This window comes from Ambystoma mexicanum, chromosome 13 (genome assembly GCF_040938575.1).
Source record: "Ambystoma mexicanum isolate Mex_15411 chromosome 13, UKY_AmexF1_1, whole genome shotgun sequence".
In the NCBI taxonomy this organism is placed as follows: Eukaryota; Metazoa; Chordata; class Amphibia; order Caudata; family Ambystomatidae; genus Ambystoma; species Ambystoma mexicanum.
The window spans coordinates 464,433,782-465,010,497 of NC_090938.1; positions in this window are offsets into that span (position 1 = coordinate 464,433,782).

Genomic DNA, 576,716 nt, shown 5'->3' on the forward strand with positions numbered 1-576,716 from the left:
ATTACACATCAACCATATGATTCAAGATGCCACCAATATGTGACTCATACTAGTTAGAATGGAATTTCAACATTTAAAATTGAACCAGAGCAATCTTTATAGAATCCTTTGTATTGCTTAGGAGGTATGCCCAAATTTCCTCACTGGAGCGGAATATTACTGACCGACAACACTTATTAAACAGTTGATTCCGGATTAAACTCAAAGCTACCAGGTGGCGCAGTGATTAAATTTGACAAGGTTCCTTACAGTATCGACAGTATGTTTCATCTTTAGAGATCACTCGTCTCCTGCCTAGAATCTGCCTTGTCGCACATAAATTCAGCCGAATGCGCAACATTTGAGCTCTAACAAAGTTGGACTGGCAATTCACTAAATAGGGTTCCATTGTGTGCAGTTTTTTATGCAACAACATAATGATACCACCATCCACATAGACCGGACATTGATTGCGAGTGTGGATCCAGTCCACATGATACATTTTCAATTTAGCTTTGGTTGGATTCAATAAAAAAAGTTCAAGGGAAATATCAGCATTGGTTTATGCCTCCAACACATAATTGGTCAATTTTTTTGAAAATTCAAGACTAGGTGGAAGGAGATAATTAGCAAGGATACGCAAAACATTCGGAGAGGTGGCACCTATGAGGCATTTTCTGTACAGGGAACAAAATTTCCACACCACTTGGCTGTGCAAGGAAATGGTTCCTAATTCATACCGAAGTAATGGAAGTGGAGTGCATTTAGGGAGCTTTAGTACAGTTTTCCAGAAAAAAGTTTCATAATGATCCCAAAAGGATCTTAATATCGGAGGTGTTGTTTCTGCTCCATAACTGATAATAGGAACCACTTTTTGTTGGTAGAAACTCATTATGTGGGTTTGCGTAAATTTGCCATATCTAAACAGCAAAATTCTAGCTTGGGAAGATAATGAGCGAATTTTTACATCCAAAGTTGCTGTATAGATGTGGTAATTTTGGAACTCTGTGAAAGGGAGGCCTAAATATTTGTATTGGGGAACTCTCACCACCTCCTGGTTTTGAAGGGTCCATTTGTAGCTAGAGGTCTTTTTCTTTCCGGCGGGCTGACAAGTTACTATTTGTGTTTTAGTTAAATTGATGACAAGACTGTTCTCAAAGACATACTCTTCGAGTTTGTTCAGCAAATTTTTCAGCCTACACAGAGAGCAAGAGAGTAGCACGAGGTCATCAGCATATAAGAGCCAGGTGATTTTCTGTGGGCCTCTTTTGGGGTCATCTGCCATGGTCTCTTCAAACTTCATACCTATGTCTAATAAAAACAGGTTAAAGATTGTTGAGGCCAAGATGCACCCAAGCTTAAGTGCTCAATTTGTTGGAATAGAAGCAGACAATGAACCATCGAGAGACAGTCTAACCTGCAGTGAGGTATTTGAATGCAATTGTTTAATTAGAACAAGTATGGTAATGGGACAGCCATATTGTTCAAGTTTCTTAAATAGCAACTGTCGATCGACTGAGTCGAACGCGTCGCTAAAATCAACAAAGGCTACATATAGATTTTGTTTGCATCCAGCATATTTGCTCTTAATTAAATCAAGGAGAAGCATGTTAGGGGAAGTACCCAGACCAGAGACAAAGCCCGCCTGGAAGGGATCTCTTTTCTTTTTGAGCCTAGTCCAGTCGTTCAACTCTTGCAATATAATGCCACTGTTCAATTTGCAAGGGGCATCCAACATAGCAATTGGACGGTAGCGTTGAGGTTTATTGCAGTCACATTTTTTAAAAAGTGGGATTATGATTGAATGTTTCCACGATGTAGGAATACATTGCATGTAATTAATGTGCTGGAAAATTTGAAACAAAATCTCAGTCCAAAGATCGGGATTGAGTTTGAAGGTCTTATTCGATAACCCATCTGGGCCCGGGGCTCTGGATTGGCTTATTGAGGAAATATAGTAAAGTATGTCAGCTCTTAATTTATCGAGGTGAAAGACAGACAATTGCTCCTCTTTCTGTGCTGGAACTACAGGGACTGGCGAGGCATACATTTTCGTGAAGTACTCAATCCAAGCCTGTTCGGATACATCATGAATCTGTGTTAGCGTTTGGGGAGTGGTAACGGCTTCATTGAGAGTAGCCCAAATTTGTGCGGTATTCTGATTACAGAAAAGCATAAAAAAACTTGCTAAAGACATTAAGAATTTCAAGATAGAGCACACCTACCCTTACCTTGCTGCAGATTACAAAGACGTCAAGGACAAAGAACGCATGGCCAAACAAGGTGGGACCTCAGGAAGTAGACGCAGGGGTGTATCTTTCTCCGATACTTCAAGCTCAGACTCTTCAACTGGTGATCAACCACAGGCCAGAGGATGCCAAGCTAACTTTGGCCATAATCAACCATTTTTGCAACCTCCCAACATGCCTTTTTCAGGCCAGGGGGTTCCCAGAGGAGGGTACTGGGGCTCACCCCATCTTCCACAATTTCCCTTCTACAACTTCCCCCAATGGGGCCACCTGAACAGACGCCGCAGGAGCAACGGGAGGTGCTAACAATGATCCCAATCTTTAATCTCTCTGGCTCTCTGATGACCAAAGATGAAATATCATTACTAGCAAAAGGATTATCATTTGTCCCCACCAATCACACTGACTGGTTTAAACTGGACCTCTAACTGACCAACTTTTTTCGAACCATCAGGAGAAAGGTCTTTTTTCTTGACAAAGATATTCCAACTGGACCTGAAGACACCGGCCTGAGACCCAAATCTGACTTTCTCCGAAAAGACTCTGAAACACCTGCTTCAATCCTCTCCTTTGAGAAATGCATCCGGCAAGAGATTGGGAAATTACAGTCTACAACGGACTAACAAAGGCAGAACCTGACCTCAGGGGAAAGAAAAGCCCTCACTACCTTAGGCGCCAACAAAACACTGGTGATCAAACCTGCCAACAAGGGAGGTGGCATCGTAGTACAAAATAACACCCAGTATAACGCCATGCTGATGTCCCTCCTCAACGAGGAAGGCAACTACAAGAAAGTGAAAAAGGACCCCACAACAGAAATAAAAAACAAGATCCAAGAAATAACAGGGTATGCACTGGAACACAACTGGATCACCGACAAGGAAGAGGCTTTTCTCAACACATCTGAAGGAAGAACACCTGTCCTTTATGCCCTCCCCAAAATTCACAAGAATAGCCACACACCCCCTGGCAGACCCATTGTATCGGGATGTGGCACTATTCATGAACCAAATGGAAAATTAATTGACTATTTCCTTAAACCCCTGAGTCAGCGCACTTCCACTTACTTGAGAGACACTATGGATACAATTACCAGATTCGAAAACCAGCCATTTAATCCATCAGAAGACATTCTGGTATCTCTAGACATCAAGAATCTATATAATTCCATTCCACAACAACAAGCATTGGAATGTATCAGACACCATTTGACTCAGCATATGACACAGAGACAGGTACTTATCAACTTTATCATCAAACTACTTGAAATAGCCATCACTAATAACTTCTTTGAGTACAACAACACCTTTTATCTCCAAACTTGCGGGACAGCCATGGGTGCAGTGTTTGCCCCCAGTATGGCCATTATTTTCATGTCCGAATCCGAACTGACACACATCCTTAATTTGACCAACCCGTACCTTGATTCCGTTACTTTGTGGTTCCGGTACATTGACGATATCATCTTCCTCTGGAAAGGGGAAGACAACACCCTGATGCAATTTTTCCAATGGCTGAATCTACGCACCACAGAAATCCAATTCACCAATAACAAGAGCAACCAGAAGATGAACTGCCTGGACCTCACTATAACACCCAAGAATAACAAACTTCAAAAATCCACAGACCATAACACCGTCCTACATTACAGCAGTCATCACCCTAAGAGCCTACAAGATAACCTCTCATATGGACAGTTTTTGAGAATCTGCCGCAACTGCACTCAAATGGATTTTCAAAAACACTCTAATGACCTACAACAAAAACGGAGGTCCAGCGGATACTCCAAAGAAATACCCAGAAAAGAGCTAGATTCACACCTAGAGAGGCTCTCTAGACACCCAAAGCCCACATTGCATCCCGAGAGAACATTTTGACTTCTGTGGCCACTTTCTGCCCGACCACTTTGAAACTTAAATCTCTTATCAAAAAATTCTGGCCTCTCATTCAACTCAACCTTCCAGCTGAACCCAAACCACGCATGGCACTCAGGAGGTCCAAAAACCTCAAAGAATTACTTACCAGTGCCAAAACTTACAAAATCCCAGCTCGCTCCACGCTGTGGGATATGAGAGAGATCAATGAACACCACCCGTGCGGTCAATGCACGGTGTGTAGACAAACCAAGAAACTGAACTCCTTCACCATTGAGGGAAAAGAGTGGAAAATCAGACACTTTTCCAACTGTAAATCCACCAATGTTATTTATGTGATACAGTGTCCCTGCGGCCTACGTTATGTAGGCCAAACCTCAAGACCTGTTCACAAACTTATCAGTGAACACAGATCCAGGATACGTTGTAAAACCCTTACTGCTCCTCTGGTCCACCATTTCAATGAATACCATCATGATCCAGATTCCTTCTCCTGGTGGGTGGTGGACAAAGTTCAGAACAAAACCAACATTGCCAACGCCTTGAATTTCAAAGAAGCATGGTGAATGCACAAACTCAAATCCACCACCATTGGCCTTAATAAGGCCCACCCGGGACCATTCAACACCTAATTTTTTTAGCCCTTTACCACCGGAGTCCCCTCCGTATCCCTGTTCACCCACCTGACGTGTCATTCATTTATTTTTTTACTGATTTTGAGCTCCCAATACCCATGACGGAACTCTTACACACATTACCTCTCACAGTATTAACTTGAGCTCCATAACCACATGATGATAGTTTTGGGTCTCTATCCTTCAGCTTGAGACCTAGCCACATGTTTTTTCTGTGACATATATCTATCTCACACCACCGGTCCATTCATGGACAACTGCTGATTCCGCAATTGTGCTGTCCACCACTCAAGCACCAATACAACTGTATACCAGCGGGGATAGGAATCATCATGCTTTGTGTTACAGACATTTGCCCATGTGTATTTCAACTTGCTTTGGACTACTGCATTTTGCATTTATTTAATCCTTCTACTATTCCATCACCAATGCATCTGTACACTGCACGGGATAGTAATCATAATGTTCCCAGCTATAGATGCATGCATGTGTGGATCCTGACTTGCTTCTGACTTCTGTACATTTATTGATACAATTAGTGACTTGTGTTTGACTTGCAATGACATAATTGTATATTACACTGTTTCACATAAATAGGCTTGTATGTATGTCTATTATGCTTCAACTTGGGACCTGACCAGGTGCTCCCCTACCGAGGTTCCTATCCAGCTGTTTCACTCACTGACTCGTTATCCAGCGAGGTTCATCTATCCCTCTTGCCTCGCCCCACATATCCACAGCACCAACCTGCTTTCCCCTTGCGGCCCATTCGATCCCTCACGGGCTGCTTACTATTCCGCTGTATGTAGTCGGCCGCTGGCAGCTCACCCCGGGCAGTGATCTTTCCACCGCCCACCTTTATTTCCGATAGACCGACGCTGTGTGCTTTCTAACACCAGATTACACGGCAGGTCCCATGATACACCTGCACACCCCTGCTCACTCGGCCCTATTCCATGGTCCTGTGGAATTGCCTATTTAGCAAGCCACTACTCTTTTGTGCCGTCGCAGCAGTGCCGCGAGACACTTCCCTCCAACCCTGCGCCATTCAGACACTATCCCCATGCGCATCAGTATCCCATACGGGAACGCATATATGCAGTTCCTTTTTTTGCAGAGCCAGCACAGGCACCATTACCAGACGCCGGTCCTGCTCTCGCTCGCCCAGACTTTCGCAGGTATGCTCTTTACATACTCTTGAACGCCGGACGACATCCACCTCTACGGTATGTCCTTTTAGGCCACCTGGCCCCGCACTCATGAACCCTCTCTCTCTGCATTTTACTTTCTTTACCCAGGGCGAACCAGACAGAATATCTAAACTGCCTCCCAGCCTTGATGACTTCACCTCAGGCCTCATTTGCCTCAGCCCTCCCCTAGCATCGGGCGCTCCATTCCAGTTACCTTTCAGGTACATTTAGTGCCTCCACCTTGGCCATTGCCTTGATACAGATTTCATGTTCTGTTCTGTTCCCATGGCCACCCAATTACCAGTGTGTCCCCTTCTCTTTCTGTGCACCCCAGGTTCTTCACACCCTGCATCAAGCCGGCCCTGCATCCACCACTAGGGGTTCCCTTGCCTGCTCCCCACAGGCCTCCTGCCCGCACCCTGGATGCCTCCATTACCGATGCCCACTTTGGCGACTCCCACCTTGCCTCCTGTCCTGTGATGAAACCCTGTGTGTTCATCTACTCCTGCTCACAGCACGAACAGTGGTGAGTGGAGTGTTCTTCTGGAACCTTATAGGACATGCTCCAATGTATTAGATACACCATATGGAGCCGCTTCAGCACTTTGCTGCTGTTTTAACACTGTTCTCCTATTATTCTACTATTTTTGTTTTCCTAACACAGAGTTCCCTGACTTTTTTGGCCCCAGAAGAAGGCTTCCATCTACCCTGCCGAATGGTCAGCAGCACACAGACCCTGAATTCCAATGGGCTGTTCTTAATGCTGCATATATACTCCTAACATCTTACCCAGACGTAGACCAAATATGAGGTCAAACTTTAGCCGGGCATAGGAGACCTAAAACCAATGTCTCCTCCATTTGCACTTTTATTCTGTGCTTCATGAACCTAATCATTTGGGACATTCCACTTACAAACAAGTTGTCTGTTAAATGCATAAGTGTATGGTTTACATCTTACGACATCTGTAAACGTGTTACATTTGATTTGCAACATAACCATGTGTTTGTTCACTACAATGGTCATCATGTACTGTCATGTATATGTATAAACTCAAATACTTTGCAAAAGATAAAGCATCAGCAACCTAATAATAAAAAGCTGACATTTTCATATAAGTAAGAGATATGTGTTTACCAGCAGCAAGTGTGTTGTTTCATACAATGGTTGCTCTAGTTGTATGGGCACCCATAAGGGTCTAAAAATCAGTTTGCACTTGAATTACTGTTTGCATTCTTTTGATTCATAGAGGGTAGGACAACCCCCTTGTTATAGCTACAGATTCATTTCAGCATATGTTCACCATCCTCTTGCCAGAGTGTTACGCGATGCATCCGTAACCAGTTTCTATAGCCTGTCTTTGCTTTGGTCAGGGCAGCTATTCTAAGGCCAGCTGGGAGCAGAACGGCTTTTGCATTTCAATGCACGGTATTCAGCTTTATTGTGTTTGACTAGGGCATCAAAGGTGTGCCTTCTCGTTTCTGAAGATTTTTCTATATTCCGCTTATTTGCTGAATGCCTCTGCATGAGATCAAAATAGCACACATTGTTACCCTCCCCGCTCAGTCATGAGTGGGCAAAAGCAGATGTGAGAGAGTTTGAACACTGAATTAGGCTTTCTTCAGACCAACTTATTTGATTCACTCGAGCATTCACCCTCACAGTCCCAGGATACATGACAGGTGGAATTGATGCCACTCTGCAGGGAATGGACCAGGAACTGGTTAACATGTAATGGTCGCTATCTACAACTGGTATAATCTGAAAACCCACTACTTGTGACATCAGTCTTGGGTCGACATACATCTAATCAATGATGGCCTTAGCTTGCCCGCGGTGCCAGGTGAAGTTTGGAGGTTTATCGCCGGCACATAACCCATTAAGCATGACTATGTCCCGGGAGGATAGCTCAGCGGCAGCGTGCGCGTCTTGGAAGCAAGACGACATGAAGCAACAACAGGTTCGATCCCCGGGTCCGCGCTTAGAAACCTCTGGGTGTTTAAGCGCGTTATAAATACGTAACTAAGACAAAAAAAAAAAAAAAAAAAAACGCAATTAAGAAAAACAAACAATTCCTGTAACAGCGCCCCGATGCCTGCGGGCTGTGTGAGCGCTTTATAAATGTAAAATAAATAAATAAATAAATAAATAAGCCACGAGAGGATATTGTATGTTTCCATTGAGTTTGTCTAACAATTTCACGTGCTTTGCCAGGTGAAAAAAGATGCAAATTGAGGTCCCCGGCTAACACAGTGTGGGCAATGTCCGGTACCACGGCAACACAGTCTAGCAGAGACGCAAGGTCACTAAAAAGTGTTATGTCATCAATCCCCTGACAATTCCAATAAATGTTAACCAATGCATACAGGACGGAACGAACTGAGATAACGATTAATTGCATAAATGAGTTGGGGGAATAAAAGGTGATCATTTTAAGATCAACGCTAGTTTTGATGCACGTAATCAGACCCGCCATGGGTCGCCCTTTTACCCCTTGCAATGCAGGGGTAAAGTGCATTATATGATCGTGCCAGATTGGAAACGAGGTAAGCCACGTTTCCTGCAACATGATAATGTCAAAATTATTTAATATAGAATTCTGATTGTTAAACAAATGGGAGTGCCCGTGAGTGTTCCACGAGGCACATTTTAACAGATCGTTCACACACTGATGCGTTAGTTAACTTTTTGTTTCACAATTGCAGACACATTTAACTTGCATTGGTTGTTCATGAGCGACAGCATTACAGGGAGCTGACATGGGGGCTGTGCATTTGTGAGAATCATCCCCATATGTGGGACCTAGCAACAGTACAAAGCCCATGTCAAGAAATTGGTTCTTGGCAGACAAATGATGTTACGTACCAACCTCGATCGTAACTTCAAGCAAATGGTGGTTAGAACATTTTCATTCATAAATTCAACCAGCTCATTGTCCGCTGTACCTATATCCTCAAGTTGTCTGACATCAGAAAAGATTTCAAGCACACTGGGCCTCATTACAGGTCGCAATCCGGAATTAACAGTGGCGTTAAACCCGCCGTCACTGTTAATTCCGGACCACCCGATCCCGAGTCCTGCAGGCAGGAGGTGATCTTCCCGCCAGGTCTGACCTGGCGGGTTGAACACCTCCTGCCTGCAGAGGGACGTGGAAACACCAGCGCCATCACAAGATGGTGCCGGTGTTTCCACTTCCCCATTCCCATTGAGTCCTATGGGACTCAATGGGAATGGGGATTTACCCCATTCCACCTCCGGGATTCCCAGGACACCCGGGTCGTAATGCCCCGGTATTTCCGAGAGTCATGGAGGCGGAATGGTAATACGAGTCCGGCGGTAACCAGGCGGTTTTACCACCACCGTTACCCCCGGACTCGTAATGAGGCCCACTGTGTCTATTGAGCAAATATTGTGGATGTGGGGCAGGTCGACATCCAAGAATGAATGTGTTTGCATGTGTGCCCTGTTTAAGATCGACCAATTGCTTTTTAGGAAGTTGTTTTCGGGCTTGCGAAACTGGCGTATCGGGCAATGACATTTTTGGTTGATGTTTAGGTAGAAGGCCTTGTAGAAGTTGAGCAATCTCATCTCCCCGCCCTTCAAAAGAGTCCAACCTAGATTTCAGCGGGGCACTTAGACCCAAGACAGCTGCCTGATTGCAATTGCGACAAGCATTGTTAGATGCAACCGCAGGGAGGCTCTGTCTTAATGTCATTGTTTTCGGGCACTTGTCCTCGTTTGGACCATTCACACTCACTTTTGGTATTACCTCATTCAGCCCCTTATCAAGAGTAGGTATGACATTGGACATTGTATCGGGGCACCTATAGTTGGAAGCTGGACGAATTTAGCCATGACAGTGGACATTGTATTAGGGGCACCTATAGTTGCAAGCTGGGCGAATTTAGCCATATAGGCATCCACTTCCTTTCTGATTTCTTCCCGCCTGTTTAGCACTACCAAAGGGGTAGTGATGGGGATAGGTACCATAGGAGTAGCGGAGTGCCCAACTTTCAGTGCCGAATACGAGGTGGAGGATGGTTTAGAATGATGTTTCATCGCTTCCACAAGATTGTCCAGAGGGGCATACGACTCCATAGTAGGTTTTTTTGAAAGCCCCAATTTGATCTTTTTTAATTGGTTCAATTCCACATTTTTTTTCACAATTGCTGCCGAAGCTACAGAGGAGCTTTTAGTTGGTGTTTTCAGAGCTTTAATAAACTGTCTAGTAGACCTAGTAGTCATATTTTTCTTTGATTTAAGGTTCTTAGGTTTTTGCTTCGGATCATCAGCTATGTCGCTTCCAACTTTTTCCGAGCCCAGGATTTTTTTATTAGACCGACCGAGAGCCCCTTTAAATGGCTTGGCAAATATGCAGTAAATTTGACTTTCCATCTGATCGGGAGACTGAGCAGGGTTTACGGCCTCCTCATTACAGGAAGCTAAAGGGTCTGTTATGACAATTGTGAAAAGTGGTACAGCAAAGTCCTCTTCTGAAGATGGGCATGGCCGTTGAGGTTGCTTAAAGAAGTTCTCAGTTATAGGAGAGGACGCTGTGTCAATGTGGGGCACTCTTATTGGTGATAATGCTATCGTTTCACGTCCGCCACATGCCTTTTCCCCCAGAGGTCTAGGCAAGAATTGCCATGCCATGATAGTAGCTATTTGCGAACTCTGAGCCGAAATTTTGTCATTTAGTGATTCAAAAAGTTTAACTAGGGTGTTCATGGTGGTATTCATGGCTTCAAGGGCCAGATTCACCACTCTGTTTTCTCTAAGAGAGGGCGACACGTCTTCTCTGTGCGTTATTTGCCTCGGGTGGGTATTAAGAAAGAAGAGGAGACGTTAGGCCTGGAGGGGCTGGCATCAGGAAACATATTTGGAGAAAAGGAAAGCTTTTCTGAAATGGTTTGAGCTGAATAGTCAGTGTGCATGGAGTCCAAATCAATTACTGCTACATCAGCAGAGGCTAAAACAAAGCTCCTGCTTATTGTAGAGCCCACCCGATTACACACGGGTTTCGGAGTTGTTTGCTCATCTGTCACACACTCCACCCCCACACCCACGCTAACAGCTAGCAACGGTCTCATAGAACACGCAGTGGGGGGGGAGTATTGTAGGGTGTCCTGACCCACGTTTAAGCTACCCTGCTACAACATTTGGTGCTGTGGGCTTAGGAAATTCAAGATGGCGGAAAACCCACATGTGCGCCGAAATCCAGGAAAGCTGCGCAGTTGTGCGCACACCAAAATGGTTACCTAACTTGCCACCCACCAGGGTAAAGAAAGGTCTTTGTTAACAAAATCCACTTTTACTGATGTCAAAAAGTTGCTGAAATCGTGACTCATTGGACCACTTTAAAGATTCAACCCTTTTTGTGGGGTTCCACATAACCATCTTACTGTAAGGAGCCCCATCAAAACAATGTTAAGCAAGGATTTACTACCATGTAAGAACCATTCCTGTTTAGAATGCATTAATCCAAGAAAATCCCAAAAATGGGTGCAGTACCAGTACTCACCACTATCCAAAAGCCGGCGTTTTAAAACCACTCTGTGTGTTTTTCTGAAGGCAAGCAAAATGCCTATTTCAAACCTTGCAACATGTGCAAAATATTCACTGAACACCAGCAGACATTTGGCAGAATGGAGTTTTGTGTGCCTACAAAATCTGGGAAATGAAGAGCCCAAAAACAATGCTTATAACAAAAATGCTATGGAGTCAGCAGCTTAAGCCTAACTACAACTGGATTTAAAACCACCAAAATCGAAAATGTTAAATTAAATGAGTGACCTATGTTTGGTGTCACATGCCTTTGTAACTGTTGAAATGTCATAGTTTTGCGCTTAGAATCAGCATTCTAGCTGCATGTGTAAAATTACAAGTTATTTTAAAAGCAACAAAAAGTTAGCTGAAGGTCTGGCTTAAGGAACTTGATTTTGCCTAGCAACGGATCCCATCAGCAGTGAAACTTGAGTCACCACTGTGTTCCCAGGCCAACCTTCCTTTTGCTGCCCAGGCTAAGGATATGCCATCTATCTGATAATTGAATTATCTGTGCTCTGCAAGAGGGTGAACAAAGCCCTCTCCACTCAGGCAAAGGTTTTTTATTACAGACGTCGTAAAAAGTGGCTTCCTCCTGGAGAAGCTGGGAGGAGCACTGCCTGTGAGAAGCAAGCTGGCTTGGCAGAAACTGGAAAGACTGGTTTCTGTACCATGTGACCTGAAAAGACACACCCCTGCAGCAAGGATATGGTTTTATAAAAAGGGGGATAATTCATAGAGCGGACATGTGAAAATTTTATAAATGATACCATAATTCTTGTGATTTTTCTGCCCACAGTTTAAGACGTGGTAGGAACCGGTGGTATGTTCAGGGGGGTTTTAGCGGAAAAGTGGATATTACTCTAAATGTGTGCATGTTAAAAATCTGAAACTTCATCAGTTAATGTCCCTACCCCCTGCACACATGTATGTAAAGTTGGGTCCATGTCGGAAATTGAAAAAGCAGTTAAAAAGTCAATTATGTACACTCTTTGAATGCAAGCTCCGAGAATGAGCAGATTTGGACATAGACATGGCTAAATTCAGCCACACCATGCATATGATTTTAAAACAATATGTACCTCTGCAAATATGTATTTGTTTCAAATCTAGATTTGTGTGTAAGTTGACAGGAGGAGTGGACTTTCTGCAGGCTGTAAAATGACATCAATCTGACTCACAGTTCAGTTTGCCAATCAAGCGGAGGAATGGAAGTTTGACCAATTAGAAGCTGAGAGAGAGGTAGGGTCAGTGATGCTAGAACACACCCACATTCTAAACACATAAAAGCAGACAGACAGGACAGATAGGAGATTGAATTTCATCTGCCGCTGGAAGCCCTGCCGGAAAAATCCATACTTACCTCCATCAAACTCCAGAAAGCCAAACTAGAGACTTCAATCTATCCAGAGCAGAGAGACCCAAAGAACCGGTGCCTAGCAGAGACCAGACCCCTGTGAGCAGTTCCAGAGGCCAGGCGCTGTGAGCAGAACCCGGAAAGACCTGACCAGACTGAAGTCCGTGACCAAGTCGCTTTCCTGTTCAAAATCTCTTGTGAGTACTTAGCAAAACTCAGAACACATCTCTTAGTTTAAATTCATCTAATTCAATCTATTTAACCTAAGTAGAACTGCCTCCTAGCTGTCACCTGTCATTCTAGCTGCAAAAATTTGTCACTTGTCATTTTGAAAAAGTGTGCGTTTAAAATTTACAAAACCCAAAACGACCTTTACTAAATTACTCATATCTCCGCAACCGTTTGGGCTAGAGACTTGCAATAACTTTCATTTGGAAGCTGAGATCCCAGGCTTTTCTAGGACCCCAAAACGGTAGAGATAGTCCTTGCGGTTCCTTTGTAATAGCGCTCGGCGCATCCGCGAATTTTACCGCGATTTGCAATTTCTTCACATGTAAAAACTGCTGCTGTTTGCTTTCCATTGGCCAGAAATTCGTTTAACCTGCTAACTATCCCTGCATCATTGCTAGTGTGAGCCTGGACTAATATTAACTAGATACCACTCACCCTGAACCTCTATAAGGGAATTAAAAGCAAATTTAGCATATTTCTCATTCATTGCCAGCACATATCCAAGCATTGCCTGTGTTTTCAAAACTCCTATCTGTTTTCTGTAAGCTTGCTGGGATTGAACTGAATTACAGTTGATTGCATTTCTGAGGACTGTGTGTTTTCCTTCCATTTCCTTGCATTGCATAAAGAGGGGGGGAGGGAATAGCCCGAGAAAAGTGATTACATTGTCTGGTTGAATCATATTGCGTATTTTCTGTACTGCATTCATTGAATATTGCATCCACCTGAGCTACATAAAGCATCCTCTACCACATTATACTTTTGTTCCTATTTACCAGTGTGCTACCTTATCCATTTCAGGTCAACTCATTAGTCATTATAAAGAAGTGTGCTAGTGCCAGATTCTCCGTTGTTAATATTTACCATATCAGATTAAGTGTGATATTCAATTATTAATTTATTATAAAGTGTGATATATATATTTTAATTTATCAAATAAACCTTTTAAACTTGCAAAACAGAACTACTTCTTGGCTCAGTGGGGTCAGGGGGATTCCAAGAGAGGGGTGTTATACAAGGGTAGTCATCCAGGACGCATGAACTGGACCTAAAGATATATCAATAAGGGTTTTCATTCAGTATTCTAGACTAGGCGTTAACTTGGCTGTAGTGCTGAATTGAATCCTCTTACAAAGTGGGGGCTCGTATCCGGGATTCTGGGTTAGAATACCACTTGTGCAGCTCAATACAGTGTGCTAACTGACGGGATACATACATCCAGTCGGATCACCACGCTGCATTACGCTGTGAAGCATTCCTCAAAAGGGACACTCCAAGAAAAGTTCTGTTCTGCAAAACTAAAATACTAACTTCCGTAAGTCAGGACAGAGACCAATCTCTAGAATGACGACCTTGGTAGATATGAAAATAGCCAGAGAGCACTTCTTACACAAACTATTTGTGAGAGGTGAATGGACTCACCAGGACCAAACAGTCTGGTTGCAGGCCATCACACAACAGGTCACTGAAACAGGGTCAGATATATATAGAGATCAGGGTCCCTTACATGTGGCCCTGAGTGAACTATATATGGCTCCTAAAGCCAAAGAGGAACACAATAAGATTGCCAGGATAGCAGCATACCTGTACCTATACGTTGGAGACATGCAGGATAGATGTGCGGAAAGCCAAAATCTGGCAAATAGGCAACAGATGGCATTACAGAAGGCCCAATCTGATCTGGACTCTTCTGAGCAGAGGCTGCAGAGGAGCCAGGAGTCAGAAAATGACAGCAGACGGTACATCACTAAAATAAAGGAGGATATGGATGTGCTGCAAAAGGAAAAGTCAGAACAGGATACCAGATTTCTGGCCCTACAGAAGGAGCACCAAGACAGTTTGGACTCCTTACTGCAGAGCCAGAAAAAGCTGGAGCAACAATTAGACTTTAACAGGGCATGCACGGAGCAGGTAGCCACCCTGCAAAGTCATCTAGATAGAGTGAAGGTAGAGAGCAACAAGCTGATCTTGAAAGACCTGGATACCCAGGCAGAGTTTGATGAGGAGCGCCAAAAAGCTGGTGCCCTTCAACGGCAAAGGGACGACCTGGCGGCACAAATGCAGGCTCTTAGTCAGGAAAGAGACGCCTTAGGCCAGGAAGTCTGCCATTTAAAAAGGAAAATGGAAGAAAATCACCTGGCCCACCAGGGGCTGGGTGACCTCCAAAAAGAAAACCAGAACTTGGTAGAGCACACCAGAAGGGTGGAGGATGCTCTAGCAAGAAAGGAGCAGGCCAATAGGGACACAGCTCAGGAGGTAACCCTCCTGCAGCAAAGACTGGCCCAGTTCTCCAGGACCAACCAGGAAGCACAGAGGGAAAATGAGGCCCTCTGTCAACACAATGATAGGCTCCAGCAACAGGTAGCGATGCAGGAGAAACTGATAGAGTCGAGTAAGGCCTTAACAGAGGAACTGAAAGCACAAATGCAGGCTCTTGCATTGCAACAGGGAGCAGGGGCGGATAGAGATGAGGTCCGCTGGGAAAGAGAGACTCCTGACTATAACCGCAGGAGCCCTAACCCCAGGGGCCTTCATCTTCCCCAGTCCCTGGACTCTACCACCCCCGTGTCCCCTGGCGCACATGAGCACAGGGCCACAGGGATGGCAGATTACTATCCAGCTAAGAGTATGGGGCTCATAGGCCAGTACCATCCAGGAATGGAGGGGTGGGCATCCGGGTATGGGCACCCAAGTACAATACAGTTCAGTGGGGAACCCCAGGAGAGTAGGCCCATTAAGGGCATCCTGAAAACCTCTGCCCAGTTAGGTCAGTGGAGGGGGTACCCATCAAATCCTGACAGCAAGGAGGAATCTGAAGACTCCTCTGAACTGCGCAGGACACAGGAGACCAGGTCCCCACATTCTGCCAGCCATTCCCAGGCTCGCAGAATCCGGGAAAACCTGGAAGAACAGACGGGAACCTCTGGGAGCAGTGCCTCTGAGTCCGACGAAGAATGGACAAGGGTTACCCGAACCAAAAAGGCCAATAAGGCAAAAAGGGCCTTGCTCAAGGACCCCTTAAAGCAGATTAAGGCGATCAGGAGCGTCATCACGCCTTACCATAAGAACGCTAAGTATTCTGTTTGGGAGCACTTAGAGTTGTTTGAACAAATGATGGAGACTTTCCATTTGAAGGACAGCCAAAGCTGCATTCAATATGTAAAGTGGACCTTCTCCCCGGAATACTCCAGTTTCTTTGCGGGGCTGGAGGACCAAAATCATTTAAGATGGTCCACCTATAAGGCGGCCATCCTGAAACATTTTTCTGTTCACAGAAATCCTCAAGAGGCTCGCAAGGCAGCCTACAATTTGCAATGTGGGGAGGATCAGGCCCCACAAGAATTTGTGCAGGAGTTAAAGCGGGCTTTTGCACAGACCACAAGAAGGGTGCGCACGGATAGCCGTGAATTTATAAACACGTTTTTCCATGCCTTGCCCAAATATATCATGACCCAGCTCGTGAGGGATTTTCACGAGAAAAGATCTTTAGACTGGGTCATTGAACAGGCTACCCGCATCTATGAGGTGCAGAAGCCCATAGAAAATAAAAGCAATGCCCAGAAAAACCCCAAAGCCAACAGCACCCCTGCTGCTGCCAAGGTGGCAGAGGTAAAGGTCACCCCCGTTTTGGATTTGGAGATGGGGGGGCCTAAAAACCTACCTGCACCTAATAATGCTAGGCCCAGAAGGTCCTCGGGCCAGTCGCAGACAGGGAGCCAGGGAGGCAGCCCCACAAATGGGGTCCCTCGCTCTCCTGACTATGTAAGTCCTCGCTACAAAGGTAATCGACCCATCCTGGGTTATGTGTGGACTCCTCCAGCCCAAGGGGGGGGATCCAGACGAGCACCTAACCCAGGGAACTTCCCTCCAAACTTCCCACAGGAGGGCAGAAATTTACCAAACCCTGGGCAGAACTTTTTCCCCAGATATCCACCCGACTTCCAACCCCAAAATCATCCATCCTTCTTTCCTCAATTCCCTGAGCCCAGACCACTGAATCCGGGAGAGGGGAGGCCAAGGGTGGAGGGGTACCAAAATCTTCCCAACCAGGGGTACTACCAGAGGAGGGACAGCTACCCTTCCCGGGATCAGCCCAGGGGAGAAAACAGGGCCCCGTATCAGCCTGAGCGGGTTTCCCAGTTAGAGCGCCAGGTTCAAAACATGGCGCGGGATATGGGTCATATACTGAGGGCACAGCAGAACCCTCAGATCAGCATGCCGGCGCAGAACGCACCCAACTCTGGACCTGGTGCTCCAGAACAATGACGGGGGCAGCACCCCGATAAATCACCGGTTCCCAGGGAGGAGGCACAAAGGGAAGGGGGGTGTAAAGCCTTGGAGGAAGCTTCCTTCCTCACTTGTAAACAGCCCCTGGAAACCCAGGAACCGGAAACAAAATCTCTTGCCCCTGAAAGTCTGCCTCCTAAGGAGCAGAGGGGGGGTAGGAGAAACAAAAGACCCAAACAGACTCAGTTTGAGGAGGAGGTACAGATCTTCCAATTTGAGGGAGAGGGATCCTCAGAGGATCCTGGGAAAAGGATCTTCTCCTTCAGAGAGGGGGGAACTCCTCCCAAAGAAAAATGGGTCCCTAGGGATGCAAATCCAGACTGGGGAGATGTGGAGACTGAGCTACCGCCGCCCACCATCTCATCCCAGAACCAACAGCAAGAAAATCCCCTGGTTCAAACCCATCCTGGCGACTGCCTCCAAAAAAGGGGGGGCGGCCCAGAAACGGAGCCAGGGGAACCCACAATGGCTCTGATCTCCAGTTGCAAATTTTTTCTTTCAGATTCCCAAGACTCTCCACAGAATTCTGCCCAAATCTCCTCGCTAGCGATGTCCAAAACCAGAAAATTAGCCCACCAGTTGTCCAAAAATGTACATTATCTGTGCCCCCTTGAGGAGAAGGAGGGAAGATATTATGCCCCGGTACAAGTACAGGGGCAGGGTACAATCTCAGCACTGGTGGACACTGGATCTCAAGCTACCCTTCTGTCCAGAAGGGCCTTTGACGAACTGAATGCAGGAAGGGGAGAGAATTACCAAATTCCTCTCACCTCTCTTCCTGGACAACTGCAGAACTTTGACGGGAAGGAAATTCCCGTCGAGGGGACGGCAGACTTGGACATTAAGATCGGGCGACACAAGTTGAAACACCCGGTCATAGTTGTGACCCCAGAGGGCACCCCTTGTTTACTAGGGAATGACCTCCTGAGAAGGTTGTCACCCCTAATAGATTGCGTAAACAAGGTCCTCTGGACCCAGACTAGCCGACCAATAAAATTAAAACAGAGTGTCAACCATGTTAGTTTAAACGGCACATGCCACATGGTTGAACAAAAATCTGACCAAGTAGAATTTCACTTCCAGAACAACCAAATTCCAGACGTGACGGTAATAGCAGTAGGACAACAGACTGGTGATGGGGGGTCCTCTCTATTTCTGAAAATCAACCTTCCTTCCAGTCTAAAGTGGTATTCCACGCTGGAAGGAAACACTCTGAAATTCTATACTAACCCACAATCAGAAACTCCCACTCCTATAGTCCAGAAAGATGTGAAATCAGCTCAGAGCCTGGCTGATATTCAGCAAATTGGAGAGCAGTTGTTCATCCCTGTTCAGTTAAATGATGGGAAGGACTCTGTTCTCGCTCGAGTGTGTGTGAACAACGGGAAGAGCTTCATCAGCGAAGCCATGTTCCGCCAACTCCCAAAAGATCCAGCCATTCCCACCTTCAAACTGATAGACAAGTGGGAAATGGACCTGGAAGCACCTAATTCCAAACATCTCCTGCCAAGCAGGTGTATGCTCAAAATCTCCATTGGCAACAAGAGCATTGTCCATAATTGTTGGGTCGTGCGAGACGTCCCTGCCGCCTTTTACTTAGGCAGTGACATTCTCAATCGCTTTGCCATTAGTTTGGACTTAATAAACTTCAAAGCTTGGTCCCGATTAGCGGATAATCCCATGGGCTTTGATGATCCGGAAAAAGCATTTAGGTCAGCTCAATTGCTACCTTATGCAGTTGAAATTCAGGTTAAAGAGGAAGTCACCATTCCAGAAAGGACCCGACAATTCTCCCTGGAAGTGAAAGTTAAAAGAGGACAATATTTGCAAAACCCTGATGCTTACATACATCTAAATGCTTCTCTCCAACTGCAAGGGTTAGGGGTAAACCCAACTCCATTAGTCAACATAGAACATGACACCATTCCAATAGAGGTGGATAACAGCGACTTAAAGAGTATTACTCTAGCCGCAGGCACCGTTATTGGAATGGCGGTTGATGACCGACATTTTTCCATCGACTTATTAAATGAACTGTTAGGACCAATCCCCAAGGACTGCTTTGACAGTGACAGTGAGGACAATACAACACCAGACAGGATTTTTACCCGGCATGGGGGGAACTTCCTGGTGTACACTTCCTGCCCCTATGGTAAGGAAGATGTGACTTGTGATTTCAGGAGGGATGAGGTGATTTTCCAGGTCCATGAGGACTGCCTTTCCCACCTGAAGCCTCCAGTCCAAATCAGCACTCTGACCAGGGACTTCTCCACCCAGCTGGAGGAGGCCGCTGAAATAGCCAAACCAGAAGTCTTTCCAGGCTTCAGGCAGATGGTGGAAGAGAGAGTCAACCTAGCTGATGCCTGTGTGACTCTGGAACAAAAGCAAAAGTTGAAACAAGTTTTCTTGGATTTCCAAGATCTCTTTGCGGTAGACTCATATGACTGTGGCCGCACCGACATCCACACCACAACAATCCCCACGGACCCTGGCATGACTCCAGTGTTTGTGAAGCAATATCGCTTGCCTCTCGCATCAATGGAGTCCCTTACTGAAATAATTAAGAACCTTGAGTCCCGGGGAATAATCCGTCCAGTCCACAGCACCTTCAATAATCCGGTGCTGGGGATATTGAAGCCAAACGGCCAGTGGAGACTCTGTGCCGACCTCAGGGAGCTCAACAAACGGGTCCATACTTCCCGATGGCCTCTGCCCTACATTGACCAAGGGCTGGCCCAGATCCAGGGGTCACAGGTATTCACTGCAATAGACCTGACCAATGGATACTGGACTGTGCCTGTCAGTAAGGAGGACCAATACAAGCTGGCTTTTACCTTTGGGGGCCAGCAGTACACCTGGACCCGGACTCCCTTCGGATACCTCAACTCCGGCAATGAATTCAACATTTTTCTACACAAGGCCATGCCTGACTTGGGTGCAAGGGGTAACTTGGCTTATGTAGATGATGTCCTCATCAAAAGTTCATCTGTGGAGGAACACATAGCAGAGATCCGTTATGTTCTGACACAGTTGAGGGCCGCCGGAGCAAAACTTTCCTTTCAGAAAGCACAGTGGTGTAGAACCCGTGTTAATTTCTTGGGGCATGAGATTACTCCTCAGGGCCTCTGTCCCCAGGAAAAGAAAGTGGAAGCACTTCAGAAACTGAAAGACCCCACAACTCTGCGGGAACTAAGGAGCCTCCTTGGACTGACTAATTACAGCAGAAAGTTCATTGAGGGCTATGCAGAGATCACCAGACCCCTGATTCATCTCCTGAAGGGGGGGGACAAGTGGGAATGGGGTCCAGAACAAGCCGAGGCGGTAAAACAACTCAAAAGAAGCCTCTCACAAGCGCCTTGCCTAGCTTACCCTGTCAGAAACAAGGAGTTCTTCCTGGAGACGGGGTTCTCTGATACGTGCTTGACGGCAGTATTATACCAAAAGCATGACAAGGTCAATAAAGTAATCTCCTATGCGAGCAAAACTTTATCCTCTGTGGAGGAAAAATTCAACGATTGTGAGAAGGCACTCCTGGCAACGGTGTGGGCATTGAAGAATTACCGCCCGTTTATCCAGGGGGAACACATCATAGTGGAGACTCCACACCAGCCTCTGCAATATCTCCAAAGTGACAGAATCCGGGCCGGAAATGTGAGTAATTCCCGAATTACTTCCTGGATTCTGTCAATGCAAGGCTTTCCTGTGGAGGTCAGATATGGCCAAAACAAGAAGAGTCCCCTCGCGCAAGGTCTGGCTGACTTGCATGATTGTGCCAGAGAAAACTGTCTCGAGGACGAAAGTCTAAAAATAAAGGACAACATGGAGGCATACCTCAATTCCCCCCACAAAGTCTTTGAAGAAGACAAGTGTGAGGGAATGCCCACTGTGTATGTGGATGGATGCTCTTACCATGTCGACAACAACGGGGAGAAAGAACTGGTGGCCGGCGTAGGGAATGCATGGGTGAATGAGTCCCCAGAACCCTCCGCTGGATACAAAATTGGTCCCCGAAGTAGTCAGGTGGCAGAATTGATGGCTGTGCATCAAGCCATCCTCACTGCTGTCCAGCATCAACTCCACGAACTGGTCATAATCACAGATTCGGATTATGTACGGAACGGGTTCGTGGAGCACCTGGTTAATTGGAAGACCAGAGGCATGGTATGTGCTAACAACAAACCCTTGAAACATGGGAAGTTGATCCAAAACATTGATGATCTGGTCAACTCGAATGAGATGACCATCTATTGGAAAAAGATCAAGGGTCATTCCAAAGTAGAGGGACCAGACAAAACTGGAAATGACTTAGCTGATCAGCTGGCCAAAACCGGGGCCATCCAAGGGGATCTAATTGAGATTGAGTCCCTGTTGGGGGAAATCCAGGTCACTGCAATCACTAGGTCCCAGACAAATGCTCACAACGGCCTTTCAATTGCACAATGGAGTAAGGAGACCCCTGATGCTGATTTGATTACCGCTCAGAAGGGGGATCCAATTATTGGTAAATTTTACCAGCACCTTGAGGACCCTGAGAACTTTCCCCTGACGGATACCGATTACATTGGGAAAGAGGACCTAAGAGTGTTGATGAAATGTCCCAAAATGTTCCGGATCCAAGACGGTTTGTTGGTAAGGAAATCCAAAGCTGGCCACGATCAGTGGGTGGTTCCTACCTCATTCCGAAGCCTGATGTTAAGTCACGCCCATGATGCGGCCACTGCCGGTCATAGGGGGTTTCACACAACATTGGAAATCTTAAGAGAGGTTGCATACTGGCCACACATGGGCCAGGACCTCAACCAATATTTGAAGGGTTGTCTTGTGTGTGCACAATTTCAGCCGACATCCCTCACACACCGGGCGCCTTTACAAAAGAGGGGAATGACACTGCCATGGTCAGATTTACAAATCGACTTTGTAGGCCCTGTGATTCGCTCGGCTAGGGGGAATAAGTACATGTTGACTGTGACATGCTTGTTTACCAAGTGGGTGGAATGTCTCCCAGCCCCAAACTGCAAGGCAGAAACTGCAGCTGCCTTGATGATTAACCACATCTTTTCCCGTTTTGGTCTACCTCAAAGGATTGAGTCAGACAGAGGTAGCCACTTCACCAGTGAAGTAATGACAAAGATGTGGGAGATACTGGGGGTCAAAAGGAAGTTGCATATTGCTTATAGACCAGCTTCTTCTGGGGCAGTAGAGAGATATAACCGGACAATTGTGAGCATATTAAAGAAGTTTGTTGCAGATTCTGGGCCAAGTTGGGATATCCGATTACCTCTGGTCCTAATGGCTATCAGATCTACCCCTTCATCTGCAACCAAAATGTCACCATTTGAGTTGATGACTGGGCGCAAGATGGTGCTTCCTCAGCATTTGCTCTATAGGACCCAAGAGCAGACACTGATAAATGCCTCCACTACTCATGAGTATGTAGAGAATTTAAGGAAACACCTTCAACATGCTTTTGCTTATGCTCAGCGGAATCTAGAAAGATCGGCTGATAGCATGAAGACCCATTATGACCTGAAAACTTCCAGGAAGGAATATCAGGTGGGAGACCGGGTCTATCTATACAACTTCCAAAGGAACCAGGCCAAGCAGCGCAAATTTTTGCCTACATGGAAGGGACCCTTTGAGATCGTCGATAAGATCTCCCCTGTGGCCTACAAGATCCGCATCCCCAAAGGCGGTTCGGCAGAGGGGGAAGACAAGTGGGTCCACATAAACCAGTTGAAATGTTGCCATCCCAGGCACACTCTGCAACAACTGGAGGAATCCTCTGGAATCCTAGCGGGCACTGTCTCAGACTAATTCAGTTCCAACCATAAAACATACCACATCTAGTCTCTAAAATATTGTGATTTGCATGAAACTGTCTCTTAGTTATACTGTTTTTTTTTCTCAAAATAAGAATGTAATGTTTCGTTATGATAAAATGCATATGCTGCCCCACTATCTCAACGGTGGTGGAAAAACGTCTATGAATAGGTATTGCCGCTCTTCCTTTGTCGTCCTAGGAGAAAGAAAACCTTGAGACGGGCCAAGGAGGACGATCCGGAGACCGGGAGCTGAGACGCAACGGGCTCGGGGTACCGCCCAATACTCCCATCAGGACCGGCGAGGAGAACCGATCGATCCGACCGGATGGAGGAAAAGATGCTGAACTGTGCCATCTACAGAAGAGGAAGAAGATTATGCGGACAGACCGGTGCGTGGGTCAAAACCCTTGGGCACGCGACTCCCCATCGACCCAAACTCAAAGTGCAGTCACGTGGGGGGGCTTGTAGGGTGTCCTGACCCACGTTTAAGCTACCCTGCTACAACATTTGGTGCTGTGGGCTTAGGAAATTCAAGATGGCGGAAAACCCACATGTGCGCCGAAATCCAGGAAAGCTGCGCAGTTGTGCGCACACCAAAATGGTTACCTAACTTGCCACCCACCAGGGTAAAGAAAGGTCTTTGTTAACAAAATCCACTTTTACTGATGTCAAAAAGTTGCTGAAATCGTGACTCATTGGACCACTTTAAAGATTCAACCCTTTTTGTGGGGTTCCACATAACCATCTTACTGTAAGGAGCCCCATCAAAACAATGTTAAGCAAGGATTTACTACCATGTAAGAACCATTCCTGTTTAGAATGCATTAATCCAAGAAAATCCCAAAAATGGGTGCAGTACCAGTACTCACCACTATCCAAAAGCCGGCGTTTTAAAACCACTCTGTGTGTTTTTCTGAAGGCAAGCAAAATGCCTATTTCAAACCTTGCAACATGTGCAAAATATTCACTGAACACCAGCAGACATTTGGCAGAATGGAGTTTTGTGTGCCTACAAAATCTGGGAAATGAAGAGCCCAAAAACAATGCTTATAACAAAAATGCTATGGAGTCAGCAGCTTAAGCCTAACTACAACTGGATTTAAAACCACCAAAATCGAAAATGTTAAATTAAATGAGTGACCTATGTTTGGTGTCACATGCCTTTGTAACTGTTGAAATGTCATAGTTTTGCGCTTAGAATCAGCATTCTAGCTGCATGTGTAAAATTACAAGTTATTTTAAAAGCAACAAAAAGTTAGCTGAAGGTCTGGCTTAAGGAACTTGATTTTGCCTAGCAACGGATCCCATCAGCAGTGAAACTTGAGTCACCACTGTGTTCCCAGGCCAACCTTCCTTTTGCTGCCCAGGCTAAGGATATGCCATCTATCTGATAATTGAATTATCTGTGCTCTGCAAGAGGGTGAACAAAGCCCTCTCCACTCAGGCAAAGGTTTTTTATTACAGACGTCGTAAAAAGTGGCTTCCTCCTGGAGAAGCTGGGAGGAGCACTGCCTGTGAGAAGCAAGCTGGCTTGGCAGAAACTGGAAAGACTGGTTTCTGTACCATGTGACCTGAAAAGACACACCCCTGCAGCAAGGATATGGTTTTATAAAAAGGGGGATAATTCATAGAGCGGACATGTGAAAATTTTATAAATGATACCATAATTCTTGTGATTTTTCTGCCCACAGTTTAAGACGTGGTAGGAACCGGTGGTATGTTCAGGGGGGTTTTAGCGGAAAAGTGGATATTACTCTAAATGTGTGCATGTTAAAAATCTGAAACTTCATCAGTTAATGTCCCTACCCCCTGCACACATGTATGTAAAGTTGGGTCCATGTCGGAAATTGAAAAAGCAGTTAAAAAGTCAATTATGTACACTCTTTGAATGCAAGCTCCGAGAATGAGCAGATTTGGACATAGACATGGCTAAATTCAGCCACACCATGCATATGATTTTAAAACAATATGTACCTCTGCAAATATGTATTTGTTTCAAATCTAGATTTGTGTGTAAGTTGACAGGAGGAGTGGACTTTCTGCAGGCTGTAAAATGACATCAATCTGACTCACAGTTCAGTTTGCCAATCAAGCGGAGGAATGGAAGTTTGACCAATTAGAAGCTGAGAGAGAGGTAGGGTCAGTGATGCTAGAACACACCCACATTCTAAACACATAAAAGCAGACAGACAGGACAGATAGGAGATTGAATTTCATCTGCCGCTGGAAGCCCTGCCGGAAAAATTCATACTTACCTCCATCAAACTCCAGAAAGCCAAACTAGAGACTTCAATCTATCCAGAGCAGAGAGACCCAAAGAACCGGTGCCTAGCAGAGACCAGACCCCTGTGAGCAGTTCCAGAGGCCAGGCGCTGTGAGCAGAACCCGGAAAGACCTGACCAGACTGAAGTCCGTGACCAAGTCGCTTTCCTGTTCAAAATCTCTTGTGAGTACTTAGCAAAACTCAGAACACATCTCTTAGTTTAAATTCATCTAATTCAATCTATTTAACCTAAGTAGAACTGCCTCCTAGCTGTCACCTGTCATTCTAGCTGCAAAAATTTGTCACTTGTCATTTTGAAAAAGTGTGCGTTTAAAATTTACAAAACCCAAAACGACCTTTACTAAATTACTCATATCTCCGCAACCGTTTGGGCTAGAGACTTGCAATAACTTTCATTTGGAAGCTGAGATCCCAGGCTTTTCTAGGACCCCAAAACGGTAGAGATAGTCCTTGCGGTTCCTTTGTAATAGCGCTCGGCGCATCCGCGAATTTTACCGCGATTTGCAATTTCTTCACATGTAAAAACTGCTGCTGTTTGCTTTCCATTGGCCAGAAATTCGTTTAACCTGCTAACTATCCCTGCATCATTGCTAGTGTGAGCCTGGACTAATATTAACTAGATACCACTCACCCTGAACCTCTATAAGGGAATTAAAAGCAAATTTAGCATATTTCTCATTCATTGCCAGCACATATCCAAGCATTGCCTGTGTTTTCAAAACTCCTATCTGTTTTCTGTAAGCTTGCTGGGATTGAACTGAATTACAGTTGATTGCATTTCTGAGGACTGTGTGTTTTCCTTCCATTTCCTTGCATTGCATAAAGAGGGGGGGAGGGAATAGCCCGAGAAAAGTGATTACATTGTCTGGTTGAATCATATTGCGTATTTTCTGTACTGCATTCATTGAATATTGCATCCACCTGAGCTACATAAAGCATCCTCTACCACATTATACTTTTGTTCCTATTTACCAGTGTGCTACCTTATCCATTTCAGGTCAACTCATTAGTCATTATAAAGAAGTGTGCTAGTGCCAGATTCTCCGTTGTTAATATTTACCATATCAGATTAAGTGTGATATTCAATTATTAATTTATTATAAAGTGTGATATATATATTTTAATTTATCAAATAAACCTTTTAAACTTGCAAAACAGAACTACTTCTTGGCTCAGTGGGGTCAGGGGGATTCCAAGAGAGGGGTGTTATACAAGGGTAGTCATCCAGGACGCATGAACTGGACCTAAAGATATATCAATAAGGGTTTTCATTCAGTATTCTAGACTAGGCGTTAACTTGGCTGTAGTGCTGAATTGAATCCTCTTACAGTATCAACCACCCTTTCTGTGTTCACTGGGAAAAAGCCACGTATGTCAGCGACTCCTTGCCTGATGGCATATAGGAGTGGAACAATTTTGTAAATCAAAGAAACTTTTATGAGATGTTGTATGTTTCTTTTCACACTTAGAACTCGTGACAGGACCTGGGAGCTGCAAAGGCATTCCCGTGCATAGTGTGTAGAATGGCGGTTTCATGATTGTAAATGAGAGGCACTCACTTGAGAGCGCACTCTGGGTGCTTCCGCTGTTCACAACTCTACATAACTGCCACTCCACAGAACAGTCAGGGAGCGAGAATGAGGGGCAGTCACCGGTGGCGCACCGCACGTCGCCGTGGCGAAGCGGCAAAGCAGTGCTTCACTGGTGCTTCCTCCTGGTGCGCGTGCGCTGGTGCGCACTACGTCCTTCTTTAGTAGCGTCACCAAAAAAGGGGCGGAGCTTCAAGTTAAAGTAGCTGTAAAAATATATATAAAGAGTGTATAAGTGATAGAAAACACTACGTTTAGAGAGTAAAGTGCATTAAAATCCATCATTTTATTAGACGGTAGGCAATAAAAATTACAATGTTCTGTTTTAAAGTCATTGTACAATATGTGAATTCATGCAATTAATGTTGTCCAATAACCTGCCTATTACTTAGTGTAAAATAGGAATGCAAAAACATGTTACGCATTCCTATCAATCCAATAAAATACATGACTTATAGAAAATATGAACCTCGTTATTAGGACAGACATATGAAAAAGCATCGAGGCTTGTAATCTTCAGACATGGGCGCCCTTCTATTTCTGTTTTTCAACCCTCTAGATGGTGGTCTGTCTTATGCATTTAAATGTGTGTCTTTATTCTGACTTATGCATGTATGGAGGAATGCCATCTCCTTCACTTCCAAAACAGTAATACAAATCCAGGGGGGCGGTGTCATGGAGAAGCAGAGGCAAAGCTACATATCAGATCCGTTTTGTATTTTGGAAAGACTAGAGACGTAGATCCTGATTACAGCCATAAGTCGGAATAAAGACGTGCATTTGAATACAGACAACAGACCATCCCTAAGGTCATGCCCCAGAGCAACAAAAGTAGAACAACGCATGCGTCTGAAGCTTGCACGTCTGTGACCTTTCAGATAAGATCACAGAGATGGGCTATGCAGGCCATTAATCCTCAGTAGTGACCCCGAGGACGACTGGGACGATACATACACTTCAACAACTTCAAAACACGTTGTTCATGTAATAACCCCGAATGGTGTAGAAAAGCACTTCTGCTTAGAACTAATAATAATGGCTGTAATGTTTTGTTCTAGGTATCACACATTTATTTACTATTTTATCTGAATCATGCTTTTTGGTCGAGTGATACTTATGCACGCATGGGGATTGCTTTGGAAACAGCACATTGTTCCATTAATTCCCACATTTTACACAATTAAATGATTTTAATACAAAAATGATTTCTTATATTCTATTTCCTATAAAAAGGAAGATTATAATAAACTTGTCTTTCTAGATAACATTGCACTTGTTCTGGTTTCTCACATGTCAATTAAATTATTGGATGTTGAAGATATGATATGATATGATATGGCATTTGTAACGCGCCTATACACAAGTGTTTCAAGGCGCGACGAGGCAGGGAGGGGGGAACAAGGGGAAGACAGACAACGATCCTACTAGGCCAGGTGTCATTAAGACCACGCAAGTGCAGGGGTAGGGGGAAGGGAAAAAGTGCAAGGGCAAGGGGGGGGAGTGCAGTACAAATAAGTAGAATAGAAATAAAATAATAAATAAATAGGGCCAGCTGGTGGCAAGTGCAAGGTAAGTGCAGACAAGTGCTGGGGGGGGGGGCTGTAGGGATACAGAGACAGTCCCGCAGTGCAGGGGTTGCCAGGGAGGCAGTGCAAGTGAAGAGTGACTGGGCCCAGGACCGAGGTCGGTGAGAGTGGCCCAGTTGCAGAATCAGTGCAGTTTTGGTGAAGAATTTAGCAGGGGAGAGGGAGAGAGAAAGCAGAAGTGAAGAGGAAGGTTTTGAGGTGCTTCCGGAACCGGAGATGGTTCTCCTCAAGTTTCAGGGAGGCAGGAAGGCTGTTCCAGAGGGAGGCCCCTGCCGCGGAGAGAGATCTACCCCCAGCTCGTTGCTTCGAGAAGCGGCTGACCCTGAGGGAGTTGGAGACGGATGAGCGTAGGGCTCGGGAAGGAAGATATTTAGGAAGAGAGAGTTGAAGGTATTTAGGCCCCAGAAGGCCTTGTGGACAATGCAGAGGGTTTTGAACTTAATCCTCGCAGCCACTGGGAGCCAGTGTAGAGATTTCAGTCCTGGAGAGATACGGTCCCTGGGCTTGAGGCAAGGACAAGTCTCGCAGTTCTGTTCTGGATGAGTTGCAGAGGGCGGAGAGTGGAGGCAGGCAGATTAAGATAGAGGCTGTTACAGTAGTCCAGCTTCGAGAGAACCAGGGCTCGGGAGACAGTGAGCTTCTGGGGGAAGGAGAATGCATCTTATGTTCAACGTTTTCTATATTATGCACACATGGCTGCCTGTGTCAGCGCATGTGTGCTCTGTTTCTGCATGTGATTGTGTGATTGTTCCACATGTCCTGTGCACGCCTGCTTAAAAAATGGAAATTGATCAATGAAAAGCGAAAGTCCCTCAACAATTTCCATGAAGAGTTTATTTACACTGTGTGAGGTAAATGCAAACGACAGCATCTTTCTTTTTGAATTATGGATTTTTAAATAGTTCGGAGTTGGCTGTAGAGTTGCAGTCTGTGGCAGTCACTCCAACCCTTTCGTCAGAGACAGGAGTCTCTCTACTGTGTCTACCTCTACACGTGGGAGGAACCACAAAACCCCCATCTAGCCGCGGAGCGGCCGCGGAGTTGGCTGTAGAGTTGCAGTCTGTGGCAGTCACTCCAACCCTTTCGTCAGAGACAGGAGTCTCTCTACTGTGTCTACCTCTACACGTGGGAGGAACCACAAAACCCCCATCTAGCCGCGGAGCGGCCGCGGAGTTGGCTGTAGAGTTGCAGTCTGTGGCAGTCACTCCAACCCTTTCGTCAGAGACAGGAGTCTCTCTACTGTGTCTACCTCTACACGTGGGAGGAACCACAAAACCCCCATCTAGCCGCGGAGCGGCCGCGGAGTTGGCTGTAGAGTTGCAGTCTGTGGCAGTCTGTGCACGTCTGAAACAACAGAAATGGCTGCACTATCAGCAGACTTCACCCCCATTGACATAGACACAGCCACGGACCGCGATCCCATGGATCTACAAGATTCACAGGAGGGTCGCCAGCTCCGAAGCGCATGCCCACGCTCCGCCGTTGAAAAAAGCCTTCAATATCGCAGGGGACAACCGCACCACCCGCTGGGGACACGTCACAAAGACTTAAAAACCCCAACAGCAACAACGGCAAACGTCCGCCTAAAACAGGACCATCCTGAAAAACCTGGACCAACCATACCAAAACCTGAAATAACTTACCAAAAAGCAAACCCAGAGGAAGCAGAGGACCAACTTCAGCAGACACCCGAGACCGTGTCTCCAGCGCCGGACCCATCGAGCCCGGTCTTTGAAGGCGTCTCACCGGCGCTCCGGCGCCCGCGCCAACGACTCCCTGCTCTGGCCATGGCCTCCACCAACACCCGGCCAGCGCACCCTCGCCTGCAGCCCCTACCCCCACAGCTCCGAGACCCGATGACCTCCGGAGGGAGGATCGAGGACCGTGAGCGGGGGGAGAGGCAGGTACTAGCAGATAGCACGGATCAGACGCCGAGAGCCAGCCTGGAGGGAGAACGAAGCTCTGCTCCCTCGACATCGACCCTTCCGGAAATGGCCCAGAAAGAGGCTGCGCATCCGCGGGCCTTTCCGAGGAAGGAGCCAGGTCCCATCGCTCATCCCCCGGTAGGACGCGGTAAACAATGGGAAGGGCTTGACCGCCCCAAGACCACACCCCCCATCGAGGAAAACCCGCAGCCAACTCGCCAGCCACAAAATGGCCAAATAGATCTCCCAGTAGAGCATAAAGGCCTCGAAAGAAACGCTGATCCGTCCAAGGAAAACCAAGATACTAACGCGCTACTCCAAACTGAAGCGCAAGTGCACTCCAGCAAGCCAATAATACTTTCTCCTCGTCACTTAACAGACGAGCACAGAGCTTCAGGAACCACAGGAAACGAAGACCAGGCCTTTGGCCTGGAAAAGTCCACGCCAACACTGCCATCATCGATGGCAGCGTTGAATAACAAAAAAAAACGCCCCAGGAAAGAGGCGGAGTCCCCCGACACAGAATCCTCAAGACTCAACAGGAAAAAAGCTCCTCCAAAATCTACAAACAAAACACAAAAAAGCGCAACCAGGCCACAGTTGTCAAAAAAACAAAAAAATGTTCAAGCGAAAAAAAAACCCAAGGGCTCGAAATCAACAAAAACATCGGTCGTCACCCTCGTAACCGATTTTTTTCATGCTTTCGCGCCAGAGCCTCACTCCAGGCAAGCTGACCTCACCGATGAGGAAATACTGGAGGCAATAAAAACGTGCCAACCCCCAGAAAAAGCGAGGAAAATAACCCCACCGCCAAACCCGTGTGTCCAACATGAAATCTCTGCAAACGACATACATTCTGCCTCGCCTTTGAAACAGGTCCCACAGGGAAAATCAGTAAAGCAATCCGACCCAACGCCATCTCGAGCATCGGGGTCCCAAACCACATTAAACAGGGAAAATACGCCGAAACAAATTGCAGAATCCAATCAAGCTATCGTACTCTCAGAAAAACTAGTTGGCACGAAGCAAACAGCATTACCCAGGAAAAACTCGGCTATGGTCAATACCAAAACTTCACAACCAGTCAGTAAAGACTCCCCACAACCAACCCTACAGAACCCAAACACTTCCGCTGAACCTCCGGAGCAGACAGGGCCACAGTCAACCCAAGTTCAAACCATTGAAACACAGAGACCAATCCCCCCGCAAACCAATCATAAGTCTGAATCTTCCTCAAATAAGGCAGACGTGCCCAGTCAAAACAAGGAACGGCCGTTCGGCACACGGCAGGACGAGGCTTCAGTCGCCCCACCACCAAAACTACACCTACCAGGACGACTCAGTGGTGGCCCACTGGATCTACCTCCGTCGCCTGTAGTTAGACGGATCCTAAACGAGTCTAACTCATTCTCGCCAGCTCCAAAACAGCGCCTTCAACCCCAGGCTTCGCCAATGGAGCCGGCAACGCAACACAAGAAAGACCTACTTTCAATAATGTCAGCAGTTACCATTGCAATGAACCCGTTCACCAAACTATATGAAGGAATCAACGAAAACCTGAAAGACAACACATCGATTCAAGCCACAATGCTCACGAAACTAACTTTTCTGGAGGGATACATCACAGCCCTAGACGACAAATTCAAAACCCTAAAGCGGGTCATGGAAAAAGGCCAAAAAGAGTCGGCAAACCTTTCCACTTCATCCTCCGCAGGGGACAAACAGGGAGGCCAAAGCTCCCCAACACATCAATCAATTTCTCCCTCCAGCATAGTCTCCAACAAGCTATCGGACTTTGGCTTACCAACCCCAGACCCACATGACGTGATTATTATCACAGATGAAATAGCAAACGCTTCGCTCGCATCAAAGCATACAGTGAGGGCGATAGAACCCTCGTTTCCCTTGTTTTCTAGCAAGAGATCAGAAAAACACCCCCCGGGGGGAAAACCTGAAAGTCAACATCCAAACTCAGCAAAGCTACAAAGTCCACGGCCAACAAAAAAGAAAGAGAAAGAAAGACCTCTGGCTCGGAGTCTAGCCGCAAACCAACAAACATCAAACGCTTCCCCCAGAACATCAGAGGACTTCCTAGTAGACGAGGTCCTGATGAATATCTCTCAACACCTTGAAGACACCGAAAATTCACCACCTGACAAAAACGAGAAAACCACTCAGCCACTAAACTCGCAGACCCCCCCACCTAAAGTGGATCAAAATGCAAAAAAAGAAAACCTAAAGGAATCGTCAGAAGAGGACTCACCATACAACTTCACCACTTTGGAAGAACGTAGGAAAATCCTCCATTGTCGGAAATCTGCCTCCACTCGCAGCCCCAGGAGCTCCAGAGTAGTGTCGTTCACCTATCCAGCAGTACTTGAAGGACAAACTTGCAAAAAGCCAGCTTCTAGCGCCCAACACAGCCCCCAGCGAACGCGACGCACCAAGGACTCCCTGCAAAAGTATAAAGAAGACACATACCTGGAGCCAAGAAAAACCGAAAAAAGGGGGCAACACCTGCGAACTCACTTTATTTCAAGGACTGAACAACATCGGAAAAGACACGATTCCGCGAGGGAAGGGCCGATCAAGCTCGAGCAACACGCGGAAAACGACGACGACATCATACTGAATAGAAGAGGGATTCTCACGCTATTCAGTATGATTCCAACTCTCCGGAAGATAAAGTCCTCTGATCTAAAAATTATCGACCCATACCACTCAAATGAAAGAGCGAAAGCCTATATCTTCCCAGCCTCAAAGTCCATAAAGAGGCAAATCGCGGATGCCACAAACGATCTGGCAGAGCTAGGTTATATAGTACAAAGAGACCCTCAGAACTCACAAAGGGGGGAGAAAACAAACCTAAAAAGCAAAACGGGCCGAAAGGACAAAACCTCTGGGAAAGAGCACAAAGCGGAGCCATGAATACTTCCAGAACTCACCCGAACAGTAGAAGGCGCATCCTCAAAGTCACACGTGAGCCACCGAGAAATTAAACATGCCACCCCCAGGAGCGACAAGCCGAAAAAGTTCACAGAAGCGACGTCCCCGAAGCATCAACAGCCAAAAGTAGACCGACCCAATTTGACTAATACCGAGTCTATGGCGAAAAGAAACAGGATGAACATCGGAGCCAAAACAGATAGAGTCTCTCCCCTTTTAAAAACAGCCACGAAACTACAGGGGCTATGGGCCTGGCTCCCGAAGGCACTATCCCATGGGACGAAATAGCAATTCGCAGGTCGGCCTGCCGAACTCATGGGAAAACGGAATGTCGACCGCCTCATCTCTTCACTACACTTCTGCTCATGGAACACGAGAGGTCATACACATCTCACCTCAACGGGAGACGCAAACCTAGCCTCATTCGACATCATTTGCCTCCAAGAGACTTGGCTCAGACAAAAGCCAGCCATGGACGGTTACGATATAATCTTGGCCCCAGCCAACAGAGGAGCCCTAGGTCGACCAACATCAGGTCTCCTTTTGGCCTGCCGACAGGGAATCGGGCTGACCCTCAAGTCTACCCTCCAAGCAAACCTCTCAATACTAGCTGTACTCCTCGAATGGGTCGAAAATCCCTCCTCCAGTCCATCACAAATAGTGGTGATTAACACCTACTGGAACCCAGCGGCAATCAATCACCAGGCCTACCTCTTAATGATGGAAAACCTGGTCGACGAAATCCAAGCTATACGACAGGTCTCTTCAATCATCATTTGTGGGGACTTGAATGCCAAATGCTCCAAGGAAGTGCGAATACTGGACGCATCCTCGCATACTACAACAGCAGTGAAAAGAGGTCACCTATGGTCCTCCCTGATGTCCTCCAGAAAATTCGAAAACCTGAACTTCGTCTTCCCATATGAAAACCGTATACCGACCTGGGAACAAGGCTCTCTAAAAGCGACCATAGACTACATCTATGTATCCAGAACACTCCTGAGCAAAGTACAAAACTTTGAAGTCCGACAGACCACAGCCAGCGATCACAACCAGCTGACGATGTCCCTGGCAAACCATCACAAAGCGCCTGAACCCTACTCCATGGAAGTAGAATCAAACGCCCGCGGAAACCGCCTAAACTTGACAACCCGAGCGGTCAAAACCCTGTTGGCAAGCTACACCGGGGAAGAAAGACCAAAGGGCGTAAAGAATCTCGACTATGTGCCTCTGCTGTTAAAACATAGGATGAACGAAAAACAGAAAGCCCCAGGCGCTGCATGCACAAAGCATGCCTACGATTCCACCCTGGTGAAAAAAACGAAGGGAGCTCCGAAAACTCAAAAGGCAGCTAGGTAACGACCCGTCAAACAAAGAAAAACTAAAATCGGCAATCGTAACCTACAAATCATGGGTGAAAGACCACCGTCACCGACTATACCAACAAGATGCCGAAATCATGCTAAAAGCCATCAATGGCAACAAAGCTAAAGAATTCTGGTCATTGCTGAAATCTACGGCGCCTTCCATAAACAACTCCACAATTAACGCCATCCCAGAGCACAAATGGATCGCGCACTTCTCTTCGGTCTTCCAAGCCCCCGCACATACCATGTGCCGGGACACCACAGGCCAGCTGTCACCCTGGGCCCGTCTGGACGACCGACAAGAAATCTGCAACCACATTAAAAAACTGAAGACCTCCAGAGCAGCGGGTCCGGACGGGATCTCAAACATCGACCTGAAAAAAAATCGTCAGGAATGGGCAACACTGCTAGCCGCCATCTTTCAGAAATGCTCCGAGCAGAAATCCCTGCCGCCGTCCTGGACAACAGCTATCATAGTCCCCATTTACAAAAATGGGGACATTACTGAGCCCCGAAATTATCGCCCAATTGCCCTGTTGGATTGCATAGGAAAAGTCTTCGGAAGCTTACTCCTGAACCGATTTCAGTTGTGGGCTGAATCTGCACCATGCAATGACAAATACCAATCGGGCTTCAAGAAAAACATGGGCACGACGGCGAACATCATGGCGATCAGCACTCTAAAAAGCAAAGCTTGGGAAAAAAAATCTCGAATCTTCATCGCCTTTATCGATCTCTCACAGGCTTTTGACCTTGTAGACAGACACCGTCTATGGAAAAAACTGGAGAACTGGAGTTGCCCACAAGAAATATTACAACCAATCAAAGCTCTCCACACGGACACTTCCCTCAGGGTTCGACTTTCCCAAAGAGGAGCTCTATCCGACGAAATTCAGATCGGGAGAGGGGTAAAACAGGGATGCCCGCTAGCTCCTGCATTGTTCCTTGCATACATCGGCGATTATGGGGAATCAGTAGATTTGGAACACACCTTTCCACCAGTTCTTGCATCTTCGAAAATAAGCCACCTGTTGTATGCAGACGACCTAATTCTCCTAGATCAGACCCAGATTGGTCTCCAAAGACAATTATCTAACCTCCTGAGCTACACAGCTGAAAATAACTTAAAAATAAACCAGGAAAAAACAAAAATAATGATATTGGAAGGAGGAAAGAAGAAAAACAAATCCTCTGAAAAATTTAAATGGCGCCTTGAGGGAAAAGAGATTGAGAGGGTCTCTGCCTACAAATATCTAGGCGTCCAGATCGACTCCTCAAAAAACGAATCATCAATGCAAATCGCCCTGGAAAAAAAGCTAATGAAACTAGCTTCCCAAACCAAGGCGATTGACTCAAAATTTGGTAAATTTTCGTGCATCCCGGCAATAGACTTCTATAAGAAAAAAGTCGTCCTTTCAATCGCCTATGGAGCCGAGGCTATGCCAACAATCCCAGAAAGAACCTGGCAAAAACTAGAGAGCAGGTTCTGGAAAACAGTCTTGGGACTTCCAAATTCCACATCCATTGCTGCAATTCGTCGGGAGCTAGGTTTATTGTCACTCACAGCAACAGTCAACCTCAACTCACTCAGGCTATTCAGGAAATGTATCATGGCCAACAGTGACCAAATCTTCGGCCTGTTGAATAAAGAACTACAAAGTGGCAAAGTCAAAATGCTAAAAACATGGAAAGACAAAAATACGTCCCTCCTAGATTCAGTGACGTGTTCGGAAGCTGACCTCATCACAAATCCGCTGAGAGTCTACAAGAAACTGAAAGAACTAGACTGGATCCAGACCCAAGACCTAGCCACCAAAAACAAACTTCTTCTCCATCTACCCCCGTCATTTTCTAAACTAAATGAGCCGATGCATTACCTCCAAAAATTTCCAAATAGGAGGGCAAGAAACTACATGCTGAGAATCAGGCTGAATCTACTGGAAACAAACGAGATTCTAAACATCCGAGGCCTGTCGGACTCCAACATATGTCGTCTGTGCAACACCAAAACAGAATCCATCAGGCACCTACTGCTCTCATGCCCAGCAACTCTAGCCCTGAGATCGGCCTACATAAAGCACTTTAGCTCAGAGGAATATGGGTGGGATGAAGACACCTGCTGGAACAGACTGATAGGAGGGGATCGAATCTCCTGGTTATTAGCATCAATCAAAATACTGCAACACACTCTGCAGAGATTTGAGGGCTGACGGTCCCACCCTTGTGCAGCCACGGGTCTTTGGTTTTTGTCTCTCAGCGCTAGAAAAATTTCTCGTCTTTTGTAAAGTTCAAATTGAACAGACACAAATAAAAAAAAAAAAAAAAAAAAATAGTTCATTTTCTCATGTTGGCAAAGTAACATTAATCATTTTTCAAACTTACTCGGTCCCACTTTAACGTCGCTGGTGCCTTATTTTGTAAACATATTCCGAGCAAAAGTTTTTTTTATGATTCATGTGTGCTTTCCTAAACTGTAATCCCCAGCACTGATAAAACTGTGGAACCTTTTCTATGTCTGCAGACATGCATCTTCCTTGTTGCTGGATGTTTGGCTCGGTAGATAAGGTGCCCAACCCAGGCCTGTATTCCATGGATTCCCTTGTTTCACCTAACACTGATCCACGTGAATTTGCTCTCTGGCCACAATGCAATTAAGTTGTCTATAGGACTTTGAAAGCTAATGCATTATACAACTCTGTATAATATCTCAGCTAGACGAATTAAAGGTATCAAAAGGTGGATTGTGTATGACCATGAAAAACAAGAATAACAAACAATAAAAAAAGAAAATTCTACAATTCAAAAGTAAAGAAGAAGTAGTATGAACAAGTGGTCTGCAGTGGCATGAGTCTGTTTTTACTTGGAGTCTGACTCCCCTTTTTATTGCAGAGGCAGTGCTGCACTGCTGCATAGGGCTGTATGTATTTTGAAACTGGCATTCTTGCGCGGAGAAGTGGTGTGAACTAGTAGTCTGCAGTGGTATGCAGACAGTATGCATGGGCGGAAGAACTAGTCATTCATTTGGCTGTTGTAAGGTAATGTTGTATTCCTGTTGGACTTTTCTCTGACTGCCTGTGATTACAGACGTTCTTCCTGGTTCCGCTACTATTGAGCATGCAGCTATTACAAAGAAATATCAGTTACGCAGTACGGTTTGCACAGCCTGTAATCAAGCAAGAGTTTCTCATAGATCACTCAAGAAAGTAGAAAACATAATTTGAAAACTTAAGTGGTAGCAGAGGGTGTTGTACAAAGTGTCTGCAAAAAAGTGAGATAATGAGGAAACTGCAGCATCAAATCACTGCATTTCTTAGACCGACTTACCAATCAACTATTGGAAATAAGCCTGATAAGCCAGTTTCAGAACTTCTGGCTTTAGACGCTCAGGCACTGGCTCAGACATCTGTGTTTGATCCCATCGATAATAATTTGCTTTTAAACTTGTGTCTGAGTTGCACTCTTGACGTCCTTGCCCCTGTCATGAGGATCCGTTTGAAGCCCACATCCAAGTGCAACTCTTGGTATGATTCTGACCTCACCACCCTTAAACGCAAGTGTAGGGCACCTGAGAGGAAGTGGTGGGCATCAGGCGCACCCTCTGACAAACTGGCCTGCTGCCTGCTCCAAAGGCACAACAGACTCTCTGTTCTCTCTAAGAAGAGTGCCCACATCCAAGCCTGTGTCTGTGCGGCATCTAACAACTTGGCCGAACTTTTCAAAATCTGCAAGGAGCTGGCTAATCCTGTTGCAATCTCTACCTCTCCCGTTCCCTCCCAGGTCCTCTGCATGGCCTTGGCTTCTCATTTCACCACTAAAACTCAGGACACTCTTTTCACTCTCTCTTCCTCTAGGTCCTCTTCCTCCTCCTCTGCCACCCCTGGTGCGTCTTTGGCCGATTCTCCTCCTCCTTTCTCCTCTTTACCCCTGACGATGTTTCTAGACAAGTCTGATCTATGAAACTCTTGTCAAAGCAGGTTCTCCGCTGCTCATCCTGAACCATCAAGGACCACATCAACACCCTTGCTCGAGACTTGGCTAATTGGTGCAATCACTCCTTTCCCACTGGAATCTTCCGCTCCGCCTTAAGCACTCCCTTGTGCATCCCCTTCTAAAGAAGCCCTCTGCCGATCCTTCCTCTCCAGCTAACTATCGCCCGATCTCCATCACTCCTTTTCTGGGAAAACCCCCGTAAAATCTAGACATCTCCCAGCTTAATCTGCATACTGAATCTGTTGGCTGTCTCCACGACTGCCAGTCTGGCTTCAGAGATGCAAGAAACACAGAAACTGCTCTCCTGAACACCCACAAAGACCTAATCTCTAATCTTGACTCGAATCTCCCTTCTGTCTTCATTCTCCATAATCTGTCCCCTACTTTTGACACGGTCAACCATGCCATCCTGCTCAATCCCCCCATGATAACCTGGGTATCACTGGTCACGCCCTGGCCTGGTTGACCTCCTTTTTCACTGACTGACCCTCCCAGGTCCAACTGGGATCTTTTCTCTCTTCTATTTCTCTCTCTACTTGTGGTGTTCCCCAGAGGTCTAACCTTTCTCCCTGGCTTTCCAACCACTACCTGGCACCTCTTGCCCACTGCATCACTACATTCTGCGCTAATTTTGTGTTATGCGGATGGCGGTCAGCTCTCTTTCAGGCCCCCCCAGCCACCTCTGCTCCTTCACTCATACCATACTGTCTGGCTGCAATTCATGAATGGTGAGCTACCAATGATCTCTGCGTTAATGCGAGCAAGACTGAAATCCTCCTCATCAGGACATCTGCTCCCTCCTTTCCTCTCTCTCTCTGGCCGCCCACCCTGGACCTACTTCCTGCTCCTTCCTATGAGGCTAAGAACCTTGGTGTCCAAATCATTGGGTTACGCAATTGTAAACTTTTTGCAAGAACTAAAATTGGGAAGTCAAGAGACAGAACAAACATAAAATGCCAAAGGAATGGTATATAAGACATCTGAATAATTGTTTGAAGAGTCATTTCATGATTTTATGAATGTTTTTATTCTAATTGCCTTACTTTTTTTATGTAATATGTGTCATTTGTGAAAGGTGAATTATGAAATATGATAGAAAATGTGCCATATTTGGCCTGAATGATTACTGCTTGAGATATCATCATACTCAGTTTGTTGTTTAAACTCTGCAAGTATACTGTGTCATTTGGTCCAGAATAATGATACCCAAATATGTGTATTGTGACACAACTTCAAGAATTTCATCTTAAATATGCCATTTCAGAAATTGTTTGTTTCTCCTGAGACTGGTTCTAGCATTCATATTGCACACCATCACCTTTGTTTTTTTAAGATTGATAGTCAGCAAAATCTTAGTTACATATACCGCGTGAGCATCAAGGAGGTTTTGCAGGCCACAGGGCATTTTGGAAATCAGCACTAAATCATCTTCATATAAAAGGGCCGCAAGAGCCTTGCCTGCCAATTTTGGAGCATCTGCCACTACATCCTTAAATGCTCTGCAAATATCAGATATAAAAAACTTGAACAAGGCAGACACAAGTATACATCCTTGACTCAAGCTTCAAAAGGTTTTAATACTAGAAGATAAGGGTCCTTGTAGATTGAGTCTAACTCTTAGGTTAGTGTCTGTATGCAATGCTTCAATTAAATTGATCAGGTATGCAGGGCACCATTCTCGCACTAGTTTAGTAATCAGTAAAGATTGAACAACTGAATCGAATGCAGCCCTAAAATCACCAAAAACAAAATATAAGGGTTGCTTTAGTTGATGATGGTGTTGAATAACAGATGTTAGTGTCAATAAATTAATCGAAGTCCCCATGCCTGGTATGAAACCTGTTTGATACGGATCTTGCTTATGAAAGGATATTGCCCAATTATTGAAATATCTCAAGATAAACCTCGAGAAAATTTTCCCGGGAATGTCCAAGAGGGCAATCGGACTGTAATTAGCAGGTCAGGACTTATCGCCTCTCTTGAAATTTAGTACACTAGCAGATGATCACCAAGAAAGTGGAATGCAATTCATCTTTATAACAGAGGTGAAGATGTTAAATATAAACTGCGCCCATGAATGCAGATGTTGTTTCATCATAAGATTGGTAAGCCCGTCAGGCCTTGGAGCTCTCAAAATTAGAGGCTTTTTGGATATACTCTAAAATATCTACTTCATGTATTTTCAGATGCTGATTGTTTACATTTGTTATTCTATGAGTATGCAGACCTGAAAGCGGAGCAGCATATAGATCTGTATAATAAGTCACCCAAGTGCCCTCAGTAACTCCATTTATCTGTACTAGCAATTGTTTTACATGGTTTGCTACATTTAGAAGAGCCCAGATTTCAGCCGTGTTTTTTGATACAATTGCTTTGAGCATAATTTCCCCATCCACTTGATACAGGGCACTCTTTTTAGATCTAACCCAGTTTGTGTACGCATGATGTAATGTGCAAACTGTATGAACTCTAATAATCATCAGTCGTGATTGAGCCAGTTTTTTTTACACCTTAGCAGAGTCTTACGTTTTTGTACTTCGGCATTAAAATTATGCCTTGGTATAAAATATGTGTGAGTTCTCATGCTAGAATGTACTTTCAAAGTCTCAAGGGTGACATTATATGGTTCTCCTGTCCACTGTGGCCGAGACTGATTATTTCGAATATTTCTATTAATATAGCTGTCTCCGTCCACCAGAACCAAATTCTTGCATTGTCTAAAATGCGATGGGTGTGAATCTGTTCTGTTAGCATTACAGGATGCATGGTCATAATTTAATTTCACAGCCAACATTTGATGTTCACTAGAAGATTGAGGTATCATTTTAAAATGAATAACATTCTGAAATGTGAGTCCATCAGTATAGATGTAATCAATGGTCGATCTACTCCGTCCTCTGCACCAGGTATCTTGTGGAGGTGCATCAACCAGAATAGATCCATTGAGCATCATCATGTTACAATTGTCCATGAACATAAACCATCGGTCACAGGCTGGATTTTTAGATGATTTTATGGAGTTGAAACATTGCAGGTTTAAATCACCTACAAGGATGGTATTAGTTATATTGTGTGACAGAAATTATGTTAAATAGTCATTCAAGCACATGGAAGAATACAAGGTCTAATATAACAAGCGGATTACAATAGATGTTGATTACGGCTATAGTGCAATCTGCACATTTGATTTTAACCAATTGGAGAAAAATGTTAGGTGCAGCCCATGGATGGATCAAAAGGCCTTTACCTGATTTGATGGCAATCATCAAACCTGAAGATGGATGGCCCTTGGGATTAACTTTCGCTGCTTGAAGGATAATTTCATGACCATCCCATACTGGGTGTTCAACCAGCCAAGTTTCTTGTAGAGCAACTACGTCAATCTCATCCAAATGATTAGTACCAAGGTCAGTTAGATGTGCATGTCCACAAGTGTTCCAGCTGGCTAAACTCATAGTCCCTTGTCGAGACTTGCATTGTTATAACGTTGTGTTTACTACCAATGGACCTTCTGCACATGCATGCATGGCGTGATTATGCTGGACTACTGAGTTCTGAGTTTGGTCCGTTTGCATCTGTTTTATTGCAGCGGCACTGCCTCTGCCATTCGCATGCTCACTTCCTGAAGTAATGCTCAGCATTGTTGTATCTATGGCTAAAAGAAAGCCCATAGAGAATAACTCCATTCTAGCCTGCCAAACGGTGTTACAGACTGGCAGGCCGATTCATGGAATAATTAGCGCGGCGCAAGTGGGCAAAAACGTGAGAATCGCAGTGGAATAGCGAAAATCGCAGTGCAATTGCGAAAATCGCACGAAAAGCAGCGCACGTCCATTCATGGAAGGCCGTGCGCGAGAAAACCAGCGGATGTGCGATAAAAAAGTGCGCGGCGCACGTTGGCGCACAGGCCATCTAACAGCGTGCGCCAGGTCACAGCGAAAATCGCACAGGCCACAGCGAAATTCGCACATAGCGCGGCGCACGCAACAAAAGTAGGCGGAACACGGGCGTAACACTCGGAATGGGGAACAACTTGCCAAAACGTGGGCGTCACGGGGGAAGTACAGGGCACAAGTGCGCGGAACGCCCACACGCTCGCCTACAACACGTATTCATGGAATAGAATAGGGGAAAAAAGCGCACGCTCAAACCAGCGCACAGGCACAAACACGACCGCCACAAGAAAGCAGGCGGTAGCGTCTCTGCGGCTGTAAGAAATGTGCGCCAAAAGGTGCGCCAACAAATAGCACCTATATACTGCCATGATGAATGTCCCATACTGTGGCCCTCCAGGAAAAATGACGTGCAAAGGGGTACCCACAAACACGGACACCCGCTGACAAAAAATACGTGTGCGTGTATACTGGGGTGCGCGGGAAGTCTAACACGCGATTTCAGCAGGGTACGTGCATCACAGGGGTTCGCGTGAAGTTATTCACGCGATCGGGCCTGGGGGAGCGGGCTACGTGTATTTCAGGGTTCGCGTGAAGTTTCTCACGTGATCGGGCCTGGGGGAGCGTGCTACGTGTATTTCAGGGGTTCGGGTGAAGTTTCACACGCGATCGGGTCTGGGGGAGCGGGCTACGTGTATTACAGGGGTTCGCGTGAAGTCCCTCACGCGATCGGGCCTGGGGGAGCGTGCTACGTGTATTTCAGGGGTTCGCGTGAAGTTTCACACGCGATCGGGCCTGGGGGAGCGGGCTACGTGTATTACAGGGGTTCGCGTGAAGTTCCTCACGCGATCGGGCCTGGGGTAGCGGGCTACGTGTATTACAGGGGTTCGCGTGAAGTTCCTCACGCGATCGGGCCTGGGGGAGCGGGCTACGTGTATTCCAGGGGTGCGCGGGAAGTTCCACACGCGAATAGCCTGGGCGCGTGTATTTGAGGGGTGCGCGGGAAGTTCCACACGCGAATAGCCTGGGCGCGTGTATTTCAGGGGTGCGCGGGAAGTTCCACACGCGAATAGCCTGGGCGCGTGTATTACAGGGGTGCGCGGGAAGTTCCACACGCGAATAGCCTGGGGGCGCGTGTATTTCAGGGGTGCGCGGGGAGTTCCACACGCGAATAGCCTGGGCGCGTGTATTTCAGGGGTGTGCGGGAAGTTCCACACGCGAATAGCCTGGGCGCGTGTATTACAGGGGTGCGCGGGAAGTTCCACACGCGAATAGCCTGGGCGCGTGTATTTCAGGGGTGCGCGGGAAGTTCCACACGCGAATAGCCTGGGCGCGTGTATTTCAGGGGTGCGCGGGAAGTTCCACACGCGAATAGCCTGGGCGCGTGTATTTCAGGGGTGCGCGGGAAGTTCCACACGCGAATAGCCTGGGCGCGTGTATTTCAGGGGTGCGCGGGAAGTTCCACACGCGAATAGCCTGGGGGCGCGTGTATTTCAGGGGTGCGCGGGGAGTTCCACACGCGAATAGCCTGGGTGCGTGTATTTCAGGGGTGCGCGGGAAGTTCCACACGCGAATAGCCTGTGCGCGTGTATTTCAGGGGTGCGCGGGAAGTTCCACACGCGAATAGCCTGGGCGCGTGTATTTCAGGGGTGCGCGGGAAGTTCCACACGCGAATAGCCTGGGTGCGCGTGTATTTCAGGGGTGCGCGGGGAGTTCCACACGTGAATAGCCTGGGTGCGTGTATTTCAGGGGTGCGCGGGAAGTTCCACACGCGAATAGCCTGGGCGCGTGTATTTCAGGGGTGCGCGGGAAGTTCCACACGCGAATAGCCTGGGCGCGTGTATTTCAGGGGTGCGCGGGAAGTTCCACATGTGATTTGACAGTGTGGGTCCTCCCAGGTGTACCCTGTACACCCTCCACGGCCCCTGCAGGCAGCCCACACCACAGGGGACTACCCTGCATCCCTGGTCATGTCCCGCAGGCAGCCCACCCAACATGGGCATGCCCCCCAGCAAAGGCACATGTCTCCTTGAACTAATGAACACCAACTCATGTCCCCTTGCACCCCCACCCCCCAGCACTGTGGGGCACCTGCCAGCAGGCCCCCACCCATGTCCAACTCATGTCTCCCACCACCCCCACACCCCAGCCACCAGGGGCACCCTCCACCAGGCCCCCACCCATGTCTCCCACCACCCCCACACCCCAGCAGTGCAGGGGCACCCTCCACCAGGCCCCCACTCATGTCACCCACCACCCCCACCCCCCAACCACCAGGGGCACCCTCCACCAGGCCCCCACTCATGTCTCCCACCACCCCCACACCCCAGCAGTGCAGGGTCACCCTCCACCAGGCCCCCACTCATGTCTCCCACCACCCCCACACCCCAGCAGTGCAGGGGCAGCCTCCACCAGGCCCCCACTCATGTCACCCACCACCCCCACCCCCCAGCCACCAGGGGCACCCTCCACCAGGCCCCCACTCATGTCTCCCACCACCCCCACACCCCAGCCACCAGGGGCACCCTCCACCAGGCCCCCACTCATGTCTCCCACCACCCCCACACCCCAGCAGTGCAGGGGCACCGTCCACCAGGCCCCCACTCATGTCTCCCACCACCCCCACACCCCAGCAGTGCAGGGGCAGCCTCCACCAGGCCCCCACTCATGTCACCCACCACCCCCACCCCCCAGCCACCAGGGGCACCCTCCACCAGGCCCCCACTCATGTCTCCCACAACCCCCACACCCCAGCCACCAGGGGCACCCTCCACCAGGCCCCCACTCATGTCTCCCACAACCCCCACACCCCAGCAGTGCAGGGGCACCATCCACCAGGCCCCCACTCATGTCTCCCACCACCCCCACACCCCAGCAGTGCAGGGTCACCCTCCACCAGGCCCCCACTCATGTCTCCCACCACCCCCACACCCCAGCAGTGCAGGGGCAGCCTCCACCAGGCCCCCACTCATGTCTCCCACCACCCCCACACCCCAACTGTGCAGTGTTGTCGCCATGTAGAGTTGTAGGTGCACTGCTGCCAACATGGACCCCATCTCCAGACTAGAGGTCCTTGTGTGGACATGAGGAAGGGACCTGCAAATTGGGAGGTAGACACAGAAGAAGAATTACACATCAATGCAACATGCAGTGTACAACACAACAGCAATATGCACTAGGAATGTATACACAGTATTGACTACAGACTGCCCACACAGCTCATGGGAGTCCAACGTCACTGTGTAATTCACTGTCACTTGGCCACACCCTTTGCAAGCCCATGGAAACGGGAAGCAGGAGGGGTGTGTGTGACTCAAACCCAAGCATCTGAACCAAATACATTACAAGCCTGCATGTGCCCAGCCACAATGCAGCGTATGCCCACAGGAACCACGGAAGCCAACAGATCGTCCCAAAAAAATTGGGAATAAAAGAAATCAAAATAAAAATAAAAATAAGAAACAATCAAAAATGGCCATTGATGGGCCCGGGGGGGTTGGGGAGGCCACCCAGGAGGTCCGAGGACAGGATGCACACCAGAACCCACCTGCGTGGATCCTGGGAAGATAAAACACCTCCATGGGCTCATGGCCCACACGGCTACCCTATTGTGGGAGTATCACTGCTGTCGCTATTATCACCCTGTGCAGCTGCATCCGGAGGTGGTTGCACTATGGGAGGCAGCCCACGCAAGGCCCTAGTCTGCTCCTCCATGGCTGCAAGCATGCGGGTGTGGTAGGTCTGGTTCTGGAGGATGAGTGTGCGGAGGTCCCCATGCAACAACTCACGGGATGCCCGGACCTCCGCCCTCGTTGCCTGCATCTCAGCTGAGAGCGTACGGGTGAGACGCTCCAGCTGCTGTTCTGTCCTTTGGTGTGCTGAAGCCTCAAGCTCAACAAGAGTCGTCCTGAGGTGAAGGAGCTCCTGCCTCAGGGCTTCCCTGTGGCCCTGGGACTCAATGGAGATGGCCTCCTGCAGAGTCGCCAGTGCCGCCCGCCTGTCCCTGTTGGACCCCAATATGTCCTCCCTGTGTGACTGGCAGATGGAGTCGGTTGCCTGCTCTAATCGCTCCATCAGCCTTTCTGGGGGGACAATGGAAGTGGCCACCCTATCCATGGCCTGAGCCATCATCTCGGATGATGCAGCCTGTTGGGTTGCCATACCGTAAATGGATTGCTCCCATGCGGTATTGCCGGGTGGCGTACGGCCACCACGTCGGCGGGCACCACACCTGTCTGGGGCAAGGCGAACTGCGCCTTGCTGTGCCGGCACTGCCTGAGGCTGCAGGACTGCATTCCCCCTCTGATCTGCTGGCCCAGGAACAGGATCAGATGTCGCGGAGTGTGACCCTGCATCCGTAACCACCAAAGGCGTAGCTGCCAACACTGACATCCCCATGGAGGGTTCTGACCCTGGTGCAGGTGGGTGAGACAGAACAGAATCCCTCCCTGGAACACTCACCTGCGACGGCACGTAGGTCTCATCCGAATCAACACCTGAGTACAGCTCGGGGGAGGTGCAGCCAGAGACACGCCTTGAGAGCACGACCTGCAGCACTTGTGGGTTCTCCCCCACCACCACACCACATCCCTCACTGGTGGTTGGTCGGCCCTCGGACCCCTCCTGGGTCTGCACCATCTCCACAACCCCAGCAGTATCAGGTGCGTCTTCCCCTGCAAAGACATGAAAACAAAGAAATGGAAACAGGCATTAGCACCATGGCACACAATGAGGGCTGAGAAGCAAGAGAACCAGTACTTGATTGACACATGTCCCACATGACTAAAACCCTCCCATGCATGCACCCTCACTGCGTATGAAGTGCAGGCAAATGGCACACACTGATGACACCAAGATGGAAGATGAACACATTTTCTGCATGCTGCCTGGCAGTGGCATCACACATTGGCCTGTGATTGCCAGGTGAAACACACATGCCATCACACAGATGGCATGTACCATTGCTATTGAGTGAAGATGGAGAGGAGGGCAGCACCTATTCATTCAGTCCAGTTCCCGCATGTAATTGCTTTTCTAATTCTAACAGGTCAGATTTTTCACCTGGAGCTGCCAGTCTGAAATGGTCCAATTGCACAGGGACATGTGTGTACAAATGATATCCAGGTAACAAAGTCACTCCACTTTACCATACCCATTTCAGACATGTGACTAGTGGACAGCGACATGCCTAGTGAAAGTGGTGGAATGCAAACAAACTGACTGAATGAACAGTGAAAAATAAGCAAATATGTTGTGGCAAGGTGACACTTCAAGGGCAACTGGCGTGCAGTTGGGCTAGATGTCTACTGTTGGCAGAAGGGATACTGCTATGGCCAAATGCAGCTGCGCAGGAAGTATTGCATGAAGCACATGGCTGACCCATACGACTCAGGCGCACACACTCTCACCTGGCACACAAACAGAAGCCCTCACACACACACCATGCACATGTATGACACACACATGCATGTGCACTCACCGGACAATGCCTCATAATCAGCCAGATCTCCCACGCCTTGGATCTGTTCCTCCGTGACGTAGGTCCCAGCGACTGACTCATGTGGAGTGAGTTCCATGTCTACTACTGGAGACCCACCTCCAGTCACTAGAGTTGCGGCATGACTTGAGGCCAGCTTACTCTTTGCCCTGCGCTTTAGGTCATTCCAGCGCTTATAGCAATCATTGGCTGTGCGCCTCACGATTCCAAGGGCACTTACGATGTCCGCAATGGTCTGCCAGTGTGCCTGGCGTTGTGCAGGTGTGGTCTTGGATCCTGCAACAATGACCATCTCGTTGTCATGTCCGGACACATACTCGACAAGTGCATTCAGTTCGTCATCCGTGAAGCTGGGCTTCCTGGACGGGCCGGACTGTGTAGCCGTGTCTGGGGCATCAGCCTGTGCCGGACGAGCACTCTTCCTCTTCCGCTTGGAAGGTGGTGGTGATCCTGAGTGTCCTGCGCCGCTCTGGACACTAGGGGCAGGAGCCCTGGTGGACTCTGTATCAGGAGTGTGGGATTGCACACTCAGCATGTGAGTTGGTGCAGGCATTGGCTCTAGTGTGATGGTGTCAGGGGGAATGTCAGCAGCATGGACTAGGACCGTCAATGTCCTGGCTGGGTGTGTGAGGGCTGGGGTGGATGGAGCCGCAGCTGCCCCTGCAGCCTCTCCGCCCTGCCTCCTTGGTGCAGCAGATGACCTTGCTGCCCCAGATCCACGTGGCATGATGGCATCAACGTGCACCAGCGCACGTGTCGTAGCCCTGCTGACCTGGAAGTCAGCCATGGAGTCAGCCAGGTCTGGTGCCACAATGGGCTGGTCCAACAAGGGCTGAGCATGGATGGTGTCAGCCACATCAGCCTCAATGGGAGGGGGGGGGGATTATGGGTGCCCGTGACTGGTCCTCCACACATGGGGGGACAGGCTCACCCTGCAAGTTACGACCACGTCCCCTACCGGATCCACCACGGCCACCACTTGTGGCTCTTCCACCTTTGCCACCCTTACGGAATCCTCGCCTCCCAGCCATGGCACTGATGTTAATGTGCGTATGGGAGTGGATGTAGACTATTGTCCTGGGCAATTGGGGGTCAAAGGGGTTGGGTACCAGATGGTAATTGTACCCTAGTGCTCTAGCAAGGCTGAATGTAACCCCTGGGTAAAAAAGATGACGGGTCACGCAACGCACAGGAGGCCCAAAAAAGGGAGATGACGTGCACACAACCCCTCCTAGACCACGTGTGCAGAAAGAAAAACCTGCACTACGCTGTGGCACCCAGAAACACAAGAATGAACGTATGCGTGTCACACACAGCCTAGAATGACCTCTGAAGGGGTAGGCTACACACGGGGCAAGCACAGATGTTAGATACGTGCGTGACTCACCGTCTGCCTGGTAAACGAGCGTGTAAAAGGAGCACGTTTGGTTGGCAACACCCCCGCCAAAAGAAGATTTGTACGCTGTCTGAGGAGACAGGACAACAGTAGAAGGGAACACTGTTTGAGGGAACAGGCCCAGGTAAACCAGTAAAAGCGAAAGAAGAGAAAAAGCTGTCAGAGGTAACAGGGAATACGAACTTGAAACGCCGTGAAGTAAATCGCGTGTGAAACGACAAGAAGTACAGAATTCACCCACTCGCTCTCCACGAAAAGCACGTACAAGGAAGTGGTGTTCTACGCGTACCTTTTATACATGCCCACACGTCCAGCGTCACTTACGCGGCGTGTACGCGCTAGGGCCATTTCCACCAATTACACGCTTTGTCACTTCTGCGTGTAGGTACATTTCCTCCAATTACACGCTTTGTCACTTCTGCGTGTAGGGCCATTTCCACCAATTACATGCTTTGTCACTTCTGCGTGTAGGGCCATTTCCACCAATCACACGCGATGAGACTCTGACGTGCAGTCTTTCCACGTGTGCTCTGTCATCACGTGCTGTGTGGGAAACACCCGTGCGGGTCACGTCACAGACGCGCTTACGCGCTGAGGGCCTTTGGTCCAACAGAATTGCGTATGCGTGCTGACGCGCTTACGCGCTAAGGGCCTTTCCTCGATTTTCACGCTGACGTGCAGGATTTTCACGTGCCAAATCACTCCGTACCAAGCTGGCCACGCGTAAGCACACGGAAGACCACGCTCCTGCCCAGAAGGCCGAACTACTGCCCCCCAGAGCCCCGAGCATGCTCCCACCTACCATCTGCTGCTGCCTGACTGCCTGCTGCCCACGTGCACTGCCATTTGCTGCCTGCACATCAGCCAGGGGTGCTGTTGCTGTGACCACCCCTGCTGGAACCGAAGACTCCCGACTGGAATTCCATCGCTCCACAGCCCAGCCCCAGGACCCAGTTGCCCACCCACTCCTGCCTCTGGGGTTGTCATGTCGGGGCAAACACCATCTGTGACCACTGACAACCCCCGGCCAGAGAGGCAGAGGGGCACCAGCTTCAGTGCCACCGAAGTTGGTGTCCTGGTGGAGCAAGTCCTGGGGCAGTATGATGCCCTCTCCGGAAGTTCCCGCGCCGACAAGGAAGGACGGACTCGGATCTGGACTGACATCGTGAATGCCATCAACGCGGAGGGGGTGGCAGTCCGGGACTTACAACATGTCAGGAAGCGCTGGGAGGACTTCAGGTCCAGGACCCTGAACAAGGCCCGGCGCCTCTTGAAGGCAGCGGATCCCAAGGGGCGCCGGGGCCACTTGTCGGAAGAACAGATGGGGGTCCTGGAACGCATATCCCCAGCGCTCCACGTCCAGGTCCTGGAGAAGCAGACCCGTCTGGAGTCGAGCGGTGAGTGTACATGCATCCTGATTGTGAGCAGTGCGTGTGGTGATTATTCGGTATTGTGCAGGTTGCACATCTGTTTGTATGGGGTCGAGTATGGGTGGGGGTGTACATGGCCGTGGGGCTGACACATGCGAGGGCTGTTATGTGTGAGACATGGATGGTGCTTGTGTGTGTAGGCTTGCATGGCAAATGCAGTTGTGCGTGCACACATGTTTGTATGTATGTGTATGTAAGTAGACATGTCCGTGATGTCACGCATGTATGTTGTTTTGGGCTGCATGTATGAGCACTGTGTACATGTGCATGTGTGTGTATTTGACAAGGGTGCAACAGTGATGCAACATGGATGCATGTGACTGCGGTATGTGTAAGCCTGATTGGCAGATGTGACATGGATGCCCGTCTGAACAGTGCGACACTTGGCAGAGGTGTACACATGCATGCAAGTGTGCTGGTGTGTGTACATGTGTGGTGCACTTCCTGTGTTGCATGTGATGTCTGGGTCACCTTTGGCTGCTCATGCTGTTGTATGTGTATGGATGGTGGTGGCAGTTGCGATATGGCTGTGGTATGGCTCATGTGTGCGAGTTGCAATGACATGTGTGTTGGGGATTGTGATGACATGTCTGAGGTTTGCCAATGCCACTCATGTGCAACTGTCATGTGTGTATGTGTCCATTGTACAGTGCCCTGATGCCTGTGTTTTGTTTCTCCCTGTCTGCAGCGTCAACTGATGAAGAGGGCGGAGAAGGTGCTGTGGAGCACAGCGGCGGGGATCCGACCGCCAGCCGGAGACGCAAGGCCCGGCTCCCCTCCCGTGTTGTCATCTCGTCGGGAAGTGAGGAGTCCGGTGCCGCGTCCCAGGACGCAGCTGCCGGGGGGAGGTCCACGAGGCGGAGGTTGGAGTTGGACTCCTCGGCAGCAGAAGGGGCAGCTGGGACCCCAAAGGGCCCAACAGGGGAAGATGGCACGGAGTCATCCAGGTTGGAAGGGGGTCTGGTGGAGGAGGAGGCCGTGCAAGCACCAGAGACGGGGTCTGGAGGTGGGGATCCCACTGGTGCTAGTGGTGCAGTCCAGGACCAGAGACAGGAGGCAGCACAGGCCGCCGCGGAGGTACCTGTGTGCAATCCTGTCCCCGATCCTGTCCCTGCATCATCTTGCACCAGCAGGGATGCCTACGTCCAGACCCGTTTCCAGGCAGGGGATGAGCTGACGTCGACTGGCCTTCCTCTGCCTGCGGACGTGGCTCCATGCGAACTCCATGCGGAGGGCCCTGAGGCGGGCCGAGTGCCTCGAGGCAATCCGCAGGGGGTTGGAGGAGGACACGGCGTCGTCCCTGCGGACCCTCGGGGCCATGGAACTGGACCGCCTCCGGGACATCGAACAGGAGTTCGATGATGCCCTGGCCCGGAACACCACGGAGTGAGCCGCTGGACTTGCCCGCCGCCTTTGTATATAGTTCTTTAGTTTTAGGTTTCCTTTGTTTTTTCTTATGATTTGGAGTCGACGGACACTGCTCCACTTTTTGTATATAGTTGATATTTAGGTAGGTTTTTTAGGAGGTTTCCTTAGTTCAGTTGTGATGATGGACCCTTGTTATTTTTGTACATAGTTCTTTGTTGCATGGAGAGTTTTTACATTTCACTTTGGACAAAATTTTATGGATTTGATTTTCTACTTTTGTGTTTTTATGCGGACATGCAGCTTATTTTTTCACATTTACATTGTAGTTATTTTTCTTTCTTTACCATTCGTATTTTTGTCCAATACATTTTTTTTTCCATTGTTCACTGTGTGGTTTCATCTCATTGGTTTCATGCATGTCATGTTGTGTGTTTTCCCATTCAATTTGAAAATCTGTGTGTGACGGACATGGGTTCATTTGCTTCATGAACATTGGGGGTGTAACATGTGTTTTCATTTCCATGTGGGTGAATGGGTTACATGGTAGGGCTTTTTGGCTGTGGAGGCTGACCATTACGCACATGATTGGGGATTGTGAGGACCTGGTGGGGGCTGGCAGGGGGGTGGGGGTGGTGGGAGACATGAGTGGGGGCCTGGTGGGGGCTGCCCATGGTGGCAGGGGGGTGGGGGTGGTGGGAGACATGAGTGGGGGCCGGGTGGAGGGTGACCCTGCACTGCTGGGGGGTGGGGGTGCAGGGGGACATGAGTGGGGGCCTGGTGGAGGGTGACCCTGCACTGCTGGGGGGTGGGGGTGCAGGGGGACATGAGTGGGGGCCTGGTGGAGGTTGACCCTGCACTGCTGGGGGGTGGGGGTGGTGGGAGACATGAGTGGGGGCCTGGTGGAGGGTGACCCTGCACTGCTGGGGGGTGGGGGTGGTGGGAGACATGAGTGGGGGCCTGGTGGAGGGTGACCCTGCACTGCTGGGGGGTGGGGGTGGTGGGAGACATGAGTGGGGGCCTGGTGGAGGGTGACCCTGCACTGCTGGGGGGTGGGGGTGCAGGGGGACATGAGTGGGGGCCTGGTGGAGGGTGACCCTGCACTGCTGGGGGGTGGGGGTGCAGGGGGACATGAGTGGGGGCCTGGTGGAGGGTGACCCTGCACTGCTGGGGGGTGGGGGTGGTGGGAGACATGAGTGGGGGCCTGGTGGGGGCTGCCCATGGTGGCAGGGGGGTGGGGGTGGTGGGAGACATGAGTGGGGGCCTGGTGGAGGTTGACCCTGCACTGCTGGGGGGTGGGGGTGGTGGGAGACATGAGTGGGGGCCTGGTGGAGGGTGACCCTGCACTGCTGGTGGGTGGGGGTGCAGGGGGACATGAGTGGGGGCCTGGTGGAGGTTGACCCTGCACTGCTGGGGGGTGGGGGTGCAGGGGGACATGAGTGGGGGCCTGGTGGAGGGTGACCCTGCACTGCTGGGGGGTGGGGGTGGTGGGAGACATGAGTGGGGGCCTGGTGGTGGTTGACCCTGCACTGCTGGGGGGTGGGGGTGCAGGGGGACATGAGTGGGGGCCTGGTGGTGGTTGACCCTGCACTGCTGGGGGGTGGGGGTGGTGGGAGACATGAGTGGGGGCCTGGTGGAGGGTGACCCTGCACTGCTGGGGGGTGGGGGTGCAGGGGGACATGAGTGGGGGCCTGGTGGAGGTTGACCCTGCACTGCTGGGGGGTGGGGGTGGTGGGAGACATGAGTGGGGGCCTGGTGGAGGGTGACCCTGCACTGCTGGGGGGTGGGGGTGGTGGGAGACATGAGTGGGGGCCTGGTGGAGGGTGACCCTGCACTGCTGGGGGGTGGGGGTGGTGGGAGACATGAGTGGGGGCCTGGTGGAGGGTGACCCTGCACTGCTGGGGGGTGGGGGTGCAGGGGGACATGAGTGGGGGCCTGGTGGAGGGTGACCCTGCACTGCTGGGGGGTGGGGGTGGTGGGAGACATGGGTGGGGGCCTGTTGGAGGGTGACCCTGCACTGCTGGGGGGTGGGGGTGCAGGGGGACATGAGTGGGGGCCTGGTGGTGTTTGACCCTGCACTGCTGGGGGGTGGGGGTGGTGGGAGACATGAGTGGGGGCCTGGTGGGGGCTGCCCATGGTGGCAGGGGGGTGGGGGTGGTGGGAGACATGAGTGGGGGCCTGGTGGAGGGTGACCCTGCACTGCTGGGGGGTGGGGGTGCAGGGGGACATGAGTGGGGGCCTGGTGGAGGTTGACCCTGCACTGCTGGGGGGTGGGGGTGGTGGGAGACATGAGTGGGGGCCTGGTGGAGGGTGACCCTGCACTGCTGGGGGGTGGGGGTGGTGGGAGACATGAGTGGGGGCCTGGTGGAGGGTGACCCTGCACTGCTGGGGGGTGGGGGTGGTGGGAGACATGAGTGGGGGCCTGGTGGAGGGTGACCCTGCACTGCTGGGGGGTGGGGGTGCAGGGGGACATGAGTGGGGGCCTGGTGGAGGGTGACCCTGCACTGCTGGGGGGTGGGGGTGCAGGGGGACATGAGTGGGGGCCTGGTGGAGGGTGACCCTGCACTGCTGGGGGGTGGGGGTGGTGGGAGACATGAGTGGGGGCCTGGTGGGGGCTGCCCATGGTGGCAGGGGGGTGGGGGTGGTGGGAGACATGAGTGGGGGCCTGGTGGAGGTTGACCCTGCACTGCTGGGGGGTGGGGGTGGTGGGAGACATGAGTGGGGGCCTGGTGGAGGGTGACCCTGCACTGCTGGGGGGTGGGGGTGCAGGGGGACATGAGTGGGGGCCTGGTGGAGGTTGACCCTGCACTGCTGGGGGGTGGGGGTGGTGGGAGACATGAGTGGGGGCCTGGTGGAGGGTGACCCTGCACTGCTGGGGGGTGGGGGTGGTGGGAGACATGAGTGGGGGCCTAGGGGGGGGGTGACCCTGCACTGCTGGGGGGTGGGGGTGGTGGGAGACATGAGTGGGGGCCTGGTGGAGGGTGACCCTGCACTGCTGGGGGGTGGGGGTGCAGGGGGACATGAGTGGGGGCCTGGTGGAGGGTGACCCTGCACTGCTGGGGGGTGGGGGTGCAGGGAGACATGAGTGGGGGCCTGGTGGAGGTTGACCCTGCACTGCTGGGGGGTGGGGGTGGTGGGAGACATGAGTGGGGGCCTGTTGGAGGGTGACCCTGCACTGCTGGGGGGTGGGGGTGCAGGGGGACATGAGTGGGGGCCTGGTGGTGGTTGACCCTGCACTGCTGGGGGGTGGGGGTGGTGGGAGACATGAGTGGGGGCCTGGTGGGGGCTGCCCATGGTGGCAGGGGGGTGGGGGTGGTGGGAGACAAGAGTGGGGGCCTGGTGGAGGGTGACCCTGCACTGCTGGGGGGTGGGGGTGCAGGACATGAGTGGGGGCCTGGTGGAGGTTGACCCTGCACTGCTGGGGGGTGGGGGTGGTGGGAGACATGAGTAGGGGCCTGGTGGAGGGTGACCCTGCACTGCTGGGGGGTGGGGGTGGTGGGAGACATGAGTGGGGGCCTGGTGGAGGGTGACCCTGCACTGCTGGGGGGTGGGGGTGGTGGGAGACATGAGTGGGGGCCTGGTGGAGGGTGACCCTGCACTGCTGGGGGGTGGGGGTGCAGGGGGACATAAGTGGGGGCCTGGTGGAGGGTGACCCTGCACTGCTGGGGGGTGGGGGTGCAGGGGGACATGAGTGGGGGCCTGGTGGAGGGTGACCCTGCACTGCTGGGGGGTGGGGGTGGTGGGAGACATGAGTGGGGGCCTGGTGGGGGCTGCCCATGGTGGCAGGGGGGTGGGGGTGGTGGGAGACATGAGTGGGGGCCTGGTGGAGGTTGACCCTGCACTGCTGGGGGTGGGGGTGGTGGGAGACATGAGTGGGGGCCTGGTGGAGGGTGACCCTGCACTGCTGGGGGGTGGGGCTGCAGGGGGACATGAGTGGGGGCCTGGTGGAGGTTGACCCTGCACTGCTGGGGGGTGGGGGTGGTGGGAGACATGAGTGGGGGCCTGGTGGAGGGTGACCCTGCACTGCTGGGGGGTGGGGGTGGTGGGAGACATGAGTGGGGGCCTGGTGGAGGGTGACCCTGCACTGCTGGGGGGTTGGGGTGGTGGGAGACATGAGTGGGGGCCTGGTGGAGGGTGACCCTGCACTGCTGGGGGGTGGGGGTGCAGGGGGACATGAGTGGGGGCCTGGTGGAGGGTGACCCTGCACTGCTGGGGGGTGGGGGTGCAGGGGGACATGAGTGGGGGCCTGGTGGAGGTTGACCCTGCACTGCTGGGGGGTGGGGGTGGTGGGAGACATGAGTGGGGGCCTGGTGGAGGGTGACCCTGCACTGCTGGGGGGTGGGGGTGCAGGGGGACATGAGTGGGGGCCTGGTGGTGGTTGACCCTGCACTGCTGGGGGGTGGGGGTGGTGGGAGACATGAGTGGGGGCCTGGTGGGGGCTGCCCATGGTGGCAGGGGGGTGGGGGTGGTGGGAGACATGAGTGGGGGCCTGGTGGAGGGTGACCCTGCACTGCTGGGGGGTGGGGGTGCAGGGGGACATGAGTGGGTGCCTGGTGGAGGTTGACCCTGCACTGCTGGGGGGTGGGGGTGGTTGGAGACATGAGTGGGGGGCTGGTGGAGGGTGACCCTGCACTGATGGGGGGTGGGGGTGGTGGGAGACATGAGTGGGGGCCTGGTGGAGGGTGACCCTGCACTGCTGGGGGGTGGGGGTGGTGGGAGACATGAGTGGGGGCCTGGTGGAGGGTGACCCTGCACTGCTGGGGGGTGGGGGTGGTGGGAGACATGAGCAGGTGTGCAGGGTAGTCCCCTGTTTTGTGGGCTGCCTGCTGGGGCCGTGGAGGGTATACAGGGAACACCTGTGAGGACCCACCCAGCCTAATTGCGTGTGATAATTCCCGCACACCCCTGTAATACACGTACCTGGCCAAATCGCATTTGAGAATTCCCGCGCACCCCTGTAATACACGTACCCAGCCGAATCACGTGTAGAACTTCCCGTGTACCCCTGTAATACACGTACCCAGCCAAATCGCGTGTGATAATTCCCACGTACCCCTGTAATACACGTACCCTGGCCAATCGCGTGTAGAACTTCCCACGCACCCCTGTAATACACGTACCAAGCCAAATCGCGTCTGATCATTACCACGCACCCCTGTAATACACGTACCAAGCCAAATCGCGTGTGATCATTCCCGCGCACCCCTGTAATACACGTACCCAGCCGATTCGCGTGTAGAACTTCCCGTGTACCCCTGTAATACACGTACCCAGCCAAATCGCGTGTGATAATTCCCACGTACCCCTGTAATACACGTACCCTGGCTAATCGCGTGTATAACTTCACGCGTACCCCTGTATTACACGTGCCCTGGCTAATCGCATGTAAGACTTCCCGCGTACCCCTGTAATACACGTTCCCTGGACAATCTCGTGTTGAACTTCCCGCGTACCCCTGTAATACACGTTCCCTGGACTATCGCGTGTTGAACTTCCCGCGCACCCCTGAAATACACGTACCCTGGCAGCCTGGCTAATCGCGTGTATAACTTCACGCATACCCCTGATATGCACGTTACCCGCTTTGCGTTCCTTGTTTGGCAGCCCTGTAAACTGGTCCAGGTTTAGCGCAGCCCTTTGCGATGATTTAGCGATTTTGATGGTTTTTCCTTGCGCGACGGCGTTCTTGGGGGCGTTACTGGCGCTGCTGCAGGGTCGCTGCGATACTCTGCGCCACGGCTGGTTTGGGAGCCTAAAATCCATGAATACGCTGTGCGCGGAAATCGGTTTTAGCGCACGTGCCTGGCGCAGACAATCGCACGCGGACACTCTGCGCCAGCCGCTTGCGACACTTTTCTGCGAAATTCTATGAATTACCCTGTAGGTTGGAAGCTATCCAGAGTCTCACTACTCCCAAATTCTGATTATTTAGAAACTCCACCTGGTTAATATCTGTGGAGACAATGTGCCTCATTACGAGTTTGGCGGTAGCCATGGAGCTATGGCTGCCGCCAAACTGGGCTCCTTTACCGGGTTCCCAGAATGGGGAATTCCTCCCTCTGGGAACCGAGCCCGGACCTTCCCCATTCCCATCTGAGCCCAGATAGGGCTCAATGGGAATGGGAGAGGGAGCTAACAACGGGCCGATTACGACCGGCCCATTGTTAGCGTCCTCTTACCCTCGCGGGACCCGGTAACAACGCCTGGTTTTACCAAGTGTCCTTAGCAGGTCCCGCGAGGGGACCTCGTAATTTTGCGGAACGGGTTTAACGGGTCCACCTCCATTAGCGGAGCCCGTTAACCCATTCTGCGAAGGTCATAATGAGGCCCAATATCTCTCAAACTTTCTATGTCTTCAAATATCGCCATCACGCTTGCCCTGTTAAGATCGTAAATTGGGTGGGGAGCCGGACAACACTTTAGTATAAACCTGTGATAATTGTTTAACAATAATGTGTGTTTAGATGTATGCAATAACAGACTTTGTGTGGGTTTATCAGCAGCCCATCCTGTTTTATCAGGTATATGTTCATTGCTAATTAGGTGGCCCACTTTAGTCATAGTGGTGAAGCGATTTCCGACAACCGCCCTCATCTCAGGAGATGTTTTCACAGGTGCAGCTTCCACTTGCTTAAATTTCAAATATTCATCAATTGATCTTTGTATTACCGCCCTAATATCATTGAGAATATCAACAGACTGATTAGCAGGGGCCGTGGTGGTTTTTGTATACTTGCAAGTGGAGTGTTACGTGATCTATGTTCTAATGCTATTGTGGGCACGGCAATACTAGTTCTGATATCTGAAGTGGATTTTTCACCCACTATCACCTCTGGGAGCGCCACAGCCTGTTATTTCTCTCCCTAATGGGTTCCATCAATTAGCGACACCAACTCATTTAAAGGTGGATAATCCGCTGGCGGGGTGGCAGTCATTGTCGTACTTGAGACTGGTCGCCTCTGTCGCGTTAAGTTGTTATATTTTGCCCGTAGGCACCCACTTGTTGTCATTCTGGATTTCTGCACCACCTGAATGCGTTTTACAAATTACTTTGCGATTATTTTGGACATGTGCAATGTATTTTTTTTTTGGTTCTTCGTTTCTTACCTCCTACACCTGTTCTAGTATCAAACATATTATAGACTGCTATATCACTGTTTTGTACACTTTTCAATGCTGTAACAGGCAGAGTCTCATAACACAAAATGATGGAAAGAGGCAGGGTCTCTTCACTCATGGTAAGAGGGGGATTATTTTCCACAATGGGTTCATTCTGGCGAATGATTGTCGAGAATGAAGATAAACCTGATTTTGTCCCACTTACAGATGTCTGTTCTTCCATATGTTGTATAGGCTGTTGTAAATTGTTACCGATGGGCAGTTTTTACCTATCCTGTGCATTATCATGGGGCATTTTGCCATTTACACACATAGTAAGTGTGTTTAAGTGTTGGACTATCTGATCCAGCTGCACAGCTTGACAAGAAATGTTTACATCTAAAGATTCAAAGGGCCTCATTAGGAGAACGGTGGTAGCCATGGAGCTATTAGCTCTATGGCTCCCATCGTTCCGGGCTCCATTACTAGGTTCCTGCAATGGAGACTTACCAGGTTACTCCGAGATAGGAGGACCCAGTAAGTCCTCCATGCAGGAACCCTTCCCCATTCCCATTTGAGTCCCCATAGGGCTCAATGGGAATGGAGAGGGAGGGGTATCCAGTTAATATGTCGAAATAATAATTTCGAATTACAAAAATGTTGAAAAAATGATACCTACATTTTTTTTTTTAGAATGTCTTTTTTTTTTATTTACATGTGTGTTTTTGTTTTGCGAGTAAAAAAAAGGGTTAAAAAAGGGGATTTGGGGGGAACCCCCATTTAAAAATGTTTTTCAAAAAGACATTCGACATTTTTTTTTTAGGTATCATTTTTTCGACATTTTGCCATTCGAAATTATTTAATTCGAAATAGTCACTATAAACCGGAGGGAGGTAATAACAGGCAGATTACATCTGGCCCGTTATTGCCTCCCTCTTCCCCTCGCCGGACCCAGAAAGCACGCCTGGTTTTACCAGGCGTGCAAACCGGGTCCGCGATAGGAAGCTTGTAATCGGCGCTCCCGGAATGAAGGGGGCCGGTGCTGTACCGGCCCCCTTCAATCCGGGAGCGCCAGGGTCGGAATGAGGCACAAACAGTTTAAACAAGGACATGATTGACATATATATAGCATTATGGATAATTTCCAGCAAGGGTGCATGAGTGTTTAATAGACTACCGCTCTCAGGTGGCACCTTCAGTTGGGGACTCTTTTGGACTTTACATGGAGTCGGTTGCACAAATGACGATGTTAAGTCTTTAAATAGGTGCGTATGGATGTCAAATAGACTCAGGAGCAATATGAGCTACCATCAGGTTATTTAGTTCTGTCTTTTGTTATCGGAGATTGATATAATAAGGAGCCACTGTCAGCCACAAATACACACGTATCATTCTGACTAGAGGCACACAAGTTGAGAGTAGTAGCTGGGACCATAACACCAGCCTCACTCTTATCGGTCTCTTCTACTACAAGTACTGGTACAATGTTGTGAGGAGTTAGAGGACAGATAGTGCCTTGGGTAGTTAAATCAATAAGCAGCACTATTCCCGCCTCTTGTTGTGTCATGCACACTTTCCTTATTAGAATTGTATCTGAAATGGACATGTTAGTGGCGGATACCAGTGCTTCCTGTCCGGTGTTTATAATATTAGCATTTAGAGACAGTGGTCTGCTTTTTTCAATGTTCAAGGGAAGGAACGTATCAGACTCACATATAGCGAGGCAAAACCCTTGAATATCGCCTGCTGAATTTTTCCTATCAGGCATTAGCGAAGGTTGGCCACTTAGTTTTTTTTATTCAAAACAATGGTGGGAGATGGTTTTTGAGTCACCGCTTTGAGTAATACAAAAAGCACACGTGACTATTATATTCGCCGGCATACCTGACTTACGCGTGTATGAAATTCCTTTAATTTGCGAACAACAGCTCAAACGACATGCTGCTGCACATTGCATTATAAGCAATTCCCTAAACTTTAGCAGTTAAACCCAGCTCTTTGTCACCCAAACAGAATGTTGGTTACAAAAATGGAAAGAGCACTGTTTCGGGAGAGAAAGCCTAAAACAGGATTTCTACCTTAAGGACTCCAGCCGCCACATTGTAACCGTTCTAACAATGGTAACAGCAGGCTTCGACAGCTGACTTGAAAATTGCACGCGCAAAAGCATGTGCTTTGTGAAGAAGTAGAATTCTGGGTTTAGTTGGTGGGGAACAACTAGAACACGGACCTACAACAACAAATAGGAACAGTTATAATTGACTTTCTATTCACTTCCTATAAACTTCCATAGTTTGTTGCAGTAAACCCAGTGTTTTTTGCCCCGTACCAATGTCTTAGCTGGATTGCTCTCACTCGTAGATGAAAAAGTCCTCAGCACAATCCAGTCAGCGTCCCACAGCGGTAACAGCAGACTTCCAGAGCAGACTTGAAAAGTGTTAAGCGTAAATTCTTATAATTTTGTAGGTGTTAGATTTTCGACTCCTTTTAAAAGTGGCCACGGCAATCAGACGTAAAGTCCAGAAGAAGTCAGTTGAAGGGCTTCTACAAATCTACAAAGCTAGTACTGTCCCTTGTGCCCTTCATGGCCTGGAAGTTTTTACGAGTCAGGAAACTGCTTGGTTTAGGATTTTGGAGGGTAAGATCTGGTGTTTGGTTTTGGGCTTGCCTAATACCACGCCTGTTGAAGCTATTAATAGTGAAATGTGCTTGATCGCATTGCTTACGAAAACAAACATTGCTAGCTGCTTATTTTATTTAAAGATCTTGAAGAAGCAGGTCATTTCTAAATCTATGTAAATCTATGAACTCTTATCTTATTCATTTATTGTAAATGTATCATCCCTGGGGAGTTTTAAGAGATTGGTCAGTAGAGATTAGAACTGTTTTTCAAGTATGTGGATAGTCAGCTGATTCTACAGATAGTTTAGAATGTGCCAGACAAGTGATAAAAGAGAAGCTAAAATCTGAGACAGAGATAACAATATGTCAAAGTAATCTATGAAAGCTAATTTCTCCCTGTATATTCGACAGGGTTTTCTAATAGAAGGACATTTTAACTATATCATGAAACTTAGTAAAAGTAAGGTGAGAAGATTTGTAATGCAACTTCATTTTAATCTACTTCCAACAGTTTCTAGGTTTGGAGCATGGCATATATTCCATATGATGATCACCTCTGTTGTTTTTGTAATCTAGGGCTAGAGACTCCCAGATGTCTTTTGTCTGGTTGTAATAGATTAAGAGAATTGCATTTAAGAGGATATAGAACCTTTGGCATCCTTTAGAGTTGGATCAATGCTGGGATTTTTTATACTTTTATATAGGGAATCATCTTTTATTGAACTTTGCTATGCATCATATGTGGCAGAATATTGTGGAATTATTAAAGGAGCCTATGTGACTGCAATGTTATTTCGTAACCGTAACCATTTTATCTATAGCCTGATATGTATTAGTATGTTATTTGATTTTAATGTGTCTTTACTTGTGTATTGGTGTACGGTATTGAAATGAATGTGTTTGCAGTGTTAAAAGGTTATGTTTAACTAGTAACACTATAAAAGAAATAAAAGCAATTAAAAAGGAAAAGTAGCTTCAAAATAGATACATTGTTAACATTTCAATTTTCACATTTGGCAGATTTATCTTGTGCACACCTGTTCGCCATTATAGCTAGGTGCACATCAAACATTTCAGATTCAAATAGGATTATTTTGCTTTACTTATTCCAAAAGAGTGTTTTTTGTCTATAGGAAATCACATGCAAGCAAAACCGTATCTTTGATAATAGCATGTTTTTTCAATGAAAAACATGTTTTCCAAATCAAAATCGTGTTTTTCCATGAAAATCAAACCCTTTCCATGTGAAAGTGCATGGATCTGTGGGGGAATTATATTTCTAAAACATATTCCTCACCCCAATCACATTCACCCTAAACAGAAAATCAGGATCTGAAGCTAGTTTTATATAAATGAGTTTATGCATGTTGTTTTGGTTACTAACATGGATTCTCTGCCCCAGGTATGTTAACACTAAACAGAGAATTGTGATTTAATTTAATTTTGAATTTAGGATGAGAGCAGTGTGTGTGGAACACGCTAACCAAATGGTTAATTTCTAAAGTACAGTGGTGCACACAAATTCTGAAAAGCTCTAAGGCTTAAACAATTATGTTTTCAAACTGAAAGTGCTGTGCTCCGATACCATTATTCAGCGCAAGGTGGAATCTCGAAGGAGAGAACATCATTTTCCTGAACAAAGAACATTGCATTGATCGGAAACAAGATGCACAATGTAATGGATGACCAGACAAAGGAGGTAATAGAACATTGTATCTAAGCATTTACATATGTGAAGGACGTTAGGAAGTTGTCATTGTTCCAATCAGGAGAAAACAGATAAATGAAGCGAGGGGAAAACTACGGAAAATATCACATGTGGGAAGAGACATGCTGATGTAAGGGCCCCATGCTAAGGATGACATCCCATAGTATAGGATAGATAGAGGGGGGTGAGGCAAAAACAGAGATATTCAATGGAGCTGCAGATAAACCAGGAGGATTTTCCTGGTTGTTTTGCGTTTGACTTTTGTTGTTTTTCTGGGATTGTTCTTTTTAGGTTCACATTTTTGGGCCTTTGCCTGTGGCCTATGGTGTGCTGGATCAGTGCTATCTTCTGACTTTTGTCCTTCTCTTTGATGGCTCCCTTCCTGGCCTGGGGTATTCTTATGTATTTGCAGGGAGTGAAGGTGGTTATTCGACTTCAGAATATGAGCTAAACCGCTCATATGCCTGACAGAGATCATTATACCTGGCAGCAACCACAAATGTAAGTCCTGTTAGCGGGGCAGAGATCAGAGCCAGGATGTGTGATCATTGAGTGGTAAGTTAATAGTCACAGGTACTAAAATATATATGCACATTATTTGATTAGCAGTAATTCATATTTGATTATCCAAAATGATCATTAATTTTGCAGATGGCACCCCTACATGGTGAATCTTACTATGCTTGTATAAGTTAACTGAAATTCAAGTTTTATTTCTAAAAGCAAAGGCTGTAATTTGGATTTCCATTTGATCTTAGTTCACCACTTGTAAAATCCTTAAAGTTAGGGAGACTAAGAACCTCATTGTTCTCTCATCTGAATATATGCGAGGTTGTGTGTTATTGTATGAGTAGTCAGCTAATTATTTTTCCCTACTCTCCTGTTTTGTCTTTGTCAGTGGCGTGAGGCAATGAACACCCTCTCTGTGTTGCTTATTTTGCTCTATGAATTTAACACGTCTAACAATTACTTTCTGTGCTGAGGACAAGCATTGAATACCTTGTTAATGTAGCTTTCGTTTTTTTCACGTTATCGAAATGCAGTGCTATTGTTATCAGGAAATTCAAATGCAACATACAATTTTATTGAATGTTTGTTTCCCTTATGTTCACACCAACGGTTCTCCATTTTACAATGTATAAAGCTATCATTGTGTACCAAGTGAGTGAGTTTAATTATCGAGTATCTCTCTGTGTACATTTTGTGTAATGAAGGAATATATTAGCCAAAAGGTATGAGGCCAGAATGTATAAAGAACAGGGCAAGCTCATGAATAAAAGGGAGTGTTACATGTCCTTATGGGCTTGTATGAATTCCTGTAATATAGATTCATTGCAAATATTTCCAAATTGATTATCTCAGTATTGGTTGATCAGATATGCTTGTTCCTTGTTTTTGAATGGCACAATTTTCCTTGCGATCTGGATACATATAAAACATTGAACAGGGACATTTTTAGATATTTGTCCCAAATAAACATTTTGTCTATGGGAACGCCCATTAAAATAGAAGTTAAACATGAAATCATTTTTAACAAAGATTTTTAACTAAGAACATGTTTGTAATACCTCACCATGTTTTTGTCATGTATACATTAATGTTCCATAAATAAAGGGTCGACAACGATGGTGATCTTCCAACAAGCAATTGCAGACTCAACAAAACACAGGATGACCATAGACGCTGATGCTGGACCTTCGGGATTTTCTGAGCATCAGCCATCAAATCTAAAATGTCCTTGTAAGTCCAACAGAACAGAATTGGATGTATCTGCACAATTATAAGAATGTCAGCCAATAAACAATTGCAGACCCAACGAGAGACAGGGACGACCATCGACCTGCAATCGCTTAGCCCAGTAAAGGTTTGGAATGGGACAACTCAACATGGATGATACTGCCAAGCAGTTAAAGACAGGCTCAAGCCTGGTAATCAGAAAACCCCACAGTAGACCGAGAATCTCTCAGAGAATTAAGGCTCTGAACCTCTAAAATAGATACTGTCACCTGGCAGGCAATGGAAGATAATCACCAACAGCGATCACCCTACAATCCACAAAGACACTCACACATACCAATGTGATCACTCTCTCCTTTACGTCAGCAAACTATATAATGCAGCTATACCACTCTATCAGTTCGGCCTAGCTGCACACATACCTTTACAACTCCATGAACACCTCAACAGTATTTAGAACGCAGCTATACCCCAAGAAAAATCGGCCTAGCTGCACACATAATCTCATACACAAGCTCCACTTCCGCCAGAATGCAGAAACTGAGTTCAATTTGGCCTTGCTGTACACATTCTACTGATCTCACACAACCACAGCACCACACAAAACATTATAATGCAGATATACACCATATAAACCACACTGGCTGCACACATACTGAGTGCACCCAAGCACTATCTACTGCCCTACTCTCTCCACTGACCTGGACAACAGTCCCCAAGGGCATTCAACCCAAAGCACTTTTCTAGCATACCAATGTTAAAAAAGGTGCATATAAATGCCCGATAACATAACATAACATATTGTCAGAATTTACAGAAGAAACTGATGTATCCGTGTATAGTGTCTTATTACCGTAACTATGGTTGTGCTACCATACAGTGGGGCAGAAAACAGAGTGGAGCGGGCTGGTGGTGTGGGATGTTCCCACTGTGGGCATTATTTCTTTTTTCATGCCTTGCATTACAGCACCTCGACCCCTGCTGCAGCGCTTGTATTTGAAAAGGCCCAGTGGGACCGGAACGGTCAGGCAGCGTGAACTGTACCCACTGTGGGCATTTAGAGCCGTTTTTAGCCATAATCAGGATTCCTTTTTTTCCAGACCCCACAGTTATATCTCAGCATCTTGTAAGTTATGTGTCCTAGAAAATCGTTTGCTTTGGAACATTGCTGATGTTCTTTCCACAGTGACTGAAGATTCTATGGCTGTAAGATACAGCATATTGCCTATGTTTACCGATTACTTTCGGGGAGAGACATAAACCTTTGCCAACCTATACTGCACTGGAGAAGCCTTTGGCTCCTAGTTGCTGCGATACCTTAGATTATCCTGCCTCACTTGTGCCCCACTTGTGCTGTTCCAAGGATGAGTATACTTGTCCTTTTTGCATAGACTTGCATAATAGCCTGCCACTTAACAGGTAAACACGAAGCCCACATATTGCATTTTGCCATTGGATACATGATTGACTGAGATCTACTTGTTCTAGTCTTTTTTTGGCTCTATAGGGGACTGTGGAGGAAGTGTGGTTATGGAAATGTTGAGGAGGAGAGGAGAAGGAGCTGTTGGATATTTTGTGTAATTTTGGGGTCTGGCTGTATTACCTTACCGCCAAAAGAAAACTGGTAGTTTGGTAATAACTTATCCTTGCATTTAGATTGGGTTTGGCCTCACATCATTCTAGTGACCATACTTTGTTATACTATATTGGAGAATTTAGTAATATGTACTACTGGCAATATTTTGTGGTAGTAAATTACTTAGTGGTGAGCATAATTTTCCTTCCCTATATTATAACCCCATCATACATAAAACCTTCCTTTCTATTAGAATACCTCCTAGTGATCTACAGAGAGCCTTGGACTTATTCACGCAAGGGAACCAGCAATTTTATGTAGATTGCCACCTACAGCCACTTGCCCCATCCAGATCAGCTTTTAACCTGCTAATCAGTGCCACCTACAGCCTGTGGCCAGTATCACTGATTTATTTACACCAATGATCTATGCGCCCGTAGGCGTCATTACTGGTTCATAGACCCCGAGTAATCTATATGTTATATTAGAATCCCCCAAACAACATGCAATGGGAAGCACACGCATACACCTATTTATCACTGCTTATAATGTTTGTTATTCTATCTGCATGGGCATATTGGCTAATGTATTACCAAAGAACACAAATATTCCCCATGTCCGCATATGCAATTCCCAAAGCAATACAAATTCGGAACCATTTGTTTATATATATATTATATTGCAAACAATTACAATTTCATGATACATTCATGCGGACATGGGGAATATTTGTGTTCTTTGGTAATACATTAATGATACAAATCTTACCATGTACATTTCAGCATTACCTGTAATAAAATAAGAAGAGAGAGAAAAAAAAAACAACAGATACAGTGCAAATAAACCCTTTTTAAAAAATAGGCATCACTTTTTATGATTTTAAACATGACGAATGAAAATGCAGGGGATTTTCTTTTTGCTTTGCTGCTCTGACTGCCTGATATTTTTAGATTGCTGTTGCTCATTCGTACGAAAGCACACAGTGACCTCACTTTATTGTTTTCTTACCGAAGGTGTGTAGCTCTCTCCCACACGACCTTCCTTCACTCGCCCTTTAAGAACAGGCCCAGTCAGCATGAATTTCCTCTGTAATCTTGGTGTCTGATATGCACAGCGAAACTTCCAAGCCAGTGCCAACACCAAGTTCATCTGTCTCCCGAGCCCAGCAAACAGAAACTACTTCTCCCTCTGACAGTCTTCCCCCAGCAGAGCTCTGCACCTTCCCATTTTGCCTACGTAATAAATCTGCAGATACATTGCTGCAATCAAGTTGAAAGACAGCATCACCCTTCACTTCTGTACAATCAGCCTTTTACCCGGGGAGCAACTGTATCTAATATCATTTCCTGGTATGCAGCCTTTCTGCTTGCTGCAAACACAGAAAGAGAAGGAAGAAAAAAAAAACTTCAGTGCACGTTTGGGGGCTACGTCCAATCCTTGCATGGAGCTCAGTGGAATAGTGGGAGTATAGCACAGGTAAATGTTCTGTGAGTCTGTTGGTGGGAGCTGGATGAGATGGTGTACCCAGTGTGTCTGCTTTCCCGGTCTACTGATCCCGTGTTCTACATCTTGAACCTGTAATTTGAAGAAGCCAATCTACCTACATGGATCAAGTACCTGGTACTAACTGGTCACTACAGTTGACAATGAGTTTGCTTGAAAAAAACTCACTGATGTGGGATTGAGAAGCAAGCATGACGCATCACCCCTCAGCAAGATCACCCCACCAAAAGAATTGCCATCCAGCTGGTATTTGTGTGGCACCTATGTTTCAACTAGACAGCTGCTCAGTGAGAAGGACAGCCAGGGAGTCCACGCTAACCATGAGCTAACCTCCAGTAGAGTGCATCAGGAGCAAGGCAATGGTCCACCATGCTGCAAGAACCACTCTCAGAGTTGAGTGCAATGTGGTTGTGTACATCCCTGGTACCACTGACCTAATTAATATTCCCTGTGTTCAAGAAGACAACATTTGGGCTGTGAGGAGATGGGGATGCCTACCCCATGAAATATGGGACAGCTCTCTAGGTCATATGTGCCTGAGGGATGTCCACCCCCACATACAAAGGAACTAACCGTAATAGATGTGAAGTGAAATAGGGGATGTCCAGGTCCATTTAAAGTGACCAAATGCAATGTTGTGAAGAACTAGAAAGGTTTCATGTGAGCATCCCCTCAGTTGTGAGAACCAAGGTGCACCTAGGATGACCGAATATATACCTCAAAGCTGTGGGCGACTACAGAACAATTCAAGAACTAACCACTACCATGTGGAGACCTGCATTTTGGATCATCCACTAGGGCACAAGAGTCAGCTCTTCTATGTCTGAACTCTGTGGGCGATTTTCACTATGCTGCCTACAAAATAGTGAACCTACACCCCAAGGTACCAAGCAGAGGAGGGAGAGGATGCAAGGGTAGGGCTTCCTAACAATGTACCTTTTCCTGTTAGTTTCACATAGGGAATTAACACAGCTTTACATATAATAACACTTGAGTGCTTAAGTATACTGTAACCCAGGGCTCAAGCAGCCTTCATGAGCCAGCGTTGTTTGAAAGGGCTCTGTGTGTTTAATGGAGCTATGTTGTGCACCTCAGGCTGGGAATGAGTGTAAATGCCCAGGCTCCTCCCTACCACGGTCACAGTACATCAGGTCACAGCAACACCACCTGTGTTTGCGGGTGTTAGGTACTCTTGAGGAAACTACTGCAGATGGGTGAGATAACATACCACAATCTCATTTTGGAACCAGGGCCACATGTTGATGAGTTATGTGTTGTAGAAATAAATGGAGCATAAGCTATTGTGTTTGGGGTCACATGAATTTTGTGGACGTGGATCACCACCTGCCAGGACATTGTGTGGTCAGCACAGTATCATGAGTACTGCAGAGTAAAAATGGGAAGAGATACTCTGCAAACTAGTTTCACATTTCACTTTTCACATTTCACATTTCCATTTTATTTATTCATTGAACATTTATTAGGCACCTGTACAACAAAATGGTGTTTATAGGTGCCACAAGACAAAGTGGGGAGGGCACAACAGGAGTAAATAATAAAGGCATAAAAACAGTAAATATACAATCATTGTCCTACTAGGCCTTGTGACATTCGGAAGAGCAAGTGCAGTAGAGAGAAGTGCCTGAGGGGTGAGCAAGGCATGGGCAAGTTCTGGTGAGAGCCAGTGAGGGAAGTGCCAAGAGGTGCCAGGGAAGGAGGCCACTGGCTAAGTGCTGGGTGGAGGAATCCCAAGGGTGGGATGCACATCTGCTAGGTTGGGGGCCCACAAGGGAAGTGCTGTGGGGATGTTGCTGGTGTTGACTGGGCAAGGATCAGGCTGCCAATCTCATTGGCAGTCAAGTGATTAGGGAATCAGTGGAGATATTTTAGGGCTGAAGAGCTATGGTCACTGGGCTTCAGGCCAAGGATAAGTCATGCAGCCATGCAGCCCTATTGTGGATTAGAGGTCTCTTTCGGTTTCATATGTCTCTGGAGCATCACATGTTTTTCTCCAGAGAGTAGGTTTCCCCATTCTTCTTGTTAAACATCTGTCTGCAATTTCAAGGGTCTATACATGTGGAAGATCATTGTAGGCTACTCTAAAGCCAGATGCCTCCAACAAGTAGATCACAAGCCACTGGTAGCTAGCCTGATGATTCACAGTGGCTCCTCGCATCAGACAACACAATGAGCAATGGCACTTTATTTTGGTGTCAGAAGTCCCTGGGCATCTTCCTCTGACCCCTCCCTTTCTTCTTCCCACAAAGCAAACAGTCAAAAGCCTGGTGCACGGTGAGAGAAGGGGCTGCATCTGGGGGTGAAGGGCTCCTGGGCAGTATCCCAACAAGTTGTTACCTATCAATAACAAAAGTAAATAGGAAATGTGTACTGTGGCCACTGTCACCAGGCAGTGCAAATGATATGATATCATTGTTTATTTATAACATGCTTAATACCCAGAGGTTTCTACGCGTGGACCCGGGGAGCTAACCTGTGTTGCTCTGTGTCATCGTGCTTCCAAGGCTCGCACGTTGCCCCTGAGCTATGCTACCGAGATCAAATGATGGCTGATTAGAAAGGGAAGGGATGCATAAATCTGCACACCAAGTGAAACAAAGCTGGGGCTGTGATCGTTTCAGTCTCATTGTGTTTACTTAGGTCTATTTCGATTAGCATTACTTTAAATGCTGGTAATTGTAGGCTTTTACTCAGAATGGGGAACATAAGGTTACAGCTGTAATTTTTTTTTTTTTTGCGAAGAGCGCATGCATGTGTGTTTGAGTGTAGACAAAAAGACACTCTGTGAGAGTCCCAGCTTGCAAGAAAAAAGGTTCATCTAGCAGGATGTGTTGCTGGTTATTATGGTAAAACTATATATTTTTATTTTATTGGAATATACCGAGCTCTCTGCTTTAAAGCAGTAGTAGCCCAACTGTATTCAAGGTTAACATGGAATTTGCAGTGATATGTAGGAGTGCCCCTCTATACAATACAGGAATTCAAACGCCAATGGTAATTTTACCTTTAAGTCAATGTGGAAAACTACTAGCTGCAACTGCATTCTGGTGCTTGCCACCTTACATATAGGAAACTAAACAGGAATGTAAAATTGATTGATTGATTGATTGATTTCTTATTTATTATGCACCTATTCACAAGTGTTTAAAGGCGCAACAAGACAAGGGCGGGGGAACATAGTGAGGACGAGACAATGATCTTACTAGGCCCTGTGTCATTGAGATCGTGCAAGTGTGTAAACAAGAAGTGCAGGGGAGGGGTTACAGGGGGAAGTGCACTTAGAGCAGGAGAGCTCTGAGTAAAGTGCTGGGAGGCTGGGACTACAAGGGGCAATCCCAGCCCGATAGTGCTAGGTTAGCCAGGAGGCAGTGCAAATAGGGCCAGGCCGCAAGTGCAAGGGTACTGGTCAGGGGGGCGGGCTGGTGTCCTGTAAGACTCAGAGGAAAACTAGCAGACAGAGCAGGAGCAAGGGAAGGTTAGCAGGGCAGAGGAAGAGAAAAAGAAGAAGAGAAAAAGAAGGTCTTGAGGAGTTTCCGGAACTTAAGGAGGTACGGCTCAAGGCAGAGAGAGGCAGGGGGTCTTTTCCACAGGGACGCACCTGCAAAAGAGAGAGTTCTACCTCCAAGCTCTGCTTGAAGAAGAGACTCACCCATGTATAGCTAGAGGTAGACAAATGAAGGGCTCTAGAAGGAAGGTACTTAGGAAGAGAGAGTTAAAGTAGTAAGGGCCATGGCCCAAAAAAGCCTTGCGGACAATACACAGGGTCTTAAACTTGATCCTTGCAGCCACCCGGAGCCAGTGGAGATTTTTTAGGGATGGAGACGTGCAGTACCAGGGCTTCAGGCCAAGGATAAGTCTTGCGCTCCTGCTCTGGATGGATGAGGGGGAAAAGTAGAGGTAGGCAGATTGAGAAAGAGGCTGTTGCAGTAGCCCAGCCTAGAGATAACAAGATCTCTGGAGACAGTGAGCTTCTGAGCGGAGGTGAGAAAAGGGAGAATGCCTTTGAGGTGGTACAGTTGGAAGTGGGCCTTCTTGGCAAGGTCCGTGATGTGTGAAGAGAAAGAGAGTATGGAGTCAAAAACCACTCCAAGTTTTTTTTGCCTAACCAGAGATTAGGGCAAAGGACCCAAAAAGAGTGGCCATAGTGAGAGAAGGAAAGCAGAAACTGGAGTCCCAATGAGAAGGATCTCAGTCTTGCCGGCATTGAGTCAGAGATTGTTAAAAGCATTCCATGACTGAATAGCATAACACTGAAAGTTAGAGGTGAATGTAAAGATAAGGAGAGCCAAAGGGGCCAGATAGACGTTGAAGAGCCAGGGGGAGAGGATAGAGCCCTGGGGAACACCACATGTAGAAAGAGAGGTGGTGGAAAGAAAGGAACCAAGCTGGACCTGAGCAGGTCGGTGAGGAGGAAGGAGGTCAGCAAAGCCAGAGCCTGATCAATGATGCCAAGGGTCTCCCAGAGACAAATATCAGGATGTTGATGATGACTGTGTCAAAAGAAGAGGAAAGGTCGAGGAGGATGAGGACAGAAGGAGAGCTAGATAGGAGATTTGAGAGCATATCTTCACAAGTGCTCAGTGTTAGAAAACGGTCCCAGATTCGCTCCCCTCCCGTTACTCTATCCTCTCGCAGGCAGCAGCAGGTACCCTTACCCGGTAGAATACGGAGGGGAGCAGTGTTTTGTCCACGAGCCAACTTGGGCAGACGCGCTCATCTGAAACCACCTTACGGACGCTTTGTTTGGAAGTTGCCATGGCGATTACGGCAATGGGCGCAGCATGTCCCACGTGATTTCTTACGTAGCGAGTCACGTGATCGGGGTATTGCCGGAAGTCCGGCATTTAACTCCTCCTCGTCCTCCACTCAGCGCTTCTGATCGTGTTTTGACATCAGCGTTTGTTTTTTCTCTTGGATTTACCGGTACCTTGATCTCGGATTGCTTCTCTTGGATTTTGCGCCTGGATAGCCCTTGTATTGTTGTTTTCTTGGATATTTTCGACCTCAGATCGTTCTTGGATTGCCTTGCTTTGCGATTTTGTGAGTTTATTCTTGATTCTGGACTTGGGTAGGTTCAAGACCGCTCACTACCTGATACTTCTGCCTGTTTCTCCATCATTCCTGGGGCTCTACTCTACTGTTGTCCTATTCCTCTTCTATACTGTTTTTCTGCTCCTCATCTACTACCCTCTGTCTGGCTCAACTAGGGTCTTAGGCGTCCTCGTGCCGGCGGGCACAGGTTTGGGTGCTGAACTAGACACTCCCTATGCACCTTAGGCGTCCTCGTGCCGGCGGGCACAGGGTTTAGGTGCTGGACTAGAGACTGCCTTGGCACCTTAGGCGTCCTCGTGCCGTCGGGGTAGGTGCATGGTGCATTGGAGCCACTTATCACCAAACTGGACTCCGGTTACAAGAGGCAACAAGGACAAGAATTCACCTGGGGGGTCTATCATTTCCCAGACACACTGGTAAGAACTCTTCCCTGCCTTTGCCATTTTTGTTTCTCTGTACCTTTTGTTATCTGCTATGCTAAAATACCTTTTTTGTGGTCTACAGAACCCATCATTCCTGAGGATCAAATTGTACGAAACTTCTGTGGTTAATCTTACGTTCTTCTGCAGGTTAGTGTTCTGTATTATGTGAGGTATCACTAGAGGTTTCTATACTAGTTGGTAATTAGTGGTATTTCTTCTGCAGTCATCAGGAGTTGTCCGGATCCCTCGTCTTCGTGCAGCTGTCGTGTTTCCAGCAAGGTCATAACATCTTTCGACCAATTGGTTTCTCAGTCTGTCCTTTCATACCCCTGAGAATCACATTGGTAGAAAGAATTCTTTACTTCACGACGCGTTCAACAAGAGGCAATCTATTAAAGGATTCTGACAGAATCAGAAGCCGCCGTTATGGATGCAACTAGTGACCCGTTGGCTGCTCTGGTCCAATTAGTGGCTGAATTATGTGCTGATATGACAGCCAGCCACACTGATACCCATCGACGCATTGATGAAATGCAGGCTGGGATCAGGGAGGTAACTGGTGGGCCCCAGCCCTTGGCATCTGCTGGTGCTTCAGGTCAGGCGGGGCCCTCAGCTAAGCCAGACTCTGCGCCTGTTTACATGGTTGCCCAGTTCCCGCTTGCCCTCCCTGAAAGGTTTTCTGGAGACCCCAAGACCTTCCGGACCTTCATTAACCAATGTAGGTTACATTTTTTGTGCCGGCCTGCCTCTTTCCCGGATGCAACTACTAAAGCAGCTTTTGTTTTTTCGAACCTCGGGGGTATGGCCGCAGTTTGGGCTAACCCCTTGTTGGAACAGGGCAGTCCGCTATTGTTTGATTGTGATGCTTTAATCAATGCTATGACTCGGGTTTTTGATACTCGATATAAGACACAGGCCACCGATTTAGAACTATTAAATCTACGCCACGGAGACGCTCCTCTGTTATCCTATCTAGCCAAATTTAATCAGCTGACTGCTGAAACTGGTTGGCCAGAAGAAAAGAAGGCAGCGTTGTTCTACAAGGCGTTATCATGTTCGCTGAAGGATACTATAGCTACGGTCCCGGTGGTTCCTACATCATTCCCTGAATTTTTAGATTTAGTACTTCAGATAGACGCCCGACGGGCCGAGAGAAAAGGGGAAAAGAGGGCAACTCCATCCAACCCTGCTGGTCTCACTGTCCCCGTCACTGGGTCTGAAGAGCTTATGCAAATTGGTGCAGTCAGAGGCCCATTAACGATGGAAGAAAGAGAAAACCGTAGACGAAACAATCTGTGCTTCTACTGCGGTTCTGCTAATCATTTGCTTCGTGCCTGCCCAAAGAAACCCTACAAATTGGGAAACGCCAAAGCCCTGCAGTAGAAGGAACCCCTATGCCGAGCTGTTCTATGCAGGGTTCCTGTTTATCTATGCCTTTTTATGTCAACATTACATTGAGTTATCCGCAGGGAGTGCCTTGGAGTTCCGAAGCTGTCTTAGATTCTGGAGCCACCGGAAATTATATTGCTGTTCAGTACGTCCAGACGTGGGGAATACCTCTTCTTCCTAAGGAAGTTCCAGAGGTGGTGAATGCTGTTGATGGTTCTACTCTTCTTTCGGGATTAGTTACGGAGCATACCACACCTTTGCAATTAACCATAGGTATCGAGCATTCGGAAACCATCACTTTCGATGTCATTATGGCACCTCAATTTAAACTGATCTTGGGGTTACCTTGGCTTAAGCTCCACAATCCAGTTATTGATTGGGTTACCGGGGCTATTAACTTTAATTCCCAGCAATGTCTTGCGAATTGTAACTCGGCTGGTTCCGTACTTACAGCTCCCAGTCGGGCTTTATTGGATTCCGCAGCCACTATTGGTGCTGTTGTTAACACCACTCTGCCTGCTGAATATACCCAATATATAGATGTTTTTGATAAAGGAAAAGCTGAGAAATTGTCTCCTCAATGGAAATACGATTGCCCGATTGATCTGAAACCAGATGAAAAGGTACCATCGGGACGCATTTACTCTCTTACCCAAAAGGAGGATGCTGTCCTAAAGGATTATCTGGATAAGGCTATGGAGTTAGGTTTTATCCGTCCTTCTCATTCTCCATTTGCTTCACCTTTGTTTTTTGTACCTAAGAAGGAGGGCGAATTAAGACCCTGTATTGATTATCGCAAGCTTAATGCAAGTACTATACGGAATCAGTATCCCATCCCGTTAATTTCTGTTTTACTGGATCAGTTGGGTTCTTCAGTGGTCTTTACTAAATCGGATCTTAGGGGGGCTTACAACTAGGTGAGGATTCGTCGTGGCGATGAATGGAAGACGGCATTTAAGACCAGATATGGGTTGTTTGAGTATTTGGTAATGCCATTTGGACTCTGTAACACCCCAGCCACTTTTCAGAACTTTATTAATGACGTCCTTCGTGATATGATAGACAGATTTGTCATTGTTTATCTCAACAATATACTCATTTATTCCCCATCTATGGATTTGCATGTGCGCCATGTTTCGGAAGTGTTACAGCGCTTGCGAGACCACCACCTTTTTGTGAAATTGGAGAAGTGTGTCTTTCATGCTACCCATGTAGAATTCCTTGGATATGACATTACTAATGAAGGAGTCCAGATGAGTAGAAATAAGGTCAAAGCAGTTTTAGATTGGCCTATACCATCTACCAGGAAGGAATTACAGTCTTTCTTAGGATTCTCCAACTTTTATCACCGTTTCATTAGACACTTCTCTTACATCACTTCACCACTCACTGAACTAACCAGTAACAAGAAACCGTTTGTTTGGAACGATAACGCTCAACGAGCATTTCAGCCTTTGAAATCAGCCTTCACCTATGCTCCAGTTTTGTTACATCCTAACGTCCAACAACCTTTTTATGTTGAAGCAGATGCCTCTGACTTAGCTGTAGGAGCGGTTCTCTCCCAGCCTTGTCCCGATTCAGGCGATCTTCATCCAGTAGCCTATCATTCACGAAAGTTAACACCTGATGAGCAAAATTATACTATCACAGAACGAGAATTGCTGGCGATTCGAGAAGCATTTACGGTGTGGCGACATCACCTCTTGGGCACTAACATTCCAGTTCAAGTATATACGGACCACAGAAACCTGTTGGCCTTACAATCACTGACTTGTACCACTGCCAGGCACGCCCGTTGGCATGAGTTCTTTTCTATGTATAAATTTACCTTGACTTACCGCCCCGGGGCTTTGCATTCTAAGGCTGACGCCTTATCCAGAATCCATGGAGGTTCTATTTCTCATATACAGGATGGGTCTCTGATGCTGCCTACTCAAGTGGTTTGTGGTTGCGTATTACAGCCCACTTTGAAGACGACTCTCCAAGCCTGGGTAGCAAAGGAACCAGCAGAAATAGCAGAATACAACATGGACATTGTGCACAGCCTGCCTTACGTCCAAGGTCGTGTTTATATGCCCGATCATGACTCTCGTTATGCAGCTATTTCTTTATGTCATGACGCTGCCATCGCAGCTCACCCTGGTTCGCATAAAACCCTAGAGCTCCTCAAACGTTGGTGCTGGTGGCCATCAATGCGGAGAGACGTCTCGCAATACATATCGACCTGCGCAATTTGTGCCCAGTGCAAATCCTCCTCGGCTAAACCAATGGGACTACTACAGCCATTACCGGTGCCAGTTAGACCATGGGCAATGATTTCGATGGATTTTCGTAGTAGAGTTACCATTGGTCGAAGGATTTGATGCTGTTTGGGTGGTGGTGGACAGTTTTTCCAAAATGTCCTTGTTTGTTCCTTGCCAGGGTCTGCCCTCTGCTTCTAAGCTTGCCGAAATGTTTTTGCAACACGTATTTCGTTTTTTTGGGCTACCTGAAATCGTGATTTCTGACAGAGGCTCCCAATTTACGTCACGCTTCTGGAGGCACCTCATGTCCTCGTTGGGGGTGGATGATCGATGTTCCACGGCCTTCCATCCACAAACGGATGGCCAAACTGAGCGTGTTAACGCTACTATGGAACAATATCTCAGATGCCTCATTCTCCAGCATCAAGAGTCTTGGTTAACTGTTCTCCCTATGGCGGAATTTGCGTATAACAATTCTAGCCATTCTTCTACAAGAACGTCCCCTTTTTTTGCTTTATATGGCCAACACCCCCGCGCTCTGCCTTTGGATTTGGTGCTTCCCGCAGATTGCCCGGCTGTGCATTCATGTATCAAGGAGCTGTCTGCGGTCCATGCTAGCGTTTTGGAACATCTAGTACAGGATCAGAAGCAAGCAAAGTTGTACGCAGATCATAACCGCCGACTCTCACATGATTACGTTCCGGGTATGCGGGTCTGGCTCTCTACGAAGAACCTACGCATCCCGGGACGTTGGTGTCTGCTGCCACGTTTTGTTGGCCCTTATGTTATCAAAGAAGTCTTGAATCATTTGGTGGTCAAGTTGGAGTTACCCCGCTCTTGGAGGATACATCCTGTGTTCCACGTATCCATGGTTAAACCTTGTGTCGACCAGACTAGAATTACTGCTCCACCTTCCCCGGTGCTTGTCCAGGGAGTGGAGGAATACAAAGTCAACGCAATACTTGACTCCAAAGTCTCTCGTGGGGTGAGATATTTTTTGGTGGATTGGAAGGGTTACGGGCCCGAGGAGCGTACCTGGGAACCTGAGCGTAATATACATGCCCCCTTTTTGGTTTCACAGTTTTTGGCCTCTCAGAGCTTAGGGGGACCTTTGGGGGAGGATACTGTTAGAAAACGGTCCCAGATTCGCTCCCCTCCCGTTACTCTATCCTCTCGCAGGCAGCAGCAGGTACGCTTACCTGGTAGAATACGGAGGGGAGCGGTGTTTTGTCCATGAGCCAACTTGGGCAGACGCGCTCATCTGAAACCACCTTACAGACGCTTTGTTTGGAAGTTGCCATGGCGATTACGGCAATGGGTGCAGCATGTCCCACGTGATTTCTTACGTAGCGAGTCACGTGATCGGGTATTACTGGAAGTCCGGTATTTAACTCCTCCTCGCCCTCCACTCAGCGCTTCTGATCGTGTTTTGACAGCAGCGTTTGTTTTTTCTCTTGGATTTACCGGTACCTTGATCTCGGATTGCTTCTCTTGGATTTTGCGCCTGGATAGCCCTTGTATTGTTGTTTTCTTGGATATTTTCGACCTCGGATCGTTCTTGGATTGCCTTGCTTTGTGATTTTGTGAGTTTATTCTTGATTCTGCACTTGGGTGGGTTCAAGACCGCTCACTACCTGATACTTCTGCCTGTTTCTCCATCATTCCTGGGGCTCTACTCTACTGTTGTCCTATTCCTCTTCTATACTGTTTTTCTGCTCCTCATCTACTACCCTCTGTCCGGCTCAACTAGGGTCTTAGGCGTCCTCGTGCCGGCGGGCACAGGTTTGGGTGCTGGACTAGAGACTGCCTAGGCACCTTAGGCGTCCTCGTGCTGGCGGGCACAGGGTTTAGGTGCTGGACTAGAGACTGCCTTGGCACCTTAGGCGTCCTCGTGCCGTCGGGGTAGGTGCATTGTGCATTGGAGCCACTTATCACCAAACTGGACTCCGGTTACAAGAGGCAACAAGGACAAGAATTCACCTGGGGGTCTATCATTTCCCAGACACACTGGTAAGAACTCTTCCCTGCCTTTGCCATTTTTGTTTCTCTGTACCTTTTGTTATCTGCTATGCTAAAATACCTTTTTTGTGGTCTACAGAACCCATCATTCCTGAGGATCAAATTGTACGAAACTTCTGTGGTTAATGTTACGTTCTTCTGCAGGTTAGTTTTCTGTATTATGTGAGGTATCACTAGAGGTTTCTATACTAGTTGGTAATTAGTGGTATTTCTTCTGCAGTCATCAGGAGTTGTCCGGATCCCTCATCTTCGTGCAGCTGTCGCGGTTCCAGCAAGGTCATAACATCTTTCCACCAATTGGTTTCTCAGTCTGTCCTTTCATACCCCTGAGAATCACATTGGTAGAAAGAATTCTTTACTTCACGACGTGTTCAACAAGAGGCAATCTATTAAAGGATTCTGACACTCAGGAGTGCAGTTTCCGTGCCTCTGGCTACTCAAGCGAGAATGGTGGTCATGGAGACAACAAAGAGATTCAGTGTGGAGGATTAGCTGGAGTTTTCCCAGGAATGGAGTGATAGAGATCAAGCGATAGTTTGCCGGAATGCAGGGGTCGGCAGAAGGCTTTTTTAGAAGGGGGTACACAATTGAGTGCTTGAGAAGAGAGGGGAAAGTGGCAGTGACGAAGGAGTGATGACAGATATCAGCCAAGGCTGGACCGAGAGAACCAATGTTGTCCTTGATGGTTCTGGAGGAGCAGGGGGGGTCACCTCTTTAGGTGAAACTTTCATCGACCGGACTTGTCTGGAAACATATTCAGGTGTTACAGGAGAGAAGGAGAGGAGGAGAGGAAGGGGGGCGGCCAAGGCAGGTCTGAGAGAGGTGGGGGAGAGAGAGGAGAAGTGTTAGAGACTGCAGACAGGATGTCCTGGGTTTTAGTGGTGAAATGAGAAGCCAGAGCAATTCAGAGGGCCTGGGTGAGTGTAGAGGTGGAGGATACTGCAGCTGGACTGGCCAGCTCCTTGCAGATTTTGAAAAGTTTGGCCATGTTGTTAGAGGCTGCAGAGGTGCAGGCTTGAATGTGGAGCCTCGTCTTAGAGAATATGGAGCATCTGTATTGCCTTTGGAGCAGGTGACAGGCCAGTTTGTCAGAGGGTGCAACCGAAGCTCCGTACTTATTCTCAGCTACTCTGCACTTGTGTTTCAGAGCAGCAAGATCAGAGTCGTAGCAAGAGTTGCATATCCTCATAACAGGGGCAAGGATATCCAGAGTGTTAGAGATGGAGAGGTGAAGGTTTGAGAGAACTGTGTCAGATGGGGGTCAGCTGCCAGAGTAGGTGGGGAGAAGAAGGTGGAGACAAAGGTGGCCTTTGACACTCGCTTCATAGGTCAAATGATCTTGAAGCAAGGTGCAGTGCTGGGAGGGCCTTTGCCAAAGGGAGAGGATGTTTCAACTGTGAAGGGAGAAGAAAGTGGTCAGTCCAGGAAAGAGGAGTAGTGAGAGGATTAGAGAGGGGGATGCCTGAAGAGATGAGAGCATCCAAGGGGTCGCCAGCTGAGTGAGTCGGATCAGAGGGTACAATGGAGAAGGAAAGAGTGTTTCATAGGTTGCAAAAGAGCTCTGTGAAGTCTAGGGAGTCCAGGTGGATGAAGACTACCCCACGGAGTAGAAGCTGGGAGGTGGAGTATAGGAGAAAGGAGGAGAGATCATCCCAGTCTGAGAGGAAGAGGGTGACTGAGCCAAGTGACCTATAGATGGTGGCTAAGGTCAGATAGAGACCAGGAAAGATAGAGAGTGTGCAGACCAGGCATTCAAAGGAGCAGTACGTTTGAGTGGGGATGATGAAAGTAGGAATCCACTCAGGAAAGAACAGGGCCACTCCAACTCCGGGCCTGTTGGGTGTGTGCTCAGAGATTATCTTTTAGCTCTCAGGGAGTTGTGTGCCAAAAAGCGTGACAGAGTGGCATTGAACCATGTCTTTGTAAGAGCAAGAACATCCAGATCCAGAAGTTCAAGGAGGTGGTAGATGTCAGAGGAGTGTTTGACAGCAGAGCAAGAGTTGAGAGTAGCCACGTGGAGCAGGTTGCCAATTTTGAAAGACTTCCAGGGCCGTGGGGTGCAGGAGAGAGGAGTCCCCAACTGAAGTGCCAGGGGAGCCAGAGAGGTGGAAGGAGGGGGTGTCAAAGGAGCCAGAGATGTAGTGGATGGCAAGGGAGCCTAAGAGGTGGAGGAGAGAGGTTGTGGAGGAGCCAGAGAGGTGGACAGAGGAGGTGGCAAAGTAGCCAGGGAGGAAGTGCAAGTCAAGGGGGCATGAGAGGAGGAGGACAGAGGAGGATAAGGTGCCAGATATGTCAAGGGAGCCAGAGAGGTAGAAGGAGTAGGAGGCAAAGTAGCCAGGGAAGTGGAAGAAGCAATAGCAGGAGAAGGAAGAAAGTTGATGAGGCGAGGGTGATGCCTATCAAATAGAAGGAGAGTGGGCTGAGGGCCCTGTACCATGATGGTGCCTTTTAGATATACATTAGTGATGACTCTGAAAGACTGGATGGGGGCCATGAGAATCTCCCACTGGTTGACATCATTCATTGGAGAGAAGGATGAAGGAGAGAGAAGTGCAACCATATTAAGGGTCCATATGTCGGGCGAAGGGACAACATAGAGGATGTCTGTGGGAGTTTGTCTGGAAGAGGCACTGGCATAGGTGTCAGCAATGGTAAGGCCTGGATTGGAGACCATGGTGTCCTTCTTGAGCTTCTTCCTTCCAGAATTAGTGAGAAGAGAAGGATAGGAAATGGACAAGGAGTTAGAGAAGATGGGGGGATTGAGAGCACCATAGTGGCTGTGATAGAGGGAGGTGAATGAGAAGTGAGAGGAGAATAAGAGAAGGAAGACACTGCACAGATCTATTCCTCACAGGGTGCACAAGGCGGGGAGTCGGGAACAAGGGGGTTGACAGACGGAGCAGCTGGCAACAGCAGAGCACACATGGAGACACGCATCATGGGCAGCAACAGGCAGTGCATGGAGAGTGCGATGGGAGCCAGGCTCAGCTCAACCAAGAGAGGAAGAAGCCTGGAGGGTAACAGTAGACATCACAGCATAATAGATGCAAGGCAGAGTGATAGAGGCCAATACATTCACCTAGAGGGAAAAAAAGCATAACAGCAGAGGAATGCGGAGAAACAGTGATTGAGGCCTAAACAAACACCTAAGGAAGAAAATGCGGGTGATGCAGCAGAAAACACAGGAACAGCTTGCAAAAACAGCAGAAAAACAAAAGTATAACTACCCAGGAGTGGGATGGCGTAAGTAATGCTTACTTGTAATTTTAATTGCAATTGTTTTTTTGTACAGCGCTTATACACAAGTGAAGTGCTTGAAAGCACTTCAAGGCAGGAAGAGAGCAAGAGCAAACAGTAGTCATTCTTAGGCCTTGAGGTTTTCCGAATGATCTAACAAAAAAGTAATTAGCGTAGTAGGTCTGATGGCATTTCTGCTAGTGCAAGTGCATGAAGGTTTTCAATTGCAACCAGATTAGGGAGGGGAGAAAAAGGGGGGACAAGACAGAATTTACTAGGCCTAGTAAAATCAGGTCATGCAAGTGTACAGACGGAAGTGCAAGAGAGGGGGAGGGGGACCAAGTGGACCAGGTGCACCTAGTGCACCCAGTCCAGCAGGGCCCTGGGTTGAGTGCAGAAACAATGCGGGGTAAGATGCACATTGAAATGGAGGTAAGCACGAGGTAGGGCAGTTTAGTAGGATGCAGTAATGGCTGCATCCCAAGCCTGCACTAGTCTTACCTTGTGGTCGCTGCTGGTCGACAGCTGTGCTGCATGGTCACAATCTGCATTCCGATCCCTTTGTCGTCAAACACCTGTGCGTGTCGCTCAACACTGTGGCCTTGTCCTGCGAGGGATTTGCCGCTGAGTGTCTGATCCTTGGTTATTAAAGGTTTAGATGCGTGGATGTAGGAGCAACGGGTTACATACTGACGGGGATGTCATGTGATTTACACTTTATTAGGTATAACTTGATCACATGGTTTCCACAAGTTCATTTGTTTAGTCTTGCCAACTATTCTGATGTAAACACGTTTAAGAGTAGTCAACAGTGGGCTGTGGCTTACTTCTCCTCGGAGGAATTCTGTGACCTGGCATGTGAGCAATATACATGGACTGAGCATATGCTAAAAAAAAAATGTAAACCATATAAAACGTTGATTGAAATACTCCTCGGATTGCTTTTCACATACAGCCCCAAAAGAAACGAATAAACTATCTGTGTTGATATCCTGGATGCAGATGTAGGTGCACCATCCCACAAAAGTCAAAAGATGTACCATTTCCATCAAGGAGTGGGAATCAGCTTTTTTTTCTTACTTTTCTTTGCTGCATAAACAGAAAATGTGTACCTTTCTTCTCCGGTGTCCACATTTTCAGTGGGAAAATATGAGTAATGATGAGAAGCATTTTGCACTAATACACACAAATTATGAACATAATTTCCCAAGGGAAGCTGTGATCCTGAAAAGTAGGTAAACTAAACGCTGCAATGCAAATGCTGTTACCGAGTCATCATTGCTAATTATTTGATGAAAAATAAATTTACTTTTACAGATGGTGCAATTGTGAAAGGCACAGTGACTCCCATGGCTGAACCTGCTGTAAGAGATTTTAAAAACTGTCCTGAATTTATGTTTTCCTTGTCAGGTGTGCAGTTTAGGTGCAAACACTTTTTTGGCAAGGAGGGTATCAGCACTATCAGCCAATGTGATTGCCTATCTCTGCAAAGCTGTCTTTTTCAGACATGAACTTTCTGAAATCAAAACTTTATCCCATATGACAGAATTAGAGTGCTGTTGCTGTTTCACGCTACACACCAGATTACAGAGCACTGGTGGATAGCATGCAGAGTCAGCCTTCACACAGAATGTCCAGATTGGTTTCCTACATTCTGATATGCTCGAAAAGACAGTTACCAATACCAATGCAAAGTAAGGAAATAAAGATGTTTTTTGAAGCGATTAATAGCATGGGAAATCCATATGTTATTCCTTTTTTATATAAAGAGCAAATAAACTGCCCCAAAAAAAAATCTTGGCACACATTCTCATAATCCTGGCCATCACCACTCCTGTAGCTCGCGCCTATTGGTGATTAACTACAAGTAGCTCCTGCTAACTTAAAGTTTGGAGACCGCTGCTCTGAAGATTGCATTAACACTATGTGGGTGCCATGACTTCTCACCAGCGTGTGGCATGGGCTTCCTGACAGAGACATTTGGTTCTCTTTATAATGGCGTTGTGTTTGCAACCTGGGCAGCCCCTATGAAAATAATAGCACTACCATCTAATTTACAGACACATTTCACGTGAATTCCCCCCTATTTTCCACTGTTGCGGATTGGTGTTTATGAGAGGAACAACGTCATCCAAAATTATTTTCAGTAGTGTCTTTTCCATAGAGAAATGTGACTTCCACTCACGGACTAAGTGAGCCAGAGCGAACGCTGCTCTCCAGGGAAATGTATTTATTTGACCCTAGCTTTGAGTGCTGTCTCTTAGTTACGAGGGTAATTCCACTGCACATTTGATCCATGCTCACAGAAATGGTGTTTTCTGAAGAAATGCAGTTCCATTAGCGCTCATGCTGAGTGTTGTCTGTCTCCTATTGGTGTCATTCCACATCATGTTCTTTTTTGCACATTTACTGTGATGTTTGCTGTCAGGGGTGTAACTTCCGTAGACATTGGCATGCTGAGCTCTTGTAATTCCATTCCATGTTATCTCACATTGGCTGCTGTTTTTCTAAACATATGTAATGTCATTCTATGTTATCTCATGCTGAGTGGTTTTTTCATAAAAATGTAATTCCACTCCATCTCATGTATATTGCGTTGTGCTGTTTTAAGATGTCATTTCATTGCAAGTAATATTCAGATGTAAGTGGTGTTTAAGGTTTTATTCCATTCCATGTAATGTTTCTATAGCTGAATGGTGTTTTTAGGAAACAATGTAATTACACCCCATCCTTTCTGCTACTAGAGAGTGGTGCCTTTCGAATAATGTGCCATCCCACCCCATGTTTAGTGACTTCCTGTCATCCATCATGTTGCTTTATCAGGCATCTGTGTGGTAGGTCATGCTGCTAGCTGTCAGGGGTGGACAGACTATTATCCTCTCCCCTCTCAAGCCTCAGGCGCGTCAACAGAGGCAAGACAATTGAAAAGCACACATTAGCACACCCAATGGGCTCGTGAGTCCTAATTAGGCACCTCCCTCCTTCAGTCATCAGGGTCAACACTAGTCATATGCATATTTATAGTTCACGTTCCCTTGAGGACAGATAGCCCACTGATTAAGGTGCATGTTGCTCATTTATGTGCTTACACTGCAGATTCCACGTTTCAGTCTAGGGAGGAGCCACTGTTTGATTTATGCTGATGTTGTGAAATTATGTCCTAGCACAATGGCTAATATTAAGAAACGTACAGAAAACACTGCTGCCCTGCTAACCAGGCAGGGCCATCGAGGTCTTCTCATTTTGTGGCAGTATTATGAGTGCAGAAGTGATCACAATTGTGTGTGCAAAGAGGAATAGCAGAACATTTTCCAACAGGCTGGCGACCTTTACTGCGCGGACTACAGTTGGCCTCGCAGCCTGTCCCTGCTGTCTACCTGTTGAATGAGTGAGATTGTAGAGTTGATAGTCCTGTTGCTCTCACCTCTGTTGCAGCTACCTTGTGTCTGGTCATCCACTCATCCATCTTCTCTCTACATTTCTGCTAAATTGGATGTTGAGGAACCCTTCAGCTTCTGTCCCAAAGGAATGGCTGCTCTGCTTTTTTAGATGCATCTTTTCCTCAGTGGCACAATATGGCACGGATTCTTCTCCATGCTCGTAAACGCTTTCTTCCACTTATAGCTCCATGGGTGAGTGGATGCAAGTCTAATGGTACATTCATGTTAGTGTGTGTGAACTCCGCCCCACCCCCACCTATAACCTAATGGCATTTGCATGTGTTTTGACCTGCAAATGGCTTTTTTCCTGGGTTTAATGTTCCCATATCCTCGGCTTTAACCTCGAATATCTTTCACATCGAGAGAAAAACAAGATGGCAGCTGTTTCATTTCTAAAAACACCCAATTTGGGTAAATCCCCAAGATATAGCTGTCTATTTTTGAGAAGGGTGCACCCCCTACTCCGTCAAAGATTTAAATAACTACTGCACAGAATAACCCCAAACCAAGCATGAATCTCAAGTTAACGCTTCATGCCCAAGTTGTTTTGGACCTGGTCCAAATCCGTCAAGTAGTTTGCGGTGTGCCCTTTGGCAGAAATGTACCTTCTTCGTCTATGGGAAAATGAATGGGAACTTAGGGAAAAATGTTTGTCTTCTTAATAACTTTCTTATTTTTTAACGTATATTTACGGAACTTTGCATCTGGAAGGGCGGGGGAAGAGGTGCCTGTATGTCTCTAATTACTTTCTAAATTTCGGTCAAATCCGTGTCTCGAATCAAATGTTATTATAAATAGAATTTAAAGGGATTCCTATCGCTCTATAGTTAAGGTTAGTCGTTATGCGTCCAGGAGGCTACCAAATGCGTAATACCGGTTGTAAATTCAGCTGTATTTATCCTTCCATACTCACTGCCATCAATTTCAACAACAAAAGAATTTGCTAAAACTTCTTTTCTAAAACGTCTTAAACATATTAATTCACAACTCCCACAGAAACATTCCAATGACACGATGCAGTGTTGCAAAAAACTTCTCTTCTCAGCCCAGCCAGCATTACCTTAATCCCCTTAATTCTCAATGAGAAGCCAAACTCCTGACCCGCCTCTTCTGAGCACGGCATGCTACACTTTCCTCATGGCGTGGACACCAGTCATGCCCACCGCCCATATCAAGACGAGTTCACCTGCATAGAGACTTCTAATGCCACCAACATTTGTCTCACTGCATCTAACACTAATTTCCTGTGTTTTATATGTAAGACAGGACAGCAATCCAATGCCCTAGAGTCTTTTATTCTAACACAGGAAGAGTGCTGAAATCCCAGGCGCATGTCTCATTGCATTCCAAAAGAATCACTGACACCCTCGCCATCTATCCTGACGTCACCATTAACTTCATGACTACAACTTCTTCTGAGCACTACTACAGCGACAGCCACCAACACCCACACCAGCAGTGTGATGTCACCAGATACACTGCAGGCATCGCAAGGAAAAGATCTCCTGCAACACTGTGTTCCCAACAGTCTCCAAAGGTCTCTACTTCCATGGACCCTGACTCCCATCCATCTCCACCCTGGCACCAAAGCCTCCAGTCCTGGGAATAGAAACAATCCTGCAGTAACGGTAAGAGGGTGCAGGATTCAAACTCCCAGTCTTTTCAAACACCCCTTGCCGTGGGTGAAGTGCGGAGATCGAAGATGCCAACGGCTGCATCTACTCCACTAATGTGCCGTCTTTCACTTCGATGGGCCGGCTTGTTAGCATCGTACAATTACTTAGACAGCGGGAGACTGCATTTTCATTTACACTGCGTTGGGTCAAAAAGGATATTCTTCCAACCCATGGAGTTCTCACTTGGGACCAATTTTCATCTCACAATAGCAGCACCTCTAACACAATGAGGGGTCTTCAAACTGGGACAGCTACACTTATTTTCCGGCCTTCAGCCATGGCTGGTGGGCACGGCCAATCAATATTTTAAAACACAATCCATCACTCAAAGATGTTCATCAATCACAAACTAATTTTAACCTGTTTTCACAGTGGTATTTTTATATATAAAATATTACTCATTTTGAGAACTCACAATCTTTTTAGGCAATACACAGTGAGATGAATTGGTTTCCTGAGGATATCTCACTTTGGTTAAACATCATCCTACAAACCCTTGTTTTATGGACGTATCTTGGTGACTGCTGTGCTATACTGTAAAACCCCAACTAATCACATTTAAGCAGCACTGAAACAGTAAATAATTGACCAATTGCAAGAATAACATATGCCCAGGTACTTTTGACCCCATAGCTTAAATCAAAAGTTGACACCGATTATTATACACACAGATAAGGAAAACGGAGGTAAGATGGGAAAGAAAAAACACAAGAATTAATACATATAACAAAAGGTTAAAAAGGAACATTCATTTGTTTTTGTGTTTTATATTTTGTAATTTTTTCCATTTTTGTTTTTGAAAATGCAGTGAAAAATATTGACACTTGAAAAAAATCCTAGCATTGGCAATTGACTGCATGTTCTAAAAGAGCCTTGCCCAAAGCGTCTAGCATGCCACCTCCCACCTCTATCAAGCTGTGACAAGATTTGCACATCTCCATAAAGTTTGAAAGTTCGGATACAGGCAGAATGGCCTCAGGTTCGGTGTTAGTAGAATATAACTAGTAATCATATTGAAACTCTATGGCACAGATGATAAATACTGCTGTACTAATCTTGCTCCATACGCTTTCAGCTTATGTTTCACATGCACATTCCTATACAATTCATCCACTTCATCCCAATGTAGTCTAATGAGCCAGAGTCCTAATAGCAATAGGAGCAGAGTCAGTGGGCATTATTGCATGAGGGTATGCCCCCGGATCTTTGTTAAGGCCCTCACGTTGGTCAGACCTGTAGATATGGGCATGCTAAATATTCACCTTTACTGCATGGAAGAACCAGTGTGCCCAGAAAACTTCCATTGACATCTGCCAGTATTTCTGTATCAAGTAGCAGTAGAGTAACAACATAACAAATCAGTGTTTCCTATTTTAACTGTTGCACATGTAAACTTCCAATAATCCATCCCAACATTTTACAACCTCTAATTTGTGTACTGAAATTGCATTACTGAACCCATACTGCGCCTGCATTTATTGGGGCAGTTTGCACTGGAAAAACCGTTCCATTTCTTTTTTGCATAGTAGGAGTTTGCACAACTAATTCCATTCCTATATTCTTTATGAATGTATATTTTAAAATGAAAACAATCAAACCTATTTCTAATGAAATTAAACAAAAGGTTTCACAAAACAACAAACAAATGTAGACACTGTATTTTCTCTTATATTTTCTCTTATTTTTTCTTATAGCTAACCACACAGTAACACACTTCAGCAAAAAAATATTTTTAAAGCACACACATTTTCAGATCGCACCACTGCAGCAAAAAAAAATCTTTTTAAAGACACACCCATTTTCAGATCACCCCAAAACTCATTTTAATACACACCATAAGTAAATATAAAAGCATTGTAAATAAAATCACATCTCTACTGCTCTGTCATCATTCTTTTATTTTGAGTGCAGGAACAATACTTAGTGATTCTATATCATGCAACTCACTAAAATAAATGTTCCTTCCTAAAAAACAACTTCCAACAATTGTTCCAACCGATTTTCTTCATATATTGTAGGACAACTTCATTGAAAAAAATACAGTAACATACAAAATAAATCCACATCCACATTATCAACATATCAACAAATAAAAGTGTCAAGAAACCAATGACAAAAAACGCATTAATGGCAATTATATTTTGTCACAGATAAGATGAACTGCACACTGTGAGTTCTTCAGTCAAAGTGAGAAAAGTAGACAAAATGGTGCATTTCATAAGTGAAGATGCTGAATAAATGCTGAGGTTCCCAAACTTTACAACAACTTCTTTGAAGGTTCCCTACACAGAATCTTACACCACAAATTGCATATAACGTTCTCCTATTTTAAATGGCAACAATTGAAAGGTTTAACAGACTTCATATCCCATTTGATGGCAGACAACGTTTTTATTTGCAAAATACCTGTGCGTCTTACAACCAAACAAAAACACCATTATTACCTCAGTATAATGGGCCAGAGTCATAATAGCAATAGGCCCAGAGCCAGGGGGGCATTACCACATCAGATAATGCACCATGGTCTTTGTTAAGGCCCCCACTTTGGTTGAGCCTGTAACTAATGGCCCGGGGCATTACCTGGTGTGGTAAGCCCCCCCCCCCAGCTCAGGGCTTATTGTAAAATAATAATTTTCTTCAACACAGATGTTCAATATATTAGACACTGAGACTAAAAAGACACTATTTCCCCCAACCCGTGTGTAAATCTATTTCTTTACTTGTTTTTCTTTTTTTTCTTTGAAGTAATAGAGATACAACATTTCTTTTAAAGTATAGATGTTTGGGAATCTGCAAATATAAATTTGTAAGAAGGTAAACAATAGTTTATCATGAAGTAAGCTCTAAATAAGACAATAAATGCACAGTCTCAAAGTTTCACTGCACATAAAGCTGTAAATATGTACTGACACTTACCTGCTTATCCAAAAGATCCACATATTTTTACATCAGCAACACAGTAAGCATATAACCAAACATATAAATAACATTATCTCTAATGTCATAAGTGTTTCATTTATGTCCACAAATTATTTTTCTTTTAAAGAAGATGGAAAAAAACTGGTATTCAGATATTAACTTATCCCAATGCTTAGTTGCACTGCCTCCCACAGCTACCCATTGGTGGCATACATCACAGATAACTCTCATAACTTAGACATTAGCAGCTGAAAGAACTACAACATTTAGAGTTGACACAGCTGCCAAAGTTGAGGGTTCATTAAATGTTGGTCACATCGCACTGATAGAATAAACATCTGGACGTGGTGCCAATTTTCATGCATGTAATACATGAGCCCTGAGCATTTTTATTTTGTAGTGCTTGAGCACTTTCCAATACGTATCATCCACAACATACCAGTAGACTCACACCAGATGATTTATCATGATTGATGTTCCCAAGCTTAGTGTTTTCTTGCACAATGTGCACTGAACATCCTCTGCCTCCCTTTTAAAGCACTATTCATTCATCTTAAATATCTGCAATTGTCTACCGACATTTTGATTCCTGTGGCTTTCTTCCTGTGTGGTGATGGATTGGGGACCAAGATGGTATCATCATTGCTGCTGCTGTTCATATCATGATTGCACATGTTAAAATGTCCAACTGGTAAGGAAAATGTAAAATTTCAAAAATTACAACTCTAAAAAGACAATGCCACAAAAAATGAAGACACCTCTCTAACGTTTCTGATGAATCTTCAAATAGAGTGCTCCAGTGCTACAGCTGTGTCAAGACTCTGGACCTTGCTGGCAGCACCTTTAATGGGTGGAGATTGATTCTGCACAAACAACGCTCACAGCTACAATGCACAGGTAAAACCACTTGCAACAGAACACATTAGGTGCTTGTTTGAGACATAGTTCACATCATCTATCCCTCATTTGGAATTAAATACATTTCTCCTAAGTCCTGAACAAGATTAGAAATGCAGGTAACCATAGAAGAGAAAAGGGAAAAAAAAGAAAGCCCAGAGGGCACATTTTGCCACACACCTGCAACTACACCACAAAAAGAGAAAAGTGGCAAAAGAATAGCACTGGATCAAGGATAACAAAAAAATGCATCGTCCAAAATATCCTTACCCAGCTTGGTTGAGGCAAAAGAAAGCTAGCATGTGCAATCCAGTAAAGAAAAGGCAGAAACACTATCATCTTTCAGACAGCATAAAGACAAAAAGCTCTAAAAAAAAGCAAAGGCTGAGTAAAACCAGTATTGAAGTATTAACTTGCCCCGCTCCTTAGTACGCCACCTCCTACAGCCTACCATTGGTGGTATAGATCACAGAGAACTCTCATAACCTAGACATTGGCAGACAATAAAACCGGAACATGTAAATTTGACACTGCTGTCAAAGTTGAGGATTGATTAACTGTTGGTGACGTTGCACTGGTGAAATCACATATGGGACGTGGTGCCAATTTCAATGCGCATTACACATGAGCCCCAAGTATTTTCATTTTGTAGTGGTCATGCAATTTCCAACATGCATCATCCACATCATCCCAGGAGACTTGCACTAGATGATTTATCAATATTCATGTTCCCAATATTTGTGACGGAACATTAGAAGGACCACCTCTTAGTGTTTTCTTGCACAATGTGCAGTGGACATCCTCTGTCTTCCTTTTAAAGCATGGATTTAATCTGCGCACAGGAATCTACTGTACAAAATCATCACTACTGCTCGTCTTCTCATGGCTAGACATGTTCAAATGTCCAACCGGTGAGTAAAAAAAAAAAATGACAACTCCAAAAAGACAATGCCACAAAAAATAAAGCCTCTTCTCTGAAACTCTCTAGCATTTCTAATGACTTTGCAGTTGCAGTGCTGCAGGTGTTGGAAGATTCTGACTGTTGCTGGTAGCATCATTAATGGGTGGAGGTGAATTCTGCACAACCACCACTCAAAACTACAGTGAAGATATAAGAGCACATATAAGCCAAAATAAACTGCAGCCTAATATGGGCCAAACCATCCAGAAGACGTTAGGTGCTAATATGACACAAAGTTCACAGCATCTATCCATCATACAGAATTGGTTAAAGTTCTCCCAAGGCATGGACAAGATCAGAAATATTGCCTAAAAACATTCTGAGTTCTCAAAGTATGCACATGACCTTCCTATATTAAATAGCACCTATTGAAAGGGTGGACAAACTTTGTATCGCATTACATGTCAGAAATATTTTTCTGTTGCAGCTGTTGTCTTCCAACCAAATAAAGATACTAGTGCTACTGCAGTCTAATGGGCCACAGTCCAAATAGAAATATGCCCAGAGCCCGGGGGGGGGGGGGGCATTCCTGCCTCAGGTAATTCCCCAGGCTCTTTATTAAAGCCCTCACATTGGTCGGACCTGTAACTATGGGCATGCTAAATATTTGCCTTAACTCCATGGAAGAACCAGTGTGCCCAGTAATGCAAAAAAGGTAACAGGCGCCCTTCTCTTGAAACAGCACGGCATGATAACCTGTTCAGTGGTTTTTAAAAACTTTTGGAGTTTGCAGCCATCTGCTTTTTGCTCACTGTGCCTTTCACCTATGGCAAATAACCATTTGCATATCAGTCTTTGTCCCGCCCACATGGGCAGTCCAGCACTGAAATGCTATGCTAATTCCCTTCTGAACAAGAGTACCAGCAGCAACTCCATACACGTATTTCAGCCGTGTTGGACCTCATCAGTTAGGTGAAGCTGTGCCTCTCTGAGCACAGTGAGCAGGGAGTCCACGTCTGGTTGCCCGCAGGTAACTTAGGGTGACCAACCCCAAGTTCCTTCCAAAAATACAAAAAAGAAAGCAAGCGCAACTCTCTCGAAAGAACACAGCATGATAACCAGTTCAGTCATTTTTAACCACTCTGAGAGTTTGCAGTCATCTGACTTCTGCTCCCTGTGCCTTTCACAGATGGGAAATACCCATTTGCATATTAGTCTTTGTCCCGCCCACATGGGCAGTCCAGCACGAAAATGCTATGGCAATTCCCTTCTGAACAAGAGTACCAACAGCAACCCCATACACGTGTTTCAGCCATGTTGGGCCTCATCAGTGAGGTGGAGCTGTGCCTCTCTCAGTGTGCCCAGTAATCGGCCATTGACAGCTGCCCGTATTTTAGTATAAAGTAGCAGAAGAATAACAAGAACATTAAAACAAAATCAGTGTGTTCCCTTTTTTAAACTGTTCCACATCAAAACTTCCAATACACAATCCAAACATTTGACAACCTCTAATTTGTGTACTAAAATGTCATTGCTGAACCCATACTGCAGCTGCATTTATTAGGGCAATTGGCACCAAAAAATCCACTCCATTTCTCTTTTACATAATAAGAGTTTGCCCAAATAATACCATTCATATATTCTTTATGAATGTATATTTAAAAATAAAATCAATCAAACATATTTTCCATGAAATGAAACATTACGTTTCACAAAACAACAAACAAATGAAGACAATGGGCCTGATTCACAAACGTTGTCCTATGGGACTGCGCCATTATTAAATGCTTCTGTGAACCAGACCCAATGTATTTTCTCTTATCAATAACCACACAGTAACACACTTCAGCAAAAACAATCTTTTTTAAGCACACACATTTTCAGATCGCCGCACTCCAGCAAAAAAAAAAAAAATCTTTTTAAAACACACACATTTTCAGATCACCCCAAAAAGCACTTGCATACACACCATAAGTGAATTTAAATACATTTAAAAAATAAAAAAAACATTTCCACTGCTCTGTGATCATTCTTTTATTTTCAGTGCAGAAAGTATACCCAATGATTCTATATCATGCACCTCACTGAAATTCATTTTCTTTCCTAATAAAGAACTTCCAACAATTGTTTACATGTACAGCAGAACCACTTAATTATTATCAAATACAGTAAGATACAAAAAAGAAATCAAAGAGCCCCATTATCAACATATTATCAAATAAAACGTTCAACAAACCAATGACAAACAACTGATTAATGCCAATCATATTTTGTCACAGCTAACATTAACTGCACAGAGTGAGTTCTGAGGCCAAACTGGAGAGAAGTACACAAAATTGTGGGTTTCACACTTTCCAAAATCAAAAGCAGAAAAAGAGCACTGTATTGTAAGAACACTAATAACATGTCTGACGCATATTCACTGCAACCTATCACAAAGAAGAACACATTTACACCATTAACACCAGTCAATTAGAAATGCTAAAACACAAACACAAGCCTGCCCAACATCTTTAGTAGCCACAGCTACAAATCTTTCTTGTAGTCACAGCTACACATAACATTTCTACAAACTGAAAACCAAAATAGCCAACCTTCAAAACTTCATATCTGACAAGAGAAAACCTAAGCACATACAATAACATTCTGACATATTTCATCCACATAAAAATAGGATTATTACCAACTAAATGTTTGGTCCATTAGTCGCAGCTATAACAGAAGCCACGTCTATTAGAACACCCAACAAAAAGGCAAAAAAGTGTTGATGCGCCCATGCACGTGCTTGTTATAGCGACTGTTATAGAGAAGCGTCGCCGGTTCAACTGTTATTACCCATGGCTAAGACACATCCACAAACACTCGACATCCCATTTGCTAGTATATAGCCGCAGCTGCATAGGGGGACCACATTTAATTACTGGTAGCAACGCTGCGCAACCTCTGGGTGCTGTGTAGCCACGGTTATTCGAGAAAAGAAAATGCACTGAGCATCAAATATAAATGACAAAAGAGACAGTAGTGATACAATGGTAGTTAAAATGAGTTATCTAAAATAAATGATAAGAAAGAGAGCCCTGTAAATGTGCTAAAATACTACACTCTCTGCACTCCAAAACAGTCCTTTTAAATACTATTTATCACTTATGAACATACAGATACAATGAAATAGCATCCATTTAATATAAATACAAAAATGCAATAAAATTACATCCAAAAACATTTTCTAAAATGACTCATTACTCATAGCTGCTGCTAGAGCTAATTGACTTTTGAAACTTTGGGGAAGTTGGTCACATATATTTTCATACATACATACATAATAGATAATTCTTCGAAAATACTGTTCTGGGTACAAACACCATACCTTTTTGTACATTGAGGTCTATAATAACCAAAAACATTGTTTTTTTTATACCTGTGGCTACAGTTCATTGACTTTTATTAGAACCATGGTTACACATTGTTAATTAAAGGGAGGGGGCTCGCTTTAGGTTTAATAATACAATAGAACTTAAAAGATCAGTACAATACAACACTGCTCATGTAGTTATGTAAAGTTGCCGAAGAAAAAGACAGGAGAGAATAATACATGACAGTTAACTAGGTAGGGCAACATTTAATAGGCAAAAGATATAATAGCATGAGGGACAATACACAGACTAAAATACAGTGTATTGGCATCTAAAACTAGAGTAGGGTGGCTCCTTTTTTGTATTCTTTTTTTAAAAAGTATTTTCTTCTGTTTTTCTCCACACTCTCATATGTACAAAAGTCTGAAAACACAAAGCCAAAATAGATAAGACTCCCAAATACCTACTATGTCATTGACCATGGCCTTTGGCCATGGTCAGTGGTTTTTCACCCCCAACATTACTATATATATAAAAATGACTTTCAAAAACAAATATAACACTGACCCCCAAAATATACAGCAGCAGGCATGGAACTATTCTTAACCACCGGTACCTGTAGTCCTTCATAGCCTAGGGTATAGCCACGAATATTGCCAAACTGGCCAAAAATAAAAATGCTTTTCTGCCCCCAGGCCCTCACCAAGTGCACCCCTCATCTGTGCCTGCTCCTCCCACTCCCCAGATGTCCTCCTCACATCCCCTGCCCTCTCCCTTTCCCCCACAATACACACTGTTTCTGTGATGCGGTTTGCTTTGAGATGTTGGCTATTCGAGGCTATAAAAAGCTTTGTGCTGTAAACCCAGCCCCTATACCCCCTCAATCTCAAAAATTGCACTTGGTGTCATCTTTCCACCACACCCCACCTCTAGCATGATGGCATGTGCATGTTTTTTGACCTGCAAATAGCTTTTGTCCTGCATTTCATTTACCCATATCCTTGGCTAGAGCCGCAATATCTCTCGCATCGAGAGAAAAACAAGATGGCGGTCATTTCATTTCTAAAAAAAAACGGTTTTGGGTTAATCCCCAAGATACAGCTATCTATTTTTGAGAAGGGGGCACCCCGTTCTCGATCAAATATTTAAGTAACTACTGCATGGAACAACCCCAAACCGTGCATGCATCTCGGGTCAACACTTTGTTCCCAAGTTCTTTTGGACCTGGTCCAAATCCATCCAGTGGTTTGGATCTGCGCTTTGCCACAAATTGACATTGTTTGTCTATGGGAAAATGGGAAGTAGGCCACACTTTTGAAAAAAGAAAATGTTTTTGACACTTACTCACTTTTTTATTTTTTAAATAATCTTTATGAAACTTTGCAGTCTGAGGGGGTTCACATGTTCTTAATCACTTCCAGAATTTCAGCCAAAACCATTACGAAAATCAAAGTTATTAACAATAGACTTTTGAGGGGTTCCAATGGGAGTTTACTCACCTTAACTATAGGGCAGCTACTGTTGCCCTATAATATATATACAAATTATATACTATTTCACTTTCTACAAGTATATCTATATGACAGGTAAAATAAACATTTTAACTATTCTATACATAAACATTATGTCAAAAAAACATAAAAGAATAACAGTTTCAAAGAGAGAAAACAAATTCTGTATGATTACCTCAACTAGACTAACCATTTAGGTAAACACCACTTGGTTTTGCATCAGCAAATTCTAAACAGAATGTCAATCGTGTGTGCACCTATAAAGGCATTTCACTACTATGAAGATGGATTTCAATACTGTACAAACATTATTCAATATTAATTTATGACAAATTTGCAGATTTATTTATGCAACATTAATCAGAAACAAATACATATGTTCTAAACATGTCTTCGTTTTACAAATAAATGTATGAAGACATTCCAACATTGTAACATTATTTTGAGTATGCATATTTTTAAAGTGTAGTCATACCAATATTTCAAATAATAGGTAGAAAAAATAACCTTTCTATGTGGAAACATATTAACACTTATCAAAAGCTACACTAAGAGCTTAACCAATGTCATTTCCATACTTCTTCTGAAATCTGTGTGCGTCCTTTGTTTGGCCACGTACACACGTGAAGTTAATAATGACATTTCAAAATGTACACATAATATTTGACATATTAAAAATCTATTTGCTCAGACAGTTGTGTGCAGGGTGGAATTTTTGTTTTAATAAAATATAACTAAATCTTAAAATATAATAATGATGTCTACATTGCCATTAGAATACTTATTTTTTTAATTTGGTGTGCAACCTTTTTTTGACCACCACACACTTAACAAACTATTGTATGAACTACTATAAAAAAAAATCTAAAAAATCCACAGTCTAATGACACAATACTTTGTATAACTTTTCTGAAAACTTCCACACTGCAAATGGAACATCTTTAAACATTGAACAAACTAACAGTTAAAGTAAGATGTTTTCATTTTTTTTATTGAATTGGAAAACATTTTTTAAAATTCTGTGTGTGTCCTTATTTTGGCCACCGACACACATGACAAGTAAATATAGTATATCTAAATCCCTCCCCAAAACTCTTATTAGTGGTTAGATGTCATTTATTTAACAAACATTGTACTTTATTGCTTTTGTATCTACAGCCTAATGTTTACTTCTTTCTGTTTATTTCTTTCATATGTAAACATGCACAACCTTCTACACTCCGTAATACTTCAAATAATGTACATGGATCCATGTATGTAACCTAGCACTTATAGGGAACACTTGACCATATTAAAATATACTCTGTTTTACATAATAAAACAGAAGTAGAAGATTGCAAAATGCTGTTTTCTCTTCTAATTTATGAAATCTTCAGAATAGTATCTCTCCATTTATTTTCGGAATGATTTCAAAATACATCCTACTAACAGTCCATATTCTACTTTACATAAAACGCTCATTACCCTATTATTCCATTTCAAACTTTTATTTTGCATGTTTAAATTCCAAAGAATATAAAACATATTTTAAAGCTTTGGTTCTAACAACATTAAGTGAGCATTTTTTAAACCCTTTGGCAATCTAGCTTGGTGTGTGACTATAGTCATTACAAACAAGCCAATCTGCTTCTTTATGCACCCATGTTGTGAAAAGACCATAGTGAATGGATGCTGCCTCTCGAAAAATAATTGCACACATCTTAAAAGTGTTCTTATTAATTTAAACTTGACTATTTACTAATTGAATTACTGATATGTTAATTTGCCTACCATCTACACTGTATCTTTGAAACATAATCAATAAATATTTATGACAAATTAGATTTTGCAGTGTAGATTGTAAATTATAACCACAGTCACTACACTCCATGCCATGGAATGCTTTAGTTAGAAGATCAGAAAAGTTCACACTTTTCTGATCAGGTATAGGAACATATAAACATCTATCAGAAATATCCTGAGTAGTGTAATCTTTGTTATATTGTGGACACATAGGAGTCCACTCATAATTAATTCCTACATGTCTATCTCCACTAACAGTTTCCTGCAGTAATAAATCAAAGACAGTCATTACAAATTCTTCACTATCATTCTCAACAGCTACTAAACTTCGTATTGATATTGCCAAATGTATACTGTGTGGTTTTTCACGTACAGATATTTTATGAATTGAACCTTCCACAGATAGCTGCTTGTCTGCTGTTGAAGCTATTGCTTGCATCAATGCTGTCATTTGAAACAAAATGCACAAAGCTGCATTAGAATAGCATTCAACTCATGTTTCATTACTAAATCTACAGTGAGAATATGTCATAGTTGAGTGACTTTCCAACTGCGGTAGATTCTGTTGTTTTTTAAATCTTAAGAGGAATGGTTCTATTTGAATCTACTTTCACTGACTCCTTATGTTTCCTGGCTAAGTGCTTTGTAGGTACAGCAATAAGGTTCAGTTAAGGAGCATATACTACACATAACCTGTTATATTCTTCAATGAAGAAATGGCAGCTGTCACTTTTCCTTCATAGAAGTAAGTCATCACTTTCACAAAGGTATCCTTAAAAAGCATGAAATGTGCAGAGGTCAGAGAAATCAAATGAGTTTCTTCTACATGATCAAACTTTACTTCAGCATGTTCAATATTTGTACAGTGAGGAAAAGTGTGAAATGCAATCACTCTTCCCATCGCTCCATTGACTAGACCCATTCCTACATTCAAGTTCCTCTTTAACATTAATAGTGCACTGATGCACAGTTTTAAAACTGCTTCTAGTCCTGCTGTTTTAGTAATGTATTTCTCTAGTTGAACAAATCAATCTTTTTCTCTCTTATACAACTATAATGGCATAACATGACCATGTAAAACATCACACGGTTTTATCTCCACAATATTTTGCTTATCTGACTGTAGCATTGTATAGTTACACTTGATACACTCTGCAAGTGTGCACATCAAAGCAACACAAGAAATACATGACATCAGACGGACTGCAATTTGCAGATTATATCATATTAGTGGTAAGTTCTTGGAATTCAAAACAAATCCAAAGTTTACAATTACCAATACTTCCCATTGTTTTTTGACTATCCTTCGATTTCAGCATTTTGAAAATGGGTGGACCTCTCACAGGAGTTAATTGTAACAAGTCTCCAAAAACAAGTACATGCTTACCTTCAAACAAAACGTTGTAGCCAGTCTTCAAAACCTCTTGCATTCACAAGTGTATGTAAGCTAGCATTAAGTTAGACTCCATGCTTCCTTCATCTACAATCAAGGTATTTAATTTCCTAAGTACTTTTCCTACTTCTTGTGGTGCACTTGATACAAGTTTTCGATACTCTTGTTTGTTCTCATGCTCCACTGGTAGCATCAACAGTCAATGTAAAGTAAAACCGTCTACATTGAAAGCTGCTAAACTTGTTGGAGCAGTTACAATACATAACATTTTGGATCATAGCTTATTTTATGAATTAAAAATAATGTAGTTGTTCCTGCTTGTCCACTAACATACAACAATACAGGTTTGCATTGGTCACAACAACATTCATGCTTGTCGTGTTGTAAACCATGTAAGAACCTATCTTTGATTTTATAATAAACTTCTTTTTGTTCTATATTTATTATCTATTTCATCACAATTTGCTTCTGCAACTTTAGTTTGCTGCATTGCACTTTCTACTTCTTCCCTGGCATGCTAGACATCAGTTTGAATAATTGTCTCACCAAGCACATTTTGACTTCCTGCTTCAGAATCTTGACTTCCCTCAGGAGTCTCTGTTGCCAAAAGTTCTTCTTGACTTTGTTCTTTCTCCAGAATCTCCAAGTACTGCTGAGCTTTTTATATCAAAAAATGATTCTTCAAAAGTTTTAAAACTTCAAAGCAAATCCTATCTGCACGCCATGGGAAGAACAACTGCAAAAGACAAAAAATATATATATATATTTTTCTGTACAGTTTGGCAAGACAGTTTCATATGGTTGTTGAGGCTTGCCTTTTCACGTGTCACTAGACAACCAGTATATCCATGTACTTTAAATCGTCCTCTGCCACTGTTTGCTTCAATATTTTGATATGAATGGTGTTCTGCTACTTCATATAAACAAATATCATCCTTCTCTACAGATTTATTTGGATAATATGCATCAAGTTTGCTTTCAGAATCTCTTTACTGTCAGGTACTGTTTCAGCTAACTGCTGAATTTCACTCAAATACTTCAGTACCCGATTTCTAGTACTAGCTGGGCCAAGACTTAACCAAAGTACAGTAACTCAACATCCGTACAGAGGCAAACTAGTTGCAGCTCCATACCTACTACACTCTCTATGTGAGAGCATCTTCAGACCAAAGCGTAGACGTTGACTAAGACTTTTATCTGCTGATAAGTCTGCCCATACCTCAGCTGCTTTGGTCATTTCAGCTTTTGTCAATTATACTGTAACATAACAAGTAACATCTGTTGTATCATCAGCAATACATTGCACATCAGAATTAGCATTCCAAAGCTGAGCAATGACAGGATTGTAATCATTAATGAATTGGCATTCCTTATCTCTTTTTAAATGATAGGTATTTCTTAGTGACTTACCAGTAACATGGTGTCGAACAGATGGCATCAAACTATTCACTCAACCAACTGGTGTCAAAGGACTTGGAAAGCCAAATCTGCATTGAGTGTAGCACTTCTCTTTACGTTTTCATTTTCTTTGACAGTACTTACCACCTGAGTGCCATTTGAAACCTTTCCAACTTGTTCTGTAGATCAGCATTCACATGCTGAGCAGGAATGGAGCAAGTAACGTATTTTTCTATGAACGCCATCACACAGCCATCGCTTTCTTTAGAAAACCGAGGAACATCTTTAATCAACAACAGCATATGTATATGTGCAGCCCCACGTGCCTGGTACTATGTCCTTCATAAGAATGTTCCACAGTACCTAGTGGACAATTTTCTTTATTAAATATAAAGTTTAACATTTCTATAAATCTGTGATGAAAGACCGACATATACTTATAGGGACCATGGAAAACAATTCTCCTGGTGTCATGTGTTCTATGTCTTCTTTCTGGGGATTAGGTCCACATATCCACTCTGCAAGATCATCCCAACCATACTCAACGCAACTTAAAGTCACAGGGCCTCATCATGAGTTGGCGGTATACCAGCTGGGATTGAGACCAAGTATATTAATGTTAGCGCCCACTGGTCTGGAGGTATTACCGCTAGATAATGGGTTGGTTGCTAACTGTTCATTTACAGTCCCCTTTGGGTCCATTGGAACCAATGTGAATTTTCAGTGCAATTACCGTGTGGTAATACCGCCGGCGGCGGTAATTGCATGGAAAATGAGAATTCTTTCAACATATTTACACCCAACTCAGAGGTGGGGGTAAATAAACCAGCCCTTAAATGAGGTGGGCATAATGTTAGTGCCGAATTTAAGGGCTACCGCCCAATTCGTGATGAGGCCCACTAACCAAGTTCCCACATTTCTGATCATGCATCTAACCTTGAAGTGTCTTCTCTACCATTATTCCTTGTTTCCTCTTATTTTATCTAGAATATTGGTAAGTTTACACTCTAAAACCTCATTGTTTTCTTTCACCTCTTGCAGCATCTCACATGCAGAAATATTTTGAAATCTAGTTCTGGTCTAAAGTGTATCAGCAACAGCAAACACAAACACTCGACGTACCATTTGCTAGTATATAGCCGCAGCTGCATAGGGGGCCCACATTTAATCTCTGGTAGCAATGCTGCGCAACCTCTGGGTGCTGTGTAGCCACGGTTATTCGAGAAAAGAAAATGCACTGAGCATCAAATATAAATGACAAAAGAGATAGTAGTGATACAATGGTAGTTAAAATGAGTTATCTAAGATATATGATAATAAAGAGAGTCCGGTAAATGTGCTAAAATACTACACTCTCTGCACTCCAAAACAGTCCTTTTAAATACTATTTATCACTTATGAACATACAAATACAATGAAATAGCATCCATTTAATATAAATACAAAAATGCAATGAAATTACATCCAAAAACTTTTTCTAAAATGACTCATTACCCATAACTGCTGCTAGAGTTAATTGACTTTTGAAACTTTGGGGAAGTTGGTCACATATATTTTCATACATATATACATAATAGATAATTCTTCAAAAATACTGTTCTCAGTACAAAACCATACCTTTTTGCACATTGAGGCCTATAATAACCAAAAACATTGTTTTTTTTATACCCGTGGCTACAGTTCATTGACTTTTATTATAACCATGGTTACACATTGTTAGTTAAAGGCAGGGGGCTTGCTTTAGGTTTTATAATACAATAGAACTTAAAAGATCAGTACAATACAACACTGCTCTTGTAGTTATGTAAAGTTGCTGAAGAGAAAGACAGGAGAGAATAATACATGACAGTAAACTAGGTAGGGCAACATTTAATAGGCAAAAGATATAATAGCATGAGGGACAATACACAGACTAAAATACAGTGTATTGGGCATCTAAAACTAGAGTAGGGTGGCTCCTTTTTGTATTCTTTTTTTTAAAAGTATTTTCTTCTGTTTTTCTCCACACTCTCATATGTACAAAAGTCTGAAAACACAAAGCCAAAATAGATAAGACTCCCAAATAACTACCATGTCACTGACCATGGCCATTGGCCATGGTCAGTGGTTTTTCTCCCCCAACATTACTATATATATAAAAATGACTTTCAAAACAAAATATTACACTGACACCCCAAAATATACAGCAGCAGGCATGGAACTATTCTTAACCACGGGTACCTGTAGTCCTTCATAGCCTAGGGTATAGCCACGAATATTGGCATACTGGCCAAAAATAAAAATGCTTTTCTGCCCCCGGGCCCTCACAAGTGCCCCCCTCATCTGTGCCTGCTCCTCCCACTCCCCAGATGTCCTCCTCACCTCCCCTGCCCTCTCCCTTTCCCCCACAATACACACTGTTTCTGTGATGCGGTTGGCTATTCAAGGCTATAAAAAGCTTTGTGCTGTAAACTCAGCCCCTAGACCCCCTCAAACTCACAAATTGCACTTGGTGCCCTTTTACCACCACACCCCACCTCTAGCATGATGGCATGTGCATGTTTATTGACCTGCAAATAGCTTTTTTCCTGCATTTCATTTACCCATATCCTTGGCTTGAGCCGCGATATCTCTTGCATCGAGAGAAAAACAAGATGGCGTTCATTTCATTTCTAAAATAGCCTGGTTGTGGGTTAATCCCCAAGATATAGCTATCTATTTTTGAGAAAGGGGCATCCCGTTCTCGATCAAATATTTAAGTAACTACTGCATGGAATAACCCCAAACCATGCATGCATCTCGAGTCAACACTTTGTGCCCAAGTTGTTTTGGACCTGGTCCAAATCCATCCAGTGGTTTGGACTCTGCGCTTTGCCACAAATTGATATTGTTTGTCTATGGGAAAATGGGAAGTAGGCCACACTTTTGAAAAAAAGGAAATGTGTTTGACACTAAATCACTTTTTTATTTTTTAAATAATCTTTATGAAACTTTGCAGTCTGCGGGGGTTCACATGTTCTTAATCACTTCCAGAATTTCAGTAAAAACCATTACGAAAATCAAAGTTATTAACAATAGACTTTTGAGGGGTTCCAATGGGAGTCGACTCACCTTAACTATAGGGCAGCTACTGTTGCCCTATAATATATATACAAATTATATACTATTTCACTTTCTACAAGTATATCTATATGACAGGTTAAATAAACATTTTAACTATTCTATACATAAATATTATGTCAAAAAAACATAAAAGAATAACAGTTTCAAAGAGAATGGGTATCTACAGTGTAGTATAGAGAAAATAAATTCTGAATGATTACCTCAACTGGACTAACCATTTAGGTAAACACAAACTTTGTTTTGCATCAGCAAATTCTAAATAGAATGTCAATCGTTTGTGCACCTATAAAGGCATTTCACTACAATGAAGATGGATTTCAATACTGTTTTCTTGCACAATGTGAGTGGACATCCTCTGTCTCCCTTTTAAAGCATGGATTTAATCTGCACACAGGAATCTACTGTACAAAATCATCACTACTGCTGGTCTTCTCATGGTTAGACATGTTCAAATGTCCAACCGGTGAGGAAAAAAAACAAAAAAATGACAACTCTAAAAAGACAATGCCACAAAAAATAAAGCCTCCTCTCTGAAACTCTCTAGCATTTCTAATGACTTTGCAGTTGCAGTGCTGCAGGTGTTGGAAGATTCTGACTGTTGCTGGTAGCATCATTAATGGGAGAAGGTTAATTCTGCACAACCACCACTCACAACTACAGTGAAGATATAAGAGCACATATAAGCCAAAATAAACTGCAGCCTAATATGGGCCAAACCACCCAGAAGACGTTAGGTGTTAATATGACACAAAGTTCACAGCATCTATCGACATTCAGAATTGGTTAAAGTTCTCCCAAGGCATGGACAAGATCAGAAATATTGCCTAAAAACATTCTGAGTTCTCAAAGTATGCACATGACCTCTTCCTGTATTAAATAGCACCTATTGAAAGGGTGGACAAACTTTGTATTGCATTCCATGGCAGAAATATTTTTCTGTTGCAGAATGCTGGTGTCTTCCAACCAAATAAAGATACTATTGCTACTGCAGTCTAATGGGCCACAGTCCAAATAGCAATATGCCCAGAGCCAGGGGGGGCATTCCTGCATCAGGTAATACCCCAGGCTCTTTATTAAAGCCCTCACGTTGGTCGGACCTGTAACTATGGGCATGCTAAATATTTGCCTTAACTCCATGGAAGAACCAGTGTGCCCAGTAATACAAAAAAGGTAGCAGGTGCCCCTCTCTTGAAACAGCACGGCATGATAACCTGTTCAGTTGTTTTAACGACTTTTGGAGTTTGCAGCCATCTGCTTTTTGCTCACTGTGCCTTTCACATATGGGAAATAACCATTTGCATATCAGTCTTTGTCCCGCCCACATGAGCAGTCCAGCACTGAAATGCTATGGTAATTCCCTTCTGAACAAGAGTACCAACAGCAACTCCATACACATGTTTCAGCCATGTTGGGCCTCATCAGTGAGGTGGAGCTGTGCCTCTCTGAGCACAGTGAGCAGGGAGTCCACATCTGGTTGCCCGCAGGTAACCTAGGGTGACCAACCCCAAGTTCCTTCCAAAAATACAAAAAAGAAAGCAAGCACAACTCTCTCAAAAGAACACAGCATGATAACCGGTTCAGTCATTTTTAACCACTATGAGAGTTTGCAGTCATCTGCCTTTTGCTCCCTGTGCCTTTCACAGATGCGAAATACCCATTTGCATATCAGTCCTTGTCCCGCCCACATGGGCAGTCCAGCACTGAAATGCTATGGCAATTCCCTTCTGAACAAGAGTACCAACAGCAACCCCATACATGTGTTTCAGCCGTGTTGGGCCACATCAGTGAGTTGGTGCTGTGCCTCTCTGAGCACAGTGAGCAGGGAGTCCACGTCTGGTTGCCCTCACATAACTTAGGGTGACCAATCCCAAGTTCCTTCCAAAAATGCAAAAAAGGTAGCAGGCGCAACTTTCTCTAAAGAACACAGCATGATAACCTGTTCAGTGATTTTTAACCACATTGAGAGTTTGCAGCCATCTGCCTTTTGCTCCCTGTGCCTTTCACAGATGGGAAATATCCATTTGCATATCAGTCTTTGTCCCCCCCACATGGGCAGTCCAGCACCAAAATGCTATGGCAATTCCCTTCTGAACAAGAGCACCAACAGCAACACCATACACGTGTTGCAGCCTTGTTGGGCCTCATCAGTGAGGTGGAGCTGTGCCTCTCTGAGCACAGTGAGCAGGGAGTCCACGTCTGTTTGCCCCCAGGAAGAGGCGTTCCTAGGGGGGGCTAAGGGGGCTATAGCCCCTGGTCTTTTGGTTGTAGCCCCGGATAGAATCTCAGGAGCTACAACCAAAATGCTAGCTACCCCCCAGTCCTGACGGTTCTGACATTAGCATAGCCCCGGGTCTTTTCCAGACCTAGCAACAACCCTGCCCCCAGGTAACTTAGGGTGACCAACCCCAAGTTCCTTCCAAAAATACAAAAAAGGTAGCTGGCGCCCCTCTCTCGAAAAAACACAGCATGATAACCTGTTCAGTGGTTTTTAACCACTTTGAGAGTTCGCATCCATCTCTTTTTTCTCACTGTGCCTTTCACAGATAGGAAATAACCCAACTTCGTCCGGAACTCTTGGCAAAGACTTAACCGCAAACTACCCTGAACTGTGTGATCTTGAGCAAAAGACTTTTGTCCTATTGACTTTGGCCCTAAGCCTTTTTGATTTGATTCCATCACTGTAGTTCTTCTTTCTAGATTGCCCTGCTTAGTTACCTGTTGGTGCTGCTCAATTTGTATTTAACTTTGTCGTTCCCTTACTTTTAAATTGTTGGAGTGCAATTTTGCTCACACTTCATTTTTGAGCTTAACTTGTCCAGAATCTATTGAGAGTGGTGTGGTGTATTAAGAGTATGATTTTTCAACTGCTTTACTTTAGTGAGATATTATACAACTGATTTGTAAATAAATGTATATTCTTTTACTCAGAAACCTTGAGTCAGTGTTTTTTTGAATCATAGTAATTGCTGTCCTTTGTGTAACTATTGATACTGCTCACTTGCTCTTGAGAGAAGTCTGGCTGCTAAGCCATCGCTACCACTTTACTGTGTAGTACAGGCTTGTAGCAAGGGAGTATTTGTACTGTCACTTGTAGTCTTAATTGTGTCTGGTGTTCCCAAAGGGTACTGCATATAATTCTGCCTAACAGTCCTCGGTATGGGGAAAGAATGTCCTGATAATGACGGACAACACAGTGGACATGTACTACCTCAACAAGAGAGGAGGCGTAGGGTCACTTCCACTGTGCAGAGAAGCAATGCAGCTCTGGTTCCAGGCAATTTAAGAAGGAGTCGCCCTATTGGCAGTTAACATAGCCAGAGAGCAGAACACAGCGGTGGATGCTCTGAGCAGGCAGAACACAGTCTTCCACGAGTGGAAACTAGCTCAGCAAGCCCTTCAAGAGATATTCGACCTTTGGGGAACCCCTCAAGTGGATCTTTTTTGCAACCACTGTCAACCGTAAGTGCAAGCTGTACTGCTCCAGGGAATATTCCCCAAGAAGAACTCTAGGGGTCTCGTTCGCAGTGGACTGGGATTTTCCACTCCTGTACGCATTTCATCCAGTCCCCGTCATTCCTCATGTGATCAGGTTGTTGAGAAAGTTTGGGAAATCAATTATCCTAATTGCTCCAGATTGGGCCAGGAGAACGTGGTACCCTGACCCCTGTTACCCTGACCTTCTGGGCATATCCATCTGCCCTCAATACGTCTACCGCAAAGATAGGTTCTTCTCACGTTGGAGGAAGGTCGGGTTCTCCATCCAGATGTCCAGACACTCATCCTTCACGCATGGTTTCTCAGAGGTTAAGGTATAAGGATTGGGACCTCCCAGATGACGTAATGGAGATTTTGCTTTCAGCCAAAAGGCCAGCAACAAATCCTTGTACTGCTGATGTTGGAACAAGTTCTGCAGTTGGTGCAGGGAGAAGAATATGGGTCCTTTTATGTGCAGTAAACCTATGGTGTTATCTTTCTTGTTACATCTAGCTAATTTGGGGCTCCGGGTTGGCACAATTAAAGGGCATCTGGTAGCACTGTCAATTTTAAAGCACTCATCTGGAGTTATCTTTCTTCAAAATGCCACTAGGGATACAATTTCTGAAGGGACTGATGAATGTGTTCCCTCCGATCCCATTTCAGGTTCCAGTTTGGGACCTTAACCTAGTTCTAAAATGTCTTATGTGTACTCCCTTAGAAACTATTCATTCTTCTCCATTAAGGTCGTTAATCTTCAAAACCATCCTTTTAGTTGCTCTAACATCAGCCCATAGGGTGAGCAAGCCATGTCTTGCATGCCTCCTTATCCAATTGTCTTTAAGGATAGAGTGGTCATTAAGGTTAAGCTTACATTTTTGCCAATGATTGTATATGACTTTCATTTAACTCAGAAAACTGTACTACCTTTTTTTTATCCACCTCCTTATCCTGGAAAGGAGGATCCGAGATTGCACAGGCTTGACTCAAGGTCTACACCTAGCTTTTATATTTCAAGGATGTCAAAGTTAAGACAGAATGATAAACTTTTTGTTGATTATACAGGCCATAAATTAGGGATGGTGGAGGTGAAAAAACAAACCCTGTCTAGATAGATTATTTTAGGAATTTTTGAATGTTATAGGTTAGCTGCAAAATATCCTCCTGAGGGTTTAAGGACTCATTCAACTAGGGACATGGCTACATCCTCTGTTTTATAGAGAGGAGTCCCAATTGAAGACATTTGTTCAGCGGCCAAATGGTCCTCGGTTCATACTTTTACAAAACATTATTGTCTGGACTCTTCCTCAGGCCAGGAAGGAGGATTTGGGTAGGCAGTGTTACATTCTGTTCACAAAAACCCATAAGGAACTTGTATATTCGTACTCCCTCCTCCAAAACCAACACTGCTTTGGGATACTATCAAAAGATGATGATTACGTGGGAGGACACAATCCATTTGAAGAACAAGTTACTTACCCCTGGTAACGTTCTGTCGACTGGATGTTCCTCCACATATTCCTCATTGCTCCCCAACCGATCCTGCAGTAGAATTTTCTTGTTTTTTTCATTTTACGTTCTTTCAGTGCAAAAAACTGTCTTACACAAGGTACACCCAGAAAACGTATTGAAAAAACTGTAAAGAAGGCATGGGATCAAAGTAAAACAGACACAAGTGACCACAGTTCAAAAGTTGAAGTTTATCAATGGTGTGATAAACGCATATCTAAACCTAAATCTAAGATGGGAACAAGCTACGACCATCAAATAATAATAAGGTAGTCCTACAAGGGTCTCATCAAATTAAAAGGGCCTATAACAATAAAAAATAAAAAAAAACTATTGCCAATCCTTACTGCAAATTTACAAACAGTGTGGGGAAATGTTCATGAAAAAAGAAAGAAGTGTTCACAAAATGATAAGTCAGACTGTTCAGGCTGTTGGCCCCCCTTCCCCACGTTTTCAGAATGGGACAAGGCGGTTCACTCAAGCATAGCACACTTTTGGGCTTCTCCGGCATGAGGACACAGTTCCTTTTACCAACATCAGGGCCTTTTGTGCCCAAGTCTCTTAAGTTATCAAAGTCGCTGGATTCGGAGGGCCTGATGTACCAACACAAATGAAACACAAAGTTCTTTTCCAAATATTCAAGTTGGGCGATTCACTCTTCACCCTGGATCCCCCTCAGCAGGAATCAGATCCCTTTTCTTACCAAAAGGTTTCATTTGGATCCCCCTCTCAGGGGCTCAGATCCCCTTTTATATAACTAGTCTCCCTCAGCTGCGCTCAGAACAATTTCAGTTCGTTAGCATCCCTCAGTCAGGTTCACATTTCCTGCAACAATATATTTTCGGGTGAGTCACGGTTCACCCCATATCCCTCCCTTCTAGGCTCAGATCCCTTTTATACCATTAGTCTCCCTCAGCCGGGCTCAGACAGATTTCAGCTCGCATTAGCTATCGAAGACCTTTGAACGTGCACAGGATTTAGCTTGACCCGTTGCAGAACCACTTTGATTGCACAGTTCAGCAATTCCTACACGTTCAGTAGGATACCAAACAGAGACCTTCGAATGAGCACCCACGTGGTGCCGGACCACTCTGTATAGTTATCAATCTTAGTTTCACAAAGTTCAATCACATATGCCTCATCTTTCTTCATACAATGTTGCCGCTTGCAACCTTGTTTGTAACACATGCCGGTCTGCTATCAGTCTCTCCGACTCACCGGCTGTGCTGACTTCACTGGTTCTGCTTTGTTGTCGAAGTCAATGACAGTACCATGATGGCAATCGCTTCTCCCACCTTGGCTATCAAAGCGGGACGGCTCTGTATACCTTTGACACACACTGCACCATTCTTCAGCTTTAATTCCTGGTCTTATGTTTATTTTCCTCAAGGCCACTTGAAAGTTGTGGTTCTTCTCCAAAAAGGTAATGGGTAGTTTATTCCTTACAACACTCTTTGGTCTTGCCGCCTTTCTCCTCAGTTTAAACTGCGATTTCAGAATTGCTGCATCCTTGTGCGTTTTGCCTTGTTCCCAGTGTGCTTTTCTGCTTTGCCTTTTATTCATTTGGGAAAGTGTGAGGTAAGCCAGATCTGTGTAATTATCAGTAATTGCCTGACTCTGCCTGACCCTTGTGTTGGGACATGTCAGGTATACGGTTCAGGTGTTAGTCTGTTTTCTCTCACAATGAGGTGCCGTGAAAAAGTGTTTGTGTCGGGAAAGGTGGGGGGTTGAGTTCCTAGGTATCCTACCTGTTAGGATGGGTAAAAGGTATTATTGTTTTTTTGTTTTGTTTGTTTCTTTATTTATATAACGCTCCATTGGGAAGGGGATACTGCATCTCACCCTCTGGTGTCCCACTTTCACTTCCCAAGGACCCCATCCAAGTGATCCTCCCACACTGGTCCACCCCCAGGAGCTGGATCCAAAAGCAATGGCCATGTCCTGGACACCTGGATGACGGATCCCCGGGGACTAGCGGGTTAGACACCTTTAGGTTTCTCACATAACGCATCAAAACAGAACTGAAGCCAATGGTCGCTGTGTGCGCTATGTTTACTAGTGATGATGTCGACTTTGAGACAGAGGCCCTCAAGGGACATCGAGTTGACCGGCATCGATGTGCAGCGCCAACTGCTGTAAAAAATATCTGAAGAATCTAAAGCTGAATATGGATATATAAAAGAGGAGCAATGCGTGGGAGGAACATCCAGTCGAAAGAACGTTACTAGGGGTAAGTAACTTTTTCTTCTCTGTAAGATGGCGGAATTCATGAATTACCACAAATAAGGAAAATAACATTTCCCAACATCAAAACCAAGTTAGCTTTGATCAGCTGCACTCCATCATAAGACATCTAATTGTTAAGGCCACATTAAAAAAACTTCCACAAATTTGATACAAATGGAGTTACAAATATTGGTTCATACGGAAGAGCTTAATATCTAACTTCGAAGTACAAACACAGCTGCAATATTTTTCAAGGGTAGTGGTATGCTGCTTGTTTAATGATGGCAATTACTATGCACCCCCATTCATTTTACATGTCCCTATGTCTGTGCATTGTGTATCAATATATGTGAACATGTAGCATGAAAGCCAAATAGGTTCCTGACCTTCCAAAGCGCACCATTTCCATGCATATTTTGAAACTGCCAGATATGGCTGCTGATTATTATTTATAAATTACTACCAACATTTTGTTTTGTCTCCCACACAGGTTAGACTTGTGCATGCAATGGTGCTGAATATTATACTACCCATACTTTTCTACATGTGATTATAATTAGAATTGCAATGCAGTGATGGAATCTACTTTCAAATCTGTGACCGAAATGTTATACTCAATATGACATAGATTGTTGGTGAAGAACATGTACATAGCTGAGCTACATAATGCAACAATTAGATGAGAGCGGCAATACTACAGTATAAAACAATGCCCCATGTAGACCTCTGCTCTAAGTGCTAGAGTAATGTGGGATGGTATTTAGCAGCTCATATAGCATAGATAAGATGAGCCAAGTAGAGTTTCACTAGGTGGGCACTGAGTTTGTCGGGTTGTGATATATCTGTGGTTGGCACAGTACATTTTGTGGATGATACGCCTGAATAAAAAGTGAGCTAATCTGATATGCTACAGTAAGCATTTCTTTCATAACCTAAACATTTATGATAAAGCATGAACATATTAAGAGTAAGATATGCATAAATCATGTGAATTGCATTGTTATACCTATATAAAAAGAGGCAAACACATTTGAGGGATTACTGCAGAAAAGCTGAAATGCAAACTATGAGGCCTTAGTCACTTAACCACTTTGAATTCACCTTCTTCACTTTGCTTCATAATTTCTCAGAAACCATTTACTTGGTGTATTTTGCCTGAAATGCCAAAAGACTTTACTAATACCTGGGATACTCTACCCATAACTTCAGAGTATAATTCCCAAACCACTTGTCACGAGAAGAAATGTTCACTGCAAACATACCAGTTGAAATTAACTATCCCAGTAAGCTGACATAATCCAGAAATCTCCACAAATAAGCAAATGAACATTGGCAAACATCATAACAAAGTTAGCATTCATCAGGCACACTGTCTCATAAGACTTCTCAAATTTAAAGCCACATTCAAACACGTCCACTCTAACACAGTAGAAAGTCACTAATATAGGGTCATAGGAAACACCTTGATATCCAACTACAAAGCACATACACAGCTACACTATTTATCAATGGTAGATTTATGCTGCTTGGTTGATGCAGTGTTTCTTATGCGCCCCCATTTGTTTCAAATCTTCCAACGTCAGTAAGAAACAACCTTTAATGGGAAATAACCATAACCATAGCATAACATGTGCGACTACTTGATCCCTCTGCTGAAAACACTCAAGTAAAATATGGAAACCCCTACTTTCCAAATAATTCGTACAAACTTTACTAAATCGGAATCCTAAACATACTTAATTTATCTTATATAATCAACAATTCATATTGAACATGAAATATAGAAAACACACAATCACTGACCTTCAGCTGCTTCAAATAATGAATAGATATTCACAATAGCCAAACACAGAACACATGCACACTCTGTGTTCTGGAATCATAATGCCAAAAGTTCACAAAAAGGTCACTTTCATAGCTTTCAGAAATCAATAGCATAAAAAGAGGACTGTGCAAACCAAACAAGTAAAATGCCCAACACATTTTTATTATAACCTATAACAGTCAATAAACCCCAAAACAATCACTTGTAGAACATTTAGAAACACAATAAAAAACACCATTTTTTTTTATTTGACAAATTACATAATCGTGGATATAACCCTGGTTGCACTGAGAGGACCTTCCCAAGCCGCGGTTACACATACATTTTCAAAATGCACTGAAAAACACATATGTGTGTGTTCCCCTCCCTCCCCATTCCCCCGTGATGGTTGTGTGTTTACCCCTCATTCCCCATGCCCCCTGTGATGGTTGTGTGTGTTCCCCTCCCTCCCCATGTCCCCCTGTGATGGTTGCGTGTGTTCCCCTCCCTCCCAATGCCCACCGTGATGGTTGTGTATTTTCCCCTCCCTCCCCATGCCCCACTTGCTGTCCGTGCGTGCTCCCCTCCCTCCCTATGCCCCCTGTGATGGTGGTGTGTGTTTGCTTCCCTCCCCATGCCCCCCATGATGGTCGTGTGCATTCCCCTCCCTCCCTATGCCCCCCATGATGGTTGTGTGTGTTCCCCTCCCACCCCATGCTCCCCATGATGGTCGTGCGTGTTCCACTCCCTCCCTATGCCCCCGAAAATGGTTGTGTGTGTTCCCCTCCATCCCCATGCCCCCCGTGATGGCCCTGTGTGTTCCCCTCCCTCCCAATGCCCCTGTGCTGGTTGTGTGTTCCCCCTTCCCTCTCCATGCCCCCGTGATAGTTGTTTGTGCCCACCACCTCTCCCTTGCCCCCTGTGTTATTTTGTTTTCTCCTTTCTCCCTCTTTCACTTCCTGCCTTCCCCTCCAACTGCCTCCTTTTGCTACATTGTGGCATTACCTCAATTGCCGTCAGGCATAGTAATGTAGTCGCTGGTCTGTCTCAATCCATTGCCCTCCTTTCCTCACCCTCCCCTCCTCTTGTTTCATTCCGGCATTACCTCAATGGCCGCCAGGCATACTAATGTAGCTGCTGGTCTGTCTCAATCCCTTGCCCCCCTCCTCACCTCCCTTTCATTGTTTTTTACCCTCTCTCTGCCCGGGACTGATGTTGTGTCCCCCACCCCACCCCCCCTGATGGTTTGTGTGTGTCCCTCCTCCCCCTAACCCCGTGATATTGTGTGCACCCCTCCCCCTCTTCCCCCGTGATGGTGTTTGTTTTTCTCCTTCTTTCCCTCCACCCCCCAACCTTCCTCGTACATTCTGGCATTACCTGAATTACCATCAGGCATAGTAATGTAGCCGCCAGTCTGTCTCATTCCCTTATCCTCCCCTCCTCCCCTCCCTTTCATTTTTAATAGCACTTACTCTATCATTTTGTCTCATGACTTAGAGATAGATAGCAGCTTGTCTGTCTCCCACCCTTTCCCGCCTTGTCCTCCCCTCCCACTCCCCCTCCAGCGTTATCTGACTCGTGATAGTAGCTTGTTTTGTTCTTCTCCTTCTCCCTTACTGCAACCCCTCTTCCACCCTTTCCTCCTCCTGTTAAAATTTGGCACTACAACAATTGTCGTTAGGCATAGTAATGTAGTTGCTCGCTTGTCTCCTTCTCCCTCCAATCCCCCACCTACCTTCTATGTTCCTTGCACTTGCACTATATGAAATGATGCTAGGATGATTATGATAGTTATTTTTCACATTCTGAATGTATGAAGGACTTGTAAGAATGTCACTGCATTCTCCCATGTTCCCTTCCCTGCCTTGAAGTGCTGGATAACACATTGGGCCTCATTACGAGTTTGGCGGTAGCCGTGCCCTTATTAAGGGCACGGCTACCGCCAAACTCGCTACCGGCCCCGGCACCCGCAAATGGGCCATTACCAGCCCATCACGAGATGAATGGGCCAGTAATTGCCGATTCACAGGTGCCGGTGTGGGCGGGCTCCCAATACCCATTCTGCCCCATATGGCAAAATGGGGGTGGGGAGCATGGTTGCACCGGCATCGTTCATAACAGTGCCGGTGCAATCACGAGTTCTGCTCATGGGTGCCGATCTGCACGCCTGGTCTGACCAGGCATGCAGAGCGGCACCCACGAGCAGAACTCGTAATGTGGCGGTACGGTAACAACGGCATCGGTAGCACTATCAGCACCATTGTCGCCTAACCGCCACATTCGTAATGAGGCCCATTGTGTATCGGCGCTATACAAATTAACAATCAATTCAATTCAATATTGCAAAGGTTTAAAATGTTAATCACACATGCCTTGAGGTGAGAACTTCAAAACAGAAAGACATGTAAAAATCTGTGCTAAAACATCCATAAAATAATGTGATCACTGCACTAAAATACAAACAGCTATAACTGCGGGTACAAATCAGCAGTTTCATACCTGCGGCTACCAAAACCCTGACGTGCGATTGGAGCATAGGTCACAGCGAGCCTGCTCAACCACCAGTAGCCGTTTCTACCTGTAACATATTTCAAGATTAAAAATACATATTAACCCCTTATGTGCCAAGGACGAGTATGCGTGTCCTTTTTGCATGGACTTGCATAATACCCTGGCACTTAAGGGGAGAACACGGTGTGAAAATGTAAACAACACAAAGGTACACATGAGGGCATAGAATGAAAAACAATTCTCGAATTGTGTACTGTAAAATCCATGAAATATTGTGATCAATGCAAAAGAATTGGTACCATTGTACTTGCGGCTAAGGTGAAAGTTATACCCAAAAATACACAACTTCTCATTGGCTCAGTGATAGCTGCGGCTATATCCCCTCTGACAGGGTGCAACGTTTCATTGACTGCTGCCGTAACCAGAGTTATTGTACCAATATATAACCAAAAAATTCAATCAGAGAAATACTCTTCACTTCTATCACAATTCAAATAATCTTGGAACATTTCTCTGTGCTCTTTCTTTAGATGATTAATTAATGTTCGTTTCTCGAAGAGAAAAAAACCTGTGCTCCCTGTCAAAAATATTTCTCCCCAGTTGCAGGATAAACCCCTCATTTTAAACACTCAGTCTAAAATAACTTTACAAAAACGTTGTAAGCCAATGCTTTGACAACACATCACCTATGTCCTTAACCTCACTAAGAACCTTATTCTCAAAATTCGGAAAAACTCTGTAGTCTTCTGAACAATGACATTCCTCTCCTTCTGAAATTGTCTCCATGTTTAAATTATCCAAAGAAACAATAGATATAACACAACGGTAGCACAATACAAATATACTATATAGGAAAACTATTAATATAATGATAATAAAGTTTTATTGGCACATATAAAAATCACTCACAAAAGTACATTCTCTGATAGGTTGAACAGTTCAACAGCATCTGAGGTACTTGATATCCTATTGGCAGCTACACACCACACAAACAATAAACAACCAATCAGAAAGTAAATACAAGAAGATCCACCTTCTCTCCTCATGTAATCTTCCTCCATTTCTAATTCTAATATTTGAGGTGACAAGCAGTATTTTTTTCTATAACAGTACAATGGAAAACTAGGAATGGCTGGAGGAGATTTGTAACGTGTATTACAATACAAAAAAGAACACGCCAAATGTGCTAAAATACAACAATCAGTGTACTCCAAAACAGCCCTTTAAAGACTACTTATTGCATACAAATATGCAAATACAATGAAATAACACCAATCACATATAAATACACAAATACAATGAAATAAAATCCAAAAACGTTTTCTAATATAGCTCATCACTCAGAGCCGTGGCTAGAGCTCATTTAATTTTTTTATTTAGCAGCAAGTAAGTCCCATATATTTTTTATACATAGAGAGATAATACATAATACTTAAAAAGGACTCTTTCAGGTAGAAGCAGCGTACTTCTTTGCACATTGCTCCGTAGTCGGCTGCAGTTAACTGTGCTTCTGAAATTCAACACCCCATTGGGCGATACCATAGCCACGGTTATTCATCTATGTATAACAAAATAATAATATCCTTCTATTTGTAAAAAAGAAAACATAATTAAAGAACACACACACATTAACACACATTATTTAATACACATGTTTTCATGACCCTTATATCATCTATGCAGTGCATGACATGCAATTTATAATATACAACATTTGTGCATTCAACACTTGTTCTCTTTGCACATACTAATCATTGGGTCATTGGGAAAAAAATCCAATTTGGATTAAAAGAGTATTAAAAAATATCATTTCAATAAACAAACAGGGATAAATAAACTGGGTGAGAATAAACAAAGAACATTATACTGGGTGATTGCAGGACAGAGTATTGGGAAGGTTAAGTAAATTTGGAGAACAAGAGAGAACAGGGTGGGACAAATAAAGTTAGAGAACATGGCTTAGAAAACAATCAAACAAGTAGAAACACTAGTACATTTAAAGACAATGTTTTTTCTTATTTTGTGGCATAAAAGAAATAGAGAAAGTCCAGGGCACCTTATGCAAAAACACACCAAGGAGTGGGACATCAAATGTTTCTAGATGGTCTGCCCCATACTAGCATGCAGCCTTTTTTTACTTAAATGTGGTTGTCCCTCTTTACTGGAGCTGTGAGCAGTGCTTGTGCAGAATCAACCTGCACACATTAAAGGTGTTGCCACCAACAGCCAGAGTCTTGAAACACCTGCAGCACTGGAGCACTCCATTTGAAGAATCATCAGAAATGCTAAAGAGGTTCACAAAGAAGGCTTTTCATGAACTGTCTACATATGTGCTGCTCCCATCTCCAGCAGTATGACTATGTTTTGAATATGGGTTGGCCTTTCACAGGAGTCAACTGTACAACATTTGGTGCAGGTTCACTGGCATGATGAGAATGATGCAGCTACAACAAAATACAAAAAAAAACTAACCCGCAAAATACCATCAATTGTACTACTTCACAGAAAACTCAAACCAACTAAGAGTTTTGCATAACTGAAAGTGCATTGCACCACGTACAACAAATGCAATCAAAAAAAGATTTAACATCACTAACATGAATACAACAACTAAATGCCTGCATATAAATGCCATTGATTGAAAATCTAATTTTATATGTCCATATTAGTGAAAGTTAAAAGATACATTAACAAATACATGCCACACAATCAGAGCAGATGAAAAACATTATAATGAACACCATGGCCCTCATTACGAGTTCGGCGGTAACCATGCCGCTATTGGCGGCATAGCTGCCGCCGAAATCGCTTCGGGGTCCGAGTCCTCGGAATGAGGACTTACCGGGCCATTCCGAGTTCGGAAGGCCCAGTAATTCCTCCCTCCAAGGACCCGGACATGGTCCTACCCCATTCCCATTTCAGCCCCCTTAGGGCTGAATGGGAATGGGAGAGGGAGCAAACAACGGGCCATTACGAGATGGCCCGTTGTTTGCTCCCTCTTCCCCTCGCGGGACCCGGTAAGCACGCCTGGTTTTCCCAGGCGTTGCTTCCTGGGTCCCGTGAGGGGACCTCGTAATGCGGCCTTTTACGGCGCCGTTCACTCCGTACCGCCAGGGTCGTAATGAGGCCCCATCTGATAGCAGTGGTTAATATAACTAACACACAACAATGCAAATAAATCTTCAAAATATACATATTTATTAACACTTACTTTCACATTAGCCAAACTCCAGCAATGTGCACAGTGAGAGTTCCGGATTAAAAAGGATAAAAATGCAGAAAATGGTGGCTTTTATACTTTCCAAAATGAATACTTAAAAAAGAGGACTATATCCCAATAAAACCTATAAAATGGATGACACATTTTCACTACAACCTATCACAAAGAGCTACAAAAATAACAGTAACAACAGCCAATAACAAACATTCAACCTCACAGAAATCTTTTTCCCCTTTTACCCTCCCACACTCAGCCCACATTCTTTGGTCCATGCCCATATCCCTCTTGTGGGTCGCTGTACCTTGTTCCTATCTACTACTCCATTGACTTAGTTTCTCAACTTCACGGACCTTATCTAGATGGTATTCTTACAGCCATACATCAACTGTGACTGTTTCCTTTTTCACACACTTACATCATGTTCCCATTGTGTACTGTCCCTGTACCAGGACAACACTGGTGTGGCATGTGATGGATGCGGACTTAGATGTGGATATGTGTGTCTGCCTGTTGCCATGTGATGTAATTGCACGTCACAGAGCCACATGCCCATGCCCATCTCACTGGTATTAGTCAACTGTTAGCTGTGCCATGGGCCATAATGTGTTCTTAACGACCCCCTTTGTTGGCAATGTGTCCACTGGCAGCATGGCCCTGAGCAGGGAACATTGTTGTCAGTCTGCATATGCCATGCTCAGATAGCTTGTTGATCATAGTGTGTGGCTGCTGTATTTCTCATGGTGCGTTATTTCATTTGCGGGTTGCCCCACACTACGGTGATAATCCCTCCTACCAAGTGGGGATATACTATCTATTTAATCAAAAGAAGGGACATATACATACTTATTTAACACAACATGTTACCCTCAGCAATCTGAAACATGATCAATCAGCCACTCAAACAAATATGGGCTGTGTAAAGTCTAATGAATTACATATATCCAACATTTAAAATATCATATTTTAATTCATTTGCTAAACAGCACAAGTATCAAAAAACATTTTTCTAAAAAATGCATTTACACCACATAAAAGATATACAATGTTTAAAAGTGGTGATTTCACCACACACACTCAAGTTATACAAATACTTGAAAACACTCCACAGTAGCTAACTCAATTTTTCTTATTTCCTACTGTGTACAACGACTTAGCCCAGTATTTCTCGTGGTGACATGCCCTGCATTTTGTTGCATGACGGCAATGTGATCCACATGTTTTATTTATTTATTTTTATTTATTTATTGATTTATTGGGCACCGAAGCCTGCAAGTATTGGGGTGCCACAATAAGACAAGTACATGAACATAAAAAGTGGGAACAAGGATGGACAGGACACTTTGGAAGCCAAGGCAAAAAGGGCTGTTTCATGACTAATGAGCTGAGCTATCTTTAGTTGAAGAGGAATGTTTTCAGCTTTTTTCTGAAAGTGAGGTGATTGGATTCCACTTTTAAGTTTGGAGGGAGTTTGTTCCAGCTAGCTGCTGCGCAGTGCGGAAAGGCTCTTCCTAAACCATTAGCTTTCTTGTGTGAGTTGGCTACAACAAGTCCTTGAGCTTTTGATCTCAGCGCTCGGGCAGGCATGTAGTTGACAATTTTAGATTTCAGATAGACTGGGGCTGTGACGTACAGGCATGTATGTGTCAGTGTCAGGGACTTGAATAAGATACTTCAGTCTCATCAATCTTCAGCCAGTGAAGATCCCACCTTGCATTGCTGATATGGTCTGATCTTGCTTTTTGCTTAATTATCCTGACTGTGTTATTTTGAATGAGTTGATATTTTGACAAGCATTGCTTACTGGCACCAAGCAAAAGTGCATTGCCATAGTCCAAGCGGGAAAGGATGGTTGCTCAAGAGTCTAATGTAATATGAACTATTTGTGCTCATGTTCACGACTTGAGCATTTGAATTCATGGAGGCTTCTAGGGTCATGCCCAGGGTTTTGACCTTGTTGACTACTTTGATTTGTGTGTCTTTGATCTTAAAAGACTTGTAGTCTGCTGGTAATTTGGTTCTAGCCTGATTGGAGCCGAAAACCATGAGCACGGTCTTGATACCATTTAGGGACAAATTGACAAGGGGCGTCCTGGGAGTCTCTCTGCCAGACATCAGTCCTGGGTACAAGAGACTCTCGCAACCAGGACTAATGTCTGGCAGAGAGACTCCCAGGACCCCCTTGTCAATTTACCATTTAGGGACATCCAATTGTGGTCCATCCATGTCTCCATGATGTTATAAAGGTTGTTCACTAATTTGCTGTCCCTGATGTAGTCCCAGCTGAGTTCCAGCACCAACTGATTATTATCAGCATAGTTGGTGAAAACGGCCTGGATGGTATCTAGTATCTCATAGAGGAAATGTATGTACAGATTGAAGAGGAGTGGTGAGAGGCTAGCTCCCTGGGGGACACCACTGAAGATGATAGATTTGTGTTAACATTTGTCACCCCAGTGTACTCTCGATATTCTGTCCGCAAGGAACGATGTCAGCCAGCCAATTGCGTCATTGGAGCAATTTGAAACTTTCTCCAGTGCCTGTTGCAATAGCTGATGGTCGAGCAAGTCAAAAGCTGCACTAGGGTCAAGTAGGACCAAGAGACCTGCCTTTCCTGCCTACGTACGTGCTGTGGGCAGCGCGGAAGCCTGACTGCTGCAGATGAAAAATCCCATTAGCCTCTACGTAGGCCTGTAGTTGTGAGGTGGCAATCATGTCCATTACTTTCAAGGTGAAATTACAGTTGGTGATAGGTCTGAGGTTACTTGGTTCACATTGGTCTAGGTTAGGCTTTTTCAACGGAGTAATAATAACCTTTTTGATGTTTTTTGGGACCATTTGGTCTCAAAAAGAAGCATTCACTATTTTGGTAAGTAGTGGTGCAAAAAATGTCAGAATGTTCAAGAATTAATTTAGGGGGAAGTTTGTTTTCCGCACATGAGGAAGGTTTCATTGAGGCCAGTGTGGTTTGCATAGCCTCCTTGGAGATATCATGAAAGCTGAATTTGACTGGAAGTTCAGTAGACTTACACAGAAGAGGTTGATTTAGTTTGGTCTTTTTAGTTTGGGCTTGAGAAATCTGTTCCCTTGCTTTGGTGATCTTGTTGATGAAGGCTGCCTGGGTATTATTGCACTCTTCTTGGGATGGTATGAAAGTAGAGGCCAAGGCGTTTGGAATATCAATGGACTTAAGAATCTCAGAGAGTTTTTCCTGGTGCGTTCGAGGCTGATTGAATTTGAGCGTTAAATTAGTTCTTCTTTGCCTCAGTGATTTTCTTTTTATATGCTTTCTCAATTACTTTCCAGCTTTCCTTGTTATGGATTGAAGGATGTTTACTGTAGATATGTTGCATATGACTCCACATGTCTTTTTCCATCCATGTGCAGAAGAAGAGTCTGTGGTGCTTCAGCCCACCAGTGGAGGACGTGGCGTGGCAGGCCATGAAAATCCTATGGTGCTACAGACCATCTTGAGCCATGCTGCAGACACTTCTGACTCTTTGGACTCAAGTACCTCTAATGCTGAACCAGATGTGCAGTCCTCCATGCTGGCAGAGGTGTGTGCACCAATGGGTGGAGCAGTTGGAGCCCGTGAATTTGATGGGGTCAGGAGCCTTCACAAGGCCAGTCAGTGGTGTGACGCCCATCTGTGTTGGTTACGGCTGCAAGGCCACACTCCCATGTATTGGTTTCTGGTCCTGTGGCAATTGTCCAACGCAGGGCTACGGTCCTGCAGCCAGAAAAACAGGGGCATCACAACAAGGGCCATGTTCCCTTGGATCAGGCAGGCATGGGCTCTGCACGCATGGGGGATGTGTGCAGACTGGGCAGACAGTGTGGAATCAGCAGATTTTGTGTTCCACACACTGACAAGGTGCTGCATATGAGACTGTGGCTGAGGGCATGGATAGGGTGGCCATTTCCATAATCCTGTTGGAATGGGTTTAGGTGGGCACCACTTATTTCTTCTTATTTAGAAACAATATTGTACAGTAAGTTTGTTACTTATTTGGTCCTGTCGCCAGTTTCTGCCCCTTTTGCATTATGGGGTGGTTCGCAATGTAGAAAGAGTAAGTCTGGTTGGGTGTCCCAGATGACTCGAAGGACCCGTGTGATGATCCACTTCATTAAGTTTCTATTCAATTTCAGTTATCCATATGTATTTGTTTTTAAACAATACTCCAAAAGATTTTATGGTTTTTCACAAGATTACTGTCTTTATTCCAAAGACCTTTATGAAGTAGGCCTTTTGCACTCTTTATTCTGCGTCCACTGCATTTCGATCACACTTGACCTTCTTCGGGGACTGTACTAAAGAAATAAACCATATTTTCAAGCCACATCAATTTTGGGTATATTAAGCAAAAATTGGTTCTTTTACATAGTTAAATATTTCACAATAGTTTACCTTTGCAATATGCCCAACTTCTTGTTTTCTCACTGTGGGATCTGAAGTCCCCAATTTTTATCTCACATTCAATCTGGTGCTCTCTATATCTGTGCGATAATATGATGAAAACATTTGTCTACTTTTTGGCATTTCAATCTTTCTACTATCAGGTTTCATACATTTTTATAACAAAAAAATGCTATATTTATTTCAAAAAAATGTTGCATACCTTTTTTCTCAATGGTGAAACAAATTGTCTCCAGTTTGATGCTTTAGGCAACCTGTGTGTCAAAATATATGCTATATTTGCGCGTGTTTGTGTGCCCTGCTTCTTTTTATATACTCAAAATGACATTGGCATGTAACATGATGATGTCATCAGCACGATGACGTCATTGAGCACCAGCGGCCATTTTTTATTTACTCAATTTGTGTAAATTCATAACATTGTGTGTTTATGAATCTCCATTGTGCTTAAAGCTTCATTTAGTTCAATGATGTTGTGACTTCACTCGTGTGGGTATATGTGCTCACTGTAGTACACAATTAGTTATATGAATGTAAAAAAGAATAATAAAATCTAATAAAATAAAAATGATAAAATCAAATAATATAAAGAATATTAAATGGTGCACAATTAGTTGTATGAATATAACAAAAAAGAAAATTAAAAATTGAAGATAGAGGTGGTCTGTGGCCATTTGCAATTTACTCAATACCATGCAAATTAAAAACATTGTCTGTTTATCAAACTCCATTATAATTAAACCTCATCATGGATGGCTGATGTTCTTACCTTACTCAAATCGGTTTACTGTATAACATATGACAAATGATGAAATTAAAGAAAATTAAAAATAGGGGTGTGCAATGACAAACGGTATGGTGGATAGTTGGTGTTCTAATGTTTGATGTATACATCTTTTATAATTGTGTGATGCTGGTGTACTTCCATTATTATAGGGCCATAGCAATGGTTTTTGAACACTTTACTGGTGTCCAGACATTTGGTCGACTGAAAACTGGTCGAATGACATTTGGTCAATGCAATTTGGTCGAAAACCAAATGGTCAATTTTTTTTTTATAATTATATATTTATTTTTCGGGTTTTCGTTTTTAAAAAAAGGGGGTTTTAGAAATAAAAAGGGGGTTGGGGGGACCCCCCCACCAAAAAAAAGGGGTGAAAATAAAAAAAAAAAAAATTCGACCATTTGGTTTTCGACCAAATTGGTTCGACCATTTGTCTGGTCGACCAATTTTTTTCAACCAAATGGGGGTCATTACGACCCAGGCGGTAAGTACGCCAACTTTACCACCATGGTGTAAACAATGTTTACACCATGGTGGATGGCGGATTTACCGCCCCATTCCAAGGTGAGTGGGGCGGTAAATCCCCATTTCCCATTGTACCCTTCCCCATTCCCATTTTTGCCCCATAGGGCATAATGGGAGTGGGGAAGGCGCTTATTACGCCACCGTAAATTACAGTGGCGTAATTAGCACCAAGGCGGTTTAGCGCCATGGATTTTAACGGCTGCTAGAAGCAGCCGTTAAAATCGGAATCAGGCGTTAAGGGTTAACGACGGCGTTAACCCTTAATGCCTGAGTTGTAATGAGCCCCAATGTCTGGTAACCCACTTTACTATGTTAGTAGTAGGAACATGCTGCTTTACCATATATGTGCATCTTTGTATATTTCAATGAATTAAACATGATAGTACCTAAAATTTAAAACAAAACAAAAGCACATAATGACAGAAAATAAAAGTATACCATTGTATTTTGTTGTTTTAACTGAATGTAACTGTATCTTCAGTATTGTCCATAATAAAACCTTTAAAGTTCTTAACCACCTTTTAAGGCTGAAGTATTCTGATTCTTAGTGCTCACAGAAATGTTTGTGTCACATTAATGCTGTCAAAATTCAATGTTCACAGAAAGCATGCATAATTACATTCCTCGTTCATACCTCCTGAATATAACGAATTTAGTCTTTCTATCCAGTAAGTTTCCTTCTGGCTTAGGAGTTTGTTGATATCGATATTTATAACCCTTCTTGTCTCAATAGTGTTCAATATTTGAAACTTTACTTATGCAATCTGATGCTGTGGCTCTTTGAAGTGTCTGGATACAGGGGATTTAATATTGCCGGTCCGTATGTTGGACTGATGTTCATTCCACCGTATTTTCGCCTTTCTTGTGGTCTGTCCGACATAATATTTGCTGCATGGGCTTTTAATGCTGTAGATTACGTTTTCTCTTTCATATGTCGTGTAGCTCTTCAAGTGGATTTTTCTTCCTATGTTTGGATGGAATATAATGTCACCTTTTTGCACCATGTTACAATTCAAACAATTTAAGCTGGAATAAGTGCCTTTCCATGTTGTTTTTTTCCTTATGTGTTTTGCATTGCTACGTATGAGCATATCTTTGATATTTCTGTTCTGTGTGTATGCAAACATTGGTGGAGTTGTGTAAAGATTCCCCAAGGTTCTATCTTCCGATAGAAAGTGCCAGTGTTTTACTACGATCTTCTTTACTCTGTTGCTTTGCGTAGAATATTTTGTCATGTAGATCAGAGGCGTATCTTGAATAGTTTTTTCTTTTTCCAATATTGTTTTCCTGTTGATGGTCCCAATTTTGTCTAATGAACTGTTGATTTCTTCACTTCAATATCCTCTTTGTGAGAATCTTTCAGCCAATTCTTTCATTAATCTTGTGCTCTCAGTCTCATCTTGCCCTAGTTTCTTCACTTGGAGGAATTGGCTATATGGAAAACCCTTTCAAGTGTTTGGCAGATGAAAACTCAAATGGTGTAATACATTGTTATGGTGATTTGGTTTGTGGTAGAGGGGTGTGGTGAGTCTAGAGTCTTTGTTTATGATGGTGACATCCAGAAAGTTGACTTCATGATGACTTTGAGTTGTTATAAATTGTATTCGCTCATCGATGATATTGAGGAATTTAGCAAATGTGTGGAACTGTTCTTCGGTGCCTTTCCAAATTCCAAAAACGTTGTCAATGAATCGTCCCCAGTAATGTAGATGTTCCTTCCAAATTGTGTGATTGATGATGTTGTCGGTTTCAAACCAGTACATAAATGCACCCGCGTAGCTTGGGGCGATGATTACCACCATGGATGTTCCACTTGCTTGAAGGTAATATTGATCTTTGTACATAAAATAAAAGTTTTGGGCGATGAATTTTAAAAATATCATCAAGAATTCTTTAGAAGCTTGTAACTCTTCCATGCATAGAAGTAACCATTTGACAGCTTATTGTCCAGATTGTGAGGTATTGATGTGTACAAGCTCCGTACATTTGCTGTAAAGAGGATTATGTTGTCCATGGTTGGTCATTTTGTTAAAATGTTCAGAAAATGTGTTGTGTCTTTGATGTATTTCTTGGTACGTTGTATGAGTGGTTGCAGGAAATAATCCAAATATGTACCTAAGGGTTGCAGAATGCCATTGGTGGCAGAGACAATTGGTCTTCCTTGTGGTTTGGTCATTGTTTTATGGATCTTTGGGATTGTGTAAACGACTGGTATCCTCGGATGTGTAGTGTAAGAAAGTGGTGTGTCTTCTCAGTTATCCAGTTGATCTTTTCTGCTATGTCCAGTATATGTTCCAAGTTCTTTTGTATCTCTGTTGTGGGGTCCAAATCTATCAGACTGTATAGTGAATGGTTCGTCAGTTGTTTCAAGCATTCCTCATCATAATCTTTGATGTCTTGTATAACTAAAGCTCCTCCTTTATCTGCAGGTTTGAATGTAATACTGTCATCCGCAAAAAGGTTTATGGATAATGTTCAGGTATTTTCTCTGAAAGTTACTTCTCTTTGTCGGTGTTAAGGATCGTTTTATGAGTTTGGTGGGGACCATCCTTTGAAATAAATCGATTTTTGGATAGTTGATGGGTGGAATGAAAGTACCTTTGATTTTGAATTATTTGAATTCTGTGTCGTCTAATCATTCTTCCGAAAGGTAATTCTCCACCGTTGCAAAAAAGGCTTTTAGTCTCAATTTACTCGAGGATTTAAACAGTTTTATTTTTTTCTCGAACAAGTTCGAGCTGTAGGTGGGGACAATGATCACCCCAGCAACACAAGTGGAGCAACAGCTGCAAGTCATGCGGTCCACATGCCACTACCAAAGGCTGCGCATGGGGGCCAACATCAATGGCTGATGGGCAGATCTGCAGTGTTTGCAGGCATCCCTGCTTGCAGAGGGTTGGGCCCAAAGGGAAGCCCTGAGGCATGAGTTGTTGGCCACAGAGTTGCAATCCATGAGGGAGAGGCAGCCAGCAGAAGACTGTTCTGCCAGGAGTTGTTATCATTGAGACAGACAATTGTGGAGGAACTACGTGCAACCTGTGTCTGCTGGTACATTCATCAGTGTCATGCATGGCAGCTGTCACTGAGGACCATACCAGGGCACTGCTTGGTGAGCCTCTAGCACCACTTCCACCTTCTGATTCAACGCAGGATGGTGGTGCCAGCAGAGGCATGCCTTCCGGTCCATTCTAGCTGTGCGGTCTGTTAGCCCATGGTGGCAATATTTATTTTGGGACATCCACCCATGGACATTGACATGCACCCTGCCCCTCCCCCTCCTGGGTGGGCCCCTCACACCCAGTCCATGATGGACATTTTAGATTTATTTTGTACATTTGGTGATACTTTAGTTGACTCCAGGCCCAGATGTTGGCATGTTATTTTTGAGTTGCACTTTCCAGGTTTTATTTCATTTTTAGTTTTTTTTTCCTTGAGTTGTGCAGTAAACCTCTCAAGGCCATGAGGCTTGCAGTGGTGGACATGCAGGCATGCATAGTGAGGTCAACTTGCATGTTTGCATGGTGGTGTACAGGATGGCATGTGCAGGTAACTATGGGTTCAGTGTTCTGTGTGAATCATATTTCACTATGCATGTTGTAATGTCTTCTCACATGTTGTTTCATTAATCCGTGATATGGCGGTGACTGCTGTCCCGGGGGAGACACCCTGCACCCTTTGACGTCTATGCTCCCCATGCCCTCCACCAGGCACTGTCCCTCCTGACACTAATTTGGAGGCACAGTTCCTGGTGAAGGTGATGCAGGATTCACACCATGCCGGCACAGTCAGCGGCAAAGCATGAGCGGTGTTTTGCATGTTGAGCATCCGTCATTGGTCACCATGTTTGCTGCATGTGTTTCTTTACTTATGTGCTTTGCATGCTATCATGCCGGGATGGTTATTTAAGTGGTACTTATGTCACAGTATTACGTCCCTGGGTCAATTCATCTATGGCCGCACCGACTGTGGTGTAGTGCATGTCATTGGCCATCTTCAATCCAGGCAGTGTACTCCTTGAAGTTTCTTTTTAACTTGGACTTCCCTCTCACTCTCACTCTCTCTCCTTCTCTCTGTTGTGGTACGCTGCACTCATGGGCAGATCACAATCTATGTGCTATCACCCTCTTTCACCTTTTGTTGCTTCTGCACTGGGTGCTCTCTGCATATTTTCTGAATCAATGAATGCGTTGTCATGGATGTGCATGTTCTTTCTGTTGTTACTATGCATGTCATTGCATTTAGCGTATGTGTCTGTAGATGGGTTGCATCCTATGCAAGGCAGGTGGGTGAAGGGCATTTGCAGATGCTTGTGTGGTGTTTGTCTGAGAGTTGGGTGCTTGTTTCACAGGGTGTGGTTCTGGTGATAGGTCTGGGCATGGTGTTGTTTCTATGGATTGGTGGGGCCACTGTTTTCATATTCAAGATTGTGGGAGTTCGACTGTGTGAGCCTTTCTTCTGTGTTTTGGAGTGGGTGGCAGGGCTGGCTGTTTGTGGCCTGTGACAGGTGTTGATGGTTGTGCTGGTGTGTGTTTCATTGCACTTTGAACGTGTCTACTGAGTGACATTTCACATCTCTTGCAATGTTTGTGGGGTAAAGGTTTGACGGCACATTTGGCATCTCTTTCTAAGGGTTCCACAATTATGGTCTGCAGCCCCAGTTGCAAGCCACAACCATGGGAACAATGATGCACATTTTGGGGGTGCTATTTTGTGTTCCAGCACATTATGTTTAGCAGTGTTGGTGTTTTCACATGCATGTCCCATGCATGCTGCTCCATGGTGTTTGCAGCTTCAAGTTGACCGCAGCTGGGTGCATGGACCTCTGCCTGAGTGCCAGCAAAACAGAGATTCTCCCTATTGGATCCCCTGCACCCTAATTATTCCCTTCACTCTGGCCTTCCTCCATGGGCTCCCCCCCTGCACCCTCCTCTGAAGCCAGGAATTTTGGAGTCATCTTCAACTCCCGCCTTTCCTTCATCCTTCATATTCAGTACATTGTCAAGAAGTCCCACTTTCAGCTCTTCCTTCTCAAAGGGACTCTACCCTTCCTCACCTTCCCCAAGAGACTCAATGTTACCCGTGCTCTGGTTATCTCTAGGCTAGACTACTCCAACAGTCTCATCCTTAATCTTCCTTTGTCCACCCTGTGACCCTTCCAGCTTACCCAGAATACAGCAGTGAGACTTATCCTTGGCCTCAAGCCCAGGGACCACATCTCTCCAGCTCTACTACAAAGCCTTCACTGGCTCCCAGTCTCAGCACAGATTAAATTCAAATTCCTCTGTATCACCCACAATGCTATCCGGGGCTGGGACCACTCTATCTTCAACACTTCCTGTCCAAATACTCCCCTTCTAGACTCCTGCGTTCCTCTCGTACCAACTCTCTGCATGTGAAGCGGTTCATTAAACAAAGAGCTGGTGGTGGATTAATTTCCTCTGCGGGCTCCCGACTGTGGAATAGCCTCCCTCTCCCTCTGCGTCCTGAGCAGAACCTCCTTAAGTTCAGAAATAGCTTCAAGACCTTTCTCTTCTCCTCTTCCTTCTTCTCCTCTGAACCCTGCTAATCATACAGTTGCGTGACTGTTGTCCAGGTCAGTTATGTATGCTCGGGGCCCTGACCCCCCACATCTCTCCTCCATGCCACTGTCTATATAATGCACTTGCTCAGGTTCAGCCTCCACATGGAAGGTTGCACTTACATTTTTCTTTTCTTAGCACTTTTCTTAGCACTTCACCCCAAGCACTTCTCCATGAGTACCTCAGCACCTTTTCCATTACCACCTCTGCACTTGCACGCTCTGAACACTCACGCCATAGTAGGTTTGTCTCCCCTCCTTGTTTGTACTAATAATTCAATTATTTCTCTCTGTTGTAATTCATTGTCTACCTTCCCCTGTCCCCACCCTGTTGCTCTCTTGTCGCTTTGAAACAATTTTGCTAATTGTATAAGCACCTAACAAGTGAACAATACATATATAAATAAATACATAGATAAATATATAAATAGACTCTCATGACTGTGTTCAGTGCACTGTCCCAATACTACGCAGGTGCTTTCGGCCGGGCAGAGGCACTGAGTCTGTCCTAAACTCAGGAATGGATGACTTGTTGTGTCAGGTTGATCAGGGTGGTGTCGGGTCAGTCCTACTTTTAGATCTGTCCGCTGTCTTTGAGCCGTCAACCACTCTCTACTCATCTCCCGGCTCGCTGAGGCTGGGATTTCTGGCCAAATGCTTGACTGGTTCACGGCGTTCCTTGCGGATCGCTCTCAATCAGTCTCTCTCCCTCCCTTCCGTTCTGCCCCTGCCCTCCTATCTTGCAGAGTTCCCCAGGGGTCTACACTATCCCCTATTTTATTTAATATCTATATAAGATATCTCATGCTCCTCATTGCAGCACAAGGGTTCCATTTTTACTCTCATGCTCACGACACTCAGATCTTGGTCCACCTTGATTTAACTAAATCTGAAACAGCACCCTGTCTGGACAGCCGATTTTTGACCCTCGTCCCTTGGTGCCCTCCCTATACCATTCTCGTCCGTGCGAAATCTTGTTGTGCGGATGTCGGCCACACTGACCATGGATGAACAGGTCAGTGTGGTATGTAAATCCAGCCATTTTAAACTTCGGATTCTCCGAAAAGTTCGTCCCTTCATTCCGACTGGTTCTGAGTGTTCTGGACTACTGCAATTCACTTTATCTGGCTCTACCTGGCTATCTGATTGGGCGGCTGCAACTGCTTCAAAACGCTGCAGCCAAATCTATCATCCGTCTTCCATTTGGTGCTCATATGACCCCTTTGCAGAGGCGATTGCACTGGCTCCCCGTTGCTCAGAGGATTATGTTTAAGTCCATGTGCATTGTGCATAGGGCCTTCTATGGCACTGGAGCTGAGTACCAGCAGGCCAAATTTCCTCGTTACCTCTGTTCACAAGCGGCCTTTCGGGTGGTGGTGCGCCGCTTGGGGCTGATCCGCAAAGGCGGTCGTGACTTCTCAGTGCGGCCGCAAAAGGGTGGAACAACTTGCCCCTTCCGCTGCAGGAGACTACCGACCATCTCACATTTCGGCAGAACCTGAAAACTCTGCTCTTCTAATAATGGCAACCTGGAACAATATCCCCCACAGTCTTCTCTCTCAGCACCATAAGGCCCTTGGGTGCACACACGCTTGATAAGTGCTATTAACATAAGATAACATAACATAACATGTCATTGGTATTCTTCCATGGGTGTCCCTGCATATTGATGTGCATATATATCTGCATATGTGATGTCTTCTCATTTTGCATGCAGCATGTTAACTGATGCTTGCGTTGTGTATGTGCCATCGTCTTGTGAATAGGCATATGTCACATGCACATTTGCTGAATGTCACTGAGCGGGACAGGCAGGGTGGGTGTTGTTGTTTGTCAGTGTGTGTGTTTTGTGTGTTTGATTTGCATGCAGTGTGCAGCTGTTGCTGCATGTGTGGTGGGACACATGTTGTTGGTTGTCTTGTGAGTTGCTGTTTGCATGTGTTGTATGCACTGAGGTGGGGCCCGTGGTTCTTGAGATTTTGGGTGCATGGATGTGTTAAGTACACTTTGTTTCATTTTGTTCATTGTCTGCAGATCCTTCCGTCAGGGAATGATGGCTATTTCATGGGATGCAATTTGACTGTCCACTGCATGCCAAGGGGACAGGTAAGATGTGCATTTATCTTGATCATTATGGAATGGATACTTAGTTCTGCATGTCTGGATGTGACAATTCTGGTGTGTCACCCTCTTTGTCACAATTGTAAATTACCTCTTGTAAAAGGTTTATGTGGGACGGGTTTTATTGTGGTCATGTTGTCTAATTGAAAAACTTGTTGATCGATACTGCACTGTTTTTCTACACCCCACAATAGGGACATGTTTGTGTGCATCATGCACATTCTAGGACTTGCATACAGCTATATGTCATTGTGCTTGTTGTATTTTGTGCCCATGTTAATTTTTGGACCATGGATGGCTTGCAGTTCAAACAAGATGTTTATGGATTTATTGCTGCTTACAGATTTGACAGGTATGTTAGTTAGTGATATGGGATGTTTTTGGTGCCAATGGGGTGATTTCATTAAATGGTTTGCATGGTGGTATTTGTGTGGAAAACACACACAATATTATTTTTAGTTCTAAGAGATGCACACAAATTTGCACTTCCAAGGGTACTTTCTCAGGGTGGTTTTGTGGGCACAACGGTTTGGCCCATTGTCATCATTGAATGGCAACTGGGATTTGGCGGCATCATGTGCACTCCACATGGGAAGGATTTTATGTGAAATAAGATTGAACAAGCTTGGTACATGCGGCCTCTCCACATGCCCTTTGCCCAGCCATACCAAGCACTGGGCTTATGGGTGTGGATGGGGTGCCACCACCATGTCCACCGGGATGCCACGCCGTGTTGCAGCATTGTGCAGGACACATGCTGCCACAATGATCCTGCAGACTATAAGTGGTGCATATAGCAACACACCACCAGAGTGGTCAAGGGAGCAGAAATGATACTTGAGCACTCCAAATGGCCACTCCACTATGCCCCAGGTTGAATTATGGGCAGTGATGTACCTTACCTCAGCAGGTGTGTCGCGGTTACATATAGGCATCATCATGTATGTGCTCAGAGGGTAGGCACTGTCCACTGCAGAGGTGAGAATGGTTGATATTGTCATTTTCTGACAGTGTCTATTGGTCTGTTTGCAACATGCATGCATGTGCATGGCCATTCATACTCACCAATGAGCCATGTGTTGCCAGACTTCCCAAATTCCAGGGCCCGGTGTAGTGCGGACATCCTGAAGATGTAACTATCATGTGTGCTGCCAGGATAGTTGGCATACACTTCAGTAATGATGCCCTTGGCATCACACACAACCTGAACATTGATGGAGTGCCAATGTTTCTGGTTGCAGTAGATATGCTCTGCTGCTCTAGGTGGATCTAGAGCAACATGAGTGCAATCAATGGTACCTAGCCCTTTTGGGAAGTGTGCCACCCCATAAAAATCCCAGACCACTGCATGCCTTTCTGCCGGTGTTCTGGGCATATAGATATGCTGGCGGACAGAAGGACATGCAGTTATGATAGCCAACACCTGGTGTAAGCAGAGTGACGGTGTGGCCTGGGAGATGCCACCTACTATGGCGGTGGTCTGCTGAAATGAGCCAGTGGCCAAAAAATGCAGAACATTTAGCACCTTTTTCAAGGAGGTCAGTGCTTGGGAGCACATAGTGGCTGATGTGAGGTCATCTTCCCACTCCAAGACCAGATCGAGGATGATATGGGTGGGAACCTATACCTACCATGGACTTGGTCATCAGGCATCCCATAAAGGCTGGTCCTTGGGTGAAAGAGCCAAGCCCTGGCCATCCTCCTCCTCCTCCTGCAGTGTCCCAGGATGATTGCTGCAACAAATGGTGCATTCATTGTGTCTGCATCCTTGCGTTTGTTGATTGTGCATGCTTTTTATGCATTTGTTAGTGTGCGCATTGACGTTTACACCTGATATTGTGTGGCGTGGGTGTTTCTGGATTTGTGCGTGCTTTTTCGTGCGCCTGCCTTCCCTGTTCAGTTCTATGAATACCTTTGTTTTGCCCCCGTATGAATGGTGCGATTGTTTTATGGTGTTTCACGTGTTCCGCACCCTTTTTAGGTGGCTGTGCAGGTCCGGCCGGCCCTTCTCTTGGAGTCTCACGCAAGGCGTTCATCGGGTTGCAGTGACGTGGTGGACCGTCGTGGATTCCTCACAAGTCCTGGGTAAGCCCTCTGCATTGTTTTCCATGAATCGACGAACAGGGAGTTGCGCACAAGTGCCGCTTTTTCCATGCAGATTATTCCATGAATCGGGCCCAAAATGTACAATTGTCTAATTGTAATAAAAGGAGCTGCTTCAGAAAAGAAAGCAAATAGCTCTGTATTCTGGAACCTGGAATTGTTTCTCTACAAGATACCTGGATAGAAAACAAACCACACTAAGGATCTGAGTTAAGGTGAAAAGAAAGATAGGGCTAACTTCAGAATAACAGTGCAAACAATGTAAGGCCTGAGTCAAGAATGATTCAAGCGTAGAATGCAGATCACAGTTACAGTTTACTCAAAGTCCAAAGAAGTCTAAGATCAATCCAAGAAGATGACTCAGGTGGGTAATCATGAGCTTAGTGAGATAATGCAGGGAAGTTTAAGCAAACACAACCAAAACAGAAGTCTGAGGCACGCTTGAGAGAAATTAGTTCAAGGTCAAGAAAGACAAAGAAACCCAAAATGGCTGCAAGCCACAAAGAGATACAGACTCCATTGGGGAGCACATCTTCCAAATTCAGTGGTAGAAATCTGAAATAAAACCAAGATGGCCACCACACATGCCACTCAGAGTGTTCCATGCATGGAATTGTAGTCTAAACTGCAGTTTTGCTGGTGTGAGTATCTGGGCATCTAATAGCAGTGCCTGACAATTGCCTAATACTTATGCACAAGTCAACACGGTTGGCTTTGCCAATGCTTGTTTTTTAACAGAACTTCAGTAAAGTACACGCATTGTGCTTATAAATCGAGTGGCTGAAGGCAGACCTTGTTAAGATATTTGTATTCGACCAGTAGCGCATTTACGTCTCCAATTAAGTTATTAACTCTCAGAAGACTGCTTTGATAAAACCCTGGCAGTCACTTTGAATGCAAAGTGTGATGGTAAGCCTTCATTAAAGCAAGCTCAAAGAGGTCCTATGAAGAGGTCTTTTGGGGGAGAGGGGCAGGAAGTTGCTGGGAATGGCCATATGATTTAGCATTATCTATTGATAAAGTCACCTAGGAAAAATTTGCCAGGGGGCAACATTACCCCAAATTTGCACTCCCAATTAAATCAAGCCATTTCCCCACATATTCTAGGACAGGAGTTAGAATAGTAAATAATACCTGTCCTAGAATTTGTGGGGGAAGGCTGATAATTTTACATTCCTTACAATAATGGGTGCAGGGAAAACAATCGCCTGCCTGGCGACTTTTTTCCAGGGGACATTTTCACATAGAACCGATTTAGCATAGCCATGGGTAGTCAATGGAGGGGTAAATAACCAAACAACACCTACAAACCTTGTGTCCCTCCTCATATGTCATTTCTCCTATCTGCACTTGAATGCAATCGTTTTGGCTTATTGGTAGTTCCACCTAGTAGCCAAAACTAAAAAGGACCTCAGACTCTCTAGCTTATTTAACGTGAATTCTTAACAAGCAATACAACCAATCAAGCATCGCTGTTGATGTGAAATTGGAGGTAACCTGACAAACAGTAAAAGCGCTGATTTTTAAATGGCTGGCAGACTCCCTCCTCCACATCATAGCCCACATCCATTTGTTATATAAACAATAACAGTGAATATTCATAAACCTCTTTGGTAGGAACACATTATTCTGAGCACTGATCACATGCAAATAACCCTAAGGAGTTGCATATTGAAGTAGAGAATAATGCAAAAAAAATGCATGTATGGAAGGTGTGTGAAGACACAATGGGTTAAAATATGATATCACATTTTTAAGATGCACGATGCATGCAAGCGATCGGCAACACACATATAATAAAGAAATATGAAAAGAAATATTGTTTTGTTAGCTACCAGTGAAGTGAAGTGAAGTGCAGAATGCAGCGCAGAGAAATGGGATGATAATTTTACATTCCTTACAATAATGTCTGATTGTACTTATCACAGAAACACATGCTACCGAATGCACACATCTTCAAAAGACATTTGGGCCTCATTACGGGACCGGCGGAAAACGTTGTAATTACAGGCATGCCAGTGCTACCGTGTCCGTGAAGCACTCCTGCCAGAATCAATGGTTGATTCCGTGTTGGCGTGCACACGCATTCCCGGATGCCAGAAACTGTGGCACAGGCACGCCGGTAAATCCACCAAACCCCCCCAAATTCCCAACATTGCCACCCTCGGTGCCGGTGACTCTGATTCCGGCACCACGCTCTCGGTCCCACCGGCACCGGCCGGTGCTGCTATTACCGTGACCGGAAATACAGTTTTCGCCAGAACAGGAAATCGACTGGCGGTCATTAATAAAACACAATCCATTGCAATCCTCTGAGCACAGGAGTGATACCCACATCCAGAGCACAGAAGCAGTGCAAGAGACATGACATCAAGGGTACCTGCAACCCAGAGGTGCAAAACGTGCTTCAGCGTGGCTGAACTGGACATGCTTGCTGACACAATAGTGGAGCATGCTGACCAACTCTTCAGTACCGACCTCAGAAGGCAGGCCCAGCTACGCAAAAAGGCAATCTGCCAAGAATTGGCCCAGAAAGACACTGCAGTTGGATGAACACCCCGCACTGTTCGTTACTGCCATAAAAAGTGGGATCACCTGCGTCTCAGGGTGCGAAACCTCCTGTCGGCCCAGCACACCCAGGGCATGACCACAGGAGGCGGCACAGCGTCCCCCATCCACCTGCAGCCCTGGGAGGAGACCTGCAGTCGCATGCTGCACCTCAAATCAAGGTTGGTGCAATGGAGGCCGGAGGCTTGACATCCGATGAGGCTGGAGAGTACCCATAACCCCAATGTCACATCAACCTCCTTGTCCACCCTGCATACTCTAGATTTGCCAAACATGTCAAGTACATTGTGCACAACTCCAGTACAGCCCTGCCGGCCACCCCCCCTGCAACCTGGTTGCACACATCAACATAAGCCTTGCCCCCAAACCTTATTCATACCCCACTCACACAGTGAACATAACACAGGCCCCTTGTATCGCCTTCACACGATGCTCCTGCAGGCACTCAGACACACATCCCCCACACACATCCCCCTGCCACATTCTAACTTGTATTGTTACTGCCATGCTAGCACAGGCCCAAAGTCACGTCAGTGCCAAGCACCTGCACCACCAACAAATGACCTGCCACACACACCAAGGAAACATGTGACCCCCTCGTCCCATCCACCATGACCCATGTCTCCAAATCAGCATCGACGCAGTAAGTGCCACAGGCAGCAGGCACATGTGTAACACATCCATGGCAACATCAGCCACAACACAATATCATACTGCTTGTGTGCCACACCCATAACACCCCACACAGAAAACACAAGTACACCACAGAAGCACCAATGCACACACCATGTAGGCAAACCACACATCCACCCGCACACTATGCCTGAGACAAGCATGTGCGCACCATGCCATATCCACCACACCACCATGTCCCTGACACAGCACTGTCATCAAAAAGTACTAGCATTCATGTCTGTCTCATCAATTCACACCCATCACGGATGGCCTCCCTTTCTGACTCCCTCAGGCACATCATCTGGCAATGAGGCTGGCCAGCCAAGTACATTGAGGACCACCAGGCCTTGCCGCAGAAGGACCACCACCACCTTGACACAGGACTCCACAGCCTCCACAGGCAGATGTGAAAGTGCGACCCCATAGTTGTTGGGATAGTTGTTGTGGAGGTGTGGGGGGATATTTGTTGAGGGGCTGTGGGGAGGAATAATTGGGCCAGGGTTGGGGGAATAGTTGGTGAGGGGGTGATAGTTGGGGCATGAGTGGGGGGCATAGTTGGTAGAGGGGTGTGGGGGGAATAGTTGGTGAGGAGATGTGGGGGGATATTTGCGGTGCCCAGTATCACTAGTATAGCAAATTCACATTTGTACATAGTTCCTATTCACAAAATATAGTTGGTGTGGCAAACCGAAATAATGACTGAACATTCATCATTCCGTGTGATTGTATTTATTTATGTGCAGGGCCCAGTGTGCAAGGTGGCATGTGCCACGTGTGTGACAGGTGACTAGAAGTAGTGCTGTATAAGTTCATCCCATGCAACACCTCCATCCATTCCTTCACAGGGCTGGCCAATTCCCTCATCATCACTGTCATCCTCAGCCTCAGGTGAGTCCATGTCCATGTCGAGGGGCAGGGGGATGTTGCGTTTGATGCACATGTTGTGCAACATGGCACAGGCAAGCACTATCTTTCCCACCTTTTCCAGGCTGTACATTAGTTCTCCCCCCAATCTGCTCAGGCAGTAGAACCTTGCCTTCAACAGGCCAAATGTCTCTTCAATTGTGCCCTGAGTACGTACATGGGCACGATTGTATGCCTGCTCGTGGATGCTGTGTGGTTGCCTCATGGGTGTCATCACTATGGCTACATGGGGTAACCGTCATCACCTGCATAGGGGCAACAGGCAGTGTACAATGTCATTCCTCTGTCCATGTCATGTTGGCACAGGCTGTATAGTGTTCATTTGAGTGGACAGACATGCATATGCAATATTCAGTTCAGCTAACATATGTCCTGCATCAGGTAGCTGAAACACACTGTGTCAGAATGCGTGTGGGGTGTGTGTTGCGGCAGCATTCACTGGGGCCATTCACAGGCAACATGACCTCAGACCTTTGTAGTACCAAAGACAGAAATTGAAAAGCTGCATCTTTTTCCATCTTGTGTCATGAAGGAAAGGTTAACAAGAAGTCCATGTACTAGTGTATTTTTAGATTAGAAATGAGAAGCATGTGTGAATGTGTGGTTCTAACAGACAGGGGACATGAACAATTGGTGTGTTGACATACACTGTTATGTGGGTGGGTGCAGTATTGTTCTCTGTCTGTCCCTCAGGTGTTGTGTGTTTGCTTGACTGTGTTATTGCTTCATGTTTTCAGTCTGTTGTGATGCATTGTGGTACATGTTGTTTTCTTGTTTATGGTTGTACAGAATAGCTGCTCTCCTGCATGCACTGGATAGATTTCTAAAATTGTGGCACGCCTATCAAGACCTTGCAGTCAGGCATGCTTTAACTGTGTAACAGCTTCATTCACACCTGTACACTTTCATGTTTGATGCACGCACATCACACAGGCTTGAATCCTGACAATTAGTCTTTTTCATGGCAACCATTCCCGTGTACACTCCCTATCCTGCACATGTTCTATTTCATGGTGTTTATGTTATTTAAGGAGCACAGGTAAGTGGGATGTAAGATGGAACGAAGCATTCAATGTGCACAGCCACTGGTGATGTGTGTTAGACATGGCCCCAATTCAAATGTGAGCATGGCCTTGTAATTGGACTCACACAGCAGACAGGTACACTATGCTGCTTCATGCCCACCCTCCCCCCAATTCAATTGCGATAATGGCCTTGTAGTTGGACTCACACGGCAGCCAGGTACACTATGCTGTTTCATGCCCCCCATCCCAATTCAAGTGTGATCATGGGCTTGTAGTTGGACTCACACAGCAGCCAGGTACACTATGCTGTTTCAGGCCTCCCCCAATTCGATTGTGATCATGGCCTTGTAGTTGGACTCACACAGCAGCCAGGTACACTATGCTGTTTCATGCCCCCCCAATTCAATTGTAATCATGGCCTTATAGTTGGACTCTCCCACAAGCCAGGTACGATGTCGACCATGACGTTCCTTGTACCGAGGCAGCGTAGAGTTGCGCAGCACCATGGAGTTATGGGTGGAACTGGGAAATCTGGCACAGCAATGGGTGATGATGAGGCAGTCGTCACACACCATCTGCACGTTCAGTGAATGATCAAGTTTTCTGTTGTGATACACAGCCTCCACAGCATGCCTGCTCACCAGATCCACATGTGTGCAGTCCGAGCCACCAATGACGTTTGGCATGCATGCAAGGGCATGGAAGGCTATTTTTGTGACATTGACCTGGTCAGCTGTTCTGGGTAGCCTGATGTGGTCTCGAACATGATGCAGTAGTGCATCAGTGACCTGGAACAGGACATGTGAAAAACAGGGTTGTAATATCCCATGCAGCTCTCCAACTGTGTGCTGGTATGTGCCTGTGGCAAGGATGTGTCGCACAGACACTACCTTGAGCAAGGGAGTAGCGTTGTCTGTGAGTATATTTATGAGGCTGACCAGGTTGTCATGGATCCTATCCACTACATAAATGATGGTGTCCCTGTCTAGCCGGTACAGGGTGTGGATCTGCCTTTCGCTCAGGTTTAATGGAGTGGTCTTTAACCGAGGGCTTGGTGGCTGTCTGCGTCGTGCAACCAGCTGGACAATGGGCCATGATGGCCCTCCTTCTCCTCAAGTGCATCTGCTGCATCCTTTGCCTCCCTGCCTCTTCAAGTAATAGTCCTGCAGGCATGGCCTCCAGCTCCAGTACTGCTACTTCTATCATTGTGGTGTTGTAAGGGGTGTGAAGTGTGGGAGTGGTCCATTTGTGCTCTAGCACTGCTGATTTGTAGCACCTGTGCTGATTTTTTGCACCTGTGGCATGTTTCTACACACATGAATCTGCTTAACACCTGGACCGCAATTCCAGTGTTTCCAGCATCGATTTCACGTTCATACTGTCATGTCCTTGCCGGAAATTGCGTGTCCGTGCTGCTCATGATGTGCACTTAGTAACGCCATGGCGGCATGGCAGGCACGGCTGCTGAGTCACTCTGCAGATACTGGTAATGGTGTTGCCAGATGCAGTGGGTCACTAGCGGTGGCGGTGCTACCAGCATCACTAATCAGACTATGCTGGTCCAGAAAAATGTACCGGTACAGAACTACCGGCACTGTTGTTTCCAGACCGCCATCCTTGTAATGTGGCCCGTTGATCCCTAACATGACATAGCGTGTGGACAAGTAGCTATGACAATAATATTGTATATATGTTTTCATTATCATAGCTTGTAGAGTGAAGTTTTGTAGTGTGAAAGCCAGTGATATAGGTAAGCCTACAACATGTGCTACTGTATTACAGAACTGTGCACGAGCGAAGTGCAGTTTTTTCCACTGAAAACACTTGGGCCAGTGTAAATGTGTTTATCTTCAATGCATTTCTTTATCACCACATTTTTGCACTGGCTCAAAAACTGTACTGTGCTGGTGCAGTTTTCCAGCTATGGATAGAAATTAGCTCAGATGAGTTGACCCATTGTTCTAAAATGTCTGATTACTCTTTGCTAGTGGTGCAGGCTACACTCTACATTCACAATAGAGATGACATTCACATTAAATAATATGATAGTAATGGTGAGAATGAGTAGCTACACCCCCGATGAAGCTTCAGTTCAGTTTAAATATCAGCTGCATGATATAAAATAGTATGACACTAGCTGCATCCAGGATATCGTAGGCCAGCCTTGCAACCGGCCTGTCATACCCCCATCTAGCACTCTCTCACCCTATCTGTGCTCTCTCTCACATTCCCTCTGTCTCTCACACTCTGTCAATGTTGATGTCTCTGACTCCATCTCTGCGCATTTCCATTGTTTATAGACTTTAACCTTTTATAGATAGTAAGCTTAACTTTTTTTAAACCCGAAAAATAAAACTGGTGTCCTTGTTATTTGAGGGAACATTGTCTAAATACATGTTGTCTGCGCCTCAAGGTTATGATTTCGTGGGTATTCATGTCCTCAATGTGTTGTGTGTTGTTTTGTTGGTTTGTGCAGTTTGTTAGTAATTTATCCAAGTACAAACTGCCTACATTTGTCTTGGTGTTTGCATAACTCCTTGTGCATGCTGTTTCTGTGTAGATTATAAAACATACTTTGGAAGGAGTTGGACCTTTGCTGATGAACAGATATATCAATAATTAGTGCTGAAACCAATAAAGATAGCTGTTGTTTTACTGTTTTGACATCATAGTGTTTGTGCTCGTATGAAGTATATGTACGTAATGTGGTGAGACCTGTCACAGTTTATATCAATGATTCATAGTAGTAAGTGTGCTTTTGCCGAGTAGGCTATTGCTTTTAGTACTTATATGAAGGTATTAAGTGCTAGGCTATGATGCAAGTCTATGCAAAAAGGACGAGCATACTCGTCCTTGGTACTTAAGGGGACTTGGGTTCTTATTAATTATGTTTTCTTTGTAACTTGTGTTTGGAAAAGAAATAATGAGGTTTGCATTTGTAACATATTTATTGTCAGGCTGTGACAACATGTTTTAAGTAGGCTTTGGAATTAATTTGAAAATGTGTTCCGAAATGTGGACTTTGGGCCGATAGGTTGTAATGCATGGGTAACATAGGTTGTAATGCATGGGCAGCATAGGTTGTAATGCATGGGTAGCATAGGTTGTAATGCATGGGTAGCATAGGTTGTAATGCATGGGTAGCATGTAATTCCAGGAGTGCTAAAAGGGCATTGGTGGAGTTACTTGTCTACTGTGATTCTGATAATAAGTTGAACGCGTTACTTTGTTGTTACTTTTTTTGGTTTGAGATTTATGGGAATGATCCCTAAATTGATTCTTGCATCCTGTCACGTGTTCATTTTCACTGGTGAAACTGTTTTGCAATATCGTAAGTGGGGGTAATGAATACTTTGACACATGTTTTACAGTCAAACTTGGTGTTTTTCCTCTCTTTGGTAAGGGAGAAATACATTTTTGTTAGCTGGCAGTATTTTCTACGTTGATGCAGACTCCTTTCCTCATAAATCATTATTTTATTTTTGGGCATAAGGTTTCTCAGTTTTTTCATGGATTAAATGAGGATCCATGCAGTGGGATACTTGATACTGTGCAGGCGTGGGTTGATAGTCCACCCATGCATGAAATTATGTTATCTGTGTGGCAAGTTAATGGATTCTGCCAAGAGGTGGTTTTCAACAAGATCCACAGATTAAATATTCTTTGTGCGTTGCAACATGATTGTTTCTGAATAGGTATTGTTTTTAGTAGATGCCATGATGCTAGGTGTATAGTGAGATGACTGTTTTACTCAAAGTCATATTCATTACAAAGTTTATTGATCTCTATGAATTTTTCAAAATATCACACATTTGTTTTTCAGCTGAGTCTCAGGTGCAGTGTTCCCATGTGAAACTTCTTTCATCTTTTGAAAACGGAACACTATTTATAGAACTGATATATTTTTTATGAAGATACACGTGGACTTACTGCAACACTCTTGATAACAGTGGGCCCTGGACATTTGAGATAACTTGTCAGTTCATCTTTCTACTTCAAAGTGTGGGGCTCATTTCAAGAACCGTAGAACAGCTAAAATGTTTATTTTGTCTGTTTTAGGTCGTATTCCCTTTTAATAATTGTTGTGCCACATTGTTTACCCTAGCATTTCCTTGAGCCACAGCCATGATAAATAAGGACTTCTCTGCCTTTGTTTATTTTCTTCTGTTTTTTTTAATTGCGACCTTGCTAGTGGGTATGTTTCACCAACACAGAATGGGACTATTGTCTGTATGTCGTAGTAAGTGTGGGTGGGGAAGTTCTTGTGTGGAAGTGTGTGTATAAGGAGTTGTTTTGTTTTATTGTTTTCCATACTAAAGGAATACTGTAGTCATTTTACTGTGAGTGGGTGACATGGTTAGTTAAGTTCTTTGTTGGTGCATATTAGATCATTGATGTTGTAGGTATTAGAACTGAAAGATATTTGAACTATGTTTTCTCGTTTATTCATGTGTGTTATATGTCATGTATCGATGGTGTTGCTTTTATGAGAATTTGTCTTTCTAAATATGAAATGAATAGAAGAAATAGTTTTGTGTAGTGTTCACTTTTTTGCAGTGTTAATGTAGCATAAATATTGTAATTTATTTGACACATGTGAATGTGCCTGCATGATATTGCTAATATTGTGGTGTGCAAAGTAACGTTAATGTCCCTAAAGAGGCCTAAGAACGATTGATGATGTGAATGTGCATGCAGCACAAGCTGCATATTATTTTTCAAAGTTGCTAAGTGGTGTGAATAGTATTTACAAACATGGAGAACTTTGAATGTTGAATCAGGCTGTGGTTTTGAGTGGTGTCGTGTTGGTTTGTGGTATGAGTTTTGTTTTCGTATGTGGTTTGAAAGCATGTCTCCGTATGCAAGCTATAGAATTGTATTGTGTAGGTTGTTGACCTGTTCAAAACATGTGGATTGTTGGCGACTCTTAGATCTACTGGCTCCAATGCTTTCTACTGAACACAGGAGTAGGAATGGGTCAAAACCTTGGCCGCCACCTCAACTGGCATTCATATTGTGTTGCTAAATGTTGTGATCCAATGGATCATTTTAAGTCTCGTAATCCCAAATATAATGGTATTCCTGATGTGCTCATCCTCAACATCAGTCGCAATGTCTTGCCTATATCAATGGTATGGACCTACTACTGCAAATTAGGTCTTGTCTGGAGTAGGTACAATTGTTGTTGTGCCACATTGATACTTGTGTATAACTACCCTTAAAGAATGTGTCAGAGTTACAGCAGTTGCATCACAAAATTGGCAAAGCTTGTAAGACATGAATAAATACATGTGTCTCTTTATGCTTGATCTTGGAATAACACACACCCGCAACTTCAACATTTGTTTTGTCACAGTGTATTGTACAGTAACACCCAAGTTAGGGAGCTCCTTCCCCCACAATGAATGTGTCGCACAACAAAGCACTTTGAATTCTCTATTAGGTTCTTTTTTTATAAGTCCTCCAACCTGTCTGGCACCCAAACTCAACAGTCACCCAGTGTCACAATTAACTAGGAACCAGGCCAGTGAGTATTAATAAGATATTTATTAATATATTTATTAAAGTCAAATTAGAACAAACAGGTTACATCAGCCACCAATGTTGTGGCAACACAAAGACAAAATATCCATTTAAGTCAAGTTCCAACACAGAGATGACACTAGACTTTGCAGTTACAGTAGCTACCTTTTACGTCACTCCCCCCACCTCGCAATGCAAGCAAAGAACAGTTCGAAGAGCACCAGAAAAAGGAACCAAGTTATGCTTTTCTCCCAGCTCCCCTTGCCCCCCAACCACCAGGCTTGACTCTTTTAAATGGAAGGCAGTGGCAAGGAGTCAGAATGCAAGGAAAAATCAGTGTTTGTGTAGTGCTCACAGAAACAATATGGGAGACAGATAGGAAAGGGGAAATTCGTTTTGCAAAGCACAATAGTAAAATGGGTTTTTAAATTACTTATCACAACTGCTATGGTAAAGAATAGAATGGACGTGAATTCATTTTTGTGACACCAAAAGGACACACAGGGCTTAAGGACTATGGTTAGAACAGAATGGGAAAATCAGTTTTAAATTACCTAGCCCAGTTTCATGGGAAAAGCAGAGAGAGACATGGGGAATTCGTTTTTGTTACACCCAAAGGACACACAGGGCGTTGGGGTATGTATTTAAGCACACAATGGGAACATAGGTTTTGGGTTGGGGTGACAGATGCAATGTGAGAAAGAAAATGCAAAATGGAAATTCGTTTTTTAGAGCACAATGGCACACAGGGACATTTTTGTTTTTACCCCCTGCACACGCATGAGGAAGCAGGGCTTGGGGTTTAATTAATTTGGCAAATCTTTATGACTATGCCAGCTCTCAATACACTGGGAAACGATGGTTGGTTTCAAATTTCAACAATACAGACCCTGTGAATTTCAACTGGGAAATTAATTGATTTACTTTGAGAAATATGCTAAGGATGTACACAGGCAATGGAGGATTTTTCAAGGGGTCAACAAATAAAATGCGCAGGCAAGCAGGGGATTCTTCAATGGGAAAATAACTAAAACAATGTTGAAAGAATGCATGGCATACAAAACCTTTGGCTTTTGGGGTTTAGTTCTAATTAAAGGATAGGTCTGGACTGAACATCAGGAAGCATCAGGGCACTGCTGGGACAGCAAAAGTGGGTCAGTTAAGGTCTCTGCTGAGTCCTCCAAAGGGTTCCAAGTTTGCTTCTAAATCTCCTGTATCCACTTCAAGATTAGGCCTCCCTCTGCTGGGATGTTTCTGCAGATATTGACAGCAGATCACCTCATGGGATTAGTGGGAACAGTCAAGCGCTGAGGTGGGCTGACTTAGTTATAGTGCAAATGACATCACAAACTTGTCATAATTCCCACAGAAGGGAATGGTTGAGTGTCACTAATCCACTCCCATCTATGTGCTGATAAGACCAGGAAATGTTGGAGTGCTTTAGGACACTAAGGGAGGAGAGATCTTCATCATCTCACTTTGACAGTTGGGCTCGGTCATGTTTTTGCGCTTAAAATCTCACTACCTTGCAAGTACCCTTAACTTCCAAAACTTTACATGTATGAATACATTTCTGACAACTCTATTTCACTGCGATTCAAATTATACTAATCAAAAGTTTGTATGTCATTCCTGTGCAGAGCTACAGTTTTTCTTTTTGTACTCCGGAGCCATATCAGTGAAAAATACGCTAGTTTACGTGTGTCATAGGAATTATGATTAGCATGTTTTATCAAATTTTCCCATCTCTGAGAATCTCAGGAAGGCCCAAATCACGTTTTCATTTATAACTTCAGTTGTGTTTCTCCCACCAAAATCGTTTTTGGATGATCAGAAGGGGTTTACTGTCATCTTTCCAAAAACCCTATAATGACTGTGGTGCAATGAATATTGTCTATGTTACACAATAAAATATATTTCTCCCATTGTAGTCAATGTGCAATCTCACTCCTCATCTGGCTATGTCCCCACCCTCATGGAGCACATGAAGTCAGCAGAGATGTCTGTGTTTAGATTAGCCTATCAATTCAAGAGCTAATGACCACTAATGCACTTTTTATTGAGGCGTTTGACTTGGAGGTCACCTTTGCTGGAGAACAGACCCACTCTTATCTGGTCCACCCCGTGCCTTCCATCTCAAACATATTTTAAAGTTGTATATTTAAGGACGTAGTCCTGATTGATACTGACACCATAGGCCTGCCTTCAGGACAGCAAAGGGCGGGGGGGGGGGTCCTGGAGCTTGGTTTCACCTGTGAAGAAATGGCTAGCAGCAGACTTAAATGCATTTAACATGACATCTTATAAGATACACAGTTTCAAATTACGCAAGTTATTTTAACATTATCAATTTTGTGAGCTTCTGCACAGCAGAAACCCTATTCACTTTTTGAAAGTCTGACAACCAGTTTGCTGTACATATTATTAGTTTAAAGGGAAAAATGAAATTACATGCATTTGTTTATTTCACAGTAAAAAGGCTGTGTTTCACTGTGATGGCTTGAAACACAATCTTGGCATTTTCATTTAAGATTCTGTGCACTATGATTCCTGGAAATATCAGTGCAGATGTCCATGTGTGTTTTTGTTCCTTCATGAACGGTACTTCACATATTAAGGTTGGTTAACAAATTAGGTCCATGTGTGTTTTTGTTCCTCCATGAAAGACAGTGTGCATGTTTTAGTATCTTCAGAATTGTAGGCCCTCTTTCTCTCCTTTTTGCTTTTGTGCCAAAGGCCTCAAGTCCCACATTATTTCAGAGCAGGCCTTTTACTTAGGGGCATGTACCTCAATGACTCTGGCCTTTTATTTATGGCATCCGGGGATATTTCACCTCACATTATCAATGACCCTTATGCTTTCTGTGGAGATGGGGTTCATATGACAGACCATGGCAATTCCATTTCTTTACCACAGCATATTGAGTGCTGTGTCTACTGCGTTGCAGTAAACCTTATTCTTGTTGAAATATATTCTGTGTTTCACGGTATAATGTTTATTCCATGTGTCCTGTCTTGTGCTCTTGAACATACTGGCAATTCAACTAATTTCAGAATGTTTGTTTATGTTTTCTTTAATGATGTGTGGCAGTTTGTGGTTGAGGTTAGAAGGGTTGGGTTGTGTATTTGAATATTGTCGATTACTGTGTACGTTTTTCAGTATATCTCATTCTTCCCTTTGTCCCTACTACCTTCATTTACATATGTTCCATGTTGGGTTTCATGCAGATGTTTCTGTGTGTTGATCACATAATCCTCATTTTGTTTTGTTCATTGTTGCATGCTACTTCACATTAGTTTTCAATGTCAGCCCGTATACATTTCATTTCATTTTTCCTTCTAAATTCTGTGTACCTCCATTCCATTATGTGTGTCATGTGCAGATAATTCCTTATGTTGAGTAGTATAATCTTCATTTCATACAGCTCTCCAGTCGTGATTCTTACATTCAGAAATATTGATACACTTAGCCATAAAAATTGATTCTGTCGCAGGCTTCTAGCAACTACCTTCCACGGGAGCTGTGCTCCACTGCCCTGCAAATGCCTCAGAACAGAGTTCCTCACAGTTTTCTTATCACTGCCAAGAAATTAACAGACCAGGAGAAAGGGGAATTGGATGTTGTTTCAAAATACAAGCTTTAGCCTTGCCTGACACTATTCAGCTGAACAGTTTCTGTAAGACACAACAACAAGGAAGTGGTGTTAGTGACAATCATTTCATAAATTCTAAATCTCTCTGTGAAATAGTTTGCTCACCCACAGTGTTTGTGATTTGGAAAGGTACCTGGTAACCTCTGTTAATTTCTCAGAGGTTCTTTAGCATCCCCTGTGATATGTAATGAAGCAATTGAGAGGTCTGCAGATATGAAGTACTATTCCAAAGGGCCAACTCAATCCTCTGGAAGTCAGAACAGGATATTCTCTTCCATTACTAGTGAATTCTCTTTTTTCAATTGTCCTTACCTAATTTTCAGAAAACGTTAAACTTCCTGAAGGTCCTAATACCTAATCAAATATCTCTCTCCATATGATACTATAACACCACTAACCAAATTTTTACATTTGATGCTGGCTTGTTGCTCGAGCAGCAAATACATTTTTACCAACTCATCCTTCTTGTTGTTGAGGTTCTCAATTCTTTCACACTACACAAAGATGAAGAGTGAGATATTATTCTCCCTTACACAATTTAGCCAATAATTAACAGTTTGGTGCTGTCGTAAAGTCAATATAAATGAACTGAAATTAGATCACTATTCAATTATCTTCTCTCTTCTTCAAGCATACACACTGCCCAATGATTCTAGTGATTTTCCAATGCCAAATGCAGGGGATCTGGAGATTTCTAGAACCTCTGCGTGAGGTGCGGGTGGGTCCCTTACTAAAATAATGCTGCAGTCACAATCTTTGAGTTCTGGTCGTCCATCTAAGGGTGTCACTGATGAAGCAACTACTCACTTTGGCAAAATCATCATCGTGTGACTGAGTATGAGGCTGTTGGTGAGAAAGAGGTTTCTGGAGAGAAAGAGGCTGCTGGCAAGAAAGAGGTTGGTGGCCCATACAGCAAATTCTGCTCTGAAGCTGCAAGAAACACTAACCTGTTTCTCCAGGTCACACTGGCTGCTAAATGGAACTTCTGGGTTCTGAACACAAAAGGAGTTAAGAATGAAGGTAAATAAATCAAATCTGAAAACTACCCTCGACTCCCATCGCTCATTCTTTCAAGTATTATAAACTCTAATATCAGGCCTTACCCTAATCATTGCGTGTCAAAAATATTCACCAACCACTGAGTATTCTATGTGTAAATCTCTTTAAAATGCATAGCACCTTATTGTAGTGTCTCTCACTTTTCCTGGTTATATGCTGAAGAATCCTGAAAATATCTCAAGTTTGGCTGCAGCATTTTTTTTAAACATCTGTTTACAAAGAGAAAGGAATTTACAAATGCAATTCTGACATTGTATGTATTATGTCATGCCAGATTTCTCCAGCTTAGAAGTGCTGTGTTAACATGTGTTATTAGAACACATGTAATGGCCCTCAAATTTGCGAATGTCAGAAGGATGATGGGCTTAGTAAGGGCTGTTAGGATTCGAACCTGTGACTGTGGGATCCTCACAGATCTCATAAGCTATCGTTCATTCACTAATATCCTATAAGTATAGATGTTCCTACCTTTAACTGCAACGAACACACATTGTTCACTCTTTCCAAAGCACTAATGTACCTTGCATTTCTTAACATTGAATTGGTGTTGATCTTTCCTAAACAGTCAAAATAATGGTCACATATATTTTGGGACAATACTCTCTAAATAATTTTCAAAGCCAGGAATGAGCTTTCTCTCCGAGTATGACATTGCCACATAGCTCTGAGAAGTAATTAAATGTTTCAGTGAATCAAACCAACCCACCATGAAAAAAGGAAAGTACCTTAAAAGTACTCTTCCAATGACTGAACTACCAGCACTAAATATGTCATTTGACATTTGACATTGAACATTGAATACTGTTGCGTTTCCCTTGCCAGAAAGGAGACAATCTAGCCATTCACTCAGCTCTTTCTCACAATACCTAGGTCCTCTCTCTAATTTGTTCATTCCCCTTATCCCTTCCTCCCATTTCTCTGCCTCTTCCTCCACTGTCCTTACCCTCTGCCTCACCAAAAAAGGCACTATTTACTGAACTATCATCCTTGCCTCTTCTCCAGTACTCCTTCCTTCACACCCGCATCCCACTACTTTCCGAATCAGACTTTGGAAGGCACAGTCTATGTGTATAAAAACCTCAAAACATGCTTATCACTTTGACTCCACCCACCCCTCGTGTGTTGTGGTCATGGTCAACACTGGCAGATTGATCACCTCTCATGACTTACCTGATGCATTGCAGACCTGCTCTGCTACCTTTCTAAACTCCCACTAATCCATCAAAAAAAGGTGGTGTATTTGGTCTGGTAAGCAAGGCAGATCCATCTGACTTTCTAACTCTTTCCTTTAAATTCAAAGCCACCCAACTCCTCACACCCATTCATCTAACCATCCTTCTGTTCCATAGGCCGCCAGTCGCTCTCAACTCCTTCTCTGACCTGGACTTCCTCCTTGGTTTAATTCCCCCTGATTCACCTACAAAACACATGGGAGAGTTCAACTAGCCTACAATCTCTCTCACCCAACAATTAGAACTGTATCCCCTCCTCCACTTGGCTACTCCCATATCTCAATTTACAATCTACCTCCTCACTCCCAAGGGAACTCACTTGGCCCCGTTTTCCTCTCCTCCTCTCTGCACATATCAAATCCCACAGTAAACATCTCTCGTTCTGATCCTTCTTTCCTCCACTTCAGTGTTGCTGCCCCTTTTTCTAGCCTCCTCCCATTATTACCATCTCGAAAGGTGCCTTCAAACCTGATTCCTTGGCCCCCAAACTAGCCAAATTCAGGTTTTCCATTCTCTCTACTGTCCCTCTCCTGACACCATCTATCAAAAAGCTATCTCAGAATGTAACCTATCTTTCTGCTCCCCCTTCAATCTATATTATCTCTGTCAAACATTCTTGCCTTCCACCCTTCACCCTTAACCCAGGACCACACCTTATATCTGCTTCCGGAACCAGCACATGCAACTCTACCTTCAAAAGTGGTTCAATGACTGTAGGCTCTCTTCTCACATACAAGGGTGCCCTCCTCTCATTCACAACTGCTCTTGCCACTGCCAGACTGGCCTACTTCACTAATCTAATGTATATTCTTCATTGTCACGCATTGCAAACTCTTCTCCACACTACATGCTGTGCTGTGATCACATTGTCCATTTGCTAACTTTTCTTCCATAACTGCAAATAACTTTAGATGCCACTTCAGACTGAAAACATTCAAGACACCCTCATCATCTACCTATCTGCCGACACTCTGCATATTTCATCCCCCACCATCTATCTCTTTCTCCTCCCTTGTATGCTCTTTCCTCTCAACTTTGCACTGTCAACTGTTGCCTGTCCTAGTGGCTTCTGATACCTCATTGACACGTTGGCACCGTAAAGCCAAGGAACTGGAACTTATGCTTGCTCTCACTCTGCTCTTCAACAAATCAATGTCTCTTGGTGCCTTTCTAACCAGCTTCAAGTTACAAACTGACCTAACAATTCTAAAGAATCTCTCTCTGATTCCAAGTATCCTAACAAATATCAGCCTGCATTTCTCTGCCCTCATTTCTATAGTTCTTCATTGGTCTGTATATAATGGGATCTCCTCCTACATACACACTAATGACCTCTGGGACCATCCCCAATCTGGATTCTACAGTCACCCCTGTACGGATAGAGCCCTCACCCATGCCTGTAATTTCTGACATCTGCTCACCAATGCAAACATTCATCTATCCCTATCCTACTGAATCTCTCAGCTGCCTTTATTATGACACTAGTCCTCAATTCTCCAGACCCTAACCAGTCTTTCAATTTAATAGATTTCTCTTGGCTTGTTCACCTTGTGCCTTACATATTGCAACATGGGCAACTGTGATCCAATCTCTTTAATTTCAGTGTCATCCAAGTCAACCCCTATGAAACATTACTATTGACCATCAGACCTCCTCTGTTAACCAACTGACATCTTCCTTTGAGTTCTCCGCGATTTACTCGCAGATTCAAAGCAAAGTGTCTTCTCCTTCCCTAACATTACCTCTGATCTCTATGGTTGAGTTTCTGCTTCCATCACTGGATGGAACATTGCTGTCCTCTGCTTAACTCTTCCAAGACTAGATTAATCTGCATGCTTGCTTGTAAGGCAACTTCCGACCGACATTCACCCATCTCACGTCCTCCTGATGAACCCCCCTTCCACAAAGGCAAAAAACGTTATGGTCCTTTTTTAAAGCTAATTTAACCTTCATCAGTTTGGAATTTCTACCTCAACTGAGGCAAGTATTAATTAATTGGTAGGAAACTGTGCCCGCATCTTACTTATAACTCTGCCAAATCCGGTTCCATTTGTTAATATCCCCGCAAAAATATTGCGATACGAAAATATCACCATATTTTTGTGGCGATATTGACCCATGGACCCTGCGGGGCACACCCTTGCAACCCCCACATTATTTTATAATATGTGGGTACACCCCCACAACCCCTGCTCCCACAAATGATCCCTCCAAAAATATCACCTATGGCGAGACAAACGTCCATATGTACAGCGATATTTTTGGTGAGGATATTTTGTAGGCATACCCCAAATCCTTCATACTGACTGTGGTATTCAGCCCCCTTAACTACTGTGCCAACCTCCTTTTTCACTTCCTTTCTATCCTTTGTCCCACTTGCAAAAGTACTCGGTTTCCCTGCCTACTTCTTCAATAATATTCCTGATCTTCTCCCACCTCCTAACAGCACCTTCTTCCTGGTTGGGTTTGCATGACAAAATGTCCCATCTTAAGTTCCTGTTGCTTGTTTTCAAATGCATGCATGATCCTAGATTCTCCTAACTGGCTTACACTATTTCCCTTTCCTCTTCTCTGTACGGACGACATTCTCATTTAATCTGCAGTCTCTCTGTGTCCCAACCTTCTAGCACTTTCTCTCTGATCCACTCCCCTCTCCTACCGTTGCACCACTCAAACTTCCCTCCTCACCACGTTAAAGGAGCAACTGCTGCTAGCTAATCCTTCAAATCTGCACTAAAGCTCTGCCTCCTAACGAAGAAGGACTATCTACTTACTCTTACAGTACTCCCCTTCAATTAGCTAATAGAAATGGGCTCCAATGCATATAGTATCCTGCACATGTTCAATCGTCTTGGACTATTAGTATTTGTATTTTAATTTATGGAAGGAAGAGAGATGTCAATTTTAATCAGAAACATTGTACATTTACAATGAATGTATCAGGCGGCAGAGGCATTCCTCAGAAGGGTGCCTCTACAATTGCACAAATATGAGAACAAGTGATGCTTCTGATTGTCTGAACATTGTGGAACAAAGACAAAAACATTATTGCGGGGGAAAATGCTGAAAATGTAGGTTCACTGCAGAACTATACAAATTAAATTATTATGCGGCTTTGTTGGGAGTGGTGGGGTCAGGTAGGTAGGATGAGGAGGGGATTTGGCGAGCTCCATCTTTAACCAGAAGGTGAACTTTAAGGCACGCTTTGAAAAAGAAAACACAGAGTGGCGTGAGCTGGTGAGCAGACAGAGATACAATCAGCAAGATACAAAGATACCAAGGAGCAAGGCCATTGATAGATTTGTAGACTAGGAGAAGGAACTTGAACATTGAGCAGTTGTGCATAGAGAGCCAGCCAACATGGTGTTGATAGATAATAGTGGAGCATGATCTGGGTAGGTTGTAGAGAGTCGGCCACGTACCTGTCATGTGCCCTGGTTATGGTCTATATATCCCCCCACTGTATATCAGTCACCTGCCCACTACCCTACTTGTTAATGTAAGGCACCCAAAGCTGGATGCCTTTTGTTTTCTTCTGAAAGTGTGTCTGGGTGAAGGACCTTGTATCCTCAATAAATACATATAGTGCAATAGTTTCAGATGACAATATGATAACCATGTCATTACTCATTTCAGAAATCCACCGTTAATTTGATGATTTCAAATTGAATTCCAGCCAGCAGAAAATCCAAGGACTATTTTTTGTAAACTACATATGTTCCAATGGTATGGCGTGGTGATGAACTAAAGTCGGGAATATTATGATTGAAAATGAGTTCTAGAACTTGAATTTTACATATCCTTTAAGAAAATAAATATATGCTTTGCTTTTAAATTATATTATTACGATCTTGTGATTTCAAAAGCACAAGTATAACATATTCCGTAGACTCTATTTGGTCGAATTAATATTGTTACTCAATAAAATGCCACAAAGATATCAGTGCCAGCATGGAAATCACTGTCGAAGATGTATACGAGAATTAACGGCCATATAGTATGAAGTGTCCCCATTTCCGATCAAGACATGTCATACTCATAGCAAAAGTTCCAAAAATACAACAAGAATAGGGAATGTAGATGGGTATATCAATTTTCGATTAGTCAAGATACAAATGCTGGCTAATGTTGCTTGGTGTGGGTATCTCCAATTGAATGTTTCTTATATTTACTTTATAAGTATTTGCATTCGTTTTTATTGGGTAAGAAAGATAACTTTTGACAAGAAACTCTGATGATCATGTATGGTTCACTTGGCAATCCCAATATTGTATGCATTACAGTAATAGATTTGATGCAAGCACAGATATATTAACCAAGTGTAATTGGGGGAAGGGGGCCATTGGGAGGACAGAGATTATGGAATTGACAACCATGAATCATAAGAATAGCAGTGCCTTCTATTGTGATGACGCTCCGTGGTCAACGAGTTGGCCTAGTAGTGTAGAGAAGGAAGACTTAACATGCTATACCTGGGCACAGGTAACACAAGACTTTCTCGGATGCCCGTGTCTCTCCTCTCTTTGTGATATTTTGAATGAGATAAAAACGAAGTTTCAGCAGCAGAGGGTGACAGGATGCCTAGCACATAAGATCCCGCCCTGCCTTCCAACGTGGGAGCTTTATAAGGCAGTTGTGAAGGTGATTTTAGTAGCTACATTGGCCATCTAACTTGAGTGCCTTGAGTTATGTGTGCACAATAGATAATTTCTAGATAACTTTCATTTGCAAATGCAGAACAATGCATTGTGCTACTCGACAGGTCGAATTCAGCTAGACTGGAACAATTGGAAGTTTAGCTCATCAGGGCACATCACATGCTTTTGGAGACTGCATTAAGCAAGCGATGTCGCTCAGGTTTGGGGTGCAAGGGTAGGATGCCTCTGCCAACAGCTGATGAAAAAGGGAACATTCCCTCAAAAATGTATGTGAGTAATGATGGCGCTACTTGATACAGCCACCGAAAAGCAATGATAGATATTTCAAATATCCCAAACCATTGAATTGGCCTTATCCCTTCAGGTTGGCTAACCCAGGTAATACATATTTGATGAGGACATTTTGAAAAATCTGAGACAAAACAAAATCAGAAAAGAGAAACATTGATCCAGCAAAATGTGTACCAGGATTTAGTTGCAAAACACATGTTTTTTGTGATTGAAATGTAATTGACGTTACACATCTGTGCATATTTAATTAGTTTTTTCAGGAGGAAGACTTTGTGTGTGTGTGTGTTTGTATTTCCTTTGTGAATCGGCTACAAAATGTAACTCAAGCACCCCCATTCACCAATACAAGGAAATTGCTGCCCAAGTAATGCCTTGTTTATTCTCCTTTCAAGTCAAGGCATAATAGATATATACTCAATGTGCATGTTTAGGTGTTCCTCTGCAAAAGTCCAGTTTTAAAGGCAGCCCTTCCCTTTATATTGGGATTTTGCCTTTTTCTAAGAGCCCCCAGTTTTTGTCAACAAGGAAACTGAGGCACAGAATCATAATGTTATCTGCCGGGTGTCAAGGAGTTTCCCCCTTCTCACTTGAGTTCGATCTTTGCTGGATTTCTTGATCGATGCCTTCTTGCGGACGGATCGGGTCTTGAATAAGGCTCCATGAGTCTCTTCCGACTCCAGCGTGCGTTCAAAGTTCCGGGATGCAAAGATCCAGGAATCTGGGAAATTTACAGAGTGCGCTACTGAGCACACGAGTCCAGGAATCAAGAAAGGAAGGAAAGGGACTAGGAATGGGGTTGGCTGGGAAAGAACCAAGGAAAACAATACTGCGAGCTACGGAGCACATGTCTGGTCGCTACTTCGCAATAGCATTGAGACGCGCGGAGCCGCGGGAGGCTGGTCTATTAATAGAACACGCTACGTCCAACGTGTAGAGTGAGGAAGGTGTTTCACAGTGGAAGGCCATGTTGGGAGTACCAGGGAGTGTAAGCCCCGTTGAGACAAGGACCATGAAGTCCAAAAGGGGCGTGTTCTCTAGGTCATGACACCGGGCATCACAGAGTTTGACAGTTCCCAATTTTGGGAAGCCAAAACTAGAATTCACAAGTCTTCATTTGACAGTTTATAATTTAGCCTGTACACCACCAAATTTTCTCTGTAATATTTTTTTTTTTGTAAATTGGTTTTATTGTTTTTCAAACCTAGAGAATGCAGTTTTCATTACAAAGAATACAGAATAACTAAACTGCTTTACATTTGCACATACTTAACGATGAACCACAACTTGACCCCCTCCCCCCTCCCCCCAAACTGCAACCCTTGAAGCGACATTTGGTCTAAGGTAATTTTTACAGTCCAGCGAAGGAGTTCATAGGCAGAAGAATTTTTGGAAAAGTGGCATTTGCATAAGACATTTCAAAATTAACATTAGAGCAGTAGGCAGATCACTGCAACGGCGCTTTGGCTATATCATGCTGCACACTCAAATTTGTGCGATATACTTGGCTCGGGACTCGGACCATTCATTGTCAATGGAAGTGCGGTCACCATGAATGGCTGCTGTTAGCTTGTCCATGTTGAAGATATTATGGGAGAAGTTGATCCACTCAGCTTTAGTTGGTAAATTAATTATTTTCCACACAGTTGTAAGGCAGGCCCTCGCAGCAAGCAAGAGCCCATGCGTCATTATGGGCAATTTGGTTGTTTGTTCTTCTGTTTCAACCAAACCAAATAGGATCAAGAGTGGGTGCTTCTCCCTTTCCTCTCCTTCTACCTCTTTTATCCAACTGAGTACTTCGTCCCAATATGCCTGGACGCCCTACATCCCCACCACATGTGCCAGTAGTCCGCTTTCTGGCCACAGCCCCGCCAGCAGAAAGGACTCACATCCTGATACATCCTGGCTAGTCGGAGTGGGTCGTACTGCCACCTATACAAAAGCTTGATCCCGTGCAATATGTACTGGCAGGAGATAGAGGTTTTCGAGGTCCTTCTACAAATCTTGAGCCATGTTTCTGGGGTGAGATGTCTCCCAAGGTCTTTTTCCCACTTTTGTTTCAGAGCGATTGAGGGGGTTGTGTTGACTCCAACTAGTGCTGCATACATTGCACTGATGAGTCTCTTGGAGCCTATGTATGTGTCTAGAATTTTTTTGAACTGTGTGAGGTCTCTGTAGGGCCTCCCTCCATACCTCCCGGGTCATAACACCTTTTAGTCTTAGGTATTGGAAAACTGAGAGCCGACCTATGCCGAGAGCTTCTTCCAGCTCTTGGATAGTGATGAAGGCGTTATTCCTCCGTAATTGGCCTGTCCTTTCAAGCCCTGCCTCGTAACATTATTCGAAACTGCCTGGATCGGGAATGTCATCTCGGATGCCCGGGGCCCACAAATGCGCCAGGGGGAGGGCCATGTTGTGACTCCTTTCATTCCTTTGTTTGGTTTCCATATGGCCCATATGGTCCCGAGGATGGGGTGGTTTTTGATGCTATTTCGTAATTAGGGCCCAGGTACCCATAACCATTCCCCCACAATAAAAGGACGAAGATAGTAGTTGTCTAAGCCTATCCATTGGGGGTCTTTTTTGTTGTCTGACGTGTGGGATTAGTACTCGCAGTTGTGCTGCTCTATAGTACAGCTCTATGTCTGGGAGACCCACCCCGCCCTCGTCTTTTGGGAGGTGAAGTAAGGCAGCAGGGACCCTGGGTTTTTGTTTTGCCACAGGAAGGTATGTAGGACTTTTTTGATGGTTATAAAGAAGTCCCTGGGGAGTTTTATGGGGAGCATCTGAAATAGGTAAAGTAACTCTGGTAGGATTACCATTTTAATGGTGTTCAGTCGGCCCATCCACGAGATTGTGAGCCTTGTCCACCGTTCAATGTCTTTTTGTATTGTGCTTAGCATCGGGGGGAAGTTGGCTTCAAACAGGTCACCCAGGTTACGAGTCACATTGATGCCCAGATATTGCAGCGTAGTGAGACTAACCTCCATCCCTAGGGGTGTAAATCGCTCAACCTCTGAGTCCCTACTCTTGTCTAGCGGGAGGAGGACCGATTTCTCTGTGTTGATTTTCAGGCCCGCCAATTGACCATATTCGCCAATTATTTCCATGGCCTCAGGTATCGAGCTCAGGGGGTTCGTTGTATGCATGAGGATATCGTCAGCATATAGGCCTAGCTTGTATTCCTGATCCCCTACTTTAAATCCTCCCACCCTTTTATCAAGTCTAAGCTTCTGTGCCAGTGGTTCGAGAGACAACACAAACAGTATAGCAGATAATGGGCAGCCTTGCCTGGTGCCTCTCTCTAATGGGAACCACCTTGAGTAGCCACCGTTCACCGACACAGAGGTCCGGGGAGCTGAATATATTGCCTTAATGGCACGGCGTATTTTGGGGCCAAGACCTATCCACACTAGAACTCTTTCTAGGAACTCCCAATCGACTCTGTCGAAGGCTTTTTCAGCATCAAGCGACAGGATTGTGGGGTTGTCATTCCTCCCCTTTGCCGCGTATATCAAGTGTAACATCTTCCTCATCGTGTCAGCTCCCTGCCTCCCCACCACAAAGCCGACCTGGTCCATGTGTATTAATTTCGGCAAATGCGTTTCTAATCTGGCCGCTATCACTCTTGCATATATCTTGGCATCTAAGTTAAGGAGTGATATGGGGCGATATGACCCACAGTATTTGGGGTCTCTGCCTTCTTTTGGGATGACCGTTAGAAGGGCCTGAGCAAAGGACGGGGGTGCCTGCCCCGTTTCGAAGGTGTGGTTGAATAGAGTCACCAGGAAGGGGGTAAGGAACGCAGTGAATGTCTTGTAAAAGCCCAGGGTGAAGCCATCGTCCCCGGGCACCTTTCCTGACTTGAGACGTTTAATGGCATCAGCCACCTCCTCCTCAGTGACCGGAGTGTCTAGAGCTTCCGCCTCCGGGCGTGTAAGCGCCGGGAGATCTGCCTCTTTGAGATAGGCACCTGCACTCCCCGGTGGGGGAGGAGGGTCACAGGTATATAAATCTTCATAAAAGAAGGCAAATGCCTCTCGTATGCCCTCTGGGGAGGATTCTGTTGTATCCACGAGAGTGCCATCCGTCCTCTCTATCACGTCTACCCATCTTTCTGCCCTTTGCGCACAGAGCCTTGCTGCAAGAAGGGCATCGGCCTTGTCTCCTTTTTCATAGTACTTTTGTTTCAGGTATTGTAAGGTCTGGGTCACCTTGTTCATCTCAAGGGCTTTTAGCTCCTCCCGTAATGCCTTAGCTTCTGTAAGGTGTGTAGCTCTACGTTGAGGAGATGTCTGGGCTAGACTCTCTACTTCGACTAATTTCTTTCTAACGTTAGCCTCCAGCAAGGTGTGTTCCCTCTTTTTCCTCGCCCCCTCCCTGATTAGGATCCCACGCCACGTGGCCTTTGCCGCTTCCCAGACATTCACTTTCGCGACTTCACCCGTATCATTGGTCATGAAGAATTGTTTGATTTCATTCTCCAATTCCTCCCTGAAAACCACATCTGACCACAATGTTTCGTTGCACCTCCACTTAGTGTTGCGGTGGGCAAGGCCATCCCAGTCTAGTTCCGCCATAACCATGTCATGGTCAGACCATGCATTGGGATGTATGTCTGCGGTGTGGAGTATTCTCATCAGGTCTTCCGAGCGGAACAGATAGTCTATACTTGTAAGCGTGTCATGAGGGGTGGATCGAAAGGTAAATCCTTTGTCCGTTGGATGTAAGTGACGCCAACTGTCCGAGAGGCCGTACAGGGCAAGCTTCGTTTTAATTTCAGCATGTTGCTGCGACCGGGGAGGTTGGGGCACATTGTGTGCGGTTTGCCTATCCATGGCACTGTTCATCCATGTGTTGAAGTCGCCCCCAAGAATAGTATGACCTTGCGATTTATTGAACAGCCATTCGGTCGCTTTAAGGAGGAATCTTTTTTGGCCTTGATTGGGTGCATAAATTGTGGCAAGGGTCACGACTGTGTTCTGAATGGATACCACTATTAACATGGCCCTACCCTCCGTGTCAGACCAGGAATTTAGGATCTTCATGTGGAGATTCTTCCGGACCAGGTGCCCACCCCGGCTTTCTTGAGGACACCTGAACTCCAATATGTATGCCCCACCAGACCACTGAGGATCCCCTTCTTGCTACCCTTCTGATATTTCGTCTCTTGTAAGAACATAATATCAATGTTCGACCTCTTAAATTCCCTCGCTACCAGCGCGCGTTTAGTGGGGGAATTCAAGCCTTTTACATTGAGTGTGCATATACGTAGCTTGTGATGTCTAGATGTTGCTGTCATTGCAATGTGTGAGGTAGCCCCATAAGTGCACCTGCCTCAATGCCTCTGATCTAAACGCCTGCCATATGCCTATTCCTACACAAGTAAGACGGTTCCTATGTGGCCTTATGGGGGCCGCTAACCATCTTTGTCGCTCAACCTTCAACAGTATTAAGTGTGCCTTTCTCTTCTTCTCATTTTCGTATTCATCCGTTCCACCTGACCTTTCCAGTCGCACTAGCCCAACCCCTCCCCCCTAAACCATACAGCGTCCGATCCAGCTGGCTTATGTTCACCCAATCGTCTTCGGACCACCAACGGGAACCACACCTCAAACGGTCCCAACCACATATTTATAAAACATAACCATGAGCCCCCAACTACCCCCCTGCATATGTAAACATGTTAACAAACTGAACTGCATTTCAACAATAGGATCTCAGTCATTTGCGCCCGATATTCGGCCCCCGGTAAAACTTTGTAAGGGCCCCCCTTCATTTTCATATCGGTTCACACCACCTCTTACATGCTACCCTTTCTCGGGCCTCACACAGACCTCTGCTTCCTCCATCTTCTTTAGGGTCCACTTAAGCGCATCGAGTCACATCATCTTAGTGTACCCTCATCCCAGGTTGCTTTGCGAGCACCTCTTCCGCATCAGGTGAGGTGGTGTGAGGACAACGATTCCACCCTCCCCCGTTGCTACCCAGTGGGTGTCCATCCGACGTTCTCCAGGGTCTCTAGTTAGCCTAATGTCTGTTGTCAGGTGCACCCATGAGAAGAGAAACAGGTAAAGGAACAAAGTGGGTTCAATGTTCAGTGTCCGGGGAGGCATTCATCCGTCTATATTTCCTGGCGCCCTGCATCTTCTTTCTCCGTGGACCTTTGATGTGCCATTCCTTTGCCTCCGGCCTGTTTCCGCTCTGTGACGGTTCCTCCTCCTGGGTACCCAATAGATTAAATATGCAACACCTGATATCCTTTTCCGAGACTAGTTTGATGGCATTACTTTCCCATTCAAAGGAGAGTGAGAAGGGATAACCCCAACGGTATCGGACCCCTTTTTCTTTCAGCATTTGGGTGAGTGGTTGGCACTTTCTCCGCATTGCTAGTGTGAGGGAGGATAGGTCTTGATATATGGAGACATGTACCGGGCCCAACGCGACTTGCGGAGTGTTTCTGGCCTTGTCCAGGACCCTGGCCTTGTCTGAGTAATAATGGAATCGGGCAAGCACCGATCGTGGGCCTCCTGGTTTTCCCCCAGCCCTGTGCACACGTTCAATTTGGGGCTCATCAATTGAGTCATCATTGAAAAGCGACTTCATTATGCTATGCAATGTTCTTTTCAGGTCTGACTCGGTCTCGCCTTCATTCTCCGGAATTCCGAAGATGCGTATGTTATTGCGCCGCTCCCTGTTTTCCAAGTCATCGATTTTTAGGCGAAATTCCTCTTCCCTAGCTTCGAGTCCAGCGAGTCGCACGTCCATCTGGGTCTCCAGGGTGTTCAGCGAGGTCTGGTTGTGCTCAACTTCCTCAAGCCTGTCCTCCATCTTGTCCATTCTTTGAGTTATTTTATCAATCTTGCCGCCGATGTCAGCTCTCATACTCCGCATTTCGTTGAGGATATCGGCGACGTCCGCTTTGGTGGAGGCTACCTCGGGGCCCGGTGTTGACATAGTGGAGACTCCGGGTGCGCAGTAGCCGTGTTGCGAGGGTGAGAACTGGTATGCCGCCAGTCTCTCCTTGGCATTCATACGTTGGGTTTGGCTGTGTTTGGGCAGAAGATCCCACCAAGGGTACATTCAAAGAGCGGAAATCGGGGCTTGTCCCTGGTTCCACAGCCACCCGACTGAATATGGTTCAAGGTTGGCGGGTGCCCTCTGGAAGAGGAGTTTGGGCAGTTGAGGAAGGCAGGGTGCGTGCTGCTCCTTGATTCATTGGGGGGCACCCATTTAACTGTGTTGGGGTCCAGTGGAGGCTCGTCATGGACGTTGGCTCTGAGAACGGCACACGCCCCGCAGCACGCGGGGGCCCAGCTCTCAGTGCGGGGGTGCCTTTCCAATGAGAGGGGTTCTCCGCTGTCGGTGAAGTCTTGGGTGTAGGCCCAGGCAAGATGGCGTGGGGGAGGTCTCCTGACCAGTAGCTTTTAAATTGAGGTTCAGGCCCCGGAGGGGGCAAAAGATTGGTGGTTGTGCAGAGGAGGGAACACGCCCTATAGATGGGGGCCCAACCCTCTGTACTGTCCTCACCTCGGGCGCAAGTCCCTCGCCCCGATTTCCGTGGCTGGCTGTGGCGTCTAAGTCTCCCAGGGCACTGCGCTTGTCCTACGGAGCAGCTGGGCCAAGAGCGTAAGCCGCGTTCGATATATACAGCGGCCCGCCTGTCTGGCCTTGATGTGGGGGCCCTCTTGAGGCTGTGTGCCGCCTATCGCAGTGGCCCGATTATGGTGGGCGGTTCTCGTCTGCACCCCAAACGCTATCTTTGGCCCCGGGCCCTTGATGAGGAGAGTGCCGGTGGGGGATAGGGAGGACCCCTGGCCAGGTGAAGCACTGCTGCGTGCTCCGAGGGGGGGAGGTCACTTACCCTCTCCACAGTTTCCTTTCGCTCATGGCCCGGAGCTGCTCGGGTAGCTGCGCGGGTAGTGCGTCCACACTTTCCCGCCCCAGGTGGTCGCTCGCCCCGCAGGCGAAGCGGGACAGGTGGAAGGGCTGCGGCCGCCGAGGGTTCGCAGCAGGGCCTGTGTCGTTCGCAGTCGGCTCGTAGAGGGAGCCGGGTTCCTCGATGTGGCGCATAGTCGCGTCCCACTATCCGGCTGCTGCGTGTGCGGCGGAGAGGGGCCCTGCTGTCGGATGGACTTTACTCCGGGATGGGAAGTCCGTTTTTCACCCAGACTTCGCTCAGCGGGTGGGGGGCCACTTCGGGTGGTATGAGCAGCAGTTACTTCTCCACGGGGGTCAGAAGCGGGGGCTCAAAGCGCTTTTGGCACCCGAGGGTGCAGAGCTCAGACGGCAGTGCTCATCATCTGTGTGCCCCCTGGTGGCTGATCCCTCTGTAATATTTTTGACCTCGAAACAACACACAGGATATTGCCAGCAAGAAACGTCAGGTTACCTAAACCTAATACGTTGATTTAACATGAACCGCTAAGAGACAATTGATTGATAGACTGCTTGATGTTGACTGGTTAGGATAATGGCCATTTAACAAAATAAAGAGTTGATTTCTGGACGCATCAGCTTTTTTCATGAGTAAGGTGATATGGAGATTTAAAATGGGCCCTTTGCAAACATATGATAATTTGTTTAGAGTCAAGATGTTCTTCTCAAGTGCAAATGCTGTGGGGTAGATTATTCAAATGCAGTGGATACCCAGAACCTACATACCCACTCTACAGGCATACTTAGTTTTGGTGATCCCTGCCCTATATATATTGGGCTAGTCCCTGGTCATGATTTGAACAGTGATCCCAATAGAATGGTGTAGTATATTATAAGAGTCCTATTTGCCTGGTTGAACTTGGATGGCAGGCATGCCAATTAGGCCAATGTACTATTAAAAGGAAGTTTGTTAATGATGTGATATATTGATTGTGTCTATACTTTGAATTTAAGACGCATTCTCCAAATTCACCGAAGCACATGACTGAGGTCTTCATTTCTCAGTAGTAATTGAAACTTCTTGAGTGATGGGAGTTTTACAGTCAAAGAGAATATTTTATTTATGTATTTATTTATTACATTTGTATAGCACACAAACAGCCGAAGGGCATTGTGGTGTTGTTACTTGAGGGGACTTTGTTACAGGGAGGGTAAATGTGAGTTAGGAATACAACAGGATGTACATCTATGCATATTAGATAATAGGTTATGAATACACTTAGCAGATTAACAGGAAATGCAGTAAGCACTCACAAGGGGTGAATGTGGTGTTAATCATGCAAATAGCATAGTCTTCATGGCCTTGTGGAATGCTAGGAGTGATTCTTTGTCCCAAAGGGTTGGTGGAAGGGCATAACAGTGAAGGCCCACTAGATATGGGAAGCTGGCACCACCTGCTCTAGCTGTTTTTACCGTAGACACTGTAAGCATGTTTGAGTATGGTGTTCTTGTTGGCCTGGTTGAAGTAGACAGGTGAATCCTTTGTAATAGGTAAGCAGGTGCAGAGAGGTGGCTTCACTTATGAATCAGTGTTAGCGCTTTGAATATAACACGTTCTTTTATTGGGAGCCAGTGGGATAATTTTCTGGCGGCAGAGATGTGCTCTCTTTTGCAGATACCTTGGGCTGTACAAAGAGCACTATTCTGATGACTTGCAATTTTTCGAGGTTTTTTGTGGAAGTCCCTAGGAAGAGTACATTGCAGTAGTCCAGCCTTGCTCAAATATGAATATATTGTTCAAAATGTGTAATCAAACCTTCCCTTAGCACTGTGGAAAATTCACAAACATTCTTTTGATTTTTTTCTGCTTAAACAATACATTGATTTCTCTTCTAGATTTAATTTAATTTCACTAAAATAGAGGCAGTACTGCCGGTTTTTGTATGTGGGCTCATTACCATACAACTTTGCTGAATGAAATTGATTCAAATGACTTGTAACAGTAAATAATTATTCAAATGGGCAATTACGAAATTAAATCTTTTGGTAGTCATGCTAATTAAGTGAAATTGATAGGTTTTGTACTGGAAGTGTCACAATTATTTTAACAGATATTGTTATAGTTTTGCTGAAATAGGGAGTCTGAACTAAAGGAAATGTTTTGATGCCGCGTGGATACATTTCTTTTATGCTCTGAGCAAATCCATGACAGAGCTTCTGGCAGGGTCCTGCAACCTTTATCCATCTAAATGCTTGTACTCCAGCTGCCATCCATTCTAGCAAGTATGGTCAATGGTGAGGAATCAGGAGAGTCATAGTGCTCTGGAGAAATACAGGTTGCAGAACTTTGCATTAGGGCTGCTTTGATCATTTTACATCTAATTTCTGAGCCGTGATCTGTATGTTGAACTAAGTCTGGTTTCATAAATGATTCTGTCCATTTCGGTGAATGATTTTCAGTTAGCCTTGATTTCTTCCATTTTTAACAATCTGTGTACCAGTGTGCAAACGAAGTTCTTGGACAATGTTTTTTGGGTAAAGCACGGAATACTCCACACGGCTCAAGGGATAGAGAACCACTTGCTCAAGCAATTTGGAATGTTAACAATTTGAAACTTCTTTCCTTCAAGGGGATATTGGAACTATTTGTGGTGAGGTTTATAATAGATGACTTCTCAACTGACCACATTCCTTTAATTGACTAGTGCCACATACTTGCATGTAATCTGGAAATGTATAGGTATTCTAAACAAGTTAAATAACCAACTTAACATTGTGTCCTTCTCTGAATGTAAGGAAGACTGTAAATGAGAATTAGGTAGCTATCTATCGAACGAACGAACGAACGAACGAACGAACGAACGAACGAACGAACAAACGTAGATGGGTATCTCTTATGTAAGACAGTCCAAGAACCTATATAAACATTTTGAACATAGGCTCATGAAGGAGAATATGCTCTTTGAATTACACAGAACTGCTCCTCAAAAAGTTTGAGTTGCTTCTTTCTAATTCATATAAGGTTTGGGAGCATGAGTGCACACATGCTTATAATTAACACTATAGATCTCTTTTTGCACAAAAATGTAATTTGATGACACAGAGCCATTATATTAGCACTGCAACATATTGCGGCCAAATGTCCATAATTTGCATGGCAGAGTGCATACAGGCAGGGCAAAAGGTGGTGTAAACGTGTGTTCTTTTTTGTCAGAAACATTGGGCATGAATCTTAATTTAAAAATATCCCCAATTCAGCAAAGGAGTGGCGATCCAAAAAATATGTTGAACCAAATGTCTGGGTTGACTAGATGAAAAAACCATTAGTCCTTGGCAGGGCTATGGGGACGCTTCATACTCAAGATGTGAGAAAAATACAATTCTGGTTACATTCATTTTAAAGATCTAAGATGACCTATTTTGAATCCATGTAATTAATTCCATAAATATCAGGATAAGCTAAGTAAACACATTAATTACAAGTTATTTTTTTTAAAACAATGTAACACGAGGAAATCTACAAATGAATAGGTCTCTTTTTGCCTAAACATGTACTGGGTTTAGAAAAAACGAACTGTAATAAGGAACTGAAACTCTGCCAGAAGGCATCAGATTGGGACATGGATGGGAGAGGTCCCTCTGTTTATTTAATGTAAGGGTCACTATAGTAAAGAGATAAAGACGATGAGGTTTATTATGTGACCCCCAACCAAGTCTCATAAAAGTAAGCCTGTGCCCAATTATTCATTGGAAACCTAATTGTCTGAATTCTCAATATGATCAGGGGCTGCCGAACTTCCCAATTATTAAGGGATTCGGGTAAACGAGTTTGAACAGGTGGCTTTACCTGGCTATTCATAGAATGGCCAGCTGGAGCTCCCCAGGAGTCATTGGGAATCTATCAGAGCTAGAGGAGGGTGGTGTGAACTGGTATCTGCTGCTGTTTGAGATCTGGAGAATTTAACACTCATTTCTATGGTAGGCATTTTGGGCTTCTGCATTCAATATATTTATAGGGATCGACAGACAGTAGGAAAATGTAAAAGGGATGGAAACTTTAGTTGACTGCTTGCTGAATGAGAGCTGAACGTTTTGGACTGTTCAATAAAATATAATTGCATGTTGTGATTGTGAAATATTTACAGGGAGAGAAAGTGGGGCTGATTCATGGAATTATTTGCGCTGAAAAACGGGTATTTGTGCGCCATTCTGCCCGCAAAGCCCCATTTGTTAAACAGGGATTTGGGGGCAGAATGACGCACAAATCCCTGTTTTTCGGCGCAAATAATTCCATGAATCGGCCCCAGTAAGAAGTAAATCTTTAAAGGGAATTAAATGTTAGGTTATTGGACAGATCTAGGGTAGATTGATTTTAGGCCTTGCTCAATGGAATATAATTGTAATGTTTTATTTATCCAAATAGCATTTCAAAGAAATCCTCATTTTACACAAAGGCAGACTAGACTTGGGGATTTATTTTTAGAGATATTTATCCACAACCACCAGTCCAACAATGAACCTATCATATATGAACTGGGGCAGCTTGTTGGAGCAGGTGTTCACAAACAAGCCGTTGAATTAAATGTATTTGCTACAATTTTGCGAGAACAGAAAAAAAAAATATCTGGTTTGCTGGAAAATGTTTTGAAGATGGCGATCACAGGCTGCAGGCATCAGAGGAAGACTGATTGTATGAAGGAACACAAAACCTGATTGAGCACACTAGGACAGAGAGATAGTTTGCTCTTGGGCCAGCTTGATTGAAGGGAAGGGGCACACTCACACACAACACAAGCAGTTGAATTGCTTCGGGTTAACAGAAAAAGATGTGAGGGGTCCGAGAAGAATCATTGGAAGTGGTGATCATAAGGGAGGACAATAGTGGCAGGTTGATTGTCTGTGTGACGCAACACACTAGGTGTTTGTGCAGTAGCAATCTGCCCAGGACCAGCTTAATTGAACATGCACACTTACAATGCGAGCAATTGCTTTGAGGGCTAGTAAAAATAAATCGGGTTGCTGGGAAAGTTTTTGGAGGTGGTGAACACAGGCTGTTGGCATTTGTGGCAAATATGTTTGGCTGTATGACATAACACACCACCTACTTGGGATGAGTAGGATTCAAGAGAAACTTGAAGTAACACATGCAAACATTTTAGCTATTATAAGCAGTTGAGATGAGGTCAGGTACAAACATATACAGCATTAGCTCTTTTTGAAAATGGCTCCACTAGGGCTGTGGTGTTTGAGGCAAAAGCAACATCAACTATGATGTCCTAAGAACCAGTGGCTAAACATGGGAGGGGGAAACGAAGACACCATGGAAATGTTTTATGGTTCACTACAGAAGCAGTAGTTACAAATATTGTTGGGATGCAAATATATTGGTTAGTAAAATGGTACAATGTCAGTCAGTAACCAGAGGTTGTACATCAACGACTGTTACAAGTATTTAACATATTCAAACTTGTTATGCTGGCTAATAGTGCTTCTAATGTCCTCTGTGGCTTACCTGTGTTTGTCACTTCACTGCACCCAGTCCAAACGCCAACTTCCCTAAGTTGTTCATTATCTGACAGAAGTGTGGATGTATCCCATGCCCCTTGTCCAGGTACTGAAGGGTTCTGTTGAGGCACCACCTGAAGAACCCACCACTCTGGCATCTTTGGCAGAAGGGGGAAATGTTTTTTAGAGGGATTCTGATTTGCAGCTCTCAGCAGGAGCACAGGGGTAGCTATCCATGCCCATGTGCCCATGCTAGTGGACAAACATGTTTCTCAGCCTAGCAGACATACTGTGTTTTGCACTGTTTCCCCTCCTTTGGGCTCTTATTTTGATGATGGCAATGTCAGTTATGGTGATGATGTGGGTGATATTGATGACCAGGATGTTGACTAAAATCCCTCTTCTTGTACGATAACAATAGAAGAGTTTTTCTTTTGTTACAATTATTGACCCAAACACCAGCAGTTGCCCAAAATGAGGGATGGGGGAACAAACACACCCTGAAAGGACACTTGCTACTACCACAATACTTGCATGTGTTAAGAGTGTAGAAATACCACCACATGCACTTGCTATGTGAATATTCTCTTTGTGATACCCCAGAGATCCTGAGATGGCAATGGTGTGTATCCATAAATGACTACTTTCAAGAGACAATCACAGCAACCAGTACCTCCTCTTGCATATGTGCACCTTGTGGAAAACCATGTTCTCTCTTCTTTTTCCTCTGCTCAACGGATGACCATCAGGAAGATAGTAGGTGCTGGTGGTCAGGACCTACTATCCATGAGTATACTATAGACATTTCCATATGATATCACCACCTTCCACCAGTCTGAGAAAGAGATATAGAGAGTTTGACCGTTTTAAATAGTGAGAAAGTGAAATGGGAGCTGCCTCCAGACGTTTGTGGAAGGAGTGTGTGGAGGAGACCAGATTGTTTTGCCATGTTAGGCTATTTTAATGATTTGAATGTGTTGTTATGTCATCCATGCCTTGGCATGCCTTGCTATATGTGACTTGGTAATTAAGGTCCCCCACTAACCTGCTTACCATTCAACTCTACATCACACTGCAAGGCTCTCAGGTCTGCAACTGTGATTCTGCCTGCTGGGATTTGTTGCTGTGATCTCCACTTAAATGTGTGCCTTTGTGTGTGCCAGTGAAATTACGCCCCACTATGATTTTCTCCTTGATGTTCCACTGTAATGTTGTTCTCTCGGGTTTTGCTGCTTTGTGTACCTCTGTAATTTTGCACAGCCATGATTTTGCTTGTTGCTGTCACACTGTAATTGTGTACCACTGGTGTTGTTCTCATAGGTGTCCCACTGTGGCTTTGCTGCTTGGTGCCCCACTATCATTTTTCCTCATTGTCATTCTGCTCCTAGGTTTCCCCCCTTAAGGATTTTCCCCTGCATTGATTTTATTCCACTTCTGTCTGCTGCTATACATCTTCACACTTGTGCTCCATTGTATCTGGTGCTATGAACACAAGACCATTATATGTTACTTTAATACCTCCGCTTACAATTATCCTATCAGAATGCCACCATTCACATGACGTTGTTTGGCATGACCAGACTGGATGGAAATGCCCAATGAGGACTCCATTGACTGCTCTTCTCACCAACATGTTCCAACACATAATACATGTGCCAAGTAATGGACCCAAACATGGCATTTGAACACTATTAATTATAGACATTAATCACCAAAAACCAACACCTCTCCAACCATGTTATATATCATTGCAATCAATGCATCTTTCCACTACAGCACACAAGATCTCCCTCTGGACACAGGCACCTCAATTGCTCTTCAGAAAGAACATCTAAAAAAGACCCACACACAGTGCTGAAGTTACCTCCGATAGGCATGCATCAATATAACAGCAAAGCTACTTCACATTGTATCTCCCTCCCCATTAACCAAAACCATCCACTCTCATTCAGACCTCTCAGAATCCGTATGGGCAATACAAATGACAGCAGATTCTGGCCCACCCATGTGGTAACACAACTTCATATGAAAATACTTAAAATGAAATAACATAACGTACAGGCGAAGTGAACAAATGTGATTTTAGTGGAATGTTGTTGCACCAGAAAAAGCAGGAAGAATGCATAGGGATCCTGTGTAATGGTGTACACCATGTTTGTTTAGGCTGCACCAATTACACACCGTGCAGCAATGATCCTCTGGAATTGTTCACCAGGTTTAAAAAATGGAACTGGAATGAGAAGATGTCCTTGATTCCCATGTCATTTACCAATTGTCACACAACTGAATGGTTCCCAAAAAGGCAAAATATGAGAACAAGGTTTATTTGAGGAAGTTTACAGGTTTAGCCAAAAATAGGCAAACAAAAGAAGAAGCATACCTCAGACATTCTCACAGATCCCCCCATCCCACAGTGTTTATTCAACGTGGATCTTTATTGATCTTTCTGTTTTCTTGTTGATGTCAGTAGCTGACTTTGGTATGGTGGGGAACCACTTCCTCAAACTCTCCAGTTCTGGGTGGGCGGTTCCAGTTGAGGACAAAATACCATCCATTATTCCAAGACCTTCCACTAACTTCCATTTCTCCGGATCCTGGTTCTGTAGCCCAATCACCCTCTCTATCTTAATGTCTGGCAACATGCTCATGCTTGAGCGTCCTCCTTCTATTTGTTGACTGACTTCACCTACAATGCCTTGACACCACGCTAGGTGCTTGTTTCTCCACACACTCCAGTTTCCCCCTTTGCATGCAGAAGAGTTTCTTCTTTCCAACATGCCCACTTGAAGCTTACCATGCCATTCTGCTTTCGAGTTCTCTCCTTTTATGGCTATTCCACGTTGGTTTGTCTCTACTTAGTCTCTTATTCATATCCATCTTCCTCTTCCCCCCACTCAGATGTATTTCTCTTGCCTGCCTCTGCTCTTCTCTCACCCTCCTCCTCCTCCTTTTTCTTGCAGCAACTAAAATTCCTCATTTTCTCTTTGGCTCTCTTCTCAACGTGATTCTCCTTGAAAATAGATGTTCTCGTTTCCTCATCTACTAGGTCCTCACCCTTCTCCTGCTGTCACGCCGCAGGGAAACTGGCGGCTTTGGAAGAAGTGGAAGCTGCGCCCGCCCTAGCGGGTTCCGTCACGTAAATTTTGAGCGTGCAGTGCAGGTCTAGTTGTCGTTGCGGCGTACCTGAACTCGGTATTTAAGCCTTTTCACTTCCGGGGTCAGGTGCGTTGCAACGTACAGTGTGTTCGTCCTGTTCCTGCGCCGCTGTCTTTTCCTGAGGAGCAACAGTTTTCCCTTCCGTATTCTTTGTTTCACATCTTCTTCCCTTTCTTTCGCTCCGAACTTTCATCTAGGTTTTTCTCCCCTCCTTCTTGCCCTCTCCTCCTTGTCGGTTCCGTTCCCATCTAATCACCCTTCCTCCCTTCCGTCTTGAGTTTTCCTTCTATTCTTTTTCCGTCTTTTCTAGTCTGCTCCCCGTTAGGATTTCTCCACTCTTGTTCCTCCTTCTTTTCTATCAGTGATATCCCGGAGTCGACCTCAGCCTGTCTTGTGGATTGCCTCGCCCAGCCCTTGTCTGCTAATTTTGTACCAGAGTTACCTCCTGTTTATTTCCGTGTACCGACCTCTGCCTGCCATTTGGATTGCTTCGCCTAGCCCTCTTCTGTTTTATGGTTCTGGAACTTTCTTTGATCTGGATCTTACCCGATTCTTCCTGGAATTTCTTCGATAACTGGACCGTGTTCATCCGATTCCTCTCCTTCTACTGCAGCCTCTTCCGGGGTTTTTTGTGCCATTGGCTTTTTCCCCGTATTACTGCGCCCGAGGAGGGTTGCCACAGATCACCCAAAAGGGTGTCACTGTGGCGTCCTACCTTGGTCGTCCCTATCTTCAAAAAAAAGGGGTGAAGACTCGAACTAAGGACAATCCAACGCTAATTCAATGCCGGAGACTTCAAGGTGAGGAGGAAGGGGAGGAAGGGGAGTCTGGGGTATCACAGGAAGAAGAGGAGTCTACTGACCTTCCTGACAGTTTGCAACGCCACGAATGTGACATGGCCACTCCGCAGCAGGTTCAGGAACTTGTAGCAGCCGTCCAAAACTTGGGCCTGGAGGTCCAGAACCTAAAGGGCTCAAACGCTGTGCTACAACAGAGGATGGCAGAGCGAGACCTACCGACAACTGATCTGCCTCCCTTACCGTTAGTCTCTGGGAAGTTTGATGGGACGCCCAAAAGGCTAAAGGAGTTCTTGGATGCGTGTCACTTACATTTCTCATTTCGTCCACATGCCTTTACTTCTGGACATACCAGGGTTGGTTTTATGATAACCCACATGTCTGGCAATGCCTTGACGTGGGCCAGCCCTTTAGTCAATCGTACTGATCTTGTGCTCCAGGATTATGATGCTTTCAAAACCTTGATGAAGCAAACCTTCCTTCGAACAGAGAGCACCTTTCTGGCTTCCGAGGATCTGTTGGACATCCGACAAGGAAACTCAGATTTAATGTCCTATATCACCTCATTTAAGCAGATCGCTGCGGAAGCTGGATGGCAAGAACAAGCCCAGTATGTCATCTTTCGGAGGGGTCTGCGAGAAGAGTTAAAAGATGAACTTGCACGTATCGAACGCCCCTCAACTTTCGCCGATCGAATCACTGCAACACTTCGGATCGATTTCCGGCTGTCTGAACGGCGAGCTGAGCGACGAAGGATTAAGAGTGGTCTTCCTGTGCCCCCCGCTGCTTCTCCTTCTGCACCATCTCCCTCTACTCGTCTCTCTCGTGAAGAGCCTATGCAGATCGGCATCACCCATTCTCCTCTCTCGGCAGAAGAACGTAGGAGGAGGCGAGAAGGGAATTTATGCATGTACTGTGGATCTTCAACTCACCTGCTTCGAGAATGTCCTGATGTACCTCCTAGGCGCTCGGGAAACGAGCACCCTCGGTAAATTTGGGGACATATTACCGAGGGAAGGAATCCAGTCCCTTTGTTACCCTCTCAGTCACCACTTTGGAGTGTTCTGACGATGATCGTCTTATGGTGATGACAGTCACTCTTTTGAACGGCCAGACCTCAATTCAGACTCAGGCCCTTCTGGATTGTGGGGCTGCAGGTAATTTTATTGATACCCACTGGGCAGAGAGTCAAGGACTGACTCGGATAGCCAAGACCGAGGATCAATCGGTGGAGGGAGTTGATGGCGAACCTTTGAGCTCAGGCCTTATTACCCATTCTACCGAAGTCCTCACCATGCGTATCATGCAACATACTGAACGCCTTTCCTTTGACATTATCAGAGCTGCTCACTTCCCTTTGCTTCTAGGCATTGGATGGTTGCGTCGGCATAACCCTACCATTGACTGGTCTAGAAACCTGTTAAGTTTTCATTCAAACTTCTGCAAGGCAAGCTGTTTGCCGAAGCCTACCTTTTCTATGATGCAGACTTCCTGTGGGACAGAATCCAAATCGATACATTGCTTACCATCCTATTTAAATAGTTACGCTGCGGTTGTGACAGAGAAGATACCGTTAGAACTTCCTCCTCACAGACCCGAGGATTGCTGCATAGAACTGCACCCTGATGCCTTAGTCCCATTTGGTCGTATGTACCCCTTGACTATGCAAGAAAAGCAGTATCTGAGAGACTATCTCGACAAGAACTTAGCTAATAAGTTGATCAGACCTTCAAAATCTCCTGCTGGTGCCTCCTTATTCTTCATTCCCAAGAAAGACACGCAAGAGCTACGCCCCTGTATTGATTACAGAGGATTGAATAAGGTAACCGTCAAGGACAGATACCCTATGCCTCTCATCTCTGAAATCATACATGCCGTACTGTCAGCTACAGTATTTACCAAACTAGACTTACGCAACGCTTACCATTTGCTTAGGATTCAAACCGGAGATGAGTGGAAGACAGCCTTTAGGACCCCTTATGGTATGTATGAGTATCAAGTGATGCCCTTTGGCCTTGTAAATGCTCCATCGATATTCCAACGTTTCATGGATAGACTTTTTTCGGATCTTTTAGGACATTCAGTCATCGTTTATCTTGACGACATATTGGTCTTTTCCCACTCACAAGTTGAGCATAACACTCATGTCAAGGAAGTATTTCACAGACTCAAAGACAATCAACTCTCTGTCAAATTGGAAAAGTGTGTATTTTCGGCCACTTCCATATCATATCTCGGATACATTCTTTCGTCTGAGGGAATTGCCATGGACTCTCAGAAGGTCAATGCTATTCTAGACTGGCCGTCTCCCAAGTCTGTTAAGGACATCCAAAGGTTCCTTGGGTTATCGAATTTCTACCGGAAGTTCATACCCAACTTCTCTCAACAGGTACTCCCGATGACCTCACTCCTTAAGAAATCTTCCTCTCCTTTCCAATGGTCTTCCCTAGCCGAAGTGAGTTTTCAACAACTCAAGCAAGCCTTCTGTTCAGCTCCCATATTAAGACAACCTGACCAGCTCCGTCCTTTTATAGTGGAAACTGATGCATCTTCTGCTGCTATCGGAGCAGTGTTACTGCAAGAGTATGAAGGCAAGGAACATCCAGTGTCCTATTATTCCAAGACACTTAACCCCAGTCAACGTAACTACTCTGTGATAGAGAGAGAATTGCTGGCTATGAAATTAGCTTGCACAGAGTGGCGACACCTTCTCCAAGGTGGAGAACACCCTTTTACCCTCCGAACAGATCATAAGAATCTACAGGTATTACGTCAATTTGAATGTTACAACACAAGACAGGCAAGGTGGGCACATTTTTTCGCCCAATTTGATTTTAACATCACTTACATTCCGGGTGAACATAACTTAGTGGCAGATGCCCTGTCTCGACGTAGTGACTACCTGTCTGAACAAGAAACAACTACAGAATTGATGTTTGCAAGAACTCAGAGGATAGGAGCGGTGTCCACGTTCCTGCAACAGGTCAAGGACAATTCTGGAGGGAGATTTGAAACAGAAAAGGTTAACAACAAGAGCGATTATGTAATCAAGGAAGGTTTATATCTGGTTAAGGACAAGTTGTATCTGCCGACTCCGTCATTAAGGAGAACAGCATTATCATGGTGCCATGATACCAAAATTGCAGGCCATCGTGGAATTCGGAACACACAAGAACTCTTATCGAGATATTTTTTTTGGCCTAGGATGAAGGAAGAGACCCGACAATACGTCCAGTCTTGTGTCACCTGTCTTCGTAACAAGTCGTCCACACAAAAGCCTCTGGGATTGTTGGAATCCGGTACCATACCCACAGGTCCATGGACCACTATCTCGACTGACTTCATTGTAGAGTTGCCAGTATCTCAGGGTTGTACTTGTATAATGGTGGTCATCGATTCATTCACTAAAATGGCACATTTCTCACCCCTACCTGGTGTACCTTCTGCATCTCGCATGGCTGAAGTCTTCTTCAGGGACATATTTAAGCTACATGGTATGCCTACTAAGATCATCTCAGACCGTGGCAGCCAGTACACTTCTCATTTCTGGTCTGCCTTATGCAAGCGATTAGGCATTGAAAGGGCCTTGACCTCGGGATTCCATCCACAATCGAATGGACAAACTGAACGTCTTAATGGTACGTTGGAGCAGTATCTCCGGTGTTTTGTCAACCAACAACAGGATGATTGGGTCCAGTTACTCCCTACGGCCGAATTTTCATATAACAACACCTGCCACTCTGCCTTAGGTTCCAGCCCTTTTTTTTGCTTGTACGGGTATCATCCCCGTACCTTTCTTCCCTTGGCAAACATTGAGTCCTCGGTGCCCTCCGTGGAAGCTTCTTTAACAACTATCCGAGAAGCCCAAGACAAAGCTAGACTAGGACTCTTAGAGGCACAAGAAAGAAATCGAACCCAAGCTAATAAACACAGGAGACCAGTGCCCAATTGGGGAGTCGGATCCAAGGTACTTCTATCCACTAAATTCCTACCACGTTGGGTTCACCCGTCTAAACTGTCCCCTAGATACATAGGACCATACAAAATAACACATGTGATCAACCCAGTAGCCTTTCGCTTACAGCTACCTGCTCGATTAAGTCGGGTACATCTGGTGTTTCACACCTCTCAATTGAAGACCTTTATGGAAGATAGGTGGTTCCGGAAAAGGAAGAACACCCCAGTCCCTCCAGATCCCACTGAAGACATCTATGAGGTATCCCAAATTTGTGACTCACGATATCATAAGGGACGTCTAGAATACTTAGTCCACTGGAAAGGATACCCGAGGTCTGAAAACACGTGGGAACCTAGAACGCATTTAAATACACCTCTCCTATTGCGTAGGTTCCATATCAGACATCCCAATAAACCCGGTGGGGTGGACCTTAGGAGGGGGCATACTGTCACGCCGCAGGGAAACTGGCGGCTTTGGAAGAAGTGGAAGCTGCACCCGCCCTAGCGGGTTCCGTCACGTAAATTTTGAGCGTGCAGTGCAGGTCTAGTTGTCGTTGCGGCGTACCTGAACTCGGTATTTAAGCCTTTTCACTTCCGGGGTCAGGTGCGTTGCAACGTACAGTGTGTTCGTCCTGTTCCTGCGCCGCTGTCTTTTCCTGAGGAGCAACAGTTTTCCCTTCCGTATTCTTTGTTTCACATCTTCTTCCCTTTCTTTCGCTCCGAACTTTCATCTAGGTTTTTCTCCCCTCCTTCTTGCCCTCTCCTCCTTGTCGGTTCCGTTCCCATCTAATCACCCTTCCTCCCTTCCGTCTTGAGTTTTCCTTCTATTCTTTTTCCGTCTTTTCTAGTCTGCTCCCCGTTAGGATTTCTCCACTCTTGTTCCTCCTTCTTTTCTATCAGTGATATCCCGGAGTCGACCTCAGCCTGTCTTGTGGATTGCCTCGCCCAGCCCTTGTCTGCTAATTTTGTACCAGAGTTACCTCCTGTTTATTTCTGTGTACCGACCTCTGCCTGCCATTTGGATTGCTTCGCCTAGCCCTCTTCTGTTTTATGGTTCTGGAACTTTCTTTGATCTGGATCTTACCCGATTCTTCCTGGAATTTCTTCGATAACTGGACCGTGTTCATCCGATTCCTCTCCTTCTACTGCAGCCTCTTCCGGGGTTTTTTGTGCCATTGGCTTTTTCCCCGTATTACTGCGCCCGAGGAGGGTTGCCACAGATCACCCAAAAGGGTGTCACTGTGGCGTCCTACCTTGGTCGTCCCTATCTTCAAAAAAAAGGGGTGAAGACTCGAACTAAGGACAATCCAACGCTAATTCAACGCCGGAGACTTCAAGGTGAGGAGGAAGGGGAGGAAGGGGAGTCTGGGGTATCACAGGAAGAAGAGGAGTCTACTGACCTTCCTGACACCTGCTCTCCTCACACTCTCCTCGCCTTTATTTCCTTCCCATCCTCCCCACCTATCTTCTCTCATTCCCACTCTCAATCTTTATTATTCCAACAGCCACACAACTCTCTCTCAATTTCCCCCTTTCATATGTGTCTTGGCCCATCCCACGGCAGAGTGGGATGGGTATTTGTATTGGCTTCAGGAATATGCAGTTTGGTGTGATGTCAATATTGGTGGTTACCTGTGCTTGGCCAGTTCTCTTCCTGCTTAGCAGCCCCCCAACCTTGTGTTCTCAATCTCTCTCTTTGCAGCGCTACGGCTCTCTGGCATGTCTTACTATTTCTCTCACAGCAATCATATGTATAGGGTTGGTCTACATTATGGGTTATCCCATGTTGAGCTTAGGATTGTCATAGTTTACCACACTGGACTGCCTTTCTACTGTACAGTGTCTCTTATAGATGGTATCCAAAGGCCTCATGTGACGAGCCCCCTGCACTGTGATCTATGGGACTTACGATTTGTATTCTGAGGGGCATGCACATGGTTCACTAACTTTGATCAACATATAAGACATGAAAGACTCTGGGGAATTCAAATGGCTCCGAGATGCATCCCCTTAGCAAGGCTTACGACTGTTTCCAAACAAGAAAATCTCGTGGCTCACATGTGGGCCCTCCTTAAACATGAAATTCACCAAGTTGATGACCACCTTAGCAAACAGACCAATTATGCCATTGGGTAATACATATACTTTTAATATTTTATTAAATTGACATTTGTATGAACATATTCACATAGTTATGAAATACAGTGATAAACAATGAACTGTTAAAACACATATTTAATTTCATTTCAATTTTATAAATTACAAAGTGCTATTAAACCGTAAACCAAAAAACTCTAAAAACCCTATATCACAAACTATTATCATAAATTACCGGTTGTTTGTACAAAATAGGAAGACCCTATGAAGTGATAAACACTCCCGATAGATACCATAGACAGTCCCTATTCTAGAGTGTACTTTCTTTCAACACCTTATGTCCTTATTCAGTGAATCCGCATCAATACTGGTATGCGGTTCTCAACATTTAAATACTTCATTATTAAATGTTGGCTACTGTGCAACACACAAATAAACCCGACATGTTTCGTTCTCTAACGATAGTTGGTGCAATGTGAGAACTTCTTCAGGGGAGGCGATTTATCAAACAAAAACAGGTCTTGGCTCCTTAACACACCATACGTCAACAAGATTATATTATCTTCATGGTGAACTTCATGGAACCGTATTCTCATTCACAATTACTGTTAATGGACGGATGGATAAACTGGTCTTCATAGTAGACACTAACAGCTCCTTAGTAGAGCCGTGCACAACAGTCTACTAGTGTTAACCCAGACACGCTGTTAAATTTGAGTGTCTCTTTCTTGGGTGGTCACAGAGCTGTAGTTAAATGGGGAAAACAACAGTGCCGTTCGCGTCTTGCATGGAGATCTCAGCTTTTTCCAAATGGGAAAGCCGTCCCGATCGCGTCTGCCCGAACCACGTGACTGGTCACTAACTCTGATCACCTTCTTCCGTACACATGGGGAGTTTCCGTAAAGGGATAGTGTCCCATGTTGACCTCATGTGATGATCTCCTGGCTCCTGCTTGTGGCATGATCGGTATAGCCAGGTTGCTCCCTACACACCACCCTCCGGCCAAGCATCACGTGGCTTGTGGTGGAACATGGCCTCCTTGGCGACCCCACCCTCCACCCTTAAATTTAGGCACGGAAATTGGTCAACCGTCCCATCCAGGAAATTGATGTGTTCCACAAGATTCACCAGCACATGCGAAATTAACCTTAAAGTAGAAAACTGTTCAACTTTCGAACTGTGCTTCCCTTTGTTTTATTGGTGGTGCTCCTCAAAATCCCATGCCTTTTTTGTAAATATAGCTGGACCAAATCTGTTTGTGTTTTACTCCTTTTACTTTGGAAGTTATGTGGGCAGTATGAATGTTGGAATTCTGCTTCCAGTGATGTGCATGCATTTATAGATGAGGAAAGACAATGCAATAGCTCTGAATGAACCCGCTCTTTCAATAGAGACAGGCCAATGAACGAGCTCCAATACATGTTGCCCTTTCACCAAGGTTAGGACATGCAAGAACTTGGTATAAGGCTTTCCACATGCAATACCAGCCACTTTGATATATATTTCATTGACTCAGATGAGCATCACAACTTGTTGGTCTTTATTCTATTATATGAAAGGTGTCTCTGTGTTGTGCAGCCATGACAATAAAATATAGAGAGTGAGTTTTCTTTACAGAAGCTGACCTTGCTCTGTTGGTAAAACTCAGATTTACAACAGGTGCTGACTGCATGATCTCCCCACTGCTGTCCCATGGCAACCCCCACTCCCCTTTCTCACTCCCAGTGCAGGAGTAAACCCTGTGGAGGGCCATAGGCAGTCGAAATGCCCCCCCCACCTAGCAAATGATCTCCTAATATGTTTTTAATTTTCTGCACTGCTTTATTGTGATCTGTTGTCGCGGTGCTCCTAAAGGGAGTAGGGCCCATATGCCGGTGCCTACTTGGCCTAATGGATAGTCGGGCACTGCACACACCTTAGTGCATCTTTCGAAATAAGGGTGGCGCCCGCACTTTTGATAAACTGAACATGCAATCTGGACCCACTGCCCTGGCTATGAAACTCCTTTCTGCATGTGTTATATGTTACGTAGCTGTACCTTGCAAGGGGTTCTCAATATGCAATTGTTGTGCAATAGTCGTATGTAATGTAATTTGTCCAATCATTTGCAGGTAGTCAAAAAAGTGTAGTTTAGTGATTGATTGTATTGTTTGCTTGTGCTTTTTGTTTAGTGTACACATGTTTCATGCTCTAGGCACTTCTTCAAAATTGAATTATTAAACATATTTCTTAGGAGGCAGACACAGACAGACTCAGATTTCTCTGTCCAATACAAGGTCTATGGTTTGCAGTGTAATTTCCATTGTAAAAAGTGTTATTCTAAACCTTTTCTTGGCCATCTTGCAATAGTTGACTCCCCAATGTTTTTTACATTTTGCTCATCTTTTTAAGCTGCAGGTTTCAATATCCACTGGCAAACACAACTGGGAAGATAAAGTGCCCCAGCATTTTTAAACTTGGCACGGTTGTATTCTACTTGCGCTATGAGCCACTGAGGTGTTTAAAGTTCTACACCAACCTCTAGATGCACTGTTGTAAGGATTCCCTGCTATTTATTGGGCCAATTGCCTATCTAAGTCTATGCTGGTTGGCCTCATAGTTGTCCATCACCATAGTTTGCAGGGAGGCTCATGCAGTTTGCATTCGACCATCTGGGCCACTTTAATACTCAGGGTGGAAGACCATTGGTGAGGAGTCGATGCAGAAGGATGGCTACCTCCAAACTCATGTCTGGGTCCCAAAAAAAGGGAATTACTGGGCCATTCTGTCTTTTAGGGCTCAATGGGAATGGGGAGGATGCTAACAACGGAAGTTAATGACGGGTCCATTGTTAGCATCCTGGTCTGCTTGTGGGTGCGGGTTTGCACGTCTAGCCAGACCAGATGTGCAAACCGCCACCTGCGAGCAAACTCAAAATTTGGCGGCCCGGTATGAACGGTGCTGGTACCTTACCGGCACCGTTCATACCACGGCCGCCAGGGTCGTAATGAGGCCCAATGTGTGCAGCTACTTATTGAACTTTTGTCGTGTACGGTAGATGTATTCTTATGACAGAGTTGTTGTGCGAAAAGTCTTTTAAAGGTGTATGGTGGCAGATAGGTGCAGGTCTGCAACCGCGCCTTCGGCTAGTTTCCCTATGCATGGAGTGGGATAAGTTGAATGCATTGTCTACATTCTAACAGTGGCCTAGAATTAAAATGGTGGCTAAACTCCGATACCGCCCAGTGCAATTTGCGTTACTACAACGCAGTGCACAATTTGTGCCAGACCCCGAGATGCAGGGGTGGTAAGTCTCCATTCCCATTGGGTCCATTAGGACCAATGGGATTGGGGGGCACTATTACCGCTGGTGGTAATAGCACCAGTGGTAATAGCACCAAAAATGGCCTTGAAGCCGGTGCATTCAACTCCATCTCAGAGCTGGAGGTGAATGCCCCGGAACACGGGATTGGGGGGAGCAGTAAACGCAGCGGTAAGAGTGTTATTGCCACATTTTACTGCTCTGCCCAACTCATGATGAGGCCCTAAACCACCTACTTCTAATTTGGAAGTTCAATTCTACATGCTCCCAGATTCAGTTCAAAGATTACATTCAACATGTTTCTAGTTTCAATATTTGACTGCATTCTTCTAGATTCAAAACCTGGCTAAAACTCTTCATTCTCCTAGAATCAGTATCCATGCTAGATTCTTCAATTCACCTAGATTCCAAACAAAGACTACTTTGCATTCACCTAAATTTAGTGCAATGGCTACATTTTAATTTCACCTTGGATTAATACGGTGTCTGCATTCCACAATGACCTTGAATAAACTAATGGTACCTAGAATCAGTAAGCTGGCTGTATTCTTCATTCGCCAAGATTCAAACCTGGTTGCATTCGCAATTGCCTAGCACTGACACACTGGTTGTACTATACCAATCAACAAGAAAGAACACACTGCCTACACCTTGACAGTCAACTGGCTGCATGCAACAATGGGTATGAGAATGAGGACGTTGTCTCTTAACTGGCAGTCACTGTTGATTGGTTTGAGGGCTTATAGGGACTCTCACTGTCGAAAAGGGCCAGCTGCGGATGGGAGCTGCCCTTGCAAACCTCCCTCAGCCTCCGGCGGGTTCCCCGAACAGGGGCATCCTCGTTGAGCCAATGAGAGCATGTGTACTTTGGTCACATGACTCAATTCAGGGACCAGACAGGGACCTGCCTTTTTCCTCAGGTCCTAACTGTCTGCTTGGGCAGGCTGCTCTGTGCGAGTCACTGAAATGTGAGTATTCTAGTCACAAACACAATTCGGACCAGGGATGGTGAGCATTGTGTTCTGGCATAGGTATCTTTGTGTAGGCATGAACGGGAGGGAGAAAGTCAGGTAGCAGTACTGGAAAGCCAGGTTTTGAGGGTCTCCCTGAAAGTGTGGTAGTCCTCTAGGAGGCAGAGGTTGAAAGAGAGAGAGAGTTCCAGATCGTGGGTGATTTGACAGAGATGGAGAATCCTTCTAATCTGGTGAAATTGAAAGGGGACACCAGCAGAAGGTGTGCAGAGCAAGATCTGAGGTTTGTGTTGGTAGCAAGAAATGTTGTTTTGGAGGAATTCAGGGCTTTTGTTGTGGAGTGCACTGTGTGTGATGCATATGGCTTTTAAATTGGCTCATCAGCTGATTGGGAGCAAGTGGAACACCCTGAGTGCATAGGATATGTGTTCTCTTGGGGAGAGGGCAAGAAGGAGCCTTGCTGCAGAAATTTTGATCCGTTTCGCATAATAAACATTCAAATCCATCCCAGAGACTCTCCTTCAGTTTAACACTACTTTGTTAAAAATGCATTATTGATTCAACTTTTAATTGGCAGTCTGGAATTCTTATATTCAGACAGTATTACTTCATAATGCAGTTGGTTGCATGGTTTTACTTTCTTCTCCTCTTAGCACTTACCCTGAGCACTTCTCCATGAGCATCAAAGCACCTTATCCCGCCTCCCCTCCGCACTTGCACATTCTGAAAACTCACAAGGGATAGTAGGTTTGTCTCTCCTTTCTTTATGCTCATTATTTGTGTACTATTGATGCTATTATTTATCCTTGCTGTAATTCATTGTCTGCCTTTCCCTGTCCCCACCCTGTCTGCACTTTGAAAGAGTGTTGCTAACTGTATCAGTGAGCAATAAATGAATAAATAAATAATGCTACCCCTCAGTCATTGATCAAAGAAAATCCTTATATTTTGCTATATTGTGAGTATTAGTTTCTTTTTAAGAAAAAGATCATCGTGAATTATGACCATTATAGCAGAGAAAATGTCCTTTTAGCTCACTTCCCTTCATTGGGCCTCATTACGACCCAGGCGGTAATCTTCCGTCATTACCGCCATGGCGTAATGAGCGTTTACACCGTGGGCCGATGGCGTAAAGAGCGCCACATTACGACCCATCGCGCACGAGCATTACGCCATGGCGGTAATGCAATTAACGCCATGGCGGAAAAGGCCCCTACCGGCATCGTAAAGCGAGCAAGGTGCACTTCCGCCACCGTAAGTAGCGGCCACCGTAATTAGCGGCCACCGTAATTAGCGGCCACCGTAATTTGCGGTGGCCGTAAAAAGCAGGACCGGAAATAGCGTCATCGCGCCGGAACGGGAAACAGCACGTCGGCCATCTTTAAAAACACAATCCATTGCCATCCTACCGAACAACACCAGATCCAACCCTGACACCTGTCCCAACCAATCACCCACCCATCCAACTACCCAAAAATGCCTAAAGCTGTTAAGAAGGCATGTGACCGCCAGCGCCAGGAAAGATTCAGCCGGCAGGAACTCTGCATGCTTGCGGAGACCCTGCAAGACAACGCAGCTGTCGTTTTCTCCCCTGAAATGACCAGGACAGCGATAGGGAAAAAGAAGGCAATCTGGGCCCTGGTGGCCGAGCGCGTCAGCGCGGTGGGGACCGTACCCCGCACCCCACAGCAGTGCAGGAAGCGCTGGGACGACCTCCGCATACGGGTCAGAGCGGTCATCTCTGCGAACCGCAACTTTGCAATGGGTACCGGTGGAGGGTCGCAATCCCCACTAAAACTCCAACCGTGGGAGGAGATTTGTGCAACCACGAATGGCATGGAAGCCATTGAAGGCGTCGGAGGGATAGAAAGGGGAGCTCCGACATCAGGCGATGAAGGTAGGTGCCTCAAACAAGACATGCCATAGTCACTGCAGTCCATTCATGTGTAGCACAAGGTTGCCCTAGAGTGTAAATGCAACACATTTCCACACTGCCCATGGCCACATGCGAGCACCACCCTGTATACACTGCTGGCACCCGCATACCTGCATCCACATTCCACACTAAAAGGAGACAACCTGCATGGCCCTGCCTGAAATCTGCCTCATCTACTGACCAGAATAATGTCTATCATTGTCATTCCAAAGTCCGCAGACCCATCAATAACGCCCTCCCTCCTTTGCTCCACCACAGGCACAGATTCACACCCCGAGGACCAGGACACCTCTGCGACGAAGAGAGCCAAGAAGGCCAATTATACCGTCCCGCACCCTCAACCTCAGCTGCAGTGAGGCAGACCCCACAACAAGCAGGACCCACTGCAAGCATACCGGACGTCCCACCGGCAAGCACCCCTGTAGTCAGCAGGCCAGCAGCAGCTGCTCCACCTCTACCAAAATTGCCTGCCACAGAAGGCACCGGGTCAGCGGCCAGCAGCAACATGGGTGAGACAGCTGCAATAGCTGCATGTTCAGACTCAGACATTGATGAGCATGAAGTCCGAAGCCCCACTGACCTACTACATTCCCCCTGTTTGTCAGACGCCAGCCCCCATGAGGATCACACACAGGGGCACACAGAGGTAGAGGAGTGGCCTTCTACCCCATGCCCAGTCCTCATTCCACAGGAGGTGAGCAGCCCCTCCAACACACCACCAGCACTGGCCATGGGCCAGCAGGGGCAGCAGTCCCTCGAGGACATCACAGAACGGCAGCAACAACTGTCCACGATGCTGGCTGAGCATGCCGCGGAATGTGTGGGGGCTAGGGCAACCATTGAAAAGGCCACGGAGACCCTAAGGGCCGAAGTTGCGCAGAGCCTTGCCTCCCTGAGGGATGCCATGTCCAGGTACATCTGTGCTGAACTTGCCGGCTTGCGCCGTGCGCTCACTGAGCTCACCCACACCCTACAGGACGGGCATGCATGGGGGCAGGCAGGGACATCCTCCACTGCCAGTTCTGCACAAAGCAGCCCCGTCCGACGTTCCAAACGTAACCTGCGCTCCACAGCCAGGGGTGCCCCGGGGTTTGGGAGAGGGGGCTTGTAACAGCATGTGCCCACTGTCACAGGCATCTGTTGACACCTACATGGGGTGTGTTGGGGTGTGCAGGGGGTAGGGGGGAGGGGGTGTGTTGGGGTGTGCAGGGGGGAGGGGGGAGGGGGTGTGTTCGGGTGTGCAGGGGGGAGGGGGGAGGGGGTGTGTCACGACGTTTCATAGTTTAAATACACTTTTTTCTTTCCCAAAATGAAATGTGTGGACATTTTCATTGCATATGTGTGCTTTATTGGTGTACAGTTCACAGTGTGCATGTCCCAGAGACACACAGTGCCCCAAGTGCAGTCTCCATGTGATTCACACCAGCCGTGTGTGCTAGAAGCAGTGGTCGATGATACTTAGGCGCATTGCACCCCCCTCCTGTGCGTCGCCTCCTCCATGGGGTGCCGCCCCATCTGCACCCTCCTCATCGTAAGGTGGTTGCAGTTCTGCGTCAGGGGGCAGGAGCACATTCCGTCTGACGCACATATTATGTAGCATGACACATGCCATGACGATCTTTGCCACCTTCTCATGGTGGTACAGGATTGCCCCACCAGACCTGCTGAGGCTTCGGAACCGTGCCTTCAATAGGCCGAATGTCTGCTCTATGACCACACGAGTACGTGTATGTGCACGGTTGAAGTCCTCCTCGTGCTGGTTCTGCGGGTTACGGACTGGTGTAAGGAGCCACCTCTTCAGCGGATAGCCTGCATCACCTGTATGTAGGCGAGAATGTATGTGTCAGTCATGTCGTCTGATCAAAAACATGATGTGCCAACATGGCTTGCATTCAACTGTTACTTTGGCTCACTTCTACATGCACTAATTGATTCATACAATGCAACCAGTATATGCTCATGGCTCCCATGGCCTGTTTTGCATGCCATCACCCAATGTATGCAGAGGGGTTGAGTGCATTGTGAGTGCCCATCCTGTGTCTCCGTTCTCTGTGTTACTCACAGCCAGGTGGAATATGCATCACCCCCCCCTTTCAGCCAGGTGGAGTATGCATCATTCCCCCCCTTTCAGCCAGGTGGAGTATGCATCGGTACGTCATTCACCTGCCCACTTCCATGACATTGGACTCACCGAGTAGCCAGGATCTTGGGCCTGCATGTCGCTCCATGTAGCGTGGTATTGTGGAGTTCCTCAGGACCATAGAGTCACAGACCATTTGCACGTTGATTGAGTGGAACTGTTTCCGGTTGCGGTACGGTACCTCCATGGCACGTGGAACCACCAATTCCACATGGGTGCAGTCGATGGCACCAATGCAACCGGGTATGCCGGCTAGTGCATGGAAACCCACTTTGGTGTTTGCAATGTCCTGGGCAGTCCGTGGTAATGAGATGTGGTCGTCTGTGTGCTTGAGGAGGGCATCGAGCACTTGGATGAGTGTTCGTGAGAATAATGGTTGTGAAATGCCATGCAAGTGCCCCACTGTGTGCTAGTAGGTGCCTGTGGCCAGGAAGTGGAGTACAGACACTACCTTCAGTAGGGGGGGGGTGGCGGTTGGAGTTTCTATCATGCTGACGATGTCGTTGTGTCTCATGTCTACGATGGCGGTGATGGTGTCCCGGTCCAAACGGTACAGGGTGTGGATCTGCTCAGCAGTGAGGTTGAATGGATTGGCTCTGATGCGTGGGATTGGGGGCTGCCTGTGTGGTGGCACTGGCTGTGCTGGTGGGGCTTGCTGGGCCTGCCTTGCCCTCCTTCTCCTCCTGCGTCTCCTCTGTGCTGCCTGTTGTTGTTGTTGCTGTTGTAGCACATGCATTGCTATTAGGTCCTCCAGCCCCAACATTGCTAGTCGTATTGGTATCATTGTGGAGTGTGACTGGGTGTGGGAAGGGGTGGGGTGTGCTCTTTTTGTACTTCCTGAGTCTGTATTGCCTTCACCTGTGCTGTTTCTGTGCACCTGTGGCAGCTGCATTCACTTTACATGGCCCTTTACGGTTGGTTCGCGATGGCGTAATTAGCACCATGGCGGTAAGGTACTTAACGGGCTGAGTGATGGCGTTAGGTGCATGGACACTTGGGTCGGCATTTGCGTACCTTTCCGCCATGGCGCTAAGTACGGTGTGGCCGGTCGCGTGCGCGCACCCTTAGCGCAGTTAGCGGCAGCGTTAACTACTATGCCGCTAATGGCATCGTAGTTAACGGTCACGGGTCATGATCGGACCTGGCGGAAAACGATGGCGGTAACCATTTACCGCCATCGTTTTTCACTTAGCGCCAGGGTCGTAATGAGGCCCATTGTCAAAAATAGAAGACATGAATGCAGTTTTTCAATTGCAATGGGGTTGACAGAATGCTCTTGCTTTTCAACAAAATTTGCAGAAAAGTGTCACAGGTGGACAATGTAAACCCATCATTAACTAAGTTATCCTACATTTGTAGTATTCATACCTCACCACCATTCACTACTCTTTATATACACACAATTCAGTACTCAGGCTGCCTCCCCTCCCATTTGCCAACTCACACATGCTTGATTTTCTTCTTCATGCGCTACAATGTATCTATTTGAGACCGAGGCAGAGAGGGGGAGAGAAGGGATTGACAGCTGACATTGTGAGCTAGAAAAATGGAACCTGTGTGCAAGTGGCCTTGGGCAGTGGTGCAGGGTTGCACTTGTTTGCCTTGCAAGGCTAACACTACCTGTTCCCAATTAACCGATGAACAGCTATGGTCTCCCCCCACAGGTGGTTGTTAGAGGCCATACCATCAGCACATCCAAACTAACTGTCCCACGGCTAATCTCCCCTCTTTAGCCCTATCAAAATCTTACACATATACAGCTATCCAGACCCAAAGCCCTGCACTCCATCAGTTATTGGCTTCTTCCCTACAGATCACCTACTCCGAAGTTTCACCAGAAAACACATAGAAAGCACATTGGCACACAGGAGACAGGTAGATCGCACCAGCACCCTTCAACACCATAGGCTTCCCAAATTATTAACCCCTAATAAACTCACCCACTCCCCTTTTCTTCTTACAGAGCCACACGCAGCAAGGCCACCAATAGTGTCAAAGGGTGCTATGCAAGACCACTTACATTACGTTACATCTCTTTAGAAAGTATCTAATCAATTACCCATATTGTATCGACATCCACTCTCAATAGGTAGTTTAGAAATTGGCAATCAATCATACATAATGGTGACATTTATATCCAACTCTTCCTCAGGACTACAAATGTATTGGGGCAGATGTCTCGAGCATGTTGCTGTGCATCCCTGTGAGTTAAATACAAACCAAACATTAAACCAAGACAAACAGCATGCACCTGCAATAGAAAGGACATATGGGGTTTATAAACAATGTTAAATGTGTTTATTCGCCTTCAACTGTCAGAATGGTGATGATAATTAAATTGTAGTAAACCTCTAAGGGCAAACCCCTACATTAGAGCATTCTTCTTTAAACTTCAGATGAAATCAAGACAGGAGGGTGGTCAGTCAAAATGAGGCCAGGCATCCATCTTGCCATTGTCGAGAAGGAAGTAAATCACTTTGAATTATTGAAAATGTAACATGTAGTGTTCTACACAACTTAACTATTGAAATGCCACCATCCACTGTGTAGTTAATGGTTTAACAATACACACACATGTGGGTTCAGGCATTCTTCTACAATCTACATTTCCTTGAACAGTAATAGGTGTCCAGAGATAAAGTTTCCTGGAAATGGCATTCAAGGGACAACATTTGTCAAAAAATGCACCTTCAATAAAATCAAACACTTTCCCCAAATATTCTTAGATTGGAGTTTACATTATAGCATTGTATCCCCCTAACCCCTTATAATATTTGGGTACCTATGGGATCAAAAGACCTTGTAAATTCTATACAGTGTATTTGGACACTGGTTTCTTCCAAGCCACTGCGCTCCCCAGACCTGACCTCTTAAGATACCTACGCCTTTGGAATCATCTTGTCCTGATGAAGGCCGTCCAACCAGAGCTCACTTAAGCTCACTTCCTGGCTGAAACACTGTTGTGTTGACCTTCTGTATTGTTATGTGTTGTTGTTGTTCAACCTTACATTGTTCTGATTACTTATATTACTCATATGCTATCACATCACTAAGTCTGCTGGTTTCCTTCCCAAGGACACCCTAGTAGACGTAGAAGCAACTGATTGAGACCACAAATATCCAGCATTTGTACACGACTAACTGCTTAATTAACCTCAATAATGTACACCGGCTGATGTTTCTTTTGCTTATGATTACGTGTATTGAAAACACCCGCTGCAATCTAATTAAAACCCTGTTGCAGCTCACTGAATCGTCTCATCAAAATATTTGTTACAACTATTCATCTTAGTATAAACACCACCACCCACATCTCTGAGCTATCTCTGAGGATTGTGTTCATCTAAGCACTCAGCAGTGAGACACTTATGTCCTTGCTCAATTTTGTTCTTCTGTAGTGCTATGTCCATAATAAAAGCTTTTTGGTGTTAAATGGATGTTCTTGTTTACTTTTATTCATGAGCCTGGCGCCAAAGGCATCAGGACAGTGTCCACCCAGGTCTCCTGTGCATGTGACCCCTGCATGCCTGTGCCCTGACTTCATGACCATGACAGTGACTTTCCAGCTTTAAATACTTTCTGCAGACTGTACATTTGAGGGTGAAAGAAAAATTGTGCACTGGTGAAAACTAAACTAAAGCAGACATGGGGGTCATGTTCTTTGTGGAATACAGTAACAAGCAGATGTAAAATACATGCAGGAAAATGGTATGCATGCATTTTACTCTTCTTCACATTGTCAACAATTGGTACAGCGGAGTGGGAGCACAGAGTGGAATTACTGTTTCTGTCAGAAACAGCCACCATCCAAACACACAGGCATTTACCCCCACGTGACATTTTCATGCTGGCGTAAATGGTTTGAATTCCTATGGAACTCACCTGCTTTTTACACCAGATAATTAGGAATCAATTGAAAACGCTGCCTACCACACGCAAACGTCTTGCAACATTTACTCTATTTGCTTTATGAAGTGGAAACACAAAGGTGTATAGATGATTACGCCTGCATTTACTATTTTGTTTTGAACTTTGTAGTGTAAATGACCAAAGTTGCCTGTTTGCATGTACGTGCTAACGTAACAAGCCCCTTCCATGTCATTTACTCATACAATTAAAATCTACTCCTGAAAGTCTGAGATTGGCTAGCCAGGGAGGGAAATGTGGTGATGTCAGGCCTGAAGCACATTGCAGCACCCTTCATGTCTGAAGAACAGTGTCTTGGGTCCTCATACCTATCTCATCAAAGTGGCATCATGAACTGATAATGTATGAAGAAATCCCTATATCATGTAAGGTAATCCTTGTTACCATAGTGGCCCTTCCTAGTAACCTTGCTTTATTACATATAAGGTTTGACTCTTTCAAACCGAGTTTCCACATGATCGTTTCTCTGCAGTTGTGTGGTAAAATGTAGCCCCTGAATGCCAGAAATAAAAAGACCAGGCCAGTATTTAAGAGTGAATCTGACTAGTGCTAACCATTAGAAAATGCCCTCCAGTCCCAAAACACTTCTTTTTCTGACTTAAGGCCTAGGACATGAACAGGAATGGGCCTCTTTAAAGTTTACCACATTGAACAGACGCTTGAGTGAAGGAAAATGTGCCTGAAAATCTAAATTTGCTAGATGTGCCTAATGCATGCCAAAAGATATATTTGGCTGAAAATGCTGTTTTCATAAATTATGAAAAGCTACAATTTTACTTAAAGCATGTTACATCGACTTCAATGCAGCACAATATCTCACAAATAAAAACACTTCCTTGTCAACATTTAAATGGCATAATTTAAACGGTGCCTACTTGGATCATTGCGATACTCATGTTATTACAACTATTATGTTAAAGAAAGACATTATGTTATGTTGCATTACACATGGACAGATTAATAACCGAATCTGTACTTTGAAAAGCATGGATGCCATGGAGCATTTCCACTGAAAGGAAACTGTGACCCATGACCTGTTGGTTTGGGCTCTGTAGGAGAAAGATGTTTGGTTTTCAATTGAAAGAGGAAAACAATACAAAGAAATGATGGAGGAGAGATTTCAACTACAGTGAATTGTTGATAACACAGTTGATAACAGACACAACCTGTATGGTCATGTTCCCAATAAAAAGTGCAATTAGTTACAAAGACCCTTTGAAATCTGAACTCCAGGCTTTTTGGAGCTGGGCCTACCAAGAAAAATGTCTGGTTGTCAATTAGTTGCTTATAACATGTCCAGCAGAAGTAACCTTGAGGTCAATCCCCATAAAACTGTACATTAAGCCTGAAACAGAGTCCTTTGAAGCTCTTGAGGAGAGCTAGAATCAACACTGGCTAAAACCCACATGCCCTGTAAGTTTAGTTGGGAATTGTGGGGGCTATGAAAGTGAGTGAGGCTTGTGAGGCAGCAGTTTAATTAATAGAAGAATACATTTTGTTGCATAAAGGGTGCATCGTACATGCCACAAAGCGCATTCCAGACTTTTATTAAAGGTGACATAAAACTCCTTTGAACCATGTTAAAACAATTTCTATGTGATAAACATAACAGAAGTTATTAAGAAAAATGTGATTTGGGCCCTCCCATGATTCCAAGAGATTTGGAAGTTGGTGTGAGGGTGAAGGACAAAATGAAAGTTTGAATGATGAAGTGTCATATTTTTCACTACTATGGTCTATCAGAAAATCAAGAAAAACTTAAGCTCTGCCCAGGAAGGGCGTGCCGACTTCAAATTGGCATCATCTGATTAATCTTACAATGTAGTTCTTAAAAATATATACAGATATGCAATTCTCTGAAAAATGAGGAGCAGTTGCTGTGTTGATAGATTTGAAGAGCTGAAAAATGTAACTTCACTTGTCGTTTTGAAATAATATATCATTCTCCTCCCTGAGTTTACATCTTACGCCTCTCTCAATTTCGGGTCCTATCAGCAGCCAGTGGGCGTCTTGGTGGGAGTTGAAGGGAACAAGGTAGCCAATCCTGACCACTGGAATCATGAAAAGGATGTGATGTTACTAGCCCTAGAAAAGGGCAGGTTTGCATGAGAACTGGGCTTCTTGTGAATTATTCTGGGAGAGAGCTGCTGCTGGACTTTTGGGAAGAACAACTAGCAGAGAGGCCTCAATCCTTGCATTGGAGACACTGTCTGGGACATAGAGAAGCTAACTTGGACCCAGACAAGAGGAGCCAGAGTGGTTCTGGGTGCAGGAGAAAATCCCTGACAGAAAGCCTTTGACCAGACCTGTGCTATCCTCAGAGGAGCCCTGCTGTTTTCCCTGACCAATTTTTTTAAACAAAATGGTGGCGTCCTGCCACATACATTTACATCAATTTGCATTATAATTGTCTGCAAAGGTTATCTCATTTGACATGCTGAATATCAGAAAGACTGTATACTCATGATTATAAGAGATATAAATACAAAAGAAATCTTAAGGTTGACTTTTAGCTTATTTATTTGACTAAGGTCAAAGCAAAAGATGGAGTAAGGGTTCAGTTTCCCTTAATATTTAGTGATTTTTACGAGCAACACTTGCCTTCAGGTTGGCAAACGTATTGGAAATAGAACAAAACAGAAAGCAAATAATAGACACAATTCACAAGTTATTTGTACATGGTCATAGAATTGCTAGTGCATGAACATAAGAGCAGGGCAGTTATTTCAGCAATTATGATCAAGAAAATACATAAACCATGAAACTGTGAATAATAAACCAGGGTTAGGTTTTCACATAGAACATCTTGGTGGTTGTTTCCAAGGTGTGTTGGATTTTTTGAGGGAGGTAACCAAGTCTTTGGCCTACGTCTACATATTGATCAGATGGCGTGAGGAGACAGGCATATCTGAGCCAGATGGGGTGTGGTCCCGTAACGTTTCGGCGTAAAACGCCTTCTTCAAAGGAAAAAAACCCAGTCTCCCTACATGGGGGAATCAAGTGAGGAAAGATTTAGTGTAATTAAAGCACTATTGTGTTGTCGCAAAAACACAACGGGATATTAGCATGTCATACAAACAAAAATAATTTAATCGAGATTAAAATGCCCCCCGGCGGGTAGAAGGAGTTAAAATGAATACTCAAACTTGTGGCTTGTGCTAGCCAGTGACTGACCTGAATGTATTAAAGTTGAGAATGGGGTTCAACTTCCATTGGCGTAGATTAGGAAAGGTGGCCTTGGGACAGTGTTTGGAAGGCAAACGCTGTTCTGTGCCTGAAAAATAGGGAGAGAGAGAAAGGAACATGCAGATGGTATGAGTCAGTGCAGAGACTGGAGTGTGCCACTAATGGATAAAAACAAAGCGGTGTGTGCGGATCAGCTGCTGAAGTAATCCGCACCACAGGTAGCAAGCTCCAAGTTACCTGATTTTGTGAGTTGGTAAATCTTAGGCGAACTCCGGCGTGTAGAAATGCTGTGGGCCAGTGCCGGGACGCTTGCAGTGACGAGAGGCTTTTTTCTGTCAACTGCTGGCTGCAGAAAAATGGGGAGGCTGCATGTGCCACGTTGTGGATGCTGAGTAACCCACTATACAAAAGAAGAAAGGAAGAAACAAAGACAAGATCAGCTGGCTGGCCAACCTAAGTGGCGTGTTGTGAGCCCTGTATCAGTTGTGCCCCTGCATGGGGGCAGCGAGGGCCCCATGCACAGGGGGGGTGTTTTATTCAGCATTACCTGAAACAAACGGGGTCCTGGCGAAAGGTAGAATCATTGTGTGGCGGCGGGATGAATCACCTAAAGCGTGCTGTGTCAGCGATGAAATGCTACGTTGGAACTAGCATTTAAAAATGGAGCTGTGTATAGACAAGCACTGCGCATGCGCAGAACATAGAAACGGGCTCCTGCGCATGTGCGAGTGTGGAGCGTCCCTGGTATCGTGCATGAGCAGAAATGATGGCGATGTGGTTGTCATGGAGAAGGAGAGGGATGCTTTTTCGTCCGCGGCGTGTGTCTGTAGAAACCTAGACAATGTTTTGTGGTGGATTGTGGGCGCATCAGATGTTTTCCCTGACCAAAGCCTCCCATGTAAGTAGATATCCCAAAGCCATCAATTGTGAGGGGAGTCACCTGCCTTTATCCCTTTCCATTTGTGGGTCAAGGAGGCAGGAAACTGGGTAGGTCCTTCGCACCATTTATTAAATCCATTCAAAATAAATTGCCCATAGAAAACCACCCTCTCTTTTGAAATTGCATTGTGTTTGGAGCAGCCATCATTAAACCTTTCAATTAAAGTGTGGAGAAGGGGGAAGCTGTTTAGATCCTTAGCACATTTTAGGAAAGTAAATCCATTAATTCTCATATAGAAAATCAGGGGATGAGATTTCTTAGAATTCAAAACTAACAATAGCTCATACCCAGTGTGTGACAGCTGGTATAGCCCATAACGACATGGTTGACTGTTTCTGAAATCCTTGACTTCCACACAGAAAGGGGGTGGAGGTGTCCATAATTCCAAAAGGAAGTGATTGAAAAATACCACTTTTGAAGTCAGGGTGGAGGATGCAAAAACGAAACTCTTCATAAATGTTAAATCAGAATTACAAAGTACTGTTTTCATCTGTATGTGTGTTGAAAAATGAAATTCCCCATTCCTTTTAAATCAGAATTACAAAGTATTGCATCACATCTGTCTGTACAAATTTCCCTTTTGTTTCCCATTTTTCTCTGACCCCAACTTATCAAGTACTGCCTCTTATTTTCAAGCGTGTTGGAAAACGATTTTCATTTGATTTCCTTTTTCCCAAATGTGTCATTTAAATAACAAGTCCAAAATGATGTTTCCCATTGAATCATTTTCCCAAACAATGCCTTTTTAAATCAGCAGGAAAACATTTTTCCATTGTGCTCACACTCCTTATACCTTGCCTTTCAATCAAAGGGGTCATATTTAATTGAGGCCTGGAGGGTGGGGGTTGCTGGGAGAAAAGTATTGTTTCAAATTAAGTTATTTCTGTGTATCTTGTTTGGTATTGGGAACATTTTCTATTGTTTATATTGACATTAAATCTGTGTAAGCTATTATCACATGTTTTAAATAACCTGTGTTGTTTTATATAACCGAGTTATCATGTGATCTTGGGTGTTGCTATAGCATTGCTTGCTGATCTTAGCATTGCGTCAAATATTAAATAAATAAATACATAATTAAATAAAGGCATATTTTTACTATGCATCGGCCTGGTTCCTAATCTGTTGGTGACACAGGGTATTTGTTGGGGTTGGGTGCGAGACGGCTTGGAGGCCTCAGCAAATTAAACCTAAAATAAAAGTGCTTTATATTGCGCCATCTTTCTTTGGGGGAAAGGAACTCCCTGAGTTGAAAGTGACCTCATAATAAACCGCGACACAGTGCTGTGCCCTCTCTTACCCAGACAAACATTGGGCCAATAAGGGGAGGGGGCCACTTCACTTCCCGCTGTATGTAAATGCAGCAAAGAACGCCCCTATGTGCTGAACATAAGTATTAATTCATATGGAACCCAAACCCTGTCCAATGCTCAGCTGCTCGCGAGCCAACTCTGCTTTAAAAAATAAAATAATATAACAATAAAATAAATGCTATTGTTTCTGTATGGACGCTAGAGCGCTTCTCAGCAGAAGGCAGACACATCTGCTTCCCAAGCATATGTTTGTTTTTAATGCTGACATGGCATGACATGCTCCTTCGATAGGTTGACCAGACATCCGAGTTCTCCCTGGACAGTCCGGGGAAATCGCCCTTCGTCCAGGGATATTTTTAATTTTAAAAACCCCATCCGGGGTTTGCAAGTGGGTGGCTAAAGTGCCTGTTTTTGCCGAGACCCGATTTCGAAATACCGAAATCGGGTCCTGGGGCACCTCTTCCTGCATGAATGGAGTCGTGAAATGCTTTTCACACCCCCATTTCCTCCCCCTTCCCCTCCCTGGTGATCTCCTCCAATGAGAGGAGTATGCCTGTGAGCACACCCCTTCCCTGCCCCTACTAAAGCCCAGCAACATAGAAGTAGGACTACTGTTTTATTTGTATTTATGGTAGTCTTACTTCTATGTCTATGGTCTGCCTGTTTTTTTCTTTTTTTTAATCTGGTCACTCTATCCTTCGATACTCTGAGTCCTAGTTATAGGCCGAACTTGAGAAGTGATCCACTTCTTTTGAGAAGGAATAATGTGACCTGTGAAGATGATAACTGCATCCACTACTACTAGCAGCGTTAGTGGATGACCAAAGGGATTGTAAGAAATCCAGAGAAATCTGTTCTTCAACAATGAACTTAATTAAATATATCAAAACAAAATGTTGCTTTGAAGACGCTATGACCCCATAATTTAGGCGCATTCCCACAGAGCTAGTTGGCAGTGCTGAGGAAGATGTGTCCTAAATTAACGGGCCTTCTGTCTAAACCAGTAGACGTGTCATGTGTATTGTGTATTTTTGTGAATCAAATTGTTTTTATTTTCTTTAATTTGTTGTGTTGTTTACTTTTGAAAATTGTTTATTTCTTATTGTTTGAATTGTCTACGGTCGTTGAGTTTTTTTCTTCCTTTTTTGTTTGAATTTCTTTAGTGTGACTTTTTAATAATGTTTTCAAGTAATGCCCTATAGATATTAACACTTTTGAATTTGCAATATTATATGTTTTCAAATAATTGATTCATACCTAATAATGACATTTACTCCACATGAGTGATTTTATGATATTTAATAAGTCTTTAAAAAATATTTTTCAATTTCCATTTGGCAAAGGTGTCTATACTTAATGGCGAGGTTGCTTAAGGATGTTTAAGTTGATTGCATGTTAAGCATTATGTTGTAGTTTTTGATTGTCGTCCGTAATGTAAATGGGGAAACAGGGATTCCTCTCTTTGAAGTTTATTTATGATGAAAATCATGACAGTGGAAAGTGCACACAAATGATTTTCAGCAGATGTATTCATATTACATTATAGTATGCCGGAGAAGGCTGTTGATGCCATCTCTGGTCCTCGCAGAGCCCCACCTTATTCCAGAGGTAGCCCACCAAACTGTGTGCACTTTCCAAGTACCAGCGATCTGGTGGGTAGTGAGAGTACCTGTGAGGCATAGCCGCAGCAACATACAGGATGGCGTGAGTGTGTACCAAATGGTGTGTAAGTCCAGCAGTGAACTCCATACTGACATGTTAACCTCTCAGGGAAGTGAACTCTTTAGTTTTGTGTGTAGACCGCATGTGGTGCCGCGAATCAACTGGGGCCAGAGTTTTGAGGAAATCTCATACTTGTCCCAGATCTCCTGCTGATCATGGGAGAGAGGAATCCTCTAGGCATACTGGACCTCCAAAAGGCCCTGATCCTAATCCCACAGTCTCCCTCACTTTCAATGCTGAATTTGAATCTCCCGACCAAAAAACCTAATATACCAGGGAACATCAGTACACAAATTAATCAAATCAGTAACATGCAATTGATTTCGGCCTTAGGTCGGATGGAAAAGACATCTCAGCTATCAAGCAACTCAGAACGTCGTCCATGGGACCAGAGCCCTCTTTGTGCCCAGACCTATACTCTAGAACGCCGTCCCTCTTTCTACTCTCATACCGTTATAGTGTAAGACAAAAACTGTCTTTTACGTTTTTGCATTGTTTTACAGCACTCCACCTGCACGTTCATGGTTTACATGTGATGTCAAAAAGGAGATATAAAGAACGCTATATTGGACACTATATTGTTGTTAGGAAGCTTACATTGTGGTGTTATCATTATTTGCGGAATTGCAAATGGTTATCCAACATGCACATATATTTTCAATTATTTATTATGTGTCCCTTAAAGGCGAAATCCAATTCACCAATCCTACCTCAACAGAGATTTGGTAAATGCAGGATTCCTGCCAGATGCAGAATTGATCATTTTGTGGCAGGCATTTTAGTGAGGGTGAGGGTTTTTAGGGTCAGTGGCACGATTGGTCAAGAGTCCAGTTGTCCCATTTGCCAGAGGCTTGGTAAGAAAAAGGCAATTGCATTTGTTTCATGCCTTGAAACCCCTTCATAAAAGAAGTGTGTGAAGCCCAACTGTATGCTGTTTGGATCACGAAATATGAGGGATGATAAGTGCCATAATGTCAGAACATTTTAAAGCGTCAATATTACGAATGTCAGTCACCTCAGGAGGATAGTTTAGGGGCAATGTGCTCGTTTTTGAAGCAAGACGACACAGAGCAAATCGGGTTTCAAACGCCGGGTCTGCGCTTAAAAACATCTGGGTATTAAGCATGTTATAAATAACATATCATATCATATCATGTCATATCAACCAACCTTTATCACAAATGAGGTCTGTAGAATCATAGAAAGCTCTGCATTAATGCTAAAAGGGTGTGATATGAACTCTCAAGATATCCCCCCACTGAACATGCACATCACCGGAATAACTCAATCGAACAATAACGCCTTTGACACTTCAATAACTATCTGCATTCAATGACTCATAAATGAATGTGTGTGCTCTAAGACCTGTACAAATGTTTCGCAAATGGCGTTATATCAACTTTCATATGATATACCTTTTATGTGTTAAACATCAAAAATGTCAGCTTGTTGATGGAGAATCTCCTGATCCCGCCCAAAGTAGAGAGAACCAAGGAAGCTTCACAGTCAATGGGCCTCATTACACGGTAGGAGGTAACCATGGCGCTATTAGCGCCAATACTACCCCCTTACCGCCTTCTGGGTCCGGGTAGGCGGTATGGGGACTTACCAGGTTATTCCCGATAGGGCTCAATGGGAATGGGGAAGGAGCTAATAACGGTACTGCTATTAGCGGTACCGTTATTAGCTCTGAAGTCCCTCAGCGGGTCCCGTCCTTAACGTGTGGTCTGACCACACGTTAAGGACGGGACCCGCTGAGGGATCTCGTAGTAGGGCGGTAAGGGATTAACAGCCCCGGTGCCCTTACCGGTGCCGGTAATCCCTTACCGCCTACCATATAATGAGGCCCAAAGTCGCTAATGGTTGCAATGACTCTCCCCAAACCCCAACGCTGGAAATGTACTTCCCTAGATTCCACGAGTGCTTAAAACACACTTCATTAAAAACGCCTTCTTAGTTGTACAGAGCTACTATGAGTCCAACCCTTTCAGATAACCTCTATCCTCAGCCTATCCCCAGTGCCTCCCCGTCACCTTGCATTCTACATGGACAGTGGCCACTTAGCAAACATCATATCTGTGTGTAGTGTTCGTCAGCATGGTCCAACACACAGGAGAATGTGGATCTGTGCAGCCAACATAGATAGGTTCACAATGAAAACCTATCCCCGTTCTCCAGACCAGGCTCCTCGGAATCCTTATCCCCTGACTTCCCTGCTTATTCAAACTTGCGTTTTGAAGTGATTTATTGTATTGTGCACTATATTAAACACAAATGACATAAAATACAATAATTACATTCTCTTTTGGTGCTTGATAACAATAGGTTATGTCACAGAATACATGAAGAATACACCAACTCTCAAAGATAGTTCAAGGGTTTTTATTCAGATATTTGAAAAGGGTCTCACTAAGGGCCGTCCCTCTCTCTCTCTAGTCGCCTGGGAGCTTGGACTTCTCTAGCCTGGACATCCCCAAATCCCAAGACATTCACTATAGATCAATAGCCCCTATTGTATAAAAGTCAGGATGTCTACTGGTGAAGCCCAAAAAGCAATCACTGTATCTCCCTCACTCCATTTGGGGTCATTCTAGGTCGATCCTAAACTGAGATTCCACAGAAGGAATGTTGTTACAAAGAGGTATCTTCCAGTTACCTAGGTCTCACTTGGTCTTGGTCTTTCAGACTCTTGTTTTTCTTGCCCTAATGTTCTTTTCTTCATTTCCCTTTATTCTACTTTCCCCCTTCTCTTCCTCCCACACTTCTTTCTCTCCCTCTCTATGTATCTCTCTGTCCCTCTGATATTCTGCCTACTGCTATTCTTGCTACATACGCCACTACTCACCACTCCCTTCTCTACTACTCTATCCTTCTCTTCTCCACTCTTCACTCACTGCACTCCACTCTTCTATCCTGAATAATATCCACTACTCTCTCCTACTACTACACTACAGTCTACTCTCATTCAACTCCACCCCTCTTTCTTTCTCAATAAAACTCCTTCCACTCTCTCTATTCACCATGCACACGCTCTTACAGTCAAAGGCCACCTTCTCTCACCCACCAATACCTCGCCTAACACAACCTCTTAGTAAATCTATCCCATGCTCTGCTCTGGCACCTTTCTTCTGATTGGTTTCCCCATCTGCCTTTCCTCCCTTGACCTCTCTGACCAGCCCACACTGCCCCATACACTACGTCCCTTTTTATACTCCTTCCCTTCCCATGGTCTTGCGCCCACGTGGATCCCAGGCCAATCACTACCTGATCATTTCCTGTGATACCGGTGCAAGGCTTTAAAGCATCCTCCTAAGCAACAAAAACTTTTCAAATGCATGTCCGCTGAGGTTTATGATTGGAGGCCTACAATCAAAATAGACACGAGCAAAGCTCGTTTCCACATGGTCTGGAGTGTCCTGTTGACCAGTTTGTAGCATGTGCCACTCCACTGCCTCATTGTTCTCTGCTGGCTCACTCATTGATGGATTACAGGTTCGCTCCTCAGTCGCAAGGAATTCTGGTCTCTGAAGTGCTTGGAGAAAAGACACTGGCGACCATTTCGTACAGCCGGTATGGGGCACTCAAAGTGGTACCAACTACTTGTAACCAGTCATATGGAGACGTGTCAAAGACTGGGGCCCTGCCAATTCCCTCTCCCGACCTCTGAAAAAGCTCTGGCAAACATCCTGGTAGGCTTTCTGCCCCCTGTTAAGAAGGGTCCCAATTCTCCCTTTACAGGGTGAGGTGGCAAACACACCTCCATCCTTTTTTCGCAAGTGCCCTTCTTCCATGGGGCATCTGGCTACCTGAAGGTAACAATGAATTTCCCTGACTCTGTCACAAACACAATTGCCAAACGTGTTTGAATTTATTTTACTGAACTGAAGAAGAGGATAGGAAAGGCCACATCTATTGGACTTTAAACACAGAATTCATAACCTTTGAGTGCCTGCCAACCCCATTCCCATGCCAGGGCAAAGAAGGGCCTGTGTGTTCCTAGGGCTGGGGACCTAGGGCCGGACACAAGACGTACTGCCCTCTTATATAGACTTCTATCAACTCCCCTGCTTGATTTTGTGTACCCTGAATGTGGTGACTCAGGGGGCTAAGTACCACCATGAGCTAATGGATTCTACCTTGGACCCAATTACATGAAGGGGACAATCACATTGCAACTCTACAGGCCATGACTGGGTGTCTAGACTTCCCTCACCCAATAGGGCAGGCCATAAATGAATTGACCCGATTCAAAACTCGTACTCTGCAATATTGACAAATCTTCTTCCGAACTTTAGAGCCTGAAGCACCATCTGAACAGATACAAAACTCCATCAAGGGAATGAAAGCACGTACTTTAAAGGGCATTATTTCTCCCCAATCTACAGTGATATAGTGTGTTGATACTGTTTCAGCTTTGCCCGAGTATTGTGCTAATGTCAGTTTCAGTTGACACATTCAAATAATCATTTTACAAAGCTTGAAGAACACAAAATAAACTGCTCAAATACACGGATAAACTGCTGTTGGTTTGTGACTTCCGGATTGCTGAAAGTTCAGTGCAGGAAGCAGTTTCAGATGCATTGTTCTGCAGGAATGAATTCTCATGCCTCGCATATAATGTTACTATTTCTCTGCATGATCAATGAAAGTAAGTGTTTTGAAAGATTACTGAGTGTGCTCACAGTCTCTAAATCACCTGCCATAGAGACAGCAGAGGCAGCATTAGGGAGCGTCAGTGGGCAAATATTATAAACCAAGATGGCAGACAGGCTAGTTACAGACGTGGACCAAGTCTCTTGAGCCCAAAGCTGCCTTAGACTTTACTTATGGATAATAACAAACTACATCCCTCACCAAACTACAATCGCCAGGTGCAAACCCGCATGAGAAGACCCACCCACAGGGAGCAGAGAGTTCACTATTAAAGCACTTATCCTCAGTTGCTCAGTGACTGTTTTGGGCGAAAAACAATGGGACATTAATGGAGCTTGAAAGGAGGGGAGAAGAGGAGGTGTTGGATGAAAAATTAGAAGAAGGTCGTAACTGCTGAGGAGGAGCATTAGTAAAGGGGGAGGTGGTGGTAGACTCACAGGATGAGGTATTAATGTCTGAGGAGGAGGTGGTAACAAGTAAAGAGGAGTTTCTAGCATATGAGGAGGACGTGTCACCAAGGAAGAAGGAGTTGATAGTAACTGAGGAGTAGGTAGTAAGCATTTAGGAGGGAGTGTTTAAAACTAAAGGGATGTTGGAGCAAGCAGAAGGAAAAAGAGTTAAGAAAAGTAACAAGGGCAATCCCCTAGAATGAAAGTACAGGAACGCTAATGGAGGACAGTTTTGCCCAATGCAGACTGTGGAGACGGACATTAGAACGAGGAATGATACCCTGGCAGGAAGGAGTGAAGAGTAGTAGTCAGAGTATTAAGACAGGAGGCTCACAATTTGAAGGAGAGAAGGAGCCTGAGTTAAGGGAGCACAAAGTGGCACTTTGAGAAACCAAAGGGTATCTCACCCACTTGTCCTCGGAGACTTGTCATCTAGGTGGCCTGAACATGCCCATCGCTTTTGGATCAAGTTCCTGGGGGTGGACCAGTGTGGGAGGATCACCTGGCTGAGGGGTCTTTGGGGTGTGGGGGTGAGATAGCCGATGGCAAGATGCAGTGTTCACCCTTATTTTGTTTATCAAACCCATCCTATTGTTTTGAATGCTTCAAGATCCCAACCCCTCCTATTTACACAAACACTGGGCTGAGGAAGAGGATGACTGAGAATAACAACACTGACTTACATACATCGTACTGTTCATGTCCCGCTAATTGGGTCAGACAAAGTCAGGCACTTAATCTAAAGTGCATACACCTGATACCAATTAGCTTTCCTCACACAAATAAAAGGCAGAAACCAAAGACACACACTGAGCAAGGCAGAACACGAGAAGGAGCAGAACTTCTGGGATGAAGGAACACCTACTGGATCTGAGCAACAGACCAAGGGACAAGAGCAGCGGGGAGAAAATCCCAAGGCTTCCCTACTAGTGGTCATTGCCTCCGACACGCCACGAGAGATGCGTGGAGAAGGCCAGATACCACAAGTGAAGATTGCATTGTGTTTCAAGAAAGCCATCGACCCGCCCGGTTGAACGGCATTGTTGGTGATGCGAGGTCAAGCCTGTGGTACAAACCTTGACTCGACAAACCGGAAAAGGCAAACAAGAAAGAAGTGAACACAGCTGGTGAGTTAGTGAGTGACCTGAGAGACCGGTGTGTGTCAAAGTGAATGAAGTAGCAACATCATATCACAAGTGTAGGCTGCATGCATGTGAATGAGATGCGAAGAAAGGCAGATGATCTGTGAATGAACCTTAATGTAAAGAACTGCTGGGAAATCAGCAATACTAAGCAACGGAGTGGTCTGGTAAAAGGAAGCAACCAACTCAAAATTCTTTGTGAAAAGTACTTTGTTTAAAGCGAGAAAGTGAATAAACAGTAAAAGTCAAAGGAAGAAGATTAATTCCTAGAGAAAGGAAAACTGAACTTTGAGTCGAAGTATTGGTCTGGTAAATAAGCCACGCACATTCAAAATTCTTTGACTTCCTAAAGGGGTCCGTGCTCGACAGAGGGAGACCCGAAGTTTGTGTTGAAAGTTATTGTGAATGGTCTGAGCCCGACAGAGGCAGACCCAAAGTGAAATAAGCTTGGGGAAGGGAGGCCCCCTTGCACTTTGTGTTGAACTTTATCGTAGGAGATGTAGGGTATTTTATGGAGATTTGGGGCCTGACGGTATTTTATTACCGCCGAAAAATAACTTAGCAATAATCACTCTTTGTATTCAGATTTGGCCATGTGCAACAATAATACAATGGACATGCATTATTTCAGCACCCAGACCTGCATATTTGGTATACGTGGTTGGTGGTATTTTGGTGAGCATAATTCCCTTGTTTTATTTGTGGCCCCAATGTCCAGAATCCCTTATCTTTGCTTAGATTTTTCGTGTGATCACTAGAGAGACCTCAGACCTACATTTTAGGAATACCACATTTTTCAGTGATAGTGTTGGTGTGCCACCATGGGCGAACTCACTGACTTATTTACGACAGAGAGCTATATATGGTAGTCTTGTGGTAATTTCCACTACCTTATATACGGTAGGGAGCTATGTTCAGAGAGTCTCTCTTCCCGTTGGCTCATGTACCTCCAACGAGCTATGCTACAGTCACTCACAATTATTCATACTGATTCTGACATGCACACATCTGTCTTAAAATGACCATTGCACTGTTTAAAAATCTCCCCACATCATCGGCATTGTAATGGTAAATAGTAAATACACCACCCGTCTGTTTTCAAATATTTTTCTGTATTATAAAAGTTGCATTTAAACACGATCTCACTTTTTGCAGAAATAAATAAAATGGTACAGTAAAAGCATTGTCTATGACACACTGCAAAGAGAGTGGCGGAGAACAGAACTCAAATTGCAACATTGGTATTTGATTAAGACACGCACAGGAATCCCCTTTCCTACACTGACTGCATATTTTCGTGCACACACGGCTCCCACGCTTATGTAATTACCTTATCTGTTCAGAGTTTTCTTCAGCTGTTCTCCTTCGGAATGTGGTTCCCTTGAAGATTAACCCCAGTAAAAGGATCGTCTTTCCTTTTCAAACTGGGGTCATTGCCTGGAATTCTTAGCTTTTGCAGATAGGAATGCCTCCAACCAGGAAAAGGTCTTCCTCCCAGCTCTGCCAAATCTTGACTGTAGCAGGACGCAGGAATCTGCATTCAGTCAGGAGTCCCACAGCCAGGTCTTCTCCCCAGTAGTGCAGAAAAATGTCTGCCTGTCTTTTTCCCCGATACTGCCCACTAAAACTTTCATCTCAGCCCTCTGTATGACGTGTCCCAATGAAATCCATCATCTCTCATCCTCCTATTCTCAACAATAGCTTCGCTTATACATTTGCAATTGTTGCAAATCTGACTTCCTTCTTCCTGCAGTTACTGTGCACAAAAACACGGAGAAGCAGGCAGAGAAGAGAAGAAAAAAAAATCTGCACACACATTTAAATGGCTTTCAGAGTATGCCTAATTCTGCAGTGGAGAACACATTTTATTAGTGGGTTATGTTAAATAAGGTTTTATTAGTCAGGTTAATGGTTAATAGGTTAGCTGTTAATTTTCAAATGTGTCTCTAGCAGTATAGGCATTTCAGGTGAAAAATAGTGTGCATTTTTAAATGAGCACGTGTGCTTTTAACTGTAAAAATAGATTTGCATCTTATATGTTAAAATCGTTTTTGACTGAATAGCCTGTCTTTCCTTGTTAATCTGGTAACCCATATAGCAATGCACCGCACCCTTGTGGTGGTGCTGCAAAAAAAAAAATGTGCTACTCATGCAGTAGTGCTGTACTCTGTGCTGTTTGCTACCTGTGTAGTAGTGCTGTACTCTGTGCTGTTTGCTACCTGTGCAGTAGTGCTGTACTCTGTACTGTTTGCTAAATATTCTTACAGAGATCTGAGACTGACACAGGGAGATCTAAAAGAACTGTGTAGTGAAAGGTCTGAGCCCGGCATAGGGGGATATTTTGGGAACTATTTTGGAAGAAAGAGAAAGAGTCTTGAGCATGGAAAGCCAAGGGGGCCTCAATCCATTACTTTTTGAACTATATATATTGTGTTGAAAACAGAGCCAGAGTGTGTCATCCTGCCTACAAGGATCACCTTACGCCTTGAGGCCTAACATAGGGAGGAGAGCTGGTTGAGCCACATTATCATTTAAACACTATTTTTTCCTTTTGTCGACATTTTTCCTTTTCACACATTATGTCCAAGAGATAGTGTGGGCTTTAGTTTTTTTAGAATAGGCCATTTTGATTTGACAGACTACACTAGGACTGCGTTATTATATCACTTGCAGTGGTCAAAGTGTACGAAAAGAAGTAGTGGAACTATGTTCCCTACTGGGCTGCACCGCTCCCCACAAACACTATCACCACGCCCCCTCCCATGCACAATACAAACCCCAAAACACATGTGCCTGTTGTTTAAGGGAACCTCCAGTGCATTGCACCAAAAGTGCAAGCTTCAACTTCTTCCTACACTTTTATTTTAAAATGAAACCATTCCGGAACGGTTTCTTTTTAAAATAGAAGTATAGGAATGGTAAAACGTAATTAAAAGAAGTAGAGGAGCATCGCTCCCGACCGCTCCCGCCCACTTCGACCACTAATCACTTGGTGGTGGAGACTACTCCCATCTTAGTTATAGGGCAGAATAGGTGTTTTTTCAATCCCAACATTTTAAAGAACAGTTTTACAAATTGCACCCATTGTGTCAGTCTGTGCTTGTGACACCATGCCTCCCCTACAGCAGCCAGCATAGGTGACAAGCATGGGACCATCCTCACTCTGAAGGAGATTCTATAAAAAATGAACAACTGGTATAACATATGTTATACTTACTGAGAGACTTTGTATTAAGTCACTACAAAGGGTACAGGGAACCCTTGGAAACATGAAAATCCACTCACGTTTGAGATAATATCACACCCAGTGTAAGATGCTCGGTTTGTGGTTTATCTAAACATCTTGGTAGATTTATATATTAATACATGTTTCTGAGCATTATCTCCTCGGTCAGTCTTCTGTGCATCCTACATAACCCTCCTGACAGCATTCACCATGTTACAAAACAAAACAAGACTACTTCTAAGGTTGTACACAATACATACATCATTAGGGCACTCAAAGGGCTAATTGCGATAATACCCACTATATGTGTTTGATTCTTTTCCCCAGAGAAGCTGACGATTTCAATTATTCTCATTATTATAGTAATCATTTAAAATGGAAAATGTAAATCCTATGCCACTAAAATAAGCGGAGCGCGCCCATGAAATCGGTAAAGACAAAACACAATGAAAATCAATTCAAAATCACCTTTTAAATGTCTGAGTTTATATATTTATTTTGTCTCAATGTCGCGATCTCAGTGTCACCTGGCCTAGTAAGATCTTGTCTCTGTCTTCCCTCTGTTCCCCCTCCCTTGCCTCGTCACGCCTTGAAACATATAAATGCCATATCATATCATATCTTGGACATGGCAGATATTGGCAAATCAACGCATGTCCATGAAAATGCATGTAAGGCATTGAAAACAGAGCAATGGAGCACAACGAACAGCCAAGTGAAGGTAGCATTTGGCTCGGTCTGAGACTAAAAGCACAGTTTCTCTGGATAGGGTCCAAATGTGTTTCCCAATGGTCATATTCAGGAAACAATCTCCAAGGGGGTTTGCTTACATTTTGGCATGTTACCACCCGCAGTGGGGGAATTGACACAGTAACGCGCTGCCGTACCCATGCCGCACTGCGCCTGCATGCCTGTCAACATGCATGGAAATCAACAGATTTCACAGGAGGAAAAAAAAAGCCTGGTTAATCGAGGAAATATAATGATAGCAATTAACAAAGGAGGCTTGCTCATTGCAATTAGACAGACACAGATCAAAGGATTGCTTTAAAGGATAATTTACCCTGGCAATTCTAAAAAGAGATGTCATGACTGCCTGCCAGCCGATTCTTTTCTCTTCCACCGCTCCAGCAGCCAAGCTTTGTTCCAGGATGGAATATGTGTTTAAGTTGTAAACCAATTCTTTGCCCTGCTGCTGGAATTCCAGCCTTGTGAAATGGAGCATAGCACGCCCTAGGTTTTAAGGAAATACCAGTATATACAAGAATTCGCAAAGCCAATAGGCCTGACTTTTTTAAATGTAGATGGTAATATTACCCTCAGGTCAACACAAGTGTATCCTCTACATTTGGAAATGCAGACGTGTTGCCTTTGCCAATGGTTCTACTTGTAGATTTTACATTGAAGATAACTTCCAATATTCCAATTATTTCTATTTTCATGACAGAGACTTATGCTTGCTCCAGAAATGAGTTGCAACACTTTCCACTACCCATGAAACCCTGTTTGTTCGATTATAAACGGCCGATGTATCCCTCTAAACCACTGTATATGTTCACTAAAGATGCATTGCAACTTGCATAGTGGAGAGTGCTGTGCAGATGGGCAGTGGTGTGAGAATACACATAGGGCCTCATTACGAGGCTGGCGGTAGCCGTGCCCTTATCAAGGGCACGGCTGCTGCCGGTAATTCAATTTTGCCGGGCCCATGGAATGGTCAATTACCAGGTCATGCTGATCTTGGCAGACCCGGTAATTGCCCATTCCATGGGCCCGGTAAAAATTGATCCCCATTCCCATCCGAGCCCCATAGGGCTCAATGGGAATGGGGAGGGATCTAACAACGGCCCCGTTAATAACGGGCCCGTTGTTAGCTCCCTGGTCCCCTCGCGGGACCCGGAAAGGACGTCTGGTTTTACCAGACGTCCTTTCCGGGTCCCGCGGGGGAACCTCGTAATAGGGCGGAGTGGTTTAACGGCACCAGCACCATTACCGGTAAACCCATTCCGCCAACCTCGTAATGAGGCCCACAGTCACCCTATCTATGCAACCTTTCAACACATGTGCTAGGAATAGCCCTTTTTCCGACTTTCGAAAAGCTGGTGCGGTAGAATGCACTGATGAGACCGAATGAGGCACTGTGACTGTACAGCTGAAAGTTGTAACACACAAAGAAAGTGCATTGCAGCTAGATAGTATAGTGGAGATATTCATTTTAAAATATGTATTCGTATATGCCACAGCTGAATGCTCACAGCAATGGTCTCAGCTAAAATAATGCAGTGATGAATTCACTATAGTATAGCAATGTATTCACTTTAATGAGCCATTGCATGCTGTAACTCCAAGCCGTCGCATATTCATGAAAATGCACACTGAATCAAAACATTATTACGGCACTGACAGAGAAATACGGTAGGCATATCCTAACATTCCAAAAGTGCCACTTATTAAAATACATAGAAAAGAGACTGGGCCCCAGAGCTGGAACACTCCTGCACTAAGCTCTGTTTTTTTATGTTGCTAAAGATATTGCTGCAAGGTCACAGGTCTTTGTTGAGGTGAAGCCCACAACTCTTTGTATGACTAGGAAAAGGGGTCCAGGCTACCTCGCAATTCTGGTTTTCGGAAAAGCAGATTCTCCACGCTGTTTTTGCTAGTAGGTGCGCCATGATGGTTGCATTAAGGGGAGTACCCATCCTTGCCCGAAAGCCAATTTGATATCTGGATAGTATCCTAAGTTGTCCAATGACCGCTTGTAATTCCCCCAAAAGGAGGCTAGCAAACACTTTCGCAGCAGTATCAATTAGCGCAATCGGTCGAAAATTGCTTGGCTCAGGCTTTACTCCCTTTTTATATATCGGCACAATGATGGAGTTTAGCCATGAAGAGGGGGTGTTGGCGCTTACTAGGATACTGTCGAAAAGTTTCTTAAATATCTGAGCCCACATGGCTGGATTCCGTTTTTAGTACACAAGGTGGAATTCCATCGAGGCCCGATGCTTTAGAGTATTTTAATCTGATAATCGTGGTCTCTACACTATCCATTTCCCATGGCGGGAAAGATGGAACGGCTAGGCTGGTCCATTTACACTCGATTTTTCAAAGGCTGTGGGGAGGGCAAATTTATTTTCAAAGAAAGACTTCCAAACCTGTGCAGAGATCAAGGAAGACTGATCAATGGGGAGTGCAGTAGTTCCCGCCCTGAGCAAGGCCCATGTGGATATTTTATCCCTATGGCAGAGAGTACCAAACATTTTCTGATTTACCAGATTGTGAAGAAAGTGCTTATGATCTCTGCATTTGTTTCGATAGGTATTCAAGACCCTTTTTTTTCCGTCAGTAAGACCTCCCACGTAGGAGAAGTTCTACGAATTTCACGAAGAGCCATATTCTTCGATCTTTTGGCTTCAAGAATAAATTTGGAGTTTAAGGTGGTGCAACCTACGGGCGGGTGGAGACTATTCGACTGCAGCAAGTTTATTACTCCAGTTATTATTCTGGATAAACCTTCAAGTTCTAGGTCTGGGGAAATTCTATGATGGTTCGAGTTGTATCACAAAGTCCGGTTGCCCATCGAATTGATAATCCAGGTCGATCCCTTTCTAACAGACCTTGTTCAGGGTCCTTGACTAATAGTGCCACATCTATCCATATGTTTAGATGAATCATGTAGTGGTCACTATAGCCAGGATCGGAGATTTTGATGTTATTTGAGAATGACTGCAAGCCCCGAGATATGGCAAAATAATCAATACAAGTGGAACGGCCACCTCTCCTCCAAGTAGAACACCCATCAGTAGTTTCAAAGGGGAGGATGTCCAGTTGCCAGGATTCCAAGTACTCTTTCCACAAACGACCTCTGTGTACCCCTTGCTGCGCAGCCCCACAATTCGTAAGAGTAGTATTTGTTCTCATGCAGTGCGCATTGAAATCCTCTCCTATTATAATGTCTGAGGTAGGATGCACTGATAAAACTTTGTCAAATAATTTATCTAACTCTTTAAAGGCAAATGTTATGTTGCAAGTTGCAGGATTGTGATATAGACATATAATAAGAAATGGAGTTGACTGTTTCCCCTTGAACATGACCAGTACGGCCAACATTGTAATTGCATTATAGACATTTAACACCAGTGCATTTAGGTTGGTGTTTAAGCATATTGCTAGTCCACCGTACGGTCTACCACATGTGCCTCGTTTCGCTTTTGTTTGTATGACAGTGTATCCAGGTAGCAATAATTTGTGGTCACACATAGTTTCCTGGCATAGCATAATATCACATTCCATACCTACATGTGGATTGCTAAACCACTGCTTTAAATTATTAAAACCACATGAATTCCAAGACAAAATGGATACGGAAAAAGTCAGGTTAGTGGGGAGTGTTATTCACAGCAGGGTTCAAAGTGTTGTGTAGGGCAGCTAACCATGACCAGTCCTTGCTAGTGTTAGATAAGCCTACCAATTGGGCAATGACTTCTGTATTCAACCCACTCTGTGCAGGACCCGAGGTTAAATTTGGCAGATGATCGGGAGTATGCACTATAGGAGTTTCATTAAAGGAGATGGCATCATCAATGGAGTCGAAAGATACGGCATCAGGCCAATGTAACGCAGCTCTTCCGTGTATTGCTTTAGAAGGTTGGTAATAATGGCCGATTGCACCTTGCATACCATACAATTGTTCTGAATCGGTGGTAAGGTAATCCACTCAATATCTGTCGTGTGCAGAGTGCGAAGACCGCAAATGCGACCAAAGGCCTGCAAAAGTGCAGACCGATTGAGTCGCTTTATACCATTCTTATCCGAGATGATTTCCCATCCTATAATCATAGTGGACTGTTTGGGCATTTCACCCATCGTTTCAAAGTCCTCCCCAGCATATAACGAATGTGAGTCCCGGTGCTTTTCGCCCACTCCCTTTGAGTCTTGCATGAGTGGAAGCTTTTTGCCAGACCCGGTCTGATGCCCCAGGTGGTGAGGGTGATGACAGTCGTCGTTTACTAAGATATCCCTAGAAGCTGTCTTCATGTCTGGCTCCTTCTCACCTTTGATGGATGCAATCTCTACTATCTTTCCTATTTGAGTGATTTTATTGTCAACAGGTTTGAAGAAATTAGGTAGTTGGGTCTTTGACAATGAGTGTACTTTCTCATCAGTAGGGGCCTGCACCTTCTGAAGTGGGAATTTTTTGCAGTTTTTGTTAGAGGGAGTTTCCCTAGTGTCCATACCATCTTCAGTGATTTTCTCTATTTCTGGATCGGTCACTGATGGAGGTGTGTTGGTCTTTGCCATTTTTTTTTTTTTCATTTGCTTTACCTTGGACAGCAAGTTCCTCTGTGGAGATTTGGGTTGCCTTTTTGTGATCTGCTTTCCTTTTCAAGGCACGGAAAAAAAGTATTTTTTCCTTCCTTGAAATAAAGGTACGTTCTACTTGGGGGGGGGGACATTCAGCAGCTACAGATGGGAGGCTATCAGGAACAAATTCAATTTGGTCCTTGTTCTCAAATAATTTAGTTAGTACTGAGGGGCTGTCCGGGTGGAATACCTGACCCCTCTCCGTAGAGCCAAAAGAATCCCCCGATTTCTCTTGCCCTGGGCCAGATTGTAAGAAAAATAGCACCTGTTCGAGCTTTTCAGCATGTGAAGCAACTTCCATACATAGTTGTGCATGCGTGAGAATATTGCAGGAGGTGTTTGGTCTTGGAGCAATTACAGTTCGGGCAAATGATTGCGGGAATGCATAATTAACACAGGGATCATTCATGATTTTAGATTCATTCAGGGGTGCAGCTAAACCATCTGTTTGCGTAGACACCGAGCTATTAAGAGGTGCGTCTGTTTTCAATGGTCTTTGCCCCTCTGGTGCCCGTCTCAGAGTGTCCACAAATATGAAACCCTCCAATTTATTGATTTTTAACAGGATTTATGTCAACGCTGATTTGCAGTGCCTCAATTCATAGTGCGTGTACTTGTGACCACGATCCAATAGATTGAGTATTCTTGTTAATACAGGGTAGGATGCTTCAAGAGATTGCATGTCCTCGGTGGGTTCTAAGATGTCAAAGCCCAATGGGTGATTTGACAGCTTTTTGGCAGGGGAGTGCAATGGGTCTATGTCAAACTTTGTCGTGCCACTTGGTGCTCGGGTTGGAGAGGAAGGCCAAGAGCTAGAAGTAGGAAAGTTGGCGGGTTTAGATTCAAGCAAAGGAAGTGATGGAGAGATGTTTATATCCTCCATATGTGCCACATCTTTGCAGTGAATATGCACATCCGCTCTCTTGCAGTTGGTGTAAGTGACTGGGGTGGAAGGTCCAACCGAGAGCCATACACGTTTTTCGAGTGCTGTGGGTACGACTGGGGCTAATATGGAATTATCGAAGGGTGAGGAAGATATATCCTCAATGGGGTGCTCAGGGCCAGGAGGTATAGTATCCATATGCATGCTAAGGAAGCTTTTGCGGGGTGGTTTAGGTGAGCTCTTACTAGACGTAGGGTCAGCACTAAGGGAGGGAGATCCATTTATTACAACTGCGAGTGGTTGGGCACGTGCATAGGAAAATGCCACCTCATGCTTTATTAGGTCCTGGTCAGTTACAGGACCCCAGTGCGCTGCCAGGGCAGTGCCTTCACTCGACATAGGAACATCATTCCTCACAAGTTCTTTTGAAAGTAGCATTCTTTTGTTTTTCCGTGTTTTTTTGGCATTTGCAGGTTTAGAAGGAGACAATTTTAAGGGATGACCACTACGTAAACAAGAAACCATTTAGGCCTAGCGTATTTCACTCTGCAATAGGCAAGCATAAGGTCCCACCGAATTACCAACCAGACCAACAAATTTCGTGATTGGGAATCAGCCCAGGGGCCCGTGCTCCCCGCCTCACTGCCCAGGAGCTCAACCGCCACTTATAACCCACTTCAAATTACGCCTACTTGGATTGTGTTACTGTTTTAGCAGCGACACAATTCAATTGCTGGAGTTATATAATCAGGCCGTGTATTCAATATTCATGAACTCATCTCAATGGGAAGTAGCAAATTGAGTTGAAAAAAAAGAAAACATCCTGTATCCAGAGGTCTAGATATAAGAACAGATAAGGTTTCTTTGCACTTACGTTAGAATGGAGAACGCATGCAAAACGCCCCCAAGGTATTGTGCGAAGACCGCGGATGTTAGCCCGCGTTTTTGGTCCTTTTGTGCACCCAGCGCCCCACGCACTGTGAACAGTCAACAGTACTTCAAATGTACTTCCACGAAGTGCGCGCGCTGGGTGCACGTACTTTGAATCATTCAGGGGGGCGTCACCAGACCAAGGGGCAGGTCAGTGTTCCAGGACACACCTTCAGAAGGGGAGGTAAATTACCATAATTCGTAAGTTGTGTGTTATACTGTTTGCACGCTCGCTGTTACACGCGAGCGTATCAAGGACAACAAAGAGACTAACACAATTAAACACTAAGCACCACTAGCACAACATGACATCAGCCTCATAAGTCCTTGTGTGTGATTTAGCACCAAGCAGGCAGTCACCTTTACTTCCTGTCAGGGAGGCCAGGCACTTGTGCATCTGAGAAAGACTTCCTGATGCCTCTGTGTTTAGATGCGTGGGTACACGGAGAGTCAGCTTCCAGAGGAGCACCGGTAATGTGCGGCCACAGTCAACAGTACTTCAAATGTACTTCCACAATGTGCGCACGCGGGTGCGCTGGGTGCGTGTACTTTGAATCATTCAGGGGGGCGTCACCAGACCAAGGGGCAGGTCAGCGTTCCAGGACACACCTTCAGAAGGGGAGGTAAATCACCATAATTAGTAAGTTGGTGTTATACTGTTTGCATGCTCGCTGTTACACGCGAGCATATCAAGGACAACAAAGAGACTAACACAATTAAACACTAAGCACCACTAGCACAACGTGACATCAGCCTCATAAGTCCTTGTGTGTGATTTAGCTCCAAGCAGGCAAACAGTCACCTTTACTTCCTGTCAGGGAGGCCAGGCACTTGTGCATCCGAGAAAGACTTCCTGATGCCTCTGTGTTTAGATGTGTGGGTACACGGAGAGTCAGCTTCCAGAGGAGCTCCGGTAATGTGCGGCCACAGTCAACAGTACTTCAAATGTAATGTAACAAATTTAGTTTGTTTTATGACGACAATGAAGGTATTGTGTATGACCAACTATTGGTAAAAGGTATATTTAATACTAGTGTCAAAAGTGCATAAGTGCAGACTGTTAATACATTATGTGGTATATTCGCTTGTAATTATTTGTAATTCATGTGATTGGAAAAGAATATGTTTTAGGTTTTCATTAACATAGTAGGACCACTATTTATCTTTAGGCAATAGCTCCCTGTAGCGGTGACAAAAGGTGAAGCGGGCAGTCTCTACGGCGCATGATGACTGTATTAGACAAACTTACGTTATGGGAGGGATACCAAAGTTACAGTAGGTTTTCATTCATGCAGTAGGACCACTACATATTTCCTAAGGGAACAGCCCCCTCTAACAGTGACAACAGGTGAAGCGGGCGGTCTCCAAGTTACAGTAGGTTTTCATTCACACAGTAGGACCACTACATAGTTCCTAAGGCAATAGTTCCCTCTAGTAGTGAAAACAGGTGAAGCGGGTAGTTTCTACTGCACACGACTGCATCAGAAAAACATACATCTGGCCTTTTATTATATAGGATTACCACGTGAAAATCTGTAGCATTTCCCCATTTCCCAATGCTGATTGTTTTCCTTTCTTCCGCTTAGAATACAAATGTTTGGATTATACTGTTTGCCAAGGCCACAAGGACACAGTGAAATGAATCCCTCCATCTACCATTACATATTGTGCTACTTTCCTCCCAGATGAACACAGTTCAGGTTACATGTTTTGCTGAAGATTACAAGTCTAGACACTGTCAAATTTCCATCCACTTCCAGATGCTAACTATTTAACTTTCCTCTCCAAGGAGCACAGAATAAGTACTTTTTCTCAGGGACTTAACGCGACACTGCAGTGATTCCCTCAAATTGACATGCTGATTCCTCCTGATCAACATAACAGCACATAATCAATTACTAGCCCAAGATCAGAAAGCGCATCCTCTGCAGTTAGGACAAGCCTGTGCACCCTGTCCTTTCTACATTTAGCTTTTTAAGACTACTATCTCATGCTATCGTAATATTTGTTGTTACAAATTGGAGGTCAACTTGCCTAGTTTAACTAATAGCGTAATTTATTATATCTTTGGATGTTTCTTTAATTTGGGGATCATTACACCAATTTCTATTACAATTTGCAGCAAAATGGTAAACAGAAGAACTGTGGGGACTCAAATAAACAAACCATAAACTAGAAAAACAACAGAGAAAACAATGCAAACAACTGTACAAAAACAAATGCAGCGACAAATTCGAATTTACAAATCAGCAGTCCTGAAAGCCAAAAAAGCATATTACACTGCAAGAATCCAACAACAACCCCTCAAAACCATCAAGGACATCAATGACGCAACCTCTTGCAAGTCGCGTTGTACCCTTGCAATCCCTATATGACAACATCATGACCCATCTTAGAACACAAATAAAAGGAATACACGAACCATCGCTGCAGGCCGCACTACCACAAACACCCTCCCAAAAACACCAGAAACCAGCACTCCATCAACCACCCAAAAACACTCAATCGATTCAAACATGTAAGCAAGGAACGTTTTAACAAACTAATAAAAGACAACAACATTCCTGGATCGCCCAGTGGCTGATGCCGACCAGGAATTTACAAAAAATTACTAAAGCACAGAATGCCAGTCTCATACTTTCAACAACTAATAAATCTATCCCTAAACAGAGGAATGGTACCTAAATCATTCTAATCAGCATGCATCAAACTCCCCCTTAAAGTCGAAAAAGCAAATGCAGAAGACCCTAACAAATACAAACCTTTTATCAATATAGGATTGGTTGCAGTTGGAGCCATCAGGTATGTGTAAACGGTTGAAAATGTTTAACACTTATGGAATCTATAGGTAGCCAGACCCACTAACCTATCACTGATATTATGATTATGTTTTTACATCATTCATGACACGTTTGTCATACTAAAGCAAATGTTCTTGATAAGTCTTCTGAGAGAAACAATATTTCAGTGGTTGTATGCTGTCCCAGGTTTGTTTTAAAGCAAATACCGTTGTGTTTTGCCTTTCACTTTGTCTACCCCATCATTGAGTCTGGCTTGGATTGACTCTGTTTCCTCTGGGTTTACCTGAGACTTTTAGGCCACCTTAACATATGTTAGCAGATGATGGTTAGCTAAGTGTCATCGGACGGTCGAGGAGTCCCTGCCGATTCGCAAGGACTGTGCATGCAACCTGTGTAGAGAGGGATTACCCGCAACAGAGAGAGATCAACTGGATCCCCATTTGAAGAAAAGTCCTGTCCGCTCCCGGCAGGCTTCCCTGTAGGGCGTGGAGGAAAAAAGGCTGATAGGGGACACTTGATGTCGAAGACCTTAAGCATATCTGTGGATGTATGTATGACATAGGCATGGCAAAGCAAGTGAAGGGGTGTGTTGTATATTGTATTTTTTTAAAGAAATAAGAAAGTGAACAAGGTATATCTTCCAACAAGGGTTAGGAAAAATCATGTGGTAAGCCTTATTACGGGGCAGAAATAAAGAATGGATACCTCACTGAGAGTTAGAAAGACAGCTGTATTTTACGGTGCAGTTATTGATGGCACCAGCCTTATGTTGTGAGATAACTTAGGATTTTATAAGACATTTTCTTGGAAATTGTGGAGGATGTGAAGTGGTGGTGTGGAACGAGGAGGGTGGTCAGGTGTGGGAGCAGCGAGGTGGGGCTGCTCGGAGCATGAGTGACATTTGTGCTGCCACTTAGAAGGGTTTAGAGACACAGGAGGCATGGTCTCGTAGAGAGGCAAAGGTTGTGCTAATTTGTGGAGAAATGGTGTGGGGTGGGGTGCGTAAAGGAGGAAAAAAGGTAATCGAGATTTGAAGTAGAGTTTGGTGATCATTGGTAAGTTGTGTTTTGATAATAAGAGACACCCCAATCAATCACTTATGCAAGTCATAGCCCCTATATAAGGACAACATAGTTAAGTGCCACATGGAATGGTCTAAATACGCTGCAAAATGTTCATGCCCGAGCCAGAAGGAACTAATTCGAAGGCAGTACTGCAACACATGTGCGCCTATTTAAATGCTCCTTATAAGGGCAAACAGTTAAAGAGCAGATTGGTTATACTCAAGTTATGGAAACATTTTGGGGAAGGTGTGGTGGAGTAAGACATGAAAGAATAGATTATTAACCAGCATGATGAAGGGTTATGACCCTCCACGGCTCCTCTTCCCCAGAGTGGTGATCTATCCTCCATTGCACAAGGATTATATCCATTAAAAGCATTAAAAGCAGCAGCAGGGTGTACTGTAGGATATTTTCTGTAGATTTGGGGTCTGGCTGTATTTTCTTACCGCCAAAAATAATGGTAATTTGGTGATGACTACTCCTTGCATTTAGATTGGGTTTGGCCTTGTTTCCTTTCAGTGACCATTCCTTATTACATTATATGGGATGATTTAGTGGTATACATTATTGTCGGTGGTTTAGTAGTGAGCATGATTTTTCTGTTTTATTTGTGGCCCCAATATACACAAAACCCTTCTTATTCTTAGACTGTTCTTGTGATCTATAGAGGCCTCGGACCTACATTCAGAAACACCACAGTTTCACATATAGCATTCTCAATAACCTGTGGTATTATCACTGATTTATATACATCAGTGAATTATGCTTCCATAGGCTTCCTTGCTGGTTTATGGACCCCCAGCAATGTCTATTGTATTAGATTCCACTCAGACACCATGCACTGAGTGAACACACGCACACAGCTTTTTATCACTGCTAGTTCTATTATTCTATCTGCAGGGAAACATAACACATGTATTACTTAAAAAACCTTCCCTATTTCATACAGTGTTCTTTCAAATGCACCAAGAAAATACAAAAGCAAAAACACTCTACACGATTTGTGTATGTATCACTTCTATTATAAACAGTTGCATTTCAAAATAACATTTTACCCCTTGTTATTACCGCACTATCTGTAACAAGAAGAAGAAAATAAAATACAGCGATAGAACAAAATTCACGTTGCAACATTACAGCGTGGCAATAAAACACAGGGAATTCCCTTTTTCTAATCTGCCTGATATTTTTTGAAGGTCATTCGTACAGCAGCATGCAGTAACCTCAATTCACTTTGGATATTTACCAATTATCTGTCCCCCACGCGACCTCCCTTCGCTCGCCTCCGAAGAATGGGCCCACGGTTGTCTTTGTAATCTTGAAGTGCACAGCGAGAACATGGAATTCTCAAGCCGGTGATAAGTGAGACTGGGCATGCCTCCTCACAGCCCAGTCTCAGATGGTCCGTGTCAGCAGCTCAGCAGAAAGCAATCTGAACTTTTTTCTGTCAGACTTTTCCACAAACCTCTGTTGCTTACACAGCCTATCTGCAAATATACTTCCCTCCAATCATATTAGCAGAAAGTGTATTAGGTTGCCACCCCTGTGTCACAAACAATGGGATCTTCATACTGTAATAACTGTTTCTGTTTGATTTCCTGTTGCCTTCATGTCCTTCACATTTAGCGCAGCCAGAGAAAATCAGAGAAAAATGCACGTTTAAAATCGAATTTCAAAACATGTATTTCCACCTCATTTATAATGTAACATAGAGATTACATTATAAATAATGTTACTGAGTTAGTACTAGTGATTATTATTGGTTAATTAAGTCAGTCAATTAGAAAGCTAATGTAGTCTCCTGTGAATGAGGCATTTCAAGTAAGAGAAAAACAAAAACATTGGTGCACATTTAAACCTGCAGCCTGTCTCCATCTGCATACCCATATGTTATGCTAGCAACATAGGGCTGGCTATATGCGTGCCACATTATTGCTGGCAATAGAATGCTATCACATTTAGTGAAGCGCTATACTTCAAAACAATATAAATTATACTACATTATTATTATTATCATTTGATAGACCCTGAATAAAACCCTTTAACAGAAAATGATTGTGTGGGTAAAGAAGAGTTGAGGGTGCTATTAAAGAATAAGAATCAAATTAGATTACAGGATGGGCTCATGATCAGAGAGTCCATAACAGGACAAATACAGTGGGTGGTACCCCTTTCATTCAGAGGGCTAATGCTACACCATGCACATGATGCCATAACTGCAGGCCACAGAGGTTCACAAAAACCATTTGAGATACTGAAAGATTATGCTTACTGGCCACATATGTCCCAAGATATAGAATTATATTCCAAAGGATGTCTAGTATGTGCCCAATTTAAACCTGATTCACTGATGCATAGAGCCCCATTCATGAAAAGAGGCTTAACTCTTCCATGGTCTGATTTGCAAATAGACTATGTAGGGCCTGCAAAGAGGTTGAACAGGGGGAACAGGTATATTTTGAGTGTGGTCTGTTTAATGTCAAAATGGATAGAGTGTATCCCTGCACCAGATTGTAGTGCGCAAACAGCAGCTACACTACTAGTGAATCATATATTTTCAAGATTTGGGTTACCACAAAGAATAGAATCAGACAGAGGAAGTCATTTCACAAGCGCTCTAATGAGTAAGATATGGCAAATACTGGGAGTGAAAAGAAAATTACACATTGCATATAAACCTGCTTCTTCTGGGGAAGTTGAACGCTGTAATAGGTCTGTTGTGGATATATTAAAGAAGTTTGTAGCAGGGGCAGGTTCCAGCTGGGATGTACGTTTACCTTTGGTTTTGATGGCAATCAGATCAACTCCTGCCAAAGCAACAGGTATTAGCCCTCATGAAGTATTGACAGGTAGGAAAATGGTGTTGCCGCCACACTTGCTATACAGAACACTTGAGCAGGCACTTGTAAGCAGATCTACAGTCCATGAATACATGGATGAGCTGAGGAGGCATTTACAACATGCATTTGCTTTTGAGCAGCGGAATCTAGAAAGGGCTGCTGGCAGTGCAAAGTCATATTATGATAAAAAGACATTGGTGAAAGAGTATTGTGTGGGAGATCAGGGGTATACATTTCATTTTGAAAAGGTAAACAGAAAAATTCTAAATTTCTGGCAGCCTGGCAGGGGCCATTTCAATTTATAGATAAGATATCTCCGGTGGTGTCCAAAATTTTGAAAACTGAAGGTGAAACAGTAACAGAACAGTTTGTTCACGTAAATCAAATTAAACCCTGGCACCCCAAACACGAGGTAAAGAGACTTTAGTGTGTAGAAACAGATAAAGTCCCTTAAGTACATGAAAAAGACACATATGTCTAGTCACAAAAAATAAAAAAATAAATAAAAGTGATTGTTGTAATAGAATAGATGTGAATAAAAAACAACTATATGTGATGATCATTAAAAGAGGGTTGACACTAGTAATACTATTTTTACAAAGTTGAAATATGTGAAATGATCAATGATGCTTTATGTATGTTTGTTCTCTTTCTAACATGTGCTTAGTTTCAGAAGGTGAAAGGAAAAGGGCAAAATATTTTGCAAAGCACATGGATATATATATATGTATATATTTTTTTTTTTTGGTAAAAGGGTTAAATTAGTATTGTGCTATATACTTAATTTGTTTCTTTTCTATTTGATTTAGAATACTAACAAATCTTTGGTCGGAGGTCACGGGACTGGAGGACACGGGAGGATGAAGTCCTGGAGTCCACGAGGATGGATTCCAGAAAAGCCCCGGGGGGGGGGCGCAAAGACCAAATCTATAAAACAAGTAACATTGATGATGACGCCAACGATATGGCTGATTGACAAGTTGTCATTGAGCCCGGGCCAGCATCTGGTATTGCGGTAGAAGCAGCACCAGGATTCATCATGAGCGATTGAAGGATGATCTTCCAGAACATTTATGTACCCTTGAATCCTGATACATTGATGGAAAACATTTTAATAATACTGGAATTAAGGCTGAGCAGACTAAAGAGTGGCTAGAACTAAGATAAGAGGACGCCAAGCAGTCGATAAAAGATATGTTGATACAATTAGAAAAAACATTTGTGAAGTCAGCGGACATAAAGAAAAGGAGATGAAAAAGGGGAGCAGCAATGCTTGCGGTCTCAATGGTAATGTCTATAGTTGGAGCCATAATAGGTACCACGATGTCAACAGCAAATGCCATTTCAGTAGGGACGCTGTGTACTAAAGCACAACATCTGAGTATTGACTTAACAATCATACAAAAAACTTTAGATGGAATTAGGGGGATTGGATGAACAAGTAAGGTTTATAAATGAAACTGCAATCATTTTAAATGAACAAGGGGAAGTTATTCAACGGGCAACTAAGTTAATTATTAAGCATGATCGGACATTGAATGAGATCCTGAATATAATTAATCCTGTTGATAGATTGTTGGCGAATTACATGAGGGAAGTTCAAACTGCAATTTCACAATTGATTCGAGGACATATACCATTGTATTTTGTTTCACAGGATATTATTCATCAAATGATAGAAAGGTTGACCAGGAGGGAGATTGAAGTGGTACAAGTGAAAATTGCATTTGAAATGGCAAGGCCCTTATATGTGGATTTGGAAAGGTTGGAAATAGGGTTTTTATTATGCATCCCATATATAGCTCCTGAACTCATTTATCAAACTAAGTGTGTACACAATGTGGGATTTTGGCAAGAAGACAAGTTTATCAAGATCCAGACTCCAGAAGTGGTGGCATTTCCGTCATGGGAGCCTGAGGTTTACTTGATCCCAAATTTGGAAACCTGTGTAAAATTTAAAGAACACAATTACATGTGTCCGCATAAATCGTTTATTCCTGATGCTACAGACGATATTTGTGGTTTGAAATCTGACCCAAGTATATCAGGAGGCTGTGAAGTAGTTATTAGCAATATGGGAAGTCAAGAGTTGGCACAAGCTAAAATGGTCAAAGGTAAATGGTCAATACCTGTATGAAGAATCTGACAATAATACATTTAAATCATGGAACATTTGTTGTCAAACAGGTGAAACATAATGTGTTTTACTTATAGGTTCCAAAGGACACAATTGTTTCGATTGGAGGTTTAACATTGTTTCATATTACAAATGATATTTGGGAAAGCCAAGTAGCAAATATTGATTTTTTTCAAAGGGATGCATTTCCAATAGACCTGGATGTGGAGTTCTTATTGAATCATGAAGAAAAACATACTGTGAAAATGAATTTGAGAAAAAACAATATCACAGTTAGTAACCGGGGTATAATAGAAGTGGAAACGTTTAATTGGGGAACCTGGGGGGGGAATGCACTATGGAGGGTTTAGCTGTTGTGGTGCTAGTAATGGGAGGATAGTTAATTGTTTTGTCCGTAAAGGTGAAGATGTTGCTCATGATATTAGCTACAGCGGGAAATGAAAGATATCCCAATATACATACATTTAAAAAAAAGAAAAAGAGCGCAATTTGAATTTCTTCCAATTTTGGTTTGGACCACTGCCAAATTATCAGAAAAGGAGGGATAATGTAGTATAAATTATAGTGTTTTGAAGTATAGCGCTTCACTGAATTTGATAGCATTCTATTGCCAGCAATAATGTGGCACACATATAGCCAGCCCTACGTTGCTAGCATAACATATGGGTATGCAGATGAAGACAGGCTGCAGGTTTAAATGTGCACCAATTCTTTTTATTTTTCTCTTACTTGAAATGCCTCATTCACAGCAGAGTCCATTAGCTATCTAATTGACTGACTTAATTAACAAATCCAAATACCAGTACTAACTCAGTAACATTATAATGTAATCTCTATGTGGAAATACTGTTTTGAAATTCGATTTTAAACTTGCATTTTTCTCTGATTTTCTCTGGCTGCGCTAAATGTGAAGGACATGAAGGCAACAGGAAATCAAACAGAAACAGTTATTACAGTATGAAGATCCCATTGTTTGTGACACAGGGTTGGCAACCTAATACACTTTCTGCTAATATGATTGGAGGGAAGTATATCTGCAGATATGCTGCGTAAGCAACAGAGGTTTGCTGGAAAAGTCTGACAGAAAAAAGTTCAGATTGCTTTCTGCTGAGCTGCTGACATGGACCATCTGTGACTGGGCTGTGAGGAGGCATGCCCAGTCTCACTTATCACCAGCTTGAGAATTCCATGTTCTCGCTGTGCACTTCAAGCTCTCAAGATTACAAAGTCAACCTGGGCCCATTCTTTGGAGGCGAGCGAAGGGAGGTAGCGTGGGGGAGAGATAATTAGTAAATATCCAAAGTGAATTGAGGTTACTGCATGCTGCTGTATGAATGACCTTCTAAATATATCAGGCAGAAAATATATCAGGCAGATTAGAAAAAAGGAATCCCCTTGTTTAATTGCCACACTGTAATGTTGCAACGTGAATTTTGTTCTATCGCTGTATTTTTTTTTTCTTCTTCTTGTTACAGATAGTGCAGTAATACCAAGGGGTAAAATGTTATTTTGAAATGCAACTCTTTATAATACAAGTGATACATACACAAATCATGTAGAGTGTTTTTGCTTTTGTATTTTCTTGGTGCATTTGAAAGAAAATTGTATGATATAGGGAAGATTTTTAAGTAATACATGTGTTATGTTTCCCTGCAGGTAGAATAATAGAACTAGCAGTGATAAAAAGGTGTGTGTGTTCACTCAGTGCATGGTGTCTGAGTGGAATCTAATACATTAGACATTGCTGGGGGTACATGAACCAGCAAAGAGGCCTATGGAAGCATAGTTCACTGATGTATATAAATCAGTGATAATACCACAGGTATTGAGAATGCTATATGTGAAATTGTGGTGTTTCTGAATGTAGGTCCGAGGCCTCTATAGATCACAAGAACAGTCTAAGAATTAGAAGGGTTTTGTATATATTGGGGCCACAAATAAAACAGAAAAATCATACTCACTACTAAACCACTGACAATAATGTATACCACTAAATCATCCCATATAATGTAATACGGAATGGTCACTGAAAGGAAATAAGGCAAACCCAATCTTAATGCAAGGAGTAGTCATCACCAAATTACCATTATTGTTGGCGGTAAGAAAATACTGGCAGACCCCAAATCTACACAAAATATCCCACAGTACCACTACCACATTTGCACCCACCCGCATACCGCAGTGAAGACATTTTAAGTGCAGACAAATTAAGCAAACAACTACCAATATCCACAAATGTAGAATATGGCGAGTGCTGTGGCTTGCAAGTGAAGTTAACAGAAGTAGAGGAACAGGTTCAAAGAGCGAGAAGCAGGCAAGACGACAGGGATGAGGCAGCAATTGTGTCAAATGAATGGACAGGAGGGTAAATAATGCTCAAACTGGATGGAAAGGACATTGATGATTCTAGAGAGAAAGTAAGGGAAGTCAGAGAAAGATAGGTGAACAAAGCAGATAAAAGGGTGGAGGAGAAAAAAGCAAAGAAGAGAGAGAGAAAGAGAAATGGAATGAAGAAGAAAGCGAGAAAGAAAACATACAAGAGGGAGAAGAGATGAGAAGAAAGGAAAAGAAAAAAAAAAGAGATGCAGAGAAGGAATGAGAAAGAAAGGAAGAAGATAGGGATGGAGAAAGACAAAAAGATGAGGAAAGAAGTAGGGGGTGGCGCCAAAAGGAAATTGATGACATTATTAACAGACATACACTTCCAGACAGAGAAGAGGAAGGGATTATACAAATGATGATTGGCATGTTGTACAAGCATAGGAGAGATGGCACCAATATAAGAGAGAGTAGGGGAGGATGCCTGAAAGGTGAAGGAAGGGAATTATTGTAAGAAGTAATGAGTGGAACATATAGGTTAAATACCCTTAGAAGACTAGGTTTTGAGAAAAGAGAGGATGAATAGGACGAAGACAGTGAGGATATCATGTTTGAAGACAAAGAGGGGAAGGAAAGATAGGAGGAGGTGGCACAAGCCACATCCACATGTACTCAGATAGGGAAAGAGGTAGAATGGGCCGAGATAGAGGATCCAGGTTTAAGACCAGAACCTGTTGACTATCTAAGATGCCTGAAGGCATGCTCAGATAGTTTAGAAGGACACATGCTCTATGTGAATAGACTGAGAAATCTACAAGGACGTAAGAGAGTTTGCATGACAGATGTGTTAAGAAAGACAAAGGGTGCAGTCGCATTAGGACGTAGCACAGGGCTAACACAATTCACATTATTAGGGAAAGGGGGAGGACTTCCACAATATATCCCATGGCCACAAACAAATAGAAATATTTTAATTTGGAAGCTATCATCACTCACATCAGGAGAGGGAAATAGATATATGAGTTGGAAAGGATGACGGATGGGATGTGTTTAGCCATAGGTGACATGAAAAGCCTGTTTGCTGCCATATTGGGTGAGCAATCAGAGGACATTTGAAGGTGAGCAGGGTATCCTGGGCTAACTGCACAAAATATCAGACATGGCAGAGCACCTTTTAGTAATTGTCAAGCTGACATATGGAGAGTGCTTAGGATACAGTACCCAGACTCATCTCGTAAAATGAGAGCAGACGAAGGTCCGGATGCATATATACAAGACATTCAAGAGAAATTGAGACTAGAGACTAGCGAACTGTGGAATAAAAACATTACCATTTATCACATTTTATGTCAGGGACTTCCTGAAGTTAAACAGACTTATTGAATGTCTAAATGTATGTAAGCAGCTAAACCAAAAGCATATGGCATATAGAACAACTGTTTATGTATTCTAACAATCAGTGTGAGAAAGGCCCATAAGTCCATGGTAAAACAAAAGACTGATGCAGAAGACAGTTACAATAAGCAAAGTGCATACAAGTCTGAGAAGTCAGACGCCCTTGGCAGAAGAGCCTTAAAAGGGTCCAAACAATGGTATGTTAACTCATGATTGCGTGATCTGTGAAGGGTGGAACATGTGGTCTGACAACTGTGCCTAGACCAGAGAGTTCCCCACTGTTAAGATCACAGACGTCACAAATCAAGCCAAGGAGAAGCTTAGGACTCCCCGAAGCGTGACCTGTAGTGGGTGGACCATGTGGTCTGAAAACTGCAACTAGACCAAAGAGCTCTAATTTATGACAATCAAAGGACATTGGAAATTATTCCTGAAGAACTATTAAACAATTGGGAAAGCACGTCAGAAGGCGGGTCACGTTGATCGATTGTTTTTCTTGTACTAAACATTGCGCATTGAGAAGATGAAAGCAGTATAAGTGCTGCAGTAAACTCTTGAGGAAGGGAACTGCAGCTGGAGGGCCAAATCTAACCCTCATGCCCCCCACACAACTCTCAACATGAAGGCAGAGAAACGATAAATGTGCTTCACATGTAGGCCCATCACTGCATTTGTCAATTTATCGCAGGTGTGAGAAGCTTTCTTCGCTCAGGCAGCCATTTCGACCAAACCCAATCGACGATTTGGATGACATGGAAATGACATTGATTGAGCATGGTGACTGACTACAAAGCCAGAAACTAATTTCTTCATCACTGACATCATGACATAGCTGCATTATACATGAAGTACATAATCATCTACTCATGAGGTTACACGAACATGCACTAGTTTATTGCATATAGGCATGAAGCACATACTTATGACCCATGAAGGTAGAGGACGGACACACATACACATCTCTTTATATTCATATAGTTTGCCAAAGCGGAATCCTCAAGATGAAAGTATTCATATGTTTAGCTTGCACATACTTTACTGCTACTAACATGGAGAAGCCATTGGGAATAATATAGAAGCTATAGGTCTTTGAAGCAAAGACAGGCTTTGAGTACATATAAAAGCTGACATGATCGCTGCAGCCAGAGGCGAGTAGAAACAAGGCACTAAGCCAAGGAAGAGTGGAGATGGGAGAGTTCCAGTTAACAAGATAATGAGCCACCTGCTAAAAACAGGATAAAATCCTCATAATTGCAAGCAGGACAGCTTCAATTTGTGGTCTCCGCACATGTGACCCATCCAAACAGAACAATGCCCATTGAACCAAGGTAGACGAAGAGGGCTATTCCCATCAAACCAGAAGGGAAAAAAGCTACAAGTGTTGCCCACAAGATGCTAATTGAATGCACTCTTCCAGGCTGAGGTGATCAGAGATGGCAACATTGGGGAACACTTCCCACCTCCATGTTCATTCCCATTGCCTTTAAAAGGTACACACAATCTGGTAACTGTCCAGGGTCCCAGGGATGAGAGGACACATTCTGACCAATCCAGATTCACCTTTCACGTGGGGATATCATTTGATGCAATGGCCAATGGTCTCTATATGACCCTGCAACATTGTAGATTGATACTAGTAAAAGTGGTCCTAGGAAGAGCCACTAAATATGACTATCCAAGCATAGAACTAACCCGTATATAGTCTATATATTTTCTACCCAAACTGTACAACAACCAAATAGAGACATGGAACCATTTTAACGACGTGGTGACCGGGCTCCTAGGCACCAATTCAGGACAATCCTTCGACCAAAGATCTACCCACGTCGACCTGTTACCCTCTCATGAATTCCCCAGGCAAAAAAAACACTTAGTACTTTTAACAAATAGGTCCTAAGTCGACTCACAATTAATACATAACAATTTTATTTTCATATAAATCACAAAACATTATTCCACTCAGTATAAAAAACACTTAAAAAATTCCAAAAAACTCCTAAAAACCTTTTGCGAAAATTGTCATAAAACAATTACCATACCTAAAACAACCTGTATTGTGCTCAACCCTGTAACATCCTGCCTATACAAAACTAAGTAATGTACAGTACTAAGGAGAACACTCTACCTCAAAAGACGAAATGGTCAGTAGCTAATGGGTTCCATTTCGCTAAAGGATACCACATATCACGTAGTGCATCTATTTAGTGCATTCCTACCCCATTCAGTGCTACCCTGGGATGGATTCAAACCCGATATTTCGGAATAATTCAAATATTGTCACTAGATCACAATATTTTTAATTACGCAACATGTTTCGTTCTACACAATTTCATTTAGCAAAGTGTAAAAGAACTTCATCAGGGGGACCATCTGTACCCTTAAACAATCTCTCTTCACCTGCTGAACTAAGGCTTACTGTGTCCCTCTTCTAAATAATCTCTTGACAACTGTTTATGTAGGGGAGGGTCCCAACAAAAATGTTGGACCGCCCAATTCCTGAAAAACACAAGAACAACCAAACAATAAAAATGGTTTGTCATCTCCAAATGAGACTAATAGCCAAACGTTCACAATATAACTCTGTGGATCATTCTGTCACTCTCAGGGTTTTATTACGTTTGCTCACAAACCCACTTTTCGTCTATGGCCATGCACTTGGATGATACTCGGATTGATACCCAAACTGACCAAGGTAAATGTGTGATAGGTTTCTGGGATGGAACCTTGTATTGTGACATCACATCGGGATAAAACCGGGTGACACATGCTTAGAAGACGAGAGCTCTGGAGGATACTTGTTTTTCTGGTGTGATCGCTGTCATTTTGTTTGATAATAAATGACAGTAACTTTGCCTCATGGCTGAGTCTTCCATTCTTGTGGCGGGAAGTCTTTGATGGGCTCAAGTGTTCTTTACTGATAATTGGGGTGACTGCTAGAGCAGCTTGGCCACACCTATACATAACCCTGAGAGTTGAAAGAACACTGTATTGGGGAAAGGATCCTCAAGACCTCCTTTTTGTGTGAACTATACCATATTGAACATGAGGAATGAAACCCTGAGAGTTGAAACAACTGAGAAACGCTGTCTTGGGGAAGGAAATCTCATGAACTTCTTTTAGTGTGAACTATACTGTATTGAACTTGGGGAAGGCAACCTCAAGATTTAACAGAAGATTATGAAGACAAGCATCTATCAGAGCTGTGTTGAACTTGGGATAGGGAACCAGGAAAGAACGCTGAGCTAGGAACATCTGAGACTTTACTTTTGAACACTATTCTGTTGGCTAAAACCCCATAAGGAAATATTCAACAAAAATACTAAATAAACTGCTGAATCCTGCCAATGGATCTAATAGAATAATTACAAAATACACTTACATTTTATTAAAACATGTATTTGATATAAAAATGTATACACAGAATGTATAAAACCAAATAAAACCCACTACTTCAAACACAAAATCCCCAATACAATACATAAAAAACACATTCCTGATGTTATCTTCTCCCAAACCTGAACAACATAAAAGATCTACAATGGTCCAATTTGTGTTGATACAAAATCAGCGGAACATGTTGAGAGAGAGGCCAGTTCCAAATTAAAGGACAGGTATTCACCACAGAACACTGGGCCAAAAGTTTGATCAGCTGTAAAGCAGAGGTGCTTGTAGAGCAACTGCAAGTGGTTGTGTAAAAAGTGAAGAAGGAGTTTCATACAGAATAGACAAAATATACTAAAATACTCAAATGGGTACACATACTCCCCTTGATAAATGCCTCTCTCACCATGGGAAATGCAGGCAGAGTAAAGATAGCAGGAAATACATATTGTAGAAGAGCACAAACAACCTTTGATGGCCAGGTGCAACAAAACAGTAGGCCAAAAGACTCCAAAAGAGTCATACAAGAGTGGTGCCAGTTGTAATATAGAACACAACACACACATTAATATTATCTGAAATCTCAATAAATAGAAGGTAAATCTATTTGAAACATGGCTCCTTCACACATGAGAGGCACAGCAACACCCTACTGATGAGGTTCAACCAGACCAAAACACGTGTCTGGGGTTGCTGTTGGTACTCTTGTTCAGAGGGGAATTGCCTAGCATTTCGGTGCTGGACTGCCCCAGGGCAGGACAAAGACTGATATGTTTGGGATATTTCTTCTCTGTGAAAGATAGTGAGCTAAAGACTCTGGGTAAGGCTCTTGTAACCAGGAATCATGTCAGGCAGAGAGTCTCCCAGGACCCCCTTTGTTATCTGCATATTTCAAGTAACTTTGAGTCTCACCCTAAGTTACTAGGGGAATCCAGACGTGGACCCCTTGCTCACAATTCTTAGAGAGGCACAGCTACATCCTACTGATGAGGTTCAACCAGACTGAAACACGTGTCTGGGGTTGCTGTTGGTACTCTTGTTCAGAGGAGAATTGCCTAGCATTTCGGTGCTGGACTGCCCCAGAGCAGGACAAAGACTGATATGTTTGGGATATTTCTTCTCTGTGAAAGATAGTGAGCTAAGGACTCTGGGTAAGGCTCTTGAAACCAGGAATCATGTCAGGCAGAGAGTCTGCCAGGACCCCCCTTGTTATCTGCATATTTCAAGTAACTTTGGGTCTCACCCTAAGTTACTAGGGGAATCCAGACGTGGACCCCTTGCTTACTATTCTTAGAGAGGCACAGCTACACCCTACTCATGAGGTTCAACCAGACCGAAACACGTGTCTGGGGTTGCTGTTGGTACTCTTGTTCAGAGGAGAATTGCCTAGCTTTTCGGTGCTGACTGCCCCAGGGCAGGACAAAGACTGATATGTTTGGGATATTTCCTCTCTGTGAAAGATAGTGAGCTAAAGACTCTGGGTAAGGCTCTTGTAACCAGGAATCATGTCTGGCAGAGAGTCTCCCACGACCCCCCTTGTTATCTGCATATTTCAAGTAACTTTGGGTCTCACCCTTAGTTACTAGGGGAATCCAGACGTGGACCCCTTGTTCACTATTCTTAGAGAGGCACAGCTACACCCTACTGATGAGGTTCAACCAGACCGAAACACGTGTCTGGGGTTGCTGTTGGTACTCTTGTTCAGAGGAGAATTGCCGTGCATTTCGGTGCTGGACCGCCCCAGGGCAAGTCAAAGACTGCTATGTTTGGGATATTTCTTCTCTGTGAAAGATAGTGAGCTAAAGACTCTGGGTAAGGCTCTTGTAACCAGGAATCATGTCTGGCAGAGAGTCTCCCAGGACCCCCCTTGTTATCTGCATATTTCAAGTAACTTTGGGTCTCACCCTAAGTTACTAGGGGAATCCAGACGTGGACCCTTTGCTCACTATTCTTAGAGAGGCTCAGCTACACCCTACTGATGAGGTTCAACCAGACTGTAACACTTGTCTGGGGTTGCTGTTGGTACTCTTGTTCAGAGGAGAATTGCCTAGCATTTCGGTGCTGGACTGCCCTAAGGCAGGACAAAGACTGATATGTTTGGGATATTTCTTCTCTGTGAAAGATAGTGAGCTAAAGACTCTGGGTAAGGCTCTTGTAACCAGGAATCATGTCTGGCAGAGAGTCTCCCAGGACCCCCCTTGTTATCTGCATCCTTCACACATGACCAATAATTGACCACTAATTGGAGAACACTGGCCATTCATTAGAAGAAAATACAGATAGGGCACCTGCCATACTTCCTAAATATGCACTGAGACCCGAGTTGCCAGACAAGACCAAGTACAAAGGGATTGCCCAGCCTCGTGGCCTGAGAATAAGGGATGGTAACTTTTTTATTGAACGATGAATGTTTCATGGACATCTCTCCTCCTACCCTATGTCTAGCTCATATCCTGACGTCCTGCCAAGTGTCCAAGGTTGGTAAACAATGTGCCAACCTATCAAGTAATATGCCAACCAACCCCTTGCTGTGAAGATGTACCTTAACCTTTATCAATATTGGGGAGGTCCCAGCTAGAGCCATATGTGTAACCCAATGAAAATGTTTAACACCCTTGGAATCTAAAGGTAGCCAGACCCAATAGCCTATCCCCATTCCCTGTAGGTCTTGTAAACTGATATTATGTGTTGACGTCATTGATGACACCTTTCTCATACTAAAGCAACTGTTTTTCATAAGTATGTCCACAACAATGAGATATCAATGCTTGTATGCTGTCCCAGATTTGTTTTAATGTGAATAAAGTTGGGGTTTGCTGTGCACTTTACCTACCCCGACATTCAGTCTGGTTTGGATTGACTCTGTTTCATCTGGTCTTACCTGGGACTGTTGAGCCACCTTAAAATATCTGATATCTTATCTATTGTACATTCTTTTTTTTATCAAAAGAACATTGTTCTTCCCTATGTATATGTTTATAAATAGTTAAATAGTTAAAACATAATTATATAATTTGTCTGACTGCTTCTCTGATAAATAAAAAAGGTTTGTCCAGATAAACAGAGTAGTAGTGTAACATTGATTCCTGTAATTGACATATTTCTGAAGATTTCTGTTTGCAAATTATTGTATTAATACTTTTAATCCAAGGTAAAAATTGTCACTTTGTGCTTGCTTCTGCCGTTTCACTGACTCCAATTACCAGCAGTCACTGAAGGCAGAGTTATTATCATTTCACTGTTTGGACAAGGCTAAGCAGCATTTTTCCTTTCAAAATAACGTTTGGGTTAACCTTGTGCTGTGCATTAGCATTGCTGACATGTCTAGGTTGCTTTACAACAAAGAGATTTAATTTGACAGAGAAAAGAGTTAAATACTGCCACACCGGTATACTGTAACAACCTAAATAAAAATCATGCTTTGCATCACGGAAACATTATCAAAAGCAAACCTTGTACCGATTGCATTGGCGTGCAAAAACATGAATTTATAAGCAAAAATGTTCCACGATAATAGGATGCAGTCATTCATACACTATATTGCACTCCGTGCCGCAACTCAAAGTTAACAAACACAAGGAAAAGGCACACTGAAACGAAGCATTATCACCGAGCTGACTCACAGATACAAAAGAAAACATTGTCAATAGGGTCTTAACATTCCAAAGTGGCTTTAATGGAATTGCTTTTTTAGTTACGAAGCAATTGCATAATGAAAGGCAATCACAGAGCAGCTGATTGTTTTAGACTGAACACCTTGTTAATATATTCCTTAACGGTTCTGTAATGCAGCATAAAAGTGTAAACACATCAATGCAACAAGGAGAACAGAAAGAAAGGAATCAATCTCTCTCTCTCTCTCTCTCTCTCTCTCTCTCCAATGCACACGGTTATATTAGTGTCTATAAAAAAAGCTGACGCTATAACGTAGCTGTCAGCAGGGCTTCTTTATACATTGTAAATGAGCTTTGATAGGGAGATAAGACCTAATAGTCCCGGGAGGATAGCTCAGTGCAATGTGCACCTTGAAAGCAAGACAGCAGGAAGCAACACAGGTTTGATCCCGGTCTGCGCTTGGAAACCTCTCGTTATACATAAGCAACTAAAACAACAACAACAGGGCCTCGATGTCCCCGGGCTGGGTGAGCCCTTTAAAAATGCTAAATAAATAAAAGTTACTGTACTCGGTCCTATTATTAATATTACTTGTTTTCATTGGCTGAATTTCCTCCATCCCTCTGATTTTAGAAACAAAAGTATGTGCAACAAATGTGTCGTTCATGGCTATGGATTCTTCCCCATCCACCTGGGTGTTCCTTGGCAATGGATACTATGAATGCAACCTGGGGCCGGATTACCAAATCATTTAGCGCAGCGCAAACAAAACACACTGCAGCTGCTGCGCTGCACCATCGCAATTAGTGTGACTTCCGTCGTATTATAGCAAAGAGAAGCACAGATGTGCATATAGCCTGAGGCGCATGAACCCTGAGCTCAAATGAACGCTAACAGAATGCCCGTGTGGTAATATGGAGGAAAGTGCTGGCAATCAACACAAATGGGATGCTTTGCGCTTGGTAATAAACACAACAATGTTAATGGTACAATGGCATTCTGCTAATAATTATTGCAGAAAGTCTACGTGCACAGAAATATTAACTCACTATTCTTAGAGAGGCACAGCTACACCCTACTGATGAGGTTCAACCAGACCGAAACATGTGTCTGGGGTTACTGTTGGTACTCTTGTTCAGAGGAGAATTGCCTAGCATTTCGGTGCTGGACTGCCCCAGGGCAGGACAAAGACTGATATGTTTGGGATATTTCTTCTCTGTGAAAGATAGTGAGCTAAAGACTCTGGGTAAGGCTCTTGTAACCAGGAATCATGTCTGGCAGAGAGTCTCCCAGGACCCCCCTTGTTATCTGCATATTTCAAGTAACTTTGGGTCTCACCCTAAGTTACTAGGGGAATCCAGACGTGGACCCTTTGCTCACTATTCTTAGAGAGGCTCAGCTACACCCTACTGATGAGGTTCAACCAGACTGTAACACTTGTCTGGGGTTGCTGTTGGTACTCTCGTTCAGAGGAGAATTGCCTAGCATTTCGGTGCTGGACTGCCCCAAGACAGGACAAAGACTGATATGTTTGGGATATTTCTTCTCTGTGAAAGATAGTGAGCTAAAGACTCTGGGTAAGGCTCTTGTAACCAGGAATCATGTCTGGCAGAGAGTCTCCCAGGACCCCCCTTGTTATCTGCATCCTTCACACATGACCAATAATTGACCACTAATTGGAGAACACTGGCCATTCATTAGAAGAAAATACAGATAGGGCACCTGCCATACTTCCTAAATATGCACTGAGACCTGAGTTGCCAGACAAGACCAAGTATAAAGGGATTGCCCAGCCTCATGGCCTGAGAATAAGGGGTGGTAACTTTTTTATTGAACGATGAATGTTTCATGGACATCTCTCCTCCTACCCTATGTCTAGCTCATATCCTGACGTCCTACCAAGTGTCCAAGGTTGGTAAACAATGTGCCAACCTATCAAGTAATATGCCAACCAACCCCTTGCTGTGAAGATGTACCTTAACCTTTATCAATATTGGGGAGGTCCCAGCTAGAGCCATATGTGTAACCCAATGAAAATGTTTAAAACCCTTGGAATCTAAAGGTAGCCAGACCCAATAGCCTACCCCCATTCCCTGTAGGTCTTGTAAACTGATATTATGTGTTGACGTCATTGATGACACATTTGTCATACTAAAGCAACTGTTTTTCATAAGTATGTCCACAACAATGAGATATCAATGCTTGTATGCTGTCCCAGCTTTGTTTTAATGTGAATAAAGTTGGGGTTTGTTGTGCACTTTACCTACCCCGCCATTCAGTCTGGTTTGGATTGACTCTGTTTCATCTGGTCTTACCTGGGACTGTTGAGCCACCTTAAAATATCTGATATCTTATCTATTGTACATTCTTTTTTTTTTATCAAAACAACATTGTTCTTCCCTGTGTATATGTTTATAAATAGATAAATAGTTAAAAAATAATTATATAATTTGTCAGACTGCTTCTCTGATAAATAAAAAAGGTTTGTCCAGATAAACAGAGTAGTAGTGTAACATTGATTCATGTAATTGACATATTTCTGAAGATTTCTGTTTGCAAATTATTGTATTAATACTTTTAATCCAAGGTAAAAATTGTCACTTTGTGCTTGCTTCTGCCGTTTCACTGACTCCAATTACCAGCAGTCACTGAAGGCAGAGTTATTATCATTTCACTGTTTGGACAAGGCTAAGCAGCATTTTTTCCGTTCAAAATAACGTTTGGGTTAACCTTGTGCTGTGCATTAGCATTGCTGACATGCCTAGGTTGCTTTACAACAAAGCAATTTAATTTGACAGAGAAAAGAGTTAAATACTGCCACACCGGTATACTGTAACAACCTAAATAAAAATCATGCTTTGCATCACCGAAACATTATCAAAAGCAAACCTTGTACCGATTGCATTGGCGTGCAAAAACATGAATTTATAAGCAAAAATGTTCCACGATAATAGGATGCAGTCATTCATACACTATATTGCACTCCGTGCCGCAACTCAAAGTTAACAAACACAAGGAAAAGGCACACTGAAACGAAGCATTATCACCGAGCTGACTCACAGATACAAAAGAAAACATTGTCAATAGGGTCTTAACATTCCAAAGTGGCTTTAATGGAATTGTTTTTTTAGTTACGAAGCAATTGCATAATGAAAGGCAATCACAGAGCAGCTGATTGTTTTGTACTGAACACCTTGTTAATATATTCCTTAACGGTTCTGTAATGCAGCATAAAAGTGTAAACACATCAATGCAACAAGGAGAATAGAAAGAAAAGAATCTCTTAAAACCAGTTTTCTCTCTCTCTCTCTCTCTCTCTCTCTCTCTCTCTCTCTCTCTCCAATGCAGACGGTTATATTAGTGTCTATAAAAAAAGCTGACGCTATAACGTAGCTGTCAGCAGGGCTTCTTTACACATTGTAAATGAGCTTTGATAGAGAGATAAGACCTAATAGTCCCGGAAGGATAGCTCAGTGCAATGTGCACCTTGAAAGCAAGACAGCAGGAAGCAACACAGGTTCGATCCGGTCTGCGCTTAGAAACCTCTCGTTATAAATAAGCAACTAAAACAACAACAACAGGGCCTCGATGTCCCCGGACTGGGTGAACCCTTTAAAAATGCAAAATAAATAATTAAAAGTTACTGTACTCGGTCCTATTATTAATATTACTTGTTTTCATTGGCTGAATTTCCTCCATCATCTGATTTTAGAAAAAAAAGTATGTGCAACAAATGTGTCGTTCATGGCTATGGATTCTTCCCCATCCACCTGGGTCTTCCTTGGCGATGGATACTATGAATGCAACCTGGGGCCGGATTACCAAAGCATTTAACGCAGCGCAAACAAAACACACTCTGCAGCTGCTGCGCTGCGCCATCGCAATTAGTGTGACTTCCGTCGTATTATAGCAAAGTGAAGCACAGATGTGCATATAGCCTGAGGCGCATGAACCCTGAGCTCAAATGAACGCTAACAGAATGCCCGTGTGGTAATATGGAGGAAAGTGCTGGCAATCAACACAAATGGGCTGCTTTGCGCTTGGTAATAAACACAACAATGTTAATGGTACAATGGCATTCTGCTAATAATTATTACAGAAAGTCTACGTGCACAGAAATATTAAGTGAAATGTCGAGACTTGAATCCCTAACCTGCATTCAACTTGAGGAGAGCATCTACTATTGTGAGCCACAGTGCTGCTGTTGCTCTAACTGCGTCAATGTTCTGTATAACATATGGGCACATTTTGTAGTCTTGTACTCCTTACCGAAATAAACACAGAAGGCATTAATGCTTTTTTACACATAATGAGGCATTTTACTTTTGGATTGTGGCGTGTTGTTCAACTGGACTTGTGGTTCTAGATGTAGCATTTTTGATGTAGAACAACAGGCCCTATAATGCAAAGTTGGAAAAGACGCAAGAAAAAAAAAAAAATAATAGTGTCTTTTATTGTACCTTGCGTGGTGAGGATAGTGTAATGTGTGCTTTTATTTACGTGGAGAACTACTGACATGAAACAACACATGTTTCTATTGTACGTGCTTCCACTACGCCAGCTCGACTGTTGGCCTGTGTGAGTTGAGCACAGATGACAAGGCTGAACTATTATCACGTACCCTGCCACAGGTGATTAGCTTGCAGATGGCTGAGCAGGCGTGGTAATTAGCAGCGAGTAACGTGTGATTTGTTTTTGTTTTATTTTGTTACTGTGCACAACGCAGAGGATGTTGAGAGATGTGAAAGGGTGGTGTACATTTTTTACTCCTTGTTCTTTTTTCCTGTTTATTTAAGCATATGTTTGCAACCCCTCCCACTCGCCCACCCCAGCCAGAGAGCAAATGAAGTTTCACTTCTCCGAAGGCCCTGCAAAAAAATGTACGCGTGCAGCCTGGCAGATAACTGCTCCTCCATCCTCCCTGGAAGACGTAATAATTAGTGTTGCAATGTTCAAAGGGGATGTTATAACTATTATTTGCCTCCTATTATACGCTTCATTGATGTCACACCCGTCAGCATGTTTGGGTCTGATTTACAAAAGCATTTTTTTATGGCCAAATCCCATTAAAAAACGGTTTGTAAATCTGGTTAACAGCAGCTAAAAAATAAAAAAGAGTAAGCATGTCTGTAATACTGGCATAAATTATAAACAATATTACGAACATGTACCTTTCTCTGCAGCATGTCGCCAACACATTGCGCCTCCACCATGCTGGCGAAAAGCATCTCAGCCGATTGTTGTGCGCCTGTACCGCAAACAGACCTCAATAATCTCGGATGGCCCAAGCGCTCCCATTCAGGTATTAGCGTGTGCGTGTTTATCATGTGCCCACACGCTAATCCCATTACCGTGCATGTGCAAACATTTCTATCAGGCGCGACGCACGCCAACAATGCGCACCTCTGCGTAGCGTCTTGCCCCCCGCAGACGCTTTACATAATGCCAGGGGGCACACAACCATGTGCTAAACAGAGCGCTAATGGTATCACGCCCCCATTCCCTTTGGTAATCCGGCCCCTGGTCCATAACAATTTTGATCATTGGCCATTATGATGCTTCCCCATCACACAACACTGGTACTTATCAAAGCAGTTATGTAAGTCGGCTCTTCTACCAAAGATGTAGTGTACTGGTGTAGTGTGCTATCCATTAAGATGATAGTTCTTAAGGAATCTCTAACCCACCCTCCCAGACTGCTGTATCGGATTGCTATACACATGTTATGGAAAACAGAGAAAAAAATGGATCCTGGCAGGCTACTCAGACATATAATCACTGAAAAGGTTAATTAATAGTTCAAATTCTCTGCAGGATCACTATTAATGTTTGAATACTTAGAAGGCAGTCTTGAGCTGGTTCCGGAGCTGCTCCGTATGAAATGGTTTTAACGTGGAAGCAGCAGGTTAGAGGTCTATTACCCTCAGACTGTAGAGGGAAAAAACTGTAGAAATGTGCGATATAGACCTTATTGTAGCTCGGGCTTGCACATTGTGCAACAAAATCAAAAGAAAATAAATAAATAAAGAGTTCACTCAAAAGAAAATATTATACATTCTTCATTGCCTGAGTTTATTCCAATTGTTAGGATGATATCTTCATTGAATTATAGTCATTCGATTCATAGCATTTCTTATTCTCAATGGATATTCTTAGTTTTGTTGATTTAAATTAATTGTGTCCAGCCTATTCCCTTCCCGACACGTGTTTCCCCGTCTTAAATTTGGCGGTTCCTTAGCGGTATAATGGCTAGTTTGCAAATTATTCAAAGGTATATCAGAACAATCCCTTTTTCTTAAATGAATCAATCATTTGCATCATGTTCGACGTGCACATGGGTTGTAGGTTTGAGTGATTTTGAAAGTAGACTGATACTGTTTGTCTCACAGATAAGCGTTGTGTTTATGCTCTGTTACATTTTAATTTAGACTGTTATTCACGGTCTTGCGAGCGATACGATTGCCATTGAAGATGTAAACAGAAATTCTATGACACGACAGGAGGCTCATATTATGCATTCAATCTTTACTCTGAAACCACAGCAGCAAAGAAAAAAACGTTTACAAACAAAAAAGTTAGAAAACAGAACTAAATAGAGTTCAATGTCAATGCAAGGGGGGACTCCCCAATCCATCATGGAGGACAGGTCATGCCCTGCAGGAGACCAATGAGCAGGGACCCTTCCTTATATAAGTCCATTACTCTAAACCCAACCCCTCTTTCTTTGCTGCTGAGACCACAGCTAAGTCACCCCTTTGAGTCGTGTCTTGCATGTTTGTCAGTAGTGGGCCTTGTTAATACATTAGGCCTTAAACATGTGTAAATATAATGTATTTCTTAATTTTATTGGGTTGCTCTATCATGTGAGGAATATTTATGGTTTTGTCATTGTATCTGGAAAGGCTGTGTGCGGCCGTTACTTTTGCTGATGTGTTTTCTTTTCACAATGTAGCACTTGCGCTGGTATGCCTCTAGCTTTTAAGCCTGTTTGATAATGTTTCTTTTCGTTTTGTTTATTTAGCTCGCACATGCTGAGCTAATGGAGGCTTCTGCTTCTCTCCAGGCATGTGCAGGCCTCTTTGATTAATTACTGTCCTGGGAATTCCAGGTGCTGAAGGCTGGGCCTGCGGCGGGGTGGGGGGGCACTGGTCTCATAGGAAGCTACTGCTTTAAACACGGTGCTCACAGGCCTTTGTTGTTGTTTCAGGAAGCCTCTGTGTGTTAGGAGACACTGGGGAATACTAGGTCTGGTCCATGAGAAGCTTATGCTTCAGTCCCAGTGCGTGGCCCCATGTCATTTAATTTGTTTTCATTTCTTGGAACATATTGTGTCTGTGGCACAGCCAGTAAGTTTGGTGACTTGTACCTGAAAGGTTGGGGGTTCAAACCAATCCTCCTATATCAAAATTCTGAAAGTGTTATGAAATAAAATTATAATTTTAAAGAGGCGCACAGCCCTCTTTTTGTTGGTAAATCTCTTTCAGTGAGCATATCTACAGCGTGCAACTGTAACCTCCTTTTAGGTTGAAAAGCCTCTGTTTTTTTCCCTTTATTTATATATATATATATATATATATATAGGCTTCTATTTCTGCACCTAAGCGAGGTGGCTCCATAAGGAAGCTGCAGGTTTAACATGCAGAGGGACCTGGGTTTGCTTCCGCCATTGGCAGTGTACACATATGGATGTGTATATGTATTTACATATATATATATATTTAAAAACTTGACTTTTTATTTTGTCTTTAAATTGATATTTTCAGCTATATTGACACTATTTCACCTACTGAAGAGCCTCATACGCTGCCAATCTGCTGTTTTATTTATTTATTTATGTAAGCGCTGCACAGGGCATTGGTGATTTGCCTTCACTGTAGGTGCCATAACCTGTTCGGTTTCAGGTTCTGCCTGAGTTCTAATGTGAGGTTAACCCCTCGTGTAATGCTGGTTACCACACCCTGCTGGGGTGAGCAGCTTGAGGTACACTTGCTCAGTGTATTCCTCCCTTAAACTTGGCAGTTTTGTTTAGGTGCTGCTTGTGGCAGATGTCATTATCTTCCCTGTAAGGGTGCCATCACCTGCTCAGTGGCAAGCTTTTCCAGTGTTCTTCTGCGAGGTGACCCCTCGTATTCTGCTGGTTCCACACCCTGTTAGGGTGAGCAGTTTGAAGTACACTTGCTCAGTGTATTCCTCGCTTAAATTCGGCAACTTTGTTTGTGTGCTGCATGTGGCAGTTGTCATTATCTTCCTTTTAGGTGTGCTGTCACCTGCTTGGTGGCAGGCTTGCCTGTGTTCTTCTGCGAGGTGGACCCCTCGTTTAATGCGGTTTCCACACCCTGCTAGGGTGTGCTGTTCAGATTCACTTGCTCAGTGTACTCTTGTGCTAAAGAAATTGTTTAAGTGATTTCTGGACAACATTTGCGTTTTCAGACTTGTCAGTAGCCCGAATAGCTCAGTAGGTAGCAGCTACTATAAGGTCGGGGTTCAATCCCCTGTGAGGGCGTAACCCCTCTTCCTTGGATATTTTTATATTTTTTTATTCGTATTATTTTATTTATTTATTAAATACTTTAAAGAAAAGAGTGTTTGGAGGTAGTTATAAACAGACCCATGTGGGGGGCTGTGCCTTCCTCTCTAGCCATCACTCGAGTGTTAACCTTTGTCTTTTAGTTAAAATTCTGTCGCCCTTAACCTTAGTTAGTTTCAGGATAACTCAGTCCTTTCCTTAGGTTTTTGCTTTCCCCAATAACAATTGCTCCAGCCAATACCTGTGTGGATTAAGCTGCAGCATTTTTCTCTCGACATGAGGAAGAAAATAATGAGGCGTTATGCCCCTTTTGAGGTCTGCAGGGCTTGATGCTCTCTTTAGTGAGTGGCGTGTTTCCCTTACTATGTGTCCCATTATGACATTCATTATACTATTTGGATTATTGATGGAGAAAAGATCGGCTTGGGGATATCTGTTCAGTTTTTGTTGCAAGGCAGGTTGGGTAACCATGTTCTAATTGGATGGAGTTTTTGGAAACACTTGCTGGTATCAGAGGGACAAGTCGGCAAATAATAACTTTCTGGCGCCTGCCCAGGGGTTTCCCCTCAAAGCTTGACCTGTGGTTCTGCTAACCGCCTAGCAGTGTGTTAACATTTCTCCTCTGCTCGAGCAGCACAAGCAGGCGTCTGTACCCTCAAAAGAGTTGTTTAGCCTCTTTCGCTATATATTATATATTTTCTTTTTTTCTATAGTACAGCGAATAGAGTACTGGTTTTCACATCCGTACTGACCCTGTTACTGCAGGTTCTTAATTTGGAGAGGCCTAAATCAGTCTTTCATCCTGCCCCAATCGATAACTGGACCCCTCACCACACTCTGTGGGTTCTAGTGATGATCAACATCCGTATACCGGAGATTTCGTAGCACTATATGAGTGGGCAATGTGTTTTGCTTTTGTTCCCTTCCCCTGATTCCCATAAGTGGCCAGTCAGCCTCTCACACATGCAGAGACTCAGACCTCAGGATTTGAAGGGACAGGGGTCCCAGTATTCTTTCACAACCTTTCATTTACGGAGTAGGATATTTATCCCAGAGTCCTTTCCCCACTCATTCCCTTTCCCGCCATCCTTGGGGGAGGTTGCATCATAATATTACACCTCTTGGAGTATCACCCGATGGTTTGCGTTTTTCCTGTTTCAGGTGTTCTGACTCACAACCAGTGCAGGCTCACACTGAGCATTTCCCTCCCATCAGTTTACTTTCCTTTGCGCTAATTCCTGGTATTTCGATAAGTAAGCAGAGCCCCTTCCACGGTCAGGGGGTTGGTTAGAAGTGCAAGTATTTAGTTATTTTAAGGGTGTAAAGCGGGGCTTTAGTGTGGTCCTCAGGGTAGCCTTCGTCTGGGTTGCAAGGTTTTCCTTACATAAGCAGGGTGGGTTCTCCTTGGGAATGCTCAATATCCCTTGGCGGGATAGAGGGGTCTGGGAGTGCTACTAATATCCCCCTATCAAAAGGCGTCTCTACATTAACTATCAGAAGGTGTCTGTCAGAGCGATTCCCAGAGGGCTGGGATATATTTAGTTAATTAATTGATTCTCCTAGCCACCTGCATGGCAGGTAGACCTTTTGGGGTTTTTCACAGGAGATTGTTTTTGCAATAAGGTGCCAGCTCAGAGTACTGGGAGCTTCAAGGTTCTTCAAATTGGCTAAGATAGAGGCTAGCCCTCTTCTGGTGAGCAACTTCATTTTAACGGTTGAGTGATCAGTTCTTTGCAGTTCAGAGTTTTGCTAAGACCTTGGAATTTAGAGGTCCTCCTTCGGTTAGTTTATGATCCTCTAGGGGATTTATCAACCATGGAGGAGGGAACAAGGTTCAAGCACCTGGCACATCATCAAGGGGGTTCAGATATCACTATAATGGTAGCGATTGGATGTAAAATACATTTTTTCTCCTTGCCAGGTTTGGTCTCTTAAGGGTCAGGTTTTGTAAATATCTGCCTTTTTGTCATGGTAGCAGAGTTCTTCTTCAAGAGCTCAGGAGGTCTCAAGGTCTCCGTTTTGGTGGTTTGGCAGGTTTAGCTTTTCAGGTGGGGCCCTCTCTCTTCCATTCTGCCTCTGCCTCCAGAAGATATACCTTCTTTAGTATACACATAGGTCCGAATACAATTGGTGTTAAGTCTATTGCGATTCAGTGCCGCCCTGGATGGGTCGTCCTATTACAGATTAATAAAATGACCTTTCTCCCATTTTTACTTTTTATGAAGATTTTTGTCTTTCCCACTTGTTCCCCAGTTTAGTTATGTGACATGCCCTGTTTTTTAATGTGATATCTTCCTTTAACACATGGGATGGAACCTAAAAAGCTTTCACCCCTAAGGGGTATTTTTCTTTATCCCCAGGAGAGCTAAGTGCTTATCTTCTTTGGTTTGTTATCTAGGTTCCCATAGATGGGATGAATTTAAGTGTTTAAATGTTTGATTGGACAACAGAGGAATTTATTATTCCGATGGGTTTTTTCCTACCCTATTAGTATAGGAAAACTTTGTTCAGGGTTTTCCCCCTCTTTTTAACCAATTGGTTTTGGTGGCCAGTAAGGAATGCTGGAATTGGCACATCTTCCAGTTGTTTTTATTGCAGTGGATTTGGCTATGCCCTATAAGACAGTTATTCGGGCAGCCTAGTCTTGGGCAATTCTCTTGTGGTCAGCTGATTGATCTAATGAATGTATTTAACACTTTTTCTTCTCCTATTATTTTATTTTATTGTCTCTATTGTATTTATCATGTTGTACTAATGAGATGCAAGGGCTTTGAACTTGCATAATATGAGCCTCCTGTCTTGTCATAGAATGTCTAATCCCCCACACTAACGTGAGATGGGGGTTTAGATTCGATTAAAGACAAGGACGCGATTATTATCCCACCCACCCACCCTTGATATGATATGATGTGACAGTTAGGACACGCATGTGCACAGGTGTTTCGAGAGAACATTCTTTGGTTTATTGTTCTTCCCATCCACCCACCCTTCTTGCTTGTTGTTCTTACAGCTACGAGTTGAAATTCTGATCAGGAGTGTGGCTCACAGTTACAAGTTGTGGAGTGTGTGGTACGAGAGCTTCGCTGGATTTGCCTTCATCGTTTATCATCTGATCTGTGCAGTGGACGTCTGGTTCAAGACAGCTACAGAAAGAGGGGTTGGGTTTAGAGTAATGGACTTATGTAAGGAAGGGTCCCTGCTCATTGGTTTCCTGCAGGGCATGACCTGTCCTCCATGATGGATTGGGGAGTCCCCACTTGCATTGACATTTTACTCTATTTAGTTCTGTTTTCTAACTTTTTTGTTTGTAAAAGTTTTTTTCTTGGAGTATGATGCAACCAATCCACAAAATCTGTCTGTTGATTCAGGAGCATTGTGTGCTTGAAGGTGTCAAATGAAACAGAGTTGACCTATATGGTAAGAGCATATGCCTGTCCTTTATTGCTGGAGGTTAGGAAGTCTTTGCTGGTATTAAGGATGATTGTATTCCTGTCTTGGTAAGAGCAAGAGCAGGGCTCTTGGGTTCCAGATGTGAGTGGCATGCTTGGCCTAGTGAGGAATCAACACATTGGTGAGCAAGGCATTGGAATAAGGTGGTACTTGAAGGAGTCAGAGGCACAGAGCTTCCACATTTGCCCTGCAAATGTCTGGATGATTTGATTGAGGGCTGTGCTGCTCTTCAATGGGGGAAAACTCCATCAGACTGAGCATATGGCCCTTTGGGTTCCTTGCATGCAATGGATGGGGATGCAGAATAACGCAGACACCAAATAATCGAAGCAACTCAGGAAGATGACAAAGGTGCTGTTTTATTAACAATTCTCTAAAACATGGAGTTACAACGGACATCAATATGCATTTGCTCGAGCTCTCTGTGCATTCCTCATAAAAACATCCTTATATGGAAATAATACGTCTGCCGTGAAGTCATACTACGTGGCAAATAAGAAAAACCTACAAGGGATTGTGATACATTGAAGGGGAACATCTAAGTATACTTTCAATAAGGGTTGGGACTGTGATTGGCTATCTACTGTCAGGTGGACAACATATGCCTACCTTTAAAATATGTCATTGTTAACACTATTACGTAAACAGTTGATCATTGGTCTTCAAACTATAAGACCCTTTGTTATACAGCCCTCTATAATTGGCCAGCATGCTTGTGCCTTGTATGGAACATTTGGTTCACTTAGCAGCATGTAAGCTCAGACTTAGGTGCCAGGATGTGGACTTGACTTTATCTCCCAACTCAATTAGCCCATCATCTCTCATCAACAATGCCTTCTGCCATGCATATTGTCTTTGAACTTGGCCTTGCAAAGTATCCTTGTCTGTGGGAATATATGGGAGTACAAGTTTTCACTATCGTTGTTCTAGGACTCGACACTCAACTCTGTTTCCATCCTTTGCTCACGTGAGAGGAGACCACGATTTGGTCCACTTTGCAGCATGTAAATGTCTTAAATGACTAAAACCTGGCACGCTTGGTGTTCTTTATCTGCACCTTAACAAGGGATGATTCAGCTTTGCACGTTCACTGCCTTCAAGAATAGATAACCGACCATGGCTGCTTCAGCTTTGATACCAGGCCAGACAGCATCGCCATTTGTTTCCACGATCTCAGCTTATTTTTGCTTTGACACAGTTCTCACCTTCTATATCCATGGGTCCTGGCTTACTAAATTCATGACACTGATGTCCAGTTTCTAGAAATCGGCAGCTTTGCCTGCAGTCTATTCACTATATATAGCCAGCTTCTAAGATTACTCAATCTACTTTCGTTACAGCATCTGTACAGTTATTGAACGGCTTGCATTTTCTGCAGTGCTTTGCACACGTGCAATCTTCTTTTCGCATATGAAATTTTACTTGATTATTAACTTTGTCATCTGTTTCTGTATGATCCCTGCGTTCTCTTCAGCCGGTATCCTCTGGGCATCATGTTCATCTTACATGACGTCACCAACTCCCCTTTTTGCTCCTTTTCATATTCCTTCAGGGAGTTCTTCCCTAAGATTATCGTCTCTTCAGAGATACATATGATATGGCTGTCTCAGTGGCTGTCTCAGTGGATTCCTTCTTTTGAATACTTGCTGTGCTAGGATCACAACAGCTGGTGTTAAGCATGGCACGATTGCAGGCTTCCAACATGTAGGAGGTAGGGGGTGCAGGATTTGCTGCAGAGGCATGTAACTGCTCCTCTACAAGACGTTCAGGACAAAAGCATTTTGTTGGAAAGGTGACTTCATAACGTTTTTCAACTACAGGGATGTTTACTCTTGAGCCATTGATTTTCATCTTAAAGTAGGATATGCACCAGTTCATTAATTAAATGAATAATTAATACATTTGATTAGCACTTGTTTATCAATTGTATACATGGAACCTCAATCGTATACAGCTTCCCATGTCTATGTGCCCACGGTCTGCGTTGGTCATTGCCTTAGTAAAGATTGGTAAATTAAAAAAAAAAGGTTGTTTTTAATTTAACTCATTGGCAGATGCCAATTTCAGATACATGCATAATGAGGATCACTGCAAACCAACATGGTCCTGGGTCCACAATTCCCAAGGGTATCTGCCTGGACTTTATACCTGTTCTCGGGATCAGTAAAGAAGAGTAATTTAAAACATACATCTGGTGGAAAAACATAACTGGCACCAGCAAATGGAAAACATGTACCTGAAAATACTAAAGTGGAAACATGATAAGTACTGACAAAGAGCAGGACAGCTGACATTTTGACAATGTCTGCAATAACTTCATGGATTGGTGAAAATCCTGAAAGGAGGGTCTCAAACAAAGGAGGAAGATACTAACCTCTAAGAGAAATGGAAATCTACGTATGTCTTGGTGGCTCCTTATGCACTTCTACGTAACAGGTTCCCATGAAGAAGGTCCATAATGGCCTTGTCCAGGGCCGAAACATGCTGGGATTTATTTTCAGAAACACATGAAGGTCTGTCACTAATAGATACATACGATTTGCGAACAGAACAATATTTGTTAGATGTGCTGAACATGTTTTGTATATGTTAGTTTTTAAGGGAAAATCAGAAACAGTGAAACATAAAACTCTACCATTAGTGACAGAAAAATGTTTTCTCATAAGTGCAGAGTGAGAAATGTACCTATGACTAAGGACATGATGTGATTTTTGATGTGTTTTGCTAGCTTGGTTATACCTTTCCAAAATATGGGCCCCTTTCAGTTGTTCAATGACTATCTCTCCAAAGAATGCTATCTGTTGGGATTTTTAAGCGTTATGCTTCTTTCTTGAAGGTGTGTTGGGGCGAAGTTGGACCCCCACTAGGGCTTCTGGCAGTCCCAGCTATGGGAGGCCCCAACACCTCCCATTTTGCCCAAAGAAATGCAGTCGAGCTCCAAGCAGGCAGCAACATGTTCCAAACTGCATTTATTTCTGGGCAGCAAAAAAAAACACACAGAGAGCTTCGTGCACAGTGAAAATCCAGGCACCGTCTCCCTCGGGTCTGGCTTGCAAGCCAGCTTTGTAACACACTGCAGGCTCACATCAAAGAATTGGACCAGCTCCCAGAAACTTATCTCATCCTGCGATTGGCTGCTAATTGATAGGTTACCTGTGGAGCCCTTATAGGAAGCCTGATCATTGGACATTAGGACTTTGGCGTCAGTGGGCTGTTTTAACTGCACCACCCCCATTCCCTTATTCTAAAATTGTTGCATTATGAACTTGTTCCCATTAGTTTTAGCTGGAACAGGCTTTTCGCCCCTGGGCCCTCAGCGTTCATTGGCCAGAGCTGAGCCATTCTTGTTACAATTAAGTTTCAAATGATGTGTGGGTCTTTGCGAAAATATGTTTCATTCCCAGTGGCTTCCTCGTATTTGTGAAGAATTAAAAATGCTTGTCTGCCAGAGTTCACTGTCGTTCAAGGAAAGGAATCTTCTCTTAGTGTAAGACCTTGGCTGCTGCTGGGTTTGCAAGGCACATTGCTGAAGTCAGCACAAATCCCCACTGCGGCTGGTGTTCAGTGAGACAAATGAACTTGGCTGTAATTTTCCTAAAATATGGCTTTACAAGCTTCTGCAAGCCTTTAAACAGGAATTCTAGTGTTTTGTAGATTCTGGTATTGCTGCGTTGGGGCTAATGTAGCATGTAGGTTGCAATGTTGGTGAAGTGAGTGTCTTTCAGCATATGTGTCACCCATGGGTGCGCTGGGGCCTGGTTCCAATGATAAGTGTGCTCCTTATTCTTCCTGCTGTTCTGTCTGTTGATGTGCCTGGGGTGAGGGCCAGGAGTTTGATCTCGATGTTCCCTCTTCATTTGTTGCCTATGTAGCTGGTTCCTGCCTTTTCCAGGGGACTACTGATTGAGCCATGCACCCCTTTGTTCATAGTATATCAAAGCATCTGTCTGTTGCCATACTGTTGTGGGCCTGATGCTCATGTATTCATATGCTCCAGACCCACATGCAGCATGCCTTGCTGGTAAGCCAATTCCTTATGAATGCTAATCAAGGGCACATGATGAGGAATTTCAAAATGCAACATTAATAAATGTCTTCCCCTGATCATGCTGGCATAACTGCTGCATCAGCATTGTGGCACTATAAAAAAATAAAAAAACAAGCACACTAAAAAGTCCTAAATAACACGTCTGTGCATTGCACATTTCCAAGATCCAATTAGATTCAAGGGAAAGACCGGAAATGACCTCTGGGCTTTATGTGCAGTCCTTTTGCAAATATGGTATGTGCACGAAAATTCACAGAAATGCCATACAGCTCAGAATTGCACAATTTCACACATACTGGAAAAAAGGGTTGAAAATGTGCATCTACGATCCAAACATTCTGAAAAACCTATTTGTAAATAGCTGGCATATTCACATGAAGGGAATGTTCAAGTGTGTATTCACTTGTGTGTTGTTACGAAGTACAGCAGGATCAAACAACATGATCCAGGAGCCAAAGGATCTTTTTCTGACACCTTTGTGTTGTTGGGATTTCTTACAGAGGAAAGCCAAACCAATGCCCTCATTGCCAAAGCAGTGCCTAAAATAACATAGTTATGGACAAGATAATCATTTGTCAGGATGTGGTCATTTCTCAGGGTAAACTCAAGGGTCATTTCTTTCTGGGGCTTTCAAAGTGCTCAAAGTAAAGGTTCTTTAGTTCTTCTTAAGCCTTGGTTCTGGTATCTCCTGGTGGCTTAACACAACCAACAGAAGGAAGGTCTTGGTAAGATTCTTAGCAACGTTTCTTGTGTCTAGTTTCATCTCCATCTCAGTTATTGAGCAACATCTCAGTTTCTGGCAATCCATTTTTTTGCTTGTATTTTTGGTTAGATAAGAATATGGAGAGAGATCTCCTCCTTGGTCTTGAGTCCAAAGATGTGTCTTTTGGCTGGTTCTGTATTGAGCATTAATTTGTAGCTGGCCTTAAACCAATGCCCTGGGCCACAGGGAAATTGGAGTCTTCCCCAGATCATCTGTAATCAGCAGGCATATCCCTTTTTTGGCAATACAAGTAATCCAAAGAGCAAAACAATGTGATGCACATGATATGAGAAAAACACATGTTTTATTGTTACTGCCACGGCAGGGAAATATCTAAAAGACATTCAAAATAGTCAGTCAAAAATGACAGGGTATATATCAATTACAATAAGGAAAACACAACATTTGTTGTAAACTTCATCACTGCTTATTGGCTGGTGTAGACAACAAAATAGGTTCTTCTATACATTTTTACATTAATTGGCCTATTCTAACCACGTTGTGAAGTGACGTTCTTCCTAGTTAAAAATGACATATTGCTTATATGAAATTAACAATAAAAGTGAACAATAGCTGCGCCCACCCACCAAACACATTTTTGTTCTTCCTAGTTAGCTCATCTAAAGTGAGACCATCTTGCTTCTCACATGCTACAATTGGACAAAAGCACTGGACACATGTATCAGTCAGAACTACTTGTATCATTGGTTGTTCCAGGAAGTGCAGAAGTGGAATGAATGATTGCAGAAATCTGAACCAATCATCTTTGTTAGATGTGAGATTCGGCAGTGTGACATATAGAAAATAACTTTTTAAACAACTTCCTATTTACCGCAGCAATTTGGCCATCAGTCTGCTCCCACCATTGCGAACTGCTTAATATCAGTTCATTTTGCAACTCCATCATTGGAAAATTGCTTGCATGTACTTCATGTTCTCATGAGTTCATTTGGCTTGTGTTTGACCTTACGCATCACGCTTAGCTGCTTGCTGGCTTAGTTGTTTTGCAATTGTGCAAACATGTATTATGTGTATGTAGAGATGTTAGTGCATTATAAACTATCATGAGATGGTCTGCATTTGATATATAATTAGGTGTATACTAATACTTGGATTACTGATTCTACCATGGTTCTAGTGCAGGGCAGGGGTGCACGTGTAAATTGTAGCTTCATGAAGGGCCTTATTATCTCTGCATTCACACAATGGGAGTTAGATGTAAACCTCTGTATTGGTTGCTAATTCTAATTAGGGTCACTCTATGAATGTTGGTGTTTTGCACAACTGGTTCTTTGACACAGAGATCTCGGCAAGTGCATTTTATCCTATGGGGACAGTGTTGTGCTCAGATTGCTCAAGCTCTGTTACGCTTTTCATATTTTGCCGCTCAACTTCTGTCAGCTTATGACCTTCTTTAAGTTGCAGTTTGGCTGTTCTACCTAAGAATGTAAATTGTTATAATTCTCTTGGACATGGCGGTGGAAACTCGGTACACTGGAGGCGTCTTGACTAATCATAGTGCAGTGTCCTGTCCTTAAACTTCAAAACTAGTATCTTTTGTTGTTGCTCTTGGGTGTATCCAGTACTGTGAGTTAAACCAGAGAAACCTTTCACTCCCCTTGCATTGATCAATCATTGCACGACATTCAACCTTTGACTGTGTGAATTGTTGCAACTTGAAATCCATATGTGCCTTTCTTTGAGGGACGGTCTAATGTTCTGTGCTAAAGGGTGATGGGGAGGTTTCCGTGCCTCAAAAACAAACTACATCTTGTGGCCTACATGTATTGTATATTCAGCGAATGTTAAATAATGGCGATCATCTATTCAACACTATAAACACTTCTACTATGTTTCTCTACTGATGTTAAATACTGCAGGGTTAGATTAATAGTACATGTTTCTGTCTATCTCCGAGCTGTGTGTTATAGTTATGGTTGAACTAAAGCATGGTTACTCGGCCATTGCTGAAAACGGTTTATAGTCATAATGTCGAAAAAAAAATGTCGACAGACAAAAATTTCGAAAAAAAATGTCGAAAATAATAATGTCGACATCCTATACTTATAATGTAAAAAGTCATTTTTTCGAAAAAAAAATGTCATTTTTTTTGACATTATGACTATAAACCCTTAAAACTATCAACACCTCACCCAACATCCCCCTGCCACCCCCCCACACCCCCCAACCACCCTTTCACCCCTCATGCTCAACACATACCAATTATGTATTTATTTATTTATTTATTTATTCAATAAATAACCTAAAAAAGGATCATTTTCTATGGGGGGGTCCCCCCCAACCCCCCTCACCCAACACCCCCCTGCCACCCCCCCCCACCCCCCAACCACCCTTTCACCCCTCATACTCAACACATACCAATTATTTATTTATTTATTTATTCAATAAATAAATAACCTAAAAAAGGATCATTTACTATGGGGGGGTCCCCCCCAACCCCCCCTCACCCAACACCCCCCTGCCACCCCCCCACACCCCCCAACCACCCTTTCACCCCTCATACTCAACACATAACAATTATATATTTATTTATTTAGTCAATAATTAAATAAATAAAAATAGTATTTACTATGGGGGGGTTCCCCCCCAACCCCCCCTCACCCAACACCCCCCTGCCACCCCCCCACACCCCCCCAACCACCCCTCATACTCAACACATCATATATATATATATATATTTATTTATTCATACAATAAATTAAATTTCGAAAAAATATCGAAAAATGTCGACATTTTTGTTTGTCGACATTATTGTTTTTCGACATTAATTTGTCGACATTTTGACTGTCGACATTATTGATGTCGACATTATGACTGCACACCGCTGAAAACCCATTGTTACACAGGGCTGTTCTTTTCTTTCTAGGTGCTGTTTCATAGGGACTGACGTAGTTTGTATTTACACGCATGTTTAGAACTCTGCATGTATTAAACCATATTTCCATATTTTCCTTCACATCTTTACGGTCTCTCTCTCCTCCCTCACTTGAGTCCCTGTTCCTAGTGACGAAATTGGGCTGGTACAAGCACCATTCCATGTAGAACCAAAACCCAAAACCCTTGCGGGTTGTGGAAGCTCTTTGCCCTTGACTGCCTCTAGTCTCCTGAACCAGCATTGTGCTTTTGGAGTCTCAATGCACACCTATATGCAGCGCTTGCATTTAAACATTGTCCTTGGGACAGCCCAACCTCAGACAATGAAATGGTCGAAGACTATACATATATATGTCTCATACTTTGCAACATTTGACTGTTATGGTTACTATTCTGACTGATGAAATTATCACTATGCACAGAGGGCATTCCATGCTCAGAAAGAACGCATGTTTGGAGAATCAGTTTGAAATGATACTCAATCTATCTGGGGCCTCTTGGAGAGAGACTCACGATCTGACCCAGTGCTGGACATTTAACATCTTTATCGTGGAAATATACTCACAATAAACAGCCCCGCACATTTCTTTTTTAGAACCGTGCCCTTCGAAGTTTATATACATTAATTTTCTCAACATATGGCCAATGCACCAGTTCACTTTATCAGTGTCATTAGAAATACAGAGAGAAAGCACATTTAGCAGGAAACTAAGTCAGTTCATATTTCACGCATGCATTCCAAATAGCTCAATAAAAGCTAAAGTATTCTGAAACCTTTTTATTTTTACAAATCCTCCCGTAAGAAGTTTGGCAGGCAAACACAGAATGATCTGTGGAACTTCGACCTACTTTTAGTGCTTTCGCCTGCTTGCAAGTGACTACTGTAGCGAACGCATGGTGTCACAAGTATGACACTGACACAATGGATACAATTTAAAAACACTTTTTTGAAAATGTTGGGGTTGGAGAAACTCCTATTTTGCTCTATAACTAAGATGGGAATAGTCCCGTCACAACCATGAAACGATAAAGAAAACAGTTCTTGTGGAGCCAGTGAAGTCAAAATGGCTTGTTCTAACAAAACCTAATGCCTGCCCTATCTCTTATAGAAAATAAGTGTAGAATAGGAGAAATGTATGCAAAGGAAAAATGAGTGTTTAAAAGAATAAAGAAGGTTTAACCAGCTCTCCTCCTCACATTAAACCTCACAGAGTAAGGCTATTCTTGTAGGCAGGATGACACATTCTGGCTCCATTTCTAACAGTCCAAGCAGTTCCAAACCGTGGATTGAGCCCCCCCTGGTCTTCTACGTTAAAGTCTCTTTCTTGACTTTCAAAATTGTATTCCAACATAAAGTTTACAAAAGGCCCCCTTCTGCCGGGCTCAGACCTTGCAGCACACAGTTCACAAAGGTCACCCTTGGTCAGGTTCAGACCTCTTACATCACAGTTCAACACAAATGTGCATATGGGCGTCCTTCCCCAAGCTTCTTGTTCTTCAGGTTTCCCTCTGCTGGAATTGGGCCCCTTTTGGACCACCGCACAACCACTTTTGACTCAAAGTTCACGTTTACTCTTGCTTAATTCACTTTTGCTGTTTGTTCGCTTTTTAGCTTCAAACAATGTACCTTTCACAGACTTTCAAATGGGCTACTTCCTTTCGCCAGACCACTCCGTTACCTAGTATTGCTGATTTTACAGCTGCCTTATTCTTCAAAGTTCACTCACAGGTCTGCCTTTCTTCACATCTCATCCACATGCATGCAGCCTTCACTTGTGATATAATGTTGGAACTTCATTCACTTCAACATACACACCGGTCTCTCAGGTCCTTTGCCAACTCACTGGCTGTGTGCCCTTCTTTCTTTATTCGCCATTTCCAATTCAAGAGTCAAGGCTAGTAATACAGGCTTGGCCTCGCCTCCCGAACTCTGCCATTCACGCGGGAGGTTCTCTGGCGTACTTGAAACACAATACAATCTTCACTTGTGGAATATGGCATTCTCCACATGTCTTTCATGGCCTGTCGGAGGCAGCAACCACCAGTAGGGAACCCTTGGGGTTTTCGGGCCGCTGACCTCGTCCCTTGGTCTGTTGATCTGCTCCAGTAGGTGTGTCTTCGTCCTGGAAGTTCTGCTCATACTGGTGTTCCGTCTTGCTCAGAATGTGTCTTTAGATGTTATCTTTTATTCATGTGAGGAGAGATAACTGGTATCAGGTGTATGCACTTAGTGTAAAGTGCCTTACTTTTCCTGGCATAATTAATGGGATGTGTCCAGTACGATGTGCAAGAGTTAGTCTGGTGACTCTCAGTCACCCTCTTCCTCGGCATAGTGTTTGTGTAAAAATGGGGGGAGATTGGGACTACAGAAAAAGTAGGATGGGGAAAGGAACAGAAAAGGTGTGAATACTGCATCTCACCATTGGCTGTCTCATCCCCACTCTCTGAAGACCCCTCACCCAGGTGATTCTCCTGCCCTTGTCCACCCCAGGCTCGGAATGCAAAGGCAATGGCCGTACCCTGGCCACCTGTGAGAGAGATCTGCAGGGACTAGTGGGTGGGGCACCCTCTAGTTTCTCACACTACCCACACGCAAAGCTCACCCCAGTATAAAATGTCCTCACTTTGTTCCTTGTATGTTTACCCAGGGGCCTGAACAATCTGCACTTGCAGAGCCAGCGAAGGACAGGCTCTTTGCTTTTGGTCTCAGCACAGCTTTGAATTCCCCATTTGGCTTCCTCCTTTTCTCTTCTGCAGAAAAGGCCTCTTTACCACAGTCAGCCCTGGTCAGTCTGTTTCCGATTGTGCCAAATTCACCTCCTCTTTCTGCAATTTTCCCTCTCCCTCTTTCATCCCCAAAAGCACAAAACCCTAATTTTTCTCTGTGTCCTCTTTTTAAAACCTCTTTTTCACCTGCCTACTTCATGTATATCCCCCTACAGAAAGTGTAAGACTGCCTGCCCCTGACTGTGATGTCACATGTCAGCCAGACACCTCCTCTGAATGGCCAAACCTCCTGGAAAAACTTCCAGAAGTCCCTAGTCTATTCTATGTTCACCTTTGAGCAGAGCTTTAGTTCAATGAACCAAATCAATGAGTTACATTTATTCCTGCGCTAGAACACGGACATTGGGTCTACTTTGAGCAACATGATTTTGAATATTCCAAGTTCTCTAACCCTCGTGTCTCCCATTGCAAAAGCAGCTTTAATTCTTACATTTATTTCCTAAGCAGCATTTCAGAACCTGTGTCTTCGCTCCCAATTACATCCCATATTGCACCCTAGGTTTGCGCCACTGATTTGCACAAAGTCCTGTGGACTCATTTGTCCCATTCTAAACACTGTATTAATGGGTTACAGGTTAAAATGAGTGGTTAGTCATGTTAGAAGTTAGTAATTAGTCTCTACCTGCACATTTACACTGCCCTGACAGGGTAAATCTCAAATGATCCCTACATTCTGGTTTGTATAAATTCTCAATGCTATTTTACACCCATGTCTCCTATACATCCTCTAAGTTATGATTCCTGGCCTATTGAAATTTTCACTATCTAAATTTGCACCACCTAAATCTCCAACATACCCCCCCCCTTTCTGCGGGAACAAACAGAACATACAAAATCCTGGCTAGACCATTTCATTAAACCAGATGATCTTGGGCACATGGTGCCAGAGCATAAGCATGTTCATTAGTTAACTTAAAAATCATCAATTATTGTTCACAAAATGTATCATACACAAGTTTTCATGTCATTAGATATCACACCATTTGCAATTATGTTTTTCTTTTAAGTATGATTTGGTTTTGATGTTTGTTTTACATTTATGAAATAAATGATCAAATCACAAATGTGCCAAGTCCTTTTTCTGAAAATATTACAATCTTGTGATGTTTGTCTATGTTGTTAATAATTGCTGCATGTGTAAGGAAGGAATGATGGCAGCAATAGTTCAAACTTTGAGTTAACCAGGTTGAAACCAATGTGTGTGTTGAAAATGTCTTGCTTTAAAGGTACATGCTCACACTTAAATTGTTTGTGAGAATGGATAGATAAAGGCAAAGATAAGATAAGATTCATGAGATGATAACTCCCCTAATTTGTGGTGGCAAATCTATCACAAGGACTAAAGAATGCCTGTGTCCAGGTCACAGATTTCCTTGATGCGGAAACAAGTTTTCATCCACTGCACAGGGGACTTCCTTCAGGCTCCCCAGTCGCTCATCTTTTCCCCCTTCTTGGGTCCAGGAGTTTTGTTCCAGGTGGTTCCAGTTCATCCAGGGGCCTCCGATCTGGCGTTATCCTACTCTGGGGGCGCTGGCGAGGCAAGTAGTTCGTATCTAGATTAAAAGAGAAATAGAAAGATTAAGGGGGTTATTCATAGAATTCAGCGCACAAGTGGTGCACGCGGCTGGTGCACAGTGTGCGCGTGCGGAAGTCTGCGCCAGCCGCGTGCGCCAAAATAGATTTCCGTGCACAGCGTATTCATGGATTTCAACATCCATAACCAGCCGTGGTGCAGAGTAGCGCAGCGACCCTGCAGCAACACCAGTTACACCCCCAACCCCTTCCCTTGCACCATGAACAGCGCACAAATCCTGTACATGGTGCACAGCCCAGTGGACCAGCATACAGCCCCCCCAACCATGAAAAGGTCTGTAAAACTCCCCATGCACCACTCTGCATACACATACCCTGTTGCACGGGAAGTTTTACACGTGATTGGCCCTGTGCGAGCAGGGTATGTGTATTTCGGGGGTGCGTGGGAAGTTTCACACGCGATTGGCCCTGTGCTAGCGGGGTATGTGTATTTCTGGGGTGCACGGGAACTTTCACATGCGATTGGCCTTGTGCGAGCGGGGTACGTGTATTTCTGGGATGTGCGGGAAGTTTCACACGCGATTGGCTCTGTGCGAGCGGGGTATGTGTATTTCGGGGGTGCGCAGGAAGTTTCATACTCGATTGGCCCTGTGCAAGCAGGGTACGTGTATTTCTGGGGTTTGCAGGAACTTTCACACGCGATTGGCCTTGTGCGAGCGGGGTACGTGTATTTCTGGGGTGCGTGGGAAGTTTCACACGTGATTGGCCCTGTGCGAGTGGGGTACATGTATTTCGGGGTGCTCGGGAAGTTTCACACGCGATTGGCCCTGTGCGAGCGGGGTACATGTATTTCGGGGGGGCGTGTGAAGTTTCACACACGATTGGCCCTGTGCGAGCGGGTACGTGTATTTCAGGGGTGCGCGGGAAGTTTCACACGTGATTGGCCTTGTGCAAGCGGGTGGTACATGTATTACGGGTGTGCCCCAACGAATTGGCAGTGTGTGTCCTCCCAGGTGTGCCCTCTCCCCCCTCCCCAGGGCCCCAACACAGGGGTACACACTGCACCCCTGGCCATGCCCCAGAGGCAGCCCATCCACCCTGGCGAAGCCCCCCAGCCAGCCCACATGTCACCACGCACAAGTGAGCACTGACTCATGTCCCCCTGCACCCCCACCCCCCCAGCATTGACGGGCACCTGCCAGCAGTCCCCGACTCATGTCCCCCAGCACCCCCATCCAGCCAGCATTGAGGGACACCTGCCAGCAGGCCCCGACTCATGTCCCCCAGTACCCCCATCCACCCAGCAGTGAGGGGCACCTGTCAGCAGGGCCCGACTCATGTCCCCGAGCACCCCCATCCACCCAGCAGTGAGGGGCACCTGCCAGCAGTCCCTGACTCATGTCCCCCAGGACCCCCATCCACCCAGCAGTGATGGGCACCTGCCAGCAGGCCCCGACTCATGTCCCCAGCACCCCCATCCACCCAGCATTGAGGGGCACCTGCCAGCAGGCCCCGACTCATGTCCCCCAGTACCCCCATCCACCCAGCAGTGAGGGGCACCTGCCAGCAGGCCCCGACTCATGTCCCCCAGCACCCCCATCCACCCAGCAGTGAGGGGCACCTGCCAGCAGGCCCCGTCTCATGTCCCCCAGCACCCCCATCCACCCAGCATTGAGGGGCACCTGCCAGCAGGCCCCGACTCATGTCCCCCAGCACCCCCATCCACCCAGCATTGAGGGTCAGGCCCCGACTCATGTCCCCCTGCAACACGACAGGAAGCTGCACAATCATGGGCCTCATGTGCACCAAAATACCACAGCATGCCACCCCAGTCTTGACATGCAATGATTTCACCAATCCACCCCACAAAGACAAGCCTATGTCAGGACACAAATCAAAAGTCAACCATGTACATCAACACATGTCCATCACACACACTGTTTGCCATAGATCGTGTAAACCCACATTTTGACATGCATGAACCCAATGAGCGAATCCCACATATGGAATTAAAATATCAAAATGTATTATGAACAAAATCAATGTAATGAAATGAAAGCCAAAAAAATATACAAACATGAAATGAAATGCATGTCCAAAAATATGAGAAAGGAAATGTAGATCCAATCCAAAGAAATCCTAAAGAAAAATGGTCCAAACTCTCTGTCCACCAAAACAAATCCAAAGGAAACGTAAACATCAAATTCCATTGCTCCATGGTGAAATCCATACAAAATGTACACATAAATCCAATGTCCAACTATGTACAAGCAATTTTCAAAGGGTCCATGAGCCCAACAAAAGAACTGAAACCTATCAAAGAAACTACCTAAGAAATAACTATATACAAAAGTGTGGGGCATAGTCCAATCACCCAAAAATAAAGCAAAACGAAAATGAAACCTAACACTAAAAACTATTCATAATTGCGGTGGGCTAGTCCGACGGCTCACTTTCCGATGTCCCGGGCCAGGGCATCCTCAAACTCCTGCTCAATGTCCTGGAGACGGTCCTCTTCCATGGCCCCGAGGGTTCTCAGGGAGGATGCCACTCCAACTTCCTGCGAATAGCCTCGAGGCACTCGGCCCGCCTCAGTGCCCTTCTCATGGAGTTCTCTGCCCTGAACATTGTGAGCCGTGCCTCTTCCGTCTGCCGCCGATCCGCACCTATGGCCTGGTCCACACGGAAGACACTTCCAATCCTGGTCCTCCTGCCCTGTGGCCGATGCCTGCCCCTCTGATGTTGATGATCCCGAGCCATCATCGCTCCCACCTTGTTGCTGCTGCTGTGCCTGTGCCCTGGCTCTTGCTGCCTGCATGTCCTCCTCCGGCTGGGGTACAGTTGTGGTGGCAACTCTGCTGGACGTCCGACTCCCGACTGTGGCAGGGATGTGTCCTCCACCAGCCTGGCCGCTGGGTCAAAGGCAGCTCCACAGGGTACCCAGGTGATACATGGGTGGGAAGATGGCATAGAGGATGACTGGCGCATAGGGGGTTCAGGTGAGGAGTGGGTCCGAATAAGGTCCAGCATATAGAGGAATCCAGCCCTGGTGACCTGTCCCAGTAGGTCAAAGTGGTCAACGAGGCATCCGAGATGACGTGCAGTGTCTTCACGAAAACACTGCAGGTCACCTCGCATGCCCCGTTGACGCAACGCCATCCCAGCCAGGACAGGCTCAACCCGGTCCCAGATTGCCACGTCCACAGGGAGAGGAAGGCCAGTTGTTGTGTGCTCATCCCCTCCCTGAAAACGGGTCTGGACGTAGGCATCCCTCCTGGTGCAGGATGATGCAGTCACAGGATCAGGGACAGGATTACACACAGGCACCTCTGCGGCGGCCTGTGCTACCTCCTGTCCCTGCCCATGCACTGCACCACTAGCACCAGTGGAATCCCCACCTCCAGACCCCGTGTGTGTCCCTTCCGCTGCCTCCTCCTCCACCAAACCCCCAACAACCTGGATGACTCCGTGCCATCTTCATCCGTCGGACCCTGTGGGGTCTCAGCTGCTGCTTCTGCTGCCGAGGAGTCCACCTGCGACCTCCGCCTCTTGGACATACCCTCGGCAGCTGTGGCCTGAGACGCGGCACCAGACTCCTCACTCCCCGATGAGATGACAACATGGGAGGGGAGCCGGGCCTTGCGTCTCCGGCTGGTGGTGTGATCCCTGCCGCTTTGCTCCACAGCACCCTCTCCGCCCTCTTCATCAGTTGACGCTGCAGACAGGGAGAGATAGAACACAGGCATCAGGACACTGTACAATGGACTGATACACACATGACATTTGCACATGAGTGGCAGTGTAAAACTACAAACATGGCATCACACTCCCCAACACACATGTCATTTCAACTCACACACATGAGCAAATCAACAGAAATATTGCACCAGGCAGCACCGTCCATACACAAACAACAGCATGAGCAGCCGAAGGTGAGCCTGACATCACATGAAACACGGGGAGTGCACAACACATGCACATATACCACCAGACTTACATGCATGTGTACATCTCCACCAACTGCCGCAGTGATGAGATCGCCATCCATGTCACATCTCGCATTCAGCCTTCTACATGTCAGTGTCACATGCATCCATGTTGCATCACAGTTGCACACTTGTCAAATACACCCACATGCACATGTGCATAGTGCAGATACATGCAGCATGAACCAGTATCCATGTGTGACACCACAACCATGCCACAGTACATACTCATAATTCATTACATGTGTGCACCCACACATACATTTGCAGAGCATGCTTACCAACACATACACCATTGATGTGTCTCACACTTGATAGGAATCACATGTGGCAGGTTCACGTCCCTGTACACACGCAGCCATACATGTCCCTACAAAGACATATGTGTAACCTGCACACTCCTGGCACACCACAACACGCACAGCGTCTGATCAGTATGCATGTACACTTACCGCTCGACTCCAGATGGGTCTGCCCCTCAAGGACCTGGACGTGGAGCGCTGGGCGTATGCATTCCAGGACCCTCCTCTGGTTGTCGGTCAGGTGGACCCGACACCCCTTGGCATCCGCTGCCTTCAAGAGGAGCCGGGCCTTGTTGAGGGTCCTGGACCTGAAGTCCTCCCAGCGCTTCCGGACATGTTTGATCTCGCGGACTGCCACCCCCTCCTCATTGATGGCAGTCACGATGTCCATTCAGATCCTCTTCCGTCCTTCATTGTCGGCGCGCGAACTTCCAAAGAGGGCATCATACTGCCCCAGTACTTGCTCCACCAGGACACCAACTTCCCTGGCACTGAAGCTGGTGGCCCTCTGCCTCTCTGCCTGGGGGTTGCCAGTGGTGCCAGATGGTGTAGTGTCTGACATGGCAACCCCAGAGGCAGGTGTGGGTGGGCAACTGGGTCCTGGGGCTGGACTGTGGAGCGATGGTATCCCAGTCGGGAGTCTTCAGTTCCAGCAGGGGTGGTCACAGCAACTTTACCCCTTGCTGACGTGCAGGCACCAAATAGCAGGGCACGTGGGCAGCAGGCAGGCAGGCAGGCAGCAGCAGAAGGCAGGTGGGAGCGTGCTTGGGGCTCTGGGGGCAGGAATATGGCCTTCTGGGCAGGAGTGTGGTCTTCCCTGTGTTGTTGCGTGGCCAGCTTGATACAGAGTGATTTGGCACATGAAAAAAATTGCACGTCAGCGTGTAATTCAAGGGAAGGCCCTTAGCACGTAAGCGCATCTGTAGCATAGCGTGCACGGGCGTTTCCCCCAACACGGGTGCATAGTGAATCAGCGCGTGAAAAAAACACACATCCGTGAGTGAATGCGTGTAATTCGAGGAAAGGGCCTAAGCACGTAAGTAATGTGACGCGCGCGGGCATTTCCCTCAGCACGGGTTAAAGGTGAGCGGGGCTAGCAGTTAGCTGTATGTGCCTTTCATGGAGACCGACGTGTGTGTTGCTACTTCGTGTTGTTTCGCGTGCCATCACAACTTCACAGCGGATCAAGGACGTATCTCTTCTTTTGGCGGGGGTATTGGCTACGGGTGTTTTTCATCATCGCGCTAGTCTAACGGTGAGTGGCGCATGCTATTGTTCCCACTGCGGGTGCCCCTGTGTATCGCGTACCCATTTTCGAGGTCATAGTAGCCTGCGTCTCCCATACGTACGTGTTTTTCATGTTCCTGGGTGCCACCGCGTACTGCGGGAGGTTAATTCCACGCATGTAGGCTGCAGGGGTTGCGTGCACGGTTTTACTGCAGTTTTGGTGTGCCTGAGCATTGCGTGACCTGTCACTTCATCACCAGGGTCACATACAGCCTTGCAGGTGCAGGGGTGCTGTTAACATCTTGCATCCCACCCCCTTCACCCCATTGCCCAGGACAATTGTGGTGTACACCTCCCATTGGCACTCCTCCATCTGTGCCGGCACTACGCCATCTTGGCCATGGTTGGGAGGCCACCAAAGGTGAGGGGCGCCTCAGCTGGGCGTACTCCTCGTGGTGGGCGTGGTCAGGGACGTGGCCGGGGTGACCAGAGAGTAGGGGGACTCCAGGGTGGCCGCAGAGGGGGGAAAAGGCACGGGTGCGCCACTTGGGCACGATGTTGTGCCATGTGTCGGTGCAGTCATGCCACCACCCCCTGTGGTTCCCGTAGATGCAGTTCTTGCATCTGGCACTGGCACCCGTGTGACCCAGCAGTCCGTTTCATCGACTGCCACGGGCCCAATGGTAGTGGCAGCTGCAGGTTCAGCTGTCGACACCACCAACCAGGCTCAGGGTCTGCCAGCGCAGGCTGCGTTGGCACTTGAAGAGTCACTGGAAGATTTCCAGCAGGTCAGGAGGAACACAGTAGGTGCATGCAGGGCTGCCCTGACTGAGACACGTGTCCCTGGGGCAGCAAAGTCATCTGCTGCCCCGACCAGCCGGGTGTTGGCAAGTGCATGGGCAGATGCAGCCAACAACACCCCGGTTGTGAGTCTACCAACCAGGACATTCGCAGTCAATGACCCTGGCACAGCAGATGTTGCTGCGCAGGGTCCATTCCAGGGTACCCAGCAGCCACTGAGGCAAGTCAGGCCTTCGGTCGTCCTTCAACCTGCCACTCCCTTGGTTCAATCCACCGGTCCCACTGGCCATACTGATCAGGGCGGCATTCGCCAGCCAGGGTCCGTGCCACCATACAAGAGGAAGAAGGTTACATCTGCAGTACAGGCTGGGACCCCAAGCACAGCCACAGACTCCTGCGCGTCAAGGAAGAAGCCTTTCTGCAAACAGGAACTCGACTCCCTTGTGGACTACGTGCAGGCCCACAGACGTGACATGCTAGTGGTGTTGAATTGTCAAACTACGTCTGCCTATCGGAATACCCACTGGAAGCATGTCCCAGATAATGTGAGTGCATTCGGCCATGAGGTGCGCATAGCTGCCGAGTGCAAGAAGCGTTGGAATGACCTCAAACGCAGCGCTAAGGCCAAGCGTGCCTCTAATTACAGCATGACTCTGGTGACTGGCGGTGGGCCACCACCTGAGGAGGATCACCTCACTCCGCACGAGGCACTCGTTGCGGAGTTCATACCACAAGAATTGGTCGAAGGAGTGAGAGAGATGCAGGACTTTGATGCACAGTCCAGTGAGTGTTGTTGCGTGTATGTCCAGCCCATGTGTGTTTTGCCTGTGTGATGTCTTGTGCTTGACTGCCACTACATGCTATGTGTACATGGTTTTCATGTGCTAGTCATGCAATGCTTCACTGATGCGTGCTTGCTGTGCAAGATGATGGACATGTAGAGCAGACAGGGACTGTCCTCATCACCACACTTGCACCCTACTCACATGGTAGTCCCCAGATGCCCATCCGGTCCATGTTCCTGCAGTCAGGAACTGGAGATTGTGGAAGCGCTGGAGGCTATAATCAGCGCGCGCTCCAGTCCTCACCCAAGATGGCCGCCATACCTTTAAGAGGTTGGCTCCTCCCACAAGCCGGTGCGTTGTATCTGTTTTGTCAACGCTCGGTTCACGTGTCGGATTTTCCTCTGTGGATCCTTCTGTGCCTTCAGCGAACTTTCTTACCGCCTTGCATCCAGCTCTAGCCACCCTCCTTCTTTCTGCCCGTGCCTCTTTGGTTTGCTTGCTCTGTTTCTCTTCCCGCCTTATATTCTACATCTTCCTACTCCCGGTGCCTCGGCGCCGCCTGTTCAGTGCCTTGCCTTTAGTTAGTCCTATTTGCTCCTGTTCCTTTCCCTACTCAGCCTATCCTTTTATATTTTATTTTGAACTGTGGTGCCGGTATCCTTACTTCTATCGGCGCTGCCTTGCCCTTCACTTGTTTGGGTCGCGGGTGCTCTGACTACACCCTGGGAAACTTTACCTTTGCTCAATCAGACTAGATCCGTATACTTTTCCATTTTTTCCTTTCGGTCAGCCTTTCTTAAACCGTTTAGGATATTCTTTTTGTCATAATCCTATTTTCTTCTTATCACGTGGTGTTGCCTTTTCACCTTATATCCTTTACTCTTATCTGCATTCAATTTAGTGAACTTCTGGAATTCTATTCCATTTATACTCCCTACATTCTGATCAATTGAGGAATCTGACTTCTATTCTACAAGTATTCCTTTTTTGGTGTGGAGAAGCTACGCCTTTCTTGTCGATTGAGAGGAACCGACTACCCCCATCTGAGCCCAACCGGAAACAGGGTTTTTTCTGCATTGGTGCTTTTTCCCTGGAAATTAGGACTGGCCCTCTGCGGATCCCCGAGGTCAGAGTTACATCTCTGCCAAGGTGGCCTGCGGAGGAGCCAGACCCTACCTATACGATAAGAAAGTCCAAACTCCAAAGGACAAGACTCCCTCAAGGAGAAGGGATCAGAAGAAGCCCGAGGCCAACCCTAAAGAATCCTTCCCAGAAGAATCAGGTGGGGAGTTGGGGGAGGAAGCCTCTGTTCTTGACATCTGCTCTCTTGCCCTTCTGCATGTAGCCAGGGGTGGTTTTCCTCTCAGCACTGGGACTATGTCATTGCATGACTGACGTGCATGTGTCCTCTGCCTGCATGTGGGTACTCCACATAGGCATGCCCCCTTGCCCCTCCACCACCCCTGCACCCCAATTACACCATTGCACTTTTGTGCATCCTTTTGGCGTACTGCAATGGCCTATTCAAAGCCTCCTGTGTACATGCAAACTTCCACCAGCCAACCTGCCAGACACATGCAGTTGGGTACATCCTCTGCCCTTCATGCAGGGCGTATCACTTGGACTGTGCAGATGGAAGATGCTCTGCAGGGACATGAGTGCCCATTCATGCTCCATGTGCATTCCATGCATGCCCCTATGTGTCCTTGCCTGGATGATCATTGTAGTACGTGTCTTGTATGAGCAACATTTCTTGGGATTTCTACAGCCATCCCATGCCCACTCTGGCCCTGTCCTGTATCACATACATGTTTAGGGTGTCCCAGTCTGTGTGGGGCACAGTCCTCCCCCAGTCTCAGGCCCACTGACTCTGTCCAACTGGTGTAGTGGCTTTTGCACACTTGGGTGTACTACTGAGGGTTCGTCATGTGTCCTGCTTACTGTCCCATCGTCATCTGCTGTGTTGTCAGTTGACTCAGATGATGCCATTGATGCTAATCAACACTGTCAGCCAATACACAGGTCTCTGTTCATCCTTTTGCTACCAAGCAAGGCATCTCCGCATTTTCACAGAGGGGGGGGGCTTTGCTTGTAGCCATGCAACCCATTGCATGCACATTGCACGTTATGCCTGAACTAGCCCTTCCACTGGCTTCATGATTTGTGATACACATCATGAAGTACTTGTTCATGTAGATAGTGAGTAACGTACACATGTTCTGCACTGCATCAACACACTTCTGAGACGTGTAACACCGTTCCACATGCCTACTCACTGATGCAATGTCAAATTGACCAGGCATGCATGGCAGGTTCTGTTTTGTGTGTGACATGTCTGCTTCATGTGTTGGCTGCCTGTGTAATGTCTATGTGTATGTGTGTCATGTGCTTCTGACATGTGTACTAATATTTTTTTCTCTCCACTTTTCAGGTGATGACGCAATGGAGCCAGAGGATGGTGTTGTCATGCCAGGCACAGGGTTGTCATCACAACCACAACCCGGCACAAGTGGGGGTCGTGGGGTGGTAGACCACGAGAACCCACGTGTGCTCCAGTCCATCTTGTCTTTGGCTGGCTCTGAGTCCAGCACAGTTGACCACTCTGACAGCCAAGTTGAGTTGGATGTGCATCAGGTCCATACGTCAGGGGTGAGTGATTCTGATGTGGACACTTCTCTGTCCGGGACACCTGCACTGAGGGGCCGGACAGTGGTGGGCCCTCTGCCTATGGTGGATCGGGACGCAGGGTCACCCTCCACACCAGTCGCTGATTCGCCTTGGGTATCACATAGACGGGGGCATGTAGTCGTGCAGCCGCGGGCTGTGCCAACCCAACGAGGACGCACAGTCCTTGGGTCCCGCAGGTGTCAAGCCCAGCAACGCAGTGGCCATGCACCACCGAGGTATACTGAGTGGGAGCAAGACATGACTGCCAATTCAGAACATCAGGGGGCAGCACTTGATAACATTGCTGAGAGCATGGAACGTGTGGCCCAATCCGTGCTCCCCCCTGCTAGGCAGGTGCTTCTCCAGCAGCAGGCGGTGCAGTCCACAGCCTGCTCGCTCAGGCTTGGCATGGCGGCCTCTGATAGGGCACGCCAGGCTGAAATGTTGTCTCTGCATCAAGCAATTACTGCTCACGCAGAGGCACACATGGCGGCCCTGAGGGCTGAGTCTGAGTCCCTCAGATCCACTCTGGATGCCCTCTTGACATCCCAGAGGATGCGGTCAAAGGAGAGGTTTGAGCAGCTTGAGTGTACCATCTCGGCTGAGCTACATGCTTGCCGGGAGGTGCATCGGTTGTCCAGCCAGACCACGCAGGAAGAACTCCGTGCTACACGTGTTACCTTGCAAGATTAAGCACGTGTTTCACGGGAGGTTCTGCATGCAGACCTGCGTGTCATTGCCGCACAGAACCAAGCTCACCCGTCCGGCAGACTTGCTGCCGATGAGGGGCAAGCTGCGCCTAGGCGTGGTCAGGCTCCTGTGCCACATCGTCCTTTACAGGATGAGGCAGACTCGGACAAGGTATTATCTTCCACACAGGTTGTGGTGTGCAGGCGTTGAGCCCATGGAGGTTTTTTTTGTTTGTCTCAACGTCATCACATGTGGGTGTTGAGGTGCACCCTGTACCTCCCCCCTGCTTGGTGCCCCCCCGGGTCGTATGTGGCCATTTTTGATTTTTCCTTTTAGCTTAGTTAGTTAATATTAACTATTTGATAGTTATTTTAATTAGGTTATGTACGTTGTTCATTGTTAGTTTAATTAGTTAATATAGTTTAATATTGTTTGTCTATTGTGCATTCATGTGATGGTGTTGTGCTTTGTGGCTTTTGAAAGCATCCACTGTCTGTTCCAGCTAGGCCTTTCAAGCTTGTCTTGTGTATTTGTTTGCAGCTTGGGGCCCTGACTCACATAGGCCACACCTGCTTCCCTTATCTGTGGGCTCGCTAGGATGGTTCGGTGTGACAAAATATTTCACAAGAGGTTTGGACTTCCTTAATTACTGTGGTCTGTCTGCTGCTGTTCTACTTGTGTTAACACCCCTAGTGGGGATTGGTTGTGTTTCATCCACCCCATGTCTGTAATGAATGTGGGTGCGTATGTGATTGATTTCTCCATTAATTGATGTGGATTGTGATGTATGTTATTTTCTTGCCTGTATATGTGCTTGATGCACTTCATGCTGTAGACAGTAGCCTGCAACCTTGGCCTGTCAAAGTGACAATGATGGTGGGAGGAGTTTGGATGTAGCTCTGTAACCTGGCCCAGTGACAACCAGCATGTAGACACATACACAGGGAACTGTCAAGCTTTATTAATTTATTTCATGCCCTTTCTGCAGGAAGATGAGCCTCCAGATTACCTTTGCCAGCAGACACAGGGATGACTAATACAGAAAACTGGGCACGTTCAGTGGTGCAGACGTGTGGTTGTGTGCACAAGCAGATGCACAGGGCTTGTGCTCAGACGTCCAACAGAAGCAGGCGTGTTTCCAGGAGATCCTGGCAAGGTGAGCAACACAAGGGCCCACACCGCAGACTACCTTCCACCAGGCCACTTGCCCATGTATGCTAAGTGGCACCAGTGCTGTGGAGCTTTGCCAGGCATTGTTGGAGAAGCACATAGTACAGCTGACATGCGTTGAGGGCCAAATGCAAAGTGCCTTTACTAGTTGTCAGGGGCACACGCAGGGGCCATCAAACATATCCTCGAGCACCCCCTGCTCCATTGAAGCAGAGTAATTAGGGTAGTAGCGTTCCTGGCCAGAAACTGATACAGCGCACAGGGACAACCAGCGAGGCTCAGACTTGTGGTGAGTGCATGTCATTTGCATGTGCAAATTGCCACGTGCACTACCTACTTAAATCTGCGGCGGCCAGAACACAACTTGTACTGAAGTTGCACCTTTCTATACGCGTCTAGCAGCTCACCCAGGGACCATTGTATCATGTTCGATTCTTGACCCATTGGTCTTCCATTTCCCGCACGGCCACATGCGCCGGCATTACTGCATTGACAGTGTATGTACCATTGGTGGCCCAAGCTAACATATGGGTACATTGCAGCAGACAGGGGAGTTTGTTTGTGGAGATGTCACTTACTTTGGGGCATGGATGGGTGTGTGTGTGTGTGTTGTAAACACACATTCAGATTAATAACTCACGCTCTCTTTGCAGCATTGAAGTGTTCCTGTTACCGGATCTGCAAGTGCGCAGGCAGGAGGCCAGCACTCACCTCAGAGATAAGTGTCCCTTTGGCTTTCATTTGACTGATTTGGTGATTAGTTGTAGTTTTCCTACTTTACCTTGCAAATCCACATCCACTCTCCTGCCCCTCTTTCCGGTTATCCTGAATACCAATGCCTGTCCATGCAACAAAATCCCTGACCCTCCTTCCCTGCCGGGGTCTCAGAGGCCTATGTTAGTTAAACCTTGCAGGCACGCAGACCACGGAGGGGGAGGTTGGTTCATGCCACTCCTGCGCCTGGACACCGGAGCTGTGACAGTACCCATCTGTTGTTGCATCATCATTGTATGTCATGTACCTTGAATGGTACCCATCCTGTTGGACCATTGTTCAACTGTGCTACCTGTTGTTCTATCATTGTGCTTGTACATGTGCTTTGACATTTCCTGCTATCTCAAGTCATCTACTGGAGACTCTTCCAGGGTTTTTTGGTGCAAACAGCCTTTTTCAATGGTTTGTGGGTTTGCCTACTTGGAGTTCTCTGTGATGTGGCATTTTTACCAGTCAAGGCGGCCTCTGAGGGGGCTGGACCCTATTTACACGCAAGCTGGAACATGGAGCCCAAGGAGTAGGGTGATCCTGTAGCCAGGTAGACTTGAAGGAAGAAGGCTACATACCCAGAGACAGTTGTTCAGAAGGTCACAGTGATGTGTAAGTGAGGGCCTTTTGTTGTTGGACAGTTGGCTTGGCCTACAGTGCTTTGGGCACTCTGAAATTGTAATTGTGGGTACTATGTACATGATGTGTTGTGCTGCTCAATGCCTGTTCCTGTGTTGTCTTTACTTTTCAGGTGTCAGGGGATTGGTGTGGTTTGACATGCTGGTGTGTTCACTTGTCCAATGTTCACATGTGATGTGTACAGGACACTGAGGGTCACTTGATTTCACATGCATATATTGAGTGCATGTTCCTAATGACACACACAGTAGCACAATGATCCATCACACGTACATCCACCCTTTCATGGCCACATGTGCACACAGATTGCATTTTCAGGCCCGCGGTGTCCATGCAGCACATGATCTATTGCCATTTGGGTACCCTGTACATGCGTCATTTGGTTGTAGATTTCATTAGTTGTTTTCGTGTGATGCTCAAGGTGTATCTGCAACACAATGGCTGCTCAAAGTGCTGTGTGCTGTGCAGTGTGTTGCAGGAGACACACACAGCACACGGGTTCGGGAGTTTGGATTTTGCCATGCCCAATGTGCATGTGAACGGGCATTCAGTGTTGTGTTCATGCTACGACTGTTGGAAAGCATTTGTGTCTGACTTTGTATGTGTGGGAGGTTGTTGGTCAGTCATTTCATCTGATTCCATGTGAGGCATAATTGTCTCATGCCAGTTTTCATTTATGACATGTCTCTTTATGACATGTCTCTTTGTATATTATTGGTCATGTGTTTGTCTTTTGCTATTGCATGTCATGTCATGATGTAGCAGACAAGGGTGTTGTGATTTGGCAGGGTTTGGGTGACATACCAGGCATTGTGATGGACTGTTTTGCAGGGGTGTGTGATACACACCTTGCATGTGTTCCTTTTGGTCACACAGGATTCTTTATATTTAAGTAGCTAGGATACACACAATGTGGCACTTCCGTGGGAACATTCTCAGGGTGGAAAGGTTGTGAAAGTTGACTGTATCTTTGTCATCATCGATTGTCACCTGGTATGTGCCAGGACTGTGTGCACTCCGCATGGGTGGGAGTTTAGGTGAAAAATGTGGTCACAAGCTGGGTCCAGGCTGCTTCGCCACGTGCCCTGTCCCCTACCATGGGCAGCGCCTGTGCCTGTGGTTGGGGATGTAGGGGCACCACCATGTCCACCGGTACCTCCCGCCGTGTTGTAACATTGTGCAGGACACATGCTGCCACAATGATCCTGCACACTACTGGGGGTGCATATAGTAGCTGCCCACCAGAGCGGTCTAGGGAGCGGAAACATGACTTGAGCACTCCGAATGTGCGCTCCACTATGCCGCTGGTTGCAATATGGGCATCGTTGTATCTTACCTGGGGTGGTGTGGTGGGGTTCCGGATTGGCGTCATCATGTGGTTGCTCAGAGGGTAGGCACTGTTCCCTGGGGAGGTGATGATAGTTGAGATTATTAAGGTTTGGGTATTTGTCTGTGTGTGACTTGCATGCATGTGGACAGGCATTTGTACTCACCTAGGAGCCATGTGTCGCCATGCTGCCCAGCTTCCAGGGCCCGGCTCAGGGTGGACATTCTGTATATGAAACTGTCATGGGTGGAGCCAGGGTAGTTTGCATAGACAGAGGTGATGATTCCTTTAGTATTGCAAACAACCTGCACTGTGAAAAACAAAATCAAAATATCGAGGCTGAGTACCCCAAAAGGAAATACCCCGAACACGGGTTACAAAGGAACATACAAAGTACTTTATTTTATACTGAATCCATTTACTAAGAACAGAGCAAAATCAGATAGCTATCGGCCCTCAGTGCAACACAACGAACTCCAGCGTGGTTCAGTGTGTTTAGTGAGAGACGCTGTACATTGGAATGCATTGGTTTTTTATACTCTTTGTGAGCACGATGTCCAGCCCCACTTCGGGTTAATATTTCCGCTAATACATCACCGATCTAGGGTTCATGCCAAGTCTCGCACATCCGCATATGACTGGTTTGCTTTTAATACATATATCAACAAGCCTATATGGCAACTGTGTATTCTGGGATTTTCCATGCAGGTCTTCTCAAACATGAATACAATGTAGTTAAACAAGTGTTCCACGTTCAGTATTTGAATACATTGTTTCTTAACATATGCTCGCGGATTAGTTTCATTGCACGAGTAATCCTTTATATACAGGTCAACGAAGGACAAGGTCTCAGTTCATGACCTCAACAAGTGGCCTGGAGGCAAGTTACATATTAGCTATATAAAGAGGTCAAGACGACCATGTTTTATTTTGGAATGACATCGTCCACCATTTTAACTCACAGGGTGACTTTACAAAGTGAGCCTAAAATGGCGGATTGACCTAAAATGGCAGCTTACATTGATTCTAAGCTAAGGTCAGGACCTTGCAACACGCATTTCTTCGCAAGCGACTTACAAGCAGCTTGGCGTAGGCCAATATAAATATATTTATTGTGATAGGAGGCATGATATAATTTCTCATTTGACAAACCCTCCTTTTGGCCTATGCCAAGTGCTAAAACTACTTTGGATCTCCTTGCAAATAACTCCATGCATCGTTGTCCATGCACCCTGAATCGCTGTCGGAAATATCTATTGCTATTAGGTTGTTCGCTAAAATTTCTTTCAACAAATATTCTTTGGAAGTTTTCTCTGGGGCATACACTTTATGTCCTATCGTACATATCGCTTGTGCGCAACATCCCCCTAGCATCAAACATATACTAGGTAGACACTGAATACAGCAACAAAGAAACAACATGATTCCCAAAATAATCAGCAAGACCGAAAGTACCTTCCAACCCCAAGATCGCAAGAAGTCCCAGAACCAAGCGCTAAAATCCCAGTTTCCCTTGGGAACATGCACTTCTGAACTAAGGACGTGCAGATTCTGTATTGCCTTGAAGATGGTTGGGGAGGAATCTGGTTCGAAAACACAGCAAGCGGACCCCACTAATTTACACACTCCACCATGTTCAGCCAGAATGACATCTAATGCCATCCGGTTTTGAAGTGCTACTAGTCTTATCGCCTTTTGTTCTAATGTCATATTATAGAGTGGTCGGGTTGATGGTTCTCTCCAGTACTCGCGCTAGTCTTCTGATATCTTCTGAATTCGCTATCTGCCCCCAAAATGGCACAACTGATTTTGCTATATCTCCCAAGGTTTGTGCTGGGGTGTCACCATTCTCATCCCGCCGTGGACGTGCCTTTGAAACTTCTTTTGTACTAGCTATAAACACCCCACGTAACAGGATCCCTAAATAACAGGTTCCCTGCCAATCCCTGGGTACGTTACCACAGACAAAGTAGACAGGTTCGCCTACATACAAAGGTCTGCTTTCCCCAGTCAAATTTGCAACGTTGGCACAACCTAGAAAATGTCCCATTGACTGAGTTCCATTCCTCTGTATGCAAAAAGAAACTGAATCGGGGCTATGGCTGACAGTATAAGAAGGAGGCATGGCATCCTTATTGCCTATCGGAGCCATTTTAAAGGAAATCAAAGATTGGAAAGGATGAGACAGTCTATCAGAAGGCCTAATATAAGCAATGTTAGGTTTACTCCTGTTTGCGAAAAGCGAGCATCCCAGGGGAGTCAAAACACGTTTCTCAAAACTATGGAAATTGGTGCCATCAAAGTTCCCTGAGATGCTATCATTCCAACGGCTAAAGAACAGTGCTCTAAGAGAAGCATAGCAAGCATTTGTCAAAGGTAAAGGATGAATATACCAACCTAGCCCCTTATCCCCGTGTTGCAGCAAATGTGAGCAGACCCAACAGTTAGACTTATTAAAAATGGCATGCGTAGCATTCATGATAAGTAGTAGAGTATTATTGTGGTACCTTTGTCTATGTTGAGTGTCCCTAGTGGACAGAGTATGCAAATGTACAAAGGGAGTAGGAAAAGCAGGTACATTTTCAGTGGGCAACAAGGATTCTAAAGGATGCATTTCCTCAAGGTACCACAATCCTAAAACAGTGACTATTATAAACCCAAATATCATTATAAAAACACAGCAATATGTTTTCGGGGCCAAGGCATATTGTCCATTGTCCCGGTTGGTCACCCCCTCATTGGTCACCCCCTCATTTACAAGTCCCATACGAGCGGTAGCGGTAGCAGGCATTGTAGTCTTCACACGGATACCCCCAATATTCGTTGCTGGCGACCTCCCGGTCAACTGACTTCTTAGTCCTTCCACAACCCTAGCCAACAGAATCCCCTTTCTCAAATTTGGGCAAAAACAAGCCCTCGATGATCCATTTCTTCTTCGAATGCACAGCCGAACCGTGCCGTAAGTCTATCAGATGCACAGCAAAACTGTGCCGTGAGTCTATCAGATGCACAGCAAAACCGTGCCGTAAGTCTATTTTCTTGAACGCAGATTGTACCTTGCTTTTCCCGGTACTGATTGATCCGGAAACAATGTGTCGTCAATTCCTGTTGGAAGCAACGTATCAAAGACAAGTGAAGATGCCGAATTTGAAACAGCAGTTTCCGGATGCAAAACTTTTGGAGAGTTTGGAGACAAAATGGAGGTTTCAACAAGCCTCACGGGCTCAGAGAGATTCTCCGACACACTCTCGGCGCTATTTACTGTTTTGTGATCGTTGGTTGCAGCATTAGCGAGGGGTTCTGTTTCTTCTGTAACGTGTGGCACTGGGTGAGGAAGTTTCTTGATGTGGGACGCATGGGTCCAGTTCTTTCTTCCAGGGACCCGCACCGCTGTTTGGGTGACCAACAGGACCTGTAACGGCCCACGCCAGCGAGGCGCAAGGCAGGAAGAGCGCTCAAATGCCTTGATGAGCACCCAACTTCCAGGCCGTATACTGTGGCCTGGGCCCTCGTATCGCACAGGTAAAGCTTCTCATACCTGGTGATAAATCAAATACAGGTTTTTAGTCAACTGGCTCAAATAATCTGAAAGTAATACATTTTCAACATTTCTCAATTAATTGCATTTAGGAAGGTTCCAGATATTGGCAGGTCTCCCCATTACCTCAAATGGAGAGAGCCCAGTCTTAGTTTGAGGGGTTGTACGCATGGATAATAACACAATCGATAAGGCGTCTGGCCATTTTAGTTTGGTGCCGGCACACGTCTTAGCGAGCTTGTTCTTGATGATACCATTGTGTCTTTCTACTAGTCCGGCGCTCTGAGCATGTCTGGCCGAATGGAATCGTTTGTCAATCTGTAATGCCGCACATATCTGCAGAATTACAGCAGTGACAAAATGTAGACCATTGTCCGACAGATAACTCTGTAGCGCGAACCGTGGGAAGTACTCCTTTAGCATGGTTTTCGCAGTAGCCATGGCTGTAGCATCTTTAACGGGGAAAGCCTCACCCATTTACTAAAATCACAGTTGTCCACCAGCACATATTTTTTATTGTCACATCGTTCCATTTCAATAAAGTCAAAGTGGATAACTTCAAAGGGGACAGAGGGTAGCCAAAAACTTCCCCTTGCAGCTACTGTCCCCTTTCCCACATTGTGTTGTAGTCAAATCATGCAATCCTGGATGTAACGCTGGGCATTTTTTGAAATTTTGTCATTTGCCCAAAGTTTCTCTAACATTTTTGTCATCTTCTGGGCACATGCATGCGTAGGACCATGGGCCATGACGATCATCATCATTATATACGCGTCAGGGAGTAGCCATTTCCCTTCCGCTATGTCCACCCAACACCCATCATCATCAAGTTTCCCCAAGCCTTCAGCCCACCTCTTGGATTCTTCTAACGTGGCATCAGCTTGGATATCCCTTACCGACCCAACACCCTCATCCATTGCATAAGCATTTACAGTCTCCCTTGAAACATACATTTCCGTAAAGGGATCGGTGGCAGTTTGTCTAGCTATCTGATCAGCGAAAGCATTCCCTTTCCCTATGTCATCTGTAACCTTTCGATGTCCTGCACATTTGATAACTGCTAACAGAGTAGGGAGCGCAAGCGCTCAGAGTAGTTGTACTATTAGGGAGCCATGTTGGATTTTAGTGCCATGTGAAGTTAGGAACCCTCTCTCTGACCAAAGTCTCCCAAAGTTGTGAACCACCCCAAAGGCATACTGACTATCAGTATATATGTTTACTGCAAGCCCTTTGGAAAGTTCACAAGCTCAGGTCAATGCTATAATCTCTGCGGCCTGGGCAGAGTTATGCGTAATTCTCTTGGTTTCCACGACCGTGCTTAGTGTGGTGATTGCATAAGCAGCTGTGGATATACCATCCGGAAGTTTGAAGCAAGATATCAAGATTAGCTCTATGGGCTACGGGACCCGCTAGATGATCAGCTATGTCTTCGTCTTCACTCGAGTTATAACATTCCCCAATCACCTCATCCTCACCTGAATAGTCCAGTTTCTTCCGGCGGGTAAGTCCTATGTAAGGCTTATTCTTTTTTTGAAGATAAGGTCTACCTCGGAAGGAAGCCACCGTGACTCCCAGACAGAGAAAACCCACGGTGACTCCCCTCCGCGACAGCCAGAGGGGAAAAAGCCACTGGACGGCAAAAAACCCCTGGATCCGAGGTAGTCGTGAAGGCTGTGGAAGTCGTCTGAACTGTAGTAGGTAGAATTGGTCCTCCGCCGATACCCAGGAACAGTAAGGTCGGCGTGTCTCTGCAGACCGTTCGATGGAGAAAGCGGGATACAGGTAAGTACCCCTCAGAGTGGAGTACAAGCGAGAACAGGAGAATCCGGGAGTCTGAGAGAATCCAAGAGCGAAGAATGGCAGCAGGGAACAGCACGGAAGAAAACAAAGGAGAAGGTAAGCGGAAACAAGGGAAGGGGGAGAGCCTAGCGGAAAACGGGAGGAGGATAAACACAGACGCTGAAAGAAGGCGTAAATAGCAGGACAAGAACTGTCAGAGGGAAAACTAGCGCAAGCAACGGGACGAGAATGAACTCAGTTGCAACGCGCCGAGCCGCCGGCAGCCGAGTGAGATAAACAAACGGCGGCGGCCATCTTGGAAACAACTAGACCGTGTCTGGTAGACGGAGAAGGAACGTAACGGAACACTTCAATGGCGTCCCTGTTTCCACCTTCGCCACAAACGCCAGTCGCCGGCGGCAGTGACAGTATGCCCCCTGCGAAGGCTTCTCCCTCCCGGCCTTCCAGGATGCAGTCGGTGGAACTTGTGTAACAGTTGAGGAGAGTGAATGTGGAAATGGGGTTCCCAAGCATCTTCTGAGGAGGGATACCCTTTCCAATGTACAAGATACTCAAGACGTCCCCGATGATAACGGGAGTCACATATCTGAGAAACTTCATACTCCTCAAAGGCTGGAACAGGCAAAGTCCATAGCTTGGGGGATGCTTGTTTCCGGGTATCTGACACAAAGGGACATAAGAGAGATGAGTGAAACACAGGGTGAATCCGCCTGAGTCCCTTGGGCAACTTGAGGCGGTAAGCCACAGGATTGATCCTTGAAGTAATCTCGAAGGGTCCAATGTAGCGGGGTGACAGCTTAGAAGGCCTAACCCATCGAGGAAGGAACTTAGTGGACAGCATGACCTTAGAGCCTTTGTCCCAGGCAGGAACTTGACTCCGTGTTTGTCGGATTGCTCCTTGTAATGTCTGCTAGCCTTAAAGAGGCTCTGACGGGCCTCCTTGTGAGCCTCCTTGATCTGCACGAGGGTGGTCTCAAATGAAGGGATGATAGTTTCCTCCCAGAAACTCGGAACTATGGACTCCGGGTTGAATCCGCAGGTACAGAAGAAGGGGCTAATCCCTGTAGCCGTGTGGACAGCGTTATTGTATGCAAATTCTGCTGTGGGGAGCAGGTCCACCCAATTGTCTTGCTGCTTATTTATGAAACACCTTAACTATTGCTCTAAGGTTCCATTTAACCTTTCGGTCTGTCCATTTGTCTGGGGGTGAAACCCTGATGAAAGAGCTCTCTCAACGCCCAACGAATTACACAATGCTGCCCAGAATCTGGAGGTATACTGACTGCCCCTGTATGAAATTATCTTTTGGGGAAGCCCATGTAGCCTGAAAATGTCCTTGAGGAATACGTCAGCCATGACCGAGGCGGATGGGATCTTTGCCAAAGGAGAAAAATGTGCAAGTTTCGAGAACGTGTCTACGGTTACCATTATGCAGGTACAGCCTCGGGAAACCGGTAACTCCACAATAAAATCCGTAGAAATGCATTTCCAGGGACCATGTGGAACTGGATCCTTTTGTAACAGCCCCAAAGGTTTCGAGGTGGTATATTTGCTTTGTAAGCACACCATACAGGATTGAACATAAGCTTGAGTATCGGCCTTCATGTTGGGCCAGATGAAAGCCCTTCAAAGAAGTTCCAGAGTGCCTTGTACTCCTCGATGACCTGCTGTCTTGGAAACGTGGCACCACTGAGTGACCCGTCGCCTGAGATTAATGGATGGAATGAACAGTCTTCCGTGGATAAAGTGCAAACCGTCCTTAGTGGTGACTGGTTGATTACCCACACTGAGAGTAGGTTCGTGGAGGTAGGCTCCTCGTACTTCCTCCAAAAAGCTAGACACTGTAGATATGATCCGAGTACGAGGAAACATAAGCTCCTTGCTGTAAGGGAAAATAACATCATCTCTGCGAGAGAGAGCATCGGCGACTTGATTTTGAGAGCCAGGGATGAATGTGATGACAAAATCAAACTGGGCGAAAAAATGAGCCCATCTGGCCTGACGGGTGTTATAACACTCTTGCTGTTTGAGTATTTGCAGATTTTTATGGTCTGTTCGTATCTGGAACGGGTGTAGGCTCCCTTGGAGCAAATGCCTCCACTCCACACAAGCCAGCTTCATAGCAAGTAGTTCCTTTTGTATGACCGAGTAGTTGCGTTGGCTGGGATTCAAAGTCTTGGAGAAGTAAGCCACCGGATGCTCGAGGTCCTTGACTCTCTGGAGAAGAACGGCACCCACGGCGGCTGCAGAAGCGTCGGTCTCCAGAATAAAGGATAGTAGTTGATCTGGTTGTTTCAAGATAGGAGCTGTACAGAACTTGTGTTTTAAGCTCAGGAAGTTTTCTTCAGCCTCATTTGACCAGATGAAAGGACCCGTGGATTTCTTGAGAAGGGATGTAATGGGAAGAGTGAGTAAGGAAAACCTCGGAATGAACTTCCGATAGAAATTTGCCAGCCCCAAAAAACGTTGAATATCCTTAACCGAAGAAGGCGACGGCCATGACAAGATGGCATCCACCTTCCTTGGGTCCATAGTAACCCCTTTGTCGGCTAGGATGAATCCCAAGTATGACAATGAGGATTGCGCAAATGCACATTTCTCAGGTTTTACCAGAACACTGTGATGTTGTAGTCTGCGCAGAACCTCCTTGACATGCAGAGTATGTTCCTCCTGGCTCCGTGAGAAGACTAAAATGTCATCCAGGTAAACCACTGTGTTAAGGTTCAGAAGGTCTGAAAACAATCGGTCCATGAATCTTTGAAAAATGGAAGGAGCATTGACTAGGCCAAACGGCATAACTTGATATTCAAACAACCCATAGGGAGTGCGAAACGCTGTCTTCCACTCATCTCCTGTTGTTATGCAGAGAAGATGATACGCATTCCATAGATCAAGTTTAGTAAACACAACAGAGCCTTGAACAGCCTCTAGAATCTCTGAGATGATGGGCATAGGGTACCGATCCTTTATGGTCACTCTGTTTAACCCCCGATAGTCGATACAGGGCCGCAGCTCCTTTGTATCCCGTTTGGGTATGAAAAACAGAGAGGCCCCTGCGGGGGATTTGGAAGGTCTTATGAGTCCATTAGCTGAATTATCATCAAGGTAACTTCGGAGCACAGCCTTTTCCGATACAGAGAGGGGATACATCCTCCCAAAGGGGACCAACGCCTGCGGTACAAGGTCGATACCATAATCCTCTGGGCGATGTGGAGGAAGTTTGATGGGGGTCTGCTCCTGAAAGACTTCTGCGTATTCGGAAAGACGTTCCGGTATGCAATGGATGGAACTACTTTCGACAGCGGACATAGTCTTAACAGTTGCAAACGTCGGTTCCGGAAGGCATTCTCGTAGGCAGAAAGCGGAATGAAAACTTAGTAGATTCTTAGACCAATCGACTGTTGGGTTGTGTTTCCGGAGCCAGCCTATTCCTAAGATGACCGGGAAGTGGGCCGCCCGTATGATGTCAAATCTTATGGTTTCAGAATGCTGGTGAATGGATACCTGAATCTCCTCGGTGGTGTGAGTAATGAGTCCCGAACTTAGGGGTGTACCATCCACCCCTTCAACCTTTTGGTCCTCTTTTTTCTCAATCCTAAGCAGACCCACCTAAATAGCCCAAAAGGTGTCAGGGAAGTTTCCAGCCGCCCCACAATCCAGTAGAGCCTGCGTCTCTACTTCTCTGTTCCGGAAGCGGAGTTTGATGGCTATAACCATGAGACGCAAGTCTTCGCTCATCTGAGAAGAAGCCACAGAAAGAGTAGTGTAGGAACAAGATGCAGCCCCTCGATAGTCTGTACCACTGACTATCGAGGGCGGTCGTTTCCCGATCTCCTTGGGGGCACATCAGGGCAATCTCTCAGCAGATGGTTGGCAGCTCCACAATATAAACAAAGATTCCCTTCACGCCTCCTCTTTTTTTCTTCGGCCGTCAACGGAGATCTGGTGGTTCCGACCTGCATGGGTTCATCTCTGGCAGGACGCGATGCAGGTGAGGAGGCTGACGGGGGCGTATCCAAGAAAGGATGTGGACCTCGAGCCTTCTTCTTTTCGTTTTTTTCGTTCCATCAGGCGGAAATCGATTCTTAGAACTGCAGTCTGAAGATCTAAAAAGGTTTCTGGGTGAGGGATCCGGGCAAGCTCATCCTTAAGCTCCTCTCGCAAGCCCCTGTGGAATATGGCGTACTGGGCCTGCTCTTGCCAACCGGCCTCTGCAGCGAGCTTCTTCAAGGTGGAGATATAGGATAGTAAGTCGGTACTCCCTTGTCGCACATCCAGCAGGTCTTCGCTAGCCACGTGTGAGCTTTCGGTTCGCAAAAAGGTGTGTATCACTAGTTCCTTAAAGGCCGCATAGTCTTGCAAAACTGGGTCTGAGAGGGATACCAATGGAGTAGCCCATGCCAAGGCGTTTCCCGCCATGTGCGTGATCATGAAACCCACCTTGGAATGATCGATGGAAAAAGCATTCCTGCGGAAGGTGAAATGGATATTACAGGCTTCCAGAAATTCCTTAACCTTTCTTTCCGAGCCGTCGAATTTACCCGACACCAGGGGTAGTGGGGGTAAATCAGATGTCTGTTGTTCTCTTGCAGCTACTCTTTGCTGGAGCGCCACGTTGTCAGCCTTGAGTGTTTGGACTTCTGCGTTGAGGGTTTGGACAGCTGTCACCAGCTCTTGCAGTTGTTGAGGCGTAGCCATAACTTCTTTTTGGCGTTGCAAGCTATCAAGACTAGCTCTATGGGCTACGGGACCCGCTAGATGATCAGCTATGTCTTCGTCTTCACTCGAGTTATAACATTCCCCAATCACCTCCTCCTCACCTGAATAGTCCAGTTTCTTCCGGCGGGTAAGTCCTATGTAAGGCTTCTTCTTTTTTTGAAGATAAGGTCTACCTCGGAAGGAAGCCACCGTGACTCCCAGACAGAGAAAACCCACAGTGATTCCCCTCCGCGACAGCCAGAGGGGAAAAAGCCACTGGACGGCAAAAAAACCCTGGATCCGAGGTAGTCGTGAAGGCTGTGGAAGTCGTCTGAACTGTAGTAGGTAGAATTGGTCCTCCGCCGATACCCAGGAACAGTAAGGTTGGCATGTCTCTGCAGACCGTTCGATGGAGAAAGCGGGATACAGGTAAGTACCCCTCAGAGTGGAGTACAAGCGAGAACAGGAGAATCCGGGAGTCTGAGAGAATCCAAGAGCGAAGAATGGCAGCAGGGAACAGCACGGAAGAAAACAAAGGAGAAGGCAAGCGGAAACAAGGGAAGGGGGAGAGCCTAGCGGAAAACGGGAGGAGGAGAAACACAGACGCTGAAAGAAGGCGTAAATAGCAGGACAAGAACTGTCAGAGGGAAAACTAGCGCAAGCAACGGGACGAGAATGAACTCAGTTGCAACGCGCCGAGCCGCCGGCAGCCGAGTGAGATAAACAAACGGTGGCGGCCATCTTGGAAACAACTAGACCATGTCTGGTAGACGGAGAAGGAACGTAATGGAACACTTCAATGGCGTCCCTGTTTCCACCTTCGCCACAAACGCCAGTCGCTGGCGGCAGTGACACAAGAGCCATCACAGAACAGCTCTCCTTGCAGATTATCCAAAGGAGTATCTTTCAAATCAATTCTACCCTTTGTCTCTTGTTTGGTAGTATACAGACAGTCATGTGACTCTTCATCGCCGCAAGTAGTATCTTGCGGGAAAGGTAGGAGTTCAGCCGGATTAAGAACACAACACCTCTTAATTTGAATGTGAGGAGCAAACAAGATCAATTCATATCTTGTCAACCATGCAGAAGTGAGGTGTTGCGTTTGGGTTCGGTTCAGTAGAACATCTACAGAGTGAGGCACCATCAGGGTTAGATCATGGCCTAGGACCATTCCCTCACTCTGTTTTACAGACGCAGCAGCAGCAGCGAAAGCTTGCAAACATCTTGGCAAAGCGCATGCTACAGGATCAAGGGCGGAAGAAAAGTAACCGCACAGCCTATTCTTCTCTCCATGTTCCTGCGTTAATACAGCCAAAGAACATCCATCACATTCATGCACAAACAACACAAAGGCCTTTTCATAGTTTGGTGTGCCCAAAACTGGTGCAGAGCATAATGCAGTCTTAAGCAAGTCAAACGATTGCTGGTGTTCCTCGTTCCACGGCAATGGCGAAGAAATGCCCTTTTTTGTCAAAGCCAACATCGGTTTGATCACTAGTGAAACATTTGGGATCCACAACCTACAGTAAGAAGCCATACCTATCAAGGCTCTAACTTCCTTCTGTGTATTTGGGACAGACATGCCAGAAATGTGTTTTATTCTTTCAGGTGTCAATCTTCTTCCCTCCTTTGACAGGAGATAGCCTAAATAGGCGACCTCCTGGCAACAATATAGAAATTTTTTAAGCAAAGCTTTGTGGCCATGCTTAGCTAGATGGATAAGCAATAACACAGTACCCTCCTTACAGGCGCTCTCAGAATCAGCATCTAAAAGCAAGTCATCAACATAATTCAAGGGTATCAAGCTGTTCTTTCAAAGCCCTACTATAAATGCTAGGACTCTCTGTGTACCCTTGAGGTGCATGAGTAAATGTGAACGAGCGCCCCCCTAAGGTGTACGTGAACAAGTATCTACTATCCTTGTGCATAGGAATACTAAAGAAAGCATTCTTTAGATCCACAACACTAAAGTAAGTAGCTGTAGCTGGAATCATGGTTAAAATTGTATTTACATCAGGCACAATTGGACATTGTGGAGCGACGACTTTATTGATGGCACGTAAATCAATTATGAAACGGAATGGAATTGCATTATCGCCTTTCTTGTACACCGGTAAAATCAGACTATTACACAAACTTACTGAAATTTCTTCAATCACCCCGCGATGCACAAAATCGGAAACAATGCATTTCAAAGCTTGCTCGCCCTCAACTGAAATCTTATACTTGTGAATGCGTGGCAGCTCAATTCCATGTTTCAAAACTATCTTAACAGGTTTAATCTGTAAAACACCGACATCATTGTCATCAACAGCCCATAAGCTCTCTGGTACATTAATGAATTCTGGAGGCAAAGGTCTAGTCAAGAATTGCGAGACAGAAAATTGCTGTGGTGAAATCTTCAAGCGCACTCCATCAGAAGAACAATAAATCACTGCATTTAATTCTTTTAACAGATTCAACCCCAGCAAGTTCTCTCCACAATTCAAAGTCAAAAGAAATGGACAGTGGTCCGTAAAGGGACCCAAAGAAATGGGTACCAGTGAAGAAACCGGACAAACAACTGGTGTGCCAGAAAACCCAACAGAAACATTGGTTTGTCCTGACAGTGGAATGTTTGGAACCCGCGAATGATCAATGGAACACCTCTGTGCTTCAGTGTCTATCAAAAACTGTTGTTTCCTATTTCCCACCATCATTTCAATGTAGGGACCTTTCTGATTGATGGGAATAGGTGTAGGTTCCAAACCCTGCTTCGGGCAATCCTAACGAAACAGAATGTCATCAAAAGGAAGCTCTTCAGATAAATATGCAGCGGAAGGATGATCAAATATGTTCCTAGTGTCCACACTCGAAATCTGATTATCCTGTGAAAAAGGTTGCTGAGGATCCTGTGTGAACTGACCTCTACCAGGGCCCCCTACACCCGGGCGACCTCTGGATCGCCTACTCATATTCCCAAATGTGTTGTTCGACCTTTGTCGAAGGACGGGGCATTGTGCACGCCAATGACCTTCTTGACGAAATAGGGGCACTGGTTAATGTTCACAGGACCCAAGGGCACATTCCCTTGCGGGACATACTGACCTCTAATCTGAGAACTACCCCCTCTGGGGCCTCTAACAATTTGCTGTAATAGCACTTTAGTCTTCAAATCACCTTTTTGTTTTTCAACTCTATCTTTTTAATTATTGACATGATTCTCATAGTACTGAGCCATGTGCAGTACTTCCGATAACGATTTGGCCTGCCAAGTTCTCTCAGAAGACATAATTTGTGACTGGATGTCAGGCAGCAATCCACACACAAATTTGTCCACAAATAACCTTTTCCCAGACTCTGTGCCTAGGTCTTGTCCATTGAAATCCGAGAATACCTGTTCGAACCGATTAAAGAACTCGGTAGCACCCTCAGACTTTCCTTGGACACAGGCGTAAGATTGTCCCAAATCATTCTTTTTTCTGGAATTATAGTTTTCAATTTTGCAATGATTCTATCAGGCAAAGTCAATATCACCTTAGGTGGTCTTTCACCAGATGGCCTTTCTCCATCGAGTCTAGTTATATTCACCCATGTATCTCCCACCCCTGGTACGTCGTCTATAGTTCTAACTTGTTTCCACAAATCTACGGGCAGGAGTACAGGGAATAACAAATCAATATCACCTAAGGTGAACACTGAGAATTGCAAGACGGACTCTATTTCTTCATAGAATCCTGTCAGATTTTTCCTAATATCAGGAATAGATTGCCTAATTGTATTCACTTCCTGTATTGAGAACGGGACGTGAACGAACTGCGATATATAAGGTGCAGGAATATCCACAGCGACTATACCCCGTGCAGCATCAGCCGCAATCTCAACCTCTGGGACAAATGTCGGAGGAACCTCTCTTGTAGGTGACCCCGAATGCTTACTAAGCAACAGAGCTAAGTCGAGCGCTAAAGCAGTCAAAGAAGTGTCAAGTGAAAAAGCTCTCTTATAAATACTCAATAACTCTGTGGGACAACTAATCTTTCTTTTTACACAATCATCCTGTAGGTACTCTATCATTACCTGTATCACTTTCCTCTGCATTTCTGGCGTATACTGACTATATGTGTCATATACTGCAACTGGAGGTATCGACATATCCGAAATCCATCTAAGTGCGTCCTTCGTACAAATTCGTGCTTCCTCAGATATCGATTTACGACAAGGAAGGAACCGTTTCTGCACATACATACTTTCCCCCTCGTCATCCTCATTCTGCAACTTTTTTAACTCCTTTCTATACCCAAATAACCTCTCGACATGCTCATTTACTTTCTCCACAGTGTCTCTAGAAAACGCTAAAGTGTTTAGATCCCTTAACCCTTGCGGGAGATCTGTATTATTTAATTTTTCCCACATTACACATAAATTAATCCCTAAACCTTCAATAAAAACATTTTTCTCAGGAAAATTATCCATATTACAAATTGTGGCAAAAACATAAGCTTGATCATCCCTCTCCATACAATGCTTAGCCCATGCAATCAAATCACGTTTTTTTTCTGGTGGTACAGTATTGCGAGTGACAACCTTCGACCCTGCACCTCGATCGACTACAAGTGGCTCAGGACCACTTGGAAGAGTGGGAATAGGCAAATTCAATGGAGGTACTATAACTGGTGCGATAAGAAGAGGTGGAGGAGCCGGAGGAAGGGGAACATTAGGAGGAGCAGGAACAATGGGAACAACAGCAGGTAGAGCAGGAATAGCATTAGGAAGAGGCAAAGCAGCAAGAAGAGGAACATACAGAGGTGGCGCAGAGGCACCAGGCCTTCGTTCATTTAACAATTTGTCTATGAATTCATCGGAAGCATGGAGGTCTTTGGAAGGATAGATTTTCTGAATTCCAAGTGAGAAAGCCCTATCCATTTTCCTAGTCGATTCAGAATGTTTATCTTGGTCATACAATAATGCCTTTTCGGGGTTTGTCTTAGACGGCGCGCATGTTTTTCTCTACTTTTAAGTTGCTGCAACGCTTCTTTTTTCCAATTCTGCAAAACATGAAATGCTGCAGGTCTAGCCTTTTTCTTTAATAGAATTGACTTTAAGTACTCAATACATGGGATTTCAAAACTACCATTGATTGGCCACTGAAGTTCGGAGGCATGTCTGGTTTGTCTGTGCCAAATGTCATTAAATACTATACTTCCAATGCCATGCTTACAGTACATAGTACATGCCGGTGACCCCTCCTTTGGTGCGGGACGGCTAAATTCCAAAGATTGTCTATCACTGCGGAACAACGCCCTGAAGCAGGTAGACAATTTCCCAGGCATATCAAATTATTGGTGTTACCTGGTCAATAATTGTGTCTGCAGTTACAATGCGGTGTATAAGATAAGGCAAGGAACCCTCTTTTTTTATAAGGGGGCTTGACTCCACAGGGTAAGGTGAACGTTTTGAGAAAAGAGTGAGGTCAGCAGCTACCCTGGTCATTGACGCTTTGGTAGGATTCTTTTTTGATAGGCAGTGGAGCTAAATTAGCAGATATCTATTAGCTCTTAACATGAACACAAAGAAGTTAGATTCTTTTTCAAACATAAAAGGTTGAGATTTATTACATTTTCAAGAGTAGATATTTTTAAAAATGAAATATGCCATCCTTGGCACAGAAAAACATGTTTTACACAAGGTTATGCAATGATTGTGCATATAGGTGGGTTAGTACATCAATAGTGACTGTAATTACATGTACTACTAGTGTTGCGGCTGTACATAAAAATTGTCGACACACACAGAGTTCAGGTGTTTCTAGTTCGGTGAGTAGATGGAGCGGCCAGCGGTTGAAAGTGTGGAACCTGCTGGTGGATGCACCGGACTGTCTTCAGGACTGGGGGAACTTTTGAGCACAGGAGTGCTTGCTAAGTGCCATCCACCTGAAATTGGTGAGACAAAGAATGGAGTGTTATAAGGGAAGATTTAAAAACATGGGGTGTTCGGAGGGAGACGCTGCGAAAAAAGGACCTACCTAGGGTAGTTGGAGCGTCATGGCTTGCGTGGTTTGATATGGGCCAGAATCTGGGTAAGTCGCTGGTGAATAGTTGAGTCCAAATAATGGACCGACGGTCTCTGAAACAAGTTGGAAAACCGAGTTGATTGGGATGTAATGAGCACTACAGGCACTGGTGGTAGGTAAACAGTTACCTGGTCTGGTCAGAAAATTGAGTCCCAGGTGGTGCTAGATGAGATGTTTCTATCTAGGGCGCGGGGTAAAGCCGCGGTCTATTGTAGACAAAAGAGAGAAGGGGATTTGGCCACTAGGCAGCTAGTTGCAGAGGTAAGAAGTGATTAGTGAGGCGTACTGGTGCAGGCGTCGAGAAGTCATGCTGTTGGTGCACACTTGTAAAATCAATATCGAGTGCCTGTGATCAAGGTAGTTGCTTGGGTAATGATAAGGCATATTGGTGCAGGCATCAAAATATCTTGGTGCTAGTGTCCAGCGGTCTAGTCAATATCGAGTGTCTGTGGTCGACTCGTTGTTTGTGATTGTGGTTGTTATTTTATTATTATTTATTGTTGCGGCTTGAATGTGAGACTAAGAAATCAACAAGAGGCCGGTGCCCGTGTAGATCCAAGTTACGGTTTTAAAGGAAGAAAAATCAAAAGACCGGTGTCTCATGGGGGTTGGGGCTCCCGTGATGTAGATGCAGTGGGTAGTGGCAAACAGCTTGCAGGAACGCTAAGGCATGTGTTAGGGGAAATGGGAGCGGTCTGAAGCAAAGCTTACCTCTGCAGTTGAGCTGTGTCGGTGACTGACGGAGCTGTTTGATACACGCGCATGCATATATATATCGAATTAGTTAAAGGCGCGCTCAAGTGGCGCATGCGTGGAGCGGGTAGTGTTACTGTATCTGCGCATGCTCATTGTGGGGAAACCGGACTAGTAGTCTTTGGGATTGCTGGTAAACCTCGAGGGCATCGGGGAATGGGGCACGTAAAATGTAGTAAGTGTCCATGACGATCAGTCTCAACAACATATAATAAATAAATAAAATAGTGATGTGACAATGCAAAAACAAACTGCAGGTCCATACACAGGAATTACCATGTTTGCGGGGGCGGGACACATTGTCGGGTTCGTGTTTGGTGGGGCCCTTAGTGTCTCGGCCGTCCGCGCTTGCCTCGCCCTTGAAAAAACTGCTGCTGTGGTTGGGTAGTTCCTTGGTTTGCCCCTGCTTGTCCACTTGTTGTAGAATCGGTGTCGCTGCTGTGAGAGCTGTTTGAGAAAGTTACGAATTTCTTGTTCCTTCTTGGGTTTCGTCTATTATTAGATGTTGTTTGGTTTAGTTGGTCGTCTGTTTTTCAATGCTCTCTTTGAAGTCTATAGTGTTCTACTTGCTGAGAACATACTTTATCGTGAACCAGCAAATGTATGTACATACAGGACCCCTTGGACCACTTTTTGACATCTTGCCTGTATGCAACATATGCAACTTTATGTTTGAAGTATATAAAGAATTAAATCTGTTTGTCCAAAAAAAAACCTGGACCACTGTTTGACATGTTGCCTGTATGCCACAATAATCACATGCAAATTTATGTTTGAAGTACTTATAGTATTAACAGTATTTCCTGTTCCTTCACACTGTGTTTAAAGTACCTTAAATAATATCTAAAAGGTCTTTCTCAGAAACCACAGTTACTACAAACCATGAAGTGTATGGACCTGCAGTTTGTTTTTGCATTGTCACATCACTATTTGATTTATTTATTATATGTTGTTGAGACTGATCGTCATGGACACTTACTAAGATTTACGTGCCCCATTCCCCAATGCCCTTGAGGTTTACCGGCAATCCCAAAGACTATTAGTCCGGTTTCCCCACAACGAGCATGCGCAGATACAGTAACACTACCCGCTCCACGCATGCGCCACTTGAGCGCACCTTTAACTAATTCGATCTATATACGCATGCGCGCGTATCAAACAGCTCCGTCAGTCGCCGACACAGCTCCACTGCAGAGGTAAGCTTTGCTTCAGACCGCTCCCATTTCCCCTAGCGCATGAGAACCACCAGCCTTAGCGTTCCTGCAAGCTGTTTGCCACTAACCACTGCATCTACATCACGGGAGCCCCAACCCCCATGAGACACCAGACTTTTGATTTTTCTTCCATTAAAACCGTACCTTGCCTCTACACGGGCACCGGCCTCTTGTTGAATTCTTAGTCTCACATTCAAGCCGCAACAATAAATAATAATAAAATAACAACCACAATCACAAACAAGGAGTTGACCACAGACACTCGATATTGACTAGACCGCTGGACACTAGCACCAAGATATTTTGATGCCTGCACCAGTATGCCTTATTTACCCAGGAAACTACCTTGATCACAGGCACTCGATATTGATTTTACAAGTGTGCACCAACAGCATGACATCTCGACGCCTGCACCAGTACGCCTCACTAATTACTTCTTACCTCTGCAACTAGCTGCCTAATGGCCAACTCCCCTTCTCTCTTTGGTCTACAACATACCGCGGCTTTACCCCGCGCCCTAGATAGAAACATCTCATCTAGCACCACCTGGGACTCAATTTTCTGACCAGACCAGGTAACTGTTTACCTACCACCATTGCCTGTATTGCTCAATGTAATTCATTACATCCCAACCAACTCGGTTTTACAACTTGTTTCAGAGACCGTCAGTCTCTTTTTTGGACTCAACTATTCACCAGCGACTTACCCAGATTCTGGCCCATATCAAACCACGCAAGCCATGATGCTCCAGCTACCCTAGGTAGGTCCTTTTTCACAGTGTCTCCCTCTGAACACCCCATGTTTTTAAATCTTCCCTTATAACACTCCATCCTTTGTCTCACCATTTTCAGGTGCCTGGCACTTAACAAGCACTCCTGTGCTCAAAAGTTCCCCCAGTCCTGAAGACAGACTGGTGCATCCACCAGCAGGTTCCACACTTTCAACCGCTGTCCGCTCCATCTACTCACCGAACTAGAAACACCTGAACTCTGTGTGTGTCGACAATTTTTACGTACTGCCGCAACACTAGCAGTACATGTATTTACAGTCACTATTGATGTACTAACCCACCTGTATGCACAATCATTGCATAACCTTGTGTAAAAAAAATGTTTTTCTGTGCCAAAGATGGCATATTTCATTTTTAAAAATATCTACTCTTGAAAATGTAATAAATCTCAACCTTTTATGTTTGAAAAAGAATCCAACTTCTTTGTGTTCATGTTAAGAGCTAATAGATATGTGCTGATTTAGCTCCACTGCCTCTCAAAAAATAATCCTACCAAAGCGTCAATGACCAGGGTAGCTGCTGACTCCACTCTTTTCTGAATCAGATACAATGCGCCAAATTCAAATTATCAGGGTTAAATTAAGAGTCGGGTCACGACTCACCTGAACAAACCTAAGGAGGTCTGATCGGATTTCAAAGAATCTTACCTAACTAATCTTACCTCGTGTATGGTGATTTCGGCAAATCTGCCCGTCTCGATAAGTGGACCCTCATCAAGATGCTGTCTCGGACCACAAGCTAATCGTCCATGGATCGGGTAGTGCAGCGCTGCTGAGGTGTCACGTCTCGTTCTGTGGTGCCCCTTTTTGTCACACCGTCCGATACCGATCCGATAGCCTGCATCAACATTCAACAATCCGGCATCAATCTTGAGGGTCCCTATTTGGGCACCAACTGTGAAAAACAAAATCAAAATATCGAGGCTGAGTACCCCAAAAGGAAATACACCGAACACGGGTTACAAAATCAGATAGCTATCGGCACTCAGTGCAACACAGCGAACTCTAGCATGGTTCAGTGTGTTCAGTGAGAGACGCTGTACATTAGAATGCATTGATTTTTTTATACTCTTTCTGAGCATGATGTCCAGCCCCACTTCGGGTTAATATTTCCGCTAATACATCACCGATCTAGGGTTCATGCCAAGTCTCACACATCCGCATATGGCTGGTTTGCTTTTAATACATATATCAACAAGCCTATACGGCAACTGTGTATTCTGGGATTTTCCATGCAGATCTTCTCAAACATTAATACAATGTAGTTAAACAAGTGTTCCACGTTCAGTATTTGAATACATTGTTTCTTAACATATGCTCGCGGATTAGTTTCATTGCACGAGTAATCCTTTATACACAGGTCAACGAAGGACAAGGTCTCAGTTCACAACCTCAACAAGTGGCCTAGAGGTAAGTTACATATTAGCTATTTACAGAGGTCAAGACGGCCATGTTGTATTTTGGAATGACATCGTCCACCATTTTAACTCACAGGGTGACTTTACAAAGCAAACCTAAAATGGTGGATTGACCTAAAATGGCGGCTTACATTGATTCAAAGGTCAGGACCTTGCAACACGGATTTCTTCACAAGCGACTTACTAGCAGCTTGGCGTAGGCCAATATACATATATTTATTGTGACAGGAGGCACGATATACTTTCTCATTTGACAGCACGTTGATGGAATAGCAGTGCTTGCGGTTTCGATAGATGTGCTCAGTGGCCCTGGGTGGAAGTAGGGCCACATGGGTGCAATCTATAGCACCAAGCACATTGGGGAAGTGTGCCACCCTGTAAAAGCCCTGGACCACAGCCTGCCTTTCTGCGGGTGTTCTGGGCATGTATATGTGCCTGCGGACTGAGGGGTGTGCAGTGATGATTGCCAACACCTGGTGTAGGCAGCGTGACTGCATGGCCTGTGAGACCCCCCCCACGATGGCAGTGGCCCGCTGAAATGTCCCAGTGGCCAAAAAATACAGGATATTGAGCACCTTCTCCAAGGGGCTCAATGCTTGGGAGCACAGGGTGGGGGAAGTAAGGTCATCTTCCCACTCCCTGACAAGGTCTAGGATGATATGAGGTGGAAACCAATACCTGCCATAGACATGGTCGTCAGGCATCCCAAAAAGGCTGGTCCGTGGTAAAAAAATGTGGGCCCTGGCTATTCTCCTCCTCCTGCGGTGTCCCACAATCCGTGCTGCCACAAATGGGGCATTCATCGTAGCTGTATATACGTGTTTGTTGTTTGCGTGCACTTTTATACTGTGCACGGGGATGCTTCCACCTGCCTTTGTGTGGCGGACGCGTTGACGCCTATGTGCGTCTTTTGCCGTGCACGGGTTTCCCGTATTCGAATCCATGAATACGGGTTGTTCGCGTGCGTGTGGGCGTTCCATGCATTTCCCTGCAGTACTTCCCCAGTTACGCCTTCTTTTTCACGCATTGTTCCTCATTCCACGTGTTACACCCCGTGTCCCGCCCTCTTTTCGGTGTGTGTGCGGACGGTGTGCGCTTTCCCTGTGCGCATCGCGCATGGTGTTCGGGATGTTGCAATGACCTGTATGCCCGTGTGCGCCACGCATGGGTTTGGCGCACATCCTGAGAAAAACACACACAGGGGCTTCCATGAATCGCACACGTGCGCGTGCGCTTCCTTTTTCACGCTTGCGCCAGCTTGCGCCACTTGTTTCGGCACACGTTTGTTCCATGAATCGGCCCCTAAGAATCAAGTACGCATAACTCATTAATTTCCCTTCTTTTTGGAGTTTACCTGAAATAAAAAACCAGGATTATGCAATATAATTATACAATATTATCATCACACTTGTACTATTCATGTAGATCTTCAAACAAACTGCAAGTAACATGTACGTTAAACATAAAAATGTATAACAATATTATTTCCTCTTATAACTGGCTGAAAATAAACATGTGGGTTAAACATATAAATATACCACCATAGCATTTTCTTTTATAACATTCATCGTGACCACAGAAATGTAACATCAATTTGGAACACCTATAAATCTGGTTGTACTTCTAGTCTTTGTTTCCACTCTTATCTTAATATTTACATTCACGCCTACTTACCTGTTGGAGCAAATCCCTCCAGAGCAAATGTCGTCTAATTTCCTGCTTTGACTTCCATGTAACAAATACATCATTCATCCCCTATTGGTTTCTTGATATGATATGATATAATATGGCATTTATAACGTGCCTGTACACAAGTGTTTCAGCTTGCCTTTTTACCTTGTGCTTTGTGTGAAATGCCTTGATTTGGTTAACATGGATAAACTGTCCACTGCCAAATCTCCCGGCTTCATGATGATTCGGTATACCACAGGTGAGACTTTGTCCACAATTTTGAATGGGCTGTGCCAAGATGCTGGACATTTTGCATTCTTGTATTTACCTTTCCCAAAATCAAATTCAAACACTTGATCACCTACCTCATACTCCCTCACAGATGTCATCTTGTCACAGTATGATTTTGCACTGTCAGCGGCTTTTTCCAGATTCCGCTGTGCAAACGCAAATGCATGCTGCAAGTGCTTTCCCAGCTCTTCCACATTTTCGTGTATCGTGGCTGCATTTATCAGAACCTCTTTGTCTGTTATAGAACATGTTGTGGAAAAACAATCTTCCTGCCTGTTACAATCTTGTGCAGACTGAGTTTTCTGGATGTGGACGGTGTGGACCTAAAAGCCATCAGCATCAGAGAGGGTGGCAAACCCCAGCTGGGTCCTGCCTCAGCTGCAATTTCTTTCAAAATATCAATGATTGATCTGTTGCAACATTCTACACCTCCACAAGAAGAGGGCTGATATGAAATGTGCAGTTTTCTCTTCAGTCCTAATATGTGCAACATCGTTGTCATCACTGCACTGGTGAAATTACTTCCACCATCTGATTCTATCCTTTGAGGCTTTCCAAACCTGGTGAAAATATGGTTCACTAACAATGTGGCTGCTGTTTGCGCAATGCAATCAGGTGCCAGATTGCATTCCAGCCATTTGGACATTAAACAAGTGACAGTTAACATATATCTGTTTCCTCATGCTGATCTTTGCATTGGACCTACAAAGTTGATTTGTAAATCCGACCATGGAAGTGTCAGACCTCTTTTCATTAATGGTGCCGTATGTGTTGGGGAAGTAGGTTGAAACTGTGCACACACCAATCACCCTCTTGTACATGATTCTATATCTTGGGACATTTGTGGTCAATAAGCATATTCATTTAGGATATCCAATGTTTTCTGGGAACATCTGTGGCATGCAGATATGGCATCAAGGGCATGATGAAGCATCAGTCCCCAAAATGACAACACTAACACCCATTGAAATTGGCCTGACACGGAATCCCGAATCATTAGTCCATCCTGTAATCAAATTCTCTTTTTGTTCTGTGGCAACACTCTCAGTTCCTCTTTCCCTTTCTAGACCTTCTCAGTCAGAGGAGTTTGTTCTGCATCTAGCAAATGGTTATATAATAGGCCTAAAATGGGGTCTTCTTTTTGTGCATTGACCAATTCCTGATCGGTAGTATCAACACTCCACTGCGCCACCAGCTGATCAACTATTATCTTAGCTTTGGAGCGTGTTATTGCATTCACCTGTCTTTCACCAAGTAGTTGCTCAATAGGAAACAACTCCCCCATCACAGCCCCAACCTTGGCTAACTGCATTCCCTTCGTTGTCTTCCTGGTGTTTTCAGATGGCCTCCTATTTTCCTCTAGTGAATGATCATGTCATTTTCTCAAACAAATCTATCTAGGGCTTAGATAATTTTGCCATGTTTTAGTGGTTTCTTGTTATAAGTAACCTTTCCTCAGAATTTCCAATGGGGTAAGTGTTCCACAAAACTATTTCAGGTATTATCAGAATCAGTGATTAAAATGCTGCAGAAATTGCTTAATAAAAGGCAGCCCGCTCTGCAATTTGACTGCTTTTGGGGCACAATCTCATGCTTACTCTTGGAATGCTATCATGATTGACCCACACATGCCCTATTCCTGTCAATAGTTATTTTTCAGAATCACCTCCCAAGTGGTATGCACATCCATCCATGTACACATTTAGCAGATCTGTTAATTGAATGCCTTCTGTGGAAATTGTTCATGTTTGTTTACATGTATTTCTAGTCCTGTGTCATGAAAGGCACAGGGAGCGGCACAGTCAAGTAAATCTGCCAGCCCCTGAGCAACTAGGCTCTTTTTATTCTGTCATTATCTAACTTCCACAGGGAATCCTTGCAATGCCAATGTCCATGAGATGATTCTTGACTGGGCCAAATTCCCTGATCTGATCCTTTTACTTTGTAAAAGTTGTAGAGGCTAATGACTTGTTTCAACAATCACCCACTCCCCCTGAATAACGGGGCGGAAATTGTGTAATGCCCAGACGGTGGTCAAAAGTGCTTTTTCACATTTGCTCAATTTAGTTTCTACCTGTGACAATACTTTACTGGTATATGAAAAGGTTTTGTTATTTGCATCGTGTATTTTTTACAGGACTGCTGACATGCATTGATTTGTGAATCCGATCTCTATGAAGAAATCTTGATTCTTTATTGGATAAATTAAACACAGAGCTTTCAACAAACAATCCTTTAATTTGACCACAGCTTCACTTGGTTCCTTTTCCCATACCTATTGAATCCCTTGCTTCAATAATTTAGTCAAAGGTTGTGTGATTTCTGCATAGCCTTCAATATATTTTCTGTGGTAACGTGTCATTCCTAACAAATGCTTTAGGCCTTTCAGACTGGTAGGATCTTCTAGTTTTTTAATAGCTTCCACCTTTTTCTTTTGTGGACCCATGCTCTGTTACTTCATGTCCTAGAACTTTTACCACTTTTCTACACCACTGTGATTTCTGTAAAGATGATTTTGCCCCAGCTTTTTTCAACTGACCAAGTACATGTCTAATTATTTGAAACAACTTCTTAAGTCTTCATTCTTGATTAGCACATCATCCACATAGATCTCAGTTCCTCTCTCTGCTGCACCTGGGAGTGCTTTACATAGTAATATCCCAAACTCACTTCCACTTTTGATATAGTGGAACGGGGTACAAACCCATGCATATTGTAATCGGTTAAAGGAGAAGACAAATAGTTTGTCTATGTCTTCAGTTACTGACACACACCAGTACCCTGCTGTAAGGTCCAGAGTGGTAAATACCTTTGACCCTTGAGCCTGTGTGAGGCCTTGATCGAAAAATGGAAGTGTCCACCTTGACACAGATACCCTCTTGTTTAGTTCTCTCAAGTCGGCACACAAGAGCCACTGGCCATTGGGCTTTAGCACACCTACTATGGGAGTATTTGAAGTACTGTGGATAGGCCTAATAATTCCTCTGGACTCTACATGTTTAATTATTTTTGTTAGGGACTCCAGACATGCCAAGGGTAACCTATACTGTCACACAAATACTGCCTCCCTACCATACACTTCTGGTAGTGTGGCAACATGCAAATCAGTGAGCCCACAATCATAGGTATCGTTAGTAAATACCTCCTTAAATTCTGTTAAGAGTTTTCTTAATTGGTCTTTTTCCTCTTCATTTGTGCTGGCATCTATAGCTTGAATTTGCTCCTCTACCATTTTAGAAAATATGGGAAAGGAGGGACTTCTGTACTTTGCTCTAGCTGTGTGACAGTGTCTCTTTGGAGAGTCGCCACCCTCAAGTATCTTGGCATGCTAGTCTGCATTTCAAATTTCTGCATTTCACCTTGGTGTTCTTCTCCTCCTGATTCATCTGTTTTAATTAGGATGCAATTGTCCTAACAGCATATCACATAGTTTGGCTCATAGTTTGGCTCGTAGGAGTAAACAGACTGTATCCTGAAAATCCCCTTTGCTTTAGGATCCGATGACTTGGGCAATTCACCATGTGAAGTTACATTGCTTTCAGGGATGTTCCCGATCACTGGGTTGTTTAAATCAGCAGTGAAGTGGGATTCCTGTGTTGCCATCCCATATGCTGTATTTTCTTCTAAATGAATGTTCTGGCATCACTTGTTATTCACCAATATTCAAATGGGGCCATCCCCAATCGCTACCAATGGTGTGTATTCATATTCTAGCCATTTCTGTCTCATGGATTCATTGAGGCACACAAATGCATCAAGCCCTTTCAACTGTTGTCCCTTTCTGTACTTTGGTGCTATTGCAAATTGTCTGGTGAAAGCAGGAAAAGTGAAATCCTTCTTTTCCTGAAGCTCACCTGCATATGGCATAATTTGGACACAATGATAAGCTTGTCTTTTGTTTTTCAAATTCAGAAGCTGCTCCGCCCAGTCTAGAACAAACGTTTTGATTCAACAAATCTAATACCATACACATTCTGTGCATGATGTAATTTCCCAAATATGATTTATTTTTGATTCCACTTACAATCCAAACATTGTGGTGAATGCTTTTGGAGCCAACTGTAATTCTCAACATGCTCCATCCCACAATTCCTTGCCCCAATTCAGGGTTGTCAGACCGAAAATATATTGATTTTTTATTTTATTTTAAATCTTGGTATTTCTTCTATGTCAAGCACTTGTTTAAACATATTTTCATTCATGAAACTCTTTTCCTGCTCTAGGGCCAGCACTGCTTTAATCATTTGTGGATTGCCCATTTACATGCACTGGAATCCAGGCCTTGCCTTCTTCCATGTTTATCTTTGCAATTGTTGAAATATATTTTTCCTGATCTGACTCTGCAGCAACATTTGTTTTGCAATTTTCCTCATTTAGATAAAAACGCAATGTGTTTTCATCTATCAGTGTTTGCCATGTTTTCTTGGGTCTCTACCGATTGCTTTTCCTTTTCTCCTTGCATTTCAGCCTACCACATGAGGACTACAATGACACTATGCCCAAAGACATTTTGAAGATACACTTCCAGTGCACTTTCTGATCGAGCAATGGTGTGACATTCTTTTGCACTATTACTCTGGCTCATTACCTTTTCAGTTTTTTTTTGTTGGTTAAAGACCACAAAATCCCATTTACCCCATCAATAAGAGGTGACAGTCTCCTGAGGCAATTTGTTCCTATAAGGAAGGGTATCTCATCAATGGTTGTGATCACAACTTCTTGTCTCATTCCACGTCTCCCTATCTTGATGTCAACTTCAGTGACACCCTCCAATGCTATATCTTCCTCATTGAAATGATGCCTAGGGCCCTCACTCTGCCTCGATATCAGCAAGTCCTGGGGGGATTTTCCCTTATTTATGATTTGCATTAATTTATTTGACATCACTGTTGCCTGGGCACCTGTGTCAATCATTTAAAATGTGTTACACCTCTCTTCAACAGTAATAGGAACATAGTATCTATCCTTGCACTCTTCAAGTATACATAGTAAATATGAATTGTTACTGATTTCAGGGCTTACTTTCCTTAGGCGGCCTGACTTCTTGCTAGGAAGAGCGGCATACGAAATTAAAATTAAATTCCCCTTTTTTCCCATCTCTCTTTGTACATCTTTGTTTAGTTTTTTGACTCAGAAACCTTTTGGAGCGCAGCCATTAACTGCCCACCTGTCTCAGGGCCACCACTGTTCATCCCCAATTGCTCTACTGCTTTTCCCCCATTGCCGGGGAACCACTGCACCTCTATTCTGGAACCTATTGGATTTGTATTTTCACAAGTGTCATGTGGCGGCATGTCAGTTTCTGGTGGGTGACACCTACATGTTGTATGGTACCTGTCATGTCTGCCTCATGAAACATATGTGGCTGAAAATATTCTTCAGGTGACTGACCTGCACCTGTCTATTGGGGCATTTTCATTTCTGTGGAGGCATAAACAGCAGTTTGGTTATCAAATAAGGATAAATGGACACTTGTTTCCCTCTTTTCATTCCATATTGCTAATACATTCGGTGTACCATTAGCCCTGTAATGATCCTCATTGTCATACACCATCATTTGTTTGACAGCATGTTTCTCATCATTTTCATTTACATCTCATTTTTTTTTTTTTAGCCCTGGTCTAGCTAAAATCCCGCATTGGGAGAAATACCAAGATGCAGAGGACTAATGTATGCATTTCTGTCACTGTGATCTATGGATTGGAACACGGGAGTTTGGGGTGGTGCCCGTTGGGTGGCCCGCCCCTCTGATTGTACAGTGTGGGATTTTTTATTTGAGTTTGAGCTGTCTCTAATGGCATCTTTCCAGATTTCACGTCTAGAATTGCGTTTGTAGATTCTTTGGACTTTTGCCTAAATTCCATAACGTTAGTCTCTTCCTTCTCATAGGAGATTATTTCATAAATCGTAGTAGCTTGTTCAATGATACTTTTTAGGGGTCTATCCCATTTACATTCATGCACCAATTGAGAAACAATGTCATAGGCCAAATCAAAACGTGATAATGCCTTCTTTTTGTAGGAACTGATGAGGAATTTGCTCTTCTCAATTGAACAACTTCTCCCTGTATTTCAGTAACCTGCATTATGTAATGATCCTCTGCCTGAACCTTTCTATCATTTTCATCCATAAGTGTAAAAATGTCATCTTCCATCGCTTGTAATTCCTTGGCTTTTTCACTACCACCCTTTCTGAGTATCTGAATTTCTGCAATTGCTATATCCCTATCTTTCTGAATACCATCTAAAACAGTTTTTAAATACATTAATTGTTCCTCACGCTCTGAAAACTGTTTGTCTTTCTGAATCATCTGTGTAATGACATTCTCATATTTGTTTCGCAGCTATGCATCGAGCTCTCTCTGCTTCACTACCTTCCTGGACAATTCACCATACATTTATTGGGTATTTTGTAAGGTTTCCTAGCTTGGTTTAAAACACAGGGCTAGCTGTTGTAATTCGTACATTGGGATTATTTTCTGAAACCTAAAGCAGGACTTAGGGCTGTACCAGATACACCATTTTGCTACCTCATTTATATTGGATTGCTAGGTAATTACCTGGCACAGTATTACCAGGTTACTTGTAAAATGAGGTATTCATAACATGGGGAATCAGCTTGCAATGATACTCACTCTGTCCGGGGCCTCTTGGAGAGAGAGACTCAGGTTCTGACACAGTGCTGGATATGTAACATCTTTATCATGGAAATATACTAACAACTGTGCCCTTCAGCGTTTATATATATTCTCAAAATATGCACAATACATAAATGCAATTTAACAGTGTTATGAGAAATACAGAGAGAACACACATTTAGCAGGAAACAAAGTCAATTCATATTTCACACATTGTCATTTGCATTCCACATAGCTAAATAAAAGCAAAAGTATTCTGAAACCTTTTTTTTTTACAAAGCCTCCCACAAGAGGGTTGGCAGTTGCACATGGAATTATCTGTATAACTTCTACCTACTGTGAGTGCTTTCAACAGCTTGAAACTGACTACCCACATGTAAAACTCACCCAGTATATTCTATCACACACAAACACGATGTAATGTCCTCACTTTGTTACTTGTATGCTTACCCAGGTGCCTGAAGGATCTGCACCTGTAGAGCCAGCGAGTAACAGGCTATGTGCCTTCAGTCTCAGCAAAGCTTTGAATTCCCCCGCTGGCTCCCTCCTTTTCTCTTATGCAGAAAAGGCCTCTTTGCCATGGTCAGCACTGGTCTGTCTGCCTCCGATCGTGCCTAAATCATCTCCTCTTTCTGCAATTTTCCTTCTCCCTCTTTAGCCCCCAAAAGCAAAAATCCCCTCCTTTTTTTTCTTTGAAAAGCCTCCTTTCCACCTGCCCACTTCATGTATTTTCCCCTACACAAAGTGTAAGACTGCCTGCACTTGACTGTGATGTCACATGTCAATCAGACACCTCTTCCGAATGGCTAAACCTCCTGGAAACCTGCAGAAGTCCCTATTCTATTCTACTTTCACCTTTGAGCAGAGCTTTAGTTAAATGAACACCAGAATCAATTATTACATGCGGTAGAACACAGACATGGGGCCTACTTTGCGCAACATGATTTTGCACATTCCAAGTTCTCTAACCCTCTTGTCTTCCATTGCAAAAGCAACTTTAATTCTTACATGTATTTCCTAAGCAGCATTTCAGAGCCTGCATCGGCAGTCCCAATTTTAGCCTATTTTGCAACCTAGGTTTGCACCATTGCTTTGCTATGGACTCAGATGTCCCATTCTAAACACTAATTGTATTAATAGGTTACAGGTTAAAACCAGTGATTAGTCATGTTACAAGTTAGTAATTAGTTCCTATACTACCTGCAAATTTGCAACAGCCTGACAGGGTAAATCCCAAAGTATCCCTACATTATGGTTTGTATGAATTCTCAATGCTGTCTCTCACCAGTGTCTCCCATACACCCTCTTAGTTATTATTCCTGGCCTATTGAAATTTGCACCTTCTAAATTTGCACCACCTACATCTCCTCAGTCCTGCCCCCGCCACTGACAATGATCCCCCACCAAACTTCTCCTTGTGCTAAGTGGAGAGGGAAGGGATTTCCCCCCATAGATTGTGTCAATTTTCAGCACTGCCTGGTTTCTACAGCCCACTAAACCTATTACTCCGTCCTCCTTGATGTCACACCACAAGCTTGTAATTAGGGGAACTTCCCTTTTATATGTGTTTCCTTCTCGTTGTCCTCAAGCTCTAATTGTATCTCTCAAAAGCTTAACCACATTATCCTTATTCCACCCGTTTCAGGCACCCACTTTTCATGGTTAGGGATTGCCCCCCCCTCCACATCATCCCCATTGTCGTGGCCTATGTGGTGAGTTGTGTGAACTCACCATCTTACTTTAGGAGGGGGCGAGGATCAAGAAACCGGGTCAACTCAGTTGCTTCCGAATGTGCCTCACAAAGAGTGGAAGGAGTGGTGACCTGAAGACTCACCCACCACTCAGAGACACGAAATATTGATATCTTCTGGGGAAAGATCAAGCATGCATAAACTGGCAAAAGGATTACAGATTACAGAATCCATTAAACCCAGGGAATGTGGCAGGATAAAATCTTACCCTGGTAGTCCATGGCAAAAGCTAAGCAGAGCTGAATAGGAAAACGCTACATCAGAAACATGATCATAGTGCACACCAATACCGTGAGCGTGCAAGAAAGAAGAAACGCGAAAGCTTAAAGATTCACAAACACGATGAACAAATAACATAGCTGTAATCCGAATACTCAGATGGAAAGTAGTTTACCTGTAAACTAGTAAGAGAGTTTGTACTGCTTGGAAGAAGTACGTGGGACACTGCAGATCCCCATTGAGCCCCAAAATCAAACATCAGTGATTCGATAATTGCCTGAATGGCTCATGCCGAGATAAACCCTCATTCCTTATCAAAGAACCTAATTTGAATTAGCAACAACGCTCCTTCGATATATAGAGGTAGACATGCTGTGCGATAGGTAAGTCAATAACTGCCAGAACCAGCTTAAAAGCTATTTGCACCTGTCTCACTGACCAAATCCTCAACGTTGGGAAGAAGAAGCTCTTCCTTTAATCTGCCTAGAGAGGAAACATTAGCATAAAGTGTTGCAAATAATGCGCATTGTGCCATTTACAGATACACTTTACTACAATTGATGATAGGTTGAAAAGCCATGCCTTTTGCAAATAATAGGACAGTTATGAGGCAAAGAAAGATGGCCCTTTTCCTTGGTTTTTTACACCATTGGGCTTAATATGAGTTTCTCACTTGGGATATGTTTTTTTTGGTAAAATTGTACACTCTGTTTCTCTAATTCTATTCCCTTCCGGAAATTTAACTGGAAGGAAAAGAACCCTTCCACCAATTTTTTCTGCTGCTCATTACGAATTATGTGTTTCTCAGTAAATAGATCTATTAAGCCAAGATTCTTCGGGGGGTGGGGGGGTTATATATTTTAGCCTGTGTGATATGTTGCCAACATCTACATTCATAAAGTCTTCTCCCAGCCGTCTGGTTAATGTTAAGTTTGGCTTTTATTAATTTATTTATTACATTTATTATATCCCCAGACCCAGAGGTATCACGGCGTAGTTACAGACATCTTAACACAATAATTAAACATTATGCATAGACAATAGAAACATCATATTTACAGTTTACAGGAACAGATACAGCAGAAATACATTGGTGCATATTGGTTCAAATGGGCTTCAATGGAGGCTAGGGGCGAAAGGAAAGTTCCTCTATGGGTGCTAGTCTGTCATCTAATTAGTATTTATTGAATAACCACATTTTTAGTAACTTTTTGAAGCAATGGAACGAGTCTTCATTTTTCATATTTAGTGGGAGGGTGTTCCAATGAGTGGGGGGCCAGGACTGTGATGCTGCTGCCTCCCTCACTAGAACTTTTATAACGCGGGATCCTCAGAAGCGTGTTAGAGTTAGATCTGAGCGTTCTGTTAATTTCTTTTTTGGTGACGGCATTGATATAGCTGAGTTCTTTCTTGGTAAGGCATTTGTGGGTAAAGCATAATGTTTTATAAAGGATTCTTGCCTTGACGGGTAGCCAGTGAGCCTCTCATCTGATGTGAGAGATGTGGTCTGACTTTTTTAACCCTAAAGCTGCACGTAAGGCTTTATTTTGGATGAGTTGTAATTTAGTTAAGTTAGCATTGGAGGTGCCTAGTAATAGTAGATTACAGTAATCCAGTTTGGAGAGTACTAATGCCCTTGCTAAGGCAATGCAGTTAGATGGTGTGAGGAATTGGCGTCTTAGGGCTATACGTTTAGCAGTGTAGGAGGTGGATGACGCTAATGCATTAGTATGTTTTGTCATGGTTAGGTTAGCATCAAGGTATACCCCTAATGATTTTACCTCTTTCAGGACAGGAATGGGGGTACCATCAATGTTAATACAGCTATAGTCATCCTGGAGAAAATTGATTTTGGTTGGGGCGCCTACGATGAGAATCTCCGTTTTCTCATCATTGAGGCACAGGCTATTTAGAGCCATCCAGTTGTGTTTGATAGCATGAATAGTATTGATTAGAAGAGTGTCCTGTTTGTAGCTGCCTGTGATTGGTATTAGGATCTGGGTGACATCAGCGAAGTTGGTATAAATGACACCCGTGGCATCCAGTGCCCCAAATAGAGGTTTTGTGTATGCATTATGGAGGGTGGAAGACAGACAATATCCTTGGTGGACACCTATGGGGACTGGTATGGGGTCTGCTGCCTCTTTCCCTATGGAGATTCTTGATGTGCGTTTGGCTAGGAAGGATTTGACCCAGAGTTTTGCTTCGTTAGAGAATCTGAAATAATTATCTAGAGTAGTGCAGAGTTTATCATGGTCAACAAGGTCAAATTCTGCAGCTAAATCAACTAGTAACAGTATGCACATTTTACCTACATCCCTAATGGTATCCAATCTGGATTTTCTAATCGAGGAGAGCCGTTTCAGTACTGTGGTTGGGAAGAAATCCAGATTGTCTGGCTCCTAGGAGCTCATTTTGTTCTAGATGTGCTTGGATTTGGGAATAAACTATTTTGTCTATGATTTTAAGCAGCAAAGGGACAGTCGTTATAGGGCGGTAGTTTGTGGGGATAGTTGGATTCAGGGTGTTTTGTTTTTTTTAGCAATAGGGTTACCCAGGCTCCTTTACTGGCTGGGACTACATTCGTACTTAACGAGGCGTTGACAAAATTAGTGATAATGGGGGTGAGGGTAGGGGCGCAAAGCTTGACTAGATGAACTTGGAAATGACCTCCTTTACAATTAGAGGCTTTTAATTTTGCTATGGTTTTTGACACTTATTCTTGGGTGACTGGGGTGAAATGGAATAATGAGTTATTATTGTTGGGGGTGTTGTCAAGAGTCACATTATAGAAGGTGATAGGAGCATTTTCTTTGGCTAATAGTTTTCTTTTATTAATGATTTTGTTCTGTAATAGATCAATCTTAGAGGCTAGAGCACTTTGTATGGTGGGACACCAATCTTTACTAGAGTTGACAGGGATGGTGGTAGGGATGGGATTTTCTAATTCTCAAAGAATACCAAACAGCTCCGTAGCATCAGAATTGGCATTGCTAATACAGGTGTTGTATGCGTTAGCCTTATGAGTAATAATAGCTGCTTTGTAGATTTTGTTGGCTGTTCTCAACGCATTAACGGTGTCTATCGAAGGTTTTCTTTTATAGATATGTTCTAGATATCTTTTGGTTCGTCTGAGTGATGTTAGTTTTTCATTGAACCAGAAACTATTTCGTTTAACAGCCTTTCATGTTTTAGTTGTCAGTAGTGCTAAGAAATCTAGGTTGTATACTAATTGACCTTTTCACAATTGACCTCAGGAGAAATGACCTCAGGAGAATTGACCTAATTTAGAAGTCAATTAGGACATATATGCAGAGGAAACCCCCCGCAACCCCAAACCCAATACAACCCCCCCCCGCAATCCCCCACCCAATCCCCTTATATTATTTATAATCCAAAACCAACCCAATACATATAGAAAATAACTAAAATAATATAAAGGTCAATTGTGCAGAAGGTCAATTAGGACCACTATAATTAGGTCAATTGTGCAAAAGGTCAATTGTAAAAGGTCAATTTGGGTAATACCGAAATCTATAGTAGTGGTGAGACAATTATGGTAGATGTCAGCCAGTAAGCAAGGATTATTGGTGTTTACAGGGTAGGATGTGGTTTTCATTCAAGATAGGAGAGAGAACGTCAGCTCTAAGTTTCCAGATATTTATAGTTTCAAAGGTTTCTGTTTTTGTCTTAGTGTCTTGGTGTTTAACAAGGCTGCTTACGGTGAAGTTAACACTGTAGTGGTCTGTCCAGTTTGATGGTAGGATAGAATCAATGGTTACATGAGTGTTGAGCATAAGTAACCAATTAAGGATTTTTCCTTTGTTATGTGTGGGAGAATTCACTAGTTGTGTCTACTTTGTTGTCAGACTTATCGTTAAATCCTGGGTTGATATCTCCAAGTATAATACATTTGGTATTTGGTTTGAGATATGGGGTAAGTAATAGCGGTATGTCTCGATATGGGTGGGTGTTGTTGTTAGGAGATCTATATATGAGTAAGATATTGGTAGTTGTATTGGGGTCTGACGTTATTTTGGCTAAGAGGAGTTTGTATCCATCTATTTGTTCGAGAGGGCAAGCCCTGATTTGATGTTGGTTTTGGCTATTATGGCCATGCTTTTTGTGCATTGGGCCTGTCCACCCTGAGAATGTGGAATCCTGATGGCTAGTGCAAGAAGAGGGCCGGATACTTGGTGTAACCAAGTTTCTGTAATAGCTAGTATGTCAAGTTGATGATCAATAATAAAGTCATGGATCTCTATGGTGTGAGCTCCAAGTGAACGGGCATTGATAAGTGCGCCTTTAATAATAAGAGGGTGCTCTGAGGGAAGGGGTTTAGGTGACTTTGTTCCTGTAGTGTTAGTGGGTTATATGGACATGGCTATGTGTGGTGGAATGCTTTTCTGATCCCCCTGGAATAAGTTTTGATTAGGATGTTTTGGTTGATATGCTAATTTTTTGATCTGAGGGGGAGGATTGTGCTATGTTGAAGCTTTTTTGGCATGGGTACTGTAATTTGGTTCGTGATCTAAGTCTAATTCGCCTAGACAGGCCCTGAATAGGCTTGGTGGTAGATGGGTTGTTGTTAATAGTTACAACATTGTAACTATTGTCCCATAGTCCCATAATCACATCCAATAGAGCAATGATTGCAAGGATATTTAGTATTTGATATGTGTCAGGCCACATTCTTCATGTAGGTGATAGCCCAGAAAACCCTGGCATGCACCCATTATTTTTCAGAGAAATTTGTTCTCTTGTTCTTGACGTTATTACCCAAATTGACCTTTTACAATTCACCTTTTGTCCTAACTGACCTAATTATAGTAGTCCTAATTGACCTTCTGCACAATTGACCTTTATTTTATTTTAGTTATTTTATATATGTATTGGGTTGGTTTTAGATTATAAGAAATATAAGGGGATTGGGTGGGGCGTTGCAGGGGTTTTTGGATTGGGTGGGGGTTGCGGGGGGTTTCTCCCTGCATATATTTCCTAATTGACCTTCTAAATTAGGTCAATTCTCCCGAGGTCAATTCTCCCGTGGTCAATTGTGAAAAGGTAAATTAGTATACAACCGTTCTTGACTTGTGCTTCTTTAGTGCAGCGATAGCTGCAAAAGCCCATGCCGTACGCAATTATCAGTACTGATTTTGCTTTATAGATGCATATGATGTGGTCTAGGAGTAGCTCTCCTATTTTCTTAACATATCTTAGGATTGATCCATTGATCTGCGCGTTTTTGGATGCTTTACTTTCAATGTCTAAATCCCATCTAAGATTTGGGGAAATGGTAATAACAAGGTAGCAGAAAGAGCTCACCCAGTCCATGTTCTTATCATAAATCGATACTGAATTCCCAACCAGTTTGATTCTGCCAATGTACACTACTTTATACTTGTCTATGTTGATTTTTAAAACTCCTTTTTCCCCATGTAATTGTTGAACCCATTAACTAATGTTTGTAGAGCATTTTTAGTTCTTGCCATCAGAATTGCTTCATCACCATACTAAAGCAAACATATCTTCTGCCTTGCCACCTTGGGGATGTCGCTTGTCAATTTGAAGCAGGTACATGATAATGGGTTTATATAATGATTGAAGGGTAATGGAACTAATTTGCAACCTTGTCTCACTCATTGAGTCATTTGAAGTCCCTGGGTTAATTTCCCTCTGTTAGTCACCCACACTCTTTCTGATAGGCTTGTGTGCATTTCAACCAAGACTTGGAGCATTGCCTCAGGAATTCAAAGTGTGCGCAGAACGGCCAGAGCTTTGCATGGTGTATGCAGTTGAATGCCGTTGAGAGATCATGGAATCCTAGAAATATGGTGCTTTTGTACCCTTGCACGTATTTATCCAGAATGAGGCTGAGGTTGACGATTTGTTCAATTGTACATATGCCCTCCCGAAAGACACATGGGTGTTCTGACATGATGGAATTTGATTTTCCCTAATCTATTATGTTTCCATACAGTGCCCAGCCAAACCACTTATCTGTGTTGTTGATTAAAGAAAGTATCCCATAGCAAACGGGATCGTATCTATTGTCTTTCTTGAAGGTTGGTATTATGATCTCCTCCCTCCATTTGTTTGGAATGATCTTTTGTTTGTGTATGATATTCAATATTGAGGTGGCTATAGGCAACCACACAGATTTTTCCTGTTTGAAAAATTCGATCAGGACAGAGCCTGGCCCGTGGAATTGCTGTTTGCTACACCTCTTTATGCCTTTCCTATTTCACTGATGGTTTGTCTTAGAGGATCTGCTCTAGATTTCAGTATTTCCTAATTCCCTGCAGGAATTTGGTCAATGTTTAGTCCGCATTGCCACAAGTCATCACTTTGTGTGTTATAAAGTGCTGAAATATGTTGTATGTATTTGTCGTGGCCTACCAAGTCGGCCGTAGCATATAAAGGTTTGTGGTAAGAATTCAGGCCATCAATAACCATTCTCCAGTAGGTTTTTCGATAGCCTGCTAGCGTTGCCTTTTCTAGATTTATCCAAGCCTGTTCAGCCAATTCTGATTTCCTTGCCCTTAGAGTCTTGCTATAGATTACCATGTATTAGCTATTTCTGCTGGGGTTCTGGCTTGTTTCCTTACGACAGTCAAGAGTGATCGCTTGGGAGACCTAACCAAGTGATTCCTGAGTACCAAGTCCTGGATAGATCTAATTGAATGTATGTTTATGGTTGAGGTTGTGAAGAAACCTCATGAGGTGAAAGTTGAGAAACCCAAGGTCAGGGAGAGAGTGAGGTGAAACTTAAAGTGAAACTTAAGAGGGAAACCTTTGAAACCAAAACCTTGGAGAGGTATTGAAAGATATCATAAAATCAGGGTGACTGAAAAAAAGTGTTCCAACAGGGAGTAACCATGGAGGAACCTCCTTGGGAGAACTTTCCTTTTCTGTTGTGCTACATTAGGGCTGGAAATCTGGGAATAGATTTGGGGAACTCTTTGCTTGGACATTCCTTGGAATGTGTGTGTCGTAGCTCAGGATAGCCATACCTTAGAGATTAATTAAGATTAGGGTTGGAACTTTCTTTTAGCCACATCTTTGAACTTTTACTTGCAGATTACAGTGACCCCGGAGGGACAAGAAGTCTTAAGAAGAGTTTACAAGCCATATGATTTGGACACTAATTCTTGAAGATGTTGTATACCTGGAGAAGCATTTCACTTTTTTCTATTCCATCCTTGTCACAGTTTGCTGTAGAAATGTCTTTATTGTTTCTAACTACTTCCCTAGTACTTATAGGAATTTAAACTAAATAATGTCCTGAACAAATAATTAATGAAGGCCATCTTTGAACCACAAATAACCAGTGTCAGGAGTGTCATTGCTAACTCTTAGTAGAGCCTGCATACCATCCTCATTGTATACCATCCTCATTTCCTTTACTGATAGTTTCCTCCTTTCCTCTCAATCCCCTCCATATTTTCTACTTCCTATATTCTCCATCTGATCTTCCTTTTCTCATTCTTTCTTTCTGTTTAACCCTCCTCCTCTCTTCAAACTCTTTTATTTCTACTCTCCATCTCTTTCTTCTTCCACATATGTGGTATTTCTCAGATCCACCTCAGATCCACCTCACATTGTTTCTTGCCATCCTTCCCTTCCCTCCAGCTACTGACAATTGTCCCCATCACTTCTCTCCAGTTAACCCAATTTTTAGTCATCTCCTCATTAGGCACCCATGACAGTCCCCTTCACTAGTCATTTTCTCATCAGGCACACCTGTATCAAGTGCCACCGCCTCCAAACTATTCACCCCCTCTGCCTCCCATACAACCCCTTTATCAAGCACCACCACACTACTCCCCCCAACCTCTGTGGCCTCTCCTAGAGCCTGTTGTATCCTTCTCTGCCCAGCTCCTAGATTGAACCACCACCCTCATGTCTCCTTTTTGGCCCAGCCAACTAGGTTTCTCCTCCAGCCTCCGGTCTCCTCCTCACGCCAGCCTCACTGGTGTCTCTGCCAGCCTCCTGTCTCATGTCTGACATTTCTGGCCAAAAACAAAACTGTGGGTGGGCAAATGGCTAATGGTACTCTGGGGGTAAAATGTACAAAGCCTGTGGATTTTGTGCAGTTTACCAATTCTTCCACAGAGCGAATTTCAATCATTTTGGTCATCCCTACTTGCCACATCCTGGACCTGCCCAAGGTTATGATTTCCATTTGTATGTGTTCAAGTGTGTGTACTTCTGCTTTGACCTTTGGGATTGGCTACCCCTGTTTCCTAAGTAGCACTGCTTTGTTTTGTAGTGCTCTGGCTCCATCCCTCTGCTGCAATGGACTGAGCCCCCTTGCAGACTCTCTGTCATCTTAACTCATCACACTGATTGGGCAGCAGGGAGGTCCACCGCACTAGCAGCAAATGTTATTCACCGATTTCTCTGTTGCTGCAGATGGTAGTCTTCCCTTGTACATTAGCGAGTCTGTGCATAGCACTTTCTTTCTCTCTCTTCAGAGCTATGCAGACTAGGGCATATCACTATGCGCTGCATAATGTACTGTGATGTATGGACGTTATGTCGCTGTATTCTCAAGTGGTGGCCATGGTTCACTAACCCTGAGGGGCTTTCTTAAAGAGACAGTGTCCCATGTTGGACACGTGATTATTACACACCTCACGCTTGTGGCCTGGTGGCGGTTGTCATTGGATCCCTGTTACACCATTTCGCCGATGGCAGCTTAGGCGTCATTGGTCCCTGTGTGGAGCTATGGTTCGAGGAAACTCCGATATAGCAAGAGAATCCTATGCCAGCAGTCTAGTTGTTTCACGTTGCCGTCAGGAACACGTGATCAGTCATCTGATCCCTCTTAAGGAACCCAGAACTCCGCTTCAACGCGTCGCTTCTGCTGAATGTGATGCTCTGTAAGTTTGCTAAGATTCAGAACCCCGAACCCTATTCTATCGACAGCTATTCAACTCTCTTTTTTCTCACTAACATTCCTTTTTGTTCTAGAATTGTATCTCGTCTCGGCTTGCTCACTTCCTCTCCTTCGATCAGTCCAGGGAATTCCCTCGTCTCTTCAAGCGTGGCTCTCCATTTGATATTCCGCTCTAGTCAGCAGGTCCGCCTAGCTGAAGTAAGTCCAATTCCTACAGTTAGTCTAGATTTTCGTTACTTAGAACCATACTTACCATTCTTCCTTTATCAGTTGTCACCCTCCTCTTTGGACTACCACTCCTTCAACTGCCCAGGAAGACTCATTCAAAGGATCTAACTCTAGTCAAAATAAAGTTAGTTTCACTCTTCCCTCATCTATTACCCCTTCATTCTGCTCTTCTTATACTTACCTGTTATTCTCGTTCTGTAGGTCTCTTTCCACTTCACCACATAGAGAAGGGCCATCCTGAGAGACAACCAGTCCTGACTTCCGGAGTCTTTCCTTACAAGAAGGCTGATTCAAGATCTCCATGTTTTTATTCCCCAGAGGGTTTCCCTGGGGTTCGTGTTTCCCCTCACCGATTCTTTTAAGTTCAGTTCTGGGGGGAACAGGGATTCTGGGGTGATTCTTCTCCTCTGCTGTTGCTGCTCCAAACAAGTTGGCATCCGATCAGGTTAGTGCTTGTACTTCTAAATATCCTTTTTGGGATTTGGTAACACAATACCTCAATGGAGTTATAACTGTGACAGTAAGCGACGCCCCGAATATAGCTGACAAGATTGGGTGGCAATAACATGGAGCAGCAAATGCAACAATTGATGGCCGCTATGCAGTCCATGTCGCTAGAAATGCAAGCTTTCAAGCAGGATAATGCTCAATTAAGGCAACAGGTGACCCAAGCCTTTTCCGAGACTCCCTCAATTTCATTGAGCCTGGGCAGGTTTGATGGGGATCCTCATAAACGCAAGGAATTTTTGGATAGCTGCACCGTGCAATTCACATTTAAACCCAGATTTTTCCCAACCGATAAAGATAAGGTGGGATTTTTGATCTCGCATCTATCTGGTCCTGCACTAGCTTGGGCTACCCCTTTAGTTACGTCAGGTAATGCAGTATTAGATTCCTACCCAGCATTTGTAAACAGTCTGAGATCTATGTTTAGTCGCCAGGAAATTTTGTTTACTACACAAGAGAAGCTTCTTGATCTCCGCCCGGGAAACAAAGACCTTCATGTTTATATCACCCAGTTTAAACAATTGTCCTCAGAGGTTGGATGGCCAGATGATGGTCTCTTAATGTTGTTTTGCCGAGGACTCTCTGAGGAATTGAAGGACGAGGTTTACAAAGTTCCTCGACCAGCCAATTTGGCTGAAATGATAACCCTCACCATGCAAATAGACTACCGACTTCAAGAAAGGGCGCATGAAAAGAAGAAGCTTAAGGGAATCCGTACTCATTCTGATCCTCTGCCCAGTATTCTCAAAGCCCCTACAGGTGAGGAACCTATGCAGATTGGATACGTCAAGGGTCCTTTAACAAACACCGAAAGAGAACGAAGGAAGACCCTGGGGCTTTGTATGTATTGTGGTTCCTCTTCTCACATATTACGTGATTGCCCAATTGTTCCTCTGCGCAGAACCAAACCTCAGACGGCGGGAAACACCAAAGCCCTGCCGTAGAGGAAACCACGGTAGGGAAATCTATTCAGAATTCCCCACATGTTTTAGGATTGTCTCCTGAACAGCCCGTCTTCAACCAATCCATGATTGTACTACCATTGACCTTTAGCCTTCCAGATCGTTTAATCCAAAATATCCCAGCTTTACTCGACTGTGGGGCGGCTGGAAACTTTTTGGATAACCATTGGGCAGCTACTAATGGTATCGCAAGGACTCTTAAATCTTGCTCCACTCCTATCCAAGGAGTAGATGGCAGTCCCTTAATATCTGGACCTATTAGAGAACAAACCAGTCCTGTGACATGTATGATTGCCTCACATAAGGAGAGTTTGACTTTCGATCTGATAAAAGCTGCCCACTTTCCTGTCATTTTGGGACTCCCTTGGGTACGCACTCATAACCTATTTATAAATTGGACAGCAGGGACTCTTTTTCTGGGTTAGGAGTATTGTTAAGCCCATTGTTTATCTCAAGAGGCAGTCAGAATTCAAGTTCCATCGGAAATTTCCAATACTTCCACAACTTCTTCTATTAATCAATTACAGACAGTGCCTGAATGTCATCCACAGTACCACAAGGTTTTTTTCAAAACCCCTTTTTCCCTCTTTACCACCTCATCACCGGTATGATTGCCACATCACCCTGCTCCCCTATCAGCCTCTTCCGTTCGGACGGATGTATGTCCTTTCTCAAAAAGAAAAAGGGGCTCTGAAGGAGTATCTTCATTCTAATCTACAGAATGGGTTAATTACTGAGTCCAAATCTCCAGCTGGGGCCTCTCTCTTTTTTATCCCAAAGAAAGACTCAGAAGAGTTACGTCCTTGCATAGACTATCGGGGGCTCTATAAGATCACCATCCCAGATAAGTACCCGATGCCACTGATTAAAGACATCCTAGAAGCGGTACAAGGAGCAGCACTTTACACCAAACTAGATCTTCGCGGGGCTTACCATCTGATTCGAATCGCCCCCGGAGACGAATGGAAAACAGATTTTCGCACACATTTTGGACACTTTCAGTATCAGGTGATGCCTTTTGGACTGATAAATGCACCTGTTGTTTTCCAAAGGTTTATGGATCATTTATTCTCCGACATTCTTCTTCATTTCGTAATCATCTATTTGGATGATATACTAGTTTTCACTGCAAATGAGGAGGATCATATTCATTACGTGAACATCGTCTTGGAGCGCCTTCAGGCTAATCAACTGTATTGTAAGGCTGAAAAATGTGAGTTTCATCAAGCACAAATCTCCTACCTGGGATTCGTTCTATCAGCTCACGGTATCTCCATGGACCAGAGGAAGGTTTCAGCCGTTCTAGATTGACCATCCCCCACATCGGTTAAAGAGATTCAACGATTTCTAGGGTTTGCAAACTCTTATAGAAAGTTTATTCCTTGTTATTCTGAGACTGTCTTACCCATAGCAAGGTTACTCAAGAAGGGTGTACGTTTCAAGTGGGATGAACAAGCTCAACATGCATTTGTTACTTTGAAAGGCCTCTTTACCTCTGCATCTATCTTGGTCACTCCAGATCAGACCCGTCCATTTATTGTAGAAACTGACGCTTTTCATCGTGCGCTAGGGGCGGTCCTATTGCAACAATCAAGTACTGGTGACGAAAGACCCGTAGCATATCTTTCGAAGACATTCACTCATTCCGAAGAAGATTATTCAGTACTTGAAAAGTAGCCTCTGGCTATAAAGAAAGCCTTTGAAGAATGGAGACACCACTTATTAGGTTCCCCCTTCCCAGTAGTGGTACGTACAGACCATCAAAACCTTAAAGTACTTCAGCAGGGTCAAACCACCAATAGCAGACAAGCAAGATGGGCACATTTTTTTCTCCCATATCGGATTGAGTACACCTTTTTACCGGGGAATCAGAACCTACGAGCGGATGCTTTATCCCGTAAGAATCCTCATGCTACTAGATTCTGTTCTGAAAAAATGTTTCCCAAGCTCGATTTGTCTCCATCATTTTTGATTTTCTCCAAGCCCTTAAATCTGAAACCTCAAATCAAAGTCGACTGTGTGAAGGATTAGCTACCTCCTACCATCTAACTAGAGATCAGGGATTGTATTTTCATGAAGGTCAAGTATTGATTCCTACGTACCCATTACAATTGGAGGTTCTTCGGATGTGTCATGACACCCGTGCAGCAGGACATCGAGGCATTCAAACTATTCTTGACTTGATTAAACGTCACTTTTGGTGGCCTACCCTTCAGTCGGATGTCACAGATTATGTAAAGGCATGCAGCGTTTGCATTCAATCGAAGACACTACGGTCTCCTCCATTCAGATTGTTGGCCGGCATGCCTATACCAGAAAGACCGTGGCAAGTCATCTCTACTGACTTCATAGACAATCTTCTACCTTCTTCTCAGAACACTACTATTATGGTCACTGTCGACTACTTCACCAAGATGGCCCACTTCACTCCATTACCCAAGATTCCAGGAACTGCTCAGATGGCTAAGATATTCATCTCAGAAATACTCAAGACATGGTCTTCCTGATACTATAATTTCAGATAGAGGCCCTCAATATACATCCTGTTTCTGGAAGGGAGAGTGCCAACCCTTAAACATCAAGAGAGCTCTAAGTTCAGGATATCATCCCCAGACCAACGGGCAAACTGAGCGCTTGAATCAGACGTTGGAAGGATACCTCCGCCGCTTTGTTTCGGCTGCTCAAGACAACTGGGTAGAGCTTTTACCTTTTGCAGAGTTTGCCTATAACAATGACAGGCATGCAGCATTAAAGACAAGTCCCTTCTACTGTTCTTATGGATATCATCCTTCATTTGTGCAATCCATCTCCTCAACCTCATCACGAATTCCTAGAGTAGACAGTTTGATAGCTGATATACAAGAGGGACATTGAACGGCACGAGTGGCACTGTAAAATGCACAAGATCATGCCAAGAAATATGCTGATAAACGCTGTCAAACCGAGCAGAATTTGAATCCAGGGGACAAAGTTTGGTTGGCCTCTCGCTTTCTACCCAAACATCTGATCCCTTCCAAACTATCCCCAAGATTCTTTGCACCCTTTGAGGTACTAGAACGGGTGGGTTCAGTGGCAGTGCGACTGTCCTTACCTCCTTCTTGGTCTCGCATTCACCCTGTTTTCCACTTGTCCCAGATCAGGCTGGATGTACCAGACCATTTCTCTCGGTCCACCAAACCTTTACCTCCTCCCGTTATGACCTCTTCTGGGGATGAATATGAGGTTGCCGGTATCTGTGATTCCAGATATCGTTGAGGCCGTCTCCAATTCCTTATTGATTGGAAGGGTTGCTCCCCTGCAGACAGAACATGGGAACCGGCATCAGGAGTACATGCACCTCGATTGCTGCGCCGTTTCTTTCGCCTTCACCCGGGTAAACCAGGTTCGCCTCCCCTGAGGAGGGGGCATACTGTTACACCATTTCGCCGATGGCAGCTTAGGCGTCATTGGTCCCTGTGTGGAGCTATGTTTCGAGGAAACTCCGATATAGCAAGAGAATCCTATGCCAGCAGTCTAGTTGTTTCATGTTGCCACCAGGAACACGTGATCAGTCATCTGGAGTCTTTCCTTACAAGAAGGCTTATTCAAGATCTCCAGGGTTTTATTCCCCAGAGGGTTTCCCTGGGGTTCGTGTTTCCCCTCACCGATTCTTTTAAGTTCGGTTCTAGGGGAGAACAGGGATTCCGGGGTGATTCTTCTCCTCTGCTGTTGCTGCTCCAAACAAGTTGGCATCCGATCAGGTTAGTGCTTGTACTTTTAAATATCCTTTTTGGGATTTGGTAACACAATACCTCAACGGAGTTATAACTGTGACAATCCCACCCATGCCATTCCGGGCCACAACATCACATGGCTTGTTACAGCTCCCCCAACGCTGCCGCCCCCAGAAGACCGCAATACAGGCCAGGCAGGGGATTTCTTCACATTGTATACAATGTTATGTGAATCAGTGCCTATGTATTTAACTCCTTAAAGTGTGCAGATCCACTTTGTGCTATGTCTATGCTTCATAGGAATTGTATGATCAATTAATTTTTTGTAGCATTGGCTTGGCCTCTTTTCAAAATTCACTGAGAAAAGATTATTAATGGAATAACCTTGCTACATACGGTAGCAAAAGCCTAAAAGTCATATTGAGATTAATATTAAAGATATTAGATAAAGCAGCCTATAACCACATACAAATGTATCTAGAGACTAATAAGCTATTAGGTCTCTGTCAATCAGGCTTTAGGCACCAACACGGCACAGAAACAGCCCTGAAAGACCAAAAGATCCAGATCGACGATCTGAAAATCAAAGGGAAATCAGCCCTCTTGCTTCTGTTAGATTTTTCTGCCGCCTTTGACTTGGTTGATCACAAGGTTCTTTGTAATCACCTATTTACAGAGGCTCATTTCTCAACAGAAGCAACAGCATGGATTAACTCCTTTTTCAACAATAGATCCATGCGAGTCTTCTCTGCGTCTGCTGCAGCTGGCCCAATCCCCATATCCTGTGGAGTTCCACAAGGATCGTGTGTTTCGCCTACCATGTACAATGTGTTCACCAAACCATTATTTAATGACTTGGACCGTCTGGGTGTCACCTACACTAATTACGCATATGAAACCCAGATCCTCCTACCTCTGTCAGGGGACTATGACAAAGACTTAGCTCTCACAAACAAAATGCATCTCATTATTGAGGCCTGGATGGCCACACATGGTCTGTGCCTGAATGATGATAAAACTGAGATACTACTCCTAACAACCCCCACCAACATTACAAAACTAGGCGATCAATACCGTTCTTTTAACATTGATGGCAACAATATTAAGGTTGCCAATTAGTTAAAAACACTGGGTTTCTATCTAGACTCCTTCTTGAATATGCGCAAACAGGTTAGTGCTACAGCTTCTGCTACAGCATATACCTGTAAACTCATCCACGCCTGCAAACCCTTTCTTTCCATAAAAAGTTGCATCACACTGTCTAGAGCTTTAGTATTATCCAAAATTGAGTACTGCAATGCACTTTATTTAGGGGCCAATGTTCACATTATCAAGAAACTTTAGACCCTGCAGAATAATGCACTCAGAACTGCCTTGAGTATACCTCGACGACAACACATCTTTGCAACTAGACGTGACAACAACTGGCTCTCCATCAAGGATATAATACAACTTAAAACAGCATTTTCTGACCTATACATGTCTCATCAAATCAGCCCCTCAATATCTTATTGATAAATTCACCAAACACCACTCTGCCGACCTACTAGATCATCTAACTCAGGCGGCTTACAAGTGCCAAGGTATAAACTTCAAAAAGTTGGCGGTAGTAGCTTCCCAGTTATGGCTGCCCAACTCTGGAACTCACTACGCGCCAACTAAGATCTGCCCAGTCCTTTTACAAATTCAGGAAATATATGAAAAAGTGGCTTATCACTAATGATGCACCTTACTAGTCCATACTGGTCCTCTAAATCTTGAAACATATATAGCAAATTTTATGTACACTGACCATAATAATTTACTGTAAATACTCTGTATATTTTGACCTTGTCTGCCTAATTTGTATATAGCCCATTGGGTAAATAACTTTAACTTCACGTTCATTGTTAACAAATGTTACTTTTCCTGTATTGCCTAACGTATATATACAGTGTGTAACTATGATATTTAAAAAAAGGTAGCAGGCACTCCTCTCCAAAAAGAACATGGCATGATAACCTGTTCTCTGGTTTTTTTCCCACTTTGAGATGTGAGTTTGCGGCACACGCTTTTTGCTCACTGTACATTTCACAGATGCGAGGTATCCATTTGCATATCAGTCTTTGTCCCGCCCACATGTGCAGTGCAGCACCGAAATGCTATGGCATTTCCCTTCTGTACAAGAGTACCAACAGCAACCCCATACATGTATTTCAGCCTTGTTGGGCCTCATCAGTGAGGTGGAGCTGTGCCTCTCTGAGCACAGTGAGCAGGGAGTCCATGTCTGGGTTCCCCCAGTTAACTCAGGGTGACCAACCCCAAGTTCCTTGCTAATATTTCAAAAAAGGTAGCAGGCGCTCCTCTCCAGAAAGAACATGGCATGATAACCTGTTCTGAAATGAGAGTTTGCAGCACATGCTTTTTGCTCACTGTACATTTCACCGATGGGAAATAGCCATTTGCATATCATTCTTTGTCACGCCCACATGTGCAGTCCAGCACCGAAACGCTATGGCAAGTCCTCTCTGAACAAGAGTACCAACAACAACCCCATACATGTATTTCAGCCTTGTTGGGCCTCATCTTTGAGGTGGATCTGTGCCTCTCTGAGCACAGTGAGCAGGGAGTCCACGTCTGGGTTCCCCCACGTAATTCAGGGTGACCAACCCCAAGTTCCTTCCAAATATTTCAAAAAAGGTGGCAGGCGCTCCTCTCCAGAAAGAACATGGCATGATAACCTGTTCTGAGATGAGAGTTTGCAGCACATGCTTTTTGCTCACTGTACCTTTCACAGATGCAAAATACCCATTTACATATCAGTTTTTGTCCCGCCCACATGGTCAGTCAATGTTTTCCACCCTAGAAATGGGCAGTGGCACTTTCTTCGTGATTTAATGAGTTTATTCAATCTGCACACACATAACCATTGACTAAGATAGCCCAAGATCTCTGCGCTTAGCCAGTGTGTATGTAAAATATACAATATTGCTGCGAATTACACAACCAGATGAACACATGAGTGTGGGCAGCACTATATTAAAACAATGAAACAAATATATAACAAGAACACAACTCTCTACAGGCGCAGTCAGAATGGCAATACAATTTAGATATGAATCAAACACTCTCTGCAGGCAGAGAGGCCCACATTAGACCCTCGGGGAGCCATTGGGCCATCAAACGTTTCAATTTGTCCAGTAACTTTTGCCCATATGTCATCATTTCGGCCATCACATTTGAAGCCAGTCCCTTGTTCGGCTAATATGGGTACAAACAAAGAAAATTGCAAACCAGGTTTGGACAGCTTTGTGTCAAGTGGCCATCAAATCAGAATTAGGTTTCTATCGCCTTTGCTTTGGATCAATTGGCAACATGTGCATTGCGTTGTCTGCTCCTTTGTGCTTCTCTGACATCCCAAATCCGTGACAAGTTCAAGCTGTTTAATGAGAGCCTTGGAGGCCTACATGAAAGCCATTTGCGCCAACATTGTGCGTGCGTCTATTGTCAGAGGGTACGGTATAACAGAGGATCAAAAGCAATGAAAACGCGGCCGTCTTCAAAGTCAAAGAGGCCAAGTCGCGTTGAACCGAACAAGACTGCAAGGAATGTATCCCTCAATGTCATTATGTTAATAATAAAAACCGAGCTTCTCGTTTATGCGTGAAGAATTGATCCCGTGTTTTATTTCACTGAAAGTCATTGATTTCTAACCCCATCCTGGGAGCTCTTTGAAGTGAATTAGATCAGCGGCACAGCACGTAGAACACGTTTATCTATGAGAGGATCTGTTATGTGACTATGAATGTAGATTCCCCCCCACAATATCGGAATGTACTTGTCCTGCTTTTCTGCAACCCTGGTGCTTGGTTGTGCTGAAGAACTTTTAGATGGGCTCTGGGTATTTAATAAACACATGGAGCCATTTTAGCTCGGTGTCTTGCCAGCCTGGACATCTGTTGCCACCATCTGGGTTGGAGCCAGTCTGTAGGCAGAATGCCCGCAGTAATCATTCGTTTTCAAAAGATTATGCTTTTCAACATGCAGGCAGTGTGTGTGTGTGTGTGTGTGTGTGTGTCGGTGGGGGATTGTGGGGGAGGGGCGCCCTAGCGAGGGAATCGATGCATATGGAAATTGGCACATATTGGGATTAGGAAGAATGTCGATATGTACTGGAAACAGCTTGATATCTCCTGAATGATGGCACTTGACCCTCAACAAAGAGTACATGCTTCAAATTATTCCATGGCAGAAAATAAGGTCTCTCATGTTTGGGGAAAGAGAAGTGTCCATATTATTTGTATGTTTTTATAGCTCAAATGGAGCTCCAAGGACAACAGAGAACTGCACATTTCACACAAAAAAACAAAACAAAAACATTACTGGTGCAGGCCTTGATGCACTGTGCCCCATCACACACTCAATTCCGTACATGCTTTTATATAGAATTCAACATACTCTGACCCACAGACCGAGGTTTGGTAGAACCTAGTGGCACGTTAATGCACTCAAAAGGCAGGCCTTCGGAGATATGATTCAATTGCTGTTATGGCAGCTCAGCAGGTTAAGCGCCTGCTTCTGAGATGTGTGTGTGCAATCTTCCGGTTGCAAGTTGGGATCCTGGAAAGACCATTTCAGACTTTCATCCTTTTGAGGTTATTGAATGAGTGCCAATGTCGGTGGGGCAATACTAGTTTATAACAATGTGCTATGTTAAACAGTTGGGCGAAAGAGCTATTTCGGGATTTCATTACATCAATAGCAGATGTGCTCCATTCAACCACTACTAACACAGCATACTATAACATAATAAAAAAGAACGCAGTGAAACTATAAACGGATTATGTTAAAATGACATGTCATAACAACGCCAAATAAAATATAGTTTAACATACAGGCGAGGAAACCAATATATAGGTGGCAATCTCACATCTCAAGCAGGCAAAGAGGGATCACAAAATGTACTAATCAGCTCCCAAGCAGCAGACAAGAAAACTCCACAGACAACCATACCCAAAACATGGTTTAAACAACTACCTTTGTGTCATGTTAGCATCTTCATCTTCACAAAACAACTCGTTATCATGGCATGGTATGGCAAATGTCGTTTTTGAGCATACATCTGGACAAAGATATGCGGGCAGTGGAATTCACCAGTTAAAGAAAATGATACAGAAGCATGTAGTAGCCATGTGGAAAGTGCATGCATGATGCTTTGTAGCCAACTGCTGCCAGGAAGAAGACAATGGGTTATCAGAAGGGATCATTCTACTTAACAGCACCTGTGAATAAGAAATCGAGAACAAAGTTGAAGCAATCTAAGGACAGAAAGATCAATTAGGGGCCTGATATACAAACATGTTTAACATGGAAAGTCGCATTGAAAACATGCTTGCAAATCAGGCTCTAAATGTCTGGGAAGTTACAGGTATAACCTACATTTAGACCAACTGAGGAAAAGAAAAACGACAGCCACAGAGCAATGCAATGATTGTGAAATGGCTTTTAATGCCAGATTGCACATGGCAGAATAAAGTAATAGATCATTTTCGACAGGTCTTCATCTGTTCCCAAAATAACACAATTTAAAACACGCGAGTAATACATCAGTAAACACATCACATGTGTAGTCATACTGTAATCATGTAAAGAAGTAAAACATGCAATGTACAGGCGTTCTGTAGTGAAGTATTTACTACTGTGAAGAAACATTCCAAATACAATGGAAGGATGGATGTTTATAATTTCACAGCACAATCACAGCTAAGGTGTTAAATAAGATTTTGAACTGGGAGAGTTTTACTCCTATTAGTTAAAGTTAAAAAGTACATTGAATTTGTAGGGCAAAAAACATTTGTTTCCTGCCTCCAAGGCGTTGACTTTTAAGGTGAGTATGAATAGATTTTTACTCCGAAAAATCTATAGGTTTTAATCCAATGTACTCTGCATCTAGTAATTCATGCAGAGAGTTCTGCGTGCGCCACTGAGCGGAGCACATCCATGGAGCTGTGTGGCTGGAAGCAGGAGGGTGGGGGGGGCAGCCTCCTATGTAGCCCTTGTTTCTTCTCTTTCATTGTGGTGGGTAGTTGCCTGTTTGTAGCAGGTACATGTGATTGCTACCCATGTTCCCTGTAGATCGGATACTCACTTATGTTAACCCTGATGTGGCAACCAGCATCCGCATAATGAGCCAACTGCATTGTGGCGGCTAACAATATGCAATTAAAATTCGACGACCAGTAGCAGAATACACTGGACCAACGTACAATAAAAATAAATCTTATGAGAAATATTATTTGCACTTGTAATGCAACTGAAAAATGCACTGAGCTGTAGTATCAGCAAAATGGATTTCCATAGACAGCTAATAATGAGTGCAACCCGGGCGATGTGCGCTATGGCGATTGGCCAATCTGCGGGCTGTATGAACTGGGATAGCGAGCCCAGGGTTGCGGGCATCATAGCGAGGCACACCCTGCGCCACCATTAATCCGCAGCCACAGAAGGAGCTCTACTGCAGAGACAGCAACTTAGGCAGCTCACCGGGCTGACGGACAGAGAGAAAGATTCTGATACTTGAGCCCCCTCCCACAAGTTGCAAAATACGGTGTGCACGGTGTGAAAAATGCCGTGCTTCTCATTGCTCCAACTTTGTTACATTGCCAGGCATTTTTTCGCTGAGTTTTTTGCCAAAAATGTTCGGCCAAATAATCTCATCAAAAAATATGGGGTAGGTGTGTAAGGGAATATAAGGATTTAGGGCTGTGGGGAATAGGGACTAGATAATGGGGAAGTGCGTTTCCCCCAAATAAAAACATTACAAAATATGATGTGTTTTATTTTGGCCAAAATATTCAGCAAGAAACTCAGCAACAAAAAAAATGCTGATCTAAGAACATAGAACCTACCCATCATACAAAAAGGCCCAAACCAAGGAAAAGAAAGAAAAGCACTTCTCTCAATTTGGGCAATGCATCATTGATGTAGTGTCCTCCCGAGGCACTGCAAGTCAGTGTACTGACCCTACTCTCCATGCAGGCTATAATGATGATAATAAGCAATGATCATCTGGACGTACACCAATGAGGACCGTTAGCATGTGTAGATATAAATGATAGGCCACAACATATGAAAGTTGCTCCATCCTCTGGCCAAATGTTCAATTTCACTCTGCCTTTTCTCAGAATGTTTTTCTTCATTCTTATAGAGAGCATGGGGTGCACTAATAGACTTATGGATCAGGCCCTGAGGCCGTGCCAGGAGTTATGAATCCATACATCTTGTTAAATGGCCTCGCTGCATTTAGGTCCATAACTCGGTTTTCAGGGTCCATAAGTCCTCGTATGGACCTCGTGCTAGGCCTGTACCCTAGAAATGCTTCAAAAAACAATCAGGGAAAACGATTTTGGTTGAATAAACCTTTAGAGAGTATAAGCCCTACTGTTAAGGACTAAATGGGCCTCATTACGACCCTGGCGGTACGGGGTAAACGGCGCCGTAAAAGGTGCCAGCGCCGTTTACCCCGTACGGCCTCATTACGAGGTCCCCTTGCGGGACCCAGGAAGCAACGCCTGGTCAAAAAGGCGTGCTTACCGGGTCCCGCGAGGGCAAGAGGGAGCAAACAACGGGCCAACTAGTGATGGCCCGTTGTTTGCTCCCTCTCCCATTCCCATTCAGCCCTATGGGGGCTGAAATGGGAATGGGGAAGGACCGGGTCCGGGTCCTTGGAGGGAGGAATTACCAGGCCTTCCGAACTCGGAATGGCCCGGTAATTCCTCATTCTGAGGACCCGGACACGAGTTCGGCGGCAGTCATGCCGCCAATAGCGGCATGGCTACTGCCAAGGTCGTAATGAGGCCCAATATGTTATATCACACACCAACAGATATAGAGCATGTATCATTTTTAGCATGAGAATTTCAAGGGAAGGCAATACATGTGTCTGCTAGCACTACCCTAGTCGGAAGCACGCCCTATCCCTGTAGGGTAGTGCTGTCGTCTAGGACAAAGCTGGTGTACCACCTATCTAATAGAAAAGGCAGGAGAGGCTCCATCCCTGACTCTACAATGTATCTATCATATAGCATTAAAAACGCGTTAAAAAAGATTGAGCCAGATCAATTCACAGTATAGACATTTCACGGACGAACATTTCCTTTCTGCTTCATGCTGTTTCTTTATTCACCCCCAGTAAAGTGTGTGCACAAAGTGCAGGACTGTGGGTGTGGTGCGACTCAATATGTTGGAGAACGTTAAAAAAAGTTTTTTGCGTCTCAAAAATCAATTCAATGGAACTAATAGGCTAATATACTGGTAGCTCATATCTTTAGCTCCAGTCTTCTTCTAGTCTGACCAGTTTATTCAGACCGATATCACCAATTGTATGTCGGTGAAACAATCGACATAGGTAATTGATTAATGTTAAAAAAGCGTTAAAAAAGATTGGGCCTGATCCATTCCCAGTATGGACATTTCACGAAGGAACATTTCTTTTTGGCTTTATGCCGTTTTTTTATTCACCCCCAGCAAAGTGTGTGCACAAAGTGCAGGACAGTGGGTGTGGTGTGACTCAATACGTTGGAGAACGTTAAAAACAAGTTTTTTTGTGTTATCAAAAATCAATTCAATGAAACTAATAGGCTACTATACTGGTTGCTCCTATCTTTAGCTCCAGTCTTCTCCCAGTCTGACCAGTTTAATCAGACTGATATCACCAATTGTATGTCGGTAAAACAATCAACATCGGTAAATGATTAACGTATACCGTATCCTCAAATCCCTTCAGTGATATTGTGCAAAAAAGGGGTCAACTGATTTTGTTATACATTCAGTGCAGTCATCTTATTTAGGACCAGTGTTTTCAAGCATGCAATCAGTCACAGTGTCCTTCAGACAGGATGGGACATCCATATACGACCTGGGGAAGAGTTCAAAACAAATGTTCACCTGGGTGTGTAGTGCAGTGCACAGTTTTTCTTAAGCAATTCAAGCCAGACTATGTTCAAAGACAAAAAGAATCAGTTGGGTACCTGTTCCACATGTTGTGTGCCACCCACGGGGCTGTGTCCCCACAGGGTGGTTTCCTCCCATGTGACCCCTGAAGGCCAGTTCTCTCTGCATATCAACAGTAGATCATACTCTGTTTCATGACAAAATGAATACACACGATAATTACCTGAAGCCCCAGCTCCACGGTATGTGCGTTTAGGTGTGGGCAAGAAGAGCAGTCCTTTTCTTGGCGGTCCGTATCTCTGTTGTTCCTGCAGTGCAGATATAGTGTATGCATCACACCAGGGTAGGGGAGGGATAACGGAAGAAAGGGAGGTGATTACAAACCATTTTCTTCCTCTTGAAACCATGTAGACTTCACAAGCTACACATGCTCATTTAGGCTTCATCTAATGCTCAACCCACACTGTGAAGAGTATAGTCCTTGCAGTATGTCTGTTTATGGAGCTGGCATGTGTACAAAGCCGCTTCATCCCTCATGCCAATAGTGTAAACTGCATCGAGGTGCCAATGCCGACAGAGCCCATAGTTAAAGACATTGCTGGGTGTAATCTGCCATACTGAACGTGTCAATGGATAAGGCTCATTCTTGCTTTTTTGATAAGGAAGTAATTTACTACTCATCCCGAATTCGGGAGGGTATCAAACTTGTTGAAAGCTTGTTCCTTTGGAACCGCATACACACACAACACAGACTCACTGGCACATCGATCCCTATGTCCAAGTGGCATTGGGGATCAGTGCAGGCAGTGCCCATTATTTGGGGCGCTCACAGTGCTGTAATGCAGTTAATGGACTTATTCTTACCGCCGGGCGGACAGAGTTTCTTGCTAGATGTAAGGTTCCTGCTGCGGTGTCGGTCGCGCTTGCAAACAAAGATTTCTAAGCAACGTGAGCTGCATGTTTTTTCTTTTCGCGTCACAACCCAAAGGTTTGCTGCGGATGCACTCCCTAATGTTGCGGCCATTTTGCAATACCAAAGGCTGCAAGCCATGGCCATTAGGCTGAAAGGCTTATTTGCCAGTTTGAGGAAGGGATTTGGGTTCACAAATGTGTTAAATTTCCTTGCTGCAGACGGGCCTTTAACTTGCCCTTTGAGGCCCATAACACACGGTACGGCTCTCCCTCGGTGTGGGTATATAAAGCTTAGCTAGCACACAGATTCCATTATTGACCTAATCTCAGTGAATCAGAATCCACAGAATACAGTCAATAATCTCTAAACTAAACCTTGTTCCAAACACTCTGATTTGAGCAGCTTCCTGACAAGATGCACACAGCAAGTTTATCAACTGTGCAAAAGGCAGAGGCACATGTGCAGTTCAAATCCACAATCTGACATTGCAATGAAACACAAAATGTATAACACATTTTGCTTGTTCCATGTTCCTTAAATAAAAATTACACATTATTTGTGTATGCTATTTTCTGGCTCACAAAAAAAAAAACATTTTCATTTTTAGTTGCAAAACAGTATATCGTAATTGCCTTATTGATCTTGAAAGGGGTCATTAACATTTGGGATAATGACCCTTCCCCAATGTACAGCTTATCATTTGGTGGCATTTAACTATCCCGTGATAATGACCCTTTCTATCTATAAGGCTTAATTACAATATTACTACAAAAATGTGCTCACTAACTTGGATTTTGCAAAGAAACAATTGTCAAATTATGATATGATAATGTTTTACACATTGCATAAGGGAAAAGCAATTTATAAAACCTCATGTTCAAGCATATTCGCATAAGCACTCCTGCTGAGACCGTTGATATGATCAAAAGTAATCAAGAGCGCATTTTAATGAAAACCAATTCTCTACTGAATTGAGAGAGCTTCTTCAGAACACACCATGCGCCCTCCTCCTACACCCACTGCAGACAGTTGCAGGAGTTAAGCATACCTGTTTCATTTGTATTTGTATTCGGTTAACTGTATACAGCGCTTTTTGCAATGCGCTGAACAATTACCTAAACAATGTAATAGAAATATGCGCAAATATATACAGACTGAGGAGGACTACAACGGTTTAGCCATGTGGAGAAGAACAAGTGATACTTGAGATCAGAGTGAAACAGAAAACTAAAGAGAGGTTGGGCACAGAGAGGCTTGGGGAAAGTAATAGGTAATTGAGAGTTGAAACACAGAGAGTGAGACGGTCTATAATTTGATTGGAGAGAGGAAATGTAACGTGGAGCAAAACTGTAAATGCACATAAATACAATTGAAAGAAAATGCAAGAGAAAATGGGAGTTGAAGAGCACCCACAAAAGAGAAGAAAGATGGGTTGTAATGGAACACTAAAGACAAAGCAAATTGCAGGTTTGTAGATGGTACAAAGGGAGGAATGCTGGGAACCCTACAGACAAATTAAGAGGGAGGAATAGGAATCGAGATGAGAAAAGACGAGAGAAGTGATACGTTTAGTAGCATTGAAGCGAGGCACGGAAGAGACTTCTGAAAGATTGAGGGTTGAAAGATGCAAGTACAAGCAGTATTTTCATGAAGGGAATCAGAGAAAGAGGAAAAAGAGAAGAACATCTGAGATGGTCAGTTGTGAACTGACAGGAGAAACTAAAGGAAGAAAAAATAGTTGACAATGGAATAGTATATGGAGAGAAAAGCAGAGGGCCATGCGCACATGGTAAGCAGTAATTGTACACACTGCCTTCCATGCTCGCGTGGCAGGGAGTGTGTACAATGGATCCCTAAGGAGTCAACCTGCTTTTTGCTGGTGTATAAAGCACGCAGGCCCCATAGGGATCTTCAGCATTTGCACCGGCATGAACATCCACGATCAATGCAATTGCTAAAGCATTTGTTTAGTGGAAAGGAAGGGAGGTGGCAAAAATGCAAGTTGTGTTCCGCCCCTGTTCTCCACCATACAAATGATGGAAAATGAGCTGAGGTGTGAATGGAAGGACTTTTAAAGCCTTACTCAAAGCTTTTACATCTTCCATTTACGTTACTGCTCATTAAAATATGAGCTCCAAATGAGCGATGGGTCGCTGGTGGATGTAACACGTTTATCCCCTGGGCCTATTTTATCAGCAGTGATTGTAGCCACAAGAACATACCTCCCTCAATACAGGGGTATGCTGTGGTACTATGCTTGAATAGGGAAATTGGCCTTATTCAAGCAGTACAACCTCCTAGGATGTATGTTTCTGACGAGGCAATTCGTTGTCTTTTCAAAGCCATCTTGAAGGCCTGCTATGATGAGGAAACATGTTGACCACTAGACCTCTATCTAATTATGGTGGCAGTTCAGTAGTAAACCCACACAAAGCACAGGTCCATCATGTTTACGTATATCATTCAAAAATGCTGACAAATAGCCTGCATGACCCTCCAACCATTACTAACTGTCCCCCCGGAGGTGGATTGCCCCTAGACGGAGCTGGCTGAGGGGACAGGAAAATTAAACAGAAAATCTACATTGGTGTTGAACGCTGCAACAATGCCAAAAGGCCAACACTGCATGCGTTTTACCAAGCCATGTATCGCTTACAATTGTTATGACAAATTGAATTGCTATCTTACTACATACTGAAAGGTCAAACACACTGAGCTTGTCACATCTCTATTTGCCTTTGTAAGACAAGTTCTGTAGATGCATTTGTATGCATGCTCATATCTCAGGAGGCACATACAAAAGGGTTTATAGTCATAATTTCGAAACCAATAATGTTGAAAGTCATTTTTTAGAGAGAAAAAATGTCGAAAAAAAAATGTCGAATTTTTTTTAATGCATTTTTTTTCGAAATGGGGGGTTCCCCCCCAGCCCCCCTTTTTTAATTTTGTTTTTTGTTTTACCCATTTTTTTTATCCCGAACCCCAAAATAAATATATAATAAAAAAAACGGAATTCGACATTTTTTTTTTTCGACATTATTTTTTCGAAAAAATGACCGACCACCATACAAAAGGTCTGCATGCTGCAATGTGGAGCTACACTTCATCACTTTAGCATCCTTCTCTATCAGACCCTATTGGGTCTTGAACAAAGTGGGATAAACGAGATAAAACAATCCACTGAAACCATTTGACCATAGATAAAGTGGGATACTCAGTTAATGAATGGACACCCTTGATTAAATACACATTTTTGGGAAGTTCTTATATTGGTTCTGAACATAAAAGTGTTCACAATACGTTTTCCCATATTCTTACTTAGAGACACACTTTATGCACGCATTTTTTTGTAAACATTTATGTTGTAGTCTAAGGAGGGCCAGTCTTTTCTCTGTCCCCTCACCCTAGAAAGGTGGCCCACCAGCTCTGTCTATGGGCGGTCCACCAATAAGGGGCCATTTACTAACGGTTTGGAGGGTCATAGAGGCGATTGGTTAGCATTTTTGAATGAGATAAGTAAACATGATGGACCTTTTCTTTGTGTGTGTTTAATACTTGGGATTGTGCACAGGGTCTGGTTGCTGATCTGTGGGCCTCTTGTGAGTTCATTGGCAGTTCAGTAATACCTTCTCTTGAGCTCATGTGTGAGACCGCACAACACTTCACCTCAAGGTTTTGATTGCTTCTGCCAGGAAAGTGTGCCTGAGGCGTGCAGCTTTCTGGGACATCCCCTTATCTCTGTATACTATTTCACAAGGCACAGCAACCTTGAAGGGTCACTTATGTTTGTCTCTGCTCGATTGTGGTCACATTTGACTCTTTGATTAACAGTTTCGCTTTCCTCAGGTTGTTCTTGTGTCCTCAAGACGAACATTATTTTTTCCTCCAATGTATTGTTTCCACTCATTGATTGGGAGTTTGTTTTGTCTGTTTGTCTTTTCTCCAGAGACGTCCCTTCCAAATGATGTTTGACTATTATCGATATATTTAAAGGATACTAAAGACAAACCCTTTAAGAGCAGCGTGTTTGTCCTGATGTCGATAACACCAGGCTTAGAATTATTCATGTCTATGCTTGGACTGAGGTTGAGGATCCCTTGGACTTGTCTTCATGATTAACTGAATATTTTTTTCTGGAATTATTTCAGGGAAATATACAACTAGTGACAAGGCCGCCTCTTAGATAGTGGTCCGATAAGATTTCTCTGTTTGACCCATGCAGCTCAGCCTCCGAGCTTCTCCCTACAGCTTCATGATACCTTATAAAACATGAGGTCATAGATTCAGGTATCCCGCTGGCAGCTAGTATATCCACAAAAATTCTAATGCAGTGCGTTAGTTTGGCTTTCTGTATGTTTTCAAGAAAAGACATTCTGCTTGGATATCGCTTTAAAGAATGTAAGGAGTAGGACAAGGAAGACAATGATGAAGTAACACCTCATTATGAATCAGTAATCTCCATTACCATGGTTCTATCATCCTTATTCTAATGATTGCAGCCAATCCCTAACACCATGAAGGAATGCGCTTCAAAGGTTGGTTATTTTGCAGGAGCCTTTCTGTTTGAGTTGGTCCTTAACGACTGTCCCATATATGTGGATGGACATATTCCATGGAAAAAGCAGGGTTTTATTTTGGTGGGGCTGTGGGTGTCTGTGTCAGGGTTGGGCAATGTGCTCACTTCAATGAATATAAGTAATGGAACAAGAAAGACAAACTCAGCAGCATAGATTCTATGGGTAAAAATTGAAGCAATATTTACCACGTCCCAAATGCGATCTTTTCTACCAGATATACATATCCCTAAATGTCTGTGCAAGGTATGTTCTTGCACCACTCTGTATTGATAATGCACTTCTACAAATGGTGATAGGTGCAGCATATTGCCCTCAGGACACCGCTGGACACACAAAAACTCTCATTGGTCATGTTTGTCCTCTTCCAATTTCTTATATGGGTCCTTTGAAACAGAGGTCAAAAAGCCATGTTGCCCCCAAATGGTATTTGCCAATAATGAGACAACACAGAGTGGATTGTGGTATGCCAAATGCAAGGTAACTCGGCTTTATTGCAATATAAACTGGGAGAAAACAAGATTAACAGCCAAGCTCTCACTCAAGATTTTTCTCCACATCTCAACAGGAAACAGCAGTTTTTATAAACATTTTGATATCACAGTTATGAAAACCTAACACTCCTAGTCATTGGTTCCCTTTGCTAAGCTACTTATATAATTTTATATGTCCAAAAATAATGATTGGACAATTCTTATCTAAGATCCCACCCATAAACCATCCCATACCTCATCATGCATGAATATTATTGGTAGGCTCTAAAACTTCTGCGGTGGAAAGGACATGTGCTTATCGGTCAACATGCGGTCACACTCTCCGTGAACTGGCAACATGATGAATTATGTAGATGGGAAAGAAGACAAGCGTATCGCCTATGTTCTTAATTAAATAAAACAGCCAATGTTATCCCTGCCATGATGTTGCCGAGTCTCAAGGACCTGTTCTTGCAACAGTAACCGCGCCATCCTGTTCTTGACACATTTATGAATAACTATGTTGTGAGTCATACTACATCCACCCTGTTAAGATTTCATTGCGGCAATTAGTTTTCTTTTTAGTTGCATCGCGTTTATCTGTCACGCCTAGCTAATCACTGAGACATTAATCTGCCAACTACTTATGAACTTCCTGGGATGTTCAGTTTGTCCCACAGACTTCAAATAGTCTCCTGTGTTATCACACCTTGATTTACCTTTACAGTTGGATGCACACGATAGTATCTTGTTCTGCCATGCAACCCTCCCCTACAGAGTCTTTTGGGCTTTCATATTCCTTGGGGGCAGCTACCATCCAGTTTACCACAGCATTTTTCTCAATTCAATGTATTTTTTCAAATAGCATGCTTAACTGGGTCCTCTCTTAAAGCTGGAGCGTTTAATTCTCTGCTCTGTTTGGTGCAGTTTTAAAATAGCAGCTGCTTGTCACGTTATATTCCTCTGCAGGACAGATGTATTTTCTATCTACCGAGTTCCTTAGGCATGCCTGTCACATTATATCTCTCTGCATATGGGTAGCCGCAACCTTATCCTGCCTACAGTTGTCCTGACCTACTACTATAGGGTAGTCCCTATCTTGGGTACATGCCTTCCTGTCACCTAATCTATTCTATTTAAACACAGACTAATTGTGCAAGCTAATGCCTCATCCGTTCCCTATTTGTGTGGTGAAATGAATTATTCTTGTGCCAGCTGCATTTTCAGGAGAATTTAAAGTGCAGTTTCAAATGTGTCCTTTCTTATCTTGTAATTGTGTTTCTTCTGAGGAAGGCAGGGGCAGAGCTTGCAATAATTGCCCCCACTACACCTTTCAAAAGAACTGGGAAAAGTGGGCACCCCCTTATTGTGCAATCTCTCAAAAAGTCTATGATAAACATCTAACTGAATTATCAGGACCACCATAGTAAAACCCTAAGCACTTAGGCTAAACATATTTTAACATATTTTAACATATTTTATTCCTGCCCTCCTTGATTGAGATGATTAAAAATCTGACCACTAATATGTTTCAAGAATGATGTTTTAGATACATTTTCAAAATGAAAATATGTTCAACAAAAGATTTAATTGAACTACATTGGCTTAGCTCATTGCGCATTTCTGTGTGACCACGCATTTCGGTGTATCCTAAAATACCTGGAATAGGTATTTTAGTATATTGACCCTGCCTTTAAAAAGAATACAAATGGATTGCAAAAGAATCTTTGTCTTCACCATCTCAATCAATGCCCCAAGCAGTTGAACCACATACATGTCAACATTAGGCTCACTCCCACCCTCAAGCAATTCAGACATGAGATCAAGACTCTCCTCTTCAAGGAGTGCATTTTAATGCACTGTTGTCACCCACATTCCCTCTGTAGGCAGACCTCATCACACCCCTTACTTGTCCTGTTGCTTAATTATATTTAACAAATCCACCTTTTGTGGCCCTTACCAATGAACTCATTATTTTACTGCTTCTTGAAGGAAGGTCAGCACTTTGTAAATACACACAATAAATCAATAAATCATTAAGTTAAATGATCTGAATGATAGGTGGAGGGCGCTAGACAGCCCAACCAAGATGGCTGCGAGCCCATTAGCTCCTTGCACCTCATGAAATCCAGACAAGATCCTGTCGACCCACCCCCCAACTCAAACATTTGAAGGCAGTGACAGCTCTATGAAGATCCTGTCTACAACTGATCGGAATTTGGTGCCCATCAGACTCCGAGAAGCAGAGTTATAACCGATGCCCCAGGGACACTCCCACTCTGCAATCATGGCACTGGGCCCCAAGACTGTCCCGAAGGGAGGCGGACCCAAGAGAGATAAAGGCTGGCATGTGCACACCAAGGAGAGAGGACCAGAGCAGTGAGGACCAGTTGCAAGGGAAAACAATGCAACGTTACTTTTGGAGTCTGCTGAGAGGGGGTGAGTTGCATCCCTGATGCAGGGGATGCTGCTGGCTGGAATCGTGCCAGGCTGCAGCTAGCCCAAGTTGGAAATGAGGGCATGGCCGAAAGAAGGATCTGGTGCTGCAGGCAGTACACAGTCCGAAGCGGGGGAGGAGCACCGGAGGAACAAGGCGCAATCTGCGACTCCAGTAGGGTGCCCAAGGAGCAGCTCCAGTGAAAATAGTGAGCCGAGCTACACAACCTGACTAGGTGCAGGATCATACCTGGCAAGGAATGAGCACATGGTAGGCGCACATGTGTGGATAGACCAGCGGGTGGACATAAGGGCATTTGACTGATCGCAAGCTGATCCCACGCAGCTGCCATACTACACTGGAGGCGGGCGAGACCCTGAGAATGGTTATGGATTTCCTTATTCCACACTTCCCAAGACTGGACAGGGGCACCAAGGGGGGACATTTAGGGGCTGCACGGGAGGTGCAATGCCCCTGACCACTAAATCGAGGAAGGAATAGCTAAGCTGCGGACCATTGACCCCTTGAGAGCACTAGAAACGTGATCCTGTCTAATCAAGCTGAGGCCAGAGGTGGAGACACAGACCAAGAGAATACATATCCCACCCCAAAGGTGCTACATCAGTGCTGTGCTGACAAGTCCATGCGAGACAATGGATTGATCACTGACTTGTGGCCCAACACAACAGCGATTGAGCAGTAAAACTTAATAGTGAGAGATGGTGAGAAGGAAAGCAGGGGTGTGAAGGAGAGAAGGGTGCACTGGAGTGCACAACCAGCGGTCATTCGACAACATTGGAAGGTACCACATGGGCCGAACTGAGGAGACTGGAACCGTCAGCACAGAGAGTATCATCAAGGGGCCGGACCTGTGTTGAGAGACACTGGGGTGGACAATCATAATCCACATTGGGAATCTGCGCCAAAGGTGCATCACAGAGATCTGCAAAGGGGAAATGGCCATATCCTGGATGCCTGGCAAGATGTCAAAAGCATACAAAGGGGGGAACAACAATCCAAACTTCACTTCGACACTCACTCCCTCCCAATTGGAAAATCACAAGATCATGGATGATTTACCCGACAGGAGGGCTCAACCTGTGACCCACGATGCCTTAGTCGCGTTCCTGCAACATCAAGGATATGTTTAACCAGCTGCAAAACAGCATACCGTCCCTAAAATGGAAGATGGACTCTTTAACATGCATGGTGAACCACATGCAGGTCCACCTCGACAAGCACAGAGAGTGATTGGATGAAGCAGAAGGGTGAATCTTCACGGTAGAGGATGAATCATCGTTGACATCCAGGAAAATGACACAAGTGAAACTGGCAATAAAAGAACTCGCCGAAAAACAGGAGGAGCTCGAATCCAGAAAAAGGTGGAACAATCTGTGAATAATATGAGTACCTACCTGAAGCAGTGGCGCAAAGATGCATGGAACCTTTAGTCACAGATATCCTGAAAGAAGCACTGGGAGGGGCGGAATTGTTGGTGGTTTTATAGTGGAATGAGTGCACCGGATACCAGGCGGGAAAAAACCAATACCCGGGGCCCCTCCATGCCCAATCAGAGTCCGAATGTTAAACTACCGGGTTAGAGATCAAGCTCTACGCAAAGCCAGGGAAAAAGGAACGTTAACATACAAGGGAGACACCATTAAACTCTTTCCAGATTTCTCGGATAAGGTGCAAGCATTTGAAAGAAACTACAATGGCGTGAAAAAAGACTGCGGGAGAGGGGCATGCGCTATGCCATGATGTTCCCAGCCAAATAATGAATAGAACATGGGGAACATACACTTTCCTTTCAAACCCCGTATTAAGCCAACACCTTCCTTGAACAGTTACCACAGAACTCCAGGCATGGGGTGAACAATGGGTGGCACTGCACCTAGCACAACCTGTCCCTGCTCATGAACACTTGAAGACACAGGGAAGAGAGAGTCCTGATTAAGGCTGAGGGATGGATGTTTATGTAGCCAATGTGCAGAGGACGGTTGGGCATCTAGTTGGTTCCCAAGCGGAAGCTCAAGTAGTTAAGGGGAGAAAGGGTGATCCTGATTAGCTGGGGCTGTCAGCTTGGGGTGGGACTGGGGATCACATGTTTGAAGGGGGGATCTGTTGCTGACCTGTTTGGGTTGTCAGCGGGGAGCAGGGAAGGGAGCTTTTATTACTGACATGTTGGAGTTGTTGGTGGGGGTGGATGGGAAGGATGGGAGGGCTGTAGAGGGGGGTAACAAGGCATTTAGGAGCACGAGGTGGGCAGGTAAGGTTGGTGTTTCAGACAAGAACCGAGAGTCAAGTTATCATGCTGAGCTACACAATACCAGAAGTAGAGATGTTTTGCAAGCTAATAAATCAAGGACAGGGATGTTGACACAGAGGAGGTACGACAGGGTCACTTAGAAACATCACATGGAATGTGAGAGGGTTAAACTGCCTGTCCAAATGTTGTAAGGTCCTGTTATATAAGCAAAGGCACCAGGTGGGGATAGTGTTCCTACAGAAAATGCATTTGACACTGTTCGTAGAATCAAAATTTGGGAAACACTGGGGATGCCACCGCTACTTCTCCTCTTACTCGTCATGCACAGAGGGGTGTGCATACTTGTTCATAGATCCTTTGGGTTTCTGGATAATCTCTACAGTGAAAGATAAGGAGGGTCGATGCCTGATAGTAGATGGAATCATACAAGGTAAACTGTATACCTTGGTCAACTACTATGGCCCACATCAGGACACCACAGAAGTGCTAGAGTGGATTGACATCCAGCTGGGAAGGTTCATACCTGGGGAATTCCTTTTGGCAGGCAACTTCAACATGGTCATGGACCCAGGCCAAGACTGCACTGGGGGAAGCCCTCCGGCAGGCACCCAAGGGGATTGACAAACTCAAGGGCATGTGACTCACATGGGAAGTTGTAGATGTATGAAGAATTAGGAACCAAACAGCATATGGGACCACATACCACTCATCAGTTCACAACTCGGAATCTCAGTTGGTTTTCTTTCTGGTCTCTCACAATCTGATGGGCACAGTGACGGGTGGAGATCTTAGGGAGAACCTTATAAGATCACGCCCGGTGTTACTCGCTGTGGAGCTAGAGGGCCAGGGAAAAGAAAGGGCTCTCTGAGTCTTTAAGAGTGAAGGACTGACGGGTGTACTGTTCCAAGAGGGCCTGTCTGGGGTAATAGATATGTTTTTTTTAAATCATTGAGGGTTCAGTGGGGTCAGCAGGAGTTATGTGGGAAAGCTTTAAGTGTGTAATGAGAGGGGAATGCACATCAAGGGAATCTGGGATAATGAAACAGATAAGAGGGGAGTTGGCCAATACCAAGGCCCACATGCAACAACGCTAACGGAACATCTCCAGGTATTCAATGAACTGGCATTCAGAGAAGCCACATTTCTATCAAGGAAGGCAGCCGTGAGACATTATGGGGAAGGACAGAAACAGGACAGGCTGCTAGCAAGAGTCGCAAAGCTAGACCTCCACAAGGACCGAGTTCTATCCATAACCGACACCCAGGGGGTGGAAAGGTTTGCAGATATAGAGATAATACAGGATTTCTGTTGGTTCTACTGACAGCTGTACTCCTCTCACGTTCAGGTCTCCCAGAAGGAAGTAAACACCTACCTAGATCAGGTAGCCTTATATTTGTGCAATCAGGAAAAGAGGGAATGGCTGAGTCGTCTGGTGTGCTTGGAAGAGGTACATGGAGCTATTAGGTCCCTCCCATCTGGGAAATCCCCCGGACCTGATGGTTTCACAGCTGATTTCTACAAGCACTACGTTGGGAAACTTTCCCTGTATCTATTACAGATATTTCATCTGGGACTGCGAGACAGCCAGTTACCAGAGTCTCTTTGTGAGGTTGTAGTGGTGGTGCTCCTCAAACCAGATAAAGCCCCAAAGGACTGTTCATCATATAGGCCCATTTCCGTCATCAACCTAGATAATACAATCCTGGCTTAGATATTAGCATCTGGGTTAGCACCCTTGATACAAAAAATGGTAAAGGCAGATCAATCAGGGTTTGTGCCAGGGCTCTCAACCTCACACGCCATACAGAGAGGTTCGGGCTGATAGCTGTGGTGAAACAGGAGGAACGAATAATAGCAGCGATGCTGGAAGCCACAAAAGCATTTGACTTAGTGGAATGACCCTTCCTCTTCACAGTACTCTGTTGGATGGGGATGGGGGAATCATTAATTTCAATGGGGTCACTTCTATACTCACTACTGACAGCAAAGATAAGGGTGAATGGAAAACACACTCCAAACATAAAATTAGAGAGTGCCACACAACAGGGATGTCCTTTGTCACCACTGCTATTTGCGCTGGCGATAGAGCCGTTGGCGGAGCAGATAAGGGAGAGTCACCTGCACAGAGGAATCCAGTTAAATAGACATAGAGTGGTTTTCTCTCTTTATGCTGACGACATGGTATTGTTTATCACTGACCCCCAAGCACAACCTAGATCCAGTAATGCGTAATGTTCTCCTGTTTGGAAAATTCTAGGGGCTCAGGACGAACGCAGCTAAATCAGTCCTATTTGCACTAACAGAAAAGGTGGACCACTATGCAGACGGGTGGTGGTTTCAATGGCATATGGACCAGACCCGATACTTAGGGCTCACTATCGCACAGGACCCAGCTATCCTATACAAACATAACCATCTCAAGGTACTAGAACAAGCCATATCTACATTGGCTCGGTGGGGGAGCCCCTGTGGTAGAATCGCTCTGATTACCTCGGTTCTTGTATATTTTCCTCAATGTCCTGCTGACATTACGTGGAGAGTATTTCCGTGATCTTCGATCGGCAATAATAAGGTTTATTTTGGGCAGGGAAACAGGCCGGAACATGATGGGACAAACTGACAGCGCCAAACCATGGGGCGTGGCCTATCTTTACCAGAGGTTAAAACCTACTATAAGGCAGTCTAAGCTGGCTTTCTCCGCCACTGGTCTGGGAAGCTATGAGACAGAACACATGTGGAGGTGGAGCAGGCAATAGCGCCATCATATCTGCTACGGTCAATTATCCTCACCGCACCTGACAGAACATTACGTGTAGGGAACATGGTGGAACTGACTTACAGGGCATGGTTGCGTATCGAACATAAATCTAAGGGCAACCTCTTATTTTTCCCAGAGCTACATACATACACCTGGGATTCCCCTCTCTAGGGAACAAAGTTATGTCACTCTTATGAAACGTCTACAGATAATCTGTTACAGGGATCTCTTCCCGGGTGGGCAATTCATAACGCTAGAGGAGCTCAGAGCAAGAGGGGCACTCAATCCCCTGGATGTGTTCACGTAATAAAGACTGAGAAATTCTGTACGGCACATATTCCCGACCTTCACTAAACAACCGGAGGTGGCTGACATACTTGATAAAGTGATCCGGGGGGTTACAGTTCAGAGTGGTCTCAGCTATATACGCCATGTGTATCAATGCCGGGGTGGAGCCGACAACCTCCTCCAGGGAAAAATGGTAACTATAACCTGGACTTGATATACCTGACGAGAAACTGAGGTATTGTTGCGAAGTAACAAGAAAAGTGGCTATTAATGCAAAATTCAAACAAATCCACTTTAAATACCTCCACCAATGTTATTATAAACCTGATCAACTCCAGAGCTGCTTTCCAGAAACCCCTAGGGGTTGTGTAAGATGTCACAATACTACAGCGAATTTTCTGCATGCAGCGTGGGAATGTCCTCCAATCTCTGCCTTCTAGGACCAAATCTTTGACACACTGGGAGAAATAACAGTTGACAGGTTGGAACGGAATCCGCTGGTGGCATTGCTGGGGTACACAAAGCTTATTCCTAAATGACTGAGGAAACTGTTCTGGCTACTTCTGCTACTAGCCAAGGGATGGGTGGCAATGGTGTGGGGTGGGGGATCCCCAAAGATGGATCGATAGAGGTCTGATACTGTAACGAAGTGGAAACAGAATACAGTGCCCCAACGAATAACCTGGGGCCTGAATATAAACCATCTGATGACACAATCACAAGAGGCACATGATAATACATCAATGGCACCAGGATATTAAAGATTGAAACACTTGTGTATGAGCGCGATAGAAATAAAATATCAATATCAATTAGAGACTTTAAAAAGGACAGAGGGGGAGGGTACCCCGAACAACATGCAATGGGAACATATTCAAATGAGAGCAACGGACATAAGTCCTGTCAAAAAAACCAATCGTGATATCAAAGGAATGTGTAGAGGTAGCTCTAAAGACAGTAAGCGAAATGTGCAACTATGATGTGATGTACTCGTGTCATGTGTGGGGGATGGGTGTTGTTAATGGTGGCAATGACTGCCGGTTATGTTTGAAAATGCTAATAAAAAGAGTTTAAAAAAAAGTAATAATCTGAATGATAATCTTCACAGAGAGGGAGAAATAGTGAGACACACACAGAAGAAGAGAGTGAGAGACACAGACAGAGTGTGGTACATGAGTGAGTGAGCGAGAGTGGGACAGACAGAAACAGAGAGAGATAGAGATACGCTGAATGGTGAGTGAGAGAGAGAGAGAGAGAGAGAGAGAGAGAGAGAGCAAGAAAGATGGAGCAAGAGAGAAAGTTGTAGAAGGAGGGGGAACATGAGTGAGAGAGTGGGGAGGGTTATAGAGAAAACCAGACAACACAGGTAGAGACAGCATATGTGTTACAGGATGCACAGAAATAGAAAGAGAGAGGTAGAGAGAAGAGAGCTTGGATGATCACACTAAAGAGGTAGAGAGAGAAAGAGACAGAGAGAGAGCGAGACAGAGACCACACTGTGACAGAGAAGGAGAAACAGACTGCACTGTCATAGATAGGCAATTACAGCATTCCAGACTGCACTGACAGGGAGATAGAACAGAGACCACACACCAGAAAATGGAGCCCATTTTGCAATGCGCTGTTAGGTAAATGGAAGACGTAAAAGCCTTGCGTAAAGATTTTGCACACTTCATAGATGCCACAGCTCATTTTCAATCATTTATTTGGCAGAGGGGTGCAGCGCAACTTGCATTTCTACTGCCTTCCTTCCTCCCCACCATACACGCTCAAGCATTTGTGCCGGCATGGATTTTCATGCCTGAGTAAATGCCGGCGATCCCTTTGGGGTGTGCCGGCTTTATGCACCAGCTTGAAGCATGTGGTTGCATAGGGAACATTTGTACATACTGCCTGCTATGCTCACATGACAGGCAGCGTTTCATTGCAACTGTGTGTGCATGGTATCCACAATTAAAAATAAAGACAGTGCTTACTCACTTTGCACAGCGGAGTGATAAAGTGCAGGGCATCAGGCGGTGTACACACATGTAGGCCGCATTTTACATTGTACACTTGCACTACGCCGTGCAAATAAGTACAATTTGGCAGAGGGGACCTGGCTACCCCTGAGTGCAAATATACCAGTTCCGTCAATCAAATTACGTCTTTATATAAAATGAGCTCCAATGCAACTCTCACCCAAACAGAAAGAGACACAGACAAAGACGGGTAGAGAACGCACCAAAGTGAGGGTGGGAGAACACAGTATAGGATGCGAATAAATATATTCCACAACTCTATATCATTCCCATTAGTTATACCTACATCTTGGGCCCTGAACTGCTGCATAGGCATCCCCGTAGCAACGCAGAAAGGTGATTGCTGCAAAGTGTTGCAATAGTCTTCTCCTCGACCATGGTTTTGTCTGCATATTGTCAATGGAGGCAGTAGACAATACAGCTCTAAACATGCACCAATATTTCAGGCTGTATGCTGTTCCAACAACCGTTCCACAACAGGTCGGAAAATACACTATTGCATGATACTTAGGACTGGTTGTGAAAACAAATGCTGCAGTTGTGCTTGCATATACAATATTAATTGTATTTGCATACATCATAGGAGAGCATGTTGGTCACCACAATCTTGCACAGCACTCTCACATTGAATAAACGGAATGTCCACAGTAAACGATTAGAGTATTGAGAAGGATAAGTGGTATGGAATGTAAACAGATTTGTGCGAGAAATCCTTAGGTAAGTAGAAACTAGCCACAGTTAAACGCAAGTACAGATGTAATTGTTAACGAGCAAAAACAGTTTTCACGCGTCATACACTCTCTCCCAAGAACTGGTTGTGGTCACCGCCACGCTCCAGGCACACTTTCTTTTAAAAAATAGAACATCTATTTCATATTTGCTGTAAATAACCTGTACCGTTCTTCTACTAATGCATTGTGCTGGGGTGTTGTTAGTTTCTTTTCTGTGTCGATGGTATGAATGTAGGCGCATAAACGCTCTACTTGCTTTCACTCACGGCTGAAGAGTTTATCCCACCAGATCTCAAAATGCGGTGCGGGTTGTTGCACTCCTATGCCCCTCTGCCGAGCTGCTTCAGGGCATGTGTACTGCCCCTCTAAACCTCACTGCAGGCATGTGGTCTTTCAGGAACCCTCATATTTTATGAGACAGGCACCCCCGCACCTGGTGGTCCTTGGCACAAAAACAAATTGCACCCCAAAAAAAGAGACAAAAGTGCAAACGTCCAAACTAGCATCTCTCTAAGAAGTCTCTCTAGGAGTGCCGGTAGCCTCACTTGCAGCTAAACCGGCAATTTCCGCCGATGGCCATCATGTCATTGCATTCCTATGCCCAAATACGTTTGCGAAATTCCATTCATGCATGCAGCCAAGAGTGTAGCAACATCTTTACACAAGTCAATTTCTGCAAAACAAGTACATTTGCACTTTTCCGACAGATTTAGCCAATAAAGCATTGCAAAAGTAAACATTGTCCAAATTGACAGAATTGAAAAAAGGGCACAATTTTGAATTTTGAGTGCAGACCCTGAAACCTGTGGGATTCTAAAAACGGAATTAATATGCTGCACAATTCTAGTCTAGCTTTCATTCGTTTAAAGGTGCTGCTAAGTAAATCTTAATACATACATAAATATACCAAAGGTAAAATCTGTTAGTCGACCTATTCTAAAACTCTCGTTTCCAAGTTTATCAATACGAGGAGATAAAACAAACTCACAATCCTGATAGAAAGACATAATGTCATCATTGCAGACAAGCACCCTTGAATTCAGTGTTTACAATTATACCAACACATCCACTGTGAGGAGAGCATGCTCGCAGCCTCGAAGAATTAAAGTATTATTATTATTATTATTATTATTACTATTAATAAACACATGAAGGAAGCAAAAGTATGTGCACACTCACAGTATTCATTCAGTCAGTCAATAAACTTTTATTTGACATAAAATCGTTAAGTCAACAGATGCAATACACAAAAAAATGAGGCTAAAAATAGACATGTATAGATGAAAACAATTCTACATAAAATTGACGAATCTTAATCAATAGGCTTTTCAACGTCTTATTCAAATAGCATATTCAACAATATAAAATTCATGTCCAAATGTCAGTCAGCTTTTAGGTTCTTGGCTCAGAGGAGAGCTTAGCTTGCAGCCTCTGGCACCATCCCGTTCCCAAAAACTCACCATAATGTATTGACTTAGTTGTCTGCTTGAATTGTATTCCAAACTTTTTCTTTGGACTTGGCTCGCTGATTGAGCTGCTCTTTTGCCAAGAGTTCCCATTAAACAGTCTTCTTTGAGACTAGCCATCCTAAGTATTTAGCTTACGTTCTCATTCCAGGATTGATCTGTTTATTCATGCCTGTGTCCAATCTTTGAGCCTCCACCTGACAGGTGAGGCCAGTTCCCCATTAAGCCAGCTGAATCTAATGCGTTCCTCTAGCAGTATACCCAAATATGATTCCCAGAGCCCTTAAAAACCATAGCAACTCATCTACAGGGTAATGTCTTGTTGAAAAAGGGCTTGGATGAACTCTTGAAATGTGTGTTCACTTGTACACTTGTGATCAGTGCGATTCCCTTTAATTCACTATCAGCAATCTTCTCCTCAACTTTCAGCAGCAGTGGCTCCCTGTAAGGCCAAGGGATGGGACACCCCGATTCGTGGGGCACATCAACAAATCTGCACTCCACATGTTAGAATTCCAGTTCCTCATTTCAAAAACCTCATGGCGAGGAACCCACTGCAGAGTTTCAGCAATGCTCTGAAACCAAAGTTATGGATTATGGAGCTGCCTCAACATCAGGTGATCGGGCCATGTGGGGCGGGGCCTCCAAGAGAAACTGTCAGGAATATTGGTGCCTTTTCGATCGCCTTACGAATGCCTGTCAAGTGCTGTTCTTGGCTCGATTTGGTGTTCCAGCGAGCCCGAATGAAAGCAGCACCTGACTGAGTTTGAGTGAGGCTCGGGAGACCTCACAGCCTGCCAACCATACTACCATACTAAGAAAGGGGTTTTTCATATGTCGGGCTGCTCTTGCACTTTGCTTAGAATATTGAATGTAGTTGTCAGTTAGTCCCCTACTATCAACTGCGAAACGCCCAGTACTTTTGCAGATGGTGTGCAAAGTACACATTTGAAAGAGAGAGAGGGTGGGAGAAAGAAAGAGGGGGACAGAGAGAGAGAGAGAGAGAGAGAGAGAGAGAGAGAGAGAGAGAGAGAGAGAGAGAGAGAGAGAGAGAGAGAGAGAGAGAGAGAGAGAGAGAGAGAGAGAGAGAGAGAGAGAGAGAGAGAGAGAGAGAGAGAGAGAGAGAGAGAGAGAGAGAGAGAGAGAGAGAGAGAGAGAGAGAGAGAGAGAGAGAGAGAGAGAGAGAGAGAGAGAGAGAGAGAGAGAGAGAGAATAAAATAAAACATTTAAAAAACTTGGCAGCAACAAAGTGAGAATATGAAATAGGACCGATCTGCAAAGGCCAGTGTTATGTGGCCGAAGAGGAGATCATGTTGTTCTATCTTGTTAGACATTTCCATGTCTTGCTATGGCTTTTAATGCTTTGTTAGAATTTGCATGCCTTGCCTTGCATTTTATATCATGATTTATGTGGCTTTTTGATTGTTGGTACCCCTCATTAACCTGCTCACAATTCTACTTTCTGCCTTATACTATACTTCTCCCACTTGTGCCATGCCAATTCTTCAGTGACTGTTCCTCTCACTAGTGCTCTCAAATCCTATGCTAAAAAACACAACATGCATACCTGCCAAACCACCCTCTTAACAAAAATGAAATATCAGAACATTAAACCCCTGCAACCATCTTCATCACATTTCCAACCTATGCATCCTCTCACTGCTGGCAAATAAGGCTTCTCACTGGACAGAGATACTTCAAGTACTCTTGACAAGAACCACTTAGAAACAGGCTCACGCGCACAACCAGTATCCTTCTGCATGGGACGCATCAACACAACAGCAAAGCTATCGTGCATGTTCCCTGTTTTTCCACTACCCGAACCCAGGGGCACTTTCAGATTAGGCAAGTGGCAGTGGAGCACGGCATAAACCCTAATAACATCACAAAACATAACGCAACGTAACGTACCATTTGGATGGTTGTAGTAGGTCTAAAATCAGCCCACCTTTCCACAGAACAGTTCTACATTAAGTAGGTAAGCAAAAGGACATTTCTCTTTGTTGTATTTCCAAGATGGTAGCCACGCGCAATAAGAATTGCACAAATAAATTTGTCACAGAGGTGTGCAGTCAAATGGGCAGGCTCCAGATGAAACCTGTGAGCTGCCGAAGGACAGAGCGTTGACAATCAGCGCATGTTCAGATCTCAATGGAAAAGTATAGCTGAACAAGAATCAATATCAATCTGTGCCGGGCTGCACCAGTTTCCCTGTGATAAATGAGTTAACAATTTTGGGCAATATATAAGCTGGAGCTTAGTGTGGCGCCTGCTGGGCAATTAATCATGTGCTCCTCTTTCAGAAGACGCTTCCGGCGGCTTGCCTGAGAATACCTCTTTTCTAGAAAAAAACACCAGGGGTCCTGAACTCCCTATGAAGTTCAGGATGAACTAGTTATACACGCACAACAACTTCATATGTAAAATACAAAATAGACACAGTGATAAATCAACATGTAAGGGTAAGTCCCTTATATAAGTCTGCCTTTGGTGTCCACGCCACCTCTTCCCCTGCCGCAAACCGTTCCTACCTAAGGCCTCCCTCTTCTCACCCCCCCTAGTCATCAGTGAGCACAGACCCACGCCCATCTACACATCTACCACTACAGGAACTATCACAACACCCATCCCACTCCCATGTCCACTCACTGCCCTCCCACCCCTTCCGAGCCCCATACACCCACTCCTTGCCCACTCACACAAACCACCATGATTGCCAACATCCCCGACCAGTTAGGCCTCACCAGCCCCTGCTTGGGCACAAATAGACGCAAACGTCTCAGATCAAGAACCCCAACATTCCAGCCACCCCCACCCTACCCATTTTAGGGACAGCAAGACATAAGAGACTATCAGCACAGATGCATAAAAGCCACCAATGCCCCCCCACTGATTGTCCACCTACCACCCTGACCCCACCTTATATTACTCAGGATCCCGTTTCTCGCCCAAGAAGCCCATCGAAATCACACCCACTACTAATACCATAGCTTTTGCAACCTGTAGCCTAGATATCAAATCCCACCTAAAAGGCGCACTGATAAATGCCCGCACTCTAGGAGCCCACGCCATCGATATCCATGTTGTACTCTTGGATCAACGTCTAGACTTTCTAGTCATCACTGAAACCTGGCTACACCCAGCCTCAGGCCCTTCCTTTTCACTTGCCAACCCACCAGACCTCACTATCCTTAGAGCAGATCGACATGACAGGAGGTGGAGTAGCCTTAATAGCTAAATCCACATTGCACTTTAGATCTTGCCTATTCAACCCACTACCTGGATACAAGCTCCTCCTTCTCAAACTTATGAAAGACCCAAAAACAACGATCAACTTCCTCTACACATCATACCCTTCCTAAAATCCAAGACTAAATTCATCATTCTAGGAAACATTAATTTAGGGTGCAATGAAATCTCGTAAAAAAAAGCCATTGCATTCACCACAGCGCTTCAAGAAATGCACTTTATCCAAATCGTTAACATGGCCACCCATTCCAACAGTAGAATGCTAGATAGGATCTTAACACTAAATGTAAGCTCAACCTTATAATCCATCTGTGAAGTAACCTGGTCTGATCATCATCCCCTTATATGCTTCGACATGTAGTCCACTAACCCCCGGAATCCCCACATAGCAGCCCAGCCCAAATCTCCTACAGACACTCACCTTAGAAAACCTTGTGCCCACCCTTGCAGAATCCTTTAAGACCTACACCTCAATAGGTACCAACCCTGACAACATTTCTACCTACTGCCACAAATCCCTCAAACTATTAATTCAGTAGCCACCTCATCTCAACAACACCTCTGAAACCCAAACAATCAAACCACTGGTACGACAAAGAGCTCATCCTCCTGCGCAGATACAAAAGTGCAGTGTAACACACGCATAAAAAAGAATCCCTCTTCGACCTCTGCAGTGAACCTCCTGGCGGCTCTAAAACCAATACATCAGCTATAATAGCCCACAAAGCCATTTCCTTTAACACCCAAATCAATAACTCTTCTTCCAACACCAAATAGTTATTCTCTATTCTTAGAGAATTGAATCCCCTATTTCCCCAGTTACCTTTATGATCACCAACAAAGTGTGGTGCACTACTATCCAGAACGCTCTAGCATTCCAAATCACCACTCTACAAGACAAAATACTTAACAAAAGAAAATTGTGGGCTGGCAAAAGCATGTCACCTATTACTCACAATATCACTGAGAATTATCCTGTTACCCAATTCAAATTCACTCCAGTGTCTGAAGACCAGGTTCAAGCAACCATCTGCACATTGAAACCATCGAACTGCAAAGGAGACAATTTCCCCACTCGATTAATCAAACTCTGTTCTCCTGCATTAGCTCCCATAATCACCAAAATTAATTAACGCTTCCTTCATTACCAACTCCTTCCCTTCAAGCATCAAAACAGCCTGGGTAAACCCCTTGCTCAAAAACCATCTCTGGATTGTTCCATTCCCATGAACTACCACCCTATTACTACTGTCCCCTTATTAAAAATAGTGGATAAAATTGCCTACACTCAAATCCAAGACTACCTGAAAGCCACCACTTACTCGGACAATCTGGAGTCCGACCTAGACACAGTACCGAGACAGCACTTCTAGACTTAAAAAGCCAGATGAACAGGATACGAAATGCCAGTACCATGAGCATCATCCTTCTCCTAGATCTATCTGCAGCGTTAGATTCGGTAGACCACAACAAACTCTGTGCAACCCTATCAGAAAACTTAAACTTTTCCCCTTGACGCCACCCATTGGATCAAGTCTTTTTTATCATATCGCAGCTCTAGAGTCTCCATTGGCAAGGATGCCTCTGAGCCCATCCCAGTACCCCTAGGTGCACCGCAAGGATCCTGCCTCTCTCCCACTCTTTACAATGCCTACACTGAACTGCTCTTCGCAGCACTTGACTCCCTGGGAGTCATCTATACAAATTTTGCTGACGATACGCAGATCTTGATCCCCTTCAATGGAGACCATAAACAAGACACCATCACAATCAACGGAATCTATGCTTTCATTCAAAACTGGATAGCTTACAATAGCCTATGTCTGAATGACGAAAAAACAGAAATCCTCATCATAGGATCCCCAGTCGGCCTTAAATCAATACATTCCGACCACTCTGTTATCACCATTGATGGGACGTCTATCCCAGTCCTTAAACAGGTAAATACCCTGGGTGATAACCTAGATGCTAACTTTTCCATGGTTAAACACATCAACACCCTCTCGTCCTTCAAGGCTTACACATCCAAACTGATTTCACTCAGTCGTAAATTCCTCACCCCACAGAAATGCCTCACTCTAGCGCAAGCCCTCATAGTTTCAAAACTGCACTACTGTAACATCTTACTATTAGGAACCACAACATCTAACATAGCCAAACTCCAACTGTTGCAGAATAAAGCCCTTAGTTTTACTTTACTCTAGTTTATAAAATTTATATTGCGCACCTAAGAACCCAAAGGCGTGAGGGCGCAGACAAAACAAACAACATAAATACATACAGGTGAATGAGATAAAATAAATTCGGCATAGGTTGAAATAGACAATGTACTGCAGATGGTAATAGCTAATCTCACAAAATGCGACTATCAGAACATTCAAAAAAGCCAAGTTAGAAATAGTAAAAAAAATCCCTGGGAGAGTCTAAGTTTAAGGGATCAGGTTAGCGCTGCCTACGGACTAAAAGAAATGAACATATCTCCAACACTAGAAGAGATGCACACTGGCTACCCATTCAAGCGAGAATTATTTTTAAGACCCTGACCACAGCACACAAATGCATTTCCATTTTTGCCCTTACCAACCTGAATAACTATGAAACATAACAAAGACTGTCCAGATCACTAAGATCCAGATCCAGCATGTACCTGAATGTTCCAAGATTCAAAGGTAAAAGGGCAGGGGGCTCCAGCTTTCCCATCGTAGCTCCTCTGCTCTGGAACTCCCTCCAAACCCATAACAGAAACAAACCCTCTCACCAGTGTTTCAAGAGACTGATTAAGGCCTGGTTCTTCGATAAATACAACTAAGCCAACCCCAGAACTAGACCAGCTCTCCCCATGTCTACCTCGTTGCCTGAATGTGTGTTTAGCTCTAATTGTGTACCTGTACCTCTAATTGTAAATGTACTGTAATACTGTAAAATAATAAGTAACTAAGTTTCTATGTAAGCTATACCGTGATATCTCTGGGTTTGGGTGTATAACAAATGCTATAAATAAATAAAGAGTGGACACTATCACATGAAAAAAAAAAGTATATGTATTCAACTAATTACTCATAGGACAAAAATCAAACCATGCGTAGAAACCATCCAAAACAATACATTTAAATATAGCAAAATTATTTTTTCACTTGTTACAAATAAATTACAGGTATGTGCTGGTCGGATACGCATGATGGTGCTAGTCCGCCCAGTCATCAAGTACCAGGAAGGCCATCTAGTGTACTGTTAGTCACATATGTTATGCAGAGTTTTTGCTGTCATGCATTTGAGAACAAACGGTGGATCTCAGAAGCAGATAAGTTGATAACAAAATTAAGAATGAAAATGCATGTCCTCAATACATAATGACTCCTTAGATATTATTGCTGGACCAAACAGCTATATTAATAACAAAATTAAACAAGGATACCATGGTTCACATACTAGACATACTAGTTTTGGCGACCAAGTATAGTAAACTGCCTTCCTCAGGGCCACACCAGACTCCTACAGTGGACAAAACAAAACAGGGAGTACCTCCCAGCTCTCTTCACGTATTCTTAATACTTTATTTTGACTGGGGCGAGTATGAGCATTCCAGTAATGATTCTCATACTCTTCATATATTCCTAATATTTTTTCTTGACTGGGATGAGTATGAACATTCCAGTAATGATTACCACTCTCTTCACATATTCTTAATACTTTATCTTGACTGGGAAGAGTATGAGCATACCAGTAATGATTTTATGTTGCCCTCCCAGGTCTCCTGCTTTCCCCCGTTACCTGAATTGTTCAGGAATATTGTCACCTGGGCTCATAAGAGGGTGGGACCGTCACTTGTTAGGTTGTTCTCTCATTTCTTCAGCAGTGTCACAAACAGACTTTCTGTTCCTTTCCACAGTCGACTTGCCTTGTGACACCTCACTAGGAGTGGTATTGCCATTGTTAATTGACTTCCAGGTCCACAGTGGCCCACCTACGGGCACACCACCACGTGTCTCCCACCCAGGCCCAGGACACCTTATATTTTCCTTGGTCTCTCATGTCTCTTCTTTTTCCACACCGTGCTTTGGGAGCTGTACCCAAGCTTCTCTCCAGCATCAAACATGGTGCGTCCAAGTCTTACTCAGCATCACCCGGCCAGCTGATTCAAAACTCCCAGGTTCTCTCTCTCCAGGTCTCCGCCTCCTTGTTTTATTACACTACAGTGGGACTTCCCCAGCATACTGTCAAAGTCCTTTGTCTCTGTTTGTCTCATACTCTAATGGTTTTCCTCATCTGAGTACCATACATATTTTCCTTCACAGATAGTGATTGTGTATTCGGACGACAAGAACATATTTTGATTTGTTCTTCATCTCTTTCTTCAAACTATCTTAGTGAAGGAGGGTTAGTGATATGTTGCTTAGAGGGTTCCTCATAAGAATGGGAGTCTTTGTCCCCAGAGAGGGAGTCTCTCCTGGTGAGGTCCCACTTGCCTCTACCCATAGGGAGGGTATTGCAAAGTGGGCTCCACTTCTTAGCCTTACATGGAACAGCAGCCGGTGGGGAGAAGTGACAGAATCCTGTGATTCTTCACAGGAGCTTGCTGACTATTCCCCAAAATCCTCAATGTGGCTCTCCCCCTCATTCCTCCATGACAAACTCATTCCTATGGGTCCCTTGGTCCATCTCACTTTCCATTCATTTCCCACTCCTTCCTCACTCTAAAGCCTGAGCACCTCCTTGCAGCTTAAGCAGATGCTCGTACATCCACCCACCCACACTGGTCTACCAGATGGAGACAGTATCGGGGGATCTTCTCTCTCAATCGCCGGCTGTCCAGGTTCTCATCCTGTGTCTCTCTCATCCCAGCTTCCTGTGCCTCCCTCCTTTCAACCTCCTCGGTCCCTCTTTTTTCCAATTTCCCTAGTCTCTTTCTTTTCAGCCTACTGGGTCTCTCTATCACTTACCAGCCTCCTGGTTCTCTCCTTTTTCAACCTACTTCACTTCCTTATTCTGATGTTCTTCACCTTTCACTGCCTTCTGCAAACTAACCTCTGTTCTCTCCTCCAAACCACCTCCTTCTCTCTCTCACTGACCTTCTCCCCCTCCTTCTCTTCACATGCACTCTCTCCAAACTCCCACACTGGTCTTTCATACCTGGCATCTTTTACAGGGGTCTGGCGCTTCCTCTAAGGATCTCACATTTCTACTGCCAACAGGTGTATTGAATGATTGGTGGTCATAAGGGGTTGGTGAATTTGAATGAACAGGCATACTCGGCCTACTCTCAAGGATGCTATCAATTTCTAGAGAGCTCAGCAGAGTGAACAAATATGAGGGCTCGGTGCCATCTTGCCTGCACATGCACAGGGCACTTCATGAGCTTTTCTCTCACACAATTTCAGACATTCACAAGCAGGTCTGTTCAGGCATGGGCTTGCAAACCTTAATTGGGTATGTGCACACTTCGGTAACTCTTCCCGGCCGGTCAGTCTTTTCCCACTCTTCACGGGCCGACCTAGACCTTGCTGAGGGACCATCCTGATAGTTCACGCCACAAGTTTCAGCAGTGCTCTTGTCAAAGGGAAGGGTGGATGAGGAAATCCTCTAAATGCTTCCCTGGGGTCTTGTATTCCCTAGCAGGCAACAGTACCCTGCCCCCTTCATCTAACTATCCCTAACACTCCGAGTAATGCATGGCACTTGGCACACCACCCAGGCACAATTTCCTTAATGCCTAGGTATGCCCTACCAGATTCTAGAAGCAGATCTCTTATAAAGATAGTACCACGTTTCAATTCTTTCCAGCTCAAATTCATAATGCAGGTGTGTAAAGGGCCATAGTAATCCCCTTCTATCAGTATGGGAAAACATGCACTAAACCTGTCTTCATCCTGTGGGATGTTTTTACCCATGCATCCAAGCCCTACCATAAAACTGTGCAGTACTGGCGTGGAAAACATCATGATGGCCAGAACTCCCCAGAGAGTGCACAGGGAAAACATGAAGAATAGGCTGCCACCCATTTTTGCCTATGTTGTGAGCACAGGAGGGCACTGCCTAAAACCACCATTGGGCTACACACACAGTAGCCTGAAACCATTGGGAATGGCAATGCTGATTGCCAAAAAGCAACTCAGAACTGTGGGGAATTCATTTTCTTAATCCCAAAAATGGTTGCAATATCGGTACTCACCACTATCAGAAAGCCGGCGTTTTAAAACCACCAGACTTTTGTGTAAAACTGAACAGTGGAACCCAAACCAGACCAAGGAAAGACTTGCTAAGAGGTGGATACAATATAAAACTATATTCTTAAATGACTTGAAGGAAGTAATTATTTAATGTATAGGTAAAAATTGTAAGTTTGATTTAAACTGGGAACTAAAGTGATATTTAGCTGAATTCTGCCTGACAACTACCCCCGACAGGAGAAACCTGCTCAGCCACTCTTCCCAGGCCTAGCTGCATCCTGCTTCCCCACCAAAAGGAGTTGACACCTCTCAGATTAGATTAGGGGAGGGGCACTGCAGGAGGTTGAATAAAGCCTTGTCCTGGACTCAGGCAAATGTTATATTGGGGGGGCCGTAAAGTGGCTTCCTCTTGGGAGAAGTGGGAGGAGAAGTGAGAAGTGCCTCTGGGAGCCACCCGAGCTGGAGGCGGGGGCAAACAGAAGCTTCCCCCATGTGCTTTGGAACCTAAACCACACCCATCTGGGCCAGAGCATAATTGTAAAAAAAGATGGATAATTCATAGTACGGACTTGTCAGAATTATACAAGTAATATCATTATTCTTGTGATTTTTCTGTGCACGTTTTAAGAGGCGTTAGGACCCTGTGGTGTATTCTGGGGGGTTGCTAGCGGAAAATAGGGTCTTATTCCAAATGTCTGCATGTTAAAAATCTGACACTTCATCAATTAATGTCCATACTCCTTGCGCACATGTGTGTAATTTTTGGTAAATGTTCGATATTGGTAAACCAGTCAAAAAGCGCAAAATGTTGTCATTTTTTAATGCAAGCCCCCAGGAAGATCAGAGGCGGACAAGCATGGACCATAAGGAATATATAATGTGTACATGTAATTTCAACAAATTGTGTATCTGGGAAATATGTATTTGAATCAAATATAGATTTGTGGGCAAATTGACCAGGGGAGGATCCCCTGACCCATAAACAGACCTCATCATGATGACAATCCATTTCCTTCCCCCAATCATGGGAGAGGGGAGAATTGGGCCAATGACAAGTAGAGAGGGGCAGGCTCAGTTATGCCACGCACACACCCACTTCCAAAACACATAAAAAGAGACTGCTGCGACAGGTAGAGACATTCAATTCCATTTTCTGCGGGACGCTCTGCCGGGAGACTCCAGACTTCACATCCATCAATCTTCAGAGACCAGAAATTTACTTCAGAACTTAAAGCAAGGGCCTAAACCCACAAACTGAGAACTCTTCTCAGCAGGTCTCAGCATCCTTAAAATCATCTGCAAAATATTCCACAGCCGGGCGAGCTGTTTGAATTCTGTGCCAAGAACTTTCGCCGGAACCGCAGACCAGACCCAGACCGCTGTGAGCAGAACCAGAGATCTGGATTGCTGTGAGCAGAACCGGTGCCTGATTGACCCGCCGAGCAGAGAAAACCGCCGCCGGACGTGTTGACCAGATCCGTGACGAGGCCTAGTTCAAATTTATATTGTGAGTACCTAGCAGAACTGTGCAGAACCAATCTCTTATTTAAAATAATCTAATTCAAGCTATTTTAACCTAAGTAGAACTGCCTCCTAGAAATCGTGTCATCTGTCATTTTTAAAGCTGCACAACTGTCACCTGTCAATTCTGCAGCTGCAAGCTGTCACCTGTCATTTTGTGTTTTACTTTAAATCCGAAAATCTACCTTTATTAAATCGTCCGTATCTCTGGAACCGTTTGGGCTAGGAACGAAATTTAACTTTCATTTGAAAGCTGTGATTCCTACTCTCTATACTTTTTCCACAATCACGATTTAGGCACTCGCGAAAATTACAGCGATTCGCGATTTTGGCTCAATTTCTCCACTTGTCAAAATAGCAGCTCCATTCTTTCCTTTGTTGAAATCCGTTTGCAACCTGGTAATAACTCATAGAGCATTGCTAAAGTGAGCCTGAAATAATACCAACAAGCATCTCTCACTCACCCTGAATCTCTAGAGGGAATTAAAAACAGGTAGCACATTTTCCCATCCGTTGCCATCACATTTAAAAGCATTTTGGGCCTGTGTTTCAAACGTCTACCTGTTTCCTCTAAGCTTGCTGGGGGGGAACTGAATTCTGTATTGTATTTGATTGTATTCCTGAAGACTGTGTGTGTTACTTCCATCTCCTTGCATTGCATATAGGGGGGGGGGGTGAATTGCCAGAGAAAAAGTGATTACATTGTTTTTGGTTGAAATCATATCAAGTTTATTTGCTGTACTGCATTTTATTCCACCTTGCATTTCCTTGAAACCATAAAGCATTTTCAGCTACCTCATCCTCTATACTACTCCTAAGTAATCAAGTGTACCACTGTAACATTACCCATTGTGGATCCACATCATATGTCCCAGTGTACCATCAGATATTAATTTATTATAAAAGTGTGATATATATATATATATTGTTTAATTTTTCAAATAAACCTTTTAATTTGCAAAACAAACCTACTTCTTGGCTCAGTGGGGTCAGGGGGGTTCTAAGAGAGGGGTGTTATATAAGGGTTGTCATCCAGAGTAGATGAACTGGACCTAAACCTATATCAATAAGGGTTTCCCTCAGCATCCCAGACTAGGCATTGACTTAGCTGTAGTCTTCATTGAATATCGCTTACAAAAGTGGTGGCTCGTAGCCGGAGATTCTGAGTTAGATCTATCACTTGTGCCGATTAATACAGTGTGCTAACTGACCGGAGACATACATCCGGTCGGATCACCACGCTGTGTTACGCTGTAAAGCACTCCTCAAAGGAACGCTCTAAGGAAACGGTCTGTTTTGCAAAAATAAAATACAAACTTCTGTAAGTCAGGAAGGAACTCAAATTCCAGAATGACGACACTCGTAGACATCAAAATAGCCAGAGAGCACTTCTTACATAAGCTATTTGTGAGAGGTGAGTGGACTCATCAGGACCAAACGGTCTGGTTGCTGTCAATCGCGCAACAGTTCACTGAAACAGGGTCAGATATATGGAGAGATCAGGGTTCCCAACATGTGGCCCTGAGTGAACTATATATGGCCCCTAAAGCCAAAGATGAACATAATAAGATTGCCAGGATAGCGGCATATTTGTACCTATATATGGGAGCCATGCAGGACAAATGTGCTGAAGGCCAAGATCTGGAAAATAGGCAACGGATGGCGTTAGAGAAGGCCCAATCTGATCTGGACACTTCTGAGCAGAGGCTGCTCAGGAGCCAGGAGTCAGAAAAGGACAGCAGACAGTACATCACTAAAATAAAGGAGGATATGGATGTGCTGCAACAGGAAAAGGCTGACCAGGATACCAGATTTCTGGCCTTGCAGAAGGAGTACCAAGAAGGTTTGGACTCCCTACTGCAGAGCCAGAAAAAGCTGGAGCAACAGTTAGACTTCAATAGGGCATGTGTTGAGCAGGTAGTCACCCTGCAAAGCCACCTAGATAGGGAAAAAGAGGAAAGCAATAAATTGATTCTGAAGGACCTGGATACCCAGGCAGAGTTTGATCAGGAGCGCCAGAAAGCTGGTGCCTTCCAAAGGCAAAGGGACGACCTGGTGGCACAGATGCAGGCTCTTAGTCAGGAAAGGGATACCTTAGGCCAGGAAGTCTGCCACTTAAAAAGGAAAATGGAAGAAAATCACCTGGCCCTCCAAGGACTGGGTGACCTCCAAAAAGAACACCAGAACATGTTAGAGCACACCAGGAGGGTGGAGGAGGCTCTGGCAAGAAAGGAGCAGGCCAGTAGGGACGGGACTCAGGAGGTAACCCTCCTGCAGCAGAGACTGGCCCCGTACTCCAGGACCAATCAGGAGGCACAGAGAGAGAATGAGGCTCTATGCCAGCACAATGATATGCTCCAGCAACAGGTAGCGATGCAGGAGAGACTGATAGAGTCTAGTAAGGCCTTAACGGAGGAACTGAAAGCGCAGGCTCTTTTATTGCAACAGGGAACAGGGGCGGATAGAGATGAGGTTCGCTGGGAAAGAGAAACTCCGGAGCATAACCTCAGGAGCCCTAGTACCAGAGGCCTTCATCTCTCCCAGTCCCTGGACTCTGCCACGCCCATGTCCCCTTGCGCACATGAGCCCAGGGCCACGGGGATGGCAGATTACTATCCAGCTGGAAGTATGGGGCTCATAGGCCAGTACCTCCCAGGAATGGATGGGCGGGTATCCGGGTATGGGCACCCAAGCACAGTGCAATTTAGTGGGGAACCCCAGGAGAGTAGGCCCATTAAGGGCATCCTGAAAACCTCTGCCCAGTTAGGTCAGTGGGGGGGTACCCATCAAATCCTGGCAGCAAGGAGGGATCTGAAGACTCCTCTGAGCATTACAGGACACAGGAGACCAGGTCCCCACATTCTGCCAGCCATTCCCAGGCTCGCAGAATCCGGGAAAACCTGGAAGATCAGACGGGCACCTCTGGGGGCAGTGCTTCTGAGTCAGAGGATGAATGGTCCAGGGTTACCCAAACCAAAAAGGCCAATAAGGCAAAAAGGGCCTTTGCTTAAGGACCCATTGAAACAAATAAAAGCAATAAGGAGTGTCATCACGCCTTAGCATAAGAACGCCAAGTATTCTGTTTGGGAACACTTGGAGCTCTATGAGCAAATGATGGAGACTTTCCATTTGAAAGACAGCAGTAGCTGCATCCAGTACGTCAAATGGACCTTCTCACCAGAATACTCCAGTTTCTTTGCAGGGCTGGAGGATCAAAACCATTCAAGGTGGTCCACATACAGGGTGGCCATCTTGAAACATTTTTCTGTGCACAGAAATCCTCAAGAGGCTCGCAAGGCAGCCTACAATTTGCAATGTGTGAAGGATCAGGCCCCACAAGAGTTTGTGCAAGAATTAAAGCGTGCTTTTGCGCAGACCACCAGAAGGGTGCGCACGGATAGCAGAGAATTTATCGATACATTTTTCCATGCCTTACCCAAATACATAATGACCCAGCTCGTGAGAGATTTTCATGAGAAAAGATCTTTAGACTGGGTCATTGAACAGGCTACCCGGATCTATGAGGTGCAGAAGCCCATCAAAAATAAAAATAATGCGCAGAAAAACCCCAAAACCAACAGCACCCCTGCTGCTGCTAAGGTGGCAGAGGTAAAGGTTGCCCCCGTTTTAGATTTGGAGATGGGGGGGCCTAAAAACCAGCCTGCACCAAATAACTCTAACACCAGGAGGCCCTCGGGCCAGTCACAGACAGAGAGTCAAGAAGGTAGTCCCACAAATGGTGTGCCTCGCTCCCCTGATTATGTAAGTCCCCGCTACAAGGGAAACCGACCCATCCTGGGTTATGTGTGGACTCCTCCAGCCCTGGGGGGGTTCCGGCCAAGCACCTAACCCAGGGAATTTCCCTCCTAACTTCCCCCAGGAGGGCAGAAATTCACCAAACCCTGGGCAGAATTTTTTCCCCAGGTATCCACCCAACTTCCAGCCCCAAATCATCCATCCTTCTTTCCCCAATTCCCTGAGCCCAGACAACCTAATCCGGGAGAGGGGAGGCCAAGGGTGGAGGGGCACCCAAATCTTCCCAACCAGCGGTATTACCAGAGAAGGGATAGCTACCCTTCCCGGGATCAGCCCAGGGGAGAAAATAGAGCCCCGTATCAGCCTGAGCGGGTTTCACAACTTGAGCGCCAGGTCCAAAATATGGCACGAGATCTGGGTCACATACTGAGGGCTCAACACCACCCTCAGATGAGCATGCCACCGCAGAATGCCCCAAACTCTGGGCCTGGTGCTCCAGAACAATGACGGGGGCAGCACCCTGATAACCCACCGGTTCCCAGGGAGGAGGCACAAGGGGAAGGGGGGTGTAAAGCCTTGGAGGAAGCTTCCTTCCCAACTTGTAAACAGCCCCTGGAAAACCAGGAACAGGAAACAAAATCTCCTGCCCCTGAAAGTCTCCCTCCAAAGGAGCAGAGGGGGGGTAGGAGAAACAAAGTACCCAAACAGGCCCAGTTTGTGGAGGAGGTACAGATCTTCCAATTTGAGGGAGAGGGATCCTCAGAGGATCCTGGGAAAAGGATCTTCTCCTTTAGAGATGGGGAACTCCTCCCAAAGAAAAATGGGTCCCAAGGGATTAAAATCCAGACTGGGGAGATATGGAGACTGAGCTACCGCCGCCCATCATCATCTCATCCCAGAACCGACAATACCAAAATCCCATGGTTCAAACCCATCCTGATGACTGCCTCCAAAAAGGGGAGGGCGGCCCAGAACCCGAAACCATTTCCAGTTGGCAACTTTTTCTTTCAGATTCCCCAGGCTCTCCACAGAATTCTGCCCAAATCTCTTTGCTAGCAATGTCCAAAACCAGAAAGTTAGCCCACCAGTTGTCCGAAAATTTGCATTATCTGTGCCCCCTTGAGGAGAAGGAGGGAAGATATTATGCCCCGGTACAATTACAGGGGCAGGGTACAATTTCGGCACTGGTGGACACTGGATCCCAAGCTACCCTTCTGTCCAAAAGGGCCTTTGATGAACTAAATGCAGGAAGGGGGGAGAATTACTGTATCCCTCTTACCTCTTTTCCTGGACAACTGCAGAACTTTGACGGGAAGGAAATTCCTGTCGAGGGGACTGCAGATTTGGACATCAAAATTGGGCGACACAAGGTGAAACACCCGGTCATAGTAGTGACTCCAGAGGGCCCCCCCTTGTTTACTAGGGAATGACCTCCTGAGAAGGTTGTCACCCCTAATAGATTGCGTAAACAAGGTCCTCTGGACCCAGACTAGCCGACCAATAAAATTAAAACAGAGTGTCAACCATGTTAGTTTAAACAGCACCTACCACATGGTTGAACAAAAATCCGACCAAGTAGAATTTCACTTCCAGAACAACCAAATTCCAGACGTGACAGTAATAGCAGTAGGACAACAGACTGTGATGGGGGGTCCTCTCTATTTCTGAAAATCAACCTTCCAGTTTAAGGTGGTATTCCACGCTGGAAGGAAACACTCTGAAATTCTTCACCAATCCACAATCAGACACTCCCACTCCTATAGTCCAGAAAGATGTGAAATCAGCTCAGAGCCTGGCTGATATTCAGCAAATTGGAGAGCAGTTGTTCATCCCTGTTCAGTTAAATGATGGGAAGGACTCTGTTCTCGCTCGAGAGGGTGTGAACAACGGTAAGAGCTTCATTAGCGAAGCCATGTTCCGCCAACTCCCAAAAGATCCAGCCATTCCCACATTCAAACTGATAGACAAATGGGAAATGGACCTGGAAGCACCCAATTCAAAACATCTCCTGCCAAGCAGGTGTATGCTCTAAATCTCAATTGGCAACAAGAGCATAGTCCATAATTGTTGGGTCGTGCGAGACGTCACTGCCGCCTTTTACTTAGGCAGTGACATTCTCAATCGCTTTGCCATTAGTTTGGACCTAATAAACTTCAAAGCTTGGTCTTGGTTAGCGGATAATCCCATGGGCTTTGATGATCCAGAAAAAGCATTTAGGTCAGCTCAATTGCTACCTTATGCAGTTGAAATTCAGATTAACGAGGAAGTCACCATCCCAGAAAGGACCCGACAATTCTCCCTGGAAGTGAAAGTTAAAAGAGGACAAAAATTGAAAAACCCTGATGCTTACATACATCTAAATGCTTCTCTCCAAAAGCAAGGGTTGGGGGTAAACCCAACTCCATTAGTCAACATAGAACATGACACCATTCCAATAGAGGTAGCTAACAGCGACTTAAAGAGCATTACTCTAGCCGCAAGCACCATTATTGGAATGGCGGTTGATGACCGACATTTTTCCATTGATCTAGGAAATGAACTGTTAAGACCAATCCCCAAGGACTGTTTTGACAGTGACAGTGATGACAATACAACACCAGACATGATTTTCACCCGGCATGGTGGGAATTTCCTGGTGTACACTTCTTGCCCTTATGGTAAGGAAAATGTGACTTGTGACTTCAGGAGGGATGAGGTGATTTTCCAGGTCCATGAGGGCTGCCTTTCCCACCTGAAGCTCCAGTCCAAATCAGCACTCTCACCAGGGACTTCTCCACCCAGCTGGAAGAGGCCGCTGAGATAGCCAAACCAGAAGTCTTTCCAGGCTTCATGCAGATTGTGGAAGAGAGGGTCAACCTAGCTGATGCCTGCGTGACTCTGGAACAGAAGCAAAAGTTGAAACAAGTTTTCTTGGATTTTCAAGATCTCTTTGCGGTAGACTCATATGACTGTGGTCGCACCGACATCCACACAACAATTCCCACGGACCCTGGAATGACTCCAGTGTTTGTGAAGCAATATTGTTTGCCTCTCGCATCCATGGAGTCCCTTACTGAAATAATGAAGAACCTTGAGTCCCGGGGAATAATACGTCCAGTACACAGCACCTTCAATAATCCGGTGCTGGGAATATTGAAGCCAAACGGCCAGTGGAGGCTCTGCGCCAACCTTAGGGAGCTCAACAAACGGGTCCATACTTCCCGATGGCCTCTGCCCTACATTGACCAAGGGCTGGCCCAGATTCAAGGGTCACAGGTATTCACAGCATTAGACCTGACCAATGGATACTGGACCGTGCCTGTCAGTAGGGAGGAACAATACAAACTGGCTTTTACCTTTGGGGGACAGCAGTACACATGGACCCGGACTCCCTTCGGATACCTCAACTCAGGCAATGAATTCAACATTTTCTTACGTAAGGCCATGCCCGACCTGGGTGCGAGGGGTAACCTGGCTTATGTAGATGATGTCCTCATCAAAAGTTCATCTGTGGAGGAACACATAGCAGAGATCTGTTATGTTCTGATGCAGTTGAGGGCCGCCGGAGCAAAGCTTTCCTTTCAGAAAGCACAGTGGTGTAGAACCCGTGTTAATTTCTTGGGGCATGAGATTACTCATCAGGGTCTCTGTCCCCAAGAAAAGAAAGTGGAAGCACTCCAGAAACTGAAGGATCCCACAACTCTGCGGGAACTAAGGAGCCTCCTTGGACTGACTAATTACAGCAGAAAATTCATTGAGGGCTACGCAGAGATCACTAGACCCCTGATTCATCTCCTGAAGTGGGGGGTCAAGTGGGAATGGGGTCCAGAACAAGCCGAGGCAGTAAGACAACTCAAAAGAAGCCTCTCACAAGCGCCTTGCCTAGCTTACCCTGTCAGAAACAAGGAGTTCTTCCTGGAGACAGGGTTCTCTAGTACGTGCTTGACAGCAGTATTGTACCAAAAGCATGACAAGGTCAATAAAGTAATCTCCTATGCGAGCAAAACTTTATCCTCTGTGGAGGAAAAATTCAACGATTGTGAGAGGGCACTCCTGGCAAAGGTGTGGGCATTGAAGAATTACCGCCCGTTTATCCAGGGGGAACACATCATAGTGGAGACTCCACACCAACCTCTGCAATATCTCCAAAGTGACAGAATCCGGGCTGGAAATGTGAGTAATTCCCGAATTACTTCCTGGATTCTGTCAATGCAAGCTTTCCTGTGGAGGTCAGATATGGCCAAAACAAGAGGAGTCCCATCGCGCAAGGTCTGGCTGACTTGCATGATTGTGCCAGAGAAAACTGTCTCGAGGACGAAAGTCTAAAAATCAAGGACAACATGGAGGCAATGCCCACTGTCTATGTGGATGGATGCTCGTACCATGTTGACAACAACGGGGAAAAAAACTGGTGGCCGGCGTAGGGAACGCATGGGTGAATGAGTCCCCAGAACCCTCCGCTGGATACAAAATTGGTCCCTGAAGTAGTCAGGTGGCAGAGTTGATGGCTGTGCATCAGGCCATCCTCACTGCTGTCCAACATCAACTCCACAAACTGGTCATAATCACAGATTCGGATTATGTACGGAACGGGTTCGTGGAGCACCTGGTTAATTGGAAAACCAGAGGCATGTTATGTGCTAATAACAAACCCCTGAAACATGGGAAGTTAATACAAAATATTGATGATCTGGTCACATCGAATGGGATGACCAGCTACTGGAAAAAGATCAAGGGTCATTCCAAAGTAGAGGGACCAGACAAAACTGGAAATGACTTAGCTGATCAGCTGGCCAAAACCGGGGCCATCCACGGGGATCTAATAGAAATAGAGTCCCTGTTGGGGGAAATCCAGGTCACTGCTATCACTAGGTCCCAGACAAATGCTCACAATGATCTTTCAACTGCCCAATGGAGTAAGGAGACCCCTGATGCTGATTTGATTACCGCTCAGAAGGGGGATCCAATAATTGGTAAGTTTTACCAACACATTGAGGACCCTGAGAACTTTCGCCTGACGGATACCGATTACATTGGGAAAGAGGACCTAAGAGTGTTGATGAAATGTCCAAAAAGGTTCAGAATCCAAGACGGTTTGTTGATAAGGAAATCCCAAGCTGGCCATGATCAGTGGGTGGTCCCTACCTCATTCCGAAGCCTGATGTTAAGTCACGCCCATGATGCGGCCACCGCCGGTCATAGGGGGTTTCATACAACACTGGAAATCTTAAGAGAGGTTGCATACTGGCCACACATGGGGCAGGACCTCGACCAATACTTGAAGGGGTGTCTTGTGTGTGCACAATTTCAGCCATCATCCCTCACACACCGTGCGCCTCTCCAAAGAGGGGGATGACACTGCCATGGTCAGATTTGCAAATCGACTTTGTAGGCCCTCTAATTCGCTCGTCTAGAGGAAACAAGTACATGTTGACCGTTACATGCTTGTTTACCAAGTGGGTGGAATGTCTCCCAGCCCCAAACTGCAAGGCAGAAACAGCAGCTGCCCTGATGATTAACCACATCTTTTCCCGTTTTGGTCTACCTCAAAGGATTGAGTCAGACAGGGGTAGCCACTTCACCAGTGAAGTAATGACAAAGATGTGGGAGATACTGAGGGTCAAAAGGAAGCTACATATTGCTTACAGGCCAGCTTCTTCTGGAGCAGTGGAGAGATACAACAGAACCATTGTGAGCATATTAAAAAAGTTTGTGGCAGATTCTGGGCCAAGTTGGGATATCCGATTACCTCTGGTCCTAATGGCCATCAGATCTACCCCTTCATCTGCAACTAAAATGTCACCATTTGAGTTGATGACCGGGCGCAAGATGGTGCTTCCCCAGCATTTGCTCTACAGGACCCAAGAGCAGACACTGATAAATGCCTCCACAACTCATGAGTATGTGGAGAATTTAAGGAAACACCTCCAACATGCTTTTGCCTATGCTCAGCGGAATCTAGAAAGATCAGCTGAGAGTATGAAAACGCACTATAATTTGAAAACCACCAGGAAGGAATATGATGTGGGAGACTGGGTCTATCTATACAATTTCCAAAGGAACCAGGCCAAACAGTGAAAAATGTTGCCTACATGGAAGGGACCGTTTGAAATTATAGACAAAATCTCCCCTGTTGCATACAAGAGCCGCATCCCCAAAGGCAGTTCGGCAAAGGGGGAAGACAAGTGGGTACATATAAATCCGTTAAAGTGTTGCCATCCCAGGCACACCCTGCAGCAACTGGAGGAGTCCTCTGCAATACCAGATGGGGTCGCTCCAGAGTAAGTCAATTCAAACTCTAAAATATTCCACATATCAAAAATATAGTAACGTAATGCAAATGTTCCCTGTTATATATTGTTTTTAAAATCAGACTGCAAAATGCATTCTGATGTATAAAATGTACATGTTCGCCACACCATTAATAGTGGTGGAAAAATGTCTATGAATAGGTATTGCCGCTTTACTTTGACATCCTAGGAGAAAGAAAACATGGAGACTAACCACGGAAGGCGACCTGGGGACCAGGAGCGAAGATCCGAGGGGCCCGGGGTACCGCCCCATCCTCCCATCAGGACCAGCAAGGAGAACTGATTGATCGACTGGAGGGAGTAAAAGATGCTGAAATGTGCCATCTATGGAATTGGAAGAAGAGGAGGCGAACATCCCAGATCTTGCGAGTTCCATCAGTGAAAGACAGAATGGCCATCGCAAGAGGGGGTGCTTGTGGGATGTTTTTACCCATGCATCCAAGCCCTACCATAAAACTGTGCAGTACTGGCATGGAAAACATCATGATGGCCAGAACTCCCCAGAGAGTGCACAGGGAAAACATGAAGAATAGGCTGCCACCCATTTTTGCCTATGTTGTGAGCACAGGAGGGCACAGCCTAAAACCACCATTGGGCTACACACACAGTAGCCTGAAACCATTGGGAATGGCAATGGTGATTGCCAAAGAGCAACTCAGAACTGTGGGGAATTAATTTTCTTAATCCCAAAAATGGTTGCAATACCGGTACTCACCACTATCAGAAAGCCGGCGTTTTAAAACCACCAGACGTTTGTGTAAAACTGAACAGAGGAACCCAAACTAGACCAAGGAAAGACTTGCTAAGGGGTGGATACAATGTAAAACTATATTCTGAAATGACTTGAAGGAAGTAATTATTTAATGTATAGGTAAAAATTGTAAGTTTGATTTAAACTGGGAACTAAAGTGACATTTAGCTGAATTCTGCCTGACAACTACCCCCGACAGGAGAAACCTGCTCAGCCACTCTTCCCAGGCCTAGCTGCATCCTGCCTCCCCACCAAAAGGAGTTGACACCTCTCTGATTAGATTAGGGGAGGGGCACCGCAGGAGGTTGAATAAAGCCTTGTCCTGGACTCAGGCAAATGTTATATTGGGGGGGGCGTAAAGTGGCTTCCTCTTGGGAGAAGTGGGAGGAGACGTGCCTCTGGGAGCCACCCGAGCTGGAGGCGGGGGCATACAGAAGCTTCCCCCATGTGCTTTGGAACCTAAACCACACCCATCTGGGCCAGAGCATAATTGTAAAAAAAGATGGATAATCCATAGTACGGACTTGTCAGAATTATATACGTAATATCATTATTCTTGTGATTTTTCTGTGCACGTTTTAAGAGGCGTTAGGACCCCGTGGTGTATTCTGGGGGGTTGCTAGTGGAAAATAGGATCTTACTCCAAATGTGTGCATGTTAAAAATCTGACACTTCATCAATTAATGTCCATACTTGCACATGTGTGTAATTTTTGGTAAATGTCCGATATTGGTAAACCAGTCAAAAAGCGCAAAATGTTGTCATTTTTGAATGCAAGCCCCCAGGAAGATCAGAGGCGGACAAGCATGGACCATAAGGAATATATAATGTGTACATGTAATTTCAACAAATTGTGTATCTGGGAAATATGTATTTGAATCAAATATAGATTTGTGGGCAAATTGACCAGGGGAGGATCCCGTGACCCATTATCAGACCTCATCATGATGACAATCCATTTCCTTCCCCCAATCATGGGAGAGGGGAGAATTGGGCCAATGACAAGTAGAGAGGGGTAGGCTCAGTTATGCCACACACACACCCACTTCCGAAACACATAAAAAGAGACTGCTGGGACAGGTAGAGGCATTCAATTCCATTTTCTGCGGGACGCTCTGCCGGGAGACTCCAGACTTTACATCCATTAATCTTCAGAGACCAGAAATTTACTTCAGAACTTAAAGCAAGGGCCTAAACCCACAAACTGAGAACTCTTCTCAGCAGGCCTCAGCATCCTTAAAATCATCTGCAAACTATTCCACAGCTGGGCGAGCTTTTTGTATTCTGCACCAAGAACCTTTGCCGGAACCGCAGACCAGACCCAGACCGCTGTGAGCAGAACCAGAGATCCGGATTGCTGTGAGCAGAAATGGTGCCTGATTGACCCGCCGAGCAGAGAGAACCGCCGCCGGACGTGTTGACCAGATCCGTGACGAGGCCTAGTTCAAATTTATATTGTGAGTACCTATCAGAACTGTGCAGAACCATTCTCTTAGTTAAAATAATCTAATTCAAGCTATTTTAACCTAAGTAGAACTGCCTCCTAGAAATCGTGTCATCTGTCATTTTTAAAGCTGCACAACTGTCACCTGTCAATTCTGCAGCTGCAAGCTGTCACCTGTCATTTTGAGTTTTACTTTAAATCCGAAAATCTACCTTTATTAAATCGTCCGTATCTCTGGAACCGTTTGGGCTAGGAACGAAATTGCTATGATTCTATGCTTTCCAACGAACCTAGAACCGACTTCCTACTCCCTATACTTTTATGCACTTGCGAAATTTACTGCGATTTGCGATTTTGGCTCAATTTCTCCACTTGTCAAAATAGCAGCTCCATTCTTTCCTTTGTTAAAATCCGTTTGCAACCTGGTAATAACTCATAGAGCATTGCTAAAGTGAGCCTGAACTAATACCAACAAGCATCTCTCACTCACCCTGAATCTCTAGAGGGAATTAAAATCAGTTAGCACATTTTCCCATCCGTTGCCATCATATTTAAAAGCATTTTGGGCCTGTTTTTCAAACATCTACCTGTTTCCTCTAAGCTTGCTGGGGGGTAACTGAATTCCGTATTGTATTTGATTGTATTCCTGAAGACTGTGTGTATTACTTCCATCTCCTTGCATTGCATATAGGGGGGGTGAATTGCCAGAGAAAAAGTGATTGCATTGTTGTTGGTTGAAATCATATCAAGTTTATTTGCTGTACTGCATTTTATTCCACCTTGCATTTCCTTGAAACCATAAAGCATTTTCAGCTACCTCATCCTCTATACTACTCCTAAGTAATCAAGTGTACCACTGTAACATTACCCATTGTGGATCCACATCATATGTCTCAGTGTACCATCAGATATTAATTTATTATAAAAGTGTTTTATATATATATATATATATATATATATATATATATATTGTTTAATTTTTCAAATAAACCTTTTACTTTGCAAAACAAACCTACTTCTTGGCTCAGTGGGGTCAGGGGGATTCTAAGAGAGGGGTGATATATAAGGGTTGTCATCCAGAGTACTGAACTGGACATAAAAATACATCAATAAGGGTTTTCCTCAGCATCCCAGACTAGGCATTGACTTAGTGGTAGTGTTGATTGAATATCGCTTACAATCCAGGGCTTCCAGAACAAGTATCTGTCTTCATTTAGTTAGGCACGGATTATCCCAAATGATAGAGACCTCCAGTAAATATGACATGTTTTGTTGTCCATAAGCTATCCTACCTGCCCTTTTGAGTCAACATGGGCATACAACATGGGCATGTACACACTTAGTGAACTCTCCTCTTCATAGTCCTGTTCTGATGATCCTGTCACTGGGCAGACTTTTGCAGGGGCTTCTCATGGGCTGTTATAGTGCTGCTGAACAGGCTATTGAGCTGTCTGCTGTGATCACCCCTGGTTCTCTACCAAGATGCCTACCATTGGTAGCAGCATGTGCCTTAGAAGAATAAGAATATCAGGAATTGGCATGTCAGGTTTGGTCCTTCTCAATACTGGACAACATTAAGTAGTATTGAGCTTAAGAGGCTTACCCTATACCCACGAATAAACATGTTGCCCACAAAGGAATCTATTGGAGCATGGTAAAACACTCCCTACTTAGAGAGAGTATGCAGTTATTGTCATAAAGAGATTGAAACACTGCCACATGTGCTAACAGGTTGCAACTCTTTGAACCAGCTATATATTAGGGGTTATGAAAAATGTTCAAATGATTGGGCAGGGGACCAATGTTGTCCTAGATCCATGAGGCAACATCAGTAGTGGTATGCACTGCAGCACTAAATATTTGGAAGGAGATTCAGAAGAAGGGGATGTAGTTAGAGGTGGAATGGAAGAATGGTAACGAAATGGAAACACTCAGACGTATGGTTTATACAGATTAAAGTTGTGAATTTTAATAAGATCAAGTTTTAGGTGATGAAATGAATTGTTATGAAATGATGAATTGTATGTGTCTTTTGTATGTTAAAAGTGTGCTTAAAGTTTTAAATGGATGAAACTAATTGCACAATATTAAAAAATAAAAGAAAGGCTGTAGTTTCCTCCGGAGACCTTTTATTTGAAACAACCCCTTGATGCGTACAGGGCTTTAGATATTGGGAATTAATGGCCTGTTCTTGCATTGTGTTGCCTATCATTGTTCTTGCATTGTGTTGTGGCCTGCATCGTATTTGAGTATGTGCTGAGATAATGTGATGTTTCTAATGTAAGGGATGCATTCACCATGTATCGTTATTCCTACGTGCATTTTTTCATGTGGGTTATTCATGCATGAAATCTGGCCATACATGAGCAGAGCAACCACACTGATGCTCCATGTGGTTTCACTGACTGTGAAAAAAACGCGTATAGTATCCACACACATCAAAAAACGTGCATGTGGTGAAACTGGTACTGATGCATACTTGAATTCATGTGATCTGCAGGAAGGGAGCTCATCCTATACACGTTATAGAAAAGCCGTGCCTAGGACTGTTTCACACCTGCATGTGTACCACTCTCTGGGAGGATGCGTGCTGTGGTTTGGGAAATGACAGCGTGAACTGGTCAACTGTGACTCAACTTTCAGTGAAGCCTCTAGCAAAGCAATATAGATCGTGGAAGCAGCAGCATGGATCCTGCACTATTGTATATGTAAGAGGGTTGCATTATAGTTGCCGGGCTTCTGCCATTGGGCTGTCGCTAAAGGAGTTCTCCTATCGACAGAGAACTGAAAACAAGATACAATGCTTATTGTGATGAGAACTCTAGGATAGAAGTAAAGTAGAAACCAAATTCAGATGTGTCTTCTTACCGTAGGAGGATGATGCCAGGGTCATTCTACAAGTGCAGGGAAGGTTCATAAGGTTAAGGGCCATTTTCTCTCAGGGCCATGATCCTGAGCCCGACGTTCATCGTGAAGATCCTGCAAGTGAAATCAAGTCTTCCACACTGCCTATGATCTGGTTTCCTGAGACCCAAATAATAAAATGTCTCTCACATTTTAGAGAACTTGCAGCTTAATTCTTGCAGCTTAATTTTCCTTAATGCGTATACTCTTACAACCTATGAGTCCATGCCGCCTTCCTGCAGCCTACTTTTACTTTAAACGCATACCTTAATACTCTAAAAGTGCATGCTGCTCTGGGCAACGTATTCCTAGAATTCCTCAAGAGGTTATTTCTACTTCAACCAACCCTCTTTCTTGCACTTCCAGGTATACATACATCACTTCTGACTTTCACACTTACGCCAATTATTGTATGTCATAAATTCCATAATTGTCTGTGAACAGTTGCAAATCCTCAAAAAGTTATCTTTAAATTCTTCAAATCACCGTACAATGCACTGACCTGTCCTACTCAACACATGCATTTATACACTTCACACAATCCAATGAGTATGACAACCCTGGCCATATTTTCTTCTTACTTTTACATGAATCCAATAAAATTTCCCTTCTCAAACGTCTGTTACATTGAAAAGGATACATTTCTGGTTGCACTGGCGTACTTGCATTACACACTCTGACGTCGGGCATCTCAAGTTCTCGTATCCTCAGCCGGCATAACACATTGCCTTAACACATAACACATTGCCTTATAAGCAGCCGGACCTCTCCACTGCTTGTATCCCCGCTGGTGGTGACCTCTTCCCAGTCTCTGCCGAAATGCTTCTTCACTTGATCAGCTGGAGATTTACTGTTCGTAGGCAATCTCCTCTGCCTCGCCTGATTTACTCTGGCCACTTTGACCTCCTTTACTTGCTGCTTTCGTCACACGTTCACAGGCGTAGATGGGTCCGTTCCTCAAACCGTGTCATATTCCTGGCATCACGTAGTACGTACGCAGCTACTGCTCTTCTGCGCACTAAGAATGCCTACCTCATTACAGGGATCGGCGAGGCGTTCGGACCAAACTCCAGCTGATCAGTATTCCACCCATTCGCTGGCTCCCCAGTGTCCCGCTATGATGTCACCACTAACATCTATGGCTGAGAGCAAAGCACATCTCCTGCTCCCAACAGTCAACCTGCTGGAATCGATTTGCATTACGCTGTGCCACTAAGCCACTTTCAACCACACAGTCAATTTAAATGTCAAGAACAGTCTCCTGAATGTAACACACGATAAAACTGGCACGTTTTGACCGCACTTCAGTAATCTCTCTTTTCTACTTCAACTGCACTTATAACATCTCTGCTTACAACCCCCAGGGCACATCTTAACGCTGGGACTTGCTTCACTTCAGCAACACCCCCTTTTCCACTGCGGTTGATTCGCTGTAGGGGCTTGATTCCCCCCTCAGAAGTCTCTTCATTTTACATACAACTTTGCGCTTCTTATGGGGCCTGCACTTCTCCTTAGGTGACCTCTTTTGGTTTTTGGGGCTCAACTCCAGACCCCTTTCTCTTCTTCTACTTGACTTCTACTTGACAGTCAAAAACCCGTATTACTGCACAGGTCGTACCCCTTTCTTCTCCTCCTGGGTGATGGGACTTACTTTTGGGTCTCTGGGGGGCAGTGGTTCCTTCTCCTCCTCTGCTGCTCCCCCCTCAGCAGTCTCTTCTTCTTCTAATTTGCGCAGGTAATCTTTCTTTGACAAATCCTTGTTGCCAGTGTTACAGAGCAACTTTGGGCCTTCTGTAACTTCATACATATACTTTCTCCTAACTCACTCACTCCCAACTCCTTTACTATAAATTCACACCATAGTTGCTCACTTTTAATTAAATTTTAATTTCTCTGCTAATTCACAAATTCCGTAAACACTTATCCACTCACTTCTAGATTATGTTGTGCTATGTAATGTTAAGTTGACTTATACCTACCGCACACCGCTACAAATTGCGTGCTCTTCAGGTGCTCACGTGGCTCTGTAAGAAAGTGGGTTGGGTAGGTTAGTGAGGGAAGATGGATAGAATTATGGCTGTGCTCTTCTGTTGGTGCTAGCAGAACCAGGAGGAACTGGTGCCTGTGCGTGTCTGGAATTGTGCGCACTGGGTTTATTGTATCCGGAGGGGCAACATCCAGTGTCTGACTTGTTTGTTTGCAGCAGTTTGTACTTTCGGTGTATGTGTGTTGTGTGCGTGTGGTAGGCAGGCCGGTTTGGTCGTGTAATATATATTTGGGATATGCTGGAGAGGAGTGAATAGCAGGGTGGTTATTGGTTCTTGGTTAGTACAATGTCAGTGTTTATTGTTGGTTCCAGGATTTGTACTGTCCCTTGATAGATTTGGTTTCAGAGTGATAATTTTAGTAGGTGCCTTTATTATGCTATTTATTTATTTATTTATTTATTTATTTATTTATTTATTTATTTATTTATTTATTACATTTGTATAGCGCACAGGCAGCCCAGGGGCATTGTGGCGCTGTTACTTGTAGGAGCAACTTAGTTACAGTGAGTACAGGGTTCAAATCTTGGTTACACTGAGTACAGGGTCAAACAATAGACAGTATCATACATAATATGCATAGAGGGTCCTTAATACAGGGTACTAGTTGCAGTAATGTGCATTCATAGTAACCCTGCAGAAGGGGGAGGACGTCAATCCAGCAAGTAGGGTTGATCAGATGAACAGGGTAGTTTTCATGGCTTTGCGGAAGGCAGTGAGTGAAGGTTCAGCTCGCAGGGAGGTGGCAAGGGTGTTCCAGTGAAGGGAGGCAAGGTAGGGGAAGCTGGAACCACCTGCCTGAGCTCTTTTAACCGTGGGTACCGAGAGCATATTGGCATAGGGTGTCCTGGTAGGTCTTGTGGAGGAGACCAGGTTGATTCTTTGTGATAGATAAGCTGGTGCAGAGAGGTGAATGCACTTGTGGGTGATAGTTAGTGCTTTGAAGATAATCCTCTCCTTTATGGGGAGCCAAGTGGGATGCTTTTCTGGCAGCAGTGATGTGCTGTCTTTTAGCAATGCCTTGTGCCGCACAGAAGGCGCTATTCTAAATTACTTGCAGTTTCTCCAGGTTTTTGTTGGAGGTCCCTAGGAAGAGAACATTACAGTAGTCTAACCGGGATCCAGTGATGGCTCTGGTTATGTGGGTGCAGATGTCTTTGGAGAGAAAGGGCCTGGCTGCATTGAGAAGTTTTGCATGGTAGGCAGCAGAGGAGGCAATGGTGATAATGGGCCAGTAGTTATTGGGTGAGGTGGGGTCAAGTGTAGGTTTTTTTATGAGAGGCCGGACCCATGCTTCCTTGAGGCATGAGGGGACTTTGCCTGTGGTGAAGGAGGCGTTAACAAAGGATGTTAGGAAAGGAGCAAGGGTGTCTGCACAGTATTTGATAATGGAGGTGGGCAGGGGTCACCTCTACAATTGGAAGGTTTGATATTTTTCATGAGGTTGATCATGTCTTTCTCCTGGATGGTTTTAAATGAGATGGTGGGGGACGCCTCTGAGGGGGAGGAGGGAGTGGGAGTAGGGGAAGTGGGGAGTGCAAGTCTGGTGTTCATAATCTTAGCTTGGAGTGAGTTAATCTTGTTGCGCATGGCTGTTTGGATGTCATCACACCATGCCTCATCTTTGGTAAAGTTTTGGGGGGTGGGTGTCAGAGTCTCAAGTTCTCTAAATATGGTGAACTATTCCTTAGTGTTTGATTTGGCCTCAGTGATTCTGGCTTCGAATGATTTGGCTTTCTTGGATAATGGCTTTATTATATTCTTTTGAGCGCAATTTGAAGCTAAGTTTGTCTTTGTCATCGTGAGATGTCTGCCACTGTGCTATTGCTGCACTTTTGTCTGTTCGCAGTTTAAGGAGGTCTTGGGTAAACCAGGCATTGGTTTGGCTAGTAGGTTTGGTTTTGCGCGGTTTGAGTGGGGCGATAGAGTTGATTGCTGCAGTGATGGCAGTGTCATAATTCTTAGCAATAGTTTCTGGGTCATTGGAGAAGGGGGGTCTGAAGGGAGATCCCTGTAGGAAGGGTAGGAGTCTCTCTTTGGTAAGTTGGCGGGCACTTCTTGTGAGGGCAGGTGGTAGGGGCTGAAGGGGTGAGGTGGGGTTGTGGTGGTAGGGATATTGAAAGTGATGATGTGGTGGTCAGACCAAGGGGCAGGAGTGTTGCCTGTGATTGTGAGAGGGCAGTTGTGGTGGGCGATCCAGTCTAGCATTCTGTCTTAGGAATGGGTGGGGTCTGTGATGCTGTTCACGAATCCTAGGGTTGCCACGGCTGTGTCAAGTAATTTGGCGGCAGGATCTTTGGTGTCATTCAGGCCTAGGTTGATGTCACCAAGGAGTATGGCTTTGGTTGACTTTAATAGATTGTCAGCCAGGAGGTGGGTGAGGGAGGGCTGGAAGTTACCTAGAGGGCCTGATGGGCGATAGATAAGGTGTAGGGTAATGGTGAGAGATAGTGAGGTTTAATTGGAGATAGTCGTTGTTGTTGATAGATTTGTCAATCTTTCAGATGGTGATGGAGTCTTTGGATATTAGTGCAACTCTTCCACCTATGGACGGGCGATCTTGTCTGGAGATGGCATAGCCTGGTGGGAGTGCAAAGGATAATGCAGGGCCTGAGGCCTCATGTAGCCAGGTTTCAGTGACCAAGAATAGATCTAGGTCATAGGTGGTAATGAGGTCATGGATGTCTAGGGTGTGGGCGTTGATGGACTGGTCGTTGATTAGGGCACATTTGAGGTGGGGTTCAGGGATGGAAGGGGTTGCTATTGTGGGGGTCTCATTTTCTAGGGTCATAGACATAGGCATGGTAGAATTTACATCAGTACATTGCATGGAGGAGGTAGAGGAATTGGGTGTAGCAATATTGGCATTTACAGTAATGGGGGTCTCATTTTCTAGGGTCATAGACATAGGCATGGTAGCATTTACATCAGTACATTGCATGGATGAGGTAGAAGAATTGGGTGTAGCAATATTGGCATTTACAGTAATGGGGGTCCCATTTTCTACAGTCATAACCATTGATGCAGTGAAATGACGGTCAGTGCAGTGCTCGCTAGGGAGACTCAAGTTCATGGTGATATGTAGTTTATGGGATTTGGAGCCAGCCTTGGTAGGAGCGTCTGAGCTATTAGAAGCTTTCTTAGTTCTAGTCTGCAGGCGAGCATTGCGTGTGCTCGTGGGTGGTGGTATTGAGATCAGTGCAGCTGTATGAGTATGTGCACGTAGATGCTCACGTCTGGATATGAGTGAGTGGGGCTGCGGCGGCGTGAATGTCTCCTTACCTTGGGGTGCGGGCAGCGTTTCGTGGCAGGCGGTAGTCTGCGAGCAGCGAAAAGCTGCTAAGAAGAGCACTCGCCTTTTTCTGTGGCCTTCTTCTCCCGGCTTCGCCTCACGGCTCACTCCACCTCCATTTAAAGCAGGAGGGGAGGGGCAGGCAAGTCGGGGGAGCGAATTAGAACTCGGGCCTGCAACGGTGAAGGTCACAGGCTGCAGGGAAGCTCTGGTCGTCATGGAGATATCGGCGGCCATTTTAGGAGCCGTGTAGCATGCGGATATTGAATCAATGGAAGCAGCTGATCCAAAAGAAAGCAGATCAGGTGTTAGGGCCTCAGCGTGTAGATACGCTTGCAGCAGAGTGTGCATGCTAGTCTCTGTGAATTGAATAGCCAAATTTTCAGTTGTGTTCTGAAGGTGAGGGGATCTTCTGCCATTCTTATTTTCTTCGGAATTGAGTTCCATAGATTTGCTATTAGATGGGAGGAGGTGGTTCCTCCAAATGTTCTTTTTTTGTAGTGTTTCATTTTGATTTGGAGGTTGTTGCTTGATCTTAGGTTTCTTGCTGGTTGGTAGTAGTTGATTTTGCCTTGGTGGAATTTAGCTCCTTGGCCGTGTAGTGATTTGTAGGCAGTGCAGAGGGCTTTGAAGTTAATGTGGTTGTTTTACTGGGAGCCAGTGTAGGCTTCTCAGGGCTGGTGTGATGTGATGTCTTCTGTTTAGTATCAGGAGTATCCTTGCTGTAGTATGTTGAGTGTGTTGTTGGTGTTTAGTGAGATATTTTGGCATTCCAAGGTAGAGGCTGTTCAAATAGTACATTTAAAAAAAGAAACACTAAGGATATTATTGCAAGGGTTTTGTGTGTGAAGGAGAAGTAAGGGAGCAATCCTTCAATTAGTCGCTGGAGGTAGAAGCATTTCTTAGCTCTTACGTCATCTTGTGGTTCCAATGAGAGTCCATTGTCCATGAGTATTCCCATTTTTCTTTATCAAAGCTGCCACGTGCTATCACCAATAATTTATAAAATTTTCCACTTCAAAAGACTCCTCAACAACTTAACTTGTATTAAAGCATTATAATCCAAACAGTACACCCATTTCAAGCTATAATATACCTTCATCCGAAAACAGCCAAATTGCCTCCCTCTGAATTACTAAAGGGCATCCATGGCAAAGTACTATATTTGCCATTAGATTCTAAAGAAAATGTAGAAACACAAGGAGTACAATGACCAATAGATCAATCTTTGATTGAATTAGGTAGTGGTGTACCAACTAAACACATTGAAATGTAGCACCAACTAGTCAAATTTAACAAAGTTAGACAAGCCCTACAATATCTAAACAAAAACAATGAATACTCTAAAGATATAAGCATAGAGGAAAACATAAGAGAAACCACCCAAATAATTCAAGATTCACGAGCAACGGGCCAATTTGAGCGTGTAGATCCTGGTACTGCAGCCAACATTTTAGAACAGTATACAATTCACCCACTGCACTCCAAAGACACTGTGAGGAAGGCATGGTATCGAGCAGTAGACACAGACAATGGATACAAGTTTCCAAAAAACGTTTTTTTAAATTTGGTTGCGATAGTAGAATTCCTAACTGGCCCCAACTTTATGTGTTACGGGAATCCAAAAAGGAAAATAGTGTCTCAAAAAGAAATGTCAGAATTTTTTAAAAAATTTTTGTATTTGGTTTGAAAAACCTTTACAAACATTGAATTTAAAATCATCATAAACAACATATAAATACACATTAAAATCATAATAACTTAAGTTAGGATTTTCCCCTGCAATATTCCTCAACCCACAAACAATTCTAAATACTTATAGTTTTACTCTACGCTAGAGCATTCCGGCCAGATAACCAAGGAGGGACACAGTAAGCTCTAGGATTGATTCATGACTTCAACATCAGATCCCAAGTGTCCTCTCCGGCGGAAACAGTCAGATCACTTGCAGTAGGATGGATAGTTTAAGATTTACACAAGATCAAAATGACTAAAGAAATGTTGCTTAGCAAGAGAAATCAAAAACAGGATTGCAATAAGGATTCTGACAATGTTATAAGTTATTAAGATAAGGATAGTATGGTTTAGAGATAGGGATAGGACAAGGCAAGGCAAGGTATGCGATGGTTTTCTATGATTCCTATTAATACCTACAGTCCACTTTATTTAGGATTTTGGACCGTCAAGGGGTCTGGTCATCACATGGATTGGGTCTAACCACGGACAGCTAGGCAATTCTGGCGGGACAGGATCATCTAGGCCGTTCTGGTCAGTGGACTGCACTGAACTGCAATGTACTGGCCCTCTGGTTACTGGAGACTAGAGATCAATGGGATGGCAAGTTTGCATCAGGCATGCATCTAGGAGTAGCAAGCCAGACTGGATCAGGATGCTTCCCCTGGGTTTTTGGGACTTTTAGAATTTGAAGCCTAGCTTAAAAGGGGTTCACCAATCCATAGGCCTTGGCTTTGCAATGAAATCTGGAATCAGGATCAATCAGGATGAAGAAATTAGGAACAGGATACCACACAGGAAATCAGGAAGAAAGTCAGGAATCAGTGTGTTTGTGTGTGTTGTCAAGTTCCCTTATTTATCATGCCAAATTACATCACTACAGTATATGGCAGGGGCAGGCTTACTACCCACACCCATAATGCTAGGATTGGGCAAGAGCATAGTTTCCGCCTTGCTCTTTGCTGATTGGATCACAGAAAAGCTAGTCACGTTTATGGGATGATTTTTACAATGACTAGAAACCAACCCTAGCAACTGGAACAAAAATCTAACTTTCCCACAAATACATATTTATACAGTTATAACCTCTGAGAAAGTCAGATACACATGTTACATAATTTGTGGGTCATATTTCAATCCAAACTCCAAGTCTGTGAGACCTGGTTTTGCCTTTCTGCTACATTTTGGCAATTTTAACCATGAAAGTTTTGGTCTGGGATGGGATGTGTGTACAAAATGTTATGTTCACAATATCAATACTTTCCCCACAATCTGCCATTCTTTACAACTTCTGTTCCTTATGCAGTAGTGAGTTCTACCAGGTTTTCAAAGAAAGAGCATAAAATTAGATTTAAAACTACACATTTTCCATATTTTTCCTCATTCTTGCTGCAAAGTTTAATGTCTTTAAAGTTCAGTCACAAAATAGGCTTTTTAAAACCAACAGGAAGTCTATTGTCTCTTCATCAGTTTTTTTTTCTTTTCCCCAACTGCAAGCAAATGTCAATTCCTTTGAAGCAGGATGAGTGGCTTCTCTCTTGATTGAACTTTACTGCCCCTCCCACTTGAAAGGTGAAAGTCTCAGCCTGCTATTGTTCCAGCATGGAGCAAAGACGAATGTCTGATGCAACTTGGAAAGACTCCAAGCTAGCAATTAGCCTTTCCTGTGGCAGACGTTTATGAGGTGTCACCCTTTCTCAGGGCTAGCAAATAACAGAGCAAGTTATTCTTTATTTTTTTATTGTTTTTAAACTTTTGTTTATTGGCAAAAAGTTAGGACAGGCACAGCACAGATTACATAGCGATAAGCAAGCAACATAACATCATTCAAAGACAGTACAACGTGACTATATCTGACATCCCAAGTTGGGGACGGTGGATGGCTTGGAGAGGCGCAAAGAGAGAAAAGAAAGGAGAGTCACACTTCACATGGCATGTTGGGCTGTGCTGGTGGGGGGGGTAGACCTCCATTCCACTTTGTCTCTATTGTTCAGGTAGCTACAGAATTCTGACCACACATTTTTGGGGTGTGATGACATTGGCAGGGATCCGATATATTCTTCTTTACACATTTGCACCCAGGTAAGGGCTTTCAGCCACATCATGAAGGTGGGGTGTTATGGCACTTCCAGCATTGCAATATACATTTTTTGGCAACAATGGCACTTACATTTAAGAATTTTGACATTTTCCTTACATTTTCCCCAACCCAGATACCAAACAACAGCGCTAGTGGGTCCAGATCCACCTGGGAACCAATTATTTCGGAGCACGCCTCTACCATGGCCACCCAGAACGTATTAAGCGCAGCGCAGGACCAGAACATGCGTATGTGATCTGCTTCGCTGGATTTGCATTTAGGGCATGTGTGAGTCGGGGTGTGTGTACATTTCGCTACTCTGTACAGTGTGTAATAGAGCCTGTTGAGGAGTTTGAATTGTATGCAGCGGAATCAGGCGCTAAGGGAGACTTTGTGCGTGTGTGCACACATTTTGCTCCACATTTCATCAGTTAGTTCCGTTTCAAGCTCCCTAGCCCATGCTTACTGGTTTGAGAGACATGTCCACTGTTTTCTCCAGCTGCATTTTGTACAAAGTGGATATTATGCCCCTGCCGCCTGCGGAGTTTGCTATATATTGGAGTTCAGGTGAGTCTGGGGGTTCGTCTGGGTACGAGGGCCACATAGCTCGTACCACTGCTCTAAGCCTGTAGTACTGTAGCACCTCGAGCAGAGAGTTGGAGTGTTCTGGTCACCATGTTTGAGGGGTAACGAACGTACCATCGTGGAAGAGGTCAGTTTGGGCTCGATAGCCCAGATTTTCCCAGTGTCGCAAGAGGTGTTGGTCATGTGTGGGGGGAAGTCCGGGAAATTGCCACTTATAGTATGGGTGTTGCTCATGCTTGGGGCGCAGGATGCTATTCCAAGCCCTGATCGTGGTGGCCACCGGGTCGGCCTGGGCGTCTGTTTGGAAAGTGCGGTGCAGTAATAAGGTCATGATGTTGGTCCCACCCCCAACCAGTTTCTCAAGTTTTACATGCGCGGGCAGATTCTGGAACGTGTACCAATGGGTGGCGGGTTGGGCCTGTGCCGCGTTCCAGTACAGATGGAGGTCTGTGAGCCCCCCTTTATCATAGGGTAAAGTCATGTGTTGCCAGAGTGCCAGAGAAATTGGGTGCACTCAGAGTGGAGCCTCTTAAAGTATTGCTTCCCGGGCCAGACTGGTATGTTAGCAAAGATATAAAGGGGCTTGGGGACCACTATCATCTTTATTAGGGAGAGTCTGTCCGCAAGGGATAGAGGTAGATTGCGCCATTTGGAGAATTTGGACACGACGAGCTGTGCCATAGCCTCGTAGTTGTCCGCTAGTAAGGAAGATTTGGTTAGCGACACCAACATCCCAAGATACCTGATACCACCCGTGGACCAGCGTAGGGGGTACTCACATGCCGGTTGTTGATTTGCTATAGTAAGAGGGAAGATTTCTGATTTATAATAGTTGATGGTGAAACCGGCGTACGTGCCTATTTTGGTAATGTCGCGGATGATCGGGTCTAGAAATGTGGAGGGGTTTCTGACGTACAAGAGTACATCATCTGCGTAAAGTGAGACGATTTCCGGTGTGTCCTGTAACCGAATGCCTTTATTGATGTGACGCCCTCTTACATGATCAGCCATGGGTTCGATAGCGAGCGCAAAAAGGATAGGGGAGAATGGACACCCCTGACGAGTACCTCGGTGTAGCGTGAAAGTAGAGGAGGGAACAGAGTTTACAAGCACCCTGGCTAGTGGACCCGTGTACAGAAGTTTTATATAGGAGATCATATTTGTCCCAACTCCCATTTTCTCCAGCACAGCCCATAGGTATTGCCATGAGACCATATCAAAAGCTTTTTGGGCGTCTAGTGTTACCGCTACTGCATCAGTGTTCAGATCAATTCTGGAGATCACGTTAAATAGGCGGCGGATGTTAAGTGCTGTGGATCGACAGGAACGAATCCACTTTGGTCAGCATGGACCATATGGGGCATGAATGGGAGAAACCTGTTTGTGATTATCTTGGCAAAGATTTTCATGTCAGTGTTAATAAGGGATAGGGGCCTGTAGGACCCGCACTCGTCTGGGGGTTTCCCAGGTTTGGGGAAGACCGTTATTAAGACGTCTCTTAAGGAGGGAGGGAGGATGTTTAATCAAAATGATTCGGCCCAGACCCTGTGTAAAGCAGGTGCTAGTATGGCCACATGCTCCTGATAGAATTCAGAGGTGAGCCCATCTGGGCCAGGAGCCTTGTTTTTGGGAAGGTCTGAAATTGGACTATCTCATCCAAGGTGAACGGAGTGTCAAGTCGTTCCCTGGTGTCCTGGGAGATAAGGGTTATACGAATGCTTTCCAGCAGGTCATCTAAGTCCTGGGCTGAGTGTTCAGGCTGGGGACCATATAGATTGGCATAAAAGCTGGCAAATGTGTTCAGAATGGATTGGTCCGACCAGTGCCTTAACCCTTTTTCATCTATAATGCTATCAATTCGGGTCTTACCACCCTTCGCACACACCAGCCTGGCCAGGGTTCTTCCCAGTCTGCCTCCCTCCCCATATTTACGGGCAGCAACTGGGTAAGCATAATATCACACCTCACTCAAGGCATGCGACTCAAACTGTTCCAATTCTGTTCTGATCTTAGCTAGGGTTACTGGGGTCGGTGTGGAGAGGTACTCCTGTTCTAGGGCTTTAAGCTTGGTTTCAGAGTTGTTTAGAGCTTGCCTTATAGATTTCAGGACTCCGGCTTCCCTAGAGATGCACATCCCTCTGATGTAAACCTTAAATGCCTCCCATCTGATCCCTTCAGGTGTGTCAGATGCTCTGTTATTTTCAAAGAATGTGGTTATGTCTGCTAGGATCTCAGCTTTAAAGACAATGTCAGATAGGGCGGCAGATTTAAAGTGCGAGGTGGGCCGTGGCAACATTGTGTTGCCGAGTTGGATCTGTAGGAGCACAGGGGAGTGGTTAGATAGCGTGCGTGCGAGGATCCTGACATCTAAAACCCTACCTAGATGGTTACCAGACAAGAGGAACAGATCTATTCTTGAGGAACTGTCATGTACCGTTGAATAGAAAGTGTAGTCCCTTTCATGGGGATGGAGCGTTCTCCATATATCATGTAGATTCAGGGAGTCCATGTGTATGAGGAGTCGTTTGGCCGCTCGAGTTTTGGCTCTGCGAGTGCTCGTTGTTCTGTCCAGGACATTTTCAAGTATCAAATTCATGTCCCCCATATGATGGGGACATCTAGATATCTCATAAGAATGGCGGTCACTTTGTCAATAAACTCGGGGGAGTCAGTGTTGGGCGCATTTGAGTTGACCAGCAAGCATTCTTCGTGAGCCAAAGTGCAGTGAAGAATCACATATCTGCCTTCTGTGTCGATGTGGGATGTGTGGAGTATGAAGTTTACCGACTTGTGGATGAGGGTCAGAACTCCCCTAGCTTGGGTGGAGTATTGGGTATAGTATCTGTTGAGGCCCCAGGCCTGTGCTACATTTGATGATAAGTGTTTCAGAGCGTGTGTCTCCTGCAATAGGCGGACCTTAACCCCCTGTCTTTGTGCATAAGCCGTGATTCTACGAGACTTTGTGAAATTCTTCAGCCCCAAACATTCCATGTCATCATTTTAATCGCCATATAGATAACTCACGAGACATCCCTAGCAAAGGATCTGTCTCTGACAAACGCCATGTGTGCTGCAGTGGCATAAGAGTGCCTCCCTTTAGAACCAGTACCAACTTTCCCGCCATTTTGTGTATAACATACCCCAACTTCTTCACCCCCCTCCCTCACCGCCCTGCACAAACTAGCAGTGTGTAGATACCCACCCTTAAAATAAACAACTGCGTGCCATCCCAAACTCGGCAGCGCCTGAGAAATTGCGCAACCGGGTCTAAAACACAAACATTTAGACTCAGAGGGTATTGCAACTGCAGTGGGGGCTGCCGCTGCCTTTCTGCCCACATGTATTAATACAAGTTTCAATAATACAACATAAATCTGAAGATCGGCTGATGAAAGTAAGGTTTCAAAGCGAGGATACGCATAATCTAGGGTATCAAGGTCATAGACAGAACTGCCGTGAGCCAGTACATGACGGCAGAGCTTGGCATACAGTGTACAGGCCCCATGTATGGCATTGTTACCAGGCGAGCTAGAGGCGCGTTCCCCCAGGGAGCAGCGTTTCCAATATGTTAGTGTAGGGCCACGGGAGGCTCGCAGTGGGACAATGAGGGGGGACCTTTAGCCACACAGGAGAGTCAATGGCCAGTTCATCGCAGCTAATGGGGATTCACAAGAGGAGTCCATGTGTCTGGCATTAGTCGTCATCCATCGGTTCCTGCGGGGGGTCCACTAGTGGGATAAGCACCTCAATGAACTTAACCGCCTCATCAGGGACTGTAAAAAAGTAGAGTTTGTTGCGGTGGGTGATCTTTAGACGTGCAGGGAAAAGCATTGCGTATTCGATTTTCCTGTCCCGTAACATCTTTTTTACTCCCCCGAATTGGCATCTCTCCATCTGCACACCCACCGAAAGATCCGGGAAAATCCTGATGATGTTTGAGTCGAGCCTTAGTTCCCCCTTCTCTCTGGGAGTATGTGGTCCCTATCCTTATAACTCAGCAGTTTACCGATTATAGGTCTGGGAGAGTCTCCTGGTTTAGGCCGGGGTGCCAGGGAGCGATGTGCTCTTTCTACTGTGAAGAATGGTGAGAGCTCGGGGTTGTCAAGGAGGTCTTTGATGAGTTGTTCGACCACCGGCTCCATGCGGCCCTTCAGTGCAGCTTCAGGAACCCCAACTATGTGAATGTTATTTCTTCGGGACCTCGATTCAAGGTCGTTGCACTTAGCTTTGACCTGTTTCATGTCTCGGACGAGCTCCTTGACTGTGTTTTGTAGGGCATGAACGCAGTCTTCATTAGTACCTATTCTTTGCTCCACCTCGGTGATCCTGGCCCCATGCTGGTCAATTTTCGCTTTCAGGGAGGCTACATTCGCATTGATGTCGTCCAACTTTTCATGGAAGGCAGCAAAGTTTTTCGCCATAGATTCCATCATCACAGATAGGTCCGGTTGCGGGTGGACCGGCAGGGCCCCACCATCCTCATGTGTTGCAGAAGTGGACGCCTGGTCAGTACCAAGAGCCGCCCTGGCAAACCTGTCCATAGCGCCTACTTTAGTGACAGCCCGTGCCTTGCTGGGCATTGCTGTGGCAGAAACAGCGACTGATTCGACAGGGTCAATGATGGCCGGAGAGTGGGTCTCCTAGGGCCGTACCAAGGCGCAGCCCGTAGGTAGCTCCAGCTCAGTAGGATTAGTATTGACCAGGCAGAGCGGGGGAGATCCGCATGCAGCGCGACAGCGATGGTGGGGCTGCCGCAGGAGAAGAGGAGCCAGGGGAGTGCAGGACGCTGGGTTCAGTGTGCCCTGTGCAATCAACGTCTCTTCGAGGTATGCTTGGGTGTACAGGACATTGAGGGAGACAGGAGTGGGGCCGTACAGCCGCTGGTGTGCCCTTTTCTAGATTGGGGAACTCGCCAGGCGGTGGCCCCCACAACGTCGCAGTTTCAAATCAGGCGAAGCACGGCACATGGATATTTGGAGCCTCATGGGACAAGGTCAGGCTGGATGCTATTCTTCCCAGACGTAAATGGTGGCCAAGGGGAGGTGAACCCCAGGCTCCAGTAGCTGCAGCATGGGGGCACAGCATGTCCTGGGAGGGGGGATTCCGGGGGGGGGGCAGGGAAGCTTCCGTGGAGTCGTTCCATCAAATGGGGAGTGGGTAGTGGGTAGTTCGAGGGCCTCCCCCTTGGGTGGAGGGGCGAAGTTTAGATCACTACACCCACCTTGCAGCCTCCAGGGCGGCTGGGCCCATATGTTTACCGAGGAGGCCCCGCCTCACCGATCGGAGGGGCCGCTTCTATGCGTAGGTGCAGGGGGCATCCCCTCCAGCCCGCCGCAGCCGACCGGAGGCGAAGAGTCCGCCCCACAGGGCCTGGCAGGGGAGCGGATTGTTCCGGCAAGGAGCCGCCACAGGGAGCCCACAGCCGGCGGCGCTCAAGGATCGGGAAAGGCGGCGCCACCCAGCATGAGCAGCCACGGCAAGGAGGCCATGCGGCAATGTGGGCCCAGTTGTTGGCAATGCCAGTTCCAAGCAGCGAAATCCCTTCAGACTTCGACCACACCAGGGAAAGAGTGTTCAAACAAGAATCGTGGTAGTATTGGTGCAATATCCTGAGGATTAGCGCCGATATACAGCAGATACTGGTGGGCAGGAGCGGAGCTCTCAGGCTAGGCAGCCATTTTCCTCGGCTGCTCAACAGCGCCCCCAATTTTTTTTTTTAATATAGTTTGCCAACTCAGCCTGAGTTTTAGCTTTGATTTTCTCCTTTTAAATATTGACTTTAAACCTATAGAATTAACACAGTTAATAGGTGTATTTTTAACAATAACAAATCCTTTTACATTTCTAAGTAATTAAGCCTTTACACAACAATGTACTTTAAATAGGTGATTTTCCCCCTCCAGTCAGGAAAAAGCACATTTGACTATTTCTTTAAATCCGGTTTTCATCTCCAACAAATATACACTTTGTGCAGCTATAGTTCTTTTCTTGAGTGCTGGAATTGTTTTGCAGCATGGATAAAGTTACAGGATCTATTTAGAGTCTTTCTCTGGACATCTGATTTTTGATACTGTTGCAAAGAAAATAGACGCGTTTCCTGTGTAAAATGAAAACAAAGTCCAGGGTTGATTTTTCAATGATACATTTGACTGGAGCTGTCATTTAAATAAGGCCGGTTCCTCTGGGACACAATGAATGATCCTGGGCATTGCAGGGCCTTCTTAATCACAGTGATTCATGAGAAATTGATGAATTTAGCGCCAAGCAGCACTTAAGGTTGGGGAAAGTGTCATTTTAAAGAGGCATTTTGGGTTTTCAGCACAATGATGATGCCTGTTTCACTCACTCCATGTTACATGTTGCAGAGCACACCGGCACATTCCCACAGTGATTACTCTGTTTCACCCCACCTGAAATGTGTGTGACAGGTAAGTGCAGCCATTTTCCGGTTGTTACAAACACACAATTTTAAAGAATTTTAAAACACAAGTGGTAATCCACAGGTACAAATTATTCTGAAACACACAGTAGAGAAAACATATTTCTTATCCAGCGGTCACCCAAGAAAGGCACTATGAAATTTAATTTTCAATGGCCGGCTAGTACATATTGGACAACACTACATGATACTCTCTAGAACAGTGGTCACAGTATCAGCATACCTAAACAAAATGTATAAGATTGTTACAAGAAGTTGCTAGTTGATACGATTTTGCAGAGTAAGGAAACTGAAAATGTATCATCATATGCCAATTCAATGGTAGGTTGCCTTACGGTTTCCATCAACATTGCGTCAGACATAAGGGTCTTCTACTGTGACCTCTCGATTATAGTCTACCCTTTTACAGTAAAGGGAAGCCAAAAAGAAGGCACAGTATACCAAATCAAAGCTCAAGTGCATCACGGTTTCCATCAACATTCATGTCAAACATTGTTCTCTGCTACTGTTTCCTCTCGAAAATTGTTTAAATCAACATTGATTGTGTTTAGAAGGTGTACAAAAAAGGAACAAGCGATTTGTTAACCCCCCACATACATCTTGTCCAAAGAAGTTCCCTGGAGAAACTAGTCATCCCGATATTAAGTTCACCCATGGTTTCAATTCTAGCATTAATAGTACAGAGAATTAATCACAGGATGTTTTATGGTTTCAATTTGCTCTTTACACCCAACACCCAAAAAATTGACATGTACCTAAATTCAAGGTAATACCAACATTCCAATATTTTATGCATTCGTGGGTATGCGGTTGGTTAAATTTGAACCTCATATACAAGGCCCGAGCTTTGTCGCATGGAAAACACAGGAGTTAGGACAATATTGGCATCCTTCTTCTTCTGAATCTAGCGTATTCCTGAAACAAACTGTGTCATCCCAATACCTCAATGGTGAGATACCAATCATGTTTGTAACATTTCTTTTTAGTATAAGCTGGACGTACATTAAGGCCCTGTGATGTAACATCTATCTTATTCCTGAGCGGTTTCATTCTTGTGTCAAGCGGTGGCATAGAAAGAGTGTAGGCTTCAAGAAGCATCTTCAATAGATCTTCATATAATGAATTTTGAGGTGGATTTAGCATTCTCGCGTAATTATTCAATTATCTCCAATAAAATCTAGAAGACAAGGAATACAGTCCCAATTCGTGCCATAGGATGGAATTAGGCAAATAAATTAGCAATTTCCAGAGTGCATGTCCAGACTTACCATTGTTATGAATCCAAAATATTATCTATTTCAATCAGTCACATAGCCAGCCCATATGAAAGGATTGAATGATTGAATATACCTTGAGAGTGTACAATTCTGTGGCCGGCATGACAGAAAATGTGCTGCATTTTCCATGTATGATTGTCAGCTGCGAGATGAGGGGTCTTAGTTTCTGAGTTAAAGAATTTTTCCACTTTGCAAATAATGAAATGTCAGATAGCTTGTATCCCAAATACCATAGTTCCGGAGTGCACTCAATAGATGACCCTGCTAGCATCCATCTGAGGAGGTGAGCTTTTTCCTACCAGAAAAAATTACAATTTTCGATTTGCTTGTATTAGATTGTAAATTGTATTGTTGGGCATAGATGGAAAAAATATGCAATTTATATTGCAGACCATACAGTGTCCTATCAAAGAAAATAAGATTTTCTGCAAACGCTAGACAAGGACGACGAAGTTGACCAAGTCTGATGGGAAAAGTGTTTTCATGTTCCCAGATGCTGTCCAAATCACATGAATAGAGATTAAAGAGTGTTGATGCTAGGTAGCACCCTTGTTTAACCCATGTATAAGTTGGAATCTTGTCTGTTAGGGTGCCTTCTTGATTTATGCAAACCCTGTAACAGGTGATGTGATGGAGAAGAGATATGATATTGATAATAAAGGGGGGTGCCAATCTTTGTCATTTTGAGCCACAGATGATTGCGTATAGCACAATCAAATGCTGAGATCATGTCTGAGGAGGTCATATATACAGGTCCAGCATTCGTTTTCTTAGATGTTTCTAGAACATGTGAAAGCACAGTAGCATTTAGGGCACTCCCCATGTTCTTACAGAAGCCCGTTTGATAATGAGATAAGGAATCATGGTCTTGAACGAACCTGTCAATATCTTTGAGTATCAAAATGGAAAATACCTTGTACGATGCATCCATGAGAGCGATGGGTCTGTAATTGGATTGATCCGATGGATTCCCTTTTTTATAAATGGGAATTATTATGGATATGAGCCAGGAGTCAGGAATACAATTGGTTTTGAAAATGTTTTCATATTTAACTTTGAGGATACTGGACCAAAAAATGGAATCTGACCTAATTACGCAAGGGTATATCCCGTCGGGGCCTGCCAGTTTTGAGAAATTAAGTTTGTTTATGACCCATTGGATGTCCTCGACGGACCACGGGAAGCATTCTATGGTAGACATATTTGCATTTTGGTAAGATACATGCACATCGGACAGAGGTAGCTGAAATGCTTGAGCCAAATGTTGTTTGCAAGACTCGGCTGAGATAGATGAATTCATTGTCGCCGGGGAATTAGTGATGGCCCTATTTATCATTGGCCAAATTGACTTTGAGTTGAGCTTACAAAGGTGATAAATCATTTTCTGATTATCAGTGATATACAGTTTAAGTTTGAGAGCCTTGATTTTATTCTTGTAAGTCTGTGTGATCTTTTTTTTTGTTGAGTTTTAGGTAATGATCTATTTTAATCTGCCTTAAACTTTTTTTGTGGCATTGTAGATTAGCAAACTCCAGATCACAATTGTGTTTGTGATTTTGTTTACACATGTTTCTTTGTTTAACCATCTGAGTGAGTAGAGAGCTTATTATAAAGTTATTGTGGTCCTCTATTCGTTGAATATCGATTTCCGAGTACAGTAATTCTTCCTCATCAGAGAGCTTGCTTTTTATCTGTGCGGTAAGTGGTCTGCATAACTTCAGATTCCAAAGAACGAATAATAATGGTCGTTCAAATTCAAGAAGTGCTAATTTAGAAACAGTTTTCAATAATTTTACATTCAAAAGACACCTGCAGTGAAATGGCCATGTGATTGCTCAATCCAACCTTGTTTGTTCTGATTGGATGGCAGGCATTAAGTAGGTTCACCGATACGAAGAAGTAGTCTATCACAGATTGCTGAGAGCCTCTTTGACAGGTGATAGAGGATTATTTATTAGCCATCTCAACTATATGGATTTCCCAAGCCACATGATATGTCACTCAACTGAGTCCTCTGAGAGGAAGAAAGAACATACTGAGTAGTTGGGTGTACGCATTGGGCACTAGTTATATCAAAACAGGTTGAGTTAAAGTCTACGCCTATGATCACCTCATAGTTGGGATTGCACATAAATGTGTTCTCTAGTACTGTATCCAAATGTTCAAAGATCATTGTAATGGACATCTTAGCCGGGTTCCAATACAAATATATTAGTAGATACGTGATATTGAAATCATCATCTGTGAATAATTCAATTGCCAACAGTTCTTCAGAGGAGAGTTTCAGCTTGGAGTAAGTTGTTGTTTACATGGACAGCAAGGTCACCAAAGGGTCTACCTGAGAGTCCTTTGATAGCTCTTGCAGTATAGGTAGTGTATCCATTAATGGAGAATTCTTGCTGGCACATGGTTTCTTGAATGATTATTATGGACAATTTATTATAAAATGTATGTATACTAAAACATGTGGATAGATTCTTAAAACCACATGAATTCCAAGAATGTAAGGCCACCAAAGGATTTACCTGAGAGTCCTCTTATTGATGGTGCAGTATAAGAAGTGTATCCATTAATGTAGAAGTGTTGCTGGCACATGATTTCTTGAATGAATATTATGGACAATTTATTGAAAAATGTTTGTATACTAAAACAGGTGGCTAGATCCTTACAACCGCATGAATTCTAAGAATGAAAGGTGAGGCTATTATGGCTACAGTTGAGAATTCATACTGTTCAAAGTCGAGATTGTTTTAAGTAGGGGTTCAACCCAAAACCATCCTTTATATCAGTGGCAATGGCCGCAAACTGAGATATAAGCTCTGCAGTAGACAATTTAGAGCTATCATTCGTAGCAGAGAGACTGTTACTTTCCTCAAGACAATTTGTCTGAAATTCAATGAAAGTGAGTGCCTCGTCCTTAGATCAGAACAGGGAGTGGTGCAAACCTAGTTGCGTCAGATCAACTCGATGGTCCAAATCAATTTCAAAATGATGAACAAATGGAGTTGGCATATCATTCTGTAACAACATAGTTACCCAATCTATGTCATCTGAATTTAAGATCCTCAGTGAGGGAATCTGAATGAAAATATTAAGTATAAATGAGTGATTTAATCTTGAAGAGCCAATAATTTTGGGCTCACTGGAGCAACCCATAATAGTGGAGGTTTTGATTATAGGATGATGGTTAACAGGATTGTTTGAATCAAAGTTGCTCTCTTTATGAATGGAGCTTGGAGTAATGTCTAATGGAATTAAACTAGCAGCTTTGGAAATGATTTCTTTCAAGGGCTGTGAAGTTGAACATGAGGAAGTATTGGATGTTACACCTTTTTTAGGGACTGGTGAATGTTGACTTATTTTTGCCTATCATGGGAAAAAGCTGGAAAACTGTGTTTGTTTAACAACGAAAGTATCTGTCATGAGATGAGATGGAACTTCAATAGAATCTATCGTTTTTAAATTAGGGAGATCTACACGATCCCGAGTCTGGTCTACAGTTGGAACATTTTGACTTAGACTTTTTCTGATCTTGCTTTTAAAAGTACTGAGCCTCGCTCAAACTGTGCCCTGTTCGTATCACCTTTTATTTTCACAGGGAGTCTTAATGAGTGGCAGGTGTACATTATTAGAGCTATGGCCTGACTCTGCCTGGCCTCATTACAGGGACAAGGCCAATGCAAGTCAGGGGATGTAATCCTTCTTGCCTCATTCCTCATCTTCATTGGTGCAGTACTTTTGTCAAGACAAAGTGGGGAGGAATTATGGGAGTTGTAGTTTCCCATAAAATATGCAGGGATAGGGATTAGATGGGTTGTGGAAAACGGGGGATACCATGTCTCACCACTGGGGCCTTTTCCCCCACTCCTTGAGGACCCACTACCCAGGTGATCCTCCCTCGCTTGTCCAACACCATAGTCAGGATCCAAAAGCGATGGATTTCCCTGGCCACCTGAGTACAGGATCTCTGGGGTCTAGGTTGTGAAACACCATCTGGTTTTTCACAACACCACTGAAGATGCATTGAAAACATATCAAATGTATCAAGCCAAAGGATACCCATTGAACATATTGGAAAAAAGTGTTGAACCACATTCTTTTCCTCTACTCTTTCCTACAGGAAAAGGAGGAAGATACAATGAAAGGTCCACACAAATTATGGCATCATTATATCACTCGTTACTAAAGTATTCTGAAGACCCCAGATTTGGGCAAAATGTGGAATACATTTTCCACCTCCTGTTCGAAAGTGAACTAGCACCTCTATGTAATGAATTTGCACACACATTAAAAACAGGCTCTGCTTTTTAAAACTTGTCCGCTATCTAACTCCTTCAAAAAACAAAAGACAAAGATTAAGTTTTGCAGTCAAGTATCACAACTCTCTTGGCAATCATGCATGGTACAAAAGAATACTGGTTCTGGTGTCACGCTGATGTATGTTTTATTCTCAGGAACGTAGGCCCACCCACCTGGTTTGATACTTTAAGTTGCACCGAGTACGCATGGGATGACTTGCTCAACTTCTTACACACTTCAAACCAAAATAAGGATAACATAGATATACAAACACCTTGAGAACTATGTTCTCTGGACCCTGTCAAAGTATCAAGGTACATTCACCATCGCTTCATTGTCATGCTGCATTTAATCTGCAATAAAAATACCCCTCCACTCGGAGATGTGCAACAATTATTTTGAAGAAAAATATATCAATCCAGAGGAGCACCATACATCCACATGCTTGTGTTGATAAGAAATGTTCCCAAATTAGGCCATGACTGTGATACCACTGTTTTACAGTTCATTGAAAAATACATTAGCTGCAACATCCCTTCACAAACCACAGATAGTGACCTATATACACAAATCTAATGCTTCCAAAAACAACAGTGGCAAATACTACTGACGTAGATTTAAAAACAAAGGTAAACACTATACCAAATGTTGCTTTGACTTCCCTAGAATAGTTTGCAAAAAAGGACAAGTAAATAGCTTGATGTCTTCTTTTAGACACAGTGTAAAAGGCAAATCCCCTAAAAAGACATGCAACATTAAAAGGGACGATGCATCAAGTACATCAATGATTACAATGCAATTATTGCCCTCTGGTGGAATGCAAACATGTACATACAATACATTGCAAACAATTCCACTGCAGTTGCAAGACAAGAAGTCAAGCCTAGAAAACACAGCTAAAAGACTTCTCGGATGACATATCATCGGACAAAACAGTGTCACAAACATTGTAAAGCTTCAGTAGAAAAATGGTCTTTAGAGAATACGAATGGTACAAAACTGTAGACCATTTTTCAGGTACAACCTTACATGGCAAATTTGAACACATTGGCCTCATTATGACCCTACCGGTCCAGAAATAATGGTGGCGGTAAACCCGCCGCCACCGCTGTATCCCGACTGGCAGGTTAAGAGTTCTGCAGGCGGGTGGTGTCACTCCCACCAGGTCCGACCTGGTGGGAGTAACGCCACCTGCCTGCAGATGGAAATGGAAACACTGGCACCATTAATTAGGGTGCCAGTGTTTCCATGGTCCCCATCCCCATGGAGTACTATGGCATGGGAATGGGGAGTAATGTTGTTCTGCCTCCAGAGTTACCAGATCTCCGGGGCTGTAATGCCCCGGTAAATCCGGCAAGTCCAGAGGCGGAAATTGATTCCGAATTCGGCGGCAGCCTGCCTGTTTTTCCAGGACGGCTACCGCCAGACTTGTTATGAGGCCCATTGTCCGGCTAAACCTTGGTCCATCTTCATCCCGAAAAAGAGTACTAAAATCCTACCAAGAGATAGAAACAACAGCCAGGACATTGAAAAAAAAAACAATTCAATTAACACATAGCCCTGGACTACTCCTACAAACACAATGTCACACCATATGAGACAACAGGCGAATGTTCAGTCTCAACTTGTGAAGGAAGCCTAGTAAAACTTGCCAAACTCAGCCTAATTAATCATTTAAAGTGATCATGTAAATCTCTGCAACATAGAGAAGTGTATTACATGGCCCTATTGCAACTTCTTAAAACTTGGAGAAAAGAAGAATTAGTAGGTGACTATGGCTCATTTGAAGTTGCATTCAAAGCAAATGAAAGCAGTTTAACAAATATCAATGTCAAACAATACAAAGAAATGTTGGACAATGAACGCCAACAAGAGGAAGAAATTGAAGCTCAACTAGAGAAATACATTCCTGAGGTCAGTCAACCTTCGCAATGGAAGCCAAGAACAACTTGGAGAACCACTGATTCTAAATGAACCAGAAATAGCCATGACTGAGGTCGAAAATACCAACATAGGCAATATGAAAAAGACTTAAATGAGCTAAAAAGACTTAAAAAGAGCTAAATGATTAACAACTCTGTATTTATATAGAAGCCCCCGAAAAAAATGAACATGGTTTTAAACATGAAAATAAAACTTTCAGCTGTAAAAATTATAAATCTCTGCTCCTGTATGTAAGTGGTGAAGCTGGCTCTGGTAAAACATTCTTAATCACAATAATCAGCACACTTCTACAAAACCTAACAAACAACACCCTTTCAGCTGTTGTAACTGCACCCACAGGTTTAGCTGCCTACAACCGAGGAGATGTAACTTTACACCGATTACTGCTCCATCCAGTAGAACACCAAAATAAATTGGAATACTACAAATTATCAGCAGAAACTGATATCAAAGTACGCAGAATTCTGAAACAAATGAAAGTACTCCTAATAGAAGAATTAAGCATGGTTTCCAACATCATGCCCATGTTGCTTTAACCATTTGGGTCGTTATTAAGTTAAATCTAAACCTCATCATTTCAGCTCTATATTGCACATTTGGATTTTTTGGGATATACATGGGTATTTCATTGACCTTCTTGTGTGGAACCATTTTGTTTTTAAAGCATTTATACTTATAGCACTCCAATCTTGTTTTAATCCAATCTACTATCCAATATTTAAATTTAGCAGCCATTGGATTTTCACTAATTCCTGCTTCTCTCATATTATTCACACACCTTTGTTTCCATATATTTATCAAGTCTTTTCCATTCTCAATGAACGCTTGCAATAGGATATCTATCACCACATTTTTATATTGCTCGCCCGATATACACTTGCCATATAAGTTCAAGGAGTTCCAATCAATCCGATAACAGCCCTAACTCATAACGTACTAGGGTCATAGGAAAGCTTTTCGGTAATTTCAGTACTGCTTTCCAATACCTTCCCTCCAGATATTCCCACTTTGGTTGATCTATAACAGGTTTGCTCGAAGCACCATATATTATGGAAGGAACTACCTTTTGGCAGTAGTGTGTTATAATTGCTGTAGTTGTGAATTTGACATATTTTTGCTTTATTAACCTAGCCTGAGAACAGAGCATAGTCATTTTCCCTTTCAGTTCTTCGTGATAGGGCACATCAGTCTGGCTATCGTTGATTTTTATTCCCAAATTCTTATACTGTATTATGACCTCTATCACCTCTCAAGCATTTTTTTATATTTATTTTCCATTGTTCATTTATTTGGCATTATTTGTATATTTGATTTTTTGAATTAATTTTTAAGTCGTTATCTTTAGCATGATCTTCCACTGCTGATAACATTCTCACTAATCCTACAGGTGTTTGAACTATTATGATCAGATCATCTGCAAATAGCATATATTTGATTGTGAGCTTGTTTATTTTTTGTAGAAAGGATCTGATCTTATTAAAGTATTTGTTTGTCTCACTGATATAAAAAATAAAGAGAGTCGATGCTAACAAGCATCCTTGCTTTAATCCTATATGATTCTCGATCTCTTTTGTTAATGGCTCATTTCTATTCAATTTTATTCTTACTGAAGTGCCCATATACAGCTGTTGTAAGGCTCTAAAGGAAGTGACACGGACATCCTGCTGTTCTAAGTTTATTCCATAATAGTGGATACTGTGTCAATCGCTTGCTTAGAGTCTATGAAAGCTTCGTAAATTGGTCTCCTTGACTTTGTAGCTTGTTTTTTTAGAGATTGTAAGATGTGCAAATTTGGGGCCGTCCCAATTCCTGCCACAAAACCTGCGTGATTGCTGTCCAGCAGTTCTTTTTATCCCTTAGCCATCTATTTAAAACCTTCAGTATGATTTTTGCATAGCAATTTCCTGTAGAATCCCTCAGTGCCAATGGTCTATAATTGGCATGATCCATTCTGATTTCCTTTTTAAAAACTGGTAAGATAGTTGACTGTTTCCATGAGTCAGGTATTTTGCCAATTTTTGGGATTTTTAGATACATTTGATGCAGTATAAAAGACCATTTTTCTGGATGTAGCTTCAATGTTACATTGGAAATGCCGTCTGGCGCAGGTGCCTTGGACGTACTTAGTGTTTTAATTATTTCTTCTATGGTATCCACTCTAGATGAGTTTGAATAATATCCGACACTTCTTTGATTTTCCCTGTCAGTTTCTGATTATAGCATAATTTTGTGTAATGCTCTATCCAGTCTTTTTCACCTATCGCATATATAATATTAGAATCTGTCTTTATCCTAGCTCCATCTTTAACTAACAACCATGTTTGAACACTCAACTTATTTACAATTGCTTGCATCATTGCTTCACTCTCTAGTTGTGTTTTTGAATTCAATGATGCTTGACAAAGTTTCTGTATCTATGATTTATCATCTTTATCTGCTCTTTATTATTGTCATGTCTATGCTCTCTTTGAATTTTTTTGATGTCTTTGATTTTTTCCCTCTTTTTATCTATTATTATTGGATCATGTTATTTTCCTCATGTTTCTTAGATGATTATTACACTTATCCTCCTTACCAAATCGATGTAGCACATCTACGTATGATATTAATGAGGTTACTTTCAATTAATCTGATAGCTTTTCTATTTTGTTCTTCATCCATTTTATTCTATTCAGTCCCTGATTCACTACCAGATCATAATTAAAAAGACTCTGTTAGGGCTGCTTATTAGCCATTATAATTTCCATTTCCAATATATTATGATCGCTTTGATCAGTTTCTAACATCTTGAAGTCCTTTAATATGTCCAAAGCTCCTCTTGTAACAAAGACATAATCACTTGCTGATGCTGCCCCTATCTTCCATGTGGCTGTTGGCGGTACATCACCCTTTAAGCAGCCGTTTAACATAACCATATTTCGTTTCTCCATTAGTTTGAGCCATTTGTCTGCCCTTTTTGCTGTTAATTCATTCATTTTATTTATGAAATGGATATTGAGATCACCTGCTATTATCGTCAGAGCAATTTCCGGATCTTTATCCATCTCATCTAGTATATTTATCAGAATTTCATATTTCATTAATTGCAGACCTGGCTGGGGATTCATTCAATTAATTATTTTTCCGGGGGAAGACATTTTTAAAGCTGGTAACAATCCTATCATAGGTCTTCCCTTATTCTGTTTTATTGCCGGAATTCAGCAAATTTGTTGCTTTGGCCAAACTGGATCTTCAGTTAGCCAAGTTTCCTGTAGTAGGATAAGATAGCAGTTATTTAGAACATTTGCACTGCTAGAATTCATTAGATGTGAATGGCCTCTGTTGTTCCAAATGCCAATAGTAAACTTTGTGTTTTCATCTTGCTCTCTTTGCTAATTATTTGCCTTGTGGTTGGTTTCCGACTTCGATCTCTCTAGCCATGACCATTTCACCGGTTCTTCTTCTGTCACCTTAGGCCTCTCTTTGTTGTAATATACTTCCCTCTGTAAATTGCCTACTTTGCCTTGGCACTTTATCATAAGTTGGTCATCTTGCTTCTTGCCTAATGGAGTAACCTCTCTGATCTCTCTGTTACCCCAGGTTTGTTCTTTTTGATTTATGTGATCCTTTGTAATTTGTATCTCCAAACCCTGTGCAATGATGTTCTTTCTAACTGACCATATTAATTTTCTCACGATCAATGTTGGAATGTGTATATCAGCTGTATCCTTTCTATAGTTCTTTTTGATAGTAACTGTGTCTATGTCCCTTGATCTTATTGCACCAGGGCTTCAATTCTACTGAACATTTTTAATATCAAAGCCCTATTACGATAGGGGTCTCTATGTTCTCTGTCCATCATTTAATCATGAAATATTCTGATTGTTTTATCGCAATATTTGACATTTCTGTAGTATGTTTCATTAGGGGTCCTCTTATTTTATGTCCTCTTTCTCTTTTCTCTCTAGTTTCATCTATCACCTTCTCTTCGTGATTCTTAGATCTCATTTTCCCCTTATCACTGACCATGTTCTCACTTCTCTTTTGTTCTAGTGTTTTAAACTCCTCCTCGATAATCCCTATATTTAGATTCACTTCAAAATTCATAATATTTTCTTGTTCTATTTGTTCTTTGTATTTGTTTGAGTGAAAACAGGTAATAGAGTGTGTGGTCATATTCATGAGTATACTCATGTTCACATCTCGCTCTTCTTCTGATCTCTTTTCACCTTAGTTTAATGTCTCTTGTTGTTTGTCATTTTCCTGACTCTCCTCGCTTGTCTGTTGTTTTTTAGTCTTATTTTTTAATTTTTTGGATTGATCTTTCTTTGGCGGAGTGGCAAGTGCCCTTATAAATATTCTTTTTTCTGTTTTGATTTTTATTTTGGATCGCACCAAAATTGTTTTTTTTAATTTGTCTATTTCTTGTTTTTTTATTGACAGTCTTCCAACTGTAAAACAGGTAATATATCTGCTCATCATCTGATTTGTGTTTAGGACTTGTATTGTCAAGTGCATTTTCTATTTCTATATTAATGACATGCTCACTCTCACACTCACAAATAAGTTCATTGTTTTCTACATTAACATTAGATTGTGATTTTCCTAATTCTTTCACTTCATCATTTTGCATATCTATGTCCACTTGTTCTTCTCCTATTGTCATTTCATTTGCATTGTTGTTAGTTCTTTCATTCATTTCCAGATTGTCTGTACTTACACATTCCTCATGTTCGCACTTTTTATTAAATGATCTAACTTCCTGAAAGATTTCACTTTTCATCTCAGTCATCCTTAAATTAAGTTCTTCAAACAAATCCTCGAAGCTAATATGAAAGGCATTCAATATTTTCACATTCTTTTCCATTTTATTCTCTAGATGTTCATAGCGCTTAGTCAGGCTATATATTCCTGTATTTATTGCTGACAATGCAATGTACGGATATTGGGTTTTTTAAAACCAAAGGAGGGTCTAGGTGTAGGTTTGATGTATGACATTTCAGTGTAGGCCGTAGAGTTCATATTTTGATTTTGGGATCTCGGTATAAGAATAGGAGAGGCCGGTATATCACTATCTTCGCCCTCTTGCTCTATTGCTCTGTTTGTATTTTATTTGTGTGTTTGCGTTTCGGGGACACATGTTAGCTCTTCATCTGTTTCATTCATCAATTCTCTACTATGTGCTGGTGCTTTATTGTGGATAGTTCTGTTGAGCACCGTTATCTCTTTGTTCGCCCTATTACTGATTACACACCCTCTTGTGATTTCATCAAGAATAGATTTGGACTCATTTTCTTCATTTTTCCCAAGTTTGTTGCTTAGGAGAAACCATCATTCATCCAAGTCCTTTTGTACTTCATATGCATTTACACCATTCATCTCTTCATGTCTTTCATCTCTCCCCATACATTCTGACCCACAATCATTCCCGCTTTCTATGGTCAAGCTTTCTTTTTTTTCGTGATTTCCCAATCCCCATTAGTACCTCAGAATAAAGCTTTGTTATTATGATTCTATCTTCGGCATGCACCTGCACATTTCTCACGTCCGTATTACAAATCTGTTTGATTTGACCATATTCACAAACTAAATTGTCCCCGATGGTTGCCTCATTACATATTTCCTGGCATATCTGTGAGTTAAACTCTCAAATCTCATCATCAGTGACATGTATAGACTTTTTTTTCATACTGTGAAGTTAAAGTCTTTTGTCCATTTAGTTCTGCAATCCACTCACCAGCTGTGTCTGTTGCTGCATTATCAGCCATGCTGCTTGCCGGCGAAAAGCGCTGAGTTCGTTTTTCCACTGGTGGCACAATCAATGTCCTCCGTCCATTCAACAACACTATTGACTCACCAGTTGCTTTGGTTGCCATGATTACAGCCACACCGCTTTCCGGCAAAGCACGCTCAGTTTGTTTCCGCGCTGGAAGACACAATTTTCTCAAATCAGCTCCGTCTACGGCAGATTTTGAGTGGTTTGTTTGTCTGGCCCTCACAACGTGTCTATTCACTGACACGTGCAAAGGTAATTTCCTAATGTTTTCTGTAAGGAAAGGCAATCGGGTCATGGGGGTGGCCAAGATTTTTGTTACATCTACCACTGTATCATCCGGGTGTTTAGGCTTATCTGGCATATCTGATTTCAGGGAATACATATTTGTATTTCACGGGCCTGGGTTTGACCTAAAGTTGGTCACGATTTTCGGTATATAGGGGTGACTCTCCCAAATTACACAATAATGGGTGCTGACTGCTTGGCTGCTCAGCTGAATAGCCGAACACTCTAGAAAGCACTCTCCATGGAGTTTGCACACAGGAAGCGCATGGCAGTGTTTTTTTATGGCCTCCTGTGTTTAAAGGGGCAGGGCCTCTCCTAAAGAAAGAAATAATACATGTTTTTAAATGCCTATATATACCTACATATATAGACAATAGTCCAAGTATACTTTAGCTAATGTCAATACTATACCAAGTTAGTCTCTGCACAAAGTAAAGATGACTGTAGTAGAATATCAATATACACTAATCCCAAGGTCTTGCAGTCTGCCCAGCCGAACAGTAAGCACTCTAGGAAGCACTCTTCAGGAAGCGCGCGCACAGGGTGCGAGTTGCAGTCCTTTTTTATGGCCTCCTGGGTAAAAGGGGTGGGGCCTCTCCAAGTTAGTCTCTGTACAAAGTAAAGATGGCTGTAGTAGAATATCAATATCCAGTAGTTCAAAGGTCCTGCAGTCTGCCCAGCTGAACAGTCAGCACTCTAGGACGCACTCTCCAGATAGCGACCAGCATATTATTTGTAAGAGGGACAGATAGAGCATTTTCCACAAGCAAATTGGCCCCTGATGGGACACAGAGTTTTTGATCCAGCATATTTCGTCATGGTACATTTGACAAAATCACATAGAACTCCCTTCATCCGTTGCATACCCCATGTGGCAGTTACCATTATGTTTGTATGCTGTATGTTGCTGATATCAATTCAAATAACACTATTTCGAATACGAGTACTCTTCTTAAAAGCAAATAAAGTAATTGTGCCTCATTATTATTCATCCCAAAAATCTTCTCCAATTCCTTTCGATAATACTTATAGGATTCGTTGGTGAAAGTATTCACACACATTGAATGGTCCTTGTAAAAATGTGGAGCACTAGTGTCAAGTAAACCTTCACACTTACCAGTCTGAGCTTTTTTTGGATGCATGTATGACCAACTCTTTAGGATAACCTCTCTTTCCTAATTGTTCAATCACTATGTTTGCCTCAATGCTGTACACTTTCTTAGTACTTCTATTTCTTCTTAGCCTAATTGACAGCAATGTAAATTCGCTTTGGTATGATATTAGCATGACAGCTGTTGTAGTACAATAGGGCGTTTTTGTTGGTAGGTTTATTGTAATATGTCACTGTCAATAGACCATTATCATGATAAATGATATATTTTCAGATTCAGAAATTGTACTTCTGCTTGTCAAGTTAGTCCGACTCGTGATCAGGAGGCCTGGTAGAAGAACTCGAAGAGTAGCCGTTGAGTTCTTCCTACCAATTTGTCCCTTTGTATTTCCAAGTAAAACTACAAAGGAACCAATTAGTCGAAAGATGGATCTACTGCCGTAGCTGGAGATGGACACAGACACCGTGGAGCGTAGACAATGCAACCGATCAAGGAACGCTGTAGTGCGTGTTGACGTACACTGAGAATATGTGCTGTAGGAGGAAAATTGTATATCAGAAGATTCAAGAGATAGAGCGGGAAAGACAAGTTCAGGAAGTGACAATAAATGACAATAATGAATTTCTATGATGGAGAAATAACAGACAGAGAGACTTACCAATGGGTAGACAGTGGGAAGGCACTACTGATAAAACTCTGCAAACCCAACCTATCCCTAACTCACGACGAAACGAGGACGCCTAGACGGAAATCTGGCAGTCTCTAGTCCCAGACTATCCCGACGAAACGATGATATCTATCGACCTGAGCTTGGGGTGTCAGTCTCTAGTTCGTGCGCTATTCTCTTGGGTATGCAAATTTACTTAGGTAAGGTGATGATGATGTCACAGTGTAGAGAATTCAGTTGTTGTCCTTTTGGAGCCGGCGTGATTGAATCTGAGGTGTTGAAGAAGGATTTTGTTAGAAGACCGGTGAGAACAGTAGAGGCAGAGCAGGTCAGATCACGTTCCGGGATTCGGCAGCGTGCGGACAGAAATGCAGAACAGAACGGCAGGCAAGGCAGGTCAATAGCGTTCCGAGGTTTGGTAGCATGTGGACAGTAATGCAGAACATAACGGCAGGAAAGGCAGGTCAAATAGCATTCCAGAGCCCGGCAACGTGAAAGAAATTCAGGAGGTAACAAACAGTAGACAAAGGCAGGTCGATTAGCGTTCCGGGGTTTGGCAACGTGTAAACAATCCAAGTGCAGGTAAACAAGGAAGAAAAAAGGGTTAAAGAAACACAGACTGCGGTCAAAGGCCAGGAAAAGAACAGGCGCAGTCAAGGGGTCAAGACATGGGAAGGAGAGCTTGCTGTGATTCAGACGAAAATCAGAAGCAGCGAGTACGGCTACCCGGAAGCGTTATAACGGGTAGCCGCGACCTCATTTTGCTCCTCCTCCTCCGTACAGCGCGGTAGTTTTGTTTGTGGAGAGGATGCCATAGTCGCCATGGAAACATGGCAGCACGGGTTCGGAAAGGGCATTTTGGCTCTTTAACAACGGAACAGAGTTTCCTTAAAACGGGCAAGACCCATTGTCGAAGACTTTGGGCTGGATGTCTTGTGGCAATCTTGACACTGCTTTACTTAAGCCATGAGAGAATCATAAATAAGTGTTATGGTCTTTTTCCTAAGTAGGTTAGCTTATTGTTAATTTCTCGTCCAATTGATGATAACATCATCTGTTTACTGCAGCAATACGTTTAGAATATTTTTAAATGAATTACTAACTGTGTATAATGTTGAAGCTTCAAACATTTTGATGTACACATGTGCCAGACTATAAATAAATATATAATGAACTCGTTTTTGGTAAGTGCAACTTCCAAGCACCAGACCATGAAAGAATTATGTATGGCTTGCAGAGCCTGTCTCTGCCATAATCATTCTTTGGTAGCCTATATTACAGTCTGTTGTGGTTTTCAAATCTATAATGATTCCATGCCCATAGAAACAGTACATCGTGATTGGGATCAAATATATTCCCCTATAATTTGAGAATGACACCTGTGAAGTCACGTAAGTAAGATTTGATTTGCTTATCCAGAAAGTTAAGGAAATCATCTGCAAATTTCGGTCATGGTTACATCGCTGATGCAAGGTCTACCGCTGTAGGACGTCTGGGAGATTCTGCAAAGAGGTAGGAATATTATGGACAGTATAAAACCTTAGAGTTGTAGGTCCTTTGTCAACTAAAAATTCATATTCATGTTTATTCATCCATCCATGCCCATATGCATTGGTTATTTTAATAGAAATGACCACAAGTACTTTTTCAGGAGCTCCATCTCACATCGGCCTCTATTACAGGCTGTACGCGAAGAGGTGCAGTTAACAGGGCTTAGACTTTGAGCCACTCGCGATGCATTCTCGCCCAAGACCCTAGTTCCCCATAGCACCAGTAACTATGTCAGATGACAATGAGCATCTTGAAGCTGGAATGGCACTCAGACCAGATGAGGTTGTGGCTGGCGGTAACACCGCTGTGAGAGGGGAGGGTATCAAGATTGATGCTAGCAAGAACCTGGAGGATGAGGGGTAAGGAGTGCCTTACTTTCAGCTGGCTTTGAAGGTTAGAAGAAACCAAACCCCTGCCTTCCTGAGACATCGGCGGGAGGGTGGTGGAGGAGGTGGGGGTACAGATTGTATCCTGTAGTTGAACGGCTGAAATCTCGAACTGCTGCAGGTGGTCATGACAGCTCGATGGTGCTGGGACGTTCTGCCTGCAGGAGCTACAATGAAGGAGCTGCGTCGAAAGGGACCAAAGCCTGGAAATATGGTGGTAAAATAAATTGGAGTACTAGAGTGCGCTCTTCCTTCTAAGGGTATGTGGGCTCCAGGACTAGAAGCCGACATAGTCCATTTATAGGGGTTCTATGTTTCCATATCAGTTCAAGGTAACGCAGGTGGGGAGTGTTTCGTATCAATTGGACAGGTTTAATATAGCTGAGTTATCATTTCTGCTGAACTGCGATAAAAGTATTGATAAAAGTATTGCGGTTTACTCCCTTTGAGCTTATGCAGTAACGGCACATCAGTCGCTCTGTCCTGATACGAAAAGGTAGCGATTCCGTTTCCCTTCATGAGTATTGAGGTTTGAGTTTTTAGTGGCCATACAGCGGGCGAGAGGCTACCAGTTCTGTTTTTGCATTTTGACTTCTGTGACTTGTGGGAAAACTACAGGTCCCAAGATTTCAAGCAAGGTCAGGACTGTGGCGGTACACCCCATTTTGGCGCAGTCAGTTCGGCGCGACCAGTCTGGTGCAGGGATCTTTTGGTCCCAGCACGTTTCGGCGTGGCAGTTGAGAAATGTTTATTACATTTATATGCACCAGTTATTTCGTTTAACGTGTGCCATCCTGAATCTTATGATTAATATAAGCAACTGTTGCACATGAAGTTGATAAGATCGCTATGGCCTTGTGGTTAACTGATCAGTCCCGCAATTCTAGATGCCAGGGTTGCTACAGTCCTAACACTATACATATATTGCAATGCATGGTTAATTAAACTTGCATCTTCAGACGAAATGTCCATGCCAAATCAGCTGGCGCCGAAATGTCCTCCTCCGGGACTGTGGCCTTTTCACGCAAGACCACGTGAAATGTAAACCCTTTGAAGAGGTGGATTGTACTTCGTTAAATCCCGACAGCTCTACTAATCTTTGCCTTTGTACGCTTTCCATAAGCTCTCTTGCTTTTCTTTTCTGTGATGTCCTGCTTGTGTCCTGTGCAAGCGAGTATGGGCTGCTGAAGTGATGGTTTCCAGCGTCTGTTGTGCATTCAACGTGCTATGCTCGAATCCCAACTACAGTAAATTGTAACAAGTTTTTTTGTCCATATATGGTTGAATAATTCTCGCTGGCACTCCAGCATCAAGATTGTTCATTACTACAAATAGCAACACATAAGCACATGAGTAATGAAGACCCAACCAGAAAACCTCGAAAAGCAAATTAGTACTTCATTGCCATCAAATATATCTCTATAGTTGGACCTCGTTATCATCGCTTTCAGCAGACTTGCTCCATGGAAACATCCTTTTGTTTGCATTGTAAGCTACACGCATCATGTATGTACTTTTGTGTGCTTTATTCTGGGGGCAATGGTGCCCCTGCTTTTAAGCTGGAAAATGACCTGCCATATGGCCACCTATATCACTTCCATTCCCAGCCGAATTAAGTATTTATTATTCAGTTTGATAGTACCATTTCTTTTTCGGGTCTGGGTAGGAGTAAGAATTGAAAAATGTCTTGTATATGTACACGACCCTGTATGTGAGTGGTTTGTGTAGAATGTGTTCTGTGCAGATTCACTTATTCAGTACAGGTCTGTAAATCGTCGGTATTATTTGTGTGTGGTGAGAAGGGTCTTCTCATGCAAGTTCAGAGGTCATGGCTGACTGTGATGAGGCTTTCTTGAGCAACGGGGATATTTCTGCAAGTTTAATATGCAAGCTTATGCAGCAAATTCAAGGGGTTTTGGCTTGGGTAATACTCCGGATATCGAGAGTAGCGCAGATAAAGGGCCTCATTACGACCCAGGCTGTAAGGGGTTAACGGCGCCGTAAAAGGTGGCTGCACCATTAACCCCTTACCACCTAATTACGAGGTCCCTTTGCGGGTTCCGACCTTAACAGCTGGTTTTACCAGCCGTTAAGGATTGGACCCCCAAAGGGACCTTGTAGGTAATTACGGTACTGCAATTTGCGGTACCGTAACTACCACCTTCCCCATTTCCATTGAGCCCTATGGGGGCAAAAATGGGAATGGGGAAGGGACAATGGTAAATGTGGAATTACCGCCCCGCCAACCTTGGAATGGGGCGGTAATTCCGCCATTCACCATGGCGGATTCCGGCGTCAACCATGGCACTAATGGCGCCATTGGTTAACGCCTGGGTCGTAATGACCCCCAAAGAGTGGGAATACATTGGTGAAGGAAAAACACCCAGCCATTGTTTGAGCAAATGATATGCTGTAGAGCTTTTGGGCTTTCACAGGGCTTTAGCAGTCTGGTCGTCAGAGAACGTTGTAATCATCCTCTGTAAACTCATGACACCTGATTCTCGTCAGATGGTTCACGCGCAATACTATCTAATACAGATTTTCCATAGTAATGTACAGGAAAGTCATGATTCTATTAAAGACACAGAGGCAAAGTATTATGCGTATTTCTTTACTTCACACACTTTAGCAGCTACACACAAAAATAAAGTTTCCTCCATCAAACTTAAAGAACTACAATTTCCTCAAAGGGTAGTCTCTTTGTGGTTTTAAAACTTGAATGCTTTGAACTGAGCATCATTTGACTGTATCAATCAAGTAGGTGGACTGCAGCCCAGTAAACCCTCAAGTCCATACTAATCATTCCTCTTTCTTTCGCTGGCTCCCTGAAGAACTCTCTAACGCCGTAATCGAACAGGATAACTCCACTCGTAATGGTCAACCATTTCCCCGCTCATCTCAGGATTTTGCTGGCTTCGCCTCCGCACCTGCAGTGAAGACAGGCACAGAGCGTATCTTCCATTACTCTTCTGGGTGTCCAATCACAATCTAACCGGTGCTTCCTAAACAACTAGCGGCTGCTGCTTTGTCGCTTACGTGTGCCTTGCCTATCGCTCCTGTTCTTAATGCGCACTCCTTGAGCGATTGCACGGTGGGATAATACTTTGCCTCCATGTCTTTAAAAGAATCATGACTTTCCTGTATATTAGTATGGAAAATCTCTTTTCTGTGTTAGGACCGGACTTTCTTAAAATGCTGGTTTAAAACGTACCACCAACGAAGCTACCTGGTTTATCAGTTTGAAATAAAAAGTCTTGAATACTGTCTCATTCGACCAGTTTACAGCTTTTAGGTTATCTTCCACGTTGTATCCTAAGGTGAAGGCTTTAAGGGCCATCCCTTCCCTGACTGAGAGAGCCCTAAAACATTTGGTGTCTGTGTCAGCCTGGTGCATGTACCATTTCACCCATCTGGCCAAAGTCGCTACTGCCACTTCCCTGAAAGGGTTCTGAAGCACAAAGAAACCCCTATTAGATAGAGGGCCTTAGATAAAAAAGGGGAGAGAGAGGTGTCCTGAACTTGGAACTAATGGGCCGCGGGGGACGGGAAGCATGGGGGTGCAAGGGTGCCGCAAATGTGGGTGTCTTATCACTCACTGTTTAAATCTAGGTGTCACTGTGTTCGCTATTGAGTCCCAATTTGGCCATTTCCCCATATATTGAGTCACCTCAAATGTGGGTCTTTAATTGTTTGCTACTGTATCTCATGTCTGGGTGTCACTGCATTTGCTGTTGAGCCCCACATTTAGCCGTTCATCCCATAAGAAGGACTGGGGAGCAAGACAGACCGGAGTGGAGTGCAGAGAAGAGAGCCGTACAAATGGGAGGGAGAATTAGGTGTACCCTTCCCTGTGGCGGGTCAAACAGGAAACTGGGGAAAAAGATGGGTCCAACCTATTGGATCACTGACAGAGACCCTTAGAGGAATAAATGTAGAGAGAGGAATCTCAATCTCGGCACTGATGTATTGCGAGTCACTGGGAGTGCCCCCCTACCCCTGCAGGAACCCTTGGCGGTGGTGGTTGCTGTGCACCAGGTGGAGCTAAGAAGGAAGGAATATGGACAGCACTTGGTCTGAATGCTGGGGGTGGAAAAGTACCACCACTAAATAGCCCATTGAGGACGCACTTATCTGCAGTCAACATAGTAGTGGTAGGTGTAGCACACCCAAATATATGACAGGGGAAGGGATACGGGCCACAGTCAATCAAAACAGTGGGGTAAAGCTTTGGTACTGCCACAAACCAACCCCACTAAAAAATGCACCATTCTCCGTACACCTCTCAAACTATGACCTAAACACAACCACATCTCTACAGCTCATTGAACCGCACACACTTCACAACATTGCAACAGCGAAACAAAACACACATAGCTTCGCACAACAGCACATGATGGCTACCAACCGAAAAACACACCTATGCTTAGCGAACAGTGTAAACCAAACTGAAGCTACCAACAACACATCACAGTTCCTTTGCTCTTTTTCCCACTCAGTTCTACTAATTTACATCCCCCTTACTCTCTTGCCGTACAGATCCACTAGTGCATCAAGGGACCACACAGGTGGTGAATGTGCGTGTTATAAGAACCTTTAACTTAACATAACATAGGATCCTCATAGTTTTTTCATAACTGGATTCATCAGATAATATTCCTATATTCTCTTAGTTATATATAACTAGATTAATCATATAAGGAGCGTCAATATTCTTTATTATATGCTGTTTTATCCAAAATGACTATGGTTACCTCCATGTCTTACTTTTGAAACACTACATCTGAGTTACAGCCCAGATTATGGAGGAACGCTTTTTCTTTTTATGTTAAAATGTATGTTATGTCATTGATCTTCACATGTTTGGATATCTTCGAATGCTTTTTTTTCTTCGAAAACCACTGATTCTGGTGTGTAAGAATGCCTGTATTTTGAGAAACCTGAGGGTATTCTCGTTCCTAAACCCCCTGGATTCTCTTCTCAGGTGGCCAAGGAAAGGCAATCGCTCTTGGATTCCGACCCTCACGATGGAGAAATGAGCAGGATCACCTGGGTGGAGAGTCCTTGGAGATCGGGAGTGGGGTGCACCTAGGTAAGACATGGTAGCCCCCTTTTCCTATTGACGACCAACCTAACCTTTCCCTGACCTTTATGGGTTATTGCAAGTCAGCTCCCCTCATTTTTTCTCATCTGACAATTGGAAAAAGCACACCTGTAGCCTGTTAAAGGGTTGCAGGTGTATAAAAATGAGAGAGAGAAATGAACATAGAGAGAAGCAGCAGGGAGGCTTGTGTGACCAGCAAGATACTGTCTTCAGGGGGAGGCCAGCTGCCGGAGGTCAACGATGTGAGTCGGTCAGTTGTGTGCCGCACGCCAAGATGCTGGGGACTGCAATGAGAGGCAGTTTCATGAAGCGTGACGTGGGAACTGGGGCTCTGTGGAACAGGCTGAGGGCAGAGAAGGGAGCTGTGTGGAGAAGCCGTCCCTTTCCCTTTGAACAGAAGTAGTGGTTTCCCTGTGTCAATGAGCCGAACCAGGAGTGTCTGAGGGGCAGGAGTTGGACCCCTGACAGCAGATGCAGAAGTCTGTGTGCTCTGCGTTGCGGCGAAAGCTATCAATGAAGACCAGTGAGTTTCTGTCAGATTAGAAACCAGGTATAACATTTCCATTGTTGAAGTATACTTTGTATCAGAGTAGTTGCGTGTTTCAGAGAGACAGCGTTTTTGAAAGTCTCTGGTTAAAAACATTTCCATTGTTGATCGTTAAAGCTCAAGAAGGAATACTTTGTATCAGAGTGTTGCGTGTCTCAGGAAGACTGTTTTCAAAAGTCTGAGGGTGCTGAGCATTTTAGTTGAAGTTAAACAAATAAATACTGACCACCGGGCTGAATTGAAATTGAACCTTAAGCAAAACTAATGCACATTGAATATTGAATTGAATAAAACCTTTACAATTAAGCAAAGTCACTACATGTTGAATTCCAAATTGAATGGAACTTTAAAATTAAGCAACATAAAGGCACATTGAAGATCGAACTGAATAGAACTTTAAAATTAAGCAAAAGAAAAGCGTAGTGGATACCGAATTGCACAAAAGCTTGGCTCATTTGGAGGCATATGCTCCACCCTAAAACACTTCATCTTTTTCGAAGGGTGACTTTAGTTTTACTCATAACTATACAGACAATACAGTGTATATGCTTGCTGTCCTTGGTATTTAGAAATGTTGTATTAATCCAGGTGAAGACTGACTTGCCTAGTTCTGGAGTTCCTAGATTTCCGTTGACCAGCACTTATGCATTAGTCACTTGACAATCAAGTAGCATGATTATTTGTTTAAGGCGGACATGTTTCAAAATAAGGTTTGTCATCCTCCACTATTTATTGGTTTAAGGCATTTAACACACCTGACCCAGCCACCCCTTGGTCATACATAGCAATATTCAGTTTTTAACATATAGGTTACTGTAGCGGATTAGAAGAAGGAAGCAGACTCTGATAATTCATTTCACTATGACGTTTATTAAAGAAAAGGAAACATGCTAACTTTCCCCATGCTACAAGGCGTCTCTACCTAACAAAAATAGCTAAGGAGCTCATCAGTTATCAGTGAATGTCTTAACAGAATCTGTCCATGGTACAAACTGAGCCTAACTGACCCTACAACTATAATAACAACTAAACGAGAATGACTCCATTCTACTGTGGTTTATTGGCTTCTTGCAAACTTCTATTTCAATAGTTAATTGTCATGTGGTCTCTGGTGATTGTTTTGATCAGTTACTTCAATTTGTTCAGGACTTGGCTCTGTCTTTTCTTCATGATTATCCTTGTGGGTTCTATTACTCTCTTCTTGATTATCTCTACAGAGATTGATTCTTCTCTCATTCCATACTAAAGTCATCCCACATTTATAAGGCTCTCCTTCTATTTTACTTCTTTGGACTTTACTTATACAAGATTGAACATTTCAGTATTGATTCTCATTTATGTCTTGAGGTTTCACTATTTGGATTTCTTTATCTTGACTGAGACTAGCAAGACTGGACTCATAACGATTTGTATTCACTCCTCTGGGTTTAAGTGTCACAGTCTCTTTATTTTGACTGGGACAAGAATGACTGGTCCCATAATGATTCTTTGTTCCGATACCCAGTTCTCCGGTTCTCCCGGTTACCTGGCGTTCCTAGGGATAACGTCACCAGTGCTTCTAGCTGCTCGGGGTTGTTTCCCTGTACCATCAGCATTTTCCTTCTTTTCTTGAAAATGCTTCCTTTTCCTTTGTCATGCCATTTTCAGGGATGATCATATGGTTCTTCCCATCCTAGGAGTGGTTTCTGTGTTTTTTGGGAGACTCTTTCGACCACCACAAGTCTTTTGTTAGCACGCCACCACCTTCATTCTCTCTCTCTCTCTCTCTGAACTCCAGGATGCTCTGCGTCCAACTACTTCTCTCACTCTGCTTCAGGTAAGCCGCTGTGCATCTGATCGCTGTTTTGTTCTCCCCTGTTACAAAAAGAAGTATCTATCAGAGCACACCTAATTACTCAAAAACTAAATAACTATTTAGAGAGATTTTATTACAATTCTGGGTGCTGGGGAGGAATACACGCCCTGACACTGGAGCATGTGTTAAACATAAAACAAAAAGTGTCTAAACTTAAAGACACTCCCGTCCCCTGCACACCTTACAAGCTGAAGTAAATCAGTCAAATTTCATAACATTTGCACTTTTATATATAGAAAGAATTGTCAATTTAGAACATAGGTAACAAAATATCTTCATAAAAGTACAGAAAAAAGCTATCAACTGACTTCCAATATGGCCAGCATGAAAAACAAATCAAACCAGACAAAGAAATAAGCTCCCAATTTTGAACTGCAGCTTCAAGCTCTACGCGTTTCGGGGACTATCCCCTTCTTCAGGAGCAAAAATATCTGCAAGTATAGATATATATACAATTAGAGGACATCTCACATATCATTAAAAGTTTGGACAAACTAAACACATTAAATAAAGAGAATACATTAAATAATTATGTACACATAAATCGAACCACAATTCTACATAGCATACACAAGTGGTTGTATATTCACAGTGGTACAACTGGTATGGCTCCAAATGTAAATCTCAAAATGCATTAAAACCTAAAACACTTATTCGTATGTACCTCACAGTGGGAATGTTGTCAAAGAAAATAGAGTCTCCGTCTGTGCATCTGTCTGTGCACGACGTACACAGAACCAGGATCCCTGCGAATACTCCTGCCGTCCTCAACAAGTGAAATGTGATTGCCGAACTCTGGAATACCAAAGTATATCTATCAGCTCCAATTACACGTAATTAAATCACCAAACCTTAATGACTAAACAACTAGTTCAAAAAACACCTATTACTCATTGGCAACTAATCTGTGCAGCTCAACGATCACCAAAATCCACAACCTTGTGCCACCACCTCATCTTTGTGCCAACACATCAACTTAACACAGAAAGTTAAAAAGCCCAAATCCTCAAAGAAAACCCAAAATTTAAATTGTGCAACTCTTCCAACATATATTATTTACCTAAGGCAAATCAATAGCCAATCCAATCCAAATTCAGGACTTCCAGTACTCCGCATCCAATCTAAAGCATCCTGCTGATTATAGATATGTATAATGCAACTAAAAAACAAACACAAAATATACCATTTACAAACTAACACCACCTTTCCAATACAAACATAAATAAATATAAACACATCCACACAGCTTAAACTTACTTCCAGAAGCGCACCTCTTCACCTCAGATTCAACGGCTCCTCTCCAATTTACACGTAACAGATCCCAACCCACAACACACTTCCTGGCTCATTTTATACTGTTTCCTGGTAGTCACATGATAAAGTCACGTGACCCGCCGGCACTGAATACTAAAAGAATGCACAAAACTCTCTGCAACCTGCCAAATACACAGCTAATGCTAACTAAGCACACAGGTACTGAGTGAGTAAATCAAACAAAATAAAAAAGACACCAAAGATAAATGTGTGTGTAGTTAAAAAGGAGATAGACATAGAAGAAAGACTGCATTTTTGAAAAAATAAAAAAATAATAAATAAGTGCCTTAAAACTATTGCTGTCCATCAACCATACTTAACTACGCGGCAAATTCAGAAATAACCAAGTAAACTAGTTATGTACTAAAGATAAATGTGTATGTATTTAAAAAGAAGATAGACATAGAAGAAAGACTACATTTTTGAAAAAATTGAAAAAATAATGAATAAGTGCCTTAAAACAATTGGTGTCCATCAACCATACCTAACACAAATCCCTCCATGTGACCTCAAACTCATATCAATTTATGCATTATGAACTACGCGGCAAATTCAGAGATAACCATGGTCACATGGAGGGATTTGTGTTTTCCGGGTGTTACATACTGGTTGTTCCATTAGAGGTGTATGGAATAGTAGTTATTGGGTTTGGGTAATAAGTACATAACTAGTTTACTTGGTTATTTCTGAACTTGCTGCGTAGTTAGGTATGGTTGATGGACAGCAATTGTTTTAAGGCACTTATTCATTATTTTTTCAATTTTTTCAAAAATGTAGTCTTTCTTCTATGTCTATCTTCTTTTTAAATACATACACATTTATCTTTAGTACATAACTAGTTTACTTGGTTATTTCTGAATTTGCCGCGTAGTTAAGTATGGTTGATGGACAGCAATAGTTTTAAGGCACTTATTTATTATTTTTTTATTTTTTCAAAAATGCAGTCTTTCTTCTATGTCTATCTCCTTTTTAACTACACACACATTTATCTTTGGTGTCTTTTTTATTTTGTTTGATTTACTCACTCAGTACCTGTGTGCTTAGTTAGCATTAGCTGTGTATTTGGCAGGTTGCAGAGAGTTTTGTGCATTCTTTTAGTATTCAGTGCCGGCGGGTCACGTGACTTTATCATGTGACTACCAGGAAACAGTATAAAATGAGCCAGGAAGTGTGTTGTGGGTTGGGATCTGTTACGTGTAAATTGGAGAGGAGCCGTTGAATCTGAGGTGAAGAGGTGCGCTTCTGGAAGTAAGTTTAAGCTGTGTGGATGTGTTTATATTTATTTATGTTTGTATTGGAAAGGTGGTGTTAGTTTGTAAATGGTATATTTTGTGTTTGTTTTTTAGTTGCATTATACATATCTATAATCAGCAGGATGCTTTAGATTGGATGCGGAGTACTGGAAGTCCTGAATTTGGATTGGATTGGCTATTGATTTGCCTTAGGTAAATAATATATGTTGGAAGAGTTGCACAATTTAAATTTTGGGTTTTCTTTGAGGATTTGGGCTTTTTAACTTTCTGTGTTAAGTTGATGTGTTGGCACAAAGATGAGGTGGTGGCACAAGGTTGTGGATTTTGGTGATCGTTGAGCTGCACAGATTAGTTGCCAATGAGTAATAGGTGTTTTTTGAACTAGTTGTTTAGTCATTAAGGTTTGGTGATTTAATTACGTGTAATTGGAGCTGATAGATATACTTTGGTATTCCAGAGTTCGGCAATCACATTTCACTTGTTGAGGACGGCAGGAGTATTCGCAGGGATCCTGGTTCTGTGTACGTCGTGCACAGACAGATGCACAGACGGAGACTCTATTTTCTTTGACAACATTCCCACTGTGAGGTACATACGAATAAGTGTTTTAGGTTTTAATGCATTTTGAGATTTACATTTGGAGCCATACCAGTTGTACCACTGTGAATATACAACCACTTGTGTATGCTATGTAGAATTGTGGTTCGATTTATGTGTACATAATTATTTAATGTATTCTCTTTATTTAATGTGTTTAGTTTGTCCAAACTTTTAATGATATGTGAGATGTCCTCTAATTGTATATATATCTATACTTGCAGATATTTTTGCTCCTGAAGAAGGGGATAGTCCCCGAAACGCGTAGAGCTTGAAGCTGCAGTTCAAAATTGGGAGCTTATTTCTTTGTCTGGTTTGATTTGTTTTTCATGCTGGCCATATTGGAAGTCAGTTGATAGCTTTTTTCTGTACTTTTATGAAGATATTTTGTTACCTATGTTCTAAATTGTCAATTCTTTCTATATATAAAAGTGCAAATGTTATGAAATTTGACTGATTTACTTCAGCTTGTAAGGTGTGCAGGGGACAGGAGTGTCTTTAAGTTTAGACACTTTTTGTTTTTTGTTCTCCCCTGTTCCCCTCCCTTGCCTTGTCGCGCTCTGAAACACTTGTGTACGAGCGCGATAGAAATAAAATATCAATCAAAAATAAGTAAATCTGGCTATATGTTCCTTTCTAGGCACAGGACGTTGTGCTTCCAACTCTCTTCGTGCAGCAGATATCAGCCTGTTTTAGAACTTGCTGGCTTTTCTCTCCACCAGTTTCCTCCTTGCTCATTTGTGACGTATGCTTGGTACTTCCTTGGCATACGGCCGGGTCTTCCTCCGTCGCATGGGTTCTCTCTCCCCCATATTTCATCCTCCTTGTCCCAGTTGAATGGGATATTTCATTTAAAGAGATATTTATAGTTTCTGAGTGATACTGGTTTCTTTTTCATAAATGTTTCCATAAGAATTGTTCTCAGAGGTTTTGTGAGATGGCTTTTAGGGAGTTCCTCATCAGAACGTAGTCCCTGTCCTGAAAGGAGGAGTCTCTCCCGGTGAGGTCACACTTGCCTCTACCCCTAGGAAAGGTATTACTGAGTGGTCACACCTCCATAGTCTCGTGGGGGGGGCTCCCCCTTGGGAAGAAGGGACTAATTCTTGCGATTTGTTACACTACTCCCTGTTTTCTAACAATATTTGCTGTGTTTTGGGAAGAAGAAGAAGAAGAAGAAGAAGAAGAAGAAGAAGAAGAAGAAGAAGAAGAAGAAGAAGAAGAAGAAGAAGAAGAAGAAGAAGAAGAAGAAAACAAATATTGCCATGCCCTTTTGCCAGACACGGTCGGGCATTTATTACCCTTTACCCCATTCTCTACATTACCAACATCACTTTGAAGATTACTATGGAGTTCATTTTAGATGTTTGCTTAATTTATGTGAAGGAGACTGTTACATTTGCACTTTTGTGTAAAAAGGTCCCCTCTGCGTAATTTTCAACATTTGCATTTTAGAGTATAAAAGTAGAGTGTAAAATGGTGGCACACGTAACTTTACACCACCCTTTTGCACTCTGCCCTGCACATTAAGTAAACATAGCCTGCCCTTTATACATGGAAGGCACTGTTTACATGGATTACTATGGAATCCACCTCCTTTTTGTGGGTGTAAAAAGCATGTAGACTCCATAGGAATTGAAAGAATGTATGCCCGCATGAAACTGTCATGCTGCCGTACAAACTGGATTATTTGAAGGGCAGAGAGGAAAGGGGATGCAGAATCGTAACTTAGATTCCACGCTTCCTCTGGGTGATACAAGTGAGTGAAAATGAGGTGTCACGTGAATTCACTGAATAAAAGGCTTATGCATGATTTGTATGCATTAAATTTGCCTTTCACATCTTGGCAAATAACCTCCATTAGGCATCTTCCGCCCATTCACACTATATTTTAGGCAGGCACACCTTTGTTTTCTATAGAAGAGCTTATTGAAGCGTTTTCTGTGAACACACATGCACTTATTTCAATTTCTGCAGCATGTGATTCTAACAATCAACACACACCGAGGTGTAGCTAAGGCTACTGGCAGCTTCTCGTACAAGGTGAGCTTTAACAACACAACAATACAAATACCACGTTAAAAAGCAATCTATACACTTGTAGTCATAATTTACAAAATGCGACCTGCATGACAAAATATACATTAGAAATTACGAAACCATAAACCAGCACAATGATGTACAATGCTAGCATTTTCAAAACCTTTTGCAATAGACAGATACAGCCAACATGAGAAGCCTTTAGAAACACGCTTATACATTCTTGAAATAAAACAGGAAATTCTATATAATTAAGCCGGAAATATGTAATCTTATTGTCGGAGCCTTCCAAGGGCACAGCAGAGCTATTTCTGCATTCCTAATGCAAGACTTCAATGGAAACCGATAGCCTGTTTCCATAGGAGCTTCGGTAACAAGGGCACAGAACATGGGACGCAGCTGCCATAGATTCCAGCGACAAGTGGCATTTCCTTTCTTCTGGAAAAGCGCGGCTCATTTTGCAAAGCAGGTGGAGACCGGAAATGTCCCACTCCCCCGCTGGGTATATGGGTCTAACCTTGCAAGTCCCTGACTCAGATGATGGCATTGCGAGGTGTAGAAGGGGGTGGCAGTGGTTACAAATGACAAACCCCCAGCCCTTTTTAAGCATTTCTAAGTGTAGTCCTAGTGTTTTTGCCCCAAATCTGCTGGCTTGATCATCGCCATAAGGCCCGGATGGACTAATATATGGCCTCCCTCCACCCTAGACTAGCTGTGGAGAGAAAGAGCCTGTTAGGCACCCTAAAACACAATAGCTGGATGGCTACTACATGAGATGGGCAACCTCCAAAGTGTTTTTTTTTTTAAAAACCCTGAGTGGATTTCTATTTTTGATAATAAAAAAAACAAAAAAAACGGAGAAGTTGCGACATGCCCTGCATGCCTTCCATGCTTGATGGTTGTGTTACCTTAAGTTACACTGTGTATCCTGCCCCCTTCACTCCCAAATGGGTCACAAATACGACCCTCTGAGGGGATCACCCAGAGCAGGGATCCCTTCCAAGCTCATAACACCCTATGTGGATGAGCACCCATTTAAGATAAACTAGAAGTTAGCTTTTGGTGACCCATTCCACCGATATGGGCCTTTAGCAGGCCACCCTTCATACCAATCAACTCCTCTAACCAAACTAACCAAACTACCTTATCAAGTGTGGCCCAAAAGACCCACCCACCCTAGACAAATCTATATTCTGCAGGACCTTATCCTGGTCCTATATATATATATATATATATATATATATATATATATATATTACATGTACGCGGTAGCGTCCATGTAGTTATGGTTAAGTTGGTGTTTCCCTGGGAAGAGCACTTTTTGGGTGGCTTATAACTTCGCTCCCTCTGGACAAATCCTCACCAAACTTTGCAAAAAAAGTATATGGCCCACTCTGAATTCATTTGCAAAGTTTGGAGAGGTTTGGTCTGGGGGGGCAAAGTTATTGGGGGGGTCCCAAAACTTTAGTTTTTTCCCATAGACATAATGGGAAAAAAACTTTGCGCACGGCTGCAGCCCGGACCGCTGGACAGATTTACACCAAATTTGCGGCAGGAGTGGCGGCTTGGTCCAGAAAGCGTGCTTTTGCAAATTTGGTGTAAATCCGTCCAGTAGTTTTTTTTAAAATGACCAAAATGTAAGGCAAAAAAATTAGTGATATCTGTGTTCGCTCCGCGAACGGACTTCCCTGTTCGCTCCGCGGACAGCATTCCGATTGGCCCATGGGCTTGCGTCATGTCCGCGGACATGCGACGCGTTCGCTGATTGGGCGGTGTGGTGCGTGATGCGTGTCAGATTTTCTGTCATGCCCGCCATCTTGCATTCGCCGCCGACCTCGGACAGCGCGGTGAAACTTGAATTAAAAATTGTATTGAGTGGCGTGTGTTGGTGTGTAAGAGTGTTTGGGGAGGGTGGGGGAGTATGAGATAGGTTCAATGTTGTATTTTTTATGTGCTAGACGCTTTTGTTGTGTTCGATTCGTCTGCGGACAACACGGCTTTTCTGGAATATTCGTAAATAAACAAATGGATTCGGTGTGAAGTTGAAAGTGTTCTAAGAACACTTGTGGGGTCTTGGAATGTTAGCAGGGGGTGTCCTGGAGATGTTGTGTGTATTGTTCGTTGGCAAGCTGAAAGTGTTCTAGGAGCACTCGGGGTGTCCTGAAATGTTCGTACACAAAGAAAATGGGGGTGTCTTGAGGACGCTGTCCGTATTGTCCTCTGGCAAGTTGAATGTGTTCTAGGACCTTCCTTGTGTCCGAGGACATTAAAATGGTTGCAATGCTTGAATCTATGGGTGTGATATGTTGCAGTGGTTGTGGCCAGGGTATAGAATGTTGGGTGCATGGCCATTTGGCCATGTACCCAACACTCTATGGCCTGGCCACAACCACCTCTGCATAACACAGTCATAGGCCATGCACCCAAGAGTCTATGCCCTGGCTAGAAGCATCGTAGCATATCACAGTCATATGTCATGGACCAAAGAGTCTATGCCCTGGCCACAAGTATAGCAGCATATCACACTCATAGTGGCTAAGAACACTTGCGGGGTGTTGGAATGTTCGCAGGGGGTGTCCTGGAGACGTTGTCTGTATTGTTCGTTGGCAAGCTGAAAGTGTTCTAAGAACAGTCGCAGTGTCCTGAAATGTTCGTACACAAAGAAAATGGGGGTGTCCTGAGGACGCTGTCCGTATTGTCCTCTGGCAAGTTGAATGTTTTCTAGGACCCCCAACATTAAAATGGTTGCAATGCTTGAATCTATGGGTGTGACATAGTCATATGCCCTGCACCCAAGAGTCTATGCCCTGGCCAGAAGCTCTGCAGCATATCACAGTCATATGCCATGCACCCAAGAGTGTATGCCCTGGCCAGAAGCACCGCTGTCCGTATTGTCCTCTGGCAAGTTGAATGTTTTCTAGGACCCCCAACATTAAAATGGTTGCAATGCTTGAATCTATGGGTGTGACATAGTCATATGCCCTGCACCCAAGAGTCTATGCCCTGGCCAGAAGCTCTGCAGCATATCACAGTCATATGCCATGCACCCAAGAGTGTATGCCCTGGCCAGAAGCACCGCAGCATATCACACTCAGAGTGGCTTATAACTTTGGGTCAAAAACAAATTTATAAGGAAAAATGTTATAAGCCAGTATGGGTGTGATATGCTGCGATGGTTGTATTTATGATGTTATACTTACTATTTGGTTTAGTAACGGGAGTCCATGTTTTTCTTGTTCATTTCTGTGATAAAAGAAAATAGCATGTTAGTATTAGTATTTTATAAAGAGTTATTACATTGCACAATCAATATTTTTTCTTTTTTTTTACCCTCATATTTAGTCGATGACAAACGAGGGTACTGTGCAATTTGCTCAGTTTCTGTGTTTGTTGCTAAAATCATTGGGTCTGTGGGAGAAAAAAAATACATGTTGGATTAAAAAAAAACTTTTTCTGTTATGCTACAGTTTATTTGTTTGTTTGTTTTCAGTGTTTACTTGTTGTTTCAGGCTAATGCTTTATACATTGGATTGTTCCAGTTTTTGGGAGCAGTAAGATATTAGGTATTTGTTTGGATATTGTACAGTTTTGGAGCAGTTAGATACCAGTAGGCGTATTCTAACTGTTTATTTTTTGATGTAATTTCGTGGGATTGATTTATCTGTTTGAATATGTCTAAATTGTGGGACAGTTAGATACCAATTGGCTTATTCTAACTGTCGTTTTTTTGATTTATTTGAGTAGTCCTAATTTATCTGTTTAGTTGATGTAGCATCTTTGGGCAGTTAGATAGCTTTTGGAATATTGTGACAGTTTATATTTTTTTACTACAAGTGTACTTAAGGTTTAAGTACAGTTTAGTTATCAAATTTTGGTTTTAAGAACATTAAATAAGCATTTGTAAGATTTGCTGGTAATCTCTGCTTTAGAGTAATGGTACTATCATTACATTCAAACCATCCACATTTCTTTTTTATGTATGCAGTGTAGTGTCCTGAGTCGGTTGTGGCTCCTGCGTGGTAGATGATACCTATTGTTGTGAAGGTTTTCCTACCAAGTGATATTTGACCATGTGTGAATCCAGTCAGCTTGCAGTTGTTTTTGGTACCATCTGCATTGTAACGTAGAAGCATTAGTATTACATATTTACTATGTGTTTGTATTACTAACGTGGAGCGATTATCTGAATTGGCAGGTGGAACATAATCTACTGTGGTTTGCATTTTGTACCAGTTGCTGAAATGGAACGGATTCACAATTAGGTATTGATATATACACAAAGCGCTCATTGGGGATTTGTTCTTGTGTCACATTGTTGCAGAGAGTGCATGTATGTTTCCACATGTATGAAATCTGGAAGATTTCATTAATAGGTATGTTTTTGTTTTCCAGTACTTGTAGTAAGTACATTAGAAATTATTGTGGATCTTCCTGTGAGTTTATAGTGAATTTCACCATTCCAACACAGTAGTCCAATTGTTATCTTATTCCATAAACACTATACGTGTTGTCAGGATTGTTTGCTGCATTTCTATGAAGTACTAACATTTGCAAACACAATGGGTCTGCACTGTGTAAGTAAATGTTCTCAACAATTGGTGGTAATTGAAATAGAATATTCATTGCTACATTTGCGTAGCAACTTACACCAACTATATTTGAGAGTTTAAATGGACCATGTGGTTCTGTATCTGACTGCTTTTTTGGAGTTTGTGTTCCTTCTATGAAGAAGTACCTGGTTTACTTTCACTAATTGATTCTTTTTTGATTGTGGTACTTGATGAAGTTTTAGTTTCTTTTACTCTTTTTGGAGGATTTGCAGTGACATCCTGTTGCATTTCTGTTTGATTTAGTTTTCTTTTAAAACATTTTCCTTTTTGTGGAACAGGATATGTTTGTAGATGGGGGGTGTATAGTGAACGAAGTCTATTGTATTCTAAAATGCAAGGAATATCAGCGTTTATTTCACTTGCATCAAAGTTGATTAGAAATAGACCGTCAAGTGTACGTAAGCGTGATAGTGCTACATAGCTCATGCCTTATTTAAAGACTGTGTTACCAATGTCTATCATTGCTTTGTCTAAGGTAAGACCTTGTGATTTATGAATGGTGACTGCGTATGCAAGAGTTAGAGAAAATTGTTCTCTGCGTACATACATGTCTTTGAAGAGAAGGAATCGAGCTGTTGAGCGTCCTATTCTTTTAACTTCTGAAAGTTTGTCAAAGAGAATATTGACAAACTGAATTTTATTGTCACGTGGGTATGTTTGAAAGCCAACAACTATACCCAGTGCTCCATTAACTAGTCCTTGGTCTACGTCAAGGTTACGTTTCAGCATTACTCTCCAGTTTAAGGATAATTTTATATCTTTTCCAAGCCTGCTGTGTTTGAGATTGATTTTTCTAAACTGTTTAGTCTTGCTGTGGCTTGGTCACACATGGGTAGTGTCATCCCATGTACATCTAGTTTGTCTGTGGTGCTAATTTCCATTATTGGTTGCATTTCTTTACTTAACATGATTTCATTGAATTTGAAACAGCTTGCAAGAGTTGGCATTAAGGCCATACAATTGACATTGTTGTGGGCTAATTGTTGCATAACATCTGTAGCACATGTATTATCACCATAAAGTGCATGAATGTGCTGGGTTTTCAATATTGCTTCTGCTTCTCTAGAAAGTATACCAACTCTGATACTTTTTAAGATGTAGGCATAAGTGAGATCTGCAGATTGGCACATGTTTGGTGTTAATTCCCTGTATTGGAAATGTTGCCAAAGGTTGACATTTCCAATGCTGCCAACAGTTTTACGACAGAGTTTGTGTCCTAATGTTTTAAAAATAGGCTCACCTTTTACAGGTGTCAATTGAAGAAGATCTCCGAAAACAATAATGTGTTTTCCTGCAAAGAGCTCTTCATAGTTTGTTTTGAGTACTTCCTGTAATCTGGGGTGAATCAAAGCCAACATTAGGTTGGACACCATGCTCACTTCATCTATTAGTAGCATTTTGATTTGTTTTAATACTCTGCGTAGTTCCATTGCAGATTCTGCAGAAGGTTTGTAATAATCTAATTTGTTTTGGTGTTCTACTGGCAGGAGTAGTAATCGGCGTAAAGTGACACCACCTATGTTGTAGGCAGCTAAACCTGTGGGGGCAGTGACAATAGCTGACAGTTTGTTGTTTGTGAATTGTTGAAGGAACTTACTAATGATTTTGATTAGGAATGTTTTGCCAGAACCAGCTTCACCACTGACATACAATAGTATAGGTTTGTAATTTTGACAGGTGCATTCTTTGTTTTCATGTTGTACACCATGTGCAATTTCTTTTGTTACTTCTTGAAAAATACTACGTTGCTCATTGTTTAGCTTTGATTCTAGTATAGTTAAGTCATCTTTATCTTCATACTGACACATGGTGTTTTGTACTTCTATCATAGCTAATTCTGCCTCATTTGTTATTAGTGGGTCTCCCAGTGGTTCTTGGCTTCCTGTGACAGATGGTTGACTACTGTCAGGAGTGTCCTTATCTAGTTGGGACTGGAGTTCTTCTTCGTGTTGCTGTTCATTGTGCAACATTGTTTTGTACTATGCAAAGTTTACATCAGTTATACTGCTTTCATTTGCTTTGAAAGCGTCTTCATATGAGTCATAGTTATCTAGTATTTCTTCTTCTTTCCTCCATGGTTTAAAGAGTTGTAGCAGGGACATGTAATATACTTCTTTATGTTGAGGAGTCTTTAATGACAATTTGATATGATTAATTAAATTTGGTTTGGTGAGTTTTACTAAGCTGCCTTCACAGTTTGTCACTTTGTATTTACGGTTTTGTTCATCAGGTTTTATGTTATTTTTGTATGTGTAGTTTTGGGCTATGTGGTGTAGACTCATGGTTTCCAAAGTGGTACTCCTGTTTGGGTAGTATGTGTCCAATAAATTGTTTTTTAATATGTCTTGGCTGTTGGGATCATGTTTGGCTATTTTTTCTATATCTTCGTATGATTTTAGAACTCTTTTTCTAGATTTAGCTGGACCAAGACTTAGCCATACTATATTTGCAGATTTACCATACAATGCAGTACCAGTTAATCGATCAGCTGCTTCATAGGATCCACATTCTCTATGGGACAGCATTTTTATGCCCAAGCTGTATAATTTATGAGACACTGTTTTATCTGATGACAGGTGATTCCAAAGGTCTTGGAGCTCACTCTTTTCTGATTTGGTTAAGGATGCTGTGACATATCGTGCAACTGCCGTAGAATTGTCTGCAATGTACTGCACGTCTATGTTTGCATTCCATAAGTAGGCAATGATTGCATTGTAATCATTGATATATTTTTCTTCTTCTTTTCTTTTTATGCAATATGTATTTTTAGGTGACTTACCTTTAACACTATGTCTAACTGAAGACATGAGGTTGTTCACTTGACCTGTATTTGTGACTGGTCTAGGGAAACCAAATCGGCATTTGGTGTAGTATTTCCCTTTGTGGATTCTGATGGAATTTCACAAGTGACACATTTTTCAATAAACTGTAAAACAGTGGCATCACTGTCTTGACCAAATTTGGGAGCATCTTTAATCCATAAAAGCATGAGGATATGTGGTGCTCCTCTGGGTTGGTATTCTTTTCTCCAAAAGAAGTGTTGCACTTCTCCAAGGGGAGGAACAGTTTTGTTACAAATAAAATGTAGCATAGCAATGAAGAGATGGTGAAAATATCGTGAAACATTAATAGGATCTTGTGAACAAAGTTCTCCAGGTGTTAGTATATCTATGTTTGTTTTGTTTTGTTTGATATGCGTAGGAAAGCATGTAAATGTTCCCATGCATATTCTGTGCAACTTAATGTAACAAACCAAGTGGATGGGCCAAGGTTTCTGATCATACAACGTACATCTCCATGACGTCGAAACCAGTACTCTTTATTATCACGCATATTTGCTAATAGATTTGTAAGATTTGCTTGTAAAACCTCATCTTTTTGTTGAACTTTTTGTAATAATTGTGTAGCTGTCATATTTAGAAGTGTGATCCTGATTTTAATATGTGTGCAACTCCGTAACATAAAGTTGCTAGTTCACTTTCAAAGAGTAGGTGGAATATGTATTCCACATTTTGTTGAAATCTGGGATCTTCAGAATACATTCGTAATGAGCGATATTCTGATGCTGATATTTGAATAGCTCTATCATCGTATCTTCCTCCTTTGCCAGTAGGAAAGAGTAGAGGAAAAGCATGTGCTTCTATACTTTTTTCCCATATGCTGATTGGTGATCCTTTTGTTTGACGCATTTGGTACGTTTCCAGTGCATCTTCTATGGTGTCGTTAGAGTGCAATGGATGAATTGTATAATGGTCTAAAGTGTATGATATTGTAGCAGGATCTAGGAGCTCAAATTGACCAGCTTCTTGTGTCTGTTCAATTATTTCACTTGTATCTTGCAAGTTTTCTTCAATATTAACTTCTTTGTAATGTTCATTGTTCTCTTTAAGATATTGTAGGGCTTCTCTAACTTTATGTAAATCTACCAGTTGTTGCCAAATTTTTTTTGTCTTTTGTAGGTACTCCATTTACCAAGATAATTAAAGATTGCTGCATTGGACGTTGCACTCAGAGAGTGTGCACATTTTCTTTTAGATCTAATGCTAAATACACTACTTTTCCACGAATACCTTTCACTAATTCATAGGGAGGTAATTTTGCAGTTTTTGGTTGAAGGCGTATTATTGCTTGAAATGGGTGCACTGTTTGAATTATGATGCTCTCATATAAATTAAGTTGTTGAAGGGGTTTTGGTAGTGGATACAATTCCAAGTTATTTGTGATAGCACGTTTGGTTGTTGTCAAGTTTTGTAGTGCAGTAACTGCAAAGTATTATGGGGTCAGTTATTTCGTATTTGTTTTCTGCTATAAGGTAGAGAGCAAAATCAAACCATTTAGAATCTTCATTGCCTTCTATTTTGTATGATAGGTCTATAGTTTTTGTGCCAATTTTATATAAAGTTCTGCGGCAACATACACACACGTGGTTTGGTACTTCAGCTGAAGTACTTTCAAATTTTAGTATTTCTTTTTTGTATGTCTGTAGTGAAAGGTTGCCATGTGCAGAATTGTTACTAAGTTGGTTGACAGCTAATTCATCTGTAAGTGGGTTTCACTTCCAAAATATTTTGTCTGGATATAATCGATTTCTTCTAGGAGGTCTTTTGCTGTACCATGTAGAAGAATGTTATTTAAATTGGCTAGTACTAAAGCAGGACTTTTAGCATGGTACAGTTTATAAACTAGATTTCTTATACTTGCATGATGTGTTGATTTCCTTTTGATATCATGGAAGGGTGTTTTGCAAGTAGGTCCTGTAATGCAGGCCAAGGAATGTCCTTGTAGTCCTGTGTACTTGCGTATTGGACAAGCATCCATATTTTGCAGTAGTTTCATTTTGATTTTGTCTTTGCTTTTCACATATTGATTGAGGAATTTGCGTAAAGACTTGAAATTTTTTTTGGGAATGTTACACATTGACGTGCATGGCCATTTGTACACTAGATCTTCTGATTCAGTTGAATGGATGGGTAAATCTACGTTTTCAGGGCATATATTTGTAAGGAGTTCTTCTTGTTCCATTATGGTATTATTAACTTTTTCATAACCTCGACCACTGCTATGTATGGCAATTGTATTTGTTTGCTTTTGTTTGTAGGCTTCTTGATTAAAGTATGGTTCTGTGGTTGTAGTGTGACTCCATTCACCTCCACAGATATTTAAGAAGTTATTTCTGTTGACATTTCGTTTATTGAGAAGTCTTTTTTGTAATTTAGTTATTAGTTTTGTTAGTGGTTTCATTCTGTTTAACACTAAAATAAATAACTTTGTTTTGAGAAGAAGTGCACTGTCTATCAACGCTTCTAAGATTACTTCCCTGCGAAAGGTTTGAAGTCTTGAACCTGGTTTCTCTCCTGTTTTCATAAGATTCTGAAGGACTTTGTGACGGAACATTTTGGCTAAAATACTTTTCTTGGTATGCTTACTTTGTACTATATCAAGATTTATAGAAGAAGTTTTATTTGTAGTGATAGTTGATTTTCTGTTAATTGTTTTTTGGGTTGTTTTACTTTTTGATAGAGGAGGGAAAGATTTGGTACTAGAAACTTCTTCTGTTTCACTACATGACTGTATTAGCTGTTGTGTTTCAACTTTTTTTTACAAATTCTGCTATAGATGGATGTTTATGTTGGAGACTTTTCTTTTCATTTACTCTAATTCTGCGTCCCTTTCTACGGAGTTGCTTTTTGGTAGGCATTCTTTAGGGTCTGTTAAAAAAAAAATACAGAAGGTATGGGTTGGGGTGTTCTGCAATGCATGTGTGGTGTGTGCATGAGTGTTTGAGTAAGGTGATAAAGATGTATGTAATGGTGTGTGATTGTGCATTGGGAAGTACAACTAGTAGGGATGGCTATTCTTGAATTAATGTGTTACTAAACTGGGGTTCAGATGACAGAAAAAAGTAAGCTAGTCGTGGGGAGAAGTATAAATAGTATATCTAAAGCTATACAATTAAAACAGTTGTTTTTTCTACAACATCTAAATTCTAGCAGCCGAGTTGGGTAATTTGTGTGTCGAAAAATAGGAATTTGTGGGCCATTCTGCCAGTAAATCACTGTCTAAGACGGGGGGATTTTTGGTCAGAATGGTGCATAATCTCTATTTTTAGGCACAGAAATAGCATGAATTAAGCATACATTGTGAGTAATAATTCAAATATTATGGTAACATTCTACTTACTTTTTTTCTAAAATGAGCAGTTTGCTTCTTAGTTGTTCTTTGTAGTTCCAATTCGGCTGCTTCTTTTCAGGAGAATGGTCTTCACTGCAATTGTAAAAGAAAGCAATTAGTAATTTGGTTTGTATATAGCACTCTTTTTAATTTAGACATAGATTTTTTAAATTGAAATGCTCAGCGCCTTCCTTAAAACCATTAAAACTATTGTATGACTAACTGTAGGAAAGAAAATATCTTCACTATGGCTTGTTAAATTCATAATGTACCACTGTATACCACTATTCCTGCAACTAAGCTTTTCCACGTAATAGTGAGCCCATGTCATAGCCTGCTTTTCCACGTAATAGTGAGTAAATGTCATACCCTGCTTGTCCTATATAAATGTGAGTAATTATATAAACTAAAAAAAGTAAAACCAAATATGTGTTTGTACAAATATTATTCTTTGAGATTTGATCATAGAGTGTGCATGTAATTTTGTTTGATTATATATAGTCTATATATTTTATTTGAAAAAGATTACTTTAACATTATTTTCGTGTGTGTGTGTACGAAGAAATTAAACGGTATAAAGGTTTGTAAGTCACAGTTCATTTTAGGATGATGAAAAAATTATTGTAGATTCATTTTACAGATTATACAAGGTAAAAGTCGGTTAGAAAATGTGTTCATGTACTGTACAGAAAATATGCATACCTGTAGTTTGTGTTCATGCATATGGATATGGACGAAGCTGCAAGTAGAAATCTTGGAGATTTGTCTAGTATTTCTCGTAGATCGTGCTTGCCAATGGTATGAGACTTGTAGTCCGAGAGATTCACCGTACATTTGCAGTGCTGATCTATGATGTTGCAGTTACATGTAGAGGTTGTGGATTTGATTGGTGGATGGTCATGTGATTTCTTAGCTACATCCAATAAGGGAATGGCACAGAGAATGGAGTGGAAATGGTAGAAGGGCTGTCCATGTTACGATACGTTCGCGGACATGGCGGTAGTTCCAGGACACCGCGTATTACATCTGGGGAATTTGGGTTGGCGAGGCATGCAAATGAGATTGAATGTAGCAAGGGATTGGTCAATAAAGTTTAGTGAGTGTGTTGTGCTAGGAGAGGTTTTCTCTGATATTCTTTTTGGTGAGAGAAGAACAGATAGCTATGGCTGAGTGTTTCAAAAACAGATTGTGTGGATTTTGGGAGACTCATGGATACATTGGTTGAAGGTGCATGCAGAAAGCTGTGGAGTATCTATAGATCTTGGATTCCCACATGTGGAAGTGCACTGGCATGGAGTGTGTGGAATGAAGTGGCTGGACTTGCTACCTCTCTGTGCAACTTTGAAGATAGAGGAACATCCAGACATAATTGTAATTCATTGAGGAGGGAACAGTTTAGGACATGTGTCTGGAATTTCTTTGCAATTTGCAATGAAAGAAGGACTTCAGAAGATAATGAATATGTTTCCAAACTCACTCCAAAGTAATTATTTCTCGGATTGCGCCAAGACAAATGTGGCTTCGTTCTTTCTCATGTGGTCCACAAATGGAGAAAGCAAGGCGTAATGTCAATAAGGCTGTTTGTGCTTTCCTAAGAGATTTTGCCATGTTCTCTTTTCACAATGAAAATTTTATGTTTCGTAGTACATACATTTTTCGCAGAGATGGAGTCCATCTTACTTATGCTGGCAATCAGGTTTTTCTGAGAAATGTACAAAATGCATTGCAACCTCCCAACCTCCCAGAGAAAAAAACAATTGTTACAATAGGGCAGCACCCCAATTTTTTTTATTTTCGCGAACTGTCCACAGACTTTCAAGAAATAGAAAGGGCCCTGCATTCTTTATCGTTACTTCTATTTTTTAACTGTGAAAGGCGGCTCTGAAAAGAGCCTTATTTTTTTTTTATTTTTGTTATTTTGTATTTTTTTGGTTTTTTACACACGACACACTAGGAGTGGAGGGGAAAGGAGGGTAAAGGCGGGGACACCAACCACAAGGATAAGAAAGGGTGAGCTGAGAGAGGAACATGTAGAGTGGGTTTTATTTGGGTAGTGAGCAGGTCTTCTCGTGCTCTGAGACGATAGTCTCAAAAGCACTCCGAAGTCACTCCACCCTACAGAGTACTGTGTCACAGTACATACATACAACTGTGACCCTCGAAAGGTAAGGGTCATCAGAATTCTGTATGGCCTGTGGGGCAGCTTGAGGAAGACGCTGTCCTACAGAGGTGTTCCTTGTGGTGACAGGATCAGAAACAGAGGATGAAGTAGAGGCAATCAACCTACTACGCTCTTCGCAAGGTACAACCTTGCGAATGGCCCCAGTGTGGAATGAGTTCAGATGTCGCTTCATGGTCGTAGTCCCAAAGCTATACGAACCATGCCTCCCGCAACTGAGTACCATTTTGCACTCATTGCAGGTGACACGGTTCGCACAAGCCTTAGGACCATTCCCATGAACGGTAAACAACCGCCACACCCAAGAATCACGCCACAGGCGGCTAGTAGGGATTTCCTCTACCTCATTCTCGTCATCCTCTTCTTCCTCCTCTGTATCCTCACTCCTGTTCCCCTCTTCAGGCCCTTGGGGAAATGGTGGTGGTGGAGGGGGTGGGGGTGGTGCTCAGGCAGATGTAGCACTGTGTGGTAATAGTCGAGCCATGGATGTCATAGTCTTGGAGATGGAAATCTCAAAATCCGCAAAGTATGCAGCAAAATGCAGTGCGCTCTGTGGAATAGTCAGAAACACAATGAGAATGCGCTCTAGGGCGTGGTCTTATATAGGGGTTCTTGTGCCCGGGTCGCGGACATGCGCGCCGTCCGCAAGACAGATCGAACATCAAAAAAGGTTCAAAAAGTCACAAAAACTATGTGGAAAGTTAGGATTAGTATGTGGGATTTGTCGTATGGTGATTTTTTAATGAGAAATATTGTGGATTACTTGGAAATGTACTTTTAAACTGTTCAGGGACACGAACAGTGTCCGCATTTAGAGCACAAGATGAGCGTGGGTGCGGTCACATGATTGTTTTGTGAGCATGTTCGCTAAGGTAGCGGCCGTCCGCAGGACACCCAATGTACGGACATTGTTTTGCGCATGCGTGTCGATGTTCTACGGACGGTGTTCGGGTCCTGAACTAATTAAAAGTGCGTCACATGTAAAACGAACAGTTACGGACAGCCGTTTGTTCTTAGCACAGTTTAATTTATTTGCTAACAATACGGACAGACATAGCGTTTCAAGCACACCTCCATTTTCGTTTATTTACGAACATTTCAGAACACCACAAGTGTTCTTAGAACAGTTTCTGCTTGCTAGCGAACACTATGAACAGGCATAGTGTTCTTAAGGACACCTACATTTTCGTTTATTTACGAACATTTCAGGACACTACGAGTGTTCTTAGAACATTTTCAACTTGCATGAGAACATTACGGACAGATGTAGTGTCCTCAGGACAGTTACATTTTCGTTTTTTTACGAACATTTTCGAACAACTGCGCTGTCCGTGGACACCTTAATTGGTTTCATCAAAAAGAACTGAAAGTAATTACAACAGAATATAAGAAAAGTAACTTTATTTGATATATATACATATATACAATTATGACTGGGAAGGTGGGGCAGAAACGGAAACAAAAACAGGAGAATTAGGGATTTCTAGATAACTGGGATCAGGTGAAGAAGGGAAGGAAAGCCATCGAAACGCTTTCGTCCATAGACAGGGTTTGGGGTTAACTGAGTGGGATAGGGTGAGGGGGGACAAGTGCAGGTTGGACAATGGTGTGCTGTTGGTGGTTTCACATGATTTTTCACTAAGTTTTTCAAATCCATAAAATGTTGCATAAGGTCGTCCATTTTTTGATTAATCTGTTGTAGAGTGATATCCTCTGATTGTTGTTGTGAGATGCTTGGAATTTTTGTATGGTCTGTAATAAAAAGAAATGTATATGTTAAATGTATACAGAATAAGATTTATTAATTGGTTTATATAGTAAAGTGTGTACCATTAGGTGGACTATCTTCAAACATTTCCTCTCGTGGGAAATGCTCCTCTAGCCAGTCGAGAGTACTACACATTTCTGTGAGAAAACAAAAAAGTAATATGTTTTTTTTTTCTAATATAGAAAGTTTATAAATATATGAGTAAAAAGAAGTGCACTTAATATGTCTGGTGAGATATGTAATCAGTAGTCTATACGTCTGGTCTTGCTGTTGGTTGTGGAACGTCTGTGAGGTAATTATGGTGGAAGCCACTTTATCTTCTTTTGGTATATTACATTTTAAAACATATTGGATTTAAATGAATGGTTAGTGTGTTACATATATGGGTTACATTTTTTAAGTATTACTACATATACTTTGTATGTGTGCTGTTTTGTGAATTTGTTAAATGTTCCTATGTTATGATATAACTATTACACATACCCCCACAGAGTTTTTAGGTGGTGGTACTGTTGTCCGAACATGTCTGCGGACCGTCAAATTCAGTAGAAAGGGTTCAGTATGTTCCATATTATATGTACATAAAGTCAAAGATATTATTGTTAAGTTGTGCTACTAAAAAAATATGAAATTCAGTAAAAAAACTTTGTAAAAGGGACGTTATGGTTAAGTTGCGCTACTAAAAACCTATGAAATTCATTGAAAAAACTTAGTTAAAGGGACGTTATGGTTAAGTTGCACTACGAAAAACCTATGAAATTCAGTAAAAAAACATTGTTAAAGGGACGTTATGGTTCAAAGTAAAACCGAAAAACCCCTGAAATTCGGCAGTTATGGTAAGATAAGCAACCATAACTCGCGCCAGCGTGCACTGCTAACACTAACACCCAGGACATCAAAGATGACATCACAAATGTCATTGATGACATCACTGATGACATCACATGTGCATTTACTTTTCATGAAAACTCTGTACAAGTGATTCTGATAATGCTGACCAAAAACTGTCAAGGATCATTGGGATAAATATCATGAGCTAAATAGTGCATTAAGCAATGCATTGATATAAATAGCATTCTGTTATGAAGTTCTATACAGTATACTAAGATACTCATGCAGAAACATAGGCAGTGTGTGCAGCATACATGATGAAGGTGCAATATTCATAATCTTGTCATGTTGAATAGTGAAATGATAACTGCTTTCTTATTAGAGTTTTACGTACTGTGAAACATGTAATAAGTAGATAATAAAACCCACTTAATACATCATTATTACAGACAAAACACAAAGAGACAACAACACATACAAATATGAGTATATACAGGGACAGTTAAGTAAACAAAAAAGCAGAAGTAGTAGCAGAAAGAGTTCATAACCTAACTGATTGTCTTTATGCAGAGAAACTATTGCTCTGTTTCAAGGCTGCTACTTACCATATGTATGTGTATCACATGATGTGACTGCACCCAAAGGAAAGGAGAGTGAGTACAATGTATAAAAATATGAGCATATACAGGGAAGGTAGAGTAATAAAAATAAAACTATGAGAAAGTGCTGATAACCCTAATGATTATCTTCATGCGCAGAAAGGATTGCTCTCTTTCAAGCCTGTGTCTTCCGCTATGTATATGTTTCATATGATGTGACTTGACCCTAAGTCTACAAATATAGTACCTTTTCAATTTTTACTTCCTGACTGTTACTGAAGAAAACTATGTGGCCTAGATATGTCAGTAAAGGTAAAAAAGGGAGAGCCAGACATGTGATGTCATCAGTGATGTCATCAATAACATTTGTGATGTCATCTTTGATGTCCTGGGTGTTAGTGTTAGTAGTGCATGGTGGCGCGAGTTATGGTTGCTTATCTTACCATAACTGCCGAATTTCAGGGGGGTTTCGGTTTTACTTTGAACCATAACGTCCCTTTAACAACGTTTTTTTACTGAATTTCATAGGTTTTTCGTAGTGCAACTTAACCATAACGTCCCTTTAACAAAGCTTTTTCACTGAATATATATATATATATTTTCAATGAAAAAACTTAGATAAGGGGACGTTATGGTTATGTTGCACTAATAAAAACCTGTGAAATTCAATGGAAAAACGTTCTTACAGGGATGTTACGGTTACAGGTAAAATCATTTGTGATGTCACCTTTGATGTCATGGGTGTTAGTCTTAGCAGTGTACAGTGGTGGCGCGAGTTATGGTTGCTTAGCTTACCATAACTGGTGAATTTCTGAGATTTTTCGGTTTTACCTGTAACCATAACGTCCCTGTAACAAAGTTTTTCCATTGAATTTCATAGGTTTTTATTAGTGCAACTTAACCATAACGTCCCCTTAACTAAGATATTTCATTGACTTGTATACGTTTTTATTTGTGCATCTTAACCATAACGTCCCTTTAACAAAGTTTTTTCATTGAATTTCATAGGTTTTTATTAGTGAAAATTAACCATAACGTCCCTTTAACAAAGTTTTTTCATGAATTAACCATAACGTCCCTTTAACAAAGATTTTTCATTGAATTTCATAGGTTTTTATTAGTGAAAATTAACCATGAAGTCCCTTTAAGAAATGTTTTTCTTTGAATTGTATAGGTGTTTATTGGTGCAACTTAACCATATCGTCTCTTTAACAAAGTTTTTTTCAGAGAATTCCCTGGGATTTTACCAGTGCATGCTATTTTCCTACAACTTACTAATATCATACTTACCCCAATATAGCAACATTTGTGTCCAATTCACAACATTTCACCTTACAACTCTGCCATTTCCCATCTTCTAGCATCATTTTTAACACTGCTATACTTTTTCCATTGTTTTTGCTTCTGTCGATGTCCGTGAATGTATGATGTCACTGAGGACCTTTCAGACAGTGCCACGTGACTGTACATAGACTCAATACATTTTTCCAACATTTCCATTAGCATTTTTTTAATGCTAATGGGAATAATGTGGCGGTCATCCCCTGTTCCAGGGACTGGAGCCTGGGATAACGGCCTGGCAGCCCAAGTTATCGGCCCAAGCAAAGTCTGCCTGTGTGCGCCCTGATGCCTGCGGGCTTCAGCGCATTATAAATAAATACATAAATAACAAGGTTCCAGATCATTATCCTCCATTGCAGCCCCTGCAGTGGCCGATAAAGGCCATTAGCACCCCTGGTTGCCAAAGAGAGAACCCGGGGTGCCAAAAATAGATTTGTCTACCTGCAGCGAAAAATCCTTTTCCGAAATGGCCACCATGGAAAGAGAAGGTGGGGCTCAGTACAGAGCCCCTCTTCCCTTCCTGTGTCAGCCATCTTGGAAAAGGGTTTTTCTTCCTACAGCGGGACGCCTGTAGTGTCCTGCTGTAGGAAGGAAAATCATTTTCCAAGATGACCACCATGGAAATTGAAGGTGGGCTCAGTACAGAGCCCCTCTTCCCTTTCCATGGCAGCCTGCAGAAGGCAAAGTCAGAACACTATGACCATATTACCTCAAGCACATTTCTTTTCCCTTTCAAATCTATCCTACTTTTGAATAGCTCTTTTCCATAGCCGGTCCCAGTTGGACATGGCCACTTTAACACCATTTTTCATCCCTTGCAGTCTAGGCCAGTAGCCAGATTGTCTGGGTCATGACCCCATGAGCCATGGCCACAGGCTATCCCTCAGTCACCAAAAGTATATCACTATTTTTTGTACCTACATTATGACACTTGTCAAAAAATAAAACACTGACACATTTGCAAAACCTTGGTTTCAGTTCCTTGGCAATGCTCTTACATGAATTTGTTTGACATCCGCCCATGGTTTTTTCTTCAAAAGTGTGAAAATGTATGTACATACATTAGTCATATAACTTAGCCCCCAACTTGACAAAATCGATTTAGACTTTGCACAAACATTCAAGGTTGAGTCTATGATCTTTCTGAAACATTTTGTCCACATTCGTCAAACAGCAACAAAGTTTTAAGCCATCTAAAAATGTTGAGACCCCTTCCAATTTAGCCTCCTCTTGAGAAAATCCCATCAAACCTCATAAAAACATGTATACCTAGATTTAAAATCGTTTTGCAAACATTTGTGCAGATTCATCAAATGGCACCACATTTATAAGCCTTTGCAATATTTTGGGACCCTTCTCAAATGTTTCCCCCTCTTGACAGAATCCCACCAAACTTTGCAAGAACATGTATATCTAGATTTAGAATCGCCTTGCAAACTTTTGTGCAGATTCATCAAATGGCACCACATTTATAAGCCTTTACATTATTTTGGGGACCCCTCTAATTTTGCCCCCACTTTACCTTTACAGAATCCCACCAAACTTTGCAAAGCCTTTCGGTACCAGGTCTAGAATAGAATCCCAGAATTTCATGCAGTTTCATTGAGTGGTGCCAAAGTTATAAGCCATCCAAAAACTGCCCCTAAACATTTGAAGTGTCCCCGAATTTCACAGGACCGTTTGCGAACATCCAAACTGTTGGTGGACTTTTACAGCAAAAGAACGCTATTTTTTTTGTTTCTTTCAGCCATATCCCATCCTATCCTCATCACCCCTCAACTCCCCAGAGATTATTTGTTAAGTTTGACAAGTGCAATGTTGTGTATTTTAATATGTATTTACCGCAATGTCTGCAGACACCTGCCGCTGCTCTCCCTGAATCCAAGATGGCGGGCGTTTCCAAAAAATCGGACGCACTTCACGCTTTTCACCATCCTATCAGTGGGCGCATCCAATGTCCGCGGACACCACATTGCCGCCTAAGTTTAAGCCAATCAGAGCCCGGTCTGCGGACCGAACAGGGAAATGATTCTGCGGAGCGGACACAGATATCACTCATTATTTTGACTTACTTTTTGGTCATTTTTTGAAAAAAGACTGGACGGGTTTACACCAAATTAACAAAAGCACGATTTTCGGATCAAGCTGCTGCTCCTGCTGCAAATTTTGTGCAAATCTATCCAGCGGATTGGGCTGTAGACGTCAGCAAAGTTTTTTCCCATTATGTCTATGAAAAAAAACTATGTTGGTACCCCCGTACAACTTTGCCCTCCTTTGACGATACCTCGCCAAACTTGGCAAAAAATTCAGAGTGGCCATATACATTTTTTGCAAAGCTTAGTGAAGATTGGTCTACGGGGAGCAAAGTTATATGCCACCCAAAAAGTGGTCCTCCTATGAGTTGAGCAGCTTAACCATAACTACACGGCTGCTAACGCAGGCCATGTAATATATATATATACCAAATTATGCATAAGTGGTCATATAATCACATATGTATAACTATTTACACATAGCTGCTGCCGACAGCAATGTCTTGCACAATACAGTACCCATGGTAATTTATGGAGGCTGTCCTGTTGATTAGCCCCCATAGAGCACAATATCTTATTGTTCTTTTATCCTGTGCATGCATCCCGCGTTTGCCTGGAATGGTGATGTGTGCTCTGCTGAGGGCGGGCAGCCCAGCAGACTGGCACACCCAATTCATACTCTTCAGGCTAAGCTGAGACCCTCATTCGCCGGGCTGCACATAAACACAACCCTCATGCCGAGGTTCCGATGGTTCTGTCCTCTACTCATCTAGGCAGTACTGCTGACCTTCGTCAGGCTGCATCATTCACAAAGCCTTGGCTATGCCTTCACCCAGACAGCTGGACAGCACAAGGCACGCAGCCCAGGAATTCATCTCTAGTTCGGTTTCTCCTATCATCCGTGTCCTGGCCCGACAGTGCTCCATTGAGCCCTGAGGAAGGGGGATTGATCGAGACTGTGGGCCCCCAGAGAACACTGATCCCTCTCTTTTCTTTATCAACTGTTATAACATGTTTTCTCCACACACTCTCTTCCCTTCAGCATAAAGTCAGTCCACTGTCCCTGGCCAGGGGAGACCTGTTCATTATCTCTATCTCAGAGGATTCTAACCTCATGGAATGGGGACAGTGATCCTTCCTGCAACCTTGAGGTAAATGCAGTGAATAATACACAAAGACATATAAATTAGCAGTTTTAACAACCACTGTGGTGTATGTGCGCACGTTTATTCCTTTCATGCAGCGGTCACTTTCTGTCGGCAAATAGTGTATGCATTTGAGTATAATCACTACCAAACCAGGTTCTATTTGGGCCACGGGTTACGTAAGTCCTGCACATATTCTCTACACCTAGGTATAATTTTGCTCACTGACCCCATGAGGTTGAGGGTTGGGCAGTGAGTGTATTTGTAATGACGGACATTGAAGTCTGGTTAATAGTTTTGCTTTTCCAAAAAACAGAGATAGAAAGTCTCATGCCAAGCTAGAACATTTGAATTTGCGCCATAGAAATGTTATCAAGGGCCACAGACACGAACACTGGCACCCCATTATCCTGCACTTGATTTAGAACAGGGGAGACCAGATACAAAGGAATGAGGGCAGGACATGCTGGTATAGGATGTTTTAATTAGCGCCATCTAATTCAGGGGAACTTTCCATTTACACCAAAACCAGGTGTGCACAATTTTCATTTATTTAATCAAATTATTTTTATGAATCTGGGACCCCCAATTTAATAACATTAATCCCGTACAGCTTTCCTCCCCTTTCGGGACAAGAAAAACACAGTTCTGCAAAGAAGGCATATTCATTAAATACCCAATAGAAATAATGAACTCAATTTCCAGAAAAATCTGTTGCACTTCCATTAAATCCAATTTCAATGATGACAAATAATCAACACGCTAGTCACTTCAGTTTCAAAGCTACAATTATAGAAGTAGAGACGTTTGTAACACAAACATCATTATAGGTATCCATATATTTAATTCACCCTGAGCATGCATGCCCAATGAATTGAAAGCAAGAGTGTCCAGATGGAATCTATCATTTGTGAAAAACAACAAATTAGTTTAAAGTATCCCTGTCTATCCAATGCTCTCCCTTTATTCACAATACCAGCCCGTCACTCAATAAACATGTCAGAATGTAAGCAACACTCTAAGAATTCATTTGCAACAGACTACTACATCTTCATGTATGTAAATGGCTTGTAGAAAAGACAATTGGGCCTCATCAGGAGTTGGGTGGTAGCCCTTAAATGTGATAGTAACGCTATTACCGCCATATTTAAGGGCTGGCTCAATCACGAGTTGGTCCTTACCAGGATGCATTCACCTCCAGCTCTGAGCTGGAGGTGAATGTGCTGGCAGAAAGGGCATTTTCAGAGCTAATGGCACCAGCATAATTCGTGCCAGTGCTAATAGCGCTCCCAGGCCTATAAATGAAGAGTAACCGCCATACCACTACCCATGATTTGCCGCTAATAGCGCCGGACCGAGTAGCAGTAACACTAGTCGCACTGCTGGTTTGCCAGCACTATTACCACTGAGATACCACCAAACTCCCGATGAGGCCCAATGTATGCACAACTTATATGTCGGCTAAATTCCCTTCAGTGATGTTGCTTTTCAATTAGCAGATAAAAGCGTACCACTCTCAATTTCAATGTGCACCTTAAAAAGTGTGAGAAGGAGTAGAAAATAATCACTGTCTCCCTTTTGTCTGGGACAACTTAACTTTAACGACAATATTCAGCTTGCTGGTATACTCCCTTGGTCCTTTCTCTGCTCCCACTTGGAAGCTAAGAACCTTTCGGTCATTTTCAATTTCACGCTTTCCTTTTCTCCACACATCTCCGACATCTCTAAGAAGTCAACTATCATCTGCACCTCCTCAGAGGTATTCTTCCTTGCCTCTCCTTCCCCCAGAAGTTCACTGTCTCTAGAGCTCTGGTTCTTTCTAGGCTGGACTACAGCAACAACCTCTTTCTAAATCTTCCTGCCTCTACTCCCACCCTTTGCAACTCATCCAGAACAAGACTGCAAGACTTGTCCTTGGCCTCAAGCCCAGGGATTGTATCTCTCCAGCCCTGAAACCTCTTCATTGGCTACCAGAGGCTGCAAAGAATAATTTCAAGACCCTTTGATTTATCCACAAGCCCTTCTGGGGTCTGAGTCTGCAATACCTTCAACTCTCCCTTCGTACATACCTTCCCACTCAAGCTCTTTGCTCCTCCACCTCTAACTCGTGCAGGGTCAGCTGCTTTTCCAAGCAACGAGTTGGGGGTTGACCTCTTTCCTCTGCTGGGGCCTCCCTCTGGCACAGCCTCCCTGCCTCATTGAAACTTGAGTAGAACCATCTTCGGTTCAGGAAACACCTCAAGACATTCCTCTTTGTCTCTGTCTTCACTCTTCCTCTCCCCTGCTGATCTCTCTCTGCTTCAGTACTTGGCACCTGACTACCTTCTGATTTCGTGCCCATATCCCCACCTACCCTGCTGCATACTTGCACTGCCTCTTGGCAATGCTTGCACTTGGGCCTGTATCTGCAACCCTAAAGTCCCCTTCTTGCACTTATCTGACACCCGTTGTTTGCACCTTATTCTTGCACTTTCCACTTGCTGGCAGTACTATTTGTTTTTGTTTGTTGTTGTTGTTGATGTTTTGATCACATATTCTGCACTTTCCACTCCTCCCCTCCCCATTGCTCTTTTCCCCTTCCATTCTCCCCTGCACGTGCACGTTCTCAATGTCACTGGGCCTAGTAAGATCGATGTTTTTCTCCTCCCTTGTTCCCCACCCCTGACTCGTTGCGAACTGAAACACTTGTGTATGGGCGCAATATAAATAAAATATCATTTCATATCACTTACCCAGGAATGACATCAATTATATTCTTTTTCTAGGTAGGCACACAGTGAGATGTTTATTTAACTGCCTGGGAATTCTACTGTGGCAGACGTCATTACAAAGAGAAAGAGTGAGGGGATCTCACCGTAGACACACCATGGGACCTAATCTACAAATATATCTTTTTCCAGAATCGCATATACTTTTGAAATGTTCCCTAACCTCTCGGGATGCACAATCAATTGATATATTCCCACCCCTCAGTACTACAAAAGAACAGAGCCAGGATGTAATCTAATCCTCTTTTTAGTATTGCTCTCCTAAAGATAAGTTCCTCTTAAAATCATATTCACATATTTGGGTGGGGGGGGCTTTATCCTAGACAGGTGGATCCCCTCTTATAGACTGGTTCAATTCTCCTTTAGGGAAAGGTGGGCATCTGTCAGTAAAATGGGATCAGCTGTCCTCCACAGCCTGCCGGCTATTTCCTCCACTGAAGAAGGACAGGGGCTTTAAATCCTGGTAGGCCTCACCTGCAGGGCAATAATCCAAAATGGGTCCAAAAGGAGAGAAAGCTATTCCTTCTATTTACTGTTGTTATCGATTCTTCTTTCTCTCCACTCCAGTGAGTGAGCAAATGAGTCTGTCAGTCTCTGCCTGTTTTCTGCGTGAGTGTGTGTTGAATCTTATAAAAAAACAGTAACCCCACCATTTGAGGTGTATATACTTTCTCCAATCTGATTGGTTAATGTATGTGATTGGTGAGTGGTCCAAAAGGGACATCACAGTAGACCTACCCACTTTGCAGTCATTGGGCATATTAATCAAGAGGGCCGTCTGATCTGAGTAACTTCAATACCCAGTGTCTCCTCTCATGTAAACTGATTTCATCTGATGGATTTCTTGTATTTGTTATTGTAATATTTTGAGATCATGAATTCCATACATGTCCAACTTGGCCTTTCAGGTGAGCTTTTCATTTCTGGTACCCTTGCCCATTTTACATCATGTGGCTCAAATTTGTCCCAGTGCGACCCTCAAGGGCCGCGTTGCTTTGTTCCAGCTTCCCATTTTGGTCCCGCCTCTGCACCTCCCTCCGGCCCCTATTGGCTAATTCCATGTGTTCTGCCCGAGGGCCTAACCCTCTGCAGACCTGCCAATGGATTAATTTCCAATTTGGCCTTTCAGGTGAGCTTTTAATTTCTGGTGCCCTTGCCCCGTTTTACATCATGTCGCTAAAATGTGTCCCATTGCAACCCCCGAGTGCCACGTTGCTTCGTTCGAGCTTCCCCTTCTGGTCCCACCTCCTGCACCTCAGCCTGGCCCCTATTGACTAATTCCATGTGTTTTGCCCGAGGGCCTAACCCCCTAGAGAACTGCCACCAGAGCCATTTCCAACTTGGCCTTTCAGGTGAGATTTTATTTTCTGGTGCCCTTGCCCCATTTTACATCATGGCACTCAAATTTGTCCCAGTGCGAAGCCCGAGGGCCGTGTTGCTTCGTTCCAGCTTCCCCTTCTGGTCCTGCTTCCCGTGCCTCTCCCAGGCCCCTATTCGCCCACCCCTCCTTATCCTGGACTTGACCAGGGCAGCCCTCTGCCCGGCAGCCCCTGTGGGCCCGAGGCTAAGGGCAGCTCCTACAAAGGCGGCTCTAAGATGTGTCTGCAGGTGTCAGCAGGGGAAGCCAGTGGCCAGCCATCAACCAGCAACTAAAATAAAGGTAGGAGTGATCAGGGTGAAGGATGGAGCATTCACTCTACTCTGGAACCCATTCCTCTTAGCAAACTGAACTACTTTCTGATAGTATAGTGAATGCTAATATGCTGTTAAGCGACTTCAATTCAGCACTCCAACTAAGTCAATGCCTGGTCTGGGATGCCCAAGGGAAGCCCTTATTTATATATTTTTATGACAAGTTATAATCTGGATGATAAACCCTTATATAACGCCCCTCTCTTCGAATCCCCCTGACCTCACTGAGCCAAGAAGTAGGTTTGTTTTGCAAATTAAAGATTTATTGGAAAAATTAAACAATATATATATATATATATATATATATATATATATATATATATATATATATATATATATATATATATCACACTTTTATAAATAAATTAATATTTGACAACACACTTATGAAGATAATATTGATCAACAAGGGATCCTAGCACACTTTTATATCAGTTAGGAGTTGGTACAGAAAGAATAAAATATCTGAGAATGCTTTATGGTTTCAAGGAAGAGTAATGGTGGAAAGTAATGCAGTACAGAAATAAACTGATATGGTTTCAACAAGAGATAATATAATCACTTTTCCCCTTTGTGGCAATTCACTCCCCCCTATGCAGATAAAACACAGTTTTCAGGAATACAATCACAATACAATATGAATTTCAGTTCCCCCCCTAGCAAGCTTAGAACACAGGGATGATTTTAAACACAGGCAAAATACTTAAATGTGATTTGCAAAGAAGTGAAATATGTAAAAAATTATTTTAATTCCCTATAGGCGATTCCGGGTAGGTGGCAGCTACTTTGAATTAGTTCAGGTCAACACTATCAGTGATTCATGGGGGATTATTAGGTTGAAAACGGATTTCAGCAATGCAAAGCAAAAGACAGCGATTTTTTTTTGCAAGTGATGAAATTCAGCTCGTTGCAATTCATGGCACTTTCTCCGAATGCGTCGAGTGCGATTACGGGAAAACTATAAGGAGTAGAAAGTTTAGGGCTTGTTGGAAAGCTGAGGATCTTAGCTTTCAAATGAAAGTTAAATCTTGTTCCCAGCACACGTGGTTCCAAAGATACAGAAAATTTTGTGGAGGTAGATTTTCAGAAATAAAGTAGTGATTCAGAATGGCAAATGACACTTTGACAGGTTTAAAGTCAGAGAATGAACACGATTTCTATGATGCAGTTCTGGACAGGTTAAAATGGTTTGAATCAGATTATTTTAGACTAAGAGATTGGTTCTGGCACAGTTTTCAGGATACTCACTCCTAGTCTTGGAAGGAATGGGCCTCCTACACGGATCTGGTCAACAGGTTTAGCTGCGGTTCTCTCGCCACGGACGGTCTCTGGTACCGGTTCTGCTCACAGCGATCTGGGTCAGCTCTGCTCTGCTGGTCTGGATCTCTGGTTCTGGCAAAGGTTCTTGGCACTGCACAGCAGTCTGGTCTGGATACAGCACTGTTTTCTGGGTTCTGGCATAGGGTTCTAGCCAGAATCAAACAGCACAGCCCGGCTGTTGAAGAGTCAGGTTGCAAAAGATTTTGAGGCCTGCTGAGAAGGATTCAGCTTTTGGACTAGACCTCTCTGCTGCAAGTTCTGATGTCTGGATTCTAAGTTCTGTTTCTGGAGTCTTCTGGATATTGTCTGGTCCGGCAAAATGCTTCGCAAGAAATCAGTTTGAAGTGGAAAGTGAATGTCCCTACCTGGGTCCCAGTGGCTCCTTTTATGTCTTTAGAAAATGGGTGTGTGGGTGGGCATAACTAAGCCTGCCCCTCACAACTTATCATTGGCCAAGCTCTCCTCTCTCCCTTGATTGGGGGAAGGAAATGGAGTGTCATCGTGATGAGGTAAGTTTATGGGTCAGAGGATCCTCCCCTTTATCAATTTGCACCCAAATCTATGTTTGATCCAAATACATATTTATCTATGTACAATTTTTCTAATAGAATATGTCCAGTTAACATATTTTCTGCAGCACAAAATCATCTGATCCCTGTCTTTGTAAGATGTCGTGACCACTTCTGACAGAATTCTCCCCTTTTCATCAACAACACAACCTCTAAACATTTCCAAAATGTACACACACATGCGCAAGGAGTATGGGCATCAGATGATAAAGTGTCAGATTTTTAACATAAATACATTTGGAGTAATACCTTATTTTCCGCTACTACCCCCCAGAACATACCACCGACTCCTAACACCTCTTAAAATGTGCACAGAAAAATCACAAGAATAAATGATATTATTATATAATTTTGACAATTTCGTACTATGAATTATCCATCTTTTTAAAATTATGCTCTGGCCCAGATGGGTGTGGTTTAGGTTCCAAAGCACATGGGGGGATTTCTGTCTGTCCCCGCCTCCAGCTCAGGTGGCTCCCAGAAGCACTGCTCCTCCCAGTTTCTTCCAAGAGGAAGCCATTTACGACCCCCCCTAATTTAACGTTTGCCTGAGCCAAGGAAAGCTCATTGTTCTGTTTCCTGCAGCCCCAGGCATCCCACCCTTAATTCAATCAGAGAGGTGTAATCTCCTTTTGGTGGGAACAGTAGAAGGCAGCCAGGCCTGTGAATGCAGTTGCTGGGCAAGTTTCAACTCCTGTCGGGGGTAGTTGTCAGGCAGAATTCCATCTCTTCAAGCCAGGCTTCAGCAAATGTCACTTTTGTTCCAGTTTTCTTCATTCAAATCAAACTTACAATTTTGACACATGCAGCTAGAACGCTGATTCTAAGTTCAAAACTATGACATTTAAACAGTTGCAACCTATGTGACACTCCAAAGTAAATCACTCATTTATTTTAAACATTTCAATTTTAGTGGCTTTAAGTCCAATTTCACTTGAGCTGTTGACATCCACAGCTCAGCCAGTTTTGTTATCAACATTATTTTAGGCTCTTCGTCTTTCCAGATTTTGTATGCACACAAGACTACATTGTGCCAAATGTCTGCTGGTGTTCAGTGAGATTTTTGAATATCCTGCAATGTTTGACATAGGCATTTTTAGCTTGCATTCAGAGAAACCAAGGTGATTTCAAAGGGCTTTTTAAGCTAACAGGCACTGCTGTGTTTCCTTTGGCACCACATTTCAATCATGGCGCTTCTGGCCCACCACGCTCGCACTGGTGGGTGGCAGATTAGGCGACCATTTTGGTGTGCGCAAAACTGCGCGGTTTTCCCGGATTCTGGCGCAAATGTGGGCTTTTCGTCATCTTGGATTTTCTAAGCCCACAGCACCAAACGTTGTAGCATAATAGTTCAAACGTGGGCCGAGACACCCAACAATGCGCTGTGCACCAGACAACTGCTCATTTGCCTCCATCTGTGTTCAGTACATGTTGTACCTACTGCACTGCATTATGAAACCTAGGCCTCTCTCCCACTATACAGGACTCTCAAATCTAGGGGTACCCTCCAACTGTGTTCAGTATATATATATTTTTCTTTTTGGAACAAATGTATTATTTTCTGAAAACATAAACCAATACCTCTAAAACAATGGTTCCTACCAATGAATCATATCACAACACATAAAACCCAACAATAGCCCCAAACCCACCCCACAGCCCACCCTCAATTTATCATAAAAATACATACATATCAAATGAAAACAAACTAAAATATGAAGAAAAAAGAGAAAAGGGGGGAAAGAGAGAGAGAAGAAAAAAGAACTAAGTGGTTCTTTTAGCATCCTTTAACATACCATTTCAATACCATATAAAAATCCCAAAAAATACAAATCCTTCTAGTAGTCCTCAAATCAATAACATACAATAATACAATAATTCCCAAAAATAATTTTCTATCTTGCAGTCCTCAAATGAAACCCCCTCTATCACATATTCAAATCCAAAAAAGGACCCCAGATCTTCTGGAACCTTAAAATCTTCTTCTGCAGCATATAATTTACCCGTTCAATATTGCAAATTTTGTTCAATTCCTCCAACCATTTGTGCCAGTTCATAAAATCAGCTGACTTCCATGCACTTAATATCAATCTCTTTGCGACTGCTGCTCCTCTCATAATCCAGCTGATTTGGCTATCATTCAAGTCTTCCAGCAGCACAGTTTCACCTAGGATCAATGTTTCAAAGTTGTATTCCAGCATTCATTACCTTCACAATTCCATTCCAGAAATCCTTCAATTTAACACAATCCCACAACATATGTTCCAAAGTGCCTTGCCCCAGTGCACAACGTCAGCAAATGTCAGAGTTTAATAAACCATGTTTGAAAAGACGAACACGAGCCCAGAATATTCTGTGGAGTATCTTAATCTGAAGATCCTGATCCCCAATGATCAGGGACACTCTTTTGATATTTGCACATACACTTGTCCATCTTTGAGAAGTCATTTCCTCTTCCAAAATCTCTGACCATGACAGCAGTATCCCTTGGTCCGGCTCTGAGAAACCACTTAACAGAGTGTACATTTTAGAGGCTAAATGTGCCTTCCCGGAAAAACTCTTGATACTAGAGGTCAATTGAAAAGCATTTGCAGATGGCAGGCTCACCACTTTCCTTAATTTCCTGTAATCACCATATAAATTATGGGCAAGGTTGTATTCTGCACTCAGCTCCCTGAATGTCTTCCAGTTCTGATCTTTGAACAAATCCCCAATTTTCTTGATACCTGCTGTGAACCAACTTCTCCAGAAAACCATGTTTTTCCCAATTTTAATTTTGGGATTCAGCCAAATTGACGAGTCTGCATTTGTACCAGGATCTATTCCGGCCTCTTGCTCATAGGCTCTGCAAATTAACCTCAAGAAATCTGTGCACACTGATCTGTGGGTCCTCTTGGAAGCAACAGTTGAAGGAACGGCCCACACATCCAACGGCCCTGGCCTCTCAGCCTCTGCACGTACCGACTCATCATCTGAAGTCAAGCACGGAATTATGTGCCTCAAGGTAAACGCCTGATGGAATCGCTCAAAATTTGGAATGTTCAAGTCCCCTTTCTCATTCTTGAGCTGTAGTTTCCAGAGTTTTAACCTCGGAATTCTCCCATTCCAAACAAATGACTGAAACATATTATTTAATTTCTTCCAATACATTTTTTTGTACTGGCATCGGGATAATTCCTAATAAGTACGTTATTTTTGGTGTTAAAGTCATTTTAAAGCATTTACCCTGCCCCCTAATGACAACTGAAGAGCAGACCAATGATCAATCTCATGTTTTATCTTTTGCAAACAAATGTCCATGTTAGTTTTCATAAGATCACCCAAATCCTTAGTTATCAAGATATCTAGATATTTCATTTTACTGGCACACCATCTAAATCCAAAACTCCTCACCACTGCACAGGATGTTTTGTTTGAGCAGGGTAGGTACTCTGATTCCTGCCAGTTGATCTTGTATTTTGAGAGTGCGCCAAAATCATCCAGGACCTTCATCAATTCCGCAATTGAGTTCAATAGATCTTGCACCACCACCAATAAATCATCCGCATATAACCAGAGCTTCTGACAAGTTGTTCCATAGCAAACCCCTTTGATTCTTGGAGGTTCAATCGAAATCACAAACAACAATGGAGATAACGGGCATCCTTGTGGAGTTCCTTGCTGTAATTCAAATTCTCCAGACAAAGGGCCTCATTACGACCCTGGTGCTAAGTGAAAAACGATGGCGGTAAATGGTTACCGCCATCGTTTTCCGCCAATTCCGATCATGACCCGTGACCGTTAACTACGATGCCATTAGCGGCATCGTAGTTAACGCTGCCGCTAACTGCGCTAAGGGTGCGCGCACGCGACCGCCCACACCGTACTTAGCGCCATGGCGGAAAGGTACGCAAATGCCGACCCAAGCGGACATGCACCTAACGCCATCACCCAGCCCGTTAAGTACCTTACCGCCATGGTGCAAATAACGCCATCGCGAACCAACCGTAAAGGGCCATGTTAAGTGAATGCAGCTGCCACAGGTGCACAGAAACAGCACAGGTGAAGGCAATACAGACTCAGGGAAGTACAAAAAGAGCACACCCCACCCCTTCCCACACCCAGTCACACTCCACAATGATACCAATACGACTAGCAATGTTGGGGCTGGAGGACCTGATAGCAATGCATGTGCTACAACAGCAACAACAACAACAGGCAGCACAGAGGAGACGCAGGAGGAGAAGGAGGGCAAGGCAGGCCCAGCAAGCCCCACCAGCACAGCCAGTGCCACCACGCAGGCAGCCCCCAATCCCACGCATCAGAGCCAATCCATTCAACCTCACTGCTGAGCAGATCCACACCCTGTACCGTTTGGACCGGGACACCATCACCGCCATCGTAGACATGACACACAACAACATCGTCAGCATGATAGAAAGTCCAACCGCCAACCCCCCCCTACTGAAGGTAGTGTCTGTACTCCACTTCCTGGCCACAGGCACCTACCAGCACACAGTGGGGCACCTGCATGGCATTTCACAACCATTATTCTCACGAACACTCATCCAAGTGCTCGATGCCCTCCTCAAGCACACAGACGACCACATCTCATTACCACGGACTGCCCAGGAGATTGCAAACACCAAAGTGGGTTTCCATGCACTAGCCGGCATACCCGGTTGCATTGGTGCCATCGACTGCACCCATGTGGAATTGGTGGTTCCACGTGCCATGGAGGTACCGTACCGCAACCGGAAACAGTTCCACTCAATCAACGTGCAAATGGTCTGTGACTCCAACAAGATCATCACACATTGTTGTGCCCGATTCCCCGGATCAACCCATGATTCTATGGTCCTGAGGAACTCCACAATACCACGCTACATGGAGCGACATGCAGGGCCAAGATCCTGGATACTCGGTGAGTCCAATGTCATGGAAGTGGGCAGGTGAATGACGTACCGATGCATACTCCACCTGGCAGAAAGGGGGGGGGATGATGCATACGCCACCTGGCTGAAAGGGGGGGGGATGATGCATACTCCACCTGGCAGAAAGGGGGGGGGGATGATGCATACTCCACCTGGCTGAAAGGGGGGGGGGTGATGCATACTCCACTTGGCTGAAAGGGGGGGGGGGGATGATGCATACTCCACCTGGCTGAAAGGGGGGGGGATGATGCATACTCCACCTGGCTGTGAATAACACAGAGAACGGAGACAGAGGATGGGCACTCACAATGCACACAACCCCTCTGCATACATTGGGTGATGGCATGCAAAACAGGCCATGGGAGCCATGAGCATATACTGGTTGCATTGTGTGAATCAATTAGTGCATGTAGAAGTGAGCCAAAGTAACAGTTGGATGCGAGCCATGGTGGAACATCATGTTCCTGATCAGACAACATGACTGACACATACATTCTCGCCTACATACAGGTGATGCAGGCTATCCCCTGAAGAGGTGGCTCCTTACACCAGTCCGGAACCCGCAGAACCAGCACGAGGAGGACTTCAACCATGCACATACACGTTCTCGTGTGGTCATAGAGCAGACATTCGGCCTATTGAAGGCACGGTTCCGAAGCCTCAGCAGGTCTGGTGGGGCACTCCTGTCTGGCCATGAGAAGGTGGCAAAGATCGTCATGGCATGTGTCATGCTACACAATATGTGCGTCAGACGGAATGTGCCCCTGCCCCCTGACGCAGAACTGCAACCACCTGACGATGAGGATGAGGAGGGTGCAGATCGGGCGGCACCCCATGGAGGAGGCGATGCACAGGAGGGGCGTGCAATGCGCCAAAGTATCATCGACCACTGCTTCTAGCACACACGGCTGGTGTTTATCACATGGAGACTGCACTTGGGGCACTGTGTGTCTCTGGGACATGCACACTGTGGACTGTACACCAATAAAGCACACATACGCAATGAAAATGTCCACACATTACTTTTTTTGAAAGAAAAAAGTGTATTGAAACTATGAAATGTCGTGTCACACCCCCTCCCACCTCCCCCCTGCACACCCCAACACACCCCCTCCCACCTCCCCCCTGCACACCCCAACACACCCCCTCCCACCTCCCCCCTGCACACCCCAACACACCCCCTCCCACCTCCCCCCTGCACACCCCAACACACCCCCTCCCACCTCCCCCCTGCACATCCCAACACACCCCCTCCCACCTCCCCCCTGCACACCCCAACACACCCCCTCCCACCTCCCCCCTGCACACCCCAACACACCCCCTCCCACCTCCCCCCTGCACACCCCAACACACCCCATGTAGGTGTCAACAGATGCCTGTGACAGTGGCCACAGGCTGTTACAAGCCCCCTCTCCCGGCCCCCGGGGCACCCCTGGCTGTGGAGCGCAGGTTACGTCCGGAACGTCGCACAGGGCTGCTCTGTGCAGAACTGGCAGTGGAGGATGTCCCTGGCTGCCCCTGTGCATGCACGTCCTGTAGGGTGTGGGTGAGCTCAGTGAGCGCACGACGCAAGCCGGCAAGTTCAGCACAGATGTCCCTGGACATGGCCTGCATGGCATCCCTCAGGGTGGCAGTGCTCTGCGCTACTTTGGCCCTTAGGGTCTCCGTGGCCTTTTCAATGGTAGACCTAGCCCCCACACATTCCGCGGCATGCTCATTCAGCATCGTGGACAGTTGATGCTGCCGTTCTGTGATGTCCTCGAGGGACTGCTGGCCCTGCTGGGCCATGGCCAGTGCTGGTGGAGTGATGGAGGGGCTGCTCCCCTCCTGTGGAGTGTGGACAGGGCATGGGGTGGAAGGCCACTCCTCTACCTCTGTGTGCCCCTGTGTGTGATCCTCATGGGGGCTGGCGTCTGAGAAACAGGGGGAATGTAGTAGGTCAGTGGGGCTTCTGACCTCGTGCTCCATGTCTGAGTCTGAACATGCAGCTGTCTCACCGATGTTGCTGCTGGCCGCTGACCCCGTGCCTTCTGTGGCAGGCAATTTCGGTGGAGGTGGAGCAGCTGCTGCTGGCCTGCTGCCTACAGGGGTGCTTGCCTGTGGGACGTCCGGTATGCTTGCAGTGGGACCTGCTTTTTGTGGGGTCTGCCTCACTGCAGCTGAGGTTGAGGGTGCAGGGACGTTATTGATGGTCTTCTTGGCTCTCTTCGGCGCAGGGGTGTCCTGGTCCTCTGGGTGTGAATCTGTGCCTGTGGTGGAGCAAAGGAGGGAGGGCGTTATTGATGGGTCTGCGGACTTTGGAATGACAATGATTGACATTATTCTGGTCAGTAGATGAGGCAGATTCCAGGCAGTGCCATGCAGGTTGTCTCCTTTTAGTGGGGAATGTGGATGCAGGTATGCGGGTGCCAGCAGTGTATACAGGGTGGTGCTCGCATGTGGCTATGGGCAGTGTTGATATGTGTTGCATTTACACTCTAGGGCAACCTTGTGCTACACATGATTGGACTGCAGTGACTATGGCATGTCTTGTTTGAGGCACCTACCTTCATCGCCTGATGTCGGAGCTCTCCTTTCCATCCCTCCGACGCCTTCAATGGATTCCATGCCAATCGTGGTTGCACAGATCTCCTCCCACGGTTGGAGTTTTAGGGGGGATTCCGACCCTCCACCGGTACCCAGGGCAAGGTTGCGGTTTGCAGAGATGACGGCTCTGACCCGTATGCGTAGGTCATCCCAGCGCTTCCTGCACTGCTGTGGGGTGCGGGGTACGGTCCCCACCGCGCTGACGCGCTCAGCCACCAGGGCCCAGATGGCCTTCTTTTTCCCTATCGCTGTCCTGGTCATTTCCGGGGAGAAAACGACACCTGCGTTGTCTTGCAGGGTCTCCGCAAGCATGCAGAGTTCCTCCCGGCTGAATCTCTCCTGGCGCTGGCGGTCACATGCCTTTTTCACAGCTTTAGGCATTTTCGGGTACTTGGATGGGTGGGTGATTGGTTGGGACAGGTGTCAGGGTTGGGTCTGGTGTTGGTCGGTAGGATGGCAATGGATTGTGTTTTTAAAGATGCCCGATGGGCTGTTTCCCGTTCCGGCGCGATGACGCTATTTCCGATTCTGCTTTTTACGGCCGCCGCAAATTACGGTGGCCGCTACTTACGGTGGCCGCTACTTACGGTGGCGGAAGTGCACCTTGCTCGCTTTACGATGCCGGTAGGGGCCTTTTCCGCCATGGCGTTAATTGCATTACCGCCATGGCGTAATGCTCGTGCGCGATGGGTCGTAATGTGGCGCTCTTTACGCCATCGGCCCACGGCGTAAACGCTCATTACGCCATGGCGGTAATGACGGACGATTACCGCCTGGGTCGTAATGAGGCCCAAACTGCTGTTGGTGTTAACCACTGCCAATGGTTTATTATATAAGACTTTCACCCAGCTCAAAAACACCATACCAAAATTAATTCTCTCGATTGTATATTGCAGGAACTTCCAGCACACCCTGTCAAAAAGCCTTTTCGGCATCCAGGGAAATAGCGACTGACTCAGTTTATGACTTTTGACATTCTTCCATTGTTAGCAATAACCTTCTCATGTTTGTAGCAAATATCCTCCCCTTAACAAAACCAGCTTGGACAGTCTGGCTCAACCTAGGGAGGATTTTCTCAAGTCTAGGGGTAACCTCCATCTATGTTCAGTTCAGTATATGTTGTACCTATTGCACAGCATTGTCAAACCAGGCCTCTCTCCCACTGTACAGGGCTCTCAAATCTAGGGGTAGCCTTTATCTGTGTTCAGTATATGTTGTACCTATTGCACCGCATTGTGAAACCTAGGCCCTTGTTGGGCTTGGGAGTCTCCCCCACTATCCGGTGTTCTAAAATCTAGGTATAGCCACCATCTCAGCCTATTATATTGTGCAACCTATTGTAGCATGAAAACTAGAGCTCTCTCCAACTATACAGGAATCCAAACTTAGCTTTAGTCTCCTTTTCGGCCTATTACATCATGAAACCTCCAGCCGAATAACCTCCAAACCTACAGTACATATACACACCACTAGCGTGGACACAGGCCACAGGCACGGCCACACAGCCATGCACTGTAGAATACTGCTATGGCCAAGCACATCCATTCTAGCAACACACTTAGCCGTTTAGACTGAAACACCTAACTTACCTCAACACCTCTGCCACTAGCATACAGCGACTATCATCCAAAAGGAACTCAGTATAGCTAGACACACATCGACTCTCCTACAATAGCAGGCTATTACATTCTACCAACAGCGCCCACCCACGTGCCTGTCCTCTTTTTGGAGCCATTTAGTCAAGCCTAGCCAGCCACCTAATTCCTATACTGGCAAAATGCACACACACATCTCCTAAACTAAACCCCTTAGAATTTTTCACCACATCGACTACGGTCACAGAGGGCATTCCTATCAGAAAAGCACATTAAGGCCACACAAGTGGGGACAGGGCGTTATATAAATAACCAAATACAATACAAATACAATACATATGACCACTTTACACCAGATTTTTATCTCTGGCACAAATCAAATGATGCAATTTTACATGATAGGGTGAATGGTTAATTACTCACAGAGTTTGGCTTATAACTTGTTGAAACGTTTCTGTACAATTTTGCTTTTTTTAAATCTCAAAGTGATGGGCCTTTCCCTGTGTATGGTATGACATATAAAATACTAGCATGCACCCTTTCTTTGCAACAGAATACAAACCCACCTAATTTGTACAATTACAAATCGCATTAGAAAAATAATTTTTCTATTCTTAAATAAAGCATCTCAAGCTGAAAATTTCACAAAAAGAAGTTTTTGGTGCAACATTCTGTTCCAGAATTATGGGAGAAATAGTAAGTCTTGTGTCAGATTAAAAAGACATTTTTGTTCTCACATTATACATATTAGTCAATAACAGAGCATCTGTTGTCTTCAGTTCTTTCACTGTTATGTCAAGGCTTGGTTTGTAATATTCATGATGTAGGCATGGCAGTGATAGAGTCTTTGAAGTTTGAAGTTCTCAAGGCTGTAGATATTCAGATAACCTTTTTTCTATATATTTTCCTTGTCTGCCTTCATGAGGGCATGGCAGATTGAAATATCAGATTAGGCAAAACAGATCATTGGTCATGCTGAGCTCCCAGTTGTTCCTTCATAAACAGATGCACCAAATTAGGGTTTATTGGAGGTTCAGCCTCCCTTTGACTAAATTGCAGGCCAGTTGTTATATTTATGGCTGAGCCTCCTCCTCAACCACTAGGCCATCAAATCGCCCCCCTTGCCACCTGACTTGCTATACACCATCCATCCCTCTCCTCCACCCAGTACAGCTGTACCCCTCCTCTTTGCAGCGCTGTATCCTACCACACGCTGAACATATGTTCTGTTGTATACCTCTGTAAAATGCTCTGTTATGTATCTGTATTGTTGTATACCTCTGTAAAGCGCTCCGTATCTTCTCAAAGCTAAGTCCTCACTCAATAAATACCATAGTAATAATAATAATAATAACAAGTTCATCTCTGTGAGAAATAATGGGATTTGTTTTCACATCTCATTTTGAGGAGGTGGCATGAGCATAATACAGATATCAGAGCTCTGTTATGGCCTTCTTTAATTTGGTCCCATTCAAACTTTCAGCATTTAAAATAACCATGTTGCTGTTTCCCTTATTTTTAGATTTCCCCCACAAACAGCAGCATAAAATGCAAATATGTTTTATTTCAAACTGCTGTTCTACTTCTCAGGTTAAGTTGTTCCCCATGTTAACAAATGCTGCAGGTTATTTTCTGGTACTTCAAATGGCTCCTCAATCATTCTCAAAACTGGTCGAGGATGACAGTTTTTCAATTGATTGATTGATTGATTGATTGATTGATATGGACCCATTTTTCTTCAACTAGATCTCCTTTTGGGATTCGTTTTTTATAGACATTAGGACATTAGGAGAAAAATCACTATGCCAAGAAGTTAAAAACTTCTTTTCCCTGGCTTGGTTTCTCTGAAAAATATATCACTGAACTCCACCAACCTTGTACTCCAGTGTTTTTGTTTTGAGGTTATAATATGTCTGCATCCGTTCAGCAGACTTTACCAGATTGCATTAGGCATATGCAAAAGCATGCTGTAGATGATTCATCAAGTTCTCAATGTACTCATGAGTAGCTGAGGCATTTATCAATGTCTGCTCCTCATTTCAGTAATGCAGATGTTGAGGCAATACTATTTTTCTTTCATCTTGTGACGGAAGAAGGGGTAGATCGAATGTCCATCAGGACATGCAGCAATTGGATATACCATCTTGGTTCAGAATCAACTACATACCTCTTCAAGATGCTCACAATTGTTTTGTTGTATCACTTCACAAGCCTGATTGATACTGGCCAGAAGACAATGCAGAGTTTTCTTTTCACTCCTAATATTTCCCACATTTTTGTCATCACCTCACTTGTAAAATGACTACTTCTATCGGAGTCAATCCATTGTGGAAGAACAAATCAAGAACAAATGTGATTGATCATCAAAGGGGCAGCTGTCTCTGCTTTACAATTTTGGGAAGGAAGACACTCAACCCACTTTGTGAAGAGGCATGTCACCATCACTATAATTATAATTATTAAAAATAATTATAACATGTTTTTGTTTCTTCTGAGGGAAGAACGTTACTAGTCTAATGAAGTCTACTTGCAAATCAGACAATGGTAGTGTTATTCCTCTTTTCTGTAAAGCAGCTCTGTGTGTGGGATAACTCCATTGGAACTGAGTGCACACAAAACATCCCTTTAGATATGTACTGATATCCTGGCCCACGTGTGGCCAGTAAGTGACTTCTCGCAGTATCTCAAGGATCTTCTGAAATCCCCTATGACCAGCAGTGTCTGTGCCATGGTCATGGTTCAGCATCAGAATTTGGTAGGCGGTAGGTACCACCCACTGGTCATACCCAGATTGGGGTTTCCTCACCAACAGCCTGTCTTAAATTTTAAACATATTCTGAAATATCATCCATGTAGGCTTTTATGGGCTACTCAAACCAATTTAGACATGCCAAATCAAATTCTATCTTAGAAGCTGTTAAATGTTGCTGCAGTGCTTTTTTCACTATATATGAATGATTTGGCATAGAATGTTACATCTTTTGAGGCTGACACACTGGTAAAATGTTGTTCACTGGCAATGCTGTCTTAGTATCTAAAACTCTATCCAGTCTACAACATTAGCTATATTTATGTAATGATTTGTGTAACACAAAGGGTTTATCTCCCAATCTCCTGCTTTATTAATGTACAACATACATATATTTACATTTGGTACTGCAGCAAGCAAATGTTAAATGTGATACCCATACGCAGGTGTTCAAATACAGAACATTCTCGTTGGGACACCCATATTGATAAATGTGTGGCTGAATCACATAGTTGTGGGGATGTAATTGGCCCTTTTTTTTCAATAATCTGGTTTAGGCATGCACTCACGCGATTTGGAGATTCAGGGCTCAGGCTATACCATCTACCACCTATAAAACTGAGATTTCGGACTTTAGTAATTAGAAAAAATCAGAAGAATGCAATAATCAAAAGACTTCTTAGACTTCCTGTGTGTGCTGCAAATATGGGAAATCTTTGAATTGTGTATTTTCTTAGAATGCAACAGTTATCCCACTGGTGCGGGTTGTGGTACAATCCTGAATTAACTGTACCATCACTCCGAGATGACACTCTTCATCTCAGCTATCTTCTCCAACTGCTACACCATCATCTATCCTCCCTCTCTCAATAAATCTGGACGGAAAAGCATAAAAAGGCATCCTTCCCGCTAACCCAGGCCGATCAATTGCAGAGACCTATGTCAGGGCATCCTCAAAATTAATGTTCACTGACATCCTCTTTTCCGTACCATCTCCCGACCTATGGACCTCTAACCTCCCTGACACTCTCCCACCCTATTCTTCAACTCCCATTAATGGCGGCACCAAATGGGAAGTCCTCCTTGCAGGTCTCCTCTCTTCTCGCTGCTGTATCAGTGTTTTACATCACAGGCACAGTCCTTGTTCAAGGACTTCAGGCCAACCTCCTCCTATTTGACTGGCTCTTAGTTTCTCTCATCAAATTCCTTCCTTCCCCTGTCCCTCCCCCTGTACCCCACCACTTCTCCAGACGGATACCCCATGTCCAGAAACTCTATCTCAAAAAACTTTCAAAGGCAGCGACCGTCTCCATCTGGCAACCCTCAACTCATACTCAGCCATCAAACATTCTGCTGACATCTGCCTTCTCCTTGAAGACACTGACCTGGACATACTTGCACTCATGGAAACTTGGCTCAAATCCAGCTCAGTTACTTCCTTTGACTCACTCCTCCCGGACGGCTATAAAATCACCTCTAAACCTTAACCGCATTGTGCTGGCGGCGGGGTTGCCTTAATCTTCTCATAGTGGATTCCTTCTACCATCTTACCCACTCAGCAGTATCCGTCCTTTGAGAGCCTTGTGTGCAAATTGGTCATCTCTCCTTCTTCCACCTTGACCATTGCTACCATCTATCGGCCCACTGGCACTTCTTCTCTTTTCCTATCTGAGTGTGCAGACTTCTGTTCCTCCCTTCTCTCTACCACCTCCAGCCTGCTACTACTAGGTGACTTCAACATCCATCTAGACTCCCCTTGCACAACAAGCACCCTCTTCACTGACTTCTGCTCCTCCCTATCCCCCTCCATTCTTCCCTCTGGCCCTACCCATTCTGCTGGACACACAAAAGAATCCATAATCCTCTCCAACCACACTCTCTCTTCTCCCCTGGTCACCCCTCTCTCCTTGTCTGACCAAACTCTCCTCACCTCCCACTTGGGACCCTTTGGCCCTGTGACAACTCCTCATAAAGTTCTACCAACCCCGTTCACAAATATCCATCCACCTTTATTCCCCCTTGCCCACCCAACACAGATGTTTTGGCAGACTCTGCCCTCAGCAACCTCTATTTGTCCATCACCAACACCCTTCACATCCTTGCCCCAGTCATGAGGGTCCGTCTGAAATCTGCCTCCAAGCGTAACACCTGGTACGATTCCGATCTTGCAGACCAAAAGCCTAACTGCAGGGCTGTTGAATGGAAGTGGCACACTTCAGGCGCACCCTCTGACAAAGCGGCCTGCCGTCTAATCCAGAGACACTACAGACTCTCCATCTGTGCCAAAAAAGAGCTCACATTCAGTCACAAATGTCCAATGCATCCATCAACACAGCTGAACTCTTCAAAACTGCAGGGAACTTATCAATCCATCTGCAGCATCCTCTGCCCCCACTCCTTCCCAGGCCCTCTGCACCTCTCACTTTATTACCAAAACCCGGGACATACTGAACCACCTTGTCATGCACTCTCCCAACCCTCCTTCCTCTGTCCCTCTGCAATTCACCTTCCTTCTTCCTCCTTCCCATCCTTCACTCCTGTCTTATTTAAAGAAGTCCCCAAAGTTGTCAACTTAGTGAAGGTCTTTTCCAAACAGGTTGCTCCTTGCTCCTCCATAACCATCAATTAACATATCACCTCTCTCGCCCCTGCTCTGGCTGATCTCTACAACCATTCATTTGCTACTGCTTCTTTTCCATCTTCCCTCAAGCACTCCCTTGTGCGCCCCCTCCTTAAAAAACCCTCTGCAGACCCTTCCTGCCCAGCCAACTACAGTCCCATTTCAATCACCCCTTCCTGGGAAAACTGATTGAGAAGCTGGCCCTCCCCCAACTCATACCGAACTTGTGGGCGGCCTACATGACCACCAGTCTGCATTTCGAGACACCTAGGAGACACGTCAAGCTGGATCCCACTGGTGGCGATCCCCCTTGAGGAAGGAGATTTCCCAAAAGAGATATCAGTAATCCTCCCTTTTTTTTTTTTGTTTTTTTTTTTTTTTTACTTGATTTAATTGTATAAAACAATTTTTACAAGGTTTAAGATCCTTAAAGTCAGAAAGAGAGAAGAAAAAGAAAAGAGAAAAGAGTCCTTGATCCCTTTTCTCAAGACCCGATCTTCTGTGTTGGCTATATAGGACTTACACAGTCTGATGACTGAAAACTTCCTGTAAAAAGGGCTACTATGTGACCCTCTGTGCGCACAGTATTCACCCGGAATGAGGGAACGCTGGAACAACCCATCGCCTTTCAGAGGGATAGATAAAGAACCAATCCTCATTAGAGACATGGAGAAGGCAAGCCAGTGGAGACCACAGAGGCATGGGCATCTCCTCCTTGGAAGTGTGGCATTAAGAGTGTATGGCAGGGGAGCTGAAGGGCACCACATTTGAGCTCAAGTAATGCTCCAAGCCCAGCCAGAGCAGGAGCCGGAAGTGCTCGGCCCAGAGGAGCAATGCAAAGCTCATGCCACCTGAGAGGAGGATGACTGGTGTATGAGGTGATGACACCCAGACACCACCAGAGGCCAATGGGAAGAAAGGGCAAACTCTGCCTGACATGCAACTCCAGAAAGGAGCAGAAGAGTTGTTGCTGCCGTTGCAAAACTCTCTGAGGAGCACCAGCCAAATAACAGAGGTGTACATTGGAAGAGGAAGAGGGGAGGTGAGGAACCCTGGCACTTCCACTCCATGGGACCCCATATTCTGACAAGGAATATTCAAATGATGTAGCCAACAGAAAGTCTAGAAAGTCTAAAACCTAATATTAACAAGTCTTTTAGAATGATGCATACCCTAGTCTTTAACACATGTGTACCAATATTTTAAGCTCAAGTGTCCAGCCCTAAACTAACAAAGCAAAAGAAACAACTTCTCCTGGATAGGTTCGTCTATGCTTTATTCACAGTCTTGCCTTCTTCAGTCGTCCTGTTTTCACAAGCTCTTGGAAGACCTCTCCCATGTCTTCAGTTTCTTGTATTAGGTGCCATCTCTTAAACTCTTCCTCAGCCTCTGATATAATCAACGTGTGCAACGTGTGACAGGATTCTCAAAACACTCCTGGTGTACTTCAGGGCACCCCGCGACCCTGAGTTGTATCACCTATCCCAATAGGTATCTCCCAGTACTTGGGTCTCATCCACGTTCACAATATGTCTCTCACAAAGTTTGGGATTCATCACATTTCACAGAAGGGCTCTCCCAGACCTTGGGTTCATCAACATTGTCAGTAGGTCTCTCCTAGGCATTGGTGTCACAGAATGTATCATCGGTCTCTCCCAATCCTTGGGTTTCACAGCGGTAACTTCAATGGATATATCTCTCCTCCCATTATTCAGCGTCCTTTTCCAGGAGATGATATTATGTCACACTCCTGCCATGGGTCTGGTCTCTAGTGTTAAGGACCAGATTCAAGTTCAGGTCTCCTCCTTGGCACACCACCCTCCACTAGCTCTAACTCTCTTCTAGAAGCCTGCCATCTGGTGGGTAGTGGCTGCAGCTTAATCTTCTCTAGAGCAGGTGTTGCATGGTGGCAAAGGTTTTAAGGTGTGGACTATTTCTTCCCAGGAAGCAGGGTGCCTGTGTACCCAAGCAGATCTCGGAAGCAGCCCGGATTCCTTGAAAACTCCCTCACTCTCCTGATTTCCTTTTATACACACACACTGCACACCACTGACCATGCCAAGGGCACACTCTCTCTCCTTGTTTCTCTCTCAGTGCGATGCAGTCGTGTTCAGATTGTGTTCAGCTATGTGTTGATGTGTGTAAATATTCGAACGTACTTTACATTTATAAAATGGTTTTGCTTAACAGAGCCCCTCCCCCGTGCATGTCTCCAGAAACAGGCCATCACATGCACTATTCCATGCTGAAGCTCTCCAAATTGTACTGTACATTGTGCCTTCATTACGTTCTTTTACTGAATAGTATATTACTTTGGGTCATACCACACATCTCCACCCCTCTCTCTATCTCTCTCCAGCATGTTTCTTTATGTCTTTTTCTCTTGCACAGTTCCTCTTTCTCTCTTCATTCTATAATATTCTACAATGACGTCTGCAACCGTATGTGGGTTGAAATGGACAAACATTCAAATAGAATAGTTTTCTTAGCAGAATTCCCCCGAGAAGAACCACAGTTGAAGTTGGAGGGGGAGAAGTTAGTGGTCGACTACACCATGCATTGGGAGGCTTCCCCACCCAAATTGCCTAGTGGACCAAGGGCACGACCTTCCCACCTGTGCCCCCAACACACGGAAACTGTTATGCAATGTATGTTCTCTGAGCTGGATGTGCAAAGGAAGCTTTTATTGTTAGAGTGCACTGAATCAGTGGCAGTGTGCACATGCTGGCGGAGGGCAAGGTAGGGGTGACTCCTCCCACCTTTAAAAATAAAGTGGTGTGTCGTAGAGTGAGTGGGGTGAGGTAGAGTTGGATGAAGCAGAGTGGATGAGATACAGTAACTCACATTGCACTCCTCCACCTCCAGCCCAGGGTCCAGGTGGAGGACCAGATAAAACCTATGCTGACACTGGTCCTATGATCAAGCATCAGGATTGCCTTTAGCAGCATCCCATCTACGCTCTTGCACAGGTGACAAAAGTGAAGTAAAGAAAAAGGGAATTTTATTGTTGCTTTTTCAGTTTACAAGAAACCTTACACAACATATGTACAAAAAGAGACGAAAGAACAAGAAAAAAGGTGCAACATAATAACAATAGAAAGGGAATGTTAATCTACAGTACTGTAGCCTAAGGTTACTACACTTTAAGCAAGTAAATCTTGGGCACCTTATATCGATGTTGGCCATGCCTATAGAGTTCAACATGAAATTTGGCGGTGTGGGAAGTGACAACCATCTCAACTGGGAGACCCCGTTGCTCAGCCCCCATGAATTCAGTTTGGATGAGCAATGACATCACATGTGACACCATGGGTGACATCTGCAGGGGGTATTCTGAGTTAAGGTGCTTGCCACTTTCACAACTCACTGAATTTCCCAGGATTGTTGTGATGAATCAGATCAGTTTATGGTTCTGTAATACATGAACTCACTGCATTAGGTCAATTCCAAAACAGTGTTTGTGGAGGTGGGGCCCAGCTCTCATGACTGTTCCTCATTTGGAGGGTCATGTTATATCTACTTGCCAAATGGCATGCGTAACCATGCATTCTGCTTGGGCAAACCCCTGTGCATGAGCAGGGCAGTTTTTGACCAGCTCCCAATGGTGGCGTGGAGCAGGGGTGTTGCTAGGTCTGCAATAGTTCCTGGCCTACGCCAATGTTGAGACTGCCGGGACTCGGGGCTAGCTTGCCTTTTGGTTGTAGCTCCTGGACTTCTTTCCAGGGCTACAATCAAAAGACCCGAGGCTATAGCCTCCCCCCAACCCCTTAGCAACACCTCTGGCATGGAGAAAGTTGCGAGGTGCAATTATTGATAGGGATATCAAACAACAGGAAAAGAAATGCAAGCAGCAATCTTTCAAAAACATAAGGGGTCACGTTGACTGGTAAACGTGATATTATGCATCCGCCAATATTTCAGCTTTCAGTGATAGGTACTGTACAACTATATTCAGGTGTGCAAACTTTACCATATCAAGAGAAGTAGACTTATCCAGACTCACAAGAAAACACTTATATATGATGAGCTGGCTGCTGTCTACTTTTAGATCTGCTTTACCATTCAAGTTCAGAGAATGCTTGTTACATCCCAGGAGTTATTTGAATGATTTGGGGGAAAATATCAGTTTCAAGCTAAGCTGCCACATGAGTTCCTCATTACAGCCTTGGTGGCATTTCCTGCAGAAAATGATCAGACCACATATAACACTGCTCCCAGTGCTAATCTGAGTAGTCCAAGCCAATGACAGCATTACCACAGGCGCAGAGGTATTTATAGTGGTTTTTCTGGAATATCACAGTTGGTGTGCCAGAAAATCCACTTGAAATTTGGATTTTGCCATCAGAGATAGGAAGTGTGTTGCCCCTGCCACTGAACCCTCTTGAACAATGTTTTCCCAGTATTAAAGGCAGGTTTATGCACTCTGCTACTGTAAAGGGTCAATATAGTATAATGTCATGCTTGTTGTTGAGGTTAAAAACAACCAGCTGATTATTAATGTGAAATATGCATTGGCCTACCACCAGAGGTAAAGGCCTCTATGCCTGTGGTGAGGTGGGTGCTAAATCTGGAGGGATTTTTGTAAAAGCCTGTTTTCGCAATACCCAAAATGGTGTAATTGGGCCCAAGCGACTGCAGGGTGATTCTGAATAGTTTGCAAACCCTTCTTTCTTTCAAAGATTACACACTTTTGCCATGAAGAACACTCTTTGTAAATCCTTTTGCAAATTCGACTGTTAGTAAAATTGCTCTGTCTTGTTAGGTGATGCCACGTGCTTATTCCATCTAACTAGCTAAATGCACCAGGATGGAAATGCGTGCTTTCAGCTGAACCCCAATGGCTACTTTCATTCTTTAGGGATCAAATGACATCTTCTTCAAACATATCCTTTCTACCACTTGCATTTTCATGTCATAAGATCGAGAATACGAGTAAAATAATGCATGCTCGAAAAAAGCATTAACACTTTTACTGGTGCAAAAGTTCGAACACATTTAATAAGATCACATCATTTAATGTTATGTTACACAAGAATTGTAAAGTTCACCATTTTCAAAACCTTGTTTTGATAATGCTCTTCTTGCATGATCGCAGACTTCATGAAATGGTGGGAAGTCATAGTAAACATGTGGGAAGAATGCGACAAGAAGGCTCGATCTAGTAAGGGATTGGGAGCCGAACAGCGCTACCCAACAACTTCCAGTGTGGGAGTTTGGGGAGGAGGGTGTCTTGGCAGGGGTTTGGAAACTGGTCGAACTCTCCATCACCTTCCAGTTCAGGTTGGTAGAGGTTATGTGGCGCTGTATCTGTGTGATTACTGACTGGTGCTATAAGACATGTTGTGGTGCACGCATGCTCCCCTGACCTCCTCATTGGAGTGTGATAGTGTGTGTCACTGCTGCCTGAAGTATTCGTGTTGTGTGTGCCAGTGGGGCCATGAGATGATATGATGGCAGGGGGCAAAGGACCTCCTGCAGACTTGGCAGGGCATTAGAGGCCTACAGGCCCTCCCAGTTGCCCGCTAACCTGAATGTATGTACGTCTGTGTGGTTATCACACAACACACTAGGATGTTTGGAATGAAGTGAACACATGGCTAGGAGAAACTGGAGGAGAGAGGTGAGTGAAGTGTGGGATAGAGGGAGAGAGGAGGGAGCAAATAGAGAGTGAGTTACAGAGGGAGCAGAAATGGGGTTGGTAAAGAATAAGCAGAAGGGCGACAGTGAGGGGGGCTAGAGGAAGGGTGTTGGGAGTGGAGAGAAGAGGAAGGAGAGAAGAATAAGGAGAGAGATAAAAGGAGGGGAGAATGGGGAGGGGGCGCAGGAGTGTGGGGTAAGTAGAAGGACATAGACGAGAGAGTAGGCAAAGAGACAGAATAATGTTTAAGTGGAGAGGAAAGAAAAGAGCGAGGGGAGGGGAGTGGGAAAATGGAGTAGTGGGGAATGCAGGTGAAAAAGAGAAGAGAGTGTGAGACAGAGACAAGAGGGAGGAGCGGGAAGTTGAGCCTGGGAGGGAGAGGAGATGTAGAAAGGGAGGACCGGAAGAGCGTAAAAGGGAAAGAGGAAAGGGAGAAAAGGGCAGAAAAGGCAGAGAGAGGAGAAGTGGGAAGAAGGATGAAGAAAGAAGAGAGAGAGTGGAAGTAGGTAGGAGAGAGAAGATGGAGAGGATGATGGTGGCAGAGGAGGGAGAGAAGAAGGGCAGGTAGAGGCTGAAAGGGGAGAGTGTAGGAAAGAGAAGAGGACTGGGAATGATGAGAGGGGTGTGCTACTGAGGAGGGAATAGATAAGAGGCAGGTGGGACGGGAGAGTGGAAGAGGGTAAAGAGAGAATGGGGTGAGAGAAAAGGGAGAAAGAGAAGGAGAGGGATGAAGCATAGCAAACCATATTCAGTGGTTACATTGGTCAAGTCCAAGGCACCAGCTTTTTCATGCAAATCATTTGACCACAACAGTTTCATTAAACACATCACTAAATCTAGACATCTTTTACCAGTGAGGCGCCGACTCCCATATGGATGCCAGGGCAAGCAAACAAGACAAGGTTATGTTTGGTGTGGGCCGGGTAATTGGAGACGTGGGAGAAAGGAGCTGTATGTTGACGGCACTGGTCCTATGGGTGGGTGGACGGACTGAAATGGAGAGGCACCGAGGGAGATTAAAGTAACAAATAAGAAGAGAAAGCAGCAGAGGGGTGGGTGGAGGTAAGGGAGGGAGTTGTGGTGATGTCCCCTACAAACAAGAAGAACAAGGAGAGAAATAAAGGTGGGGAGGGGGGAGGAAAAACGATAGGCAAAAGGTGTAGGTGAGGATGGGAGTTGACATGTGACTGGCAAAAATGGCTCAGTGGAACATCCACTGGGCTTGAAGAGGCCTGATCAGTAGTAAATACTACTTTTAAATTGATCCTTAGAAAAATCCGAATTTATAATTTCTTTTGTGAAGTCAATCGAAGAAGATTGACAAAAATGGTTCACTCGAATTTCATTCACTCTTCAATTTTGTTTGCAGATTGTCTTTATTCATAATTAATTAGCAGAGGCCCTTGCTGATGCATCTTGGACTAAGTCCTTCCTCAGGGCAGGCTTTAAAAAAACATTAACAGAATGGGGTTAACTCCACCTCTATTTGCAAGAGGTTTGATTTAGAAAGCATAACATATCACATTGTTCAAGCTTTACAATCTTTTTTTCAACATCAAGCAACACAAACCTGGCAACGTGCTGTGTACTCTGCTTTATAATCAATCCTTAAGTTTCCAGTACTGAACAAAAGCCTGTGTGCGTGCTGCTCTGTTTTATCTTGCACTTCTATAGTGTAGTTCAAGTGAGCATGATATATTGAGATTAGCCGTTATACAAGTTAATTTAGTAGGTATATGTATACCTGTATGGAGGTAATTCCCTGAAAAGAAATGAAATGATCATGCTTTAAGTTTTTTATTGAATTTGTATTAGCATCTGATTGCTTGCTTACATTCTCACTTAATTCTGCATACAATATGAACATGAGCGCTTACCTATACTGTGCGCTCAGGGAACGTGCTGTTGATTCAACGTGTTTATACCTATACTGTGCGCTCACGGAACGTGCTGTTGATTCAACGTGGTCATGGAGGCTCATGGTGTAATCTGTGCGAACCTACCAGTCTTTCTAAAAAATGAGCCTCGATTTATGGGCCAATTCATGGAATAAATGGGTGCCGAAAAGGGGCGCGCAAGCGTGAAAATCGCAGCGCAAGCGTGAAAATCGCAGCGCATGCGTGCCAAAGCCGCGCACATCGATTCATGGAATTCAGTACACGTGTAAATCCTGGGATGTGCGTTAAAATCGTGGGTGGCGCACGCAGGTGCACACATCCTTAAACGGCGTGCGCTACGTGCACAGGGAAAGCGCACATAGCGCAGCGCACACAAGAAAAGTGGGCGTAACATTGGGCGTAACAAGCGGAATGGGGAACAACACGTGAAAATGTGGGTGTTACGGGGGAAGTACAGGAGGTAAATGCTCGCAACGCCCACACGCGCGCCAACAACACGTATTCATGGAATCAAACAGGGGAAAGGCATGCACCAAAAAAGACGCGCTAATCCGGAAACACGTACGCCAGCAGGAAGCAGGCGTAAGTGGCCCCGCGCAGCATAAAAGTGCGTGCAAACAACAAACAAGCTCAGACGCTGCGATGAATATACCGTTCCTCGCAGCAGTGGTCGTGGGACACCGCAGGAGGAGGAGGATAGCCAGGCCCCGCATTTTTTTACCCAGGAACAGCCTTTTAGGGATGCCTGATGACCAGATGTATGGGAGGCACAGGTTTCCACCACACATAATACTCAACCTGGTGAGTGAGTGGGAGGATGACCTCCTATCACCCACCCTGTGCTTGCAAGCAGTCGCCCCTTGGAAAAGGTGCTCAATGTACTGCACTTCTTGGCTACTGGTTCATTTCAGCGGACAAGTGCCATATTGGGGGGGTGTCACAGGCCACGCAGTCACGCTGCCTACACCAGATGTTGGCCATCATGACTGCATGCCCCTCAGTCCGCAGGCACATACATGCCCAGAACACCTGTAGAAAGGCAGGCCGTGGTCCAGGACTTTTATGGGCTGGCACACTTCCCCAAAGTGCTAGGTGCCATTGATTGCACCCATGTGGTTCTACGTCTTCCCAGGGCCACTGAGCACATATATCGAATCCGCAAGCACTGGCATTCAATCAACGTGCAGGTAGTATGTGAAGCCAAGGGAATCATCACTTCAGTATATGCCAACTATCCAGGGTCAAGCCATGATAGTTTAATTTTCAGAATGTCACCCCTAAACCGGGACCTGGAAGCTGGGCGGCATGGCGACACATGGCTGATTGGTGAGTATAAATGCCTCTGAACATGCATGCATGTCAGATACTGAGTAATGTGAAAACCCCACTAATGATAGCCATCATCACCTCCCCTGGGGACACTAGTACCCTCTGAGCACCTACATGATGACACCAATTCGGAACCCCACCACACCACCCGAGGTAAGATACAACACAGCCCCTATTGCAACCTGGGGCATAGTGGAGCGCACATTCGGAGTGCTCAAGTCATGCTTTCGCTCCCTTGGCCGCTCTGGTGGGCAGCTGCTATATGCGCCCCCAGTAGTGTGCAGGATCATAGTGGCAGCATGTGTCCTGCACAACGTTGCAACCTGCCGGGGTGTGCCGGTGGACATGGTGGTGCCCCCACATCCCCAAACACATGCATGGCTGCTGCGCATGGGAGGTGAAAGGCCATGTGGTGAGACAGCCCGTACCAAGCTGGTAGCAAATTACTTCACCTAAAATCCCACCTCTGCGGAGTGCACACAGCCCTGGCACATACCAGCTGACAATCAATGATGATTACGAAAGGGACAGTGAACTGTCACAACCATACCAGCCTGAGATTGTTCACCTGGAAGTGTTACATTGTGTGCATCCGTACCTACTTAAAGACACCCAATGCTATGTCACAAAAAGACACACATTCATGCAGCATGAATGACTACCCCCTTGCAAAATACCACATCAAAATAGTGCCATGTCAGCTACCCAACACACCATGGCATGCAATATGAAAGCAACCAAATGAATTCACAACACATGACACAAGTGTCACAAAGTGCACTGTCCCTAATGTAAACAGGCCACAGACAATATGCTCTCAGTAATCAATAAGAAACAGCACACATGAACAAATACGAGCAACACAAAACATCAGTACAGGATGACACAGTGGCAATACATGACAGCAAAAATTGAAGTACTGCAAGTGTAACAACCTGACTAAGGCAGAACATTGACCCCTTCCAACTGCAGATTGTTGCTGTCAGGCAAATGTATCAGTGAACTGCATACAACATGAACTGCATCTGCAAAGGAGATGAGCTTGTTAAGACATGAAAAAGCTACATGTATATAAGGATAAAGACATGGTTGCACAAGCAAATATCAATCCACCATGCAGTGGAGTATCGAACAACAATCCCACTAGGGATGTACACACAGTTTTGACTACAGACTGGCCACATAACTCATGGGAGCCCAATGTCACTGTGTAAGTTAATGTCACTTGGTCACACCCTTTGCAAGCCCATGGAAAGGGGAAGCAGGAGGGGTGTGTGTCAGGAACCCAAGCATCTAACCCAAATTCAGGACAAGCCTGCATGTGCCCAGCTGCAATACATAGTGGATGCCTACAGGAGCCACACAAATCAACACACTGTAAAAAAATAAAAAATAAAAAATAAATAAAATTAAAAAATGGCCATGTATGGACAAGGGGGGAGGCCACCCAGGAGGGATGAGGTACAGGGTGCACCCCAACACCCACATTCGTGGATGTTGAGAGAAAAAAAAAACAACCTCCATGGGCTCATGGCCTGCACGGCTACGCTACAGTGGGAGAACTGTCGTCGCTATCATCAGCCTCTGCTGCTAGATCAGGAGGTGGCCGTGATATGGGAGGCAGACCACGCAAAACCCTGGTATGGTCCTCCATGGCAGCAAGAATGCAGGTGTGGTTCTGGAGGATAATGGTACGGAGATACCCATGCAGCACCTCATGGGTAGCACGCATTTCTTCCTGCATGGCCTCGCATGATGCCCGGATCTCCTAACAGGTTGCCTGGAGCTCAGCTGACAGTGTATGTGTCAGCTGATCCAGCTGCTGTTCTGCCCTTGTACTACCAGACACCTCAAGTTCACCCAGAGTATCTCTGAGGGAGCTGTGTTCTAACCTGAGGGCTGCCCTGTGGGTCTGTGACTCTACAGATATGGCTGTGCGCAGAGTCTCCCGTCCAGCCTGTCTATCCCAGTTGGACGCCAACATGTCCTCCCTGTGTGAGTGGCAAATTTAGTCTGTTGCCTGCTGCTGGAGCTCCATCTGCCTTTCAGGGGGGAGAAGGGAAGTGGCCACCCTATCCATTGCCTGAGCCATCATTTCACACGATGCCCACTGTTGTGCTGCTATGCTGTACATGGAGTTCTACCACACAGTATTGCCTGGTGGCGCACGGACACCGCGTTGGCGGGCACCACACCTGTTTGGGGCAAGGCGATGCGAACCTTGCTGTGCTGGCACTGCCTGAGTCTGCAGGACTGCATTCCTTCTTTGATCTGCTGGCCCAGGAACAGGAGCAAATATTGTGGAGTGTGACCCTACATCCGTAACCGCCAAAGGCGGACTTTCCAACACTGAAATCCCCATATGAGGGGTCTACCCCCGGTGCAGGTGGATTGGACAGAACAGCATCCCTGTCAGAAACACTCACCTGTGACGGCATATATGTCTCAATGTCTGATTCAGCACCTGATTCATAGAGGTCTCCGGAGGTTTACCCAGAGACACCCGTGGACAGCATGGTCTGTAGGACAAATAGGTTTTCACCCACCAACCCACGTCCTCCAGTGGTGCCCGGTTGTGGCTATGATTCCTCCTGGGTCTGCACCATCTCCTCCTCAACAACAGCATCAAGTGCCTCATCACCTGCGAAAACATGAAAGATAACAAATGGAAACGGGCATGAGCACCATAGCACACACATAGGCCTGACAAGGCAGAAATCCAGTACATAAATTACACATGTCCCACATGACAATAACCCTGGCATGCATGCACTTTCAATGAGTTGGAAGGGGAGGCAAAAAGCAGACACTGAGGACTCCAAGATGGAAAAGCAACACGTGTGCTGCATGCTGGATAGCACTGGCATCACACATTAGTCTGTGAGTGGCATGTCCAATACACATACATGACACATGCCAGCACACAGATGGCACGTAGCATAGCCATGGTACATTTGACAAGTACAGCCATATGGTAGGAAATAAGTACTGTCACCCATCCATGTGAGATGGACATCATGAGATAAAACATGCAAAATAGTGTGACAAAACACGTGTGTGCCACACGCTGCAACAAATCCAGTGTTCACTGATGCAGTGATGGCAGGCAGATGGATACATCAATGGTTGGTCACTTCAACATGGCAGAAGACAACAGTCATGTTCAACATTCAAACAGGGCCCATAAATGATTGTGTGCAGGCCATTACTCAATCAGCCTGAATGGTTAAATCATTCCCATAACAAGGTAATAAATGTTTGTCATTGTGGGGTGTAATCTATGACAGAAGCATGTTACATTTGTAGCAGTACGGCAATAGAATGTGTGGTAAAAATGGCAAGGATTGAAACAATCAGGCTGAATGAACAGGAAAACATTTTGAACAATGTTGTTGCAAGATGACAGTTGAAGGGCAACTGCAGTAATCTGGTGCAAATTGGCAACTGTGGTCAGAAGGGATATTTTCATACCCAAAACCAAGGCCGGGGAATGGTTTGGAGGGACCACATGGGTGCCCATACCAGTCATGACTACACAGCCTCACCTGGCATTCAATCAGAACACATTACCCAAACAACATACACATGGATTGCACACACATGCATGGGCACTCACCGGACAATGCTTCAAGATCTGGTAGGTCTCCCACTCCTCGGATCTGATCCTCTGTGATGAAGCCTCCAGCGACAGACTCATGTTCATTGAGTTGGTCGTCCTCTGGTGGAGACCCACGACCAGTCACCAGAGTAGAGGCATGATTGGAAGCCAGCTTGTTCTTTGCTCTGTGTTTCAGGTCATTCCACCATTATAGCAATCATCATCTGTGCGCTCCACAAATCCAAGGGAACTAATGCGGGTCGCGATGGTCTGCCAGTGGGCCCTACATTGAACAGGCGTAGTCTTGCACCCTGCAGTCACCACCATTGCGCGGCTATGTGCCAACACATAGGCCACAAGTGCATCTAGTTCGGCATCATTGAAACTAGGCTTCCTTGACGTGCCGGAGTGTGTAGCCGTGTCTGGGGTCACAGCCTGTACTGCAAGAGCACCCTCCTTCTTCTTCTTGGAAGGTGGTGCGGATCCTGAGTGGCTTACACCGCTCTGGTTGGTAGGGGCAGAAGCACAAGTGGACTGGACACTGGAAGTTTCCAAAGACACAATGACCAAAGGTCTCACTGCAGGCATTGGCTGCAGGGAGATGTTGGCAGGACCAACCTCGGTGTGATGGACTTTGACCGACACTGTCCCGCTGGGAGACTCAGAGCTGGGGTGGATTGAGCTGCAGCTGCCCCTGCAGCCTCCTCACCCTAGCTACTTGGGGCAGCAGATGACATTGCTGCCCCAGATCCACGTGGCCTGGTGACAGCAACTTTCACCGCCACACGTGGCTTAGACTTGGTGACACGGAAGTCAGCCTGGGAGTCATCCTGTGCCGGTTCAGTTGACAATATGGGCCGGTTTATCAAGGGCTGAGCTGGGATGGTGGCAGCTACATTTCCCCCAACCATTGGGGGAGTGGGGGCATAGGTGGCCCCGATTGGTCCTCCACACACTGGCCTCTTGGGCCACCTTGCACATCCTGGCCACGTCCCCTACCGCGCCCACGTCTTTGAGCTCAGCCACCTTTGCCTCGCTTACTGCTTGGTCGCCTCCCAACCATGGCACTGATGTTGTTGTGCTTATGGGAGTTGCAGTAAACAATTGTCCTGGGCAATTGGGATGAAAGGGGTAGGGTCAGTGCCTTAAGTGGCACTACAAATCGAGCCGGGGCTCATTGAGGGGGCGTGGCCTAACAGCGGGGGCCTTGATGGCCCGTTAGGCCACGCCCCCTTGACGAGCCCCGGCTCAATGGGCTACTGGCACCCCTGCCAGGCAGCCTTTTGTAGAGATTAGCACCCTCTCCCCTATGGGGAAGAGGGTGCTGATCTCTGCATTTCTATTCTATAGGCTTGCCTGGCAGGGGACAGCGCCTCTCCTATTCAGCCTTAATGGTGGTGCTGCCCCTCGCCAGCTGGGGAGGGGCAGCGTCACCATCAAGGCTGAAAGGGTGAGGCCACTGGAAGCAGAGGCCTTTTTCCTAAAGACTGAAACTCCCGCGAATCCGCGGGAGCTTCAGTATTTAGAAAGCAAGGCCTCTGCTTTCAGCGGCCTCACGTTTTCTCCATAATGGTGGCGCCGGCCCACGTGCATCACTTGATTAAAGGGATGCCTCGTGGGTGCGGCGCCACCATTATGGCTGAAAGGCATTTTTTTCTGAAGCCTGAAGCTCTCGCACACGAGCGAGAGCTTCAGGCTGTAGAAAAAAATGCCTTTTCGTGTAGTGGCCGGGGCTGCCAGGGGAGATCAGTGGGCCCCGGCAGGGCCCTGGCTCAAAACGAAATTTCGGAGCCTGCCGGGGCCCAGCCCCGGCAGGCCCCGGCCCACTTAAAGCCCTGGGTAGGGTACTAGATGGAATTCGTACCCTAGTGCTCTAGCAAGGCTGTCTGTGACCCCTGGGGGAAGATGACGGGTCACGCAACGCACAGGCACCCCGAAAATAATATTAAATGTGCACTTAACCCCTGGTAGACCACGTGCATGGAAAAATGAACCTGCACTACGCTGTGGCACCCAGAAACACAAAAATAAGCGTACGCGTGATACACGCAGCCTACAATGACCTCTGAAGGGGTACGCGACACACAGGGGCAACCACAGTTGGAAAATACGTGCGCGACTCACTGTCTGCCTGGAAAAGGAACGTTGGCAACACCCCTGCCAAAAGAAGAATTGAACGCTGTCTGAGTAAACAGGGAGTTCGAACTGGAACCGTTGTGAAGTAATCGCGTGTAAACCGACAAGAAGTACAAGAATCACCCGCTCGCTCTCCACAAAAAGCACGTACGAGAAAATGGTGTCATACATGTGCCTTTTGAGCCAGCCAAAAACGCTAAGGCCCTTTCCTCCAATTGCACGCATTGACACCCGGACGTGCAGTTATTGTACGTGTACAATCAACATTCACCCGTGTTGAGGGCAACGCCCTTGCGCGTGACGTCACAGACGCGCATACGCACTGAGGGCCTTTCCTCGAATTACACGCTGACGTGCAGTTTTTTCACGTGCCAAATCACTCTGTATCAAGCTGGCCAAGCGACAACACATGGAAGACCACACTCCTGCCCAAAAGGCCATTTTCCTGCCCCCTAAAGCCCCTAGCACGCTCCCACCTGCCATCTGCTGCTGCCTGCCTGCTGCCCACGTGTCCTGCTATTTGGTGCCTGCACATCAGCAATCTGCAGGGGTCCAGTTGCTGTGTCCACCTCCGCTGGAACTGAAGACTCCCGACTGGGATACCATCACTCCACAGCCCAGCCCCAGGACCCAGTTGCCCACCCACACCTGCCTCGGGGGTCACCATGTCTGGGCAAACATCATCCAAGACCACTGGCGATCCCCAGCCAGAGAGGCAGAGGGCTACCAGCTTCAGCGATAAGGAAGTTGGTATCCTGGTGGAGCAAGTTCTGGGGCATTATGATGCCCTCTTCACACCATCGCGTGCCGACAAGGAAGGACGGAAGAGGATCTGGACGGACATAGTGGGTGCTATCAACGCGGAGGGGTGGCACCCCGCAACATCAAACATGTACAGAAGCGCTCGGAGCACTACAAGTCCAGGACCCTCAAGAAGGCTTGGCGCCTCTTAGAGGCAGAGGATGCAGTGAGGCGCTGGGGCCAGCTTACCAACCAGCAGATGAGGGTCCTGGATCGCATTCACCCAGTGCTTTGCCACCAGATCCTCAGGATGCAGGCCCGTCTGGAGTCGAGCAGTACGTGGCCATGCATTGCTGTGTGAAACAGGGCATGTTGCAGTGTGCTGGTAGTCAGCTACTTGCCTGTATGTGTGACATAGGCCATGTATGGATGTGTGTGTGCAGGGACATCATGGTAATGCATGTGAGACCAGTCATGCATGAACCACCTGGATGGTGCATGTGTTCCAATGCAACATGGGGAGCAGCATGCAGAATGCTCACATGAATGCATGCCTGTCTCTGTTCTTGGACATGGATGGGGTGTGAGAGATGGGTGCTGCTCTCATGTACATGTTTGGTGTACATGTCTGTGTATCTGAGAAGCGTGTGTGTGACTTTAAAATGCCATGGATACATGACACATGTCCGTGACGATGTGTTGATTCACTTATACAGTCTAGTCATCCTTGTATCCACTGTGTCTGTGGTGTACGAGCCCTGATGCATGACCCTCCGATGATGTGTGTGTATCAGATCAGTATGAGCAATAATGCATGTGAGTTTGAAGCCAACATTTATGTCAATAAAGGCCCTTGTACATGGATGCTGATGTTAATTGCATGCGCCGTGCCTGTTTCTGCATGTGTGTTGCCTGCATTGACCCATGTGTTGTGGAGGGACAGGATGGAAGTGACGTTTGACAGTGCCACTCATGTGCTACTGCTTCCTGTCTAGGGGACTATTGTACAGTACCCTGATGCTTGTGTTCTATGTCTCCCTCTATGCAGCGTAAAGTGAAGAAGAGGGTGGAGATGGCGCTGTGGAGCAAAGCGGCGGGGATGCCTCCATCGGGCGGCGACACAAGGCCCAGCCACCCTCCCAGGAATTGCCATCATCCGGGAGCGAGGGGACTGCTGCCGCGTCTGCCACTACGACTGTAGCGGAAGGGCCGGGTGAGCCCCCACTGGGGCTTGCAATGGCGGAAGACGGTGCGGAGACATCCAGGTTGGTGGTCTCCACAGAGGAGGAGGAGGCCGCTACTGAGCCGCACATGGGGCCTGGTGGGGGTAGTACCACTGGTACAAGTGGTGCTTTCCAGGGCCATGGGCAGGAGGCAGCACAGGTCACCACGGAGCGGCCTGTACATGTCACTGTCCCTGGCCCTGTGACAGCACCACCATGCACCAGCAGGGATGCCCCATCCCAGGCCCGTCCGCAGGTAGTGGGGAGGCCCACGTCATCTGGCTCTCCACTACCTGCGTATGAGGAGTCCCATGACCATATGGGGTCTGTCCTGATTGGTGTTGCGTTGCGCACACGTGTCATTCGTGATGACGTGCGTGCTTCCTGGGGGTCCACGCACGCCATCACGAAGAGCTGTGTGGCAACGTGGCACAGTTGGGAGGGGCCATGGTCAGAGGGTTCCTACATGTGTCGAACCCTCTGGCGGCCCTCTCCTCCTCTGTGGAGACTATGCACCATTAATTCTACCTGCCGTCTTCCGGCCCAGATTCCACCAGGGCCCCCTGTGGACCTGGCCCAATCAACACAGCCAGCTTGGTGGAGATCCCATCCCTGCCACAGTCGGGAGTCGGAGGTCCAGCACGGGGGGACACTCCACCAACTGGAGACCAGCAGATAGAGGATGTGCTGGCATCATCAGGGAGGGCACATGAACAGCAGCAGCAGGCTCAAGGTGGGAGCGATGATGGCTCGGGCCATCAACATCAGAGAGGCAGGCATCGGCCAGATGGCAGGAGCACCCTGGAATGGGAGTGTCTTCCGCGTGGTTGCGGTTGGGCCAGCGGATAGATGCGGAGCAGCGGTGGGCAGAAGAGGCACGGCTCACCATGGTCAGGGCAGAGTTCTCCATGCGCAGGGCGTTGAGGCGGGCTGAGTGCCTCCAGGCAATTCGCAGGGAGTTGGAGGTGGACATGGCATTATCCCTGCAAGACCTCAGGGCCAGGGCAGAGGCCCGCCTCCAGCACATCGACATGGAGTTCGATGATGCCGTGGCCCTGGACATCACAGAGTGAGCCGTAGGACTTGCCCGCCGCCATTGTATATAGTTAGTCAGTGTTAGGTTTCCTTTCTGTTTTTATTTCTGTTGGGGTGCTTGGACAATGCCCCACATTTTTGTATATAGTTCTTCATTAGGTAGGGTTTTTATTAGGTTTCATTTCAATGGTTGGGCTCATGGACCCTGGATTTGTAGTTTGTAAATAGTTCTTCACTGGATTTCACATCTTATTTTTGATTTTTCCATGGAGCAATGGTTTTATCTTCTTTTTTCACTTTGGATTTGTTTTGCTGGACTGACGCTTTGGACACGTGCTTTTGGATTTATTTGGATTCTGCTTTCCTACATTTTTATTTTATATTTTGCACATGCAGCTTTTTAATCATTATTTGGATTCTTGTGTGTTTCATTTCATTCCCTTGCTTTTGTGTTAATACATTTTCATTTCCTACTTCAATGTGTGGTATTCTCTCTTTGGTTTCATGCATGTCACAATGTGTGTTTTCTCAATCACAATCACCCATTGTGTGGGTGTGATGGAAATATGTTGATGTGCATACTTGCCATTTGGGATGTATCATGTGCTGGGGATTTCATTGTGGGGTGGATGTAATTGTGTGTTTGGACTGGGGTGGCGTGGGGTATGATTTGGGTGGCCATGTGGGTCATGACAGTGGATCGTCATGAGGTGTTGGGGGGACATGAGTCGGGGCCTGCTGGCAGGTGCCTGTCACTGCTGGGTGGGTGAGTGGGGGTGCAGGGACATGAGTCGGACCTGCTGGCAGGTGCCTGTCACTGCTGGGTGGGTGAGTAGGGGTGCAGGGACATGAGTCGGGGCCTGCTGGCAGGTGCCTGTCACTGCTGGGTGGTTCACTGTTCGAGTGGGTGGGGGGACATGAGTCAGGGCCTGCTGGCAGGTGCCTGTCACTGCTGGGTGGGTGGGGGGACATGAGTCGGGGCCTGCTGGCAGGTGCCTGTCACTGCTGGGTGTGTGCGGGTGCAGGGGGCCATGTGTCGGTGCTCACTTGTGCATGGTGACATGTGGGCTGGCTGGGGGTCATGGCCAGGGGTGCAGGGTAGTCCCCTGTGTTGTGGGCTGCCTGCAGGGCCTGGGGAGGGGGGAGAGGGCACACCTGGGAGGACACACACTGCCAATTCATGTTGGGGCTCCCCAGGAATACACGTTCCCCTCCCACGGCAGCGAAAACACATGTGAAACTCCCCGCGCACCCCAGTGATACACGTACCCCGCTCGGCCAAGGCCTATTGCGTGTAAGACTTCCCACGCTCCCCCAGAATACACATACCCCGCTCGGCCAAGGCCTATCGCATGTGAAATTACATGCGCACCACCAGAATGCATGTACCCCGCTCGGCCAAGGCCTATCGCGTGTAGAACTTCCCACGCACCCCCCAAATAAACGCACCCCACTCGGCCAAGGCCTATCGCGTGTAGAACTTCCAGCGCACCCCCCAAATACACATACCCCGCTCGGCCAAGGCCTATCACATGTAAAACTTCCCGCGCACCCCCCAAATACACGTACCCTGCTCGGCCAAGGCCTACCGTGTGTAGAACTTCCAGTGCACCCCCCAAATACACGTACCCCGCTCGGCCAAGGCCTATCGCGTGTAAGACTTCCCACGCACCCCCAGAATACACGTACCCCGCTCGGCCAAGGCCTATCACGTGTGAAACTACACGTGCACCCCAGTAATACACGTACCCTGCTCGCACAAGGCCTATCGCGTGTGAAACTACATGCGCACCCCAGTAATACATGTACCCTGCTCACACAAGGCCTATCACGTGTGAAACTACACGTGCACCCCAGTAATACACATACCCTGCTCGCACAAGGCCTATTGCATGTGAAACTACACGCGCACCCCCAGAATACGCGCAGGCAACCCATTCACCCTGGGCATGCCCCGCAGGCAGCCCATCCACCCTCCCCATACCCCGCAGGCAGCCCATCCACCCTGGGCATGCTCCGCAGGAAGCCCTTCACCCCTGGGCATACCCCGCAGGCAGCCCATCCACCCTGGGCATGCCCCGCAGGCAGCCCATTCACCCTGGGCATGCTCCGCAGGAAGCCCTTCACCGCTGGGCATACCCCGCAGGCAGCCCTTCACCACTGGGCATGCCCTGCAGGCAGCCCATCCACACTGGGCATGCCCCGCAGGCAGCCCACTCCACAGGGGGGACTTTTCACACGTTTTATACGCGATTTCGCTGGCGCGAGCGGGGTACATGTATTGTGGGGCGTGCGTGGGTAGTTTTACACGCTATTAGCCTTGCGCGAGTGGGGTACGTGTATTCTGGGGCGTGCGCGGGGAGTTTTGCACGCTATTGGCCTTGCGCGAGCGGGGTACGTGTATTCTGGGGCATGCGTGGGGAGTTTTACACGCTATTGGCCTAGCGCGAGCGGGGTATGTGTATTCTGGGGCATGCGCAGGGAGTTTTACACGCATTTCGTGGTTGGGGGGCTGTGTGCTGGTCCACTGGCCTTTGCGCCATGTGCTGGATTTGCACGCTGTCCATGGCGCACAGGGCGCGGTTGGGGGCATAACTGACTGCTGCAGGGTCGCTGCGCCACTCTGCTCCACGGCTGGTTATGGATTTTGAAATCCATGAATATGCTTTGCGCTGAAATGGGTTTTGGCGTGCGTCACTTTTGCGCCGAATTCTATGAATTACCCTGTTAGTGTTTTTGAAAACAGATTTAAAACTATGTGGTAAGAGTTATCGATCAGTGCGACATAGTGAAACACTCCCTTTTTGTTTCGTTTTTTGCTCGTATTGAGGGTCCGCAGCATCTCTGTGTCTAGGGGAAACTCTGGATTTCTCTGGCATTCCCCTGGCAACAGGACGCCACGACCCGCAAGCAAGTTAGATTCATACTATGTCATTACGTAATCACGCAATGATGTGGAAGCGTGTGAGTGCCGTGTGAGTCCCGTGTGTCGAGAATTGTAATTTCAAGTTCTATCAGCACCATTATTCACAGAGCTACGCAAATATAAAAAAGTGTGTAATTATTTGCCTGTCTAACATGATTATACTTTTTAAATTTCGCTTTCCATCAGTGTGCCTATATGTACAATACAAAATCAATGATTAATGGTAAGTAATGCTAAACCAACCATAAGGAAGCATATTTCATGATGCTCCTTATAAGTGTCTTGTTGATTGAGTAATAAAATGTCCCAGATGCAGCTAGACATGCTCACTCTGTTCCTCATGATAACTTTGCCAATTTACACAATTGTGCTTGCAGCTTATAAAGATGAGTTTTTTTACTCTTTTTCATTCATTAGTTACCCATAGAGTTCTGCTTGCTATCACTTTTGATAAATAGGCAACACTTTGCATATAGTATTCATATTTAACTGTCCCATCATACAATGTTTATAGAAAGCAAAAAAAGTCAACTCTTCGTTTAGACCTGATGGGGCAACAGTTTTAAGCCTGTCAATACAAAACTCTTCACGTTGTTCGAGTTTATTTGCTACATTAATTCGTACATTTTTTGTTTTGATCACTTCCACAATTTGAAAACGTATTTGCGAGAGCTGGTGCCTGTGGTCTTGAAAATGTCTTGCAATAGGCGAATGGCAGTTGTTTGTTCTTATATTGGACTTATGTTCATTCCAGCGTATACGAGCTTCGTGGCTGGTTTGTCCAACATATGCTAGACCACATGGACATTTGATAGCGTACACCATGTTCTGGGATTCACATGTTGCATAATCTTTTAGTTGCATTTTTTCTCCACTCCAGTTTGTGAATGTGTTATGATGTTCCCTTTTATTACATTATTGCAGTTATTGCAAGAAAGGCCTGGATAAGTTCCTGTATGTTTGCTGTATTGTTTCTTTGTACGGTTTGGGCTAGTCTCCACAAGAAGAGCCTTTCAATTGTGACACCTTTGAAAGGCGAAAATTGGTTTGTTGTTGAAGTTGTTCTGTAATTTTGTGTCACATGACAACAGTGGCCAGTGCTTCAATACTGCTTTCTTGATTTTGTTTGACTGGATGCTGTATTTGTTGACAAACTCCAATGGTGTATCCGTTCTGGTGTCCTGACTTTGTGTTAACAATTGGTTGCTGTGCTTCTGGTTGACTTTTAGTCTTGCCTCTTGGAGTTCTTATTCTCGATACCCTCTTGATTTGAATTTGTCAAGCATTTTGGTTGATTCGGTTTCCAAACTATTGCTAATATTGACAATTCTTTTGACCCTCAGCAGTTGACTATATGGTAGACTCATAATAGTTGAAGGAGGATAAAAATTCAGCCTGTGTAGAACGTTATTTCTGTCTGTCGATTTATGGTAAATGTTTGTTTCAAAATTGGGTGCTGGTGGTGTATTCTGTACATCTAAAAAGTGTAGATTAGGGTTTCCAATCTCCGAGGTAAACTGTATTCTTGTATCAATTGCATTTAGGTAGTTCAGAAAAAGATCCAAATTCTCTGCTGTATCTTTCCAAATCATGAAAATGTTGTCTATCTAACAACCCCAATTTTTTATTTTGCCATGTGACCCCCACTGCAGAGGAAAAATACAGTAGTATCAGGAGCTTACCAAAAACTGAAAAGAATTACACGCTCTGCATGTAATATTTCAGAAGAAGATTTGGTATGTCTTATACAAGAGGTAGGTCAGGAAAACATATTGCATCATCGTCATATCATCTATTAATGGAGCAAAGAAAGGGAGAACGAAACTGATTGAGACTTGGTCACGGAACATCACAAAAGGAATGAGTGAAGGAAGATGGGAGGCTATATGTACGAGCATGCCTTGTATGTCATTTAACTGGGGAAAAAGAGTGAGTTAAAGGATTTGTACACCAGAAAGAATGTTTAAGAGGGGAATATGTGAATTAAGTGCATGTTTGGGATGCAAAATTATTTTGGGGTGCAGCAGAGCAAGAATATTTTGAGAGAAAGGTGATTCTGTCATAAACAAGGTACTGAGACTGGATAATGAATATGATTTTGAATCTCTAATACTAGGGGAAGACACAACTCTAGATCACCTGTCTGTAACATAAAAGAGCTGGCTTTTTAGAGCTGCGCTGCAGGGACATCATTTTACCAATTTGACCCCACCCTGAAGTGACATCACGGGAAGTGATGGAACACGATCTTTCACTTCTTGACAAAACAGGAAGTGGCATCACATAGCATTGTTCCTAAGGACACGACGAAAAATATGGTTACTTTATCACTGTAATGTGATTTACATTTCATAAAATAATTGATCACCATTTGTATCGTTAATATCAGTGTGTATAGCCCCATATTACCAAATGATTGTGAATGCAAGTAGGCATCCAAGGCCAAATGGTAATAATGTGTTATTATATAGAGTTTATGCTTAAGAGCTTTCTATAGAACATATATACATACAATATCACCCAACCTGTGTTGGCATTCATTTTTCAACCTCAGAAGTATGTAAGGCACATTTGGCCTTGCCAGGATTCGAACCTGCAACCTGCAGATCACACACATGTCGCACCAGCGAGCTCTCAACCCACTGAGCTATCTTACCGGCTATAGCTATCTTAATGGCAATAGTAAAATAAGCAATTTTATGTCTGAATGCTCTCAAAGTCAGAAAGCAAACTACACTAGTGGATACCACTAAACTGGTAACAGAGATTTAACAGCAGGCCAGTTCATCTGCAGGTCTGGTGCAAAGTTGGCCACATGTCAAGCCTGCATGGATCTACTTTTCAGGCTTCAGATACATACAATCGAGGGGGTTCATAACTGTGTGTTCAAGAATTTGGGGTAGCACAGGAAAAGCAGCACACTCACACGGCATCCCTTTCTCTGGGCACTGGTTACATCATAAATACAAACAAATATCCTGAACAGCATGCCATGAGATAGGAAAGATAGACACATTACAACAAAGCATTCATTGTGGCACAATGAAATCACGGGCCACTTTATGTGCTATGGTCAAACGATTATACACTATACACAAGCTTTAAGGCACAAGGATTTTGTCAAGTGACCGAGGACACCGAGATGGAATGTCTTGCGATGATCATAACAGAAACAACGGCAGAAAAAGAATGCTACAACTGCAACTTCCGAAAAGCAAAATACATAGATCAAAATTGATGCTTATCCTACTCTAAATGTTTTTTGGACGTTTTTGTCTGCATTGAGCATTTGAGGTGTTTAAGAGCAAACTAAATCAGTGACTCACCACCTGAAGTGTGCCTGAAATAAACCTTTAGGCCCTGATTGACAGAGCGTTTTCCAATGGGGTTTTGCCATTATAAAGCGCTTCTGTGAATAAGTCCCTTGATGAGTCTAGCAATTATTGTATAGAATTCCAGAAAGGCAAATGATTTGATTTTCTTTCTTATTCAGGGTCACTGCTCAAAGTGTTACACTTGTGGCACCCCCTTTTCTTAAGAAGCCAGAACAAAAAAAGCAAGCCGCTCCAGAAACAAAGAGCTACATGGCACTGGTCGCAACCCAGGAGCTTCAATTAAAAAAATGGGGTAGCAAGGGAGACCATAGGGGTAGCAAGAGAGACCTCAGGGGTCGCAGGGACCGCTGGTGACCCCCCTACATCACCCCCAAATGACATCCCTGTTGCGCAGACTGCAAAGAAATTAATTTGGAGAAGTTGGAAATCTGATTAGCCGCCTTCTAAATGGGAGTGGCTAGAGGAATTGAGTAGAATGTCCTTGGTCGACAAGGTTCTGCTAAAACAAAACATACACATGTGCTCCATGAGAAAATATGGTGCAGGTTCCTGGAGTTTGTTTTATAATTGTAATAAGATGACATGAGCTTCGTTTTGACAGCCACATAATAGGCCAATGGGGGAATCGGTAAAGATGCTGAGTCACTATTGTACACATTTTAATGTGTATACATGTCACATTTGGAAATGAAAAATATAAAAGAAAAATTGAAAAAAGCATGTTTAAGTGACAAATTATAAAAAGAAGAAATAAAAGGGTAGGCCTTACCATTTGCCAGTCTACTTTAACAAGAGGGCTCTATCTTGAAACTCATATGATTGCTGGCGAGATGGTGTGTTATTTTGGCACATTGAAGCAATAATATATCCACAAACTTGCTATCGTTTCTGCACCTGGCACTTTCTTTTTTTTTTCTTTCTTATTTGTTATTGCCACTTTCTGTAGCCAGCACCGAGATGCCTCAGGGCTTTGTGTGCTTGATAAATGCAAAAATAAATAAATAAATGTAATTTTGCACACCCTGCTAATTTCCAGCATAGTGTTAGTTGATCTAGCTTCAAACAGAGCACTGATAAGGAATTGCAGGTTTACTTGGGACATGAGCGCACAATACACAGATATCATTCAGAAGCTATAGCGAGTGCTCCAAGATAGTACTGAGTTTGCCCGCTTTCTCATAGGGGTACAACTGAACTGATTGCGAAGCGAGAAACAATCTTCTTAATGAAGTCATACATTTTCTTGTCACGCTCACAGATAGAAAACCTATGCAAAGTTCTGTTCTGGGGTCTGGTGTAGGCAGAATCGGGACCTGTATAAAGTCTCGTGTTGGCGTATGTTTCCGAGACTTCCTCACAGCGACTGTTTTTGAATTTCGGCCGAGCAAGCCTACACCAAACTGCAGCGTGAGTCTGATTTTTTTCCTTGGTCACCAAAAACAAGGAGAAAATAGAGAAGAGACCGCGAGTGGCGGACCCCCCCTTAAGCAGGAAAGAAGGAAGGCTTTGGTGGAAAAGGCCAGGCCGCGTAGTAGGAGGAAGAGGAGAAAGTAGGGATGGGGTGACGAACAGAGTACTCAATGTAGCGATAACTATGTAAATGAGGTTGTATGTGATGCCATTGACATTTGGTCAAATATAGTGTTTTCTTTCTTCTTTTAAGCCCTTTGGTCGCAATTATATGCAGGGGAGAACTCCCACACTATGCCCTATTTACCTTAATTGTTACCCTTACCCATCCCCCACATATATTTGCGGCCAAATTAGGGTGAGCAAATTAGATGGAGTTTGCTTCGACCAAATCTCCTGCGATGAAACCTCTCTATGCCTCTAAATGATATATGGAGGACAAGCAATTTGGAAACTACTGACTGACCATAAGGCACGATGTAGCATTCCACAATGCAATCTGGAAGAACAATGGCTACCTTTAAAATCGGTGCAATGAAAAAGAAAACATACACACACAAGGAGAAAGTGAAAGAGAGAAAGAGAGAGGAAGGAGGCGAGGATATAGAGGAGGGAAAAGGGCATACTTGCTGCTATGTTATATTGCAGGCTATGTCAATGGGCCCACTATAGTGTGCCTTCTGCAATGTGCACACGCTCTACATACTATGGTTCTTGCAAGAGAAATGGGGGTGATGTGGTCGTGACTGGGTAGCAGGAGGAGAGCAAGGTGGCATTGGTAAAGTGGTGGTGCAAGGCATATAAGAGAAACTGTACTGTGCTGCGGCTAAGCCACAACGTTTTGCAAAGTCTTCTATTATGTATCATATGCGTTGCTGGAGTGCTGATGTCAGGTAGAATCAGGGGGATGATTCTCTGCGGTGGGGAAGCATTTAAGTGTTAAAAACATAGGCGTATGTGCATTTTATTTATTTATTTATTTATTTATGTATTTATTTATTTATTTATTTATTAGTTAATATGTGCATAGCCAACAAAGGCTTTGCATATAAATATGAACATAACAAACTCCAATTGCAAGACATATTTCACAGTTAAAACATCACAATCAAAGACAGTTTCTATAAAACGAAAGTGCCGAAAGACAATTCCGTTAAAATAGATCAAATTAATTCATAGAAGTTCATCAAGTGAAAAATCAGATTCACATCATTTCCACATAAAAGAGATCCCCAAATGGCATGCGGATTTTCAATACCGCTGGCAAATTTCATATGATTTCAAGTATTTAATTCTTAGAGAATTAAGACTCTCACATTGACAAATAATATGTGACGCAGTTTCAATGGCTGCTGTGCAGGGGCGTTGCTAGGGGGGGGCTAAGAGGGATATAGCCCCTGATCTTTTGGTTGTAACCCCGGATAGAATCTCAGGAGCTACAGCCAAAATACTAGCTACCCCCCAGTCCCAAAAGTTCCGACATCAGTTTAGCCCAGGGTCTTTTCCAGACCTAGCAACACCCCTGCTGCTGTGCCTCATAGTCTACATAGCCTCAGGTGCCTAGCAATACCGTACTTTGCTCCCATAATTTCCATTGTTTTACACATATTACATTTTAAAAGGAGATATCGCCTAATGATGTTGCAATCAGGGAAAGCACCGTATGTGCATTTTGAAGCGTGATGTTGATGGGTGTGTGAGTAGGTTGATGCCATCAGCGGTGCACTGACCTGCTTGGGCATAAGCATTGATAAGTAAGGTGTGTTGGTCAAAATGTAGGTCAGGAAAGTGTGAGGTGTAGAGTTTGAAAGAAAATGTGCAGCATTTAAAGTTTAGAGTGGTATGTGGCGGGTGGAAGTGCAGAGGCATTTGGGGTATGTAAGAGGTTGGCAGGTATATTGTTGTTCAGTTCTCTTCATAACTTGTGGTATGTGATAATGTTGGTTGAGAAAAGGCATGGCTGTATATGCCCAGGAGGGCATACGAAGGGCAGCCCACGTTCAATATTTACTCTGTGTGTTATGCTATGTCTCTTAACTTCATGTTATGCTCTGCTGTGTTTATTGTTTGTGTTTTACGTGATGGCATTGTTTGGTTGTGCTAAATGATGCTATTTCATGTTATCAAATGGGGTCACGTAAACATGCCACGTTTATTTGTGTGTTTTCGGATATGGTATGTTTTGTTGTTTTGTGTTGTGTTATGTTTTGACTCCATGTCATGCTGTCCTATGCCATTTAACGATAATGCAGGTGCAACTATGCCATTAAATACGTGTTATTGTTTGAAATCTAGAAATGTAATGAATGTGGTGTGCTGCTGGGTGCTGTTTCTTCGTGCTGTTTTCTGGTGATGTGGGAATACATCACTGGCCAATTGGCCTGTACTTCTATGTCTCTTCACGTCATGGCGTGCTATGTGAATTTGGGGACATTAGTCAGGACCAAACCTTCCCTCAAGGTGACAATTTGATTCACACTGTAAAATACAAGATTACAAAAATGCCATACCTGCAAGGTACGAGTTGTCAGCTACGTTTCATAATACCCTTTCTTTTGGCTACAGATTAAGGAAACGTATGGTGAGCAGAAGATACTTTTTTGGTTTATCTGAGAGGTGGAGGCAGTGGTAGTACGTATAATGGCCTGGTTGTATGGCAAGGCAGTAAGTGGAAGTGGCCAACCGCCCAACACGTGGTGGGCACCTGGTCCACCCCCTCACAAGGAGGAAATGTGAGCCTATTGTTACATAAGTGCTGACTCTAAATGTCACTGGTTTGACGTCTATCCTCCAAGGCATCAAACATTGCACAGTTGCCAATATGGCTCATTCCAATCTGTAGGTGCTTATTCAGTCGTTTTTTTCTTTGCAATCTGGGACTTGTAGTTCCACTTTTCCCATTATGCAACCTGGACTACAATTACCTGGATGCAAAGAAAGAATCCGGACTGGATAAGCACCTACAGATTGGAATGGGTCATGTTGGCAACTATGAGTCATTGGAGTACCATCTGCCAAGTAATATATACAGAGCAAGACGTGGTAAAGAAGGAAAGATCGCATCCAAGCACCAATGTCCAGTCTGACATGCCATGCACCATAGGGTAATGTACAGGTGCCTTTCCAAGTCAACATGATATCACCCAATAATCTGTGCCAGGTGTGGACTGGGATCCAAAAGAGGCCCTGGAAATAATGTTCAAAGTGGCCTCACATTACACATTTTAAGCAAGCCCAACCCTTTTCCTGTGAGAAAACGTGGAAATAAAATAGGTTAACACACAAAAAGATGCCCAGGGTGCAGTGGCCTATGGGGACATCTCCAGAGTTCCCTAAAGGCGAGTCCACCCCTGATCTGTGCTCACAGGTGTACAGAGAGTTCAAAACACACTCTGGGTGGGTGGACATAATGACCCCAGAGCACATACATTTTCCATCCTTCATAAAACGATGTCACGAGAGTGAGAACTCAACATTAAATGGCTTCCTCTATTTGTAATCAGAGAAATCATTCCAGGGTGGTAATGATCATGCGGACAGGAGTCTATTTGTATGGAAATCCAAAGGTCCTGGGAGAACGACACGGCGAGCAGCGGATCTCGCATTAAGCCCATTAACTCTGTGCATGGGAAGGTCAAGGCCAGCACCCGGGGACTAGCAAAAGCACTGACCAGAATGACAAGCAGGAAACCGCTGAATTGGCAAGCACTCGCGAGAGCATGCATGGGAGGCACATGGGGAGGCGAGTCAAAGTGAGAAATATTTACTAGACTAGGGTCACCCTCAATCCATGGATCGACTGCATGTGGTTCTCATATGTATGGTTTTAATCCATGGTACATCACTAAATTAGAACGTGTCTGCCGTGAAATAGTTCAGAAATGTCATTTCAACAAACCACGTGTGTGTGGGTGTGTATCTGTGGTGTGTGAGTGTTTCTGTGTAACTACATGAATATATGTGTGCGTGTGCGTTGCATTTATACATGAATGACTGTGTGCATGTGTTCATGCACACACATTACATGTACAGATATCAGTGTATATCATATAATTGCATAGACTCCTTTGGTAATGCACCTCAACGCTTTTGGGCATGACAAACCAGTTAAGTCCAGATGACCAACCAGTTAAGTACAGCTGCCATGCTTTATTTCTGTAAAGACATGGGGCCTCATTCCGAGTACGGCGCTAACCAATGGCGCTATTAACGCCTTGGTTGACGCCGTACCCGGACCGGCAGCGCCTTGGTGGATGGCGGAATCACCGCCCCATTCCAAGGTTGGCGGGGCGGTAATTCCCCATTCACCAAGGCTCTTCCCCATTCCCAAATGAGCCCCCATAGGGCTCAATGGGAATGGGGAAGATGCAAATAACGGTGACCGTTCATTACGGCACCGTTATTGGCTTGGAGGCCCCTTTGCGCCCTCGACTTTAACACCTGCTCAAAGCAGGCGTTAAGGGCGAGGGCGCAGGGGGAACTCGGAGTATGGCGGTAAGGGATTACCGCCACCGGTCTCGTTACCGGTGGCCGCTATCCCTTACCGCCATACTCGGAATGAGGCCCATGGATAACAATCGTGTCATTTTGTGGAGTTTTTTGTTAAGCATGCACCTACTCACCTGTGCTGGACGAGAACTTCTGATCCTTATCCCACAAAGAACTCATCCCATAATGATTGTTGAACCCTCACTTCCCAAGCCCATCTATTTACCTAAATCACCTGTTATCCCCTTGTTTTAGTTTCTCTTCCAACAGACATGCATTCTATTTTTTTTTTAGAAACTCTCTTGGGAGTAGTGGGGAGCGTGGGGGGCTTCTAAATGTGACTATGTTCATCCTGAATCTCCATAAGCAATCGTTGTCAGATTCAAACGGTATCACAAGGTCCAGAGACTGCCTGCAGAAGTAGGCGGTTGTGCGGGCAGAGGTGGGAGACAGAATTGAATGGCCGAAAGGAAGGCATGTTATTATTTTTATTTAAATTGTTATTTTTATTATGGTATTTATTGAGTGCAGACCTAGCTTTGGGCAGCAACAGAACGCTTTACAATCATAGGCAAGCAGAGAACAAGTCTGCACATTTCCTTACTTCAGGTGGATCGCAGGCCTCTGGAGATGCTGAGTTTCTCAGTGAGGTAACTTCAGGATGACGTCCTTGTAGATGATGCAACAGGATTTGAAGATGATGCAGGCTTGCAGTGGGAGCCAGTGCAGTTCAATAAGGGTCTGGGTGATGTGATTGAACTTGCGGAGTCCTGAAGTGAGTCTTGCTGCAGTATTTCAGGGGTGCAAATGTAGTCGCCAGAAGGCCTTCCAAAAGGGCATTGCCATCATCAAGGTTAGTGAGGACCAAAGCTGGGACAGTGGATCTGAAATTGTTTCCTGGGATGAAGGGCTTGATTTGCAGCAGTAGAGAAAGATGGTGCCAGTCTGTTTGTGTTTTCCTTGCTATGTGCTGTTTGAACGTGAGGTGCCTGTCGACGTTGAACCCAAAGGACTGGTCACAGGAGGCCAGCTAGGGTGTGAATCACACAAGGTTCAGAGCATTGAGCAAGGTCTGGATGTCAGGGTTTTTGTGTTGTTGGTCAGCAGTTGGAATTCAGTTTTGGAGGGGTTGAGCTTCAGGTAAGCACTGGATATCCAGGACTGGATCAATGTGGATGTTTTCGATGGACAATATCCTGAAGTAGATGTGCGAGTAATCTGCGTATTGGTGAATGTGGATGTTTTGTGGAGAGAGGAGGGTTCAGAGCTGTTCCATGTAAAGATTCAAGATGGGGGACAGGATGGATCCTTGCGGAACTCCACAGGTGATGGGTAGAGTTGGCGATCTGGAAGAATCCATTTGTATGAACTGTTGGCGGTTCATAAGGTAGGATATGAACCAGCCGAGGACAATCTTGCTGATCCCCATGCAGCAATGTAGATTGTCTGTGAGTGCATGGTGGTCTACTATGTCAAATGCTGCTTCGAGGTCAAGGAGAACTAGGAGGCAAGGATGGCCATCATCAAGGAATTTAAGGGCATCAATCACCTTGATGGTATCAATTTCTGTGCTGCATATGGGTCTGAGGCTAGATTTGTAGGACTGAAGGAGGTTATTGGTGTCGATGTGTTGGAGGAGCTGTGTGGTTTTTGCTTTCTCAAGGATCTTACCTAGAAAGGGAATATGGGTAGTGGGATGGAAGTTGCTGAGATTATCAGGGTCCATTGTTGATTTCTTAAGAAGCAGGAGGATTTGTCCAGCCTTCAGGGTTGAGCAGAAGGTGCCTTGAGTTAGGGAGCTGTTGATGATTGTCAGGTAAGGGAAGAGTGCTTCAGTCGGAAGGCTCTTGAGTAATGAATCAGGGATGATGTCAACCACATACGATGTGGCCTTGAGGGATGCCAAGGTGGCAGTGAGGTCTTCCATAGTTAATGTCTTGAAAGTTGTCTGGGTATTTGTGGTTTTTATTTATATATTTAGTTATTTATTCATATTTTTAAATCACACAACAGCCCGTGGGCATCGTGGCACTGATTCATATGAGACATTAGGCTGGTTACAAAGGAAGACAAATAATGATTGCAAGGCAATTTGCTTTACCGGAGCATATTTGTTTACATGTGCTGGCATTACAGACATAAAACGTTATGGTACAGCTGAAGGTCAGGGGAGGGGAGGGCAAAGGGTAGAGGTTATGTGAAAAGTATGGTTTTGAGGGATTTATGAAAGAGTACAGAGAGGGTTTGGCTCTGAGAGAGTTGTGTAGAGCGTTCCAGTGCTTGGGTGCTATGTGTGGGAAGCCAATGCCACCGGCTTTGGCTCTTATAGTAGGAACATGGAGTTGGTTGGCATGGTGGCTTCTTTTAGGATGGATAGAAGAATTCCTGGTTATGGTTTTTGATAAGTAAGAAGGTGCAGTGTGATTGATGCATTTGTGTGTGAGGGTGAGTATTCTAAAATTGATTCTTTCCTTGACTGGGAGCCAGTGTGCATTTTTTCGAGCCTGTGATATATGGTCAAATTCAGGGAAGTGCAGCGCAGAGCGCATTGTTTTGCACTATTTGGAGCCTGTTTAGGTTTTTGGTTTATGTGCCGGCTAAAAGGGCGTTGCAGTAGTCCAGTCTGGCTCCTATGGTGGTTCTGGCGATGGAGAGGCAGTTGGGTGTGGTAAGGTAGGGTTTTATGTCATAGATGAGTTTGGTGGTCAGTGTGGATGCGAAGAAAATGGCGCTGACTTGTCTTGTCATGGAGAGCGTGGCATCTAGGTAGACTCCTAAGGTCTTCACGGCAGTGGAGACAGGTATGTTAATGTTGTCAATGGTCATGTCTGAATAATCTTGGCTGAGCTTGGCTAGAGTTTCACTAGGGGCCACGATGATGATTTTGGTTTTGTCGCCAATAAGGCAAAGACCATTAATAGCCATCCAAGTTAGGATAGCGGTGTAAATGTTGAGGAGAGCTTCTGTGTCTTGGTCATAGTCTCCGGTGAGGGGGAGGAGAACTTGTGTGTCGTCAGCATAGTTTGTGTAAGCTATGCCGAGAGTGTCCAGTAAGTCAAAGAGGGTTTTAGTGAAGAGGTTATAGAGGGTCGGTGCAGTGCATGACTCTTGTGGGAGTCCACAGCTGATGGTGGTGGGAAGCGTTGGCCTGGTCGAGTACACTTTCATAACCCTACCTTCTAGAAATGATGTGATCCATGTGGTTGCTTTGTGAGAGAAGTGAGCTGCATTGAATAGGTGAGAGGTGAGGATGCCATGGTCCACTAGGTCAAATGCTGCAGATAGATCGAGCAATAGAAGGAGAGCAGGTTTGCCTATGTCCATTATTTTGGTGATTTGATTCTTTAAATCTAGGAGGTCAGTTTCGGTCCCATGGCCTTTGCGAAATCCCAATTGTCTTCTGCATAGAATGGCAAAGGTTTCCAGGTAGTGTTGGATTTGGTTATGGGCAGCTTTATCTAAGATTTTGAGGAGGAAGGGGACGGTCATGATGGGATGATAGTTATTGGGGAGGTGGGATCCAGAGAGGTTTTTTTTAGGAGCTGGCAAACCCAGGCTTCTTTTAGGCATTGTGGTACGGTTCCAGATGAGAATGAAGCATTGATGAATGCTGTGATGATAGGGATGAGTGCTTCTGTGCACTCTTTGATGATGGTGGGTGGGCATATATCCCCTTTGCAAGTGGATGGTTTGATGTTTTTAAGAAGGTCGGAGACTTCTAGCTCTGTGACTTCTATAAAAGCAAAGAGGGGTATTGCGGGTGAGGATTGTGAGAGGGAGGTGTGGGAGGACTGGAGAGGGTTTTGAGGACTTTACGTTTTGAGAGATGGATGTGTAGTGTGCTGTCAGTTGTGGCGTTGATGTGTATGTATTGGTGGATCATGTTGAACTTGCTGATGAAGAAAGAGTTGATGGCGGTGGATTTTTCAATGGAGTGTCCTATGGGTGGGTCGGGCAGATGGTTCATCCAGTGCTTGATGGCTATGAAGATGGCTCTGCTTTCATTGTTGGCCATAGCTATGGTATTTTGGTAGTAGTTGTCCTTGGCAGTGTTGATCAGTCGCCTGCGTGTTGCACAGAGTTCCTTGAGTAGGGCAAGGACAGATGCACTGCAGGATATTTGCCAATTATTTTCATGTTTTCCGATGGTTTGTTTGTTGAGTTTGATTTCTGCGTGTACCACAGTGATAAAGATTGAGGTGCGCTGCTTCACTGAGGCATTGTGGTTGATGTTGTTTGTGAGGGTGGTGTTGCGCTCTTGGAGAAGCGAGTTGCAGTTCTGCTTCATCAGAGGTACATCAGCCCATTTGAGGGGGAGTCTGGTACAGTAGTTCTTGAAGGATCTTTAGGTTTGACTGCTTCGTTTACAATTGATTTGGTGTAAAATGAGGAGGGGAGAAATTGGCAGCCATTTATGGTCTTGTAGCAGGTGAACAGAATTGTTCTTTTTTGTGGGACGTTTTATGGCAATTGAATGAGCTACTCTTTGTCATCCGAACACCACAAGGGTTTCTTTTGAAAATCATTGTTTTCTGGTATGTTATTCCAGTTGAAACAAAGACTACAACTCCCACAATGCTTCAAACTTACATGAAAGCTCAGGACTTGAGAACACAATCTTAGGTGACATGAAGTCACTTAGCCAAACTATACTGTTTACTGGGAGACAAAAAAAGCTTAAGTATGTAAGATAACAACAGTAATGTTACCCATCATGCTTGTTGCTACCATTTACATTTTAGCAGAGGGGCCAAGAGTTGGAAACTAGAAGGTTGGAAGTCTGAGGGGTTTGCACTTAAGGGGATTACTTCCTTTGATTAGTGTTGCATGTGTCCTGGAGCATGTGTGTGTGTGTATGCATTACTTTTTATTGGTGTGAAAAAACTGGTATTTGCAGAGGTGGAAAACAAGTATTTACAAAGCCAACAGCTTTGGCATATGTATTAGAAATGTGTTCGTTGTTGCTATTGTAGTCAGTGAGATCACCTTCCAACACCCCCTAAGGATTTTCCTAGTGTTACCATCACTTGTCCAAATTATTATGATTTGATAGGTGTTGTCAGGATGTATTAACATATTAACATATACTCTATGAAATGATTGAAAAGAGTAATTGGCTCTTGATGGACTTTAAATCGTAAGGAAACATTTTTGGAAAAATATATCAAGCAGCTGCGATAAAGCTTTTGCGACAGTAACACCTAGGAGTGTGTCCCTTGTTTGGTCAATGAACATAAACATGGTATAATAAAAATGAACTTCTGTTTGTAATATTGTTGTATACATTGGGCCTCATTACGAGTCCAGCGGTAATCCTGCCGATGCTACTGGCAGGTTGCCACCAGACTCGTAAAATGTTACCGGCTCCTGACTTCCTGATGCCACTGGGAGATTCCAAGTCCGGTGGCCCAGGAAGTCAGGCGCTAGTAAAATGTAAGTCCCCATTCCCATAGGACTGTATGGAAGTGGGGACACAGAAACACCAGTCTGCCTACCTTGGCTGTTGTGCCCGGCAGGGTCAGACCTGTCGGGTGCTGCAGCCACGGCAGGCAGACTCACTGTATGCTGTTTCTTGACTGGCAAACTTGTAATGAGGCCCATTGTCTACTTATAAGATCCAGTCAATAAAATGGTGTTTAAATTGCAATGACTTAATGATTTTTGTAAAGGCAGTGCAGTGCGTGTTATTAGTTGAGGAGCAACGGAAGAGAGGGGGCGTATTAAGGAGTTTTGCGAAGAGTGCAAAATGGTATAAAAACTGCCCTGGATCATGCACGTGGGAATGTGCATGCACTGCAGGTCAGGGGAGTCGATTTATGAATTTCCCGGGGGGGGGGGCCCAAATACAGGAAGTGACATCACTGGCAGTTACATGACCGAAAATATGCATATAGTCGCCAACATGATGCAACGGCACGCAGGGGTAGGGTCGCGCGCAGCGCAGAACAGTGGAAACATTGGCTAGCATGTACTGCATATACTAAAGTCAAGAAAGAAGGAGATTTAAGCCTTCAAGTTGCATTCCAGTTAGCCATCATTGCCCCTACTCCACCCCTCTATAATCATCCAGGTTGTAGTAGCCCTCCCTCAAAAGGCAGAGCAACATGGGAGAATGAAATGATTGCTAAACAGAAGGTACAGCTGCAAGGTGGAGTACCACCACCACCAAAAAAAAGTTCCCAATTTAAGAGAAACAAGAAGTAAAGACGTGTACCGATTAAAAACTACCAAGCAAGACGTGTGTGGTCCCATAGTTCAGCAAAGCATTAACAATTCAAACTTACAATAGTGCTGCTGTAGAGGAGCACAGGTGAACTGTTTTCATTGCAGCACCTTCCCCAGGCTAAATGTATTTTTACGGACAACAGTTCGTCGAATAAATTCATCTGCAATGGCCTCAACATCCAAATGTGCAGCTTCATCTTTGTGTCCCTGTAGCAAAGCAACAGCATTTAATCGAGCTTGACCCATTGTAGCTCTCAGGTAGGTTTTGATGCACCGAAGGCATGAAAATGAACGCTCCGAAGAACAAGAGGATACAGGGCTGGTTACTGCAACTTGAAGCAGTCGTGCCAGTTCTGGGAACAAATTGCGCATAGGACGACCCCTTTCACCTTGGAACAAGTCAAAGACATCCTGAAAACACATAACCAGAGTCTTAGCCCTCTGTATAAGTTCAAGGAACATATTTCTATGCAACCCTAGATTGCATTCATGGAAGTCAGTCTTATAAAAATTCATGACATAATCACTGGTGGCATTCCCTGTAACAAATTTCTCAATGTTAACCATATGGTCACATGCAGTTGTATTGAAACGTTCTGACAAAGCTACCAATGTACGGTCCATGAGTTCATAATAACCTTGTCTATAGAGGTCTTTGGGAAACTCAAAAACATGAGGAACTGACCTTTCATCCAGGCACCGTGGGATTTTCCTGGCCCTTCTTTGCACAAAATGTTCCTCTAGTTCCACCTCTAAATCATTGGCCGCTGATGTGGTTTTTGAGAAGAAGTCTTCAAATCCCTCACGCAGTTGTGCAACTATGGTCTTAAGGTTTTCAATCATAACCGCTGCTTCATGAAACCTTAAATTGACCTTCTGTAGAGCAGTGTTCACAGTTTCAACACAGGAAAATACCAAGTACAGAAGATGAAGACCTAGATAGGTTTCGAGTTTATGGAGCTGCAAGTGCAACCCATGGGCTTTTGCTCCCGCTTCAATGTGGTCAGCCTGCTGCAAGTCCCAGAAATTCAATTACAGAACTGTAGTTTGCTAGTACAGTCTTCAAAGATTTTGCTCGAACGGTCCATCGGGTAGGGCAGAATGGAAGCAGTTTGACACTCCCTTCATCTTGACAATGTTCAAAATAAGCAAGCCGTTTTGGGGAATTTCGAATGAACCCAATCAATTCCCTTACAAAAACCAACAGATCCCTGAACTTGCCAATGGCTATAGCTGCATCCTGAACTACTAAGTTCAGATTGTGTGCAAAGCAGTGCACATAAATAGCTCGTGGTGCCACCTCCTGCACCAATGTCTGCAAACCATGTCGATGTACAGCCATATTGGAAGCACCATCATAACACTGCCCCTGACAGTTTTCCATTTCATAGCCAAACCTCAGGAGAACATCTTTTAAAATGGCAGAGTTTGTGATGTAGTGCTAGACGTTTGATAAAAGCCAAAAAAAATCTCCTCTACCTGAAGATCCTCTTTTGCAATACGAAAAAGACTACAGAGACCTGCTCTTTTATTGACACATCAGCAGTCTCATCCAAAATAATTGAAAAGAATTTTGCATCATGAATCTCTTTCATTAGGCCACGGAGCAAATTATGTGACATAATTGCCAGCATTTCATTTACTATGTCATGCGACATCCATTTGTATTCTGTTCTTTGAAGCCAAGTTTGAAGTTCTGGGTCATCACTGCCACAAAGCGACAGAATTGCATTTAAATTATAGTCCTCATCAGTATGGCCCTGAATTGCAAGACCTTGCCGAGCTAAAGCCAACAATGTGGTCAAGATATTCAACAGCACACTTCTGTTATCCCTCATCTGCTTGAGGTGGCCCAACGACAGAGCTGCTACAACATTTGTACCCCTTTCCACAGATACTAGCACCATTGCAGCCGCCCGATGAAGATTTGAAGTCTGATGGCAATTACATCTCTCTATGGCCTTCTTAAAATTATTAAAGCCATGTTTAACAAAAGCATTCCAGGCATCCTTATCCCGGCTACTTTTTGGCAATGGCACGCCCTTTTCATCAGCAGACTGACATACCTTACAGAATTTTTTTTTAACAGACTCATCATATTTAAGCCAATTATACGTTTCTAACCATTTCTTTTGAAAAGTGCGGCCCTGCTGGGACCTTCTTGAGCCCCTCGGGAATCCAACATTACATTGTGTACTAACTTGAACTTCTCCAAGTCGGCCCTGGAAACAGAGCCTAGTTATCACAACACTGCTGGATATATCCTTCTCCCTTTTGAAGAACCATGGTCCACCTAACAGGACTGCATGCACCCTGGGCTTGCACCCATGACATTCCGCCCACCCCCCTAATCATGGCCCACCTAACAGGACTGGCATGCACCCCGGGCTTGCACCCATGACATTCCCACCCACCCCTTAACCATGGCCCACGTAACAGGACTGCATGCACCCCGGGCTTGCACCCATGACATTCCCGCCCAAACTGGGAACCAGGGTGGCCATGGAACACTCCTGCTATGCATAAGGGACAGAGTTGCAGGAGCTAAGCACTAAGGCAACATCATCGAGCACCGGCATATGTAAGAACCAGGATAACCATGGAATACACCAAGCTATGCATGGGGCATAGCAGTTGTTGGAGCAATGCAATAAGGCAAATCTACTGGGAACTGGCATATCTAGGAACTAGCATAACCTTCCCTCAGTGCATAGCAGTTGTGGGAGATATGCACTGAGGGAAGGCCTCTGGGCACTGGCATATGTAGGAACCAGGGTAACCATGGACTGCTCCAGGTACAGTTTGTCACCATGAATCTTACCTTCTTATATGTAACTGCTTTTCCAAACTGCCCTCAACTCTTACACACACATAACAAACTCACTGCTTATTTAAAGATTGAAAAAAGCTCCTTAGTCTTTTCTGCTGTTTCCTGGTCTATGCGAATTCCACCAATTAAACACTGAAGGTCACAATAGTGAAATGGATTCAACTCATGAACAGTAGCCAGGACACGGTTAACCTGAACCCCTGCTATCACAACTCCCCCCTTGCTCAGCATATGCAATGGTTGCCTATTAAATAACACGCAGAATTGAATATGTTACGATTAATCCATGGCAACAGACATAACCAGTGCCACGCTGCATGGATTTCTGGTAATCACATATTAAACATATGTCCCAGGTTCACATGGTTGTGTGAGCCTCATAAATATTAATTAACAGAATAATTTCGGGCCCCGAGCCCCTCCCGAGCCCACCCCCGATAAAATCAACAAACATTTGCGCCCACCCCCTAACCATGGCCACAAAACAAAAATAAAATCACTTACCTGCTGCTGCCGTTTTCCGAACGTTCTGCTCTCTCTGCTTGCTGGATGCGATGGATGCCGCTCCTGCTTTAAACATGGGCGAACCGGAAGCAAAACACAGAAGCAACCTGTTCGCCCATAATCCCTCCCCTCCAGGACATACACCAATAGGACTCCTATTGGTCTATGTCCTGGAGGGGAGGGCTTAATCCGACGTTCTCGCGCTTTTACCCGGGCCAGATTGAAGTGATGCAGTATCGATGGAAAGGGCCATCGATACTGCATCACTTCTCTCCGGCCGGGGGGTGGGGGGCTCCGCCCCCACTTGATTTTGCTGCGGGGGGGGCTCAGGCCCCAGAGCCCCCCCATACCCGGCACCCCTGTTACAGGTAAGGATGCCAGTGCATGACATATATTACGCATACTCCTCTGCTAATGCATCTCAACACTTTAGCGAATGACAGACCAATTAAGTCCAGATTCAATGCTTTGCTTCTCTGCAGACATGTATGAAAATATGATCATTTTGTGAAGTTTGTGTTATTCATGCACAACTCACAGATGCTGGACGATAACTTAAGACCCTTATACGAAAACGACCTCATGATATGATATGACATGATGTGGTATTCAAGCGTGCCTGTACACAAGTGTTTCTAGGCCACAATTATTGCTAAAACACACGTATCCCAATCCCATGGAACTCATGCCCCGTTGAGGCGTGATGTTAATGCAAGGGGTAAAAGCCTTGTGTAAGGCTTTTATCCCTTCCATTGAAGTCACACACCATTATCGTCCATTAGTATGGCAGAGATGCACGCAGGGTAGGCAGCATTTAATTGAAATTGTAAACGCTGCCCTCATGCACGCATGGTAATCAGTGTTCATTCATGTGCACGGTGGAGAACAAATGAGCACGGAAAAAGACAGCGTGCATTTGTGTATCCCACCATTTGCTCAGCACAGTTGCACTGCACCAGGCATATCACCAAACAGAATGTTTGGAATGTGCTTATTAAATTATTGACTACATTTGAGACATTCTGACTTCAGAAGCAGTCAGGGAAATACGAGAAAGCATTACTCTGCATTCCATAAAAAGTAATGGCATTTCCCAGAAATATTACTTTCAACAAGGCATTCCCTCTGGTGGACAATCATTATTTACCTGCATCTTCAATGCGACAGTGACAAAAACGAATTTAACCCACCAAAGCAAAAGCTCATACATGGAACACTACTTTCGTTTTCGTACACAAAAAACCTTTCACTTTATATTGGCAGCTAATCTCAGCTCATGCTAAAACTCGTCCAGTTCAATCACGTTTACTATTAAAATGCTTATGTTACACAAACTAGCTAGTTATCTGAATATTAGAAAATGAAACCACATTTCCTTTTCGAACATATGGGTGTAGTGTAATCATTATTAAGCTAACATGCTTGTAAATCAGCTACACAACGCGCTCTGAAACACTTGTGTGCGAGCGCGATGTAAATAAAATATCAATTCAATGCAACTCGAAAACATGTATTGCTATTTCCACTATATGCTAATAGCCTTATCAGCCTGGGATAATGACCATCCCACAACTTGTGCCCCGTGGTGAAGTCCACAATAATGAACTGTCAATCGTTACCGATATGCTATTACAGGGCTTAAAAGCTGGAGAAATCTGGCAGGAAGCCCAATGCTAAAGGCGACCTCAAAGTCACAATCTTGGACCATTTATATAACTCTGCAACATACACCTGTCGACCGTTCTGCTCTATACCTACTGGTGCAGACATTCGACAGGAATATTATTAATTGAAGAAGGCAACAGCAGACCATGCATATTTGAAGAGCCAAGGCAAACATTGCAGGATACATCAACTTAATCTTGCCATTCTAGTAAACAAATCGAAAAGTTATTTGGAAATAATGCTCCAAAACAACACCTTCGGATATTATGAACACTATAATGTGAGGCTGATTCTAAGAGAACAAACACCAACGGACACAAGCCATTCAATCATTGAGAAAACCTATCATTAATAACTGTCTAAAGTCATACAAAATTATTTAAAGGTGGAATTATGTATTAATACCGCTTTAAAGTTAACAAAAAGTAGAACAAAGAAGAACCACGATGAGAGATCAGCCGGTACCAGGTTTCTAATTTTAACCAATGCACCATGGAACTTGTTACTTGGAAAAATGTGACTTTGACCGAACCTGCAAGGATCATTTAATGTTTCTATGAGTCTAAAGACTACATAGGGACAAATTATAAGTCTGGGGTATATGTTAAAATTGGCAGTAACTGTAATACCACTACTTTTACCGTTCTCTTCAAAGTAGGAGGCAATGGTATTACCATTGGCAGCCATATCTCCAACGGTGATATGGTTGGCGGAATTAACGCCAAAGGATTTAATGTTGGTGCTATTACTGCTGAAATCACAAAATGGTGTTACCACCATATTACAAGTTTGAAAATGGCGGTAATACCATTGAAAATCGGTTATAACACTGCCAAAATCACAGTGCATCTACCTTCGCCCAAAAGGTGGAGTTAAATGCATTCAGGTGATGGAAAATAAGCCACAGGCGCACCCAATACACTCAGGAAGGGTACACAAGGCCCACAATTTCTACAAACACACTTTGCAATGCCATCATGTTGCCACTGGCTTCTGTGCACATGGACATGCAGCTGCTCCAGCTCCACATTGAGCTGCAGAGGCTGGAAGATCAGGAGGCAGTGGAGAGGAGGAGGAGGAGAGGGAGAAGGAAACGCCATGCAAGCCGAGCGCCCCTACCCTGGGTCAGGCCTTCTCCCTGGACCTTGACAGATAAGCAGTTACTCATCATGTACTGGCTGAACAGGGAGACCATTGCTAAGCTGCTGACCCTGATCCAGGATGACATGGAGAGCACGAGCAACTTAAGTACAGTCTTACCTGAAGCTTGTGTCAGTCCTGCATTTGCTGGCAACTGGCACCTTCCAGCACACCATGGGCATGCTGCATGGCATGTCCCATCCCACATTTCCCAATTTGCCCATGCAGGTGCTGGAAGCACTCATGAGCCATGTCTCCCAGTACATCTCCCCGCCCACCACCCTAGACCCCAGTTTCGCCACTAACTACAGGCCCATTACCATAGGCCCCTTCCTCTTGAAAATCCTGGACAGATCAGCCTACCTGCAGATCTAGGAGCACCTTGAAACCAACAACATCCTCAGAAGCAGGCAATCAGGCTTCAGAACAAGGCACAAGACGGAGATGGCCCTCATCGACCTGAAGACTCAAATCAATACACTCAAAGATAATGGCAAACTTGCCTGTCTCCTATTTCTGGACTTGTCAGCTGCTTTCGACTTGGTTAATCACCAAGTCTTATGCAACCATCTCATCTTGGCAGCCCACTTCTCCAACAAATCCACCACATGGGTACAATCCTTTCTTGAAAACAGATCCATGAGAGTCTTCCCCTTCAGCCGCAGCCAACCCGGCTCCAATCACATGCAGAGTCCCCCAAGGCTCATGTTTGTCTCCAACGCTTTACAACGTGTTTACAAAGCACTTGTTCTACATCCTCAATCATTTGGGTGTCACCTACACCAACTATGCAGATGACACCCAAATACACATCCCCATCACAGGAGATCACAAAGCTGATTCCAAAGCACTGAATGACATTTACCTTGTAATTCAGGCCTGGATGGCACAGCACAGGCTCTGTCTTAACGACGATAAGACATAGCTACTCCTCCTTGGATCACAACAGAGACTTAGAGGGTCATTCCGAGGTTGGTGCTAAGGGAAAAACGATGCCGGTAAAGGATTATCAGCATCGGTTACCGCTATGGACTATTCTGAGCAGACTGACCACTATTAGCGGCATCGTAAATTACAGCGTCTCTAATAGCGGCATGTGCGCGGCACGTGGCCCACCATGCCGGCATTAGCGGCATGCCGTAAACTGGAGGAGATCTCAAGTGAAGCGGACATGCAAATAGCGGCTTCATGAAGGCGTTAAAAGTGGTTACCGGCATGCCGTAAATACCGGCATCGCAGACCAACCATAAAATGCCATGTGCAGTGATCCCAACTGCCACAGGTGCACACAATCAGCACAGGTGGAGGCAATGGAGTCCGGCCCACTACAAAAGGAGCACACACACACACCACACCCCCTCCCACACCAAGATGATTCCAATAGTAGTAGCATTACTGGAGCTGGAGTACATGCCTGCATTGCCACAACAGCAGCAACAACAACAACAGCCGGCACCACAGAGGAGACGCAGGAAGAGAAGGAGGGTGAGACAGGCCCAGCATGCCCCACCAGTGCAGCCACCGTTACCATGCAGGCAGCCCCCAATCCCTCACATCAGAGCCAGTCCTTTCAACCTAACCCCTGAGCAGATCCACACCCTATACCGTCTGGACCGGGACACCATCACCACCATTGTGGATCTGATACACAACGACATTGTCAGCCTCATTGAAATATGCACCGCCATCCCGCCTCTACTGAAGGTAGTGTCTGTGCTCCACTCCCTTGCCACAGGCACCTACCAGCACACAGTGTGGCACATGCATGGCATATCACAACCCTTATTTTCTCGGATTCTAACCAAGTGCTGGATGCCCTCCTCAAGCACACAAGGGACTACATATCCCTACCACGGACTCCCCAGGAGATATTTGATGCAAAAGTTGGCTTCCATGCACTGGCAGGCATGCCAAATTGTGTAGGTTCCCTCGACTGCACCCATGTGGAGTTGGTGGTCCCGCATGCCATGGAGGTGGTGTACCGCAACCGCAAGCAATACCACTCCATCAATGTGCAGATCGTATGCGACGCCAGCAAGATCATCACACATTGTTGTGCCCAATATCATTGATCAACTCATGACTTTATGGTCCTGCAGAACTCCACGCTACCACGCTTCATGGAGCGACATGCTGGGCGACGTTCATGGCTGCTTGGTAAGTTGCATGACTGGCACATGGCATTGAAATGGGGGGAGAGATGCACACACCACCATGCTGCCAATATTGATGTGACTGCACGATGTGCACATCACCGAACACTGTGCCCCAAAGCATCACAAACGGTACATGATACCCAAATCCCATAGGAATGAAGTAAGGTCGACACCTATCACTACATGACTAACAGGAAACCATCCCACATCCCACAACACGTGCAACACTCATCAGCAGCCCTCACGCTCCGTAACGCCATCCTGCACCACGCAGTGCATATGCACTATGTTGCTGTCTCGAGCATATCACCACACAGGACAAGCATCCCTGGGAGTGCATTAAACTGAACCAACTAGGGAATCCACAGTCTGTCACAGGGCAGCCACACCCACAGGAGTGCTGCATGTCACCATGGGAATGATCAGCGCTGATTGCCCAATATTGCACAGACTACTGCCAACACTCCCTCTAAGTAAATCTCACAGAACACAACACATCACAAATTTGACACGAACACAGCTGTATGCGTACACGATGCATGTGCAACAAGATGTCAGTGCACACCATGTATCATCTTGAAGATGCAACCCACACTTTTAGTCCATGTCACAGGACACATTGAGGGACTGAAAATGGCATAAAAACATCCAGGTACATGTGCATGTGGGCAACGATAAACTGCAGGCATGTGTGACTAGTACAGCTGTCCATCATGAATCGACTAACATTTATCTTTTATTGCCTCTCATGCAGGTGATAGTGGCTATCCCTTGAAGCCGTGGCTCCTCACCCCTGTCCGAAACCCACAGAACAGGCACGAGGAGGACTACAATCGATCGCATACCCGTACCCGTGTGGTCATCGAGCAGACCTTTGGCCTGTTCAAATCACAATTTCGCTGCCTCAGCCGGTCGGGTGGGGCACTCCTCTACAGGCATGAGAAGGTGGCCAAGATCATCATGGCATGTGTCATGCTGCACAATATGTGTATCCACCGGAATGTGCCCCTGCCCCCTGACATTGAACTGCTACCACCTGGTGATGATGAAGGGGATGAAGAGGATGTGGCTGGACATCAACGCAGTGCCAATGCACAGGAGGGATGTGCTGTGCGCCAGTCAGTGATTGCACAATATTTCTGACACACATGGCAGCAGAGGGTGACATGATAGTTGGACAGAGGGCACTGGGTGTGGGGGCACATGTACACTATGCACTGTATATGAATAAATGACACATGCGCAATGATGAATGTCCACTCAGGTCTTACTCTTCACACAACGGGTGTATTAAATATAACAATGTTAACGAAAGTACAAAAACCCTCCACCACCCTCAACCCCTCCTACTCCCACCACAACTCCCCCACAAACCCTCACCCCCCTCGAACTCCCCCCACAACTCCCCCAAACACCCTCACCCCCCTCCCACTCCCCCAGAACTCCCCCACATATGTCCCATCGCGTCTCCAATGCCTACATGAGGCTGCCCTGACTATCAATTGGCACTCCCTGGTCAAGGTGGTGGCATGTCTTGCCGGCGCAGGGTACATGCCGACCTGCGGAGCAGGCTCGTCTGGGTCGAACTGGATGATGATGGTGTGGCCCCCTGCTGGGTTTGGGTAGCCGGATAACCTGCCTCCATGGCATCGGCTAGGTGGCCTAAGACCTGGCGGAGGGCCGAGACCTCCTCGCAGAGGCGGGTGGTGTTATCTGCAATGGAGGCAGTGTTTTCCATGATGGACCTGCCTAGAGAGGCAAAGTTCTCATGCCACTCCTGTCTGGCCAGTCTGTTGTCCTCAACAAACTGCAGCACAAGGGCAGTCAGCTGTTCTGACTGCAGCGGCCCTGTTATGTGCACCTGTGGAGGTTGATTTTCCCTGGCTGTCCTGCTCAGCCTGCTCAGCCTCCATACTTGTCAGAATGGGACTGAAGTGCCCTTCCATCTGCACCTGACCAGACTGCTCTGGGGTGGTGGCATGGTCACTTTCGAGGGACGATATTTGGGGGGACGGCGGCCCCTGGGTTGTCCCCTCAAGGTCGAAGGGCGGTTGGCGTCATTCCGGGACCTCTTCCTGGGTGTGGTCTTTGCAGGGGTTGCGTCCTGCCCATCGCTGTCATGGTCAGAGCCTGTGGGTGTCAAAGAGAGGGACGGCATGAGTGATGTTTTGATAGGCATCATACATACATTTGGACAATTGATAATCCACACAATTGGGGGTAATAGGCATTTGTGTTTGGATGAGCACGTTGTTTGATACATGGGTGGGTTATGCAGACATACGTCGGCGTCACTCATGTTGGCCAAGAGCTATTCTATCTGACATGCATATTATTTGGGACCTGTATGCTGTGTGACTCATGGCATTTACATCTTTGTATGGTATGTGTCAGGTACGGCATTGCCTTGCAGCAGGCATCTGCATGTGTCTGTGATGCATCCGCCTACTTTGCTGGGAGTGTGTGTGTGTTGGAGCATGGCTTGACTCTTTGGACTGACATATTGGTTGACTTTCATCAGACTCGGCATTACAATGTTTTCTTAGGAAACTCACCTCCATCGCCCGATGTTGTGGCGCCACACTCCATCTCGCCAACACCTTCGATCCCCTCCATTCCTATCATACTGGCACATACGTCCTCCCATGGGGTCAGCTTGATTGGTGAGCTGGAATCACCTCATGTTCCCATTGCCTGGCTCCTGTTCTCTGAGAGTATATCCTAACTCTGAGTCGCAGGACGTCTCAGCGCTTACGGCAGTCTTGGATGGTGCGTGGGGTGTTCTCAACAGCACTGACCTTCTGAGCAACACGTGCCCAGATTTCCTTTTTTTTCAGTATTGCTTCCCTCTTCATGTTGTTGGAAAAAACTATCTCAGCATGCTCCAGCAGGGTCCCAACCAGCATCTCCTGCTCATCCTCTTTAAATCTCTCCTTCCGCTGGCGGGCAGCTCCCTTCTTAAGGGCCTTGGGCATAGTGGTGTGATAGGAGAATGTTTTCAGAACAACAGCAGAGTCCAACGGGTCCTGTGTGGAGAGGATGGCAATGGATTGTGTTTTTAAAGGTGGCTGCCATGCTCCTTCCCGTTCCTGTGCAATGACGCTACTTCTGGTTCCGCTTATTGGCGGTGACCGTTATTAGCGGTGACCGTTATTAGCGGTCACTGCTAATAACGGTCACCGCTAATGCCGCATTGGGCAATGCAGGTAGTGATATCTGCGCTATGCATGATGCCGCTAAGGGCATTTTTCGTGCCTTTAACGGCATGATCAAGACCTTACCGGCATGGCGCAAAGCTCGTGCCCGCAAAGTCGTAATCAAGTCGTAATAGTCCTCTATTAGAGGACTAATGACTGCCCGGACACGCTATTTACACCATTCCGGTAAGGCCCGTTACTTACCTCCAAACTCGGAATGACCACCTTAATAAGCTTAGCACCGACTTTGGGCCTCATTACACGGATGGCGGTAGGGATTTACCGGTACCGGTAAAATACTGCTACCGGTAAATCCTTACCGCCTTACTACGAGGTCCCTTTGCGGGTTGGGGGATTTAACGCCTGCTTTTTGCAGGCGTTAAAATCCAACCCGCTAAGGGACCTCGGAGCTAATTACGGCACCGTAAAATTGCGGTGCCGTAATTAGCGCCTTCCCCATTCCCATAGAGCCCTATGGGGCAGAAATGGGAATGGGGAAGGGCAATGGCGGAAGGGGGATTTACCGCCCCTCCAACCTTGGAATGGGGCGGTAAATCCCCTTTCCGCCAAGGCGGTGCCGGTATTTTACCGGCATGAGCCATGGCGCTAATCGCGCCATGGCTCACCGCCTACAATGTAATGAGGCCCTTTGACTCATTCATCATAGATGGTACTCCATCCAAGTCTCTAAAAACGTAAAAACACTCGGCATCTATCTAGATCCCGCTCTTACATTAGACAGACAAACTAATGCCATAACGTCCTCAACAGCGTACACATGCAAACTAATCACTGCACGCAGACCATATCTAGCCACCAGCAATTGCACAACCATAGCAAGAGCATTAGTCATGTCTAAACTTGACTATTGCAATGCACTATATCTAGGGACAAGCCGTGTAACACCAACAAGATACAAGTACTACAAAATAATGCCAATATGGCGGCGTTAAATATCCCAAGAGCCCATCACATCTCGGAATCCAGATGCAGTCTCAACTGGATTTCTATCAATCAAAGAATCGCCTACAAATCTCTCTCTCTCACACACAAGTGTCTAGCAAACTGCGCGCCTAGCTACTTGTCCAATATATTTGCACGCAATTCTTCAGACCGCCCCATCAGAACTGCTCAAGCCCACTGTCTGAAAATCCCAAGATTTAAACTGCAAAAGGGTGTGGGCCGCAGCACCCTGTGCTCGCCGCCAAACTCTGGAACTAACTACCTTTTTCACTCAGATCGGAGCCCTCCTACCATTCCTTTGGAAGTAAAGCCAAAACCTGGCTTCTAGTGCAAGAGAACTAATCTACTCACTCTAACGCCTATTAGGAACCTGCAAGCCACTTCCTAAAACCTGTATATATGTTTTGGTTTTGCATTCATGTTTTAATTTCTATAATATTTATGTTCATTTCAAACGGTAGCTTTCATGTGTTACTCTGGTAATCTCTGCATATATGTAAACTTGATATCATTGTAAATTTAAGATATACAATTGTAATGTAATACGCAACACTGTAAAACTAAGAAATGCGCCCAGATACCTCTGGGCTTGGCGCACTTTACAAATACAAATACAAATACCCAGGCACAGGTGAATGCCATGAAAGCATGTCTCAGCAGCCCACATCCCCAACGTCGTTGCTGCTCTGGACAGCACCCATGTGGAGTTGGTGGCACTGCAGACATCTGTAGAGGTATACCACAACCGGTGGAAGTACCACTCCCGGAATGTCCAGGTCACCTTTGATCCTGACCTCATCATTACACACTGCATTGTCCACTTCTCTGATGCCACCCACAACACCATGGTTCTGGGGAACAGCACACTTCCAGAATACATGGAGAGGCACAGAGGGCAACGGACGTAGATATTGGGTAAATACAAGTACCATCACATAGACTATTCTCGGAGCAAAATTGACATGCCATGTGAGGGGGGGGGATTTCCACAACTGAATAATAGATGCCATGTCAAGGCCCTTGTTACGTATGTTTTTCTAAAGTCCAATTGGAATTAGACCCTACAAGACTGATCCATTGGTTTTAGGGCCCCAGCTTCCAGCTTGTAATATAGGCCTGTACTACCCACGGTTGGTAGAGTGGCAGAGCAGCCATGCCTATTTTAGGAGGAGGAATGTGACCTGTTGTCATGGCCACAGGCCCCAGAACACAAAAACCACACCATCTAGTGATGGGGCAATGGGTCACTTGACTCACTTATGTCCCTTTGGGACCCATAAACAAATGGGCCCTGGTTGGACTCAGTCTGGTGCCTATGGCGCCAGGCTCATATAGAGATGTGAGCAGGAACACTTTATTTCAGTGCAGGAGTGCTTTTATTTTATTTCAGTGCAGGAGTGCTTTTATTTTACAAGGACTTTCCAGGAGCTGAAAGCCTTTATTCCAGAGAACATCCTCATATGCTGACTCATCGGGTGTGGCTCCCTAGGCCAGCTCTTCATGTGCCGACTCATCGGGTGTGGCAGGCAGGTTGAACCTGGTGGGCGTGGCAACAGAAGCTCAGCTATATAAGCTGCTCCATCCTTAAGGCCGGTGCTTCGCGTTACTGTGCACTTGCGTGCAACGTGACATTCACCGCTGCTTGGACCAGTTTACTTACCTTTGAAACCAGGCATTCTCCTGCATACTCACCTCCAGGAAACCGGTGCTTCATCACTTCATCTGCAGACTCCTCTCCTGACATCCAGTGATCTTGAACCCGATGCCGCAGCACCGCACTCCGCATCCACGAACTCGGACTCTGTGAGGAAGAAGAAAGACAAGCATTGTTCTTCATTCTCTCCGGCTGCCGCCTTGAGCTCCGCAGATTCTGGCCGGCAACATCACCTGCAAGGGTAGAAAGCAAAAGAGCAAACATCAAAAGTGGAACGGACAGCAATACAAGACAACAAACTTTACAATACAACAAAAACAAACGAGGAAAGAAAAAGGCAAACAGAAACACTTACCTGAAGTATAGTGGCTTAGTCGCAACAGGACTGGACTACCACGTGCAAGAGACCAGTGAAGGAACTCGGTCCAGATCATACAAGCGCCCCTGCCAGAAGCAGCAGGACGGAGTGCTCACCAAAACTAATCAACAGCTGAGCTTTCCAGGGACAGCGCATCCCACGGGTAGCACGGTTTGGGAGAAGGGGTATGGAAGGGATCAGGCATACAAGCTGGCATACTCACACCCCCTATTCTCCACGCAGGAGGAGTCTGGAGCAGCATCACCTATTACCACCAGTCACCACATAAGGGCAGAAGGCGAAGTTGGACCTGAGCAACCTCACCCCCTCACCCCTGGGAGGGCTGCAACTGTGCCCCAACACCTCAGAGACCAGGTGAGCGTAACAGAATGCAAAGCCTCTTCGAATCTCTGGCTGGGCGTTATAGAAACTTCTGAAATGGACCAGTTGGCCCGATTACTGAGAGAGTTATGGGCTGAAGTTCATTCCTCAAGACAGGAAACCAATGCCCTAAGGAGGGATCTAATTGTGAACCGGGACCGGACAGATGAACTAGCAAGGCAAATGCTCCAGGCACAAGCAGGCCAGGTCCCACTGCCGGGGTATGCCCCTCCTGCCACGCCTCCACAGCCCACACCACTGCAGGTGGTTCTTCCAGGGGGGGTTCCCCTGGCCCTACCAGAACACTTCACAGGCGATCCGAATATGTATGCCATCTTTATAAATCAATGTCACCTACATTTCTTGTGCAGACCTGGGGCATTCCCCATCGATCAAGCAAGAGTGGCATTTGTACTCTCATATTTGGGAGGTAGTGCAGCGTACTGGTCAATACCCTTGGTAAACCAGGATGATCCTTTGCTTCGAGACTTCGGAGGTTTCCAGCGTGAAATGGAGAAACTATTTGCACAGCATACTCAAGGGCGGGCTCTGGACAATGAACTGTTATCACTACGGCAGGGTAATCAAGACTTACTAACATATACCACTTCCTTCAATCGTCTGATAGCACAAACTAACTGGCCAGAGGAGAAAAGAACTACGCTCTTTTACCAAGGCTTGCAAGGGGAACTTAAGGATGTATTAGCCCAAGTAGTAAATCCCCCAGAAAGATGTGCTGAAAACATCGACCTGACAGAGCAGCTCGATCACAGATTGCAGGATCAGAAGATGGATTGGGCCAAGGCCAAGGGGTGGTCGATCTACATGCGACCCCGTGAGAATCAAACCAAATCACACGATCAGTCCAAGCCAATGCAAATCAGAGGCTTGCAGAGCCCACTCACCAAGGCAGAAAGGGAGAAAAGGAGACAGCAGCAGCTTTGTTTGTACTGTGGTAAGGCAGGTCACTATCTCCAAGAATGCCCGGTGAAACCGCCCAGGAAACCAGTTGGAGCAACTGACAAGGGTGAAGAAGAAGAACAGGACTCAGGAAACTCCAACGCCCGGCAAGCGTAGGGGTCCACTTGTCGAGCGGTGCAAAGGAACCTATACAGACACATCTAGTCATCCCTGTGCTCCTGGTAAACCACAAGCAACCGTCAAAAATACATGCCTTGGAGGCATGCATTGACAGTGGGGCTGTAGGAAATTACATGGACCAAGATCTGGCTATCGGATAGGGCTTCCTCTCCGACAGAAGCAGGTTTCGGAAAACGTCACAGCAGTTGATGTATCTCAGCTATCATCCGGCCCAGTGACGCATTACACCGAGAAGGTCACACTTCTGTGTCAGGACAGTCACCAAGAGGACATCACCTTCGATCTCATCAGCGCTCCTCAGTTCCAGATGATATTGGGAATGCCCTGGCGGAGACCCACAATCCCAGGATTGACTGGCGTAAACAAGTTCTGACCTTTCCCCAAGACTGTGCCGACACCAGTTATAGCAAGGGATTCTCATTAAAAGGCCTTACCAACCCAGGTTTGTCAAAGAAAGAAACCATACTGGGCCTCACCAGTTCACTACCCCCTGAATACCTGGATTACCAAGATGTCTTTCAAAAAGAGCAAGCAACACCCTACCTCCGCACAGACCGTATGACTGCCAAATTGATCTGGTACCAGGAGCTCAAGTTCCCTGCAGCCGGATTTACGCCCTAACAGAACAGGAAAAGCAGCATTTAAAAACCTACCTCGATCAGTATCTGGCAAATGGCTTCATTCGTCCGTCCAATTCCCCTGCTTCCTCGCCCTTCTTTTTTCCCCCTGAAAAGGAGGGAGACCTGAGAACTCGCATTGACTACAGAGCACTTAACCAGATTAAAGTAAAAAACCGGTACCGGTTACCACTTATCCCCGAGCTCTTTGAATAAGTCAAAAACGCTCATATATATACAAAACTAGATTTACAAGGGGCCTACCATCTAGTAAGAGTCAAAAAAGGAGACAAGTGGAAGGCGGCCTGTCGCACGAAAAAATACCTTTATGAATACCAGGTTATGCTCTTTGGACTATGTAATGCCCCGGCAGCGTTCCAATTTTTCATGAATGACGAGCTCCGCAAACTGTTGGACGTCTGTGCTCTTGTCTTTATTGATTACATTCTTATCTATTCGACCACCAAGGAGGACCACGTCAACCATCTCTGGGCAGTTTTGGAGAAACTGCGGCAACACCAGTAATATGCCAAATTGTAGAAATGCTTCTTTCATGTGACAGAGGTAGAATTCCTCGGATTTATTCTCACACCACGGGGCATTCGCATGGACAGGTGCAAGGTAGACGCTATCCTTAACTGGCCCTCACCGACATCCATAAAAGGAGTACAGAGTGTACTCGGGTTCGCCAACTTTTATCGCCGGTTCATTCCCGGGTTCTCCAAGATCATCCACCCAATCACCTCTTTACTACGGAAAAATTAACTATTTAATTGGTCCGCAAAGGCAGAGAAAGCCTTCCAGGAGCTAAAACAAGCATTTACCACAGCACCAATTTTACGGCATCCTCGACCAGAACTACCACACGTGGTCGAAACGGATGCTTCCAACATAGCAATGGGAGCAGTCCTATCACAACGAGACCCCGAAACAGGTCAGTTGCATCCCGTGGCATTCTAGTCTGGCAAGTTTTCGGCCCCTGAATTGAATTATGCAATCACTGATAAAGAACTGCTAGCAATTAAGGCAGCATTCAAAGCCTGGAGACATTGGGCCTCATTCCGAGTTGGGCGGAAAGGGTTAATGGTCACCGGTAAGGAGACCAGTGCCGTTAAACCCTTAACGGCCAATTCGGAGGTCCCTTAGCGGAGCCGCAAAGAACGTGTGGTCTGACAACACATCCTTTACGGGTCCCACTAAGGGACCAAGGCGCTAATAACGGGCCTGCTATTCGTGGGCCCGTAATTAGCACCGTCCCCATTCCCATTGAGCCCTATGGGGGCTCAAATTGGAATGGGGAATGGTTGGTTGAATGGGGACTTACCAGGTCCGCACAGGTCGGAATGTCCCGGTAAGTCCCCATTCCACCAGAACGGACCCGGTATTGGAAGCAGTGACCCCCATTATCTATTTGGAGCTAGACATACAGTCACCATCGTCACGGATCATCGCAATCTACAATATCTGAAGACCGCTAAAGTGTAATCATCACGCCAACCGTGATGGGCTCTCTACTTTGCGCAATACGACTTTGTCATCACCTATAGACCCAGAGTACGCAATGGAAAAGTGGACGCCCTGTCTCGCATGAGTGAGGGAGAAGAGGAATTCTACACCAGACCCCGTGGCCATCATCCCTGAAGGACGAATCCAAGGAATGATTGCCGCAACTACCAATCTAGACAACTTAAAATCTGACCTGCAGTACTTGATGAGTCCACCAGCCGAACAGGAATGGCAAGGGAAGGGAGACTGGTATACGATTGTGGACAACCTACCATACTACCAAGGATGATTGTACATCCCGGATAAGAAATTACAGAATCACATCATCGCAAACTATCACGATTCATTAGTAGAAGGGCATCCAGGAATAGCCGAAACCCAAGCTAAAATAAAGAAAAATTACTGTTGGCCAACTTGGCGAAAGGACATTGTCCAGTTCATCGCATCCTGTGGCTCCTGGGCACAATACAAGTCGCAAAAACAAAGTCCTGGAGGTCTGCTACGTGCTTTAGAAGTACCCCCAGCACCTTGGCATACGTTATCAATGGATTTTATTACAGACCTTCCCTCCTGTAACGGATACAATATCATCTTAGTCGTCAAAGATCTGTTTTCCAAAATGGCCCACTGTATTCCCCTGAAAGGTCTTGCACATGCTTCTACTCTGGCTACATTGTTTTTGGAACAGATCGTCCGGCTACACGGGTTCACATCAATATTGATATCAGACCGAGGAACTCAGTTTACCTCTGCATTATGGAAAAGGTGTAGACCCTCGAGCAATACAGAAGGTGTATCCTGCAACAAACTGAGGATACCTGGAAGGACATACTTTGGTTAGCAGAATACGCATATAACAACTCCATTCACACCAGTACCGTACAAAGACCATTCTACATAGTGTACGGTCGGCATCCATGGACATCCGTTTTCGACCCACTCAAATCATTAGAAATGTCCACTGTAATGACCTTACACAAAACCATCACCCAGCTTTTTAAGGAAGCACCAGAGCATCTTGCCAGAGCCAAAGAGAAACAGAAGCAGTTTGCGGATCGACACCGAAGGGTCCCAACTACCAAGTCGGAGACAAGGTTTGGTTAGCATCCAAAAACACCCCCCTGAAAGGACCACGGGCGTTCCATCGCAGATATCTGGGACCCTACACTATCAAGGTTGTGATCAACCCTGCAGCCATGAATTTAGAATTACCGGCCCACATGCGGATCCACCCGGTGTTTCATGTCTGCCTCCTAAAACCATTGAGACCAGGTACATGGATCGATACTCCACCGGATCACAAAATAGTTGAAGGAGAACCAGAATACGAACTTAAAAGGATCCTAGACTCTAAGATGGTCCAGTCCAAGTTATACTACCATATAGACTGGAAAGGTTATGGACCCCAAGATGAGACCTGGGAACCCAGTGAGCATGTCTACGCTCCACGATTAATCAGGCAGTTCCACCGCAATAACCCCACTAAACCAGGGCCAGGAGGGAAACCACCCATGAGAGGGGCCTTGAGGGGGAGTGCTGTCATGGCCACAGGCCCCAGAACACAAAAACCACACAATCTAGTGATGGGGCAATGGGTCACTTGACTCACTTATTGCCTTTGACACCCATAAACACAGGGGCCCTGGCTGGACTCAGTCCTGGTGCCTTTGGCGCCAGGATCATATAGAGATGTGAGCAGGAACACTTTATTTCAGTGCAGGAGTGATTTTACTTTATTTCAGTGCAGGAGTGCTTTTATTTTACAAGGACTTTCCAGGAGCTGAAAGCCTTTATTCCAGAGAACATCCTCATGTGCTGACTCATCGGGTGTGGCTCCCTAGGCCTGGTCTTCATGTGCTGACTCATCGGGTGTGGCAGGATGTGGCAGGCAGGCTGAACCTGGTGGGTGTGGCTTCAGAAAGCTCAGCTATATAAGCTGCTCCATCCTTAAGGCCGATGCTTTGCGTTACTGTGCACTCGCTTGCAACGTCATGCTCGCTGCAGCTTTGACCAGTTTACTTACCTTTGAAACCAAGCATTCTCCTGCATACTCACCTCCAGGAAACCTATGCACCATCGCTTCATGAGCAGACTCATCTCCTGACATCCAGTGATCTTGATCGCGATGCCGCAGCACCGTTATCGTACTCCGCATCCACGAACTCAGACCCTATGAAGAGGAAGAAAGACAAGCTTCATTCCTCATTTCTTCCGGCTGCCGCCTCGAGCTCCGCAGCTTCTGCCAGGCCGGCCACATCACCTGCAAGGGAAAAAAGCAAAAGAGCAAACATCAAAAGTGGAACAGACAGCAATACAAGACAACAAACTTTACAATACAACAAAAACAGACGCGGAAAGACAAAGGCAAACAGGAACACTTACCTGAAGTATAGTGTCTTAGTCGCAGCAGGATTGGACTACCACGTGCAAGGGACCAGTGAAGGAACTCGGTCCAGATCATGCAAGCGCCCCTGCCAGAAGCAGCAGGAGGGAGTGCTCTACAAAACTAATCAACAGGTGAGTTTTCCAGGGACAACGCATCCCACAGGTACCACGGTTTGGGAGAAGGGGTCTGGAAGGGGATCAGGCGCACAAGCTGGCATACTCACGCCCCCTATTCTCTACGCAGGAGCAGTCCCGAGCAGCATCACCTATTACCACCAGTCATCACATAAGTGCAGAGGGCGAAGTCAGACCCGAGCGACCTCACCCCCGGGAGGGCTGCAACCATGTCCCAACGCCTCCGCAGAGACCAGGTGAACATAACAGCTGTAGATCAGTACACAGAAATCAGAACATACATAGACCCTAAGAAACACTTACACACATGTAGTTATAATAAAAATAGTAATTTATTTTATATATACACAATGCAGTTATAAACTAAATGAATATTGTAACAACTAGCAACATCAAACATACATTAAGAATAATCAGGAAAAATAAAATAAAGCAGTTGTGTACATTGTTATGTACTTTTCCTATCCATACACAGAGTGACTTCAGTCAAGTAAGTAAAAGCACTTTGTTAAATTAACTCTGCATTATTAGGTTATAATTCAGGTCAAGAATGTAAAGAACAACAATCACAGATGAGCAATACTGTAGAAACTCTTATAAGGTTTAGTAGTCTTTTCCCTAACAAGAAAAGAGTTCTTCAGTTCAGGTTTTGGAGGGAAACAAGCAGTGCCAAATCCAAGAGGGTTAGAAAATGTACTGTAAAGGAACTATTAAAGGAGAGTTCCGGGACTTTTTTTTTATTGTCCCTACGGGTCGGCCATGTGTTTGTAAGCATAAATCGGTAGATCGTAGGAAACTTTCCTATGGACCTTACCCGACTTTTCGCCCCTTATCGCACTCGAAATCAGCCTCCATTTTGTGATAATCCTATCATTCCGCCGCATCGACCTGGCTCACCTGCCTTTGCGGCACTAAATCAAATCCCCCGCCCCTGAAACAGACTTTATCAAAACATTCATATTCCCCGCCTCTATCCGTGACGTGACTGTGCTGCGTAGGCAAACGCGCCCAGGCGTCTTCTACGCGACTCCACACAGACCCCGGAAATCAACACAGATCAGCTCACAATACAGCGCACCACAATTCGGAATATGAAACTGTACTTTGAAATCAAACCGCAAGATTGTAAATGTGGTAAAGTACATTTATTTGACATCAAATGTTTAGAGAATATTCAGCGATTTGCATTTTTATTTGCTCATGTTCCAAAAAGTTCGTATTGAGGAACGCGATGGTCCTTTGCTGTACACAGGGTCTTAGAGCATCTCACAATACAGCACCACAATTCGGAATGTGAAACCGTGGTTTAAAAGCAAACGGCAAGATTGTACATTTGGCAAAGTACGTTTATTGGACATCAAATGTTTAGAGAATATTCAGCGATTTGCATTTTTATTTGCTCTCGATCCAAATTAGTTCGTCTTGAGGGAAGCGATGTTCGTGTGCAGTACACAGGGTGTTGGTTTACGATAAAAATAAGCTCTTCTGTCGCACTGATAATCGCATGGCTGTTCCAACAACGAGGCGCTAGGCCACCACAATGGTAGGTATGTTGCATCTAACCGTTAGTACCGCGTAAGGGCATACTTGTACTTGGCGATCGTCCCATAAAATGGTCAGGGTGGTAACGTTGTTCACGCGGAGAAGCAACTGGCGGCTGTAGAAGCCGTCCGCCGGTGTCTGGTACTCGTGACACAGACAGTAGTGAATGATGTACCTAAAAACATAAAAAATGAAATTAGTCTCACCATCAGATCCTTATTAAAATTATTCATTTCATAGCGAGGACAGCGCTACTGGGTGTACACAAGTGTTTAAAGGCGTGGCGAGGCATGGAGGGGGGGGGGAGTGCAGGTGGAGAGTGGAAGGGCCCAGGACTGAGGTCGCAGACAGTGGACCAGTTGTAGCAGGGGAGAGGGAGAGAGAAAGCAGAAGCAAAGAGGAAGGTTTTGAGGTGCTTCAGTAAAAGCAGATGTTTCTCCTCAAGATAGTGCGCGGTAGAAAACAATATGCCACATAGAACGAACAAGTACAACTGAACCCGTCTTTAAAGCCACTGTATAGTAATGAAATTGCGGTATAAACTCATCAAAAGTTACTTACATTATATTTGCATTTTCCATTGTGTCTCTGTGTAGGGCAGACCCGAAACACCACTCCTTCTTTGCCGACGTTACTTCTTCTAATGAACGTGGCTCATCGTTTCGTTTCTGAAATTTTATTCATTATCTTTTCTTAGTCTTTCAGGATGGTCCCGGCCTGTCAAGGTCAAATCACAATAGAACCTTATATTGGGTCGTGGGCCGTTCCGCCACCCGAGCAAAACATCAAAGCAGCTGACCTTCACTTTGAGCGAGCACACATTTCTAGTTAGCTGCAGTTAGTTTTAGGGACATCTTGTCTGCGTGCCTTTTTTTTTATTGTCCCTATGGGTCGGCCATGTTTTTGCAATACGGAAACATTCTATAATTTTTGTAAAAATGATTTATATTACTGTTTGGTTTAATTGCAATGGGCCTGCAACATGAGGAGACTCGAGAGAACAGACAATCAAATTACAATCATTTAAACCGTGATGTGTATTTCTCAATGAGCTCTGCTTTAGGTGGACATGGAACAGAGGCAATGTTGGGTGGCAATGCAGTTGTCCCCTGCATAGGTTCGTTCACCACTCCATGTATGTGCCTATCGAGGACATCTACGATAAGTCTCTCAATAAACTCATATTGCATATCCTCAAACACTGGTTTGATCACCCATTGTTTACTTCTTTTAGTGAAGGCCTTATTGTAGCGAAGCGTCCCTAAAGTTCCGGTCGTCCTACTTTGTTGACGGCCAACATTATGGTTATGTGCCAAGACCGCTAAAAGAGTCCGATTTATCATGCCTTCCATGCCAAAATGCAATCTTTTGGGCCTGTACTTGAGGCACATATTGTGGAACACCTCCAAATCTCCTGTGTGGCAGAATTCCGTGAGTCCCCTCAAAGCTTTTGTTATAGTTTTATCAAATACAATCTTTTCAATGGCTTTGTGAGTGGGTGATGAAGGAATCAACCACTTCTTCTTCCGTGCCTCCTCTGTGGACAAATGGCCATGTTCACATTTGTGGAAATGCTCATTTGTCGACCATCGATGTACGTTGCTACAGTGCAACATTACTGACCGCCATTTTTCCAGTAGAATTTCCAACGACCCTTCACATGTTTTTGAGCTCCACCAAAGATGGTTGCTGATTGACTTGGACCACTGTGAAATACCTTGCAATTCTTTTTTTTTACCTGCAGCAGACAATTTTTTATTGATTGATTTTGCAAGATGCCAAACGTCAAATTGGTGATTTATATTTTTGTACTGTTCTCTCATTGTCTTGGCAATTGAAACGTGTCTGTCCGTGGCTATCAGGTCGATCACCATTCCCCGCGATTGTAGTTCTTGCAATGATGCTACAAAGCCAACTTTCTCCATGGCCACTGAGGATGTACTTTGTGACACCTGCACGACCACCGAACTCACAATTTTCTTACTTTCCATGTCCTGAAAGTGGTAGGTGCAGTACTTGGCTGAAAATCCTGGGCTGTCGCACTGTCCATCACCGGCTAGCCTGAAGCGTTTGCCCGCGAATGTACTTTCCATTGACATTTTTTCCATTCTCCAAGCTTCGCTGATGGCTGGAAATAGATAATCGGTTTGGTATTTGTAGAACTGACTTTTCGCAATGAAATGGATTCCCACAAACTGAAAGAAATACTGTAACTTTTTAAAACTTGAACCACTAAAAAGTGCGGCCGCTGCACAAAGTAGATTGCCTGCTGGCAGTTGCCCCAGCATGGGTTGTGCAGACCATGCGAACGGATGATATTGTGTACAGGTGGCATGTATTTTAAGGTTAGTGCCTCGAATTGCACGAGTCACATTAATCAATGGCTCCCCACATACTTCCCCACCAACCGAATGCCCACATTTCATCATCATAATAATATCCATCAAACAGCTATCGAATACAATGAATTTGGCCTCTTTCCTTATACTTTCACTCTGCATCCCAGCTGGTTCGGCCTGTAACGTTGAGGACATGTCACTCGCATGAAAGGTACAATCTCTGATATCGTCTTCCGCTATGCTGAGTGATATTGATGGTGTTTCATTGTCGTCCACGTCATTCTCTTCCATTGCAACATCTGTTCCTTGTCCGGAGATGGGAGAAAAAAACAATGTCTTCAACTTTCGCGCGCTCTTATTTTTTGCGGGTGTGGATTCTGTGAATTGATCTCCGACTGCATCCAAACTACCAGGAGGACATTCACTATCAATGGCTGGTGGTGGTATAGCTCCGTTGTCAATCACTTCATATTCTTCCCATTGGCACGATGCATCTCCAGTCTCAAGTCCCTGCCAAAAGGTTTGACAAGCAACATCTCTCGTTCGCTTCACTGTCTGTGTAGATTTAGTTCTTACACCCACTCGCAACTAGAGGACAGATTAGAAAAGGGATGTTCAGTTTAAACACAACTTACAGTATTGAACTATTGACAGTGAAAGACAACATAATATAGTGAACAGGACACTAACCTTCTTTTGCTTTCTTTTCTTTGAAACTTTCTTGCCTCGAACTTCAACATCTGGACGCTGTTGCTCCGACTCGTGTGTGCATGTCTCCACTTCCTCTCGCGCTGCAACGACTATATTTTCATGATAAGCACATCCATCACTCACTGAGGCTCCATCGACTCCCTGAAACATAGAACTTTCATTAGTATGTATAATAATATTGAAAACACAAAATGTACTTGGGGACCAATACCCATACGTACATCTCAATAGCAAAACACGAATGAACGCATTGTGTAGAACATTCAAACGACAATAGTTCACGCATTGTTGATCTAGTTAGATTGAACTGTCAAGATCCATACCTCGGGCTCCGCATAGACTTCCATTGATGATATTATTGAAGATGACGCTTCAGCAACTCCCTGAAACACAGTAATTGCATTAGTATGCTTTTCTATTTTGTTAAAAAGAACATAAACTTTGAGCAGGCGTCAACGGCTCATCTAAATAGACCTGCACAAATGATCAGTTGTCTAAAATAAATAATGGATATGTAAATATGATTCGATTTGCTCGATCGTTGGAAGTGTCACCACCCAGAGATCTGCATCAACTACTAGGGGTGATGTTCTTGTAGAAGAAGCTCCGTCATCTCCCTGAAACATAGTACTTGCGTTAATAAAGAAGGAAGTATAGCGGATGTAATCACGTCATATGATTTCGCTTGATCGAACTGTCAGTATCCATACCTCGAAATGCATAAGAACATCAAGGGACGATGTAACTGCGGTGCACACTTCTGCAAGCTGTTGCGCCGACCCGTAACTGCATGCTCCCCCTTCTACTTGGACTAATGCTCCATCGACTCCCTGAAACATAGGACTTTCATTAGTAATGAACACAATATTGAAAAAAGAAGACAAATAGGAGGGCGACGACAGAAGGACATATCAATGGCTAAAAACGAAAGAAACGTACCTCGAGCATCTGAGTGACATCTACGGTTGTCGTCAATGCGTTGGACTCCTCAGCATCTCCCTGAAAGACAGTACTTGCATTATTTTGGATAACAATAATTATAACTGAAAACAAAGACTAGAGGACGAGTACAAGGGTGTACCATTAGGTAAAATAATTACACGATCAATTAAAACTATTGATTTACATGCCTAAAACAAGTCAGTGTCAGAATAGCTAAGTAAGATTACCCGATAGGCGCTTGAAGTGGCTGATGACTGCAATAACGACACGGATGGAGAATCTTCCGCCTTCATATTGAGTGGATACATAAATGGGGAAATTATTGTTAGCTACTGCTACACACTACCGCAAGGCCGAGAACTAGATCCGTAAACTTGACTCACCAGTGGAGGCATGTGGACGAATAGAGTGGGAATAGCGGTTGAGAGCAATTTTCGCCTCGCTCGCGGTGTTTTCTTCTTTATTAGCAATGATGTGGAGTACATGTCTGGGCTAAAGTGCCTGCTGCAGATGCGGTATCGATCACCCCTCTTGTCCGCAAAGACTTCTAGGACTCTACTTTCTAGCTCAGAGGCTGGATATCCGCAATATCGGACCCATCCTCTTATCTGATCTATTGTCTTAGGGAAAACATGCATTATAGTACCTTCAGATTTGTTATGGGTCTTCGAAGGGCAACCGCCAATGGAACAGGCAGGCATTATGGAAAGTTCTGAAAAGTAAAGATCAACAATTCTCTATGAATACCAATGTGTTAAAACAGTAAATGACACATAAAAGGTTCAATGCAAGGTCCGTTTTGGTTCTTGGAACTATACACGTTATTCACATGCGGATAAGTATTTCAATAACTTTCAAAAAATAGAAAAAGTAATTTGACTAAACTCAGAACATGTGACTAGTTCCTTGCATGTACTGTCGTGAACGAAAAGAAAACATGGATGCAATTTGATGACTACTAGCAAATAGATATAAATTAAAAAATTGGACGCAAAATGATTATGGTACATGGACTTACCTTGACGAACAAACAGTTAGATGCAGGGATCAGAGTAGTTTCTTGTCGTAGAACAGGGAGCAGTTCACAGGTTGCAAACTGACGAGTTTGCTCAAAGTGGTCACGGAAGTTCACAGAGACGAAGAGCAGATAACCAGCACCTTCACGGGTTGACTAGCAAAGCGCAAAGAAGTTCTCATTAGAAATATGAGGTGGGTTATAAAGAATTCGAACCAGGGGTGTGTTTGTGAATGAATGACGTGTATATGTCGTGGCATTATGTGGATTGCAGGGGGCCGTCCAGCGTGAGGGGGATGCTTGGCAGGAGACACGGGGTCTGGAGGTAGACATGGGAACAACAAACCCATGCTCTATAGACCACTTTGAAGTGTACATGGTCTTTGGCACCTCTTGGCCTTTATCGCTCCCTGACAGCTCCACTTGCCAGCAGCTCAAGTACCCCGGTGCGAACTGCCTTTGATAGGGCGGGGGGTGGATCGGGGCGGTGGTCGTGCAGACAAGACACAGGAAGACTCGTGAATGGAGACACACTTATGTGGATTGCAGGGGGCCGTCCAGCGTGAGGGGGATGCTTGGCAGGAGACACGGGGTCTGGAGGTAGACATGGGAACAACAAACCCATGCTCTATAGACCACTTTGAAGTGTACATGGTCTTTGGCACCTCTTGGCCTTTATCGCTCCCTGACAGCTCCACTTGCCAGCAGCTCAAGTACCCCGGTGCGAACTGCCTTTGATAGGGCGGGGGGTGGATCGGGGCGGTGGTCGTGCAGACAAGACACAGGAAGACTCGTGAATGGAGACACACTTATGTGGATTGCAGGGGGCCGTCCAGCGTGAGGGGGATGCTTGGCAGGAGACACGGGGTCTGGAGGTAGACATGGGAACAACAAACCCATGCTCTATAGACCACTTTGAAGTGTACATGGTCTTTGGCACCTCTTGGCCTTTATCGCTCCCTGACAGCTCCACTTGCCAGCAGCTCAAGTACCCCGGTGCGAACTGCCTTTGATAGGGCGGGGGGTGGATCGGGGCGGTGGTCGTGCAGACAAGACACAGGAAGACTCGTGAATGGAGACACACTTATGTGGATTGCAGGGGGCCGTCCAGCGTGAGGGGGATGCTTGGCAGGAGACACGGGGTCTGGAGGTAGACATGGGAACAACAAACCCATGCTCTATAGACCACTTTGAAGTGTACATGGTCTTTGGCACCTCTTGGCCTTTATCGCTCCCTGACAGCTCCACTTGCCAGCAGCTCAAGTACCCCGGTGCGAACTGCCTTTGATAGGGCGGGGGGTGGATCGGGGCGGTGGTCGTGCAGACAAGACACAGGAAGACTCGTGAATGGAGACACACTTATGTGGATTGCAGGGGGCCGTCCAGCGTGAGGGGGATGCTTGGCAGGAGACACGGGGTCTGGAGGTAGACATGGGAACAACAAACCCATGCTCTATAGACCACTTTGAAGTGTACATGGTCTTTGGCACCTCTTGGCCTTTATCGCTCCCTGACAGCTCCACTTGCCAGCAGCTCAAGTACCCCGGTGCGAACTGCCTTTGATAGGGCGGGGGGTGGATCGGGGCGGTGGTCGTGCAGACAAGACCCGTTTGCCGCAGGGCCTCACCAAGGAGAGGCCATCTAACTGAATGTAAGAGGATGGCTGCAGGATCTACTACATGGAAGGCAGGGGGGTGAGTTTATAAATACCTCACCCTCCCAGGAGAATATACACTAGATTCATTTAAAAAATCAAAACAACCATTGTTAAAATATATGTTGGGCTTTATTTTAGATTTTAATTAAACATAAATAATAAACATTACACATTGTAAAGTTGAGGTTGCAGCACATCGAGGGAAAATCCGCGGTATTGTCCACTGTCACTGGGGAAATGTTGTCTAATGGCAAGTACCGCACAGGCAGGTATTACTCTCCGAACGCGGTGTCCGAGCCTCCCGTGAAGCCACCAAGTGAAGCAACGATAGGCCACCAGCCTGTACCACCTGTGAAAAAAAAAGATGCAAACTGTATTAAACTGACCAAACTTTCTTATCAATGTCGATTCAGGTAACACATGTCATTTTTCTTAGAAAAAAATTATATCTAGAAAATGCACTATATGGAACCAATTTACATGCGTTCCAATGATATGTAAATGTAATTTTATATGTGGGAGACGACCATGAAATAGTGGTGGCATCACTGACATCACAAACAGAGTATACTTACTCGTTACTCGGATTACGCGGACGAACAGTGCCACGAAGTTCGTGCATAAGCACCATCATCATCCTCAACACTGTCCGTGAGAGGCAGGCTTCCCTGAACTCTGGCAGCTCGGTGATGCATTGCGGACTTTGCTCGCCTTCCTGCTGACTTTGCTCGCTTTCCGAAATGTAGGCCAAGCACCCGGAATTTTCACGGCAGCAGCAGTTCTCCTCCTCAGTTGGCATTAGCTCGCACCGATTGCACGTGCACCAGGTGGAGACGCCGTCCATGCGACATGGTCCAGGCTCTTCATCCGTTGACTGGTCCTCCCAACTGCCGTCCGAATCCCCATCGTTTTCGCGTGCTTGCCTTTCCAGTAGTTCTTCCTCGGTGTACTCGGGCTCGTACATATACGGCATTATTGTGGCCATTGTGCGGTAAAGATAGTAAAATAATTTATAGCGGTGGTACTGGTATCTGTTCACACGGGCTACAAGCGGCGAAGGTAGCTGACCAGAGCACTGAAACGAGTCACAGAATACTCAAAGTAACACAGAGAGAGGAATGGAATCGAAAATCTGCTGCTGTATGTTGTGAAACGGTCTGTTTATACTTATTGGGGAAAGAGGCGTCCTGCCATTTCCATGGCAACACGTCAATAGCTGAGGCGCAGCGATTGTTGACACGAGACGTGCTTGAAATGGGCAGTACGCGTCTGCTGATGTCAGGCTCAGGGGCGGGGGATTTGATTTAGTGCCGCAAAGGCAGGTGAGCCAGGTCGATGCGGCGGAATGATAGGATTATCACAAAATGGAGGCTGATTTCGAGTGCGATAAGGGGCGAAAAGTCGGGTAAGGTCCATAGGAAAGTTTCCTACGATCTACCGATTTATGCTTACAAACACATGGCCGACCCGTAGGGACAATAAAAAAAAAGTCCCGGAACTCTCCTTTAATGCCAACGTCAAAAAATTTATCAACAGTTCTGATGAAAATCTTCTTAGCACATTTATGTAACAAATTAGTTGGTCTTTGTAAAAGTTCAGGAGCTTCGGAGAAGCCTCTCTGTAAGGGCACAGGCTGTTAGGCCTAGCCGACTAAAAATGGGTGAACACCCTAACAGTCGAAACAGTGCTCCAAAAGCAAAGGAGTGACACAAATAGCTTATGGTAAATCTACCAAGAGCCCCGCAGTACCTTGAGAGTGAAGAAGATGATGCAGCTGGAAGCCTTCTAGATGCACATCTTTAAACCTGTCTCCTAGTCCTTGGTCGGGGGAACTCTGTATGGGCTACTGCAGCAGTGGTCGAAAGAGGGACTTGCCAGCATAGAATTCTTCATACTCCCATGTCAGATTCTGGTGCTGAGAAAAAGGTGCCAAAACTACAAACCAACGATCACTGCCGGTTGGCATCTTCTTCTTTTCTCAGTCCTTCACTCTGGTGAGGGGACTCTGAGGAGAGGATTTGTGATGCTTGAGGTCCACATGGATGCAACTGAAGTTCCAGTGAGATTTGTCAATGGCAAGGCAATGCACTTCAAGGTGGTCGAGGTACCCCGGGTATTGAGATTCTATAGCCCGGGAAAGCCGCAGATTGTTAGGGGGTGGCTCAAATTGAAGAGTGTTCTGAATCTGGTTATGCCCACCAGACCCGAAGAGGAAGTCATCCTTGGCAGAGCTTCCCTGTCAATTCAAATACAGGGTCAGTATAGCAGCTATACTTCAGCTGTGCTTCTTCGGTTACTACGGGTGCTGCAGGTATCTATGCTTGTCTTCTTCTTCAGGACCTTCAGTTCCAGTGGTCGACATATCCTTCTGTCCCAAATTCCTTGCCTTTTATGCAGGAACCCATTCATTCAGTTATTTGGACCTGTCAATCACCTGGGGGTGGCTGTCCTTGCAGGCCAGCCACCTAGTTCAAACTGGTTCCAGCCAGGCATACCCTAATAGAAAAGCCAGAGAGGTTTTGGGCTTCTCCCTCACTTTCGACCTCAGCAGACACACTGGAGACTTAGTGAGCTTCACAATGGGATCCCGCCAAAGGCAAAACTCAAAGAGGACCCACCCCCTCCTGGAATTGTAGAAGAAGGGCCAAGTAGCAACACACACATGAAAAATGCTGATAAAAGAAGGCTGGGGCCATTTTGTGAAAAGGGTCACTGAAGGGTGCTGTACTGACGCTCCGAAAACAGCTTGCGAGTAGCTAACCTAACAATGGTAGAACAATGTACCCACTGCCACCAGCCATGTAGGTTTGTCTACAGAAGTTACAGGAGCAGTGGGAAAGGAGTTACAGTGTAGCCCCTCAGCACTCCGCATAAGGTGGTGTTTGCTGGTTGCACAAAAAAGAAAGGTAAGTAAGATAAAAGTATCCTACTATCCTTGAGAACAGTAGTTTGCAGGGAAAAGTAATAAGAGGTATAAAGGGAAGCCCAAGGAACTCCCCAGCAACACTGCACATAGGGTGCTCTGTGCTGCAATAATCCATTACAGATACCGGTAGTGAAATACATGAAGGAAAGCCTAACTCAATTAAAAGTCAAAGGAATTACAGCAGCAGAAATAATAGGGTTACCAGCCTGGAGCAAAACAAATGAGTAGTGGTAAAAAGTCCCACGCACTTCAAGAGAATAAGGCAAATAATCCCAGGCGTCCAGCAAAAGTACTGGGGTCTCACAGGTTGAGGGGAATTGCCACCCAAAATTAAAATTCTCCCTAACACCCGCCCCCGCCCCCAAACTAGGTGACAGGAGGATTTAATCCACTCCTGGGTGAAACTCCTATTCCATTTGCAAGAATAAAGGTGACTCCAGGACTCAGCGCCAGTGGAAATGAATTTGATTGTTTTATTGCACAATCAAAACATTATTTGAGAAATGAGCCCTCTGCTAACTTATCCCTGCTAGCTGATTACAGGTGTTTCAGCTTGTGCCTTTATCAAATCAGGGCCCATATCAGAATAATAAACTTCATGTGACTGTTGTCTGGTAGTTAGTAAATGGGACAAATCCCCAAACATCAATGGTCCTCTTGTTCTGGATAAAAACGCGTCGGCTGCACCCGTTCTCAAATAATGTTTTGATTGTGCAATAAAACAATAAAATTCATTTCCACTGGTGCTGAGTCCTGGAGTCACCTTTATTCTTGCAGCTATTTGTGGACGGTTAGGGTTTAACACCTGTCCAAATCCAGTGACCTGCGACAATTGGTGTAATCCAGTGAATCTAATAAGGGTTCTCTTCGCAAAGGCACATTACAGGGATTGTAAGGAGTTGCCTGCCCGAGCAACTTCATAAATAAGTCCTATTCCATTTGGTCATACTTCCTGGAGAGACCATCAGCATTCTTATGGTTGGTACCTGCCCTATGCTTAACACTAAATGTAAGGAAGGCATGGTATCAAACAGTAAGACAGACACAGTTCAAGGTTGTTTATTGAATTGGGTTTGAAAAACGCCTATCTAATCCTAATTCTAAAAAAGGGAGCAATCTATGACCATCAAATAATAATAATGCAGTCGTAGTGGTGTCTTGTTAAAATAAAAGGGGCTAGACTTATACACCTATTGCCAATCCTTACTTCTAAATACAAATAGTGTGTGAGACAATGTTTATGCAAAACAAAAGTGTTAAAGAAATGATATGTCAGTATATTCAAGACATTGGCTTACCGTCCCCATGTTTTCAGCACGGGACAAGGCAGCACACTCGAGCTTAGCATAGTCTCTTGCTAATCTAGCACAAGGATACAGTTCAAAACTACAACATCAGGGCATTCTGTGTGAAAGTCTCTTTGCCATTCAAAGTCTCTTATTTCAGAGGACCTAATGCCACACAACAAACATCAAAGTTCCTTTCTTCGTAGGATTTCACATGCACAAATTCTCAGGTGATTTTCTGTTCACCCCGGGTACCCCTCCACCAGGGGGCTCAGACCCACTTTAAAACAAACCCTTCAATTGGTCTCCCTCTGTCAGGTTCGGACTAAATTCATGGACTTTTCCAAACGTTCTCTATTTTATAAAAATGGAATACTTTCAAACTGTGTGGGATTCTGCTTAACCCGTCGCAGAACCACTCCGATTCACATGTATTCATTCTCTTTCAAATGGTCTCCCTCAGCTGGGCTCGGACCAAATGTATCTACTAATATTACTTCTCAGCTGGATACCTTACAGAAACCTTCGATTGAGCACCCAAGTGGTGCTGGACCACTCCGTCAAAGGTATCATAGTTTGCTTTAAAGTTCAATCATTCATCAGCAGTTTAACTTCACTCGTGTCTCTTATGACACGCGTTTTACAATGTTTGTTGCAGAGCTCGCCATACCATGTTGCTGCTTGCAACCTTGGCTTTAACACAGACTGGTCTTGTATCGGTCTTCCCAACTCACCAGTTGTGTTGATTGCACTGATGCTGCTTTGTTCTTGGAGCCAAGGACAGTACCACAGCAGCTGGTGATTCTCCACACTTTGATTACTGACGCGGAATGGTCCCGGTATCTCTGACACACAATGCAGGATTCTTCAGCCTGATATCCTGGTCTTACACTTTCTATTCTCGAGGTATCTGTAAAGTAGGGGTCCCTTGTCGAAAAGGTCAAGGGAATGTCCCTCCTTGCGATCCCCTTTGGTTTTGGCTTCTTTCCGCTCTTGCTCAGCTGCCGTATCAAAACCGCTGCTTCCTTGTGTGAATTGCCTCACTCAGAGTGTGCTCTCGTGCTCCGGCTTTTTTCCGTGTGGGAAGTGTAATGGAAGTCGAGTGTGAGTGATTGTCAATAATTGCCTGACCTCGCCTGACCATAGTATTGGGATATGTCAGGTACATGGCTCGGGTGTTGGTCTGTTTTCTCTTATAGCTGGCTGTCCATGAGAAAGTGTTTGTGTTGTGAAAGTGGGGGTATAGTTCCTAAATATCCTACAAGTTAGGATGGCGTAAAGGTGTTACAGGGAAGGGGATATCGTGTCTCACCATCCGGTGTCCCACTCCGGGAAGACCCCTTGCCAGGTGATCCTCCCGCACTGGTCCACCCCCAGTAACCAGATCTAAAAGCGACGGCTGTGTCCTGGCTACCTGGATGACAGATCCCTGGGGACTAGTAGGTGTGAAAACATCTGGTTTCTCACATGCCCTTGCCCTATGTAGCCTGTTCCACAGGGAAACTGAGCAAGGAATTTGATGTTCCCCTAGTCTTAACCTTTTCAGTGCTTCAGAGTGAAACAGTAGGGTAGTAAATCCAGGAACTATCGCATGACTTGGGGGTTATAGTCCCTTTGTTGGCTTAGCCACACTAGGGGAGAATGTTCTGTGACAAGTGTGAACTTCCTTCCTAGGAGATAGTATCTTAGATGGGTGATGGACCATTTGATGGCAAAGGCCTCTTATTCTAACACGGAGCAGATATTTTCATGTGAGAAGAGTTTTCGACTAGTGAATAGGATAGTGTAAGGAAGGCATGGTATCAAAGTAAGACAGACACAAGTGATCACACAAAGGGTGTTTTGAACTGTAAAAAAGGTGAGACAAATGCCTAATTGAAACCTAAATCTAAGAGGGGAGCAAGCTACGACCATCAAATAATAATAATAATAATAATAATAATAATAATAATAATAATAATAATAATAATAATAATAATAATAATAATAATACAGTCCTAGTAGAGTCTAGTCAAATAAAAAGGGCCCATACTAAAAGAGCCTATCGCCAATCCTTACAACTATGTTACACACTATTGTGGGGTAGTGTTTCACAAGACAATAAAGAAGTGTTCACCAAATGATAAGTCAGGATCTTTTGGCAGGGGTCTCCCTTTCCCGCTTTTTAAGCATGGGACAATGCGGGACTCTTGAAGCACAGAACACTCCTGGGTTTTTCCTGCATGAGCTTACAGTTCCTTTTCTCTATATCAGTGCTTTCTTCATTCAAGTCTCAAGTCAACTCTCAGGTTCTTCCCACTCACCGGCTGTGCTGAACTCGTTGGTGTTCATTTTGCAGTTGGACTCAAGGACGGTACCATGAATGCAACTGCGTCTGCCCTCCCTGACTATCAGTTCGGGAGGGTTCCATGTACCACTGGCATCCGTCACACCATTCGCCAGCTGTGATTCCTGGTCTTATGTTTTTTTTGTCGGCGGCTTTGCAGGTTTGGATTGAAAAGGGCAAGGTCAACTCCCTCCTTGACGTCCTTTCAGATCTCGTCGCCTTTTTCCTCCGTTTGAACTGCTGTCCTGGAATAGCGGCTTTCTTGTGTGATCTGCCTTGCTCAGAGTGTGCTTGTGTGCTCTGCCATTTGTCCCTGTGGGGAAGGGAAAGGGCAGTCAGGTGTGTGTAGTTGTCAGCAATTGCCTGACCCTTGTGTTGCGACATTTTAGGTAAACGGCACTGGTGTTAGTCCATTGTTTGTCACGGTGTGAGAAAGTGTTTGTGTTGGAAAGGGGGGTTGAGTTTCTAAGTATCCTACTGGGCAGGATGGGGAAAAAGTGTCATAAGGAAGGGCATACTGTGTCTCACTGTTCAGTGCCCCACTTCCACTCTCCGAAGACACCCCATCCAGGTGATCCTCCACCAGGAACTGGATCCAATAGCGATGGCTGTGTACTGGCCACCTGGATGACAGATACCTGAGGACTAGCGGGTGACACACCTTCAGGTTTCTCACAATAGGGTGTTCTAATCCATCACAAACTTGTGAGAAAACTGCTCCTAACACTGCAAGAGAGGCGTCAGTTTGTAAATCAAACTCCCTCAAAAATATTTTACCTTTAAAATTGGGTAACGGCACAGGGTTTGTTTTAAGCTGTTGTAACATACATCGTCCTCGTCAGTCCAATTAATATTTTGGGGTTCGGTGTTCTTTAATTTGACTATCAACCTAGCTGTTCTGTCTGAGAAATTAGAGATACACCCATGGTAATAACCGATTAACCCTAAGCATGATCTGAGGTCTCTCTTGGTTTTAGGCATGGGGTATCTAGGATGTCTTTCACTTTTTCTCATTGAGGCTGGTCACTGCCATTCCCTACAAAGAAGTCAAGGTATTTCACGGCTTATTGTGCTAGTTTACATTTGGATGGATCGGCAGTTAAGCTGGCTTCTCTGAGGACTCTCATAATAGTAAATAGATGGAAAGGCTCTTGTCTGAGCCTGCACCCTCACTTCTCCTCTGCCTTCACTCTGTCTCAGATGCAGCTCTGTAACCTCATGAAGAACTTGAGGCTGCTGCAGCGTTTTTCGGACCCTCCTGGCAGTAGGTAAGCCCTCCGGGGTCTATTTTTCATCTGTGCCTTATATAAAAATCGAAATGGAAGGCAGCATCGAGGGAGGGGTTGAGGGGCACAGAAACCCACCTGTATTAACCTGTTTGGCTGCAATACATTTCTCGCATTGTGCCTGCCCTAGATGCCATGCTTCACCGAAAACAACCTTGTTAGCCCAGTTGGGCTGCTGTTCTTTGTTGTGGGCTTTTTGTTCCATCATGGCTGCCAGCATTTTTCGTAACTACTGTACATTGCCAGGCTGCCAAAGAGCTACTCTGATTGGCTACCCCTTCAACCTAAAGGCAATCTGGGGAGCCGGTAGGTGTAGCTGACTCACCGATAAAGGCCCATACACAGGCTCCTGTCTGAGCAGCGTGTCCGGGGATGGCTGGACTGGTTGCTCCCCTGTTTTTTTCGTTTTCCACCTCTGCACATCCTGTTGACTTCACCTGGATTTAGGGCCTGGCCCACCAATGACTCAAAATACACATCGAGACTAACTTGTTAGTAAGCAGTTCTCCTAATTCTGTACCCCGTGACTTTACATCTGCAGCCACTTTGGGTTCATGTGTCTAGTGTGCCTTGCTTGAAAATCAAATTTAGCCATTGTTACATCTGCAGCCACTTTGGATTCATGTGTGTACTGTGCCTTGCTTAAAAATCGAATTTAGGCGTTTTTACATCTGCAGCCACTTTCGGTTCAAGTGTTTAGTGGGCCTTGCTTAAAAGAAATAGAATTAAAATCGAATTTAGGCATTTCCCACATCTGCTGCCACTTTGGTTTCATGTGTCTAGTGTGCCTTGCTTAAAAAATTGAATGTAGATGTTTTCACATCTGCCGCAACTTTGGGTTCATGTGTGTACTGTGCCTTGCTTAAAAATCAAATGTAGGCGTTTTTACATCTGCAGCCACTTTCGGTTCATGTGTTTAGTGGGCCTTGCTTAAAAATCGAATTTAGGAGTTGCTTACATGTACTACTGCCACTTTGGGTACATGTGTTTAGTGTGCCTTGTCCAAAAATTTAATTTAGGTGTTTCTTACATCTGCTGCCACTTTGGATTCATGTGCTTAGTGTGCCTTGCTTAAAAATTGTTTTAGGCGTTTTTACATCTACTGCCAGTTAGTTTGGTTTGTGCATGGTGTGCCTCCCCTCCTTCCTCTCCTTCTGTGGGTCCTTGCTCTTATTGGCTCTGTTCGTCTTACCCTATACCTCACTCCCCTCTTTCCTTTCTTCATGTATAGCTCTTGTCTTATTGTAACGACCATCAGGAATGTGCAATATGGATTGTCATATGCTGTAACAGTTTGTATTCATCCATCCTATGTTGTACCACTAAACGCATAGCACTTGCCCCTTCTGAATATACCAATGCCTATTAAGAAAGTTCATCTTTGTTCTCACCCTCCATGTATAAGTGCTATATAAATGACTAATAAATAAATACAATAAATAAAAGATGGTCTTCCCAAGTCTTACTATAAATTACCATGTCATCAATATAAGCCCCACAGAAATCAGAGTACAGCTGTAATATCCTGTCCGTAATCCATTGGAAAGTGGCATGAGCACTGTGTAAGCCAAAAGGAAGGACTTTGAACTGGAATAGTCCCAGGGGCGTCGAGAAAGCTGTCTTTTCCTTATCTTTTCCTTATCAGGAACATGTACTGGGACCTGCCAGAACCCCTTGGTTAAGTCTAGGGTTGATAGGAAGATGACATTTCTGAGTTTATCAATCAATCTTTCAATGCACAGCATATCAAAGGCATCAAAGTCGGAGATGGCATTGACCTGTCGGAAGTCTATGCAAAATCTCCAGGAATGATCAGGTTTTGTGATCAAGACTACAGGGGAGGACCATGGGCTTGAAGAGGTTTGATAATATTTGCCCTCGTACTGTGCTAACAAATTTGGTACCCTTCCCCCCATGGCTGTCGGCTATCCCAGTGTCTTTGAACAACCTGTTTGTCATGAGCCTTGCCCTTGGGCAACGGTGGATATAGAATGAACCATAAATAAACTTAAGCCTTCAAGGGCCCATGGTCTTGATGGCCTTCCTCCTTTTCTTTTAAAACAGGCCCCGGAATTCTGGGCTGGTTTTCTTAAGCCCTACTTTGATGAGATATATACCACCAAAAAGGTTCCTTTATGTTGGAATGTGTCCATTCTTATTCCAATATTCTAAAAAGGAAGTGTCAAGGACGCTGGGAATTATAGGCGCATTGCCCTTACCGACTCCGCCAGTAAAGTGTTTTCCATTCTCCTTTTAATGGATCTTAACATCTCCCTGAATCAAAATAATATTCTTTCAGGTTTTCACGTAGGATTTCAACAAGAAATTGTACAGCTGATTGCCTTGCTCCATCGTTACTCAAAACTTTGAGTCTGCTTAAGCATGGATGGTTTTGTTACTGGTCATATATTGGTGAAGGTGGGGCTGGGGCAGGACTGCACCCTGTTTCAAACACTTTTCAACGCATATCTTAGTGATATTGAGGAGATTTGGCGTGTCCAAGGTCTGATTCCGGTTAGGTTGGGCCACTTGACATTCATTGTTTGGCTTTTGCTGTTGACATTGTCATCTTTGACAGAAAAGCGCAAGGCCTCCAACGTACGCTCAATATTTTTTATGAGTGTGCACAGTCTAATAATCCAGTGGTGAATGGTGGTTGTTTTCTCTAATGGCAGAAAGTTTGTGGTTAAGCGCTGGGTATTGGGCACTGGCCTGGTGAAGAGGGTAGACTCTCTCCAATACTTGGGGTATAACGTGACCTATGTTAACTGTTGGATCCCAGCCCTTTAAGATGATGCAGCAATATCCTTGAGATGGATGGGGATGCAGAAGTTACTCAAACATCAATAATCGAAATGACATAGGTAGTTGGCAAAAAGGTAACTGTTTTAATATCAATTATCTAAAACAGGGAGTGCAATGGACATCAACAGACGTCTCAGCATAAGATCTCTCAATTCATCTTAAAAAAAGCATTCCATTATAGCAAATAAATTGTCATTGATGACATTAACCTACGTATTTACTAAAGTCATCCTACGTGGCAAACTACAAAAATCTAGTGGCTATTGTGATAGGTTCTTAAGAAACCTCTAAGTATACGATCCATTCTCATCTAAGAGAGTGAAGAAAAGTCATAGGTTTCTTAACATCAAGTGGGGCAAATAAGCCCTCCATTTAAACAGGTCACTATGAATATCACTAAATACATGACGTCCCATTGGTTACGCAAACTATAGGACCCTTAATCACACAGTCCCCCACCATTGGTTGGCACGTTAACCTACGTCAGTACTTTTACACATACGTTAGCAGCACAGAAGCTGGTCTTCCAGGTGCTGGTGAGCTAGTCTTAACTATAGCTTGTCACCAATTAGCATATTCATCTATCATCACCTCAGTGGTCTGCTGTCAAATAAGGCTTTGAACTTGTCCCTGTGAGTGTTCTTTTGCTGTGGAAAATCCAGGGGAGTGAAGGGACGCGCTGCCCTCATAAGTAGGTGTGACAATCATGTTCGTCCAACTTCAACCTTCCACGTGACTGAAGACCACAAAATAGAGCTCTATTGTGTTGAAAATACAATTTTCGAACAGACCTCTGACGTCTTCCTTGTTTTTGTCCACGTCTTTTGAACAAGAGTTTCGTTCTTTCACACAATTTGTATCCAATGTCTAAGCAGCCCAACCTGATAAGATCTTGGCTTCTTGGGGCTCGTCCAGCATTGCCTTTCTGAGATCTCCTTCTGTAAATCAATTGCTTTTTTATCTCTGACACACTGGAAAAGAGGCCTTCCTTCTCTGGTCCAGCTCTGCTATACTACGTAGTGGAAACATCAATTCTTTACTCATTTCAATATATATGTATATGTTGGTGCATGCCGCAATCTATTGACTAAAAGCTAGCTTCAAGAATGCTTTGTCTGCTTGCGTTTCTTTGCATTTGTACAGGAGTAAAATAACTTGATATCTTCATTGTTTCTGCAGCATATGTTTCTTCATCTTGATCCCAAGATTTCACTTATCTTTGATACCTTCTTGATGCTTTATAGAATATCTGCATTCTCTTGTCTCTGGATCTCTTCCATGTACGTCAGCTGAGCTTCATGACCATCACCATTCTTCCCTTCCATTCATTGGTCCTGCTTCTTTCGGGATTTTATTCAAATGGCCATCATACTGTCTTGTATGCAGGTATGGCTTTCTGAATGGGAACCTTGGTTCCAGGATTCTCTTCAATGTCAGTATTTTCACTGGTACCGCATGTGTCTCACACTCTGGTTCCCAACATATAGGCAATATGGGTGGCGTGGTTGAGGTGGGGGTACTTGGCTCCTTCTCTACACTCCAGCCTCTTGGTGATTCATCGACCACTCTCCCATCATCCTTCATATCTAGACATCCTTGCCTGAAGAAATGCTTCTTTGGGATCCATATCTTTATGACTCCCTTCAGGCATCCAGCTGATTTCACATGCTCATCCTTTTTCCAAGTCATAGGCATGCAGTGTCCACTTGGGCTGCAATAGATCCACTTTCCCACATACTTCTTTAGGCTTCTTCGGATACAGGAACTTCGTTCCCTCATGGATACTGGCCTTCACAAAGTTTCTGATTTCTTCAGCTGTCAAGTCTCTGGCCTTCCATCCTGATTCAACATCGATCATGATTTTCATCCCTATAGCTGTCTATGCAGTCTTCTTACATTGTGTGATTATTACCTTGATCACAAAAAATTCAAGCATACCAACACGATCAGGGCTCCAAGGAACTTGAACATGTCTGCCATCCATTGTGGAATCCAAGAAAAGAGTGATCCAAACCAGCTATCATCAGCAATGTCTTCTACTTTGTCTGTCATCTGGACGTGTAGCTTCGTTAGCATCTCTATGGCCTCGGTCAAGGTGCCATTCTCGTCATCATGAGAAGGTATGAATGTGCAACATGATTCTCCGATTTTGCACAAACACCTCCATCGATAGCTGTAATCATGTCCAGGACATATCTGTTATGAAGACTCACCAGTCGTATGGCTCTCATCTCTCCTCTGATAGCATGGAATCCCGGTATGGTTGTGTTGATTGTCTGCAGCAATTCCCATCTGGCAATCTGCAGTCATTTGGTATTTTCTCCAACCTGGATACTCGTCATGAAAATCAGTGTGAATACCGACAAAATATGGCTGAACAATCTGTGCTTATATGGAATGCAATCAAAAGCTTCTATTGACTTGGCTGAGAAATAATTCTCCCTTGTAAAAATCTAAAATGATTATGCACAAGTAATAAAAAAAATAAAATGAAAACAATTCTCACTCTTCATTCGATTAATCAGCTCCACAGATCTCCTTTTCCACAGGTGAGCATCTGCTTTTGGGAAACTGTCAAGACTTAAGTCACTTTTAGGAATCACCAACGCTGGAACACGAACATTCACTAGTGAGCATCGTCCTCCCCAATCCTTGGGTAGCATCATATGTGCTCTTTATCGACAAGCCCAATATTGATCCATGATCACTGCTGTTGCAAGTTTCATTCCTGGTATATCAAAGATTCAACAACAGTTCTGGTTCTCTCCAACCTCTCTTGTGCCATTGTTTCTAAAGTACAGCTTTGCACTCTCCAAAGGCTCTATCTGCAAGAGTCCTCCTCTATCTTCAAACCAGGTCAGTAGCTTAGCAAGTCTTGGCAATAGAGGTTTGCAGGCATTCTGCATTATGTCAATGGCTGGTTAATAACAACCAATGACCACCCAGGCTCAGCAGATCACCACTCCTTCTTCCCATCCATCTGGTGATAGCACTGATCCCCAGATCAGCATTTGGCCTCTGTTCTGCAATCTACAAATTTCTTCTGCAGATTTTCCTACTCTCCAGTCTTTTGTTTACTTCCCATCTGATTCCAGCTCCTTTCACTCCAGGGTTTTCGTATCTGATCACGGGATTCTTAGTATGAGCCCAGTTTCTTGTCTTTGTGCCTTGGATATAATCATCTTCATTTGGATCTGCCCATTCAGTTGCCCGTTTAAGATAGGCATCTCGACCAATGAACTGGCCTCTTGTACGGCAGAGTGCTATGTGTGAAAGACAATGTGCTGTCTGGACGTCAATTTCAATAGCTAAGAAGATTTTAGACTTCCCCATGCTATAAGGCAGGAGTGCACATACATATGCTGATACCATATGTTATTCCCCAAATGTGCTGTACTATCCAGGTACTCATTAAGCTCATGATCATCCTCCCTAGCACATCTCTTAGTTCTGGTTCTTTTATCACAAGCTTCTCTAACCATCTCATTCAGTATGTCAGCATAGTTTCAACTTACTGGACCAACCATCCAAACATTTGTCAGTGGACTGGCTGTTTTTACATGTACTACCTGTGTGGGAGAGAGTTCCAGAAGCTTCATCCTATTCACATAATATGCGGGCATAAAGATGTCTTGCATAATCTCCATACGTGACCTCCCTCTTAAAGGTAACCCAGGCTTATCCATCACCGGACCAGGTGCCCTTGTGTGTATCTCTAGAGTAGGAACAATCACATAAGGTCTCGGCTGCCTTGTAGTTGCCACATCAGTGCCCTCCTTCTGTACAGGGAGATGCACAGGAGTCTTTGTTCCATTTACGTCTATATAGGAAGCAGTACTTACTGTAAGTGAGAGCATTATCACTATGAACAGAATGCAAGTGTAAATTACATACAGGTAAGTCCATTTACAACAATAGATTCTTGCACATCATGGATGTCTCTCAGGATCTTCCATAATGATATTACTATTAATGCTGCCCATTTTTACCTCTGAAAAGAAATTCAATAAGAAAGGAATTGGGGGAGCTGTTCCCTCTTTTAGTCGTCAAAAAGGAACTCCAAATTTGGCATGCTCTCCTTTATGATCAAGACCTAAACATGTCTCAGTCCAATGTCAACAAACTCCTGTGGCTCAAGAACAAAGAGCTTCCCTTAACTCCTTTTTTAGTGAGTGAAAAGAGTATCCCGAAATAAGCCACAGTCCAATTTACTTTTTATCTTTATTCAACAGTTTCTGCATCCTTCTTCCTCGTCATAGACCTAGTCTGCACATGCTGTGGTTCTTCTCCGATGCTTGCTGTCGACAGGGGTGGGGGTGAATGGGACTCTCCAGCATAGATATTCACTTCTCCGAGAAATATCCAAGCTGGTCTGAGCTGCACCTTGAAATGCCTAAACAGGACTGAATCACCAGGGAAATGTTTAGGAAGGCATAGGGGGTCATTACAAATTTGCCAGTCCATAAGCAATGGTATCGGTAAGCTTGCCGGTGCCATAGTTTCCGGACCGGCCAACTACGAGTCTGCGAATGGGTGCCTTTCCACCCACCACGTCTGATCCGGCAGGCAGAAAGGCACACGCTCGCAGACCTTGATGGATGCACCAGCAACATTCATGAATGATGCCGGTGCATCTGTCCTCCCCATTCCAATTGAGTCCAATGGGACTCAAATGGAATGGGGAGTAATATTTTCCGGCAGCGATGAGGAAGTACTGGGACTGCCGGGGCAGTAATGCCCCGGTAAGTCCACATTGCTGGGTGGCGGATAAAAAATTACTCTTGCGGCAGCCGTGCTGGTATTTACCGGCACGGCTACCCCCGACTCATAATGAGGCCCATAGTTTTTCAACTCCGGTTGTTGTAGCATCTCCTGTGTTCTGAGCTGCCCCACACCCCTTCCGCTTGAGCTGATCTGAAATGACAGAGATACTTGATAGGCCTCTCTCCCACTATACAGGTCTCTCAAATTTAGCAGGGGCCCTATCTCCAAATTGCTTTGTATGATGTCTAGATTGCACTGATAGGCCTCTCTCCAACTATACAGGTTTCTCAAATCTAGCAGGGGTTCTGCCTCCAAACCGCACTGTGTGATTTTTAAATTGCACTAATAGGACTCCCTCCCACTATACAAGTCTCTCAAATAATCTAACTGCGCTTAGCTTAGTACTCTATCACTCCGGGAAACCCACCACAACCCAACTCAGTTAAGTCCCAATCCAGCAGACCGTTAACACCCTAACCCCCCCCGACAGTACACCCTTAGGAAACACACCCTACCCACCGACAGAAAAGCAACACTGAGCCAGAGAACACCTCAGCGTATCCAGAGAAGGAAAAACCGAGGGCACTGCGAATGCACAACATAGCATAGAGGACCAACTACCTTACTACGCCTGCATATAAACTGGAAAATGGCCCGACCCAGAAAAGGATGCTGAGAAAGAGAACAAGACCGTGCAACAAGAGACGCAAACACACAACACCGACAGAACCCACAAGAAGCAGCCCCACTGGAAGGAAACACACCCAACACAGCCATAACCGGAACAAAATCTACAAGGGAAAAATCCTTATACCTCACACCTTACCTCTCAACAACTACGATACACTAACACCCCAACACGGAAACCTTGAAACATGCAAAGAATTCCCTGAAACACGCAGATAAACGATGGGCCCACTCAACAAGAGACTGGGAGGGCTCTGACCCCATCACACCTTACATCACAAGAACAGAGGGACAACATCAATTTCCACTACATCCCACACAATACGGCGAAGCACTGACAACCAACAATGCTACCTCCCACCCAACAATCGGACTCAATGAAGAAACCACCGCTGATCTTCATCCGAACAGCATCACAGCAGAAACACCAAGAATAATCAGCCCTGTTACCAAGTTACTGGACCGCTTCAATAAAGAAGCAGCCGTCGCCGTTCTTCAATCCAACCGACATCAACGCGGAAACACCACAAACAGACAACTACAAACTTGAACAAGAAATAACCTCAAAACAAAATCTCGACCAGAAAATCCACTGTAACCTAATAAACGCAAGGTCAATGCCCAAACACTAAACTGAAATATACGACCTCCTTTCAGAAGGAGGCATAGACATCCTATTTACAACCGAAACATGACTAGACGACAACTACAAGATCACCCTCAACAACTGCCTGCCTGAAGACTTCAAATGCATCCAAACAAACAGAAAATCCAAGAGGGGGGGGGGGACTAGCGATCATCCACAAGGAACAACTGGCCATCAAAATGGAAGACCCTCTAAAAATGCGAATCCTTAATACTACGACTTTCAGTAAACCCCAAAACTAACCTGAAATTCATATTGATATACAGACCACCAACCTACGATGCGAGTTTCATAGATGCTTTCACGGAAGCAGTCACCACCCTAGCCATTAAGTACAATCATCTGATCATCCTCGGAGATTTCAACATCTGGTTCGACGAAGAAACCACAACCACACAAAAATCCCTAACCGCCCAACTAGCAGCCATGAACCTAGAACAACTAGTCAAAGGAGCAACCCACTCAGCAGGGCACACACTTGACGCAATCTTCGCCAACAAGGATCTCATCACCATGGCACCCCCAATTCAATTACTTTGGAGCGACCACCTCATCATTCCATTCATAATCACAACGGCCTCTCCAACAAAAAAGCAACAAGAAAAACGACCCATCATGATGAAAAGAAATTGGAGAACCATAAAAAATGACAACCTAACCGAACTCCTAGAACTCAGCAAACCACAAACATCAACCATGGAAGAAGCAGATCTAGACAAAAAAGTTGCCCTGCTTCATACCTGGATTGCAACAAGCCTAGAGGACATCGCCAAAGAAAGGCCCTTCACCCCATCACGTAAGAAAAGCACAGCAAAGTGGTTCACCCCACTACTCAATGCCATGAAAAGAAAAAAACGAAATCTAGAATCTGAATGGAGGACCAACAACACCTCCGCAAACAAATTGAAATTCCTACAACAGATCCGCTCATATAAAAAGGAAATACAAAAAGCGAAGAGGAAACATTACGACAACCGAATCTTCAGAGCACCAAACGCTCAGAAAGAATTATTCAAAATCATAAACAAAATAAAAAACCCACCAGACTGCATCAACATGCCAATTCCATCGATGAAACTCTGCGAGGACCTCGGAGACCACTTCAAAAACAAAATAACCTCAATCCAACACACCATTCAAAACAGACCAAGCGATCACAGCGCAAACCCCACCGACACCGATGAGGAACATGCAAACACGGTACAAAACTTCTCAGAAATATCAGTTGAGGCTTTCGTCAAACTGGTAAACCAAAGCAAGAAATCAGGCTCTCCTGAAGACCCCTGCCCCCCAGACAAATACAAAACAATTCTCAAACAAGGAACCCCCATGGAATACCACAGGAACCTTCTCAACCTCTCAATCTCAACAGGTAAAGTACGACAGGCCTTCAAATCAGCCTACATCAAGCCGCTACTCAAAGGCACAACAGGAAACGTAGAGGACTTATCTAACTATAGACCCATCTCCAATATACCGTACATAGCCAAACTGCTAGAAACGTATGTCTACCAAATAACCCAAGAATTCATAGAAGAGCATTGCCTACTAGACCAGGCACAAGTTGGTTTCAGACCTATGAGAGGAACAGAATCAGCTCTCCTCTCAATATGGGACAACCTAAAAACAAACGCAGACTCAGACAACAGTACCGCCTTAATTCTCCTTGATCTGTCTGCAGCTTTCGACACTGTCAACCACAACATCCTCATAAAGAGATTAGAAGGATTAGGGATAACAGACAACGCCCCTCTGTGGATCAAATCCTTCCTAACAAACAGAACAGAAACAGTATGGATGAAAACTTTTAAATCCAAACCCAGAAACTCCACGTGCCGAGTACCACAAGGTTCATCCTTCTCCCTGCTGCTATTCAACATCCTACTAATCAAACTCATCAAAAAGCAAGGCCTCACATGCTACAACTACGCCGACGATACCCAAATAATCTTCAACATACAAGATACCCGAGAAGAAAACACCACACTAGAGAATTGCCTTTGTGACATATTCAACTGGATGAACCTCAACCATTTCAAAATCAACACAGGCAAAACAGAGATAATGATCGTCTCAAAAAAGGGAGGAGACATAAACTACATCCCCTGGCCAAGAGAGCTCGGCACCACACCAGAACCATCATCAACTGTAAAAAACCTAGGGGTCCTGATGGATAACAATCTCACTCTAGAGCCACAAGTAAACTCGGTAATCAAGAAATGTTTCTTCCTCCTGCGAGCTGCAAAAAGGATCCTACAGTTCCTGTTTTTCGCCAACAAAACACTTACCATCATCGCTCTGATCATGTCCAGAGTAGACTATGCCAACAGCCTATACCTGGGCATGCCCGAATGACTTCTAAAAAAACTGCAACGCATACAAAATGCAGCAGCCAGACTCCTCCTCAAGCTACCCCGAAGAGAACACATCACACCCGCGCTAAAAATACTACACTGGCTACCACTAAAACAACGAATAAAGTTCAAGTCCATGTGCATCACGCACAGAGCAATACACAAACAAGGCGCAGAATTCCTAAGGGACAAACTACGCCTACATCAACCGACAAGAACACTAAGATCAAGCACCGACATACGCCTGGAACCAAAACCCTACAACAGAAAAAAACTCGGAGGATCCTCTTTCTCCCACCAAGCACCCAAAACCTGGAATGACCTACCTAAGAATATACGGAACACAACAAACCACCTAGCATTCAGGAAACCCCTCAAATCATGGCTCTTCACAGGGTAACCACAACGGAGACGCACCAGATTGCGCAGACATTAAAACAACGATGAAAATAACTCCAATCCCGGCCACTCCCAACATGAACAAACACTCAAACCAAAGAAATAACCACTCGACAGAGCATAAAATAGCTTGGAAAATAGCCACAAAAGGAAGGCTCCAGAGACTGAACACATACTTAGACCCAGACGAAAGCCCTCAAGTGACTCACCCACTCGCACGTACCGGACGCACCATATCCAGACCGGCAGACGCCTTTAGATAGAATTGAGAATATTAGCATGGCCACACGTGGATGGAATTGTGGACATTGGTCTGCGTCGCATCTAGAGGGGACTTTGAATGCTAACATGCCCGCCCTTAGACAGAACTGTCAATATTAGAATGTCTACATCTAGACAGAATTGAGAATATCAGCCTGCATCGCATCTAGATAGGACCATGAATGTTGGCATGCCCGCACCTAGGTGAAAGCTTAATGCCAACATACCCACACCTAGATAGATTTGTGAAATATTAGCCAGCGTCGCATCTAGATAGGACTTCGAACATTAGCATGTCTGCTCCTATGCGAAACCTGAAGACTAGCACAGGCCACACATAGAATTGTAGACATTGGCCTGCATCGCATCTAGATGGGATTGATTGAAGGATAGCAAGCCTGCGCCTAGATGAAACTTGAATGTTGGCTTGTGCCACACTTGGAATTGTGAACACCAGCCTGCGTAGCATCCAGATATGGTTGCAAATGATAGCATGCCCGCACCTGGACAGATCTCTAGACGCTAGCTTGCGCCACATTGGGATGGGACTATGAATGTTGGCTTGCCCACACCCGGATAGAGTTCTGAACATTGGCCCGCGCCGCATCCAGATAGAGTTGTGGGGGTCAACTGGCGCCACACTGGGACAGAACTGCAAATGCTAGCATGCTAAAGGTCAGGTAACCCACTAACCAATATAAACTCAAATCTGCATACTTATCTCACTCAAAAAACTCACACAACCATCTCTAGCATAACAAGCCGCATGCGCTTCACAACACTGCAACAACACATAAGCCGGACCAACAGCACACGCGGACTGTCACCGATCCAATACCCGCACCAAAGCTCAGCATCTGGTGTATACCGAGTTGAAGCTGCCAACAGAACACCACTCCTCTCACTATCCTACTCCCTCTTTACCTACTAACATACCCCACCCCACCTTATTATTTAGAGATCCGCCAGAGCGCCTGCGGACCAATTCCGTTGGTGGCGGTGCATGGTACAAATACATTTAACATTTAACATTTAACATTTAACTTGAGGTCATGCATGTTAAGTAATCACGTAACTCCTTTCCCAACAACTCTGCTGTTGTCTGGGCATCACTTCTAGTTCTAGACAGAGTTGTGAGAGGTGTGCTCATTCGCCTCCCTGTCACTACTTCATGGGGAGTAAGATGGTGGTCTGAACCTGGTTGATTTCTCAACACGTACAATGCCAGTGGTAGACAATGCGACCGTCCTTTCTTCAAGGTAAGCTTCAATTTGGCTATTCTCTCTTTAAGCAAGCCATTGAGTATCTCATAGATCCTGTTTACTTGCAGGTGATACGCAGATGAAAGCTTGTGCTTTATTCTAGGCAACAAACTTATTTATTCAAAGACTTCATTAACAAAATGAGGGCCATTATCTGATCTTAATACGTCACATATTCCCCATCTAGGGAATACTTCTTGTACTAGAAATGTTGCTGCACAGGTGGAGCCTGGGTGTGTACACGATCCAGTTTCAATCCACCTCGAGAAGGGGCATACCAATACAATCATATATCTGTATCCATTACGCACTTGCAGCGTGTCGACATAGTCAATATGCAAGTGCTGAAAGGGCCCATTAAGTCTTGAAATAACTCCTCTAATTGTGCGCAGTGTATGCCCAGCAGTAAACCTTTAACATACGATACAATTTACTACACAAAATGCAACGTGCTCTACTATATTCGGAACAAACCAATGCTCCGCAATTGTTGTGGCAAGGCTCTATAGTTGTGTGCACAGGGTAGTGTAACTGTTCCAACGCCACCCTTAATAAGGCTACAGTCATCACCGGTTTACCGGTGCTGTCTTGTTGCCACAATGCTTTAGAGGGGTTTAAAGAACATCCTCTCTGTGTCCACAAGTCTATCTCATCTTGAGGCACTTCTTCTTGAATCTCTGCCAATTGAGTCATTGACAAGTTATTATAGCATTCAGACACACCCATAATTACCACCAGGCTTTCATTCACATCAGGCGTCTCAAACAACATAATAATATCTGTACATGCAACTCGCTTTGCTTCCTCATCTGCTTTTTGATTTCCACGTGAGATAAAGTCTGCTATCGATTGTGTGCTGCGAATTTAACTACTGCGATGGCTACTGGGAGTTGTAGTGCTCTAATAAGCGTGTCCAATAAGGCTGCGTGTTGTACTGGAGTGCCATCCGCTCGGAGGTAGCCCCTCCTTTTCAAATGTGCTTACCCTGTGTGCACTGTCGACATCACATAGGCGGACTCACTGTGCACGGTTACTTCCTGGTCTGCGTGTCTCTCGAGCACGATACTTTGCGCCACTAATTTTGCAGCATATGCCGAAAAGTGAGATGGTAGTCGTGCTGTTTAACGGTAATTATATAGTGTCTCCTTAATATTTATGATGGCCTAACCCTAGTCGCGCTACATGGAAAACCGTGTTGCAAAGTTCTGATTTTGGGTTAACTTTGCTGCCATTTTAAGATTCATCCACCATTTTGATTTCTACTCGTGTGTTCTTCGTTCTAAAATGGTGGATTATGTTTTCAACTTGCAAACAAGCCTTCAGACCTTAGAGTTCTGTTAATGTTTAGGCTGTCCGAGAGCCAACTGTTTAGACTAGACAATGAGACCTTGTGCTTCATATGAACTGTTGTTTAAGTGTTGTCTTCGCTCACAAGACTCATCCTTGTATACACATTGGGACAATGAAGAACAAACCTCAAGCGTATACATAGGCCGAACAGTATTGTGAAGGAATATTGTACAAGGCTTACCGTGGGATCCGAGAACATACATCACCATTGTGCCCACATGGAAATGCAAACCTATGTAATCCTTCGCATAATATTGTATAATCTGTATGTGAACTAGGCACAAACTCTAGACCACAAATTATTAACGTGAAGAGAGGCTGGACAATATTACACAAATTTGTATAAAAGCATGAATGTTTAGATTTCCAGCACTCTTTTACCTCTCCCTTTCGGCTGGTACACATCGTGAGGTGTTGGGAGCCAGATAGCTATCTGTTTTTGCTTTGTAAACTGTACAATAATAAAAGATCTGTGAATCTTTTAGACCTTGATTGGTGTATTTCCTTTGTGGTACTCAGCCTCAATATTTCTTTCTTCTTTCAGATGGTGCCCCAATAGGGACCCTCAAGATTGATGCCACCTCATTGATGGGTTGACACGGCTATCAGACTGGGATCGGACAATGAGAAAGGGGGCCCCTTCTTGGGTGAGACGCGACACCTCAACAGTACTGCACGACCTGATCCCTGGACGGTGAGCTAACGGTCCGAGATGGCATCTTGATGCGGGTCCATATATCGAGGTGAGCAGTTTTGCCGAAATCACCAACCACAAGGGTCCTTTGTTGTCCTTTGTAATCCTACCGGACCTCCTTTAGTCCTTTCAATGAGGTGAGTCGTTCCCCGATTCCTAAGTATCCTGATATTTGGTTGTAGTATTGTCCTCGTGAGCGCAATCGTTGCTAGATAACACCAGTAATCTGATATGCCTGGGAAATTGTCTGCCTGTTTCAGGGCGTTATTCCGCAGTGACAGACAATCTTTGGAATTTGGCCGTCCAGCACCACCGGAGGGGTCGCCGGCATGTACTATGTACTGTAAGTACGGTATTGGTAGTATAGTATTCAATGTTATTTGGCACAGACAAACTAGAAATGCTTCTGAACTTCAGAGGCTAATCAATGGTAGTTTTGAGATTTCCCGAATAGAGTATTTAGAATCTATATTGTTAAAGAAAAAAGCTAGACCTGCAGCATTTGATGTAATACAAAATTGGAAAAAGGAAGCTATGCAGCAATTTAAGAGTAAAGAGAAGCATTCACTTCGACATATGTCAAACTCTGAAAACGCATTATTGTATGATCAACAAAAACAGTCAGAGGGCCTGATAACGACTTTGGCGGTAACCCTTAAATCCGGCGGTAGCGCTATTACTGCCGGATTTAAGTGTCCGCCAAATCAGGACTTCGGCGGATTTCGCCCCAGCTCTGAGCTGGGGGGAAATCCGCCAATTGAGCCCAATGGGGAATGGGGCATTCCCGAATGGGCTCAATGGGGAATGGGGAATTACATTACCGCCAAAGTTGTGATCCTGCGCTATTAGCGCCGGGGAGTTTGGCGGTAAGGCTGATACTGCCGGCGGTAATACCGCCGGCGTTACCGCCAAAGTCGTGATCAGGCCCAGAGTATGTTAGAAACATGGATAGGGCTTTTCAATTTGCTATACAGAAAATATATCTGTCTAAAGATTTTCATGCCTCAGATGAGCTAATTTATAAACTCTTAAATGAACGTAGGCCTGATGCCACTGCACCACCTCCTTATGTACCTGTTCCTGCTCTCTTACCTATTCCTGCTGTCTTTCCTCCTCCCGTAGCAATTCCTGTTTTTCCTGTTGCTCCTCCGCCGCCAATTATTCCTCCACTTCCTGTTGTTGTTCCTACGTCTGTACCTTCTCCTTTACCGACCATTACGGTTCCAATAGATCCGTTTTTGGTGCCAGTGATAGTGTCTCCACTACCTGTTGTACAGGATTTGTCTACTCTTTCTTTCCCAAGCGGTTCTGCTCCGCTTGTAGCTGATAAAGGAGCGAGTGTTGAATCAAAAGTTGTAACTCGGAACACAGTTTCCAAAGAGTGGAAGAGAGATTTGAATGCATGGGCTAGGCAATGTATAGAGAAAGGTGAACAATCTTCTGTCTTAGCTAAACTCTCTAATCTAGAAAGTATTCCCGATCAGAATGTCTTTATTGAAGGGATGGGGATACATTTGGCTGTAATGTAGGATAGATTAACGGACACAGACGTCCCACAATGGTTGAGGGATTTGAATGTTTTAGCTTATTCAAGGGATACTGCGCAGAAAGTATATGAGCATGTCGAGAGGCTTTTTGAGTTCAGAAGGGAGTTAGCACATTTGCAGAATGATGAAGTAGATGTTGATAGTTTGGACGCTCTTTAAGTACAGAAACGGTTCCTTCCTCCTTGTAAATTGACAAGAAACGTGAATTTGCACAAGGGATGCGCATAGATGGATTTCAGATATGTCGACGATATCTCCCGTAGAAGTATATGATACGTACAGTCAGTATACTTCAGAAATGCAGAGGAAAGTGATACATGTATTGGTAGAATACCTGCAGGATGAATATATAAAGAGAAAGATTTGTTGTCCCGCAGAATTATTGAATATCTATAACAAAGCTTTTGCGTCTGATACCACTTCCACCACTTTAGTGCTTGATTTGGCTCTATTGCTTATTTAACATTCGGAGTTGCCTACTAATCAGTTGCCTATGAGAGAGGTTCCTCTGAAATTTGTTCCCAAAGTTGAGGTTCCGGCTAATTCTCCAACGGGTGTGGCAGCCTATGATATTGAAGCTCACTATGCATCACAGTTTGTTCACGTCCCGTTCTCAAGACAGGAAGGGAATATTATTAGAAAGTCGATTCCAGACATTAAGAAAAATCCAACAGGGTTTTACAAAGAAATAGAACCTGTCTTGCATTCGTCAGTTTTTACTCTGGTGATATAGACTTGTTGTTCCCTGTACTCCTACCTGCTGATTCATGGAAACAGATTAGGACTGTAGATGATTCAGCAGGGTTAGGTGACACATGGGTTAACTTGGTTAGGTTAGATAAGTTTGTGCGTGGATTGTTGCCTGATAGCCAGTCACAAATTATGACTTCCGAGAGTGCTTGGCAAGCTAAATCACAGTCCGAAGTATTGCATATGGCTCAGTATTATGAGAATAGAGTCAACAATGAGAAAGAAAGGATTGAAAAGAAAAATGGAGATCTGAAAACTAAGATATTATTGCAACAGATAGTCAGAGGGCCTAGAGGGGGTAGTACACAGTTTCGAGGTCAGTTGGTTCCACAAAGTAATGTACTGTTGGGTCCTGTACATGCAAACCAATGTGCTTATTGCAGACAAGAGAGTCATTGGCGAGCACAATGCTGACCCTCCAGCAAAGGTCAAATAACACATACAGTGTCATGGGTAGACGATCCAGATGCCACCCTGGGGTAGGGGGTCCTGGTAGAAGCCAGTTTGCTGAAAATGTTCAGTCTTTTTCACAAGATAATCAGCAACCTAGTGTAGATAGCAGAAATATCTTTGATAATCCTTCCACTGCCTATCTTTCTGAAGATCTTGTCTTTGACAATATATTGTTTCGTTTAGACAGCCCGAAGCAGGGTCTGGTACCAACACCTATTCCCATTAATCAGAAAGGTCCCTAGGTTGAGATGATGGTGGGGAATAGGAAGCATCTATTTTTGATAGATACAGGAGCACAGAAGTGTTCCATTGATCATTCTCGGGTTCCAGACATTCCACTGTCAGGGCAGAATAATGTTTCTGTAGGGTTTTCTGGTACGCCAGTGGTTAGTCCGGTTTCTTTGCCGGTATCGATTTCACTGGGTCCATTTACAGATCACTGTCCGTTTCTTTTGACAACGAATAGTGGAGAGAATTTGTTGGGGTTGAATCTGTTGAAGGAATTAAATGCGGTAATTCATTGTTCTTCGGATGGACTGCATTTGACGATTTCACCACAGCAATTTTCTGCCTCACAGTTTTTGACTAGACCTTTGCCACCAGAATTTAATGAAGTTCCGGCGTGTTTATGGCCGATTGATGACAATGATGTTGGTATTTTGCAAATTGAGCCTGTTATGATCGTTTTGAAACCAGGAGTTAAATTGCCACGAATTCCACAATATAAGATTTCAGTTGATGGTGAGCAAGCTTTGAAGTGTATAGTTTCTGACTTTGTACATCGTGGAGTAATTGAAGAAATAGCATGAAGTTTGTGCATTAGCTTTATTTTACTGGTGTATAAGAAAGGGGATAATGCAATTCCTTTTCATTTCATTATCGATTTGCGCGCTATCAAAAAGATTGTTGCTCCACAATTCCCAATTGTGCCTGATGTAACAATGATACTAACAATGATTCCAGCTTCTGCTACTCATTTCAGTGTTGTGGATCTTAAGAATGCCTTCTTTAGCATTCCTATACATGTGGATAGTAGATAATTGTTCGCGTTCACCCTAGGGGGACGCTTGTTTACATTTACCCATGCGCCACAAGGGTACACAGAGAGTCTGAGCATTTATAGTAGGGCTTTGAAAGAGCAGCTGAATACGCCTGAGTTGCCTTCTACTTGTACATTGCTACAATACGTCAATGATCTTCTTTTAGCTGCATACTCAGAAAGTGCTTGCAAGGAAGGCACTGTGTTATTGCTTATTCATCTAGCGAAACATGGGCATAAAGCTTCATTGAAAAAGTTTCAGTATTGTCGACAGGAGGTCCCCTATTTAGGCTATCTCCTGTCAAAGGAGAGAAGAAGATTGACACCTGAATGAACTAAAAGCCTTTCTAGCATGTCTGACCCAAATACACAGAAGGAAGTCAGAGCCTTGATAGGAATGGCTTCTTACTGTAGACAGTGGATCCCAAATTTTTCACTAGTGTTCAAACCAATGTTGGCATTGCCAAAGAAGGGCATTTCTTTTCCAATACCGTGGAACTTGGAACACCAGAAAGCTTTTGATCTGCTCAAGACTGCACTGTGTTCAGCACCAGTTTTGGGCACACCAAATTATGATAAGTCCTTTGAGTTGTATGTGCATGAACGTGATGGATGTGCTTTGGCTGTGTTAACGCAGGAACATGGGGGAAGAATAAAATGTGCAGTTATTTTTCCTCCACACTTGATCCTGTTGCATTTGCTTTGCTGAGATGTTTGAGAGCTATGCTGCTGCTGCTGCGTCTGTAAAGCAGAGCGAGGGTATGGTCCGAGGCCATACTTTAACCTTGTTGGTACCTCACTCTGTAGACGTTCTATTAAATAGAACGAAAACACAACACCTTACTTCCGCACGATTAACAAGATACAAATTGATCTTGTTTGCACCGCATATTCAAATTAAAAAGTCTTGCATACCGAATCAGGCTGAACTGTTACCTCTGCCGCAAGATATTGCTTGCAATGATGAAATGTCACATGACTGCCTTTATACCACAGAACAAGAAATTAAACGCAGGATTGATTTGAAAGATGCCCCTCTTAATAATCCACAAGGGGAGCTGTTTTGCGATGGCTCCTCCTTCAAACTTCCGGATGGTACATCCACTGCTGGGTATGCCATCACTACATTAAGCATGATTGTGGAAATTAAGAGAATTTCGCTTAACACCGCGCCGGTCGCAGAGATTATTGCATAGACTCGAGCTTGTGAACTTACCGAAGGGCTTAAAGTGAATCTATTTACTGACAGCCAGTATGCCTTTGGGGTGGTTCACAACTTCGGTAGACTATGGGCAGAACAAGGTTTCTTGACCTCGCACGGAACGAAAATTCAACATGGCACCTTGATAGTTCAGCTACTCTCAGTGCTTGCGCTTCCTACTCAACTAGCAATTATGAAGTGCGTGGCACATAAGAAAGTAGTAGATGATGTTGGGAAAGGGAACGCTTTTGCTGACAGGATAGCTAAACAGACTGCTACTGATTTATACTTAGAAATGTATGTTACAAAGGAAGCCACTAACACTTGTACTGTAGATGAAGGAATTGACTTGATAACGAATATTCAAGCTGATGCCACTCTAGAAGAACTTAAACAATGGGCTGAGGGTTTGGCAAGGTTGGATGAGGAAGGATGTTGGGTAGATAATTCAAAAGGAAGATGGATGTTATCCGATGGATGTGTCACCGCCATGATCACAATGGCCCATGGTTCCACTCATATATGTGCTAGGCAAATCTGTAAAATGTTAGAATCTATCTGGGTAAATGTTAACCTCTCAAAAACTGCTGAGCGTTTTGTCCAGAAGTGTATGGTTTGCTTACAGCATAATGCGCGGAAGGGTAAGACGACAACAAGGGGTAGTTTTGGTCCCCCCCTCTGTGCCTTTTGAAGTGATTAATTTCGACTTCATCGAAATGGAGTGCTGTAACAACTACCAGTATGTATTGATATTCATTTGTGCCTTTAGCAAGTGGGTTGAAGCCTTCCCTGTGAAACATGCTACAGCAATGACAACGGCGAAAACCATGCTTATGGAATATTTCCCTAGGTTTGGTTTCCAGAGGGTCATCTGGTCGGATAATGGTCCACATTTTATCGCTGCTGTTATTCTGCAAGTATGCATGGGATTACAGATCGATAAACGTTTCCATTCGGCTAGACACGCTCAAAGTGAAGACTCGTTGAACGCCATAATGGTATCTTGAAGAACAAAATTGCTAAGGTATGTGCTAGCAGTAATTTGAAGTGGCCAGACGCTTTACATATAGCACTACTGTCCATGTGGACAACCCCAGAGACTAGAACTGGGCTTTCCCCATATAAGATTATCATGGGGAGGCCAGCTAACATTTGGAGCCTGCCCAAGCCCAAGCAATTAAAGGATGTAGAGCATTTGCTTCTTTCTGAATATTGTGACCAGTTAACTCAAAACTTGTATTTCATTTATCAACAGGTGCGAGAAGCCCTCCCATTTAAATTCGAGGGGCCAGGTCACATAATTCGACCCGGTGACTGGGTGCTCACAAAGTCATTTGAGAGAGCATCCAGCCTCGCACCACGTTGGAGAGCACCGTTTCAGGTCCTGTTGGCCACACAGACTGCCGTACGAGTAGCTGGGAAATAACACTGGATACACGCTACACACATCAAGAGGATATACCTTTCCCTTTGCCATACGACGGAGAAACAAAGAAGAAAACTACTTGCTCTGTTTCTGATGATCAATCGGTCTTGGACAACACCAAGGGTATTTTGGAGACTCTCCCTGAGCCTGTGAGTCCTGGGGAGACTGCTGCTTTGTCTCTGAATTCTTCTTTGAATCTTTCTGCACCCTTGAACGAGTCCACCTTTGTTTCACTACTTCCATCAGGAAGCGACGAAAAACTGTTCACAGATTATGCAGTACTTGGAGTCTTAAGGTACAATCTACGTCCATGGCACTAGACTTACTGCCCAGCACGGCTGTGCCCACAGGAAACGACTGTTGAGCTCGTCCTTTACCACTTTTTTCGCTGAAACATAAGTAAGTGGCTGGGGACCGTGAAAAGCTATCTTCAATCAAAATCACGTGATCAGGAGATCACCAGCAAACGGACTACAGTGTTTTTTGCAGGAACTTTTCGGGAAAGACCGTTGAGGAAAAATACCTGTCGCTATCTCTACTCGTACGGAGCAAACAATCGACTGTGTGGCTAACAAAGACATTGGATAGACAAATACATGGTCCTTGAGGACGTATTGTTTCCTTGTAATTGTGTTAACCGGTCTAACAGTAGCAATTGCTTTTGGGTTTTGGTACATTGAAGGAGTGCGCCCACTTGAAACATTTTTACCTACTGAGAATGTTCCCACTATGTCTACACCTTTCTTGCACGTGCACACTCTATCTCCTATGGATTCCCAACACAGACAGAGCTATCACAACAACACACTTTTGTTAATAATGAATGTGTCTCATGCGATCTTGAATAGGACTAATTGCTGGATCTGTTTGCATTTGCCACAACACGGGGGAAAAGGGTTGGGCTGGTAAAGGGTTGGGCTGGTATATTCATCCTTTGCCTCTAACTACTGCATGTTATGCCTCTCTAAACTATTCTCTGGTCATTGGAACGATAGCATCTCAGGGAATTTTGATGGGACTAATTTAAATGAGTTCGAAAGGCGAGCCCTGACACCTCTGGGATGCTCCCTTTTTGCAAATAGGAGCAAGCTTAGCGTCGCTTCTATTAAGCCTTCCGATAGACTATCTAGACCTTTTCAATCGTTAATTTATTTCAAGATGGCTCCCGTAGGCAACCGGTATGCCACAGCACCTTCCTATGCTATTAATCATAGCCCCAACTCTGTTTCATTCTACATACAAAGGAATGGTTCTCAGTCGATGGGTACTTTTGAGGGTTGTACCAATGTTGCAAACTTGACCAGTGAGGACAGACCTTTGTATGTAGGTGATCCTGTTTATTTAATTTGCGGTAATGAAGCTTATCCGTGGCTACCTAGGGATTGGCAGGGTACTTGTTATTTGGGTATCTTGCTACCAGGGACATATGTAGCTAGTACCACTGAGGTCTCTAGGGCTCGTCCAAGGCAGGATGACAACAGTGATTCTCCTTCACAAGTCATGGGTGATGTAGCAAAATCCTTTGTGCCATTTTGGGGACAGATCATGAATTTCAAGGACATTAGGAGACTAGCAAGAGTATTGGAGAGAACCATCAACCGGACCACCAATATACTCCACAACATGACTCTAGAACAGAAAGCAATTAGATTAGTGGCTCTGCAGAACCAGATGGTGTTAGACGTCATTCTGGCTGAGTGTGGTGGAGTATGTAAATTGGTGGGATCTGCTTGTTGTGTTTTTCGTACTTGACTCCTCCCCGACCATATTCAAGGCAATACAAAATCTGCACGTCCTAAGTACAGAAGTGCATGTTCCTGAGGGAAACTGGGATCTTAGTACTTGGTTCTGGGACTTTTTACGGTCTTGGGGATGGAAATTTCTTTCAGTCTTAATGGTAATCCTTGGTATTCTGTTGTTCTGTTGTTGTTGCATACAATGTCTTCCTGCCATATGTTCGGTGTTAGGGGGATGTTGTGGGCAAACAGTAGGAACATTAGGACTGAAAATAAACACACCTGAGCAGATGACTAATGTATTTGTAATGAAGGATATTACTGTCAAAGATCTAATGGCAATTGATATATCTGATGAATGTGATTCAGGATTTTCGGACATTGAAACATGGAGTTACGAGTAAAGCGACTATTTTTAGTAAAGCTCTTGGCTTAAGCCAAAAGGAGGGTTTGTTAAATGGTAATTATATAGTGCCTCCTTAATATTTATGTTGGCCTAAGCCTAGTCACACTACATGGAAAACCATGTTGCAAAGTTCTGATTTTGGGTTAACTTCGCTGCAATTTTAAGATTCATTTGGCGCCATTTTAAGATTCATCCGCCATTTTGATTTCTACTCATGTGTTCTTCATTCTAAAATGGTAGATTATGTTTTCAACTTGCAACCAAGCCTTCCGACCTTTGAGTTCTGTTAATGTTTAGGCTGTCTGAGAGCCAACTGTTTAGACTAGGCAATGAGACCTTGTGCTTCATATGAACTGTTGTTTAAGTGTTGTCTGAACTCACAAGACTCATCTTTGTATACACATTGGGACAATGCAGAACAAACCTCGAGCGAATACATAGGCCGAACAGTATTGTAAAGGAACATTGCACAAGGCTTACCGCGGGATCCGAGAACATACATCACCATTGTGCCTTCATGGAAATACAAACCTATGTAATCCTTCGCATAATATTGTATAATCTGTATGTGAACTAGGCACGAACTCTAGACCACAAATTATTAATGTGAAGAGAGGCTGGACAATATAACACAAATGTTTAGTTGTCCAGCACTCTCTCACCTCTCCCTGTCGGCAGGTACACATTGCGAGGTTTTGGGAGCCAGATAGCTATCTGTTTTTGCTTTGTAAACTGTACAGTAATAAAAGATCTGTGAATCTTTTAGCCCGTGATTGGTGTATTTCCTTTGTGTTGCTCAGCCTTGATATTTCTTTGTTCTTTCAGTGCACTTATCAATACTTGAAACTCCCCATTGGCCATTTGCTTCACCACAGAGGCACCCGTATATCTCTGTCCATCATTCTGATCGATTCTGGAGGAACCATCAATAAAAAGAATCTCCCCAGCTGCCAATACATTTTCCTTCACCCTCGGGAGATCATCATAGAATTCCTCATAATTCGAGCAATCATGTGCATGCTTGTCCACTGCCAGAGGTTCTGCTACAAACATGGCAGGATTCACCTTTTTGCATCAGACCATTTTAATCACCAGATTTGATATGACTACCTCATAGGCAGAAGCCCTTTGAGAAGTCAACATACCATTAGGTTTTTCCAAAATGGCAAACAATGCATGTTCAACAAATAACGTCATGGAACACCCCATTACCATGCTACCTTCCTTCTCAATGGCGAATGCGGCAGCAGCCAAAGACTGTTCATAAGGAAAATGATCCTCATTACTGGGTGGAGAATCCCATTGTAATATGCAAGGGGCGTGTACCCCAACGTGGTTTTCTTCATAAAGTACTGCTGTCATAACAGTGCCATTCGTGTGTGAGAACAAAAATAATTCCTAAACATAATTGGAGCTGTGCAAATTACCTTTTTCAACTCATTAAACCCTTCCTCCATCTACTCAGTCCAAAAATGTTTCTCCTTAGTTGCCTGTGCTGTCTTCAGAGCTTGCAACAAGGGCCTTATGTATGAACTGTAATCAAAGACCCATGCTCTTACATAGTTACACAGTCTCAAACATCTCTATATGTGCTTTCTCGTGAGTGGCTTTACTGTTTTCAAAATAGCGTCAGCCCTCCCCGGAGTAACTTTCTTTCCCTCATGCGAAATTAACTAGCCTATGTATAGTACTTCCTTTTGATAATACTGCACGTTCTCCTTGTCGACTTTATATTCTTTGTCTGCAAGAATAATCATCAGTGAAATGGAATCGTGTCTGTACTCTTCCTCTGAGGTGCTACATACCAATATGTCATCCACATATTGCAACACAACACTTTTCAAATCAATATTGCTTAAGTCCATCTGTAGGACCCTATTGAAAATCAACTGAGATTCACGGTACCCCTGGGGTAGGCGAGTACTTTTCAGACAAGTTTGTCTAAATGTAAATGACATCAGAACTTGTGAGTCTTTATGCAATGGCATTTTTCAAGTCAATCACAGTGAAATATCATGTTTCCACCGGCATATTAAATAAGATCGTCGCAGGATTAGGAACTAGCAAGAACTCAGCCTCTACAATCTGGTCAATCGAGTCTAAATCTTGAATTAAATGCCACGACCCCCCCTTTCCCTTTCTTCACATGATAAATTGTGGTATTACACGGTAACTTTGACATCACTAGGATGCCCTGTTCCATCATAGCAGATATTGTCTTAAAAATACCTTTGTCTGCCTCTCGACATATAGGATACTATCATGCTCGAGGTAAAATTGCTCCTGGTTTCAATTTAATCTTCACTTCTCCAACTCCCTTTAATAGGCCTATGTCATAGGGGCCTGTTGTCCATAATAAAATTGGCACTCTTGCCATGTCTTCATCGAAATACTCAGGGTTGTTTCTGGGCTAGCATAATTTTCTGAGAAGCCATACGTTGAATTGCTCTTACCCAATAAGTAATGCTCCTCTCAAATACTACTTTGTCATCTTATGGAGGGTCTCCAAACATATCCTCATCAGTGACATCAGTCAATCTGTAAACTTCCCCAATGGCAATCACTGTGCACCAATATCTTCCTTCATAACCATTCCCATCAAGCAAAGCCATGTCTCCTCACACTATGGCGGCTTGTAATTCTAAAGGAAAGATTGACTTTTCCTCTTCATCCATAGGTATCTTTGACCTGAATAAGAATTAATCAGATATTCTCCTAGTTCTGTCCACTCAACCTGGCAGCCATGTCAACAGAATGCGTACCCCATAGTGAAACATTTCTGGTTCTAACGGTACTCCTCGCATGGCCACTTGTCCTGCAAATGCCATAATAGATTCACTCACGTTCAAATAATGCATACCTGGTGTTGAACACACTATGCCTCATCAGTGAACGAAATCATCATGTTCAATTTATTCATTAAATCTCGACTTAATGTATTGACAGGTGTCTGCCTTGAATATAACAACGGCATAGACATGTCACACTCTCCTATAGAGACTGGCAATTCTTCAGTAAAAGGAACTATGCTTGTAGCTCCTGTGAAACATTGAGTATTCATGGCATTTCCAGATATTGAAAATGTCCCCTCTCGTATACATGAGCGTGTTTCACCCGTGTCTACTAAAAAAGAAAAAGATTTGCCTCCTATATTGACATAAAACCTTGGTTCCTCTTGAGGATTGGGCATCACTGATAGTATCGAACAAATCAAGTCTCCCAGTGAGATGTCCTATTGTGGATACATTCTCATCCCTGTACCCGAGAAAGGATTTCCTCCTTCAACAGTGACACCCCCTATTCTAGGAGTCATTAACTGACCCGTGCTTGTGCTCCGCTGTATCTGCAGTGGTGACTCCTGTAACTGCCCTTGTGGCAGATTCATTATTGCCTGCTGTGTTTGAAAGTCGTGTTGCATTCTCTGCGCTTGTGTTTGCTGCACTGTCTGATTCTGAGCAAACCCATCTCCATTCTGTTGCGAATATGCAGGAGGGTGTGCTGTCTCCCCTCTTGAGAATTGCCCATTCTGCACGAATCCTTGATTTCTACATGTGTGAGCATAATGCCTTGACATGCCACATGTCAAACATATGGGAGGAGGTCTCTTAACTTTCCCCTTCTTCATGTTTAACTATCATTCTGCATATTCTGAAACCCACTTTCATTGCTCTGGAAGTTTCCCTCATTATTCTGGAAGCCTCTACCTCAAAAGCCCCCCCTTCCACGTGGTGCAAATATATTATTACCTTGATCAAACTGTCTTTGATTATTCACCTGTGGCATTTTTGCTACTTGCTGCGAACCCTATCCATCTCCACTAGTCAACATCGCCCCTTCAATGGCTTACTTTGATAGTTTTTTTCTGCAATACTTTGCCTCTTCACCTTTCCTGGCATCGTCTTTCTTTTGTTTCTTCTCTTGCAACAGTCTGCAAAAATGCAGAATGGTTCAGCTGAATCTCTGACCATGGCTTTGCTTTCATGCCCACTAATTTCTTGAGCTGCTTTTGCACTGGTTCTAGCAGCCCTTGGCATAATATATGATAACATACAGGTATGGACTTCCCCCAAGCCTCGTGTGTCTCCAAAGCCCACTGCTCTTTTACAGGCCAGAGAAGGTCGGACAGATTGTACTTGTCTGTGCCATGCTGCACAACATTTGCATCAGGCAGAATGTTCCCCTGAGCCCTGATGAGGACATTACACTCCCAGAAGGGGAAGATTCAGTACATGTGGGTGCTGTGCTGCCATGGTAGGGATGGACGCCTGGTCCGGCAAGAACTGATTGACAATTTCTTTTGGTCACAATTGATATGCACTTGCTACGCACCTCTGTATATATATTTAATTTATTAATTAAATACTTGCACACAATAAGGAATGTCCTAGCAGTGCTTTAAGTGAGCAATTTTAGTATTTGCAAATGTCAAACAACCCTCCCCAAAACAGACCCAAAACACCATCCCAAAACGGTATCCCTAAAACACCTCCCCCTCCGTAAAAGCCCACCTGAACACCATCCCCAAAACAACTGTGCAATGTCAGATAGTTGTCAGTTACTTCTGGAATTGGGATTGAGATGGCACTGTGAGCGGTGCCTTGGGGTCCTGGGTTGTGAGCCCTCTGTGGTGGTAACAGAGGTGGAGGGCTCTGACACAGGGGCATGGATATACTGCAGGGTGCATGCATTGAATGTCTCAGCAGAGGCTAACACCGCCTCTATGTGCGTCCACACTCTCTGACCAACAGTGGTCATGGCAGTGGTGGCCTGGCAGATGGATCGGACATCTGGCAGCTACATCCCTGCAGTCAATCCCTCATGGCCTGATTATGTTAGACCTGCTGACCCGGCAGTGCCGCAATCAATGCCTCCTGCAACTAAAGTGGCATCTAGCCTCTACAATACAGCTGCCATATTGTGAATGGGCAGAGGTGGTTGCCTGTGTTCAGTGTTTGGGCTGAATCAAGGAGAGCGGTAGCCCATGTCCTGCTCTTCCTCCTCCTCCTCCTCCCCTGATGGAGAGGTGGGCGTGCTGGTACCCTGATTTGCTGAAGCTGGAGCGGGGACCGCATGAGTGTAGATTGTCACAGGCATTGCCTGTGGTGCGTCTGTGGCAGCTGGGCCACCTGCATTGCTGGTGGAGCTACCACTGTGCAGTGCCGTGGGGATGGTGATGTCCTCCAGATCTGCCCGAGTTATCACTGTGGTGGTATGTGGTGGCCTTGCTGCTCCACTTACTCCCACTGGATATGGGTCCAGTCTGTGCAGGGGCGGAGGTAGATATTGTGACAGTAGTGTAGGGTCCAGCCTTGTTACTGTCAGTGGACTGTGCACCTGTTGGGAATACAATAAGCGAACCAAGGGTCATTGAAGAAGACCTAGTGCACCTAATGGCCATGAATCCCTACACCAAATGGCGCTATGGCTATTAGCACCCATCGGTGAGGGGCTGGTCACTGGGTTCAAGGTATCAAGGATATATGTCACAAAAAGAAAGAGAAAAGAAAAAAGGGATGCATTGGCCCTACAGAAGTACATAGGTTACTATTTCAATCCACACAGAGACAGGGGCATGCTGCAGAAAGACGGGGGAGTGTGTGTCCCCAGAGAAGGGTGGGCTGCACACAGAGTGAGTCAGGTGGAGGGCCAGGGATAGAAGAGTGATTGGTGCCTCAGGCAAGAGAATGGAGCAATGATAGAAGACCTAGTGAGAATGAAGAGAGGGACAGAAGATTGGGTGCTGGGGAGTTAGTTGGAGTAGGAGGGGAAGAACAGTGGAATGGAAAAAGCAGTAGATGGGGTTTTGCAGTGAGCAACACGTAGTGACAGAAGTAAGGGATTGTAAGGGAGAAGGATAGAGAAGGAAGGGATAGCAGACTGAATCTCAGCACAATACAAGTGGACACAGGCAGGAAAGGAGGGTGCACAATGTCTAAAAGTAGAGTGTAGCCATGGGTCATGGAAGCTTTATTTGGTAGAGGTCTTCAGGAAAGAAAATGGCATGCATATATTGGAGAACAGTGCTGGGAAATGTTTGAAACTCCCATTCCTGATGGGCTAAACCAAATGGAACATTCTGAAGGAAGTGCTAAAGAAGCAATATAAATGTGCCTAAGGGCCGGACCTGGTGTTATTGGCCATGAAACATAGTTAAAGGATTTAGTGCAGCGGGAGCTTTTAAACTGGTTCACATGCCCACAACACCTGTTACGGCCTTAGGATGGCGTTTTTGAAGCTATTATAAGCTGCATCGCTCTTAATAGTATATAGCATATATAAATATATGTATTGTCACGGATGGCAGTACATGCTCAGAGCCACCAAAGGATGGTTCAATGGTCTCTATTTCACACATAACTAAATGTATCACTTTTACTCTAGTTAGTTTGCAGCCAGGGTTAACTAATGGGCTTCAATCTCTTGACCTCCCATGGGCTTTCTCCACCATAACCCGGGTGTACCTATAACCCAGGTTTTGGCAACTAGTGATTGATAACCCCTATTATCTGAAAACATGCTAATGATGAGGACCTAATGGCAAAAGCCTGTTTTATCTGGCTCTGTACAGCGCTCTTCAAGGTGTCCCTAACCGAACACTCCTCAGGTTTTCTCAATATAAATGGTGATTTTCCTGTACGATTATCAGACACCCTGGTCTTATCTCTCAGTCACACACTTCCTCTCTCTCCTTTCCCTAATCTGACTATTCCTTCCTCTCTGCCTTCTCACCTACCACTCTACTCCCTCCACCTTCCCTGAGAGACTTTGGTCTTTTTTCTCTTGTTTCTATCTCTCTTTCTGTCCCGCTGATATTCACACTCTTCCCTTTCTCCTCATCCCGCTCCTCATCTCTCTCTTCACCCTTCTCCTCACCTCCTGTCTGCACATAGTCCCCTATCTACACCTTTGTTTCACTGCCCATCTCTTCCAACTACCTACCCCCAGCGTCGCCTCTATTCCCACTACCGTCTTGCACTTATCAAAGTAAAAAAAGAAAGGACTAAGAGACAGTATAAACATATACAAATCCAGTCTCATTTATTTAGACTTGCAAGACAAAAAATAGACAGCATCCCATCATGCCCCAACTACCCATGTCAATCCAACCCGCCCTCCGACTTGCCTACCCTTATAATACTCATGCGGTCAGGCCTCCCTCCAGAACAGATCACTCTTGTTTGGCCTACCCCACCTCTCTACATAACAATTGTCACCTTGGTATCTCATCTGAGTCTTTCTCCTACTTAAAATGAATTACAAACAGTCACATGACATTCCTCTTCTTGGTAAATGGCCTCGATATGACAACATTCAGTATCCACCTCTTTAGGTGAGGGGCATAAAGCCACCATCTCTCTACCTAGTTCTGCTGGTGAATAAGGCACCATTGTGGCAACCGGTAGGACTGGCTGCATCCAAAGATGGAGTCTGGGTTGCCTTCACCCAGTGCACCCTGGAGCCTTCTAAGGCACTGTCTCTGTCGTCCTACTGTGCATGTTCTTCAGGGAGCCCTGGAGTGCAGTTATGACCAAATGTCCATAGGTGGGGATTACCCTATCAATGCCCACTATTATTTAAAGAAAATAATAAACACTCAGGTTTATGTGATGCTTGTATAATGCTATGCATGATTCATGCATTAGGTGTCTGAGGTGATAGTTTATAATAAAGAAACGTCTCCCTCCCGAGATCATCATTTACCTACATGTCAAACCAACCCATCAACCCTTTTGCACTTACTGCACAACTATCCTAGCTCTTCTCTTACTAACCCCATATTCTCTTGCCCAATGTATCTGTTTTTCCTTTTCACAGGGAATCCTATTACTAGACCATCATCTTTGGTTCAATACATGTTTTCGTTTGTGCTGGTGAATCATCTGCATTATTCAATAGTTAAAGCTCCTAATTTTTCATGGAATAAACATACATCTTTATCCTGGACCAGTAACTGGCCTAATTCTTGTTGCAACGTTCAAGTTTCATGCTGAATTTCTAAAAGGGCGAATGAAGCAAAGTGATCGGGGAATCAGCGGAAGGGGAGGTGAGCTGGAGGGTCCAGTATTGATTACCACATGTCCTTGGCTGTGACATCACTGCCTACAACGTCACATTACCCCTGCCAAAACAAGAGAAAACACACACAGTGGTGGCAATGTAAGCTTGTTCTGACATTTTCTGATTTGCAACACACAAAACATCTACTGGAGTGCATATAGTAGCAGTACGATGGGCCACTTCATAAGCAGGCTTCTCCTGATTATACACCGTTTCTAAAACATGCAGGCTCTTTGAGATATCTGTCACTTGTATAATCACCTCCTCTATTCCTCCAACCTTCCCTTCAAACCGTTGTGGCACCAATTTAGGCCATCCTCTAAAAAAATGTGACGTTTGAATTTACCATTCTTTTCTCTGTAGCTGTCCAGAAAATGGTAAACTGTTTCATTCCTGTATGGACAGTGAAATGAAGATCTAATGCACTACCAATTCCACACACCTATTCTTACCCCTAAAGAGTCATCAGGTTCCAATTTAAGACAGTACTAAACCACAAATCAGAGGCCATCCCCGGGACAGAGACTAGATATTGAGAGGCACCATTGCGAGGTTTTATTTCCCACAATTCGAGGTTGGTCACCCATCAGCTGGTTACATCCTGCCCAGGGACCAGGCAATATCCTGCTTGCCTATGCCCACAATCCTTTGACAGGACCATGGGCTGTGAAGGAGCACTCATTCACTTTGCAATACCAGCCACTGTACTTCCAGAAGTGTATACAGGGCCATAATCGTTCGGCTACCCTGAGTAATGTGTCAATTGTCTGAAACTGCTTTTGTGTAGAGCATCTTTCCTGATGGCTATTAATTGAGTTTTCAGGTAATATTGCCACTCCACGTATGCCCTTTACCACTCCAGATGTCTGTCTGCTTCCAGCACACTGCGCATCATTCGTTGAACGGCCTCTTTAGTTAGTTGTCTCAGGGTGCCTATTATATGAAACTCTCTAATGCTTGCCCCATTATTGGAAAGATGTGCACCAGATATGAGCTTGGGGCCTTTTCAACTCCTTCTACTCGACCTTCCAAATGTGGGCCCTTGTAATACCCAACATTGGAAGTGCATATTAGCCCCATTCCACATTTTATGAATTACTTCCATTGTCTGTTGTCTTCTGTACAACTCCTCTCGCTGCTGTACCAACCAGATTCCAGCCCCTTTTGTAAAGATTGGGTAATGAATGATGACCTGAAAAACAGACAGGGGAATAGTAAATACCATGGAGGCTACTGATCCATTTATCACCAAATATCTATCCAGTCATATCCAACTTTGACATTGTAATATACCAAAACCTCTTTGTTAATCTCTGGAGACGGTACATTTTGACTCATAGTACATGTCCCATTGCCTAAATCCCCTGAAAACTGACACTGAGGCTTGTCGAGTTTGAGCAAACGTTCACCGACCAAGTACTATTCCTTCCGTCTAAAATAGTCATGAGACAACACTCCAAATGTATTGCAATCTCATTACATCTCCCCAAGATAGTATTGAGATCTGCTAACTCATAATATACCCTGGCACCACCACCCAGTGATTACCATGGGCAAATTTACAGTGCCTGACACCAAACCGACATTGCCACGAAGCAGTCGCTGAGTTGTCACCACTGTGGTTTCCAGGCCATTGCTAATGCCAGTAGATGAGTATGGAAATGATCTTATTTCTTCTCCTGGTAAAAAGGACAGAATATCAATAATAGAGCAAATCAGAAATATGGAAAGGTTCAGGATATTTAACAGCTGTTCAGTGCTAGTAGATATGTTAGTGGTAGTAGGAGACACATATCTAGCTCTAAAGTTATGTAGGGGTCCTCCAATTCAGCATTTAAAGCTCAGAGGTAATACTCATCACTCATCCAATGTGGAAGAGCTTTCCAGTGATAAGGGACAACCCCAACTGGACATTTGGCTGGCTGAGTATAAACTCCAACCAAAGATCCACCCCACATTTCCAAGTCGCATTCAAGTCGCAAGTCCCTCCTTGCCACTGCACCACCCTATGTTTCTTATACCATGGCAAGGTCCTGACATCAAAAGATGTTACCACATTAGTCAGATTATTTATGGCTTAGTTTGCACAATAGAATCAGGTTCCCATACAACTAGATTAGTGTAATCAATACAAACAAACAAGTCTGGAAAATCACAAAACTACACGGCAGACCCAATTCCCACTTGTAGTGACCCACATGCACCCATGTTGGGTGGCCCTGAACCTACACAGCCAAGTTAGAGGTGAGCAACACCTGGTATGTCTCCTTCAATCTGGGGGCAAGAGCAGTCTTTCTTTGATGAACCTTTCTGAGGACACTGCCATCGGGCTGCAGTGAATGATCTGCAGTGGATGGTTTATTGTGGCAGAGCAACTTGAACTTGTGAATAAAACTGACAGAAAATATTAACGTCTTTACATACTCCAATAATTGGTCACCTGACAGCTGCAAGTTGTCAGGTGCAGTTTTCAATGGTGGCGATTCAGGTTATCTTAAAGGTTGTCCATGGAGAACCTCATAAGGACTAATCCCAGTATTTCTGTCCAGGGGACTTCTCATGCTAAACAAGGCACGGGGAAGGGCTTTGAGTCACTGAAACCATGTTTCCTGACACAATTTTGCTTGTCCTTTCACACCACAATTAGTCTCTCTACTGCTCCCACTGATTGGGGTAGTGAGGACAGTGCAAATTATGTTGAATGTTCAAAGTTGACAACAATATCTTGATAATGGTATTGACAAAATGAGTGTCGTGACAACTGTTAATGCACACAGGTATCCCAAATCTAGGTAAAAACTCATGAATCAATACTCACCTCACCTTCTTTCATACAAGGATCAGCCTCCACCGAACTAGAAAACACATTGACCACCACAAGTAAGTACTGCTATTGGTTATACTTTGGAATCTGCAAAAAAATCTATTTGTAGACCTACAAATGATACATAAGGGAGAGGATGTTCCCCAGGCCGAATTGGCACACGTTTTCCCATATTATACTGGAAACAAATAACACATCTTTTTCAATATTCGTGCGTCATGTGGTGAAGTCAGGTGCAAACTGTTGGAGGTTTTGTCTTTGGGCTATTAGCTAATTTGGCAGTATTTTAGTATCGTGGTATACTGGTGGTAAATTGGCACTATCTTATTTTGGTGGTAAATCAGTGGTGAGCATATTCATAACACTGCCCTATATGATAAAACAAACCTTTCCTGTTTTATAACGCTGGCCTATACTAGGGTTGACTGTAGGTATCCACCCAGGCTTAGCACATTTAGAGGGAACCCGGTAAGGTCATTAATGATGTCATAGACTGTGCATAGATTGTATATACCTTGTGCTAATGACTTATCTATGACATTAGCCTACACCCTTGAAGGGCCCCATTTAGCCCCAGCAGGCATGGCTGAATGCACTCATACTACACACCAGCTTTCTAGCTTAAATATATTTTTCCATTTTGTTTCTTATTTTACCTCTGGCGGTAAACAGCACCGAGAAGTGGCTCGGAAGTGGCTGTTTTGCTGTGGAACTCTCCTTTACCAGGATTCAATGTTTGAGCTTCGTGCTGTGTGAAGCCACGCCCCATTTTTCAGCCAAGTCATTAAAAAGAGCCAGCCGCGTGCTCCTGCGCGCATGCTCCGAGAAGTGGCTCGGAAGTGGCCGTTTTGCTGTGGAACTTTCCTTTACCAGGATTCAACGTTCGAGTTTCGTACTGTGTACGTGCCTTATCATTCAACAATAACTTCCCATGGACTTTACTGGAGTCTGTTGGACTTCCTAATTATTTATCTGTGTCCATAAGTAAATATAGTCAACTAATATCTCCTTATTTTACATTTGTTTAATTATAGGTGAAGCCACGCCCCCTTTTTCAGCCAAGTCATTAAAAAGACCCTGCTGCGTGCTCCTGCACGCGTGCTCCGAGAAGTGGCTCGGAAGTGGCTGTTTTGCTGTGGAACTCTCCTTTACCAGGATTCAATGTTTGAGCTTCGTGCTGTGTGAAGCCACGCCCCCTTTTTCAGCCAAGTCATTAAAAAGAGCCAGCCGCGTGCTCCTGTGCGCATGCTCCGAGAAGTGGCTCAGAAGTGGCTGTTTAGCTGTTCTGCTGTGCGGCAAGCGCGCAAGCATTTTGCTTGGGTTTGATATACCAGCGTGAGCTGGGTGACCGTAATTCTGTGGGACAAACCAATTGTATCGGTCGCTGCCAGGTGTTGCCAGGCAATAGGAAGCCATAACTGTTCTTCCCTTGATTACCGCAAGTAAGTTGTCTAATTTTTTATTATGCTTCTCTTTTAGCAATGTAAAGTGGAACACGCAGTCTTGACTAGTAATTATTGTAGTCTCGTGACCGATTCATGTTCTTTGTAACAGAAGTGAAAGAGTCTGCGTACGCGTATGTGTATGTCGTTCGTATGTACGTGAGCTTGTGACTCAAATTTGACTTGAATCTTTGCTAAGTACCTCTGCAAAGTTTTGTATTAGTTCTACTTTTTTAACTATTTAACCGTTTTGCCATACGGGCCTAATATGGCTAATATGGATGATTATGAAAAAGAATTGTCTCTGCACAAGAACCTACGCAACAGACGGATTTGCGTGCCAAAAATTATCACACGCCCTAAAAAGGGTGTAGTATTGGGCAATCCAATTACTGATTATTTTGGGAAAAAAAACATCTTACCTCTACTACCTGTAACAGTTGGCACTATTCTACCCAGCGAGCCCCTTATTCTAGCTACCGCTGATTTGGTTTTAGAGTTGAAAAGCGATTTGGGATGTGTTAGCAGAAAACTTTTGTGTGATGTATTATGTAGCAATACAAATATAAATAGTGATTGTATTGATAGTATTTTTTAGGTAGATACAGTTGTAGTTGATTTCACCTCTAGCCTCCTTGATCCTAAAGCTGTAGATTTTATGCCTGGAGTTGCTGATATCCCATCAGTAACCAGCAGTGTGTGTAGTATGTCATCTAATGCAGGTTTACCGGCTTCTGGGTCTACTGTGGTTTTGATACACAGGGAAAATAATGGTATTACTGAGAGTGCTATTGATATCTCAATTTCTGAGTTGGAAGAGTTGGACATAGAATATATGGGTATCGACCCTGAAATGTCCATTGTTGAGGCTACTGTGACCCCAACGTTTTTTACTCCACCTACCAAACTGTCTATTCCTGATGCCTTTCTGTCCCTGAAAGATGAGTCAGCCATTAAGGGCGCTGAACCTTATGATACTACTGCACCCCCTATATTTTGCTTCACTTCAAATGTGCACCCTGGAAAGAGTGATTCTGTCCCACCCTCTCGCAATGTTATTACTGATTTCGGTGAAGGCTTTTGTGACAATGAGGTTGATAATAGCATGAACTCTGATGAAAGGTTTAATGCCCTGGAAAATCTGCTTACCATGCTGCTCGAGAAATGCTCCCATCTTGAAACTAAAATAGATGTGCAATCATTGTTAATTCATTCTAAGTTCAAAGAGCAACTTTGTGAAGAATGTGCAAGCAAGCGCAGTAGCGCACACGTAATTTGCTCTGAAAAAGGCAGCACAGATAAATCTAACACTACCATGGGAGGGATGGTGGGAAAAAAGGGAATTCCAACCAAGAAGAAAAATTCCCGCGTCCATCAAGCTTTTATGTATAGTAACAAAATTGTGAAAATGAAAAAACAATTGCATGTTGAGCCTATTAGTGCCTCTTTAAAGGAGCTCCTTCCGATAGCAGATGTTCCTGGTTCTATGAACTCATGAATAATTGCTCCGGAAATTGCAATTGGTAATTCCCTATATGGCGTAGCTCCTACTAGCCATACAAATTCAGAATCTGAGAATATTATTGTCATATATGATATTTCCTCGTAACCTGTAAATAAAAAGTCTGCCAGCTTTAACACAATCAAGTCAGGTAGGGTCTGTTTCTAATATTGCCACCCCTGCTGCTTTGCTACAAAAGACTATTCCGGATGCTTGGGTGTTGACAAAACCTAATATCGGGGTTCCATATCATAGTGGAAAGGGAAATGTCCCCCTTGGTATCTTGTCTGCTTTGCAAATATCACAGGTACATAGAGAAAAACCTCTCTTTCCATTGAACCGTGCAGCAGTTTTGTGTATTTTTAAATCTATTGTGCCGTTGCGGCTAATTACATCGTATGACATACGACTGGTAGACCATCTCGAACTCCCACACCAATATGTTACAAATGTTTGCTTCGTAGCTGAGGCAACCCTGCATTATATTGTGTGCAATGAAGTTGACCTTTTGCGTATGGGTTATGCTGTTAAAAAAGTGATGATTCCAGTTGTAAAATCTCGTAATGTACCTGTGTTACATATTACATCAGTGTTACCTATATTACCTTAAATGAATCCGGCTACCCAGGATCCTGAAAGGAGTCCAAGCATTGAGGTTCCTAATGCAAACAATTAAGTCACCAAAGATACCCCAGAAGGCTACTGACAATGGCTGCCAATGACATTTAAGTCCCACTTTGCTGGGTCTTGCGATTGACAGAATTCTTTACAGTCATTAATCTCTTGGAATACCAGAGGGCACTCACGTTTGTTTGAAAAGGTAGGTTTAGTTGAATATTTGGCGTTGTTCAAAATGATCGCTCTCCAAGAAACCTGGCTTACATCCGAGATTCAATTTTATGACAGAAGTACTGTACATCAGGTTGCCACTAAGGGCCCACTTGGCCGGCCAAAGGGCGGGTTATTGGTATCCGTACAGCCACTATGGTCAATAGTGAAAGTACACTTGTCTACACATAATGTCCTGGTCACAAAACTATCATGGCAAAGGGAAGTGGTGATTGTCATTAATATATATGATCCCCTAACATGGATATGACAATAGAAAATGTAAAGACTGTAGATACTGGGCCTCATCACGACCCAGGCGGTAAGTTACCGCCTGGGCCGTGACTTTACCACCATGGCATAAACTACGTTTACGCCATGGTGGTTGGTGGACTTACCGCCCCATTCGGACCTTGGCGGGGCGGTAAGTCCCCAATCCCCATTTACCCTTCCCCATTCCCATTTTTGCCCCATAGGGCATAATGGGAGTGGGGAAGGCGTTAATTACGCCACCGTAAATTACGGTGGCGTAATTAACTCCATGGTCCCTTAGCGCCATGGATTTTAACACCTGCTAAAAGCAGGTGTTAAATTCGCCATGGCGCTAAGGGACCTCGTACTCAGGCGGTAAGGGTCGGCGCTGTTTACGGCGCCGTAAACCCCTTACCGCCTGGGTCGTAATGAGGCCCACTGTGTTGAAGTTGTTCAGGCATCGTCATTCTATTTGGCTGTGTGGTGACTTTAATGCACAAATCGGTGACTCTAGACAGAATGTTCAATGGCTGAATGGTTGAAACAAAATCGGGTTTCTGTCTAAGACCCTCTAATAGGGGGGGACTCAAATGGCTGAATCTATTTAATGCCCATAACCTAGTTATACTTAATGGTCATACCCCATGTGATGCGATAATGGCATTCACCCAAATTGAGGGTAACTCTGCAACTACCGTAGATTACATTATTGTAAATACTATGGGCCTTCAGAGGATTAGAGACATGGGTATTGTCGAGAGAGAGGAGAGTGATCATTTCCCTTTATGTCTACTGTTTGCTTCTCCGGGTATCCTTAATGAAACTTCTTAGCATGATGAAAATGGGAGTGTTTATATTAGCGAAGGGAGGAATCGAATAATATGGCATCAGAAAAATATTGAGAATGTTAATCAAGGAGTTATGGTCCTCCTTCCTGTATTTAGTAATGAGGGTATATTGGGAAATAATTCTGAGCTCAATATTTTTTCAAATTTTTCCCATCTGATGAAGAATATCCAAAAACAGATGGCTGAGCAAAGAATGTATAAAACAGAAGGTGAACGCTCTAACATTGTGTTACCCAGTAGGCATGGTAATGATACGATGATCATTGAAGCAAAAAATAATCTTCGTAATGATATTCATAATGTGACAAGAAATGACGCCACTTCATTATCAACTCAAAAAGTTGCATGTCATATAAAAACTCTTTAAAAGACTTATAGAAAGTGGCTTAGACTACATAAAAGGGATTGTGAGATTAAACAATGGAAAGACATTAATGGGCCTCATTAGGAATTGGGCGCAAAGGGATACCGGGCACCGGTAAGGACACCAGTCCCGTTAATCCCTTTGAGCCCTATTCTGAGTACCCTTAGCGGGTCCCTTCCTTAACGCCTGGTTTCACCAGGCGTTAAGGACGGGACCCATTAAGAGACTTTAGAGCTAATAACTGTACCGCAATTTGTGCTACCGTTATTAGCGCCTTCCCCCTTCCCATTGAGCCCTATGGGGGGCTCAAATGGGAATGGGGAATGGCTTTTTCAATGGGGACTTACCGGTCCCGCAAAGGTTGGAATAGACCGGTAAGTCCCCATTGAACCAGGGCGGACTCGGTACTGGTATTGGAGGTAGTCATGGCGCTAATAGCGCCATGATTACCTCCAAACTCGGAATGAGGCCCATTGCATTGTTCGCCCTATCAAATAATAACCAAAGCAGATGGTAGTTGCTTAGTAGGCAGAAATAACGGGAACTGACAATAAATTGTATAACAGAAGCTATGTGGGAACAATATATTAACGATACCTTGGGAAAGTCCGACCTATCGGGTGAAATTTTTCCGATTCCAAACGAGATTTGGGATGGCAACACCTCTGAATTGGATATTATTATGATTATTGAAAATCTGAAGAATTCTCGTGCCACTGGGCCTGACGGGGTTTGTAATTTAGTAATCAAAAAACAACCAGAATTATGGGGTGCTGTACTTTTGTTACTTTTCAAACAAATTGGCAAATTGGGAGTTATTCCTGCTTCTTGGCAAACTAGCCACATACTAACGGTACATAAGAAGGGGTCGTGGGATCAACAATCAAACTTTAGAATATTTGCGATGCTTGATGCATCATCCAAGATATTTACTAAAGTACTGCTTCGGCAATTAAATACTTGGATTGCCCAGACAAAAATTCTACCACCAAATGAAATAGGCTTTAGGGATAAGTTTAGTACCACACACAACCTATTGCTTACATCTGCAATAGAGCATGCATGGGGTACTCGTAATCTTGACGTCTATTGTGAGTATATAGATTTCTCTGCTCCATTTGTCACTGTCCTGCAAAATAGATTATGGCATACATTAAATTCATGGGGTATTCCACAAGGCCTTTTAAGAATGTTGATGTTACTCCACACTGATACCTCTGTCAGAATAAGACTAAATGCAGCAGGAAGACTATCAAATAATATGGCAACCAGATGTGGGGTCAAACAGGGATCTATGATCGTTGTGATTTTATAGTAATCTATACCTATCCGATATGATGAAAGCTTTCATAATACCGGAAGCTAATCCACTTAAGAACCAAGATGTCATTCTTGGATGGCTTGCTTATGCCAACGACCTGCTGTTATTAGACTACACACCACTAGGTCTTCATCTTATGCTTGACTCTTTAATGATCGATTCTGCTGCAAATGGTCTGAGTATTAATATCAATAAAAACAAAATCATGGTCTTTTATAAAAAACGCAGACCGAGGAAATATCATTGGCAACTAGATCAAAAAAGAGTTGAACAAGTTTCTTCATATAAGTATCTCGGTGTAATCACTGATGCCAAACTAAATTGGGCTACTCAATGGCGTGCCCTGAAAGATCGGTGTCTCGTATCTACGAAAGCTCTGAGTGCTTTTATTGGAAGAAACAACGGCTACTCTTTATCTGCCATGATCTATTTAGCTAAAGTTAGATCAATGTTTCTCTATGCAGTAGAAATATGGGGCCACACCTTCGGTAAATGTCTAGTAACATTTCAAGCGTAACGCTTGAGGAGATTATTGCGACTACCACAAAGTCTAAGTATAGAATACCTGTACCTTGAGTTCGCTATTAAAGGAATATGGTATGCATACACTTGCCAATGTGTTCTAGCTTATGAAAAGGTGTGCACCATAATAATTCATACGATTATAGTTCCCTATGTGAAAGCATTTTTAAGCTTGGAAGGAAATGTGTTAATTGGCATTATGGGTATACTGCAAAGAACGCACATGAAATGGACAACTGGGTGTGTTCCTGGCATTACTATCTTAATGGTTTTAAAAAATCATCTGAAAAAGAAATTGTATGTTGCCTGGTCCGAACAAAACATAGTCAATATTACATCCAAAGCTAATAGTGTAATGTATGTAGAAGACATTTTAACTCAAAATATGTCTCCAATGTATATCAAAGCCTATCCAAGTATTTGTACATTTAGAACTTATTTATTGATGAAATTCAACATGACAGAAGCACTTGCGAAAAAAGGTGATAGATTGTGGCTACCACGAACACTAAGAAAATGTTGCTTATGTGGTAATGAGGTCTCTGAATCTCTTCATCACTTGATAGTGTCCTGTGAAAGTTTAAACGAGGTAAGAACGAAATATTTTAAATCCTACAACAATATAGTTGATATAAAGAATATTGATGACCTATGGGTGACTTTTATGAGAGGCAATGATATTAATCTCATTTATTTTATGGTTCTTTTTTATTTTAAAATTGTGGCAATTTTAAGATGTATGGAGTGATGTGTTTTAGTAGAGTTCATGAATTTTATATTTGTCTGAGCATTGTTTTTATGTAAATGTTTTGTTTGCGTGTTATACAAAGCCATTTTTGGCTAGATGTATATCTAATGAATTGAAATAAGTAAACATTTTTACTGCCGTGATGTAATCTCCAGGTTGTCTCCTAGTTACTTTCCCCCACTGAAATAGTCATCATTAGACACATGAAAAGGAGAAAAAAAAACAATAGACACCAACTTTGCTACTGTTATTGCAGTTATAATTTTTTTAAATCCAGCTATTCATAAAACAAGAAACAAAACATTACATTTCATGATAATACAGTTATGAGCTCTTACCAACAGATCGACACGGCTGTGGTTATCTAAGAGACAAAATATAAACGTTCATTGCAAAAAATGTTCTGTCAGTTTCCAGTGTGAGAAATAAAAAAACAATTCTTGTCTAAACAGTCACAGAGATAATTGGCAGTCATCCAAGGCTCTCCTCAATTCCACAAATGCTTACATAATGACCTGAAGTAGCTGTGGCTTAGCGGCACAATCTTTTCTTTACTCCTTCCTGTCTGCGATGATGCCTTCACAAGCCCCGCATGATCACTGGAATTCCTGAGAAGTGGCCTCCTAAACAGACTAGGACTGCGATCTTTGAATCCTCTTGGCAGCCGGCAGGAAAGCAGAAGCACCCAGCAGAAGTGCAGTAAAGAAGAGCCCAGCCCTTGAGTTCACCCCCTATTTATTTAAGCTGCCTGTCAATCAAGACCAAAGCTGCCTCTTTTCTGACTTGTCTCAGCAACTCCTAATCTCCTGTTTCGACTGTCCAATCACTCATGAGAGCATGTATGTGTAGCAACTTGAAATCTCAGAACACAGAAAGAAAGCCATTCATTTTTTTACAGTGCATATTTCTCCTTTCCATGGAGCAAAAAGAGAGAAAACACACAAAAAAAACAAGACAGAATTTCCATCCGTGTTCACTGACATTGGGCCTCATTACGAGTCCGGCAGTAACCACGGCGGTAAAACGGCCTGATTACCGCCGGACTCGTATTACCATTCCGCCTCCGTGATTCCCGGAATTACTGGGGCATTACAACCCTGGTTTTCCAGGAATCACAGAGGTGGAATGGTGTTAATCCCCATTCCCATCGAGTCCTATGGGACTCGATGGGAATGGGGATCATGGAAACACAGGCAGCATATCGTAATGT